Below are 487,587 nucleotides of genomic sequence, written 5' to 3' on the forward strand. Positions count from 1 at the left end.
CTCTGCAGGATGAAAACAGGAAATCCTCAATACATAGCCCAGTTACTCAGCTAGCCATTTGCCCCTCTCTCCCAGGTAGCTGCTCTGCACAGTACAATTATCCTCCTCTCCCCTCATTCCTCCCTCTTTCTAGACCTCCTTCACATTTACATTAAGATACTGGAGCCCTTTGAAAGAAGCCTTAATCACTTTGTTGCTGGTCCAGTACTCCATCTGTTTGTCTCTAAGCTGGCACCTGCTTGAATGAGTGGGCACCATGCTGTACAAAGAGCATCCATCACGAATGGGGGTATTTTAAAGTCCTGAGATGTACCTGTCAGCTCCAAAGTGCATTGTTACAGCACTGAGGTGTCGCAGTCAGCTTGTTAGTCCCAAAATATTACCCTTGTCTTGGCAATATGACTTGGTCATATGTTTGTCTATGGCCCACTGAATGCACTTTAGTCCCTTTGATACAGTTTCCAATCCATTTTGCTGGCTTTCTGAATTCAGTTCCAGAACCATATGCAGCCTTGATGGGTTGGGTTGCTGATTTGTTGCCCTCAAATGAAGCAGTCTGGGGAGGGAGGAATGTTTTTAGTCTAAGTCCAGGGAAACAGAAAGGGCTAAGTATGATCCCTACTTCAGCAAGACTGAGCATTTTCTCCTCCTCAAAATGCTTTTTTTTAATGTTAAATGTAATTTTTTTTGTCATTGTAGGCTATGAGGATGGTTTTTGAAGGACTTTGTGATTGGCTAAATGAAAGGATCTCTTGGGAGACTGGTGGGAAGAGCAACCTGAGACTTCATACAGGGACAGTCAGGAAGTCCCATTTGGGAGATTGTATGCAGTTTCCAATCCTGCTCTATTCCACTCCTAGCTGATCCTTACTGCCAGACTGCATGGAAAATCTTCTACTCATGCTCTCACCTTCCTCTATGTTGCAAATATCCTCCACCTTCCGATGAAGTGGCCTGGGCTCTTCTCAACCCCATCCCAGCTGCAACTTTCCTTTTGCCTTCTCAAGGGACAGATCCTTCCTGGGAGCCTGGAACAAGCTATGTACAGGCAGACCTGAAGTTCTTTAATACAACTTTGACAGATCTGGATTTTTCAATACTACCCTGTTCAACACTGTTTGGTTGGTGTGTTCCCCCTCTTCTTGAAATCAATGGTACAGAATGGGTGTTTAATGCATTGGTGACAATGTCCATGGCACCATTGTATTGTGTATTTGTCATTTACATTGAACTTCATTGTCAAGCTGCTGTGTACCATGCATAGCTGACTCCGTCTCTTCTCTGACTCTCTACTATAGAAAGCTTCTTTGCTAAAGTCTCTCACAGAACATTAGAGGGTTGTTTCATTTATTACAATCTAAGAATGCATTATTACATTCCTCCATCTGAAATGTGATCTTAAATAACAGCTTGTACAATAATTAAATGTAGTAGTGAGAACATTGTTAAAATCAATGACCCAGTGCATTGGCAGTTTAAACACATTTTAAGTTAACTTCATTATGGTGAATGTAATTCAGGAGAAGTTAAATAAGTGCGAACTATGTGTATGAATGTCTAGAAGCAGTATCTTCATAGTTCTGAAAATGGTCTGTGCACTTCAAGTAAACTGATCTCATATCTGTATTGTAGAGGCGCACCCAATGCTTTATCAGACTTGCGTTTGACTACAATTGTCAGTTTAGTATTTCTGGAACTCTTCACAAGTAGTACAAATACATAAAACTCATTACAATAAATAGTTTAAAGATAGTATGAAACAGAACAACAACTTTACTCAATATTATGGGACCTAAAGCACTGAAAATGGAGGAACACTGAAATATGGGGAAATGTTAGAATAGCTGATGAGCTGATTCAATTTGTACTAGAGTTAGGGGAATGCTGCAATATTTTTCTATGAGCATTTTTCCTAATTCAAAAGTATTCCCTTCAGCCATGCTCACACTCTTTGTAAGTTTCCTGACTGTGAGCATTCTAGACATTGAGTTTTATTCACACTAATGCTCGCAGAAAATGAAAGTTATTGGATATTTGCATGGAAAAGGGTACATTTTATATGGGAGGGTCACTGTTAGATACAGGTTTCAGAGTGGTAACCGTGTTAGTCTGTATCAGCAAAAACAACAAGGAGTACTTGTGGCACTTTAGAAACTAACAAATTTATTTGGGCATAAGCTTTTATGGGCGAAAACCCACTTCATCAGATGCATGGAGTGGAAAATACAGTAGGAAGATATATATAACAGTACATGAAAAGATGGGAGTTGCCTTGCCAAGTGGGGGGTTGAGACAGTTCAATTAAAATTCCTATACTGTTATAGAGGTTACAGGGCATTTGGTATTAACAGACTACTATGGAAATGAGAAATGGAGTGAAGCCCCAAAGCTCAGATCAGTACACTTAGGTCATACAGTTCTTAAAATAGGCCAGCCCTTTCTTTAACTCTTTAATTAATGTGTATTCCGTGGCACTCAAAGTGCTGTAAATAAAGTTATGTTCACTATAGAGAAATAAGGCTGGAGGGAGGGGCGGGGGAAGAAAGGCATCAACCTCAATGTGAAACCCGGAAGGAGGCAGCCTGTTAAATCTGTTCTGGTGAAGAATTTACACTGGGTGAATATGCAACAAACCAGGCAACCAAAGCCCTTTCTGAACCATTCAGCGGATGCTTAAGAGGGTCTCAGAACTTGAACAGCATATTTGCGGTAGAGAATAAGGTACCCACAGGCCCTGGAGTTATCCAAGATCCAGAGCATGGAGAGCAAACTACAATACAATCGCTAATGCAAAACGTAACCTGGAGCAAATGCAAATTCTGCCTACTGAGGAAAGCATAATCCTAGTGAGAAAACAAGAGTTTTGCACAATTTTAAGACATTCCCATTTGACTGGTCTTTCCACTGGGCAAATTCAATTATTGTAGTCCAAGCATGAACAAAGAATACAAATCAACACTTCCAACTATTAGTTAGTTAGGCACTACTGATTTCAATAGTCTTACCTTCAGATGCAAAATTATTGTTAAACACCTATACTATTGGGCCAAGTTCTGCCCTCAGTTACGAAGGTGCAACTCCCATTAATGCCAACAGGAATTAAATGCAAGTGCATGTGGTAGAATTTGACCCTATATTATAATTTTATTTCAAAGAAACAACTGAGTTGATCCAAATTAGACAAACTTCTTCAGGGCTTTTCACATTTGAGTTTAGGCTGTCATGTCCCCAGGATAGATATCAAAAGTAGAGCTGGTTTGATAATCATTACCCCTTTTTAACATTTTTAAAAGTATAAATAAACTAATATTTTGATTCAAAAATATAAAAATGTCCCATTCTGATAAAGTTCAAACTTTTAACGAAAATTTAAAGTGGGAAACTCATCAAAACCAACCCTTTCTTGCAAATTATTTCAGTTTTAGCAAAAGACATTTTGTCACAAAAATTCTAACAAGCTCTGATCAGAAATTAGTCTAGAAACCCAAAGAGTAAGAATCCAAAGATTAAGAATCAATGACTATGACAGAATGCATTGGTTAAAGGGCAGTTTTTCTATTTTGGACAATTGCCTGATATAGCAAATCCAATATTATTTACAATATACAGAAGTACATCTACCATACACTTTATGTAGTATATAAATAACATTCTATTTGTTAAAGGTTTTGAAGTTTACTGGACAAATCCCAGGCTTTCTTTACCTTGCTATTTAGAGAGACCTTTGCTGGTTAAGAGCCTGAGCCCATTTATGGTAAATAGATGGATTTTCTCACTCAACGTTTTATTTATAAGATTATCAAAAATAAATATAATATGTTTACAAGAAGTGTCACCATTTTAAAGGAACTCAAACATGGCAAGTTTTGGACTCTATATTTTTAGTTTTTGCCCTGTTTAAAATACTGTTCCATAAATATATTTCTACAAAGAAAATAGAAAACTGTCACACAAACATCACAACCTAAATCTGTATCTTCCAAAAATAAAAACTCACATATATGTGCCCTTTGAATGAATTGAGCGTCCTGGCAGACCTCAGTGATATTAATAATGCCAAAAAGCACCTTTATATTTTGTACCAAGGAACCAGACGTCATCACTGAAATTCCCTGCTTATCTGCTGGAAGCTGAGACTGTCTGTATACAAAAGAGTAGTTGAGTTAATAAGAACAAATTCTTTCAGCAGATGGCAAACTATCATTCCCTTCTAAGCAGAGTATCAGTCATAAATTTGCCATGGAAAATAATATCTTGTATTCATATAGTGCCTCTCAACCCAAAATTTTACATGCTATATTTGAAGATAAATTATTGGTTCATCCACCCCTAAAACGTAGCCACTTCTGGGGTGGACTATAGTAGTGATACACACAAATGGGAAAAACTTCAGCTCTACCTCTCATCCAAAAAACTACACTTTCAGCAGTGCATTGCCTCTTATCTAACAGCTCATAAATAGAGTGCTATTTCTCTCCAGAATATTTATATAAGGAAAGACCAAACCTACAAATATGAATGTCTGCCTCTGCTCATCACTCGCTACTCCTGCTCCAATGCTTGGCCTTTCTGTTCTGTTACTCTCTTCTCTAAAAGCCACAGCTGCTGGGATTTTCACTTTTCTCCCTGGTAACTATGGTGACAGAGACTGCTGAGATCTTCCTTCTCCACTCATGAAGACCACAAGGAGGGGAACTTCCAGCATCTTCAGCATAGGACAGTGAAAGAGAACTCAGGTCTAATAACTCTTGCATCAGAGAAGACTAGTGGTGGTGGAAGACTTCTTGTCCTGTCTGCTACTGGGGAGGCTTCTTCCTCAGAAGCAAGTAGATGCAGTTTAAGGGTTCCTTCTCTTCTCTGAGTGTTAGGTAGGGGGAGAGTGCCTGACCTGTGCTGGTTTAAACACCACTGGCTGATCCAGGCTAATTAGGAACAAATTGGCTCTGCCGGGTCTAGGGGTCGAGCCCTGATCAATAAGTTCCTAGCTCAGGTCTGTTGTTGACAGTAACTGTTACTATCTGTAACCATAAGAAGAAGCTAAATAATGGCATCACAAATATCAGCCAATATTAGCTACAGTTGGCAGAGCACATATACACAATATTTGGCATATTCAGAATTTTTTTATTCATTTCATCCATCCCTTACCCTTAAAGTGAAGTTCTCTTCTGCAATGACAGGTTTCAGAGTAACAGCCGTGTTAGTCTGTATTCACAAAAAGAAAAGGAGTACTTGTGGCACCTTAGAGACTAACCAATTTATTTGAGCATGAGCTTTCGTGAGCTACAGCTTCATCCGATGAAGTGAGCTGTAGCTCACAAAATCTCATGCTCAAATAAATTGGTTAGTCTCTAAGGTGCCACAAGTACTCCTTTTCTTCTGCAATGGTTTCTCAAAAAATGCATTGTGGGATTCCATGTTCATTGTTTCTCTCTCTCTCAGTGATTCCAGATCAAATTTTTGCAATTTGCCAGTTAAAAATGTTTTGTTTTGATTTTCCTATCTGCCAGCCCTACAAACTCAGCCAGGGATACGAGAGTTAACCTGGACTGGTTTTGGCTCACCCATCATCACTGGGAATAATGATTCTGCAAATATGCCCATTTGGTATTATCAGTGTCCAGTGCTTAAAATGAAAAAACACACATACACTGGGAGACCATTGTGATTGTATATCACAAATTGTAACAGCTTTTACCCTTCTGATTATTCAGTAAATCCTCATCTACACATGCTGGGTCATTCATCATTAATGACACACCTGATAGAAACAAATACTGTGCAGCTTTTTTATGGGATTCCACACTGACCATTATGATGTTCAGAAAAGCCTATGCTAAGAGGTCCTCTTGCTGGCATTATCGGCATCAGTTGAGCCAGTTGTTATAAATGAGTGTGTGTGTGGAGTGAAAATAGAATCTTGTAATTGATTATTTAGTGCAAAAGAGGAAGAAAATTATCACAGGTGGTGATGGCAGATGTGACAGCCCGGGATACTTGGCAAAATACAGAGCATTTTTGACTACTGATATGGATGTTTCTGAGGGGTTGGCTGTTCAACTTGTTCTTAGTCCTTTCCATGGTAATGAGTTATACACTAAAAAAAATTCCAGTTAAGAGTATTTTTTCCCATTTTTAAATACCTAAATCATTGACATCAATAGCAGCTGCTGTGTGAAATTAGATGGCTAAGTAAGGCTATAAAATTCCTTCAATAAAACAATAGCAGCAATTAAATGTTTAAAAACTGATCATCACTGTCAGATCTCAAAATGGATGCATGGCCACATGAAAGACAGCAGCCATAGATATTATAATTGGCACAGGGCCAACACTACTGTATTTCCAGGCAGTGATTCAAAATGTTATTATTATAGTTAATTAGTATATGCTAATGATTTTTATGAATTTTCTGGGGGGGTGGGTTCTGCCTCCAATATTCTAAAATTTTGTCTGGTGGAATTTCAGCAAGAAGCTCTTGCTCCCAGTTTGTATGAAATATTTACGGAGACTCTGTCAGCAGCTGCTCCTATCCAGCCACCAAGTAACTGGAAAGACTATTCCCATACCCTGCCTTTAAAATGGAAGAGAGAGCAGTGTTAAGCCACGGACCCACTCTCAAATTAAATGGGTATGAAGATTACTTTTTGAAAAGTCAGAATGGAGATCTATTTGTCTAAAGATTTTTGAAAAGTTACTTTGTGGGTGAGAGCAACACTTTAAGCGTGGCTGGCAACTAGTCCTCCTGAAAGGAAGCATTCACAAGCGTCTTCAATAATGGACTCAATTTTTCTCTGCCACCTTTAATCATCCATGAAGGACATGGATTCATCTCACACATGGTTAGTCACACTCACAAAATCTTAGTTAGCAGAACTCTGTGAAACACACAACCAGTTCCCCATTTCAAGCTTTATTACGGTCAGTGGATGACAATTGAACACCATTTTCAAAGTGAGCTACAAGAGGTATAAAGTTATCTGTGCACCAATCAATTGGATGTGTATATCCCGGCTATATGAACGTACAAATTGTTATGCTGGTTCAGACCTTCCAGTCCAATGTCCTGTCTCCAGCAACCGTCAGCAACAGGTACTTTAGAGGAAGGTATAATATAGGATAATCTGCCCCCTCACACACACACTTGCCTCTCCTCATTACGCCTCATCCTAATCTCTAATTATTAGAGATCAGTTTGAGCCCTGAAGTATGAGGTTTAATATCGCTTCCATATTTTTTGTTAGGAATAACCATTACAACTCTGGATAGTCCTGTTATCCATATAAATGTCCAATCTCTTTTTGAATCTCATTAAATTCTTGATTTCAACCACTTCCTGTAGCAATGAGTTCCACAATTGGCAGGATCTGTGGTGTAGATAGGTGAGAATCCCTGCTGGAATCCCCTGACTGGCTCATGGCCACCCAGGAAGAACTGCCTGTACATTCACAGATCCAGAGGGAGCCACACAGGAAGAGACCAGACTCTAACAAAGACGTACAGTTCAAACAGCATATACAAACAGACCGTCACTGCAGACTGATGTATTTCAGAGTTCAGGGGCAACTCTTGCCCCCACTGCTGCAGACATACAGGATCATTTTGCAGTGGAGCTACCCAAGCGACAGCACAACGCGGGAGTTTCAGGTGAGGTGGGTGCCTGAAGATCCACTTCTACGTGGTTCCTTTGGTTCTTCACTATGTTGCCAGGGACCTAGGGATGTAACCAATCAGAATAACATCTGCAGAGTGGCTCCACAGTTCAAGTAACTTGCTGGGCACTGGGCAAAAGATTTGCCTCTCCATGTATATATTCTTCAGTACAGTTGAGCAGGAAACCGTTTTCCCATCCCACAAAAATTTGAGATATCAAATATTTTTCCCATCCCAAATCAGAGCAAAAGGTCAAAATCTCAAATGTTGATGAACAAAAAATTCCCTCCCTCCCCCCAAAAATGTTGTTTTGATCAATAGAAACATTTTATTTTGATAATTTCAAAATGCTTTATTTAGATTTGACCATTTAAATGTTTTATTATAATGAGTTTAAATTTCTAAACAAAGAAGTCATTTATAAATGGAAAAGCCATAGGTTTTTGTCTCAAAACTATCAAACAAAAAAAAATGTGAAATTGTCAAAACACTTGATTTTGAAAAGTTCAGCAAAACTAACCTCTTTCTTGTGAAAATTTCAGTTTCAACAAATTGGCATCTTCCAATAAAAACTTGTGGTCAAAATATCCCTGACCAGCTCTATTTTCCAGTTAATTGTATACTGTATACAGTTCATTATACAATAAATATTGGTATAGGTTTTTCCCATTATATGCAAGTGTATATGTGATTTTGGAATGTGTGATGCATGTGATTATGGATTATGTGGATTATGTCCCCAAATATACCCCAGAAACCATATCCCTCTTTTGCACCACTTACAGACTTCCTGATTCATGAACAGATGAAAACAAAATTTCTTTCAAGCTCCTCTCTAGAATACTTATTCTTGGGATTGCATAAATATTACCAGAAGATCATAGCCTAGAACAGAGGTAGAGGCAAACTTTTCCTGCCTCTGCCCTCTCCCTCCCCCCTCCCCAGATTAATTTAACCAGAATTCAAATACAGACATATTATTCTTTAAGAAATATCACGAATTGTACTGAATGTACTGAACATAGTGTACTGTAATAATAATGTACTGAATTGTACTGTACATATCACCAAATGTACAGAACTCAAGATATTGGCTAAAAAGGTGTTATAATGATTTAAATGAAGGCAAAATATTCACCTGGGGTATGTAAGTGAGATGGGAATGTAATTTGTATGCTAGTACATTTGATCTAAATCTTGGGCTTGGGAGTGTGGGGAGCACTCGCAGAAAAATGGGGCATGGCTTTTCCAAAGGGTCATTCGTACAGGGGTGATTTAAGAGGCAGTAAGGGCAATTAAACTCAGTGTCTAAACAGAAGTATCCTTTCACACACACAATTTAACTTGGACATAGCACTAGCTTCCAGGCAGAAGGTAGTGTCTGCACGAGCAATGTAAAGCTGAGAACATAACATACAGTATACATTCTTTGATGAAGTTCCCATCCATTGTTTGCTGCAGTTAAAAAAAAAACAATAAAAACTACGGGCACTGTTCAACATTTCATACGACTTAGCAGATAAACAAGATTTATGAGGCAGATTGACTACAAAAATTTAATTGCTTTCAGTAATGTGCCTTATTTAAGACCAGTTTAACTAGATTAATTAACTTTTCATACACTCTGTTTATGTATTTGCATGCAGAGTTCTGTAACTTTAAAAGTTTCATATCCAAGTGTGTATATTATTATATAATGTTAATATAATCATTTTGTTATTTTAAAGGACATTTTTTGGGCTCGTAGATGGACATAGATATAGCACATATCCAAAGCATGAAAGCATCCTGCAAGCAATAAAGGAGACTTAGGCACAGAGAATATAGCACAACAGTCTCATGGTGAGATTAAATATCTGGAACTTCACATTTTAAAGATAAATAAATAAAACAAGGAAATATAAAACCACTCCCACACATGCACAAACACTTAATATATCAGCACCCATATAAAGAATGAATTGCTGCTCCATATTAACGCTCCCAGCTCTACCTTCACAAAGATCATAATAGACCAATGTCACTGGTATACAGAAAAGTTCCCACAGCAGTTCATCTACATCAGACTCAGTAAAAAATTTTGTTCTGTCTGAAAGAGTTCACGTATGGCTTCCATGCCTCATATCAAATCCTATACAAATCTTCTTATATTGAGGGCCTTTAGACAAAAACAGTGGATTGGATACCATAAATCTCCAGAGAGAGACAGAAGGTGGATTGTCCTGAATCCAACATGAAAGGATATGAGGTCAGAGATCATAAAGGCCCATGCTCACACCCTTTTTTATTGAGAGTCTCTATTTGGGAATTAAATGGGACCATTCAGCAGTAGGAAGAGATGGAGACCTGGAATAACCACACTGAAGCAATTAGATTGTTCTAAAATAACCTGGACCCATAAGAAGCAATCCCTCAGTGTTCCCAGTAAGCAATCCTCTCCTTGCATTTTAAACTAGAACTAGACCTAGAAACAAAACTATTATATAAAGATGGAGTGAATTTCCTATGAATCTATTGCTTCAGAAGTCTGATCACACATCTGTTAGGAAGGTGGCCAAAGAGAGTGCTGAAATGTACAAAGAAGATGACAGTTTATAACAGGGGTGGGCAAACTACGGCCCATGGGCCGGGTCTGGCCCAGCAAGGCTTTGGATCCAGCCCGTGGGATTGCCACCCCTGTGACGCTGCGGGGCTAAGGCAGGCTCCCTGCCTGCCCTGGCCCCGTGCTGCTCCCAGAAGCGGCCACACCACATCCCTGTGGCCCCTGGGGGGAGGGCAGAGGGTTCCGTGCACTGCCCTTGCCTGCAGGTACCTCCCCTGAAGCTCCCACTGGCCACAGTTCCCCTTGCCCTGAGCCCCCTCCTGCACTCTGCACCCTTCCCTGCACCCCAACCCCCTGCTCTGAGCCCTCTCCTGCACTCTGCACCCCCTCCTGTACCCCAACACCCTTCCCTGAGCCCCCAAGTATGTCCTGCACCCCTCCTGCACCCCAACCCCTTGCCCTGAGCCCCTTCCAGCACACTGCACCCCCTCCCACACCCCGCACCCCAACCCCCTGCCACAGCCCTACATTCATGGTCCTGCATGCAATTTCCCCACCTAGATGTGGCCCTCGGGCCAAAAAGTTTGCCCGCGCCTGGTTTATAAGGTAGCCAGCCCCCATACTTTGTATAGTGCTTTATAGATTAAAGATGGTTCCTTGAATTTCATCTGGAGGCAAACTGGTAACCAGTGCAGGCTACAGAACCCAGGGGTCATATGGTCCACATAGGAGGCACCAAAAACTAAGGAGGCAGATGTGTTCTGCACTAGCTCAGAGTTAAGAGTAAACCCCATGTAGAGCATACTGCAGTACTTACAAAGGCATAGATACCAGTGGTGAAGTCTGCATCTGTGAGGTCAGCATCAGAGAGGAGATCTTAAACCTCCTACTGAGGCACAGATGAAAAACAAAAACTCTTGGCTACTCAGTTGTTCATGGATTTTCAGATAGCAGCAATAGTCAAGAGGATCTACAAATTGAGAAACTCAGTAGCAAGGGAGAGTTATGTTCCTTCATTAAAAAGAGACATTATCACATCTTTACCATATCTTCTAAATGCTTCCCTTTCCCCACATCAGCACCTCAATTTTGTCTGAATTGAGCTCACTGCTGCCTAACTCAGTCAAACACTGAAAGCAAAGACACACCACCGTCCAGCCCCCCAGAAATGAGGCAAGGATTGTGTTGCCACTCTCTCAGCGCCGATGGTAGGGGAAAGAGAAAACTTAACAGCATCAACATGAGTTAGAGGAACTTAATTCTTGTGACACCAATGCAAATCAATTAGAGCCAATGTTTAAAACCAAATTAAAAGCACTTATACAGAAAGAACTTCTCACTAGCATTAACAATGAGGTTAATGGTTCAGAATGCAAACTGGGCTGAAGTTCAACCCAAATGAATGGATCATGAAACATTTGTAAAAGATGATGTAGTCAGAAAAGTAACTAGGTTAAAAAGAGCTCTCATTATTGCAAACATTTTCCTTCTTTATGGTGTTTAGCAAATTAAAAAGATCTATCTAGTGCTATCAAAGTGCTGCAATATTGTCAGGCCTGGACAACAATCAATACAGTTCTCTCTCATGCATTATGTTCTATGCACTGTTCTCTGTCAGCATCATGAACCTGCATTCTATTCTGTCTTCTGGTACCTACGTTTTGAATCAAACATCTCTATGGTTGTTGAAGATGTAAGAAGGTATTTGCAAATACCTGCTTGAGTTTGCAGTTAGGAAAGTCTTGTTTTGCTCTATAAAGTAAGGCATTTTTGAAAGAGAAATATTGGGGGGGAAATAAATATGGAACCCAAACATGTCATCATTTTTATAGCATCGCTTTTCTGACCCTAACTGCACTTTAGGTTTTTCATTTTAATTATTTACAACTTTTTGCTCGTTTGCACAGGCTCAAGAGATACAGATTTCAATTTGACATACCATGCTACTCAAGCTTTCTTCTGCACAATACAAACAGTATAATCAGGACAGTCAGTCTAAACTAGAAAACAACCAACAACAATGAGCAGTCACAATTTCAGTTGATCTTAGACCAACAAGGCTTCCTAAGCTAAATAGTTTAGGATATCTTTTAACCAGATAATGTTGGGTGCCTATTTGCAATGAACAGGCAGATTATTCCAGTTGTTGAAACTTGAACAACTTTCAGACATCCCCACCTCATCCCCAGCACCTTTGCTGACATCCTAACAAAATCCATCAATAGATCTTAAGCAGGCTATGCAATGTTAGCTGATGCCTTCAGATCCAGTGTACTGTGATATCAGGGTTGTAATTCATTCTATGGCACTCTTTAAATTTGAAAAGCCATGGGAACATGAAAGAGTTAACTGAAAAATCTTCCGAGATAATGTAATAGACACAGAGATAAATAAGAACTAGACAGACACTGCATTTATCAACAAGTAGTACAATACTGTGTTAACTGTTATCTTTTCCTTTATTTAAGGCACATACTTGTAAATATTATCCAGATACTGTATATTTAATAAACCAAGAGCATCACCTTAACTTTGTTGCATTTGTCTAATTTCTGCCGTCTTTTGCTTCCAACTATATCAAACATATTCACGTGCATACTTATTCAATCGATAAACATTTTGTGATAGAAAAACAATGTGTGATTTTTAAGCAATTTGATACTAATGGATATGTAATGAGTGTTAAGTAGACACACTAGAAATAGGAAATATTCAATCACATTTACAATTAGTTGAGAAATGGCATGAAACTATATAGTAATCAAATCAGTGCTTCAGCAGGTTCTGTACGGTACATTGTTAACTAAGTGCTCACAGAGAAAGAAAAGACAGAAAACAAGTAAAATATTTCCCCTGTATATGAATAAATAACCAGTTTTCTACTGCCCACAGTATGAGATACAATTCTGTGCTGTTAAATTTGCTATAATTGACATACAGTGTCTTAGTAGGATGTCAATTGGGTTGAATTCTACCAGCCATTACTATCTATTTGAGTAAACTTCCCTTTCTGATGCTTCCAGGTTGACTACCAGCTCCCTTAAGTATAAACTTTTCAACGTGCCTATTGCTCAGTGCACCTATTTCAGAGACAGAAACAGCTGGGTCAAATCCATTTAGTAACAAGGCAGAAATTATTGCTATCTATTAAGACTACATTCCTACTCTCTGTCATGAATTTCATGTGGAGAAAAAGAGAGCAACAACTTCTTTTTCCTTACAATGCAGACTTAGCAACCTGCCACTTCTGCCCAAGCTTGTCATTGTCTTAAGAACTCGCTTGCCTGCCTGGGGACTTTATTGTAGAGAAGCAGAGATAGTCCTTTCATTCCTCTATAATTCCTCCCGAATACCTGCACTCTGCTGACTGCTAGGCACTATTCTTCTTACTCAGATGCCTTTAAGAAATCTTTGAACGGATTACCTTAGTAACACACATCAACATGGATGCTGACACTTTCTAAATACAAATTCTTGTATAATTTGTTACATGACCATTTCAACAGGATTTTCCCCATCTATTTTGAAGTGATTGTGTATATATCTATAGCTATTTACAGTTTAACATAACAAAATTCCTCAGAGGGAGGGAACAACATCCTGTGATCAAGTAAGTCCATTAAGAAGTCACCATTAGGTAGCATCCAAAAGGGCTGTACGCCCTTATTAACTCCAGGCTCAAGAACATAAAACTGTGAATGACATACTCTAGATTTTGAATGACATGCTCATTGCAGAAGCAAAAAAAAAATTCAGTTTTGCTTCCTTTTATACAAGGTGTAGTGTATATTTACTCTTGTCCTCCCTCACCCCACTCCCACCCCATTTTACACATGAGATTTCCAGGCTGACCAGTAGGCCAAGTATTATGGGAAGTTCCCCCTCCAGCCTGGCCAACACATCTGGTAAATTTTGACATTTTTAATTCCATAAATGCAGTGATGCTTTGTAGAAAACTTCCTCAACATACACGACCTGAGAAGTTGTGAAGAGACTCAGATGAAAACTTGTCACCCCACTAGCTGCTCTCCCCTGATTCTGGCTGTAGATGGCCAGCAAAGAACTCCCTTTTGCAAAGGTATAAACCTGGTGGTGGTTTCTATCCCAGCCATCCCTTCATTTCATTATAGGAGAGAGGGAGCAAGGTGAGGAGTGGGATGTTGATGTGGCAGACCAGCACTCTGTTAAACTGATCTCTACTGGCGTAAGTTAGAGCAGCTCCCCAGGCTGTTCTCAAATTGCTTCCAAGGCCAAGTTGGTGCTAAATCAGGGACCAGTAACCAGCCTTTTGAAGCCCTACCACCTTAAGCCCTGTGCTGAATGGAGATTAGACACATATACAGTTATTTCTAAGTCACCATAATAATGCTTAGCATTTATATAGCATGTTTCATCTCCAAAGCACTGAACAGACTTTCATCTGCTTAATCTTTAGAACTTCAATCCTTCATAATGCAATGGAGAAAATTAAGCAGAAAGATGAAATGACTGTCCAAGGCCACATAGAAAATCAATGGCAGAACAAGATTAAAACTCAGGACTTGGAGACTCCTAACTCTGTACATATTGTCCCAGGTGATGTTGCCTCTCTTTTTGTAACTGAAATCATAGAACACTATCTGCTGATCTACCAGGTCTGAATTTCACTCAGAAAGACTTGATCTGAGGAATGTTTATACTAAAAATGTCCTATACTGTCAACTGTCTGGGAGCAGAGTTGGGCAAAGAATGGCAAAAAGTATTTGCAAACATTTCAGTGTTGCCAATTCTCTGATCTATCATGAGTCTTATGATATTAGGTGTTTTTCATAAAGTTCCAGCTCCTGAAGGCAAGCAATTACATGAGAATCTCAGCTTTCATTTTTAAAAGTAAGTTACTAGCCATCATGTTTGCTGAAAAAAAAGCTTGAAAATGTTACCCCTCTGCACGTTAAATATTCAAAAACCAGAAAGCAAATTAAAAAACTGCATTTTTTAAAATCTCATGATTTTTAACCCATCTCACATTTGGGGGGCTCTGACTCAGGATTTTTTAACACTTGGGGTTGGCAAATATTGCACTGTTGCAAATCCTGAATTGCATTTCAATTTATCCATGTTGGCATCCATTCCTCTTCATTTTTCTTGAAGTGAAGTTTTATTCATACAACTGTTCATGAAAAGCGAATTTCATACCTAGAGCCAGAAGTCACTTAGTCAAGAAGCCAAATTCATTCACAGGCAAAATTTCATGAAAAAGCTGAAGTATTTTAAAAAGGTTAGGGTTATTCAATCAGGAACCAGAAACATTACTGTGTGACTTAAACGACCAAACGCACAGCTCAAATAATGAATACTGAATATTATTCAATGACTATGCCCACTTGGATGCATTTTCAAACAACCTATTGGCTGAAATTTGTATGCATAAAACTATTCAATCAATTTCAAATGGACAACTGAGAACAGGAAAAAAAAAGGAAAATTCACCATATGTATCGCTCACAAAGAGTAGTCAAACCATTCTGCTTATGGAATGATACAAGAAAGATGGTGAAGTGTATTTCGCACAAGAATTTGTGGGGGAATATTGTGGGACTACTGTGGTGGGAATATTATGAATTGGGGTCGTTGATAATTTTGGCATGAAACTCATTCTCTCTCTATCTCCCCCTACATTCAAACTTTAGTTTAGAAGATGGAAAGAAAAGAAAACCTGACATTTGTCTGAACAAGAGGTTTCCAGATTTTAGATTTGGACATGGAACATATGACTCAAAACTCTGGGGATCGTGTAAAAAGTACAGATTTTTGGTATGCACAAATACTGAGCTGCCTCAGATGGCCCATGGTGAAAGATGAAGCCAACTTATCTCAAGGTCTATAGCATTCCCAATTTTTTTATTTAACAAAACATTGGAAAGTCCATATTTTGTATCTAGGGCTGTCAATGGGAAGCACATAAGCATTCATGAGAATAAAGAGGTTATAGAGAAAGAGGCAGAGTGAGAGTGACATGGACTGGGACCGTTACTAAAGTAGCTTTGGATAAAATGATAAAACAATGCACGGTATGGAATATTCTGTTACTAAAAAAAGAAATCATGATACATACAAATGTAAACAAAATTAAATTAGTTTCTATTGCAACAGCACAATGTCTACAAAACCCTTAGAAACCCTGACTACTCAGTCCCAACCCTATGCTTGTCCTGAACTAGCACTAGGGAAATATGGGATGGAGCTCTGTTAAGCACAGAAAGCTTAGTTGTTTCTATGACTTTTCATGTTGTGCTAGCAGGCTTCTTGACTAATGTATACTGCTATGCTTCCTGGGATCTGATGTGGTAAATCAAGACCAGCTCTGATAATTCAGCCCCAAGGATTATAGGTATTCTGAAGCTGGACACCAAGAGTGCCAAAAATCTCTTCTTGCAGCCTGTGTATCTTGGCTGATTCCCGAATGGCTGAATTAAAATGTCTTGCCAGTTTTTTATCTTTATCAATTTATAAATTCTACATATCGTACACATTTGCAAGGCCCAAGTGACAAAAACCCTTTGAATGAGCATAGTTGTGTGTTCTGCCAAGTCATCTCTTGCTGGGCATTCAACAGCGGTGGCACAGGCTGGTTGGATGTCAGGGGAAATCTAAATTTGGAGACTGGAGATGCCTGGAAGTCATTGCCTCCTGGCTCACCTCCAGTAATCCACTAAAAATCAGTATTGGTAAAGTTCACACCATGAGCACTGAGATGTGTTGTGAAATGTAAGGAAAATGTGGGAAATGTTATATCTGTTGGGAAGTAGTTTAATAAATGTTTAAGGAAACCATTGCTGTCGGGATCCAGTTCCTCTTCATAAAATTGTTATTTTTAGATTTTTGTTATTCAGCTTGTTTGTTCTAAAACTGGAGCTGTCTCTATGTATTTGTGTGGCCATGCGTGATTTTCACATGTTTATACATAATGTGTTGATGACATGTTGCAATGTGATTTACCTTGAATCCTCTCTAAGCTTCCTCTATTGTCCCTCTGCAATGAACATGGAAAACATTTTTAGCTGAGTGGCATGTATTTTAAATCAGAGTAAAGTTGAGTGGTTCTGATGACCCCATTCAAAATGCAAATGGAACAGTATTTTTGGAGATGCCTTTTATATCTTCTTTTTGAAGTATATAACTACATTACTCTGTCTGCACAGCTTTTTGTCTACAAATAAAGAGACATAAGGGTTTTGTTAGATTTGCTAGTAAATAATGCTCTAAAATCCACAAACACATCTGACTTGTGTACCTGATGCAATTCCACCATGCACAGTAGCCTTGATTTTACATATATTTGATTTGAGAATATACAGAAAAAAAGCTGAAAACAAGTTAACCCGTGGTCCATTCATTTAAATTGTGTCTTTCTCTGCACTCCACATCTTGAGAACTTTCACAATAGGATTTGTATGAGCAATACAACAGACTTATCGACCTCACAAATTTCTCCTCTCCAATTATCCCACTAGAGAATATCATAAGAAACACTCATGGAAGACCCTGTTTCTTTTCAGTGTGGGGATTGAGATAATGGTCGTAGCTATTGAGCCTTTACCCGTAGAACAGAAGTTTAAATACAGCAAAGGTTAGACATGGCCAAAAGTTATCCGATGGCTACACAATGGACTGTGTGAAGAGAGTTGATGGTTTAGGTCCAGGTCTAAGTGTCAAGCCCACAAAAACCACTGTGATAATTGATGATAATTGGACTTCTTGTTGGCAGTCTCCACAGAGTGGTCAAGAATGGGAATTCCCATTTGATCTCTAACACATATTCTTTTGTTAAGGAGTTGTCATATCCAAATTAATCAATTCAGTTAAAACAAAACTAGTTTCCTATGCAGCTTAATGGAAATCAGTAGAACAAGCTCCTTGAATTTACAGAAAGAACCTCAAAAGGGCAAAATTAAAATTAGTTTAATTTAAAACATAACATGGAACATATTGGATGTCTGCTCCACTGCAAAGATGTGGATTTAGGACCCAATCCTGCAAGATGCAAAACACCCTTTGGGATGGTGAGTGCCCCTAATTCCAACTAATTGATTCATGCAGGATTTAGTGACTTAGGCCCAGATTTGTAAAGGTACCCAACTGTTGCTTTGTTCAGCATTGCAATGCCTAAGCATTAGGAATCCTGCCCCTTAGCTGAATCCCCACCCCAAAACTAAGTACCAAGGCTTCCCTTGCTAGGCACCTAAGAGAGAGATCCTCAGAAGCCAGAAAGCTGATTGGGGAGCTCCCTAAAATAGCCAAGATTGAAAGAGAGGCTAGGAGAGGAGCAGGGTGCTTATGTAGTTGATGTGATGTGCCTAGCTGATGGGCCAGATATAGGTGTCATGCTCCACAAAGGATCCTTAGCCACAGACCCTCTCCTGGAGTTAGGCACCTAAGCCAGACCATCTTTCTCAGATACATAGTTCTAAGGACAGATGGGACCATTGTGATCATCTAGTCTGACCTCCTGTAGAACACGGGCCATAGAACTTCCCCAAAATAATTCCTATAGCATATCTTTTAGAAAAACATCAAATCTTGATTTTAAAATGGTTAGTGATGGAGAATCCACTAGATCCTTGGTAAATTGTTTCAGTGGTTAATTACTGTCACTGTTAAAAATTCACACGTTATTTCCAATCTGAATTTGTCTAGCTTCAACTTCCAGCCTTGAATAGTGTTATACCTTTCTCTGCTAGATTGAAGAGCTCATTTTGAAATATTTGTCCCCGATGTAGGTATTTATATAATCAAGTCACTCTTTAACCTTCTCTTTAAGCTAAATAGATTAAGCTCCTTGACTCTATCACTAAAAGGCATGTTTTCTAATCCTTTAATCATTCTTGTAGCTCTTCTCTGAACCCTCTCCAATGTATCAATGTATTCTTGAATTGTGACACCAGAACGGGACACAGTATTCCATCAGTGGTCACAGGTACCAAATACAGAGGTAAAATAACCTCTCTATTTCTACTCAAGATTTCCCTGTTTATGCATCCAAGAATTGTGTTAGCCTTTTTCGCCACGGCATCGCACGAGGAGAACATGTTCAGCTGATTATCCACCATCTCCCCCAAACCTTTTTCGGAGTCACTGCTTCCCAGGATAGAGAGTCCTCCATCATGTAAGTAGCCTACATCCTTTGTTCCTAGATGTATACATTTATGTTTAGCCATATTAAAATGCATATTGTTTGCGTGAGCCCAGTTTACCAAGCAATCCAGATTGCTCTGTATCAGTGACCTGCTCTCTTCATTATTTACCACTCGCCCAAATTTTTTGTCATCTGCAAACTTTATCAGTGGTGATGGTATGTTTCCCTCCAGTTAATAAAATCAATTAATTAATTAATTTATAATAAATATTAGGGCTGTCAAGCAATTAAAAAATTAATCGATTAAATGAATAAAAAAAAATCATGATTAATCGCACTGTTAAACAATAATAGAATACCATTTATTTAAATATTTTTGGATGTTTTCTACATTTTCAAATATATTGATTTCAATTACAACACAGAATATAAAGTGTACAGTGCTCACTTTATATTTATTTTTGATTACAAGTATTTGCATTGTAAAAAAACAGAAATAGTATTTTTCAATTCACCTAATACAAATACTGTAGTGCAAGCTCTTTATCATGAAAGTTGAACTTTCAAATGTAGAATTATGTACAAAAAAAACTGCATTCAAAAATAAAACAATGTAAAATTTTAGAGCCTGGAAGTCCAGTCAGTCCTACTTCTTGTTAAGCCAATCGCTCAAACCAGTTTGTTTACATTTGCAGGAGATAATACTGCCCGGTTCTTGTTTACATTATCACCTGACAGTGAGAACTGCCACCCTGCACTTAAGCAGGGAGGAGTTTGTCTGGCTGGCCGGGAGAAGAAAGCAATGGTTTCTGGCTTGGGGGAGGAGGAAAGACATAAAGCTGCTGAAAGAGCAGTCAGCGTGGTGGATGACTCACAACCTAGGAATGAGGGGTTTAAAAATGTCAACTGGGCCTGTCCCCTCCCCTCTTCTCTTGAACGGGCTGGGCAGCACCAATCTTCCGTCCCTAATTAGGTCACAAATATGCCGGGTGTTTAGCTATATCTGCTGTGGGCATTACACTAGCCGCCCCACTAATGGGGGCTGGGAAGGAATTTTTCCCTTACCACCATATTGGCCAGGTGCAGTATGGGGGGGTTCGCCTTCCTCACAGCAGGTTCAGGTAGGCTTTGTTCATGCATAGCATGATGGGCGGTAGGCCATATGTCGCAACTCTTTATTTAAGTGTATAGCAGATGTTCAGTGCAGGTACTCCATAAATTAAGGCACAAAAGAACGAAAAAATGGCTTGGAAAAGGAATTAAGGAGAGGTGCTTGGTAATTGAGCAAGCCAGGGGCAGCTGGGGACTCCTATGATTGGTACAGCAGGGAGCCAACCCTGCCCCCCCATCATTATAGTCCACCTTAACCCCTCCTATGAGGGGGCGTGGTCAGTAAGGTCCCGGCAAGGGAATTGCTGGAGGGACATAAATTGCACCTGCACTTGGATGAAAAGGTGGGGGGAGCTGGTGAAAGCCCCCCCTGGAACTGGCTGGAATTGGTAAGGTCCCAGCAGTGAATCTGCTGATGGGACATAAATTGCACCTGCACTACACACATTTTATCGACTGGGTTAGTCCCAGACATTTGTCTAACAATAAAGTTGTGGCCTGATTTAACCCATTTCTAATGTGTCCTCTCATTCTTTCGGCATAGTCAGACAACAGGTGTTCTCATGGCACTGTTGTAGCCGGAATCACAAGATATTTACGTGACAGATGCACTGAAAATTCATATGTCCCTTTAGGCTTCAATCACCATTCCAGAGGACATGCATCAATGCTGAAGATGGGTTCTGCTCGATAAGAATCCAAAGCAATGCGGACCGACACATGTTCGTTTTCATTATCTGAGTCAGATGCCAAGAGCACAAGGTTGATTTTCTTTTTTGGTGGTTCAGGTACTGTAGTTTCCGCATTGGAGTGTTGCTCTTTTAAGACTTCTGATAGCATGCTCCACACCTTGTCCCTCTCAGATTTTGGAAGGCACTTCAGATTCTTAAACCTTGTCTCATGTGACTTTGGTTCCTAAGTCAGGTGTTACAACACTGAGCAGAGCAAAGCCTAAATATCTTTTAAAATCTGGTCCTTAGGCATATATAGAGGTGGAATACAACATCTCTAACCATCTTATGCTCAGATACCAAAATAAGTCACTATTGGGGACACATTATTTATATTTGACCAACACAATACAAGATTGCCCACTGCAGGAACCTGAAATCCATAATTGTGCATGCTTATTTAAATAATCATGGGGGGAAATATAGCAAATTGATCTTCATTGCACTGTTAATTACAAAGCTTTTAAATGCATTTCTAAATAATACTGTATTAGGAAATTATTATTTATGAAAATGTAATGTAAGAACCACAAAATGACATGACATGTTTTAATTGAAATATGGTGATTTAGAGAACCTTCCAGAAATGCAAATACAACATACTTTTCAGAAAGTTTAAAACTATTTTTAAAAATGATTGGTGATGTTTTGGGACCAGGAATTGGAATAGTTCAGATCTGAAGAGCTATATTCTTTTACTTCTTCCTGCTCCCCCTTCGCCCCCAGTCTCTGTCATGTCTATAAACTTATCTAAATTTATGGAGCAATATGATTACCACAACAGACAGTGATATGGTCATCTGCCTGTATGGATACTAAGTGAAATATGCTTACTGTTTAGTGATTGCATCATTTATGCCATGAGAATATTTATTGGGAAAATGAATGAATGGGCCAGAAGACTGAACTCACCTCTCATCTCTATAATTAGTCCCCTCCAGATCAATCTTCAGGTGCATCGGCAAAGCATTATGGGGAAGATTGCACCTTCTCTTGGTGTGGTGCCTGCTCTGTGGAGTGAACAGAGGGTCTCAGTCTCTAGGAGTACCAAAATACACTGGCACATTTCACCAACAATAAATCCACAAAAATAAATTCAAGAGAAAACAGTGTATAGCAGGCTATCTGAAAAACATATACACTACTCAGTCCATCCATTTTAAAATATCTTTGCTACTATGTGTCTTTTAATAATGAAGAAGAAAAAAAAAGACACCCATCGGGAAGATGTAACGTAGTAATTCTTTGTGAAGAACGTTCCTTATGGTAGAGTAACACTACAACTGGCCACAATTGCAGATGTATCAGGGCTATAAATTAAAGTTATAAATTACCAGTAGAAGGTAGACTGTGAATTTAAAGTGCTATAGTTATACTGGTATAACTCCCCACATGGACACTATTATTCCAAGGTAAGAGTACCTTTTTCAGTTCAGCATATGTCCCTTTGGAAAGGGCTCAAGCTAAACTGAAAAAAGCCACTCTTATTCTAGAACAAGAGCACCCACACAGGAGTATGTGTTATATCAATTTACTGACACCCGCATATTTATAGCTGGTACAATCTTCCCATGTACACACACCCTCCACTTCTATTTAAAGTTTTTTCAGAGTTTATAATTCAGCCCATGAAAAAGTCACTCTGCAACTATGCAAGGAGTACAAGATGTTAAGTGAAAGCAATCGGTGACTGTTTTTTAAAATAGATTTTCAAAATATCTATCAGTTTAGCAGTTTTTGAGCTACAACTACGGATGGAGGAAAGACCAGAATTTTACCAGAGTCTCTCAATTAGTGTTCCTATGCAGTGCTTTAAAATAGCTTCTTGCTTCAGAATGGAATTTTGCAGGCTCATCATGAACTGACACTCTAACTCATCTCAGAAATAAGTGGATAAAAAGACTGAATTTAATGTTTGGCCCTCTATGAGCAGACCAGAAAAAAAGCAGCTTAAACCAAAACAAAAACAGCATGTTACAAAACTACCAGGAGCTTAGCCTTTATAACAGAACTGTGTTTTGCACCAAAACTGAGAGCAAGGGAAGGAGTACCCCCCTTTCCCTCTTCTATAGCAAGGCTGCACTGAATAATGAAGTAATTGTCTTCCACCTTAGCACAGTCACTGTCCCACTTAGCTGTGTCTTCTCCCAGTTAAGGGCTTACTAGCCTAATTAACAAAGCCACATTTTAACAGGGCTTCTCCTTTAGGCCAGAACATTAGGGCAGCAATCTGATGATGTTCCCCTGTTCAGCAATAGGGGGCTTTCCCTTCCACACACAGACTTCATCGCTACAACTGAGTTGGTCTAGTGATGGATTGTATAGACCCAATTAGCCAGATTATGGATTGACACCTGTCAATCAGTTTTTTTTAAATAAACAGGACTTGATTTATATATATATATCCTGTATCTGCACTTTTATTTTTCTTTCATTTAGGTGGATACAATGACACATTCTGGATGGTCTGACCTACAATGATAGGCACTGATATAGTATTCAGTACCTGCATGAATAATATATGTCTGGAAGTTGTATAATAGTACTATACACGGTATACTTTTTGCAGTTATGAAGTATTTTTCAGTAATGATTCACAAAGCACTTTACAAAGGTGAGTAAGAATTATTATTCCCATTTTGTTGAAAGAGAAACTAAGACATGAAGATATTCTTTTGGCCTGCCCAGCCATGGTGGAAGGAAGGGGCAGAGCCCTAAGGATGAGCTATACCCGCCTCTCCCCCCTGGGGCTGCACTGTTAAATTCATCAGCCAAAGGGACAGTTCTGCTAAGAAAGGAGTTCTCACTGGGTAAGCCAGACACTTGCAACAAGTTCTGAGATTGGCTGGCTAGGATACAGAGGTGATTCTAAGTGGCCCTCCACCACAATATCCCACCCCTTTCCCGCCAACTGTATGGTTATTTGTGTTGAATATTAGCAAATTTGGGGTTTGTCAGTTGTGGTTCAGATTTTACAGGAGACTGGCTCTGTAGCTATTGATTTCTATGAGTCTCGGGGACAGTGCATTGCTGAAATGGTGTGGTTATCCATTGACTTGAACACTAACAACTTGGATATTGAAGCACTTGGAGAAATTGCACTTGCTCCTGTGGGATTTGAGGATTTATGTGGTCAGTTTGAGCACTACTAGCTCTTTGATAAATCAGCATGGGTTTTCTTTGGTTTATCAATATGTTGTTTGTTTTACATGATCACAAACTTAAATGGTAGACCTTAGCAGTGAGGTGGCAGTAGGGTAATTATTTGGCTTAGTAATTGCTTCACCCCAAATGTGTAGAGGTCTGAAGGTTTAGGGTTTAAACTACCATCTCCTTTCCACGCAAATTAGATAACAATGCACCTTTCTTAGGAAAGGGAACTTGATTTTCAGGGAAGCCTGACCGCTCCTATAGAGTGTGGTGGTTTCCAGGGCAATAGGCTGTTCTAGATTTTAAGTATTGGGTGTGATGGAGGCTCTGAAAGACCCTTGGTTTTACACAAGTGGATTAAGCCACAGGACTGCATGATACTCTAGACTGGAGCATCAAAAAGGGGAATAGCAGGTAACAGAGTACCTCATTTCATTAGAATACTGTCATCTTATCCCTTTCATTTCTGCGAGGATAGGGTGCCATGAGAAGTTATCCTGTCTATAGAATTAATACATTTGCAGTCACTTAGCCAAAAATCCAGCTATCTTCACCCATCCTCACTGGCTCCTGCCATTTTCAAAGGACATATTCTGATTACAATTGTACTGCTGTAAATATGAAATAACTATATTAAGATTTAAAACAGATCATTCAGGATTTAAAAAGGCAGACAAGAGGGTAGAACTGGGTTAAAGATGTTTGTTCCACAGTTTTCATTTCATAGCAATTACTTTTTAAAATGTGGACAAGTTGGAAGCATAAATTACTGCTGCCTCCAGATATCTTTAACTTGCATGACCAGCACTTGTGTAGAGGAGGTCATAGGTCTTCTTGACCCTGGTAGCATTAGAGGGTTCATATTTTCAAACAACTGCACTGTGCCTGAACATCTCCGCTGTGTTAAGGCTAAATCTGCTTTCTTTTAACAGCAGACGTGCCTCATTTTTCTTTTTACTTATTTGTTCTTCAACAAACATAGTTACTGGTACCCCAGGAAGGAAAAAACTCACTCTTCATTCATGCTGGAGTTTCTCTGAGTTTTCACATAGTAACACAGGGCAGCAATGCACTATCAGTTTCTGCTCCTCATTTGTGTATATTTATTGTTTTTTCCAGTAGTAGTTCCTTTTTTGTTCTGGTGACTCAAACATTTTTTTTTCATTTGCAAATTTTTTAAGGTCAAACCTGCCAAATGAAAATAATGTGTGAAAGCCTCAGATGTAGAAGCTTTGGGATGTGTGTGGTGTTGATTCTATTCATTTATTTGTATGGCAGTGTGCTTGCTGGCACAAAAATATTATAAAACCTACCTGATAGAAATGTCAGCAAATTGTTATGGATATGAAGGGCTTATAGTATTCAATGACTGTATAACTATTCTACTGGGGCTAATGGCTCTAGCCATCAGTTCTACCCAGCTATTCATTATTATTGTTTTTACAATACTCCAAATTGCACTACATACTTAATCACTGTGAATGAGGTGGAAATGTGGGAGGCCAGAGAGAAAGAGATTGAAATAGTCGAGGAGGGAAATGAATAAGACACTAATTAGCATTTTAGCTGAAAAGATGGAAAAGGAAGAGGCAGATTTCTGAGAAAGTGGGATGGATTTTCATGCTGACATTTTTTGGATAACAGCTCTCCATGCTGTTCACCTCCAAATTCATCATTCATTCTTAACATGTGGAATTCAGACCTGCTTACTAATTTGTAGATGCATTAAAATGAATACTGCATAATATCCTTGCAACATGTAAACACTTGACTATAGCTGTATATTGAAATGTGAGCCGTACTTGTGAAATAAGAATAAGGATGCATAAGCATCCCACAATGTTAACATTTTACTGTCATTTAATAAAAATTCCACTACATAAAAATCTGACAAAAATATCTAAAGGACCTTTCCTGCTTTGGCAAAATTGATAATAGGAATATAATACTTCTCAGCTCTCTGTCAGAGTTTAGAGAAGTCAGTGCAACATATGCAAGAGGAGTCTTACAATTAGGAAGAAAATAGCTATTTCTTCATGGTTCCTCTCCCCATTTTCTCTTTTCTCCCTTCCACTTCAATCATGGGATCTTACTTACACTGCCTCTTAATCTTTCTGCACTTTACTTTTTTCCCACTAAGGAAGCAGGGGTTAAATATTCTGTGATAAACTTCTGCAGAACAAATAAGGTATCTAGCATATAACTGAAAAGCTCTTTCACCTTTGAAATTCTCAAGGGGCACATTTTCAAAAGCCCCAATGGCAATTAGGCACGCAGCTCACATGAATTTTTTGATGGGTGTTGTCCGAGGTGCCATTTGGGCTTTTAAAAATCTCCTCCCAAGTCACTGGATAATTTGTTACATAAAACATCTCTTAAACACAGAGCAAAATAAAATTTTACTGAAGGTTTTCAGAGTATTTCTCCCAACATTGATGAAGGTGAATAAGACCACTCTAAGTTTTACTGAAATTGGGCCAGATTCTGCTTTTAGTTATATCCCTGCAACCCTATTCGTTTCAGCTAGGCTAAACAGGTTTAACTGAAAGCAGAATTTGATCCATCATGTGCAGCCTCCTCTTAATCCTTCGCAATGAATAAGATATAAAAGTTCTATAATCTTCCACTCCTCAGAAGTTAAAACATCACATTCATGTACACCCTCTGTACTCACTTACTGCCTGATGCAAAACCCAATGAAGTCAATGGACTGATTTCAATGGCCTTTGGGAGCAGGTCTTTACTGCTGTTCTACCAGAATTTCTAGAATGTCACAAACACGTTCCATCAAGTTGGTATTTTCTCTTTTATTTGTGCCTTTATGGAGTGCTTTGTCCTGCTGTTCCCAATTCGTTTTACAAGATTTTATGGAGTAGGTAAAATGGGTGAAGATTTGCAAGTCTCTACCAGAATATGTTTGGTACCTTCATCCTTCTCAAAACCTGGATGCTGTATCATGTTCAGACAACTAGCCCTTTCTGATAGTATTTTAAATATATCCCAATAGAGCCTTTGGCACTCTTTTTACAATGTTGGCTCTTTTGCTTCTGATAATAAAATCAGAAGAAAGGCAATGCAAGTAACACTGGACACTGCAATGGAGTTAGAACATTTGATAGCATGGTTAGTTATTGTGAGAACTTTGTGAAAGACTGGTACTTTTGCTATTGTACCAGATGAGAGTGATTTGGGGGTGAACCAGAAACACTACCTTAATGTCTCCTCTTCTCCCTCATTTTGCCGTAATCATTGCACTAGCTAGGATGTCCTACTCTGAAGGGAACTCCCCTAGAGTTTGGGGAGGTTTATTGCCTCATTCCATGACATCATTCTCTTTCTTGTTTTTCTTCTCTCTCACCCCTGCCTCTTTGAAGAACTCAGTATTTGTTACTCTTTCTTTCTTCTCTTCTAAAAAAAAGTGAAAAGAAAAAGACAAAGAGATGCTTAACCTCCTAGTAGTTACTAGAGCTAGGATCCTCTAGATGAAGTTGGTCTAAAGTTCTTTTTAAGTTCAGAAATAGCTTAATTTGAATAACTCCAGAAGCTTATACAAATTTCAAACTTTGTACTCCATGAAGTAGGATTGGGGAATTTATAACCTGACATGCTCCCCACTTGAACGACCACATCTTAATTATGTAACTCACATCAATTACATTACATTTGGAAAGACAACTTGCTGACATACATTAGTTGTTACATTCAGCCTAGTATGTACTATTGCTCAGAATTTTCAAAGTGATCTAGACACCTAATTAGCCCTTTAGGCACTTAAGCTAACATATAGGTGACCAGATGAAAACTAAAAAAACTTTCAAAGGAAGCCATAAGCAGGATCTGAGACTAGCTGTGCCTACATTTTAGTAATTGTGGGCCTGGCTAAAGGTTCAGGCAGACAACAGAGATTTTCAAAATGGCATGTGAGCACCCAGAATGATTTAACTCATTAGATGCAGTGTACTCAGAATCACTGTAGCATAGGAACTGCCATACTGGATCATACCAGTGTTCCTTCCAATCCAGTATCCTGTCTCTGACAGTGGAAAGTGTTAGCTGCTCCAGAGGAAGAACCCTGCACACATGCTTTGTGTGTATATAATAAGATCTTCTACACTTTCCACAGTATGCATCCGATGAAGTGAGCTGTAGCTCACGAAAGCTTATGCTCAAATAGATTCGTTAGTCTCTAAGGTGCCACAAGTACTCCTTTTCTTTTTGCGAATTCAGCAATAGCCACCCTCTTTCTGTACTCACAGAGCTTAAGGCCAGAAGGGACCATTGTGATAATCTAGTCTGACCTCCTGCACATCACAGGCCACAGAATCTCACCCACCCACTCCTGTAATAGAACCCTAAGCTCTGGCTGAGTTACTGAAGTCCTCAAATCATAATTTAAAGATTTCAAGTTCCAGAGAAACTACCATTTATTCTAGTTGAAACCAGCAGGTGACCCCATGCTGCAGAGGAAGGAGAAAAAAACTGACCAATCTGGGAGATTCCTTCCCGACCCTACATATGGCAAAACCGTGTTATGCTGGCGATGTGAGATTGTTATGAATATCATATAAACATTGTTTTGAAAATTCTTCTCTTGGCATCTATAGACATAGGAGTGAGCACACCAAATTTGGGACAGTGTTTTTTAAATAAAATTAGGCATATAAAATGTTCTTATGTTAAATTTTGAAAATTACTATGGAATAATGAGTGGCCAGGCTCTGGCTGCCTACCAGAGCTCAGCTATGCACTTTTGAAAATTCTGCTTACTAGAGAGAGTTATACACAGATATATCCTTTTGTAAGGGAAATCGAATTTGTGTATATGTGATGCTTGGTGAACAACTCAGCTTTAAATGGTCTTTATGTCACATCTAATTCAAATAGGTTCACAGGGAAAAAATGCTGTTTTGGGGATTCCTCTTTCCATTTCTTAAAGGAAGACTGAAAAATAAACACATAAGGGCTCAAACAAGCTCTGTTCCCATTTAAACCCCTAAATGAAAGGGCCAGATTTTCAAGAACTCAGCCATTCCCTCCTTGTTGCAGGGTAGAGTCTCCAGTCTTATTACTGGGAGCAGTTGAGTGTTGAGCACTTGTGAAAATCTGGCCTGAATTTTTTATTTGGCTCATTTCCCTCTAGCCTGTGTGATGTTAATGGGATTTAGAGGGCAAAGGTCTTCCCTGATGTATTCAGAGAGTTGAACCACTGGTGGGGATCCACTAGTTTCTTCCACATCTAACAGTATTCCACACCGGATTCCCACTTCCTCCAGTTTTGAAACTAAACAATTCCAACTGTGAGCTATTTGTGGAGCAAGTACTAACACTTCAGCAGTGATACCGGCACACCTGAAGCGTGCATGCTATGTACCTGGTCGCTTACATTTCATTTGTACATATTAGGTATCCATCCACTTGAAATAGGCATGTGCAAATATATTTGTGCAATTCTACCTGTAACCCTTCTGCCAGGCCAAGTTGATAGCAGCAAGGGCCGGGTTCAGTACACAGGGGTTCCCTCTCATCAAAGCAAATACAAAACTGGCTCGAGCCCCCACCCAGTGACCTGGGAAAATCTTACACACCCCCTGGGCGCCTCAAAGAGGCAATACTTCCCCTCTCGCAAGCACAGAGTCTCGGTGTAGTAGAGAATCTTTAATAACATGAGGTAAACGACATCAGCATTAAATTGGGGAAACACCACAACTAGTGTTCATTAACCAAACCATGAGCAAAGACCCACCCCAGAAAATTGGGCCACATCCTTTCCCTCGGGTTCTTGAGTCCCAGAACCCAAACGTCTCTTGAGTCCAGCAATCCTCAAATCACCCAAAATCCAAAAAAGTCCAGCCCCAGAGTTCAAAAGTTCATCTGCAGAGTGTTACTCCCCAGTCTGGCTAAAATGTGCCTGTGTGGGGGGGAAAGAGGTAAGGGGTACCTTACGTGTCCTGAAGCTGACTGCCCCACAGGGCTCTGCTCTGCTACGCTGTCTCACGAACGGCTCTGCTCCACCACGACCGGCTCCGCTCTGCACAGCTTGCCGTCTCACGAACAGCTCTGCTCAGCTCGCCGTCTCACGAACACACCGCTGTCTCACGAACGGCTCCACTCCACCACGACCGGCTCTGCTCTGCACAGCTCGCTGTCTCACAAACAACTCTGCTCAGCTCGCCGTCTCACGAACACACCGCTGTCTCACGAACAGCTCCGCTCCACCATGACCGGCTCCGCTCTGCACAGCTCGCTGTCTCACGAACAGCTCTGCTCAGCTCGCCGTCTCACGAACAGCTCCGCTCTGCACAGCTCGCCGTCTCACAAACAGCTCTGCTCAGCTCGCCGTCTCACGAACACGCCGCTGTCTCACGAACGGCTCCACTCTGCACAGCTCGCCGTCTCACGAACGGCTCCGCTCTGCACAGCTCACCGTCTCACGAACAGCTCTGCTCAGCTCGCCGTCTCACGAACACGCCGCTGTCTCACGAACGGCTCCGCTCCACCATGACCGGCTCCGCTCTGCACAGCTCGCCGTCCCACGAACAGCTCCGCTCTGCACAGCTCGCCGTCTCACGAACAGCACCACTGCACTCTAGATCTTCCGGCTCCCCACTACTTGAAACAGTGCTCTTAGTGATTTCAGCTCATAGTAGTGGGGGCCTTAGTGCTGGTGCACCATAAGGCCAAAGTGAATGCAGCACAGTACCTGCAGCAAGACTCTTAATAGACCCAAAATTAACTCTGACATTCCACAGTGGAGAGAGACAGAGGTGCAATTGGTGCTTCAGGCCCTCACAAAGGGGCCCACACCACCGGGTACTAATACCTGTCTCAAGTCTCTCTCAATTCACAGAGTTTTGGAACCCATGTCCCTTGCCGAGCGAGTGCTACTCAGTTGATGGTGAGTCCCTCCATCATAACAAAAGGCCAAGTACAGTTCCAAGCACAGTTCCCATAATAAGGGTAATAACAATTTACTCTTCCCGCCCCAATAACAAAGACACTGGGGATCCCACAACAGCCAAAGTGACCATTTGGGCAGTTATGGCCTCATTCTAGGCGGGGTGGGTGTGCCTATGCAAATTGAGATCAGCCCCTGAAGTTCTTTTCCACTACTTGCCACACCTCACCACCAGATGTCAGGGTGGAGCCCATCCTGACTCTGCTTACATACCTAATTTTGAAAATCTAGCCGTTAGTTTTATTTGATTTTGGATACCATGTATGAGAGAACCGATAGAATAAACACTTCCTATATAAAACGGGACAGAGGGCTGAGACATTATGGTTTGTGGCACTGCACATCTGTAAAATGGAAGAAATGTTACGTTGCACTGCTTCTTTACCAGGCTGTGCCATACCATGAGCTACCATTTACCACACATGGCACAGCCTAAGTAACAAGTTTTAGCAAAAGAAAGCAGGCATTTGACTATGTCTTTTATTTTACTGACATCATGCAACCTATCACAAAACTCTGGGACATCTTTCTTTTGGAATCTAACCTGTTGACAGTAAACATGACTTGACTGAGGGTTCATCTGAAGTTATCAGACCTTTGTACTGCCCCCGTACCCCTTTTCATACATCCACGCCCCCTATTTCTGAAAAAATGACATCTGCAATAATCTTTCTGGGATCAATCTCTGGAGCATAAAATTGTTTCAGATACATTAGTCCCAAGTAGGATTATCTTCTGTTTAAATTCAGATGAAAGATTTATTAAAGAGCTTGTTCTTTTTGGAAATAGGAACAAAAATCTACAAAACATCAGTACTTGCTTCAGTTTAGAGGTCACAGATCTGAGAGCCAGGACACCTGGCTTGCATTCTAGATTCTGTCATTGACTCACTGAGTGACCTTGAAAAAGGTCTTACCCGTGTTGTGCCTCACTTTCTCCATAAGTTAAAAAAAAGTGGATGTAACAACACTTACCTTTGTGAAGTATGTTAAGATCTATGAATGAAAAACATTATATAAATAGCAGGTGCTATTAATTAATATCAATGTGCAATATGGGGCCAGCTGTTGAGTGAACAACATGTTGTGTGTTTCAGCACTGTAAATCTGTAAGGACCTCCCAGAGCTAGAATCAAACAGTGAGATCCACATTGCAAGGAGTGAAAACTTTGGGTTGATTTTCACTGGAATGATCTGCAGCTAATTGGGAGATTTGTCCACATATGTCCACAACAGTAGAATTTAGGCCTTAGTCTCTCAGCCACTAAAACTTAGAAGTATTTAGGTATTGCTTCACTCAGTGTTGCAACATTTATCTTTATGACCGTAAATCTCATTTTCAAAAGGTATTTAGGCACCTAGGAGCAAAAATCCCACTGGGATCTAGGCTCCTAAGTGCCTAAATCACTGTTTAAAATGTTTAGGTTCCTAAATCAGTTAGGCTTTGCAATGCTAAGCACAGCAATGCCTAAATATCTTTACAAATCTGGGCCCTATTGGGGGGAAAAATAATTGAAAGCACTGTTTTAGTGCTGTCAATCCCCTCTACCCTTCCTCCCTCTCATATTCTGAAGTAGTCAGTGGTCTGGCCTCAGGCTCCCCTCACTTTGCAGTTGGTGGGGAAAATAGTTTGCTGAAGCTCTGGTTATAATAAATCCTTCAAAAGAGATGCTCATAATGGAAACTCTGACAGACTCTTACCTACAGCAGTGCTAGCAACCTCTACAACAGCACTGGCTTACACAAGGCTAGGAATCCATTGTATAGGAAATGGAAGTGCCTATTATGTGACAAGCTTGAAAAATCACAGTAATCACCCAAGCCATTTGGGACTGCCCATTCACGAGGGTGGAGGTGGGGAAGAAATCACAGGGCTTCAAACAAACATTGCAGGAGGAAGAGTGACTTATTTCCAATTTGATTTAATTGAAAGAAAAATTGTCACAGCCTTTATACTCTGTCTGACCTACCCATCGCATTTCAATATCAAGCACTAACAGCGGGCAAAAACCCATCACCTATCAGTCACTTCACTTGAAAACTTTGCATACTCCTGGGAATGTTTATCTACCACAGTAAAAACTTTGAGAAAGACTTGTAAGCACTAATGATTTTCAGATTTTTGCTGTGCAAGCTGTGGATTTGACTGATATCATTCCACTGGTTTAAAAATGGTCTCTAAGCAACAAGCACTAAAATGTTTTCAAATCGTTTTTTATTTGACCCAGGATTTGTGCTGAGTTAGATGAGTAAACACTGGCATGATGTGACATTCTTGTTATTTATGTTACATCCAAATAAGTGAAAGATAACCTAGGCAAATTTCCATTAGCTAATTATAAAAACCTCCTCATATTCCCATGAAACTAATTTTATTTTGATGAAACACAGACAACTTGGAAATGGATTTCCTATGATTTGAGAGATAAGATTAATTCTCAGTATGTTCTCAATTTACCAAAGACTCCAAAATTGGAGGTCTCTATTAATAAACATCATTAGTTGCTCATGAAGTTACTTTGTTTTATTGCACAAAAAATGATTGCTAGATTTGGCAATTTCTGTCGTACTATCCACATGCTCTCTCTTTTCCTCCCCCTGAATGCAATATTAAGTGGTTTCTTCTTGGGGGTTCGCTGCAGCGTGCTATTACCTGACAAAGCCCCTGTGGGGAAGCAAATGCAACATTTACCTTGGTAGAATATAGTTGTGCCCAAGTCCTGTATGACGGTCATACAGATTTAAAATATTGATACTAATTAATTATCTAAATTATCTTTCAAGCACTGAATCAAATAATTATGGAAAATTTGTTACAAATACAATTTACAGTGCAATTAGCGATGAATATAGCAAACGATACTTTGACTCGTATTTCTTATTTTAGGGCCTAATCCTGCAAACACTTACCAATGTGATAATATCAGTGGCATTACCTGCATGAGGAAAGGTTAAACTGTAACACTGTTTTCATAAGATTATATTCTCTGTAATTTTTACTTACAGAAGGGAAGCTGTACCATTACTGTAAATAAAGAACAGCCAGGGAAGCACCAGACGCACAGTAAGCATTCAGAGTAGCAGCCGTGTTAGTCTGTATCCGCAAAAAGAAAAGGAGGACTTGTGGCACCTTAGAGACTAACAAATTTATTTGAGCATAAGCTTTCGTGAGCTACAGCTCACTTCATCGGATGCATTCAGTGGAAAATACAGTGGGGAGATTTATATACACAGAGAACATGAAACAATGGGTGTTACCATACACACTGTAATGAGAGTGATCAGATAAGGTGAGCTATTACCAGCAGGAGAGCGGTGGCGGGGTGGGGGGGGTGAACCTTTTGTAGTGATAATCAAGGTGGGCCATTTCCAGCAGTTGACAAGAACGTCTGAGGAACAGTGGAGGGGGGAGGGGAAATAAACATGGGGAAATAGTTTTACTTTGTGTAATGACACATCCACTCCCAGTCTTTATTCAAGCCTAAGTTAATTGTATCCAGTTTGCAAATTAATTCCAATTCAGCAGTCTCTCGTTGGAGTGTATTTTTGAAGTTTTTTTGTTGAAGACTTGCCACTTTTAGGTCTGTAATTGAGTGACCAAAGAGATTGAAGTGTTCTCCGACTGGTTTTTGAATGTTATAATTCTTGACGTCTGATTTGTGTCCATTTATTCTTTTACGTAGAGACTGTCCAGTTTCGCGAATGTACATGGCAGAGAGGCATTGCTGGCACATATCATAAGACATAAGACATCATATTATGATGGCATATATCACATTGGTAGATGTGCAGGTGAACGAGCCTCTGATAGTGTGGCTGATGTAATTAGGCCCTATGATGGTGTCTCCTGAATAGATATGTGGACACAGTTGGCAACGGGCTTTGTTGCAAGGATAGGTTCCTGGGTTAGTAGTTCTGTTGTGTAGTGTGTGGTTGCTAGTGAGTATTTGCTTCAGGTTGAGGGGCTGTCTGTAAGCAAGGACTGGCCTGTCTCCCAAGATCTGTGAGAGTGATGGATAGGTTGTAGATCCTTGATGATGCGTTGGAGAGGTTTTAGCTGGGGGCTGAAGGTGATGGCTAGTGGCGTTCTATTATTTTCTTTGTTGGGCCTGTCCTGTAGTAGGTAACTTCTGGGTACTCTTCTGGCACGTCGGCGGAAGCACTCTGTGTAGAAGTCCAGTCTGTTGTTTTGACCTTCAGAAGGTGTCCACCCAGAATCCTTCTTTTTGCAGTCTTGGTAGTCTCTGTGGGTTAGTATGTTGTTCAGAGGTGTGTTGGAAATATTCCTTGAGTCGGAGATGTCGAAAATAGGATTCTAGGTCACCACAGAACTGTATCATGTTTGTGGGGGTGGAGGGGCAGAAGGAGAGGCCCTGAGATAGGACAGATTCTTCTGCTGGGCTAAGAGTATAGTTGGATAGATTAACAATATTGCTGGGTGGGTTAAGGGAACCATTGTTGTGACCCCTTGTGGCATGTAGTAGTTTAGATAGTTTAGTGTCCTTTTTCTTTTGTAGAGAAGCAAAGTGTGTGTTGTAAATGGCACAATGAAATGAAATTGTGGAAAAGCAGCATCACTTGCCCCATCACCTCAGCCATGCGGAACACAATGCCATCCACAGCCTCAGAAACAACTCAGATATCATAATCAAAAAGGCTGACAAAGGAGGTGCTGTCGTCATCATGAATAGGTCGGAATATGAACAAGAGTCTGCTAGGCAGCTCTCCAACACCACTTTCTACAAGCTTTTACCCTCTGATCCCACTGAGGGTTACCAAAAGAAACTACACCATTTGCACAAGAATGTTAGAGAGCTTATTCCTTCACTCTCCCACTTCCCTGGTCCTTCTCGCATGAACAGAGAGCAACAATACCCGAAGTCCAAAGGTGCAAACAATTCGATGTTTATTGGGGTGAACTTCCAGCAAGCTTAAATACAAGTTCCTTTTTCCTTATTTTCGAATCCCAACTTACTTCCTGTTTGCCCCTAATTTATATAGTAATATTCTTAGCTATACCTTAACCAATCATTCTACTAAAATTTAACTAACCAATCCTAACATATTGTAACATGATTAGCTAACCAATTATATCCCACCACCTTAATTAGATTACACCCAGCAAAATTAATTATACAGCAGACAGGAACAATCACAGAACCAGACAGAGATTATACAGACAAACAATAGCAAAGTGGGAACTCTAATGACAAAACAATACAGAAGTGAGGATTTCACATCCCAGCTATTGATAAGTGAGTTCTTGCCAGACAGGATGCTATCAAACTAAGTTTCCTTTTACATTTTCTAGGCACTTCCCTTTCTTTGAAGGTGATAGGAATTATCAGGACAGGATTGTATTCAGGACAGGATTGTATTCCTAACAGCCCAATAGCACCTTCTTTCAATGTGGCTAGTTTGGGATGTGAGGATGTGACTGTTCGCTTCCTGGCTTATGGCTGCCTCTGCTGCTTAGCCAAAGGCCTTAGCCTAAGAACAGGGCCTCAAACTGTCACAGTAAGAGAAGGCCCTTACACCAGCAGACAGTGATTTTGATTCTTTCTTTTATACCTCTAGAACTAGCCAAGTAATAAGAATACCCCTAAATTCTTAAAGTACAGGCCTTTACAGACAGGCCTGAATATCTATATCCTAACAAAGAAACTCCTTCAAAAAGCACAAGAACAAATCCGCACAGACACACCCCTGGAACCCCGACCAGGGATATTCTATCTGCTACCCAAGATCCATAAACCTGGAAATCCTGGACGCCCCATCATCTCAGGCATTGGCACCCTGACAGCAGGATTGTCTGCTATGTAGACTCCCTCCTCAGGCCCTACGCTACCAGCACTCCCAGCTATCTTCGAGACACCACTGACTTCCTGAGGAAACTACAATCCATCGGTGATCTTCCTGAAAACACCATCCTAGCCACTGTGGATGTAGAAGCCCTCTACACCAACATTCCACACAAAGATGGACTACAGGCCCATCGGTATCCCCGATAATGTCACGGTAAACCTGGTGGCTGAACTTTGTGGCTTTGTCCTCACCCATAACTATTTCACATTTGGGGACAATGTATACCTTCAAATCAGCAGCACTGCTATGGGTACCCGCATGGCCCCACAGTATGCCAACATTTTTATGGCTGACTTAGAACAACGCTTCCTCAGTTCTTGTCCCCTAATGCCCCTACTCTACTTGCGCTACACTGATGACATCTTCATCATCTGGACCCATGGAAAAGAAGCCTTTGAGGAATTCCACCATGATTTCAACAATTTCCATCCCACCATCAACCAGTCCACACAAGAGATGCCTTCCTGGACACTACAGTGCTAATAAGCAATGGTCACATACACAAGAGATCCACTTCCTGGACACTAGGGTACTAATAAGCGATGGTCACATAAACACCACCCTATACCAGAAACCTACTGACCTCTATGCCTACCTACATGCCTCCAGCTTTCATCCAGACCACACCACACAATCCATCGTCTACAGCCAAGCACTACAATATAACCACATTTGCTCCAACCCCTCAGACAGAGACAAACACCTACAAGATCTCTATCAAGCATTCTTACAACTACAATATTCACCTGCTGAAGTGAAGAAACAGATTGACAGAGCCAGAAGAGTACCCAGAAGTTACCTACTACAGGACAGGCCCAACAAAGAAAATAATAGAACGCCACTAGCCATCACCTTCAGCCCCCAACTAAAACCTCTCCAACGCATCATCAAGGATCTACAACCTATCCTGAAGGACGACCCATCACTCTCACAGATCTTGGGAGACAGGCCAGTCCTTGCTTACAGACAGCCCCCCAACCTGAAGCAAATACTCACCAGCAACCAAACACCACACAACAGAATCACTAATCCAGGAACCTATCCTTGCAACAAAGCCCGTTGCCAACTGTGTCCACATATCTATTCAGGAGACACCATCATAGGGCCTAATTACATCAGCCACACTATCAGAGGCTCGTTCACCTGCACATCTACCAATGTGATATATACCATCATGTGCCAGCAATGCCCCTCTGCCATGTACATTGGCCAAACTGGACAGTCTCTACGTAAAAGAATAAATGGACACAAATCAGATGTCAAGAATTATAACATTCAAAAACCAGTCGGAGAACACTTCAATCTCTTTGGTCACTCAATTACAGACCTAAAAGTGGCAATTCTTCAACAAAAAAACTTCAAAAATAGACTCCAACGAGAGACTGCTGAATTGGAATTAATTTGCAAACTGGGTACAATTAACTTAGGCTTGAATAAAGACTGGGAGTGGATGTGTCATTACACAAAGTAAAACTATTTCCCCATGTTTATACCCCCCTCCCCCCCCCCCCCACTGTTCCTCAGACGTTCTTGTCAACTGCTAGAAATGGCGCACCTTGATTATCACTACAAAAGGTTCCCCTCCCCCCCCTCCCCGGCTCTCCTGCTGGTAATAGCTCACCTTACCTGATCACTCTCCTTTCAGTGTGTATGGTAACACCCATTGTTTCATGTTCTCTGTGTATATAAATCTCCCCACTGTATTTTCCACTGCATGCCTCCGATGAAGCTCACAGAAAGCTTATGCTCAAATAAATTTGTTAGTCTCTAAGGTGCCACAAGTCCTCCTTTTCTTTTTTAGTAAGCATTCAGCAATGCAGAGCTGGGGTTGACCACTTTTACTCAAAAATAAACAATACAACCTCCAGATTTTCTGAAAAATCTAAGGTGAAGATTAATTTAGGTGGAGTGGGGGGACAGGGAAGTTCTGAATCCCTGTGGATCTCATACATATTATTTATAAAATGTATTAATATTTCATTCTTTTCATTCCCAAACAGTCTTTGAGGGGGGAAAATAGCTTGAGACAGGGAACATTAATTGAAATTAATGGAAGTGGTTTGATTTTGCCTCTGAGAATATAAAAATCTTTTTGAGGGGGGGCAGAGAAAAAAGTCTTAAGTGTCAAAGGTAACCTGAGAAATATGAAAAAAATGTGGGTTAAAAAGAAAATCCATTCCCTGCATTTCACTAAACCTGACTCTCTGCTTACCCTTACCCTCTAGTAAGAAACATATGAAAATAAAGGCTGATTCTGAAAGGTAACAAAGATATATTTTGTTTGCTTTTTTAAAATATTGGTTCTTGAATGCATGGAAAAATAAAGGGTCTTTGGATCAGATATTGTCCAGACAGCTATATTACAAGCTTTTCAATGCTGCCTGCCAATGACTTTAACCTTTGGCTTGGAACAGTAAGTATAAGAGGTCTTTATGCTACCTCTGTGCTGAGCTAGTCCTGGGCTGCTAAGTGTGCCAAATTAACGTAGGATATAGATTGTTGTCCACTGAACACTTTGCTGACTCTCCGTTGGACTGTTTACAAGAGGTTTGCCAAACCACTGAGGCACTGAGGTATTACCAAAACTGGAGGTACTAGCCAACTGTAGGGATAGTTTCATTGCTACCCTTTTTATTCATCATCCAAAAACAATGAGATTGTGAAACCCTTTCTGGTTATAATTTTGATCAAATTAGACCCCTAGAATCTTCTAATATGGTTTGCATACTATAACTGCAAAGGTAAAAGCAGGAAGAGAGAGAGAGAGAGCAAGAGCACAGCATAAAGTTCTACTGAAAGGGGATTTGGGGGAAGGATGTGGATGGAGAGTAGTTTCCCTTAAGGAGTTCAGACCTAGGAGATGTATACATTACATGAGGGGAGAGGCAGATTAGGGGTTTGCCAGAGCAAGTCGGGGCCCCTTCCTCCTGGAGTTCCCCCCCCCAGTGCTCCTGCTGGGGGAATGGGGTCGGGGGCTTGCCCTGACCCCACTCCCCAGCAGATGCGCCAGGCGGGTGGACAGATGTGGGCAAGCCCCAGGACCCCAGCCATGCTCTCCGGCAGGAGCACCGAGCAGGCAGAGCAGGTTGGGGCATGGGGGTGCATACTTTTCTGGGGGCCCCGCAATTGGCTGGGACCTCAGGGAATGGGCCCCATTGGCTCAGCAGCTAATCCACCACTGTATGACGGGATTGTGAGTCTGAATCCCATTTAATTACTATCCAGCACTTTTTGCTTTTGAGAAACTTTAGAAAGCTTTGTAAAGGTGTGTGCCCACTTCATTTTAAGTGGTCTCCTACAACCTCTGTGAAGTTTGTCCCTTGCACCAATAGAAGTTGGTTCTATACAAGATTATTACCTCACCCATCCTGTCCTTCTCATATCCTGAGTCCAATATGGCTGCAACAACGCTGCAGACAACAACGGAAGATTTAGAATTGAGAGACCTTTCATTTCCTCAGTCATCCCTACTTGATATACTGTGTCATACCTGATCCATCAGACTTGGTTACAGCTAATGAAACAACCTGAACACTAACTTCTTATACTGGAAAAAAGTATGATGTCCTGATGATGAAATGACTCTTATAAGCTTTCTCCCTTTCCATTTATAGATAAACTTGGGATAGCGAAAGTTAAAAAAAAATCCTCCTCCTAATGAGTCAAAAATATCCAACATTCAAGCTAGGGGAATACTGATCATAATAAAGCACAGAACTGATACTGACATTAAAGTGACTGTCAATAGCTACATTCACATTCTTTTTTAATTTGACTGTGCCAGTCTAAATGGATCTTCCTCAGCCATTCATGGTTAGTCAGTGCAAGGCCACCATTTGTTACAACATTAAAGTCTACTTAATTTTTTTATTTTTATCATTTCACATCTTAGTCACAGTAAGCATACTCTGAGGAGCAACCTTTCCTCTTATATCTGTTTTTCCAGCATTACTGACAGCTTTTGCAATTTTGTGGCCTGAAATTTTATTTATTTATTTATTTATTTATTTTTTGCACATTACTGTTGTGAAATGACAAACGCTGCTGGTCCTGTATCAAGCTCTAGTTTGATCATGACTCACTCAACTCACTGTGTAATCCAAATCACATTTTGATCTTTGTCAATTAGGCTAAACCACTTTGGGCATGCTGTGCCATTATCAGGAGAATCACCATCGGTGTCAATGGTGCAGGGAACTTTGGAATCCCTTCCTTCACCTTCTTAGGATGCATGTTTTACAATTAGCTCATTTTTCTGTACATGTCCCTGTTTCTGCCACTTTTTGTCCTTAAACCAAAAGTCACTTGCACCCTGGGGATCTCTGCCTACCCACCACATAAACAATCCATCTTCTATTTTGCAAATGATTTGGCCTTTGTTTTGGTTCTGATAATTTTTCTGACACCACCGGGAAATCTGTGATTGTGACACCAAGGAATTGTGTAATTGTGTAATGTTTCAGAGTCTCTTTGAGTGTTTTGTCAGCTAGTTTGTCTGGAGCATTTAAACTGAGCAACAAATTATACAATTTTATGCCCGTTACATTCAATAGACTAGCATCTACTTACCCCCTGTGATAACATTTGCCTTAAAGTGCTGTTCCAATTTTTTCAATCCGACCCCTCAGCAGCATTGCCAAAGAAATTCATTTTCATTCTCTTATTTAAATTCTGGAATTGCATTTTAATAAGGTTGCTAAGTACTCTGCATTCACAGAACAGTCACAGATTTTGTTCTGCTACTCTGGAAATCAGATCAATTGAAAATTTTGAAGCGGCACAGGGCAGTGCAAGAAGAGTCCTGCTTTTCCCCAGCACCACTCTTCATGGATAGCATACACTGCTTACGTACCAAACTTGGAACTCCTTGGAAGCACCAATACTTTACAATCGGAGCCTTCATTCAAAGGAAGATGTCCTATTGGCTGGTGGGTATTACAGCACAGGAGCCTCAATTCCCCATCTCACTCTCCCATAATTGTGTGCCAACTCCAAGGGCTGGTACATCTTGTGCCTCAAAATTACTGACGTCTCTTCTATATTAATGCTCAACATACAGAAGTGCTGCAACAGCACCCTAGAATCAATGACTGCTTGTCAATTAACATTTCAAACACTGTCTTTGGAGAGGATACTCCAGTGTAGCTGTTAGAAATTTAAAGAAGGCATGACACCAGACCTAGCCAGATTCATCAAGAAAGTGTGAAAAAATTAAATTGTTAGAAATAATACTTGAGAAGGAAAGATGATACTTTGAGATAATCAGTTAAATAATATTAATAAAATCTAAAATATATCGGAGAAAACAAAAGTATATTAGGGAAAGTAAGAAAAATAATGGCAAGTGCTTTAAAAATAATACTGTGAAAATGTACAAATACATGTCAATACTACTGAAAATCAAATATTATAGCAAGCAGAAGAAAATTCCAAAAGATATATATTTTTCAAAAGTTATCAAACTTACTATGAAACAAAGAGAAAAATAGTAAACAGATATAGAACAGTACATAAAACATGCAGTATCACAAATACATAAAACAAATCCGAATAAATATGTCATAGCACTATATTTACATCCTTGTCCCTCTTATGCTGGATGGCTGAGTTATAAATTGAATATGGATGAGGCGGAAGGTTGTGAGCTTAGGTAACATATCCTGAGATTTCAAACATAAATATGTAGTTGTAAAATAAGGAGAACAAACCCCCTCCCCTTTGATAAGTGAATATGTCCTGGAAACATAAGGTATAAACATGTAGTTCTAGCTTGACATTTGAATCATTTATAGCTTTTGAGGGGAAATGGCACAAGTCTTATTTTTTCTAAGACAGGACCCACATGTCTTTATAAGCAGCTAGACTGTCATTGATAGTGCTCATGAGTTTTTCCATATCTGCCATAAACCATGTGTTTTGGAGCCCCTGTGCTTTTGTAGAGAAGTTATTATTCAGCAATGTCCTAATAAGTGTGCACGTCATGCTAACAAGCCACAGTCACTTGATTTCCCTCTTCCGAGGGATACAGTTTGGGGGTAATTTCCATTCGTCATAATTATGTCCAGGTTAAATGAAACAAAGTTTCCAAGTGCCTTTATCACACCTGAGTTCCTTTTGCTAGCTGAGTACAATCTTTCCTCCCCTTTTGTCATGCAGCAAAGGGGCAGAAATAGCTAATTAGATACATCCAGCCCAACATGCCTTACAGCCTAGTTTCTTCCACTGGGATCTTGTTGAGGCTATTGCTATTGTCTAGTAGTAGCAAAATAAACCACTATATCTGGGATGCACATTCTTGCTTGATCCCTTGCTGTTTAGTTAGCTGACAGGGCGCTCAACATACTGGGAAGTGAAGGGAGCAAGTCAAATGCCTCTCTAACATCTCCTCTGTCCAAACCAGACGTGACTATGACAAGATTTTCAACGAGCCACATGTATAGTAAGTAGCCCTTGGCTGAATTTATGGTTGGTCTGATGCAGTAGAGGGGTAGGGAAGTAATGTGGGGAAAGACCCTTGGGGATCTGCCTCATGGAGAGCTTTTAGGCAGGGAGACAGACTCCAGATATAAAAAGCAGAGAAGGTTTCGTTTGGGAGAAAAAATTGCCACACAATTTTTCTGATGAGGGAGATCTCATTTTAGTGGGTACAGAAACACTCTCTATAGGAGAGGTCACAGAATAGTCTGTATTAAAATCCCCTTTTCACTTGTAATTTTGGGAAACTTTCAGGCTGAAATTTTCATACTTGGTGTTGGCTGAAAAGTGTGTTGTTTTGTTTTTTTAATTTAATTTGAGCAAAACCTGTTTGGCTGCTTCCAACCACAGAGAGTGAGAAAATTCACTTTTCTAATTAAAAAAAAAAATCTGACCATTTCTGAAGACTGAGATCTGAAAGGTAAATTTAGCATAGAAACCATCCTCCCTTGAAGAGTATTACAGAGTCGTATAAGAGGTGTAGCAACTGGATTGCCTTATGAGGATTTAAAATTTGGGGCCTGATCCAATGCCCATTAAAGTCAATTAGAGTCTTTCCATTGACTGTAGGGGACATTGGATCAAAGCCTTGAAAAATACAGAGTTGATTTTTTTATTTTTTTGCAAAGTCCATTCCGTGCCTTATTCAACGCACAGTGAAGTCAATGGAAAGACTCTTATTGACTTGAATGGGCTTAGGATAGTGTTCTTAGCGAGCACCTAAATTGGCTTCACTGTAAGATAGCTAGATATATAGGACCAGGGCAAGGCAAGTCCTCTTTAGGATTTTGTATGCTACACAGGGGCTGAGATGTGGGAATTGGATTACGGAATTTATATACCATATTTTCAAAGCTGGTAGAGCTTCAAAGTCTGGAGGTGAAATCCTGGCCCAAATGAAGTTAATGTGAGTTTTGCCATTGACTTCAGTGGGGCCAGGATTTTACCCCTGAAGACTGAAGCTTCTTCTATTAATTTATTTTTCCTTTTCTTCCACATCTTAAAAAAAAATGCCATACCAAAAACAATATTGAGTGTGTTAAGGTCACACAGTTAAGAACTCAAAGAACAGGAAATGACTACATCAGAATATAGATATATCAGAATATGCATGCAGCCTTAACTTTCTCCCCTTGTGCACATATATTAAAATATTACTTCTCAAATACCACAATGAATGTAGGAATTCATCATTTTTGATAAATCATTGCTATAGTTTGTATCCTTCAAATAATACTTGAATATTATTAATGTATATAATGCTGTAAATTCTCACAGCTGCTACTTAAAGGCATGTCCCACCAATAAGAGTTTACAATAAACCTGTACAGTCAAAAATAGTTTAAACCTATTGGAAAGAGAGATGATCTTCTGAGCTTGCACCAGAGACCTAACACAAGTCCTAACACAATTTAAATCCCACTCTATTTTGAGGACTTAAGTGGTACTTCACCCTTTTGCTGGCCCTGTGCACCAGGATCAATGTCACCCTGTATAATTTATCCTCAGTATTCCAGCCAGTATTACATTTATAGAGTGAATATCTTTCTAGATATGGACATGGACAGATGAGAGCAATAAATGCAGCATATGACTCATTCAAATGTAAGGCTAAGCTTCCAATGTCCAAGTGGAACTCATTAATGTGGATGCCAAGATTTTAGGATGTTATGTAAAGTGAAAGAAAAGGACCTTATTCAACTGAAAAATATATTTTATTTTCATTTGACATGTGTTTAAGACATCTAGAGTTCAAAAACATACATTAGATTCTAAAAACTATGTTAAAGTAATATTATAGGTCATCAGCTACCATGGCCTGAACTCACAATTTCTTACTTAGTTTGCCAAATTATCTGCAAAGTTGTTTCAGTGTAGTGTAATCATTTCATTTTTAATGTACTGAAAATATGAACATTTTAATCTATACAATCTTGTAATCAGATCCCCACTCACTAACCCTAATGCCAGCCTAGAGTCTCACTGAAGTTAATGGCACTCTACAAGGAAGCAGGGTCTGTCCACCAGATATGTTTGTAGAACCAGGGTCATGGGATACAAACTGCCATTACATCAGTGTAATGGATTTTCCATTATACATATAATACCAGTACTTTGCAATTTCACCTTTGCTGCAACAATTGACACTTTATAACCAAATTCCATAATGTCAGCAATTTCCTATTGAATGTAAAATATAGCAGCTCTGTTTGAATATTTGAGCAGCAGCGTGGTCTAGTGATGACAGTAGAGTCCGGAGATCTGGGTTCTATTCTTGGCTCTGCCATAAACTTCTTGTATGACTGCACCTCAGTTTCCCAATCTGCAAAATGGAAGCAATAATACTTATCTTTCACAGCATGTGTTTAATTCATCAATGACTGTAACATGCATTGGGACCCCTTGATCACTACGTAAAGGGGAAAGTGGTATTATATATGTTATCTCATACAAATTGTGAGGAAAAATAAGTCAATAAGGCTGTTACTAGCCACTGCTAAAGTAGGACCTACATTAATTCAGTGGTTTATGCTCCAGTGCTCCATCTTCTGCTGCTCTACATTAGATGTTAGCTAACCAAGAGATAGAACCTGTAAATAGATCCACCAGTATCTGCATGGATTCAGTGGCAACCTTTAGTACCTAAACTGTTTCCAAAGCTGCAACATATACCACGAAATGACTAGATCCTGTTCTCAGTTTCTCCAGTCGGAGTAGAATGAAAATTCCTGGCCCCATCAAGTCAATAGGGGTTTTGACATTGACTGCAATGGGGCCAGTATTTCACCCGAAGACCCTGATCCTACAATTGATACATGGACCTTTGTTCCTGTGCAGAACAACACTAAAGTCAATGGAACTCCATGCAGCCACAAGTATCATCCATACTGATCTGATAACATGACATATATTTATCAAATGACTATCAAAACTCAGAAGAAAGCAATATATATATATATTGCTAAATGGAAAAGGAGGAAAATTTGTAGAATTTTGGGATATTACTAACTATAAATTTTTAAAAGTTTTTAATATCTTGGGATATTAAAAACTTGTAAAATAAATTTTAAGAAGTTCTTAAGTTGTTTTTTTTGTTTTTTTAATATTTGCCAATTTTTTTCATCAGGGATAATGGAAAATTAGCTTGAGCCCTCAAAGATGTTTTTAAAAGCTTTTTGAGTTTCAATTCTTTAAAAACTATTTAATAATAGAATTTTTCTTCTTTTATGTAGAGATTTCACATATTTAAATTTGAAGTAGTTTATATCCATAGCTGAGATTTTGAATTCAATTAAAATCACATATGGCACCTTGCTGTACATTTAAAATGTATTAGTGTGTAGGAAGAAACAAATACCATATGAATCTACATCATTTTTGGAAAAGGTTCCAAAACTTGCAACAAGCAAATGCTTGCATTAAGAGAAATATTGTTCTGTCATGCCATTCATGATAAGATAAGAATCTTGGCTCTCTGGTTTTATTAGGATATGAATATGAAAACATTGCTCATTATTAACAAGAGTTTTATCATCTTCCATCTGAGTCTCGTCATTGACTAGGACACCATTGGAATGTGCAACAGGAAACAATGTCATGTGCCTCTGCAGAATGGCATTGGGAAATTATAGACTTAGCAGAGCTCTGCAGATCTTACCTGTTTTAGTTTGCTTGGTTTGGACTGGCCTTTTCACAAGTTTGTGTGGTTTTTCAGTCTTTAGGTTTTCCTTTCAATTTTTAGTTCATTGGCACCGATTATGAAATTCGAAATAAAATAGTTGAGTTCCAATAAGCTGTATGGATTATGAATGACTTCCTGAATTGTTGTAAGGATTTGTTTGACCTAGAAAACCTATCATTAAGGCTGTATTTGTTCATGGAATTTGGGCTGTTTTTCATGGAACAAAATAGTAAATTTTACAGGCAATATTTCATAGTCACATATTTTAATGACAGTAACAACCAAACATTGATTTGTAGAGGATAGTTTTAAAGTCACTGGACTGGGACTCAGGAAATCTAGGTTCAATTTCCAACTCTGCGACAGCCATTGGCTTACCCTCTGGCTGTGGGTAAGTCACTTAATCTTTTTGTGCCTCATTTCCCCATCTCTTAAATGGACATAATAATACTGCCTTTCTTTCACCCTTTGCCTGTCTTATCTATTTAGAATTTAAGTTCTCGGGGCAAGGATTTTTCATACTTTGTTTGTACAGAATCCAACACAATGTGCCAACTGCAACCTTTATGTCACTGGATCTTTGTCTGACTAACTGGAAGAAAAGGAGAAGCTGTTAAGGGCTCTCTTACAGCAGGTGGGGAGAAGGGAAAAGTTTACAGGGAGGGGCAGGAAGCATTTGAGGCCAGGTCAGGATAAGCTCACTGCATTGCCCTTCCTGCTGACCAGAAGAATGGGGGAGGGGTTATTTATACCCCAGACAGCCCTGTAGTGGCCCTCTTTACCAGGATGGGCTGGCAGCACAATAGGGCCATGTTCCTATTTGGGGTCTCTAGGTGTTATAATAATACAATACAAACAACAAAAACAATAAGATGCTAAACAGACCTCCATGAAGAAAAATTTAGCTTATTGGAGTTTCACTTTGAAATATTCCAAAAATCAAAGGATAATTTGTGTATTAAATACTCCCATTTACAAATTCAAAATTTCCTTTTTCAGATATTCTATAATATTCACCTAATCGTTTTTCTCATGAAAATTCTTTTTTGAAGCTGGGTTTTCTAGAATATTTGTGGAAAGTACAGACAGAAAATGTGTAGATTCAAGCAAAGTGAATTCATATTAAAAGTCCAATGAACATTTTTTTGCAGTATACACCCACACCAAATATACCACAATCAATAACAAAAAAGTGTTGGCTGTTTGGAGTTTTTTGTGAATTTGCGATCTTAATTCCCATAAAGCAGCATTCAAATACAGGCATGACTTTCAATGAGCTTTAAAACCAATTAAGATCAGTGGGCCTAGTCTTTATTTAGAGCTTAAATCAGGCAAAGCTCCCATTGATGTTAGTGGCAATTTTGACTAAATAAGGATTGCAGAATTTGGCCTAAAATTTCTAAAATTTTGAAAGCAAATTTCAATTTTTTTTTTAGAAAACATTAGTAATAAATCTCTAAAGAGCATAAATGGTTTGGTTTTGCCCTGGTATATTCAAAATATCTTGGACCCTATTACCACTCCTTTGTGCTGCTCTGGCAGTGAAAATGGTAACAGAGAGATAGTTTAATTACTACCTAAGGATTCTCTTAGCATAGAGGAATCACTGGGTGTAAAATAACAGTAGTGTGTCTACATCCCATTTACAGACCACCATGTAGGAAAAGAAGCCACGGGAAAGGGAGAATGGCCAGGAAGCCAGTGCACTCCAGAGATTTTTGTCTATCAGAATGGTCCTTGAGGTGTCTGGCAGCAGAGTGTAAATTAAAGCAGCCCTGAAACTGCAGTAAATTGCACATGGGGCTAAACTAACCCCCCAAAAGTCCCAGGATTTGGAAGAGCATCCTTCCCTCCCCACGTCTTTCCCCAAATATTGGATCGAGCACAGCTTGCATAGACCAAAGGATCTGAACACACTTGTCATAAATATAAAGGGAGGGGTAAATACCTTTAAATCCCTCCTGGCCAGAGGAAAAACCCTTTCATCTGTAAAGGGTTAAGAAGCTAAGATAACCTCACTGGCACCTGACCAAAATGAGGAGACAAGATACTTTCAAAGCTAGAGGTGTGGGGTGGGGGAACAAAGGGTCCTCTCTGCTGGGTGATGCTTTTGCCGGGACCAGAGCAGGCATGCAGGTCAGAACTCCTGTAAAGAGTTAGTAAGCAATCTAGTTAGATATGTGTTAGATTCTGTTTTGTTTAAATGGCTGATAAAATAAGTTGTGCTGAATGGAATGTATATTCCTGTTTTTGTGTCTTTTTGTAACTTAAGGTTTTGCCTAGAGGGATTCTCTATGTTTTGAATCTGATTACCCTGTAAGGTATTTACCATCCTGATTTTACAGAGGTGATTCTTTTACTTTTTCTTTAATTAAAATTCTTCTTTTAAGAACCTGATTGCTTTTCATTGTTTTTAAGATCCAAGGGTTTGGGTCTGTGTTCACCTATGCAAATTAGTGAGGATTTTTATCAAGCCTTCTCCAGGAAAGGGGGTGTAGGGCTTGGGGGGATATTTTGTGGGGGAGACATTTCCAAGTGGGCACTTCCCATGTTATTTTTGTTGGACACTTTGGTGGTGGCAGCATAAAGGTTCAAGGACAAAAGGTAAAAGTTTGTAACTTGGGGAAGTTTTAACCTAAGCTGGTAAGAATAAGCTTAGGGGGTCTTTCATGCAGGTCCCCACATCTGTACCCTAGAGTTCAGACTGGGGAAGGAATCTTGACAACACTGCTTCTGTAGTTGCACAAACATTGACTGAACCATATCTATGCGAATAAGAAGCAACAATATGGCATATGTACACCTGAATTTCAGAATGCACCTATGTTAGTCTATTGCTAGGGAGGCTCATACCAGGTTGATTTGCTTCGTATTTTGCAGAAGATAGCAACCTACAATAGGATATTCTCACCTTGATCATTCAGAGGATGTCACTGCAATTAGTAAGATTAAAGCAGTTGGAGATATTTTGGAACCATTTGGCAACTCTAAACAAAACATAATGCGAGATATGTGTGAAAATAAAGCAGAATTTGCTCTTCTTCATGCATTATTAAAATTAAGGTTTTAAAAATTAAAACTTTATTTTTCCTTTAAAAATGTAACAGATGTATGTGAAGATAAAACTAGTTACTATACCACGTTGTGGAAACTATTTTATAGTTATGTTAAACAGTTATGTGAGTAGAGTGCTATGGAATAACTGCATGTATCAGTCATATCTTAATTAGGAGAATCTGTATATAGCTGAGTTTTATAGGCTTGTTCAGGTTTAACAGGGTATTATAGTTACTGAACGTGTTGGAAAATATTTTGGCAATCACTGCAGAATTCTACACATTTTTGTGTACATTTGTTGGGAGTAGGAGGCAGGGCTGGTTTCGTTTTGTTGTATAGCTATATTAATACAAGAATCAGAACAAAGTTGTGAAACCATGCAAATCATAATCATCATAAATCACAAGGCTCTCAGCAACAGACCATAATTTGAGTAGGGAAAAGAAATTATAGACTGATAGATTTTAAGGCCAGAAAGGACCCTTCTGATCACCTAGTCCAGGGGTTCTCAAACTTCATTGCACCGCAACCCCCTTCTGACAACAAAAATTACTTCACGACCCCAGGATGGGGGACCAAAGCCTGAGCCCACCCAAGCCGCACTGCTCGGGGCAGGGAGGCCAAAGCCCGAGCCCCACTGCTCCGGGCAGGGGAGCCAAACCTGAAGCTCAAGGGCTTCAGACCCAGGCAGGGGGCCTGCAACCTGAGTCCTGCCGCCCAGGGCTGAAGCCCTCAGGCTTTGGCTTTGGCCCCGGGTAGTGGGGCTCAGACTTCAGACACAGGCCCCAGCAAGTCTAAACCAGCCCTGGCGACCCCACTGAAAGAGGGTTGCGATCCAATCTGGGGTCCCGACCCACAGTTTGAGAACTGCTGATCTAGTCTGACCTCCTGCACATCACAGGCCACAGAACCTCACCCACCCACCCATTCCTGTAATGGACCCATAACCTCTGGCTGAATTACTGGAGTCCTCAAATCATTATTTAAAGACATCACGTTACAATGAATCCATCATTTATTCTAGTTTAAACCAGCAAGTGACCTGTGCCCCATGCTGAAAAGGAAGACGAAAACCCCCTAGGATCTCTGACAATCTGACCTGGGGGGAAATTTCTTCCTGACCCCAAATATGGTGATCAGTTACACCCTGAGCATGTGGGCAAGACCCACTAGCTAGATACCTGGGAAAGAATTATCTGTAGTAACTCAGAGCCCTCTGCATCAAGTGTCTCATCCCTGGCCATTGGGGATTTTTGCTGCTAACAGTCACAAATGGACACATGCCATTGTAGGCAATCATCATACCATCCCCTCCATAAATTTATCCAGCTCACTCTTTAAACAAGTTAGGTGTTTTTGCCCCCACAGCTCCTGTTGGAAGGCTGTTCCAGAACTTAACTCCTCTGATGGTTAGAAAAGCCTTCAGTATCTGTGGTTCTTCCAATCATGTCTAGTTATTAATATAGGTGTACTGAATATATAGAATATTAAGAAATAAATACATGGTCTCAAATCTAAATGGTGAATCCTTCAGCCCTTACTCAGACAAAATTCCTATTGAAGTCATTCTGCATTTTGTCTCAGGACTGAGAAAGAGAGATTTGGGTGAAATGTTTTGAAAAAGCAGAAGGGTTGCCCGCAAGCAAAATCAACACAGAATAAAATTCAGTACTTTTCATTCAGTTACTCAGTAATCACTTCATAAATGGTCAAATCCAGTTTATTTTACTCATATGAGTTATTCTATTACCTTCAATGGGACTACTCATGTGAGTAAGGCAAGGAAGGTTTGGATCAATCTTACCTTACAAATAAGGTAGACCTGAACATAAATCAACATGGATAAGGAATCCTTGTGGCTGAAATATATACCCATACTTTATACAATTAACATATTTAAAATACAATCTTTACTTTGGGAGATATAAAATATATCAGCAACAAATCACATTTTCTACAAAAAAAAAGGGGGAATTTGTGGACTAATATTTCCCAAGTTTTCAGAAAATGCCTCCTATCATAATCTTGTTTTTCTGAGCAGCAAATACAACAGTGAAAAATAAATTAATGTTGAATTCTGTTATAGTTATTATTTCCCTTTTGGGGATTTATTAAGCATGTGTTAGGAATTAGGTCTAAAATGAAATTATTGTTTTTCTACATGGATGTCTTCTGTGACTCTCTGTAAAATTTCATTAAGGTATTAGACTTGATATCGCAGATCAAAGTAATCCCAAGAGATTAAGGAGACCCTGCTAATTGACTACGGTCATGTACTGCACTTCCCACTGGCACTTTGGCCTACATTGACTACAGAGCAGTAGTCCCATCTCAAAGGACTATTCTATCAAAATACCATTTTCTTTATCCATAGTCCAGTTTTCACACAGCTATGATAACAAGGGATTTCAGAAGTCCAGGTGGACTGATTAGAGTTTTGAGTATGTAACTTTCTGAGTAAAAAAATATACATGATACTTTTGAACAGTTCTGACATTTTATCTTACCCTTTAAAACTCCCGGGAACATATTGCACATTAGGTGTTTAAGTATAAAAAGTGTCAGCGTCTATATCAAGTTCCATCATTCAAACCTGGCAATCAGAGGATACTGAAAGTATTGCTGTTAAACCATTAAAGCCAGCTAATTTACAACGAGCAAAGACATTGTTCCATGAAATTCCAACTTGGTCAATAATTAGGCCCTGATCTATCCAGATGTGGTAAGATAAAGTTCCTGAAAACCTTTTCCTCTTGATTAATATGTAAATAAGCGTAACTCCCTGCTGGACAGGGATTGTCACTATCATGTTGCAATACTATTGACGTAGGAGTAAGTATAAAGAGGTGATATCACTGCTGTATATGAAAGTGGAAGACCATTATATTGCTCTGATATTGTGTCCCATTTTGGTGTCTCCTACATTTTATAAAGGATTTTGAAAAATTGGAGCGGGCTCAGGAAAAAAAAAAAGACAAATTTGAGTTCTGGGCAACATACCTTATAATAAGAGTCAGTTAAGAGAAACTTAATCAAGGTTTACAAGTGTCTAGGAGAGGAATAAAACAGTTGATATTTCAGGGCTCTTTAATTTACAGAAGTATGACAAGATTCAATGGCTGGAAGTTGAAGCTATAAAATTCCAAATTGGAAATTAGGTGCTTTTAAAAAACTGCAGGTAATTAACCATTGGAACAATTTACCAAAGGATGGGGTTTATTCTCCACCATTTGAAATCTTTAAATTAAGACCTGACGTCTTAATAAAAGATATGTTCTAGTTCAACCACATGTTATTATGCTCAATGTTGGAAAAAAGCTCTGTGACTCTGTATTATGCACGAGGGCAGACTAGTTGAGAATAATGGCTCCTTCTGGCCTTAAAACTTATGAACCTATGAAACGCCTCAGGAAAAAAACAGCTCTGACAAAGGATCATCTTTCTGGTTCTTATTAGGGCATGTTTTTTCGCATGTCTGTAGAAAATGCCTTCACAAAACCCAAACCCACTGTAATCTTTTTACAAGAAGTGGCTGAATAAATTAACACCTTTTATGTAATTTCACTGGCTGGCGCTACCTGTGTTAGGAAACCCTTATCACCTTTGAAAGTGTCCTTTGGAAGCAAGACTCCAGTCTCCTGAATCCACCTCAGTGCCCTAAAATATAATACAGTTACTAGGTCCTCTGAATTTTTTCCTACTAAGGTAAGGAACTCCCAGATCCCTAGAAACTTCTAATATGTCAGACTGTTCAGGAGATGCACAAAAATAAAATAATGTTCTTTACTCGCCCCCATGGATATAACAAAAGAGTTAATTTAACTAATTTGCCACAATAGCAGTAACCCATTACAAGTGTGACTTAAGGCCCAGATTTTCAAAAGTGGTTTTTAAAGTTGGATGTTTCAATGTTTGAGTGTCCAAGTAGAGACACCTGGACATTTGGGCTTCACTGTTTCAAAAGAAGGACAAATACTTTACCTGCAAAACTACAAGCATAGATGTCTCCAAAAATATGCATTTAATTAATTCTTCCACATGTTCTGGAATTTTACCAAAATTGTTACACATTCAATGAATCTGAAACTACACCCTTGCAGAGATTATAGTAATGCTAGTTCTAGTCAGATGGTGGGGAAGCACAGGTAAGCACAGGTAAGGGTATAAAAGAAGAAAGGGTGATAGTATGGACATTTAACAGACTCACAGAATGGAAAGATTATAAATTCTTTTGTTTTTTTTTTATCCATCTCCCTCCATCACTTTTTTGAATATGTTGTTGATATTCCACACTCCTGTGATGGTCTAATTAACATTAGTTTTGTAAATTTCCCATAGTGTCCAGCCTAAATATTTACCTTTATCCCCTTTTCTAAATACTTCCCGTTTCTTAATGCTGAAGTCATTTAAGTATGGTTTGATTTGCCAAATCACCTACTAAGAATTTTTTAGACCCATTTTTAGGCCTTTCAAACCTTTCTTCTGTCATCATCTATCATTTACAAATAGAGCTAGTCAAAATTTGGAATTTCCATTTGGGAAATTGTGATATTTCAAAAGATGTTTTTGATCTGAATTGGAACCAAAAAATGGGAGTTTCCTATGTAACTAAACTTTCAAAAAAGTTTTTGTTTTGGGTCAAATGATACATTCTGTTGTGATAAAATTGAAATCTTTCATTCTGATTGATTTATTTATTTGATGTTATAATTTATAATATAAAATAAAATAAATTTTGAAATGAAAAATTTTGGAAAAAAACCTACACATTCTTTTCTGACAAGTCAAAAAGTTCCATTTCAATTTTATCAAAAAACTTTAAAAGATATTCTAAATGATATTTTATTGAAATTGACATGTTCACATGGTAAGTTTGACTTCACCGCACCTTAAGCAGGAGGGACTTGCTGGAGGAAGGTAGCAGTGTTTTCAGGGGTGGGAGGAATGGATGTCAGAAGCTGCTGCAAAAAGGTGGATGGAGGTCAGCTTGGCGACACTGACTCATCCCCTGGGAATGTACATGCAGAAGGCTTTAAAAGGGGCAAGCCTGGGTGTTAGAAGCCCTTTCTCCATGCAGCAGGCAAAGCAATACCCACCCTCCCTCCCCTCGATGTGGCAAGCACCAGGTTTGGTAGGACCTGCTCTGGGCATTGCACTAGTTGTTCCTTTTGGGGGAGGAGGGTTGGGAAGGATTTTTTCCCTCACCACCATATTGACCTAAGTAGAGCGGAGGGGTTTCTCACCTTCCCCACAGCAGGTTTCAGGGAGGACTTACTATGGTAAGGAGGAAAGGGGTTAGGCTATATGTTGCAGCTTATTTTGGAAGTGTGAGGTGAATGTCCCGTGCAGGTACTCAATATGGAAGGCTTCTAGTGACTCAATAAATGGCTTGGTCAAGGGCTTAAAAAGGAGGTTTTAGTTAAAGGAACGGAATGGGGGGTGGGCGTTTCAGGGCTTCCATGATTGGCATAGCAGGGAACCAACATCCCTTTCTTATAGCCCACCTTAACCGTCCTATGAGGCAGGGTGGATGGTAAGCTCCAAGCCATGGGTTGGCTGGGGGACTTGGATGGAAAATGAAAGGAAGCTGGTGGAAGCCCCTGGGCAGTTATTGAATGAACATGGAGTTGCCTGCGCTGTACACTTTTATCTGCTGGGTAGTCCCAGACTTCTAATACTAAAGCTGCAGCCTGATTAAATCCATATGAAGTATCTCCTCTCCTCCTTTCAGTTCAGCTGACAATCAGTTCTGACAAAATAGCATTTTCTGATGGAAAAACATTGTGATGGAAAATTTTTGACCAGCTGTAATTTCAAACTCTTCGTCATTTATTGTCCTCTAGTTTGTAAATGTCCTTCTTGCCCTGAACTCCCAAACTTCATGCAATTTCAGAAGCAAAATGGTTATACTAAATAAATATTTTTAAAGATATTCTACACTATCAGTGGAATACTTGCAGTAAAAGCCGTCTGTATTCTCACAGGGTGAAATTTACCCCTTTGTTCTAGGTCAGTTCATTTACCCGCAGGTCAGTTCAAGGCCTATGATACATTTAACGATGGCCACTGCATAGGGGTGAATTTTAACCTCAAAGTCTAGAAGCCAACAGATTCACAGTATCCATTATATTCACCTCCAGAATTAATTTAATTAATCATCGAGGGCTCATTTCTGCCACTATTCATACTTATTACCTTACTCCACTATTCTTACTGAATACCTCACTCCAGTAAGTTAAATGGGACTTCTTGAAAAGTAGTGTTATTCTGTAAATAAGTGTGGCAGAATTAGGCATTTTCTGAACAGGATTTTGAGAAATCTCTAATTTAGAAAACTCAGTTCTGATTTACTCCAAACTAAACTAAAATAATAATAGGTGAATACATTATTCAACATATTTTGCAGTTATTCAATGAATAGCATTTAATTAGCTATAGAACTGGTTAAATACTGTAACATAAACTGTTGAATAAAGTTTTTGATGAAAACAGGTGCATTCTCGAAATAAAATTTGATTAGCTCTCATATTCACTCTTCCAAATTTCTTTTCTTTTGCAAGTTGGCAGGAAAACTCTTTAACCCACTGTCTTTAGTAGAAATCTGAAGATTTTAGTTCTTAGTATTAAAGGAATTGGCTGAGTTTAAGGTAAGCTAGTTTTCACACACAATACACAGGGAAATAACATGCTTCCAATGTTTAATATAGGTCCATTTATTTAGATGTGCTCCTGATCATGGTATCTGTGTGGTGATATCTAGCCATTAACAGCTTTTCCTTTTTCTCTCTTCATATCCAGATGGAACTTCCCCTGCCCCTTGATTTTTCTTCCATTACTCCTACTGTAATTACAATTTCACTTAGATATGGTATTCTTCCTCACTTTTTTCCTAAACTGTAGTATAATGGTCAAAGAGACATGAATTCCCAGGTTCTAAATGTGATTGACATTGTCTTTTGGTGAAACCCATGAATTCTTTGTGCCTCAATTTTCTCCAACTGTAAAAAAGAATTAATAATATTTCCTCACTCACAGGAAAATTGTGAGGATTAATTGATTAACTGTAAAATACTATGTAGCTGGTATAATTTGTGTTACTGTGTGTTTTTATTTTTTACTATTGCATTCAGCGATATGTGAAGTGATACTGAATTATAAAGCAGTTTTTAAAACATTTTCGCATCTTTGGGATGAAACGTGTTAAAATAAAGATAATATTCTTAATTTTCCTCATCTGTTATTGCTATGATCTTTGGCAACACCTACTGGTGGTAAAAAAACAATGGTATAGCCACATTACATGCATACCCATATCATTACCTCACAGCCCGTTACCCAGACACATAATATACCAATTCAGTGAGTGAGTTTAAAAATATGAAGTTAAATTTATAAAACAAATTGCATTGGGTTCATTGTCTCAAATTACTCTTTCATATTAAAACGTTTACTTTTGCATTGATTATACAAGATACTCCTGAAGATACAAAGTTGCAAGTTTATGCAAACTTAATATAAAGAGTCGTTTGTACAGAATGTCTCCTGTACTCTGTCTAGTAACAAGGTCTATTGAACAATAATATAAATAACCTCTAGATATTTAATAAAATCCACTTTTTTCTTTGCTATCCGATGCTCTCTTTTACATACAGTACAGTGCTTTACTGCTATGTGAAAGTCTGTAAATCTGCAGTAACTGAAAAACAACAGAAGGTGCAGCAGCATTCTTTATGTTAGTCTATATTGATCGGCTCTAATGAGCACCAGTGGAGCTGTAGCTAATGGTGCTATGTCTGGTGTTAAGGGCAAATGTGGGAGAAGATTATCAACCCAAGGGGTTTAACAGTTGCTGGACTGCCCTCAGCCCTCAGGGCAATGATGCACTTGAGAGGTCACTGTATCAAATGAGGGAAAACATTCAGCTTGTGCAGCTGGAAGAAATGCAGCAGGAGCTAAATTTTAGCTGAGACTACAGGCATCAACAAAACAGCTAGTATAAGCATTCTCCACCCCTCAACCCCCAGTAAGGCCATTGTCTACCTGGTATTGCATTTCTAATTAAGAATCATAACAGCAATCTGGTAATGAATAACACATTGCAGTTCCTGCTGATTTAGTTTTACTCAGGTATGCAAAGTATGTAACTCAATATAATCCGTATAAGGGTCTTGTGCAAAAACCAAGGAGATTGACAAGTTATAGTTTGTAATGCTTTTATACTTGATGTCCATTACCTGGAGGGTTATGCTGCCATTTGATCTGAATTTGCTTGATATTTCATTCACTGTGTTGCTTGCCACCCCCTTCAGAGATCTGAAAGAGGTAAGATGAGTGACCACAAGAGCAGAGAAGGCCACTGGCCTTCAAGGGAAAGTTAACTGGCAGATACTACAGAATGCTCGCAGTAAAATGTTAGTGTAGAAAGGAAGCTAGAGGTATTAAAAAAGATAAAAATGAACAGAGAAATGCCTTGAGGTGTGAGGCATGTTGCACATTCTGTGCTTTAATAGCATAATGGAATAATTTTAACCATGTAAGACTCTAAAAGATACCAAGACAACTCTGTTGAGACTCGAGCATGAAAGTTCAAACATTTACCACAATAAATACTCAGATTTTTTTTAAACCAACAGAATGCTTAATTAAATGTTGTAAATAAGCATATTAAATATTATCCTAACTCTACAATAACATGTTACCCTGTGGTTATGGCAAATTATTTATTAGGTCTTTAAAAATTCTAAGACATGGATTCCTCTGATCCTTAGAGACCTTTGATGGGTCAGATTATTTTTAAAAAAATATTTACAACTCTTTTTTTGTTTGTTTTTTCCAGCACTAATATACCGTAGGGCTGAATCCAGCATTCTTCATTTAAACCATTGACTTCACTGGGAGTCTTGCCTAAGCAAGGATGAAGGAGGGCAGGATTTGGTCAATAGTGGAGAATGTCTAAAATGCTATGATAAGTGTGCTGATGCAAAAAGGGAATATGTGGTGGACTTGCACTGAAGTTGAAAATATTTGGCACATTCGTTTATTGGGAGCAATGGTAACATAAATTAGGCTATACATCATATTAAATGTTGTCCACAAAAGGACTGGTAATGGGATTTGGAGCCAGCTCAGGATTTTACTATCTAATGGTTCCCACCAGTTTCCAATAGACAGACATCCACACCAAAAAAGCCATGAGTACAAGTGACACTAACCTGTTCCTTTTGCTAACACCAGAGAATCCAAGTCTCACCAGAGGCCAAGATTTATATGGCTGTAGAAATGAACTACTCTTCTATCCATGTCAGGGTTGAAACACTCTGGCAGAAAGAGTGTGAAGAAGTTTGCATTTCCGTCGTCTATGCTGTACCGGGTCCCAAGTTTGCATTTCCGTTGTCTATGCTGTACCTGGTCCCAATGCAGCTTCTTTCACAGGCATTAAATACAAAAGAAAACTATTAAAATACTATTGATGTTACCTTTTCAAATCGGGGGCAGATCCAAAACATTGATCATTTCTATAGCGAATGCTGGTATCCAAATAGCAAGATTTCTACTGACAAATATTTACCTCTGTTTTAGTTTTTCTGCAGTTTCCCCTTTCATCACATACATTTATACGTTACACAGACTACAAAAATAAGCTGGTTAGTCGAGTTGATTTTTAGTAAAGGCAAAGAAGAACTGTACCTTAGCATATTCAGGGATACTTTGGGGTGATTCCTCAGACATGAGAATGCCTAAATATGGGTGGCATAACAAAAATTCCCATTAAACATTCATCTTTATATTTTCAAAGCACTGAACGGGATCTGTCCACACAACTCCCACTGTATTCTAAATGCATCACTGTCTTCCATAATAATACATGGACTATGTGCTGTGTGAACATACAAGTCATGTGGGCAAGCTTGTGACATCACACCAAACTTGCACTCTAGTTCAGAAGCAGCTTGAATGGTCAGCCTGATTTACCCAGCTGCAGAATTTGCTCTCAGTTTGAAATACCCCACTGCTAGCAGCTGTATAATGTCTATGGGAGGAGTCTACCCCATATGGCAACCAATCTCATGGGAATACTGTTAAGATATACATTACTGATGAACCAGTCTGGGAGGGGGAGGATTTTTCTGACTAATAACCATCCTGGAGCACAGCCAGGAAAATGAGGTGAAGGGTGAGGTTGCTTCAGAATTTCTCTTCCTGATCCGCTCTCCAAAGTAATACCTGACTGAGGGTGCAGAAGCCCAGAGGAGGAACCATAGCGGAAATCCTCAATGCAGCAAAATAGCAAGCAGAGACAGGAATGGATTGGGACTAAATGGAGCCCATACCAACCGGAATTTCAAGACTCCTTTCCTGAAGTTTCTCACATGGTGGAGTGGCTCCAAAAGGCCACCAGATTGTTGTATTGGGTCCATTGACTCATTTTCAGGTCTCTCTGACTATTTTCTGACAGAAATAGTTGAGCACCAATCAGCTTGCTCAGCAGTAGAGCAGACAGACCCAAATTGGGAGCTATAGCTCCCATATTGAAAATGGCAGAACCTGAAAGACTGGTGTTCACTGGATCCCCAAGCTTCAGTGTTCCTGTCTTATTCCACCATCAATCAGAGAAAAATGTTTCATCATACAGTGAACCAAATGAATTTCAAAAGGCTCTCCATCCCCTCTCAGGTAGTTTTTTTAAAAATATATTCGACCACCTGGAGGCCATTCCCACTCTTAGGATTGTACAATTTGGACTATTTTACGTCTAGAACTAGAATAGGACCTCCTGCTGGCTTCATGACCCCATTGATGAGATAAGGGACAGACAGCTTGAGTTTTTAAGGCTGGGGTCTCATTTCTATCTACCTAGCTATGTGCCTCCCCCTCCCCCGCCATGATAAGTGAGTGCCTTTACATGAATTCTCCCAATAGCCAAGCTACTTTTACAGCTCTCTGCCACTGATCTGCAGAGTTTGGGAATATTTCGTTTAATGTCCCCTGAATTCAAATTATGGATTTCAGAGGCCGTTTTTAATCTAAAAATCAAAAATTACCATCTGATTCCAGACCACTATGGAGTCCCTTGATGTAAAAAACATGTTTAGTAATCAACAATTTTCAAAAATTTCAAAAAAAAAGTTTCAATCCTCTAAAAATACTTACTTTTTTAAAATTAGAACGTACCATTTGGCTGACATTCTGCATAAAGGGTGAGAAGAAGAATACTGAGTAACAATTCATTTTCCTTACTTACTTTCTCAGCACTGTAATTGTTACTCTCTGTATTGGTCTTTCTGTGAAGGAGCTATCTGGTTTTGGATTTTTTTAGTGTTTCATTATTTTTCTGAATGTATTGTAGTTTAGATCAGATGAACATGTAGAGTTTGAAATCAGTCCTTATTAGTTTAGCTGAACTGACAAGAACATGCTGAAAAGAAAACAAGTGTTGTATTATCTGATAGTTCAACAGCTGTATCTGTTTGGTTTTACATAAGTACAATGTGTACATATGTGAGTTTCCCAAAGTCAGTTGAAGAATCAGTTGGAAATGCACCTATTAGAACTGACAGGATAGTGAGAGTAAGCTATGCTTAGCTGGGTCTATGCTATGTTTACCCATATCATGGCTGTTAACTCTAAAATCTAATTAATCCCAAATGATCCTTCCAAATAAATACTAAAATGTAGAAGAATTCAAACCTTAATGTTACCATAAAACTAAGCCAATAAGTCAGTGCCCATAATTATATTTATATAATGGTGCAAGACGGGATTGGTTTGCTTAGATAGGTATATAGAGCTTGATCCTGTGCTCTTGACACCAATGGCAAAACCCTATTGACTTTAACGGAGCAGGATCAGGGCCTAGATGGGAAACTATCTGGTACAGTCAGTGTTGACTGGCGATTTTGTAATGTCTGCTTTCCCACTTAGAAAAGTATAGCGTATTTACTTATTTATTTTCCTTTCCTTTTAAATACCAAAAATAAGAGATCTCACCCCTGTTCTAAGCAACATAACGTTACTTTAAAAAAATAATAATCCATATAAAGGATAGCTGCCCAGCAGCATAATAAGTCCCCACACACAATACTGAAATATATTTTCATCACAGTAATTTAATCAGCCAAGAAATATACCCCCATCCCACTCAAACCTTCAGCTGTCCCCAAAAGCCCTACCAAGAAGATGGTCTTTGTAACCTGTGGCACAAATAAAATTACTCTAGTATTACGTTTCTTCTCCCATATGCATTTTCCCCCAGTCAAATGAAACATAACAGTATCTCAGTTTTTTTAAGCAACGCACCTAGTTTTGTTTCCGCTAGAGGCTTTTCATTTTGCAATAACCTAGCCTTCATCATTTAAATGCCACTAACTCCCACTAATGTTCCCAAGACAATGCTGTTTAGTTCAGTCCTATCATTGTCAGTGATGCAGGAAGTACAGCTGTGTGAACCTATCTTATCCACACTTGAAAACAGAGGTAACTTTCCAGGTTTTGAGATGAACCCAAAACTCAGAAACCCTCTACACCTCAGGGAACACTTGTTCCAGTCTGAAACTGCCCTGGGACCTTCCCTATATCACCATAAATCTCTTTTCATATCCACAGGTCCCCTGGAAACCCCTATTCCCAGGAGACAGCTCCCCGCCATCTGTCATTGTGGGGAGGGAAAGGTTCCTTGTTCTTCCTCTCCTGTTGTCTTCCAGAGGATGCATATGTGGTGCTTTTCCAGTTCTGTTCTTTGGAGAGGCAGGGCTGCTTCCAGCAGGGAGTTCTGAGAAGCAAGCTGCCTTCTTCAACTCATTCACAACATCAGTCAAGAAAGGCTCTTGCTCCTGATTTTTTTTCCTGCTCTGGGACTTGATCCAGCTTCCATTAAAATCAATAGGAACCTTTCCATTGACTTCAACGGAAACTGAACCTGGCCCTTGATCCCTGGGGGGTTTGCTCCCTGCCCAGGACAGTCTGGGGTTTCGGAAAAGCTTGCAAACTGAAACTGCATGTTATGCTTCACTGAAATCATTAAAATCCAGACCAGCAAGCTTGACATACAGCATTAGCAGCAATGTAGTTCTACCATCCAAGGCCACGCAAGAGCTGTTTGCTGAAATTACAATGCTTGTCCCTTTGATCTGTGGAGCTATGTAGGTGGCAGGTACATTTAGAACAATGTCAGGAATCTTGCCAAACCTTTGAAATTTTTCAAATAGTTCTAATGTTTCACAAAACATTTAAAATGTTTCAACTGCCTTTTTTTTTTTTTTTGGCACAATGTGGGTTCATAATCTCTTGCCTTCTAAAATCACAAGGAACCAGTCAAACAGTTTACATAAAATAAGAGGCAGCCCAAAGCTACCATACTCCCTCCCTCCATAACACAGCTTGTCTGAGGTTTGAAAAAGTTTGTCTCACTTTTTCAAATGTTATTCATATTTGCACTCTCTTGCTCCAGCCAGACTCAAAGCAGAAATGAAACATACAAGGTTCTTCTTCCTGCATTATTTCCTGGTTAGAGGAGATAGCAGAAATCTCATTCTTGATAGGAATCCTGTTCTTTTGGGATTTCTAGTCTAGCTTTGCTAATCAAAAAGATTTACTAAACACCTGATTTTCAGTTGGTTTAAATCAGTATAGCACCATTGACTTTAGTCAAGTTTCACTGAATTAGACTGACTGAGGATGTGGCTCCAGACTTCTGAGTACTTATTAGAACCATGCCTCTGGAGGGTTAACCCATCACTAGTAATAATGTACTATATGATAGAGTTTTTTATTTTTATTACGTAAATTAATTTATATCTTGTAGCAACAAAAATGAATTAAGATCTCAGACTTTCAAGCCAGCCAACTGGGCTTTTGCTGTATCAGGTCTTTGGGCAGTGGCCTTTGGCCGTGAGTCTTTAGGACCCTCTCTCTGTGTTTCCAGGATCTGTGTCTCACTTTAGTTCCATCTACATAGTCAAACAACAAATTTTGGCAATGCCTGTCAACTCCGTTTTGGCCAAACATCATCATTATCAAGGGCCAAATTCTGCTTTCAGTTAAGCCCATCCAACTCTATTGATTTCAATCAGGCTGAATGGGTGTAACTAAGAGCGGTATTTGGTTTTCAGTCACACCAGTCAGTGTGAATGAGGCCAAGTCTCTACTTCGGTATTTTAAAAGCCTATATTTTTAACCTGGTTACAATGAAGTTTTGCCCTTTACACACAAATTGTCCTAATCTTGTGACAACACATTTGGCTTCAAATAAGATTAACAACCATTAACCAGGCACAATTAACCATTAACAACTGTCCCTCTCTCTCTCTTTTTTTTTTTAAACAGTATAACTGGGCTTCTGTCTCTCTCATTTGTTCTTTCTAGCAGACTCTCTCCCTTTATAACTTTCACTCTCTTTGCTTCATCCATCCTATCCCCATTTTTACTTCTTGTCCTTTCCTGGTCTCCTCTAAAGTCTTCTTCTAGATCAATAACGCTGCCTCACTAGTCATTTGTTCTACCATCTGGCACCTGACTGCATTGCTTTCATGCATCTAAATTTTACAAACATGTAGCTCTGCTCTAAAGCTGCTGATGGCTATGCCACTTGACCACTGCCTCTTGGTTTGGTTTTAGGGTTAGTTAACTGTCATTCAAATCTCACCTCCCCACCTATTCTTTCCAACCAGCCAGCAAGATAGGCCAGTACAAAGAATCCCCCAAAAGAACAAGCCTATGCTGTTGAAATGGGTGCTTCAAACTTTCACTAAATACACTTTTGTCCCTGATGCTGAAATGCTGTTTTCTGTTATAGCTAAAATTGAAGAATAAAGATTTTGTTTAAAAAAAAATTACAGCAACAGCATCAGTGACACTGGAATGAAAAAGAAAATAGAGATAATGAACTCAACATGGAGAAAAGTTCCTCGAGTGAAAAAAACCAAAAATGTTATAATTTTATTACAAGACTTCATAAAATCATTAGCAGTAAAAGGAGAACGTGGAGAAGAAAATCAAGTGCTGAATCACAAAAGGAGTCAGCAGACCTTTTATCTGTGAACTCTTTAGCAGAAAAAATGAACATCAGATATTATTTCCAATTATTTCTCAAATTAGGGTAAAGAAAGGGCGGGGGGGGGGGAACTACACAAAACCCTCCCTGACTTGGTGTTACTTCATTTTGTAGCTGGAAGGAAAGTCCTTGCTTATATTGAAGTAAAGTTCTGAAAATAAGCAAAGAACAGATTTATTGATTTTTGGTGAAGTCTGGGTGTAAAAAAAGAGAAAGAATAAAGAAGTGCTCTTTGCCCGCTATGTCCAAATGACATCCCAAGTGGCCGTCTTAATGGTGGGGGAGGGGAGGGGGCAGGTGTCTACCCCAGCACATGGATAGAACTGCCCTTAGGCTAGGGCTAATGGTATTGGCTGAGCCTGCTGTAAGCCTCTCTTTTCTAATAGCCAACTTTCTGTGTGCGAGAAGACAGACAGATATTGATTGGTCCAAATGCCCTTGAGTTGACAACATCTGAAATGAAAATCCACAAGGCTAGCACAAACTTTCTGCAAGTTCAATTTCTGGAATCTGATTATGAGACTGGACTGTGAAACCATTCAGACATGTAAAAGGTCTCCTTTTTGTCTTTGATTTTGCACATATAATTATTGTGAGGTAGGTGAACTCATCAGATCTGCTAAACAAATTGCAATTTTTAAGAGGCAATTAAAAGATAATAGTGTTTTGATTAAAAGAAAAATGAAAATCGTCTCCATTGTCAGGTTTAACAACAAAGGAACTAATTCTGAAAGACACAAGTCACATTTCCTGTCTCTAAGCAGTAATTAGGCATAAATAAATAAAATATTCATTCTCTTTTCAGCTGCTGCTAAAAGGGGTGTTTTTAAAAGTTATTTAATGATGATGGAGAAAGATATGCAAATTTAAAAGAGTTCCTCTTTTAGGAAAGTTGGTTAAGCCTTGCAAGGTCTAAGTTTTAAACTTGCATTTTCTATATGCTGTGCAAGTTATATTTTCTAATTATTCTGTGGATATTTTTTCCAGAATTAAAATGCTGAAGTTACAATTCACAAATGCCAAGCACTGGGAATTGTGAAAGCTGTAGGAGTTTATTTGTATCTTATTACACATTCTTCTGTATTCTACAAATTCCTCCTAAATCAATACATTGATGACTGTATAAACCTTAAATAAAGCATTATTAAACTGGAAGTAGTGTTCATGTCTTAGTGGGTTATTTAGAAGCATAAAAGATACACTCAAGAATCACACTAATGCCAAGTAAACTACAGATGGAATACACATTAAATTTATTCAGTCATTGATTTGTAATGTTGATCCTCTCTGGCTTCATGTTTCTTTCCTCATTAATCTTTGTTAACCCTCTCAAAACAATGCCAGCATTGTCGTTTGATGTATTGAAGATCCAACATCCATAGGATACTGCTTTTCAGGATTGTGATTCCTGCCATCAATAGGACTAAAGTCACAGTACCAAAGAATCCCCTTTTTGTTTTTATATTAAAACCTAAAAGATTCTTTTCTTCCAGAGACTAGTCCAGAGGAAGTGAATCTGAATGACTTGGCTACAGAATCTTAGCAGATCTGCAGAAAGTCTTCTCTGAGGCAGGCAGCCGGCTTGTTGTGGCTACCACAGCCAGTATGAGAAATAGCATCCAAATTGACATCTCTTCACTGATAATTTAACCTGAGTTAGCTAACCTGAGTTAACACACGTTCTTGTGCAGTGAAGACATACTCTGTATGGCCTAGGAGTCTAGTGCTATGGAAGATTCCATCTCGCACTTAGCATCAGTACAGAATGACATTAATAGTTACTCTAGTGAGGCCAGTTCTTGAAAGGTATGTGCATGTCCCAGTAGACAATGCAGTTTTCAGGTATTCTTTTCATTCCCCAATTAAGGGCCTGATCCAGCTGTCTCTATTTCAATGGGAGTCTTTCCATTGACTTTAACAGGAGCTCAGTTGAGCTTAAGAAATTAGAGTGCGTATCGCATAAAAATGAATTGCCATGTCCAGACTTCATCTGATTTTTCATATGTATTTTGCATGTAAACAACATGGCACCTATACAATGTAAGACAAACATTTCCCCATAACCTCTATTTTCTCAATGAATTATTCATATACTAGAGGAGCTCTATATCCACTTTTCATATGCATGTGTAACTCCCATTAATGTCCACAGGAATTATCCTTGTGCAACAAGGAGAACGTTTTGAAATGGAGAAATACTATGCTGTAAACATTATCAGCAAACACGAGTCTTGTTTTCAATAAATCCATCCTTTGAAACAAGTATGTCCTTCAAAACCAAATAGTCTTTCCAAAACTTTTGTCTTTTCAAATACTATTTTTAATATTAAAACAATGATTCACAGCAAAGTGTATTTCTGGGAACTTCCTATGAGAGCTGGCTTTGAATAAGAAAGTGCAATTGAGTTAAAGCAGTAGGAGGGTTATCAGTCAGTCAGTTTTGTTGTGATCAGTTGATCACTTCCCAGTAGGTATCTCTGCAGTCAGTGGCAATTACCAAACACCATTTCAACGGATATGGGGGTAATTCAGCCAACCAAAAAAACAAAAACAAAATAATCCCATCATAAAATATGTTTTGTTTTTAAAAATAAAAGCCCTATTGCCATCTGAAAAGTAGAAATATGTTAGCCTGCTTTGAAGGCTTCCTGGTAAATAGTGCTACTTAGTTAAGTAGAGCCCAGATGGGGAGATTTTCTTATTGCACATACAGATTGTGAATCCCACTTCTTTCTGCAAGCTTTGAAATCTTTCAGAGATAGAGGACACGCAGAGGTGGCAGTTTTCAATATTTAGAGTTTGTCACTCCATTCATGCGAGTATGTCACAACACTTTAGAGCACAAATAAGACATTGTTTGAGACAATTCTGAGACGATAATACAAGTGAAAAACTTACTAACTACCAGCTAAAATGTGTGTCAAATTTGCCTGCACTATGAATGATTCTATGTGGTCTGTCACGGATTTTTTTGCAGAAGTGCACAGAAGGCTTTTGTAGTCTATGCTGCAAATTCTCATTATTTGCATTAGGTTTAGAACATACATTAGCATATTGAATTGCACCTGGGTGATAACAGCCAGGACGCATTACTACGCTAATACAGCTGCAAAGCATGCAGATATGAGGTGTAAAATCATTAGGTAATTTGCCTTTTCAGTTACGTCTCTGATCTACCACCTAAGAAATGCTGTGAAAAACTCAGCAAGTCTTTTCATATCAGCCACTTCCTTGTAAATATACATGTATTGCAAAACTGAATGAACACTATCTTGCTAATATTCTTTATCTGTATTATTACTAAAACAATACTCTTCTACCACTATAAAGGATGATAGGAAAGACAAGCTGGAGTAGCTGCAGGGGATCCTATGCCTGTTGACTGCCAAAGCTGCTTACTACTTAAGAACTGATCAACAGGCCCCCAAGGCAACAGCTTAACAAGCCCCAGTAGAAGTGGACTCAAGATTTCTTCCTCAACAGAGAAAATGAAACCATTTACCTGGTATGACCAATATCTAGAAATCAAGTGTAACAATACCAACATTTCAGATCCCTCGTTCTTTATCGGGGCAGGCTTTTTTTTAAGCTGGAATTCATCATGTAAAGAGGTAACCTAATAATACTGCAATAGGCTGAGTCCACAGACTGTCATTTATTATAGTACATGTGTAGCCTTTACATCTGAGCATCCAAGGGCAGAATTCACTTCTATATACTGTGTGAGCATGCTGCCTAAAACACTACTGTGAAACCTGTGGGAGGAACAGTGTATGTAGACCTTAGGGAAAAATTTGGCCCTCTCTATATATTTATATAAATAAATGATTCACTACTGAAATGTGGCAATTCCTCTGAGGTGAAATGTAGCAGCTGCTTAAAGCACAATGCAATTCCATGCAGCAATTTAGGACAGGAAATGAAGAATATTGTATTCAATTGAAACTATGGTGGGGATTTTAAGAGGACAGAATTTAATTCCCCAAGTTGGAATTTGGCCAAGACACTAGGGTTAACACCTCTGCACTTGTGAAGAGTGCCGGGGATCTTTAACAGTAACAAATGGCCAGGAACTTGGATTTATGTCTCATCTGAAAGACGACACCTTCAAAAGCATAGTGCTCCTTAACACCACCTAATCAAAATCTTAACCAAACTTCCCTGTCTTCACAAAACTGAACTTGAGATATCATGAAAGCAAGTTTCCTTGTGAAATTTCTGGTCTCTTAGGTCCAAAATACCTCTAAAAAAGGCTGTCTTGCAGTACTTTAGCACTTCTGTTCTGGTTCCAAACAGAAAGGAAGTGCAGAGGTGTGCAAAAATGCAAACAGAAATTGACCAAAAATTTTCAAACCTTGTGGGAAATACAGGTTGGTTCCTAATTTATCCAAACTGGTTGCTTCAACTCCATATCTGCTGATAAGCCTGAATCATTCATAAGTGGAACATTCCTCTAACTCCATCACTTCTCTGGTGAATAAATAGTCTGTTTATCCTGGTCTTTCAAAATGAGCTCCAGGACCTTTACTTCAACATGCTTCAAGCAGGAACTTAAATTCTGACAGCATATCCCACACAGCAGCACAATTGAAATGACAGAAAAAGCAGCCCAGTAAGAAACATCCTCCACTAGTTGTCTCATTACCTGAATTAAATGTTTCAGAGGTCTGACTTTAAGTTTTCCCACAAAAGCTATCAGGCACTGGGGAGGTAGGGAGAAAAGGCTTTATAAGCAAAGTTTGAGTGACCTGTTTACAACTCATCTGTTTTAATGTAGTTTTATTGGCATTGTGTTACTTGCACCAGATGTTCAAACTTATTCAAAAAGAGACAAGACTTCAGCCTTATAAAATCCAGTTAAGTGCCCACAAACTTCCTAATATCCTCCAACTTTTTTTTTTTTTTTTAAGTCAAGAGGCTGCCAAAATTTCCAGGTACCTCCTAACAGTTTGCAGCAACTCTTGGAAGGTTTGAAGAGTTTGGAGTCTTCAAGAAAAGAAAATCATGTAGACTTATGATCTTAAACCATGTCATGTCAGTCGACCAGATGGAGATTTTGGCAATACCAGCAAGTTCCTGCTGCCTCCCATGCGGATGCTTAAACCCCTATGGTTTGAGCAGCCCAGTCTCCATGGTATGTTAGAACACAGCTGGATAGATGGTGGGTAATGAGAGTACACTGGGACCTATCCCAGAGAGTAATCACATTTAAGTAATGAGAGAAAGCCAAGAGTACCCTGGACTAGAAGCAAGAAGTACAGTGTCACTAATGACAACCATACTAGTAGTTGAGAACTGTGAGTCTAAAGATTGAGAGAGGGGACACATGGTTTTAGAAAACCATCTAAATACCTAAAAATGAGTAAGGAACAAAGATAACCTATATATTTACATTTAACAAAAACAAATCTTGGACGTGAAATTCTTGGCATAATAGCTGTCTATGTCCTGTGACAAGAAATAAATTGTGAACACTATGTCTGCTTGCACCAGGAGGATTTCCTTACTACAAGTCTTCCTGGTTTCTGTTGCCTCATTGCAAGATCCTCTGACAGAAAACACTAGCAATGGAGCAATGTAGTAATTGACTGACTCACTTTATGGATAAGATAAGTGATGCACATTAATACAGTCCAAACTCACCTAGAGTGTTAGAATTATAACTAGAGGCATAACAATCCAACCTCCAACTTTAACCTGTGGCAATAGCTGTATTAACTTTCCCAGCTCTGTAGGACCCTAGGGGGAAACAATATCGATCTTCACAGACCCACCCTGCCTCCACTCCTTTCCCCTGCATTGACATCAGACCATAGTAAGAGGGTTTTGCAGAATCCGGGGGAGAAAGTGCCACATAAGCCCTTAAATTCCCTTCCACAGGAAGGAAGGGATTTCCTCATAGGGATTACCCATCCAGTCATTCATCTAGGTCAGCAATAATACACTATGTTGCACTTTTAAAGCATCTCATGTTCATGGATCTGCAAGCACTTACTGTCTATTATTAAGTCTCATAACACTCCTGTGAGATAAGTATTAATGTTCTCATTTTATAGATTACGGAAGTGAGAAACAATGGTTAAGTGACATACCCAAGGCCACACAGAGCTTTTGCACAAAGTGTTGCCTGAGGCAGAGCAAAGCAGAAAATACAATCCTGAGGTAAAACTGTAGGCTCCCTGAGGTCCATGGCAAAACTCTCATTGAGTCAATGGATCCAAGGTTTCACCCCAGTTCACCTAACTGCCACAAGACTAGCCTTTCAGTAAACTACAACCAACACAGCTGTGACGTACATATATTTTGGGTCTTTTCCCCACCTCTTTTATTCTACAAAAAAATTTATGACAGTCCTTGCAACAAGGAATACTCACTTTAACAGTCCAGTTCTGCTTTCTGATATGCGAGCATGCATTGCTGCTCATCCTCTAAAATTAACTACTGCACACAGATTGCATATTGCATGCGCAGTAATTAATTTTATGTTCTGTGCAGAAAAGATCGCCTGTGTATTCAAGTGCAGACTCAGGCCTTACGTGTTATGCTGTTCATTTACATGGAAAACTTTCCAGAAAAAGGAAATCCCTATGCCCACATATGAAATCAAATGCACCCAGAGGCAAGTGGGCAGCCATTTATTTTAGATGTTCTTTGAGCAGGATACCAGGCAAGCAATAAACTCATCCTGCCATGAAGAATATTCAGAGTAAACAAAAAATGAGTCACAAATACCAGTTTAAAAAGCCAAAATCAAGCCCTAAATAGCTTCTTCCTAAATGTGCATCTTAAACATTGATTGGCTCCGTGTTCAGTCACATTTTCCACATAAAATCATGGAAAAAGTAATTGTTCTGTACCTTAGGGAATATTTGTAAAAAGAAATAAGATCAGATTTACAGAGGGAAGTTTAACCTTTCAACACCCAGAATTTCAGTAAACAAGATTACAAATTATATTTTCATGTTATTAACTCATATCTTTGGACTCTTACTTGATATAGTTCTAGAAATAAATATTCCTAGCTAATGAATAGAGGGAGTAAGTTACAAGGATAATGTGAAATACAATTACCCATAGCACAAATACTCAACAAATATCATTGCTTCAGAATTTCTTTATTTGTTAAGATATGTGGGTTTCATGTTGATTTATGATGTCATGTGGCCAACAATACATGCATAGGAATATTTTTGTCAAAATAATGCTAAGCTCTAAATATAAAAAATATGCTTTGTATTTCAATTAAAAAGAGCTTTTTCGTTCTTTCTCTTGCTTTATATTGAGAGGAGTAAATATTCCCATTAGAAAACAGAACAATCAAAAGATTCATTTCAACTACCAAGTTTATTTAGCGTGGACTAGTCCTGAACTTAAAGCCCAGGGAGACCATTACTTTTTGATTCAATACAAAGTCAATCAAAATTTAAGCAAGAGTATAAAACATAACCTGGACCTCCCTGAATTAAACCTGAACTTCTGCTGTGTTAATTTATTTAGCATACAATCTGCACAGGTCTAAAGGGAATCACATTTTCATGTAGGTCCTCTTAACCATGGATCTACCAAGAAATAGTATATGCATGATACAAACATCAGCTCCATTATCTCAGCTGCTTGATATTGCAGAAATGTTAAGAAATAATTTAGTAGGAATGAGCTGGAGTGCCTATGAGAAGCGCAGTCAGGAAAATAACTCAAATACTTTCCTGATGGACTGTTTTTTCTAAATGGACAATCTATCATAAATTCTCAATTACTGAGGGACAATCTTCACTCATTGATATATTTTGCTTTCAGCCACCAACTCTCTGTATAACTTTTTTCATGAGTAATGTACTTGAATACTTGGATGCTAAATATCTAAACTGTATTCTTAAATTCATTGACCTAAATTTGGGTTATTGCTGATTATGCACTATATCTATCTTATGACTTTAAAACCAAACTTTGTATTTGTGGATAATCTAAGCACTATACCCAGATGTACAAATACTCTTTTCTCAGCCTGTATATTATATAATTTTAACATTAGCTTTAATAAAATTCTTAAATCTGTTAAAATCAGCCACTAAAGCTTTTATTTCAAAATCTAACAAACCAAGACTTCCTATGCTCCTTAACTTCAAATGTTTATTATACTGTATGCACATCAGAAAAATAGATCGATATACCTTGTCAGCTACTAACCCTTGTCTCTCAGAAATAATCCAAAACGATGTTGTGCAGGTGAATTGCAAAGTAATAATTTGAGTGGTCAGTGATAGATTACATCAGACTAATTTACGCATTAATATAAAACAATACACCTTGTAGGCAGTAAATCTTGATAGGATCACAACAGTTGAACTCACTGTTTTGTAGATACACAGGTTTGACCCAATCTTAAATTAAAATGGTTTAAATTAAATTTGAATTATTAAAAAACTGTAATTTTATTAACTATAGGCTCTAAGAAAAAAAACAGGTTTTGGGTGACAGATACATAAAGTTTTGTGTAACATCCCATACAAACACAGATTGTACAATTATACTCATATACACACATATATGTATTTAAGTAAAAAATTACCCACTTATCCCTTGATACTCTAACAACTATATCACAACAATTAAAAATGACAGGTCACCTCCAAATAAAGTCATACTTTTTCCTTACCCTCTAAGGGCTCTATAAAAGACATGCTTGACTAAAATGGAATTACTCACACTTACCTTTAAGCATAAGTCATTGCGGGATCAAGGCCTAAATCTAGGCATGCCATTTTTTCAACTGGTTATCAGTTCCTCCTTGTATTGGCAGAGGATATATTGGCTTGGTAAGAGGATTACTAAGGAAGAAGGAAAACAAACAAAATAAATAAACCTGTTTCTAGTTAACAGGGATCTAACGAAGCAAGCACATGCTTTGACAAATGGAGATGAACTTTTTGGAAGAGATACTACAAAAGACTTAAAAATACTCCCTTCCCTTTTAAGTACAAGTATCCCCAATCTAAACTAAGCCTTACAAGCTTGGACAGTTTGTTTAGCTTCCCTGGGAGCTTGTTGAGCTTAATTTCAGTGCAGGTGATCCCAAGAGCATACAGCTTTTATAATCAATTCCACATGTACTAGCTTATTCTTAATATAAAGATGACTGCTTGCCACATAATAGTGTCAGTTTATCAGGATTCAGGTCAATAGCAATATTTGTTCTCTAGATTCACCATGACATCCATTAATTTGATAATTGTATATTATGCATACATACTTAAAGGAACAGGACTAACCAAACTCAAAAAATTCTTCTGGTACATGACTAATTTCTGTATCAAAAAATATTTTTATCACATAAAGGCAGCAGGCTCAATTACTAAACTCTGCTTGAAATGTAAAAGTTACATAGGACTTCAAATGCTTTGGGGAAACTGAGAGGGCTTTTTTAAAAATCATTTTATGGTTTTTAGGATTTAAACAGAATAGGTGTAAGTTGGTATCTTATAAAACACTGAGTGTATGTTCTCCCTCTTCACTGACAATCTAAAGAAATATGCCCTGGCTTCCCCTAAAATATATATTTTTATGAGTCTAGCAGATGCACTATGACCCATTGCAAGTCATCTTTAAAGTAGTCAACTCTGTTTGGTCTAATCAACTAGCTGCATGAACTGGAACACCAAGGGATTGACAACAGTCGGGAACAGCATTTAGCACTTTGCTGACCTTGAATCCACCTTTTCAAAACTCCTTCTGGAACCAAGATTTTTTCCAGCCATTTTCAAGTGATTTTTCTACTTTCTCCAGAGAATAAAACACTTGATTGACCCGTGATGTTAAGCCAAATTCTCTCACTGGAAAAGAGAAATTGTTCATAGTCCTAGTCATGAAAATATTCATTTATTTTGTGGTTGAAATTAAAATCTTCTGAAATGTTTACAGCATATTTGACATATGTCTAAAATATTAAATGTAGTCTATTTTGGAGTTTTTCTTTTGCTAATAAACAGACAGACACAGACAAACACCTATAAATAGATATAAATTTTAAAATGTACTTTAATCTTCTTGATACTGCAGCTATCATCCTCTTCATTCACTTGGTTGTCAGTGTGGAAAATATCAGCATTATAAGGATTAATACTTCATTACCCACTGTAACTACTAAGTATTATTTATGATTATGTTTTCATTCCTCTCTAAACAGTGCATAAAATTACTCATGTACCTATAAGTCAGCAGAATCGTGGCCAATAATTAACGTATTTCTTTTATTTCTTGCAGGCATTAATCTGGGACCCTCATTATTTGAGGCTTTAATGGTTTTATTTGGAGAGAAAGTTAGCTCTTGCTAGAACTGTAAAATGTACAGAGGATGTTGGGTGAAATCTCTCTGAAGTCAACAGCAAAACTCGCACTACTTATAGGAGCCAGAATTTCATCTGCTCTGCTTAGGGGACCTAAGGCCCCAATCTCTTAAATGCTTATGCATGTAAATAACTTTACACATATCAGTATTCCTATTAATACAAAACTATTACAGTGGGCCTATTATAATTTATTGCATATTATACTATTCTAGGCCCTGATCTTGAAAGTAGATGGCCTGGTGTGGATCTCTGTCCCCATCCCTCCACTTGCCAAGTCCTTCTAGTACTCTGTGTGGGGCAGGAGTCTGGGTTAAATTATCTTTCTGAAAGAACATCTCTTCAGTTTGGGTATGCAGACCACATGACTTTAAAAACCAAACCAAACCAATTATCCATAAGACACAAAGTAAGTAAGTGATGGTAACATCGCTTAAAAAGGACCAAAAAATAACTGCTGGAGTAAGAAGGTGCTGATTTCAACAGAGTTGTGCTCACTTCACATAGCATATAATTTGGCCCAGGGATTGCGGGCCTGAAACATGGATTCATTACAGTCCTTTTGCCCTACTTCAAAAGCATAAGGGGCCATAAATGGGTCAGATATGACCACTGGAATACTCTGGCACAGGAAGTTCCCCCAGTGGCATAAAGCTGGTGTAATGGCTCTAGACTACCCCCCTTGCAGCCCCAGACATAGGGAGGGCATGTCCATAGTATGAATGAAACAAGGGGGGTGGCTTCAGTACTGCAGTGCTCTGGCTATTCTCAATTGGTAGAACAGTCCTTTGTGGCTGCTGCAGCTGAATTTTCTTTATAGCCTCTCTGGGACATAATTGGCTTTGGTTTGCCCAGGAAATCAAGGAAAGCAAAGGCGGTGGAAAAAAAGCCTCCTTTTCTCCTGCCCCTAGGTGTTGTACTGAGTGAAGCACGGTCAAATCCAGGAGTTGGGCTTTGTACGTATACAGTATGGAACCACAGAACTAACAATTATTTAAAAATTATGATCATTCAGGCCATTTAGTAAAGTTATTTAGCTCATATTATCATCACTGATATGGCAAGCCAGAACTTTAAGTTTCAGTCCTTCCATTATAGACATGCCAAAAATGATACAATACAACTATAATCACCTTTGGAGGGCCACGCAAAATGAAACCCAGATCTAAACCATGGTTAGTGTTTGTAGATTTGCAACAACAACAACAAAACCTATTTTGTCTGTTACAGAGAGGTGTCCTTCAGTGGCATAGAAAGAGACCCTCAGAGTGCAAAAAGTTATGGGGAGAATAATAGTTGTTCCTGTGCAACAGTCGTCTTTGGTCCAACTAGGGTTTCTGTGTTGCTGGATGTTCACAGTCTAATATGATTTCAGCTGATATGGTTTCGCAATCACTTGAACTCTTTAAATCAAGATTGGGTGTCTTTCTAAAAGATATGCTGTACCTCCACCAAAAGTTATGTACTTGATTCAGGAATTACTTTACTAGATGGAATTCTATGGCCTGTGTTATGCAGGAGATCAAACTAGATCTCTTCTGTCCTTAAAAATCTACAGGTGAATGAATTTATGAATTTGTGATATAATTTGGAAGCTTGTTTTCATAGATACACTTGAGGTTAAATATAATTGGTTAGCTTTAATGATTTTAACATCTGATATTTGTCAAGCAAATTACTCCAATTCCAAATCATGACCAAAGTGGCTCTTCATAGGGTCAAATTGTGGTAAAAATTTGTAGTTACATAAAATTAGTTCAGTCTGTTCCAAATGCTTTGGGTTAGTATTAAACACGTTGTCTATTTATCCTCCCTAAGGATTTTAATCCTCAGTAATGTTTTCCAAGACCTGAGGAAATTGGTCCACCCACTCATAAAATATAGGCAATATAGCCAGCTACTTAGGACATGCGTTGATCCAGTGAGCATGTGCAGGGGAATTCATCAAACGATTGCCATATAGAAAGCCTTCCAAAAGTGAACTAAAAAATACATCTTTTGTTGGATCAGCTTGAGATCTTAATAAAAAAGAAACAAACACACACAAAAACAATAAGATAAATCAATAAGATATTTATCAAGGACAAGATACCTGAAAGGCAGGGAACCAGAAATTTTTTTTAAATAAAAAATAGTAATAATATGTAGGCACATAACTAACTGGTTTAATCTTGATTTCTTAAAAATCTCTTTGCTGGGGAAGAACTGACCATTTTTGAGTTTTGTGAATCAGATGGGGAAAGAACTAGGGATGAGGGAAATGTATTTGTACGAACTCTATCCATTGTGCGTGCTTCGTCTGGGAATCTCCCACAATAAAATGATTCCATATTGCAAAAGATCTTTGAAAATGTGGGCTGAATGGGTGCAGAGCCAGTAAATAAGCAAATGCAATTATCTGTTTAGTAACAGAATGTTGTGTTAAAGTGGAAAGTTTAGAAACAGCGGTGTTACATTAGATTTCATTGATAGTCATTATTGTGAGCGTGACCATAATAAGTTGAGAAGGCAATACTATTTTCAGTTGCTCATATAATACACTTTCCACGTTATTAAAAAAAATCCCAATATTTTCTTGAACTGCTCCAGTGCTGAACAGCTGGGAGTAGAGAGCTGAAATGTAGCAGAAAATAGACCTCATTGAAAAGAAGTGCTGTTGAGTGTTATAGTGAAAGCTGGGTTTGATTTGAGCAAGTTATGAACGTTTGAAAATCACGCACTACGCATGCATAGTACAGTTTTCTATGCTGCAAATGTATGCCTAGTGAACTTCACTGTGAAATGAAAAAATTAGGGGAAAAGACTATGATTTGGCAACAGCTCTTCCTTCAGTCACTGTTTCACTCAGAAAACTCTACAGACTCAGGCACCAATCTGTGGCGGAAGTTGGGCCAGATGCTAGGCTAGAAGAAGGGAAGGAATCCACAGAGTGGACAGAACTAACAGAGTGACTAGACTAACCTCCATGCATACTACAAATTAAATATAACAAAGCAAAAATGAAAATTTGCTTTCCACTTTTCAGCAAGGCTACTTTGTAGTTAACTGCTTCCATTCCCAAATAGTACCTATGGAATTCTGTGCTACTGTTTGAAAAGAAAAGGTATAGTCAACTGCTATATGATAAAATATACACCTTAGAAAGGAGAAACTTTTTATATAAAAAGTCTAAGTCAGAGGCAATTATAAACAACAAAAATAGTGTAAGTATACAAAAATAAAAACATTACAAGACCTTAAACATGGGTATTTAAGATTGTAAAATAAATATGTTTTACAGAGAGAGAGAGAGAGAGAGAGAGAGTGTCTTAGTTGAGAAATAGTTTATTATAGTACAATTTAAGAAAGTATTGTAATGGATACATATGAAGGGACAGAGTTAAGGTCGCACATGTAACTGTACTTTCATGATGTCCTGACTTTTGAGCATGATCTTAATTTTCTCTTAAATGTTGTTTTGCTTCTAGTGGAAAAAACACATATACAGCTGATAGAAAAGTGTACTCAAATATAAAGTGCACTTCAGATTAGTTGTGCTTCTCATCACCTTTAAACTTTCTTTGTTGATTAAAAGTAAGGGTTTCAGAGTAGGACAATTGATGAGATACAGTAAGTCATTTTCTGGCCTCAACCTTGACAGTGTAATCACATGCATGGCATGTTTAATACAGGTCAGCTAATACAAAGTTTAAAAATAACTGGAAGTCAATAAGGGAATAATAAAGGGAAATGATCACCCCTTTCCATTCCTATTTTGAAACCTTATATGACAGGGCAGTAATAAATAAAAAAAAATTAGTCAAGAGTATTACAATAGGCCTCCTTTAGCCCTCCAGCAAACAATTTAATGATTTCAGGTACCCTTTAAACGAAGTGGCCAATCACCATTCGTTCCTGTGGTATTCATTGTAATAACATTGATCATGATGAACTCGTTTGGTATTAATGTGAATGTAATATATACCTTTTTAATTATAGCACAAGAAAATCTAATTACCCCTTTGCCTCATCAAAGCTCTTTGCTAGCTATGACTGTTTAAACATACATTATAAAACATTTAAATAGAACAAGACACTTGTGCAAAGTAAGGGCCAAATCCTGCTAGATGCTGACCATCCTTAGCTCTCAGGGATTTCAAGTGGCATTGACGTGGTAAGCCCTTTGCAGGAGATGCTCAGCACTTTGCAGGGTCAGGCTCTCATATCACATAGCATTATACAATATTTAATGAGGCTTGAGGACACTGCTAACTAAAAAGCCAGAAAACATTTGTTTATATAATAGAGCAGAGGCTGCCATGAATAGCTAAAATGGTATTTGCGGGAAAATAATGTAGGCAGCAGCAAAGGGGAAAAAAAAGATGGGAGTAAATTATTTTTGTTTTATCCTATTAGCCACAGTTTAACACTTCACATTGTCAGATTGGCATCACCTAAAGCAGCAGTTCTCAACCTTTTTCTTTCTGAGCCCCCAGCCCCACATATGCTATGAAAACTCCAAGGCCCACCTGTCCCACAATAACTGTTTTTCTGCATATCCAGTTGATTAAAAGCCAGGGCAGGCTTTGTGGAGTAGCAAGCAGGGCAGTTGTCTGGGGACCCACATCACAGGGTGGCCCGGGAAGTTAAGTTGCTCAGGCTTCTCCTTCAGTCCCAGGTGGCAGGGTTCGGGCTTCAGCTTTCTACCTTGGGCCCCAGGATGTCTAAGGCTGGACCCACTCTCTGGTTTATTTTGGCCAGCCCCCTGAAACCTCCTTGCTGCCCCCTAGGGGGTTCCGGACCCCTGGCTGAGAACCACTGACCTAAAGGTTAGTTTGTATACCATCTCTAGCAAGCAAGGGATAGTCTAGCTAAGCTATGATTTGAAAATGATCTTTGGAGAAAATTACAAACCTACACAAGGGACCAAATCCTGCTGTTCCTATCTAGTGCTCACACTGGGAAAACTCCCATAAACTGAGCAAAGAGTGCAGGATTTAGCCCTAGAGATATAAGAGCAATATTACTGCAAGCTCTTTGGGGCCAGGAGCATGTTTATGTTCTGTGTTTGCATAGTGCCTAGTAAAAATGGGGTCCTGGTCTGTGACTGAGGCTCCTAGATGCTACCATAGTGAAAATAATAAACACCAACACCACCACATACTTGGATGGTAGTTGTACAGGAAGTGCCAGTATTTCTGCTATAAATCCCATTGCAGATACTCAGCTGATGTAAATCAGCATAGCTCCGTTGAAATCTATGATCAAGACATTTTTAAATCACGAGAGCTCAGTAGAAGCAGATAAATGTAAAATAATGCACATTGGAAAAAATAACCCTAACTATACATACAGTATGATGGGGGCTAATTTAGTTACAACTAATCAGGAGAAAGATCTTGGAGTCATCATGGATAGTTCTCTGAAGACGTCCACGCAGTGTGCAGCGGCAGTCAAAAAAGCAAACGGGATGTTAGGAATCATTAAAAAAGGGATAGAGAATAAGACGGAGAATATCTTATTGCCCTTATATAAATACATGGTTCGCCCACATCTTGAATACTGCGTACAGATGTGGTCCCCTCACCTCAAAAAAGATATACTGGCATTAGCAAAGGTTCAGAAAAGGGCAACTAAAATGATTAGGGGTTTGGAACGGGTCCCATATGAGGAGAGATTAAAGAGGCTAGGACTTTTCAGCTTCGAAAAGAGGAGACTAAGGAGGGATATGATAGAGGTATGTAAAATCATGAGTGGTGTGGAGAAAGTGAATAAGGAAAAGTTATTTACTTGTTCCCATAATATAAGAACTAGGGGCCACCAAATGAAATTAATGGGTAGCAGGTTTAAAACAAATAAAAGGAAGTTCTTCTTCACTCAGCAGCAGTCAACCTGTGGAACTCCTTGCCTGAGGAGGTTGTGAAGGCTAGGACTATAACAGGCTTTAAAAGAGAACTGGATAAATTCATGGAGGTTAAGTCCATTAATGGCTATTAGCTAGGATGGGCAAGGAATGGTGTCCCTAGCCTTTGTTTGTCAGAGGGTGGAGATGGATGGCAGGAGAGAGATCACTAGATCATTACCTGTTAAGTTCACTCCCTCTGGGGCACCTGGCATTGGCCACTGTCGGTAGACAGGATATTGGGCTGGATGGACCTTTGGTCTGACCCAGTATGACCATTCTGATGTTCTAAGCCAACAGAGCTTTGCCAATATACACCAGTTGGGTATCTAAGTCCTCTCATAGTCAAGAGGTCATAAATTAGTCATATAAATTAGCATAGTGGTTCTCAAAATTTTTTTCACAGACCACTTGAAAAATTGCTGAGGGTCTCAGCGGATCACTTAATGATCTTTCCAAATGTTGTTTGTACCGTTAGCTAACTATTGTAAAGTGATTTGGATAAAAGCGCTATATAAAAAAAACCTTAATAATAATTAACATTTTTTTGTTCTACAAATAAAAGCACACCACTCATATTTTAATATCAGCAGTCTTACCTTTCCAGTGTGATGGATGTGCCCTCTCTCCTGCACTGCGGCAGGGCTGGGAAGGAGGGCCATCTGTTTCCAGTGGCCGCAGCCCTGGAGCTGGGGCAAGTCGCCTCTTTCTCTGGCCGCCGGAACCCTGCACGTCCCACATTTCCCCCCAAACCCCTCTTCTAACCCCACTGCCTCCTCCCACCTTCCCACTATTCCCACCAAGGCCACCAACCTCACCTTACATGTCTGTCTTCTCCAGGTTCTAGGCACCTAATTAGTGGAGCCACACCTGCACGGCTCCACTAATTAGGTGGGTGGCCCTTCATTCTCTCATGTGCAACCGCCCAGGCACGCAACTTAGAGGGAACTATCCACGGACCACCTGAATGGAGCAGGCAGACCATAGTTTGAGAACCTCTGAATTAGCATTTGCCTGACTGGCTGAAATGTTACACAAAGTCTGAAGTTCAGAGTTATTCCTCTCCCTCCCTTTCAAAAATTTAAAATAGTTGGTTTAGTCATTTTTAAATCACAAGAGAGCAAAACAACCCCTGGTATTTACTGCTGTTGGATATCAATAAGACTTTAAATAGCCTTTTTTTCATTTTTTCATTAAATTTTGGAGTATCCTAGACCATTTTGATCCTGAATTCCTAAAGTGTCCATTAAAGTGAATGGGAATATGTGGATGTTCAAGTAATGCAGGCCCATAAAGGAATACTATTTTTGTTTTAAAAATGACTATATCTATTTCTATTAGAAAAACAGCTACAATGCATGCACAGTAACTGTTTTAAATCCCAAGTTTCACTACTAACTTGTGTAAAAGTGAAGGACCACAACATCCTTGAAGTAGCCCTCATAGTATATTATACAATAACCTGGATATTGAGAACACCATAAAATACTCAACAGACAGCTGTTTAGCCTCTTTGGGATGCACTGGTCTATTGAATGACTCATTCCAAATGAGCTGTAAGGTGGATGTTGACGCTGATCCACAATTTAAACATTCCTAAATATGTTCTTACTCAGTAGGTCCTATGTTATATTGAGTTAGTAGAGTGCGCTTCACAAATATGTATTTACACCGTATATCAAGAGGGAACCAATAGATAGTGGTGATTTATTTTATTTTATTTTATTTTAGGCCATGTCTGCAATTCAGCCCTCTATAAGCAATACTTATTTGAATGAGTCTTTTTGATCTATAGGGTCAACAATGTAGGTTTTAAAATATCCCTAGGGATGCAATATGAAATTTAAGTGAATTTATTTTCTATTTTCTGTTATTTAATTTCAGAACTACTATGAAATCTGCACACAAAAGAAAATATCATGACAATGTTGTAGATTAATTTGATTACAGTTGCCCCAATGGCAAATTACAACGGAGATAGCATGGCGCACTGTACATAAGTAGATGTAATATCAGAATATCAGAATGAATATCAAATGAATTGCAGACAGCTATGATATACAAGTACATTTAAACAATGCATGCTCTTACAACAAAATAGTATTGTCATCAGGTCAGACTGTAGTTTGTAAAATATCACTAAACATTTATGAACTAATTGTTGGATAGCTGTATCTCCATTCCAACTAGAACCTGTTAAACTTGAAAGTAGTAGCCAAAAGAACAATACCAGATTTTCACAATGAAAAATCCTACTTTAATGCTACATGAGGCAATATAGAATTAATAAAGATATTTTAAATATATTAAACATTGGTCTTTCTCTAAAAATTGTGTTATAAATACCTTTCTTAAACATTATTTGAATAAAGCCTCATTACTCACAGTCCAAAGAAGTTCATTAGGAGAAGATCACTTTGGAAAGAATTCAACTAACTAGCCATTCTTCTCAGCAGTGAATTACATTAGCTACTTCCTAGTTATTTAAATCTTGAAATAAAAGATGTAAACGCTACAGCGACATCTTAAGATCATTGGTAAGGCAGGTCTTCCATGCACAAAAATGCCCAGCTGGTCTGGAGATAAAACAGACTGATAATTAGTTGCAAAATGTAACATTTCATCAGGAATATTTTGAATAATCCAATTTATCTTTGTCAGATATGCAGCACATATTTTTCTTTGGAGACTCTTTGTTCTTTAACATAATATTATAATTTCAGCCTCCTAATTAAAGCACCAGTCGGTTGGACCTGCCTTGATGTCATGCTGCAGATTGTAGATTGACTGTACTGCACAGAGATAAGGTGCATGCCCTAAGCCACATGCCACCACTAACTACTGTGGTTCCTGCTGCCTGCTTACCATCCTACTGAGGCTTTAACTAGTTTGATATTGATGAGATCAAAGATAGTCAGTTTGAAGGGAGGAGGGCTTCACTCTGCTGGCTAGTTTGAGTGATTGGGGCCAGTGTACAGCAGCTGGGACCACTATTTCTTTGCACTCTCAAAGCGGAAAGCAGCCCACCAGCATGAGCTCCTACTGGCTCAGGTTTCTAATTAACTGATAAAAATGCATTGTCCCTCCTTACTGTCTGACTGTAACCAGGGCGATAGAGAAATCCAACTGGATGTCCCGGAGCTGAACCTCCAACTCCCCCGGTGAACAAATGTACAGGCTTTTGATGTTCCTGATTGTGCTGTGTTAATTCCCCTCAGTGGCAGTATAAGGGGAGAGGGCTACATGTCTTTACAGGGAGAAAAAGGAAAAGTGTTGGGGGTGGGGGGAAGGCGAGAGAAGTTGAAGAAAGCAACAGCAGTTTGAATGACACAGGAGTGGTTGTAAATACATCTTAAAGAGCTGCCAATGCCATCTCTACGGATCCCCTAGTAACATGAGACAGTTATTGTCTCCCATGCTGATAATTCCTTTCTTGTCATAACTTAACACTTTACATAACGCCTGTTTGAAAAGAGGAAAGTTCAGTGTATTTATGCTGATTTGTAAGAGCTACTTAACATTTGTTATGGGATCTATAATGCTTTTTCCCAGGAGTGAAACTTCTTAAAAACAAGGTAAGACTGGACTGCCCAGTTATAAACATTCTGGCCCTGGCTAGAAAATAATATGGACTTGCTTCAGGCAATTCTTATGAAGGTAAAAACTATCATTGACTTCAGTGGAGGTTTCACCTGAGTGAGGACTGCAGGATCAGAGCCATTGATCTATGGGATAAAATCCTGGCTCCATGAAGTAGGTGGTAGAATTCCCATTGGCTTTGGTGAGTCCAGGATTTCACACATGTACTATAAGGAATGCTTCTTAAGTAAACACACTTCTTAAATAGGCACAACATAGGGCTCGACTATATCATCAAAATTATAGAGAACAAAATTGCATTAAGATAGAAATTAGAAAAGTTGATTAAAGGTTTGAACATTTTAACTACATGAATTGCATTTCCCATTCATGTGTGAGTAATTGCTCCAAACTGCAGATTCAAGTCACCAAGTCATAACTAAAAGGAAGTGATTCCAGTTCATATTTTAGCAAGTCATTGTCTCAAAGATAGTACAATATCTGAACATCTCATCTGGCAGAAACAAGGTGGTAAGCTGAAAGGTTTTTCATTAGCTCTTATGAAACAGAAGGCATTTTCTGCTGCCTTGCATCTTGAGTAGTCTTTTACACTTGTGGAAAGTGAGTGGGGAGTGCAACTAGAGAAGAATGCTGGTGTATTACACATTCTTGGGAAAGGTGTAAACAAGCATACAAGATCCTAGTCAGTGGAAAAGCAGGACCATCAAATTTCTTCTAAGACACTTTCTACATTGTTGTTGGTAACTCCACCAATACTATTTTTGAACAAATTCTTTTTCATATTCAGTTAGTGATTTTTTTATTTCAACTGATATTTAAAAAAAAAAACAATTACATCTGTGGACCTAGATTAAAGTTTCTTGTTCAGCACTTCACAAACTATCTTCAATAAAAGACGGAAGTCATCTCCTCTTATCATTTTGTACCTCTGATATGATAATGATATCTGTACCTTCCAGAAAGTAGGTCACAGTAATTCTTCATAGCAGTTTTTGTAACCTACTCAGGGACTACAAGGCCAGCTATTTTAAAGATAATCTGAATTTCTTTAATAAGATTTTATTGGATTCAGATAATTGATCCGATTATTGAAACCTGGGGAAAGTGCGATTGACCTGAATACAAATCATTAGTTCCCTTTTAAATGAATTTAGGTTACTGAAAACTTATTGCCTGTTCAGAATGTCAGGAAAAGCACTGACTACAGTTCTGATAAACATGAGGAGTCCATTTCACATTTTCATACTTTTTATAGCTTTGCCCTCTGTCTGTGCACATGACAGTCCAAACTATACAGTTGACTCATTCCTCACAATTTTAAAATGTATCAAATGCTTTTAATACGAAGTTAATGTGAGCAGGACTTGTTTCAGTTATAACATTTAGAAACATATGTGTTGCCTTCTTTAATATTTTCTCCAGTAGGTAATATCTGTAGGAGTCTAAACAGAGCTGGCACTCACTAGGTGTAAGCAGACTAAGTTACTAAGAAGGGGGGCCCCTATTAGCTTTTTATTATGTGTTGGGGGGGGCAAAAATATTTCTGTTTCTGGCCCCTAATAGATTAGCATTGCCTCAGACTATACCACCAAAGTCACTTCTTCTAGATGATCTTACTTCCTGACTGATCTTGTATTGTGCCTCAGTTTGACTTTCCTGCTGGTTTCCTGGCCCATCTGAAGCTTGGACTCTGACAAAATGTATTGGTCCTTTTCCTATTTCTTTTCTACTTTGCCCTTTACATAGGCTTTATTCCCCATGTAACCACCTCTAAGAGATTTTCTCCATAATTTTGGTTTGGGAAATTTTTTATGCAAAAACTAACTGCCCTCCTGCCCTCACTCTCCACTTGCTTGTTTTTTCTTGCAGTGAAGGAGAAATGTGGACTGTCAGTCATTTCTAATTACCTCTCCTCATAGTCCCTCTTGTTCATTACCTGCCTCGTTGCCCAATCTATTTCAGTGTGGTTATGAGGATGCAGCTACTTCACTACATCCTTGTGATCACCAACCACTTAGAATTCCCACCACTGGTCCTGCATTAACACTTGGATCCCAAATACACATTCTTGACCATGTGAGGTGGTGTCTAGAGGATTATCTGTAGGATTCTACAAGGTCTTAAAGGTTTTTGCAAAGGCTACAAAATTCCCTGCTAGGTAGTTTTGGGTAAGCTACAGTAGACATTGCACAATGATGTTTCAGCTATGACACCTGCTTAGCATAGGTCACTGTGGGTAGAATCCTGCCTGTCCTTACATTTATTTCTTGCTCAATTCTATTGGAGATTGCAAAACAAAAGACAAAAAGACTTTGGCCATTAAAGAGAAAAGGTAATTTTCACTACTTTTTGTAGTTTATTTAGTCTCAGTTTGGGATGGCTAGCCTGTTCTACTTTTCCAGGTATGTCCCGCTCTCATAAACACTGTTGGCAGTTCTTCTGAGGCCACACTGTTCACTCTAATTTTGCTCCTTAATTCATTGCACTTGATAAGTTTTTATATACCAGATGCAGCAGTGATGGGCATGATAGAAATACACACCCACACAGAAATTGGACATTCTACAGTTTTCTCATTCCCACTGGTGATAGGTTCTTGAAATTGTTTGTACAACCAGTTCTTGGACCTACCTCCATCATTCCAGCTCAGTTACTGGTAAAATAGTACATCAGATACAGAAGAAGCTGATAGTCAAGCAATTCACCATTTTCCCTTCTTCATCTGTTTTATTTAATTAATCTATTCATTGACATTTTAATCCTATTTTAATTTGATTATACTCATTAATTACTGTGTTTACTTTGATTGTATTTTTGCATGTAGCTTTTTCTTTCATTAATACATGACAAAATATCACTCATGCCAGTTTCACTATCTTCTCTTCACCCAGTTCCAATCCTGCAGTCTGCCTTCACAAACTTCCCCCAGATTTTAGTCCTCTAGCAGTTCCGAAGCAAGATCCAATCCAACCTTTCATACACTTAAAATATCACCCTCTCCTAAACAACTTCTTCATATTAATCTATGGTAATTATAAAAGTGATCTTTGTAAGTATCTATGAACATATCCACAGGCATTTATGAAGCCTGAAAATTATATACAGTATTGCCTATCTCAAAGCAAAAGTCTGTGACCTTCATTAATTGTTATATTTTATATGGCTCAACTACACATATCAGGGGGCTCTGGCTATTCTAATACAGATCTCACAATTGTATTCCACGCTTTGGGCACCTCCAAGCTAGACTCTTATGATGTGCTCTGTTTAGAAATATCCTTCAAGGCCACCAAGAAACTGCAGATAGTTTAGAACACACTTCAAGGCCAAATTTTAAATGGGATGACATGATGGGAGGACAACGCACGTACTCAGGTCTTCGTATGAGCTTCTTCTTCGCTTCCAGATGCCATTCAGCATGATAATGAAAATCTTGGCTTGGGACAAAGTTAATTTCAGAGGTTGCTGTATAGCATGTAGGGGTGAATATCACCCTCACATCAGAAAACATATGTCTATTATGAAAGAGATTTAAGGAACCAATATTCCTTTAAACTTAAAAATCAAGGCAACAAAAATAAGAAAGGAAAAATAAAAAAGGAAAAAAAATTAGATATAATAACCATAAAAACACAACTCCGAACTACAGCTGGGCAAAGTTTTTCAAGCAAAATATTTTATTCACCAAAAAATGCATTTCTGGGTCTACCAAAACTACACACAAATTACGATCAAAGAGGGAAACAGTTTGGGCTCTAAAAAATAAAAAAGTTTTGAAAAAGTCTAAACATTTCATGTTGACATTTTCAAAATGATGTTTCTTTTCCAACTTAAACTAGATTTGTTTAAAACAAAACACCAACAACAAAAGGAAGGAGGGTAAAAAGACACCTGAAAATGAAAACCAAAAGAATTTGAAAAAAAAACAAAAACATTTGAGTTCAAATGAAACATTCTGAATCTAAAATGATTTTGGGGTTGTTGTTGTTGTTGTTCCAATGAGACAAAGCAAAAAAATTCATTTTGGGTTGGCCTGAAACCAAAAAAAGATCCAGATTTTTTGGTTCAGCACCAAACAAAAAAAATCAGTTCTTTACTCACCTCTATTTTATACATATTTATATAATAATATAAGGTCAAATCACAGCCCCATCTAAGTCAATAGGAGTTTGCCACTGTCTTAGATAAAATCAAGATTTGACCCACAAGTTTGAACTCTTGTACAGTGCTCAAAGTGCTTTACAGAGGTAAGTATTATCTCCATTTTACACATGGGGAAACTGAGAACGAGAGAGATGAAATAACTCTCACAGTGAGTCAGTGACCGCAGAGGCAGAAATCCAGACCTCCTGGATCGTAGTCCCTTGCACTATCCTTTGAACTACACTGCTTCCTTAAACGTTATGTTTGGTGGTCTGTTTGAACGTTCATGGAATGAAAAGGCCTGTACATTTTTTCAATTAAAGAAGGTTGACCAATTCTAGAGTCAATAACACAGAGTGACATTACTGAGGCTGGCCTCTCCTACTACATACCACACCAGCTCCCTGACATCCATCTAGCCAAGGAGAAGGAGCATAAGGCAAATTTAGAGCACAAGCATCTCTTCCAGGCCATCTGGTTTACCTGGCAGCAGCGGTGATGGCAGGGGAAGTATACTGGTGTCAATCCTGAGAGGGCCACGGCGAGATAGCAGTCTGGGAATATCCTGAAAACAACCCTGAGGGAGAATGTGCTGACAATAGGCATGGAGAAAAGGAACCTCAGATTTTCTCCAAGGGAAAACACCTACAACGCATGGTTTGGGGCCTTCACTAGGACTGAGAGGAGGATTGTGTGGAGGTTGAAAAAAAATTAAGTAATTATTTAAAGTAAAGTCTGTGGATCCCCTCCATCAAAACGGGTAGCAGGGTTTTGAAGATGTGGCACTTCATAGCCAGCACTCAGGAAGTAGAAGGAAGAAATGCTAAAACTTACCAGACTGCATTACACCAGCTTCTGCGAGCAGGGGCTCCGGAGGGTCACAGAGCTCTAGATTAGTAAGCGACTTTCTCAGAAAAAAAAAAATGGGTTGATGTTATCCAGGATGGGGAAGCAAGAGAGAACTAGGTGCTGCTGAATGACTGGAGACAGGTTTCAGCAAAGCTGAATAAATGGAAGAAAAAAAGAGAGATTTATTTTATACTTTGTTGGAGAATTGACTGTTTCAATAAGATAGTTACATCCTGTTAGAGTTTGTCAGGAATTTTTTAACAGAACATTTTGTTATCAGAATATGCCAATTTGTTAAAAACAAAACTTCTTGTGGAAATTTATCAGTATCAATGAAACTTTCAATCTGGAAGATTCTTTGAGTCCAGGATGTGGGGTGGGAGGGCAGGGGGGAGAAGAGAGAGGGGGGAAAAAAATCCACCCCATAATAGTTAATAGCCCAGTGATTAGGGCTCTCACTCAGGTTGCAGGAAACCCAGAATCTCCCCTCTGTTTGATTTGGAGCAGATACTTGGAATCTGGACCATAGAGTCAAACTTTCAATTATTTATATAAAGTGGAACAACTTCAACAGGAGAGAATGATTGAGAGAGACACTGACTCTATAGCCTGGTGGTGTCTGGGATGTGGGAGATCCATGGTCAAGTCTGGGCTCTCCCTGATTCAGAGCACCAGGCCCTAACCACTGGGCTGCCAACCGTTCTGGGATGGGTGTCTTATGTTTATTCCATGGGAAATTTTGAAAGGGCTCCATTTCATTCTAATGCACGGCCAAAACAAATGTGAGACAACTGAACTTTTCACCAACAAGAATTCTTGTTTTCTGGCCAGCCCTAAATCTGTGGTAATAACCTTTCAGCAGCACTTGCAGGAAGGAAATGCTGCTGTGATGTCACAGAGCACATTTTAGCAGGATTTGTAAAAATCTTAACTGCCAACTCAGCACGCTCAGAGAAGATTTTTTTTAAATCACAATTTTGATTGTTAATTTTGTTTTCTTCCCAGATGGCAGAAGCTGTAATCCTCGTTACATGCTATTTATGTGCAACATTTAGAGCTCTTTTTCTAGATTTCTTCTCCATGCCCACTGCTAGCTTATTCTACCTCAGAGCTGTCACCAGCATGTTCCGAGACCCTTTTCTAACTGTGACCCTGTCAGAATCACCACCATGATGAAAGTTTGGGATTTTGGTTTTGTTTGGCTTATTGTTTTTTTAACAGTCAAAACTGTTATATCCTATAGAATTTAATAGTGGTGATTCCTATAAGTTTCTAAGTAAATGTAATAGTTTTCTATTTAAGTTACTCTAAAAACCTACAGAACTTAATAGAGAATGGTAACATTTATGTAGGGTATTTGGTTTTTAAATCCTGCAAAATCCTACAGAAGGCTAGAACACTATTAAATTGTATACAATGATTCAGAAATCCTGTAGTGAGGTTTAAATTTTCTATTATATTGCATAGGACTTTTCCATTAAGGAGTTTCCTCAACCCCTCCACTCCCCGCCCCCAAAAAATGACCTCTGAGTTGAGACCAAGCCTCAAAGGTGATTTTTTCAGAAAGTTAGGAGTAGATGAAAACATGGGTTAGCATGAAAGTCTTGACATAACCTTCACTATGACTTTCCCTACAACAAAATATATAGCATGTGGGCATTTGAAAGTTGGTTCTCAGCATCACTGAAACTAGGGGGGAAAGATCAGATTTGACAAGAGCCCTTTTCAGACATCACAGATTTGAAAATTCAAGCAGTGGATTTGTATTCCAGCCAGTGGAATCTATTGTGGAGGAGAGACATAGAAAAAAAGCCAGTAAGAAATTGGGGGTGAGCAGAGAAAGAAACAAATACAGAAAGTTTTAGTAAAAGGAATAGAGAGAAGGGTAGAGAAAAAAAAGACAATGAAAAATACTGTATATTATTTTTTGCAAAAAATGTAATATGTATAGATCTTCTCTGTTCCAGCCTAGCTTTTGAGGGGTACTTCTGGGCATAATACATAGTGGGCATCCTCTCTATCTAGAACAAAAGAGTGATTTTTTTAAATTGAATCACTTTTGAGAAAAACAGGTTTAGCTAAAGATACATGAATTCTAACTAGATTTGTCTCCTTTCACCTTCCCTCTCCCTCCCTCCATCAACCCACAACCTCAGAGCCTTATTTGAGAGACTTGCCAGACCTCATTCTCCCTGAGATCCTCTCATCCCTACTTAGACTATATACTGTTCTTACAGAACTCCTGCTAATGTCAATGAGAGTTACAGGCACAAACTGAGAGCAGTATGTGGTCCCCTGTGCTTAACTTTGCCACAGAAACAGAGTTCCTTCACTTAGAACATTCTTACTGAACAGCCGTCACATTACTTTGCTAAGGAACCTTTTCCACTGGCTTAAACATGTGTTTCTGAAACGTTGTTATTGGTTTGTGTGGTTTGGGTCTATTCCTGATCTTTGGATCTGCTTGAATGCTAAACGAAAACTATCCAGGATTATTTGGAATTAGGATAATATTCATAATAGTTTCCATTATGTAATATAAGATTTTAAAATAATCTTACTCTGGGTTACCAATAACCAATACAATTAGCACAGAAGGTAAATCTGTTGCCATCTTTAACTATAGATTAATTTGCTTTGAAACACATTTGTAAGAAACATGACAATTCCTACTGTCTGAAGTCTAGTTTTTGGCTCTATTTTGGATGATTTCTCCTATTGAAATAGTTGAAAGTAGAGCTACATTTTTGTATAACGAATATCCTCCTGCTAGGATATTCCTTCTCCAAAACAAATTGTTAACTCTTATTATTTAGCATTCTGTAGTTACTTTAAAGCAAAAATAAGCAAGGACAACCACAAAAAGTATGCTTCTCCGTATGCATAAAATGATCATCTGAGAGAGCTATAGATTATCTGTGTATAACATGATCTTTCATCACAGGTTTATGTTGGATGTGCTGCAACATTTTATATAAACTGTAAATGGTACATAACTCAGCTGCATGCTGAGATGTATTCTGGAGTTTGCAGATTAACAAAGTAAATGTATGAGTAGAGGAAAATGACACTTTGTCACTAGATGAGAAGCTATCATATTTTCATGGACTGAATAAATATATCACCTTCACTCTGAAAGGCACCATTTCAGTCGATTCTCAAAGCAAAAATAAAATGGCACCACTAAAGAAAATCACAATACTGGAGCCTCTTCACAGCATTCTCTTAAAAGATCAGTTTTCTCTCATGGCTTGGCTTCACCCATTTCAGCAAAATCAGGTTTTAATCTCTCTCTCTAAAAACAAAACAAAACAAAATCAAGAAATCCCAAACAAAGATAACTTCAGAAATTATAAATAAAAAGTAGGATACATATTTAGTATTACATCCACGTTTTGTGAAGAAACTAAAATGGTTGTAAAATAAAAACAGATTAAAGTCAGTACAAAAACCAAACAATCAAACAAAAACCCTAAATTAAATCCACTGTTTCTCTCCAGCAATTTGGTCAACAGCTCCAACTGTCATCAGGGGATAAATCAATTTGCAGCAGCTGCGGACAGCTATTTAAGTGTGAACCCTGAACAGCTTAATTGGGGAAGTGTGTTAAAAGTTAAAGGACCGTGCCATTGTGGTGGAGGGCAGGTTGGGGGAGGGGGGTGTTGTTTACAAGAAAATCTGTTTGCACTGAGTTCCTAGAATCTTGGAGTCATGATACACTTCTTGTTATTAATCAACGAAATGCCCAAGTCTTGGTGTTTCCTGAGTTGTTGCACTTTAATTTTGAAAAAAGATACAAACTGTAGCACATAAGGGTTATTTAAAGTTATTTACAAACAGCACAGAATTTATATTTCTTTGTTAACATAATATTACCACTTTTCTTTATATCTCTGACAAAGGGTAAGTTTGGTTTCTTCGGTGAGGACATGACACTATATGGGGAAAAGACACTATATGGGAAAAAGAAAGGATATCAGATCAAACCGGGGTTCTTCTACTTCACCATACTGTCTCTGTTAGCAACCAGTACCAGAAGCCTTAGAGGAGGGCGCCAGATTGCCTGGCTATGCCAAAAGGAGGACAAGAGGCATATGACATGGGTTTAATCAGGCCGCAAGTTTATTATTAGATGTCTGGGACTAATCAGCGGATAACAGTGTACAGTGCAGCTAACTTCCATATTTATTCCATAATTACCTTGGGGGCTTTTACCAGTGCCCCCTCTTTGTCCATACCCAGTGTGAAGGGCTGCCTGGAAAGCCACCAGCTCCCCGTCTTTATCCCTCACAGTCCCTCTAGCAAATCCATTGCCGGGACCTTACCCTCCACCCCTGCCTTGTAGGAGGGTTAAGGTGGCCTCTAAGAATGGGGGGTTGGTTCCCTGCCATTCCAATAATAGGAGTCCCCAACCGCCCCATATTTGTTCCATTAATGAACACCTCTTTTTAAGTCCTTTTCCAAGCCATTTATCCGGTCACAGTATACCTTTCCTATGGAGTACCGGCACTGGACATCTGCCACAAGGAAGCGCCAGCAATTAGCTTGGCTGACTCCTCCCCACACCCAGTCGGGTTCACAGACATCTCCTAATGCCATCTTTTATATCAGTTAAAAACATGATGGCATCTAAGTCAGCCAGGTGAACCCCATCCTTCTGAAACAACTCTGCTGCCCCATATACTATGCCAGGATGTGAAATTACTGTCCCTCCTATGGTCCCAAGGAATTTGGCCACCTTCCTGTTCACATACCTCCTTTCCTTGTCCACCTGGGGTGGCGGGGGGGGAGGGGGGTTTGCTCACAGCTCCCTGCCAGACCCTGCGCTGAAGCATGTCTGACTACATAATGTTAACTCCTGGAAAAAGTTCAAGGATCAGCCCCAAGTCCCTCCTTGCTTTGAGCATTAGTTCCACCCCTTTAAGCATTCCCAAATTGTTTTCCCCAAGATGCACCATAATTATATCAGGGGGACGCTGACGGGCCTGCACAGCATACAGCATCAGTATTAGTTGATCCCATAACATGCCCCTCCTTACATGCCAACTGAGTATCACTTCATCACCGAAGCCCAGCTGCAAACCCTTGGGCAACCCAGCCGTCTGCTTATGGGCCCGGCCCAACAGACAATACTATGCCCGCAGAGCTACCCCACTGTCTGCATAGCCAGTTGTCCAATATCTGTAATGAGATTACAACAAATTAATGCTGACTTACTGCCTGAGGTCCTACATACATTCGGTACACATCTGAATGCCAACACCCGATTGCCTGGATTGCCTCTGCTGCTGCTGTTGTCGCCCCGATTCTGAATGAGTGGGAACCAAATTCAGGGGCTGGCTGGCAGCCCCAACCTCATCAGCCCCTGAAGCAACATGGTAACAAATTGATATGCTGTGAGGGGACTCCTATCACCATGCATAAAAAGGGGCCCTTTCCCCTTCAGCCATATAACCCTGTAGGCCTTCAAAGCTCGAACTGGACAGACCTCAGGCTCACCACCCTGCTAGAGGATCACAGAGTCACCCCGGCCAACTTGATCCATCTTTGACCGATGCAAGTGTAATATCACTGAATGCTCATGCCATTGTATATCCCACAGTTGCAGAGCCCTTGCAGAGTACCGGACTCACGTACTAGCTCCCTGATCTTGAAAGCACCAAAAAATGCCATCAAGAATGCAGCTCTGAACAAGGCCGCCTCCTGTCCACTATGACATACAGCACCAAGGATCTGCACTAGATCTCTGAGTATGTAAACCGTGATGGGACAACGGGAATCCACCCTGGGGCCACCAGTCTATGACGACCCAGCCAAAAACCTTTGAACTAAAAAACCACCGCAAGGATCAGGATCACCATTTAGCCTACTGACGAACGTAACGGCAGAAAGGCAATTTGAGATTGTGGGGGACGTCAGTTGACGGGTTGCCAGTGACAGCATGTATCGCAGCACCTCTTCCTCTATAATGGGCCATATTGCTGACCGGCCTTCCTGATCCTGAAATTGCATGAAATCATTAAAACTTTTCTCATTGCTCTGCCATGTGCACGGAACAACTGATCTCCGCACCACACTGACAACCATTCTATGCCAAGGTTCCATAACGCTAGTGGCTTCTGTCTGGGTCCCCGGTTGGTTCCTGTTGCCAACTCCAGAAATCTGTAGACCTGAAAATGAGACAATGCATGTGCTATGCCACTGTCAACCCCAGAGAGGTTATGCAGCAATGTAATTCCCTGAAGCCTTTCCAGGAGCCAAACCTCAGGGCAAAACACACAAGTTGTGCACAGGCAATTGGTTGGATGGCCCTGCCACTGGTACCCCCCGAATTCATCCTTGGGGAATTATTGTCTTAACAACATGGCGAAACCCCACCCTTAACTTTAATCATTATTATTTTTCATAAAGGGGATACAAACCCCCATTAAAAAACCCATCTCCCCCCCAGCCATAAAGCACCATTTCCTTCACTTGGCCTGACCAGCCCAAAAAAATCCTGCTTAAAGGTGCAGGGCGGTCATTCTAACTATAAGGAATTTTTTTTCCTATTTCCCAAATAGTGGTTGGCTTACTCCCTGAAGCATGAAGTTTTACATTCCTTTTTTATTTTCTCACCTAATGTAAATGTGGATAGTCTCATTCAAATAAATGTCTAATTCTTTTTTTTTTAAATCCTGCCAAGCCCTTGACCTCAGTTATATCTTGTGGTAATGAGTACCACAGCTATGCATTGTACAGCATGTCCATTTATCACTGTAAGATCTGTTGCCCTTCACTTCCATTGGATGTTCCATTGTTCCTGTATTACGAGGAGAAAATAGGAGCATCCAATCACCTTCCCTATGATATTGATTATTTGATATACCTCTTTTTACATCATTTTCTTTCTTATTAGTCTCCTCTCTAAGCTATCCCACTCTTTTCAATCACTCACCACACAGAAGTCTTTTCCTGTGTCTAATCATTTACATCAACTGTCTCTGAACCTCTTATATGTCAGCTGTATCTTTCCAGAGATGGAAATGAACACAGTATTCAAGGCAAGGGTGTATCATTGATTTATATATCATCATTAAAATATTTTTGTATTATTTTATATCCTATTTTTCAGTCACCCTGACATGTGGTGTGCTTTTTTCCCCAGTGCTGTATACCGAACAGATGTTTTCTTTCAAGATAGTGTGGTCTGATGATCAGTGCCGGGCTCATAGGTTCTCTTCCACTCTCTGCTACTGACTTGCTGTGTAACTTGGTGCAAGTCATTTAATCACTGTTCTGCAGTTTACCCATACAAAGATTATATGAAAGCTAGTTAGTGCTTGTAAAACACTTTGGAATCCCCAGGAGTCAAGCACTATAGAGTGCTCTGTATTATTATATTATTGATGGTGAGCCACATTTTGAAGTCCTTAGAGAATCAAAACTCCCACTTACCTCATTTGGAATTTTAACTATGGAAGGAATTTTAACTATTGGTTGCCTACCTTTTGTCCAGGCAATACTTATTAATGATATTCTGCAATTTTAAGATATGCTATATTATGTGCTGTTAAATGGGTCTGTTCAAAAATGGCAAATATACAGAATAAATAATAGTTACTCTATAGACCAAGCTTATGTAATGTCCAAATCTACTTGGTTTACAATGTTACTTAAAGAGACTTTTGAAGTTACTTCCTTATCAGCTAAGAATAGCAATAAAATGGTTATTTTTTCTAGATATGGAGAACCTCAATAATATATCACACCTATCTCTCAGCAATAAAGGTATTTTATAAGTAAAGCAGAGAGAGTTCTTTATAGGTTAGATGTTGTTGTCCTATTGCCCAGCTTGTATTCTGTTCATACGATAAGTGTCTTCTCTACTTAATTTTTAATGTATGTATTTGTTTTTATATTAAAATTCAATATAAGTTTAATTATAAAACATAATATATCACACTGAAGTATATATCTGCAGCGTGTCGCATCTGTGGTTTTACAACAGATGCGCATTTCTCTGCAGATATATACAATGCAGATTTTGCCTCTAAAAAGAATATGTATCTAGCTTGATTCCATTTCAAAATAGACGGTAGGCCCAGGCAAAATACTCTGCTGTGCTGCTCAGGGCATCTTAATGTTCCACTAATCTCACTAAAAAGTGGATAGGTGTTGACAGGATATAAGATGAAGGACCAGCAGCAGAACGGTTAAAGAAGAGAGAGAATAAAATCCTTAAGAAGCCAAAGGAAATGGAGAACTAACATACGTAATTGCCTTTTCCACCGATTTGTTTTTATAGGTCCAGGTGGTCCTTGGTTTGTTTGGTTTTTGCTGTGATCAGCTGAGAACATCTCATTTTTGCCTGGCTCATCTCTTTTTGGATTGTACACCCTTTCAGCTTGCAATGGGGTAGTCCGGGGTGAAAGTAAAAAGGAGCTCTTACCAGTACGGGGCCACCCTGGCCTCCCTGCAGGGGGCGGGGCCTTGGGCAGAAGAGGCAGGGCTGAGGTCAGCGTTCCCCAGCCAGCCCATCTGCGCTCCTTGGCCCATGCCACCCAGGAATGGCAGCTGGAGCCCCGGGCCCTTTTAAATCGCTGCCGTGGGGCAGCTACTTCTTTTGCGCACACCCCATTGGCAGCTAGGGGGGGCAAAAGGGGCAGTGACATTAAAGCGCAGTCACGGCAGCGCTTTAAAGTCAGCAGTAGGGGCCAGTACTGGTGGCTACTTTTTACCGGTATGCCGTACCGGCCTGTACCACCTTACTTTCACCCCGGGTAGACAGACATTTTCCATTAGGAATATTGTGGAACATATACACTTTTCCCCCCTGATCCTGCAATGTCACGTGCCTGGGTGGATCTTCATGTCTGTACAGGGCCTACCTACTTCAATGGGGTGCTGCACTGTAACTGCCTGGATGGATGCTGCTTCTGCAAACTATAGAGTGCCTACTTTGCATTAATGAAGTCAGCCTCAAACAGGGCTACCTTAATGCCAACCAGGTACCTTTTAGTTTGCACCAACAGCATTCACAGGGGGCAGCTACAGCATAGCACTTTTGTGCATGCTGCATTTCACACTGCTATAGTCCAAACTGCAGAGCTGTATAGACAAGACCCAAGTCAACTGCTGTATTTCCATTGATTTCAATGGCCTTTGGATGAGACCCCACATGCCCAATTCTTTTCTTAGATCTTATAGTTTGTGCCAAGCTGGAATGCCAATCTCCCCCACACTAGCCTGCTATGGACTAACTATCTCTATGGATCCTGCTGATATACATTAACAGTTCACAAATATGCTTTGATCTAGTCCTCTTTGAAACAGAGGCTTTGAATCTAATCAGATTCAAGTGAGGCTTTGAATCTAATCTGCACTAACCTGCCACAGACTAACTGTCCACGCTGAACCCTGGGTTCTGTGGCACGTTAGTGCAGATTAGATTCAAAGCCTCGCTTGCCATAAACTAAATGTTAGCGTAGACAAGCCCTCAGTCACATGGGTGTAAATCAGAAATAACTTCATTGAAACTGGTGTGAGAGGTGAAATCAGGCCATACATTAAGCGACATTTTCAGACAAAAATATTTCAAAGCACATCACACCCTGTGCTCCAAACAGCACTCACAGTTACACAAATGTAAAAATCTGGAGTAAACCCTGATCAATTCACTCGATATTTATATGGATGAAACTAGGAGCAAACTTTGGCCCAGGATATACAGGGAGCTATTATTGGAATGCAGCCCCACTCTGCACCATTGACTGCGCTGCACTCTGGTTAAATGCACAACATTTTAGGAGGGAGGGCAGTGAAAATCAGCTTATCCCATTGAAATTATAGGGGGAATTAAGGTAGACAAAGTAATTACTGGAGTTGGAATTTGGCCAGGACACCAGGATTCCAAAATGTCCTTTTTTCAGCTCTTTTATCTATTTTATTCTGTAGCAAAGCTTCAATTTTTCAGTGTACACTCTAACTTAGAATATGGAATATTTAAATTCTCAGCTGAATAATAAATAAAAATAAATCCTTATAAATTATCCAGAGGAATATACTGTAACACGCTACAACTTGTTTTGCATTACTGTGTGCACATATTAAATGCTTAAATTGGCATCTTAGACTTAGAGCATTAAACATTTCCTGCATTTTCCTTATATAGAAATGGAATTCAGATTTAGAAATGTAGAAATATTTTCCCATTCATTGGCCACATCATAAGGCTGACCCATATGTTAAGAGAGAAGCTGAAATCTTAACCAAACTCCACAGAGATTACATATGATATTGTTTTAACTGTTTGCTGAACTTTTTATTAATTATTATTATTATTTGTGCTTAATTTTGATGAAATGAATATATAATAATGTCCCATTTGGGAGCATTAAATTCTAGGAATGAGTCTTTAGCAGTGCAGCCGTTCTTAGAGGGAGAAAAAAATCTGACTCTGAGTAGAAAGGTCTGCAGGTTGTCTACACCTTTAAAATATTTATCCATTGGCAACCTTCCTACTCTGGACCTTATGAAAAACTAATTAAAAAGCACATTATATAGAGCCAATAATATTAACAACTTGAGAAATTGCAAGATGATCCCTTTTTCGGAAAAATCTATCAGCTTTTTAACTCCTAAAACAGAATTAGTGTTGGGGGAGAGGTTGTTTTTTATTTTAAAAAAAATGAAATATCTGTTGACATTCTTGAAAGCTGGGCTTAACTGATTGCTAATGATCAGTTTCTGTCATAATAGCAGCAAGAAACTCCAGCTAAGTCTCTGACTTGGCAGTACTCCTGAGGAATACACAAAAAAAAGTAGAAAAATATTCCTCCTCAAACTTTTGCAGATGATGCAGATTTATACTACCTATTAGACTCCAGAGTTATTTGCAGTCTTTGCCCTTTAAAAATATCATTTTATTAATAATCTTGGCATTTTCTCTCTATGATTAGCTTTTTTAAAATAATAAATGTAACCAATGTAATTTTAACATCATGAATAAGCTTAAACCATTATGCCTCAAGAATGTAGATGGTATTTGTGAAGAACTTTCCCTTTTTATTCCCCTTTCTCTTTTCTACCAAAGGCCAAAACCTGCTATCTTTTAGCACTTTCAAATATGATAGAGACAAGGTAGGTGAGATAATAACTTTTATTGGATCAGCTTCTGTTGGTGAAAGGGAAAAGGTTTTGAGCTCCTCTGGTAAGTTTTAAAGTTCACTTTTTGTGCCACTTTATGCCAAAAGAGGAAGACTAAGACCTAATTAGTTAACTTGATTTGTCAAAGAATTCCATGTCACATTACTTTGGGTATTGAACTCTGGAAAATGTTTGAAACTAATGCACATGTGTGCACATGGTAGCTATATATCCGGGATAGTTTGGCCCCTAGCAGCGAAAAATAGGCTGGTGGGATGGGGGAACACTGCCAGAAATTGAATTCTACATCACATAACCATGATAAAATCATAACCATGTGTGGTGTGCTGGGGCTGATTTTTTTTAAACTTGTCATTCGGGGGGATTTTGTTTTCTTATTAAAGTCATTTGGGGCTCTAAAAGAACCGTGATTCTGTGCTGCACTCCGCACACTACTCCCACTAAATGGGTAATAAGTGAATCTAACAGACACCCCAACCCACACCAAGTCCCATAAAATTAGGGTGTGAAGCATAAGGGAGAGAGATTCACATTAATAATTCATGCCAAGCAACCCCCTGGAGCAGTTTTACTATGATATGCTATGCAGAATGCTTCAAGATGCTAATTAATATTTTTCAAAGTGTTCCATGAGCCCCTTTTAAAAGCACTTTTGCCATCCATTGAACAGTCTGCATTTTATAAGTAAAGATAAGTCCTGTTCTCCAAACCGACTGCCAAACTTCCCTCCTCAGCTAAGAGTGAGAAACAGAGGAAGAGATTCCATCCATACAGAAACATCCACATCCATCATACTAGTACTTTGTTTGCACTGAAGAGTCCCTGCCTCATTCCCCCTTCCAACTAACAGAGAAATAAAGATACTGTAAATAACTTAATATTTATACAGCAGTAAATCCTTCCTATGAGCAGTAACCATAGCAGCTTTCAAAGAGTGTGCTCTTTGGTTTGATGCATATTCTACCATATGCTCACCCAAAAACAAACCCATTAACATTAAATTAAAGTAGAGGGAAAGTTATCACTTAAAACAGAGGAGTTAGGGTCAAATTCATTCCTGGGGTATCTGTGTACATCAGCAGAAAAAATGGATCCCTAATAGTACCTTTGTACACCATATGTACAAAGGATTGGTTGTTGTTTCTACTGAATACACAGAGAAGGACAGAGCATAACGAAGCCTATCATAATAGACATTGAGTCTGATTATGCTGGAAGACCATCGCTGTAAGAATTGGATGGAATATTTCTTGTGTAATGAACTTTGCTAAAAGCTAACAAATGATCATTTCTTGCTTTATTCCCCTTCACGTAAGCCGGCACTCAAAAAGTTCAGGAAAAATTATTTTTTACCCTTCTTATGCTAGGAAATGTTTTTAAAATGTTAGGTGAATCACCTTAAAAATGAGTTTGCAATTTAGGCCTTGATTTTCAGTTGGAGTAATCTTGTGCATAAAGTTAAGCTTGTGTGTGTTTGCTAGTTCAGTTGAGACCCATGAGTCATATCCTCCACAATATTTGTAGAGCAGATCTGTGATAAGTAGTAGGTAAGTCATCTTCTACCAGCTGTGATGCAATAATGTAGCTTCTCTGCACCCTTTCATGCTCCCCACAGAGGACTTCTGCAGTACAGCTGCATTGGACCCAATGTATCTCACTTTTGGGGAAATGGTGAAGGTTGCTAAAAAGGGGTATTTTAGCACATCACTAATACAGATTCCAGATTCTATCATGACGTTTTTGAAAGTGCAGATACAAGATCTTCCACTATTTAGATAGATTAACTGCTGCTCATCAGTCTCCACAGATGTGCAGCACGAGGCAATAGGGTAGCCGTGTTTCTGTACACAAATATAAAATAGATCTACCAATGCAAATATTAATAACCAAGATCATCATGTCAATTCTGGACACTTATTTGAAGATGCCCTCTAATCCCATGTTGGCAGCTTGTAAAAGATGTAATCTCCCATAGATGTAATGTCTCTCTTTCTAAACTACTCTTAAAGGAGCTCAAGTTTCTTACTCTAGTACTCAGAAATGAACAAAGGATCACCTCTCAGCTTGAAGACACCCAGAAATAGTTGAAAATGACTGAGCATTGCAGCAGGAATATTCAATGAGGAGCCAAAGGAGGACAAGGGTCTGTGAACCATTGTGCCATTAACATGCACTGTCTGTGAGGGAATTAAGAATGTGACAAGTCCCTGAACCAGAATCAATGTATGCACAAATCAGGTCATTTGGTCGTTTTCTCAGATTCATATTCATACAGCTCTGCTTCAGAGCTTAGAAAAGCCACTGCCACTTTTCTCCCTCCTGCTTCTCAGACTGCTCCCGCCACACTTCCTGAATCTTACCCTGGCCCCACAGATCTCCGCCCTTCCTTCCTTCCAACTACACATCCTCCTTACCATAAGAGGTTGGATTACAGCTTAATACCTTTCAGCACTATCACTGAACTCTTCCCCAGTACAGCTTCATTGGGGAAGGACTCCTCCCCAGGGGATGCACACATGAACAACCTCGCTCACGATATCACCCAGTCTTGTGAGAGACAAATAAAAGGGGTGGAAAGAGTAGGTCACATTATTTAGCAAAGAAGTCTCCAGACAAGCTACAGGTTAAAGTTTATCATTTTCAAGTGACCAGTACAAAAATCAGAAAAGTTTCCAGGGTTGGCTAAGTCACACTCTGGATCATCTGATGATCAGGAGCTTCCATGTAACTCTTTTTGCCATGCCACACAAGGCATTATGGAAAGAGAATGTACATCCCTGGATGTGGTGCATGCAGGCAGACGACACACAGAACAGGGTAGATTGTGCCTGCTGGAATCAGACTTATTTTTCACGTATTTTATGATGTGATTTATTGCCTGTATTTAAATCTGGTATCTGATTAAATTTAAGGCCTCTGTAGTTGGTATCTGACAAATTGATAAAATGGGGGGGACTTGTCACCTCCCTAGATGGACCCCCTACATAATAAAAGATCCAGCAACAATATTCTAGTGCCCTGGTGGATTTGGAGATGTGCAGTAGACACATCATCAGTGAATTGTCCTCTGATGCAGACTAGTTTGGGTTCATGGGGTCAAAGGATTGCTCCATGTACAATGGCTGCTGATGCTAAATGTCAGTACTTTGTTTCTGAAATGCAATGAGCTGCTGCTGTTACCCTAATACGACTGTGCCCCAGATTGCTTGTGCTAGTGATCTGGGCTCTGTGGATAGTTTTGTATTGTTGAATGATAATTATCTATTGCTGGACATAGCTAGATTGGACTTTCCATTTACTAAAACGATCCATCATGGCACCAATCTTCAGGCCAAGATCAGTGCCATGAATATCCTCTCTCATCCTGTTGTTAACCATACAAATATAACTGTATCCATTAGTCTCTGTTGGGTGGGATGATAATCTGTGTACCATCAGGTGAAGTACAGAAATAAGGAGCTTGATCTTGTGTTTCCCAGCCAACACACAGAACCTCGTATCAGTCATATATGCATAAGTAAAGCCTAAGATATGGGGCTTGACTGAACAATGATTATATTGCAGTGGGACCGCAGACCTGGAAAATCTTCCCCTAGCCACATCCACAACAGCCAAACCCACCTGGCAGGCAGAGAAAATGGAGCTGAAATTGCTTCCATGGTCCTGCTGGTGTGCAGTGATTTGCTGACTTTCCAGACAGGCACACACATATCTCCCAGACAGGAGGATATAGCCTTTACAATGACTGGGGGTTAGAAAAAATTGGATTTCCTCCTCTTCTCCCTTAATTTTGAGTGCATTTAGCATTTGTGGAAGATGCCAGATTGTCAGCAATAAAGGCTTGTTTTAAACAGACTTTTCTTACTAACTAATCTATTGAATAAAACTAGCTGCACTGCTGACTTTTGTATAGCTTTGTCTGCATAGAATAAGCCATGAAACAAAAATGTAACCTTTTTGCCCATAAATGTGCAAATAAGAGCATGCTCTTTAAGCTACAGTGTTTATTGCCTTCTTGCCACTCAGCAGCTCCTTGCCACTTTTGGTTAGTCTGAATTCATATTTTTAACTGCTCTCTTTCCCTTCCAAACAGCTGACCTGATCCTGCAAGGGAGTTAGTTTAGAGTTGAAGGTGTTCAGGATCAGGCACGGAGTAACAAAGGCCCAAGAGAAGTTCAGATGTGGTTCTAATCCACTAGGTGTAGGCCACTGAGATGCCACAGATTAGAGGTGCAGAACATGGGGCTCCAAGGACAAGCGGAGACTGTAAGTCAAAAGACTGGCAGTCTCCAATGGCTAGGGATAACCTGAGAAGTTCAGCTTTCAAGAAAGACTCCAACTTTTGTTTCTCTTTTGCGCCCCCCCTCCCTGCCGCCCCCGCTCCTTCTCTTTAGCTTTTGGCAAGGGGGGAAAAAACAGATTTCACATTCAGTGCACTAAGGAAACTGGAATTGTTTGAAAGCTTAAGAGTGCCATCTTGTGGATAAGAGGAGCAAGTGAACAAAATGCTCTCAGGTTGACATTGAGATTTCGACAGAATTGTGTTCAAGTGTTGTTTGCTGAGGCCAGAATTTTCGGGACTGGCCACTGATTATGGGTGCCCAACTGAAGACAAGTAGAACCTGATTTTCAAAAGGGCTAAACATCCAACATTTCTAATTTAACTGGTATGATGGGTACTCAGCACCATTAAAAAGCAGACTCAAGGTATATCAAACTGTGTTTTTCACCCAGATATCAAGACACTCAAAATCAACAGCCAGTTCTTAAAATGGTGGCCGTGTCTCTTGGTTTGTATTCCAACATGGTGCATCCCCATAAAGAAGTGTTATTTGCTACGTAAGCAAAAATCTGATGAAGTGACATTGGAGTGAGATTTTCAGAAGCAACTAAGTGACTAAGGAGCACAAACCCCATTGATTTTCAATGGTGTTTGTGATCCTAAGCCACATAGATATTTTTTGAAAAACTCACCTGTACTAACCAAATTCAAGCATCTTTCATTCATCTCCTAAAATTCTCTGCAGAAAGCCTATTCTGAGTCCTAGTTTGAGTCATCTATTCCTCACTTGTGATATTTTTCATTCTCTACTTTTTACACCATTTTCATTATTAATAATTATTATTACACTTTCTTATTGCTTTAACCTTTTCTCTTTTTTGTTTGTAGAGCACACCACCTTTGCCTAGAAATGTACAAGCACAAATCACCCGAAGCTAAACAAACTGTGTTATAGTAAAGCAAGAATAAAGCAAATGCCTTCTTTCTTAAAAGATTTCCTCTATGCTTCTGAACAAGATGAATATTTGCATCTCAAAATTTTGTATTTTAGTTAAATTAATTGCAACCTAAAAGAAGATGAACTGTTTGTTATTTGTTTGCCCAAGTTTAGTACTGTCTAACACGACACATTATCTTTTTATTTTTTTTTTTTAAATTCTGTAAAGCTTCACATTCCATGCATTTTAAATAGAATTAAATATTTGCATTATATATTTAAAAAACTGACAATTTTAAAGATTAAAAAAATAAGAATTTCCCCCCTCCCATGTTTAAAAATTGTAAAATGGACAGATACAGAAAAAGATTTTTATCCTTTGGTGAAAGTGACTGACATTAATAAATGAAAAACTGTTGAAAAAAATTAAGTTATGGGGGCCAGTCCTCCTCCCACTGAAATTGATGGCTAGATTCCCACTGACTTGAGTAGCATAAGTATGTTTTTGTCACTGAGGTTCTGATCCAAGAACACTGCAATAAAATGGAAAGACTCACATTGACTTCCAGGGCTTTTGGATCAGATCCCAAGGGAGTATGCTGCCAGCCAAGATTCACAGTTAAACAATTTAGGCCCCAGATTTGACCTACCTTAAATCTGTTAATGTGGTGGGGAATATCCTTCAGATTCCAAATATCTGTTTTTTAAGAGAACTCCAGAATTCTATCACTGGGGGGAGGGAGGGAATAATTTTTGTAGGACCCATACAAAAACAACAAAATCTGTTGTGCTCCCACTACTGACAAACACATTGTCTCCATTTGTAGGTAGGACTGACACCAATAAAAACAGTGGTGCCGAGAAATAAGCTCCCTACACTATTAATAAGATGTCCTCTCCTTTTTGTATTTTTGCTGGTGCTTCCTCTTAGGGAAAAAAAAAAGAAAGAAAAATTAACAGCACTTTTTAAAAAATGCTTTTATTATAGGGGCTCACTTGACACTCCCCCAACCTTCTCTCTTCTTTCACTCCCTGGCCCTGGCACACAGAGACTGTAAGCACCAGGAGAATTCTGTCTCATCTGAAAGTTACCCCATTCTGCTCAGAGCTGTTTGAACTTTTCTGGGGACTCGGAAGCTCAGTGGTGCAATTTTCAACATGCTCTTTATCACAAACCTATGATGGGGATACGATAGGGAAATGTCAGAGAGCACACAAGATAAAGCTTTTGAGCTTGGAGGGGGACTTATTCTCCAGAGTTTGAATATCAGCTCAACAGCTCACTGCAGCTCTGCTTAGTTATTAGCTCGGGTTAGACATTTGGACTTATACATTATAACAACATTAAGCAAAACAGAAAGTGAGGATATTAGGATAGAAAATTGCATCTAATTTGTTTTAAATTCACAGAAGTCTTAATCTTTTGGGAGGTATTTTTACTTTACATATTTGTTAATGTGAAATGTTCTCATTGCCAAATATACTTAATAAGCAAGTGGAAGCAGATTCTGCTTTCGCTTCCTCACTCTTCATAAAACAAAACAAAAATTAAATCTGATTATGAATTACGATTTCTCCCCTACCCCTTTCAAATTACCATTCAGGAAGTAGTGCTACAGATGTCACCAGAAGAGGAAATTGGGGTGAAATTCCACGCTCACGGAAAATTCTTGTATTCTGCTTTTTTAAACAGATTTTGTTGTGAATATTGGAGAAGTGGGGGAAAGCCTTTGAAAACAGGGCATATATATTTGGAGTGTTAAATCATAACAGCTAATAGTGGCTGTCATAAATTGCATTTTAAAAGCTGACTACACTTTGTGTATTACAGCCTCCATATTGAATAATTCAAATTATCTGTGAACATTTAGTGATGCTGCAGAAGGTGAACAGATAAATATTTTGAAAACCTGAAATCTGTCCTTCAACTACAGGGGAAAGAGATATGCCAACAGTGGTTACTGAAGAAGAAATGCCTCTCTATGTCAAGTAAATGCATTCTGCTGCTCCCTGACAAGACTAAAAGAATGGTTTAGAGATCATCTGCCTGGATACTTCAAGTAAAAAGTCCAGTATGAAAGCCACTCCAGACATGTTTAAATTAGTCACTTCCCTAGTGGGCCCAAATCAAACAGTATACTAAGAGCCTAAACAAGTTAAAATACTGTCCTTGAGGGTTTTATCCACTAAAACAATGTAACTATGCTAAAATGTCCTAGAGACCCACCACTCAAAGATTTACCTACATAAGACTGGCCTGAAACACAAAGCCATTTAGGGTCTGGCACAAGCCCTGTCTAATATGCATTACTTCTATTACTGCATTTGTCATCAGTCATATGATGGTAATAAAATCTGTAACTGTTTCGCTTACACTAGTGGTGCGATTTACCTAGGCTAATAGACAATGCAAATGCTAAAAGGCACATATACATCTTCATTATATAAGCTGGTGCCTGAGTCATTTTCCTCCAGAGACTGTTTTATTCATTTTTATACAATTTGCCTACTGTACAGTGCAGATGGTTTCTATTAAGTAAAATATCTGTTTGCTTCCAAATTTTTAGTTTTCATGATTAAATTACTTTAAAATGATGGTACATTGTATTATCTTCTTTCATGACTTAATTTAGCTCCAATAGCACAAGTACAAACTCTAAAATCCAGTTTCATCCACTCAAAAAATAGATATTTTGACCACATGCTGGGAATTTCTTGGGTCTTTTTTATACTCACTGCAGCATTTCCTTTGCAGCAATTAATTTCCCATAAGCCTTAACTATGTGGATTATTTTCTAAAGAAACATTTTAACATAGGATTTAAACAGAAATCTTTGGCTAATATCGTGGAAAAAACATTGTATTATGTCTTTGATTGTTTAAAACCTGAACCATCATTAGCATGCAAGCATGTGGTGCAATCCAGGCAACAGAAGAGTGAGTGGCTTGCAGTACAATGCAATGAGTGGCTTGCAGTGGAGAAATACATTTGTAACAGTGCTGCCACCATGTGGCCATCCCAGATATCTACAGTCTCCTATACTTGCGATACTCCTACACTCAACTGCTATATTAAACCAATTTACCATGGGGAGCTCCCCGCCCGCAAGTATTTCAGCTTTGTGGATGCCTCTCTGAAAACCCAGTCTTCCACGTGGAGACTGCATACAGTAGCAAGAATATATTTATTTCTCATTTATTCATTCAAACTTTTTGTGCGCCAGCCCAGTCCCATTGTGAAATTTTCAAGAGATTTCCAGGATGACAGCAGCCCCATAGCCTTATGCTGCTGCATAGTTCAGTACCATACACACTGAATAGTTTCATTGTGTCAGATATGCACTTACAATATTCTCTATTAATCATCCTATAAGAATAAATTTTGCTGCAGGAAGGAAAGTCTCTAGGATCTTCTTGTTTTCACTCTTTTATCCCCTCTTCAAACCTTTGAAAGTCGTGAAAAATAGAAACTTTATCTTTAGAAGTAGGGTGGCATTCTGCTTGCTTCATTGTCCATGAGTGCTGCTCCTTCAGTCAGCCAAAGGAGAGAAATAACACCTAGCTCTTATAGTGCACTTTTCTTCAGTAGATCTCAAGGCATTTTATAAAGGTCAATATCATTATCTCCATTTTACAGATTCAGATCTCTGGAGTCCCCATCCAGTGCTCTATCCACTAGTCCATACTGTGTCCCCCAGGCAAAATACTCTCTCAAAATACAGCCTCTACAGCTTCCAACCCCAGCAGCCAGGATAGCTCAGGACTCCTGGAGCACACAAAGCCCCTCCCTTTTGTTGGAAGTACTCCACTCCAAGTCCAGCAGTAAAATATGGTTTCCTGCTCATGAAGTCCTCACTCACTTGCAGTATCTTCAGGGTGGCTCCTTTACTAGCCAGTGAGCACAAAGACCAGGGTTCTAATGCCCATGTGCCAGCCTATTGCTCTCCATACGGCCACCAGGCCAGCCTACCTGTGATCATTTAAACAGTGGCTTACCAGATTACTGTACCCCTTTCAGGAGTCTGATTTGTCTGTGTATCCCCAACTCTCACCTCACTTTAAAACTACTTGCTTACAAAAATCAGACATAAAAATACAAAAGTGTCACAGCACACTATTACTAAAAAATTGCTCACTTTCTCCTTTTTACCATATCATTATAACACAAATTGATTGGAATATAAATATTGTATTTTTGTTTGTGCTAACTTTGACAGTGCTTTTTATGTAGCCTGTTATAAAACTAGGCAAATATCTAGATGAGTTGATGTATCCCCTGGAAGACCTTTGCGTACCTCCAGGGGTATACGTACCTCTGGTTGAGAATCACTCATTTAAGATAACCTCTCCAACTGTCATACAAAGTGAATCACCATACTAGCCTGTCTTACTGAATTACAGAGAGCACACCTACCAACCGTAGATTTACCACATTTTCTTGCTATTGATATTAAAATGGCAGGAACCATAAGAATCTGATTTTGGAAAGAGACAAATGTTTTGAAAAGGGATTAGTCCCTTCAGACATTAATGAGAATACTGGAATGCATAGGTTAGTATGAAACTGTGTAGATGAGCCTGTGTATGAAAATTCTGCTATATTGACAGACACAAGGAACTAAAAGACTATGCACTGACAAGGTATTTCAAAACACAGTGAAATAATTAATATGATCTATGTATATGTATATTTTAAGGCAAGCCTGACAGATGTAAGATTAAACTGTGACGGACTTTGGTAGCAACAGGAAACCTGCTGGTACATAAGGGTTGGCATTAATAAAGAAACAAAATGAAAGAGAGTGCAGGATGCTCTCAAGCAGCCCCAATGCCAAATACAACTCAATAATATGCTAACAAAACCCTTAGACATACTTAGAGTTCCTAAATGTCAGAAATGGAAGTGAGCCAAAGCGATGAGGGAATAAACGGTCCAAATTCATGATCTGCAATGGCAATAAAAGTTCCTTCACAGGGAATGGAAGATAGAAGTAAATCCTAAACAAGTGGCAATCCCAAGGAAACCTGATATATTTATGGCATCTTGTACATACAGTAGAACAAACAGTTTTTGTTATAGGACCAACAAAAAGAGATTTCTAGTGCGTGTGGCAGCTCTAACCATTTTGCTAGAATGTGGAAATAGAGATTCACTGCAACTGAGAAATAGAAACATGGATCTGTCAGAGGCCTCATGGTGTAAAATAAAAATCCATGCTCACTCCAGAGTCTTCCAGTGAGAATGAACATACATGCACACAACTGACAAAGCAAAATGCTGTTGCAGATCGATCCAATTGAGATGTTCATTGAAGCAGGAGCCTCAGTGATTCTTAATGACATACACTAGTAAAGCTAGCAAAGGCACATTTTAACTGCTAATAGAAACAAAAACAATTGTAAGCACCACTTATTTGGTACTAGAGATGAACCCATATAGCATCCCATTTAATTAGCTGATATTCTTGGAAACATAGGAACTGCCACACTGAATCAGATCCAAGGTCCATATAGTCCAGCATCTTGTCTCTGACAGTAGCCAACACTAGATGTTTAAGAGGAAGGTGCAAGAACACCATAGTACATGGATGTGTGGCATAAACTGCCTCCACATTAGGTCTAATCCTGGTCTCTAACAGTTAGACATTGACATAAACCCATATGAATAAGGTTTAAAATCCTTTCCAATATTTTTGTTATAATTAAATCATGATATTCTTGTTCTCCACATAAATGTTCAATCTCTTTTTTGAATCTCGCAGAGTTCTTGGCCTCATTCATCTGGGCAAAGAAATGCCTTCTCTGTAATAAGACACGTTCATCCTTTAGACTTCATGAAACTTAGTAAAAAGTTTAAACAAAAACCAACCAAACAAAAAGGATTCTCCAAACTATTTCAAACTTATTAGGACAATTTGAAGACACAGGACACATCTTTAGAACTAGTCAAACCAATGTTAAACCAGTGACAGTGGCTGCCTTCAGGTTAATCACAGATATAATCTTCGACATATATCTAGTAAAGTTAAAGGAAGAACTAGAGCAACTAGAGTTCAAGCCCATAGTGATGATTATATATGATTGGTTACGTAGGGGCACGTAATTGCCAAATGGAGCCATATATAAGATAAATATAGCTGACTGATTTAAATTGAGCCAACATATTTTTGATCATACAGTTACCATGAAATTCAACTACTTCCTGACTCCCATCACACTACTGCATTTTCAGTGCACCCGGGACTTCTGCAAGTACAAATAGCTAAATTACATAACAGTAATACCTGACTGTATTAAGGCTCTGACCATGCCAAGCATGAACCACTCGTTTCCAGAAGCTGTGCAAACTGCGATTGACATGCACTTAACAAGGGGAAATTATAGAGTTGTAATTCTGCTTCTCTGAAGATATCCTTCCAACAGGATTCAGACTTTTAAGTTTCAGTTCCCTAACACAAGACAGAAAAAACTGCCAAGCTTTTGAAGTTTTTTGGTTCCTAAAGGTAGCAGTAGAAAGTTGGAGTGTGAGCCTAACATCATGTTTTGAAAACGGAGTGCCAAAATGCCAAAGCACTAAAAAGAGTCACTGCAACACCAAGGCAATCACTAGCATGCCGAAAAATAAGGACCAAAGTGCCAAAGACCAGGTACCAAAGCAACGAAGTTAAGTGTTGAAGCACAAGTGCAAAGCACCCAACAAAACCAAAAACATTGTTAACAATCTGAACTTGCCTGGAAGGCAGAGATATGGTTTAAGGACACAAACTATCCTGTATGGCTGTTTAGGGAGAAAAGCTGGAGCAGTAACCAGAGAGGTTCAGCTCCTTTACTCACCACAGACAAGAAGGAGATCACTGGAAAGTTCCAAGAATATAAATTAAGCTCAGAGGACAGCACATGACCACCAGTGGGGTGCTAGCTCTCCCTCTGGCCCAGTACTATTGCCCTTTGGGACTGTAAATTTCAAGGGCCGTGGGAATTCTGCCTGTCTGACACAAAAGGAGCTGAGACCCAGTAGTAAGGATCATTGCAGACTGTCTCTTTCAAGAAGTGTTTTACCTTCTCTGAAATCAGCCTCCCCCTGAATGCTTACTGAACATTACAATAGCAGTAATAATGTTAATTCGCATCCAAAGGCCTCTGGGCACCTTAACAGAATATAATAAAATATAATTATAAAGGGAATAATGGTATTATACCATCCAACGGTGGAAGAGAAACAATATAAACCCCTCCATTTCTCCCTTTCCTTACACATGAAGTACATAATCAACAGACACACACTCTCAAATTGGGATGGAAACAAAAGAGTCTTCCCTGAAAGTGAGGCATCTTCCAAACTGTTTTTAAAGAGACATTGCCTGTTTCTACCAGTTATGCAATAACAGGAATGACATTTTAGCACTCAGAACACCATGAGTGGAACATGATAGAAGACTGTGTTCCAGTCTGTGTAAAACCTAAATAAACCTAAACATGACGCAAACAGAAAGCAAAAGATGTCTTGAGTTTTAGGATTAGGTTTTGAGGATAAAGAGCAAAATGATCAACAAAATATTAGCAACATAAAACATGGCCACAAAAACAGTGCTGAGAACAGAAGCATTTTAGACTAAATTATTGCACTGCTATCATTTCATCTGAGTTAGTCTCAGTGCAAGACTGTCAGGTGCGCTTATCAAACAACAACAAAAAATGAACTGCTAACATGGTTCATAATGGGGCATGTGATAATCACAGTGAAAACTCATGAACTAATCCTGAAAAAATTTGTTCCCCCCAACGGTGGCGTTACACAGTTGTGAAACCTTTTGGGGCTGATCCATAAACTAGATACAGTGGAACTGCAATATTTCACTGGCAGAAGAGACAAATCAAAGAAGATACAAAAAAAATCATTTTTATAAAGACATAGTTTCCAGAGATTTTCAGCAGAGTACATACAGTTTAAAATGTTCCATACGAAGGTGCTAGGACCACCAACACTAGAGCACCATTGGAAATGAATGAGGTACTGAATTAGGCCTCAGTCCAAGAGAATGTTTACGCACATGCTTAAGTGCTTTGCTGGATTAGGGTCTTAGAATGCAAGGGTAGTTTTGTTGTTAAGGCACTGGATTGAGACTAAGGAGACAAAAGTTCAAATCCCAGCTCAGCCACAGATTTGTTTTCTGACCTTGAGGAGGTCAGCTAATCATCGTATGCCTCAGTTCACAACCTGTAAAATGGTATACTACTACTACAGTTGTCTGCTTTATCTTTTTAAAGTTTAAGTTCTCAGAGGGCAGGGACTGTGTCACAATATGTTTTGTGCAGTGCCAAGTATAATAGGGCCTCTAAGCTCGACTATCATACAAATAATAAATACCAATAATTATTCATGGACTATGCTCAGTGAGCCAAATTCTTCTGTCTCATACAATGGGGTAATTGTGGTGTTGCTATGCTCACTTGGTTGGAGTTATCCAGATTTACATTTTCTGTAATCAAAACCAGCATTTCTAGCTTCAGCCAGGTGATCATTCTGGACAGAATATTTTCTGTATCTTGCATAGCAGCAGTCATTAAAACCAACAATGGACTAACACACTTAACAGTAAAGAACTTGCCTTATTTGCTGAGTATCTAAGGTTCTAATAAAAAAAAAATGGCTCCACACTGGCCCTAGGCCAATTGAGAGTAGAAAGATTTATGAAAACTCTCAAGAAAATGTTTCAAACAGCTGTAATAGAAAGGAAATCCATGAAACATCTGAATCACAGAATTATTATCCTGCCACGCCATACAGTATTACCAGGGTCCCTCCAGCAACTACATTATTTAATAGACCATTTAATAGTCTATTACAAATCCAGTCGTCTTCATTACCGCAAACAGGCAAATGCACAGATAATGGCGCTATTCTGTGGGTACAACAACTGTTTGGAACAAAAAGGTGAAATGACACACTGATAAACAGAGAAGTCACATAACTGGCAATAGCGAGACTGCATAATACCTAAAAGACCTAAAAGGTACAGTCAGACAACATTTCAGACAACAAACAGCTTAATTCTTATTTTTCTCAGACAGCAAGCAAAAACAAATAAATCCCTAAATACAAGGAATAAAAAACCATGTGGCACTAATTACCCAAAATATATCACATTTTAACATGCTTGCCCAGATGTTGAACATTTTTTAGGATGAGTCAAGACTGACTATTTCTTCAGGAGAACCCTAACATCTGTAAATAATCAAGATTGAGACTAGGCCTGGTATTTCACACTCTGCTTACAGAATATGTTGACTTAAATATTTGTAAGGTCATGACTAATTTCCAAATGGACTGAGAGATGATGAGCAAGGGTCCAATCCAGTGAGGTACTAAATTCCTACAAGGTTCTAAGTGCCTGGGAAAAGCAGGTGCTGAGCAACTCACGGGAGGTGCTTAGAACCTTACAGGATCAGGCCTCAAGATTGTAAAGCAAATGCTTCTGGAACAGATTGAGTTTAGATAACTGACATGGCACCTTCATCTGTGATCCTGTCCAGATGTCACTAGCTAAGCCATGTTGGGCTGGGTCAGTATTTATATGGAGATTTCAGAATGAAACCAAGGCTAAGTGGGGTGGATAATTCAGTAGATGGCACTTCCCTCTGAGGCAGTGCGGAAACAATACCCAAAATAGGGTTAGACAGTTATTTAATAACCAGCCTTGAGAAAAGGGCAGCATATAGCTGCTCCAGAAGAAGTCAAGAGAGACACTGGTCCTCTGACGGTATGTCTATACTACAGTAAAATACTGGGTCAGCTGACTCAAGCCCAAATGTCTACACTGCAATTTTACAGCCCCGCAGCCTGAACCTGAATAAGCTGGGGCAGCCAGAGATGTTTTATTCCAATGAGCTTTGAGCTTGAGGTGTAATTTCCAGCTCAAGCATATGTACATGGGCAAGTTTTGATTCTGCTAGCAAGCTAAAAATAAAGCATAGCCACAATGCAGCAAGTGGCAGGATTGTCTCGCCACGGTGGTGTCCCAGGTAGGATTGTACTTGAGGTGACTAATCCATCCCACCACCCACTCTGCTGCAGCTACCTTTTTATTTTTAGCATGCTAACTCAATCAAAGCTAGCACGTGCATACATCTACCCAATCTAGAAAATATACCTAGAGCTCAACGCGTAACTGTACCTTAAGAGTCACGATACATCACCTGTTCCCCCTAGTTTCACTAAAATGAGATTATATTTTAACAAAAATTGGGCCTACTTTCAGCAAAATTATGGAAACATACAAAATGTTGCATATTTTCACAGCAAAATTTCAAGTTTGCAAACGTAAGAAAGTTCAGGAAAATTTGGAGAAAAAATTTAAACAAAACCACAGAAAATCTTTACAAAAGGTTTTCTCAATAATTTTAAGCATGAATAGTTCCAATGAAATCAATGAGATTTTAAGTCATGTCACACAGACCCTCAGTGAATCAGGGCCCAACTCACACAAGGAGTTCAACTACACAGACTCAGAAAGTCATAAAACCCTCTAAAAATGGCCTAAAATAGCTTTTCAATAGCTAACAACATCACAACTTTAAAACAAGATATCTTGGGCCTTTCCACATTTAGAAATGAGTACTGGATCCAGTTAGGAAGGTGGGAATCCTCCCTTCCCTGTGATATAAAGCTCCTGTGCCAAACCCTGCAACACTTTGGCGTTTATGTTCATGACTGGCACAGGTATAAGTCTAGCCCCTCTTGGGCCTCAGGCAGTTGGGAATTACACATTTGGCAAGAGCAGAAGGATTTTTTTTAAATGGCAGCTGTTTGAAAGAGCTCGGGGGGGTGTAACATTAGAACAAGACCACTGAAGTCAATTATACAAGTTTTCCTTTCACTTATGCTGGTGTAAACTGGGGCCGGATATAACGCATCTGAGGGTGTTGGCTGATATGATTGCAGAGCCATTGGCCATTACCTTTGAAAACTCATGGCGATCAGGAGAGATCCTGGATGATTGGAAAAAGGCAAATATAGTGCCCATCTTTTAAAAAGAGAAGAAGGAGAACCCAGGGAATTACAGACCAGTCAGCCTTATCTCAGTCCCTGGAAAAATCATGGAGCAGGTCCTCAAGGAATCCATTTTGAAGCACTTGGAGGAGAGGAAGGTGATCAGGAACAGTAAACATGGATTCACCAAGGGCAAGTCATGCCTGACCAACCTGATTGCCTTCTATGATGAGATAACTGGTCTATGGATATGGGGAAAGAGATGGACGTGATATGCCTTGACGTTAGCAAAGCTTTTGATACGGTCTCCCACAGTATTCTTGAGAGCAAGTTAAAGAAGTATGGATTGGATGAATGGACTATAAGGAGGATAGAAAGCTGGTTAGATTGTCAGGCTCAACAGGTAGTGATCAACGGCTCAATGTCTAGTTGGCAGCCAGTATCAAGCGGCGTGCCCGAGGAGTCAGGCCTGGGAGCGGTTTTGTTCAATGTCTTCATTAATGATCTGGATGATGGGATGGACTGCACCCTCAGCAAGTTCACGGATGACACTAAGCTGGGGGGAGAGGTAGATAGGGTAGGAATAGGGTCCAGAGTGACCTAGACAAATTGGAGGATTGGGCCAAAAGAAATCAGATGAGGTTCAACAAGGACAAGTGCAGAGTCCTGCACTTAGGACGGAAGAATCCCACACACTGCTACAGGCTAGGGATCGACTGGCTAAGTGGCAGTTCTGCAGAAAAGAACCTGGGGATTACAGTGGACGAGAAGCTGGATATGAGTCAACAGTGTGCCCTTGTTGCCAAGAAGGCTAACGTCATATTGGGCTGTATTAGTAGAAGCGTTGCCAGCAGATTGAGGGAAGTGATTATTCCCCTCTATTCAGCACTGGTGAGTACACATCTGGAGTATTCCATCCAGTTTTGGGCCCCCCACTACAGAAAGGATGTGGACAAATTGGAGAGAGTCCAGTGGAGGGCAACAAAAATGATTAGGGGTCTGGGGCACATGACTTATGAGGAGAGGCTGAGGGAACTGGGCTTATTTAGTCTCCAGAAGAGTGACGGGGAATTTGACAGCAGCCTTCTACCACCTGAAGGGAGGTTCCAAAGAAGATGGATCTAGCCTGTTCTCAGTGGTAGCAGATGACAGAACAAGGAGTAATGGTTTCAAGTTGCAGTGGGGGAGGTCTAGGTTGGATATTAGAAAAACTGTTTCCCTAGGAGGGTGGTGAAGCACTGGAATGGGTTACCTAGGGAGGTGGTGGAATCTCCATCCTTAGAGATTTTTAAGGCTGGGCTTGACAAAGCCCTGGCTGGGATGATTTAGTTGGGGTTGGTTCTGCTTTGAGCAGGGGATTGGACTAGATGACCTCCTGAGGTCTCTTCCAATCCTAATCTTCTATGATTCTATGAAGTCAGAACTTGAGTAATTTCAGTTACTTCAGTGGGACTGCATGTGGAAGTAGGAATAGTAGTAAAGTGCTATACTCAACAGTAAGCTTTTGCTGGACTGGATCTTAAGTAAACAATTTACACATTTTGATTCCCCATGCACTTCAGGTCAATTGGAACATAATAAAATACATGGATCCAGCTCAGCCCACATGGAAACAACTGGAGAGAAAATTAACCTTTTAATTACATGCTACTATATAGTACCATGCAAAATAATCTACTGTGCCCAGGCTTATTAAGTAACATATCCAACAACTTTCATGTCTAAAGATTACTAAACTACTTGGAGGAAGAGTCAATCCACTTTTCACATGCTCCTGACATAGCTGACACATATTGTGGTGTGCAACAAACAGGATTGTATTATTCATATTAAATATGCTAATATAATCTGAATAGAAAATTGGGATCACTAGGAAAAATAAATTCATATATGAAAATTTTAGCAGAGCCATCATTAATACAGATTAGAATGTCTAATGTAAAGTGTGTGCTTGCAGTGGCCTTAAATGCAAGAAAAAAATATGTCTTGGTAAATTAGTTCTCAGGAGACCAAAGTTGAGAATGGAATAAGCATATCTTCGTTTTCAGCAAACATCAGTTCCTTTTCATGGTAATATTAAACAATCCTGTCAGTGAAAAATTTCTCAGGGAGTGTTCCATGACAAAAGTAGATTTTCCTTTGGGGTTTTTTTATTATTATTATGCCAATTAATCAATAGTTTAGCGATGTTTCACCCATTTAACTGTGATCCTTTCCAGAGCATCAAGATAATGTATTCATCCATGGCAAAGTTCAAGGTAATTGTTCCAGTCCCATGTTATTGCCACCTGGTGAAGAGTCATTTTTAAATATAACTTTTTTAAACTTTCATTTTGTTGTTAGCAGATAAGGTACTAATACAATCCAGTATGTAACAACAGTCTGTATAACACAAAGGGATTTTTTTAAAAAAAATCACAGAAATGAAGTTTCACAATGAGCAGTAATTGTACATTCCAATTTAAGCAACGGTGCTTGAATTTGGGGGGGGAGTGGTTTGGGGGTCAGATTCACAGCATATGACACTGCATATTATTTACCAAAAAAAAAACATTTTAATTTAAAATGCTTTCCCAATACACCAACTAACTGCAGGGGTCCTTGAGCCTAAAATGTGTAAGGACCAGGAAAAGTGGCACAAAAGGAGATTGTTTTCCAATCCCTCTGCTGAAGAAAGGGGAAGGAAAAGTACAAATCAGCAACAACAGATGCTTTTACATGACATGCAGTGACACATAAGGCCTAAAATTCCCACTGACTTCATCCAAGTGCACAGTAGATCTGCAGGCTCATGCTATGAAAACTGTATTGGTTGTACATTTTGAGTACTTCCAATTTCTGGAGTTTTCAGATCTGGGAATCTGGTGAGGACCCAATTCTATATGTATATGAGAACAACATCTAGACTTTGCTACCTCAGCGCTATTCTTTTTGCTATCTTAAATAATACAAAAATGGGGGGGATGGTATTTGAGGTTTTGTTTTTGTTTGTTTGTTTTGTTTCTACACAAAATGAGTATTAAAGGTTAAATGCCACCTCTTAGCAGGACAATAGCTTAAACTGCAATTGTAAATTATCAGCAAGCCACTATTGAGGAAATAATACTTTCATAATTGTTTTCCTGATTTCCTGTCTTGGCGTTACGCTATGCAGGCCATTATTACACACAGGGCTCCACTAGCACTTTATCTGTTTTACAACTCAGTGAACATTTAGAAAAAAGTGTCTTAAAACAACCCACACAGCCAGATGACAAGAAGTTCCCTTCAACTTGTACCTCTAATGGGGTTTCCTTGTAATAGATTGCCTCAGTCCAAAGTGTCCCTCCCTACTTTCTCACAAATCAGTTTCACACAAGGAGTGAGTCAGGCCCTCTAGCTCAGTGCTTCTCAAGCTATCTGATGTGGGGGACCGGCAATTTTTTCTCCCCAACGTGCATGCAGACAGGCAGCCAATGGCTCGCGGACCGGCACCAGTCCGTGGACCACCACTTTGAGTAGCACTGCTCTAGCTGATGTTGATTCCCAGTCAGGCAACAGGAAACCTAGTGAATCACCCTAAGTTTCCGTGGCTCAAGCTTCACACTCCCATAGCTTTACCTACAGGGTCATTGAATCTCAACAAGTTTCAATTTGTCCGACAGCCCAAAACATGAGTTTTGCCTGGTTTACAAGATTCACAATTCACAGCTCTAGATTAGACTCACAATTCACAGCTCTCAGAGATCGCTTAAAATGATTTATCTGTCTTGACTAGAGGAGAAAATGTTTTGTTTAACAGTATAGTACATCCTGTAAAGATGAGCCCGTACATTTAGTTAGCCAGAGAGAGTGAGAGTGACAATGTTCCCACCTACAACAGGAGGGAGGGATCTGAAGCCAGAGAGGTGATTCATGAGGAAGTCTCTCTTCTACCTACAAAGCCTAATTTTCTGTATTTTCTAACCAACAACCTTCCTGCTAGCAAGCTTTAAGCCTGAGACATAGACCTAGTGCAATTCCGATATTGAAGTTTTACCTGGTTTCTTTTTGTTCCGTCTTTGATCATATGTTTTGAAGTAGAGCTGTTTTAAAAAACACAACAGTTATTAATTTCACAGGAAATTTTTGAAAATTTTCTCGTTTTATGAATTTTTTTAAAATGTCAACAATTCCTTGAAATCTTTCAATCATCAAACCAGCTCTACTGTAGCATGCCAAAGTTATAAAACTTCAATTGAAAACTTTTTTTTTTTTTGGGGGGGGGGGGGGGCGATGTGAGTTGAAAAAAATCTAGGTTTTGACCAAAAAAAATAAAAAACAACAGGGATAGTTTTTACTTCTTCAGATTTCTATTTTGGACCTTTGTTTAACCTTTAAAGCAGACAGAGAGTGAGCCAGCACTTGGCCCTTGTGAATCCTGTAGCTGAAATCTCCCCAGAAATGTAAAAGAGAATCCTAGCTTTTGTTTTAAGTGAATTTCTTGGAAAGATAGCCTTTAAAACATAAACCAGTATCTAGAATTGAAGAGCTCAAACAACTGAGCTCTCTCTGGGAAACCTTTGAAGTTTTCACACATACTATATATAAAATGAGTAAAGGTTCAATTTGGGGTACATCGCAAAGAATCTTTCCAATAAATTTCCACAAATTCCCTGCATCAGTCTTGTGCACGTTATGATCATGATGGACAGAAGCTGGGAGTGGATGACACGAGATGGATCACTCAATAATTGTCCTGTTCTGTTCATGCCCACTGAAGCATCTGGCACAGGCCACTGTTAGAAGACAGGATACTGGGCTAGATGGACCATTGGTCTGACCCAGTATGGCCGTTCTTATATTCTTATGACAGGAACTATCTGTCTGTTGAGAAGGGGCAGCAAAGCTTTGCTTCACAGGCCCGCCACAAGATATTACGGCCATCCTGTGGCTAGAGAGACATGTAGAGTGACACAGTCCACTACTGATCACTCATCTCTTACTAGTCAAAAGCTGGGCAGGCAAATTTTTTTCCTGTACTACTCACTTCAGTGCCCCAGGAATCTTACTAGACATAAGGGCTGATTAAGAGGGAATGGGAACAAGAGCAGAGTAAGAGGGCAAGGAATTATGTTTGTGAGCCAAATTCCTCAGCACCCAGCAACACCTGAATGAACCAAGCAAGTCAGTTCTGAAGCTGACATGGACAGTATGTATCCATGGTGCAGATACTGGCTGACAGAGCCTCAACAACACTTAGCACTTAAACAGAACATTTTCATTTAGCAATTTGAAGGGACATTGCCTGAGCTAACAACTGGGGATTTAGTCTTAACTGGTTGTATAAAACTCCTCTCCCCATCTAACAAAATACCTTCCAAAGTTCGGCTTTATTTTTAAAAAAAGGTGTCACCACCTCCTCATAGCTAAATGAACTTTCTTATCTGGTCTGTCAAATAAACTTAAAACCTTCAGCATTTATTTATCCCAGCTGTAATCCAAAAAAGTGCTACCTCGTTTCTTTAACATCTGGGACTCATCTCTTCTTTCGAATGATTCACTGGGCTACGGAAAATGCATGCTGAGGTGCAGATGTGCAGTGTCACACAGACTTAATGGGATGCAAAGGGAACAAATAAAAAGGGATGTGTTAACAATTAAGGGAGTAAGTGCATACAGTTCAAAAGGTGGAAGATTTATATTGTGAATGGATGAAAATCAAGTAAAGTGGTGCAATCACGAGCAAACAGGCCTGACTTTCTCACTTATGCATGCTTATTAAGCGTGGCTCAACTTGCCTGCTGCAGGATAATGGGCTGCAATAGGAATGAGAACAGCTCACGATTTGCAAAATCTATTAAATACAGATGAAATTTAAGTTATTGTCACTTATGCTGTATGTAGTGCACATCTCTAGATGAGGTAGCTGCCGATAATTAAAAATTAAATATTAGGGTATGCAAGAAAACATTCATTGAGGAATCAATTTCTCTTCATGATAAAAAGAAAGAAACCTTTTCAAAAAAGATCAGTTAATACAACTTTGACTTTCAGCAAACATGTATCTTTACACCAAACACGCCAAGAAAAGCTATTTCAACAAATACATCTTTAATAATAAACATAAGATTCAAAACCAGAATGCAAATTATATTTAAGAATAACTTTGTATTAGAATTTATATTAGTGATTCATTACATTCTTAATCTGAAAAATCCTGAAGTAGCACAACTACTTTAGAATTATCATTGATAATTACATTGAATTACTGAATTCCTTTGTGTGAATGGTACAGTAGACTTAGAGATAGGACTCTTCGTAAACCTCCGGAGTGTTTGCATGAAGTTGAATTCATTTTGTATCTCCTTTAGTTTCCAAATGTGGTGTTTCTAAAGCTGTCAGTATTCAAGTGCCACACATATTATATGCCCAGCTCTGTTAAATTAATGGATTGCATATGTATTGTCATCCAGTATATCCAATGTCATGTAGTCACCAGTGAGGTCATCCAGTTACTATTAATTATTAAAATGTAGTGAGTGCTGACAGTGTGCTTAGCACTATATAGATGGCCTGTGTCATTTTAAGTCCTCGTTCTATAACAGCCCATCATCTCCATTGGGAAGGAAAGGCCACATGCAGAGTTACACAGTGAAGGTTGGTGGGGAGCAGGGAGTAGCTAGGGGTAGAGAGGAATAACATGAGGAACTACAATGAAGATGGGTAAAACCTCAGTTCTAACATTAGGATCTCATTTACCTTGCCCCAGGAGATGAGAGTTCCCTGGGCACATAAACATCAGGATGCTTGATTATTGAGATTAGTATCCAGGAATTTAATTACATTCTTTTTTAAAAGGTTGTTGCTTCTTTTACAAAAATGTTTTAGCAAACAAGTTTGCTAAAGAACTTTTATTGGAAAATGTGGTCTTTGGGCTCCATCCTGGGCTACCCAGGAATACCCCCATCTTTTGTATCATCAACTGATGACTCTAGTTCCCTGGGTAGTACGTGTCCGGTAAATTTTTCAAGAGCTGATCATTAGCAATGTTTTGTATATTTTATTTTCCCATTCTCACGCTATACTGAGTTGTCATTTTTAATTAATTGCCCACTGGAATTTTAGGAAGGAAAACTTAATCACATTCCTTTAAAAAATTATAGGAGCATGTTGGCACTGATTTTGTTAGATGTATGGTATGCTGCAGGTGAAGTTCTCTGATTCAATACAAGTACATCTGAAACAAAACAACATGACCTGAACAGCGCTGAGAACACACAATATTTATGAAGGTAAGGAGCATGTTCTTTCTGTCACAGCAGGAGTATTATGCAGACACCTTAGAAAAAATTTCTGATATTTCTATTGGTACTATAGGCCCATTGTTTTTTTTTAATTTATTTGTTAATATTTTAGCCTGTGCAGTGTGACAGTAGAGAATATGAGCTGAGTAATTTGGAAGTTTTGCTGGCTCAAACTACAAAATGCAACTTTAATCCTGATTTATAGCACACAAAAAAAAAAAAACCCGCCGTCCTTAATCTTCTTACTTTAAGGCAGGAAAAGCACATAAAGTTAAGTATATATTATAGCATGATCACCAAGCCATTTAGCCTAAATCATTTTTATATTAGATCTCCACAATACGATTACATAAAATTAAAAAGTTCAAACATGTTTCTTTTGTGTTGACACAACAATGATTCTTGCAAAAGAAAATCCCACATTAAGCCATAATAGTTGATTTTTTTAAAATTTGTTTTAGTTCAGTATCTCTTTGCAATATCAGAATATGGGTATTGGCAATTCTCTACCTTATTTCAAATAAAAATTATATTTAATTTTATTTTAGCTCTAAGACGCTTGCTTTGCTGTGTGTTATCAGTTTTATGATCTGCATTCAACCCCTGCACCTTCTTTCAGAGGTAATTCCTAGATAAGGGAGTCTTAGCCCTTCAGTTTATACTAGTTCAGTCCAATACAGTGAGTAAATACTGAAGTTCCCATTCTCCCCGTACAGGCTTAGCTCACATGTGTTTCCTATTCATTTCCATTTTCCACCAGGCATGGAAGAGGGATGACTCCTCATCTCAAATTCTACCAACAGCAGAAGTAAGACATCTGTAATCCATGGTTCCCCCAAGATGTGTGGATTTCAGGGATTTGCCACAGGTATCCTGACACTTGCCCCTTATCTCCATTGCTTACTGCTAGACCATACTGTCTCCTGATGACCACTGGAGAACATAGCTCCTGTGGGAGCTATCCTTTGAGGTGCTCCAACAAATCTAGCCACTCTTCAAAGTGCAGAGGTGGAAGCAGTGCAAATGAATGAAGCCTAAGTGTATTGATACGGCTCTGTTAAATTCAGTTTCTATATTAACTTGTGCTGTTTTCCCCTGAAGGCCTGTGTGGGAGAGAATCTGAAGAAGCTCAGCCAGTTCCTCCACCCTGCCACCTCCAGAAGTAGACTTCAAACCCTGCAAATCTCAAGAATTCCTCCTTTCAGAGGGTGCAGATTCCTCTCTGTGCATGGACCCAGAGAGGAACATGAGGCTTCGAGGAGGATTTTTGAGGAGGGTGTTTCAAAGGTACAAATTGTGAATATGAAATTGGCCTTCAATGCATTTAGCAGGATACACAGTAGAATGACAAGCACATGACACAATTTACCTTGAAGTAGGCTTCAGAAATACCCAATGCTTTAAAAGATGGGAAAAATTAGAACATGTCTCTTTAAAAATACTTTAATCAGCCCTTTAAAAGTAATCTGTAGCATTTTTTAGCATTTTTGCACAGCAAGCCATAGAACAAATAGCCTTGTACTGGGATCTTAAAGCATTCCAACAGTGCAATGCAAATCCAGTGATATTACAGCTAATCCAAATGCCTTTATCAATATAAAGAATCCAATTATGACATCCTTAAATGTGTTACAAATTTAAAGGCAAACTAATGCTGCATGCAGACCACTTCTTAAATTTCCATTTGTAATCACAAATATGTTTGCTATTATATCCACTCATCATAAAGGCCAAGTATTTAAAAAATTGCTACAAACACACTGAAGACTACAGTATTTCTTAAGTAACATGTGCAACAGCACAATATAGATGTTTCACTGGAAATGGTGCATAATAAATGATAGCATATTTATCTGGTTTTGTTTGTCCTTTGAAAACACGTTTTCTTTTGACTAAAGAAGATGGATAGTCAGAATAAGATATTGGATAACTAAGCTTGGATATCACAGGACAAGGAAATATTTGACATCTTAGTGGTAATTTTTAATCAGAAGACCTGTTCAAAAAAAGAAACGAATACATAATAAAATGATTCCACAAGAGAAAAATGCATGTCTTCAGTTTCACCCATAACATTATAAATGGATTTTGTCAGCTTGCTGTCTTACAATGCTCGTTGATAGTAAATTAAATTTGGTCAGTTTATAAAGGTATTGCTTTCATGTTTTTCTCATAAGATCTTACATTCCTCTGAGGTTTGGAATCACCTTGCTTCTCCTAGCTTGTCTTCTGTCTTCTATTCTTCATTACACAACAGATGACCTATCCGATATTCTTCTTCTTCTCCAACAGATTTCCCGTTGCCAACCATCAATGAGAATAAAGCCTGCAACCCTTTTTATCTTCATTCTGCTGCTGTTTCCATCTTTTTTGCTTTTTGCTTTTTTCCCTCCTCCTAAAGATCATTTGCCAGCATTGCTTTCTCAGTTTTACCCAGTGGAACAACCAGTGTCTTCTGAACTGACAATTCTGACTTTTTGCTGCTTGTGATTTTTCTAAAGCATGACAACTACTTGCATGAAGACACAGTAAACCTTTTCAGATAAGGGGATCTGTAAAAAGAAAGGTCTTTCAAGGAACAGTAGTTGTTACTGCAGGAGCTGAACGAAACAAGTCTCTTATGTATTAATTTAATTTGGTCATATCTTTTCCATGGCAAGAGTAATTAGAATCATGATCTGTACTAAAATATATGCAATTTTTTCACTTTTTAAAAAATTACCGACCATCTTACCTACAGAATTTAAATACATCATTTCCTGACAACATACAACTGCAAATTTTACCATTCTTTGTCATATTTAATTTTGTACTGGATGATAAGTGTATTGTCATGTCACTCAGACTTACAAGTAAAGGCAGCTTTCGAAGAAGCAATATTAATAAACAACATGATTTTTATTTACATCTTCCAAATTATTAAGTATTCTTCTTCACCTTGAAGTGTATTTATTAGTCTATGGAGAGTTTAAGGAAGACAGAGACTGGTAAAGACAACCGTCTATTGTTCTTTGATAACTATTCACAAAAAGGGATGAGAAAGAATCAGCAGCTTTTCCAAGCTGCCTGTCAGAAACAGGATTTTAAACTACATAACAAATACATTCAATTGCTTGTCTCATCTAGAAGGCATAAACATGTGTCATATTCATGCCAGCTAGATTAGACAACAAGCAACTGAATGTATTAGTTATGTAGCTTAAAACACCATCCAGATAAATGTGCTGGGCTGGTATCCTGGAGGTTCAGAGAAAGCCACTGTATTCTTGAGCTGGGATTCACCCCTTGGGGCGGGGGAGAAATCAGAGGGTGTTTCCACGACTATCTTCTCACCAGGAGAAGTATCTGAATTAGCGTAACACATGCAGCAAATCTGCCCCATGCCATTCACTGGTTTGGCCTTCTGTGGGTCCCCTGACAGGATTGCATCTGCACTCTCCCCTCAGGCCCAGTTTTTGTCACCCGGGGGAGGGGTCTTACATCCTGGTTTACCCTCTCCGTCTGTGTGGCAACACCAGGCTGTGTTTGGAATACCTGAGAGAACTAAAGCATTGGTCTGTGTCCAGTGCCCTCCATAAGTAATCCCCTTTCAATTTAATACTTCCAATTCCTGTTTCTTTTCTACCATGAAGAGCACTCAAATAATAATAAATACTTAAATTTTTAATAAAAAGTTTTATGCTGTTTTGATTTGCCAAAACAGGGAGAGATGGACTAAGATGGATGTCAAGATGGGTGTGGACACACCACAAAAAGACAACTTTCACATGTAATGGCGATATCCTTAAAAGACAGATGATGTTTGAGAGCCAATATCCACTGGCATAAGGTTCAAGGAGACGATCTAGAGTACAAACAGTTTAGGGCTTTAAAACCAAGATTGCTAACTAAAATCTATTTGAGCAATGTGTAGCAGCAAATGTTGAGAATGCAGGGTGGGTGCTATATGATCGTGCTGAGCCTAGGTTCCCTCACTTGGTTTTGATTAAATGAAAAGAATAGCCATAAGCTGGATAAGGGTTACAGGGCTCAGGGGCAATTGAATGGGGGAGATAGCTCTTCTCTCTTTGCCTGTTTGACATCGTGATGTTCACCATTAGCTAACAGAGAGAAAAAAGAGACCCTGACATGAAAGATGAAAATTACAATACCTGTGAACACTGAACAAAAACACACTCAATAATTTTCTCTTTGGCCTGTTTGTTGTACCAAAGTTCACCCTTATCACCCGAACCTGCTCAGACCAACACTGCAGCAATAGAGCAACTGCACTCTTTCAACTGTCCCGACTTGGACACTAAAATCATTGACCGGGTTCGACAATAAATGAATGGCCTTTTCCATAGCAATCGTCAATGCAGTTCCCAAAATTGGTTCCTGACTCTGTTCTCACAAGCATTCTAGGACATCAAAGAGTAATAGTTTAATTTTTCCAGTGAATACAGAGAATAAATGTATCCTAAAAGGGGTATAAAAATGTCTATTCTTAAACATCAAGGCGGACTAAAACTGCAAAAAAAATGAACTTTCAGATGAATTTACCACATTTTCTACTTTCGATATGTTCAACTTCCATAAATATTCTACAAGATGAGTTTACAGGCAGGAAGAGTCACAGAAATAACTAAATTAATATTACAAAATGTTTTCAGAAAGCCAAGTGTGAATTTGTAAATGTGACTATTTACTTTGGAATCCTGAATCTACATGTTACACTAATCTCATCAGAGAACGCAAGTATACCACATGATCTAATTGACCAATCATGTCAGCTTTAATAGCATAATGCACAAATATAATAGAATCATAAAAATAAGCAGAAATTCTGAATTGCTAACAAATTATGGACCAGCAGAACTACTGTGTTCCACATCATAATACATAATACAATATGTGCTAATTACTTATGCTAAACAATCTGTTCTGTACGGGGAGACTTTGGCAAACCAGTAAAGTGCCTGAAACCACTATGGCTTATTGCTAAAAGCAGCCAAGTCAGCAGGCTGTAAATTGACCATTCAGCAGTCTCAGTTTAACCAAGGCAGGACCGGGGGGTGCCACAGAGAGGGCAGCTTGATCCCACATCCTTCCTGATAAGAATTGTGATGAAATTGCTGATTCATGCATTTTAGAAGAGCAGGATGTGCCCCAGGAATGTCTACTGGGGCCTCAAGGCTGCAAACTCTGGAAAACCCCACACCTGGTTAATCGATAATCAGAAGGAACCTCTCGCTTGGCCATTGAAACTGCTTACTTAACAAGTTTGGTTTAAAGGAAATGTCATGCTATTACTAATGTATAAATAAGGGGGGAAAGTTTGAGGCAGTGGGACTCTTCAGGACTGGACTCTCCTTCTGGAAGCATCTTGTGTTCCCCACCGGCAGAAGGGCTGCCGCCATGCCACTCGAGAGCCAACTCAGCTTTGGTAATTATCAAGGGTTGGGGGTGTTTTACAAACCTGTTGTGGACGTGTGTATAAGTGCTTAAGACTAAGTAAAGTTTAGCTTTAAGTGAAAGCACTCTTCTGTCGTCCTGTTTGTGCCAACCATCTGGTCGGACGGTCGTGTCTCCCCTGATTTATTTCCTGACAGAGTAAAAGTTACCAAGCGCTTTGGGTTGAAAGAACCCCGGGTAACAGTTCCACGTTGCATTTTGCTTTGATGCTGGGAGTTCCTTTCTCAGACCTGAAGAGCAGCTCAGTGTAGCTCAAAAGCTTGTCTCTCTCACCAACAGAAGTTGGTCCAATAAAAAAATATTACCTCACCCACCTGGTCTGTCTTTGGACAAGTCATTTAATCTCTCTGTTCCTCATCTGTAAAATTGGGATAATAAAACTTCCCTACCCTTCATCTTTCTCTGTCTTGTCCATTTAGGTTATAAACTGTTTAGGGCAGGGACTTTTCTTTTACTATGTATATGTGTAAGCTCAGTCAGGCACTATATATTACAAATAAATAACTATAATTTCCCCTTCCCTATTTCAGGATTGAGGATTTTTCCCCTGCAGAACAAAACAAGAAAACAAAGAACAATTCTAAATTGGGAAGCTTCAGAAGATATTCAATAATTCAAACAAAGATTTCTTACAATCATATGTTATATAATTTAGCATTCATAATGGGAATTATGGGCCACTTACCCCATGCAATAGATTTCTAAAACTTTATCTCCTACCCATGATAATAAATATTTTAATCAGACTAACCATTTCTCTGTATACAAACTGTGGATATAGGGCCCAATTTTCAACATTAGGCATGTGTAATACAGGCCCGCATTTGCACTTGCCTGAATTATGCACTGATAACTGGCTTCGTGCGTGCACACATAGGGTTCTTATCTAGGTGAGGCACATTCAAATGTAAGTATGCAATTCTGCAAGCCTTACAAAAATATAAAAACCCTAACGAGTCTTTAAAAGGGTTTCAAAGCATAACCTTGCAAATTAAATGTTACTTTGTCTACACAGACACTTCAAGGCCTATAAAAGTCTGCTCTAATTTCGCATAGCCATAATCTTACTACATTAAAACGACTGCCACTACTATGAGAGAAAGAGAGAGGAACGTTAAGCCTGGTAACTATTTTTAATTACTTACAATGCTTCTCTCACAGTTTTGAAACTTTAATCAATTAATGTTTATGAAGCACTTGGAGATCCTAGAATGAATAGCAAGTAGAATGGTACAAACAGAATGGAATGTAAGAGGAAAGTAATGATGTCAGTGCTCAAATACCGATTAAAGCCACATTTTTATTTTAATTCCTACTTTAAACTTCTCCATTTCTAGATAAAGAAACCTTGTGCCTTGTATAAATTCACCTTACTGCTGCACCACTTAAAACCATATGGCTGCAGCATGAGACACAATCACTTGCATATAGGACCTTTGTTCTGTTTAGTCATGTTAACCAAAGGTTGTGATCAACAATTAGCATTTTTCATTGAATCACTTCCACTGTTCATCTTATGATCAAATATTCCCTTTCCACCAGTGAGTATTGCTTTGGCAGCTTTTTTCTGTTGATATAAACTAACTCCTCTACTTCATTCTGGGTTAACAGATCCCCTATAAAAGTTTACTATTCAGATCATAGTGATTTGAAAACTTTGCTTTCAGATAACAGGATTATACAACATATTTTCATGCTGGTTGTTCTAAAATACATCCCAAAAGGCCTTATGACAGAATTTAATTCTTCAGTCAATCAGTGAGAAGAGCCCTTCTGTCAGGAAAATTAAGGCTAAGTCTCACATAGTCCCCCAGGAAAAAAAAAAATCACGAAAATACCTATTTATATCTTTGTGTTTGATCTCCCTTAAGTGGTGACTTCACTAACCTACCACTCCTTGGCTAAATCCCAACTCTTGTACTCCACCCTCATGCTCTTTGACCTCTAAGTCTTCTCTTGACACTGTTAATCGCACCCTCCTTAAAATCTTCTTCCCTACTGGCTTTCATGATTCTGTCCTCACCTTGTTCTCCTTTAGCCCTCTTTTGCTGATCCTTCAGTATCTCTTATAGTGAATCTTCCCCCTCCACTCTCCCACATTTTGTGGTGGTCCCAGATGTCCATCAACAGCCCCCATCTCTCCGAGTGCTGTCATCTATACATACAGATAGCTTTAATTTCCATTGTTACACAGATCTACCTCTCCATTCCCAAATTAACTATCTCTACCCAATACTGCATCTATGTCCGTCTCTCTGATATCTGTTCCTGGACATCCTAATGCCAATTTAAACTTGGCTTGGCCAGAACTGATCTCCTGATCTTTCTTTCCCAGCTTCCCTATTCCCAGCATTCATTGTCACTGTTGATACTACCACCATTCTGTAAGCTGGGTGGTCACCACTGATCCCAAATTAGTGCCCTAATTTTGCCACTAATTCCTTCATAACATTTCTAAGATCTACCCCTTTTTACTCTGAGCAGTTGATTACCCAACTAACCACACAGAGACCTCCTTGAAACCCTTTAAAACATGTTTGCTAAGATCACTTTCATTGTCCATTGATGTCTCCGTGCCCATCCCTTCTTTGAATGCTTCCACTGGCTCCCCTTTTCCACCACATTAACTTCAAGCTTCTTGTCCTCGCATCCCTCTGCAATGGTGCCAGCGTTGATCACCTATTTGTCCATTTCTCACCCAACTACCTAGGTACCTTTTTCCATGCTACCCTATGAGATGGAATTCCCTCCCTGGTTCTATAAGAACCTTCTCTGCTTTCTGAGTCCCCTCAAGACCAATCTCTGCTGTAATACCTATAAGTAATCACCCAACTGATGGTGGCTAGGATGAGAGGAATAGGATACTCAACACCTATTTTAGCTATTTGTATTTTTTAATAAAAAATAATTGTGTCTATGTAACTAACCACAGGTAAGAACTCCCCTGATGTGAAATATTCTAGTAATTCCAGAGATACAAGTGAAATGGGAAATTCCATTGGGAACATTACTATTGCAGATCACATCTGTGGTCCACCTTGTCCCATATCTTCTCTGCAATAATGGGCAGAACCAGACATTTCAAAAGCAGATGTAAGAATTCCCACAGTAGACAATTATAGAGTTCCCAACCTTAGAGTACATTTTCACCTAATCCCTATCAATTTGTTGTTGTTTTATACCCTGAAATGTGAGGGTTTATAACCCTTCTAAATTATTTGTTTATCCTAATATGTGTTCTTGTTATCCATATAAATAAATAAGCCTTTTATGAATCCTACTAAGATCTGAGCTTCAATTATATCTTGTAGAAATGAGTTCCCCAGGTTATTGGTGAGTGGTATAGTTTTAAGTGCACTCATATAAAAATTATATATATTTTAATCATATCTCCACCCTCCATATGTTGTTTTTCTTCTTAGAGGGTAAACTCTTTAAGGGCCCGAATTTATATAGCACATGACACAGCGGGGCCCATATCCTGATTGGGGCCTTCCTGTAGTACTAAAATATAAATATATAGTATCTCTCAAGCCACCTGATGATATTCATGACAGTAAGCATTGATAGCTCCTACTCCAGATTCACTTTGATTTCATTTTCATTTTGATTTCTTTCACAGCTTGAACTATTTGACATATAGACCTGCATTTTCTTTCTTTCTTTCTGAATAATATATTTCACCAATATTTAAGGCTATACCACCTCCACTTGTGACCAAGGTCCTCATATACTACAGTGATGATCATGGTATAGATATCCAGATTAAACAAATATATTTGATCAAATACCTGATACATCGCCAGTTTTCTTATGGGATTAAAATAGTTGTTGGGGCTGTAGATCTACCAAGACTACAAGTCATAGGTTACGGAAGGGGAATTTTCACTTCTGATAGACAAGAACACTGCCTCAAACATTGCTCATAAAACAGAACATTTATTCCCATTACACATCACCATCTGTGTGAACAGTGTTTCTCGCAAGTTGCGTACCCCATGTGCTACTCACAGGCTAGTGAGAAGGGAAAAATACAAAATAAAAAGAGATTGAAATAATAGGCAAATAATTTTAGTGTCCTTAAATAGGAAGCAATGAGACAACAAAGGGGTTCCTTTAAAGGGAACTTCCATCAAAGAAAATTAATGGAAGGTTTTGGAAAGTTAATCTCTGCAGTCTTTTGATAATCCAGGTGTATTCAACAACGACCCATATGTCAGTCATATTAGTAAACCCCAGTTTGAAATACTTGTGAAAATTCTCACTTAATTATTTCAGAAATCATAGATACTCTAATATCTCCCCAGTTTTAGGTTTCCTACGTACTTGCTACAAAAATTTTTAAAACATAATTATTTACTTACACTGCCAGAGTGTGTCATATGGGGAAGCTACAAGATACTGTTTTCCTGATGCATCTCGCTTATGCCTTCTGGCTGTAGATGCTTTCAGGATCCCCCAAAGGCTTCTCCATCCTGTTAGAAAATAAGTGAGCATCTTGTTTCTGTGCAAGATGTTGTTCTTCTAACTTTTTGAAATTTAAGGTCTGGAACAAACTAAATCATTGCCTTGAAATGTGGGGGGGAACACCCTGATGTACACCAGCTCCTGCAGCTATTTGATGAGTGGTCTGCTAACATTATCATGGCTGAGCAATGCATTCACTCAGAGAACAGTTCTTGAAACATAGAAACTCCCACTCTACAACCACTGGGAATCTGAATGTGTCTCACAGTGGTCCAGTGACTTGGGTCCACAGAAGGAAGTTCTTTCTAGGTGTTGCTGAAGCTACCCTCAGTTCAATTTGCAATGTAACATATACTGTTGTCACAATGTAACCTTCATTAGGAATAGAGGTGGTGAAAAATTTTGGCAAAAACTTTTTTATGGGGATAAAAAATGTACACTCAGCAACACTAAAACATATTGTAAATTCATGCTGTTTACCCATTTTGTATTAAAAAAATTCAAACAAGTTCATATGTTTCATATAAACATTTCATTTAGAAAACGTTTTGGTTTTTATTCAAAACAACTTTTAATGTCAAAGTTTCTTTTACTTTCTTTTAAAGGCCAAAATGGTTAAAAAAAACCCACTCAAAATGTAAACAAAATATTTCATTTTGGGTCAAGTGAATCATTTTGTATGACCCTAAAAAATTTCTCTTTTTGATTCACCAAAAATTTTGAAAAATGTTGCTTTTGGGTTGACCTGAATTTTTTTTCCAAAATTGCCACTGAACCAAAAAATCCATTATTCATTCATTTCTTATTAGAAATACCATCTCTTCAATAAATGTCCCATTCCTCATGTACATCCTTCTCTTGTGCTCCTTTCTTCCTCACACTGATTTAACTTTTTGTGAGATTCCTCCAGCCAATGCTCTGCTTTCAGCATTTTAGTACTACAGAAAACACGTCCTTTTCCTGGACCCATGTAAGATCACACAACAGTTACTGTTCAGAGTTTCCACTTGTAAGAGTGGGAGACCTGTTCACACAAAAGTAATTAAAAATACAGAAAGAAAGCAGTCAGACAAGACAGCTGGAAGGGGACACTCAGTATAATAATTAGAGGAGCAGCTGTTTTCAATATCCTAGAAAAATTATTCTGGGGCAGGGCGCAAGTGGATATTGAAAACAGATGCTCCTCTAGTTAGTATACTGAGTGCTTATCTTATTGTATTGTTCAAAATATCAAACTGTTTCATTACTGCACAAAAAGGAGACTTTGATCTAGATACTACAAATTAAAACATTTTATCTTATTTTCTAAGTAGCAGCTGCCCTTAATGAGTCTAAAAATAAAAAAATAGCATAATTTAACATATCTGACATTATAATGTCTTGTATATGACATAACTTGACATGATACTACTACTACTGACATGTCATGAAATAATTAAAAATAAAATATAAAAATGAAAAACAATAAAATAAATCTTGAAATGAAAATTTTGTTTTGAAATGAAATTTTAATTTTCTTCTGAAAAGAATATTCCAAATGCAATTTTATTGGAATGTGTTTTGCAGAAAATTTCTAAATTATTTGTTCTTGTTCCAGATTGCACTGAAAACAAATTCTAAAGTATCAAAATTTCCCACAAACCAGAAATTCCAAGTTTGGATCAGCTCTACTGCGGAGGCCATGCAATTTGCCACACATTTTGTTATTCTCTAGTAGATGCTCTAGCCAACTGAAGGAGCCACACTGGTCATTTGGAAACCTGCACAGTAGAGGATGTCTTTAAGGGAAGCAAAGGGGTGAAATCAGGAATTTTTCCAAATTAAAAAGAAAACTCTCCTCTTCACTGAAAATATATTCATCTGCATGTTTGAAGCAGCCTGGAAAAGTGGAGGGTTATCTTATCAGTCACTGGGTTTTATAGTAATGCTTGTCTTCATTGCGTCACAAACAAATAAGACACAGAAATGCACACTGCTATTAAAATGTGGAGTTAATTTTGGTTTTGTTAATGCTTTTTAAGTCAAAATCAAAATCCAGTCAAAATCCAAAGCAATGGGCGCTAACAGTCTTGTGGCTATATAGATTTCAACCATTAATAAGAAAATAAAAGTCAGAACCTTAAGTTTCAAAATCTCATGGACCTACTGCTTGGGCTAAAGTTCATTACTTGTAATAGCATTAGGGTTGCTATCGCAGTCAGTCAGCAGCAAATCCTTGAGAAGGTCTGACATTCTAAACAGTAGAAGACACAGGTGCACATACACATTCTCACACACCTTTGCCCATTATTTCATAAGTAAATTGCAGCACTGTAAAGTGTAAGCTGTCAGGCCCTGAGCCAGATTTCCATTCACATCTTTTGCAATTTTGCCAACTCTCATGATTTTCTGTGAGTCTCACAATATTTGGTGTTTTTCCTAAGGCCCCAGTTTGTGGAGTAATAAGTGAGACTCTCAGCTTTCACATAAAAAAGTAAAAGTTGCTAACACGCATGGGGAGAAAAGCTTTAAAATGTGATGAAAGGGAACCAGAAAGCAAATACAAAGAACCCAAATAAAAACATAAGAATGGCCATACTGGGTCAGACCAAAGGTCCATCCAGCCCAGTATGCTGTCTACCGACAGTGGCCAATGCCAGGTGCCCCAGAGGGAGTGAACCTAACAGGTAATGATCAAGTGATCTATCTCCTGCCATCCATCTCCACCCTCTGACAAACAAAGGCTAGGGACACCATTCCTTACCCATTCTGGCTAATAGCCTTTATGAACTTAACCTCCATGAATTTATCCAGTTCTCTTTTAAACCCTGTTATAGTTCTAGCCTTCACAACCTCCTCAGGCAAGGAGTTCCACAGGTTGACTGCTGCTGTGTGAAGAAGAACTTCCTTTTATTTGTTTTAAACCTGCCGCTCATTAATTTCATTTGGTGGCCCCTAGTTCTTATATTATGGGAACAAGTAAATAACTTTTCCTTTTTCACTCTCTCCACACCACTCATGATTTTATATACCTCTATCATATCCCCCCTTCGTCTCCTCTTTTCCAAGCTGAAAAGTCCTAGCCTCTTTAATCTCTCCTCATATGGGACCTGTTCCAAACCCCTAATCATTTTAGTTGCCCTTCTCTGAACCTTTTCTAATGCCAGTATATCTTTTTTGAGATGAGGGGACCAAATCTGTAAGCAGTATTCAAGATGTGGGCGTACCATAGATTTATATAAGGGCAATAAGATATTCTCCGTCTTATTCTCTATCCCTTTTTTAATGATTCCTAACATCCCGTCTGCTTTTTTGACTGCCGCTGCACACTGCATGGACATCTTCAGAGAACTATCCATGATGACTCCAAGATCTTTCTCCTGATTAGTTGTAGCTAAATTATCCCCCATCATACTGTATGTATAGTTGGGGTTATTTTTTCCAATGTGCATTACTTTACATTTATCCACATTAAATTTCATTTGCCATTTTGTTGCCCAATCACTTAGTTTTGTGCGATCTTTTTGAAGTTCTTCACAGTCTGCTTTGGTCTTAACTATCGTGAGCAGTTTAGTATCGTCTGCAAACTTTGCCACCTCACTGTTTACCCTTTTCTCCAGATTAGTTATGAATAAGTTGAATAGGATTGGTCCTAGGACTGACCCTTCGGGAACACCACTAGTTACCCCTCTCCTTTCTCAAAATTTACCATTTATTGCTACCCTTTGTTCCCTGTCTTTTAACCAGTTCTCAATCCATGAAAGGATCTTCCCTCTTATCCCATGACAACTTAATTTACATAAGAGCCTTTGGTGAGGGACCTTGTCAAAGGCTTTCTGGAAATCTAAATACACTATGTCCACTGGATCCCCCTTGTCCATATGTTTGTTGACCCCTCAAAGAACTCTAATGATTAGTAAGACATGATCTCCCTTTACAGAAACCATGTTGACTTTTGCACAACAATTTATGTTCTTCTATGTGTCTGACAATTTTATTCTTCACTATCGTTTCAACTAATTTGCCCGGTACTGATGTTAGGTGTACTTTCTTTTTTAAAATCTCATGATTTGTTAAGCCAATCTCATGATTTTGTCAGCTTGACTCATGATTTTTGAGTGATTCAAAAATCACTGGGGTTAGCAATATTGCTTATGCACTATGACTAGGGCATGCAGTGAATTCTGAGGTGTTTCTGATCTGAACATAACAAGCAGCTGAGTTGAACAGAGGGCCCAAGAGAGCTAAGACTCAGCAACACAAGGAAGAGGGTGCAAATCTGCTAGGAAATAGGGATAAACAAGAAGGAGGAAAGGAATAGAGACATGTAAGGGAGATGAAATCCGGGATTCAATTTAAGAGAAGGAGCAATTGATTGGGTTTGGAGAAAGAATGAGGAAAAACAGAAAAAGAAGGAAAAAAGGAAATTAGGGGAGTTCAGATAGTTTGAGTAAGCAACTATGTGAACTGCCAGAGTTTATCTAGATTAAATTTCTAAACTTTTTGAGATGCCATTCCTTCCCTAGACCCCCAGAATTCCTATATATGCTTCCAGCTCCTGGCCTCCAGCCAATTTACACACGGATGTGCTTCAAACGGTTTTTCAATCATAGGGAGCTCAGACCTTTGAGTCCACTTCAGTTCTGTTACTAGAAACACACACAGGAACACTAGGAAGATGCAGGTAGGAGCACAGCAGAGCACAGCAGGAAACGAAGAGGTGGGCAGGAGGAAGAGGCAACAACTGAACTAAAATATGTTCTCCAATCCAACCCTCTAAAGTATTCTGGGATCATTTGTATGAAAGACTCTATATAAGAAAAAAACCATGCGTGTATAGTCTGATGTCAAAACAATGCCTCCAATCAATCCCCTTTCTTAAATGCAGCACATTATTTTCTTTGATTAACATGTTTTCTAAAGTATGCAAACAAATACAAATGAAGGTAAATCATGGTACTCGCTCTCTCTTTCTTCAAAAGTAGTCATGGCTTTGTGCAAATTTCTCGCTATACTGGATTTTTTTATACCCACCTAATTTCAGTTTCTCTGCTGACCATGGGCTTCATTGACTTCAAGGGTTTTTTGGACCAGGCCTCATTTGAATAAACATCTCCACAATGGCATCATTAATCCTTAGTGTCACAAAAGCAGAACTTCCACAGAAAACCTTCAGTCCTATAGTTCCCTCTGACATTGATTTTAAATGAATCAATTTTCCTAATAAATGTACTAGACAAATTCTCAGTTAGAATGGTTTACACTGATTAGCTTCTCCTTCTCAATAAAACAGATGCCAATAAAACCACCGGCATCATAGTTTTCCAAATACTGATGGTAGTTTTTTGTGTGGAAGAACCTGAATGTCACAGTCCTCCCTTTTGTTTTGTTAGTCATAATATTTATCTCCACTTCCCACAACATATTTTTGGTATGTTAGATACCAGGTGTGACACTGCACCCCATATTCTTCATAGTGATATTATTATGGTATGATTATAGCATAATTATGATGCATTTTATGCAAGATGAGTCATGTGAGGAGTCATTGGAAAAGTTATGATTTGCTGAATATGATTATCCTATTTGTATGCATGTATCATTTTTGTATCTAAAGTTAGGAATATTGACTATGTATCTGTATTTCAATCATGCGTACTCTGGGTGACACCCACAACTAGCCTTTCTGGCCCAATGATGAAGAAGCCAGACAGTGCTGATGGCCCATCAGCAAAGACAATGGACCCTGAAAGAACTTAACCTTCCTGTGAACATTCCAGACAGCTTGTAAGTAATGTCTGCTATAACTCAGCAAGGTATGCAAGGTAATGTGACCAGACCACATGTCTCTGGACTCCATCTTGGGATGTCAGTATTTTTCCACAAACCAGTCTGGAAACCAAGTTTTGAAAAAAAGGGCTCCCACCATATGCTAAAGCTATATAAGGCAGGGAGTGACATCATCTGTTGTTCTTCACTCCCCACACAAGAAGACTCTTGGAAACAGCTGAGGAACAAAGACTGAACTGGGGGAAGTGCTGAACCCAGGCTAAAGAGATTTCTAGCCTGTGTATGAAACACCTGGGGATTTCAAGCTGCAGAGCAAGTGTAGCTTGTGCCTTAAGAATCTGCAGCCTGCTTGTACCATCTCTCAGGGTGAGAAACTGTTAATTTATATTGAATCTATCTAGTATATTAAGCTTAGTTTGCATTTTTGTTTATTTGCTAAGTAATCTGCTTTGATCTGTTTGCTATCACTTATAATCACCTAAAATCTATCTTTTGTAGTTAATATATTTATTTTATGTTTTACTCTAAACCAGTGAGTTTGGAGTGAAGTGCATGGGAATCTTAACTCAGAGAGGCTGTGGCATATTCCTCTCCACATTGAGGGGAAGGGGCGAATTCTATGAGCTTACGCTGCACAGTTCCTTATGCAGAGCTAGACTATATAATTTTGGGTTTATGCTTCAGAGAGAGTAAGTTCCGGGGAGCTGAGAGTTAGCTTGGCTTTAGCCTTTCTACTGTTGGTTTGTGCAGCGGCTGCATGTAACTGAAGCTGGGTGTGTCCCTACCTGTGTGTATGCTGGTGGAAGTGTAAGACTGGGAGCATGTCTGTATCTTGTCACAGCAGCACAGTGTGTGAAAGGGAGCCCAGGCTAGTGGGTCAGAGGGATCAGTGGTACCCCAGTTCCAGTTGCACCCCGGGAGGAACCCATCACACCAGGCTTGTAAAATCATTTTGGAAACATTTTCTAAGGGCATACAATTACATTTTGCTATTGTGTTAATAGCCACAATCATGTAGTAAAATATTCATTGTTCCCTGAACATATTAGTGAGGGAGTCTTGTTTGAGACAATCTTTGGGTTCTATTTTCTGATGCATTTACCAGAACCAACTGTATCGCAGAAAGTCTAACTGAGATTTGGCAGCACTCTGTACAGATAAAGGGAATTTTGAGAGAAGGCATAGGATCTCCGGCCCCAGGCCAATGAGCACTTACTTAGCATGTCTCACAGGTGACTCACTCAGTCTTCCAGCAAAGATACTGCCAACATTGCTGCCTCAGCATCGCCACTAGCTGATCCATGGAGTTATACTGTCATCATTTCCAAAAGGAGCCACTTGTGTGCTGTTAAATATTGCAGTAAAGTACCACATTGACAGCAGTGATTCAGAGAAAATGGAAGAACCATTCTGGAATGCTTGCACATTGTATGTCTAGTGTCTGACTCGCAGCAAAAAGCAGAGAAGAACTGCCCAAATTCAAGAGAAGGGTAGTAGAGGCCCAGAAGAAAGAACACTTTTTTGGGGAAAATGGGTTGGGGGGGTCGGGGAAATGTATCCTTTCTGCACAGCCTTTTATTCTATAATGCAAGCAATGACTGATGGACCAGGAGTAAGTTGGATAGCAGCAACAATACCGATAATGGGATATGAATAAAAGACAAACACTTGCTAACCAAAGCAACTCAGCAAAGAAATAAAATCTAAGACAAATCACTGATTAAAAGTTGATTACTATGACAACAAAAGTAAAGAAACTCAGAATGTAATACTGATGAGAATGTACAGAATCCCTGGGTTATTTCTAGTGATTATATTTTCCTTAAATTTCTAGATATGCATGGCTAAATTCACCCTTGGTTTAAGAAGATGTAACTCATTTATCTATAATTTGGTCCATAATATGTAAATTTTGTTGCCAAAAACTTTGCTCCTAGTCTATTAGCAGGAATCAAGACAAAAATTATTTTCTGATTTGCATATTGGGTTGGTTATTTATTATTTTTCAATGATCATCTTATACCTGAAGTACAATAACCCTTTATATTGTTGTTTATGGTAATGTTATCATTGTTTTTAAAATCAAATATAAGGCACAGATACAGGATGATGTTTTTCTCCAAACCAGTTCACCATTTTCTAATAACCATTAGAAAAATTGTAAGTTATCCTTTACATGCATTAAAATCCTTAATTCAAATTATACAAATTAGGGACAGGCACACACACTCCCAAATCCTGGAAAAGACTCAGGATCCCAAAATTTGCAGTTTAATCCCATTTCTATTACAAATAAATGTGTGCTTCAAATAGCTATTAAAATAAAAGCAAGCAACAATCAGTTAGCTTGGAACAAAAATAGATTTGGAGTGAAATTTGAGGCTAATTCAACTCTCAGTGACTTCTCTGGGAATGTTTTCACTGCCTTCAAAGATTGCCATGTATCACATTTGCAAGCTGAATCAAGCCCTTTATGGCTAGGTGTTACCCGCAACTGTCCTTTAGCAAGTGGCATCTTTGAGTGACTCAAGAACTTAGTCATTTTTTGATGCAGATCAGGGATTCCTTCAAATTAATGCTAAATTGTAAGAATCTTCTAAATAGTCAGTGAGCATATCTTGAAAAAATCAGAGCTGTCACAAATCTTAGGCTGTTATATTTTAATTTTCTTTTCTCTATATCTTTCTAGCATCATGAACTTGGGGTGTACATGAACAGCCTTTCTAAATACTAACAGCCTGTGTTGAAACAGGTGTGTGATAAAAGTCTTACTTTTAAACACTCTGTACTTACAGAGATATCTGGTTAGAATGTGGGCTACATGACAGAACCAGGCTGAAGGAACAAACAAAAAAAAAAAAAACCCCGAAACCAAGAATTTAAAACTTTGCTCATATATATTCTTCAAGTAGTGTTTAATACTGCTTCTTTTGTTTGTTTTGACAATGAATCTTATCTTTTGGTAAGGGCTGTGTTCAGGACTATTATTACCCTATATAAAAGCCTCATAGTCTTTCTTTCCACTTGTTCAGCACACCAGAGTGGCATAGCAAATTTAATCGAAGAACGCAGCTCCAGGGAGAGCCTTTTGAGACTCTCCCCTTTTTCATAATACTGTTATCTCCCTTTCCTTGTGTTGGGGATGCATAAAAATCACAAAAAAGTCATTCTGAGTATATTCTTCCTGATAATTATTGTCAGACTCTGAGATAAGTACCCTACGTGATGTAATGTGTGTTAGAACTGGCTCTCTGAATGCAAATCCTGCAACACTTATAGGCCCAGACAATGGTAGCCCGAAACACTAGGGCCTGGTATTTTGCCACAGACAAGAGAGAGCTTTGATTTTTTGTGTTTTGATAAGGCACAATCTGGGTGCCTTTATCTCAGCTGTTATATTTAAAGATGACATTCTAGCCTTGCAGCCTTGCCTATTGTTTTGACCCTGATTATCTCCAAATGTTGTTGTTTAGTCAAACTCACCAGCTTAATGAAAGGCCTGCTCCCAATTTAAGGAGAATTATTTAAATGCAGAGTATCCTATACACTATGGTTTCAAAAAGAACTAGGTGGTTAATCAAAAGTTAATTGTATAATTCTCATGCAGATTAGGCCCTCTTGCAAATGAATCCCAGTTTGTGATTATTAAAAAAGGGGAAAGTGCTAGAGTAATGCACAAGGGTCTTCAGTCTGGTAAACAATCAGCTAAGGTTTAATTTGTGGTAAACAAAGTGATGATACACTAGGGGTCTCCAAAGGAGACAAAAAGGTGAAAATAAATTAAAAAATAACATACAGATATGATCTTTTTGTTTTTAGGCATCTTTCAAAAACATAAGCTAAATGAATAAAAAATAATCCATTAATATTTACATGCAGCATCCCAGCAATATGCAAATAATAGCCATCCCATAATTATACTCCAACCCTAGGACAGGGATCTTGATCACTGAATTTTGCTATCATCTCTGATAAACACCTATGCCGGTGCTCACTTATAATCAAAGGCTAAAATGAACGGTTTGATTAATGCACAAACTGTTTTTCTGTAGGGCAACAAACAGCTTTGGCTGCATTAAGCAGCAGTAATATGCTTTATAACTATATACCCTGTGAACACAAAGAGAAGAAACATTTTGAGTCTCTTTTCTGCAACAAAATCAATCAGGTAGAAAAGGAGATGCTGAGGCTGACTTTTATATCATCTTTACCAAAGGGTTGAGATTCGTGCCAACCAAATGATTTTCCAATAGTTAAAGCTATTCATCATCAAAAGTAAAAACAAGTATAGATGTTTGGGGAGCTCAGACATGTTTTAGAAAACTCCTACTTTGGTGCTTTTATTAAACTTAATAGCAATAAACAGTAAGCAGTCAGCCTCTTGGAAACCACAGTGACAGTGTTATGTATGTATTCTGTGGTAACAATGTGTTTGGCCCTGTACAAAACAGGAAACAGAGATACTCCCTGATCAACACAGAGATTACAGTCTAAACTCTAAATCCCACCCTGAAAATCAGGTAAGCTGACCCCTGCACCCATGCAGATCCCCAGTGAAGTCAGCAGGGTTCTGTGCCGGTGCAGGACTGGGGCCCTAAAAGACAGCAGTATTCCCAGCACTAAGCATCTAAAAATGAGCCAACCCCCGCCCCAAAAACCCCATACAAGATTGAATTATTTAAAAAAAAAAAACCCTCGTGATTTTAAAGCTATTTGGGGTTCTTTTTATTTGCTTGGGGGCACGTGGGACACTATTTCAAGTTTTTCCATGAAGCCATGTGATCTGGAAAATGAAAGCTAAGAGTCTCAGATAGGTTTCAGAGTAACAGCCGTGTTAGTCTGTATTCGTAAAAAGAAAAGCATGAAAGCTCATGCTCAAATAAACTGGTTAGTCTCTAAGGTGCCACAAGTACTCCTTAGTCTCAGATAAATCACATACCTCCAGAAGATGGGGCTTTCAGATAAACACCAGTTACCACAGGTGCTGCTAGCACCCCTGGCTTGAAGTAATAACAACCCAAATACATGGTTTCTGCTTTCAGCATCCCCACTATGAAAACTGTTCCACTATCAGTTACTGTTAGAGTTGGTCACACTGAGTCACATCCAAGATAAGCATGGGAATCCAGAAGAGGAAGTAAAAGAGGGTTTCTATGTTATTAGTAGTATGTGTATATATCTCCACTTCTTACACAAGGCCCACAAGGTGTGTGTGTGTGTGTCTGTGTGTGTGTGTCTGACATACACATATCTTGTAGGCCTTGTGTAAGATGTGGATTTTTAGGAAGGATATGAATGAGGAGAGGGTGGTGGCATGGTGAAACGAGACAGGAGAGTATTCAGGGCCTGATCCGGTTCCCATATAAGGCCATGGCAGAACAGCCATTGATTTCAGTAAGTTCCTGTCAGTGCAGGAAACGTATTATGGAAAAAGGTGCGGAGATGGAGTGGGAGAAGAGAGCAAACAAGTTGTCAACACTATCATTCTATTTTCAGCAACAGAATATCACTGGAAATTAGGAATGCCCTTCCCTGAAAATGTGGAACCTTGTGTATTTTTGGAGGCTCAGAAATTAAATTCGGGTAATATTCTGCAGTGCTTCAGGATTCAGTAGGAATCACCACATTCTTTGCATTTATTTTAAAAAGACTGTACTTGTTTAAGAGAAGGCAGTCTCTGGAAATAGTCAAACTCTTGTATAGTCTAACTCTGTTCATTTAGATGCTTGAGGGGATGATATTAATTAGCAATTAGAGGCACACCTGTTTACTTGCTAATAAACAGCAATGTTATGGAAAAAATCACTATGTATTATGAAATTTTGAATTTGAAGATTTCAAGGGGCTTTTACTGTATTATTTCCACTATGAATTTTTTTTTAAAGAAAGTAGTAAATGAAAGTTGCAGCACAAGTATAAACCCAGAAACTGTGCACCACCTACTGTATCAACTGACATTAAAAACCAAATGTGTTAACTACGGCATAAGGGAAAAAACTTTCAGAGAGCTGAAGCCTAGCTATAAACATTGTCTTTTCCAAGCCCTAGTACACCCGTGCTCATAGATAAATTGTATGCTCACAACAAATGAACTAAAAATAAGTACATCTGTAGTAGAAACCTTCACACATGTATCTCCGTTCATGCAAACTATTCCACAGTGTGCATTAGCAACCATTAATGCAAGTCATTTGCTATCATTTGATCCTGTTTTGCCACAAGTTACTAGGGACTGAAGCAAATGACAGGCCCAGTAAAAAGCAGAAAATATTGAATGCCTTGTGGCAAGAGGGACTATATGACACCCACTACTCGGGTGGGCAAGCAATGAGGAGTAGCCTAAGGTAGTGCAGCGTGTCAGCAAGAGAAAGCAACAGCTGCGGGATACTTGCAGGCCAGAGAATTAATCTGAAATGACTGCTGGGTCTCAGATCAAGTAGAGTAGTAAAATAAAGACAGATGGCAACACATCTTTGTTGCACCCGTTGCAGGCTTCTCAACCAACACTGAAGCTTCAGACTTGTCAGCTAAACTCACTCAAGGAAGTTTCTCAGATTCACTTCTCAGCAACTCACTATGACATGCCATCTAGTGACCTAGCACAGAATTGCAACCTATATATTAACAATCCTTATGTTAAATCAAAGTGCCTGACCCAGAAATGTAAAGCTTCAGCTTTTGATAAAGGGATGAGTAATATACAAGCCACTTTTATAAAGTGCTTGTATTTCTTCTGTCAAGCCCCTGCTCCTGAGTGTAGAATTGACTATTAACTATACATTTTAACAACAGGGGAAAGCCAGAAGAGCTATGGCCTTGAAACGGTGTTGTACAAGGTGCAGCTAAAGATCTCCTCCATAGTTTTAACTGGTAGCACTTTCACATATATGCAATCAGACCATCTGAGCTACCTAATAAATCTTACGTTACAGAAAAATCTGGGAAATTAAATTGTTCAGTAATATGCATTTTCCAATCAAAACATAGGGAAGACTTTAAAAATTTACTCCACATAAATAAAATATTTTCTTTCTGAAGTTTTTTTCCCAGCCCTTACAGACACCACATTCCAGTATTGACATTAAACTTCAATATTGATGTAGGAATGGTAACACAGAACTCAGAAGTATAAATATTGTAGTAGGAAGCAGTGGGGCACTGCCACAAAAATAAACATTCTTTAAGAAGTTAGATGGATCCTCTCTCACCTTCGTGGAAAGAAAGAACAATGAGGCATTTTGCAAATAAATTCTAACTGGGTGAAGCAGGAATATAATGCCAAACAATCATCAGGTGAAAGGAATAGCAAAATACCCACACTACACAGGCAGCAGGCGAGCAATGCCAGGCAGTCAGCAGGGAGAGCAAGTTAGCATACCAGGTGTCAATAGTTATACAGGGCTGCAGCTGAGCAACCTTGGCAACTTGGCAAACAGGCAGAGAAGCTGGAGAGTAATACCAAGCAATCATTAGGTATGGTGCACATAAAAAGAGGGCAGCATCAGGCAGCCGATATCATATGTGAATAGTGCAACAGGGCAAACGGATAGCTGGGGTGAAGAAGTAAAGAGAGCAGCAAATGAACAACACCAGGCTTTTTGCCAATGAACGAGGTTGCAGAACGGTATCACCATTTGTTACAGCACAGCACTTAGTTACTTATGCATTAGATGCCTGCATAGTATTAAAAATATCAGTAGTAAAAATGCTCAGCTTTGCATATCACATATTATTTTTCATAATACTGACATATGTATTTTAAATAAGATTAAAACTAGTTAATTATGGCTAGATTTGTTCTGATTTGATTGAGTAGGAGGAAAGAAGTGATCTCTCTCTGAGCCATAATTAGAAAGTTGTAGCATATGAGGATAATGGGGTCTATTTTATGAATGAATATGAACATTGCAGAAAGAATTCAAATAGAAACAGATGAGTAAATGCCAGGGCACATGTGCATCTGTAAAGAAATAAATACCCAGAGCAAGAAAAATAACCATAAAGTGCCAAGCAGGCATTCATGAAATAAATAACATGATAACACACATAATATCTTTCAGGGAAAAAAACAAGTAAGAGATTGGCCACAGACTAGTTGTGTGGAATATTTTTTGGAGAAGAGAAAACTATTCAAAACTTAATTTTAAATTATGAAATTGTAAAAATAATAATTTTTAAATTGCCATGTCTTACTAATTTTGACATGAAAATAATCAATTTTTGAGCAAAAAAAAAAAAAAAAGACCTATTTTGAGTAAATGTTTTCCCACAACTGTGGTTTAAAGAGAGCAACTTCAGTGAAGTTAGTGTAAAACCTAATTTTGAGTGAGCATTGATGATAGTGATAGCTTAAATTTTTATATAAAGAACATAAGAATGGCCATGCTGCGTCAGACCACCTTCACGACATCCTCTGGTAGGGAGTTCCACAGATTGACTGTGCATTGTGTGAAAAAATTAGTTTCTTTTGTTTGTTTTAAACCTGCTGCCTATTAATTTCATTTGGTAGCCCCTAGTTCTTGTGTTATGAGAGGGAGTAAATACTTATTTACTTTCTCCACACCAGTCATGATTTTATAGACCTCTATGATATCCCCCCTTAGTCATCTCTTTTCCAAGCTGAAAAGTCTCAGTCTTATTAATCTCTCCTCATACGGCAGCCGTTCCATACCCCTAATCATTTTTTTGCCCTTTTTTTAACCTTTTCCAAGTCCAATATATCTTTTTTGAGATGGGGCAACCCCATCTGCACGCAGTATTCAAGATGTGGGGAAACCATGGATTTATATAGAGGCAATGTATTTTCTGTCTTATTATCTATCCCTTTCTTAATGATTACCAATATTCTTTTCGCTTTTTTGACTGCCGCTGCACATTGAGGGGATATTTTCAGAAAACTATCCACAATGACTCCAAGATCTCTTTTTTGAGTGGTAACAGCTAATTTAGAGCCCATCATTATATATGTATAGTTGGGATTATGTTTTCCAATGTGCATTACTTTGCATTTATCAACATTGAATTTCATCTGCCATTTTGTTGTTCTGTCACGCAGTTTTGAGAGATCCTTTTGTAGCTCTTTGCAGTCTGCCTGGAACGTAACTATCTTGAGTAGTTTTGTATCATCTGCAAATTTTGCCACCTCAGTGTTTATCCCTTTTTCAAGATCATTTATGAATATATTAAATAGGACTGGGCCCAGTACAGACCCCCGGGTGACACCACTATTTACCTCTCTCCATTCTGAAGATTGACCATTTATTCCTACCCTTTGCTTCCTATCTTTTAACCAGTTACCAATCCATGAAAGTCCCTCCCCTGTTATCCCACGAATGCTTACTTTGCTTAAGACCCTTTGGTGAGGGACCTTGTCAAATGCTTTCTGAAAATCTAAATACACTATACCCACTGGATCCCCCTTGTCCCCATGCTTGCTGAGCCCCTCAAAAAATTCTAGTAGATTGGTGAGGCATGATTTTCCTTTACAAAAACCATGTTGACTCTTCCCCAACAAATTATGTTAATCTATGTGTCTAAAATTTCTGTTCTTTACTATAGTTTCAACCAGTTTGCCTGGTATTGAAGTCAGGCTTACCAGACTGTAATTGCTGGGATCTCCTCTGGCGCCTGTTTTTAAAATTGGCATCACATTAGCTATCCTCCAATAATTTGGTACAGAAGCTGATTTAAATGATAGGTTACAGTTACTAGTCCTGCAATTTCATATTTTAGTTCCTTCAGAACTGTTGGGTGAATACCATCTGGTCCTGGTGACTTACTACTGTTTAGTTTATCAGTATGTTCCAAAACCTCCTCTAATGACACCTGAATCTGGGACAGTTCCTCAGATTTTTCACCTAAAAAGAATGGCTCAGGTTTGGGAATCTCCCTCATATCTTCAACCGTGAAGACCAATGCAAAGAATTAATTTAGTTTCTCCACAATGGCCTTATCGTCCTTGAGTGCTCCTTTAACACCTCGATCATCCAGTGGCCTCACTGGTTGTTTAGCAGGCTTCCTGTTCTGATGTACTTAAACAAATGTTTGCTATTACTTTGTGTATGTGTGTGTGTGTGTGTGTGTGTGTGTAGATATATATAACACCTGTTGAATTCACCAGTGAGCTTTTCATCTGTGTTAGGCTAGAAACATTTCTTAGATATAGAGCTACTACCTGCAACAAGTAAAAGTACTCCCTCCCCAGGCTCTGTATGGATTTTGAAGAGCTGCACATTCTAAGGGTCAAATCTTCATTTTCTTCTATGGGGGAACTAAATCCAACTGATAAGTACACAGAGGAAACATTTCAGAGAAAATACTGTAGAAGAGGTGACCCTTGCAGGGTTGCCAGGTCCATAGCCTGTTTTTTCCACGTAAAGACAGAGTCTGGGTCCAGGTGCACTGACCTCAGACTCTCTAAAGGCATAAAGAAAAGTTCATTATGAAAAGAAAAGCTCTGATTTTCCTTGTTTTGTGAATTCTTGTTTAACTTTTAGAGCTTCCTTGCGGGACAGTGACAATTTTTTAATCCCTTATTGCTTTTACTAATAAAACAAATAATTTTAAGATCAATTTACTTTTAACCATTTACGCTGTTTATAATTCACTCATCTTGGACTAAGACTAGAAAGGTCAGTTTCACTTCCTACTTCCCATGCACTTATACAATACTGCAACATTTAAACATCTGCTTTCGTAGACATTGAAAAGAGAAGAAACCATGAAAACATTTCTAGTGATATTAGGCCAGGTAGAACATTTCTTTTCAAAGCCCAAATTTTGGACCTCAACTAAGTTAGAACATAACATAAGAATGGCAATACTGTGTCAGACCAAAGGTCCATCTAGCTCAGTATCCTGTCTTCTGACAGTGGCCAAATTTGACCAAAGTTGACAATTTACATTATAACATTTATGTTTTAATATAATTCAGGTGAATAGTCTTTCCTAACATAACAGAGCCAATATGTCTTGAAGTTTAAGTCATATTAATGTTTCTGATAATTTTCTCAACTCATACCAGCTAATTATGATTGAAAGAGGATGCATCATCCAGACTTCAGTACAATACATTGCAAGATCCAAAGGCTAGCCAGATTTCGGCTAGAGCCCAGATTTCAGTGGCACTGGATTCCCCCCTAGAACCATACAAAATTTATATATAAATGAATGACTTTAAAAGATGACGCTTCTCCGGATCAACAGAAATCTGGACATGCAAAGTCTTATCCTGTGAGCTATTTGGAGCTGCAAGGGCTTGGAGCATCAGGCACAATTCTACACAATCACTTGAAATGAAATTCCAGCAGTTAGCTCTTCAATTAACCTTAGATAACAAAACTAATTGATGAAATGCAGTTTTGCTGTGTCCCAGCCTACTGGGAGCTTCCTTTTCTCTCCAGGGAGATCATCTCCCTCACTCCATGGCTTTGGATATACTGTGACTAGCAAAATAGACAGGCTCTACTTATCAGATCCTTCTAAAGCTGGAAAACTAGGTCTCTTTCTTTTTCTGCCCATCTTTTCCCAGTAGCAGAATCCCAGTGGAGTCACTTCTTTTAAGTATGGATTCTAATTAGACTCTCAAATAAATAAATACACCAACTACACATCAGCAACCAATCCTTCTGCCATTGCTTTTCTACATACTTCATATCAGATTGCTACTGCCATTGCATAATTTTAAGGTAGACCATTTAGGTGTACTATCAAGAGCCACACACCATAAGGTATTATGGTATGTGGCTTTCAATAGTTCACCTAAAAAAAAAATCTACCTTAAAAATTATAGCATAAAACTAATTATGCTCAAGAAAAATTTACCCAGGCCAGCTTACATGCTTAAAGCATCCTGGGCTTTTTTTTTAATCTGAATGGACACAGTTAACATTTGTACCCAAAGAGGGAGGAAAAACCACCCAACAGACCTCTTCTGTTGCAAAGAGGAGGCATTGCAATAAGTCAGAGAGGCAGGCAAGGTAGAATGTGTGTCACACAGGCCCAGCATGGAGAAAACCAGCACTAGCCACTCTGTTGCCATTAACACACGCTTCAGAAGAACACACGATCCACCATTAGTTCCCCAGAATCATGGGCTTAGCAGAGGGCTATGGTGATGGGTGCCTGTCTTCACTTGGGGAAGGGAAAGAAGGCAGATGTCTGAATTTGGAAGTGGGGAGGGACATTGCCTACTAGAAAAGGAGGGTAATTAGAGGTTTGTGCGGGAGAGGGCAATTTGCACTGGAGAAGTGACAACCTGGGAAGGGAGTTAGTTCTGGGTGAGATCTGCTCTAAAGAGGGAAGCTTGAGGAGCCTTTAGGCTGGAGCAGATGTCTGCTTTGGCCTGTACTTGAAACATAATATCCAGCCTTGAGCTTAGCCAGAGGAGAGTTCCCTTTTGGTTCACCTGGAACAGCTACCGGCAATGGGCTCCTGTTTTTCTTAGGACTACAACAGATCTTAGTCCATCAAGTCACTTAAACATATGCTTAAACTTAAGCTTGTTAGTAGATCCAGACTACACATGTGCTTCAAGTTCAGCTAATGCTTAAGTACTTTTCTGGATCAGCACCATTGTTTGTAGAACACACATCCAGAGTCAATCCCAGTTCTTGGACGGAGTTTGCTGTTAGTTGGTTAGATCCTTGTTAGTCTCTTGCCAGTAGCTGAAAGGCAGAAGAGACACAAAGGGATAAATTAAGGACAGACCAAAGGGCAGAGCTTCAGCTGCTATACATCATCATGGTACCACTGAAGTCAGTGAGTTTGGATTTGGTAGTATTGTGTGCGTCAGAACTAAATCTATGCAAAATGTCTACAATGAAGCTATAAACCACCTCTGGAAACCCAGAAGTCATAACAAGTGAACTGAAATATCTGCTACTGGTCAGGAGGAACTTTATAAGCAAGCCAGGGCCCCATTTTGAATCAAGTTGAGGCAATGTATCATTTTTATGCCAAAACCATGTTAAATTCATGACTCTGCATGGTTAGGGCATGACACTAGCTGAAGTTCACCAGTTTTGAGTGAGTTTTGGGGTCTATTCAACCTGAAACTGAGAATGAAATTTGGAGAGGTGCAAATGAGATGGGTCATCATCAGGGGTTTAACCTAGGATACTCAGCACTGCATCACAGATTGCTACTACATGAACTAAGGACTAACTTAATTAGTTGGTAATAGAAGACAGGACCAGCCACTAGAGGGGAACACTTCGCCACTGCAAAGAGCATTTAAATATTATATTTAGCTTCTGTGAAAATTACTTCAGTCTGTAGTTTTGACTTAAATACAGTAACTATGCAGAGACTTTATTAATCCTGTAACTTATACCCTCACACGTAGATTTTAATTATAGAAGCAGTACCATTAAAGTCAATGACACTACTTGCAGGAAAGAAAAGATGGGTGAGGTAATATCTTTTTTGGACCAACTTTTGTCAGTGAGAGAGACAATATTTTGAGCTACACAGAGCTCTTCTTCAGGTCAGAAGAAGAGCTCTGCATAGCTCAAAGCTTGTCTCTCTCATGAACAGAAGTTGGTCCAATAAAAAATGTTACTTCACACACACACACACACACGCACACCCGTCATTCTAATATCCTGGGACCAACATGGCTACAGCAACGCTGCATACTACTTGCAGGAATCAGGATTGCAGGATCAATGGCTAGTTATAAACCACATGTATTTTATTAGAAATATAAAGTGTGCTAAAGAAAAATATAATGAAGAAGGGGAGGCACCTTTATATTTGGACTCATACACTATCTCCTCCATCTTCAAGACATCAAAATGGTATTTCTGCAATAGCAACAAAACATCAAAGTCTTTAAAACCAGTACAAAATAATCTCAGTTTCACATCTTTGCAGTAGATGCACAACTCATCTGACAGTCATAGGGGAATCACATTTATGGGTTAAAATCATTAAAAATAATGTGCCTCCATGACATTATATAATGTATGGTGATGTTTCCTAAGATAATAACAGCAAGCTGATGTTACCAATATACTCAGTAAATATGCCAAAATATATTAGGGAAACTGATATTTTTAATCTAGACAGCTATCAAATTAAAACAGCAGCAAACTAATTAAGTAAAACAAACACAAATGTTTCCATCTTTACTTTCAGTTTCAAAATAGACAGCAGAATTTATTTATGACATATTGCATTTTTTTTTACACACAGACAAGACCTCTCTCATTAGTCTGTAGAAAGAAACTGATGACAACTATTACAAATAAGTGTCTTTTCAAATCTACACAGAATGAGGATTTCATGTACAAGCCAACACTCCCAAAGAGCTGTGATTCATAATTCTATCCTGATATGGGCTCGGCACCACTGGTTGCAGAAAACTAAAACTGAGAGTTTCAGAAAAACAACAGGTGATTCTTGTTGTTCTGACCTCAGCTAGTGTCTCTGTCTCTGTCTCCCACCCTCCCATGTCTTTCTCACTATCTCTGATTGCAGTCCCATTGTGAATCACATATACAAATATTGGCAGCTTTCAGGCTTGTGTGAAACACAAGCCTAACAGGCAAATGGCAGTGACTGTGTGAGCCTAAAAGAGACTCATTCAGCAGAGTGTGAATCTCTGTCAAACAGCTTCGTGCAGCTTTAAATAATAAATAATGTATTTTCTACATTACTGACACATTTGTCATACAACCAAATGGTGAAGAGCAATACACTTCTCTGTTCTTCAAATTCCATAGCCCTCCTCCTTGTTAGCAAGATTAATCCAAAGCATGGACTGAATGACCGAATAAAAATTTGATGGTTTCCTAGATCTTGCTGAGGTCTAAAGAACAAGCGAAGTTTGAAGGAAACTGGATCTGTAATTTTAAAGTTGTAATTCTTTGAAGTTTAGTCATACATGCAAAGTAGGATTTTTCTTAGATTCATAGATTCCAAGACCAGAAGGCCAGTGTGATCATCTAGTCTGATTTTCTGTAAAATGCAGGCCATAGCACTTCCCCCAAATAATTCCTGGAGCATACATTTTAGAAAAACATTGAATCTTTATTTAGAAATTGTAAGTGATGAAGATTCCCTCCTGACCCTTAGTACGTTGTTGCAATGGTTAATTACCTCACTGCTAAAAATGTATGCCTTATTTCCAATCTGAATTTGTCTAGCTTCAACTTCCAGCCATTGAATAGCGTTCTGCCATAGACTGAAGAGACCATTATTAAATATTTGTTCTCCATGTAGGTACTTACAGATTAATCAAGTCACCCCTTAACCCTCTGTTGAAGCTAAATAGATTGAGCTCCCTGAATTTATCACTATAAGGCTTGTTTTCTAATCCTTTAATCATTCTTGTGACACTTGTCCAAACCCTTTGTCAACATCCTTTTTGAATTGTGGGCACCAGACCAGGACCTGGTACTCCTGTAGTGGTCACATCAGTGCCAAATACAGTGGTAAAATAACCTCTCTACTCTACTCAAATTCCTGTTTATGCATTCAAGCATTGTATTAGCCTTTTGGCCACTGTGTTGCATTGGGAGCTCATGTCCACCCACAAGTCTTTTTCAGAGTCACTGCTTCCCATGATAGAGTCCCCTTTCCTGTAAGGAATGCCCTGTGTTCTTTGTTCCTAGATCAATTAATTTAAATTTAGTCATATTAACACACATATTATCTACTTGCACCTAGTTTACCAACCAATCCTGATCATTTTGTATCAGGGACTTGTCCTCTTCATTATTTACCACTCCCCCCAGTTTTAATGTCATTGGCAAACTTTATCAGTGATGATTTTATGTTTTCTTCCAAGTAATGAAATAAAAATGTTAAATAGCATGGGGCCAAGAACCAATCTCTGCAAGACCCCGCTAAAAATACACCTGTATGATAATGATTCCCTGTTTAAAATTACATTTTGAGACCTATTAGTTAACCTGCTTTTAATCCATTTAATATGTGCCTTGTTATTTTATAACATTCTAGTTTTTTTAAATCAAAATATTATGTGATACCAAGTCAAATGCCATACAGAAATCTAAGCATATTACATCACTGTTACAACACTATTATCTTTATCAACCAGACTTCTAATCTCTTCAAAAAATATATCAAGTTAGTTTTACAGGATCTGTTTTCCATAAACCATGTTTATTTGCATTAATTATATTCTCCTCTTTTAACTATTTATTAATCAAGTCCCATATCAGCCATTCCATTATCTTGCCCAGGATCAATGTCAGACTGACAGGACTATAATGACCCAGGTCATCCCATTTACCCTTTTAAAATATTGGCAGAACTTTAGTTTTCTTCCAGTCTTCTGGAACTTCCCTGGTGCTCTAAGACTTAATGAAAATCAGCATTAATAGTCTAGCAAGCTCTTCAGCCAGCTCTTTTAAAACTCTTTGATGCAAGTTATCCAGACCTTCTGATTTAAAAATGTCTAACTTTAGTAGCTGCTGTTTAACATCTTCCTTGAGATACCAGTGGAATGGAAAGAGTCGTATCATATGATCTGACTGCATTATCTGTTTTCCCCCCAAATGCAGAATAGAAATATTTATTGAACACTCCACCTTTTCTGCATTATTATTAATAATTTCACCATTTTCATCTAGTAATGGACCAATACCATTGTTAGGATTCTTTTTGTTCCTTATATACTTTTAAAACTCCTTCTTACTGAACGCAAGTCTGCTGCCAATAGATTATTTTTGCTTCCCTGATCAATTTCCTACAGTTCTAGCTTCTGATTTATATGTATTGCTATCAACTTCCCTTTATTCCATTTTATATATACATATCTATATATCTATATGCCTTCATGTCCCCTCTAAATCAGATCAGATTTATAACCAACGTGGCCTTCTTCCTCTATTGTGGCTTTTGGGGCATCTAGAAGAGTGTTCTTAAGCAATTCCTAATTATAATTCACATTTTTATGATTAAATTCTTCCTTCCCATTGATCTAGCTCAAATGTTTTCAGCATTGTGAAACTGGCCCTTTTAAAGCATCATGTGTATATATCACTGGTCTGGTGACATATATACATATTAATTATAAATGTAATTAAGTCATGACCACTCATACCTAAACTACCATTAATTTTTAGTTTTGTGATCAATTCCTCTTTATCTGTTGTGGCAGAGCTCTGACCTTGTCCCCGTGCGTCCCGCGCTTCCAGGCGGTTTATGCTAGCTTCAGAGGCTCACTGCAACCCTCCACATAGCCCTTCTCTCTCTCTAGGGCCAAGGATATAGTCTACTGAGCCATTTTCATCATAAGCCAGCAAGGAGGTTGGTGAGAGAATTCCCACAGTCTCTGCTGCTCCTACGGCCTCATACCAAAATAGTTTAGCCTCCTGTTCTGACAGGGGCCTGTTTTCCCCTCCCAGGAGGTGTTTCTATAGTGGTGGGTTGGGGGGAACCTGGGCCCGCCCTCTACCCCGGGTTCCGGCCCAGGGACCCTAATGGTAGCAGCTGTTGGCAGCCAACCTTTCACTGCCAGAGTTGCTACAGTTCCCCCACAGCTCTCCTGCTTCTCCCTTATCTTAGGGCTCCCTTATCAATGACTTGAGAGTGTCTTTATTAACCAGCCCTTCAACCACACTTCCTCTCCTCTGACTCCCTGGCTCTCCTCTCCCTGGCTGGAGTGAGCCCTTTTATAGTATCAGAGGGGCCTTAATTAGAGTCAGGTGTTCTCATTAGCCTGGAGCAGCCCCGGCTCTGGTCAGTCAGGGAACAGAAAACTGTTAATCCAGTGGCCAGCATATCTGCCTTCTGCTACTCTGCCGTACCCAACTGGCCTGGGTCTATCACAATGTCAAGAGGAGTTCTAATATAAACTGTGTTAGATGGAACAATTTTTGAGTTAGAAAATTGTCATCTATATTTGTTGGAAATTCCAAGGATGTTTTAATACTGGCAGCAAGAAAGTTCCTGCATATGTCACTCAAATTGAAGTCTCCCATGATCACACAATGTTTTTTTCCAACAGTTTATAGATAGGTGTGTCAGGAACTGGTCAGCCTGTTCCTTAGTGTGATTTGGTGGGCGGACACCAACTAATAACCCATCTTGTACTTTATCTGTTCGGACAGTGATACATAAGCATTCAAGATCATTTTCTTCTGTGTTATGAATGACTTGGAAAGAGGTAATGCCATTTTAGACGTAGAGTGCCACTTCCCCTTTTCCTTTTGCCCACTCAACCCTTCCTAAATAGGTTATAGACATTGATTTTAACATTCCAATCATGGATATCATTCCACCAAGTTTCAGTAACACCAGCTAGATCAAAATTATGCTAATAAATGAACAATTCCAATTCCTCTTGTTTGTTACCCAGGTTCCTAGTATTGGTGTATAGACAATTCAAGAATTTCTTCTCTTTGTGTCTTTTGGTGCCTTGATTAATTTTGTTCTCAACATCTCAATTTTGTGCTATGAGAGAACTGAGTGTTCATATATTCCGTCTTTTTACCATCCCCTTTTGTTATTAGCTTAATGCCCTCCTGAGTGCTCTAGCCAACCTGTCCCTGAGAAGATTGGATGATCTCTATCTCAGCAGAAGGGGGAACAAACTATGTAGTTCCCTCTCCCCATAGAAGGTGGACCAACGTTCCACAAAATGAAAACCATACACCACTTACCTATCTAGCAATTAACTTCCAGAATCGTCTGTCTTCCTATGCTCATGGGACAGGAAGGATCTCAGAGAAGATCACTTGGACATTATTATTATTCTTCAGCCTGTTTCCAAGTTCCCTGAAGTCATCTACTGTCTGTGAGATATCCCGCTATACAGTGTCATTAGTGCCGATATGAACCATTACCAATGGATCCTTTCCCCTTGACTTCAAAAGCCCATCCAATATTACAGTGATACATCATATCTTGGCTCGAGGATGGCTGCACACCACCCTTTTGTCAGCCTGTACCTTACAGAATGTTATTTCAATTCTTCTGAGAATTGATTCCCCAAAGGGACTGTCTTTTTGGATGTTCTTCATAAGCAAGCTTGATTTTCTTACCACTGGTGTGTCCCATATATCTCTCCATTCCCTTGGACCAGTTGGATCTGGAGAGGTATTTTCCATAGTTTCCACATTGAGGATCTGGTATTGATTGGAAACTTTTAGCTGTTTGGAATTCCTCTGTCTTACAAACTACATAAATACAGAGAATTACTTTCATAAGAACAGTTTCAGCAATGGATGAAAGTGAAAATAAGGGGCATTATGTGTTCAATTGTACATATAATACAATACATCGCTTCAACAAATCTGGGGTGGGGGGGAGCTTTGTTAGCAACTGCACACTCCATTGCTTACTAACATACTCATCCTTTTTCACTTGTGCTCTCATTTGTACTATAGCAACAAATTGAATCAAGTCTGTCCCTCCCATGTCACCCCATTAAACAATTACTTATATAGCCAAAAAGAAAACTAGTTGAGAAGGTGATTCTGAAGCCAATGGATTAATTATCTTAATATGTTATTACCTTGCTTTCCTTCTAATTCATAGTTATAATTTACAGCTAGTTATATGTATATCTTTACAAGACTTTCTCCTTCAAAAGAATAAAACTATTACTTTCTCTGCATCCCCAGTTAAATTCAAATACTATCTCTACTCTATCATGTTTTTATCAAGTCTATAACAAGGTTCAAAAAAGAACTAGATAAATTCATGGAAGACAGGTCCATTAATTTCTATGAGCCAGGATGGGCAGGGATGGTGTCCTCTGTTTCCCAGAAGCTGGGAATGAGCGACAGGGAATGGATCACTTGATGATTACCTCTTCTGGTCATTCCCTCTGGGGCACCTGGCATTGGTCACTGTCGGAAGACTGGATACTGGGTAGATGGACCTTTGTTCTGATCCAGTATGGCAGTTCTTATGTCTTATGTTAAATTTGATGAAAATATCAGAGTTGGGTGCGTACTTCAAAAATATTCTTCAGATAGTCACTGGAATAAATTAAAATCACACATTTGAAGTTGAAATATATATAAACTTCTCTGTAACTTAACATTTTATGAGACATTCCAATTTGTATTATATAGAGCCTGGTAATCAATACTTAGATCCCCATGCATCTGTGCATGCATAACTGTGCACCTAGTTTATACGTGTCCAATCATATATGTCAATGCAAATCAGGATTTCTGGACAGACACCTGGCTAGAGAGGTCGAAGGGTTCACTCACAGCCCCTGAACTCTTTTTCCAGATGCAGTCGTATGCTTGCAGAGTAGATGGCCAAACTGTTTGCAGCTCTGGTTATTAAAAATCATGTCCATATTATATTGTTTGACAAACAATTTATCATATAAAGAATGACCATGCTCTAGGTAAAAAGGTGTGGGGGGGAGTAAAGGTGGAACTTTAGCTCTGCATTTCCTGATGCCTGAGTGCTTGATTTTTCATCCTTAGCTTTGTGTTAGTTTTTGCAGAGAATTTCCTTTGTTTCTAATTAAAAAGAGCAGATGAAAATTACCATTGGACCATATAAAGATATTCGGCTTGATGTTTCTAGAACCCAGGTGCCTTCAACCAAGGCATTCTGCATACTCAGGAACCCTCCTAATATTTATTTGGCAATGTGTGTATTAAAAGATCCAACTGTATAATTTCACACACATTTAATAAGTGGTTATGTCTTTGGCACTAGCTAAACACATTCCCATTAAGTAGAATTTGTATTTACGATGGTCTGATTAGTAGCAGTCATTCTCATTCACTATCATAAGGCTACTTCTGTTTCCTAGGGGCTGTCCCCTCACTGTGACATTCAATTAATCAGGTTGCTATTTTATAATAATTTTATAATAATGCTATTTTAGCAGAGTTAGTGTGATAACATTTTACATCTGTTTTTATCTCACGGTAAACAGCACCAATTGGATGCAGCGATTTCTGGGATGGATGGCAGTAGCCAGTAAGTGCACGGGATGCTGCCCAACAACTGGCAATAAGGAAACTGTATGGAGACACTGCCATAATTTCCCTGCTCTTCATATGTCATATGCTTCCTAACATCTACACAGAGCAGAAAGCTTCAGTCATCATGGTATTATCTGAAAAACCCACATAGTAAACTGCATGCAATTCAATATATCTAGTCTGAGCTGAGACACAGACTTGGCAGAGCAGAGCTGATTCAGGCAGCTGTGACTTGGGTAGACAGAATATTTGAAACTAGATGTTTACACTACTCAGCCATCTCCTCCATCAAAACCTAAAACTTTAATCGCTATTGTGTTCTCCTGTTCTCTCCTGGTCCTGAGAGCCAGACTGGGTTCTAATCCTGATTCTGATACCGGCTTGTTGTATGACCGAAGGAAAATCAGTGTCAGAATCAGGTCTTGAGTCTTCTGCAGATTTTCTATGAGGCCATGGGTAAGTCTCCTAACTTCTCGGTTTTTCAATTTTCTCACCTGTAAAATGGGGATAATATTTCCCTCCTTCATATGGGTAATGCTTGTAAATTGCTATATTCAGCATGCAAAGTATTGTTAAAATCAGTCCTGGACAAAAGTGGAAATGGAAACTGGGTGCTCATTCCTATTGGCCATACGGCCTTCACCGAGAGGGTCCTTCTCCACCCATTTTACCATACCCCTATCTTTCTAAATTCTGGTTTGCAAATTTAGATCTTGCTAAGGCATGTCCAAAGCTCCTTTACATTGACCAGTAATGCGTCACACAAAGTCCACTGACTGCAGTATACCTCCAGTATTCAGAGCCATAGATTGAGCACAGAATCCTGACTACTCATCTATTTATGCTTTTCAATTGCTAAGCTCTTTAGATCTTTATAACCCTAAAACTAATCAATCAATTTGCTTCAAACTCAACTTGTTTTGTAGATCTAATAGAGAGTTAAAAACCAAGCCAAGTCCAAAGATTGTATGCAATGTACTGTATTTTTCTATATGTTAGGATATATAAGAAATTCCAATTTGTTTCTTAAATGTTTTATAATGATATGAAAAGGGGCCTTTTTTAAGGCATAGACATAAGGGGGTAAAGTTAAGGTTGCAATATTGCAGATACTTACTTTTGTGCCACTCCCATCACACCAGCAACTCACCAATGAAGGAAGAACTAGCATAGTCACCTCTTACACCACGTCGTACACTCTCCTTGCCATCAGTGTAGGGGCCATGTTGGGATGTGCAGCCAGTGCATGCTGTGTTCCAGCAATCCCCAGCTGGCAGATGGTCCCTTGACGACTATTGCTAGCTAGTGCAGTTTAAAGTCTATAGAGGTCTCTAACCTATGCCAAGGCCATGGCTGAGACAGAGAATCAGGGAGCCATGTCCAGCTCCCTTGCAGTCCTGCTTCTCAGCTGCATCAAACTGACATTGGCTACAATAGAGAATCTGGCTCTTGAATTTTAACTATGTATTTCGTAACTTTAGTGGTTATTTTTCAAACTAAAAGTTGTATTAATACTATTTTAACCCAACATTTCTTATCCCTCTTCTGTTCTCCCCAGTCATTTTTTGGTAAAGTCAATAAGACTCAAGCATATGCTTAAGGACATTGCTGAATAGGAATGAACTTGGCACATGTGTAAAAATTAAACATGTGCTTTGACAAACCAGGGCACCATTTACTATTTGCATCTTCATTTTTTTGCAAACATATTTAAATAGAGGCCCAGGTGAAAATCTAGCTCAGAATCCTTAAGCCAGAAGTTTTTGACATGCTAACTTGCTTATTCCCCAAGTCAAGTTCATGCAATCTTAAATGTGAACTACAAAGGGTCTTTGTTTTAATCATACAACTCTTTGGATGATTCTAAAGAGGGAAAGGAAAATACTATTTAAATATGTAATAGTCACTATACTGTTAAAAAATCTTTAGCTTTTTCTAAGGTGCAGCTTCCTGGTTTCCATTCTCTGTGAGATTGCAGCTACCTTTGATTTTATTCCTTCACATCACTCAAACTTCACTCTTGCCATGGACTTAATCCTCAGTAAGGACAAGTGCTGTGGACAGTTAAGAAATTTAACTCCCAGATAAAACTATGCAATTGAACAGGATGTTCTGGTCTTACAAACAACCATACTTCATTTTTATTACTGTTTTTGAACAAGCACCAAGGGCATCTATCCAGAGATCTGTATCTAATATATGCTCAGAAACAATTTGTTGACGATTGAAGTGATAGTCTCGACTGGAGCAACTACAATCTATTGTGTCAATGTGTATTTTGGACAGGCTTTAATCTGTGGAGTCACTCAAGTGCTGTATAACTATACACATTAATCTCATTATGATTTTGATAAAATATAGTAACTGTCTATGCACAGCAGCCACTTTCCAAAATTGTGCCTTGACTGTTCAAAATTATTTCTTTTTAGAAATACACAATGGATCTAGTCTGTATCACTGACTGACAACATTCAACATTTCATTGTACAGAATAAAGTCATTTTAAATCTCTGGGAGTCTCCTGAAAAGTTTCTAAAATCAGAAAACTATTACTGTGGGGGGATCTTTTATCATTTAAAAAGAATCAAATACATTTGGGGGATGAAGATAATTTCCCCCTAAGTAATTCTCAAGCTATGACATTCTATAACAATTTTAAACTGGGAGCAAGTTTCTGTTACTGAAATTTAATGTTCTTAAAATATCACAGGAATTTTCAGTACAAATGCTAGCAGAAGATTCAATATAGTGGTCATTGCTAGGATGTTCAAATCAGCCTTATCTTAGTCCTCATCTTATGACGTACTGAGCATCCTCAAGTCCCACTGATTTCAATGGGGGTTAAGGGCATTTAATATCTCTCAGGATCATGTGGTTTGACATTTGAAGCTTTAGGAAAATACTCTGACTCTACTATGTATTTTTGATTGTTCTTCTACACTGAAAATCCAGGGAGTCACTCAAAGTCAAGCTAGATATGATGCATCCTGTATCAAGAAAACATAGCCTTTATTTACAGACAAATTAATTCCATGCTTTAAATGTGTTCTCTATCTCGAGCTGCTTTGTCCTTTACCTATCCATTTAAATGACAAAACTTCACAGGAAAGACAAGCACTGAAATGTCATTCTATTTAATTTTTTTGTACAAACCTACTCATTCTCTCAGCACATTTTATTAGCTGCTGGATTGATAGCGGAGCACATGGACACTCATAGAGAGGGACTTCGCTGTTGGGAGTGGGAGAGGCAGGAGCAGACGGCAAAGCTTAAGAACATAAAAACTTAAGAATTATGATACTGGGTCATAACAATGGTCCATCTAGCCCAGTGTCCTGTTTTCTGACAGGAGCCCATGCCAGGAGCTTCAGAGAGAATGAACAGAACAGGGCAATGTATCAAATGATACATCCCATCTTGTCCAGTCCCAGCTTCTGGCAGTCAGAAGTTTAGGGACACCCAGGGCATCCCTAACTATCTTGGCTAATAGCTATTGATGGATGTGTCCTCCATGAACTGATCTAATTCTTTTTTGAAGCCAGTTATACAAGTTCCACAAGTTGACTGTGTGTTGTGTGAAGAAGTACTTCCTTTTGTTTGTTTTAAACCTGCTGCCTATTAATGTTATTGGGTGAGCCCTAGTTCTTCCCTCTTCACTTTCTCCACACCAGTCATGATTTTATAGACCTCTCTCAGATCTCCCCATAGTTGTCTCTTTTCCAAGCTGAACTGTCCCAGTCTTTTTAATTCTCCTCATATGGAAGCTGCTCCATAACCCTAATCAATTTTGTTCCCATCTCTACTTTTCCCAGTTTGCGTATACCGTTTTTAACACGAGGTGATGAGAACTGCACACAATATTTAAGGTGTGTGTGCACCAGGGGTTTATATAGTGGCATTATGATATTTTCTGTCCCATTGCTAGTGGCTCCTAAATTTCTGTTAGGTTTTTTGACTGCGGCTGCACTCTGAGCAGATATTTTCAGAGAACTATCCACAATGATACCATTCAAGAAAGAGATCTTGGGAACAGCTAATATAAGCCCCATCATTTGGTATGTATATTTGGGATTATGTTTTCCAGTGTGCATTTATCAACATTGAATTTCATCTGCCATTTTGTTGCCCAGTCAACGAGTTTAGGAAGATCCCTTTGTAACTCTTTGCAGTCTGCTTTGGACTTAACTATCTTGAGTAATTTTGTATCATCTGCAAACTTTGCCACCTCACTGTTTACGCCTTTTTCCAGATAATTTATGAATATGTTGAACAGCAACAGATTCTTGGGGGACCTTGCTATTTGCCTCTCACCACTATGAAAACTGTTTATACCTTTGTTTCCTATATTTTAACCAATTCCTGATGCATGAAAGGACCTTCCCTTTTATTCCATGAATGCCTGCTTTGCTAACAAATATTTGATGAGGGACCTTGTCAGGGGCTTACCAAAAGTCCAAGTATACTATATCCATTGGATCACCCATGTCCACATGTTTGTTGACCCCTTCCAAGAATTCTAATAAATTGGTGAGGCATGATTTCCCTTTACAAAAGCCATATTGACTCTTCCCCAACAAAATAAGTTCATCTACATGTCTGATAGTTCTGTTCCTTACTATAGTTTCAAGCAATTTGGCTGGAACAGAAATTAGGCTTACTGGCCTGCAATAGCCAAGATCACCTCTGAAGCCTTTTTTTAAAAAATCAGCGTTATATTAGCTACCTGCCAGTCATCTGGCACAGAGACTGTTTTAAGTGATAAGTTATATACCACAGTAAGTAGGTGTGCAATTTCATATTTGAGTTCCTTCGGAACTCTTGGATGAATAGCATCTGGTCCTGGTCATTTATTATTGTTTAATTTATCAATTTGCTCCTCCACTGATGCCTCAATCTGGGACAGTTCCTCAGATCTGTGACCTAAAAAGAAGGGCTTGGGTGTGGGGATCTCCATCCAGTGATGACAGAGGCAAAGAATTGATTTAGCTTCTCCACAATGCCCTTGTCTTCCTTTTGCTCCTTTAGCTTCACTGAATTGCCTCCCCTTCACCCCAGGCCCTCAATACAGGCACTCCTGACTTTGCTCACTGCTTGGTGAATGACTTCCTCCTATCTCCTTTGCTCAAGTGACACCCAAGAGAAGGAGTGTGAAAGATGGAAAACAGTGTAAGTTCTGAGAAGGAGATAGCTATTAGCCATCCTACCTGATTGGCTGGCTACATTAGAAAAGCCCTCACCCCAATCTTGGTTTAATAAAGAGAAATAGTGAAATGAGGAGACCCTGTCAGTGGTTAACACAACCTGGAGGAGGAGAAGACAAAGTCATCTCCACTCTCCCCACACTACAGGAGGAGAAAAGAGGAATATCCCACTCCAGCTGCTTTGGAGTAAATAGAATCACTGACAGATTCTCCCTAAGGATGAGAGGGCCCTAAGAGAAGTCTCCCTTACAGAAAACAGTAAGTGGGCCCTACCACGTGAGGATGGTATAGGAAAGTAGAAAGAGGAAAGAAACCTGTGGGAATGAGGGTATATGATTTATACAAACATATTTAAGGTCCACTCAGTCTCTGACCCCAAGTATAGTAACTTGCTTCTTCATCATCTTACTTTATGAAGGAGCAGAAACATATAGTAAATTAAACCTGATTTTCATGAGCAAGAGCATGTATGTGTGCAGATCTCAGTGTAAATTAGAGAACATACTTTGTCTGAACATGATAGCCTTTGGTGTCTGTAACCGTGCCTGATTGGGTGCCAACTGAGGATGCCAAATTCAGGACAAACTGCTGAGAAACAAGGCAAACACAACCCAAAACTGGTGGTTACTCTTTCATAAGATATACCAAACTAGCAACAAAAGTAAACTCCTGTTTCACCACACTGGCTAACAAGCTGTCATGAAAGCAGTTTCCTTGGGCATTCCAGTTCATATATCACCACCAAAAACACTGGATTTAGAGATGAGTGGTTCTTTACAACCAGTCTCATCAAATGAAAGGGTCTTCTGATCCCAAAGGATCAGCCACACACCCAGGTCAATATATAACTTAGATCTTACCCAAAAATCACGCTGATGCCAATCCTTTAGTATCTAAAATCTAAAGGTTTATTCTTGAAAGAAAAAAAGAAAGGTGAGAGTTAAAATTGGTTAAAAGAATCAAATACATACAGTATTTGCAAAGTCCTTGGTTCAAGCTTACAGCTGTGATGGAATAAATGGTTGGCTTAAGTCAAGTCTCTGGAGTACATCCACAGCTTGCATGGTCATTCAGTCCTTTGTTCGGAGCTTCAGTTTGTAACAAAGTTTCTCCAGAGGTAAGAAGCAGGATCAAAGACCAAATGGGGGTGTTTCCAGGCCCTTTTATAGCTTTTGCCATGTGGAGGGCATCCCATTGTTCTTACTGTGGAAAATTACAGCAACAAGATGGAGTTTGGAGTCACATGGGCAAGTCACATGTCCATGCATTTCATCTAGTCACAGCAGAAAATTCCTTTAAGTGTAGATGTGCATCTCCAATGGTCCATTGTCAGTTAAATGTTCTTTTGATAGGTCACTCAATTTGACTAGTCCCTCCAAGATGTGCTGGCTAGCTACCCTGTGGGCGTTACCCCAGGGGCAGACACTTGAAATCCAGGTATAGAGCCAATACTTATAACTTCAAATACACAAATGATACATGCATACAGATAGCATAATCATAACTAGCAAATTATAACCTTTTCATAGATACCTCAATTCACAACCTTTGTACAAGATTTTCTGCAAATATATAACAGTGGTTGCAACAATGATCTATTAGTCAGATAATGTCAGTGTCTACTCAGCTCGTTATTCATTTTTAATTGTAACTCTCAGTATCAAATTCATCCTGGTTTTATTTCACTGCACCTAATGGAATTCCACCAGGGATGAATTTGCCCTAGTGAGTTTCTATTGCATTCATAGACTCCTTCTGGTGGCCAAAATAGTAAGTGTAAATTCTCACCAGTGTTAACCAAAACCTGCTATTAAGCTTGGATAAAATTCTTGCCTTGAGGTGATAACCTATGCTAAGTTGCACATGTGCTTTTCATCAGAAAAGCAAGGTGTGTTGTGGGCTAAAGGCTTAGCTGTTGGCTTTCAGGATTCTTCCACATTCCAAAATGTTCTTATACCTAGCTGTATAGGTCATCTGTTCTTCAGACTGGACCCCCAGATAGGGTTTTATTTGGTCAGAGGGGCATTTTCACCAGAAACTTATGAAGTTTCTAACATCCTAAAACTGTTTAGTTTCAGTCCATTTGGGAGTGCTAGTTTATGCCCTACATGAAGTGAAAAAACTTACCCTGCATGTCCTTCCCTGGAGTGGAGTTGATAAGAAGCAAACTGCCAACTGTTGTTTGCACAAAAATATTTGCTAATGCAAAGATCACAATACCAACACCTGCAGCCAAAAAAACTCATGTGGATTTTTGATGGTCTCAAGAGGTGTTCAGTCCCATTGAAAAACATAACCCCATGACATGTATAATCCTTTGTCTGTATATTTCATGCTGCTTCATTTTACTCAGTTGCCTTAGGCCAGTAGTGTGAAAACTCAGCTCCTTATTGGGGGTGTAGGCCAGGCTTGCCATGAATAACTAGATGTGGGAAAGATCATATTTCTCAAAATGCGTGATTGGGGAGGTAAGTGGATCAGTAGGCTAGAGACAAGATGTCTGTACTCGTTAAGATAAGGGAAAATACCCTTGTACCATTTGCAATGGATAAAATAGCACTGGGAATGTAAGTTGAAGTTCAGAGTTGGTCATGCATGGACAGAGCATGGTGTGCAGGGATTGGTTCCTACAAAATAACCGACCCAATCTCTAAGTGTGTGATGTAATATATTGTAAGGAAATGTACATGTAAATGTATATAAAGAAAGAGGTTTTCTGTATCCGCCCCCTGCATTTGCATCTGAAGAACTCACCATAGCTTTGTTCTAAGCTAAAGTGATGAAATCTGGAGTCAAACTGAATTCTTGAGAAGTCAAGTGGAAAAAGGTCTCACCAGCAGTCAGGAGCCAACTGCAAAATTTGTATCTGGAAACAGAGATAGGGGAGCAGCAGGTGGACCAGTATTTTGGATCAGGCCCATCTCCAGTATTAAGCCTTGCCCCCCCCCCCCCCCCCGAATATATGGCATAAAGATAGTCTACCAGATTATTAACCAAGGGTTATGTGCAAGCATATCTCTCACACCAATGAAACAGTTGCCATACTCCCCCCATCCCAGAGATGACTGCATTTCAAGGGTAAGAAAAGTTTATGTAGCTCTTTGAGATTCTTTAGGACATTACTACATAAGGGTGTAGCAGGTTAGCTTTACACCATCCTACCAGTGCAAAGCTATTCTAAGGGAGGATCACACCAATGAAGAGGATTCTGGGCTGACGTAGAACACACACTGTGACTCCTTTCTTTCCTGCTGTGGTGCAGAAGTCCTGGCTGAGAGAAAGTGTGTGGGTGGAGCATCCCTGTGCCTTAGCAATCTCAGCTGTCATAACAATCCCTTCAGGCTGCTCTAACTTGTATCTGGGTCCTGGACCAGAGCAAAGTGGTCCCACAATAGGGGAAAATGCACAAATAGTGTAAAGTGACCATTTATGAGCAGTACTGAGCCCATACAAAGATCTCAGGCTCAAATGAGACACCATGGCTTGTCGGTCAGACAATTTGGCCCATTATATATATATATAAATAAAAACTCAGCCATGTTATAAAAAGATTGGGTTGGAAAAGTCTGCTTCATAGGTTTTAAATATATGACCCTTACTACTTAAAAAGTAACATGAAAACACTTTGTGCCACTGTGGAGATTACCCAGACTGGTAAGGGGTTCTGTCACCCTTTGGGTTTCTGTTCCCATTATCCTTGGGTGCCCCTGTGATGCACAGTTTTGGTTCAGACCCCTGAACACTAGAGCATCCCTACAAGCACAAGGTGTTACCCAGGCTTCCAACAGCCTACTTACTCCTTCCAGGGTAACTTCAATAGCTCATCCAGTCCCACCTCTTCCCAAATCCGTCCTTCCATTCTTAACTACCAGACACTCAGACCATTTCCCTCTGGTTTGTCACCACTGAAGGCGTGAAACCTGCCCTCTAGACACCAGTTTATTTTGGCATACACTCACCACACAGTTTGCACACCAGGCACCTGCTTGGGTAAAAATAAAACGAAAGGTTTATTTAATAGAAAAAACAAATTCAAAGATAGAATAGTAAGGGAGAGCAAACACCTATAAGCTACACAGAAAACAAACAAAGATGCAACCTCAGGTTTTACACTTCTATCTTTGATAAAATCCCTTTTTCTAGCAGAAGTTACCTATTGTCTTTGAACAGTTTCCCGGCATACCCCCTAGCTTAGGGGCTTCTAGAGTTTCAGACGGCTTATTACTGAGAGGCTGCCTTTTTGTTTCTGGGTGCCAAACGTCAGCTATTAAAAGGGTTTTCTTTTCTTCTCTCTCTTAGTAAATGATGACTAACGTTCATTCTAATTGTAAAAACCCCATCTTGATTCAAGAGACAGCATGTCTCAATGTCTTTCCACTAACATTAATATTCCACAATTTTCCTTTCCTGGGCGGGACAATGGCCGGATACTTCAAGTAGTTACATGTTAACAACTGGCATGGGAAGTGGCTCTCCCTGTCTGATGGCTCATGGTCCTGCTGGTAAGTGGAGCCAAAGTTTTAGGAGCACAATTCTGTATATAGACATAAAATCATAGCCATAGCCGTTTACACATTTCTTAATGATTATTAAGCTAACATCACAAACTTTCATAAAATACCTTACTCACATGTTTTTATATCACAACAACATTATATACTATCAGTTGATTCAATGGTTTACTCCTGGGGGTTCAAACCCTTTGTTCTCCCCTTTGTTTGGCTGGACCTTGATTGTCACAGACATTTCATAAGAGTACTGTTATTCTATCTATGTCTAGTATTTCCAGAGCATACCTCACCGTAGTATCTAAATGCCATTTTACCAAAATAGAGATGGAGAAATATAAAAAATGACCCCTAACAGGAAGCATACTCTGCAACTTTGCAAGGAACGAGAAGAGACTAAACAAAACTATCGTAATAAATAGAAAGTCCTTTTCATGTATAATAGCCTTTGTTTTCTTTAAACCCAGAGTCTATTGTAAATTCTCTTGTTTCTCCGTTTTAGCTAGAGGCACCCAATAGTTGATTCCGTATGCCGAAAAGAAACAAACAAACATTCTCATTTTAATGTATTCTCATTTTTGCTCACTGAATTTGACATGAGAAGATGGTTTCTAAATGGATGAAATTGTGGGCCTAATTAAGGCTAAGATTTTGTCATGGATATTTTTAGTAAAAGTCAGGAACAGGTCATGGGCAAAAAAGGAAAAATGTACGGAAGCCGTGACCTGTCTGTGACTTTTACTAAAAATATCTGGGACAAAATGGGAACCTACGGGTCACCACACCATCTGAAGCAGGGCAGCTGCACAGGGGCTAGGAGCCGCCTGTTGTAGCTGGGGGTTGTGGGTACCCCTGCCACCTGAAGCTTCAGGGGTCCATGGCGGCTGGGAGCTCAGGGGTTCCCCCGCAGCAGCCAGGAGCTTGGGATTTTCCCTGCCACTGGCAGTTCTGGGGGCCCCCACTGCCCATGGCAGCAGGGAGCTTAGGGGTTCCCCCACTGCCTGGGGCGGCTGGGAACTGCCTGCAGGATACCATGCCGCCGGCAGCGGCTTGGACCTCCGGGGGCCACCAAAGCAGTGGGTGTACCCTGCAGCTCCCTGCCCCTACAGGTGATGGGAGACCCCGCAGCTCCCAACCACCGCAGGTGAAAGTCACGGAAGCCGCTGGAAGTCACAGATTCCATGACCTCCGTGACTAAACAGTAGCCTTAGGCATAATTAGATACAGGATGAAGCCTCAATTTTATATAACATTCTCATACATGTATTTGAAAACAGACTACTTTTAAAGCCATGCAACAATGAAAGACTAGATAAAAATAGATCACATCAACATCTGTAAAGCAAGATTATTAAAGGGTTCATTTTATTTCTCCCTATGCAGAGCCTTTGCTCCACTGAGAGAGTATCTGTCGGTATCAAACCCAGTTAGGCAAAAAAAGGGTGGGAGAACAGTAATGTCATAAAAAAGGGTTTACAGAATCATCACTGGATGTTTCTTCTGTCCCCCCTTTGGCCCTGCTACAGCACCTCAATCTAGATGTAAACCCTACATTTTAAATTTCTCTGTTTTCAACACTTTAGTTATTTATAGGGATATGGTCTTCACATATGTCTATTGTACTTTCGAGGACAATTAAATTGCTAATACTCAGCTATTTTCAAAGTTGTGCTGCAGATGATAAGCAACAGCAGATGCCAGAAAATTAGCTAGAAATAGAAATGAGGTGCACTTGCTATACTATGGTTAATAGAAGAGACTAACATAACTAAAAACAGAAACTTGAGTACTCTCACACTCAACTTACTTTTGGAGACTGTAACATGAACTGTGACAGAAATGAGATCTCCTTATTCCACTTTGCTCCTTAGATCCTCACTAATATACAAATATTTACTGATCCATCTCTTCATGAATTTTTTTATTCTTTACATGAAAAAATAAGTCATATATCTATATCGAAATATAACCTGTGTAACAGTTAATTCAGGGTCCAATCTGTAAGGTGCTGAGCACTCTCAACTCCCATTAACTTCAGTGGGAGTTGAAGGTGTTCAGCTCCTGGCAAGTCTGGACTCTAATCCCTTTCCCTCTGCATAGTAAAATAACTATCAATTATGTACATGACAGGTGCTTAATTCTAGATTAGAGACAAATGAAAAATAACGTTTCTAGTGATAACATATACTGTGTATTTGTTTATCCGCAGTTTCTAATCCCTACAATTCATATGCACTTTTGTAAACAACATTGATATGCAGTCATGAGTAATAATTTAGCCACCCTTTCACTGCCACAATATATTACATACTTAAATACATATTTCCAATAGGACCCAAAAATAGATTTTTTTTTTTGGTCCTTTTTGAATTTTGCTGGTCACTTTCATGCTTATAAAACTCAGGAACTAATCAGACATTGCAAGGCTGGGCTGTGAAGGCTCCTCTACACAGTTCTACTAACGCACTTCATTCCTGCCCTGCTGCATTCCTCCTGTTCCAGCCTTTGCCCTCTCTGGAGCAAAAACTGCCAATCATGATAAATTGTGTAGTGAACAAATGGGGACTAGAATGCGACCCTAAGCTCATTTTCAATTTTGATCTGAGCTACTATTTGAACTCAAGTAGTGAGGAATGCACTAAATAGGACAGGGCCATAGGGGAACAGTACTTCATGTACATTTGGGTCAGGGGCTATTGCTAGGATTTCTTCAGAAAGCCAGACATTTGCATATAAACAAAAAAATTCAAAAAAAGTGAAAGAAGTTTTTAAATGAGAATGTTGGCTAGACACAGACAGCACTTAGATACTACAGGTTAATAGATAATGTACAGACACAAGAAAACTTTATTCTAGTCATTCCTCTAGCAACTGAGCATTAACCTCCCAAATGTCCAGCTTCATTCAACTCTAAAATTTTCAAATAGGTTATGTATAATGTCTGTGCATAATTCCTAACAAAGAACAGTAACTGACTGCGGCCTTGTTTACTTGCCACAGTACAAATATAGCTAGAGAAAGTCCCTGCACTTACAGTATAATCAGAGAAACAATAACAGACAACATACAAGCAAAATGTCAAGTCACCTTTTCTTTCATTTAATAAACTAACTCTTTATTCCCTTTCCACCCCCTATTATCTGAATACCCCAATCATCCAGCCCTGTGTCTGTTACCACTACAGCTGGACAAACCATTTGCAGCAAACAATTTGGTAATCACATTTAGCCCTTTCCTCTGTTTCTATTTTTTGATGCAAATATATTTCAGTCTGTGGATTACTCAGTAGCAAGTATTGTTGTGGGTATTTTATACCCAACAATCTGAAATTATAGCAGTTTTGATTGGACACATAGCCTACTGAAAATATAATATACACTCTGGAAATTTGCTTTCCACAAATATACTGCAATATTAGCCTAACATTTGTTGTTTCAATTTGGATGAAGGAGGGTATGAATATATCTAAAACAAATTCATTTAACATTCAAAATGTGTGTATAAATAATTTGCAGCATTTGCTCAGCTCTAGTCAACAATCCATCAGACAAGGAAAATGAAATCCATAATTTATCCTCTTCCACGCAACCCACACATTTCACATCATTTCACTTTACTCCCGATGGAAACATGAGGAAAATGTCCTGGCTGATGATAGAAGAGGGCTCCCTAAATTCTCTACCTTCACTCTTATATGCCTTCGACTCCACCTCCCACCAACCTGGCAGCTGCAAATGAAGGGATTTTTCATGCTTTCCCTTCCTAACTGCTAGTAGGAACTGAGCTGTCCACTCTTTCTTTTTGGCAGCTATTTGGGAGCTCTCTACTCTTCTTCACCAAGGAATGAGTTATCCCTGCTATCCCTGACACCCAATTCTTGACTACCCTAATCATCCAAGCCCCCAAGTCAAAACAAGGCAAGTGGCAACCATAAAAATGGGCAATTTTTTCATCCTAATATGTGGGAATTCAATGGCATGGCTCCCATTGGAATTGACATAGCACTGAAAACGTACGCCGAAAGTCTTACTTTAACTGAAACTCCAGGAACATCTAGATAAAGGGTTAAACTCTTTCCTTCACATGTTTCATTGTTGTCTATTGTTGCAGAGGTATCCAAACACCATGTGATAGAACATACCACATATACTACTGTTCTGTACTCCTAAATAAATAGTGTTGAGGAAGATGGAATTTCATTGTTAATTCAGTTTCTTTGCTTTTGTTATTGTATGTCACAGGCTCAGTGAGGGGATTTAAATTATTTTAGATTACTTGTTTTCCTCTTTTTTAGGAAGTTTTAATGAAAACTCTTATGAAACAGGATGGGAACTATCTATTTTAGGATTCTGTATAGTGCTCATTACTGTAGTGCTTAAGCTGACACTATAAACCCTAATGATTCTGAAAGAACATTGATAGCTAGTGTGATGGGGTGTCCACAGGAAGGTTTATCAGCCTGACAGAGCTAATCCACAGACATGGCCAGAAGGAGGTGCTTCACAGATGAGTAAAGAACCCTATGGCAATTTGGTGAGGAACATGTGCAAGTGATTACCCCTGATAAAGGGGAGTGTAAGAGGCTGTGGTGGACTGTATAAGGCAGTCACCCCGATACAAGGGAAGTGTGGAAAGCTATAGCAGAAAGAAAAAAAAAAGGGAAAGAGAAAATTGAGCCACAGTATATGGAAGCCTTTTTTGCAGAGGGTACTTATATCCTCCGAGGCTAGACTCCAGAGTCACTACCCCTGGGGAAGGGAGCTAACAAACAGCAGGGAAGGATCCAGGCCCAACTGAGGCAGGTGCTGGAGAACCAGTAGGGACAGTGGGAGTCATATGTGTACCCATAAACCTATTTGACACAGCTGGCTGAACAACAGCTGTATTTATTTAAATTCATGCAGGAAGAAATTAGCACCTGCTGCTGAGATTAAGAGTGGAAAGGAGGTACCCAGGGCTGGAGGCCAGAGATATGCCTCCATACCTAAAAAGAGAGTGCTCCTACAAGGACAAGAAGCCTTACCTAGAAGGCAGGAAAACAAGAAAACACAAAAGAATCTAACCTGCGGGGAGAAATAAAAAGGGAGGGGAGTGTTTTGCCTGTGGTCGGCAACAGCACATAAGAAGGAGATGCTCATTTATGACCTGTGAGGTGAAGGCTATCCTAGGAGAGATGGCTAGCCAAGAAAAGGTTGAAGAATGACCTACAGACAAGACAAGGACAAGGGTTTGTTTTGGTGCCACAAGGTCAACCATATAAAAATGCACTTCCCTCTTAATAAAGTGCAGGGTCGCAAATGGGAAGGCATGGACCCCAGTGAGATAGGAAAAAGGAGAGGGTGTCCAGGGACTGGAGTATGCTGGGGACAGGCAGGGTAGATGTGATACTGATAACCATGGACCTGGCAGGTGGTCAACCCACACACCCAGTAGTGGATAGTAAAGAGCTAGCAGATTAAAATGATTGGGACAGACAGGGCCCTGACAGACATAGGGACAAACAGAGGTAGAGCAGGCTACTGTGAGGACTCAGACCTTGAGTGAAAAAGTGCTGGGGAATCCTGTGGGTCAAGTAAAGGGGCTACAAGAGAAACTAGTAGCCGACGAGCAGGCCTTGGAAAGAGCTGCAGAAGACATACAGTTCCAGAGAGAAAAGTTGAGGAATGCTATGGCAGACCATGATAATCTGTGTCTCCTGGTAGATGGTTTGGAGCAGGAGTAGGATGACTTGCAAGCCCAGCTCTGGCAACTTCAAGGGTGGAGGCATCCCTATCTCTGGGGGTTACAAGCTTGAGGGAGAGGGTATGTGAGGGGGGGTCCACCCTACACAAGGCTTGAAGGGGTTAAGGTGGACAGGTGGGCCAATTAACTGCCTAGACTGCACCTGGAGGAGGAGCCAAGGAGAAAGGACTAAGGCTCAGCTGGACGGGAACAGGAGGGGCCTGTATAAAGCCCAGTGGCTGAAAGAACTGGGGGCTGCAGAAAGTGAGGCTGCAGTCACTCTCCAACTGAGGGAAGGTAAGTTAATAAGTATCTCAAGGATATAGCAGTAAGGTTCAGGACTGTGCTATAAATAATGCTAAAACCATAATTTTCTAGTTGTCCTGTTTTCTCCTTTTCATTATCTCTTGTGGAGCTGATCAATCCAAATCAGCATTTATTTGAATTGAAATAATTTCAGTTCAACAAATAAGTGCCCAGAGTACCTTCATATAAATGTTGTATGACTGGTTACCACTTTAATCTCTGTTACCTAGACACAAATTTACCATCACCATATCTCAGAGATGCCACAGAAAAAGATGGTTTATAGTAACTAGTATTGTGTGCTCCTGAACCAGCAGAATATAAATATCCTTCACACCCTGAAAGTCTTTTTTGTCTCTACTCCCCAAAGTACTTTTTAAAAAAAAAAAAAAAAAAAAAAAAAAAACCCACAAGAGAACAAACTTTTTCAAAACAGAGAAACCAACCTGGAAAAGCATTCCATTTTCATAGTAAGATTGGAATGTTCTTAACATGTGCAGCTTAATGACTTTTCTTAATTACTAGGTCAACCGTGCTACTTTGTCATTCCATGGATATGTACAGGTAAGAGCGAGCAAAAAGGCAGAATGCAAAGTACTAAACAAACGTTGCCAGAAGTTTTTCAGTTAAGAATCTTCCCCACAAAACTTGAATTTCAAGCAAGGAACAATATAGGCAGTTAAGGTAAACAAAGCTGTTTGAACAATACTACTTCTTGTCCTCTTTTTCCCTTTTCTTTCTTTCTTTCTTTTTTTTTATAGCAGCAACATTTAATCTGGCATTTAAAAGATGATCCTTGCAAATATGGTTAAGCCCTGTATTCAATTCTGTTCAACTACTGGTGTGAAATTTTAATCAAAAAACTAGAGAGCTCATTCAAAGAAGAAATTAGTGAAAAAACTTTGGTCGTCTCTCATCAGTGAAAACTGATTTAGTTATGCAAATTACTGCTATGAATATTAAACCACTGATGAAAGGTTTTTAATGAAGGGATCTTTTGTTTTGGAAATGCAAGGGTATATGCTTTAATTTCTTGCTAATTTACTGTTCTTTGATAATGTTCACATTTTCCCCAAAGTGACTTCACTGATGGGTTTAATACTGTGAATAGAACTACAGGCCAACAATACTGGTTTTGACAAGCCTTCCCCTGTGTAACTATAGATCATGATTTGCAGCCCCTTATGCACAATTCTATTAGGGTGAATTTTGTCTACAGGGCTTTCCCTGAAATGAATTCTCATTTTAATGTTAGCCTCCTGCAGTTTTTAATTTTTAATCTGTAATATGAAATTGCAAATTTTACAAACATCATTTGAAACAGCCACTAGGACAGAACCGAATGCCAAAGTTTACATATTGCCTAATTAGACTGTTATGAGAAGCAGCTTATCAATGTCAAGCCAAAGATCATCAAAAACTCCAATTACTAATTTGAAAAACACATATATTTATAGGTTCATTTTGTTTAATTTGCATCCGATTAGCTTAATAATTGTTTAAAAATTGTATTAAGGTTAATAATTTTGGTTCAGCTAGCAACACACCTGGGCTCTGAAAGTGGTTTAGCAAATTAATCTCTGCCTACAATAAAACTCAACTGTAATCTTTTCCATCATAAAGCACAGAAAATTCATTACTCAAATGACACGGCAATTTTAAATATGAAAAGGCATTAAATCCATTTACCAGCGCGATCAATATTTTCTGTCTACAGCTGTATAATCCGTCAGATAATTATAAAGGAAAAAGTCTACATTCAGATACGTAGCATCTTCTTAAAATGTTTCTGGATAATGCACCCGACTTTAAAAGGTTGCAAAGAGAAGCCCATCTGCCTTACTGAATGCTGAGCCAAATTCTGCTTTGTTACATCAGTTTAATACAGTAGAATTTGGCCCAAACTTTTTAAAGGTTTTACAATGATCTGAGTGATTGGCCAGGCTCAATGTTAAGTATTTTTAAAGTACAAGCCACGCAAATTAAAAAGTATTTATAGCCATTGTAATGAATAGTTGTATCTGAAGACCCTGTCCTAGGTTTATCAGGTAAGCAAGCTTTACAACACTAATTACATTAACTCTTATGCAAAAATGTGACACTTTTTAAAACTGTATAAAATTCACTGTATAACTGAGAACAAAATTTGTTCCCTTAGATACTGTTCTTGCAAGCATCTGTGTGGAGCCAAATTGAAGTCAATTGGCCACTGACTGGTCTGTCCACATGGATCTGCTTGCAGAATTGGGCCTGATTTAGAAGGGCATGCTACTGACTTCATCAGTACAGTGTCATCTTGTATATTGACCACTGAACAGTATACAGAATGAAAAAGAAAATCACAAAAGTGAAAAATTAGTCACCGCAACTATTATGAGTTTTGCTTTCCTTGATTCTACAGGTTCTGTAACATCAGCCACAGATGTATTAAGGTTACTCTGTCTAGAAGACACTGTAGTATGTAATAGTTTTTAAAGACCTAGATATTGTTATGATTAGATATGAGTGATACAGATTACATTTAAACTCCCAAATAGTTTTGAATTTCAGTAGCTAAAAGTTAAAAAAGTGGTCCCTCTAGTAAGCTGCAGACTGCTAGAAGATCTAAATGTCTGTATTTAAAAACTTCTTCCCCAGATGTAAATCTCTTTGGTCCAAAAAATGATTCCAGAAAAGTTGCTGATATTTTGTCATTTAAGTTCAATGGGACCAGGATTTGACCAGTAGTTTGTTTCAGAGTAACCAGCCGTGTTAGTCTGTATTAACAAAAAGAAAAGGAGTACTTGTGGCACCTTAGAGACTAACCAATTTATTTGAGCATAAGCTTTCGTGAGCTACAGTAAGCTTTCGTGAGCTACAGCTTACTGTAGCTCACGAAAGCTTATGCTCAAATAAATTGGTTAGTCTCTAAGGTGCCACAAGTACTCCTTTTCTTTTTGCCAGTAGTTTGTGTTAATCCTGATTTTAACTAAATGTCCTTGCTGTCACTCCTTATTTTATTCATTTGTGTTTATTAAAAATGGGCTGAAACAAGGCTCTGAGAACAAGTATAAAATATTAATTTAAAAAGCATATAACAAACATTAGGGCAGTGTCCAGAATTTCTTCCCAACTGAGCTGCCCTACCCTTGGGTCCCTCTTGTTTTAATCAGGGAGCTGTTAGGGCAAGTTTACTGTAATTGCCTTACTACCACACCGAGAGAGAGGCCATCAGGTTGTCAAGATCCAAAGCATTTAGGGTTTTATAGATTAATATCAATACCTTCATCATCAACTAGAAATCAATTGGTAGTTATTGAAGATCTGAGCTCCCAATGAGAAACACCCTTTCAAAGACAGGCAGCTGTACTCTTCACTAGCTGCAGCTTTCAAATGATTTTTAAGTATAGTCCCATTTTGGGACATTCATTTCTGGTCCCATTCTCCTCATGTTTACCAGTCACATTTTTCACACAGTCTTTGGGTGGTATGAACAAACCTTTTTGTTTAGACTAAGTTTTTCAGTCTCCTTTTTGAACCCTATCAACATACATTGTGCCATTTTATGACCCTTTACTCACTTTCTAACAATTGAACTCCCAATTGGTGTAGACCTGCTAGCCCCCAATTATCCCAGCTGTTTATCCACAATCCTCTTCTCCTCCCCCCCACCCCCGCACCATGTGGCACTCAGTGATAGAAATTCAAGAACTAAGTTTAATTTCTGAGGGCCGGAAAATTTTCAGCTTTGTCCCAGTGAACATGTTAAAGGCTGTTTGTTATATTGCAATATGAGCTACCACAGCTCACAAATTCAGAACCCATTTTTGCAATTCTGCACTCAGACACCATCTAGAAGTAATGAAACTTGCTCCAATAGACCTAAGAAGCCCAAGAAACCCAGCAGTGATACTACTGATCTGCACTATGCACTTACTGATTGTTCCTTTGTCATCCTCCTCTGAACAAACAGTTCAAGAACTGCTGTAGAGCCAAAAAAAATTTTTCAAAACCCTTGTTGCAGGTGGTACCTGCTGTGCCCAGCTAACTCAGGTATAATCTCCTCCTCAGAGATACCAGTTGTAGAAAATCTGATAGCAACTCAAAGAAAGGGCAGGAAATGAATACTGGCTCTGAACCAGCTACAGAGGAGATTTACTATAATTATTGCCAAGCCTATCAAGCAAATCTAATTCCAATTGTAAATTATATTTGAAGGTTGGGTAATTTCTAGGAGCCTAGACAATGTTCAGCTACTGTCTCCTTAATTGCAGTAAAACTACTTAAGTACTTATGCTCAAAGTCACCAGGCTAAATCCCATTTATATGGGAACAGATGCAACTCTGCCTAAAGACAATGAAAGTTGAGTTGAATCCCAGTGCTGAATTTGGGACATAATGGACATGCTGTAGAGTAGCATATATGCACTTCATGTGTGTGTGATGAAGTTAAGGGAAATTGTCCTGGAATGACAAGCGTGTACATTTTGATAGCTACAACAACTTTGATACTGTTTCGTTATTTACCATATGATAACTGTAGCTCTTTCAGATGTGCTGACCACACAGATTCCACTCTTGGTGACTAGCAAGCTGCATTCTGTTCTTGGAGAAGGGTAAAAGGCTTTCTACTGGAATCATGACTGGAGGACTCCTATCAAAGTAGCCATATGCTCCAAGGAGTAGTAAACATGTGATAATGGAAGAATATAAGACAGGTTACTGGAAACACAAGACAGAAAAAGAAGGTATGTTAGCCAGCCTTCTTCAGTTAAAATTATCTGGAAAATGGAAACCCCGTTCATAATTAACAATAATAATAAGACAAAGGAGAATCCCTATCACATGGGTAGAATTATCTTCACAATTAGAGAGAGAATTCTTCAAACTGACATCCTTGGGTATAGCCTCTTATATCCCACTAATCCATGGCAAAAATATTTAATTTTAGAATCACATGCAAGTTATTTGTTAGCATCAATGATTTGATTTCATTAGTGCAGCTTCATTATTAAGTTCTCACACAGAAACATGTGGGTGCACATCATAAGCAAATACAACAAAGGGTATGTGTCTGTTTAGGCATTCCAACTTGTTTAAACTTCTCTTTCAAAGTAATGCTGACCTACTTGCTCAATGAGTCCCTTCTGAAATTTCTCCTACCACCTGGACATAAGTGCTGAATTCATTTATAGCAGTCACATATTTAAGGATATTGTTCTGAAGTCAGAAAATGTATTTTATTCTTAAATCAGGACTTTCAAGAGGAAGACTTTTTTCTTGGTTATTATTTGTTACATCCCTCACAAATAGCACATCTGGAAATGGTAAAGCATTTTACGGGTTGTTTCTCCCAAGATTATTATTCAGTTTTGATTTACTCACACAAAATACAATAAACATCTAGAATCTTAAAATTTAAATCAGGGGATTTTTATTATTATTATAACCTCTATTTTAACCACCTGCCCACCCTCTACACAGCTTAAAATCTATAAACACAGGAATGTCCATCTCAGAATTGGCAGATTAGGTCTTTGGCTCAACATGAATGTTTCTACTGCATTTAAAGTGAATTGGACAAGGAGATCATGAATTATGACACCCTAAAAATAGATTTCAGAGTAGCAGCCGTGTTAGTCTGTATTCGCAAAAAGAAAAGGAGTACTTGTGGCACCTTAGAGACTAACCAATTTATTTGAGCATAAGCTTTCCTGAGCTACAGCTCACTTCATCGGATGCATTCAGTGGAAAAACTGAAAAATCTAAAAATAGAGGTGGACAAGTCTATTTTTATTTTTTGCATTTTTAGCAAAAGAACAGAAAAAAGAGAGAGAGGGAAATCTAAGAAAACTGGACCCACCTTGAAGAGACCTAGTGCTCAAGACCAAACATTGTAATTCACCAATCTAAATTTGCAAATTAAAAATGTTATATAGCAATGTCAGAATGGCACAATGGTGCCATTAAGCTTAAAATATCAGGTGACTGCTAGTGGTCAAAGCTTTCATTTATATATATTTTTTCCATTACCCGTGTGTATGCACATGTATTTGTGCGTGCCTGTGGGTAGGTAGAGCTACATAGATATAAAAAAGCAAGTATCTAGCCTCTTCCCATAGACAGATCTCCAAATTTTTCCAACCAAAACTAAAGTTAAGACATTAAAAGAAGTTGGCAACCACAGTTAGAAATGTCAACAGTTTTGCCTTTGGCAAGACCCTTGCTTGACAATACAATGTGGGCAATTTAAAATTAAGTTTATTTGAGTAATCCACTCTGAGGGAATAAGCCTCTGCCCAACCACTGAAGACATTGACAAGCCTCCTAAGGCATATAGGGGTGAAAGTTAGGAGAGACCCCAGTGAGCCTCCTATGGCTTGTTGGGAGGCTGATCCTCTTACCCAGGCAGATCTTCACTCCTATTCACATCCTAAAGTCTACAGGAGTGTCTCCCCTTCTTGCACACCTCAGGAGACTCAAGGGAAGAAAGGGGGAATTGGTCTCCTGGTATGCTGCTACTCCACAATCTCTTTGCTTTCCTCATTCCCCTTCTCCACTCCCTGCACAATTCATAAGGTTCTTAGAAAGGTATGTGTTTTCCTATTCACGTCCCACATTCTGTAAGAGTGAGGTTCCCCTCTTGCAGTCTTATAAACATGTGCAACTCTATGGCTTTAACAATTGACCAAGTCTGCCCCTGTTTAGCATAAGATCTGAGATCACAGTCAAAGATGGTAGAATCCCAAGCTCTAGGGGTTGAGGATTATGTTAAAGGATCTGTGTAAATAATGAGATTCACAAAGTGATCTCACAAATACGCCAATCCTTCACCGGTCTGGCAAGAATGTATAGAACCCATATGGGAGTTGTAAACGGCCCACCTTGAAAGAGAGCTATATCCTTATTTCCACAGGACAGTTTCTGTTTTGACTGGAATGTCCCACTAGTTTGTAGAATGTGTTGTGATGCAACTCTACATTGGTGAAAGGACAGCCAACACTAAGACCATTTTACCATCCAGAACATTTTTAGGACTATTTATAAAGAAGAGTCCTTTATAATAGCTTGATACTATTTTAACATACTCCCAAGCACTTTTTGTATACTATTGTAAAAAAATGGTTGGATAATGAAACTCTTTCATACCTCATCTATTTAAAGCAGGTTGACTAACTAAGGAGCACTTGTTTAAACTCAGAAAAATGCATATTTATAATGCTGAAGGAGGGAGAAAAAGTGGTTACTCACCTCGTAACTGTTGTTCTTAGAGATGTGGTGTTCATGTCCATTCCAATCAGGTGTATGCATGCCACGTGCACACCAGCTGGAAGATTTTTGCCTTAGCAGCGTCCATAGGGTTGGCCTGGGCATCCCCTGGAGTTGTGCCTTCATGGTGCCCAATATAGGGACCTGCCAACCCCAACCCGCTCAGTTCCTTCTTGCTGGTTGCTCCGACAGAGGGGTAGGAGGTTGGGTATTTGAATGGACACGAACACATCTTGAAGAACAACAGTTATGAGAAGGTGAGTAACCATTTTCTTCAAGTGCTTGTTCATATCTATTCCAATCAGGTGACTCACAAGCCAAAGTTCAGGAGGTGGGGTCAGTCATCCACTGATTGGAGCACAGCTAGTCCGAAGGCTGCGTCGTCTCTGGCCTGTTGAGTGATTGCATAGTGCATTGTGAAAGTGTGTATAGAGGACCACGTTGCTGCCATGCAGATTTCCTGTGTGGGGACCTCTGCCAGGAATGTTGCTGAAGAGGCCTGAGCCCTGGTGGAGTGTACGGTGATCGGTGGAGGGGGCACCTTCGCCAAGTCATAACACTTCCAAATGCATGACGCAATCCACGATGAGATATGTTGCAATAAGACAGGGACGCCTTTCATTCTATCTGCCACCGCTACGAATAACTGGATGACTTTCGGAACGGCTTCGTTCTCTCGATATAGAAGGCTAGTGCCCTGCGGACATCCAGTGAGTGAAGTCTCGGCTCCCTGCCACTGGAATGAGGCTTAAGATAGAATACTGGGAGGAAGATATCCTGCTTATGTGAAACTGGGAGATAGGCCAGGTGAGGTCTGAGCTGAACTTTGTTCCTTATGGAAAACTGTGTAAGGGAGCTCTAATGTAAGGGCCCTGAGCTCCAACACTCTCCTAGCTGAGGTTATCGCAACCAGAAACTCCACCTTGTATGAGAGATAAAGCAGGGAGCACGCAGTCAGTGGCTCAAATGGTGGACCCGTAAGTCTGGAAAGGACTAGATTAAGGTCCCAAACCGGGATAGGCTGACACACTTGCATGGTATAGTCGGTTGAGACCTTTAAGGAAACGGCTGACCATCGGGTTTGCGAAGACTGAGTAGCCATCTGCGCCCAGATGGAAGGCGGAGATGGTGGCCAAGTGGACCCTTATTGACAACATGGACAGTGCCTGTTGCTTAAAATGGAAACGAGGCAAGCGTCGGCGACTGATGGCACTGTTCTAACCAGATGGAGAACCTCTTCCACATGGCAAGGTATGTTGCCCTTGTGGAGGGCTTTCTACTGCTGAGGAGAACTTGCCTGACTTGATCAGAGCAGGAGAGCTCCACTGCGTTCAGCCATGGAGCTTCCACGCTGTGAGCTGGAGCGACTTGAGGTTTGGGTGCCAGAGGCAGCCATGATCCTGCGTGATTAGGTCCAGGACAAGTGGTAGGGTGACCAGAGTTACCATGGACATTTCCAGGAGCAATGTGAACCAGTGCTGGTGTGGCCAGACTGGAGCTAGCAATATCACTAGGGCTTGGTCCTGTGGATCTTGAGGAGCACCTTGTGAACTAAAGGAACCAACGGGAACGTGTATAGGAGATGGCATCCCCATGGAAGTAGGAACGCATCCACAATGGAACCTGGGCTGTGATTCAGGAAGGAGCAGAATAGCTGACGCTTCCTGTTGCGTCGTGTGGCGAACAGGTCTATTTGGGGAAAGCCCTAGTGTTGAAAGATTGAGCTCACCATGTCTGGCTGGAGGGACCACTCGTGGCTGTGGAAAGAGTGGCTGAGACTGTCCACCAGCTTATTCTGTATCCCAGGGAGATATGATGCTTGCAGGTGTATCGAGTGCTCTACACAGAAGTCCCACAGCACAAAGGCTTCCTGGCATAGGGGACAGGAGCGTGGACCCCGCTGTTTGTTGATATAAAACATTGCCGTGGTGTTGTCTGTGAGGACTAATACACATCTCCCTGATATATGGACTCTGAAAGCCCGGCACGCCAGGTGCACCACTCTCAGAGGCCTTGTGTCTGAGATTTCCCAAATGTGTCCCCCATCCCAGATCTGATGCATCTGTAACTAATCAGAGGGATGGCTGGGGGCTGGTGAAGGGTACTTTGCACAGACTACCTGTGGGTCAAGCCACCATAGGAGGGAGTCTAGTATTGGGCGAGGCAGGGATACGATACTGTCCAAAGCTTCTCAAGCTGGTGACTCTAGCCACGACTGGAGCGGGCGAAGCCTGAGTCTGGCATGCTGTACTAAGTAGGTACAAGTGGCCATATGCCCCAGAAGTTTCAGGCAGTTCCTTGCTGTAGTCGTGGGTAACTGCCTAAGGCCCAGTATAATGTCGCCCAGTGACCGAAACCTGGCTTCTGAGAGGTATGCCCTGGCTTGAGTCGAGTCTAGCACTGCTGCTATTAACTTCATCCTCTGCACCAGGGACAGTGTCGATTTGGCCTTGTTGAGGAGACCCAGTTCGACAAATGTCCTTCTTATGAGGCTGACCTGCTCTTCCATTTGAGATCTGGAGTGGCCTTTGATCAACCAGTCATCAAGGTATGGGAACATATGTACCTACTGCTTGGGCAGGAATGCCACAACGACTGCCATGCACTTGGGGAACACCCGAGGTGCTGCTGACAGGCCAAATGGGAGGACAGTAAACTGATAGTGGCTGTTGTTCACCACAAACCTGAGTGAGGTGGAATTATCGCTGTGTGAAAGTACGCGTCTTTCAAGTTGAAGGTGGCATACCAGTCTCTTGGATCCAATGAGGGGATAATGAAGGCCAAAGAAACCATGCGGAACCTGAGTTTCTTGATGAGCATCTTGAGTTCCCGCAGGTCCAGGTTGCTCCTGAGGAATCTCTTCCACTGCAACTACCAAGAGAAGTGAGCTCACTTCCTGTATGAGAAGTTGCTCGTGAGAGGAGTTCCTGAAGGGGGTTGGGGAAGTGAGAGAGGGCACAGAATTGGATGGAATATCCCCTCTCTACTGCGCGGAGCACCCAGCGGTCTGAGGTGATATGGGACCATGCACGGTAGAAAGGGGACTTTGGGTATAAAGTCGGGACAAAAAGGTAAGAGTTGTAGTACTGGTGCGCCGTCCTCGACCACGCCTTCAAAAGGGTGGTCTGGGGCCAGGCGGTGGCCCAAATCCTGGCCTGAGGAGGGGTGCTGCCTCCTTCTACCGCTCCTATTCCTCCTACGAGAAGTGTCCTGGCGGTTCTGTTGGTAGAACCTGGAGGGAGGCTGTGGTCGGAAATGCCTACGTTGAGTGGATGGCGTATGTTGGGGTGTGTGTGTCTAAATGTTCATATCTCTTAGGCAGGACAAAGTACTGTCTCTCATTCCTCTTAGCCATAGGAGCCACAGATGCAGGGGTCTGCCACAGGGTTTTTGTTGTCTCTGTAATTGTCTTTATTATGGGCAAGGCGATATGAAAGGGACCGGAGGGGGTGAGGATGTCTATGACTGGGTTGGATTCCTCCACCTCCTCCTTCGCCTGTATACCCAGGTTCTGGGCAGCACGACATAAGAGCTGCTGGAGTACTCTGTTATCCTCCAGAGCTGGGGCTGTCGACGTCCCACCACAGCTTCATCTGGGGAGGATGAAGAGGAGAGGCCTGGCAACGGACCCTGCTCACTCCCTTTTGTGCCCCATGGGTCTCGTGGCATGCGGTATTCCATAGCTTGCGGTGCCGGGTCCACTGGGGGAGGAAACATTGGTGCCCAGGCAGACTGTGCTGAAGTCGTTGGTTCCGGCAGTGCCGATATTGTCGATGCCGGTGGTATTGATGCTGCAGCTGCCAGCAGAGCCGCTGATGGAAGAGTTGGTGCCAGATCTGTAGAGGACAACAGCGGTGTCGGCACTTCTGCTGGCATTGCTGGCGTTGCCTGCGGAGCGGCGAAGGACGCCAAGGACACCGCCGCCGACCTGGACCTTGGCCCCTGGACCTGCCCCTGTCTCTGGTGATACTCCCAGGGTGTCTAAAAGGGCAACTGCATTGAAGGCTGCCACTGCAGAGGCCATGGTGCTGGGTAGGGCTGGTGGTCGCAGCGGGATCTGGACCTTCTGCTCCTGGTCCTATTGGAGCGATAGGGCTCTGGGCTGCCATAGGTCGGGGATTGGTGCCAAGAGGTTGGGGATATGGTGCGGCTCCCCTGCATGGGTGGGCCATGCTGGGGAGAGGTGCACCGGAGATGGGGATTGGTGCACCATCAGCATTGGTTTGCCCCTTGATTGAAACTGGAGCCATGCAGTCACTGGCAACTTGTCTCTCCTTTGCGGGGAAGATGGCGTCGTGAGGCATATAAGGTCTTTGGCTGCCTCAAATGCCTCCAGCGTTGAGAGGAGCGGGAGTTGATCACCTTGGCGCTCTGGGGACCATTGAGGGTTTGGACTCAACTGAACCCCAGATGGGGCAGGAGTCAACAAGACCCTAGAGGGCTGGAGAGACGAGGTGGCCTGGGTCGAGATGCTCATTGATGCCGCAGGTCCCTTGGTCTTTAGAGCGGGAGACTGACCCCTCTCCGGACTTTTCTTCTTTTGTGGCACCGGGGACTAAGAATGGTGTCGCGCCAAAGAAGGATTTTTATGGGTGGAGCCATGGCGGTTCTGTGAGACCTTATGGTCCTTGTTCGGTGCCGGCTCACGCACCGTTGGTGCCGGCTAATGCACCGTCGGTGCCGGACCACTGCGAACTGACGAGGAAGTGCTCGGCATGGGTTCTGCAGACCCTGGGTCGGAATGTGGCCAGAGTGCCGCTTTCATTAGCAGGATCTTAAGTGTTTACTCCTGGTCTTTAAGGGTCCTAGGATGAAAACCCTTGCAGATCCTGCACTTGTCCTTTTGGTGGCTGTCCCCGAGGCACCGCAGACAAGAAGAGTGTGGGTCACTCTTGAGCATAAACTTGCCACAGTCTTCGCAGAGTTTGAACCTGGGGGACCCAGGCATACCCCAGAACTGGGGTAGATGATGATTTGGGGCCGGGGGGGGGGGGAAACTACTAGCTATGACTACTAATTAACTATTTTACAATCAAAAGTGAAGAGGACACTGCCAAAAGTGCTTGCAAGCAAGAGCGAATGTTGTTCCAGCTAGCCGTCACCAGCGGTAAGAAGGAACTGAAGGGGTGGGGAGCCGGCAGGCCCCTACAGGGCCATGAAGGTGCGACTCCAGAGGGCACCCAGGCTGTCCCTCGGAGGCTGCTAAGGGAAAAATCTTCTGGCTTGCATGCACACAGCACGCATACACCTGACTGGAATGGACATGAACAAGCATTCGAAGAAGAACTCATTGTTCTTGAGACTTCTAATATCACAACAGACTTCCAATTCAGTGATGTTAATACATATTGCAGTTTTCTTTATTTTGTGGATGATTTAATGAGGAAAGGTAATGATGATCTATGGTACAAAACAGAGACTGACAGGTACTTATGACTAAGTCACGGACTTTCTGTGACCTCTAACTTCTGCAGCTGCTGGTGCACCTGGCCTGGGGGCAGCTCAGGCAGCCTGTGCCAGTTGCACTGGCCGCTGCTGGGGCAGTCTTGGGCCACTGCGCCCACCCTCCTGCCGCCAGCAGCAGTTGAGTTTGGGACGAGACAGGGGGTTGGGGCACATGAGGGGGTGAGGCGGGCTCTGGGCAGCGTTAACTGGGGGGCTCTCCAGAAGCGGCGACATCTCCCATGCTCAGCTCCTAGGTGGAGACGTGGCTAGACAACTCTGTGTGCTGCTGCGGCCTGCAGGCACTGCCCCCGCAGCTCCCATTGGCCATGGTTCCTGGCCAATGGGAGCTACAAAGCCGGCGTTCTGGGTGGAGGCAGCAGGCAAAGCTGCCTGACCACGTCTTCACCTTGGAACTGAGCAAGGGGGATGTCACCACTTCTGGGGAGGCACAGAGCCAGGTAGGGAGCCTGCTGGCCTTTCCAACCCTCCCCTCTCCAGCAGGGGTCCCAGGCTGTGCGCCACTGCCCCACCCCCCCAGCACCCATGGCACCCCCCGGGCTATCCCCCTCAAGATTTTGTCAGGGGTATATAATAGAAGTCATGGACAGGTCACGAGCCATGAATTTTTGTTTACTGCCTGTGACCTGTCTATGACTTTTACTAAAAATACCCATGACTAACACATAGCCTTACTCATGACTACCATAACACATAACAAAAGGTAAATGATAATTTGACATGCTTGGTAGTTAAAATTCCAGCTGGATTTTCATTACCTGTGCTTAATGCCCTAAAATAAAAGTTTATTTAGCAAATAAGATGTTCTTCAACTGTACCGAATCCACAGATCCACACCTTTGAGATGCATGTAACACTGACCACATGCCTGAAATCATTTACTAGTAGTGACTTTTGGAGACACATGGGATCTCATAAAGGTTAAAAAGGGGGTGACTTGCAACTGCATCAATTATTTACTAATTCATCTGGTACAAATTGTATATTATACTCTGAAGAAATGGGGAAGGAAACTGAAAATTTGGAAATCTGTGGAGATAATGTATTTAAAGATGACTGCTTATTGGTAAGTAAACTTTTTTTCATCCTCTTTGAAAATGGCCTCAGTCAGATCCCTACCTTTGGGAAATTACCAAACTTGATAACCTAGGCAACATGCCAGGGAGTAAACACTAACCTAACAACAGTATTACTGTCCTCCCAAAACAAACATCAGACCTCAGTGTCAGGTCAAGGGAGGAATGCCATGAAAGGTACACATTAAAAGATAGGAAATCCAAAAGCAGTAAAAGAAGAGGTTACTTGCCTCACAGTAACTTGTTTTATTCTATGTTTTGTCCCTGGGTGCTACACTATGGTACGTATGCGCGCCTATGCACTCTCAATTGTAGGCTGTAAAGTAGCATCTGTGGGTCCATGCCTGCGCATACCAGTGCATCGGCTCTGAACAAGGGCTTATAGAGAGGTGCAAGAACACCGCCATTCAGTTCCTTCTCAACCATGAAGCCAGAACTCCACAGCAGAGGGGAAGGAAGGTGGGTGGTGGAGCACCAATAGGGACAAAACATCTTGAAGAACTCAGGTTGTTGTAAGGTAAGTAACCTCTCCTTCTTCTAATATATGTTCCTTTGTGTGCTTCACAGTAGGAGACACCCAAGCAATAAGCTAAATAAGGATGTGGGTTCTGAGAAGGCAAGACTGGGCAGTTTGAAGGACTGCATCATGCAAGGCAGTGTCATGTCCAAAAATCTGTAAAATGGCATAATGTTTGGCAAAAGTATGGATAGAAGAACAAGTAGAAGGCCCGCAAATTTTTGATATGGGACAGCCTTCAATAGAGCTATAGATGTGCAATGAACTCTAGTGGCATGTGCAGTTACTCTGTGAGGAAAGTGGACCCCAGCATTTCCATAAATGGTTACTCACTGTGGCGGGGTGACGACTCACTGGTGCAGTGCCTCCTGTCGGTCGTCCTGGGAATTAGCTCTTCTGGCCAGGAGCACCCTCTGCCGGCTGATGTCCCACCTGCCGCTGGCTCCTGTGTCCCTCCTGGACCCCAGTGCCCTTCTAAATTAGGGTTCTGCCCCCTGACAGAACCCCCAACCCCCTATCCCTCCCTTGCCTCAGTGCTACTGCCAGTCATCATCTAGCCCCCGCTCCCTGGGGCAGACTGCAGTCTGTAAACCACTCATCAACTGCAAGGGGGCTTGGACCAGCTGCCTCTGCCTATCTATGGGCTGCCCCTCTGCAGCCCCAGTACCTTTTCATAGGCCTTTAACTAGGCCTGCAGCCTGGGGTTTTGCTAGGCTGGACCTCCCCAGCACTGCCATACCCTAACAAGGCCTGCAGCCTGGGGTTTTGCTAGGCTGGAGCTTCCCGGTTCCCACTGCCTTTCCCCAGCACTGCTCTACCCTAGGTACCCTTCTCAGCTCCCTGGCAGCCAGGTCCTTCTCTCTCAAAAAGCTAGAGAGAGACTCTGTCAGCTTCTGGCCCACTGCCCTCTTAAGCTGGCCCTGATTAAGCTGACCAAAGCTGTGGCTGTTTTCCTAATCAGCCTAGCTTTCCCTCTCTGCAGCCCTCTCTAGAGCTGCTTTATCCCCCTTTATCCCCTTCAGGCTTGTAACTGTTGTTCTTGGAGATATGTTACTCATATCCATTCGAATTAGGTGTGTGCGCTGCATGCAGTCATCGGAAAGTTTTTCCCCTAGCAGTACCCATCAGCTCCGCTGTGGAGCCCCCTGGAGTCATGCCTTCATGGCGCTCAGTATAGGACCCTGTCAACCCAGCGCCTCCTCAGTTCCTTCTTACCAGTTACTCTGACAGAGGGGAAGGCGGGTTTGGAATGGATATGAGCTAACACATCTCGAAGAACAGTTACAAGAGGCAAATAACCATTTTTTCTTCTTTGAGTGGTTGCTCATATCCATTCCAATCAGGTGACTCCCAAGCCTTGCCTAGGCAGTGGGGTTGGAGTTAAGGAAATGCTGATTGTAGCACTGCTCTGCAGAAAGCCACGTCATTTCTAGTGGGCCAGATGATGGCGTGAGAGGTGAAGGTATGCACCAAAGACCAAGTTGCTGCCCTGCAGATTTCTTGGATTGGGACCTGGGCCAAGAACGCTGCTGATGTGGAATGCACTGTAAGAGCCGGGGCCGGTACTTTGACCAGCTCATAGCACATGTGGATGGCATGACATGATCCAGGAGATAGTCTTTGAGATGAGACTGGGAGCCCTTTCATCCGGTCTGCCACCGCTATGAACAACTGGTTCAATTTTCTGAATGGCTTAGTGAGCTCAATGTAGAAAGCTAGTGCTCGCTGAACATCAAGGAAGTACAGACTCTGCTTCCAGTTACTGGCATGAGGCTTAGGGTAAAAGACAGGCAGGAAAATGTCCTGGCTGGTGTGGAAGTGCAACACCACCTTGGGGAGAAAGGCCAGGTGCGGGCTGAGCTGCACCTTTATCCTTGTGGAAAACCGTGTATGGTGGGTCAGAGGTGAGGGCCTTTAGCTCAGACACCCTCCTCGCAGAAGTAATGGCGACCAGGAAAGCTACTTTCCATGACAGATACAGGAGGGAGCAAGTTGCCAGTGGTTCGAACGAGGGCCCCATGAGCCTGGAGAGGACCAGGTTAAGTTCCCACGCAGGGACAGGCTGCCTGATCTGGGAATGTAGACGGTCCAGGCCTTTGAGGAAGTGACCAACCATAGGGTTGGCGAAGACTGATAGACCAGACGCTCCTGGGTGGAAGGCCGAGATAGCAGCAAGGTGTACCCTTATGGAGGACGCCACCAGGCATTGCTGTTTCAGGTGTAGGAGGTACTTCAAGATGAGAAGTACAGGTCCCTGGCGCGGGGAGTGTACGATGCTGCTCACAGCAGCACAAGAATCTCTTCCACTTTGCCAGATACGTGGCTCTAGTGGAGGGCTTCCTGCTGCCGAGGACCTCCCTTACTTGTTCTGAGCACAGTTTTATGGGGGTTCAGCCACAAAGCTTCCAAGCCGTGAGGTGGAGGGACCACAGGTCAGAGTGTTGAAGGCGACCGTGGTCCTGATAGAGTAAGTTGAGGAGGAGAGGTAACGTGACCAGTGCATCCACCGACAGCTCCAATAGCAAAGTGTACCAGGTGTTGTCGAGGCCATGCTGGAGCTATCAGAATTCTTTGTCCCCGCTCTGCAGACCTTGAGCAGGACCTTGTGCACGAGAGGGAATGGGGGAAAAGGCGTAGAGCAGGGAACTTCTCCAGGGTAGCAGGAATACATCTGTGAGTGAACCTGGGCTGTGACCCTGGAAGGAGCAGAACAGTGGGCACTTCTTATTGTGCCAGGTGGCAAACAGGTCAACCTGGGGAAACCCCCACCTTTGGAAAATGAGGTGAATGACACCCGGCCGGATGGATCATTCATATGCGGAAGGACCTGCTGAGGTGGTCCGCCAGCATGTTCTGAACTCTTGGTAGAAAGGATGCTTCCAGGTGAATGGAGTGAGCTATGCAGAACTCCCACAGCCGGAGGACCTCCTGGCATAGGGGAGAGGAACAGGCTCCACCCTGTTTGTTGATGTAAAACATGGTGGTGGTGGTGTCCGTTAGAACTACTATGCATTGGACTTGTAATTGGGCCTGAAAGGCCTGGCAGGCTAGGTACACTGCCCTCAGTTCCTTGAAGTTGATATGCAGGAAGAGCTTGTCCTGCGAACACAGGCCCTGTGTCTAGAGGTGTCCCAGATGTGCACCCCATTCCAGAGCTAACGCATCCATAACCAGGGACGAGGAAGGTTGAAGGTTGTGGAAGGGGACTCCTTCGCACACTGCTTGAGGGTTAAGCCACCAGTGGAGGGACATGAGGAACTGCCCTGGAACCATGACCACTGAATTCAAGCTGTTGTGCCCCGGGCAGTAGGCTGAGGCAAGCCATGCCTGTAAAGGTCTAAGCTGCAGCCTGGCACACCGGGTTACGTATGTGCAAGTAGCCATATGGCCGAGGAGACTTAGGTACCCCCTTGCTGTTGTGGTTGGGAATTGCTGGAGGCTTTGAATTATGTTCGTGATGGCTCGAAATCAGGTCTCTGGCAGAAGAGCTTGCGCCTGAACCAATTCTAATACTGCCCCAGTGAATTCTATTCTTTGGGACGGTTCCAAGGCCGACTTCCCCATGTTGAGGAGACCCAGTTGCTCGAACGTGTACCTGACCAAACTGATTTGGGACAGCACCTGCCCGCTGGTGCGGCCCCTGAGCTGCCAGTCGTCAAGGTAGGGGTATACTTGCACCTGCTGTCGACGGAGGAAAGCAGCCATGACCGACATGCACTTGATGAACACTCGGGGAGCTGTTGAGAGGCCAAATGATAGGACAGTGAAGTGGTAGTGCTTGTGGTTGACCATGAAGCATAGGAAGCGTTGTTGTGCAGGACAAATCGCTATATGGAAGTATGCGTCCTTCATGTCGAGGGCGGCATACCAGTCTCCTGGATCCAGGGAGGGGATAATGGTGCCCAAGGAGACCATGCAAAACTTCAACTTTACCATGCATTTGTTGAGACTGCGCAGATCTAGAATGGGTCTGAGACCCCGCTTGGCCTTGGGGATTAGGAAGTATCAGGAGTAGAATCCCTTGCACCTTAGCTCCTGAGGAACCTCCTCCACCGCTCCCATGGCGAGGAGCGCCTGCACCTCCTGGATAAGGAGTTCCTCATGAGAGGGGTCCCTGAAGAGCGACGGGGAAAGGGGGTGGGAGAGAAGGTAGGAGCAGAACTGGAGAGAATATCTCACTTCCACTGTGTGAATAACCCAGCGGTCTGAAGTTACTTGGGACCAAGCACGATAGAAGTGGGACAGATTATTCAAAAAGACAGGGAAGGATCCGGAATCGAAACTGGTGCACCGTCCTCAGGCGCCCCTTCAAAAGGCCTGCTTGGAACCTGATGATAGTTTAGTCGGGCCCTGGCTCTGCCCGGAAGAATATGTGGAAGAGTTGCTGAACTGGAGAGATTTGTTGGGACATGCACCAGATCTGGAACCTGGACCATTTCTGCAGGTAAGTGTGACATGTGGAAGACTTTCTATTGTGTAGTAGAACCTCTTGCACCAACTTTGAGCATGAGCTCTCTAAAGGTGCTAGAATCATATAGGAGCCATGCCTTGAAGTGGAGGATCCCCAAGTTGGGATGTATGGTACACCCTTTGTCCTGAGAGAGAAGGTGCGGAGTAGCCAGAAGGGAGATCGGTGGGCACATCAAGAACTACATCAGGTAAGGGTACCAGGTCTGTCTCAGCTATGTTGGAGCAATCAAAATTACGCAAACTCTATTCCTCTTTATCTTTAGCAGGACCTTCAGCAGAAGAGGAAACTGAAAGAAGGTGTAAAGAAGGTCCTTTTCCCACAGGAGGAGGAAAGCATCGCCCAGAGAGAGCTGACCGATTCCCACCCCGGAACAGTATCTCAGACACTTCTTGTTCTGGTAGGTGGTGAACCGCTCTGTGGACGGTATTCCTCACAGTGTGAATAAATCATTAAGTACTGAAGGGTGCATCTCCCACTCATGGTCATGTGGGAATTTGCGAATGAGCTTGTCCGCTATCGAGTTTTGTGTGTCTGGGAGGTAAACCTTGGACACGGTGATGTTATGAGAGATGCACCAGTTCTGTAGTTTCACTGCCTCCGTGCATAGGGAAGGTGATCTGGCTCCTCCCTCACAGCTCATATAATACATGAGACTATGTTGTGGAAGGGGTAGGGAAGTAAAGTGAATGGAATAACCAGATCTGATGATCTCTTAGGACTCATCTATCAGACATTATGCGCTTCCAGGCACTGCAGAACGCTGCCAAATTGTGGCCAAATGGGTGCATGAGCATAGGTAGTATTAAGGAGAGGTCTCATGACACCTCGACCTGCACATCAAAAGTAGTGCTTAGGGGCAGGTGGTTGAGTCTAAGACTGGGAGCCCAAGGGCTTCCATTTTGGGAATTTCCCTTTATTCGTTTTGGGGCAGATAGTGCCATTGTGAGGGGAATTGGGACAAATAAGGTCTCTGTTGGTATTGAGGGCTAAAATGTCTCTTTTGCCCTCATGTGTAGATTCCCAGTGATCTGGGAGTGGCCCTGCAATCCTTCAAGGAGTGGAGGAAGGCACCAGTCTTCTCAGCGAAGAGCTTGAAACCCTCAAAGTCCTCCTGTGTTCTAAACCTCTTTCAGGAATCCTGAGAGGTGAAGCCACAACGCCCGTCTTACCACCACAGCAGTGGAGGTGGTCCTGGCAGCCATGTCAGCTGCATCAACGGCCGATTGCAAAGGTGGTTTTTGCTACCAGCTGCCATTCCTGGATGATGACCTTGAAGGAGTCCCAAGAGCTCTCCAGCAGTTTATCAATAAAGTTGTGTAATTTATTATAATTCATGTAGTTGTACTTTGCCATGAGTGCCTAGTAGCTGGCAATTCGAAACTGTAAGGTGGCTGAATACGCCTTCCTACCGAAGGGATCAAGGCACTTCCAGTCTCTGTCATAGGGTGTTGTCTTAGAGTGGTGCTGTCAGCCATGGGATTTCACAGCGTCCACCACGATGGAATTATGGAGAGCTGCCTCCATAAAGATGATATTCTGGCGAAGTTGTCTTTGTGGGATCTTGGTCAGAGCTGCTGGCAGAGGGAACACTTTTGTTGGATATGGTCCTTGCCAAGAAAGAAAAGGCACTGGGAGTGCTTGTCCACAACTGGGATCGCCTCGCTGAAAGTGCAAGGCCCTCTTGAAGGCCGGAGAGCTAGGCATATCCTTTTCCAGGTGGGTTCCCACCATTGGGGGTCAAAACAAGGACAAAGTCTTCTCTCTCTCTCTATTTTTTTTTTTATTAGGCACAGCCAAATAAAGAGTCAGAAGAAAGCTAAAAGGTTTCTAAAAGCTAACTATTAACAAATGAAAATGAAAGTTAACGATATGCTAATGGACAGCTAAAGGCCCTGTTTCTATCTAGGGTGGTTAAGAAGGAACTGAGGGTGGTTATCCCAGGTGCACTGGCTAGCCTCATGGCACAGCACGAGTAGAGACAGTGCATGTGCAGGCCCCATAGACACTGCTACCGAAGTTCTATGATCAGCAGCGCAAGGACACAGACACACCTACAGTGAAGCACCCATAGGGACACTACTTGATGAAGGGGATCTTTGCAACTATTGGCCTTGTGCAGTACAGGGGCAAAAAGGTATAGGAGAGGGGTCACTATATTAAAGAAGTGGATAGTTGGGCTTCATAGTACAAGTTACACACAAAAAAGCCCCCCAAAACACAACCTTTGAAATATTAATGTTTACCTTCAGTATTTTTTTTAACAGGATTTTAAAATTCTCACTCCCAGCTAAACACATTGCTTTTCAATTGTCTATGTTACAGAAAACCACAACTCCATATATTCCTGTAAATGAGTTTGGAATAAATTTAGGTTGTGTGTACACTATTATTTTTCTTAATCTCTCTCTACTCCAGCTCCACCAGCAGTAGCAGCAGTGGGAGAGCTGCCAGTGTTTTAAACTGTTTGTCATCTAAGGCCATGTCTACAGTACAGACGTGTATCAGTATAACTACATTGCTCAGGGGTGTGAAAAGTCCACACCCATGACAACATAGTTATACCAACCTAACCCACCGTGTAGATAGCACTATGTTGATGGGAGAGTGGATTAACTAGGCCAATGGGAGAAGCTCTCCTGTTGGCATAGGAGTGTCTTCACTAAAGCACCAGAATGGCACAGCTGTATGTGAAGACAAGCCCTAATTCTGCTTCAAACAGATCTGGTGGCACAATGGTTGCAATGCCAGCAGCAGGCTGTCCACATTAATGGTCCCATCAATGTTAACACCAGTGGAGCTGTGCTATGTGATCATGTAATAATGGAAGATATTAAGAAAAATGATAGTGTAGAAAAGGTTCAATGTTTTAAAAATGTCAGGACTCAGCTCCTCGTAGAAAAAAACATTTAAAATACTGGGTTTGGTGGGGTTTTTTTGTTTGTTTGTTTGTTTTGTTTTGAATACTGGCTTAAAAACTCACTTAACAGATGTATATATGTGGTAGAAGAAGTTGACTTATATCCTGTAGTCAACAGGACATTTCTGTCATCAACTTCAATAGAGCAGGATCAGGCTCTTAAACACAAATAAATGGCAGGGAGAATATATACTATCTTATAGTTTTTTAAAATATATCTTTAACATTTTGAATAATTCATGCAATGTGCTATTTACAAGTAACAGACTCCATAATTTAAGAATGATAGTCTTTAGTTAGCGTGTACATATCTACATGGTCCATGGATGCTGAAAACACTTGGATGATGTTATATTAAAATAACTGCATACACAACACAGGACAACACTCCTTTGAAAAGGAGGAGTTGGGGAAAGAGCAGCCCCATTGCTTTAAGATGCCCATTCTTAATCCATTTAGTGTTGCAGGCTGTCTGGTGTTAGCAATCATGTACAATTGGACCTGCTGCAGAGAAAGAGCAGTCTTGCCCCACAAACTAGGGGACAGCCAATATTCTAGGAGACCCATCATAAACAAGACGTGCTTCCATAAACCTGCTGGGTCATTTAGAGGACTGGGGGAATAATGCTGACACTGTGCTTGTGAGGAAAAAATAGTAATTATATATAAATCTTGAGTTTTCCTAATATACTTGTAACTAAAAGTATGCTTAAATCACAAAATAAAATCACACATCTAATTAACATTTACAAAATTTATTAACTCTTATAAAAATCTATTTGCATTTTTTGCAGTAGTCAATTTAAGCTGTTAAATCAGAATTCCCACATAATAGTTTTGCCAATAAAAACCTGTAGATTTTTTTAAAAAGGATATTTACAGAATTTTCATGAAAATATAAAACTTTAGTATCCCAAAATTAAGCTAACTAGATAAGAACATACAATTACATATGGGCAGATTCAGCAAAGTAATACAACTTCCAGACTGCTGAAATGATCATCAGTGAAAGGAGGCATCAGTGTTGGCACAGAAAGTTTTTTTAGTTGCTGTAATTTTGCACAAGCTCACCACAGTTTGGAAAGCAAATATATTTAGCTGAATTATGCCATTAAAAGAGGTATCACTTCTACTTATATAAACAGATAAACATATCTCCATTATACCTAAATTCACTGAATGCTTTACAACTCTATCAAATCTAAGTGCTCATCCATTTACATAAAAAAACTGCAAAATCAAATACTGAAAACATTTCAAAACTGGTTCTACAACTATTAAGGAGGTTATTTTCTTGTTCTTGCACTTGCTCTTGTTTTCCTTTCTGTTCCTCCAGCACTCTGAATCATGCTTATATCACCTTTGCCAAGTTCTCCTTTAGTTTTGTTTCTTGTTTCTTTCTGCAGAGTTATACTTTGACCATACTCTGTAAAAATAAATAAATAAATAAAAATAAAAAATTAACTGTAAATTTAGATAATAAATCAAACTTTTTAGCTGAAATTCAAATCTTCAGCTATGCTGTTTTAAAGAAAAATATCCCTAATAAATATATTCCAGAGACAATACCCAGGAATACAACAAACCAGTTATGAAAGCTGCACTTCGACACAACCGGCATCCTTTAAAATAGATCCCTGAAGACTCTCAGCTATTTCTGAAACCAGATTAACATTAATAAGTGCACTAAAGCTAATTCTTTTTCTTATATGGCATTTTGAAACCATGGTAGTCCATTCTGTACAAATGGACTTCAGATACAGTGGTTAGCTGTGATATACACAGGGAAGCCTGTTGAATAAGCAGTCATGGACAATATGATGACTGTACTAATAGGCTGTGGTGGAGCAGCAGATGACACTGTTATAAATCACTATAAATGTCCAAAGATAGTGCTGTGACATGGTGAATGCAGGCCACCGTTCAGTAAGCGTGCTGCCAACATTCCTGCTGCCTTGTGGGTTTAAGCCTTTTACTAAAGGCAAAGGTTTCAACCAGAATAACTGGCTGCACTTGATTCTTGGGGCCTTTGTGGAGTATTAGTCCCAAAGTTATACCATAAACCCAATTTGGTACTTTTAGTGATTTTTTTTTTAAAACTCATATGTAAAACTAAAGACTCCCAATTAAAATATTAAAGCAAGGAAAACCCTAAATTAGAATATACAGCAGTGGTTCTGGGTCCACGAAAAGCTGGCAGGTCAGGCTCTTCATTGTAAAGAAAAGACTAGACACCTGCATAGGAATCTAGAAACCAGAAGAAAGAGGTGCTGATCCCAGAAAAAAGTCACTAATGGCACCAGAGATGGTAGCTACCATCAAAAGCTGCTTGGTGGAAAGATGACCTCCAGCTAAAGAGCATTGTCCAGAAGAACGGTGAGAAAGGAATCAGGTACCTAGTGCATGTATAGCAGGAGCAGGGAGCAAGAAAGGGAACCAGAAGGCAGGAGAAAAGAATGAGAAAAAGGAACAAGACAAAACGGCAAATGTAAAGGGAAAAAATGGGGAGGTTAGCATGAGCATGGCATTGGAGGATCAGACAGCAAGAAAGAGTATGATGGGGAAGAGGGGACCAGGCAGAGGAGAAGGATGGGAAGGAACATACATACGTGGGGAAGATTAAATGAAGGTGAAAAAGATAGTGATCTTTTAAAATTGACATCACATTGAAAACAGTTATCTAAATATTTTCCTAATATTTTTTCATGTTAACAATTGTAATTGCAACAGAAATGTTGTACAATTGCAAATAGATTGAGTGGAACGTGATTCATAATAAGAACAATTTTGAGGACTTGAGATTTACAGTAACAAAGGAAAGTATTATTTATGCTACGTGCTATACAAACATGTACTAAGTGTCCCTGTGGCAACGAACGTTTAAGATTGAAATATTGGGATCTACAGTAATGCAAATTTTATCACTTTTATTCACAACATTAAGTTACATGCAAGATCAAGAATAAAGCACTTCCTTATCTAAAACATGCAAGTTTGCATTCACCCACCTTCAAAAATTAAACAATTATATTAGGTAACTGAAAATAAATCATTGCCATACCTGATTTTAATTTTTTGGCTGCCTTTTCATCCTCTGGCAAGTGGCGTTTTTCCCTGAGAGAAGTGGAACTAGCTACTTGAGATGTGAGATCAACCTGTTTTCTTCTGCCCTTTTTTGATGCCTGGGAAGTAATATTTCCCAAAGGCACATTTTGGTCTTCTTTAGGAACCTTCTCTTTATCATTTTCTGGCAAGCTGCCTTTTCCTCGGAGAGAAGTGGAACTAGCTGCCTGTGTTGTGAGATCAACCTGTTTCCGTCTGCCCCTTCTGGGTGGATTAGCTTTTACCTCAGTAGTATTTCCCAAAGGCACATTTTGGTGTTCTTTAGGAACCTTCTCTTCACCATCATTTTCTGGCAAGCTGCCTTTTCCTCGGAGAGAAGTGGAACTAGCTGCCTGTGTTGTGAGATCAACCTGTTTCCGTCTGCCCCTTCTGGGTGGATTAGCTTTTACCTCAGCAGTATTTCCCAAAGGCACATTTTGGTGTTCTTTAGGAACCTTCTCTTCACCATCATTTTCTGGCAAGCTGCTTTTTCCTCGGAGAGAAGTGGAACTAGCGGCCTGTGTTGTGAGATCAACCTGTTTTCTTCTGCCCTTTTTTGATGCCTGGGAAGTAATATTTTCCAAAGGCACATTTTGGTCTTCTTTAGGAACCTTCTCTTTATCATCATTTTCTGGCAAGCTGGTTTTTCCTCGGAGAGAAGTGGAACTAGCTGCCTGTGTTGTGAGATCAACCTGTTTCCGTCTGCCCATTCTGGGTGGATTAGCTTTTGCCTCAGTAGTATTTCCCAAAGGCACATTTTGGTTTTCTTTAGGAACCTTCTCTTTACCACCATTTTCTGGCAAGCTGCTTTTTCCTTGGAGAGAAGTAGAACTAGCTGCCTGTGTTGTGAGATCAACCTGTTTTCTTCTGCCCTTTTTTGATGCCTGGGAAGTAATATTTTCCAAAGGCACATTTTGGTCTTCTTTAGGAACCTTCTCTTTATCATCATTTTCTGGCAAGCTGGTTTTTCCTCGGAGAGAAGTGGAACTAGCTGCTTGTGTTGTGAGATCAACCTGTTTCCGTCTGCCCTTTCTTGGTGGATTAGCTTTTGCCTCAGTAGTATTTACCAACGGCACATTTTGGTCTTCTTTAGGAACCTTCTCTTTACCATCATTTTCTGGCAAGCTGCTTTTTCCTCGGAGAGAAGTGGAACTAGCTGCCTGTGTTGTGAGATCAGCCTGTTTTCTTCTGCCCTTTTTTGATGCCTGGGAAGTAATATTTTCCAAAGGCACATTTTGGTCTTCTTTAGAAACCTTCTCTTTATTATCATTTTCTGGCAAGCTGGTTTTTCCTCGGAGAGAAGTGGAACTAGCTGCTTGTGTTGTGAGATCAACCTGTTTCCGTCTGCCCTTTCTTGGTGGATTAGCTTTTGGCTCAGTAGTATTTCCCAAAGGCACATTTTGGTCTTCTTTAGGAACCTTCTCTTTACCATCATTTTCTGGCAAGCTGCTTTTTCCTCGGAGAGAAGTGGAACTAGCTGCCTGTGTTGTGAGATCAATCTGTTTCCGTCTGCCCTTTCTGGGTGGATTAGCTTTTGCCTCAGTAGTATTTCCCAAAGGCACATTTTGGTCTTCTTTAGGAACCTTCTCTTTATCATCATTTTCTGGCAAGCTGCTTTTTCCTCGGAGAGAAGTGGAACTAGCTGCTTGTCTTGTGAGATCAACCTGTTTCCATCTGCCCTTTCTGGGTGGATTAGCTTTTGCCTCGGTAGTATTTTCCAAAGGCACATTTTGGTCTTCTTTAGGAACCTTCTCTTTATCATCATTTTCTGGCAAGCTGCTTTTTCCTTGGAGAGAAGTGGAACTAGCTGCCTGTGTTGTGAGTTCAACCTGTTGCCTTCTGCCCTTTCTTGATGGATTCACTTTTGCCTGAGAAGTAGTACTTCCCAAAGGCACGTTTTGGTCTTTAGGAATCGCATCTTTATCATCATTTTCTGTCCAGTTACGTTTTCCTCTGAGAGAAGTGCAATTAGCTGCCTGAGATGTGAGAGAAACTTGGTTCCTTCTGCCCCTTCTTGATAGCTTCTCTTTTGTAGGCAAAACAATAGCTTCAAAAGGCACATTTTGACTTTCTGACATCTCTTCTTTACTGCTATCTCCTGGCAAGGTGCATTTTCCTCCAAAAGAAGTGGAGTTAGCTGCCAGCACTTTATGATCAACCTGTTTCCTTCTGCCCCTTCTGGATGTATTCTCTTTTGTAGGGGAAGCAGTAGATTCCAAAGCTGCATCTTGGTCTTTTTTGGCATCACTTTCTGGCAAGCTGTCTTTTTTTCTAAGAGAAGTGGAACTAACCTTATCTGGTGTGAGATCTACTTCTTTCCTTCTGCCCCTTCTTGAGAGATTTTCATTTGCTTGGGAAGGAAAGTTTTCTGAAGTCTCATTTTGGTCTTTATCATTACCTTCAGATAAAACGTGTTTTCCTCTGAGAGAAGCAGAACTGGCTTCCTCAAGTTCAAAATGAACTTTTTTCCCTCTGTCTCTTCTTGGTGTATTTTCATTTGCTTCTGTAGGATTATTTTCTAAAATCTCAATTTGTTTGGTTTCGGATGCTTCCTGTTTGCCATCACCTTTCCTTATCCTCTTTCCGTGTCTAAGAACAGTTCTCTCATCATATACCATTGCAGCAGTTGGATTGTTTTGGGCTTTCTTGGTTTTGGAACTTTGCACTGTCTGTAGAGATCCTAGAGAATCCTTTGTAGAAATTGTCTCTGGTTCAGTTTCTGATATATTTTGTGGTATCATTTTTTCATTTTTGGCAAATTCACCTTCCTTAATGTCCAGTATACCTTTTTGACCTGTGTTATTTCCATGTGTTTGATTAGTTTTTTTAATTGAATTCCTGTTTGCTTGCGAGCTATAAACATCAAGTGGTGCGTCATTTGTGTTTTCAAAATGTGACTCCTTTAACTTTAAGCTTTGACCTGTTTTTGCTTCCTTATTTCCCTGAGCTGCTTTTGTCTCATTTTTTATAGATTTGTGTGTTTTAACTACAGTTTCTTTTGATGTTCTCTTGGCTTCCTGGACACTTGTTATGTTTTCAGGTACCATCTCTGTACTTACTTTCTTTGTTTCCTCTAATTGCTTTCTAGATTTTACTCTCAAAGATTTTCTTCCTTTCATCTCTGTTACCATAATTTCAAGGGTTGGTTTATCGATTTCAGATTCTTCTACTGCAGCAGCCTCAATGGTACTGTTGGCAAAATCCTGTTCATCTGTTTGTACACACTTTACTGTTTCTGCTCTACAAGGATTCCTTGTTGTCTGTCTTTGGGATTTTTCTTTTGCATCGTGTTCCTCTGTAAATTCCTGTTTGTTATCTTCAGTTTTCCCTCTTCTGGTTCTTTTAGCTGGAACTAATGATTCTAGCATTTCTAATTTTTTCTCCCTTCTGGACCTCTTCCTAACTGACAGAGCCACCTTTTCATTATTTTCTACACTACCTTGATCAGACTTATCTTCAGGTGCTATAAGCCCTGTTTGCAGAGGGTGCCCTCTTACATTTTTACTGCTACTAGATTCTCTTTGCCATTGCATAGCTGGTTCTTGAACTGGATCCATTTTGGTAAGTAAAAGAGAGATTACTGAATTTGAGAGATTATGGCTCTCGGTCGGAGACCCATCACTTATTTTTTCTTTTTCAATATTTTCTATATTTTTCACAATTTCTGACTCCTTAGGTGAAATACATGCATGTTCAAAGTTTTCTTGCAATTCTTGTTCATTTTTAATGTTTCTATTCCTAGATCTCACAAATGGGAGTGATGTTTTTTCAAGTGAATCTTCCATTCTTTTCTCTTGCTTCAGTTCTTCTCTTTCATAATTTCCTCTAGATTCTAAAACAAGTAACATTTTTCATTAAAAACACGGAACAAAAGGAGCAAGAATAAAATTAGTAAAATAAGTGCACAACGCGCCTGATCAAAATTACCTCTAAGCTTAGGGTAGGACTATTTGATTCTATTAAAATGGTAATGACAGGTTTCAGAGTAGCAGCCGTGTTAGTCTGTATCCGCAAAAAGAAAAGGAGTACTTGTGGCACCTTAGAGACTAACAAATTTATTTGAGCATAAGCTTTCATGAGATACAGGCATGCATCCGATGAAATGAGTTATAGCTCACGAAAGCTTATGCTCAAATAAATTTGTTAGTCTCTAATGTGCCACAAGTACTCCTTTTCTTTTTAAAATGGTAAGTTAACGTATATTTAATATTCTAAATAAGATATTTGAGAGACTTCTACAGATTCGACAATGAATGATTTTCAATTACACAGTTAAAGAAAAGAAATGTTATTTTATTGGTTGGGCTACTGATATTTTAGAATGAGAGAAACTTGAATACATTTGATACTTTAGATATGATTATTTCATGACTGTTTAATAACCATTGGTAAAGGATATAATTACGGTTGCTATGATGATTTGGGGAATCTGTCTCTGTACAACCATGAATTCTGATTGATTTTATGGATTCTATACATAAAATTCTAACTCTCATGCATTAAATCAGCCATTGGCTGACAATTACATTGTCATACACCACACATTCAGCTGGAAGGCTTCTCCCACATAGAACAATCAAAAGAAGTCATTAACATTTAATGATTGTGCTCTGGAAGGAAAATGGGTATGCTAAAGAGGGTGCTTGGGCTGTAAGAATCCAGTTATTCCAGGAGGTCTGCAGGGATGCTGGTTGCAGCAGTGGAAGTTCTCTAGCAGGACAGGAGAGGTGTTAGAACTGGCTTTTAAGAACTGTGAGGCTGGGAGGTTCATTCTGGGACATGTTTTCTGAGCTAGAGAGAATCTTTTGACTCTCTGACCAGCCCAAATTGATGAGAGCTTGCTGCAAGAGTCAGAGAGGAGAATCCATAACCTGGAAGAGAAGGCTGAACTGGAAGAGAGGTGACCTGGGATCCTGAAAAGACACTGACCAAATCCCAGAGAATGCTCAAGAGTGCTGAAGACTCTGAATCTCATGCCTTTTTTTCCTTTCTTTTCAGATTTTTCTGCCAAGTGATTTTGATACGCGGCACAAAATCCTGTTAATCTCATTTGTATATATTTAGCAAAATCTACATTAAGGCAATATTAAAGCTTCATACAAAAACCAAAAAGTCCTGAAATGTGAAAGTTGATGCTGCATTAAGAAAAGGGTACCACTGTATTTAGTAGCAGTAAGAAAATCACAGCTAAATGCACAAGATAGTGTTGGGTGATTCAATAGACAGCATTCTTACCTTCAACTCAGTTTTGAACCAGCATAGTGTTAAAGGAATAATATGTTTTTGGAAGTCTTTCAAAAGAGATTTAATTTTAAATGAAGTTTAAGAGCAGGATTTTTATGCTGGTGGATCTACAGATGTTACTAACAGCATACTACATTCATAAATTCCAATTCCCAGCAGCAAGTATTCAAAATTATCACTGAACAAACTAAATTCAATATTTTCTGTGTATTCTGGCATTTTCAAAAACACACACATTTAAGATACATTGTAAATTACAGCTTTAAAAATGCACATTTGCACTTACCACGTTCATGTTTAGGATCAATATGAGGAGAATTATTTTCTTGCATGAGATCCGTAACTTTGACCTAACAAAATTAAAAAATAATCAATAAATCTGTGGCTGGCAGTGCTAAGGACAAGAAGAAGATTTTAAGAATACTAAGAACAAAAGAAATGCTAATAATGGTATAGACCCCCTACTAGAAGGAGATGTTAAAACTGTTAATGATGCAAAAAAGGCAGGAAGTATTAACATTTCTGTTCTATATTTGGAAAGAAGCAGGACAATATACTCTTATCACACGAGGATGATGAGATACTTTCCAGTCCATTACTAACTAAGGAGGATGTTAAACAACATCTGCTATGACTAAATATTTTTAAATTGTCAGGCCCTGGTAACTTGCACTCAAGAGTCCTAGAAGGCTTAGCTGAGAAGATCTCTGGCCTGCTCATGATCATTTTTAATATATCTTGAAATAACAGGGAAATTCCGTAAGTCCAGAAGAGTGGTTATGTGCCAATATTTAAAAAGGACAGGCAGGATGACCTAGGTAACTAAAGGATGGTTAGCCTGACATCAAACCCAGGCAAAATAACGAAAAAACTGAAAAGAGATTCAACTGATAAAGAATTAAAGGACAGAAATACAACTAATTCCAGTAAACATGATTTTATGGAAAACAGATCTAGTGAAACAAACCTGATTTCATCTACTTTTGAAATTACAAGTTTGGTTGAGAAAGGTAATTGTTTAGATGTAATATACTTAAGAATTTTGTAAGGCATTTTTGACTTAGTATCACTCAACATTTTGATTAAAAAAATAGCACTATACAATATCAGTAAAGCACATTAAATAGAATAAGAACCAGCTGACAGAGCTAAAAAAAAGGAGTTGTCAGTGGAGAATCGTTATCAAATGGGGGTGTTTATAGCAGGATTCTGTAGGAATTGGTACTAGGCCTGTTCAACATTTTCATCAATGATCTAGAATTAAATATAAAATCATTGCTGATAAAACTTGCATATGACACAAAGATTGACTGAGTGATAAATAATGAGGACAGGGTTGACATCATAGAGAGTGGTCTGGATCACCTGGTAAACTGATCCCACTCAAACACAACGTGTTTTAATGCAGCTAATGAAAGTTATACACATCTAAGAGACAAGCAATGGGGGCCATATCTACAGAATAGGGGATTGTATCATCGAAAGCAGTAACTCTGAAAAGGATTTAGGAGGTCAGAGAGAGAAGGCAAACCAACATGACTTCTCAGTACCACTCTGTGGCAAAAAGGGCATCCTTAAATATATGAAGAATATGAGAATATATATGAGAATAGTGAGCAAGAGTTGGGAAATGATCTTACCTCTGTACAAAGCATTGGTGAGACCAGTACTGGGAAACCACATACAATTTTGATGCCCATGTTTTAAAAATAATGTTAAAAAATTGGAAAGGGTGCAGTGAGAGACTCAAAGAGCTCAATCTGCTTAGTTTATCAAAATGGTTGAAAGCCAATTTGATTACAGTACATTCTCAGGAAGAAAAATTTCAAGTACTAAAGAACTCTAATCTAGCAAAGAAAGATATAAGAATCACCAATAGCTGGAAGCTGAAGCCAGACAAATCCAAATTAGAAATAATGCACAAATTTTTAATAATGAAAGCAATTCACAACCACGGACACAAGCTACCAAGGGAAGTGATGGATTCTTAATGAGAAGATATCAAGAGATGGAGAATCCACCACTGACCGTGTTGTGCTCAGTAACTTATTTAGTATTATTTATGGAACACATGCATCAGCCAAATAAGTTATTGAGCTCAACACAGGGGTAACTGGATGAAATTTTATAGCCAGGAGGGTAGTATAGATAATCTTATGGTATCCTCTAGTCTTAAAATTTATGAATTTGACTACAATTGAAATTACCAAAATAATGTAACAAGATCTTTTACCTTAATTTCCTTTGGTGTATCAAAAATTTCTTTAACACCAACATAATCCAGTTCAGAATTTGAATATTTTTGTTTAGGCTCAGCCATAAGTTTTTGCAATCCCACATAGTCATCAACTGGTAGATATTTTTCCCTTGGTGTCCTCAGTAGTCTGCTGATACCAAACATGTCTTCTACTGGTTCAACTCTTTCCTTTGTCTTCAATAGCCTTTTGATTCCTACCATATCTTCTGATTGGATTCTCTGATTAGATGTTTTCATAATATGGCTGATCCCTATCTTGTCTTCTACTGGCTGACATTTCTGCTTTTGTGTTGTCTTCATAAAACAGACTCCCACCAGATCATTTACTACTTGCTTTTTTTGTGCTGGAGTCTTTAGTAATCTTTTTAAGGCAATTTCATCTGTAAGAGGTTCCATCTTCTGCTTCGGAGTCCTCAAGAGCCTTTTGACGCCCGAGAGAGCCTCGACGGGTTCGGTCTTTTGCTTTGGTGTCCTCAAGAGCCTTTTGATGCCCGAGAGAGCCTCGACGAGTTCGGTCTTTTGCTTTGGAGTCCTCAAGAGCCTTCTGACGCCCGAGAGAGCCTCGACGGGTTCGGTCTTTTGCTTTGGAGTCCTCAAGAGCCTTTTGACACCCGAGAGAGCCTCGACGGGTTCGGTCTTTTGCTTTGGAGTCCTCAAGAGCCTTTTGACGCCCGAGAGAGCCTCGACGGGTTCGGTCTTTTGCTTTGGAGTCCTCAAGAGCCTTTTGACGCCTGAGAGAGCCTCGACGGGTTTGATCTTTTGCTTTGGAGTCTTCACAAGCCTTTTAGCTCTCACTGTCACCTCAGTTATATGCTTTTCTGGCATTACTAACGGATTACTCATTTCCACCTTCTCTTCCAGTACAGTTCTCTCTTTTTTAGGAGTCTGCTTTAACTTAGCAGCCACAAAAGCAGAATTTGGAGACTTCTCCAGTCTCAGGAAGCGAGATACAACATCTTGACTATCTTTTCTCTGTTGTGACATGCCGGATGTACTTAATGGTGATATTACCATCTCTCCTGTAATAAAATTAGGTTTATGTAATTCAAAAGGAAATTTAAGCAAGGAAGTCAAGTATGCAAATTGCTGAAGAAGTATCAGGCACGCAAAGCTTCTGCCCCTCGCACCAAAATCTAGTCTTATTTAAACAAGTAACTTGGTAATTAACAATGAAAAACAACATGAAGGCACTACACAAATTTTAAAAATGAGTTTTTAATTGAATTAAATATGAAAATGAATATAACTAGTGTTCCTTCTGTTATTTTATCCAATATTAAGTTAAATTTCTTGTGTACTGTCCCTAAACTTTAAACGTGCTGCAAATTTTGTTTTGAAGATGCATAACATGTAAGCATCAGGTGGACGCTGATTTTTTGGCATAAGGGGACATTTGGCATTTTTGGCACTGGAAAAGGTGTGGCGGACAAAAAAACTTGTGCAAGATAAGCACATTAAAGTGACCAGTAATGCAGTAAATGTTGATACTGAAATTTGCTTCACCTCGAACTGCTATTTCAGTCTGTCTTGTAGACTCAGAAAACAAACTGTCGAGTTCATATATGGTATATTGTTTTAAAGGTTTTTGTTGTTAACCACAGTTGTATCTACACTAGATTTTCCCTACAGTTTCTCAAGGTTGCTAACACAAGTAGCTATAACATAGGCAAGGTACTGGATCAGTAGAGCCCTGTGTGGATATAAATGTATATCCGCGGATACAGATATCCGTGGATATAAATTGGTATCTGCAGAACCTCAGGGCTCTCCTGGGAACCACAGTGGCAAAAGGAGCAGAACACGGGGCTGCTGCTCCAGGAGCCAGCACCCTTTGCTGGCAGCTCCTCCGGTGAGGCTATACTGCCCAACTCGGCCCCCATCCCTTCCACGCAGCTGTCTGCATCTCCTGTCTGGGGACATGCACAGCACCTGAACACAAGAGCATGACCAGGGACAACTGCTGGTGGGCCTGATTCCCGCCCCAATGGACAAGGTTGGGGGCGGTACAGCCACACTGGAGAAGCTGCCAGCGTGCGGCACTAGCTGCTGGGAGCAGCGGCCCCATGTTCTGCTCCTTTTCCCGCTGCGGTCCCCAGGAGCCCCTGCGGTTACTGATTTATATCCGCGGATATCTGCATCTACGGATATAAATTTGTATCCGCACAGGGCACTATGGATCAAAGCAGGCACAGATAATGTTGTAGTAAAATTGAAGTGGTCACTGTCCCCTTGTCTACCGTACATCTCCCACCATTGCTATTACTGGTAGAGACAGCTGCACAGTGGTACTGACAGTGGAGAGTTTTAGGGAAAGAAGTCAAGTGTAGACAATCTGCAAGGGAAACCTTAAAACAAACCAACCAACCAACCAACCTTGAATTTATTCTATAACACAGCTTTGCAGCAAATTTAGTACTTGTGGAATACACAGTGCTCTGAATATACCCATTTATTAAGCCTACTTCTGTAACTAAAAATATATATTCCAGATTCTCAAGTAAATGGAAATGCAATTATATATATATAGGTATATTATAGGATTTATTCTTGAGTTCTACCTATGAAGAACTATATTAAGGTAATTCTTGCTTAACTGAAGAAACGAGATCTCATTTGATCTCTCAGGGACAGTATTAGCTTTGATCCTTACAGCGACCCAATGACTAGTAGCAAGAGTTACAACAGAAAGGAAGGAAACCCTACCAAAGAAGTTAGGGAAGTTAGGAAGGTGCCTACTCAGTATCATCCTTCCACCTTTGATGGCCTTTGACTTCTCATTCTGGGCCCCACCTTTTCCATCAACACCACCCTCGCCCTACCTTAAAACACAAGCATTGGGCTTAGTTGTGTCTGCATTCAACAATTCACTGCATTTTGCTGAGGCATACCAACTCTTCAATGTTGAGTGCTTTAAACCCATTTTGTACAATCACACATGCTTCAATATTCTGAAAGCACCATACTCCATGGGACACAATCATTTAATGGAGAAGTGGATCATCCCAGTTCAGAAATAGTTGGGACTACAAATACATCTTTTAAGATAGAAAGCAGCATTCAACCACCTATCTCAGAATTACCTCAAATTGCCACCTGCCCCATTCTCACTCTACACTAAGTCTGCATAGGTTAAAACAAAACCAGTAATTGACTAAGCTTAGCTTCAAAGATCCAGGTTAGTAGCACTAGCCTGCTTTTCTTATATGCAATCCATAAACCCTCACTCCCTTTCCACAGGGCTATTAAAAAGAAGAAACAAACATACCAGACTCCTCTGGAGTGTGTACCTCAGAGCCTTCTGCTTTAGCACATGATGGTGTAAGATCAGTCTTGTGAGCAGCAGATAAAGATGGACTTTTTTGATTTTCATTTACTGGAGTTCTAAACATCTCAGTCATTCCTATTAATTATGTTTAAAGTAATTAGCATATGCTTTGATTTACAAAACCGTTATACAGTTGGCAGAACAAAGAATAAAATAAAGCATTATGACTTAGTCCCTTTCTTCAAATAGTACATCACACAATGTACATTTAAGGGCAGATAATCATACGTCTACGCCTTTGTTTCACAGTAGAGGCATTATAACAGGAGGTAGGTGGTATAATATGTTAATACACAGATTGTTCGAGTCACCTCTGGAAATATGTTATGTCATAAATGAAAGTCAGGTTAGTAGTTTCATCCCAGATTGAAAAAAGACTAATTTCCCTGATTTAAAAAACACAAATCTAGAACAATAAGGATGTAGTACAGCAGAACTGAGTAGTAGAAATTGTCTGCAAAATACCAAGTACATGTGTAAGCACTGCACAACAGGTGTGTGTGTGTGTGTGTCAAACTCAATTCAAGAGTTATTGATACTTCACTGTGAGAAGCTCTATATTAACCACAAAGAGAAAGTGGACACACAGCATTTTATACAGCAAGACATCCAAATATAATGTAAAGTTTAACATTTTTCTGCTGTTAGCTACACATCCTGCTTTTAAACTTTTCACCACCTTCATTTTAAATAAATTGAACATAATTCTTTTTATTTGTAAAACAATGAAACGCTACTATACTAAACTACATATAAGCTTTAACTAGAGACATACTTTACTGATGCATCAACGTATGATGGCCTAATTTGTATGCACAATTGTGCTCCAGATATAGAGAAAGCACACATGCTGGGATGATTTAGTTAGTGTTGGTCCTGCTTTGAGCAGGGGATTGGACTAGATGACCTCCTGAGGTCTCTTCCAACCCTAATATTCTATGATTCTATGCACGTATGGAACATCACAAATTGAAATAATTACAACTATACATTAAAATAATATTTGATTGAAACACCACTCAAATAACATTTACACTGCAGCAGCTGTCAGATGCCAAAACCTAGTTTGGGTCCAATTGTGCGAGGCACTGCACAAAGATAGTACATGAAAGTCCATCTCCAAAGAACTTACTATCTAGACACCAAGACATAACAGGTACATATTAAAAAAAAAAAAAAAAGATCCCAGTTGGAGAGGAAGTAAGAGGATAGATTAACAAAATAAAATGTTTTAGTACTGATTTGCTAAAAATTATACTAATCAGTAGCAGCAATCACAGCTTACTACTAACCAGTTATTATATAGCAGTTTTCAGTACTCATTAACTAAGGCTCCGAGTCTGTCATGGAAGTCACGGATTCTGTGAATTTTCGAGACCTCTGGGACTTCTGCAGCAGCCGGTGTGTCTGGCCACCGCCCTCCACAGCGGGGATCTTGGGTCATCATGCGCCTCCCCCCCCCCCCCGCAGCAGGGGGTCCCAGACCACCCCCCCAGCAGCATCAGCAGGGGTCCTGGGCCACGCACCACCACCTGCTACCCCAGAGCACCCAAGATTTAGTCAGGGTCATTTAGCACAAATTATGGACAGGTCACTGGCCATGAATTTTTGTTTACTGCCAGTGACCTGTTGATGACTTTTACTAAAAATACCCGTGACTAAAATGTAGCCTTACTCATTACAATATAGGTGAGATTTAAGACACTTAAGAGAAAGTGGTAGTTTTACAGATTTGACTGGCAGTATTTCCCATTTGCAAGTGCAGTATGGGAGAAAGCATAAAGGCGCTAGTGTAAAGAAAGTAGAAAACCAGGCAACGGAGATTCTAGCATCATTGGTGGAGTTAAGAGAGCAGTCAACCTTGGGTTAAGAAGGAGAGATACTGCAGAGCTTAACTGTGTTCAGCTTTGAAGGTTAGAACACGAAGTTTGTATTTGATGTAGCAGAAGAGGGGGAAAACAATGGAGGGACCTAGAAGGTAGTGACATAGACAGTGATGAACTTGACAAAGTTCGCTCATTTTTAAGAAGTTGAAATTAAATACAAACCCTCCTAATACAAGGTTCAAGTTGAGATTTTAAACTCAAGGCCAAAAAAAACCTGAAGTTATGGTCCCCGCAGTACATAAAAGTATTTTCTACTATGTAAAGGAGATTAACATGTTCCAAGTTACACAATAGACTGTATTAAGTAGAAACTGCTTTTATCAACCAACATGAAGTGAAATAAGGCAAGAATTATGTGGCTTAATTTAAAAAAGTGTGCAAATTACCTGTGAAGCTTTCATTTATATCCATGTTTTGTTTCAAAGCACAATTCTTCACCACTCTAGGGGCCTGTCCAACCAGCTTCACTGTGGTGGTATGAGCTTTTCCTATCACTATGGTAGCTGGAGAATCTGCATGACCTGTACTAAAATGACCCTTTACTTTTCTTGCTGGAGTCTGTAGAAAGAAAAACAGAGTTGCTCAGTAAATGAGAATTTATTGTAATGACCAGAACAGTGTAAGATCCACACACAAACCTGTACCAGTGTTACTGAAAGTTTTAAGTCTGTTTAGTTGAACTGGTGCAAACCTTAGACTGGTTTACATTTAAAAATTGATTTTAGTTAAATCAGTGTACATTTGTTCATAGATCAGACCAAAGTCAGAACCAATGTGCATTTTTAAAAAAATGGATTTTTAGTTTAAGTTGGCTTTTTTAATTAAATGAAATTCGGGTTTATTTTTCAAAATAAACCTAGAACAGAGTTTGTTGATGTACTAAACCAGCTCTTGATAGCAGTTGTCTCTTCTGCAGACAGAGAGAGAATGTTTTCTTCACTTCAGTTCAATGAATAGTTCATGCAAAGCTAAGAAACCAATTGGGAGATGAAAAAAGCAGGAAAACTTGTTTTCCTCTTCCAAGCTACGAATAAAAACTTGGTGTGAGTGGGTGATCTTGAAGCACACAATGACCAGAATCAATCAGTTCAATTCACTAACTACAGAAAATAATTTATCAGTTAGTTTTAAATGCAAAACATGTTTTTACAAAACTCTTTTCTTATGTATTCCAGCACGTTAAAGGTAGTTATACTGAACTTCTAAAAACAATTTTAAAATACGGGTTTTGTGCATTTTTAATTGAATTTCCATCCAAGCAGAGCTTGACATATCACAAGTATTCTTGAAATACAGTGTAAAGCAGCAGTTCTCAACTCATGGCTCGCATGCGGCCCAATTAGCATACAACTGCGGCCCCTGTGTGCTAACGGCTACAGATATGTCCGGGGTCCTGGGTTCCCAGCTGCCCGGGAGGGGGAGGGGTCTGGGCTGCCCCGCCACCTAGCATGGGGGGTGGGTGGGATGTAGGGCTCCCACGGGGCCCCGCAGTCCCCAAGGTCCAGGACAGCTGTTGGGCCCCATGGGCCTGGGCAGACATGCAGCAGGGGACTGGGGTGGGCGGCTGGCTTGCTCCACATGGCGGGGGTCCTGGGATCTGGGGCAGCCAGCTGGCCCTGTGGGAACCTGGGGACACCAGCCCGCCCTGCAGGCTCTGGGCCCGCCCCGCGTGGCAGGTGTCCTGGGGTCGGGCAGCCGCATGGCAGGGGACAGGGTTCCAGGGTGGTAGCAACTGACCAGGGGCAGCAGCCCGCATGGCAGGGGTCTGGGGTTCAGGGTCTCAGCTGCCTCTGCCCTGCCAGGTTACACATTCTAGGCCACATATACATCCCACAATGTGTAATATGCTGAGAACCACTGGTGTAAAGGCTACATCTAATTGAAAATCAATGTGTTTTATTGGTTACAAAGCAATGAAAAAAAAACAAACCGTTCTTTAGGAAAGTAATTAAGAAATACAAATAAAGATTAAAATAAATTATTGAAATAAATATTTCCTGCTTGCTGATTTCAATCCCCTTGATTTAAATCATTCCACTCTAGTCAGCAGTATAAAATGTGTATTTGGCTCATTCCCTATCACAAAGCTTTTTAAGATTAAAACAAATTTTTGTAAGACTCTATTTTCATTTTTCTGCTATAATTGTTTCTTATATTTCCCCTCATGTGTTAAGTTTGGGAAATGGGGAGTGTGACAGATTCAGACCAGAAGAATGTAAGAGAGTGCTGGAAGGCAGGTATATCAGCCTTCAGAATGAGCAGGCCCTTGTTCCCTGGATAGCCAAACAAAGACTACTCCAGGCCAATTAAGACACCTGATGCTAATTAACCAGTTAAGGCCGTTAGGCTAATGGCGACAGCTGGAACCAATCAAGGTCCCACTTACACTGTTTAAAAGCTCTCCTTCCAGTACCCTCTAGGAGATGGATGAGAAGAAGCATTGCTAAATCCTGAGGTAAGGGTGATGCTAGGAAAAGGGGACCATAGGGGGAATGGCCCAGGGAATCAAAGCGGTGTCAGTGGTGAAGAGAAAGCCGCCAACAGCTGCTACCATTAGGGTCCCTGGGCTGGAACCTGGAGTAGAGGACAGGTTCCTCCCCCCCCACTCTACAGAGATCCCCTGGAGAAGGGAAGCAGGACTCGGTCCAGGCAGGAGGCTGAACTGTGCCTACTGAGCTCTATGGAGCAACAGAGACTGTGGGGTATTCCCCCTTCCCATCTCCCATACTGGCCGGTGATGAAAGTAACTCAATAGGCTGTGACTCTTGCTGCTATACTGAGAAAGGAAGGTCACGTTGGGGCCTTATCGAGTTTCTGAGGCCACTGAAACTGCCCAGAAGCGTGGGACCCACCAATACAGGCTCGGGACTTTGTCACAGGAGGAAGAGGGAAAAATTTACTCTTTCAATGTTTTGGCACCCAGAATGGGAGAAACATTTAATGGTGACCTCAAAAGTAAAATTTGGCTAGAAATAGGTCAAAGAGCAATACCTATGTACTAAAGGTAATCAATTTCTAGCAAACTCTGCATACAACAATTTAAGAACTCAAAGTTCTGAATAAATCAACATTTTCTACTGCTTGTTATAATCGATTTCTTACAGAACACAAGTTAAGCTGCCTCCCTCTTTTTCCCCTCCTGGCCCTGCAGTTGTGACAACCTTCCTTTCTGCTGACAGCCCAACAACCCAGTTTTAGACAAAGGCTCCCCGTTTCTGTGGGCACAAAAAACCAAATTCTGGAAATCAAACTGTGTTTACAACATGCTACTGCAGAACACTAACACAGAACTACTCTAATAAACTGAAAGAAAATTTTCTAAATATTATAACAATTAAAATTTATTAGAAATTCACACAGTTTTAATTTTACTAATAAAAGTAAAATTGATTATCCATTCAACACACTGCAGTGGATTAATTAGCCCTTCCACATATACCCCCCCTCAATGATAGCTGATGTCTGCTGGATGAATACAAACTAAAGTATTATATTAATACCAACTAAGGAAGAAGGACAAGAACAGGAATACTGCTGTTGACCTGTACCACTGTAAGCAGCAAATAAAGGGAAGTTTTATCTTGAAAGGTGGGTAAACCAAACACTTTGTTTAACCTGAGGAAAGATCAGGTCCTTAAAATATGGCAGAAAACAACATATTCTAGTCTTTGTACAACTGAATAGGCAGAAAAACAGAAGCAACAGTACTTTCTTTACTAAGGCACGCAATTTTAACAGAAATTGCTTTGTAATATGAACTAATTGTGACAAGAGCTGTATATCAGTCCAGAAACACTTGCGTTTCCAACGGACTTTTAATAAACAAAGCATCTCCCCCTTCACTTCATGTGGTTACTTCACATCAGCAAATTTGATTAGAGATGAATTCATATCAAATAAACAACAGTTACACCAGAGAAGTAGCAAATACAGGACTAAATTTCAAAGAACCTTAGACAAGTTAGAGCAATGAACACCTAAGGTTTTATTGTACTAATAACTTTAAAGTCCTACATTTCCAGTTTGTTGATACAGGAAAATATAAAACTGGGTGTGTGAAGATGATCCACAAGACCTTTATCTTCAGAAATGGCTCATATTATAAATGAATTTGAGATCACTGATAACCTTGTCTCTTACATTAGTTCTGCTGAAGAATACTATATCTCACTGTGGATATCAAAATATTTTAAAGGTACACATTCTTTAGTTTCAATTAAATCCTGTATTTAATATATCAATACAATGAAAAATGGTGCAAATTTGGCCCTGTCCTTTCACTAATCAAGAAAGAATATTTGGAATCTAGTACATTTAGAGTCATCCAGGAGATGTGTATCAGTGCTCAAAGACTATTTGGCGGACAAGGAAGATTTTGAAACACACCTAGCTACTAACAATGTACTAAAAGCCAATGAGGCTATGCATTCAGAAAATAGTATAGTTTATTTTAAATAAAAATACCTTGGGTGATTTTGTTAACTTCTTGGCTGATTTTCCTTTGAGAACACATTTTTTAACAGCTTTTACTTGCGGTCTTGCAACACCCAACTTCACCACTTCTGCCCAAGATTTTGCAACTGGAATGCAAAAAAAAAAAAAAATTAGATTGAGAACAGTTCTCAAGGGTGCAAACAGCAGTCCAGAGTTATTTCCTCATAATTCCCATATTTAAATTACATTTGCTATGGAACTTGGCTCAGGAGATTGGTAATTACAAGTGGAGGTGGCAGTAACACTTAGACTTGAGGTTGTATAACACTTTCCATTGTAAGGCCCTATTTTCAGTTGCTTATATCTTTGCAAAATTTTAATCATTTGAATGTTTTTTTTATGACACATATGCCTCACGCTGAGATATACGTTTCAGTAAAAGTGGTTCAGCCATTTCCAAGAACAAGGTCAGGGAAAAATAGACCTTTTTACATTTTTATGCTTATTCCACAGACAAACTCTAGTCTCTACGGTTTGGAGCAAGGACTTGAAATTTGGCAGAGATCCGAGGTGCCAGCTGCTGGTTCTTGTGAAAATCCACCCGATTTTGGCAGAATTATAGGCTTCTGATAATTGCTATTGGCACATGCTCAGAGGTTTATTAGAGGTAGGCAACAAAATTAACCAAAGACTTCATCTACATTGGGTATGGCTGTCTCCATCAAGCCCTGTGCCAGCCACACTGAGCATGCTCCTGACCAGGACTGAGCAAAATATTCTACAATAGCTCCTCTAGAGATAATAGCCAGAAAGGGAACAGGAAAGGTAAGGACAGACAGGAGCAAAGTGGGAACAGAACAAGATACAAGGATAGGAGCAGAGGGAGAAGACGGTAAGGATAAGAGCAGAAAGATCTACAGCAGGGTTTATCAACCTATGGGTCGGGACCCAAAATTGGGTCACCAAAATGGCAGCTCCTGTCCCACAGGGTTGTTTGGGCTAGGTGAGCTGCTCCAGGCACTGCAACCTCTGGGGTCCCAGCATTACGATGACAAGACTCTGGATAGGCCAAATCTGAGTGAGTGGCACTGCCACCTCATGAGCCTGGTTGCAACTCCATTCACACAAATTTGATCCAGTTATGGGAGTGGGCTGAACCTAAGCAGCACTGCAACACTAGAGAATGCAATCCCCAGAGTCATGAGCCGAGCCCAGCCAGACCACAGCTCAGGAGCTGCCATTGTGAGTGCTGGGCAGGTCCCAACCGAAACCACCCCAGGTCTCCACTCTAGACTATTTATTGGGTTGCAACAGACCATACACATCTATAAATGGGTCCTGTGCTCAAAAAGATTGAGAACTACTGGTTTATACTACCACTACAGCACACACTTCCCCATAACCTGGGGGCAGTGGGAGGAGGGTGAAGAGAGGAAAGGAAGAGACAGGATATCCAAACAGCCAAGTTCCTCTGTCAGCAAATAACTGCAAAATCCACTGGCAAGGTGTATATCCTCTGCATCTAGTGTCTGGCTCACAAAAGATAACTGCCTACTCCTACTACCAGTTACTATTAGCTCTGCTGGTTAAGGTCTGTACTGGGTATCTAAAAGTTCCGATCATGATGCTGATCCAGGGGGTTGGAAGGTGAATATGATTCCAAAAGATGGAATTTATCTTTTCAGTTTGCATTTTTAAAAAGCTGATGAAATTACATTTAAAACTATTTCTAAAGAATTATTAGATTACAAAATCAAGCAATAAAAAGTTGGGGACTACCAGACATAAGATTATCCATGCACTCTTAATTCAGTCCATTTGGTATATGTATTATGATAGTTATTAATTACATGTTCATAACTATATAACTCTCTTCCCCCCCCACCCCACAAAGGACTCCTGTAGACAATTGATTAACTCCTTGAGCACCATTCATCCTATGCACAGAATGATGCAGGACACCTGCCTCATTTGTTGCAGAAGTTGAAAGTATGTAGTGACCCAAGCAGGGGGACTGCAGGAACAGAAAGGATGTTTTTGTGGTTACAAGACCACTGAATGTCACCTTGGTGAAATGGATTCTATTCTAAGGCTAACACAATGCAGGGGAGTAATGAGGTGATTTTACCTCTGATGATACAGATACTAGAATACTGCATACAGTTCCAATGTCCACATTTTACAAAGGATCTTAAAAAATTTGAGAGTAGACACACAAAGCCACAAATGAAAAAACCTTACAATGAGAGACTCAAAGAGCTCAATACATTGTTAATTTAAAAAAAAAGAAAAAAAAAAGTTGAGAGATTACTTGATTATAGTGCATAAGTACCTTTCACTAGGAGAATACCAGATACTAAAAGGCTCTCATCCAGCAGAGAAATGCATAAGAGCCACCAGTGGCTAGATGCTGAAGCCAGACAAATTCAAGGCACAAATTTTACTAGTGAGGGTTATGAACCATTGGAATGAACTACCAAAGAAAGTGGTGGTTTCTCCAACTCCAATCTGGATGCCTTTCTGGATGTTATGCTTTAGTCAAACAAGTTATTCGGCTTAATACAGAGATAACTGGGTGAAATGTAATGGCCTGTTATATACAGAAGGGCAAACCAGATAATCTAATGATCCTTTCCAGCCTTAAATTCTTCAAAGCTATATTCAGTGCAAGGTTTGGATGTACAGAAAATAACACATAGCATCACATACTGAACAATGAGGATAAAATTCATCCTGTGCACTGAAAAAGGTAGGGGTTAGGAATGTAAATATTGGTTAAAGTTAACTGGTTAAATGATTAAAATTATTTTGGTTAATTGAGGTAGCTGGAGGGGACTGGCATAGCCGGGGCTGGGCTCCCGCTGGCTGGTGCGGCGTAGCTGGGGTCCAACATGGGGCTGCCAGTATTAACGATAAATTTTGGTTAACCGGTAAGCTTAATGCTTACCGGTTAACTGTTTACATCCCTAGTAGGGGTCATGTAGAAAATATAGTATGTGATTATGTAATTAAAGAATATCATAATGCATATGCATGAATTAATGGCTTCTGTTCAGTTTTTAAAGAAGCACTAATAGTCTCCAAAATCAACTACTTAAACAAACCTAGCAAATTGGCTTTAGAAGCACCACTTCTTCTTTTAGAATGAATTGTTTCCACAGCATCACTCCTCCTCTTCATGGGAGTTCTCTTCGCAGAAAACCTTATACTACGCCTTATTAATTGTTTAGGTGTAGTTGGCACAGACATCTGATGTTCCTGGTTAATATGAAAAGATTCAGGTGTCTCGACTCCAGTAAAATCTCTCTCGCTTTCCTTAACTTCTGTTGCAGCAGTACCCTGCTCCTTTGAAGTAGGAGATGGTGTGCTAATGTGAGAAACAGAGAAACGTCCTTTTGTGTATGGTGTATTTGATGGGGAGTTTGCAGTGAGCTTAGGTGACGCTTTTTTAAGGGCGGGCGGCGAGGCAGCCGGGGACCTCTTGGCAGGCGGCGAGGGAGCCGGGGACCTCCTGGCAGGCAAGTTTCTTTGTGATGATTTTTGTCTCTGCAAATGCTCTGAAAGATCCTGATAGGATTAAAAAAAATTTCTCACAAAGTAGAAATACAAATTCTCACCTAATTCTGAAAAGCATATGCTCAATGTATCAAATTAACTGAAACAAGCTTTTACTCATTTAAAATAAAACTTGGAAATTAAAAAGATGTTCAACATTTTCATTTCAAACCAGCTGTAAAAAGGGTAAGAAATGAGAACTGAAGTAAATCATTTATTTCCTGAATGTAAGTTAAAATTTCAGTTTTAAAAAGCTGTTACATATCTTTTACTAAATTTAATTCACAGATTGGTGGAAGCAATGGATAAACATTTTCAGGCTACAATTAATTTGTTGTTTTGTAGCTTCAAGCATTTTATTCCTTTAGTCAATTTTCAGTCCAAATTATGATAGTTTCCCAATAAATGTCAATTCCAGTTAATATGTAATTTATAGTAAAAATACAATCTCATAAGATACTGATGAGCTGGCCTTCAAACATGGGAGTTCAAAAATACTGAAGAGCTAGCTACACTGGAAATAGCTGTATTTAAATACTATCTAAAGCTGAAGGTACAGTATCTACATTTTCTCATGTATGCCTTTTTGTAATTTTCAAACTTGAAATTTCTATTTTGTTTCCTTGGTAATATTTAAATTTTCATCTTTAAAGTTTACCTTGATTACAAGACGTTTGAATCCCTGGCCCTTCTTCAGAACTGCACGAGGTGAATTTCCAAATGGTAAGCTTAACCTTGCTGGAATTGCACCTCTTCTAAGTGGTGAATTGGGTGGCAGACTTTTATCAAAAAGTTCAGGACTGAGATGACCACCAAAGGACACTCTCTTTCTTTTCCCAAAAGGCTGATGTAATAACTCAAGTTCTCCACTTTTCCGCTTTTGAGGTAACCTCTTTGTCTCCCCTTTTAAAAATTACAATTGAAAAATTTCTTTATATATGAAGAGTCAAACATTACAGCATATAAATTAGAAATTAATTTTTACTCATTTTAAAGTCTGAAGCACATTTCAAGCCACAATGAGCACAAATCCTTAACTTAGTTTTTGCACAATTAATTCAGCAGATGTAGTTACATTCACATTTTCTCAAACAATTTCAATGTATTAATTATGGTTAGCCATAATTACATATACAATAGTTAAGGATAGATGTGCAGCAAAAAAACCATTTCTTTACTTACATAAAACATGATAGTCTCTCCCAAATAAATTTAAAATATAGCTCCTAACCATACAAAGTATTTACCTGACTTTTTGTCTTCAGTAGGTAGGCTAGAAATATTTATTTTTGATGCAACTTCATCATCTCTCAGAAGTGCAACACTTTCAGAGCACCTTCTTTTTGATGACAACCTGTGAGGACCCAGTACAATATTAGCATCTTCCACCTCTAATTTCTGTTGGTAGTTCTCTGTGGTCAGCGTTTCTTTAACATCACTACCTTTAATATCTACATTCTTGTCAGGTTCTTGAGATGAATCTCCCTCCAACGTTTCTTCAGCCATCTTTCCAGAGCTCATTCGTCTTCCCCTTTGCGCTCCAGAGTGATATTTACCGCTAGCAGAAGATGCATCTTTCGATGTTAACCTTTCCGGAGTTAATAATTCTGATGATGGACTTTTATTTGAAATTTTTTTACCCTGTCTAACACTCCCTTTGGGGCTTTTGGAATTACTATACCCAGGAGAAAATTCAACAGTTTCAGAATCTCTCTCCTTAGTTATGCTAACAGAGTAAGTCTCATCATGAATTTCTTTTAGCACTTCTTCTGCATTTAAGGATTTTCTTGGTGTAAGCTGTTTACTATTTCTCTTTTGCTTTGAATATTTATTACTTTTCCCCAAAATACATGATTCATTCCCATCAACTCTACTGCACACTACATCTTTCTTTTGAATTTCATTTGAAATTTCTGTTGCTTTAACTCCTAATGATGGATCTTGTCCAGTCCGTGGTTCACCTGAATTTGCAGAACTTATTTCATTGGTCTTCTTAGAACTATTTCCTTCAGTAGAAATCTGTTTAAGTTCCACACTGTGTATTTCTTGTTCTTTAACTTCAGACTGTTCAATATCTTCACCAACGATTGCCTCTTTTTCCTTAGTTTGGGTCTCTTGACCAGATGGAAATATCAATAATGAAATTTGCTGGGCATTAGTCTCTGTAGAATAAATAACAAGTTATTTTACATCTGGTTAAAGAAATATATTGTAAAGAAAGGCCCTAACTAGCAAGTAAAAGAGAGGCTTTGAAAGTAATGAGTTATATAATGCCAGAAGGAATGAAGTAGGGAGGATGTCTGGTTAAAAGAATAAATAATGAAAAAAGGGTATGTTTCTAAAAAGAAGGCCTCTGCAGATCATTTTAAACAAAAGAGCCAACGTGGACCTTCTATCCCACATACCAGTGTTATCTCAAAAATTAGGGCCCATGATGCAGAGGAAAAACCGTTGGTCAGCAAGAAGGAGGGGAAGAGATACGGAGGAAAGACCTGGGGGGGGGGAGAGGGGGAAGGAAGTTTTAAATCTCATCAAGATTAAGATTGGAAATAAAGGCGAACTGTCTCAAATTGGTGTTTAGCTGAAGTCTGTAATTGGGAATGACATGACTTGTTTGTTAAAGAGTATAAAAAAAGTAAAACTCTGCTAATACCTGCCTGATAATGTTGGAGCTGACAAATATGAGTCTCAGCACCCCTGGATTTAGCCCGTTTGATCAAATGCTTATGAATGTTTTGTTACTCTTTGGATATAGTAAATTGCTTATTATTTAGACTTTGTAGGCCCATTTAGAGCAATTGTATAAATTCCATTTGGCCTTTGGATTTAATAAAGGAATCTATGGTTAAATTAGTGTTCTAATATCCTGCATAAATAATAACTCCTACAGTGGCCATCAACATATCACCATCCTCTCTTTAAAAAAAAAAAAAAAAAAATCACCTGCTTGTCGTGGCATAGGTATCTCTTCGTTGCCATCTTTCCGTGTTTTCACATCAATCTCATTTTTCAACAATTCATAAAGTTTGCTAAAAGGAGACATCTCATTTTCTCTTCTGTTAGATTTAGCTGTTCTGTATGTTGTTTTAGGTGTTGCATGTTGTTTGGCTGGTACAACTCTGGAAATATCTTCCTCAGTGCTTTTCTTGTCCTTTTCACCAAAATTTTGGCCTTCACATTCTATGATTTTATCTAGATAGTAATAAAGGGTAAAAAGAACCTTACACATATATATATTTTAAAACTGGAGGACTGTTATTAAATGGGTAGAAAAACAGGTTTTTCCTTCGACAAGATTTGCACTTTTGAATAAAGAGGCAGCAACACCAATCAGGGTTACGCTGAGATAAAATATCAGCACTAAAGTTTTGCCCACTAGTCAAGCTCTGTTCACAATCCTATTTGAATTTTTCTAATACATTCATCAGTAGTTATATTGTTTATGTTGATATTTAAATTGTATTTAGACTTTGAATTAGCCCCACATTGAGAAACAGTAGGGCATATCTCAGAAATATTGTCTATCTGCAGAATCAATAACTGCATCACTATGGTTCACACAGGCCTCTTAGGGTTTTGTATACATTAGATAGGTGAATGGATGCTAATTTCAAATCAGTTGGATGAATCTGATTGTTAAAACTCCAAATAAGTTTGTTTAAACTGATACAGAACTACCATGGTAAATTAACCAGTTTTGCCTGGCATCTACATTGATTCCGTGATGCATGATTGTGGCAACTGCCACTGGGGTCCTTCCCCTTGTCTCAGCATTGCTTGAGGCCAGCTTGGATGGCTGCTGACAAATGCTGGACTTCCCTGCTGTGATTGGACAAGTTCCTCATCCCACAGAAAAAAGATGGTCCAGGATCTCTCAAAGGACCATGCTGAAGTATATAACCGCTTCTCTATAAAATCTTTTTTTGTGGGGAGAAAAAAGCACATTTTGCAATGAAAATAGCTCAAACTGAGCTCCATGCAGAATGTAGTATAGAATTATTGTGGGCAAGGTGATCCCTAGACTGTGGACTATGAAAACAGGTGGTGGTATGAAGAGACAGGACGCTTCAGGAGAGATTATTGTATTATGGGTCAGAAGTGGGAAGACCTTTTGTGGTGACAGTGTTACCATGATAGCGGGATGTGTCCACAATAGGTACTTAATCTATTGTGCTAACACCAGTTGAGACTTGATACTGGGATAACTTGCATTGATTGATCCTCACTGAAAAACCCATTGTAGCAAATCTATGTGGATGAATGGAGACTTCCCACTGACCAAGTACATCAGTCAACTGGTCCTAGTATAGACAAAGCCTCAATTTCTCCATCTATTGCTGGTAAGAAAAGGTAGCAATGCTAGCATAGATTTTGAATCACTGTATTCTCTAGACTTGCTCAGGGTTAAATACTAGTGTAGAAAGTCCACAGTACCTCTGCATTTGCACTATACTAGTGGAGCTGCACTTGTGGCAGAGAATTTAAGAAAAAGCCTAGAGTACACACAGACTTGTAGGCTAAAATGTACAGTTCTACTCCAAAAAGCAACTATAAATGGCATTTTTGGAATCGATGGATCTGTTTCCTGGGTGCATCCAAAAGCTGGAACTTTATAATCCATCTTCTTCTTCTTCTTTTTTTTTTAAAATGTTCTCTTCCTATTAGCACTCAAGAGGAGATATAACATTTGCTGTGGAGAGTAATGATTCTTTTGTACCTCAGACATCAACTGAATTAGTGAAATTTTAATTGCAATGGTTAATTTTTGTCCTCAATTATACTTATTTAATGCCTCTAAAAGGTAGAATTTGGTCTGCAAAATCTAATTATCTATTAGGTAACATTAAAATAAAAAGGAAAGGAGTACTTGTGGCACCATAGAGACTAACAAATTTATTTGAGCATAAGCTTTCGTGAGCTACAGCTCACTTCATCGGATGCACTTATGCTCAAATAAATTTATTAGCCTCTAAGGTGCCACAAGTACTCCTTTTCTTTTTGCGAATACAGACTAACACAGCTGCTACTGTGAAACCTATTAAAATAAAGTTCAACTGAAGTAACAGGTTGACTTGTAAAATGAATCTTTTGACATTTTCCCATCTTCTTTTTGCAAGCATGCTAAGAATAAAATGTGACTATATAATATTGAAAAAGCAAACTACATGAAACAACTACCAACCAGAGGTCTGAGGACTTTTAGATCTTGGGCTCTGTAAGTCCACTTCTGCCACCTGCTGAACATGAAGAACCTGTAAATTTGTACAGTGTTACGATAAAGCAACATATTTTATCACAAATACAGTTTTCTACTCCACATTTTCAGAAGATTACAGAATTTGGCCCCTCTTCATAACCAAGACAAATTTTAATTGAGCACCAGGCTTACAAAAATTTAAATCCATGCATTATATGAAATTGTACAGTATTTGAAGTTGGTCACACAGGTTACTACTTGAGTAAGACATCTGAGGCTCTTGAAGACAGTTTTATAGTTTCTTATTTTTGGAATAGTCATTAATTCCAAAAGAATCTGTAGCCTGAGCATGCATTACAGCTAAATTCTGATAATTGAACAAAACTGAGATGATATGCTTATTAGACTTCAGGACAGCCTGCTCATCAATATAATAAGAGGCCAGGATTGTCACTGTAAAGCCTGGAATGTCTGTTGAGCCAACGTGAAGCACTGGAAACAACTACAAGCATGACTGAGAGTTCTTTGTTTAGAATATCAGGTTCAATCATCACATTTGTGGTGTGTTACAATCCAGTTTAAGTTCTCAGTAATTTTGACTTCATGAATTACATCTGTGCAACAGCACAAGCTTTCAGCTACAGTGGGCATCTACTTATCCCATGCTAAAGTCCTAGATCATTGTGATATCAGAGGTAACAATCACCACCCTTATTCCGCAGCTAATTTGCATGCAACTATTTCATTAGTTGTATGCAGGACACTGCACAGATGATGGATTACTTGGCCCAGTACCTCACCCATAAGACAATATGGGCTTTCAGCTACTAGTTTAAATATAAGAATTGCAGCCTACATAAGTGTTCAATGTTCATGACAATCTGCTGATTAACAATACTCCTACAAGATACTCATTTCAACAAGTATATTGATAATATGGGCAAAAGACTGTAAAAGAAAAGGTTAACAAAACCTGCTAGTCATGAAGATAAAATTTAAAATTTTATGCTTTGATCAATCTTTAGAGAGACTTCAACATTACTTTAATGTAATGGGCACATGGAATAACAATCACAGATTATTTTCTAAAAGAGGCTGCTCACAGTCTTGAGGACAAGCTTCCCAGTTTTGCTAACTTAACTCCTTTAGATTGTCATTGGCCAGGAAGATGAAGAGACACGTCATTAACAACACTGCATTACTCATTAGTGCTATTCAGAATAAGATTATATTGGAAGCAGGACACTAGAAATACTTTGACGCAGGGACGTACAGCTATGATTTACTCCTGTAATTCTTTAAAATGTAAAAATTAAGGTACAAGGATGTCAAATGTCTCAATACCCCTGTACCCATCCTCTCTTAAAACAGCCAAACTGTTTTTAAAAAATAATCCTTAGTTCTGCTGATAACAGTTTAGAATATTATAGTTAAATATTTACATTACTGAAAACTGACATAAGCCGATATGAATTAGTAAATAGTAAGAAAACAATATTTCTCAAGAGTTTCTTCACAGCTTCAATCACTGGATTAGTGTGTGATGCCAAGCTAATAGGAAGGGGAAGATAAATCACTGAACCAATACTAATATGACATGACAGATGACACCATGCATATGTTCAGCAAAGGTAGTCAGTGGCCTTAAAATTACCTGTAGGGTTTCATTTTTTGGAGTTCTAGAAAGTCTCTTTCTTGGCGTTGATTGAGGCAGATATTCAAACCTGCAAAAAATTTAATAGAAGAAAACAACCTCTTTGCTTATGTTACATTTATGATGGCTAACTGTAAAACTTACATAAACCCTTACATAAACTCTGTAGTAATTGTCCCCTTCCAGCAATAATACCATTATTTAACTGGTTATAAATTGCACCGAGGCATAGTTGTGAATTTTTCTCCAAAAGTCTGTTGTAATAATTGAGCCTACAAATCTACCCTAATTGTGAGCTCAACTGTAAAAAGTATGTGAAAGTTCATAAGATATCACAATAACCTATAAGCACAATTGTTTATGGGAAAAGGCATAAAAAGGAGACAGACTGAATTAATCCAAACAAAAAGGCCTACTGATATAACTCAAGGACTGTGTTAAGATCAAGCTTGGTAAACATGAGAAATGTGAACCAAAATTGGTACATCAGAAACTAGGCCTAATTGTTGGACAAAATAATGCAGGAAGAGCTATTCGACCCACCGCTACCTTTTTGGGGTCCTTAAAGAAAGAAATTTTGGAGAAAAAATTGGCTAGTGGAGCAAGCTTCGTATCATGGTTGTCACCCCGCCATCTCCTGCGACCCTAAGCCTTCATCATTCTGATCCTGAGAGATGTCCTGATCAGACCAGGCCAGAGAGAGGGAACCAGATGATATCACCACCTCTGCCAGCTCATCAAATCCCAACCATCCCCTGAGATGGAACACAATTAGACTTTAACAGCAGCAGCAACAGCTCTCAGCTAACTTCTTTTTTCCCCCTCAAAAGACAATTATTACAATTTAAGTCTGAGAGATGTCAAACAAGGTGGATTTTCCTGCTAAAATTTCTCTCCAGCTAAAGGGAAAAAGGGATGTTTTTAAAATGAAAGCCTTACTTAGTAGTCTACATTTCAAAGTGTTTCAACTTTTTTCCCCTTCATTTCTTTATCTTAATAAAAGGTTAAAACGATTTTTAATGGTGTGTTTGCCATGGTACTAAGCAGGCTGTGGTCTCTATATACCTAACTCCAAACCTTGTTTAACACTGTTTAATGTTGGACAGTGACTGCATTACAACAACACCTTTTACCCTTTTGCCCAAATATTCCATCTGAATTAATACAACACATCTAACCTTAGGAGAAAGTCACACCAGGATATCAAGACAATACTGTCATGAATAGCTTATTGGTAAATAGTTTAAAGGTGACATAATGCTTTAACAGCTCAGCTTTCTGATCATACTATGCAGAAACTCTTTAAGGAAATATGAAGCATGAAATTAGATTAAAATTTATTTTAGGGAGTAAGAAGAAAATGTGTCATCCTCAGATTAAACCTCTTTGTCTCTGATCCCACAATGAGATGTGGGTAGGTGGACCCCTATGTCCTTTGGGAGCACCACTGAAATCAGTGGAGCTCCCTGGAGATGTAAGAGTGTGCTTTTTTCAGATTTCAATGCAGAATCAGTGTCATAGTTGCTTGCCTCCTTCATTGCTACTGACCTGAAAGAACGATCAACAATAGTGAACACATCTCCATGCTTCAGATGTGCAGGTTGCTGAAAACTGTTACCATTCAATTGCGTTGGATTTACAGTACTTAAATTAATCAAGATTGCCTACAAATGAAACAAAAATAGCTAGTTCAGTAACCTGAAGAAATGCAGTGATGGAATATAATACAATTAAAAACAAAACTTACCTCCTTGTTCTCATTGACTTCAATTTTACAATGTTCTTTTGAGACTTGAGGCAGCTGTATGCGGATATCGCACTCTGTTTTCCTTTGGTTGAAAAGCACAACTTTAGTTTTAAGCAAGTAATTAAGAGAAGAGAAAAACTTTATTTTAGAGAATTTGCTTCTGAGTACGTGATCATTTAATATCTGCAAAAATGTTATGATGCTGTTTGAAAATGCAATATAAAAATATTTAAAGTCAGCACAAGCACTGAGAAAACCTAAAGCAAATTTTAAACTAAATATACACTATTAAAATGTACAGCTTCTTAAACTAAGAACTAGCTGGATATGTCCACCAGCTGCACGTACAAAGACAATTTTGAAAAATCTTTCACTACTGCACAAGCACTGTTGCAGCGCCGCTATTGCTAGCAACAGTGGAAAGTTTCGCAAAAATCAAAGACAAAATAACTAAGTCACAGAAGATTTCTCTCTCCCACAAATGTTGCTTTTCAATCAGATATTTACTCTAACTTAACAGCTTTAGTGAATGATATTCTGTTATGTATTTATTCACGCATATCCCTACATTATCAGAGTATTCCTTTCAGATTACAGGATTCACATCATTAGTACTTAATTCCTGGCTGCAATAACAAGAGAAAAGAAAGCACTGGCAAAACTGCTTAGGTACTTTTAAGGTATTGTGTTTGGTTTTGGTGCTAACGTCTAAAGCAGTCAAAGAACCAGTCCTGAAATTTAAAAGGACAGAAAAAAATAGAGGAAGCAGAGAAAGAAACATGAAATCTAAGGATTGCAAGTAAGAAATGCATTTATCTATTCTGGCTCATATCATCAGAATTATTTACTAAATTCCAGTTGCATAGCCAAATTTGAAGTCAGAGGCAAACTTAGGCCTACAAAATCTTTCTTGCTGCTAATATGTGCAACAGAAAGAACACAACTTAACTTTCAGATCCCAGATTGAGTTTGGAGTCATGACAGATTTACCTATGTATATTTGGTAGAAACTAAATATTAGGGAACTTTAAAATTGCAGGCCCTCATCTTAGAATTGGATCAGTGCAGACACATGAACAGCCCCACTGAAACCAATGGGGTCCACGTTAACAGAGGAGTCCTATAGTGGATTTGACTGCAGGACTGGGGTCTTATATAAGGCTCCCAGCCATGGCATTTAGTGTATGTTTATACTGCAATAAAAGATCCCACTGCCCAGCAGCAGCTGGCCTGAGTCAGCTGACACAGGCTTTTGGGGCTATAAAATTGCAGTGTAGATGATCAGGGCCATGAAGGGGGGAGGGTTTCAGAGAACAGGATCCAGTTAGCTGTACCCTGTCTACTATATCAATTTCCCCTTCCAGTATAAAATAAAAAGTGTTATATTCAAAACTCAAATTGTAATATTTGTTTGGTGCTCTAATATTCAAATACACAAACCTATGTTTGTTTCACTTTTTCTTTGAGTAACATTCAAACAATTCATATACTGTATAAAACAATTTATCAACTTTTAAGAAAATTTGTGTTATTAGTTCTAAGGTCAGCTCAACTTCTGTTCACGCTTAGTAACAAACATCACACATCAGCATGCTGACTTCTCAACCTGCCCCTTCCTGCCTGAGCAGCTTGCCAGCTATTCAGTAGAATACCATTTCCACACAAGAGAGTAGTCCAAATAAGATGCCACTCAAAGTATATTTTACAGATGTTCAAAATATGATCATCTATGTTCTCAGAGCTCCTTGAGCTTGGCTCCTTTTTGGCAAGGCTTGCATCTGCCCATGGGTTCTGGTTAGACTCCTTGGGCTTGATTCTTTTTTTTGATTGGCAGTAAAAGAAATATCCCTAAAGTCACTTGGAGCACCAAAAATCAGACTGTCGATCTCAGCAAATTGCATAAATCTACAATTTTCCCTCTCCTTTCTTACATGAGGAATGAAATAGTTAATGCTGACATTTAATTGTTATCACTGAGTATGTAACACACTTAACAGAAATGATGCAGTACACACCTCTCAGAGCTATTTCATGTTCTCTGCAGACTCATACAGATATCTCTTCATTAGTTTCACTCTGGCACTTTTTACGTTTTCTTTTGAAACCATAACAATTATAGAGTTACTCTTCATTTCTGTTTATTTTTTTAAATGAAAGCATAGATTCAAAAGAGCAAAACAGGAGTTCAAGAGACGGGCTGGTACACTGTACCACAATGTACTGACTCAGTCTGTAACCCCAATGGCAGCAAAAGACCTCTTCTGACTTTTACCTCTAGTCCCAGCTCAGCCTTGGTTCTTTCCTTTAGTGACCTCCTCCCTCTTATTAGGCCTCTGCCCCCAGCTGGCCAAGCGTGAATCCAGTTGGGACTTTTCTTCCCCACAAGCTCCCTGCATCCTCTAGATTCCCCCTTACTACAGAGTGAAGCTGAGACAAGCAGCTATGTCGTGCAGTCAGAGGGTGGAAATTCAACGGTTTATCCTGGGAACTAGCTTGAGCTTTTTTTCCTCCATTAAACATTCCCCACCACTTGCAAATATTCAAACATTTATTTGTATTAAACAGCAAAGCTTGTAAAATAAAGAAAAATATAACACTAAGAAAATGTTAATAACATGTTCTCTTGATGTATATAAATAATTTCTAACATTACCAATTCTTACCTTCCAAATAAACAAGAACTTGCAGTGAGTGGAAAATGGATTCCATCGGTCCCATTCCGTTTAATAACAACAATTTTCCCAAAGAGCGGCATCTTTGAAACTGGAAGTCTTACCTGTAACGGAATGTCAAATTTACTACCCCAAATTAAGCTCTACATATCTATGAACATAGGTACCTTGGTTATATAAATTATGTTCAAAAGACAAATTCTCTACAATTTACATGAAGAAGGATCCCAACGTTTTTTCACTCACAAGGGTTCCTGGGAACTGTTAAATGATACCTAATAACAGGAGGTGAAAGTCGGCATATGTTCATAGAAAGGCACACGCGCAGAATTCATGGGCCATGCAGAATTATGTTTCCCCCAACAGAAAACACATTCTGATGGAAAGGTGCTGCAGATACTCCTTTCACTCACAAGGGGCCGCTGTGGTGCCAGAACAGAAAGCAGCCACTCCCAGCAGGGAGCAGCCCTAGTTGCGGATAGGGAAAAGAAAGAGGGTGCCTGCCTCACAGCGTCCTGCCCGTGGGGCCAGGCTGGGAGGCAGGTATTATTGGGTTGCTTGGGGCGCGGGGGGTCACAGACTGGGGTTCAGAAGAGCTAGAGAGGGGGACAGACTGGGGCAGGACCTGAATGGGAGTGGGAGTGCAGGGCCACATAGGGATCGGGAGAGGAGGGATGCAGGGATACATGGAGATGGGGGGATGAGGAGGTGCAAGGATACATGGAGATAGAGCAGTACAGGGACACATGTGCCTGACTGAATGAGACAGGCTGGGTGTCAGACAGGGTCTGCATGGGGGAAGCTCCCTAACAATCCCTCCCCACACCCACAAAAAACCCTGTTCCATACTTTTCCCACCCAAACCCAACAATCCTCCAAGTTCACACCCAGGCTCTTTCCCAGCAATTACTTCCCTCTCCCTCAGCTCCTCTTTTACACCTGACTCTCCCAGACCTTTGCACTGCTTCTGAGGGGTGTGGGAAATACATTTCTGCATGGTAGTTTACATGAATTATTACTCAGAGTTGTGTATTAATATGCCTAATAAGAAATCTATTTGTCAAAACACATTTCCTGAATCTTTTTTGTTGTCTATATTGTTACAGACATAGTTGCTAACAGTTATTTTGAAATAAATTACCAAAATAATTGAAACTGGTATTGTTACATTGTTATTTTTGACAAAACGTGCAGAATTTTAAAATATTGTGCGCATATTTTTTTTTGGCGCATACTTTTAAATTTTTTTGGTGCAGAATTCCCCCATGAGTAACTGTATCAGGTTGTTGTAAAAAATTACTCTTCTATGTTTACATATTTTTGGTGTCTAAGTATCACAACGTTTCCATAACTGAATGCTTTAAAAGGGGGCAATATAAACTATATTGATATAAATGAATGTGACTTGAAAGTTCTTTCAGATACAAAATCTGCTCCTAACTATTCTTAATGTTTTTATGATTATTAGCTTTCCTATGTGCCGAAATGTTTCCCCCTCTCTAAGGCTGTGTGAGTCTCATTCAAACAGGGGGAAATGACTATACAAAAAAGGAAATAATTTGAATGCACATGTATCACAAAATGCTGTCATATGCACAGAAAAGAAAAAAACAAATGCAAACTTTTCTTCCATTTCTCTCAGTTATATAAATGTAAGATGTTACAATAGTGAACAAATTTTCAAATAAATGCATGACTTTTTAAATCGACTGTGCCCGTGTAAAGTTGTGTATATTACAAAAACAGGCCTTCCAAATCTCAATCATTTGGAAAAGAATGACTGCCTAATTTGAGATTAGTTGTAAGACAATTTTGAGCATTAAAATTTGCAGGACATTCAGGTTAAAATTTGCAGGTAAACATATAATTAAGGGATAACTTGAAAACCACATTTTCTATTTACTGAGTTTACTTTCACTGTTCCCTATATAGGGCCAGTTTCTCTGATGCTGAAAAGATGGGAGCAGAAAACCCTCTTCAAAGCAGTTTTTTTTTTAATTTCACATTATTGTGGCATACTACTTAAAGGATAAATGCATTAATTAAAAAAAAAAATCAGGCATCCCTATGTTGCAAAAACCACCTTACATTATTTAAACTGAAAGAAATGTATAAGACCATTTACTTTTCACACTTTTTCATATATCCCTCCTCACAAGGACAACAGAATAGGTAGTTTTAGTTGGTTTTGATCCATTTCAATTTTAGATTCATGCACCAGCACAAAACTGCAGTATTAGAATTGAAAACAAGGAATGGACTCGGTTAAAAGTACTCATCTTTCCTATTTTTTTGTAAACATGAATTCCTATTGATCTTAGATTTTATCTAAGATTGATTTTAAAATTTCCAAATATCGTGCCAAATTTGATAGTGTCTCTTTAACAGAATCTTCATTTTTGTGCTGTATGAATTTAAATGAGATTTCTTAAACACTTCTTATCCTAATTGTCCCCCAACTTGAGGATTCAGACCAAATGCAAGCATAAAATAAAATGCCACACTATCTGTACAGGTTTCTAAACTAATTCATCATTTGCAAAGAAATACTCTCAGAGGATTTTAGGGGACAGCCTGATGCGCCTATGTACAGTAGTTAAAAACAAAAACAAGACACACAGAGGAGGGATTATATGTCAACCACACCGAGACATTGATAGAACCAGTTGGAGGAGAACCTCTAGAGAAAATGACAAATCAGCATAGGCTCTGCTTGAAATGAGACTGTCAATGTCAAGGTGAGGAGACTCTGACAGTTACAATAATAATCATGACCTGAGCCACCTACCAAAAAGCTACAATACACACATGCCCCGAGCTATTTAAGCAGCTGGACCCTCTCCCCTGAAAACTCCACAACTCATCCATGCTGCTTGCCACTGGGAACCTACCCCCCCAGCATCTAGTCCCCCCCTTCCCCAAAACCAACACAGCCCAACCTCGCCCCCCCCCCACCTTCCTAGTCCCCCTCCCCAAAATCAACACAGTTCAACCTCGGCCCCCCCCCCGCCACGTTTCCCCTAGGGCTCCCTCTACCATTCCCAGCCTCAACCAAGAAACAACTCTTTCGTTCCGCTTCCTCACACCCCGGTCCTCCTCCGAAACACCCCGGCTCCCGACACTACACAGAGACGGGGTGGGATACCCCCCCGCAACGACCTACCACGGCGAGCACCACACTCACAGCACCCCTTCAAACGCGGGGTGCGAAAGAGAACGGCCCCTACCTGCCCGATTGCCCCTCACGGTCCGTTCATCCAGATCTCGCCAGCCGGGCCACATTCAGCCCCCCGAGCCCGCTCCCTTCACCGCGCTGCCTGAGCGTCTCCGCGCGCGCGCCCTCGCGCGTAGACTCTTAGCTCCAGTCAGCGAGTCACTCGTCCGCCCTCCGCACTCCTGCCTGCCGGAGCCGGTACCGAGGCCGCCTCACTCCGCCCTCCGTAACCCTTCACCAATCACCACATAAAACAAACCCCAGTAGCCCCCACAATACTTGCCTGCTTCCTTCACTCACCTGCTGACAGAAATCACCCTTGTGGAGCTGCAGAAATTTCGACCGCTGGGACAGACATCCTTCCAGGACTATTTTATTTCCCTCCCTCCTGCGCGAGTGAGGAGGAAGGATACAGGACCTGTCGATGAAAACTCCAATTCGAAAAGGCGCGCGAAACGGTCTGAGTGGTAGAAGCAAAATCACGTGATCGCCAAGGGGGCCCAATGGGAAGCGCTGGGGCTGTTTAAGTTTCAAACTGGCAGCAGACAAGGGGGGGGGCGGAGGACCGTAGGAAACAGGCATGGAATGGCGGCAGCTTAGCGCGCGCGCGCGTCATCGCCGCCCCTCCTCGGACCCTTTCAAACGCTGCCCGGGAAGTGCTTTCGTACGTCTGCATCTTTTCCGCAAAACCTGAGCGCTGCTCCCGCCAGACCTTCACCAGAGGGAGCCTCCCGCTGTCCCGCACGCGCCCCGGAGCCCTCCGCCTCCCATCGCTGTTAACTTCCCGCACCCCAGACCCCGTCTCTGCCTCGCTGCATTGTTTTATTCCCCCCGTCTCCTCGCCTCTTCACCGCCACTCCCCAGCAGCCCGCTCCCTCCAGCCTGTCCTGCCTTAGCCTTCGCCCAGCTCCTGCTCCTGGACCTCACGCGCCCTGCTGAAGTTCACTCCTTTTCGTCTGACTGAGAGCGCAGGACTTTGCGAGTAGCTCCTGCTGCTGGCCGCCGTGGGAGACTCTAGTATATGTGCACCGCATCCCTTTCCTAGGGCTGAGAGACCTTCAGACCATGGCCCCCGGGGCCGGGGTTGTCTCTGACCTGGTGAAGTGGAGCATGTGACACTCAACTGGTTTACCCCTCGCTGGTGCTGGAAAGGACTGGCCTTTACTCTGCCCTAGGTAACCACCTGTTCTGCCAGGGTGACCAAGCCTGACCTAGTCTGTTTGACTCAGCCCTGAGAAAGTGGGGTGTAACAAATATTATAAAAGCGGCAAAGAGTCTTGTAAAAAGAAAAGGAGCACTTAGAATCGTGGAATATCAGGGTTGGAAGGGACCTCAGGCGGTCTTCTAGTCCAACCCCCTGCTCAAAGCAGGACCTGTGACACCTTAGAGACTAACAAATTTATTTGAGCATAAGCTTTCGTGAGCCACAGCTCACTTTGCTGTAGCACATGAAAGCTTATGCTCAAATAAATTTGTTAGTCTATAAGATGCCACAAGTACTCCTTTTCTTTTTGCGAATACAGACTAACATGGCTGCTACTCTGAAAAGAGTCCTGTGGCACTTTATAGACTAACAGATGGATTGGAGCATGATCTATATTTACAGATCCAGACTAACGCAGCTACCCTTCTGCTAAATGATGATATGGCATTGACATTTTACTGCTAAAAGAGACCTGCTTGGGATAAACCAGGAAATAAATGGGGGTCCATGCAGGTGCATATATGCAGATTGGGGCCCATATTTTTTTCCAATGGTTTATATAGTTTAGCAAGTTCACATTCTAGTAAGCTTTTTTATATATATAAAATTGTTTCTGTGCGTGAATTTGCAGGACTGATTTTTGTGCATGTTCTACATGATTTTTAAGTGTAGGTTTTACCTTGTATTGTCAGATCATAGTAAAGAAGTTCTGTATTAAAATCACAAATGAGTTTGATTCCCCATAGTTTAAATTCCAGGGTATTACTAATTAAGAGGTCTCTTGGTTTTTGGTACTGTTTCTCTCCCTCTGTGTGTGAAACTTGCAAGCTGCTAATTGTGTTAGTACATTCTAAGACAGAGTCTGTTCTCAAAGCAATTCACAGAGAGACTCAAAGCAATACTCTAACAACAGAAACAGCACTCGGAGACTCCCCGCCCTTTTGTTGTATTAACAATTGTGATTAAAATAGAGATAGAGGATGTATGTGGATGGATGCTTGGTGTGGATAATAACTGATCAGGGAGGTGCCAGCCTAAGAATCCAGTGTCCATCGGCTGAAGAAGGCGTCAAGTGGAAATAACCAGAGGACCCCCGGAGGGCAGACTGGAATCCACCCAACAGCCTCAAGAATGGGAGAACCAAAGAACAAGATAACATCTAGCAGCACGGAGCCGTCAGGAATGTGCTATCTGCTGATTGATTCAGCAACAGCATGGTGAAGCAATTCCCATAGACTGGCATAGGAAGAAATTCCTATAAAAGTAAACTCTAAAAAGTGAGAACTTTGGGGTCTGATTCTGCAAACCAACTTCCAGGAGCATCAGATGAGCATCTGACAAGGCCCTGCTCCCTTCTCATGTCCAGGCCACCTGGCCAGTGGCTTGGCATGAGCAACTCTAAGGCTGGTAACTATGATAACAACCTTGCAGAACCTGTGTGTGTGTGTGTATGAATGAATGTGTGAATAAAGATGAGATTGAATGGAATGTTATAGCTGTAACTAACTGCTTACTATGATTCTTTCTGTATTCACAATAAATGTGGTATTTTGCCTTTTTCCCTTTAATAGATCCTGCTGGTTTTTAATTTATTGGTATAACAGTATGTTTTTGGTTTAATGTGGTGTATTATTTAAGGTATGTGTGACAAGTGACCTCTGTCTGTATTAGTGACAAAATACCATGCAAATTGACACAGCCATATTTTTAAACCCAGAGATTCAAAACTCAGAACAGTAAATGTTGAATAAATTTCAGAAGACTTGACCATTCTGTCAAAACATGTAGTAAAGCAGTCAGTTGAATGAGAGGAAAATTTAGTATTTTTAAAACCTATACCCACTTCTGTTAGTGGCACGCCCCATTTTGGAAATATACCAAGGATAAGAGGGGTGGTCTTGAGAGCTCCACGCAGCTGAAATATTATTTTCATTGTGGAAAGCTTCTTAATCCCAGCTCTTCCGAGAGTACTCTTTAAATGATATATATTTTATGTTTAAAGAAAATGGCTTTCAAGTGGTTTGTGAAGTTAAATCCAGAAGTTCAGCTAAGACTATATTTTTAACTTACTTACACCTGTACCATTGTTCAGAGATATAAAATGCGGGTCTCTAGCCTTCCCCACCAGCCATATCAATTTCACTCTCCTTCAGAGGTTCATCAGTGTGATACAATGTAGTATGTATGAACCACATCTTGAGGAAACTATCCATAGGGTGCACGTCGTGTACTGAGTAGAGCTTATCTGGGGTCCCTGTGTGTTGTGTAAGGGGATGGAGATGGCAGGTCATAAATGATCTAGGGGAGGGAGGAGAACAGGAGAATCCACTACTGCCCCAAAAGGTATCTGTTATCCATTTGGCTGGAGTAGGCTCTGCAGTTCTGCTCCTCCATTCCTCTAACCCTGGAGGGATTCCGATAGGTGCTGAGGGTGGAATTTTCAAAAGGGCTTAAGGAGCACAAACTTTATTAAGCTGCAGTGGCACCTGTGCACCTAAATGACTTACGATTTAGGAGCACAGGTCCCTTTTCTTCTGTTGGTTTGAACAAGTATAAATGTGTTATGTTGACAATTAATTAAACTCTGCTGTTTTTGATTCAGCACTCCTAAAGATTATCACTCTGAAGCCTAGAATGTTTGAGTCAGTGTGAAGCACTCAAAACAGCTACCAGCATAGTTGAGAGCTTTTTGTTTTAGAACATCACCAGGTTCAGTCATTACTGTTGATCAAATTTTTTGGCCATTTTGACTTAATAAATCACACCTGTGAGTTACAGTAGGTATTTATCTAGGCCATGCCAAGAATCCTAGACCATTGCAATATCAGAGTTAATCAATTATCACCTTTATTCTACAGCATCCTTTGGTTCCTTTGGACTTGCTGGTGTCCATGAGAGGCTCAATTAGCAAAGTACAAACAGGCAAAGCTAGCTATATATAATTTAAAGGGAAATGGTCATCTTTCAAAAATTTAGTTGAAAATAGTTTCATGTGCAAAGGCAGCCCTTGAATCTCCCTACCAATATTTGTGGATCATTTTCCTGTTTTTTTTAAATGGACCCACATACTCAAAAAGGGAAACTGAAGGACCAATCCTGCATAGGTGCTGACTCTGTGGGTGCTCCAGGGCTCAAGCACCCATGGAAAAAAATAGGGTGTATGTGGGGGGCAAGGGAGAGGCTCAAGCTCCCACCAGCCACAGTGGTTCTGTGGCCCTGGGGCTGGCCACAGATCAGCTGTTCAGCGGGGCCCTGAGGCTAGCCACTGATGGGCTGTTTGGCTGGCATTGCTGTTTGATAGTGACTGCCAGAGCCCCCACAATCTCCTCATGCCACAGGCAGAAAAGGGGAGCAGGTTGTGTGCTCCGTTCCAAGGAATGGTGATACTTTTCGTCAGCGCTCTGGATCCAGCTCTGCTCTCCTGCCCAGAGCAAGCCCTAGCATTTCCAAAAGGCCATGCTGCAGTAAGTGACACGGTGCTAGCTTCATCCTGACACAAGTGTCAGAGTCACACGAATGGTCCTCAGTGCACCTTTGTGCCTGGTCTGAGTTCTAGGACCAGGACTTATCTAACTATATGGTGGGAAGCAGTGAAACTGATTATGTAATAAGGTCATGATTTAGCAAAGGACTTTGGGGCCAAAGTGTCATCAAATGCACAAAGTAAACAGATTATAAACTTTTTTTCTATTTTTTTCTAATTTCAGTTAAAGGAATTTCACAGGGTACTTGTAACAATAGTAGGTAAAAATGTTCAAACAGAATTGTGATTTTAATATAGCTTTATATAGAAATGGTTACTTGCTGTAACTGTGGTTCTTCAAAATGTGATGCAGATATATATTCCACTTAGGTGTGTGTGTGTGCCCAGTGCACCGCAGTCAGACTTTTGCTAGCAGTACCCATGGAGGGGCAGCGCTTCTGCCTTGTGGCTGTGGCCCATTCCCTGGCTATATGAGGTGGTGCTGCCCTGACCCCCCCCTCAGTTCCTTTGCACCGAAAGCCTATGAGAGGAGACTCCAGTGCAGAGGGGACAGAGGGTGGGTCATGGAATACTCATCTGCATCACATCTCAAAGAATCACAGTTACAGTAAATAGCAGTTTCTTCTTCTTTGAGGAGATGCAGATGTGTATTCCACTTAGGTTACCCCATCTGAGGGGGTGGAGCTAGGAGTCTGTTGAAATAAAGATTTCCCAAGCCTGTGTCCTCTCTGGAAGATGCAGAATTAGCATAATGGTCCATAAATGTATGTATGGACGGCCACATGACTGCCCTGCAAATGTCACTGGGGAATGCTATCGACGTTGCTTGTGCTTTCGTCTAATGAGTTCATATTTGCTCAGGAGACATAGCCGAAGCTGTCTCATATGCAGTCTTGATAAAGAATATTATCCATCTAGAGATGGCCTGTGCAGAAACCGCTTGCCCCTTCATGTCATCTGCATATGACACAAACAGGCACAGCGAAAAACTAAATGCTTCAGTCCTATCCAGATGAAAAGCTAGACATTGCCTGACATCCAAAGTATGGAAGCGCTCTTCCTTAGGGGATGAATGCAGTTTAGGGAGAAACACAGGTAAATACACCTGGACTGTCATGGATTGCAAACTGAGCCAGAGATGTTGAATTGCCTGGAAGTGGTCGGTCGGCAGGAATGCTCTCAATGTCATGGAATCTAACAGGGCCCCAATGAACTCGATTTTTTGAGTGGGAGCTAAAGTTGACTTTCTGGTGTTCAGACTGAGGCCCAGACAGTCAGGCAAGTGCAGTGTGGTACAGTGCAGGAGGTGGGAGAAATGACATTAGTTATCTTCAATATGGGTGGCGCGTGAAACACCCCAGAGGGGGCTAGCCCTGGCCTTCCCCATTCCATCCGAGGCCCCCCCCCTTCCACCTCCTTCTTGCCTGCCAGAGCCCCCAACCCCTCCTCCCCCCCTTCCCGCCGCGGTCATCAGAGGGGCCCCAGCTGAACCATTCCAAACACCCACACCGGCCATCCCAGGCCCTGGACCACTGGCCGGTCCATGCTGGCCACTCCGAGTCCCAGGCTACCAGCTGGCCGGAGCCGCCGGCCAGCCTGCGCTGTCCTGGGTCACCAGCCAGCCAGAGCCCCTGGCCTGAGCTAAGCCCCTGCTGGCTTTGAGGGAGAGGGAAAGCAAGGGCAGGGCCTCGGGGCAGAGCATGGGTGGGGCCACGGCCTGGGTTAGGGGAGGCTTAGCTGCCCTGGCCTATTATACCCGCCGCCTGTGGTTTTCAGTGTATATTGGGTGAGACAGAGTGGGAGGATGACAACCTCAATTCTGATGTGGAGGAGTCTTGGGACCCTGGTGACAGGGCCGGAGAGACCGGAGGGAGCAAGTAGGGGATCCGATTAGTCCGTCATCCAGAACATGGCGAGAAGTAGTGCTGCAGACTGGGGCGGTACTGCTGATGTCGAACATACCAGAGCCAAAGGCGGTATCAGTCCCAGTGTGAATAGTGGCATCGGAATGCTTGATTGTACTGATGCCAAGGGTGATGAAAGCTGCCAGGGATGCATGTGCAATGCCAACTACAGTGGTGCTGAGGACGTTCCCCATGCCACTCCAGGGGTCGCTAGGGGCGCTCCCCCATGGGTACTGCTAGGGGACAAACTTCCGGCACCGGTGCACGTGGCGAGCACGCACACCTATTGTGGAATAGACATGAGCAACACATCTCGAAGAATACCAGTTACAGAAAGGTAACTGTCTTTTTTACAATTCTTTGCATCAAGTCATCTAAAGAATACCATCAACTGAGCAACTGTTCCTCCTTAGTGGCTTTAATGCAAGAGTCAGTGCAGACAACAACTCATGGCCGGATGATCTAGGACATTTTGAATGGAAATGCCCAACCGCTTCTTGAATTCTGCGCCCAAAACCAAATGTGCATTACCAATTCATATTTTACAGGAAAAGATCACCACAAAGTGTCATGGCGACATCCACGATCAGGCCACTGGCACCAATTAGACCTTGCTATCGTCAGGAGGAAAGACCTACCCTTAGTGCAGAACACTCGTACGTTCCACAGTGCTCATTGTGACCACTCCATGATTATTAGAAATCATTATTAGATTATTATTAGTTTCTTGGTTACAGCCAAGAAATTACATAGAGCAAAACCTAGGAGCAAGCCCAGAATCAATGCTATGAATACCAAAAACCAGGGGAAATGTCAGGAACTTAGCATGCATGGGAAGTCATTGCCAGAGAAGGCAGAGGAATTTTGGGAAGATTTAAGAACAACAATCCATGAAACAGCTTTAGCTACATTTGGGGGAAAGAGACCATCAAAAAATGACTAGTCTGAAGAAAATAAAGTGGAACTATTACCTCTCATCAACATTAAGAACACAGCCTATTTGGAACACAACAAGAAGCCAACAGAGACTTCGACATGCAAAAAATGAGGTACAGCAAACAAGCAGATGCTGTACAAATCATTATTGGATCAAGGTCTGTGAACAGATAGAGAACCTCAGACACAGGAAACCCCAAAGTTATGTATGACAGCCTGAAGAAAGCTTTAGGTCCCACTGTCAACAAGGTTGCCACTCTCAAATTGCACAGAGGTGAAGTCATTACAGATAAAAGCAAGCAGTTGTCTTGGTGGTTGAACATTATTCAGAGCTATACACACAAGAAAAACATCACCAGCGAATCACTGGACCAAATACCAATTCTACAGGTCATGCCAGAGCTAGATGTGGAGCCCACTGTAGAAGAGCTAAGCAAGGCCATTGATTTGCTATCAAGCAGCAAGGCTCCTGGAAAAGATGGCATCCCAGCGGAAATCCTCAAGTGCGGGAAAGACAGCCTATTAACAAACAAAACACTGCACTTCACTCGAAGAAGAACATATCCTCCTCGGGGCTAGATTTGAGTGTTGGTGCAGAGGCACTAATGATGTTCACAGAGCCAATAGTTGTCTGAAGTTTAAGTGAGATGATACGCTCTGACTTCCCAATGGGTGTTTCTAAGAGCTTTACCCACATGTTTCTCACAACGAAACTGACACTGTGCAGGCAATTTTCTTCACTGCTTTTACCTTGCCAAAATAAGATGTTATTGGCCTCTTGGACAGAACCAGCATCTGCAAATCTTTATCAGCTGCTACAATGCTGGGAAGAGGGTGAGGTACCACAAGAGATGTGTGATGCAAACATCATCACTTTGTATAAAAATAAAGGCAAAAAGAGCAACTGCAACAACTACAGGGGTATCTCGCTACTAAGCATAGCCGGAAAAGCTTTCGCAAAAGTCATCTTAGAGCGTCTACAATATCTGGCGAATCGTGTCTACCTGAATTACAATGCAGCTTCAGGGCTGGAAAATCAACTATAGACATGATATTGTCTCTGCATCAACTCCAAGAAAAGTGCAGAGAGCAAAACCAAACACTGTACATCGCCTTTGTGGACCTAACCAAAGCATTTGACACAGTCAGCAGAGCAGGTCTGTTTGCAATACTAGAAAAGATAGGATGTCCACTAACACTGTTAAGTCTCATACGTTCATTCCACAACAACAGGAGAGCAACTGTCCAGTTTGACGGGTCCACTTCGGACAGCTTTGAGATGAAAAGCAGAGAGAAGCAAGGATGTGTTCTTGACCCTACACTCTTTGGAATCTTCTTCTCAGTACTCTTGAACTGTGTATCTCCACACAAGATCAGATGGGATACTCTTCAACCTGTCCCAACTTAAATCAAAGACCAAAGTCAAAAAGGTGCTAATCAGGGAACTTCTGTTTGCTGATGATGATGCTCTCATAGCCCACAAAATGAAGATCTATTACAAAAATTCATGGACTGCCTTTCAAGTAGCTGTCAGGCATTTGCTCTCACCGTCAGAATCAAGAAAACGGTTGAATTAGGACAGGGGGTTCTACAAGATCATTCAATTACCTTAAATGCAAACCAGCTAGAAGTAGTCCAAAAGGTCAGCTATTTAGGTTCTACAGTGACCACCAACCTCCTACTGGATGAGAACTATATGTTTGCATTGGAAAGGCTGCCATCACCTTTAGCAGACTAACTAGAAGAGCATGGAACAACTCAAAGCTTACCATCAAGACCAAAATGCTAGCCTGCCAAGCTTGTGTCCTCAGCACTCTCATGTGTGGTGGAGAAACATGGACAACTTATGCTCATCAGGAGAAAAGGTTGAACAGTTTCCACCTACGTTGTTTACACCGCATATCCAACACTAAATGGCAAGATAAGTCACCAATGCAGAGGTTCTTCAAAGGGCAAATTTACCAGCTGTGACAGCCCTGCTCAAGCAAAGACCACTGCACTGGCTGGGCCATCTGAGTAGCTTGGAAGACGGATGAATACCCAAGGACATGCTATACAGGGACCTATCAGAGGGAACAAGAACAACAGGATGTCCCAAGCTTCGCTATAAAGACACATGCAAGCGGGATATGAAAGAATTTGGAATTGATCCTGACCCATGGGAAATCTTGGCAAATGATCGTAACAAGTGGTGCCATTGTCTCCATCAGGGTATCAAAGTCCATGACAGGAGCTGGCTCCTACAGCTTGAAGAGAAAAGAGCCGGTAAGAAATAAGCAGCTCCCAACCAAGATACATACATTTGCAATAACTGCCAAAGATCATGCAAATCTCAGATTGGCCTATTCAGTCACATGAGACATTGCAAACCATCTACATCATAGGCTGCAATTCCCACCGTCTTTTGCAGATGAAAGGATGCCAACATTTGTTTATTTCATGGTAAATCTTTGGGAGTGATTATTGTATGATTAACTCTCTCTTTCATCAAGATGCTTGGATTACATGGATACATTATTGCAACTAAGATTTGTGGATGCTTGAATTCATAAGAATAGGACCCCATGAATTCTGACATTTTAGTCTCATGGAGAAGAAGTTGCATAAATTTATGAGCAAATTGGATATGTTTTGCAAAAAGCTCTTTAAAGTAATCAATCTGTCCTTTAAATGATGAAAGTACACAGTATAGCAAACCACCTGGGGAAACAAACTCTGAAAGATCAAGCATCTCAATATGATGCAAAGAATTGTAACAATTTTTTTAAAGCAAAATCTTCTGTGTTTTACTAAATCAAAGCTCATCTGTAAAATCATTTTTGCTAATGGGCTGTTTCCAGACATAGCCTTCAAAGCAACAAACGATGTTTGGAAAGCAGACTACACAATGTCATGATTGTGATGAGTTGGACCCCCGGATATGGGGCGCCACCTGATGCGCTGGGGTTCCACTGAGCCTGCCTGTTCCACCAGCCTAGACTTCCTCACCCTGTCCTTGCTGTGCCAGGCCCTCAAGCCTTCTCTGGCTCACACACAGGTCAGGCCACACCCAGCTGCAGACACAGACTGAAATCAGCTCTGTGGGAGGATTCAGCTTGGGGATTTACCCAGCACTCATGTGCACACCTCCTTTGGTGTCTGTTGCTGTATAGAGAGAGCTGTACTATGCAAGCTCATAAAAATCACCCCCTCCCTCAATGTGCACTGGTATGAATTGCACAAAGTGGGTTTTGGAATAAACAAAAACAAGTTTATTAACTACAAAAGGTAAATGTTAAGTGATTATAAGGGATAGAAAACAGAACAAAGCAGATTACTGAGCAAATAAAACAAAACATGCAACCTAAGCAATTCACAAAAGACACAGATTGCAAATAGTAATTTCTCACCCTAAATGTTGTTTTAGGCAGGTTGCAGACATAGGTGCTGACTTCCCCTCTGCCTGGTGGGTGCTAAACCCCCCCTCCCCCCCGCCGCCCTTGCCCCGCCTCCTCCTGTCCCTGCACTGCCCTTGCGCCACCCCCATTCCACCCCTTCCCCAATGTCCCTGCCGCACCCAGCCTTTTCCCACCCCAGCCCTGCCCCCTTCCTGCCCCCATTCCACCCCCTTCCCCCAAGTCTCTGCCCTGCCTCTTCTCCGTCTCCTCCCCTGAGCGCCCACGTCCCCGGTCCTCCCACTCCCTCCCAGAAAGTCCTAAGTGCCACCAAACAGCTGTTAGGCAGCAGGAAGCACTGGGAGGGAGAGGGAGGAGTGGGGACGCGGCACGCTCGGGGCGGGGGAAGGAAGAAGGAGGCAACGAGGGGAGAGTTTGGCTGCTGGTGCGTGCAGAGCACCCACTAATATTTCCTGTTGGGTGCTTCAGCCCCGGAGCACCCACGGAGCCGGCGCCTATGGTTGCAGTTTCTGCAGCTTAGAGTTCCAGTTATTTCTCTTCACAGGCTAGACCCACATCTCAGCCTGGACTCAGCCCTTGCCTTTCCCCAGCTTAGTTCCTTTGTTTGTTCAGGTGCTTTCAGCAATCTTCCTTCTTGGGCAGGGAGACAACGGAGAAGAGTCTTGATTGACTCACTTCCCAGCCTTAAACAGGATTTACATAAGGTGGGAATCCTTTGTTTCCAGTGGAAAAATATCAGCAGTGTCCAAGGTGGTACTCTGTACCAGGTGACATCATCACATGATCTTGCAGTGTTAAAGCAACCATGAGACAAGGTTTATTTGTAACATCCACAGGAAAGGACTCCAGGAAGATGAGAGATCAGCATCTTCAAAGACCCATTGTCTTTCCTAATGGCTTATCCAGGCTGATTGCATACTGTCTGGTGGGTGTTTCCCAGAGGTAACCACAGTTGTAATTGTTACATAGTCAATATTCCTAACTACAGATACAGAAATGATAATGTATAACACTAGGATAATCATATTCGGTAAATCATAACCTTTCCAATGATAGCTCATATGTCCCATCTTGCATAAAACATACCTTAGATATGTCATTCATGTTATAACAATATTTTTATAAAGAATATGGGGCGCAGTGTCACAATTATGAAGTCTATCAGTGCATATTTAAAATGCAAATGTATACTTCATTGCCCTTTATATTCTAATTGAGGGGAATCAGGCTCTTAATTTTTCTATGTGTAGATTATAAACTTGCAAAATCTTTTAAATTTGTTACTGATCATAAACGTAAACTTTTACATGTGACTCTGTTGCTCACAAAAGGTATAATACCAACAACCCTGAAAAGAAAAATCCTTTAAGCACAGAACATGTTGCAGCAGTGAAAGCTTCTCCACACTCTGGGTGAAATCCTGAGGTCAATGGGAGTTTTGCCATTAACTTCATTGGAACAAGGACTTTACCTTACGTATTTTAACAGTGACCTGAAGGCAGAGCCTGTAACAGCGAGGAATATAGTTTCTATGGCCCATCGAGCCCCTTTGCAAATCTGCCATTTGTGCTGGATTTAGCAATGTGGACGCTTGTACAGTGGGAATGGGACTGAGACTACCAAACTCAGTTCAGATAGGCCACTGTGTATTCATTAAAACGTTCAAACTTTCAGGCCAAGTCTACGCTACAAAGTTTTGTTGATATAGCTATGTCAGGTAGGAGGGTGAATAATCATGCCCCTAACCGACATAGCTATTTCTGCAACCCCCACTGTGTAGATGCAGCTTATATCAGTAACAGAGTCCTACTGTTTGTATAGTTTGTCATGTGGGGAAGTGGTTTAACTGTATCAGCAAAAGAGCTCCTTTTGCCCTCTATGCTGCATCTTTACTTGTCAGTTTTGCAGGTATAACTATACTGGCAAAGCCTTCATAGTGTAGACTAGACCTCAGTCATTACAAAGCTAGGCTGGATTCCAACTAGCAACACAGAGATGGAAGAAGGCTTTATATCCCATTACCAAACCCCTGAGTCACAGAGTACCCCAGAAAACTAACCATAATAAAGCAAAGCTTGACATGAACATAGGGACTGCAGTGACACCATAAGACTGAATTAACTGTGTACTTCGCTATAATCTTTAAGAATACTTTTAAAGAAAAGGCATGTTTTTGTAAAGGACCAGATAGTGCCGGTATTCCTGGTGGGAGGAAAGCACAAGGAATTTTCTACGTCTTACGACTATGTAACAATTACAACTGTGCAGCCCATGTAAGGGCCAGATAATTGCAGTCCCTGATTGCTCACTCTACTCCCTGGGAAGCAGAGAGGAGGTGGGACCACAGACTTGCTCCCCTCCACACATGTCTATGGAGTGGAACTAGTACAGCAGCGGGAATAAATTGAACCCAATGAAGAGGTATAACTACAGGTGTGCTGAAGAATTCCTCCCGAAGCTCCCATAGGTGAGAGTGTCTCCACTCTGCCACTTAGTAGCTGCTGTGTCTATATGGCACAATGTAAATTAATAAAGAGCTAAACTGTAAATTTCACACTTTTTCAACATATATAAATAGTTTGAATGCTCTATTCAAAACAGCAATGGCATAATAGTTGCTAATGCAATGTAAGTAATTCTAAAATTAATAATAATCAAGCACTATTTTAAGATTATTTTTGAAAAGAACTTTTTCGGCAAAGCTTTCATCTGCTTGAAAGTTGAATTGTTAATTCTCATGCTTTGTATAAAATGGCCCAGAAAATCATAAAAATTGTCCAAAGAAGGCACTTATTAAAATGTCTAGAATTACAACATAATCCTCTCATACATAAGGTGAAGAGCGGACACAGTGAACCTTAATTGCTTGAAAAAACCCAACTGCATTAAGCTGTTCTTGTATTAAGGAAGGTCTTTCTTGGATTTGATATATATAATCACTTAGATATATACAGAATAAAGTTAACTTAAATTTACCATACTTTGCATTAAAGTAACAGCCTATTTTTAATAGTTAATTTAAGAGCAATTGTGTCATTAAGATTTGTACTTATTTCTGAATCAGGCTTCATATGGAATAAAAGCTACAGCACTCCCAAAGTTGGATACAGAGATCAGCCCTAAACAAACGTAAGTACTGTATGTCATGTAATCTTTGTTCAATTTATAATGTTCAGAAGTTGAATAACTGCTTAAGTTTTCATGTTGCAAGCTTATGAAAAAATAACTGGTACAAGACTATACTATATATATATGACAAAATGAGATATTCTAGTATTTACTTGAGTAAGGAATTGGAGAAATAAACATAAGGACGGCCATACTGGGCTAGACCAATGGTCCATCTAGCCCAGTGTGCTGTCTTCCAACAGTGGCCAATGCCAGATGCTTCAGAGGGAATGAACGGAAGAGGGAAACTATTGAGCGATCCATCCCATCATCCAGCCCAAACAACTGGCAGTCAGAAGCTAAGGGAAACCCAGACGAGTAGTTTTCAAACTGCAGTACATATCCCTAGGGGTACGTGAGCTCTCATCAGGGGGTATGTGAGAAAAATCCTGTAATGGCGGACAGCACATTTTATTTAGTAAGACTTGGCAATCTAATCATAGGTATATTATGGCTCTATCTCAGATGGGGGCACGTGGTAGACGACATTATTTGGAAAGGGATACACAGTCTAAAAAGTTTGAAAACCACTGACCCAGAGAATGGGGTTGCATCCCTGACTATGTTAGCTAATAGCCATTGAAGCATATGATGAGCACCAACTCATGGAATGCCTTTGCAGGTTGGGTACTCCTCTATCAGGTTCCCTGCATTAGTTAGCATTCTCTTTGAACTCCAGCAGAGACTTTTAAGAGGTTTTTTTAAAGTAGTTTCTTTAATCCCTCCTCCCCACCCCCCAGCAATATTTGGGCAAGGGTGAAGTTACTTGGTTTATGGCTGCTAGGGGATTAAAAGGTAATTTGTTAAAATGGGAATTGCTGGAAATCTGGGGGCATCTGGTGTGAGTCAGACAATAATATAGCTTACATTTTGCTTCCAGTCCCCTGGAACCTGACTATACAAGGTGCTGAGCACACTGAAGTCAGGTTTCAGAGTAGCAGCCGTGTTAGTCTGTATCCGCAAAAAGAAAAGGAGTACATGTGGCACCTTAGAGACTAACACATTTATTTGAGCATAAGCTTTCCTGAGCTACAGCTCACTTCATCGGATGCATGCAGTGGAAAATACAGTAGGGGGATTTTATATCACAGAGAACATGAAACAATGGGTGTTACCATACACACTGTAACGAGAGTTAGCAGGTAAGGTGAGCTATTACCAAGAGGAGAGAAAAAAACCCGTTTGTAGTGATAATCAAGGTGGGCCATTTCCAGCAGTTGACAAGAACGTGTAAGGAACAGTGTGTGTGGGGGGGAAATAAACATGGGGAAATAGTTTTACTTTGTGTAATGACACATCCACTCCCAGTCTTTATGCAAGCCTAATTTAATGGTGTCCAGTTTGCAAATTAATTCCAATTCAGCAGTCTCTCGTTGGAGTCTGTTTTTGAAGTTTTTTTGTTGTAATATTGCCACTTTTAGGTCTGTGATCGAGTGACCAGAGAGATTGAAGTGTTCTCCGACTGATTTTTGAATATTATAATTCTTGACGTCTGATTTGTGTCCATTTATTCTTTTACATAAAGACTGTCCGGTTTGGCCAATTACGATCCAATTGCACAATATTTTTATTAGCTGAACCATAAATACTCAGCATTGATAGCTTTAGTTTTAATGTAATGTGAAAAACAATCTTAGTTTTGTACTTTGTAATATCACAACAGAAAATAGTAATCTTTTCCTGAGGACATTGTTCATGGATTTAATAAATGGTTGAACCAGATAAGTGTTTTCTTTTCTAGTCAAATTGTTGGCCAGTCAACACATCTATTTAAAAAAGCAGAGGCACCACTTCAGGAAGCACATCGCTCTCTCAACTTTTTGGTAGTACCTGTTCAGAAAATTCATTGCTGACAGACATTTTGTTACAGTACTTTTTGAAAAAGTTCAATTGCTTTTCAAAATGTTCGTCTTACAAAATTTTGGAATTCTAGTTTTGGAAAAGTTGGATAGTTCACTCTTAATTATATACCAGAGTGAATAAAATGAAGTATGCACATTTTGATTTCATTATTGATAGAGTGGGGCAATTAGCTGTAAGAAAACATGAAAAAACTGAAAGAAAAAATTGTAACATTTTCATCCATGGTGTACATGAAGGATGTGCACAAACAAAATATTGTTTGGAACTTAATTCTGGAAAAATCAGAAAATTATCCCATATACGAGAGACCTTGCAAATAAGAGTTATTCATGTGGCTGATCATTAGGGGTTAGTGTGGTTAAGCCCTGCAAATAATGCTGCACCAAGTCATCCTCTGCTTACCTTATTCTTTTCCTCCTCCTGTGAGGTACCAAATTTTTCATTTCCTTTAACTACTGGTTATATTGGCTGGGAAGTGTAGGCATCCATCCACTTTGTAGATACATTTGTTGAGTGGGAGTTGGTATATTCAGGGGTCTGCCTGAACGTGGTTATAAGTGGAATAGAATTCTTGAGTCAAGAATATTGAGTGTAATCCTGGACCGACAAAAGTCAATCAGGCCAGGATTTTAGTCATTGAGATTATTTTGGGGGAGGACTATAATGGGACTATTCACATCAGTAAGGGCTACTTCACTGGGACTATGCACAGTAGTAGAGATTTGCAGGACTGGGCCCTAAATTGCAATACTAAGTTACTGAACTTTGTATGCATAATGCTTGTCAGAATATTAGTCTGAGTCTGCAAGAACTACAGATTAAAAGTAATGGAAAATAATTCATCTAGGTAATGGATTTTTAACTCCTTTAGAATACTTAATCTAAATGAACACATAGTACAGGAATTAAATTAAGAGATTTAAAGAAAGAAAAACAGTCTGAAAATAAAAATGAAGCTTTGTTCTTGCATCAGAATGTATTAGATCTTGCAATTTGCATATACAAATAATTCAGCAACATTCACTGGCATTATACACACAGCAAGATCAAATTATAAATGTAATAAAAGAAAATATCAATGATAGCTGAAACTGTACAATACATACATACATTATAAAGATTTAACAAATTAAATACAATTTATTACACAGAAAAGTTTCAGTAACTTTACATTAAAAATGATACCAGGGAAATGAAAACATTTCAAAACGTTAACACAGGAGGTCAGGCTCATTTTAAAAGTTTAAAAAACATACATAAAAATACTTTTTAAAACACTGGTAATTACAGTATGCATTCTTTATTAAGGCCCCAATTCAGCAAAGCACTTAAGTGCATGTTTCAGCAGCAGAAGGCCAATGGTACTTCAGCACATGCTTAAGTGATTTGCTGAATAGAGATAGACTTAAAGTATATATTTAAATGCTTTAATGAATTGGGGCCTAATGTAACACATGAAAATAGACAGTAAAGTAAGTCACATAGTGACCAATAATGCATACGGACCAGAATTTACATTTTCTAATCCCTATTTGGCATTTTAATGCAATTCCATGCAATACAGAAAATTTATGAAGAGATAATCCTTCTATATATTTATTAGACTGTTGTATTAAGTACAACAACCTTATTTGTACCTTGACTAAAAAAGAATATTTGACTAAAAAGAATTGGAAAACAAGCTTTCTAAATTATAATAAGAAAATGTCATTGCTTAGCTTATTTCTCACTTCTGAAATATTTGTATGGGTACTTCTGTTACATCTTAGATGTCTTTATATTAAAGACAACAGGAATTTCTTGGCATTTTGGTTAATATTAATCATAGTTTTTGTTGAGTTACTGATAGCCTCCTGATGCAGGAAGTAACTTGCTGCCTTGCCTTGCATTCATTAATCAGACAGAGAGCCTGTAAACCTGTAAAAGGATCTGTTAGGGTGGACCCTTCTGAACACACGGATGTCAGTATGATTGTGCTGGCATATAGGTCTAAATTGGCAGCTCTCACTTCAGGATAACTTTTAATTATCTAACAAGGTTGTCTCCTCCTCTAAATTGAGTTCTACTCCAGGAGGCAATTGTTAGGTAATATCAAGACAAATCTACCAAACATCTGAACACAGCCAGATCTTAAGGGCTGTCCAAGGAGCACTGCAGAATAAAGGGAAAATGCGAAACAAAATATGTAGGCTGACTATTAGGGAAAAAATCTCAACAGTGAGATCTACTTAGACTGTAGAATATACTCCCAAGGGAAATGGTGGAAGCATAACTGTTTGTATTTAAAACTAGACTGAGCCATCATTTGAGATTTATTGTTGAGAATAATTCTGTAATGACTGAGAGATGAAATTATTAATAGTCTCAGCATCATCAAATTTAGTATCCTATTTACATTCTCCCTATGCTACAAATATTTATATTGACCACCTTAGTGTATTGGCCTTTTGTACCTGCACGTATCTGACGACTTTCATTTTAATATATTTTCCATTTTCAAACCATGCCAGAATTGAAAGCTTATTTAACATTCTTTTCTTTAGTCAAAGATTTTTGCATTTTGAATTAATCCATTAACCTCAAACTATTTAGTCTTGCAACAAATGGTTTTAGTTGTTAAGTGCATAATTACTGTACAAATAAATATACAGCAGTGCATTACTGGGAAGACAATAAGCAATAAATGGCAGTATTCAAAACTGTGCTTTTAACCTGAACAATTTTCAATTCACTATGTAATAAAAGGAGAGGTGTGAATACCTTTTGTTACTCTTTGCATTATTAAAAGAATAATGAACTTTTATTTATTTCCAGATATTATAAATGAACATGGGATAGATAAATAGTGCAAGAACTAGAATGAAAACATCAGTTTAGGTATGCTTATTTTTAAATTAGGCTTTTATGTTTGCATTCAAAAATAACCAATTAAACAAGACAGAACTATTGCATATTAATATACATTAAATTAAATATTTTTATATTTATTTGTGCTCATTAATTTATATACTTTTTTAAAAGATGAGAGAGATATTTTTAAAATATTCAACATTCAGATGCCTTGTGTCTTTTGTACTTTCTGTCCCCCAAATCCTGTTTAGGTCTCTGAAATATTTCATTATATACACACATGCAAACACATAGATACCCCCTTTTGTATTAGGGAAAGATCTGATTTTTAACTATGGAGACATTATTTTAAGAATATACATTTTAAAAGAGCTTTTTCCTATCAACAGTCTTTACTGCTGATACCAGTGTGATTTCAATATTAAAATGCTTTTTCAAAAAATTTAAGAAGTTGCTTTTATATTCTAGTCAAGCAGAGTCTCAGTCTCTCTCTCTCTCTCTCTCTCATACATATTATATCAAGCTCTGTGTCAGTGGCAACAGGAATAATGCCTCTTGCAATAGTTGACAGAAGCTCAGGTTCAGCAAAACTATTCTCAGCAGAATTTAATCTTCCGACATGCAAAATATCTTCAAAATAGTGAAACTCACTCATAAATTACAAAACTGTATTTCAGTAAGGAACATTTAAAAATACATTAGATTTAATAAAAAAGCAAAATAAAATGAATGTTCAAGACTACATTGAAATCAAATAATTTATTAAACTCTGTATTTACACTGAGTTATTTCTAACTGGCAGCTTATCTTGAAATAAAGCTGTGTACAATATACTGACTTTAAAAAGTATGGCTGTTAAAGTTTGTTTGTAAGTTGTAGTGGAGCATATGTTATTACACTCTGAGGACCAGATTCTGACACCCTTACTCCCACTGAATAGCATCTTACTCCAGGAACAGTCTCATTGCCTTCAATGGGACTATTTGTAGAGTAAGGTGTTACTGAAGATGAGTAAGGGTGTCAGAATCTGGCTCCTAATGAACATTACTACTCATGAAATCAATTGTTTGTTATTGACCTCAGTGAGAGAAGGGTCAGAGCCAACATATTCACTATGATTCATTATTTAATATAAAATAAAAAATTGCTTTGTAAAATTTAGGGGCTGCTAAACTTGGGAAATAAAATTAATATTGATATTTTAATGTATTGGAAAACGCAAAGAGAGAAATGCACCCAAGATTTTGTTAAAAATGTATATAACATTCAACAACATATATACTGATATTTTGTATATGAACATTTATTATAATTAGCTTTTAAAAGATATTTATATTTGAGTAATTTATAATTTTATACAGCAAAAGTGACTTTTAAAGCAAAACACAGACAATATCATTTACAGTAGGAATGATCATAATGGAAAATATGATATAAATTAACATGATTTACAAATATTTTTACAGATTAAATTAAAAAATAAGGCAGGAAGTTTTATTTGAAATTAGCATAATCAGAATATATATCAATGAAATCTTGTACCACTTTGTAGCAGAATTCATACTGTTCCTAAAAAAATAAAAAAAGAGAAATTCAGATTTACTTCGATTGTACATTATGTTTAAGTTGGAATAATCAGATTTAGGTAAATCCATAAAATGCAACATATTCTAAATTGGACAACAGCAAGTTTATGACAAAACAAATAATCTACCCCATTGATGGTAAATTTTATATTTCTGCTCTTTGCACAAAAGGTTTTTATGCTCAATTTTATTAACTTGCAAGTTTCATAGTCTTTATTAACTGACACTATTTGTATGTAACTGAGCCTGTATGTAACTAATCCTCCGCTTCAGGGAGGATGATGGAACTGGGAGGTTGAAATAGAGGAGGTCCACAAGAGGCTTCTCTCAAAACTTAATAGACATCTATAATATGAAAGAAATTGCAAACCACTGAGCCCAATCCTGCTAAGTGCAAAGTACATTTTGGGAGGTGCAAAGCACCCTCAATTACCATTGATGTCAATAGGAGCTCTGGGTGATCCACACCTTTCAGAACTGGGTTCACAGTGCCTTTCAAACAACCTCAAAACACCTTACAAATGCTCTATGCATACATATTATTATGATTATTAAACAATTATATTGTAGTAGCATGTAGAGGCCAAGTGTGGCCCTGTTGAATTCCTGCCCCAAAGAACTAACAATATGAATATTCTTTCTCATATTTTTACACACACATGGAAACCCAGCCCAGTTACAAATGAAATGCACACCTCCCAATTATAAATGAACAGCCATACTGGGTCAGACCAAAGGTCCATCTAGCCCAGTATCCTGTCTTCTGACAGTGACCAATGCCAGGTACCCCAGAGGGAATGAACAGAACAGGTAATCATCAAGTGATCCATCCTGTCGCCCATTCCCAGCTTCTAGCAAACAAAATGAAATGCAGTCACTTCTGGGTAACAGTTATTTAACAGGATACAGCAACACTGTATATTTTCTCCTTGCTCTCCCCAGTGATAAACACTGACCTCACCTGCTTCCAAGGTCAGAGACCCATAATACAGTGTTTCCCAAACTTTTGAAAGCTGAGTCCCACTCCAGAAAAATGAAACCAATCTTCCCCTCGCCCCATGCAATGCTGCCGTTTGTTGTTAAAGACCTATCCATCTTAAATTTATGTATCTTCCACTATCCCCTGGCTAGTTCTTCATCCCTCCAAGGGAGGCACATTCCACACTTTTGGAAACACTGGTGTGAATCTTCTTAATATGATACTTTGTCTTTGTTCCTACAACACGAGGTAGTTAATGTTGACAGTAGTAAAGTATTAACACTGGCATCTGAGTTCACTCCCATTTAAATGAATGGGAGAGTTCACAGCTTAGAGCTACTGTTTTGGTTCAGGCAGACATCTCTGCATTGGTTACACTCAGGACATATTTTGAAGGTTTTCTCCACAACCATAACAGTGCTTCAATCATAGGCCTCTAGGACCCCTGAAGATATAGGCTCTATTCCTGGATCTGTCACAGAGTCCCTGTGTGCTCTTGGACAAGTCATCTAATCTTTCTGTACCTCAGTTTCCCTACCTGTAAAATGAAGAAAAAAAAATCTACCTCAGAGAAGGGTTTTGAGTAGGGCTGTCGATTAATTGTAGTTAACTCACACGATTAATTCAAAAAAATCGCAATTTAAAAAATTAATTGTGATTAATCGCACTGTTAAACAATAGAATATCAATTGAAATTTATTAAACATTTTTGGATGTTTTTCTACACTCTAAAATATATTGCTTTCTATTACAATACAGAATACAAAGTGTACAGTGCTCACTTTATATTATTATTTTTATTACAAATATTTCTACTGTAAAAATGATAAACAAAAGAAATAGTATTTTTCAATTCACCTCATACAAGTACTATAGTGCAATCTCTTTTTTGTGAAAGTGCAACTTACAAATGTAGATTTTTTTCTTACATAACTGCACTCAAAAACAAAACAATGTCAAACTTTAGAGCCTACAAGTCCACTCAGTCCTACTTCTTGTTCAGCCAATTGCTAAGACAAACAAGTTTGTTTACATTTACAGGAGATACTGCTGACCGCTTCTTATTTACAATGTCACCTGAAAGTGAGAACAGGCGTTCACATGGCACTTTTATAGCCAGCGTTGCAAGGTATTTATGTGCCAGATATGCTAAACATTTATATGCCGCTTCAGCCACCATTCCATAGGACATGCTTCCATGCTGATGATGCTTGTTAAAAAAATAATGCGTTAATTAAATTTGTGACTGAACTCCTTGGGGGAGAATTGCATGTCTCCTGTTCTCTTTTACCTGCATTCTGCCATATATTTCATGTTATAGTAGTCTTGGATGATAACCCAGCACATGTCTGTCTTAAGAACACTTTCACAGCAGATTTGACAAAATGCAAAGAAGGTACCAATGTGAGATTTCTAAGGTTACAACACTCAACCCAACCTTTAAGAATCTGAAGTACTTTCCAAAATCTGAGAGGGACGAGGTGTGGAGAATGCTTTCAGATGTCTTAAAAGAGCAACAATCTGATGTGGACACTACAGAACCCGAACCACCAAAAAAGAAAATCAACCTTCTGCTGGTGGCATCTGACTCAGATGATGAAAATGAACATGTGTCAGTCCGCTTTGCTTTTGGATTGTTATCGAGCAGAACCTGTCATCAGCATGGACGCATGTCTTCTGGAATCGTGGTTGAAGCATGAAGGGATATATGAATCTTTAGCGCATCTGGCACAAATATCTTGTGATGCCAGCTACAACAGTGCCATGCGAACGCCTGTTCTCACTTTCAGGTGACATTGTAAACAAGACATGGGCAGCATTATCTCTTGCAAATTGTAACCAAATTTGTTTGTCTGAGCGATTGGCTGAACAAGAAGTAGGACTGAGTGGACTTGTAGGTTCTAAAGTTTTACATTGTACAAAAAATAACTGCATTCAAAAATAAAACATAATTCAACATTTGTAAGTTAAACTTTCATTATAAAGAGATTGCACTACAGTACTTGTATTAGGTGCATTGAAATATGCTATTTCTTTTGTTTTATACAGTGAAAATATTTGTAATAAAAAATATAAAGTGAGCACTGTACACTTTATATACTGTGTTGTAACTGAAATCAATATATTTGAAAATGTAAAAACATCCAAAAATATTTAAATAAATGGTATTCTATTATTGTTTAAAGTGTGATTAATAGCGATTATTTTTTTTAATCGCTTGACAGCCCTAGTTTTGAAATTACTGTTTGTAAAGCACTTTGAGACTGTTGAATGGAAAGTGCTAGAAATGCAATGTATTACTATTATTTATTCAAGTTAGCAGCTCCCCAGGAATCTGTGCTTGAAATTTATTGAAAAGCTATCTTCAAATATTCATAACTTTGTTAAATAAATATAACCTAAATTCTTCTAATGTTCCAAAGGCACTTCTCCTCTGTGAGAACTAACTGCAAGTCAGTTTGATGTGTTTAAGCCATTTTTTAGATGAAAAAACACATACATTAGTTCTTTTTAAAATAAAATGTTGATAATTTTATGATCACAACTCAAGAATGTCCCCATGGATTTTTAAAAAAATCTTTCACAATCTCTCTCCAAACAAACAAAAATCAGCAGCTGGCTAACAACAAACACAGCAACTTTTACCCCCAAATTAATTTTTAGAAAGCCTATTACAAAATAAAATAGAAGTTTATAATGAAACACCTCTTTCAACCTAAGTATATAGTTGTTAAAAGTAGTCCCATAATATTATATTTACTGCAGCTGGTAAAATGAGCCTTTGTTCTCTTCCCACCATAACACTTACAAAACTTAGATCATTTGACAAAGATTCTTATTGTTAAATATCATACCAGCGTTTGCACCATATGTGGCCTTTGCATTCTTAAGCTCTTCACAGCTTGAAATACATCTAAGAGCCCTTCAGCCTTTACTCGTTCCAGAACATTGCTGAGTGCTATGAATGTACCTGTTCTTCCAGCTCCAGCACTGCAAGACAAACATATTTCTTTTGCTTAACAAAATATCAGGACATTCCCATCCAAATTACAATAATGAGCAACAAAGATACTTTGCATAATAATTAATGCAAAATATTCAAGTACAGTTATTAGCAGAATAAAAACCTCTTGCTTACTAAGTTTATTGCTGTCATTTGCATGGCATAACTTTCCATGTTATGATCAAGAATTAATAAAAATTAATTTTCAACCAGGCCAGTTCGGATAAAGGCCTGTCGCCTGCGAACACTTACATGCTTATTTATACAAGTGAATAATTCCATAGAAATCAAATGCACTATATGTGTGCATAAAATTAAGCACATGTATACGTTTGTAGAACTGGGGACATAATCCCGTAGACTTGAAACTTTTCTAATCTGTATTTGTCTCCAAACCAATTGAAATTTATGGTACTATCACTGTTATATTTAACACAGAGTAGTGATTTGGGCAAATTCTTTGTTGCTTATGAAAGGGAAGACTTGTCAATAGCTGAATCCTATTATATAGTACACCATCCCCACACATCCCTGCCAATGAATCTATTTCCTGACCTACACCTCCTTATTATTCTAGCTATGTGTCTCCCTTGATCAGGGACTGCTAATTGTTCCAAATTATGTGATATGAGGGGATTGATCTGTATTGGTATATTTTTCCTTCTTGATCACTTGTCTGTAAGCAGATAAGACTTCATATTTGATTGTCCAACAAGAAAATGTGGTTGTCCCAGTTGTCAGGCTCTGGCCTTATTGCTGCTGCTGTGACTGTCTAAAGGCTTTTCCCTGCATTGTTCTTGTTTTGTTCTGGACTACTTTACCAGGGTTTCTCATTTTTATTTTCTTATTTTTAGCGTGTTTGACTCTCATTTTATCTTATAGACTTAGCTTTATCCTCAATTTAATATAAATGAATAGGTAAAATGTATTAGTTGTGCAATTCCCTATAGACAACTACTTTTATCAGATTAAAGGCAGCTGCAAAATCTAAAAAGGTTCAGATTTATACGTAATTAGCCAATCCCTAGAAAATTAAAATATTACTGCCACTACCAAGTCTGAAACTAAGAATCAGAACTGATACTCCATATTATATATTCAAATAAAAAGTACAATTCCTAACTACTATTATGGATAAAATCCATCTAATTTGAAATGTAGCTCTGATCATGCAGAATAGCACTAGTTTAGTCCATATCTGCTGTTGCATGCACAAAGTGACTGAGTCCACTTTCTACCTTTACACTCATATTTCCCTTGTTTTTCAAATTTCAGCAGCTGATTAGATGCTTGCTGACATTATTAGTGAAAATAAAATAGGGTGGAGCTCCTTTCACTGCCATTTGACCAGTGACAAAGATGAGTTTACATTTTGTCTCCTAATTTCACTTTGGTTCAAAGTAACCAGCTACTACTAGTAGAGGCCAAGTAACAGTGATTAGGAACTGTGAGGCACACAGCCACAATGGGGGAATAATCATAAAAACCTAGATGATTCTGGGAATCTGTGATGAGGCTAAATGAAAGACTGAAAAGTTTAATTCATGTCCCTAAACCAAGGATAAATATAAAATAATTCATTAAGTTTGAATTTTTAACATATCTTAATAATTTATAAGCAAGATGAATAGTAATCACCATCAACAGTCATTGCTTTTACTTTATTTCCATCAAATAAGAAATCTTTCTGATAAGCATGTCCTTATGAAAAGATTAAGTACAATTGCATGTATCCTCAGCTGGATACATTAAAGCCTAGTAGGAGGCTAAAGTGAATAGGTAAAATGTATTAGTTGTGCAATTCCCTATAGACAATTACTTTTATCAGATTAAAGACAGCTGCAAAATCTAAAAAAGGTTCAGATTTATACGTAATTAGCCAATCCCTAGAAAAACTGTCTAAAAGGTCGGTGAATGACTCATTCTGGAATAGATCCATAGCTGCAGGAAGATGAAAAAATGTTATAAGGATATAATAGTATGAAATACTTTGTAAACCTGTACACAGAAATAGTTAAATAGCTACTCATTCCCTTCTGTCTAAACAAAAAAAATGAAGTATCCCCTTTTATCCTGCCCCATACCATCTGCCCTCCCTGCCCCCAACTTGAGAAACTCTTTGGGCAAAACTCCACCAGAGCCACATGTTTATCTCTAAAAAATAATTTAAGTGTGATTGCATGTAGGTTCAACTTCCCTTAGAAATGCAAGATAAAAATATATGTTGTATGGTGTACAGTACTCTCCCCTTCATATTTGTTCTTCCCTCTTTTCTGTGACAACCCCTGACTGAATCTAAAGAGTTTTAAAAGAAAAAATCTTTTAGGATAATGGCCTCTGTTAATTTGCCTCACAGAATAATATTGTTTCTTGAAGGATGGAAGAATCAAAGACAAATGAAAATCTGATGGGGCAAACTGATGTGGCTACAGAAAAAATCCATTACAGTGGGGTCCTTAGGCTCCACTACAGTCTAGACGAGAATGCCACTGCAGGTGAGAAGAAATAAAGAAGAGAAAAACTCAGGCAGCTACAGAGAGGAAGAGTCCGAGAACAGAGGGCAGTTACAAAGACAATATGGAGGACAAAGAACTATAAAAACGGTCTCTGGGCAACACTTTTAGTAAAACCCTTAAATATTATGTAGTTTGATATTTCTATTATCTATTATAATTGTTGTGGTCAGTCCTTGCCACTCTTAAATCTTCTGTAAATAGAATGAGGAAAATAAATAGAAACCTGTGTCCTGAAAATTGGTAATATTTAATCTAGATAGAAACATGCAAATAATAAAATTCCATTTGTTTTATTACATTATTGTTTTATTTAAATCTGGAGAGACAAATTCATCCATACCTAACTCCATTAATTCACTGGGCTTGTGATGTATTTGGCCCACTACCTTGGGCACTGTATCATAGGCAGTGGGGAAGTTCATTAGCTTGCACTTCTTAGTTCAATGAGAGACCTATTTAAGGTCACTGGATTTACATGAACAAACATCTGATTACAGAATATTACACAAAATATAAAGTAAGATTTTAAAAGTAATGGACCTGTTCCTGTAACTGTTAGCCAGTGGCCAATACAGCAGTGTTTCTGCTTTAGAGGTCTTTACATTCTTGTTGATATGATATAAACTATAAACAAAAAGCAACTAACAGAGTTTTTCAAAATAACCATGGCTTAAATTCTAAGATTCACACAGACACGGAGTAATGTGAATGCTGGAAATTCATGGTATATCTGTGCAAGACACAATGGGCCAAATCCTGCACACCTGACTCTAGCGAAACACCCATTAATTTCAATGGGACTTGTACCTGAGCAAGGAGTGTAGTAACAGACACCTCAATTCTCACTCAAGCAAAACTCCAAGGATATGGTCCAGGGATATGAGCAAATTCCAGCAGGAAATCTGGAATAATCTAGTAAAATGATGATACATTATTTGGATTTGTTTTAGATTTTCCAATGTTAATTGTTGTATCTTATAAGTGTGTGTTTACTATGTGTCTATTTGTGCCAGCTAAAGTCATTAAGCCCTTCTTCAAATACACATTTCAGCCCAAGGAGATTTAACTGTATCAATGCTATTATTTTATTTTAAAATGTTATTTATAAATTCTTGTCAAAGGAAAAATGTAATCATTCCAGATACATATAATGAATTCATTTGTGAGCTGCAGATAACAACAGGCCTTATTGTCCCCTATATGGGCTATTTGCCAAAAGATGTTTGGTTCCCAAACTCAGTAGATCTGGAATACACACACACATGCATGAACGTACACACAACCATTTGCTCAGCAGCCCTGTGAATCTGCACTTAGTTCTGCCCCCTCTTCCAGTGTCCCTGGCAGTGAAGTTGTGCTCTCAGAGGTTCTGCTACCGTATCCATCCTTTGGAAGAGGCATGTTCAATATTGTGGAATGGAAAAGCAGGTGAATTAATGCTGATAAGATCTGCATTAACTTACTTGCAAAAATCCCAAAGTATCAGAGAGCTTTCAACCACTGGTCTTGCCCCCTATGCAGCCATTTGAAGGAGCGTCTAGTAGGTCAGGGCTAAAAAAGGAAAATGATATTGTACGAGGCAGCACTAGATTTCCTCATGTTGATCTCTAGGGTACTAATATTACCATGTAAGAAAATATATTCCAGTTTTTCCACAATTCTCACATTTCAAGTAGGACTGTATAATTTTTAAAAAATAGGAATAAATGCTAATTAGTACAACCTCTTTACCCACATATATACAAACGCTAGAGATTGAAAAACAATTCACAGACTGCATCAAAAAAGAAATGGGAAAAATCTGGGTTATGATAAACTTCCTTACACAAAATTCAGAGATAAACAAAGTAACAAAACCATATCACCCCTCCTCACTGTCAGGTTTCATATCATCAGAGCTCTCGAGTAATATTTTATTTAAGAGGATTCTGCCTCATCATACTCAGTGAAAATGTCTGTTTTTTCCTTCTGAGATAATACATATTTTGGCCAGGGGAAGAACTGCTCCTGTGCACTGTGAGATGTTTCCTCTGTTGATAAGTTATTTATGAAATTGCAGAAAATATCATAACCTTGCCTCTCCTCACCTTTTAAACCAACATCCAACCCCCTACACCACTTTTTCCTCATCTGAGAGGCATTTTAAAACTGCAGATAAGGTAGGAAACATGACTTGGGGCCAAGGATTTTAGGTTTTCACTTTTTACTCTAGACAGTCTAAACTTTAGACATTTCTCAGTAAATCTCCAGTCACTGCATCCCTCCCTTGTAATCAGAGATTTTGCTCTCAAGAACCAAAGTAGACACTCAGCATTTGGGAGTTCCTCTTTTGCCCTTTTTGGAGGCACAACTAAAAACGAAAAATCATTGCTCACATATGAACCACCAAGAGTTATTCACTTCCAGCACTTCACTACTTTTCATTGCCCAGTTTTGTTTTTAAGAACTTGATTGTAATGTTTAATTAGTCATAGACATGTTAAACAAATTTGCTCTTAGCAGTTTTTGTTTTAATTTGCAAATAATCTAAATGACAAACAATGATTTTGGTGATATATGAACCAGTAATGTGTCTATATTTTAAGGGATAAGGAAAAGTCTGTTAAGCCTATTTTTGCTGATAATAACTTGCATACAAATACAAACAGCTCATCCATGATTATTAGTGTCATGTTTCTCTGTTAGAAAAACACATCACAGTGGATAACCAAAACCTGCTTTAACAGTTGCTACATTAGACATTTAATTTTCTGTATGCAATACGGTTTAAACAAAAAATGAAATCAAATACTTGACTAAATGTATGCTACTGCAGGTCGCAGAGATTATAATCAAAAGTACACACAGCTCAAAAATGAAATGAGAGTGCATTCTGCTTTACAGACATATCATTCATGGATAAAAATGGCTAAATTAGATCCTTCTACTTACAAGGTGAAAGCTGAACTTCCCACGAATAAAGACACTAAAACACATACTTAAGAGGGGAATCAAGCGAGGGGGCAGGTCTTCAGCTGGTGTAAATTGGCATAGTTCCATTGACCTGAGTAGACAATTTACACCACCTGAGGATCTGCCCTATTGGCTTCCTTCCTCTCTTAAGCATGTGGAAATCACTGCATACCTTGGGCAAGCAGCTACTGGAATTGCAAGCTCACACTTGCACAGAAAATTCCTAAAGGCTTAGAGTTTAATCCTCAAAATACATGGGCTCACATTAACATACATCTTGGAAAATCAGCTGCTGGACTTGAAATGCACTAGGTGGTTTTTCAAGATTTGAATCTATGTGTATTTGAGAGAAGGTTCTAGTCATAAGCCTTAAGAATGTGGATGTAAGAGTTTTCAAGCACAGCAACTGATTTTCCAAAATATACTCTCATGTGAATCTATGTAACTGAGAAGAGTAGGGAGCTCTAAGTCTTAAGGATTTTGGAATATTGTTTTTATCATTCTAGTGGTGTTTTGAAATAAACATATGTTAAAATTCAGGGAGAAATGTGGCCTACAACATTAACCTAATTCTTCAAAGCTTTTGTGGGTCTGAGAGGATGGAAATATTAGATGTAATATGTGGTTCTAGTTCTTTGACTTCCAACGTGTTGCATTAATCAAAGGAATACTGTAAGGCAAAAGAGCTGCTTTTCTCCCTTACTGATTGGCTAAAACTGTCCCATATTTTACCCGCTTTAATTAGCATTCAATGTCCTGACTTACTAACAGATTTCAAAAAGTAGTTGCAGGACTCCACTGTCAAACTGCAGAATCAGGCACTAAAACTGTTAGTGTCTACGAGTTCAATTGGTACAGAGAAAATAAGCCTTTAGGGAAAATATGTGAAAATAGCAAAGAACAAAACACATCAGAAGCAAAAAGTAGGAGAGAGGGATTGCTTGTTCTGTTAATTAATATGCATATTCTTAGACCATGTCCTGAATGTCAACAGACTCAAGCCAGTTTCAAGCTCCCAGACATTCAAATCAAGGCACTGTTAGCAGAAGCGTCACCACAGCTGTTTGTTCCAATGGTGCATGAGAACACAGATGATCTTTCGCACCCAAATCACCCAAATCACAGGCTTCACAGATCAAGACCAGCACCTTTAATTGTGCAAACTGAAGGTCAGTGCACACTTCAGAGAATAGGTATAATGTGATCTCCATCACTAACTCATAGCTGGTAAGTGGGGAGCTGCATTCTGCACTAGATGTAGCTTCCAAGTGGTCTTTGAGGGTAATTCCCTGTAGAGCACATTACAACAACTAATTTGGAAATCACAAGAGCTGAGATAACATTTCTGCAGAGAGGGAAATAATCAATTGCCTATTATCCAAAGGCAAATGGCTGCTGCCAAAATCCAAAGGCACTTTCAGTTTGCAGACCTCATTGAAAAAAAGACTGGCATACCTTTACAAATAACCATCACTGTCACCATCATACTACAGATGCTAAGTGTCTCTCCTGCTGGAAACCACAGACAGGTGCTGAAAACCTCAGGGTCAATACTATAAAAGGCTACTGATAGATCTAAAAGAATCAGAATAGGAACTTGACCTCTGTTCATTTCTAAGCCCTAGTCTACACTAGGACTTTAGGTCGAATTTAGCAGCATTAAATCGATGTAAACCTGCACCTGTCCACACGATGAAGCCCTTTTTTTCGACTTAAAGGGCTCTTAAAATCGATTTCCTTACTCCACCCCTGACAAGTGGATTTGTGCTTAAATCGGCCTTGCCGGGTCAAATTTGGGGTACTGTGGACACAATCTGACGGTATTGGCCTCCGGGAGCTAGCCCAGAGTGCTCCATTGTGACCGCTCTGGACAGCACTCTCAACTCAGATGCACTGGCCAGGTAGACAGGAAAAGAACTGCGAACTTTTGAATCTCATTTCCTGTTTGGCCAGCGTGGCAAGCTGCAGGTGACCATGCAGAGCTCATCAGCAAAGGTGACCATGATGGAGTCCCAGAATCACAAAAGAGCTCCAGCATGGACTGAACGGGAGGTACGGGATCTGATCGCTGTATGGGGAGAGGAATCCGTGCTATCAGAACTCTGTTCCAGTTTTTGAAATGCCAAAACCTTTGTCAAAATCTCCCAGGGCATGAAGGATAGAGGCCATAACAGGGACCCGAAGCAATGCTGCGTGAAACTTAAGGAGCTGAGGCAAGCCTACCAGAAAACCACAGAGGCGAACAGCTGCTCCGGGTCAGAGCTCCAAACATGCCACTTCTATGATGAGCTGCATGCCATTTTAGGGGGTTCAGCCACCACTACCCCAGCCGCGTTGTTTGACTCCTTCAATGGAGATGCAACACGGAAGCAGGTTTTGGGGACGAAGAAGAAGAAGATGATGATGATGATGATGAGGTTGTAGATAGCTCACAGCAAGCAAGCGGAGAAACCGGTTTTCCCGACAGCCAGGAACTGTTTCTCACCCTGGACCTGGAGCCAGTACCCCCCAAACCCACCCAAGGCTGCCTACTGGACCCGGCAGGTGGAGAAGGGACCTCCGGTGAGTGTACCTTTTAAAATACTATACATGGTTTAAAAGCAAGCATGTGAAAGGATTACTTTGCCCTGGCATTCGCGGCTCTCCTGGATGTACTCCCAAAGCCTTTGCAAAAGGTTTCTGGGGAGGACAGCCTTATTGCGTCCTCCATAGTAGGACACTTTACCACTCCAGGCCAGTAACACGTACTCAGGAATCATTGTACAACAAAGCATTGCAGTGTATGTTTGCTGGCGTTCAAACAACATCCGTTCTTTATCTCTCTGTGTTATCCTCAGGAGAGTGAGATATCATTCATGGTCACCTGGTTGAAATAGGGTGCTTTTCTTCAGGGGACACTCAGAAGTGCCCGTTCCTGCTGGGCTGTTTGCCTGTGGCTGAACAGAAATGTTCCCTGCTGTTAGCCACGGTGGGGGGAGGCAAAATGCGACCTTGTAACGAAAGCACATGTGCTATGTATGTAATGTTAACAGCAAGGTTTACCCTGAAAGAGTGTAGCCACTGTTTTATAAAATGTGTCTTTTTAAATACCGCTGTCCCTTTTTTTTTCTCCACCAGCTGCATGTGTTTCAATGATCACAGGATCTTCTCCTTCCCAGAGGCTAGTGAAGATTAGAAAGAAAAAAAAAAACGCACTTGTGATGAAATGTTCTCTGAACTCATGCTGTCCTCCCACACTGACAGAGCACAGACGAATGCGTGGAGGCAAATAATGTCAGAGTGCAGGAAAGCACAAAATGACCGGGAGGAAAGGTGGCGGGCTGAAGAGAGTAAGTGGCGGGCTGAAGACAGGGCTGAAGCTCAAATGTGGCGGCAGCGTGATAAGAGGAGGCAGGATTCAATGCTGAGGCTGCTGGAGGATCAAACCAGTATGCTCCAGTGTATGGCTGAGCTGCAGCAAAGGCAGCTGGAGCACAGACTGCCACTACAGCCCCTGTGTAACCAACTGCCCTCCTCCCCAAGTTCCATAGCCTCCACACCCAGACGCCCAAGAACGCGGTGGAGGGGCCTCCGGCCAACCAGCCACTCCACCACAGAGGATTGCCCAAAAAACAGAAGGCTGGCATTCAATAAATTTTAAAATTTTAAACTTTTAAAGTGCTGTGTGGCATTTTCCTTCCCTCCTCCACCACCCCTCCTGGGTTACCTTGGTAGTCATCCCCCTATTTGTGTGATGAATGAATAAAGAATGCATGAATGTGAAGCAACAATGACTTTATTGCCTCTGCAAGAGGTGATCGAAGGGAGGAGGGGAGGGTGGTTAGCTTACAGGGAAGTAGAGTGAACCAAGAGGCGGGGGGTTTCATCAAGGAGAAACAAACAGAACTTTCACACCGTAGCCTGTTCAGTCATGAAACTGGTTTTCAAAGCTTCTCTGATGCGTACCGTGCCCTCCTGTGCTCTTCTAACTGCCCTGGTGTCTGGCTGCACGTAACCAGCAGCCAGGCGATTTGCCTCAACCTCCCACCCCGCCATAAATGTCTCCCCCTTACTCTCACAGATATTGTGGAGCGCACAGCAAGCAGTAATAACAGTGGGAATATTGGTTTCGCTGAGGTCTAAGCGAGTCAGTAAACTGCGCCAGTGCACCTTTAAACGTCCAAATGCACATTCTACCACCATTCTGCACTTGCTCAGCCTGTAGTTGAACAGCTCCTGACTACTGTCCAGGCTGCCTGTGTACGGCTTCGTGAGCCATGGCATTAAGGGGTAGGCTGGGTCCCCAAGGATAACTATAGGCATTTCAACATCCCCAACAGTTATTTTCTGGTCTGGGAATAAAGTCCCTTCCTGCAGCTGTTGAAACAGACCAGAGTTCCTGAAGATGCGAGCGTCATGTACCTTTTCCGGCCATCCCACGTTGATGTTGGTGAAACATCCCTTGTGAGCCACCAGAGCTTGCAGCACTATTGAAAAGTACCCCTTGCAGTTTATGTATTTGCCAGCTTGGTGCTCCGGTGCCAAGATAGGGATATGGGTTCCGTCTATCGCCCCACCACAGTTAGGGAATCCCATTGCAGCAAAGCCATCCACTATGACCTGCACATTTCCCAGGGTCACTACCCTTGACATCAGCAGATCTTTGATTGCGTGGGCTCCTTGCATCACAGCAGCCCCCACAGTAAATTTGCCCACTCCAAATTGATTCCCAACTGACCGGTAGCTGTCTGGCATTGCAAGCTTCCACAGGGCTATCGCCACTCACTTCTCAACTGTGAGGGCTGCTCTCATCTTGGTATTCATGTGCTTCAGGGCAGGGGAAAGCAAGTCACAAAGTTCCATGAAAGTGCCCTTACGCATGCGAAAGTTTCGCAGCCACTGGGAATCGTCCCAGACCTGCAACACTATGCGGTCCCACCAGTCTGTGCTTGCTTCCCGAGCCCAGAATCGGCGTTCCACAGCATGAACCTGCCCCATTAGCACCATGATGCATGCATTGGCAGGGTCCATGCTTTGAGAGAAATCCGTGCCCATGTCCTAATCACTCACGTGACCACGCTGACGTTGCCTTCTCGCCCGGTATCGCTCTGCCAGGTTCTGGTGCTGCATATACTGCTGGATAATGCGTGTGGTGTTTAATGTGCTCCTAATTGCCAAAGTGAGCTGAGCAGCCTCCATGCTTGCCTTGGTATGGCGTCTGCACAGAAAAAAGGCGCGGAACGATTGTCTGCCGTTGCTCTGACGGAGGGAGGGGCGACTGACGACATGGCTTACAGGGTTGGCTTACAGGGAATTAAAATCAACAAAGGGGGTGGCTTTACATCAATGAGTATTTCAGGCAGGACTTCACAGAGGGTTCCAATAAGAAATGGTGCACCTAAGTAATTGTTCTTATTGGAACAAGCAGGTTGGTCTGGCCTCTGATTGATACATGGCTAGATTTACCTCGCTGCACCTTCTCTGTGAGAGACTGCAGTGTGACCTAGAGGAATGAGTCCTCTAGACGGGGGGAGCAAATGAGTAGAAAACAAATCTGGTCTATTTCTTGTTTTGATCCACTCCATCTATCTTTTACATCTTTGGCTGGCAGCAGACGGTGCAGAAGCCATCCACATCTCATGGCTGCTCGGCAGAAGATGGTGCAGTAGGACTGCTAGCCATCCTCATCTCTTGCCTGCCTGGCAGAAGATGGTAAAGTAGGACTGCTAGCAATCCGTATCGCCTGCCTGCTCACCATAAGATGGTTCAATAGGACTGACTGCAGGACTAAAGAGAATGACCTGGTCAAGTCACTTCTAATGAAGTCCCTGCACCCAGGTCTGCCCAGGCGCTCCTGGCCGACGTGGCCAGGAGCACCTCGGACATGACGATGACGGCTACCAGTCCTATTGCACCGTCTGCTGCCACAAGGCAATGGGTTGCTGCTGCTGTGTAGCAATGCAGTACCACGTCTGCCAGCACCCAGGAGACATACGGTGACGGTTACCTGAGCGGGCTCCATGCTTGCCGTGGTATAGCGTCTGCACAGGTAACTCAAGAAAAAAGGCGTGAAACAATTGTCTGCTGCTGCTTTCACGGAGGGAGGGAGGGAACGGGGGCCTGACGATATGTACCCAGAACCACCCACGACAATGTTTTAGCCCCATCAGGCATTGGGATCTCAACCCAGAATTCCAATGGGCAACGGAGACTGCGGGAACTGTGGGATAGCTACCCACAGTGCAACACTCCAGAAGTCAACACTTGCCTCGGTACTGTGGAAGCACTCTACCGAGTTAATGCACTTAATGCACTTAGAGCATTTTCTGTGGGGACACACACACTCGAATATATAAAAACGATTTCTAAAAAACCGACTTCTATAAATTCGACCTAATTTCGTAGTGTAGACATACCCTCAGGGATAATCAACCAATGAAATTAGTGAAGTTTGTGCACCACACCCAAGTCAACAGCCAGATTAAAAGGGGGTAATCTGAGGACTCCAGATATCACCAGAGTTGTCCTACCACAAACTGCTGATGTAAATTGGCATAGTTCCATTGACTTGAGTAGACAATTTATACCACCTGAGGATCTTACCCATTGGCTTCCTTCCCCTCTTAAGCATGTGGAAATCACTGCATAATCTTTCCCAAAAAGGGGAAATTAGAGAGAGGTGATATTTATTATTTGTATCGAGGTAATGCCTGGGAGCACTACTCATAGAGCAGACACAGAATAAAGAGATGATCTCTGCCCTAAAGAGCTTACATGCTAATCACAAACTGTCAAATTTCCTTCAACACGTTTTAGAATAATACGTTCTGTAGATGAAGGGAAAGCAGTGGACGTGTTGTTCCTTGACTTTAGCAAAGCTTTTGACACTGTCTCCCACAGTATTCTTGCCAGCAAGTTAAAGAAGTATGGGCTGGATAAACTGCAGTTGTATTTTCCCACTCACAAGACTGAATGAAGCTCAGGTGCAAGCATGTATTTGAATGTTTTATTCCTCAGGAAACTGTAATCGACACATATCCTCTCATCACTAGGGCTAGTGGTTTGTATTGTTTACTAACTAATCCAGGAAGAAACAGCGTTTTGGTTTTGGTTTGTTTTAAAAAGTACTGTCCAGTCACTTGGAATAGAACATTGCCATGATAATCACGAAACCAGAAGAAAGGGAAGATGGAGAATGTTATGCAGATCATAAATAATAGGAATGATTACAAAATTTTAAAAAAGCAGAGAAGAAATAAGTCTTACCTGCAATGCACAGTAATGGGATGGTTTCCTGTCTGCTGCTGCTGTTTTTGGACAGCTGCAATGAGGTCAATCATTCCTTTTCCTTCAGCAGGAATTCCAATTTCAGGCCATCCATGAAAATGAAATTGTCGGACAAGTCTACTCTGCTTCTCCTGATAATTCAAAAGTGTGGCAGGACCAGATTTAATGCAGTTAAAAGTGCAAGGACACTTTTTTTTACCTTTAACATTTCTTATAAAAAAATTGTAACATGATATAGGTGCCATTTTCAACCTGGTGCATGATAAATTAATCAAGCAGCTCAGGTAGTTCCATCTCTTAATGCCTTGTGTAGTATACTGAAAATTTACCCTATAACTTCCCCTTTGACTTGCACAACTGTTTCATCTAGCTCGTTCTAACGGCATATTTTAGAGACTATTAATTTCAAATATGAAAATCAATGGCTTAGGGTTTTCATCACTCTTAAGGCTGTACTCAAAATGTCAGTGAAAACATCAAGCTCACAAACTGAGAACCTTTTAGTAGTCTAAACCCTTTTATTCAGTTTTGTCCAACTTTATTTGTTATGTGAAAAATTAACCACCTTTGCCCCAGAGATGTTGATTATTTAAGCATTCTTACAGAAAGGGTATAGATGGGTTTTTATTTCATTACAGTTTTCTATTATGACTTCTCACCATTGCATGATTATTCCAAATATAAGTACTATGAGTCAGGTCTGACGGAGTGCTACAAGGGTGCACAAGAAGAGGGAGCACGCAAACTACTGTCACAACTGCACACTCATAGACCTTGGTGTGAAAGAAGCAAGGTAACGCAGGAAAAATACAGGGCAATCGAAAACGGATAATTCTGTAGAATATTATAGTCTCTTTGTATTGATTTGAATAATACTCAGAGAAATATTATTCCATTTCAAGTGGCATTACTCATTAGTTCAGTATCTGTTGACTAAAATTTAGGGCTAGATTGTGCTTCCTGTCTGGATAGACTGTGTGGGCATACATGGAGAAGCTGGAAAGAGCTTCTTGCCTCCTTGATACAGAGGCCAGACTCCATTGTTGTCCTTATGTTCCCCTGGGCACAGGGGCTAGTCCTAGCTAACCAACAAGCCACCTCAAAAGATGGGGTTATAACTGGCCAGGCTTGGAAAAATGTGGCCTCTGCACCCTCTTGGACCTTAACTACACTAAGATTTCCCACTGTTGCACTATTACTGGTAACAATGGTGGGAGCTCAAATCATCCACCCTTCCTTAAAAGCAAATGTAGGTGACATATAGGTAAAAACATCAGCGGCTTGTCTACACTAGAATTTCCAAGGTTGCCACCACAGGTAGGTAGTAGTGCACCAGTGGGACATTTTTAAAAAAAGCTCAGGGCAGGAAAACCCTTCCTATTTGGCGCACTTAATCATATTTGTGCAAATGGTTTGTCCCATCCTCCTCCTTCTCAGCTGTGTGTGCAGTAGGATGTTCTAGAATGCACTGCCTCAAATGTTGCCGCTGCTTCTGCTTTGTGTGTTTGTTCTCTGGGTACTCTATCCTCTGCACAGGCATTATGGGTTAGTCATGTGGATGTACCCAGATTGCACGGACATTAACACTCTTAGGCAGCATGGTAAGTGCAGATGCAGAGAATGAAAGTGATGGCGAAAGAGCTGCTGTGTGAACATAAACTGAATTGTGTTATTTGTGCTTCTAATGCAGGGACAGGCAAACTTTTTGGCCTGTGGGCCACATTGCAGTTCTGAAATTGTATGGCGGGCCAGTTAGGGGAGGCTGTGCCTCTCCAAACAGCCAGGCGTGGCCTGGCCCCCGCCCCCATCCGACTTCCCCTGCTTCTTACCCCCTGATGCCCCCCCCCCCCCCGGGAATCCTGCCCCATCCAACCACCCCGCTCCTTAATGGCCCCCCTGGGACTTCTGCCCCCTGCCCGCCCCCCACCGCCCCATCGAACCCCCCCTCTATCTTCCTGACTGTCCCCCCCGGGATCCCTGTCCCCATTCAACTCCCCTGTTTCCTGCCTTCTGATCGCCACCTATCCACACTCCCACCCCCTGACCACCACCCCGAACTCCCCTGCCCTCTATCCAATCCCCCCGCTCCCTGCTCCCTTATTGCGCTGCCTGGAGCATCGTTGGCTGACAGCGCTACAGCCATGCCACCCAGAGCACCAGGGCAGGCAGCTGTGCCACCCAGCTGGAGCCAGCCAAGCCACCGCGCAGCACAGAGCACCGGGTCAGGCCGCGGCTCTGCAGCTGCGCTGCCGCCCAGAGCATTGTGCTGGTGGTGCGGCGCGCTGAGGCTGCGGGGAAGGGGGACCAGCAGGGGAGAGACCGGGGGTTAGCCTCCTGGGCCAGGAGCTCAGGGGCCGGGCAGAAGGGTCCCACAGGCCAGATGTGGCCTACGGGCCGTAGTTTGCCCACCTCTGTTCTAATGGTTTATAATATCACAGTAAGAAGTCAAAGCATGCCAGGGCGTTTGTGTAGCAGCATGCCTATAACAATTCCTTAGTATATTTCATAAACTCATTGCTTTGGCTTAGTTCCTTTTGTCTCGTGCGTGTGTGTGTCCACGCATAAACTTTAGTCATAGTCATACTCTTAGTTTTACTGCGGGAAAACTAAGAATTTTCAAAAAACAATGATGCAATCATTTACCAAACAAATGATGAAGTTTGTAGTGATATTCATAACCCTGTGATATCCTAGGTCTTGAACCAAGGCCTGGGAGTCCCCAGACAGCCACTCAATGTCTGCTGAACTCTGGTGGGCCGAGAAGCTAGTAGGCCAATAGCCTCAGCCAAGGTACTATCCATGGGAACCCTGACTGGAGGATCACCCTGCTCCACAGATTAGTCCAACTATGCTATTTAAGCCAGAAGGAGGCACAGGAAGAATGTCTGAGCAACAAGGTGATTTCCTGTTGTAGCTGCACAGGACCCTGCTCGTGCCTGCCTCTTGCACCAACCCTGTTCCTGATTCCTACTCTGCTTCTGGCTCCTGCCTCATCTTGCCTTTGCTCCTGTTTCCACCATGCTCCTTCTCTGTGCTTGATCCTTGCCTCTCCTCCAGTTATGCCTTGACTCCAATCATCAGTTAGCAGTCATGGCTCTGACCCGGACTTCGACTTCTGACCCTGGTTTGACCTTTGACTCAGGCATTTGATCTCTGATCCTCACCATCAATTCCTGATTCTGACTCTGGCTTGACCCCTGGCTCTGGTAACTAGTAGTTGACTCTCGTGCGGACCCTTGGCTTGTTCCCCAACCTGGATGCCTGCTCTGCTCACTAGACCTGACTCCTGCTCTGACGACTAGGCCAGACCACCTACATCCTGGTCCATAACAACCACACAAGTTTCAAGAATGGCCCTGAGAGTATCACTCAGACTCATAGATATTAAGGTCAGAAGGGACCATTATCATCATCTAGTCTGACCTCCTGCACAATACAGGTCACAGAATCTCACCCACCCACTCCTGCAATAAACCTCTCACCTATGTCTGAGTTACTGAAGTCCTCAAATCATGGTTTAAAGATTCCTTCGATTACAGGATTCTACTTGTCTGGAAACATGATTCAGTTGATGGTGGGCAGACGTATTTGTGTTATAAAGAGATTTCATTATAATTTAATACATTTGGGCAAATTTTCAGCAACATGCATGTGCATTTTTTTACTGCAATTCCCAACAACAATCAAAAGAACTGCATTGTTTAGCATAAAATAAAACCACCACGTTAAAAGAGGGAATGTTGAATTGGCCAGAATTTCCATTTGATTAATGTGATGTGACTCCTTAAACATAAACTGTTTTATATAAGTACTTTCTCCTAATTAATAAAAGGCTAGATGACAGTTAGCTGATATAAAACACACATTATTTCTCACAAAACCTGTGTAATGTATTGTCTTGGCTTGCCACAAGACACAAAAACACACGTTCATAAATCTATGGTTTATCATGGTTATAAATAGTTAAAAGTGTAGGAAACACTATACTTTCAAGACAATACCTGATTGAATGTGATTATGAAGTCCCTTATGCTTATGGCATCCAAAAGACAGTCATTCTTTATCTCTATATTTATCTCTCCATGAGTTACAGAGCCCTCTGATGGCCAGTACTGAAAACATTTTTCCTGTAAAATTGAAACAGAATAGTAAATGTTCCTTGCAACATTCTTCTGCTAATCTCTAAGCTGTCATGCACATCTTACAAGGTCATGCACAGCATTTTAGACTTGTTCTACAGAACTTCTGCAGTGAAATGCCTAATCAGTGTCTTGCCTAGACCAGCTATGGCATAAACCCCTTGCACTATTTCAGATAGTAGTAGTAAGTTAATTCAGCACTTCACGGTGTTAGAAAGCAAGCCAATATACAAAATATAGGTGATAACTATGCTGGATTTGGGACAAAGGGGAAAAAAACAATTATTAATGATGTTAGTGTATGAAAACACTGGTAGAAGTAAAAATGGGGAATTAATGCCCTCCCCCCAAAACGAAAGACAAACAAACCTGGGACTAAGTCCAAAAACCAACTCTTCAGATCAGTCATGCCATTGTGTGAGATACTATACAAAGGTTGCTTGTGCAACCATAAGACATCCCCCTTGTGCACATGACATTATGATATAGTCTTTAACTCCATGATCCCTTACTATTTTTTTCCACAGGACCCTTGCCTCGTTCAATGCACAGGATGGACAGTGCTCAGGGAATAAAAGTTATTCAGTTTTTCTTTTTATCCCCTATCATTCAGTGTGACCTCCTGCCTTATTTACTGCATGCTATCCAAACCCTGCACTGAATACATAATTATTCATTTCTTCTATCTTTTCTAGGGCACTCATCACCATAATATCTGAGTGGCTCACAAATATTAATGAATTTCATACCATATCTCCCCTCTGAGATAACAAAACATTATTTGCCTCATTTTACAAATGGAGAAAACGGAGACAAAAAAACTTGCCAGTGGCACACAGTGAATCAGTGACAGAGATAGGATGCAGGACTTTCTGCCTCCCAGCCCTGTACAGATTCCTCCAAACCACATTGCCTTATTACAAGAAGTGTTGTGCATCCTCATCAAGCATATACTTTATGTGCAGTTGTAATGCTCCACACTTTTGCAAAACAGGCCGAGGTATGTCAAGTTCGACAGCCAGAAAATGAGGAACACTGTCAAATTGAGGTTTAAATTACTTGCCCAGTATTGCATTGGAAAACAATGGCAGAGGCAGGGATAGCAGTGAGTTCTCCTCTATGGCATTCACCTGCCTTAACCACAAGAGCATCCTTTTTCTTCCTGCAGTCTCCTGCCTTGTTTGCTAAACACCTTCCAATTTCTACAGCAAACAAGGTAGAAATCCTACAAACAGCCACATTCACTACATAACCCTGATTCATATCCTGAGCACCGTTGTCCTGAAATAGGCAGGAGTCCATTTGAAACTACTACTGGTTTTACTATATGATCACGTAATTAAATTCATATGTACAAGAGGACCAAATTAAAAGCTTGCACAGACAACTGTAATTCTTGCATTACCTAACTTTGTTCTTGACTTTCAAACTAAATAACATTCTTTTAATTTTTTGTATGTAGTTTCCTATGATTTTTTAAAAAGTAAAAAGGTAAAACCAAATTTTACTATGTACTACTGTAACAAATGCCCCATCATGCACCATCCTCAGGGTTTGAACCCTGAACCTTCAGCACTGAAGCACAGCTTGTACTACAGGACTCACTTCATTAGCTGATCAGAAGAAAAGGGTGTTATCCTAGAGGGAGGAAAAGAGCCACTAGAGGAAGGGTTCAGGGTGACTAGGTGGAACCTGGCTCAGTTCTCGTCTCCCTCAACGAGGTGGGGAGAGCTGCTGCCCACATGGTCTCCAACAGGGATGGGCTGATGAGCCTTTGGGTCCATTTACTGGTGGGATGGGGAGAGGATTTGTCAGGGAAGCCTCACCCAACTTTCCCCACAATCCACTTCAGCCGTATGGCAGCAGCCAGAATGTATACTTCTGGAGTTCCTATTCTAGTGTCTATCTTGACATGAGTAAGGCTTTTGATACTGTCTCGCATGACCCTCTCAACAAACTAGGGAAATACAACCTAGATGGAGCTACTATAATGTGGATGCATAACGGGTTGGAAAACCGTTCCCAGAAAGTAGTTATCAGTGGTCCACAGTCAAGCTGGAAGGGCATATCAAGAGGGGTCCCACGGGGATCAGTTCTGGGTCTGGTTCTTATCTATATCTTCATCAGTGATTTAGATAATGGCATAGACAGTACACTTTTAAAGTTTGCAGGTGATATCAAGCTAGGAGGGGTTGCAAGTGCTTTAGAGGATACGATTAAAATTGAAAATTTTCTAGACAACCTGGAGAAACAGTCTGAAGTAAATAGTCTGAAATTCAATAAGGACAAATGCAAAGTACTCCACTTAGGAAGGAACAGTCAATTGCATACATACAAAATGGGAAATGACTGCCTAGAAAGGAGTACTGCAGAAAAGGATCTAGGGGTCACACTGGATCACAAGCTAAATATGAGTCAACAGTGTAACACTGTTGCAAAAAAAGGCACACATCATTCTGGGATGTATTAGCAGAAGTGTTGTAAGCAAGACATGAGAATTCTTTCGCTCAACTCCACACTGATTAGACCTCAACTGGAGTACTGTGTCCAGTTCCGGGTGCCACATTTCAGGAAAGATGTGGACAGTTGGAGAAAGTCCAGAGAAGAGCAACAAAAATGATTAAAGGTCTAGAAAAAATGACTATCAGGGAAGATTGAAAAAACTGGGTGTGTTTATTCTGGAGAAGAGACGACATAGGAGATATGATAACAGTTTTCAAATACATAAAAGGTTGTCACAAGGAGGAGGGAGAAAAATTGTTCTCCTAAACCTTGGAGGATAGGACAAGAAGCAATGGACTTAAATTGCAGCAAGAGTGGTTTAGATTTTTAAGAGCAGGTTAGACAAACACCTGTCAGGGATGGTCTAGATAATACTTAGTCCTGCCATTAGTGCAGGGGACTGGACTAGATGACTTCTCTAGGTCCCTTCCAGTCCTACAATTCTGTGATTCTATGATGGTTTTGAATGTTGCTTAAATTTTGCTGACAATTCAAGCAACAGAAGTGGCAATGTTCCAAAGCATATATATCTCAGCTAAACCTGAGTGGAATTTCATGAGACAAAGAAAAGGCACTTCTCTAGTCCAAGGTCTTCCCCCCTGCCATATTTTAAAGGCCTGCTGCAAACAGTGGAAGAGCTAGCACTTCTCTAAAAAAGGCAGCCAGAATATTTTATAATGAAGTGTTATGCAACCTAAATATAAGGGTGTGATGAAGTAGGGAATTTTCTTACTGTTTTGTATGAATATTGTGTGTGCCTCAGTTTCCCTTATGTTCTGCATGTTTAATCAGGTGGTGGGGAAGAGAGCTTATTGTTGCAGAGGACCTGGTGTGACATTGCCTAGCCGCTTGGACCCCAAACAACAGCCTGGACACCTTGGAACTTAGCAACTGCTGATGCAAAGGCCCTCCCCAGCTTGGAAGCCAGCTGGTTTTGGCCAGTGGAAGAACAAAGGGCTGAAGAGAGCGAGCTCAGATGATCTGTTTGCCTAGGAAAGAAGACAAAGGAGGGGCTTTTGGGAAGTGCTATAGTGTGGTCAGCAGGAAGGAGGATTGATTCCAGACTGGGAACAAAGAGGGGTCTGAGCCCACTTGGACTGGGGCAGACCCAATTGGACTGTGCTGTAACTTTCTATTCTTGAGGCTATCACAGAATCATCAGGGACATACAGAGCCAAGAAAGAGCACTGGATCATAAGGTCACTACCTGCGCTAAATATAACAACAACAAAAGTTTGTGCAATTCATTTTCATGAATTTTTAGTCCCCTGAATAAGACATTCTATTGTACTTGATGTCTATGAACGTAGCTGTACGTTAAATGGACAAAATCTAGCATGCACAGGCCCTTTGCTTTTACCTGTAGGATGGTCAGCCCATGGGGCCAATGGGCACAGAATAATCAGTGCAGGGAGATTCAAGGCAGGGAAAAAGGATGTATTAACAGAAAGAGCTTGGACCTTATAATTACAAACTTTGCACAACCAAATCATACCTGCTCCCTTTCTTGAACTTCTGTAAGCATAACAATCGTGTGACATTTCCACTCCCACACCATTCGCCAGAAGTCTTCCACTGTATGAGGAAGTGGTCCTTGGGTTGCAATGAAATAATCCTTCTGGCGATAGCCCTTCACAGAAAGATAGAAGATAGCTCATCACTGATACTGTTTTGAATGCAGAAACTTTTTTCCCCCCCGTATTTTAAATTCTGACCCACTCTTATCAGTATCTCCTACTTACCTAGAAATACTGCATCATCATTTATTCTGAAGCCCGAGTGACATTTATTAATACTTAGGGCCAGATTCTGTCACCTTCACTCATGTTAGTACTCCACAACTAGTCACACTGATTTCAGTGGGGCTACTTTCAGAGTAAGATATTACTCACCATGAGTAAATGTGACAGAATCAAGCCTAAATCAGTGGTTTTCAAACTTCTGTATTGGTGACCCCTTTCATGCAGCAAGCCTCTGAGCGTGACCTCCCCCCCTTATAAATTAAAAATGGGAGAGTTTAATTTAATTTAATGGGAGCTCAGGGCTGTCAGCCCCACGAAGCTGACAGCTCTCTACCCCCATGTAACCATCTTGTGACCCCCTGAGGGATCCTGCCCTAAATAATCTGCTTTTCTAAAGATAATATAAAAACAATATTAGTCAAATTGTATGCAACAAAACAAACCATTCTGTCAGCAAGAGAATTATATGCTATCGTGTCAAACAGAAACTTTCTGCATGGGCAAGTATAGATTAAATGGTACATAGAAACACATGTTCCAGTTTTCTTGTTGGAGTTTTCCATATGCAATATATTGTTTAGTTTGGTTGTAAAAATTGTTTTCACAGCTGAAAAGCACTCAGGTTAAAACGATCTTGGAGAAAATTCCAAAACCTGAATGCAGAAGCAAATATACAAATATGAAAAAGCCTTAGAAGACCTAGAAATTGCTTTGTTATGCATATTTGCAAACTATTAGCTGTATTTTAAGTAGTGATGACAGAACCCTATTATGATACTTTATGTTCATTTCATTTTCAGCTGATCGTGTACAGTTATAGCCAAAATCTCAAAGGGGCTTCAAAACAGCTCCAAATTTGTGCCCGTGATCTCACACAATCATTATCATCAGCAAAAACTGAAATTAAGGTATTATTAAAATTAATAATCACACATTTGATATAAATAAATAGACATTTTAGTTACTTTCTTCATGATCCCTGGAAAGTGGGAAACCTTAGAATCCATTTTTAGACATGGGTGAAAAAATATAAAAATATCTTAAAATATGTTGTTAAAATTACACATGACTTTGAAAAACTATGCTTAAAATAGTCTAAATTAATACTGCATAAGCATTATGACAAAAACGTTCTGAAAGCATTAAATGGCTTTTTACCTTGGCAAGTTAACCTTGCTAGCACTGCAGAATGACTTACCAGATTTATAGTTACATCTGGAAAGCAATATCTTAAGACAGGTGGTTAGTACCCCTGGGTAGGATAACTTTTTTACCTCACTGTACATACTACTCTTGATGAATTTGGACGCTAACTATATATGAACTATATTAAAATGTATAAGGAAATGAAAACTCCCTTCAATTCTAAGACCGCTTTCACCTCTCCCCACCCCTCCAAAAGACCCTACTGCTTTCTTAATAAACACTGATTTGCTTTTATTTCAGAAAAAGAGCAACTGTGTTTGAAAAAGAAAGTAGAGGAGGCAAATTTAGATTAGGAAGGTGATCAGCTACCTAAGTCATCATTACAAAGATCCACCAGTTAGTTTAAATATACCACTATTTCTGACTAACCTTTAATCATCTTACAACGTTACTTTAAGAAATACACCATTAGAAAAGTTTCAGAGTAACAGCCGTGTTAGTCTGTATTTGCAAAAAGAAAAGGAGTACTTGTGGCACCTTAGAGACTAACCAATTTATTTGAGCATAAGCTTTCGTGAGCTACAGCATCCGATGAAGTGAGCTGTAGCTCACGAAAGCTTATGCTCAAATAAATTAGTTAGTCTCTAAGGTGCCACAAGTCCTCCTTTTCCTTTTACCATTAGAAAAAATATTGAGAGAAAAAATATTAGCAAAGTCTAAGATGAGTGAGGAAGGATACTTAATTCCCCTTGCCACTAGAGATACATTCCTCCAAGTTAGGGTGGGTGTACATTGGTGGACAGAGTGGGGAATCTTGCATTTGAGTTACAATGTAGGAAATCACTTGCTGCCTGTACTGTACTGGTTATGTGGATGAATAGAGGACCTAAATCTCTAGAGCTGTCAATTTGACACCTTTCAAGAGCATTAAATTAGCTAAAAATGTAATTGTGGAAAAATTGTCGAAAATGTTTCAAATGTTTCATATGCTTCTGTTGCATTTAATATAATTCTCTACATAGCTGGAAGGCAGAGAGAGTCTGCAAAGTAGTATAATCTTCTGTCAGAATGCCAAGTTAACATAGGCTGTTTCGTGCTGCTAGTGAATATATCTAAAAGGTGGTAAAATAAAGCAGATATTGATATTCAGGAAGGACTACTATTAAATTTCACTATGAACTCTGTTTAAACTAGCAAGTTGAAATATTCTGTTTTATTATGTGAAATCTATCTAAAAATGTTCTCACGCTATTGCCAGGTGGAACTGATGAAATGACATATTTGAGCCTCACCAGAAATATGGAAAAAGCAAATACTCATACTCATGAATATCTAAATACAAAGCAATTTTTTTCATTATTGCTTTTATAGAACCATGTAATTATGAGATCACATTTTCAGCATTGGGTTATTTTTTTTTTCATATAGAGCATACGGATAATCATGTTTAAAGCAATGTTAAATTGAGTGCTGTTCAAAGATAAAGTTAAAATGGGAGAGCACAGTTCCAAACTGGACCACTGGGGAAGCTGTTCATTGTAGCTCCCATCTTGCAGACCAGCAGCACCATTTTGGGAAATACATGTTAGGTGGGAACAGGGAAGTTGGCTCTTGAAGGAAAAATGAGAGAGCAATGTGCAGTAGCTAGGTACAGCTGGGACATGGGAGGACAGGGCTTTACCCTTTACTGGGTCAACTCTTCAACAGTCAGAGAAGCCCAATCCAAAAAGGACCAGGACAAAATAAGATAGGGGATAGCTCCTAACAGAGACAACAGCCCTGCTTAGGGAAGATAAAGATGCAAGAGAAGTGGCTGTGAAAGTTTCATTCACACTGCAACAAAGTTTAGCTCAGCTTCTCAAACGAGTATTTATGTTCCAGTATATTCCTCCCATCTGTCCAGAGTGCAACACTTCCTTCATTTTAAATCACTGAGGACAGGTGATAACAGGATTTAGCCAAAATGGCTTCAGAAAAAGTGAAGGTTTTAGGTTTCCAAATACACATTATTTTTATTTCTATTTTTAAACACTTGGGGGGTGCTCAGGTACGACGCAGATAGGGGCCTTTTAAGTACCAGCTGGACGGACAGACAAACTGACCTTCATAACATAAATAGTAGCTTCTTTATTAATTTATTTTTTTACGACAGACACTTAATAATCCATTTGCTTTGCTAGTTTTCAACCCATTATAGTCATTTATATAAAACAAAGCACAAAAATATATTATTCTCCTTCTTAAACTGCATAACATAGGAAAACAAGGTACAATTGATGTGGTCATACCTCATAATAACTGCATGTCTCTCTCACGGGTACTTTAACACCAATTTAAATCACCAAGTCCCAATATACAAATTTCAACCTACTTCAAAGAGAACACTGATTGGATCTGAGGCACCATCTCCGGAGCAAGGGCAGCAGCGTCAACGTATTTTCCTTCTTGCTCTGTCCTGGTGGTTGCGGTGGCCAACACACATGATCACCAAGGGAAGCCAGGTTCTATGCCTAAGGGAAAGGATCCTAAGAAATTGGACCTCTTTGGACGGAAGGCATACTTATCAGGAGGCCTTCAACTTTGTGTAGCAAACCAGTGAGCCCTGCTGGGGCACTATGACTTTAATATGTGGGATTCGTTGACTAAATTCAAGGAGCTGCTCCCCCAAGACTCCAGACAGGAGATTTCCTTCCTAATTGAAGAAGGAAGGACCACGGCTCGGGCCTCCCTGCAGACAGCCCTGGATGCTGCTGACTCCGTGCCAGATCAATGTCGACCGTGGTTACATTGCATAGGAGCTCTTGGCCGCAGTCCTTGGGGCTCCCTCAGGAAGTGCGACAGACTACCCAGGACCTCCCTTTCAAGGGATCCTCGCTTTTCTCAAAAAAGACATATGATAGGCTGCACGGCCTTAAGGATTCCAAGGTAACCTTGAAATCCCTGGGACTTTATGTACCAACAAGTTCAAGGAAGCAGAATAAGCTGCAGAAGATGAGCCGTTACTTCCCTCAGATTGCCAGGCAGGACCAGTGGAGAAGAAGGAGCAGGGGAAGGAGGAGAAGGAGCCCCAATCTTCCTCATCAGGCCCTATGCAGTCAGCTCCGAGGCATGCCAGGTCATCAAAGCACTCGTTTTCACAAGACACTCGAGGTTGACATCACAATCCCGTCTGCACTGGATCCAGCTGGCCCCCTTTTCTCCAGCTGTCTTTCTTATTTCCTGGATGCCTGGACCCATACCACCTCAGATTCTGAGTTCTCAGTACGACAGAACTAGGTTATACCAACCAATTCCTGTCCACCCCAGTGTCTCATCCCCGCTCCACGTCCCTCTTCAGACACCCTTCTCATACGCTTCTGTTGGAGCAAGATATCCAATCCCTCCTTCCAATGGGAGCCATGGAGGAAGTTCCCTTTCACTTTAGAGGAAAGGGGTTCTATTTCCGTGACTTCCTAATTCCGAAAGCCAAAAGGAGTCTCACACCCATGCTAGACCTGTGACGTCTCAACTGATATCTCAAGAACCTGATGTTCTGCATGGTTTCCTTTGTCCACCATTCCCTCACTGGATTCCGAGAATTGCTAAGCCGCCCTTGATCTAAAGGATACTTACTTCACATTTCGATCTTTCCTAAGGTTTGTAGTAAACCAAGGTCACTACCAGTTCATGGTTCTCCCATTCAGCCTGTAAGTCACCCTGTGGATTTTCACAAAGTGCATGGCAGTAGTATTGGCCTTCCTCAGAAAACAGGGAATCCACATATTCCCATACCTTGACAATTGGCTGGTCAAGGGCCAGTCCAGAGCTCAAGTAGAGGTGAACACCTGTCTCATTCAATCAACCTTCAGTGCACTGGGCCTTCTGTTAAATGTCCAGAACTCCATCTTGATCCTGGTTCAAAGGATAGAGTTCATCAGGGTAGTGCTCAACTTGTTGTAAGCAAGGGCTCTACTTCCTAACGACCAGTTCCTCTTGATTGCATCCCTGATAAGATCTCCCCAAGGTCATCGGATCAGGACGGTGAGAAAGTGCCTGAGTTTCGTGGTCACATGGTATCATGCACATACGTAGTGCAACATGTGAGGCTACAACTCAGACCTCTGCAAGCCTAGCTAGCTATGATCTACTCCCCATCACCTGGACTCAGTGCTCATGGTTCCGGTCCACGTCCTCGACTCGCTCACATGGTATGCGGAGGAGTACCTTCTCAAAACCCCAGCCATCATTGTCTCTGGTATGCAATGCATCAGCCCTCAGCTGGGGAGCCCACCTAGGGTCTCTTAGAACTCAAGGTCTTTGGACTCAAGAAGAGCTTTCCCTGCACATCAGTGTCAGGGAGCTCAGGGCAGTAGGTCTAGGTGCCAGGTGTTTCTACCTCACCAGATGTGCAAATCCATTTTTGATCCTCAAGGACAATATGGCAGCTATGTTCTACATAAACAGGCAGGGCAGGGCACATTCTTCCCCTGTGTCAGGAAGCACTCCGCCTGTGGGAGCTCTGCATTGGTCATTCCATCAATCTAGAGGCATCTTACCTTCCTGGGACTCAGAACCAGTTAGCAGATCACCTCAGCATGTCTTTCTCCTTTCACCATGAGTGGTTTCTCTGTTCAGACATTGTGAGGGATATCTTCCAACAGCGGGAGATTCCCCTCATAGACCTGTTCGCCACCTGAACCAACAGGAAATTCCACCAGTTCTGCTCCCTGAGAAGTCACAGCCTTAGGTCTCTTGCAGATGCGTTCCTGTTACTGTGGATAAGGCACATGTACTACACTTTTACTCCTTTGCCACTTATTCACAACGTTCTGATGAAGATCAAATGGGACCAAGCATAGGTCATCCTCATAGCCCTGGCATGACCCAGGCAACATTGGTTTTCCACCCCTCAGGCATATTGGTGGAGACACCACTACAGTTTCTGTTGCACCCAGACTTGATATCCCAGGATCCCAGTTGGCTGCTGCATACAAACCTTGTGTCTCTTCACCTGGCAGCCTGGAAGCTCCATCGCTGAATCCAGAGGAGCAAGTTTGCTTGGAGCAAGTCCATGAGGTCCTAATGGGCAGCAAAAAGCCATCCACCAGAGCTACCTACCTTGCAAAAATGGAAGCAGTTCTCCATCTGGTTTTCCCAAAGACAAGTCCTGCCCCTGTAGTCATCCCTACAACTCATTCTAGACCACCTGCTTCTGCTAAGACAACAAGGTCTAGCCCTTTCCTCAGTCAAGGACCATTGAGCAGCTATCTTGGCCTTCCATCCCATGATCGACAATCATTCTGTCTTTTCACACAACACAGTTGTCCGGTTTCTCAAAGGTCTAGAAATGGTGTACCTCCAGGTAAGGGATTCCACCCCTACATGGGACCTAAACCTTGTCCTGTCAAAACTCACCGGACCCTTGTTTGAACCTCTGGAAACATGCTTACTGTTACGCCTCTCCTAAAAACTAGCCTTCCTGGTGGCCGTCACTTTAGCCAGGTAAGTTTCGAAGACCCGAGCCCTCACTTTGAAACGCCCATATACGATCTTTTTCAAGGAGAAGGTCCAGTTGCAACCACACTCATCGTTCCTTCAATTGCTGTCTCGTAATTCAATTGCAGTCAAGCAAGTTTTCTGCTAGTGTTCTACTCTAAGCCACATGCGAATAGAGAGGGACAATGCCTCCACTCGTTGGACATTTGGTGTGCCTTGGCTTTCTACATACAAAGAACCAAACCATTCTGCAGATCCACTAAGCTATTCATAGCAGTAGCGGAAAGAATGAAAGGTCTCCCCATTTCTTCACAGAGAATCTTGTAGTGGATTATTTCATGGATCAGAGCATGTTATGATCTCACGAACATCTCACCCCGGCTAACCTAACAGCTCACTCTATGAGGTCTCAAGTGTTTTCTGCTGCTTTTTTGGCACAAGTTTCAGTTCAGGACATCTGCAGTGCAGCAACTTGGTCATCGGTTCACACATTCACAACACACTATGCCATTACACAATAGGCCAGAGATGATACTGGCTTCGGCTGGGCTGTGTTACAGTCAGCCAGTCAATTTACGAACCCAGCGCTAGTGCAACTGCTTGTGAGTCACATACATTGTAATGGACCTATACAAGCATCAAAGAAGAAAAAATGGCTACTAACCTTTCTGTAATTGTTGTTCTTTGAGATATCCATTCCAAAACCCACCCTCTCTCAGAGGTGGTTGGCAAGAAGAAACTGAAGGGGAGAGGGGTTGGCAGGGCCCTTTATACTGACGCTATGAGCATGCGACACCAGGGGGCGCTAGAGCCAACCCAACGGATACCACTAGGGGAAAAAATTCTGGCAACTGTGCTTGGGGTGCGCACACACCTACATTGGAATGGACACGTGCAATATATCTCAAAGAATAGTTACAGAAAGGCTAGTAACCATTTCTTCTTGGGGATGGCACTGAAATGGTACAGTTGTCCATTTCCATAATGCCCTGGACAAAGGCCAAATGCTCATGGTGATTTATTTATATCTGTAAACTGTCTTCAGCAGTGCTGATATGACTGCAAGCCACAGTAGAAGTAAATAGAATTGCTTTAGAGAGGTTCCACTACCTCCTTTCAGAGCATTCCCAGAATTTGATGTTGAGTGGCTGCTCCTTCTTCCCTGGGGTTCTCAGTTATGGAGTCCTGCTGAGCTCACTGTGTCACCTCTTTTGTCTATGTGAAGCACTGAGATAACTGTGTGGCAATAAGTCTATAGTGCCATCAATATTCCAACAACCATCAACTCCATGGCCAACATTTTAAACTGTGGGTACCTAAAGTTAGGCACTGAAGTCTAAGTACAGGCAACTAATTAAAAGTTGTCTGGACTTGGAAAGGTGCTGTGTATCTGCAGTTCACAATGAAGTGAGAAAGGGGGAAGCATTCTGAGGATCTGTCAAAGACTACGTGACCGATTCTATGTGACTTACACTGGTGAAAGTCAGGAGGGGCTATCCTTTGTCAATGGAGTTAAGCCAGTGTAAAAACAATGTAGGAGAAGAATCAGGTCCTGTAACTGCTCCTTTCTCTGAGGTTATCTGTCCACCTATTCCCAAGGTGATTCACAATCTTGGGGGAGGGAGGGGTGTCTTGCTCCTACACACACAGTGCATCCATGGCGAGAAATGCTGATGTATATCTGTGAGTGAGCAAAGGATTGTGCTCTTTCTTCTCAGATGCTAGCTTTATTTTGATCATCCACATCTTTGTAACCTGTAGGCTGGATTATTACAACACACTCTACCTATGTGGAACTAACTTTGAAGACCACTTGGATGTTTCTGTTAGTGAAGAACGAAGTTCTCTGCCCTCTGACTGGGGCTAAATGATGAGAGCAATTACACCTGTCCTCTGCTCTCTGTACTATCTGCCAATCCACTTCTGAGTGAAATTCAAGGGTTTGGCTACCAAACACAAAGGCCCGAATGGCCCAAGTTACTCAGGAGACTAACTCTCTCCTTGACCCACCCACAATGCCTGTGTTAGTTGTGAACACTTAAGCTATCAGTCCCAAGAGTGAAGCTTACAGGAACTGCGGACAAGGTATTTTAGTAAAAGGCCCTTGCCACAGACAGGTTCAGCTCTTTCCCTTGCTGCATTCATATCAGGCAACTTGCTTCTCCATGCTGCCTCAGCCAAGCTGGGGGGACATCGACAGCACAGGAGAGACTGGCCCCTTGCTCTCAATTCCAGTTCTGCTTTTGTGACTGACAAAACAAATTGAGTCTGAGGTCTGTTTTTTTAATTTTTTTAATTGCATTTAGCTTAGATAATAAAATATAAATAAGTTTCATTTCTGTTGCTAGTCTGTATCTCAGTTTGGCTCTTAGGCTCTACAGTATTGTAGTATTTGGGTTCAGAGCATAAGAGAACGTTTAAATTACAAAAAACTGTGTTCTCTGAAACTGAAAACACCAAAGGAAAAAACAACTACCCCTATTTGCTCTTACAAGTCATACCCTGAACACACATACCTTTTGTTTTTTGACAAAACATAAATGTTGCTCCTAAACAAAGTTGATGAGTCCCTTTAAAAACACTTCTATACCATAATAGTCAAATGTAAACAATTTAAGTACATAAAATATGTACTTACATCTATGAAGGAGGCATTGATGTAGTCTGTATATTCTTGACCTCTTTTCATTGAAAGAATCACTCTATTAAAGTCATCTAAAAAACAAAATCTCCACATTATTAGTTTTCTTTTGCTGATGATAGATTAATTGCTTCCTTGTACTTTCACAGATATAACAACAAAATTCCCTGTCTGAAAGAAAAAAATTGGCAGGAGGCTCAATCCTGTGAGTCAATGGGGCTAGTCACATGAGTAAGACTGTGCGGAATCAGGTCCTATATTTAAATGACTGAGGAATGAATTGAAAAGCGCAGTGAGTATTCAGTAACATAATTTTTGTTTGCCAAACGGTACAGCATAATCCCAAGCAAAGTCTGAGAATTATATTTTCACATACAGATATTACAATTTTCATATACAAAATACATGAGTCTTATTGATGTACAGTGTCTAAGAAGTTACACAGCTAAATTATTTCAGTCCGTCCTGAATGATGTATGAACTTCACATATTTTAAACTGAAACTAGAACAGCAAAAAGCACAACTAACTGCAGGCAGACATACTAAATGTATAGACTATATGTCACTTCATAAGGCTGATCAAGAGAAGGAAAGGGCTCCGCTCAGAAACAAAAGCCCCAACGAGAGGTGGAAGGGGCATTCCCCCCTCCCAGCACATGGGGACTGATTGAGGATGGGGTGCTCCTACCCTGGGGGGGTAAAGGGAAGGGAAACCTATCTGGGAACCCCTTTCCTTAAGTGAGTAGGTGGGGCAACTAGCATTAAGGATTAGGGAGGCACACCAAGAATTAATTGAATTTATGCATGCTGTTGCAGTAGAAGCTGTTTCCGCTGCAATGCAAGGGTTAAAGGGTGCTACAGGACAAGCAGAGCCAGACCAGGCGGATGAGTGACCTCTAGGACCCAGCAGGCAGAGCATGAGAATGGCAAGACACACAATCACTGATGGTGAGTGATGAGTTGGAGGGGTGAGTTGGAACTACATCAAAGGGTGGCTGAGGGGAAGGAGAATTCAAGATAGAAAAGGTAATAGGTATGGCTGGAGAACACGGTGCTGCACACAGGGGAGAGCCTTCCAGCGAGGGTGAGGAAGGGGGAGGATGGTGGCCTTGGGAACAGTGATTTTAACCACCTCTCTGTCAATGCTGCAGTTGGGGATCTTAGAGGGGAAGGTGACATGACATGGGGGGAAATGGCCTACTACTCTGTATACAAGCCGATATAACAGGGTTGGATGGGTTTGTGCTTTACAGTGAAAGGAGTTTAATCTTCTTTTTCTTCTGAATAGGAATTTGTTTCTTTAATGTTTTATATATTTGCACACATCTATAGTAAAACCTTAGAAACAATAAATAGTCTGTAACTCTATACATGGTAAATTCCACAGTCTTTTCTAAGAGTTAAATTCACAGATTAGTTTGTTCAAATTTCAGCCCTAGCAGGAGCACTGACTGGTGAGCTCACCACAACACTGTTGCCTTCTTCTGTTAATGGTGCTTACTCATTAAGGAAATTATGACAACAGTGAAACCATCTGTCATATTTATAACTAAGCACATATAAAAGATACGTAAAAGATAACGTGTCTTACATGGAATGATCTGGATGACTCTGGCTTTCTTCATATTCGCTGGCAGATTGCCAGTTCTCATGTTTTCTTTCATTATTCGAACATTTGTTAATTTCTACAGTGAACAAAACAACAGTTAGGATATGATGTATTGCTGGATTAAACTGAAATATAAACTAATATGGCTTGCTGATAGTCATCAAGTGTTCCTCATTATCTCTGCTCCCAAGGACTCCTACCTGCCTTTGTCAAGGATCAATCCAAAATGAGACTGATTTTATCTTAACATAAAATGATTCATTGTCCTATCTTTAAAATTTAATTTCTAATATAAATTATATATAACTAAACTTTATTGAGTTAATTAGTATTTCAGGTTATGAATGAAGTTCAATAGGAAACCAATAGAGTTTAAGCTCAAAATTTTCTATAGTAATGGCTAATTTTGTGTACCTCTGTTTTTGGATGGTGAGTTTGAGGCACTTTGGCCTTGATTTTCAGAAGCACTGACCTCTCCAAGCTCCAACTGAGTTCAACTGGAGTTAGAGATGATCGTGCTTCTGAAAAATCCGGCCCAAGGTGCCTCAAATCTGGCACCCCAAAACTGAGGCACACAAAATCACTGGCCACTTTTGAAAATTCGATTGCATGTTTTCTGTTGATTATATAATAAATCTCACTTTTATTTCTGCAGCTATTCTAACCATTAATTAGCCATCTATTAAAATACTGGACTAGAATATTGAATATAATTGTTTAATTGTAGATACACTAACCACAGTTCAGTAGTTTTGCATAAATGATAGTTTCAAAATGCTAAGCACTGAAGTAAAAGTCCCATCTTTGCATATAAGTGAGAATAATTATTTCCTGACAGGTCTGAAGCCATTGCTATAGTTGTGATGGCAGCCAGGTACTTTATTTAGCAATCAAGATGTTATTGTCAATAACCAAACAGACCATGGTAAGTTTTGCCTCACACAGCTTAGTACTTATGTGCTTTTGTGTTCAAAGTTTATCTTAAGTATTTTACAAACATAACTCCCTTTATGGTCCAAACCCAAACTGAATGTTAACCCTTCTTTTGTTACCAATGTAATCCTTCCCTCTAATTACATATTAAAACTCTCATTCTTTAGTCCTCGCACTCAAGAAAAAGAAATTCTGAGAACTTCACAAGTAAGTGGAAAATACCTTTGATAGGTCTCTTGGAAGAAATAAGTTTTAAGGAGGAATTTGAAAAAGAGGGTTAAGCACAACAGGAATTCAAGCCACAGAGTTTAATCACAAACTCTTTTAAATTAATTTAAAGAGATTAGTTTTGAATTTTAAAAGTGAAAGAAGAATTTCAAACACCTCACTGTAGTTATTTGCCAGCCTGTTTTCGAAGCATGTCCCAATCCCAGTGAAGTTCTAGTTTTAACAGCAAGCTAACAAAAAGCACTCACTGCATCCCAGATTTCATTCTTCAGCCCTTCAGAGATCCTGTCTGCACTATGGCAACCATTGCATGAGGGAACCAGTTGCAACCTGATAGTCTCCCAAGATGGTTAAACCACAATTCTATCTTGCAGAACAGATGGAGCCAAAAGGTGCTTTAACCAAGCTCCTGAAGCATGATAGAGGCGTACGCTTTATATGGTCTGTAGCATGCTTTTGTCCCAGCCCATAAGGCAAAACTGAACCATGTTCTGTGCACATATAGAAAGCAGATGACCCTTGCCATACAGATTGAAGAGTAGGAAACAGCCAGAGGAATACTGACGCGCAGCAGGACGCTTAGTGTGCTCATGGGCTTTTCTTATCTCATAGATATTCCATAGCAATGCAAAGCTTTTCCTCGCATTGCGCCTGCCATGCCAGCTATCCTGCATCTCTTTCTTTTTTAAGTCATTGTCAATGTAATAAAAAGACCAAATGCCTGAATAAAGAAATCCTATATATGGGTCCAATTTCAGCCTCCATGTCATTTTCATCCTTTAATCTTGTACACAAAATAAAAATATGCAGTGCATAAACACTTGCACATATATCATAGAAGAGCTATTCTACACAGTTTTCCCTGAAGCCCTTTAAGTGTGACTGTACTCTAAAAGTGACTTTGTAAAAACTGTATGGTGAGGTTCTCCCATTATGGTCTCTCAGTGACTTCCAGATCAAATCTGCTCAGTTCGTAAGTAAAACAATATTTGTTTTTTCTTCCCTGACAGCTCTGCAAATTCAACATTATATCTGAAAGTCTAGCTGGGTTCTTCTTGTCATGTGCAACATGACCAGTAACAAAGGTTCTGCGATCAGGATTGAGTTAACAATTCTGTAAATGAGTAAGATGGTAGAATGTAATACAGCTTACTCTCCCAGTGAAACATTGGTCTTGCAGCACTAACAGGAGGAAAGAGTGAAAAAAATCTTATTTTATTCAGTAAAATAAGAGGAAGTTACTCACCTTGTGCAGTAATGATGGTTCTTTGAGATGTGTCCCTTTATGGGTGCTCTGCTGTAGGTGTACTTGTGTCCCTGAACTGTTGATCGGAGAACTTTGGTAGCTGTGTCCATTTGGCCCTCATATGCGCCATCCTCCTCATCCTCTTCCACGAGGCTAACAAGCATTGCACTGGCGAACCCCCCCTCAGCTCCTTCTGTAATGCAGAGTCCCTGACAAGAACTCCAAAGTAGAGGGGAGGAAGGTGGGTTGTGGAGCACCCATAGGGACACCCATCTGGAAGAACCATCGTTACTGTATAAGGTGAGTAACTTCCTCTCTTTTCTTCGAGTAGTGTCCCTATGGGTGCTTCACCGTAGGTGAATCCTGAGCAGCACTCCCCTTGGAGGGCTAGAGTTTCAGAGTCACTTCTGTTACAGATGATAATACTGCAATGCCAAAGCTGCCATCGGAAGCAGAGTCGCCTGAAATGTCGTAGTGTTCTCTGAAGGTAAGTACACTCAACTCAGGCGGTGACTCTGCAGATTTCTGAAATAGGGACATTCTTGAGGAAGGCGACCGAGGTGGAAATTGACCACATGGAGTGTGTATGGATTTCAGACGGAAGAGTGACCTTGCAGATCACATAGCAATGTTTAAGGCAGTTTGAAACCCATTTTGAGAGTCTCTCTGCAGATATTGCTGTACCTTTTGATCTGTCCGCAATGGAAAGGAAGAGTTTAGGAGATTTCCTAAAGGTCTTTGTCCTGTTCAGGACAAAGGCCAGAGCCCTCCTAATGTCTAACGTGTAGGATAGCCTCCCTGTTATCCCGATGAGGCTTAGGGTAAAAAGTCAGGAGGTGAATCAGTTGATTCATGTGAAAAACCAGAGCCACCTTGGGGATGACTTACGGGTGCGGTCTGAGAGTAACCAGGTCCCGAAAGAATACTGTATAACGGGGGGTGCCATTAGTGCCACTATCTCCTCTGTCCTTCTCGCTGAGACGATGGCAACCAGAAATGCTGTCTTCATTGACAGGTGTGAGAGCAAAAAAGTGGCCATAGGTTCAAAAGGCGGCCTAGTCAGGCTCCTCACCACTAAATTTAAGTCCCATGTTGGGATGGGATGTGTGGGTTGGGAAAAAAGGTTTATTATGCCCTTGAGGGTATATGTTTGTAGTTGGGTGTAAAAATACTGAGTATCCCCCTATTTGTTGATGGAAGGTCGCTATGGCCCCCACTGTCTGAATATGTCGTATAGTACTGCTGGGTTTATCTCCCCTTCATGGTCACGTGGGAACTTGCGGCTGACACTGTCCGCTGTCGTGTTCTGTGCTCCTGGAAGGCAGGCTGCTGATATTGTAACATTGTGGGAAATGCACCAATTCCACAGCTTTAGCGCTTCCACACAGAGGGAGGGTGATCTGGCACCCCCCCCCCGATGATTTATGTAGTGCATGCACGCTGTGTTGTCTGTCATGACTCTTGCGTATGTATCTCTGATCAGTGGAAGGAAATGAGTGTAAGCATTCCTGACTGCCCTGCTGAGGTACACGTTCTATGGCTCCTAAGCAGAGGAGGTGATCTATTTCTTGTTGCAGCCAACTCTCATGAGAAGGGTCCCTGAAGAGGCCCGGAAAAGGGTGTTGGGAGGTTAGAGGAGGGAGGTGAAGTGGATGGAAAACCCATTGTGGATGATTTCCAGAACCCATATATTGGATTTTATCCATTCTCAGTTGTTGAACGGAGGAAGGTGGCACCCAAATGGATACAATGGGTTAGATATCTGCAGCTGTTCTTGAGGGGAGTGGTCTCTTGGTGCCCCGACCAAGACATCCAAACACAGATGTTTTGAGGTGGACGGTTGTGAGGAGGAAGACTGAGGGCCCATCTGATTGCACTTCAGAAACCTGGATTTTTTGCTTTTTGGCTCACAGAAGCACTGAGTTGGAAAGCGTGCTGTGCAGGATTTATGTTGAGGTTGAGGAATAGATTTTCTCTTTTGTCCAGGTGTATGAATTCTTAATGACCCCAGAGTTGTCTGAAATCGTTATGAGTATGGCCAGATGCGTCCATCTTCTCAACAAACAACTCCGTGACCTCGAATTGGAGGTCCTCTACTGTTGCTTTCACTTCCTTAGGGAAGCCGGACAAGGGCAAGCATGACGCTCGCCGTAAAACGACAGCTATGAAGATGGATAAGGCTGCTATGTGGCTGTATCAAGCACTGACTGCAGTGCTGTCTCGGCAACCAGTTGTCCTTTGGTAACAATGGCATGAAACTGTTCCCGTTGAGACTCCGGGAGCTGATCAATAAATGTTTTCAGCTTGGAGTAATTGACATAATCTTATTTTCCTGTCAGGGCCTCATAATTTGCAATTATGTGGATGAATAGGCCTTTCTCTCAGTTTCCAATACCTGTCATAGAGGGTCGACTTTGCCTGGTGTAGATGACCTCGGGAGTTCACTGTGTCCACAACAATTGAATTACAGAGGGGATCGGAAAAGAAAAAATCCATACCCTTCGCTGTTTACAGGTAGGCAAGACCAATGCCAGAGTTTGCCATACAAGTTTGGCTGGATCCAGAAGGGCCTGGTTGATGGGGAGAGCTATTCTGGAGGGAGAGGAGGAGTGTAAGATGTCCAGGAGTTTATGGTGGGTGTCTTTTAGCTCCTTGAGAGATATCTGCGAAGTGTCTGCCACCCAGTTAGCCAGACCCTGAAATAGCCTGAAGTTGCCCTCTCCACCATCTCTGGCAGACATCACTGCCTCATCTGGAGGGGAGGAAGAGACGTTGGTCTGTAATGTGACCGCCTCAAATCCAATCTCTTGTTCCTACATGATCTCTTTGGGAGGTTCAGAGGCTCTGGATACCATGGCTGAGGGAGAGTGCTTCAAAGGCTCATGGTGGGCCATGCTGGATGTTCGGGAAGCATGGAGTCTGTTCGCCACCCTAGGATCCCAGTAGGACCACTGGGGTGGCAGAAAGGGTCCCGATGGTTGGGCCCATGGTTGGCCATACCATGGTGGTTGAGGAACAGACCAAGGATATGACTGAACGAGCCCGGGTTGGTAATGGGCACTATAAGGATCATTGGAGGAGTGATGGAAGATGATCTTCTCCTGTTCACTATCCGATTCTTTACTAGCAAATGGAAATATTTGACCCGGTACCAGTGGAGATTCCTGTGTTCGAGGTATACTCTGTTCCAGGGCCTTGATACTGCGCTGGGGAGACTCTGGTATTTCAGATACCGGAAGGTTTGAGTATCTGAACTCTTCCGGTGCTGTCAAACTCATTAATGACAGCAGTTGTCATTGCTGGGTCGATGGCACTGAAAGGATCAGTGATCTGGGCCATACCAGGCACTGTGAGGCTGGATGGCATGCCATTGACAATGCCAAGGCTAATGCCCATACTGGCAGTGTCTTCCCGGAGGCAATGCAGTCCCTGACCTTACCTTTCCCTGTCTATACTATTGCTTTGGTACTGTGCCCATCAGGTCTTTAGGAACATCAATAGTACCTGCCACACTGTATCCTCATGAGCTATGGGTACCGTGTCTGTATGGCTTTGGTGCCATTGGTACCAATGATACCAAAAGTGCCGGAAATCTTTTTCAGCTAATCTGGGGCTCACTCTGGGGACTCATGGCGCTCTGTTTTGAAGCCTTATATAAGGGGTCCACAGTTGTCTCCTCAACTCACAGTCCTGAGATATCGAGGGCTATGAGGAAGATTCATGCCGCCTGGGTGACTCCCGGCACAGATCTGGGGATGGCTGGAGAGCTACCTCCATGAGGAGGAGTGTAGTCCCAATTCTCAGTCCTTCAAAGATCTGGACTTTACTTGCTGGCAAATTAAATTGCAGGGGAAATGTGGCTTTCCCCAAGGCAACAGATGCAGCAGGAATGTCTGTCTGCTACCGGGATTGCCTCTTTGCACAAGAGGCACCTCTTAAAACCTGGTATACTAGGCATATCCCATGCAATTCCCAGACAAGGAGAAAAGTTTTCTTTTCTTTTCTTTTTTTTGTTTAGGGAAAGAAAAAGAACTAGAGGAACTCTAAGACTAAGAAAAGGAGTACTTGTGGCACCTTAGAGACTAATAAATGTATTTGAGCATAAGCTTTCGTGAGCTACAGCTCACTTCATCCGATGAAGTGAGCTGTAGCTCACGAAAGCTTATGCTCAGATAAATTTGTTTGTCTCTAAGGTGCCACAAGTACTCCTTTTCTTTTTGCGAATACAGACTAACATGGCTGCTACTCTGAAATCTAAGACTAAGGGTATGTCTACACTACCTGCTGGATCGGCAGGCAGCGATTGATCCAGCAGGGGTCGATTTATCGGGTCTAGATGCGATAAATCGACCACCGAGCGCTCTCCCGTTGACTCCTGTACTCCACCACCACAAGAGGCGCAGGCGGAGTCGACGGGGGAGCGGGAGCTGTTGACTCACCGTCGCCACGGTGAGTAGGTGTAAGTACGTCGACTTCAGCTACGTTATTCACGTAGTTGCGTAACTTAGCTCGATCCCCCCCCATAGTGTAGGCCAGGGCTAAGAAAATTTGAATTCTAATACAGTTAATGATCTGACGAATGGACTGCTAACAGCTCCGTCTCTAGTCTGGGACGTTTGAGAAAGAACTAAGGGGGGTTTGGCCACGCAACGCTGGTTAGTCTTGTGGCAGAGCATGAGGGGGAACAGCATGTGTGCAGGCTGAACGGACACTGCTACCAAAGTTCTCCAATCAGCAGCGCAGGGACGCAAGCGCACCTACAGTTGAGCACCCATAGGGACACTACTCGAAGAAGAAGTAAACATTATTCAACACCCACAGGGAGTAGGTCTGCTGACTAAGAAGGTGTCATTTTTAGAGGTCACTTTTCAGAGGAGAACCACACTTTAAAGATCAGGGCATCACCACATTATAATTTTCTCACTCCTGAGAGTTCATACATGAAAAGCCTCCCTCATCTTTCCCAATAATGGAATAAAACAGAAACTGAGCTGCTTAGTTCTGACAGTTTTTCAAACATGCCATACTTTTCTCTACATACCATGTTGTCTTGTTGGCCTGATTTCTAAAATCTTGAGGCAAGCCCTCTTCTTTACTTACTTTAAATTCTTCCTCTAGCCCTGTTTTGACAAGATGTGGTGTAGTGGTGTGCGATGCTTGAAGGTGCTTTTCTAAGGAGGACACATCTAGTTCTGTGTCACCGTAGAGGTAGTATTCAAGTAAGGCTTGATAAATGAATGAATACTGCATCTGGAATGAATAAGCGACAAGCACACTAAACATAAAGTAATTAAAGTAAAGCAATTAAATACAATTTAACAAAATCTGGCACATACATTTTGCTCTCGTGGTTGCCTATGTTTTAGGCCATTTTACTGATTAACAGAGTAAGACTGTGGCTGTAACAATGGTTTCCTATTAGATCATGCACATTCTGTGCTACAGGGGAACATGAATGGGAAGAGCACAGCAGTGGTCCCTCAGAATTTGATTCAGAAACTAGTAATAAAGGACTGCATTGTCACAACCCTTACTTACCACCTATCCTCACACCCTCCGTTACCCTCCAGCTCGCCCTACTCTCGCTGTGATTCCTGCTGTGGACGAATGACGGAAGGAAGTACTGGGACATTCACCAGTGTTTGAGAAACAAATGTATTGTTTGTTTCAAACACGATAAATGAACAAAAGATCACAACAGATTTATGCTTACTTACATCAGTCTGAACCATCTGTGGGCGCTGATTACGGATTCTTGTAACAAACTCAAAAACATCAACTCTCTGTTCAGCATGCATCATATCTAGTATGGCATCTATCACTATAAATGTGCCTGTTCGACCCACGCCAGCGCTTAAAAAGAAGAGAGACACATAAGTGAGCTATGAAGTCCAGATAGATTGCTGCAGTAACCCACAGCTGGTCCAAATTTTGTTTACATTGGACTGAAATCCACACTGGGTGTTACATTTTGTAACAATTCACTTTTGATTTTAATAGTGATATTAGTAGAACAGGTTAAAAAATTTTGAATTTCAAATTTTTTTTTGACAAAAAAAGTGTGTTTTTTTTTCAGAAAGCTTTCACAAAAACATATTCTTTTTTTGAGGAGCATCAGAGCTGGTTGAAAAAATTATGATTTTTGAATTTCTTTTAAAAGGAAAAAAGGTACAATTTTTTTCCAAAAGGTTTCTCATCTTTCAACCAGATCTAGATATTAGATCTAAGGTAAAGGATAACACATGCTAAATCTGATTATTAAATCTTTTTGGTTTACTAATACTGAAGTAACATGTTTTATGTCATACATCAGTTGGCAAATGTTAAACCTTTTTTAAGTGCTAAGGTTTTTAACATGTCCATGCAAAATTATTATTGTTTTTAACATGTCCTCCAGTTGCCACCAGAGGGAGCAAGATTATTACAAATGATACAATCATAGATGATTTTCAGCTCTTCCTTTCAGAGGAAAAGGGCATGGCATCCTGTGTTAAGCATTAACAACTTTCTCTAACCTTCTGTTTGCTTATTTTACCCTGTGGCTATTAAAATGTCACAGTATCACCTTCTAAAAATGTAAATGTATTTTTCTCCCAACATACTCACCGATTCAATCTGACTTTCATCAAAGAAAAAATTAGTTTTAAAATAAAGTCAGAAATATAGACTCCATGAAATGAATGTTTTGTTCACTGATGCGGAATTATGAGGAATATAAAATATTTTTTGAGAATTTATGAACCATCCATGGCTCTCTTGAGAACTAGAAAATATTTTTTGCTATTAATTATAGTATTTTCCACAGAAGTAATGTCAGAATATTGCAAACACTCGAAGTTTTCTCAAAGACATACAGAACAGAGAGAACATCATTATTACCATGTGTATGGTGTGTGCGCCATATATATGTGTATATGTATATTTTTTTTCTGTTGTCTGGTTCCTGAGTATTACAGTATATGGTAAGGGGTTGGAGTTTCTTTGATTTATTGTATTTTGAAGTATGCCACATACAGTGTTCAAATAAGTATCCCTTATTATTTTAAAATCTGTTATATAATTTTATTATATAAAATATATGTGTGATTATATATTCTTTACACACACCCTTGCGCGTGCACACACAGTGTCCTTTTTCGTTTGAATAGAAATTCATGCTGCCTGAAAATCTTAATCCCTTAGTACGGTACGATATAAAAGTAGAATGATTCACTTAGTACTAATCACAAGTTCCACTTGTGGGAATGCTGAAATGACAAACTAAAACCAGCTGAGCTCCTCATTGATAATGACATGTTACAAAACACATTAGCCTTATAATAGAGAGACCAGTGCCCATAACCAACTTATGTCTGAAAGATTCCTCCACAAACAACATTTAATTTTCTAATTGGCGAGGCCCTCTTCTTACTTGCCTTTTCATCAATTACCCTAGCTGCATCACACTGATCCTCTCTCCCTCATTGGTCCTTGCTCTTTCCTGCTCCTACTCCTCTCCCACCCATCTCCTATCACCTTTACAAGGATGAAAGTAAGGTGGTACAGGCTGGTACGGCGTACCTGTAAAAAGTGGCCGTCGGTACCGGCCACATCTCACTCTCTCCTACTTCCTTGACTCAGAATTTACCAGACATTTTCTTGTTCTGACCTGCCTCAGAATTCCCCCTCTCTGAACATGGCTTGTTCATTTTCAGTTCTCACAGTTTACCTTTCCTCCATCCTGTCCATCAATCTCTGCTCTCTGATTCTCTTGCTCCTTGATCTCTCTCTCCTCCACAGACTCCGTGAGCTCTATTTTCAGTTCTACCTTCTTGTGGCAGCGCTTTAACGTTGTTGCCCCTTTTGCCCCCCCCCAGGCAGCCGATGGGGGTGGGGGGGGGGCAAAAGGAGCAGCTGCCCCAGGGCCGGCGACTTAAAAGGGCCCGAGGCTCCAGCCGCCACCGCTGCTACTGTGGCAGCGACCAGAGCCCTGAGCCCTTTAAATGGCTGCTGGAGCCCTGGGCAGCGTGGGCCAGGCAGTGCAGATGGGCTAGCTGGGGGATGCTGACCCCCCCCAGCCCCTCCCCTTCCACCGAGGCCCCGCCCCTTGGGGGGGAAGAGCCAGCCCCCGTACCGGTAAGAGTTCAATTTTACTTTCGCTCCTCCACCTTTACCACCAAGTGGTTATCTACTGACAGAGTGGCTTCCACATTTATAACTACGTTTACCTCCCCTACCTCTGACTTCCTTCTGTTAATATTTCAGCTCCACCTTTGGGCTCCCTCCACATCTCACTCTCTCCTACTTCCTTGACTCAGAATTTACCAGACATTTTCTTGTTCTGACCTGTCTCAGAATTCCCCCTCTCTGAACCTGGCTTGTTCATTTTCAGTTCTCACAGTTTGCCTTTCCTCCATCCTGTCCATCAATCTCTGCTCTCTGATTCTCTTGCTCCTTGATCTCTCTCTCCTCCACAGACTCCGTGAGCTCTATTTTCAGTTCTACCTTCTTTCTCTAATATTATTAACTCCTTCACTGCCCTCTCTGCCCCAAGACTAGTCCACTCTCTTCCTTCAGCTCTGCCATCTCTCTTTCAACTTCTCCTCTCTGATTTACTTGTGTGTCAAAGCCCTGCTGATTCTTGGACTCTTTCTGAAATCTTTTTCTCAGCCCTTCCTCCTTAACTTCCTTCCCTGATCAGGAGACTGGCATTTTAAAAAAAAAAAGAATGACATAATTTGTCAGAAACATTCTTTTTTTCCTCCCTTCTCCTTGTTCTGCCTGCTTCTCCTTCATTTCCTCTAAATGCTGATTTAGCTTAAAACTTTTTGAATATCATGTTTGTTCTGGTCAAGCACTTCGTGTTTAGCACTGTATGTTGTTTTTATAAAAGCCCACGGAGAAATACAGTGTTACTCATTATGGATGAGTTTCCCTTTCCTTTTTCCAACAATTCAATGGCATCATATCCTGGACTGCAAAGGAAATTAGATGCCATGATTTTCAGTCTACAGTTTTCAAGCAGTATGAAAGAACCAAATTAGTCCAAAACACTGTGATTCATAATAGTGCTATTGCGGCGCGCTTTGGACCATTACATTTAGATATCTGTTTTTTGGTTGTTGTTTTTTAAAGAAGAGTTATTTTATTACTCTCCGTGCCTTGTGTGCATTTTGGTGTCAATTAGATTAAGAATAGAATTTCCTGCTGGTGAAGAATAAAGCATGTCCCTAGTATTACTCTGTGTAGAACATCTGGGCAAAGGAATATAAAAAATATGGATATCTCAAAGGGGAAAATCGTGAGAGATTACTAAAATCTTCTTTTTTCTTCTAAATCTTAAAAAAAAAATAACACTTTTGTTATGTACATACACTCAAGAGAACAGGAATTCTTACCAAGCTACTAAGATAGGCGTTTGTCTGATGAACAATGAACAAAAGGATGGCTGATGCCTGATAAAGGAATACACACGGCCCCACACTGAAGAGTATGTTTTAAAGTCTCTTGAGAATATTTATAAATATCAAACATGAGCAACTGAAAACAAATCAACAGACCAAAAATAAAAAAGTGATTTTCTTAAAACAAAACACAAAGCCACTTATTCTATTCTTTTTAATCTAATCTTAATTAGATATATTGTTCCTGAGAAGAGACTATTTCTTGCTTGATGTCTAAAATACAGCAGTTCTGAATGTAAAAGTTGTAACATTTCTTTTGAACTTCTACCAAAACCTGATCTATTTTTGTTCATTTTTATAACACATTTTCAATGGTTTATCAATAACCCCTTACTGGCAGGAGGTTTAAGTGTTTGTACATGAATTGGAACACACTGTGTATTAGTATGTAGTAATGGGACATCATAATGTTAAACAAATGATCTCAAGTACAAGTCTACATTACAACATATCTAGCACAGAGTGGGCAAACTATAAGAGCAAACGGCAATTCTGCTGTGAGAAAACTGGGGGATGTATTCTCTGAGGAGCATTCAATGGCAGAGTGAACCCATTTGTTACAAATCTGCTTCTCTGACAGGGACTGTGTTGATGTCAGATTGCCTATCACTCTGGGAACAACAAACTGAAGTTTCAATTTTAAAATGAGAGAAAAGGCAGAATTTTTGAATTCCTTCTTCTCCCTGGCTATGATGGAGCCTAATACCATTGCAAGTTCTGATTTTTATGCAAATTATGGCATTTTCAATGAAGAGACAGAAATATAGTTTTGACATACACAAAGCACTTTAAAAACTGTTAAAGCTCAAGAAGACAGAATGGTTTAGAGTGCGTACATACCTACAGTGAACCACAATTGGTCCAGCATGTGAAGGATTCAATGTTTTGACTTTTTTCAGAAACTTTAGCATCCCAATGGGTGTGAAAGGCACGCCAAAATCAGGCCAGCTGGTAAAATGGAGCTGTGTTACAAGCCTTGGAACTTTAGAGCCATCATGAAGTTGCTAGAAACACACAAACAGACTGTGAGTGTGACATTTTATGTCCTATATTAAGACTTGCAAACAGATTAGTTACCATAGTCTGACTAACCCATATCCTTGCCATTTAAATTTGAGTAGCAGCAGGGTGCTGTCCATGAGAAATAAGATTCACAATTTCTATTAACCATGGGCCAAATCCTGAAGTCCTTATTTACTTCTTACTCCATCCATACTCAGACTAAAAACTCTGACTGGAGTTAGTCTGAGTAAGAACTTCCGGATTTATACCATTGAGAGATACAAGATGCCAAAGTATCTATGAACTGCTTCATAACAACGCAGATAAGGATGCGGACATACATCTGATACTGGTACATCATCAGACTCAGGATACTACACCACATGAAGCTGGGACTGCTCTAATACAATGAATCCTGTAAGGTAATATTTTAGCTTTTCTCCTTTTATTTTTAATTTACATTTTCAGTGCTAACTATTAAAGGTACAGCCTTAGTGACCCATGTACTCTGTTTAAGCAAAGAACAGGAGGAGTACAGGCAATGGCAATGAAAGCTCCACCAATGTTTTCCAATCCTGATCTGGAGGAACCTCCTCTTGGGCTAAGACAGTAAATTCAGTCTCCATGCTCTCTCAGTCCATGACCTCTTTCTCAGACTGCCAAGAAGGCTGGTAATTAGCGCCAATTATTACATGAAGCCTTTTCCACTTTGAACTGGACAAAGACCACCAGTTTGTTTCATAAAGACCACTCAGTCTCCATCAACTGGTGACCAAATGTTATCACCACTAACATGTTCCACAGTAAAATTGGAGATATGAATCTACAGGTGAAAGACACCAAATACCATATGCCATCTAGACTCCCAGCTATTTCCAATCCAGAAGAATTTGATAACTTTTTTTTTTTTGCTATATTTTTTCATACAGCTGCTTGGCCAAGAGTTCTTTTTAAATAAGAGTCTTAGCAGCCTCTCTCATATGGCCCATGTTACACTTAGACATGCCTGAATGGTCTCCAGATTAGATTACTCCAGTGTACTTTATACAGGGACTGCTCTGAAGCTACAACTAGCGCTGAATGCAGCTGCCCATCTGATTAGCCGTGTAAGCTGCCAGGAACATATTACGTATATCAGTTTTCTGAAAGCTTCACTGTCTCCCTATGCACTTCCCAAGTGACTCTGCTCTATTCAGCTGTCTGTAGTTTGGGTCCTGGCTATTACTACTATCTTATCACTAAGTAGTAATAAATAAATCTATGGTAGTACCCAAAGGCCCTAATTAAGATTAGGGCCCCAAAGTGCTGGGTTCTGCACAAACATGCAAGAGAGACAATCTCTGCTCTAGACCACCTGAGCAAGGGCCCCTCTACCCATGTGGCAACACACCAACTGCCATTAGCTGGGGAACTTCTGCTCACAGTCCTTAGAGCTGAATACCTGGCAGCCGCTGGTAGCGTATCCTCAGTGAAAACCCCACTTGCCCTCAAGAATCTTAACCGTTAGCCTTCAGGGCACACTTAAGACCAAACCACCTCTTCACTCAGGTTTTTAGGGTGATTATGGGCTTGGTAAATGATGTAATGGTGGATGAGAGTCTCCCACAGCTGATATTGTTCAGCAAGTTATGTATATTATTGTGATGGAATGTGTGTGTCTCCTCCCTGTTTGACCCAGGAAGGTGATTAAACCCCTTCAATGGGCAGAAAGGAGGAAGCTAGTTCTGAAAAACTGCTTGAGCAGTCAGATCTGGGGAGAAGAGCTGGCAGTTCTTGCCTGTTAAACATCCAGGACATGGAACTGACAACTGCGGACAACATGGAAGGAAGCTGCCCTTTGTTTTGTTTTATTTGGATTTGTGGACAAGCTGCCGCAGGACTAATTTTCCTCTGCCTGAGACTAGAATTTTTTTCTCCTTTTTGAGACCTAATTTCAAGGTATTTTGACCTCCACACATCCCCTGCAGGGACGGCTGGTGGTCTGTTGCAGTTGCTTTTAATAGTGTTTGATGGCCAGAGATGAAGTGAAGGTGTTTTATAAATACATAAATAGTCCACTCAGTTCATTTTCGATTTGCTGGGAAGCAAAAAGTCCCAATGAGAATGAGAACTGGAATGTAACAGGTAGAAGAGGAGAAGAAGAAAACATTACTTAACATGGTAATTTAAAAAGATGCATCCTTGCTGCAATTCTAAGGCCTAGTCTAAATATTAACGTTACACTGATTAAATTAAACAGGGTTTTGCACCAGTTTAACTAAATCAGTTTTTAAAAATATCTTAAATTAGACAGAATTCTTGAAAATTCTTGTGTAGACAAGGCCTTAATCCCTCTGAATGCATGCTAAGCATTTAATGCATATAGTGAAGGTTATTCCTGGCAAGAAAAAAGATTACACAATTAGAATCTTTTTAAAAAATAAATTTAGTAAAACAGAAGTGTAGGACCAGAAGGAGGTGTGGCCTGATCAGGCATTGCAAAAGGAGGGAAGATTGACCATAACTCTGCAACTGAGGAGCATAAACGGAGAAGTCAATTTATATGTTTCCCCTTCTGCACTCCCTGGTGCACGGGGCATGTCAAGAGAGCGAAGGAGGGTGTCCAGAACACAATGTACTCCAGCTATCCTCAGATGATGTACAGTCCCCAACCAGTGCTGGGGCCAGGCTCTGGCAGAGAATCAGGGAGCTGTAACCCTCCCCCCCACCGCTTTGCCTGCGCTTGGCCCTTCATGTCTTGTATGGTTTGATAAGAACTCTACCATCTCTAAATAATTTTAATATCTTTTACATTTTTAATGATTTAAAAACTTTCCCTAACTTCAAAAATATTTTTGCACAAAGAAGGGCAAACACACTCCCAAGTTCCTCCAAAATAACACATAATGAATGGGGGCGGGGGGCATGATCAGTGGAAAATATCTTCCAAGGGTGGTTACCTACTCACAGGATCCAATTTGACTGATCCCTCTTTAAACTTAAGTCCTATACAGCCATTAATATTTGCATAATTAATTCTCTTTTACTCCAACAACTCAAGTGGAAATTGATTCTATGAACTTACTGCTCTCTTAGTCTACATATATGTTTCAACTCAATTTTAGTTAAAAACTAAATTTCCAGTTAAATTCATTTTAAACGAAAGCCTGAATTTCTGTTATACTTTGCTTTAAAAAACAAAATAAAAACCAATCTTAAGGAGTAGCAAGAGTGCTATTACTTACTGACTGTATACAAAACTTGCGAATGGTGTAGTCCACGAGAACGATACTATCTTCCACAGAAACTCTGATATTTCCGTAAGTCCAGCATCCTTGATCTGGCCAGTATTGATAACATTTATCCTATGCAAACATGCAGTACATACATTTAATACTTTTAAATATTGTGTGCCTACTTCCATTACTGATGGCATATAGCTATACAATTATTTTAAAGTAATAAAATTAAACCTCTATGAATATTTGGAGTAGGGCTGTTGATTAATCGCAGTTAACTCGCACGATTAACTTTATTATAATTCATCACAATAAATAGCGGTTTTAATCGCACTGTTAAACAATAGAATTCCAATTGAAATTTATTACATATTTTGGATGTTTTTCTACATTTGATACAAAATGATAAATAAAAGAAATAGTATTTTTCAATTCACCTCATACAAGTACTATAGTGCAATCTCTTTTTTGTGAAAGTGCAACTTACAAATGTAGATTTTTTTCTTACATAACTGCACTCAAAAACAAAACAATGTCAAACTTTAGAGCCTACAAGTCCACTCAGTCCTACTTCTTGTTCAGCCAATCGCTCAGACAAACAAGTTTGTTTACATGTGCAGAAGACAATGCTGCCCACTTCTTGTTCACAATGTCACCTGAAAGCGAGAACAGGCGTTCGCATGGCACTGTTATAGCCGACGTTGCAAGATATATGTGCCAGATGCACTGAAGATTCACATGTCCCTTCATGCTTCAACCACCATTCCAGGGGACATGCGTTCATGCTGATTGTGGATTCTGCTCAATAACGATCCAAAGCAGTGCAGACCGACACATGTTCATTTTCATCATCTGACTCAGATGCCACCAGCCGAAGGTTGATTTTCTTTTTTGGTTGTTCGGTTTCTGTAATTTCTGCATCAGACTGTTGCTCTTTTAAGACTTCTGAAAACATGCTCCACACCTCGACACACTCAGATTTTAGAAGGCACTTCAGATTCTTAAACCTTGGGTTCAGTGCTCTAGTTATCTTTAGAAATTTCACATTGGTACCTTCTTTGCATTTTGTCAAATCTTCAGTGAAAGTTCTTAAAATGAACAACATGCTGGGTCATTATCCGAGACTGCTATAACATGAAATATATGGCAGAATGTAGGTAAAACACAGAGCAGGAGTCATACAATTCTCCCTCAAGGGGTTCAGGAACAAATTTAATTAACACATTATTTTTTTAATGAGTGTCATCAGCATGGAAGCATGTCTTCCGGAATAGTGGCCAAAGCATGAAGGGGCATACGAATGTTTAGCATATCTGGCATGTAAATACCTTGCAACGCCGGCTATAACAGTGCCATGCGAATGCCTGTTCTCACTTTTAGGTGACATTGTAAACAAGAAGTGGGTAGCATTGCCTTCCACACACGTAAACAAACTTGTTTGTCTGTGTGATTGGCTGAACAAGAAGTAGGACTGAGTGGACTTGTAGGCTCTAAAGTTTGACATTGTTTTATTTCTGAATGCAATTTTTTTGTGCGTGCATAATTCTACATTTGTAAGTTCAACTTTCATGATAAAGAGATTGCACTACAGTACTTATATAAAGTGAGTTGAAAAATACTACTATTTTTACTTTTATAGCGCAAATATTTATAATAAAAAATAAATATGTACACTTTGTATTCTGTGTTGAAATTGAGATCAACATATTTGAAAATGTGGAAAACATCCAAAATATTTAAATAAATGGTATTCTATTATTGTTTAACAGCGTGATTAATCACGCGATTAATTGTGATTAATTTTTTTAATCACAATTCATTTTTTTAAATTGCTTGACAGTCCTAATTTAGAGGATGTTTGTTTTTTAATCTAAAACAGGACATGATTTTAAGGCTTTGTGCTAATGCTCTCAGTGTTAGTTATCTGCATTGTTACACAATGACACAACAGGAAATACATGGTTTGGATGGAGTCTTCACATGCTCCTTTGGCAGCCAGATCGTGATGAACGATGTTTTTGGTTTTATTCTTTGTTTTGTTTTAATGACTGTTCCATCTTTTTTATTTGTTTATTTTTCTGATAGTATGCATTTGTCTGACATCTTTAACCCCCAACTCCAGATATAGGGCTGGTTAATAGGTGGGAAACGTCAGCTAACCTTGGGTGAGAGTCATCAGTTGCATGGGGATTCTAGCAGCAGGATAAAAGATAGCAATATGTCTTTTTCTGTGGAATAAGCATTTTACCAACCATTATGGCCTGATGGGCATTTGCCTGAAAGGAGTCTCCAATCTGTTCAAATGAGATTTGGTGACATTTGTGGGCACTAGCATCAGTATGTCAGGCCTTGGTATGAGTATGCAGGAAGGCTGGTAATGTTAAGATTACAGGAAACGGATAGGGCCTTGTATACGCAAACAGGGAGTACCTCCTTCATAGCTGTTAGGAGCAATCAAACTTAAATAGCTTTTCCTTATTCTGATAAATATATATAACTGTAAAGAGCTGCTGTATAAATTAACTAACATCACCAAGGCACATTAACTATCTCAATGCTTATGATGTTTACCCTCACCCTCCAGAATAATTATCCTTTGATCTTGTCATAAATATAAAGGGAAGGGTAAACCCCTTTAAAATCCCTCCTGGCCAGAGGAAATCTCCTCTCACCTGTAAAGGGTTAAGAAGCTAAAGGTAACCTCGCTGGCACCTGACCAAAATGACCAATGAGGAGACAAGATACTTTCAAAAGCTGGGAGGAGGGAGAGAAACAAAGGGTCTGTGTGTCTGTCTATATTCTGTCTTTGCCGGGGATAGACCAGGAATGGAGTCTTAGAACTTTTAGTAAGTAATCTAGCTAGGTACATGTTAGATTATGATTTCTTTAAATGGCTGAGAAAAGAATTGTGCTGAATAGAATAACTATTTCTGTCTGTGTACCTTTTTTGTAACTTAAGGTTTTGCCTAGAGGGGTTCTCTGTGTTTTGAATCTAAGTACCCTGTAAGGTATCTACCATCCTGATTTTACAGGGGGGATTTTTTTTTTAATTTCTATTTACTTCTATTTCTATTAAAAGTCTTCTTGTAAGAAAACTGAATGCTTTTTTTTTTTTTATTGTTCTCAGATCCAAGGGTTTGGGTCTGTGGTCACCTATGCAAATTGGTGAGGCTTTTTATCCAACATTTCCCTGGAAAGGGGGGGTGCAAGTGTTGGGAGGATTGTTCATTGTTCTTAAGATCCAAGGGTCTGGGTCTGTAGTCACCTAGGCAAATTGGTGAGGCTTTTTACCAAACCTTGTCCAGAAAGTGGGGTGCAAGGTTTTGGGAAGTATTTTGGGGGGAAAGACGTGTCCAAACAGCTCTTCCCCAGTAACCAGTATTTGTTTGGTGGTGGTAGCGGCCAATCCAAGGACAAAGGGTGGAATATTTTGTACCTTGGGGAAGTTTTGACCTAAGCTGGTAAATATAAGCTTAGGAGGTTTTTCATGCAGGTCTCCAGATCTGTACCCTAGAGTTCAGAGTGGGGGAGGAACCTTGACAGATCTTAAGGAGGAATTGTTGGGAGTTATTTTGGAGTTTATCAACACTACTCTTTACCTGGCAGGAGAGGTCACTCTTGAGCAGAACACAGTACATTGTTCTCAGTAACTTGGCATATTGCTTTCACTGCACCCCCAGTTCACATTGCCTGAGGAATCCAAGCTCCAAACCTTCACTTTTAAGTGTTTGGAATGTTTAACTAACTAGCCCATGAAGATAAATAGTCATTTAAAACAAAATTGCCCAAGAGCAAAATTTGTGATGGTGCATTAGTAGGTTTTTTGTTTTTTATCAGGCTTCTTATCATTTTTTTATCACTACTGGTGAGTCAGCAAAGAAGTTAACTGTGTAATAATCTTGAGCTCTGAAGTGTTAGCCTGCATAATTTCAGTAAATTTTACCGTTCAACCTATACACAAGGAAGGATACATATGAAATAGGAACAGAGGGGAGGGGAGGAACAATACAGATGTGGGGACAGGGGACAGATGTGAGAACAGCAAACCAGAGAGTTGTAATGAAGCCTTTCACAATAAAATAGGTTGTTTTCAAATTAGCCATATCCAATTGTAGCGATCACACTATGAACGCAATCATTTTTTTAACTGAAAACTTTTAAAAGTGAGTAATATCAATTCAACATTCATTCCTACTCTCAGTCCAACCTATAAGGCCAGTCTCACATACATTGCAGCAGAAGCAAAAAAAGGCCTTCATTTCAATTTGCCTTTGGCTTAAAGTCTGACAGTGAGACAGTGTAACACATGATAAAAAGATTCGTTATGAGGAAATTAGTCACCAGGGAATATTTATAAGCTTGAAATTTTGTAAGTTACAACTACATTTTTAGCAGAGACTTAAAACCTCAGAAAGGACTGGAAAAGGAAGTGGTGGCAGCCATTAACAGTCAGATGCTAAGCTGCACATTGCAGCCAGAGGCTACTTAATGTGGGGACTATTTCAGGCTGATCAAAACTGAAATACAAGTTACTTACCTCTTTTCTTTCTTTCAAGTTTGTTAACATAACAATAATTGCAGATTTCTGCTCCCATATCATCCTCCAGAAATCATTAACTGTTTCTTGTTTAGGTCCTGCACATAGAATACAGTTCTATACTCAAGAGACATAAAGAAAACAAGCAATATCACAGTACACAAGAACATTTTTCTCTTCTACTCATGAGTTACCAGCTCATATCTCATGAAAATATACCTCAGTTTTACAGATGCACTATATGTACACTGAAAATCTCACTTCTTTGAAGCACAGCTATATGAATTCTATCAATTTACAGAAAACATTTACTATGTTATACAATCACTGTAATCACTTCTTGAAACAATGAGATTTTTGTATTTACACAAGGACGGTTTGCAAGACCCAGCATAATAGCTCCAACTGGCATGACTGGAAGTTCGACCAGTTGTAATACCATTATCATCAAATGGGCCTGCACCAGTAGAGGCAGAAACTGAGTTGGGTCTATCTAGCTTCCAGATTGATTGGGTGGGGTGAGTGGACTCAGAATATTTCCAGCAGTAGGCTGGCATTTCAAACACAGTCCATGCTCCAGGCAGGTTGGTCCACAGCTCTTGGAGACATATATGCTGCTGCTTGGAGAGCAGGCTTGTCCCACCTTTCTAAGAGCAGCAGCCATTCCCCCTCCCTCTAGATACATTATGTGCTGTAGGTCAGGCAATGGGCTCAGTTTAGTCTTTCTAACTTACAACTCTCCCTTTGATGACCATGATTTAGCAGACCAACTTATTCATGCTTAGGAAGGAATTTTTGATCTGGTAACATATTAACCTTGATGTGGGCTGTGAGGTTTTTTCTGGGTGTGTAGGAGGAGTGGGGGGGATGAGGAGTGCATTCTGGTGGCTATAAGTACAAAAATGGAGAGAGGAAAATACATTACCTTGAGCAGCTATAAATTTATTCTTTTCTTTGTAACCCTACGGAAATAAAATGTATGGTTAGTTAAAGAATGAACCGCCAAGATATGCTTTAAGACAAATATCTATTTGATATTTAGTTTACAATTAAAATTAGCAATCTGAATGAAAGTGAATGTATGTATTAGCTTACATCTATGTATGAAGCGTTAATATAGTCTGAAGATTGAACTCCATCTATTTGGGTCAAAATGACTCTGGAATGATCATCTGGAAAGAAAGAAACTGTTATTAGGGTCTGTATGGTAGATTTATAGTATTTATATCTATCAGAAATTTTCCTCAAAATACAAAGCCCTTTAACATGCCAGTGATAGATCTGCACTTTTATGAACCACAGTATTTGCATTATTATTCCGCCATCATTAAATAACATAAAAGGCTGACTAATACAGTATATATAACAGATATGTCATATGGGCCAAATCATGCTGATCTTACTGATGTAAAACTTATGGAAGATTTTGGTCCCTTACACTCTTGTTTCACCAGAGCCTGCAAACAGTGACTTTGAACACATGCTGCAAGGCTCATCTGTTTCAAAGGGATTTTTAGATGAATAGATGGAATAATTTGTTTTAGGTAGTTGTGAAGAGGTCTCTTTGAATTGTATTGTAATTGTACAGTGCACAGAGCTTTTGGATAGCAGGTTAACAAGCCTTCACTATAAAAATCCTGCTGCACCTCCATACTTACACTGGCTTACTGAGAATGCAATAATTTTTTCATAGTGTGCAACACATTTGTAATAATAGATAAGGTTTATTAGATACTTCAAGCTTGGCCCATATACTCAAAGCTCTTTTCTTTTTTATTGCACAAATCTCAACTGAGTTTCCAGAGAACCATCCTACATTTTTGGGCAATTCTAAGGCTTCATATCAAACCCGCTGAAATTAAAGACAAATTTACTGGAAGGCAATTATTATCCAAAGAGACACCACTGCAAAAGAAGCTTACTTTGCAGATGTATGATTGGTAACATATAAATTGCATTATTTTGGGGGTCAATTAATCAGCTTTACTCAGGTATACTCAGTGAATGCAGACAACACTACAGGCATGATTGCTATAAGAGGCATCCAGACATTTGACTGATATTTAGAAAATAAATTGTTAAGTCTTACAAGGAAGGATGTTGGGATATCTATTTTTCTCTCTGTTTTCTTCTTTATTTGCCATTTCAAATGTTCCTTGCATGCATCGGGCTGGTAACGACTATAGCAAAAACATGTAAAGTCAAGGAAATGCAAGAACATCCTGTATTAAATGTTAGCTGCACAGTACTTAAAAAAAGATGCCATTACACACAATGGCCTACATCTAAGATAAGTAATTTCTCAGTACATTGTAATTCTTCAAAAAAAGAAATTTTTCCTCATCTTTCTAAAATAACTCAAAACCTTTCGATAACTCAGAACTCCAACACTACATTTTAAATTCTAACTTTGAAGAACACTGTGACTTTTGCTATTTAAGAGAGCAAATAAATTATTGAACTCAGACTACCATTGCAAAACACCATATGACATAATGACTCATAATGCTGTGACCCAGTCAGAAAGATGTGCGTGTACAATACCACAGGGCTCTGACTTTGAAATTTGGTTGTATGGATCAAATTTGATTTTAATACATGAATACATTTGAATATTAGCAAAGAAGGCTCAAAAATGTTAAGAAAACTGAATATCAAACATCCGCTCCATTCAGTTCAGGGCCTGGGAGAGGGAATCCAAAGGTGACTTTGTATCGCCTTTATGCCCTGAGCCTAGGGATGGCCTTGGGGGCTGCTGGCCCATTAGGATGACTAAAATGGTACCCAACGTTTAACCAACCTGGTAGTAATCAGGTAAACCTGGGATTGTGAATAAACTCTTAGTTACATACTAAGTACCTGAAAATAAATGCTTTTGTCATGACAATGAAAATGAGATTAATTAACAGGAAATTAACAGGAAAATTTTATTATGTGAATAATAAAGGATAGGGAGAAGACGAAGGAGACAGCAATAACTCCAAGACCAGAGAGAATGAGATGGAACCTGCTGGACAGCCTCCAAAACTGTGGAGAGGCATTTGAAAACACTCCGACCCCGTGTGAACCCCTGTGGGGCTCAGAGGAGAACAGGACGGAGAAAGGGATATTTGGATGTGGAGTTTTCATTCCAAATTTTTGTTTATTTGAGAGACTTTGCTGCTAGACTGGACAGAGCCAAGTGGGCGTAATTTAAAGGGCCAGCCGGGAGAAGCTGATGCAGGGTCATTGCTGGTTACCAGAATAGTATAAAAGGGACTTAGTGTAAATGAGAATCGGGTTCAAGATCTTTGTCTATGTCACAATCCTGATGCAATTTTTATGCCCTCTCACCACAGTCGCAGTAGTTCTACATTTCAGAACCACAGTCACTATTTGTGCCTTTTCCCACCCTTCTTTCAAGCTTTTTATTTTTTTCCAGGAACTTGATCAAACGGAACATAGCTATATTATGTGAATCACTTAAGAGAAAGATGACAGAGTATCTATTTCAAGAAACACTCAATGCAGCAATCCCTGCCTGATTCTGGCAACACATTATGTGGAATTCCCCCTTAAAAACACTGATGAAGCAGAGTTCTCAGGACTGAACAATGAATGAATATAACGATGAATATAAATTGCCCTTTGTGTTAATTTTTATCATGGAATAGTAGCATGTTTTCGTGTTTGGTTTCTGTACACTACTAACAAACTTATGAACATTTTATTAAAAAGGTTAAGAAAAAGTTAACTAGAACATTTTAAACATAAATAAAAGTAATTTATTTTGTTTTTGCATATAATCCCTTGTTTCCCTCTACGAATAAAGTCCACAAATTTTGAAGTCCCTAATTAACTGTTATGAAAATCATTCAAAAAGAACTTAAAATGTACAACAATAAAAAAGGACCTGCATTAATAAACACCAGAAAATCTAACTTAATTAAATATTTTCAATAAAGCACAAGAGACCTACTTCCTCTTTAAACAGTGCTTTTAAACTTGAAAAGTTGGTCAAAATATTCTTGGACATCCTGTCCCGCAATGCTGCATTTTCACTAAAAGAGCACATAAAAACAGTGCAATGGGCTGGATTGCCTCTTCCCACAGTAACCCGTTCTTTCCTCCCCCCGCCACACGGAAGGTAAAGAAAGGAGAAAAAAACCTCTGCAATGACTTTTTAAAGAGTTCTTCTCTTATGAGACAAGACTTGGTACTTCAGAACAAGGATCCCCCAGGATCAGAAGGATGACAAGACTATGCATGGGTATGTCTTCACTCAAGTGACTCCTCTCAAGTTAGCCTACCTCAAGTGGGAGCAGCCATACTGAGAAACCACATTCAAGTTGCTGTGTCCACAGTGGTACTGAACTGGCTCTTGTGTGGCACTAAGACTTCTGGAGAACATATCCCATGGTTCTTAGTGCTACAGTAAGATAAGCTGCTCTATGAATTCTTTTCAAGTAAATTATTGGAGAACTTGTCTGTCCTTTTTGGGCAAACAGGGGGAACTTGGAATGGCACTGGAGAACTAGTGGCAATTGAGTAGCACTAGCCTGTATCCACATGAGAGATTATTAGTTGCTGATGAGTTATGCTCACTCAAGCTTTAGCCTATATCCCCTCTTGAGTCAAATCAAGTTAAAAGCACCACCACACGAGTTAAGGGTTTGTGTATGTGGACAGGACTCAAATTAGGAGCAACACTCAAGTTATAACTTAAGTTAACATTGCATTTAAGACAATGGCATTTTGGGATGTATAAGTAAGGGCATTGCCAGCAGATCGAGGGACGTGATCGTTCCCATCTATTCGACATTGGTGAGGCCTCATCTGAAGTACTGTGTCCAGTTTTGGGCCCCACACTACAAGAAGAATGTGAAAAATTGGAAAACGTCCAGCGGAGGGCAACAAAAATTATTAGGGGACTGGAACACATGATTTATGAGGAGAGGCTGAGGGAACTGGGATTTTTAGTCTGCGGAAGAGAAGAATGAGGCGGGATTTGATAGCTGCTTTCAACTACCTGAAAGGGGGTTCCAAAAAGGATGGATCTAGACTGTTCTCAGTGGTAGCAGATGACAGAACCAGGAGTAATGGTCTCAAGTTGCAGTGGGGGAGGTTTAGGTTGGATATTAGGAAAAAAATTTTCACTAGGGAGGTGGTGGAATTTCCTTCCTTAGAAGTTTTTAAGGTCAGGCTTGACAAAGCCCTGGCTGGGATGATTTAGTTGGGGATTGGTCCTGCTTTGAGCAGGGGTTTGAACTAGATGACCTCCCGAGGTCCCTTCCAACCCTGATATTCTATTCTAACCCCTATGACGAGACCTAGTGCTTTGTGTCTGCTCATTACTCCCGACAGCCCGTCTGCCTGGTAACATGTCTCCATTGGAGCCATACTACCAGAGATTCCTGTGACCATAGCTGCCTTGCTATGTTGCCTAAAGGGGGGTTTTGAACTGTGAAGGAGCATTCATCTTTTCTATCTATCTCCACAAGGGAACAAGGTGCACCTGTCCCCATTTAACATGCATGCCCCATCCTGTCCTGCCTCATCCCCACACCCTTCTCGAATTCAGTTCCTGAGGACGTAGAGGAATCCTGGGGAAGGAGGTTCTGCCATGAAGACAGCTGAGTCACCTCCCCCCATTCGCTCACTCTTGTATGAGATCCATGTGCACATCTGGAGGCCATGATCTCACCCAACATGTTTACATTGTTTAAAAAGTCATTCTTTCGTCTCTCTGAGTTTGAATATTACCTGAACCAAACCACAGTAAACTGTTTTATAACTTTCTGAAAAGAATGCTTAGACACTATAATGTTCAACATCTCCACTTTAATTATAACTGTATTTTTTGTGAGGCCTGATTCTGCCAACACTTATGCATATGGCAAATCGCATTGAATGTGCTTATAAAAATAAAATGCGATAAAGAATACACATGCCAAACACATCTGCTCAGTCACTGACCTCATGTCATACTCCTTTCCTCATGCTCCATTTGTATTTTTGTCTGACTCATGTATTTACATGAGGAATCCCATTGGCTCCAGCGGGACTACTGACATGCTTCAAGTTAATCATGTGCATAAGTGTTTGCAGGATCAGGGCCTTAAATAATAAATTCTCTGAGGCAGTAACCTGGTCCTCATACATGTCTGCAAAGCACCAAGCACACTTTCTGCTATGTAAATAAATAATGATAAATATAAATAAGGCACGTTTATGGGGGGGAAGTTTGCAAAAAAACAAGCAAACTAGATAGCATAGTATTTAATTATTTGTTGTGAAGAAAGGCAGCAGATGAATGCTGTTTTTTTCCACATACAAACAGAAAAATGAAACACCTACAGGGCAGAATTCTGTTACTCACTTTCACAATACTACTTTCATTTCATTTATTTAGATTTACACTGAACATTAAAAAAAAGGCCTATCAAAGGCTCCAGGTGCCTTTGCCGTATACATGAAACATTTTTGGAGGCTCAGAGTCCTTGACTGGTACTCTCAGCAGCCTTCCAGCTATCGCAGCTTCTGAGGCCTCCAGAATTGACTATAATCTTTAACTTTGATTAAACATACTATTTTCTTTGTTTAAACAAAGGTCACTGAGACTGAAGGTAGCAGGAGAACCTACTGGGAGCGATAATCAACTCCAGTCCTGGGCAGATCACTAGCACAATACTGTGGGACTTCCCAGTGATCCACCAGGAAGATGGGTGGTGTGTATGTGTGAGCAACTGTCTCCCTACTAGGAGGTTTTTGTTCTTTCTTCAAGCACAGGTGCTGGAACTAGGGGTGCTGTTGCACCTTCTGGATTGAAGTGAAGTGGTTTCCATTATATACAAGGTTTACTGTTTGGTTCAGTGGCTCTCAGCACCCCATTATAAAAATTGTTCCACCACCTCTGACTTCAAGCTCAGCAACTATTTTCTCTAGTCTCCTTCTTAGCATATGCACAACGTGTCTCAGGTGGTACGTGACCAGGATTCAGCACCAAATTTGGTCCACTGGTTGGATCAGTAGCTTCCCTGGCCTGGACCAGGTACTGAGGGGGAGTGCAAAGTGAATTCTGATCCATGCCCAGTGAGTGGCTTTATTTTGGTCTCATGATTTTGCTCTTTCACCTATGACTTGAAGGAGGCCAATTTTACAGTCTGTAATGAGGGCCTTTAGCAGAGCCATTCCCCAGGCAATCTAACGAGCTCAGCCGGCCTGCAGTAGGCTGCCTGGATGGCTATACTACCTGATTGGTTGGGAAAGTCACCAGACCAGCTCTTAAACCCAGCAGTGGCAACAATTCAGTGGCTGCTCAAACATTCACCCATGGCTGGGATAGCTCCTGCAACTGTTTGTTCACGCCCTGCTCCTGCCCTGGACCCAGCCATGGCTCTGCCTTGCCTCAGTCCAGGTAACCCAGCTCTGAACCTTGGCTCTGATTCCTGACTGCCAACTTCAAACTCTGACTCTTGGCTCTGGCCTCTGATTCCGATTCTGATCCTCAGCTCCAATTCCTGACTTCTGATTCTGGCTCTGACCCATGGTTCTGGCTTCTTGCCTCTGACCCTGGACTCCTTATTCTTGGCTACCCACTCCTAATCCAACTACTACAATTCACAACTGAGGCCTCAAACTTTGCCATAGGTGCAGTACAATCGCAACATGTGGGCCCCTGCAACCACCTCCACACTTGTGCCTTTTATTCTCAGAAGCTAACCCTGGCAGAATAAAACTACACTATTTGGGACAAGGAGCTACTGGCTATCAAGGTGGATTTCAAGGAGTGGTGCCACCTCCTAGAAGGAGCCAAGTTTTGAATTCAAGTCCTGATGGACCACAAGAACTTTGAGTACCTATAGATGCCTTAAGCAATGCCAGATCTGCTGGTCTCTCATTTGCTTGCTTTGACTTTGTGGTAACCTATCACCTGGGGACAAGAAACAGGAGGGCAGATGCCTTGCCCCACAAAGACAAATATCTTGAACCTGGTGAAGAGCACTTTGACACCATGCTTAAGGCATCTAACTTTATCAACAGGATGATGGATGGTCTGACATCCTCCATCCACTTCCTGCTCCCAATGACCAGTTTGCAACCCAGATCCACCAGACCCTTAACAATGTGGTTAGTTCCAACTACAGAATGGCCTCCCTTATCTCACCTCAAGGACTGTATTTATGTTCTGGAGGGACAACCTAGGCTTCAGATATTGAACCTGTGTCATGATTTGCCACTCGCAGACCATTTTGGACAATTCAAGACCTGCAATCAGGGCTTGTGGAGCTTCTGGTGGCTAGGCCTACAAGCTTACATCAAGAATTATATACGGTCCTGCAACTATATCAAGAAACCATGATCATGAACGCTAGGTCTCCTCCAGCTTCTGCCCACGCCTCCGCAGCCTTCATCTACTATATCAATGGACTTTATTGTAGAACTGCCATGCTCCCAGGGACACGTAATCCTGGTTGTTGTCAACCTCCTAACAATGATGGCACTCTTTACCCATATAATACTGTTCCTACCACACGGGACATGACTCAGCTCTTCTTGCAAAATGTCTTCTGCTACCATGGGTTAACAACAGGCATTGTATCAGACTGGGGGTCCCAGTTTAATCTCCTGACTCTGGTTGGAATTTCTCAGACTCCTTGGCATCAAATCCCTCTTCTCATCCACTTATCACTCGCATACTAATGGACAAACACAAAACGCCAATCAAATTTTGAAGCAGTATCTTTACTGCCTTCTTTTGAGTTTCCACCGGGATGACTGGCTTCCCTTGCTGTGCTATGCTGAATTCGCGTGTAACAGTGCAATCTACACCTTAAACAACATATCCCTTCTTTACAAACAGTGGCTTTCAGACCCACTTCTACCTAGACTTGCCCATGAGATCTCCAGTACTGACCACTGCGGATTCAGCTGCCCACCTACAGCAGGTGCACCTGCAGTCTACCAAAGAAGCCTACAAACATCACATGGACCAGGCCGAATCTGGCTGTAGGAGACAAGGTGTGGCTCTCTGCCCATAACCTTAAATCGAGCTGCCCATCTGCCAAACTGGACTGTCAATACCTGAATCCTTTCAAGATTATATAACAGGTGAACCCAGTGGCCTTCTGGTTACAGCTGTCTGAATCCTTGAAGATCCACCCATCTTTCACATCTCACTTTTAAAGCCCTACACTGAGAACTCATACCAAAACTGCTCCAATCCTCCACTGCCACCGATAACAGTCCGTGGACAGGAGGAGTACTTGGTCCTCTGAGTCCTGGACTCTTGGCAAATTAGGGGAAGATTCTGGTACATGGTGGACTCGGAAGATTGCAGTCTGGATGAGCGGTCTTGGGAACCAGTACAGAACATCCACACGCTGGACCTGTTCTGAAAGTTCTGCTGGAGGTACCCCTAGAAACCAGGTCCCAAGGCCACTAAGTGTTGTCCTTGAGGGCTTGCAGCAGGGTCAGTCTGAAAGCAGGGCCTGCAGCAGAACCAGTCTCCAGGCAACCAAATTAGCATATCTGGCCTGTAGTAGGCTGTCTGATTGGGTATGCCACCTAATTGGTTGGAAAAATCAACAGACTGGCTCTTAATCCCAGCAGCAGCAGTTCAGTGGCTGTTCAAAGCATTCACCCATGGCTGTGATTGCTTGTGCTTGTTCCCAGTCTTGCTCCCGCTTTGTTCCAACCCTACCCCTGACTTGCCTCATTGCAGCCTCAGATTTGAAGCTTGGCTCTGATTCCTGACCAATGACTTCAACTCTGATCCTTGGCTCTGACATCTGGCCTTTGATTCCAGCTCCAATCCTTAGCTCCTATTCATGGTTACTGGCTTCTGCTCCAACTCTGACTCTTGGCCTCTAATTCCAGCTCTGATCCTTGGCTCCTAATCCTGACTCCTATTCCAACTGCTAAGTATGACTCCTGCTCCAACCTCTAGGGACAACTGCTCACATCCTGGTCTCCGACAATACCAAGTGTAGAGCAAACAACTGATAGAATGTAATCCTCATCTTCCATGCAAGCAGCTGCAGTGTGGTTATTATAATGCTAAAAAACCATCAAGAATACCTCGTTGACCATTCTCCTCAATGTTTTAAGATATTGCTTTGATATTGCATGTGAACTTACATAAATAGGTCTCTGACCACGATGGTCAGACTCATTCAGTTTGCAAGCAAAAGTTCACATATTTAGAGAACACTGTAGAACACAAGCAAAGCAACGTACATTTTAAAACAAAAATAGATTGCCAGGTTTCACCACTGACTATACTGCGTTTTTTTAATTAGGAGATTCAAAATTCACCAATGTCCTAGTGCACTGGGATACAACTCTTCTTAAATTAACATTTTTTAAAAATGTTACTCAGGTAATCCTGTCATTTGATAGTGACTACATTGCACATGGAGCAGCAGCACAAACACACGTCAAACATATAATCAAACCACCAACATGAAGCTCACTTAATACTGTATTTCAGTCCTAAGGGCACTGCCTTACACTATCTAAGGGCATGTCTACACTTGCCATTTAAAGAGGAAAAAGTCCCTTTTTTGCGCAAAAACCGTGGGAACGTCTACACTTATTAATGACTTTTTGCGGTGAAACTCAGACGTTTCACTGCAAAAAGAAAACCACCTCCATGAGAAGCGTACAGCTCTTACCGGTGATGCTTTTGCAGTGATGTGCTAGTGAAGACACGTTCTTCCTGTTTACACAGCTTTTAGCCTCCTGAGGATATCCCACAGTGTCTCGATGACCACTCTGGCCAGCAGCTCTGCTGCTCTGATGCCAGGTAAACAGACATCCACCCCTCCCCCTGTAAAGCCCCGGGAACTTTGAAACTCCCCTTCCTGTTTTTTTGGCAAGTGCTCACTTATCATCTGGCCAGGTGACAATGCCTGCTCCATGAAGCAAACGATCCCCTGCTTGGAGCAATGCTGAGCTGCTGGAGCTGATCAGTGTTTGGGGAGAGGAGGCTGTGCGGGGACCGAGGATGCCCCACGATCACCCCCCACCCTTCCCATAAGGCCCATCGTCAAAATGGAGAGAGCTGCACTGTGGGATAGCTGCCCTCAGAGTGCGCTCTTATCAGCGATGGAAGTGCTGCTAATGTAAACACTCTCTGACGCCTGAGGAATTAAGTGAGTACACAAACCAGCACTTTACTTTCACCAATTCCTTATCACTGGTGAAACTTACAGAGCAAAAACTCTGCAAGCGTAGACATATCCTAATTGATAGTTGCATATTGGCCCAGTTGAGTCTGTATTTAACACACTATATATGGTTCTAAGCTGCTCAGTTCTGCCATGAGATGTTGAGGGAAGTGAAAATGAATAATAAGTGGGTGTGGAATGGCTCCTGAAATAGCAGAAGCTTGGGAGTGGACCCAACATGGCATACTTCTCCCCATACTTCCCCCTCCACAAGAGCCGGGTAAAACCCATCTATGTAGCCACCATGCAACTGCAAATCTGGGGGAATGGGGAGCAAACACGCTGTCTTTCTGACCAAGCAAAATACTTCAGGAAAGCCTTCTTGCTCAGGCAGCCAATGGAACCAGGGCTCCTCTGCCAATAATGCTGCTGAGATGTGGGTTTAGTGGAGAACTGCCGAGAGGCACTCACCCTCCTTACACATGCCACGTAGATCTGAGCAGAACCCCAAAGAGCAGAGTTTCCCAAAGATCATTGAGCTATACCGGTTTAAAAGGCCATGGCTCTCTTGTCCCCGTGCCATAAGCTTCTCCCTCCAGAGGGGAGACTGTCATTCTCAGAGGCTTGAATGCTGCAGAGCTTTCTATCTTCCTTCCCCTTCCTCTGGGGGAGGAGGGCATCAAGACAGCAGAGTTTAAGATCCCAGACATTGATAAAATAAAACAGTTCAGTTTTTCCAAATGTGGTGCCTCACTATCACAACACTAATTAGAATTTATAACTTTTTCTGTAAAACGGATGCCTGTACTCTTTAGCATCAAGGAAGGGAGAGAAAGAGAGCGAGAGACACCTCAGTGGATTAGAGTTCTACTTTGAGACACTTCTGTGTTCAAACTCAGGAGAGAGCACAAATGAGAATCACTTTAGTTCTCCACCATGAGCCCTACTGGACATTTGTCCCTATGGCTAAACAACTGTACAATCCAACACATATAGCAATCTCTCTAAAGACCAGAACTGAAATAACTGGGTGTTAAACATCAATAATGAAGAGCATTAGCAACCTGTGTGGAGAAGCTTACACTGTACTTGTGTAACACCGACAGACCCCGGTTGTCAGCGGGCGGGACTGAACCTGGTGCCTCTGGAACTTAGTGCATGAGCCTCTACTTCATGAGTTAAAAGCCAATTGGCTCTTAGCTAAGGCTGTAGGGCAGACTCATTAATCTCTAAGTGGTCTCAGCAGTACTGGTTTACAATGGCTCCGGTGGTGCTGTGGCACCAGGCCCACACTTGGAAGGGGCCTACATTTGGAAGGGTTAATCCAGCCTGGGCCAAAGCCCAGCAATGTGAAGAGTCAGCAATTTCCCAGCACCAGCTGAAACACTCAGCAGCCTGGGGTGTGCAGTGCGCAGCTGCAACAGGGACTGGGTGTTGCAGGGTAGTTTGCACGCCGCTGTGTTCCGCTGAGGCCCTGGGACCTGCGCTGTCAGCTGTGCTACTAGTCCCAGAACGCGCTGCACCGTGTTGCCAGCTGCCCCAGCTGAAGTGGGCGGAGCGGACCAAAAAGAAATCCCAAGCGAGGAAATGGTCTGGTGCAGGGAAAGGATTTCCGGCGCTAATCCCGCTGCGTCCTCCCTCCCCCTTGGGGCACGGGTTGGGAGCTCCTGGCTTCCCCCACCTCCAAGTCTCCCCCATTGTCCTGGGGTGGTGGGGAGCTGGGGGCGGCCGCTGTGCTGTGACTCCCAGGTGGTGTGCAGACCCCCAGCGACTGTGATGCCCGGAGACTCCTGGGCACTGTCTCAACCTGAAACTTCAGGGTGGGGGGTGGTTGTCTGTGGTCCCTGGGAGCAGGGTGGGTGGTGACAGCGGGGTTTGTCAGTGCTGGCTGCTATGCCCCCGGCCAGTGGGAATGCCCAGAAACTGTCCCCCTGCAATCGGGGAGGGGAGAGGGTGCAGCGTGGTTTGGGGGGAAAGGGGTAGTTGTGGGGCAAGTCCGACTGCGATGGGGGAGCTGGCGGTGACTCCGTGTGGGGGGATGTAGGAGAAGCAGGGTGTTAAGGTGGGGGTTGGTGTGACAGGGGGCAGAGGGAGGGAGGGGAGAGTCTGGGTTGAAGGTGGGGGTTGGCTTAGTATGTGGAGGGGGTAATAGAAGGGAGGGAGGTGACAGCCCTGGGGTGAAAGTGTGGGGGGGTGAGCAGTAGCAGGGAGACTGAGGAGAGCCTTTCTTTGGGGGTTAGTTGTGTGGGGTGGGAACAGTAGGAGAGACTGGGGGGTGAGGAGAGCCCAGGTGTGACGGTTGGGGTAGGAGCCTGAGGCTGGATTGTGGTAGCCTTTGTGGTAAAGTGTGTGTGTGTGTGTGTCTCAGTGGCCCTTTCTCCCTGCAAAAGATGGGCACCAGCAATTTTCCTCCCAAAACTCCGCCCCAAAGTTTGGTAAACATTATTGTACCAAATTAGAAAATGCAGCTTTCAAAAAATGCATTTACGAAACATAATTTTGGGTGGAGGAGGTGATGCTGGGGAGATACAGGTGCAACACCAGTGACTGCTACATAAGTGTGCTAATTAAGCACTTGTGTTCAGGGCTCCAAGTAGGCCCTGAGTGTTTAAACAAAAAAGACAAAACTAACAAACAACCCCCTTCCACACAAACCAAATTCAATGGTATTCTGAGTAAATTGATGTGGAGGTCTCAATCAAGTGTGGCTTCAAATATCTTATTTTGTTTTTGAATAAATGTTTTCATCCCCATCCCGGCAATACCACATTTACTATGTCACGCCGTGCCCACCACAACCACATGGGGGCCCACAAATATGTTTGGTACTGGGCCCACAAAAGGTTAATCCGGCCCTGGGTCTCAGTGCCACTAGAGGGGACAGAACACCACACTCAGAAGGTGTGTGCGTTACACTTGCCCAGCATTCCCCATGCTATAAGTGCCAATGTCACACACATTTAATTACAAAAACACAACAACATTTTTTGGGTTCATATCCATTCTTGATTTCTTCTTCTCTTCCCCGTGATAAAAAACAACACAGAAAACAAGCAGACTTACATTAAATTCTTCCCGAAACCGTTTCCCATCATCTGCTGATCTTATCCGTATTTCTTCCTCCAGATGCTCCACTGGAATAGGAAAGTACTTCTTTGGGCCAGAGGGAGACCTGCTGAGCAGCATCACCCTTTGCTGTTCTGTCAAACCAGAGAAAACAAATGTTAAATGTATACTCAGAATGAGGGACCACTTGTTATTCCATTAATCAAATGATGAGCCAATCAGTTTTGTGAAACATCTTGGAAAAAGGCACAGCATGCCTCTTATGAAACGTGAATCTAACTAATGAGACAAGGTGGGTGAGGTAATATCTCTTATTGGGCCAACGTCCTGAGACTGACATGGCTACAACTCTACTGCAGTCAAACTCATGACAGAGTTGATTTCCATAAAAATAACAAGCCGAGTGATTTCTCTGAACACACACTGGATTAAAACAATGCCAGAAGCCTGTGTCCTAATGTTAATAATTAGAGTTTCTAACTTTAATTTGTAACAGAATAAAAATGTGATGAAACATCATTTGGAGAGGCAAGAGGGTCTATCAGTTCCTCACACTCACTGGGAAGTGTAGGGATTGGAGGGGAAATTTTTTTAAGATACTTAATTTAAGGGAAATAATTTGTAAATCTATTTTACAAATGGTTGTATTTCTCCAAATAAGCCACAATTTGCCAGACACCAGAAACGCTGTAATATTTACAATAACTACAATTAGGTAAGTGTTTTGCTCTCAATAAACTGCTTTAAGAAGGTAACAAATTCATGAGACTTGTTTGAATCATTCCTATTGCATCTATAACCAAAAGTATAGGAAGCATCAGTACTTTAATTTAGTTTCTGTCCCAAAACAGTGGAAAACAATATTTGTGCCATGCAGACAGTAGTCCACATTTAAACAGGACCTGAATTTTGAAAGTATACTTTTTCACCTGCAATTCATTGTAGGCACCAATACATACCTGCAGAAATGCAAACACGTGGTCTGGTCTTTCTGCACCAAGCACAGATCAAGAAGCAAATGGACTTCAGTCCCCGGGTTGCCATACCAGTCCCAAGTTGCTGGCTGCTCTGAGGCTATGTCTACACTACTGCAGTAAATCGATCTAAGCTACGCAACTCCAGCTATGTGAATAACGTAGCTGCAGTTGATGTAGCTTAGGTCAACTTATTGCGGGGTCCACACTATTCTGGGTCGACGGGAGACACTCTCCTGTTGACTTAACTTACTCTTCTCATTCGGAGTGGAGTACCAGGGTCAACTGGAGAGCGATCTGCGGTCGATTTGACAGGTCATTACTAGACCTGCTAAATCGACTCCGGTGCATCAATCCAGGGGGTAGTGTAGACATAGCCAGTTGTGCCAGAGGCCCACAGCTAAAGTGGCTGTTCTAGCAGACAAGGATAGCTGGAGCACAAGGTGCTCCAGCATGCTTCTTTTACAGCAATGACGTCCCCTATGGGATGATTTCGTGTAGCACCTGACACCCAGGAGTTCCCCTGCACCAGCCGGCTAGATCTGCTAGCTTTATGACAACTGTGCACTGGTAAACCGGTTAGAAAATTAGACAACATATTCAGTGTGCAAACATATTGCATTTTAAAACAACAGTGAAGTTGAAGAGTTTTGAAATCATGGTAGAGGAAGTTTCCCTGAGACTAGCAGCTTTGTTTAAAAGAAAAACAAAACACTCCCCTAGAAACAGACAGTGACAATGCTTCTTTCAGGAACCATGCTGCCTAATAGTTCATGTACTAGCCATTCTACAGAGTAACAGCGTTCTGCTTGCTGGCTAGTGTATCTCAGTACATTGGAAACATCAATGCTCTTTTAACTGATGTTAGGAAATTTAACACTGAACAGGAAGTTACACTCATTTGATTATATTTAGAACTGTGAATAAACAATTTTTCAGTTTGCACATCGTAACACGAAAGCCACAGAAAATGCAGGTAATTCTCCCTTGTGATTACTTTTTTCCTTTTCTTTTAATTGTTTACCCCTTCGTCGTTATGACATGAGTAATATATGGATGACCTATAATTCCCCAACAACTTTGCCATCTTTTAATCTTTATTGTGCTTGATGTTCCAAATCTAGTCTAATTTGATATGCTCTTAATAAAAACAACGTCTGAAAATCTATTGGTGAATATTTTCAATTTCTGAACTGCATCTTTTTAAAAAAATGCTATTGTCTCCCTTCCCTCTCATCCTCCTTTTACTTTTTAATCTGGTCACAGAGTTACAGAGTAGTTCTTCATACTCTTTTTGTTTGTTTGTTTTTTTAACACAAATGTTTCAATCCTTTTTTTCTTAAACTGAAACCTGGTGCAGATAACTCCACTGTCATGAGGAATCCCTCATTAACAAACCAGTTATGGAGAATTGCCACGTAGAAACAAAATCTGGTAAAATTACAACTTTAAGTTGTAAATTATTAAACAGCAAGGAGAAGACAGAGAGAGTTATTTGAAAAAGAAGGAAAGTTTTCTTCTTTGTTTTCTTTTAAATAAAGAAAGCCAGCACTAAAACAATACAATAAAAAGATACAAGTCATCCTCAAAGTTTAAAGAACTGAATTCTTAACTTTCAAAATTAAAGTGTGTGTACACACACACACACACACACTAAAATTCATTCTAAAAAACAAAGATAACATGTCATTACCTTGCTCTTCTAAGATTCCATTTGGCATCTTTTTGTCACCGGAGGTCACAACAGCTTTCCTATGTTTTCTGAACCTTAAATACACAAAACTAAATTAATCTGAATAATTGTGTTTAAAAGGTAACAAATGCTCTTCCAGATTAACTTGTACAAACCACGTAATTCTGGAGAAATTCTTTCTGTTCATCTTCAGATGGTAATGATTAATGATTAAATACAACATACGGCATCCTCTGCTACCCTAAACTGTGGTCTGAGACTTCAGTTACCGCATATATGTAGAACCGCTTTCATTTCCTTATGAGATCATATCAAAATACGACCAATCTAGTTCTGAGTGCAGCACTTAACAGCTCCCTACCTGAAAAAATAGCCAGCCAGAAGAATGAAAATGATGAACACAAGAAGCAGGATCAACATTGAAGTCAGTAGTTGCTGGTGTGACCTGTTCTTTCCTGGAGACTCTATAAATTAAAAAAACACCAAGAGTGACAGGTTGTTGTGATGGAATTCTCAGAGTAGCAAAGATAAAATTGGACAAACATACCTAATACTTACAAAAACTGATTTATATGCACTGTACAGTTTCCAAAAGGCCTACTTCTAGGACCAAAGTTCCCATGGAACGTAGATTTGGTGGCTGTGTGTGGTCTTCTGATTGTATCAATTTGTTAAAAACATCAACAGTGCTTTTTAGTAAATAAATGCAAAGCTGAAACCCACAATTAAGGGAACATATTTTTAAAATCTGTGCTACCAACTGTCAGCTCTTGAATATGGTGTGTGAGATAATATCTTTTATTTGACCAGCTTCTATTGGTGAGAGAGAGAGAGACAAGCTTTCTAGCTACACAGAGCTCTTCCTCAGTTCTTGGACAGAGTAGCAGCCATGTTAGTCTGTATCCACAAAAAGAACAGGAGTACTTGTGGCACCTTAGAGACTAACAAATTTATGAGAGCATAAGCTTTCGTGGGCTACATCCCACTTCATCGGATGCATAGAATGGAACGTATAGTAAGAAGATATATATATACACACATACAGAGAAGGTGGAAGTTGCCATACAAACTGTAAGAGGCTAATTAATTAAGATGAGCTTTTATCAGCAGAGAAAAAAACTTTTGTAGTGATAACCAAGATGGCCCATTTAGACAGTTGACAAGAAGGTGTGAGGATACCTAACATGGGGAAATAGATTAATTAATTAGCCTCTTACAGTTTGTATGGCAACTGCCACCTTCTCTGTATGTGTGTGCGTATATATATCTTCTTACTATATGTTCCATTCTACGCAGCCGATGAAGTGGGCTGTATCCCATGAAAGCTTATGCTCTAATAAATTTGTTAGTACTCCAGTTCTTGGGCAGGTATTCTGAGTGTCACAGCTAAACACAAGATCAAACAGGTAGTTTAGCATACTTACAGGTTTCAGAGTAGCAGCCGTGTTAGTCCGTATCTGCAAAAAGAAAAGGAGGACTTGTGGCACCTTAGAGACTAACAAATTTATTTGTGCATAAGCATCCGATGAAGTGAGCTGTAGCTCAGGAAAGCTTATGCTCAAATAAATTTGTTAATCTCTAAGGTGCCACAAGTCCTCCTTTTCTTTTAGCATACTTAGCACATATTCTAAAGGACCATTCAAGTTGAAGTGGCCTGTAAACACCCCTGTAGTCCAAAGGACAAAAAGGGGTTTAGAGTGGTTACAGATTGTTAAAATAAGCTATAAATCCAGTATCTTAATTAAGATCATGATTTTTAGTATCAAGAAAAGTTATGAATTTAAGCTTCCAAGCTCATCTTCTGAAAGTGTTGTGCACGTTTCCATTGAGGATGAGGACTGAGAGGTCCGATACAGAGTGATCGCTATGTGAAAAGTGTTCACCCAGAGGTGATGTGGTGTTTTTATCTTTTATTTTCCTGTGTGAGTTCATTCAAGAGTATAGCAACTGTCTGGTTTCACCCATATAACTGTTACTGGGGCATTTCGTGCACTGGATGAGGTATACCACATGTTGTGATAGGCATGTGTAGGATCTTGAAAGGCACATTCTGGGGGGTGTTGATCATTGTAGCAGTGGAGATACGTCTGTAGGTTTTGCATCTGTTGTTCATTACATTATACTTAGTGAGTATTTTCCTAAAGGGATATTAGAAAAATTGTATCTGATCAATGGACCTGTAAGAATATAACTTCTTATGCTAAACTATTTGTTTGACCTTGTATTTAGTTGTGACATTCTGAGTACCTTTCCCAGACCTGAGGAAGAGTTCTAGGTAGCTCAAAAGTCTCTCTCACCAGTAGAAATTGGTCCAATAAAAGATATTACCTCACCCACCTTCTCTAATATCCTAGGACCAACATGGCTACAATATTGCATATAGCTCTTTAATTTGTCATTTATATTTGTGGGAGCAACTGAGAGCATTGCAAAGTTAATTAACATAAACGTAAAGACCTGGTGAATGAGAAAGCATCTTCTCCCCTCCCCCACAGCATAAATTTACCAGGCTAAGATGTTTGGTGCAAGATTTTAGAATGATATTCAAAGGTTCCAGGCATTAGACTGACATATAATTTCTTGTTTGGCTGTTTTTTTCAGGTGGCTAGTTGCTGGTTTGTAATGCTCCTAATGTGCAATGTACAGAGCACTGGATACGTGGGGAGGGATAAGAATTCTAGTGAAGTCTAGTACGCCGATTTATACTAGGAGAGGATCTGGTGAAGAATATTTACTCTATGCGACAGCTGTAACACAGCATAAGAAGTGCTCTTTTGGTACATATCTGGGTATGCACAAGCCACGTAAGTGTATAAGGATGATGGTGCTTGCACTAATACTGAAATAAGAGAGTCATGAATGAAGAATCTACATGCAAGCTACAGTAGAACCTCAGAGTTATGAATACCAGAGTTACAGACTGATCAGTCAACCATACACCTTGTTTGGAACTGGAGGTACGCAATCAGGCAGCAGCAGAGACCCCCCCCCCAAAAAAAGCAAATACTGTACAGTACTGTGTTAAATGTAAACTAGTACAAAAATAAAGGGAAAGCAGCATTTTTCTTTGGCATAGTAAAGTTTCAAAGCTGCATTAAGTCAATGTGCAGTTGTAAACTTTAGAAAGAACAACCATAATGTTTTGTTCAGCGTTACAAACAACCTCCATTCCTGAGGTGCTGGTAACTCTGAGGTTCTACTGTACCTCGCATCAATTACACATATAGTTTTAGGGCTTATGCTGCTACTTGTCAATACTGAATACTGCAAAATGAAGTTGATTTTAATGTTGAATTTTTATCTGTTTCTTTATGCTAGTAGTAACCTTTCAATAGTAGTACACAATTTGACTTGCAGTATCTCATGCTCCTGACAACCATGCGGTTCAAACAAAACCAAAAACTCCACCAGCTTCAGGCTTTAGCTGTGTGGCTTCCCCCCATGGGGTAGAAAGTGAGGAGAATCCTATCCAACTCTCCTAATTCCACGCAGCCAAAACCTCCTGGGACCCCTTTGGTGGGGGAAAAAGGGAAAGCATGTTCCAAAGGTAGAATTCTTCTCTTTCTGCAGGTACGGGATACCCTGTGCATACGTGCACAGAGTAGAGCGTGAGCCCCATCAGCCTTACTCCCAGTTTCCTGCTCCAAGCACTTCACAGTACTGCCTCACAGTACAAGCTGAATATGTTAGAGTGAGGATTATATAGAATGGAAGAGAAAAATAACAGACTGGGATAAGAAGAAATGAGAATACGATATGGATGTAGAGGGAGGATACACTATTGGTAGAAAAGGAATTAGGACAGAAAATAAGCTTTAGGTATATATAATTTGGGGTAGAAGGATATTCTAGCAAGGAATGACTCTATCAACATAGTATTACAGAGAGACTGGTAGGCTAATGTGATATCATAAAAACAACATGTAAAATGAAAGAACAAGAAATGATAGGCAAGAAAAAAAAACATACAACATTTATTTTGAATAGGTTTCACGATCTCTATGTTGCAGCAAGACCCAGATGGAGCGTGTATCAGTCAGCTACTAATTTATAGCAACAGTAGTGTTTTCTGCACAGTAATTAAGGCTTAGCAGAGAACAAACAAAACAAATTAAACAACAAACACTAGTTATGGAGGCCATCATACACTTCCCCTCTTCAGACACTGGGAAATTCAGCTGGAGAGTACCGCGGAGTATGCCCTATCATGTGATATTTTATTTATAGGAGCACAAAAAGGGCTGTCTACTCAATGCATGATATGTACTGACACAAGTTACAAGAACAAAAAATACAAAATAGCAGCTTACCACCTCCTACTGCAAAAAAACAAAACAAAAAAACCCCTCAACTCCCAAAGGAATTCTGCCCCCAAGCACAAAACTCCCCTCCCTGACACAGACATAACCCTTTCTTCTGGAACAACCCAAGCAAATAGATGTGCCCTGCAGCATGTCTTCTTGGGCTAATTTGGACCACATGAGACAACTGGTTTCAGAAGTGAAGACCCTCATGGAGAACACTCTAGACAGGGCCGAATTAACTTTTTGTGGGCCCGGCGCCAAACATATTTGTGGGCCCCCATGGGGTAAGGTGCAGGATGGTCAGTCTCCAGAGTGAAGGGCGGGCTGGGGGCAATGAGGCACAGCATGGTGGGAGCAGCCCCGTTCTGCGCAGCCCAGCAGGAGGGCACTGTTTACAAACCTGCAGCTGCCAGACGCACACTGGCCTGCCCAGCCCTGTGCTGCCATCATGCCCTTTCCTTGAGGGTGGGCCCTCACCACACCGCCCCCCTGCCCAGTGCCCCACCCTTATGCCCAGCGCACCCTCACCCAGAGACCTCCAAGCCCAGCCCTCACCCCTCCCAGAGACCTCCCCTGCTGGCCTCCCACCACAACTGCACAGCACCCTGCACACCACACCGCTCGCCCAGCGCCCCCCACCCATAGACCTCCCCAATGCCCACCAACTTTCTCACAGTCCCACCATCACAGCTGCACAGAACCCCATATTCCTGAGGGGATTCTGCACCAAAAAATTAAAAATTCTGTGCACAGTATTTTAAAATTCGGCAAATTTTATTTGTCAATAAATAAATGTGGAGGCTCCAACATGGCAGTGGGGAGCACAGGCCACTGGTTGCATGGAGGTGGGAGATTACCCTGCAGCCTCCCCCCACACCACCCCAGGACAGGGACTCGGCAGTGAGGCTGCACCCAACCCTGACACAGTACAAGGGCCAGGCCTGCCCCAGAAACACCCTGGGGCCCTGCCCTCTGTGCCAGGCGCACCAGGTGTGGGTGAGCAAGCTCAGCCTGGCAGCAGGATCCAAGTACAGAGGGACTTAGTGTGGGGGGATCCAGGTGGTGGTAAGAGGGGTGAAGGTCTCGTGGGGCAATCTGGGTGTGGGTGGCTCAGTGGGAGATCTGGATGTACAGAAGCTCATTGGGGGCGTTCCAGGCACAAGGGTAATGGGACTCTGCAGGGGATCCAGGTGAAGTTGTTTGGGGCTCGGCTGGGGGGGGGGGGGGGGAGTCTAGGTGCAGGGGAGGTGAGGTTCATTTGGGTGGGGGTCCAGGTGCAGGTGGTTGGGGCTCAGTGGGGAGGGTGTCTGGGGGGGTCCATCAGGGTGGTACAGATGCAGGAGAGGTGGGGCTTGTCAGGGTGAGGGTTTGATGGGCCTGCTTAACAAGGGAGCCCCAGTTTTTGCCAAGGGGATGCCGCATGCTAGACTCTAGCTTCCCCCCTGCCCCCACTTCCCCCATCCCCTTCTCTTCATCATCCCATGCCCCTTCTCCACTGCTCCATCTCCTCCTCATCCCACTCCCTCCTTCCCCCTGCCCCTGCTTCCCCCACCCCCTTCTCTTCCGCATCCCATGCCCCTTCCCCACTGTTCCATCTCCTCCCCATCCCACCCGCTTCTTTCCCCCCTGTCCCCGCTTCCCCTATCCCATGCCCCTTCCCCACTGCCCCATCTCCTCCCCAATCACCCCCTTCATCCCCACTGCCTCTTTCCCCAGCCACAGCCCCCTTCTCTTCCCCATCCCATGCCCCTTCTCCACCTCCTCCCCACCCATCCTCTTCATCCCCACTGCCTCTTTCCCCCCAGCCCCGCTTCCCCCCGCCCCCTTCTCTTCTCCATCCCATGCCCCTTCCCCACTGTTCCATCTCCTCCCCAGGTTTGGGGGGCAGGGGGAACTGCCCCCCAGCACTCACCGGCGGAACGGAGCGGGCTGGGGCCAGGTCGCTCCACTTCCTGTTGCCCAGTGAGTGCAAGGTAGGCCTGACCCCTGCTGCAGTCCCCAGGGATGCGTAGCTCAGAGGAGCAGGTTTGTGGGGGCGGGGGGGTGGAGTGGGGCTGGGGCAGCGGGGGGGGGGGGGTGAGGCGGGGCAGGGGCAGCTCTCCTGGCCAGCTCAGCCAGCCGGGGGATCGGGCTGGTCGTGGCCCCTTCTGATTGTGAGCCTGGCACCATGGTAAACCCAGTACTGACTCTAGAGTCATCCCGCTTTAAAACTAAGGGGGGGGGGGGTGTCCAGCTCAAACACCTTTGCTGTAGCAGTGTGACATGAGGAAAGAGGTGGTCTCTCAAGCAGCAAAGTCTCACACAGGTCAAAAACACCATCTCAAATTCAATCTGGAAATCAGCAGGCAGCCAAAGCAGATCGCAGAGCTCAGGTGTCATGCGCTGTCTCCAGAACTAACACCAACTCTGGAGAACATCTTAAGAATTACTTAAGATATAGACTGGAGGACGAGTGCTAGTAATAATAATAGGGCTCAGATTTTCCTAGATGCAATAGCTGATGGATTCCTTCATCAAGTAGTTGCTGAACCGACTAGAGGGGATGCCATTTTAGATTTGGTTTTGGTGAGTAGTGAGGACCTCAGAAGAAATGGATGTAGGAGATAATCTTGGTTCAAGTGATCATGAGCTAATTCAGTTCAAACTGAACGGAAGGATTAACAAAAATAAATCTACAACTAGGGGTTTTGATTTCAAAAGGGCTGACTTTCAAAAATTATGGAAATTAGTTAGGGAAGTGGATTGGACTGAAGAACTTATGGATCTAAAGGCAGAGGAGGCCTGGGATTACTTTAAATCAAAGCTGCAGAAGCTATCGGAAGCCTGCATCCCAAGAAAGGGGAAAAAATTCATAGGCAGGAATTGTAGACCAAGCTGGATGAGCAAGCATCTCAAAGAGGTGATTAAGAAAAAGCAGAAAGCATACAGGGAGTGGAAGATGGGAGGGATCAGCAAGGAAAGCTACCTTATTGAGGTCAGAACATGTAGGGAAAAACTGAGACAGGCTAAAAGTCAAGTAGAGTTGGACCTTGCAAAGGGAATTAAAACCAATAGTAAAAGCTTCTATAGCCATATAAATAAGAAGAAAACAAAGAAAGAAGAAGTGGGACTGCTAAACACTGAGGATGGAGTGGAGGTTAAGGATAATCTAGGCATGGCCCATTATCTAAACAAATACTTTGCCTCAGTCTTTAATAAGGCTAAAGAGGATCTTAGGGATAATGGAAGCATGACAAATGGGAATGAGGATACGGAGGTAGATATTACCATATCTGAGGTAGAAGCGAAACTCGAACAGCTTAATGGGACTAAATCGGGGGGGGGGGGGGGCAGATAATCTTCATCCAAGAATATTAAAGGAATTGGCACACAAAATTGCAAGCCCATTAGCAAGAATTTTTAATGAATCTGTAAACTCAGGGGTTGTACCGTATGATTGGAGAATTGCTAACATAGTTCCTATTTTTAAGAAAGGAAAAAAAAGTGATCCGGGTAACTACAGGCCTGTTAGTTTGACATCTGTAGTATGCAAGGTCTTGGAAAAAATTTTGAAGGAGAAAGTAGTTGAGGACATTGAAGTCAATGGTAGATGGGACAAAATACAACATGGTTTTACAAAAGGTAGATCGTGCCAACCCAGCCTGATCTCCTTCTTTGAGAAAGTAACAGATTTTTTAGACAAAGGAAACGCAGTGGATCTAATTTACCTAGATTTCAGCAAGGCATTTGATACCGTGCCACATGGGGAATTATTAGTTAAATTGGAAAAGATGGGGATCAATATGAAAATTGAAAGGTGGACAAGGAATTGGTTAACAGGGAGACTACAGCGGGTCCTACTGAAAGGTGAACAGTCAGGCTGGAGGGAGGTTACCAGTGGAGTTTCTCAGGGATCAGTTTTGGGACCAACCTTATTTAATCTTTTTATTACTGAGCTCGGCACAAAAAGTGGGAGTGTGCTAATAAAGTTTGCAGACGATACAAAGCTAGGAGGTATTGCCAATTTAGAGAAGGACCGGGGTATCATACAGGAGGATCTGGATGACCTTGTAAACTGGAGTAATAGTAATAGGATGAAATTTAATAGTGAGAAGTGTAAGGTTATGCATTTAGAGATTAATAACAAGAATTTTAGTTATCAGCTGGGAACGCATCAATTAGAAGTAACAGAGGAGGAGAAGGACCTTGGAGTATTGGTTGATCATAGGATGACTATGAGCCGCAAATGTGATATGGCCGTTGTCAAGGTTCGTTCCCCACTCTGAACTCTAGGGTACAGATGTGCGGACCTGCATGAAAACCTCCTAAGCTTACTTTTACCAGCTTAGGTTAAAACTTCCCCAAGGTACAAACTATTTTACCCTTTGCCCTTGGACTTCCACTGCCACCACCAAACGTTTATCTGGGTTTATTTTATTAGGAAAGTGTTGTTTGGAAACGTCTTTCCCCCCAAAATCCTCCCAATCCTTGCACCCCACTTCCTGGGGAAGGTTTGGTAAAAATCCTCACCAATTTGCATAGGTGACCACAGACCCAAACCCTTGGATCTTAAGAACAATGAAAAAAGCATTCAGGTCTTACAAGAAGCATTTTAATAGAAGAAACAGTAAAAATGAAGTAACAATAAAAAGAATCACCTCTGTAAAATCAGGATGGTAAATACCTTACAGGGTAATTAGATTCAAAATATAGAGAATCCCTCTAGGCAAAACCTTAAGTTACAAAAAGACACACAGACAGGAATATCCATTCTATTCAGCACAGCTTAAGTTCTCAGTCATTTAAAGAAATCATAATCTAACGCATATCTAGCTAGATTACTTACTAAATTCTAAGACTCCATTCCTGTTCTGTCTCCGGCAAAAGCATCACACAGACAGACTCTTTGTTTTTCCCTCCCCCCAGCTTCTGAAAGTATCTTGTCTCCTCATTGGTCATTTTGGTCAGGTGCCAGGGAGGTTATCCAGTGGGGGCAAAAGATCTATCTGGCTTTAAGATTAAACTCAATAAGTTTATGGAGGAGATGGTATGATGGGATAACATGATTTTGGTAATTAATTGATCTTTAAATATTCATGGTAAATAGGTCTAATGGCCTGTGATGGGATGTTAGATGGGGCGGGATCTGAGTTACTATAGAAAATTCTTTCCTGGGTATCTGGCTGGTGAATCTTGCCTATATGCTCAGGGTTTAGCTGATCACCATATTTGGGGTCGGGAAGGAATTTTCCTCCAGGGCAGATGGGAAGAGGCCCTGGAGGTTTTTCGCCTTCCTCTGTAGCATGGGGCACGGGTCACTTGCTGGAGGATTCTCTGCTCCTTGAAGTCTTTAAACCACGATTTGAGGACTTCAATAGCTCAGACATACGTGAGAGGTTTTTCACAGGAGTGGGTGGGTGAGATTCTGTGGCCTGCGTTGTGCAGGAGGTCGGACTAGATGATCATAATGGTCCCTTCTGACATTAGTATCTATGAATATCTATGAATCTACATTGTAAGAGTTATTTGAAAAAGCCGAGCATACTCAAGGAAAGAAAATGGAAGTGTCCTGAAAGCAGAGGCGTGTGTCTTTTATGAAAAATCTTCAGGGAATCAAAAGAGATACTGTATGCCCTCCAGCTGGGTCTGAGATTTTTGAAGAATGTGGTGACTAAGTTATACATTTTGAACTATATATGGAAATATTTGTAGTATATCGAAAGACATCTTATTAGCCAGAGGAATTATGAAGTCAGACTTCTAACTTTGTAAATGCTTGAATGAAGTTTCTGTTGAAGTCCTAAAGGATCCGTATTGGAACTTTGGCTGCTTATTATTAAATGCTGCAGGTAATGGTACTTCATGGTTGTAGTGGAGTTGTAAATAAGTAGTCAGGTCAGGAATGGTTCAGTCAAAGGAAAAAAAATTAGGACCAATTAGCCAAATTCTGTCTTAAAGTATATGGGTGCAACTCTGATTGACTTTAATAGGAGTTGTAAACACATATCTGAACGCAGAATTTGGCCCGTTACAGACATCGTCACATGTGAATGCAGTTTGGTGTTAATGAACATGGAGTAAGAACAAAGGAAGAGATATTTACTAAACAGAAAGGTGTGTCTGCTATAATGCCTACCACAGAAGGACTGAGATTGGAAATATTACAGAAAAATCTCTAAATCCATTAGCTCAATGCAGGAAAAGATGTAGTTATTCTAGTTTTATTAGGCTCTGGTTATAACTCAGATTAGCGCTGGTATATGTGGGAAAGAAAAGAAATTGTTGAAGGAGGTTCAACAAACAGCAATTAAAATAACACTCAGGTTTCAAAGATTTCTCATGAAATGTGGCCTTGTTCATGTCTGAAAAGAGGAGCCTTTGATGTGACCTACTAGAAGTTTATGCTGGTTCTTAGTGATAGTAAAGTTGCACACACGCAAACGTATATTGTCCTGTTGTTTTGGAAAAATATCACAAAGAAATCAGTCTGGTATTGGTACAATGATAATAGATTTGTTTCTGTTTGTGCCTTTTATTATAAGAGTGCCTGCCATGAGAGTGAGGTTATGTGGGATAATAAGCTGTGGGGATGACAGAGGCAGTGACTTTCCTTTTGTTTGAATGGTTCTTCTTCTCAGATGTTGACTTGAGGTGCAACAGTTTAGTCCTACTTCTACTTTAGTCCTATTTCTTAAAATACAAGGGAAAATTTAGGCTTATACAGATTTCTGGAACAAGAAAAGTCAATCCTGTATTTTATATGTGAATACGCTGTTCGCCTGTCTGTTTCTTCCTTACAATGTTTGTTAGTCATAGGGTATTTAATACTTTATTCCTCTGACTCAAGTGGTTTTTATATTGATTGAAAGTGACTACCACATCAAAGTATTCTCTTGTACCTAACAGCATGTGTTTCCTAAAATCTTACTTGTTATGGATATGAATGGCATAATTTGTTATTGACTAGTCACCTACACAGGTGGTCAGTTTCTTTTAAACTATTTTAGTTAGAAGAGAGTGAGAAAATTTTTAAAACAAACCTTAATTATGCATTACTTTTTTCATATAATTTGTAATACGCAGATAGGTTAGGGATAGATGGGATAGTGTCCGCTGAGGGATTTTATTAGATACTGTATAGACTGGTATTGTTGAGAAAGAGAGAATTATTGAAACAAACAATGGGAATTTTAAGGTTATGAATGAAAAAGGTTGGCCTGTGGCTTATTGTTTGACACTTCAGGGAAAGACAGCAGCACCCTCCCCCTGTTAATATACAGACAAACTTTATTCTGAACGAAGTATATGCTCATCCTTTATTTTAGTTACGTGGTCAGAATGATGTATGTGAAGGGACAAGAGATGTGAAACAAAATATTTACCAAGGGAAAACAGAGTTTCAGTCAGCATTTTGTAAAATCAGCTCCTCCTGCACGGATACCTTTTATTTCAAAGATTGTTTCAGAACAATATTTTATAGACTTAATGACTCCTAGATGCAGAGGTGACACAGACATATGATCTCTAATAGCATAAATGGCACGGCTATAATAGAGATGCCTTCACTCACTGATATCATTGGCCACATTTTTTACTCTCTCTTTGAGGTATCTGTGGGTTGTCTGGTGACTTTTTGGTGCCTCAGTAGTGTCCAGCCCCATCATTATGAAAACAATATTAATCAAAAGCAGCAGTCATTTCAAGAACCAATGGGTTTCATCTTTTTTGGTTTTCCTTTGTGTCGTACTCTTATCTCCCCTATATTTGGAGATGCTGCTCCATTACTGCCTTAAATCCATCAAAGACCAAGGATGTTTTCTATTGAGAATCAAGAGAGTCTTTTAGCTGATGATGTGGCTATCATAATTTTACAGGGATCATGATTTCAGTGGTATACCTAATAATTAATAAGGTAGGTTGCATTCTGCCCCACCTCAAGCTTCTGCATTGACTTAAGATGTTGTCCCATGTAGCAATATTGGGAAATACCACCACTGAGAGATTTTCTGTCACAGGATGGTGCCTGGTATATATCAGCCCTGCTTACGTATCCTGATTTCAAGGGACAAAGCACGGCCAGGATGGCTTATGCAGCTCTATGAGTGCCACATCACAGTCTTGTTTCTCCCCTGGCCATCTGATGTCAAGGAAGTTAGCTTGGAAACACAGATGTTCTCCATGACAGTCCCATGAATTTAAACAAAATAGTGATAATGTCAGACCAGCAGCCTTACACTATGTGTGAGAGCTGCATGCAGGCATCACATGCTTTTTAAATGTTGATCATATTTATTATTTTGTATTTTCCCCAAAGGTTGGGTTGCTAATTTACTAACAACATTCAGAAATTAAAGAGCAAGATTACTTTGCCCCAGACCTATTATAAATTCAGAGGCCTGACAGTGACCTTTAACCAGACAGCCATCTATATAGTAAGAGAAATTAAACACATCAAGGGCAGACTGAATGATTGTAGCACCAAAGCTACTTCTTTAATCAGTGCTGCTTCAGGGGATTGAGACACAGTCAAGTACATGCTGAGGAAGCAGATTACTTTTACTGTAGATCCTCAATCTGGTCATTGGCATGGAGAATTTTCAACCATTGCACCACAAACAGATATAATAAACAGTGGTCCAATAACCATGTAACTCTCTGTTTGGAATGGCAGCTTTAAAATCATAAACCCAGGGTTCTTTCCAGAAATGTGTTGAAATACTATGTTCCACTCCGAGAAGAAATTAGGGCCATGACACAGGTTTTCCCCAAAGTTTGGGCCATGTGATTTTGCCTCGCTTTGTCACTATTGCCACTTTTCCAGATGCCTGATTTACTTTTTCTGGTGCTAGTGCTCCTTATCTTGTAATGTTCCCCCGGCTTCGTTCTGTTCCTAATTTCAGTATACTAATTAAAAACAAAACCAAACAAAACTAGGAACCAAAAGCAGCATACGCAACAATAAGCGTATCTGGTGATCTTTCTTCCTCCTCCTCCACGCCTTGTCATCATCCCTACCGGTTTTATGTTGAATGTAGAGCTTAGCAGGTGCAAGGGTTTGGTCCCTCAGATTCAGGCCCTCAGATTATAAACTCCTTGGGCAAGGATGTAATTCTGGCCAAGGCAGCCCCTTCACACCCAAGTAACCAGTGTAAAAGGGCTCGAAAGCTCGTAGAAGCAGCCCCAGGATAAGGAGATTTCCTGAGAGGCATGGACCTGGAAGAATGGTTCTATGGGAGCTCCCTTGCAGTTTCGGGCACAGGTGGTCTGCTATTGCACTCTGATTATTTTCAGCTCCTACAACAGCCCCACATTGAGTGCTGTGAGCTTCCATGGTAATGGAAGTGTTGAGGAGGGTGCAGCTTTCTATGGCCTTGTCTACACTGCCACTTTATAGCGTTGCAACTTTCTCGCTCAGGGGTGTGAAAAAACATCCCCCCCAGCGCTGCAAGTTTCAGCTCTGTAAAGCACCAGATTTAGACAGTGCACCCGGCCCTGGTAGCTACTCCCCTCGTGGGGGGTGGGTTTGGTTTTGTTTTTTTACAGTGCTGGGAGAGCTCTCTCCCAGGGCTGGTGCCGTGACCACACAGCCACGTTAAAGCACTGCTGAAGCAGCGCTTTAACGTTGCCTCAGTGATACCAACCCAGTACTTGTTAAATAGAACTATTATGGGTTGGGTTAAATCTTTTTGAAACTGGGGGGTGGGGGTGGGTGGATGTAAATGCCACCCTTTAAGATCATTCTAAAAAGTCATTAAGCTCCTTTACAGAACCAGGCATCTGAAACAACAGGGACTCCAACTAGAACAGGCTCATGGCACTGCCCAAAACAAAGGCACACGTGAGGCCTCTCAGCAACTTGAACCAGGTGGCAGAGGGGCTTCACTAAGTATTTTAGTGGAGAAGGGGTTGAGGAGGGTGAGACAGGTGGGGGGCAAGTGCAAGCAGGAAAATCAACAGAAGGTTAGGAGACAGAAGGCAGCAAGGGACACAAAAGCACCGGTAGCGTGACCCTAAGAAAAAGCTAAGAGAGAAAGCTTTTGAGTTAAGTGTTGGCTGAAAGAAGCTGGGAGCTGGGAGCAAAGAAACTGTCTCCTTTTGTTTGATTGCTACTGTGTTCAGGGAAACAGGACTTTATACATCTTTTGTAAATAAACAGGCTTGTATTACAGACACCAGACTCCAGCATCAATTTCTTCTGCTAGTGAACAACTCGCAGGACCCTGATATTTGGCTGATCACTCGGGTCAAAAAGGAGCAACAGTATTTTTCCCTTAACACGCATTTATAAAACATCCCATTTCTTTTAAATCCAAACACTGTAAATGATTTCTAAGGCAGGACAAAAATATAGAAAAGTGCTAAAATGAAATATTTGGTTTTTTTAAAGACCCAAATTTGTCTGTCTGCTGATATTAATATTTTATTATTATATGGTTTTTTATCATGTCAGGAATTGGACAGTTTGTATCAGTATTGCAGATTAGTGCAGTATGGTTTGTTATATTCATATCTTTCTGCAAACAAAAATATATAAGTTCAGGTCAATTAGATATTATAATGTTGGCTACTAATTGAGCTTGATAATTACGTTAAAAGCTAATTCAAAAGTGAAGCTAGTTCAAGCCAATTTCCTGTGTGTTGTAAAAAGTGCTACAGATGCTTCCCTTCTGCTTGAATCCACTGTGTGACCACAATGAACAATTCACTAGGACTGACTCCTCTATGCATTAACTCTGTTTTAGTGTGCTTATGTTTAAAAATGTATGATAGCTCAATAAAAATAGATCTTCAACCCATGTTCTGATAATCACCTTGAGTGTAATGGAGACAGGTAAGCACGGTCAATGTGTACCTATGCTGTACACTGGAGCTCATTTACTTCATTCTCACACAGCAAACTCTTCTCCTTGTTTAAAAGATACAGCTACTCTATCTACTTGAGGTATGAGTGAACTTGTGCAGTGAGAATTGTGACTACTGTGTGGAAAAAATGTATGCCAATGGTGCAATCCTGTAGCCTGAAATAACCTCTCTCAACCTACATGGGGGGCGGGGGGGGGAAGTGGAGGCACGGAACCAACATTGTCATGGAAGCAACTTGTTTCCACTTTTCTGCAGTGACTGATGATAATGAGCAACACACACACACACGAAACAAGTAGTCAAACAGACTGCTAAATACTAAAATGAAGGGAGAAAAAACAGAGGGGACAAAGAAGAAAGCTCAAGGAAAGAAACTGCAGTGAAACAAGATATCAGAAAACCCACTGAAGGATAACACACCAATGTATGAGGTCTGAAGGAACTGAGGAAGAATGAAGAAACAAAAGAAAGACTTGTTCTGTATTTGTACAATGTCTAACAAAATGAGGTGCTGGTCTGTGGCTGGGCTCCTCGGCGCTACTGCAATACAACTAAATAATATATTTGTTGAAAAACCTGGGTTTTAAAAAAGTATTAAGTCTGAAAGTGTGTTTCAGCGAAGGGCCCAAGACTCTCCCGCACTGTCTTTACAAATATTCAAGAACTTGTCTCAGCACCTCCTTTAATGATACTGAATTTCTGACTATGCCTCATTTTATTACATGAAAAGAGCAGGGTAGTGTCTAAAACGAGGAGGAGGAGGAACCTTTGGGTCTAATTCTGAACATAATCCAATGTAACTCAATCCATATATGATGCCTAGATTGGTGTATTAGCACTGGAGAGAACTGATGGATAATTGTTGACTGATTAATGTGAAAGACTGACCAATAAAAAGGGCTTTGAAACCAATTCCATAGTGCATTTACATTACTTCCAACCTTCTATTTCTGTAGTAAGTGTCTACACTACAGCACTTCAGAAGCGTAGCTCTACTGCTGTAGAGTTTCTAGTGTAGACATACCCTTAAGAGCATTTCGATTATTATGGGTTACTGAGTTATTATTTCAATACTATAAACAGCATATTATATTTATTTGTCGAATTGTATTTGTTAGCGTAAGTTTTAATCTACTGTGAAGGTGCCCAGAGCAATAGACAGACACTTATTAAATGGAATTCCAAATCAGTAAAATAAATAAAATATTAATTAGGTTAGTTTTGGCTCATTGGCATGGTGTTACATCTTATGGGATGCTTTGTCTTTAGCAAACGAGAATGCTGACAGAGAACAGAATATCCATATTTTGTAAAATAGAGCACACACTTTAATATGGTTCTCTCTCTGACCAGGGACAAGAATGGCATTAGTCTTGTTGACCAATGGTTAATATAAATGTTATATATATGCCTGTTTAACAAGTAGTCAGTGAACATTTTTTTTTTAAATTACATATTCTGGAATACTGACATGCAGCAAAAACTAACACACCCTTTTCATGGTGACTTTGGATCCTTCATCAAATTTGCAAACACGCAGAAGGACAGTGGGATTAAACAGAATTGTTACTATCCTTCAGGTCCTTCTGTAGGAATAATCTCTTCAAATGGAGAATATGTGGCACTGGAACAAGTAATCTTTATTTTTGGATTAAAAATGATTTATTGCACAGTTCAACAGCTATTGAAAGTATGAGATAAGTGCATAATCCTATTAACTGGGGCTTTTTACACAAGAAAGCATTTTTGCCATATATGCGTTTTTGTCTATCAGACAATAATGTTCATTTTTTTCTATACATATGTACTTAATATATATTTAAATAATAAGGACTTTGATATTTCTTAAATATCCAATTTAGTTTCCACTACACATCTTGCTTGTATCATTTAAATTAAGATTTAATTAAAATACTGAAGATATGTTTTCTTTTATCCACATTTACTCAAAATTGTATTGAATTTAAGTGTGAAACTTTGCAGATGAACAGCGTCTCTTTGTACAAACCGACTCTTTTCCAATTTTATTAATATGTTTAAGAAGTGATACAAGTGTGTCAAGCCACTTCTCTTTCCCATTTCCCATATTTAATTACTTGACTGTATTTCAGAAAGGCTTTTTGATTTCACAATTCTATGTTTGGACGCCCTAAAGCAAAAAGGCCTGATCCTATAACCCACATTTCCCGAATGATGTGGTGGGCCATTGGAGGATGGGCATTAGCACAGGTAAGCATCTCTATTTTTTTTTTTCTGGAATCTACCCAGCTTCCATTTAAAACAAAAGACTAGTCCCTAGCTGTTAAGATTGTGGAAAAAACACTCAAAAATTTGATCCAAGCAAAACCAATCGAATGATGTCTACCTGAGTTTTCAGACAGCCTGAAGGGAGAGCTCTGAAATGTGAACTGCTGTATCTATTTCAGTGGGTACTAACATAGATACCAATAATGATACTTTAAATGCCAACCTTGGTAACTTTTCAGTCCTCATCAAAGGAGGTACAATAGGAGAGGAAGAATATCATGAAGATCTATGCCAGTATTCCTTAGAATTGGTAAGCTGAATGCTCCTGCAAAGTTTATAATCATCAGAAGACGACTGATGTGGGGCTGGGACATGACAACCTCCCCTTCCTCTGCAAATGCAGTGGAAAACCCAGGCTGGGCATGCCTGACTCTCAGCCTCTTCCACTTCACTGACCTGGAAACTAGGCGTTCTTGATACTTGATTCTTAGCTCCCTCTGTGGGGGCTCTGTACTCCCACAGGAGAGTTGGACACCACAGCAGAACTGACCTCCTAAAAACTGGCCTCTCTGGGGCTGAGAAAAATTGCTATACATGTGACTGTACACTAGACTGGAGTAGGGAACTGGAGTGAAATCCTGGCCACACTGACATGAATAAGAGTTTTGCCACTGACTTCTATGAGGCTACGATTTCATCACAGGATTTTATATGTTCTGTAATGGGTCATGTGTATCTATAGAACTATATTAATAATAAATAATAGTAATTTGACAGGTCTTCATTAGTTTTGAAGACAGATCACTGGCAATAATTAAAAGGTAATGTAACATTTGAAATGTGTGATACAGTGTAACCGAGCTGATATCATTAAGCCAATGTGCTCTTTTGGTTTATACAGCATGTTCTTAAGAAATAAAAAAATACTATTTTTATTTGTATTAGAGGCCCAATCAGATATCAGCATCCCAGTGTGCTAAGCACTCTACACACTTATAACGAGAACACAGTCCCCGCTGCCAAGAGTTTCCAATCTAGCCACCTGATGAGAGATAGCAGATAGATATGACAAACTGATGGGGGAAGCACACAGAGAGTCTATTATGATTTACTTATTTAAGCAACAGTAACAGAACACAAACTCCCTGACAGATGTAATAGACTTAGTAATTAGTGCTGGGGTAACATGTATCATTACAGTTGCACAAAGGATCTTTAGGTGCTTATAACTTTTTAATTCATTTACTTTTCTGGCTCAAATTTGGCATTCTTGTTCTCAGCCAAGGAACTTTTTTATTTTTTAAAGTTGAGACAAAATTGTTCAATGTTATGAACAAAAATACATGTTACTTATTGCAATAAAGTTTACAGCTTTCCACATTTAACCTTGCTTTGTCATTTTCCAACTTTTGAGAGTTCCACTCTAAAAATGTAATTATGAATATAGTTTCTATAAGTGGAATGCTTTATTTTACATACAAACAGGTTACTATTTAATTAATTTAAAACATGCAGGTCAGGAAAGCAGAAAGCAAGCCAAAGTGCACCAGTGAAACTGGTCTCTTGTCTTGAAGTCCTTTTGAAATTACATAACCTAAGTATTTTCAGTATCATCTCTGTATAGTTGTAGTACCAGCAGAAGCAGAATAGGAACTGAAAATAAACACTGGCGTGAGAAAATTAAAAAAAAAAAAACAACTTCCCTCATATTTTCTCTTCGGAGGATTCAAGATTTAGAGAGAACCTAATTTCATGCACAGCTTTGTTGCAATTACAAAATTACGTCTAGGGTGAACTGATTGTGAAACAAAGCTATGAGTTCTCACAGTGTGTTAGATTGTCACATTGTGAAGTAATAAAACAAGCGGAGATGCAACATCTTCATGTAATTCATTGTAACGTTGCAAAACCTCACATTTAAATAAGGGAGAAGGGAGAAGAAGAAGAATCTCTAATGTTCTGCAAACTGCTGGTGGAACACATGAATGAAAACTGGGACAGATGCCAACATCAGAAGCTGAGGCAGGATGTCAAATGTACTTAATCCTACAGTGAATCTATCGAAGCATGTTTAAGCAAATGGAAAAGGAAAAATGTGTTCCTCATTCAACATAATCTTTGCTACCTGGCATCATTCAGCTTTTTGGTCTGTAAGATGACGTGACACAAGTACAGAGTACTGAAACTGTACCTGTTGCCCTCTGTATCCCAAGAGACAAAGCAATTGCTTGACATAAAGAGTCTCAATCACTGCAGCTCTGCAAGCTTCCATCATTGCTTCATATTGCCAAGAGAAAAAAATATATATTTAGCATAATCTTTTTTCACAGAAGAAGCATTCTGCATAGCTGATCCCAAATAATTTCCTTTTAAACTATAATGTTTTCATAGAACACACATGAAAATATGGAAGAAGCAACAGAAATCAGTGGTGGAAAAAAACAGTGGTAATTCTCATTGGCGAGTGGTACGCAAAAGTAAAAAGGGAAAGAATATTTGTGGCAGTTGGCCCACTTGGCCTTCATGAAAGAAATGACAGAGCAGAAAGACTCCTAAAATTATGCGAGACGCATGACCTCATTATCTCCAATACCTATTCTGAGCAAAAAGAAAGAACAAGGCACACATGGGAATCACCAGGAGGGGTCTATAAAAACCAGATTGATTTATCACAATCAACTGTAGGTACAGAAACAGTGTCAGGAAGGTTAAGATTATGTCAAGTGCAGATTGTGGATCAGATGATCATAAATTGATATTGATGAGACTGAACATCATACTGAAAAAGTTACAGAAAGCCAAACGCTATATAGGATGGAACCTTGAAGTCATTACCAAGAAGAAGTGTTGCAGATCATTAATTAAGACAAAGACCAAGTAACCTGGGAATGTCTGAAAGATGCTATAAAAGAAGTTGCAGATAAACATGTAGGGAAAAAGTTACTAGCTAGGAAAAACCACTGAATAACAGATGAAATTATTACTCTCAGGGTGAAAGAAGAAAAGTAAAAACACAGACTGACAACAGAAAAAGGATTCCTAAGACTAAATAAAATGCTAAAGAATAAATGCTGATTAGCAAAGTCTGAATGAGAAATGCAAAGAAACTGAACAATTGGTAAAGAGAACAAAAAGTGAGGTGTATAAAAAGATAAGATATTTGGTTACAGAAGAAAGGTGATTCACACAACCATTAAAGACAAAAAGTGGGCAACATCTGACAGACCCTAAAGTCAAGAATGAGAGATGGTGGGAATATATCAAGGAATGATGATGATGATGAGCCTGAAAAATCTCAACTAGAGGTCAATCAAGTAAGCTCAGCAATAATGGAGGAAGAAATCATAGCAGCAATAAAGAGCCTTCAGAATGGAAAAGCACTAGGTTGGGATGGAATACTGGCATAGGGGATGAAGACTTGAAAGTCTTGTCAGAGGTAATGAAGAATATGTTTGAGACAGGAGAATTGCCAGATTTTACAGCTTCACTGCATATCCAAATCTCAAAAAAGAACCACACTATGAATTGTAAAGAATACAGTATCACATTCCTCTAAGATACTTCTGAGAGTTGTTCAAGATCGAATACAAGGAAAGACTGATGAGAAAATAAGCAAACTACAATATGGCTTCAAATGTGGAAAGGGCACAATAAGCACCATTATTAACTTGAAACTCATAATAGAAAGAGCAATTGAAATAGGGAAAACACTATACTCGGGTTTCGTTGACTTTCAAAAAGCATGACAGATTCAACCACTCCAAATTGTTCAATATATTAAGATCTGTAGGGACTGATGGATATGAGCTCCGAGTAATAAAACAATTAAACTGGAATCAGAAAGTGATTATAATGGGAGATTAAAATGAAAATCTAATAGAGATTAAAAAAGGAGTGAGGCAAGGTTGTATAATGTCATCAGCTTTATTCAACATTTATAGCAAGTGTTTGATCAAATGAATCGAAGAAACAGAAGAAGGTATTAAGATGAATGGAAAATGGGTGAGTAACATTCACTATGCAGATGACAGTTCTTTTGGCTGATGCAGAAGAAGATCTGGCAAAGAATAGGGTCTAGAGTTGAATGTGGCTAAGTCTAAACACGGTTACCCACCTTTTTTGAAGCTTTGTTCTTTGAGATGTGTTGCTCATATTCATTCCATTCTAGGTGTGACTGCACCCATGTGCATAGTTGGAGATTTTTGCCTTAGCGGTATCCATAGGGCCAGCTGTGGCACCTCCTTGAGTGCTGCGCTCATGCATTGCTATATCAAACGCTGCTGGCCCTGTGCCCTCTCAGTTCCTTCTTGCCAACCACTAGGACAGAGGGGCAGGAGGGCAGGTAATAGAATGGACATAAGCAACACATCTTGAAGAGCAACAGTTATGAAAAAGGTGGGTAACTCTTTTTTCTTCAAGTGCTTCCTCATGTTGATTCCATTCTAGGTGACTCACAAGCAGTATCAATGGAGGCGGGTTTGGAGTTCACCATCTTGCAGCACTGCTCTGTCAAAGCCAGTGTCGTCTCGAGCTTGCTGGGTAAGCACATAATGAGATGCGAATGTGTGGACAGACGACCAGGTAGCGGCTTTACCGATCTCTTGGATTGGTACCTGTGCCAGGAAGGCTGCTGACGATACTTGTGCCCTAGTTGAATGTGCTGTCACGATCACTGGCAGAGGCACCTTCGCCAGCTCATAGCAGTAGCAGATGCAAGCCATGATCCAGGACGAAATCCTCTGAGCAGTGTGCCTTCCTCCACCAGGAAGTAATTCTTGTGCAAAACCCTGCAGGAGGGACTCCTTGAACTGATGAAGGGAGTCCCATAAATTAAAATTGTAGCTGCCCAAGAGGGCCCGATGATTCGCCCCCTGGAATTGTAAGCTGGTGGTAGAATAAATTTTTCTCTCAAAAAGGTCCAAATCTTTTAGCCTCTTTATTTTTGGGAGTTGAGTTGGTGTGTCCCTGCTTGTCTTTTTCATTGGTCGCACAGATAACCAGCAAGCCCAGAAATGGGTGGGTATGAGTTATTGGCCAGGACAAAGTACTTCTTTTTGGCCCTTTTGGAGGGGGGAGGGATGGAAGACGGAGTTTGCCAGAGGACCTTGGCAATTTTGAGGACCTTGTCTTGCACTGGTAGTGCAACACAGGCCAGGTAGAGGCTGAGAGGACATTGAACAAGGTGTCTGCCTGCTTGGCCATCTCCTCCACCTCTAGGCCCAAGTTCTCGGACACCTGTCAAAGCAGGACCTGGTGTTCTTTAAAGTCGTCAGGCAGGCTGGCCCTCAAGAGTCCCGCGACTGCCTCATCCAGGGATGAAAACGTCGACTGTACCACTGGGGGAGGCCCCAGGGCATCGTCCCCCATGAAGGAGGGAGGGTTTGGGGGTGGGTGTAGTATCCTCTACCCCAACCTCCGAGCATGACTCATGCACCGTGCCCAGTGCCAGTGGTGCGCCAACTGTTGCTCTGAAGCAGCAGCAGATGAGAGGTGCGAAGGGGGCATTATCATGACTGGCATGCCCCACGCGCTCCAATAAAGCCGCTGTGCTGGCCATGCTGCCAAGGCAGCACCATCCATGTCGATGCGGCCTTGGGAGCCCAGTCGCACTGATGGAGTCTGGTTGAGGGGCTGAACTGCCCTTTCGTGCTGGAGGCATCCCCTTCTGGTGATGGTGGGGCCATCGACGCTTGCATCTGCCTGATGACCGTTGCCACCGGAGACCAGTCCCTAGAGTGAGAGGATCAGTGCTGGTATCGAGGGACCAGGGCCGAGGGTGGACCGGAGTCATGAGAGGGAGCGCTCCCACAGTGCAGGCAACCGAGATCTGCTCCAAGAGGATTACCAGCAGGAGAGCGAACGGTGCTGGCAAAATGGAGATTGGTGCCTCCCCTTAAGCGATCCATGTCGAGATGGCCAGAACCACGCTCATGGTGCCGGAGATCATGGGCAAGCCCCAGAGGATCTGGGCTGCAACTCTGGAGATCTGCAGCATGGAAGAGAGCGCTGCCTTGTCTCAGGGGCACTCCACTGCCCCCTGAGGGGTCTTAGCAGCTGGCTTGCCCTCGTGGGAAGCCTTTGCTGGTGGTGTGGGCAGAGGCCTCTGCCCTCTTGGCGCCAGGGGAGCTTGGGAAGGCATCAATGCTGCCAGGAGTTTGGGTCTTCTACCAGTGGTGAATTCTTTAAGGGGCTAAGGGCCCCGACCGGGGAGGCACATCCACGTGGCTCCAGAGTGGCAGGGGAGCCCAAACCGGTCTTTTGCCTGATGTCCCATGGCCCTTCTTGCTCAGTGCCAGGGAGCCGTGCTTCTTTGTTTTCTTTTGGGGCAATGGGGAGCGGTGCCAGGCAGAGTCCGGTGCTGTGGGTGTGCTGTGCACGAAGGCCGAGGTACTAGGCGAGTCTTGGTGGGACGGCTTGGAAGCTCCCTGACAACCCCACTTTAGAGGCTTTTACAAAACTGTAGAACTCACCATTTGTCTTGTACGTTTCCATATATATTTTAATAGTGCATTCTGCTATGTTGTTAATGTAACGTCAAGGTTACCAACAGGGATGCACTGAAAAAAAAATAGTGGTAGGAAATTCATCTTTATCAAGGCTACCCTATCTAGCCAAGAAATTTCATATGTATTCCATTTCTCCATGCCTTTTATTATTTTATTCCACAGTGGAAGATAATTTGTCTTAAAAAGTTTTTGTTTCTCTACATACAGGGGTTCTCAAACTGGGGATCACAACCCTTCAGGGGGTCACAAGGTTATTACATGGGGGTCGTGAGTACATGCCTCCCAGCTAGCTAAGTCTGCTGTGAAGTCTGTGCTAGTAAGTCTGCTATGAAAAGTGATATTAACAAGGGGGTAGCACTCCAGGGGTTTGCTGTGTGAAAGGGGTTGTCAGTAAAAAAAAGTTTGAGAAACAACGTCTACAATATTTATTCCTAAATATTTTAAAGATTCCTTTATCCATTTTAGTTTATGTAGCTGACAACAGTTTGTTCTGATGCTTTCAGAAATATTAATTCCTAAAATTTCAGATTTCTCTGTTGGATCCCAGAGTACTAAATAGCAAGAAGATGCAACAGATGGATGTTGAACATAATGGAGAGAGAACAAGGGAGACAGTATTAGTAACACAAGGTTGCTTATATTAACGAAGTGTCAGCTGAGTTTGGAGGTGGTGGGGTTTGTAGATCTTCATAGTTTTTGATTTAAAAAAAAAGTGATGAGTGAGTAGGACGTTTTTGTGTACACACCATTTAAGAAGATCACAGGTTATTTACTTAAAATGTCTACTCTGTATTTTGAGACAGTCTTAAAACAAGATAGCTTACTGGAGGTTTACAACTTCCTCACTCTGAACTCTAGGGTACAGATGTGGGGACCTGCATGAAAGACCCCCTAAGCTTATTCTTACCAGCTTAGGTTAAAACTTCGCCTTGGCCTTGAATAGTATGCTGCCACCACCAAGCATTTTAAACAAAGACCAGGGAAAGAGACCACTTGGAGACGTCTTCCCGCAAAATATCCCCCCAAGCCCTACACCCCCTTTCCTGGGGAAGACTTGATAATAATCCTCACCAATTTGTACAGGTGAACACCTGGATCTTGGATCTTAAGAACAATGAAAAATCAATCAGTTCTTAAAAGAAGAATTTTAATTAAAGAAAAGGTAAAAGAATCACTTCTGTAAATTCAGGATGGAAAATACTTTAGAGGGTATTCAGATTCAAAACACAGAGGATGCCCCTCTGGGCAAAACCTTAAAATTACAGAAAACAGGAATAAACCTTCCTCTTAACACAGGGAAAAGTCACATAAAACAAAAGATAAACTAAGCCGCCTTACCTGGCTTACCTATACTGGTTTCAGTATTGGAGACTTGGATTAGGATGGGTTGGAGAAGATAGATTTCTGTCTGGCCTCTCTCAGTCCCAAGAGAGAACAACCACGTAAACAAAGAGCACAAACAAAAGCCTTTCCCCCACCTCCCCTACATTTGAAAGTATCTTGTTCCCTTATTGGTCCTTTGGGTCAGGTGCCAGCCAGGTTAGCTGAGTTTCTTAACCCTTTACAGGTAACAGGATGTTCCCCCTGGCCAGGAGGGATTTTATAACACTGTATACAGAAAGGTGGTTACCCTTCCCTTTATTTATGATAGGGGTGGACTAGCTTTTCCCTAATTTGGCTTATTAATTATTATTATTATGCATCACAACTAAAAGATGTGATTAACTGGGTTAACAAAGGACAGGCTTGGCAGAATTCAATTTTTATTTTTTTTATAATTTCAACAGATATCAATGCTTATTTTAAAATAGATTTTCAATTTTTATGCATTTAAATTTTCACAGTTGTGCGAAATTATGAAGGGGTGACAGACAATGGGAGTGTCAGACAATAATTACTGAATGACAGTAGACATTGAGATTCAAAAGTTAAAGCTTTAACTGCTAAAACACAAATGGTCAAAATCACATATCCAAATATACTTATTTTGGAAGGCAATTATTAAAAAGAGATTCATCTCATGACAAAATGCCAGCTTCTTAGAGCTTCCCGACCTGCTTACTTAATGTTCCAGTAAAGGATCTACATTTTATACAGAATGACAAAATTAAGTTATTTTTTATTGTTAGCAGTAAGACTCCGATTGCACATTATTGGAAAAATGTGACTTGTCTTCCTATGGAATTGTGGCATAGTAAAATATGGACTGTCCTTGTAATAGAAAAACTTTCATACCAAGTACATAATAAACAAGAGAAGCTCCAGAAACAGGATAGATGTTGGTCACCCTGTTTAGTGTACACAGGGGAGCATGCCAATAAGCCAGAATATTTATCTAGGTTCTTTGAATATTAACCAGATCCTGAATAAGTAATCAGTAAGGTACAATATACTATGTTGATATTTTTTTGTAACTTTGTCTTAATAAAAAGTTACCGAAAAAAAAAAAAGTTTGGGTGAGAGTGCATCAGTGGAGTTAGAGGGAATAGAGAAAGACTCAGGATTCTGAGAGTATGAATCTTACCCGTAACTGACCCAAAGAATTAAATGTTTCCTTACGTGTTGTTGTGTTATTTGGTGATGCAGTTCCATTGTGTGCTGAAGCTTCAACAAGTAGAAAACTAATACAAACAATCAAGAATGAACTGGACTGTTCCATCATGGATCTGTAAAGCAAAGAAAATATGGGAAAAAATTAAAGGCAAATTATTAATTTTTAAAATAATTCATAATCCACAATGGATTTAAAACATGTTTTATTCTCTCCTGTGTTCTGATTGTTTAATCTTAATCTATGGTGGAAGAGGAAAAACCACCAAGCACATGTATTAAATTAGAAATTCTTTAAAAATAATTCAACCAAAGATTTATTAGCTAGCATTCAGTATTAAACAAGACACTCGCTACCACAGAATCAGACGTAAAAAGCTACTGGAAAGTAATAAAAAACACACTTTGAGAACTGTAGCGGGGCAGTCACCCCGCTCCAGTTAGGAAGGGGTTAAAAGCAGCCAAGGGAGGCTGGTTGGGTAGTCAACCACAGGTGGGGTTACACCCAGTCAGGGCACAGCTGGCCCTGATAAAAGGGCAGGCTGAGGGAGTGAGAGAAGACTCTTGCTCCAGCTGAGGAGCAGAGAGGACCAGGCTGCCTGGGAGAGCAAGCAGGGTACCTGAGGCAGAGCAGGGCTGGGGAAAGGCAGGCCAAGCTGAGGAGCTCTGGCCTGGTGAGTCCCCAGGCTGAGGCCTTGCTAAAGGCCGGGGGAGGTTCTAGGGCGGCAGGGAGGCAACTGGGGCTGGAAAGGCAGCAGGTCCAAACCCCATTGCTGACGATGAGTGGCCACTTCAGACTGCAGTTTGCCCCTGAGGGAAGGGGCTAGATGAGAACTGGCAGTGGGTCACTGAGGCGAGGTTGGTTTAGGGGATTGGGGTTCCCTGGGGAGGGGAGACCCAGAGTGTGGGGGCACTGTTGTGAGAAAGCACCCCAAGGTAAAGGACACCGGGGTCGGGGGGGGACGCACAGCCTGAAGTTCTGTAAGTAGTAGAGATCAGGAGGAAGCAGGCACCGGTAGGAAGACACCGGCCAGCAGGAGGCACTCCAAGGCTCGAAATGAGCTAATTCCCAGACGACCAGCAGGAGGTGCCACGGTGGTGAGTGCCCGCCGTGGTACACATGGTGGAGAACGCAAGCAACTCAGGTCCACTCCTGACACAAGGGAACTATGGGTACTGGGCAAGTTGTGCCACTATTGAGGGGATGATGGATCCCGCCTACGCAGAGGTTTTCTTTCATCCCTGCTTGGGCCCTGGCGTCAGCACCCCGACAGAAGGGGGCAGATGATGACTCACAAGGGAAACCCAAGAGGGACTATGGGAGGTGCAGGGGGCCCTCCAAGAGCACTTGGGGCAGCTGGCAAGGGAGCAGCGGGTCCTAGAAAGACTCCTGAGAAGGGAGTTTACGAAGAGCTGCCGAGAGTGGTGGGAAAAGCCCCGCACCAGGGCCAGGAGGCCAGTGGCGGAGTACAGGGCTTGTTAGGCCTGCAAGAGGCATGGACATTTAAAGAGAGATTGTCCCTATTGGGATGGGGGCAAGGAGCCTCACCTAGAGCAGGGGAAGGGACAAGGCCCTGGGAAGGCCTGCTGGGTGAGGAAACCCAGGGACAACAGACATGTTGGGCCTCTGGGCGACAAGGACACCTGCAGTGGGAGTGCCCAGGCACAAGGCGAAGGCCCAAGGTAGCAAAGAGGCGGGGACCCTGCTTTGGCTGCCATGAGCAGGGCCATATTAAGAGGCACTGCCCCCTCAAGGGATGAGGGGTGAAAGAAGAGGTGCCTAAGGACCCAGCGGGGTCGAAGACCAGCAGCGTCGATGCTGCGGTGATGACGATAGACCTGCCAGGGAGCCATCCCAGAGAGACGGCTGAAAAGGGGACTGGGACAGTGTGGGACAGCAAGAGGCCAGGACCCAGGCTGTCGAGGAGCAGGTCGCAGTCGGGACCCAGACTCTGAAGATGGAGGGTCCAGGGGATGCTGGCGTATGTGCGTGGCTGGAGGCAAGGCAGAGGCGAATGCCAGGGACATGGCCAGAGAATGAGAGGCAGCCATAGACGAGCAAGAACTTCTGCGTAAGCAGCTGGCTGAAGCAGAGAAGGGGCGAACATGCCCAGAAGGGCATCCCCAGGCCACACCGGGCAGAAGCTTACAAGAACCAATAAGCAAAGGATAGCCAAGATCTTCAGGATCTCAGCAGAGAGAAGCATAACAAGAACCAATGGCTGGAAGCTGAAGCTAGACTAACTAAAATAAGAAAAAAACACAGATTTTTAACAGTAGGGAAGATTAACCCTTAGAACAAACTATGATGGGAACTGGTGGATTCTCCATCTCGTGATTACTTCTAAACACGACTGGATGTCTTTCTAGGTAGATATGCTTTAGTCGAACACAAGCAATTGGACTCAATACATGGGTAACAGGCAGAAATTTCATAGTGTATGTTATACAAGAGGTCTAAAACTAGATCAGGGGTTCTCAAACTGGGGGTTGGGACCCCTCAGGAGGTCACGAGGTTATTACATGGGGGGTCACAAGCTGTCAGCCTCCACCCCAAACCCCACTTTGCCTCCAGCATTTATAATGTTGTTAAATATATAAAAAAGTGTTTTTAATTTATAAGGCGGGGGGGTTGCACTCAGAGGCATGCTGTGTGAAAGGGGTCACCAGTACAAAAGTTTGAGAACCACTGAACTAGATGATCTAATGCAGTGGTTTTGAAACTTTTTTTCTGGCGATGCAACTGAAGAAAATTGTTGATGCCCACGACCCAACGGAGCTGAGGATGAGGGGTTTGGGGTGTGAGAGGGGGCTCTGGGCTGGGGAAGGGGAATGGGGTGCAGGAGGGGGGTCAGGGATGAGGGGTTTGGGGTGCAAGAGGGGGCTCCGGGTTTGGGGCACGGGGTTGGGGCATGGGCTTACCTCCGGCGGCTCCTTGTCAGCGGTGCAGCCGGGGTGCAGAGGCAGGCTTCCTGACTGTCCTGGCACCACAGACCGCACTGCACCCCAGAGGCAGCCAGCAGCAGGTCTGTCTCCTAGGCGGAGGCATGCAAGCAGCTCCACGAGGCTCTCACCTGCAGGCGCCCGCCCCCCCAGCCAGTGCTTGGGGCAGGGGCAGTGTGCGGAGCTCTATGGCCCTCCTGCCTAGGAGCCGGACCTGCTGCGGGCCACTTCTGGGGCACATCGCGGTGTCAGAACAGGTAGGGACTACTAGTTTTTCCATGCCGGACGCCAGGGTCCCTAGTGCTAAGCAAGGTGACCCAGTATCTTGCATTCTGCTACCTAATACTGGGTAGCGACCCGAAGTTTGAAAACCACTGATCTAATGGTCCCTTCCAGCATTATACTCTATGAATCAAACAACTGACCAAGCATTACAATACTCCTGACATTTTGCACTGGTCAGCTAAGCAAAGTGGTCGGTAAGTCAATGGATCTGTCTGCCCAAAGCCAATCTATCTGTCTAAGGATTTCCCCAGTGTGGTAGAGTCCTAGAGCAGAGCAGTGGGTGCATCTCTTAGCCCTTTGCGTAAAGAGCATAGCCCGGACTAAGGCGTTATGCCTGAGGCATCTCTGTTCCCAGTGATTCACAGCTGCCAAATAGCCCTTTAGAGTTGTGGGTTGCTGGTACAACTTTGAACAACCTAAAACAACCACCTTGGAACAGGTGGCATCAGCTTCAAGTAATATCTTCTACTACAAAAAGAAAAGGAGTACTTGTGGCACCTTAGAGACTAACACATTTATTTGAGCATGAGCTTTCGTGAAAGCTCATGCTCAAATAAATTGGTTAGTCTCTAAGGTGCCACAAGTACTCCTTTTCTTTTTGCGAATACAGACTAACACGGCTGTTACTCTGAAACCTGTCATCTTCTACTACAGGATACAAACTTATACATATACTTTCACCCACAGTCGTTTAAAACACAGGCATTATCAAAGTGAAATGTTTTCTTGTCATTGTGAAGTCACAGGACTTGGAAAGAGTAAGAACTACATTTGTACTGTTCAATTTATTGGTTATCTGCAAAACTGGTTGATGTGTCTGTAAAAGTAATAGCTCCATTTGCTGAGCCTTATGATACTACATTTAAAAATATTTTCCTTTTGAAAATGTACAGTTGTAAAATAACAGCTGAAAATCTAGCAGCTTTAAAATAATTTAATTGAAGGCTTTCAAATAAAGAGAAATTCAGATTTACTGGCTTCAGAAAAAAATGTTTCCCAGTTAACTGGTGCGTAAGAGATGGGTTAATGCTCCACTATCAGTTATGAAAACTTCCTATTTCTCTGAAAATGAGAAACAAAGTCAGGAAAGAAACTTACTGGCGGAAGGGTATAAGTGCATCGCTAAGAGTCAAGGGCTGTGATCCATAAATATTACATCAGCTGTGAGTGCTATCTGGACTTGGGGAAAACTTCAACTAAAACAGTGTTAGAGTTCAGGTAGCTGTTTTCTTTAGAATTCCCTGTTCATTGATAATCTGAATAATTACAGGATAAGATGAAACCCCAGAATTATTCAATCATCAACCTTTCTTAAAATACACACTTAAAAAAGGACAACCCACACACAACTTCTCCCCGATAACGTATCTATTTATACAGGGAGATACATACAGCCCAATGGTGTCTCTCTGCAACAAGTCCTAAAGTTATTATGACAACAGCGAGGAATACTGCAAAACAACCACCCTGGAAGCCACAACATAATGATAATCACTAATGTCACAGAATTACAGAGAATACTATACAGTAGTGACTAAAATTTCAGTAACTGGCAATGGAAAAATTCTAACAACTCTGTAATCATTATAATTAATAACATGAGGTTAACCAACGTAAAGTCTTTGGTTTCAGTGTAAGATTCATCTAAAGTAATCTCTTTGAGGCGGCTTGACTATATAACAAGTACTGTATAACTTTCACAGTATCTGCCTTACTCTGGGCTGTCTCGTATGCTATTCAGGAGTCAACCTTACTTACCCTCCCTATTTCACTATACTCAAGAGTGATTTAAAATGTGACAATAGTCTGTTGGAAATCATGGTGGTCCACAAACCAAATGGAGAAAAGAATTAATGAAGTTAAACTGAAAAAAATCTGGACTGATGTGAATACTTTAATAATTATTTCAGTTTAAACTGCTATTTAAAACACTCTTAGAATCCCAGACTACAGAACTTTTGAGGAAGTGGTATAACATATATAAATGAATGTACAAAACAGAAATTTAGCCTAGTATTCTCCATATGCAGCCGCACTTTAACCTGGACGATGACAAAGGCAAGTTATTCACCTCTGTGCCGAATGACCACTAATGCAGTTCTCATGGCACCTGGAGACAAGTAATATTTCCAAGAATCCAGTAAGCAGATAAACTCAGTATTCATGTCAGATTAAGAAAGGCAGCTGATTCCCATTATCCCAGGAGTTTCTGTCAGACTGTTCCTCTGACATTACATTTGCAATGTGTAGCATACAGCAGTATTAGCAATGTTACTCAGTTGAGAAGAGAAATAAAAAGAGAAAAACATTTTGTTCCACTGAACTTTGAAGAAGACTTCATGTGTAGCAACATTTTCATCAACTCAGGAAATACAAATTGTCCACATACTTGTTCAGAAGAGGGCACTATATCTACAGTCTAAGAAAAAGGGCTCAAGTCACACACAAGCATACCAATATTCTCCAATATCTTGTACGCAGTATTATGCTAGATAGGCTTGTTTTTATGAGTAATGCTTATCAAAAATTATGCAATGATTCTGTGAAGTGTTTAACTTCCAATGAATGAGGTATAAAGAATTTTAGGTAAAGCCAATTAATTCAGAATTATGGCTCGTTACTGATCATTTAAATCAAAACACCATTCTGTTTTTTTATTGTGTTCAGTTTTGACACCAGTTTGTATTACTATTTAGGATCTGCCAAAATAAGCTGTAATATTCAAAATCACCTTTCAGCAGCTCAGTACGTCCACTGATATTACCTAACCTAAGATACCACTTCTCGGAATGGACTGAAAGATCTGTTTCTTTGCAACCTGCATGCTGCAATGTAAGTAGTCTGTTACATACTTTCTCTGCCAGCTCATGTGCTTTCCTCAGGCAAAGGAGGGCCAAAAAGAAGAAAACTGTGTGGTCCCAAAGCTGTTAGGTTTCCTCTGCATTCCATGTTCTCCACTGGGAATGGTTTAGTAGCTCAGGGAAGGGGCAGGTGGCATGGCTCTCCTTTGTCCTGACATCCAGGGGAAAGTTTCACAGAGAGCAACTGGGTTTATAAAGGGTTAATTCTGCCCTGACATCCCGTCTGCTCCAGGCCACAGTCATGGTCCTGGCAGGACATAGTCAGGATTATTAACTCCCTGGGGAATTTTCCTGTGGAATTTCAGGGGGTTGATGTCACTGTCTTCACTCTAAATTCATGCTGAAGAGCATCTAGAGGTTACAGGATTGGGGGCAGGACACTGACTGGAATCAATTCCACTTCCTCTTGACAGATTTTTGGGGGTGTTTGATTCAGTTTTCTGTTCTTTCATTCCCCTCTATCGCTAATATCAGGCAGTGTGATCCAAACTCAAACCTTCCCTAATGGTTAGAGGCCCCAACTAGCATCACTAAGGATCATCAGCAAAAACTCCAACTTCAGAGGAAAGACACACTGATGGTTATAATCATTACAAGTTCCTCTACCCCAGATATCACAAATTAGGTGCCAAAACTCTTAAACACCAGCAGTGATATGAAATCTGCAAAGTTAAACTCCGTCAAAACAACAATGAAGGAATGCAGAAGAGTTCCTATATTGACAAGAAAAACATGCAACTGTGGGTATTAAAGAATGTTTAAATTAATGATTAATACTTAGTTAGAAAGAGGGACAGAAAAAAATAACACATGCTGCAAAAAAAAATCAATTCATTTCCACTATCTTATACAGAATTAAGGAAAAGATAAAACATCCATTGAATTGTGTCCTTGGGTATGAGTCAGTAAGCCCACTGCACTATGATACAGTTTAAAGCTTCATGTTTAAGAATAATCCAAGTTTATGCTTTTACAGTATCAACAGATAAAAATAATTACTAAACTTAATTAGTAATTAAGAAAAAACTCAATCAGCAAAAATACAATTTTTTCATCTTGGGAATGAGAGTTTAAGAAGGATAAATAGAATGAGGTAACATCAAGCATAGGGAAAAGAAAAGGGTCAATCAGAAAGAAATTAGAACATGAATGAGAAATATGGCAAATAAGCAAAGAACAAAAATATATTTTTAAACCAAAGACTGTGAATGACTTCTTGATTAGTGCTATTGTATCAATGTGAATGCTAAAAACCTTTCCTTAGTTCTTGTATCCATTCTTAAAGCTTCTTGAGAACTTAATGGATCTGGTTGGAACAATAATTTTAAAAATAATAAAGCTGTAAGAGTATGACAAAGCAAATAAAAAGGGTCATTAAACATCATCTTACATTTTCTTTCCTCTCCTTCTACAGGCTTGCTCATACCTCCTTGTCTATAAATTCTTTTATGTCTGAGTATACTAAACATAGTGAGGATACATGCTTATTTTTTTTGTGTCAATTTATCCTACAGTTTCAATACACAAACAGGTTCATCATGAACCCTGGTCTATTCTCTCCTGGTCCATTCTTAGATTAGATAACTAATCACACAACAGCCTTTTACAAGATGGATAAGCATTACTTTCACATGCTGCTTTCCTATGAGGACTCTGAATTAGATTTTGTCTTGTTTTGATCTGAAGAAGTAGTTATTTTGAAATATTCTATTGACATTTGGCTTTCAAAAATTATATTAATTAGGTCTAATTGGATGTCTTCTTAAATTGAACCCTTTGATAGTATCATACAATATAGTCACCATGGTGAACATATTGCTATTGATCATATGAAAGTTTACATCCAGACTACTTGAGGGCAATACTTACATTGACTCAACTTGCCACACTTGCACCTTAATTTATCACTTCATATTGTCCTTTCTTGCTATGGAGATGAGTACCAGGATGAAAAGGACTTGCTGGAAGAAACAAGCAGTAGCTACTCGATAAGGATATATATTAAGCCCATTATTCTACACAGGGAAAACTCAATAGATTATTGAAAATTCCTGCATTTAGTGCAATGAATACCCCAGTGGAGCTGGTATTTATTTTGGATGCAGTCCACTTCATAAAAAACTATGAGGCTACATTACATTTCTCATTACACATAGCTTACCTGAAATATAGATTTCACCAAGTTAGCACTATAATGCAACATGATGCTAAAGTTAAAAACTCTACACATACAATAGTAGACATTAGCTGAAAAGAAAAACTTTCTGCAGTTCCTCAACTTGAAATGAAGCCAGGGATAAAGGTGGAGTCAGTAGGTAAACTGCTGGAGCTTCCATGAGTGAATTCTACAGTTCATTAACTTCTCTTTTACGTTATATGGTCAGTAGAGAAACCTTGTATCCATTGGAGCTTCAGCTAATCTGTTTTAGAATTTACAATGACTTCTCTTTAATACCTTTGAAAAGCAATTGACATCTGACACTAATAAAGGTTTTGGCAGGTTTTCAAAACATTTTATGAGAATAAGGAACAGCAGAGATCTTATACAAAGCATTGTATTTATAGCTGTAAGTGCCATGCCAGAAGACCAGTTTGTACCCACTCTCCTGAGCATGATGGAAGGTAAAATTTCACTTTGTTAATCTCGGTGATTTCATTTTCATAAAAGAAACCAAGAAATGGAGGAAATGATTGCACAATTTGTACCAGACTTGGGAGGGCTGCAATTGAATTGAGGCACTTCCTGTGACCTCAATGCTGTCTTAAAAAACACCTTTCATGACAGGCTGGTGTACAAAGTGAGGCAATACAGAAATAGTGTGTATCTGAGCATGGTTTCATATGCCAGAAGGCTGTGGAAATTACTTCAAGGAAATCCGAAGTTCTGAATTCATTTACAAAAAGTGCACAAGACAGCAGAATTTTCAAGATAAACCAAAGGTACTCAAGAATATTGCTCACGTGGCACACTGGCTCAGTGAGAAGCAATGTATTGGTATAAAGGCCTGAAATGCTGACTGTGTTTTTTAAAAAAAAAAAAAAAACTCCCCTGCAGACAGAAGAACGTGCCTGTAAGAAAGACTGGCACTGGCAAATGAGAAAAACAACTAATGAAGGTATAGCAAGAAAAAGGGCTGTCTATTTCCTAAACTCAGAGCAAGAAGACTACAGAGAGAAGACACCTACCCGCATTATGTAATGGCTTTCCCACAGATCGGGGGAAGGGGAGCTCCACTTTAAAGGGCTGCCAGTTTGGCTGGAAGCAGATATAGGAAATGCATTAATGGTTGTATCAGGATGAAGTACATTATAGTCTTTATAGAGTACATCAGGTTACACTCAATCTTTCCCTGAATGTTGCAGAGTTGTTCCGTGCACATTCGTAGGGTAACTAGGGACCATGCTGGGGATTCGGGTGGTGTAGATTTAACTCCCTGGAAAAAACAATATTCCCACTTTTTGTGCGGAAGAATGATTAGCCATCTCAACTGGGTCAGTATCTTAAAAAAATTTAAAGATTGCCAGGAAAGCCACAGTTGAAAAGATCTAACTTGTGTGTTACTGAAACATACTTCTGTTTTCGATGAAGAACTGCATAGCATGAAAAAATCACTGTGAAGCCAATCATTACACAAAAAGAACATGAGTATTTGTGGCACCTTAGAGACTAACATTTATTTAAGCATAAGCCGTTTTCTTATGCTCAAATAAATTTGTTAGTCTCTAAGGTGCCACAAGTACTTCTGTTCCGTTTGCGGATACATACTAACATGGCTGCTACTCTGAAACCAATCATTACACAGTGTAGCCAAGCAAAATCATGCAAGTGAAGCATTGCACATAAAATCTTGATACAACTTAACAGAGGGTTAGAGTGTTAGAATTCACAAAGAGATGTGAAGTTTTTCAGAGCTCTGATGAGTATTTGGATCCTGTGATTGTTCCCAATTGTTTTCACCTGGCACCAGCAAGCATCAAAGTGGATACCTTAGTTCCCCAAAACATGAGTCAGTTACATTATTTTCAAGGATTACTCATCAGGCTACAGACTAGAATGGTCTTTGTGACCTGACAGATGAAGTATGAATATTGGGCTTGGGCAAAGGCATGTCACAGCGTTTTTTAAAATAGCTAAGAATTCTTTGATAGCTATTCTCATGCTGATTTTGATTTGGTATTTCAGTGGGCATGTGATGTGTCCCATAGTCGGGAAAAGTCATAACTCACATTATAGGGACAGAGGAGGAAAATCCAATTGGCAAAAGGACACTAGACAGAGCAAAAATAAAAAATGAATAAATTGGATGGGAAGCAGTGGACATGAATATCTGAGCTCCTGACAGATCAGTCATCCACATCTACCTTTGATGGAAACTGAGTGAAATCCTAGTCTTGCTGAAGTTGATGGGAACTTGGCCATTGATTTCTATGGGGCCAAAATTTCAACCTGTAGCTGGTTTCCAGAGGAATGTAAAAGTGAGATTCTATTTTTAACTGCCCTAGGATGGAGAGGTCACATTATATGGCAACACAGAGACTTGTATAGATTCTTTTTGCCATTCAAGCACGGAAAGAATTTGCTAGCTAATATTTTTCTAGTTCAGTGAAGACTTGCCTGTGAAGACTTCACAAGTAAGAAAATAGGCAGGTCAAATAGCTTTTCAATCTGGTGCTGAATGTTAAAACAGCAGGAAAATTAGATCTTATGTAGTATTATTCCAGATGACTAAAGCCATCAATTCCATAGAGCTGGTTGAAAATAATCCTAAAACAAGCCCCACCCTGCACCCTTGCAGTATGTCAATGCATACTAGTAAACTTTCAGTGGACAGTGGCAAGGTCCACCTGGACAGTTAGTGCACAGCACACTGGAGTACTTTAGAGCTACACCCCAACTTGCTGGCCTGTAGGTGTTTGTGTAGATGCTTATTTGTCATACTCTGTCTTAGTGCATGTGATCATTATCTACCCTAGAGACTGGCCACAGCTACTTTGACGTTTTACTACTAGTTAGCAGCTATAGGACCTCTGCTGATGATCGTGGTGTATATGTAACCCACACACCTCCTAGGTATGGTGTTCTGTCCCATGTACTGGCACCGAGACCACTTAGAGAGAAATTAATGAGTCTGCTCTATAGCCTTGGCCAACAGGCTTTTGAGCTTTTAGCTCATGCAGTAGAAGCTCATACATTTAGCTCCAGAGGTCCCAGGTTCAATCCTGCCCACTGACGACAAGGTCTGTTGGCGTTACATATACATGGCCATGGCTCAGCAAATATTATGGGGTCCTAGCTTTGTTACTCTAATAACTTTTAAGATAACAGATATTGATTTCATTTCACACTGGGCAGTGCAAAGTAAAGGAGTATAATATAATTATTTAGAAAAGAGCATGGTTTGGGAAGGCCACATCACTCATGCCAACACTGATTTTGGCTCCTCCACGTGTTCCAGATGGAGACCCAATCCTGGATGCCTCTACCCAGGTCCGCCTGCAGCTCCCAGTGGCTGGGAATGGTGAACCGCGGCCACTGGGAGCTGCAGACAGCCAGGCAAATGTAAACAAATGGTCTGGTGGCCCGCCAGAGGATTACCCTGATGGGCTGCAGATTGCCCACCACTGGTCTAGATGAATTTACTATAAGGTGGTTGAACAACTGGTTGGGAAAGCATATTCAGAAAGTAGTTATCAATAGTTCACAATCAAGCTGGAAGGGCATATCGAATGGGATACCATAGGGATCTGTTGTGGGTCTGTGGATGATACCAAGCTTGGAGGGATTGCAAGTGCTTTGGAGGACAAGATTAGAATTCAAAATGTTCTTGACACACTGGAGAAACTGTCTGAAATAAAGAGGATGACATTCAATAAGGACAAATGCAAAGCACTACACTTAGGAAAGAATAATCAATTGCACAAATACAAAATGGGAAAGGACTGCCTAGGAAGGAGTACTGCAGAAAAGGATCTGGGGTTGTAGTGGGTCACAAATTAAATATAAGTCAACAATGTACTACTGTTGCAAAAAAACCCAAAACATCATTCGGGGATGTATTAGCAGGAGTGTGGTAAGCAAGACACTAGAAGTAATTCTTCCGCTCTTCTCACCACTGATAAGGCCCCAACTGGAGTACTGTGTCCAGTTCTGGATGCCACATAGGGTAAGATTGAAAAAAATGGATTTGTTTAGTCTGTAGAAGAGAAGGCTGAGGGAAGGACATGATAACAGTCTTCAAGTACATAAAAGGTTGTTATAAAGAGGATAAATTGTTCTCCTTAGCCACTGACGACAGAAGTAGGAATGGGCTTAAATTGCAGCAAGGGAGATTTAGGTTATACATAAGGAAAAACTAAATGTAAGGTTAGTTAAGCAGAGGAACAAATTACATAAGGAGGTTGTGGAATCTCTGTTATTGGAGGTTCTTAAGAACAGGTTAGACTAACACCTGTCAGGGATGGTTCTAGATAATACTTAGTCCTGCCTCAGTGCAGAAGACTGGATTAGATGACCTGGTGAGGTCCTTTCCAGTGCTACATTTCTATGATTCTATGTAAAGGAAAAATGCCGAAAGTTACTTTGTGGCCTGAGCTAGATTATATCATTGAAGAGAAAACAAAAGCTTGTCCTTGGCATCAGAGTGCAAGAAATATGCTAGAACATACTCCTATACCTGTGGTCACATCTTGGCAATCCCTGGCAGCACATCCATGACATGTTGTTTGTCCTTTAGGAGGACATATTTCTTGGTAGTCACTGATTCTTACTTACTGGCCAGAGATTTACGTGATTACTTCTATCTACTGTAAGTGCTAAATGGTTATATTCTGCTGTAACGGCTAGTGAGTGACAGGTGAATGGTCTATCTTAAAAATTGTTGTATGAAAGTAGCTGTCAAACCTGTAATTTCTGCAGAAAAACAATAAAGAAGGTATTGTTGCTCATCAGCAGTTGTTGTGGTTTCATGTACATTTAAGTTCCAAACTGACCATCTGTAACATATCTGCTTTCCTACTTACAATTACCACATGTCACTGGAGAGGAAAAGTTAAATAGTACCACCACTCTTTGTGACATTATCTGATAAAATATGACCATGTAGATCATTGTTGCTACCACAGTTATATAATTGCAACAAATCTTGTACAAAGTATGTCAAGTAAGGTTTCTATGGAAAGGTTATTTGCTGAATATGATTATGCTATTTGCATGCATGTATCATTTTTGTATTTGAATTTATGAGCATTGGGTCTATACCTGTATTTCAAATATGGTTGCTCCTGGGGTAACACCCACAATGTATTTAGCCTGCACATCTTGGAGGGACTATTCAAGTTAAGTGGTTCATCAAGGAACACTTAACTGACAACGGACCATGGGAGACGCCTATCGACACTTAATGGACTTTCCTGCTATGACTAAGCAAAATCATGCATGGACATGTGACTTGCCCATATGACTCCAAACACCATCTTGCTACCTGTAATTTTCCAGTGAGAACAACGGGTTTCCCTTCACTTGAGAGCAGCTATAAAAGGTGCTGGAAACATCTCCATTTTGTTTCTTTCCCGCTCAAATCTCTGGACTATGAACTTGTACTAATGGGATCATTGTAACCAAAGGACTGAGGATCTTCCAGTGATTTGGAAGCAACCAGAGACTTAACAAGCCAACAGTTTATTCCATCACTGCTACAAGCATGATCCAGGAAATTTGCAATCATTTTATATGTATTTGATTCCTTTCACCAATTTTAACTCTCACCTTTCTTTCTTTTTATAAATAAACCTAAAGGATTGGCAACAGCATGATTATTGGTTAAGATCTGAGTTACATATTGACCTGGGTAATGTGGCGGGTCCTTTGGGGGATCAGAACCACCCTTTTGTTTGATGAAATTGGTTTTAAATAACCACTCACCTTTAAGTCTAGGGTCTGGGTGTTGAATCCAGGATTGGGATGCCCAAGAAAACTGCTTTTCTGACTTCTTGTTAGCCAGTGTGGTGACAGAGACGTTTATTTCTGTTGCTGGTTTGGTATATCTTATGGAAGAATAACCACCAGTTTTGGGGTGTGTCTGCCCTATTTCTCAGCAGTTTGTCTTGAATTTGGTATTCTCAGCTGTAACCCACAGAGGCATGGTGATACACTATAACAAATTTCACCTTAAAAGTGCTAGTATAATTCTTAACAGAGCAATAAACAGTTTATCTACTTGCAAACTCTGTCACCTGTGCTCTTCCTATGTTAGTGATCCCTCAAATTACAAGTGACAACTCAATAGTAATGAGTAATGACACAGAAATTCTATTACTAAATGAAAGGACTATAACTCTGTCAGACTAGTGATAACATTAATCTCAATTATACATTTTTAATAGGTACCTCTCAAACAATTTTCACATGCACTTTTTTAAAAGCCCTGTTTTTAAATGTTGATAACTTATTAAGATATCAATGTCCCACTCTGGATGTACAAATTAACACTTAGTGCATAAAACAGACATTTTTGTTCTCAGGTGTGTAAGTGAGTGCGTCACAGGATTTAAGTGCCCAGTTTGAAGCCCAAGATAGGTCCACATGGTATACTGCCCTCTAGTGAAGGCTTCTTGGTCAAAACCATCCTAACAAGATTCAGCTCTAAATACACATATGTGGAAACTATGCCTTCTGATAAATGGCATGAAGAGGAAGCAAAAAAGTTTGTCTCAAAGGTAATGAAAGCAAAGTGACCCAAAACCAGGGCTATCGGTAAGATAATTAAGCAAACAGACTCTGCTGTACGCTGTACTTAGTTCAAAGGAAGACAAGATTTCTTTGCTACATAAACGATGAATTGAACCAAATGTTAGATAACAGACACGTTTGTGATGATTGTGTGTTCTGAATGCCTTTACCTTCTGCATTTTAAAAAGCTATTACAAAAGTATGGTAGACTGTAACATATCAAAAATAGTGTCTAGCTGAACCTCCTTGGGGAAGGAATAAAATTTTATTGCCTGCACATTTTGACCTTTACCATTTGGCAATAAAGCCTGTGAAACAACTGTGCTTCATTAATACTGTGACGGGTAAAGGAAGTAAGGAGACAAACAAAATTTCAAAACCTAATAATGTAACACTTCATTGAGGTTTCAACATCCATTCTGAATTTTCTGGTGTCACTAAGACTACTTCAGGGGACGAAGGCAGAGGAAGCAAGCAAGAGAAAGAAGCAAAATCTCAAGTAATGATTAGCTCTGCTACCTGACAGTTTCAGCATTAAAATGTTCAAAAATCATGAGTCCGGCCCCCAAAATCACAAGACCAGTTTAAAAATAATTCATTTTTTAAAAAATAATTCATTTTTTATTTCTTTTCTTTAATTTCTGTTCTGTGACTCTTTGTGGATTACACTTGAATTATATTTTCCAGCTTTTCTCTGAAGACTATGTGGGCTAGAAACTTTCATTAAAAGAAAAAAAAAGGCAAGATTCTCATGAATCCAGGAGTTGGGACTTTAAGACAGACAAAAATATTATAACATTTGTGATAAAAGTCACAGGATTTCACAACACTGCATTTTTAAATGAACGGAGGAGAAATCTAAAGAAAGAAAGAAAAGCAAAATAATGTTAAAAATGTAAGGCTAACAGCCTCTTGCTCTGTCAAACTCAACATAATTTATAGAGCCAACAATGTGGAGGTGTTAGCAAAGAAATGAGAAAATGTGTGTGTGAGTGTGTGTGTGCACACATGCCACAAATTACAAAGTGGGTGGAAAAAAAACCGTGTGCCCTACGGATGTGAGAATTTTGCCAGGTCTTTGCCTTGCCAGTTCAAGGCTCCCCAGGACACTTTATGAAGAGCAGTCAAATTAAGTGCCAACCACACACTAGAAGCTCAGTTCAAACACTGTCACCATGCAACAGCGAGTGGGTGAGACCCCGAAAATGTGAGTGAACTGATGCAGCGCATGTGTAGCACTAATCAACCAGGTAAGGAAAAGGGGCATTCCCTTATATACTAAAAGGAAATGTAAGGAGAATTCTACATTCAATAACAGTCTTCACTCAACAGAGTCATCTTCAGGAGGCAAAAATCCCCAGAATCTAATAAAAAAATTAGGATCTTGGCTTCTTGCACAAGGAGTAGGATTTCTCAGATGAAAAAAAAGCTGTGATGTAGAATTAAGCTTTTGGTGAGTTCAGTATATGCTGAAATAGCATTTTTTTCATTTCTTGCTTCTAGGTGTCATAAAAAAATTAAAGGTCTGTTGAAAGAAACCAAAATGTATTACCCTGAGCTATTCAGAAGGACATTCATTTCTTTTTCAAGGAGCCTCATTTTATAACCCAACCCAGTACAATGATGTCAGACCTACTGTTGACTGATCCTCAAATTAGCACAGTCCATGTGACTTGCATTGCAACGATTAGCTATGCATTTATTCAGTGTAAGCAACCAGCGAACAAGCAGCACTCTTTCAAGAGACCTCTTAGTTTAAGAACTGAATCACAAATAAAAAGAAGTCAAGAGCTCAATTTGCTGCATGTGCATTCTTTGGAAGTCAATTGGAAATATTCTGGGGGCTGAATAATTTCATTCATACGTCTGTTTTAAAAAGACAATGTGTACAACGGTCTATTTTTTCCACATATAAACAAACAGTCTTGTTTTAAAAATCCTCAGCAATACAATAGGATAGGTTTAAAAAGGGATACACTGAAACAAAGGAAAAATCCATGTTTAATGTAACTGTTCACTGAATTGCACCTTGCAGAAATGATTGCTTGATGTATGCAGCAATCTATATAATAAAACGAGCTTTGGAAGGGTAGAAACAATATCAGATTAATTTTCACAAATTAGGGATAATCATTTTATATGTGAAGGGTGAGTGAAGCAAAGAACCAAACTAAACTAATGAAAGGTGTTTTTATTTGAGAACAGTCAAGACTTAATGGGGTGTCTTTATAATCCAGTTACTTTTTCCTTCACTGGAGGTTAGTCAAATGCTTAACCTCACTTCCTCTTTCTTTGCAAGGGGGCTAATGATGTAGGCAGAGTAATGCTTACTCTTCACAAATTAGGTAAATGGTAACCAGTTGAGGACTAATGGTTCCAGATTTGCCAGTGGCTACTTTTTGAGGTTATCGCTTTCAGACATCAGTCATGATACGTTCGTTCAAGGATGGTGTATAGTACAGTAATACGGCTATTTTTGAAATATGCACTCTGTACTAAAAATAGACATAAAAAGATACACTTGTTAGAGGGCTTTCCCTTCACCCTCCCAGTTCCCTGATTCTCGTCACGCAGACAGCAAGCAGGAAAAGACCAGAAGTCCAAAGTGCAAAGAATGCAATGTTTAGTGGGGTTAGTTTCCAAGCAAGCATATTCCAAAGCCCTTCACACCAGTCGGGCTTATCTCTATACGCCGATACAGCCCGTTCCCCAGTGTTCCATTCCCAGCTCTGACGCCACAAACCATTTAGTCCATGTCCCCCTTCCCAGTGCTGACACTGCAGAACATTTGCCCCGTGTCCCCCTTCCCAGCTCTGACACCGCAGAGCCTTGCCTGTGTCCCTGTTCCCCATTCCCTATTCCCGTTCCCCCCACCTGAGCAAGCATGATTCCAATTTCCCTTCCTCCCACTTTCTGTTTGACCCCAGTTTATATAGTAATATTCTCAGCTATACCTTAACCAATCATTTTACTGAAATTTAACTAACCAATCCTAACATATTGTAACATAATTCTCTAACCAATTATATCCCACTACCCTAATTAATTTAGACCTAGCAAAATTAATTATACTGCAGACAGAAACAATTAGAGAACCACACAGATTAGCAATAGAAAAGTGGGGGCCATAAAGATAAAACAATACAGAAATAGGGTTTCACAACCACAACCATTGATAAGTGATTTCTTGCCAGACAGGATGCTATCACTTAAGATCTGTTTCTTTATCTGGTGGTGATGGGCATTATCAGAACAGGATCGTCTTCCAAACAGCCCAATACCACCTTATTTCAATGTGACTGGTTTGGAATGTGAGGATGTGACAGAAGGCTGCCCCTGCTGCTTAGCCAAAGGCCTTAGCCTTAGAACTGTGAGACTATCCTAGTGAGAGGTTTCAGAGTAGCAGCCCTGTTAGTCTGGATCCGCAAAAAGAAAAGGAGGACTTGTGGCACCTTAGAGACTAACAAATTTATTTGAGCGTAAGCTTTCGTGAGCTACAGCTCACTTCATCGGCATCAGTACACACATGCCTCACCTGCATTTCTGTAATTCAACAAAAACAACATTGTTCCTGGGTTTCTTTTGATTGTACACTGCTACTTTTAAAGTACAGTTGGGCAAATAAAAGAAAGAGTTGAAGAGTTGGAACAAAATTAGATAGAGTCAAACAAAGTTTTGAAAAATCAGAATTATTTTTAAATCAAAAGTGGCATTTTACTTTCATGGACATTGAAATAATAAAGTCAGCATAAAAATGGGAAATGTTGTGCAAAAATCTACAAACAAGTTTTTGTTTCTCCCTGTAACATTGTTCAATACACACACACACAGAGCCTCCTGGGGAGGCTCACTTATACTAGTTCAAACTGGATTCGCCAGAGACCAATAGACAAAGGAAGGCCTTCTGGACAAATAGTCTGAGTTTAAACTGACGGGGCCTTTTTTCTGAACCAACTAACGGACAGGACCTTCTGTCAAGCGGATTGGGGGGTGAGAAAGAATCCTTGCGGAAGGTTTAGAAGGACTGACACCTACCAGAGCCTAAGGTTGTAGTAGAGATAACCTCTGGTAAGCTTTTTAGCGTGTGTGTAGGTTCTTTTCTCGTTTTTAATACATTTTCTCTGCAATGTTTTCATCTTAAAAAGTAAATGTGCTTGGTTGGAAGGAGCTGTGTGGCAGCTTGCAACTGCGGGCAATTATTGTGTTCATAGCCTCATGGCCCACTTAGGCAGTCTGGCTTGCTGAGAACATCACAGGGTAAATCAGGGAGCTGTACTGCCTGAAAACTCCTGATCTAGCAGGAGAGAGACATGGATCTCTACCCAAGAGCAGTGACAGCTGGGAGCCAGGTAAGTGAGTGCCGTAGTGAACCACGGAGGGGGAATACAGGTGCAGTTACTAACAACTTCCTCAGTTTCAGAGTAACATTTATACTCAGCTAGCTATATTCTTTCTTCGTCCATGGCTATGCAATCCTGCTAATGCTCATTTTCCATCACTAACAATGGGGATAGGAGTTATAACTGGTTGCTATTACAGACTACTGTGACTTGTTCTTGGTTCAGTAAATGTTGAAGGTGACAATTTATACCTTTTTCTTTCATCTTAAAGTTTTAATTCATTATCTGAATATAATTTCTTCTCCCCTAGGTGCCCGTCACACAACCTTTAAAAATTCCCTGAGGAATCTGGCTGTAAAATAGAATTTCCAAATATATAGGTTGTGTGATAAAAATGAAATTCTGAAGCTCCTTGATGTTAGTAGTGCTGTGCTAAGGCAATTTAAATATCTTTTCTGCCAAAAAGCTTATGACGAAGCTCTTTTTCCCTCACTGTCTTCAAACAGATTTTCATCTTTTTGTACAATCCAAAAGCTGAAGCCCTTAAAATGTGTGCCAAAGGCACTAGTAGAAGCTTGAAGAGGAAATAATGTTCTCTTGTTGAAACTTATATGAAAAAAGTCTATTTGCTAACCTTTCTAAGAATACTTATTTAAAAGTGTCTGATTAGCTCATGAGATTGATAATAGAATATGAAGTCTTTCACCTCTGTTGACTGGTTTGAATCTGCCTAACCCCTAAGGTCAGCAGTACCTGCAGTAGCCATCATTTTATGGTTGTTTAGGTGACTTAGGACTTGTCTACACTTACCGGGGGATCGACGTGCTGCAATGGATGCATCGGCGGTCGATTTAGTGGGTCTAGTGAAGACCCACTAAATCGACCGCCAATCTCTCTCGTCAACTCCTGTACTCCACCTGAATGAGAAGCGCAAGGGAAGTCGATGGGAGAGCGTCTCCCGTCGACATAGCATAGTGTGGACCCTGCGGTAAGTAGATCTAAGTATGTTGACTTCAGCTATGTAATTCATGTAGCTGAAGTTGCGTAACTTAGATTGATCTTCCCCCATAGTGTAGACAAGGGCTCACATAACACTAATTGGTTATCTCACTCCTTCAGTTCAGAGGCATACTTCAGATCAGATACAGCTGCAAATAGCACCCATATTGAGAGTCTTATCAGAGAGTCCCAGGTTTAAATGGGCATGGAAAAGGAAATAGTCTTGACTTGTTAGGTCCATCTACGCAGCAAAATGTTCTGGGTCAGGATATCATGCTAGTGACTTGAACTTGTTAATGCATGGTTTGGTCTTCACTGTGTGGATATATATAGGTTTTTTTAAATCCCTATTTCATTGCTCCAAAATGAGAGCTGCAGTGGCCTTAAAAATAGAACTGTGTAAATTTTTTAAACAAAACTTTTTTCAGTGAAAAATGCAAATTTGGGAAAACCATAATGTTTCGAAAATTCATGTTGATTTTGTCAAACTGTTTGCTTAGGAAAAATTTTTAAAAACAAAACATTTTGATTTTTGGTTTGAAATTACTTTTTGTTTCAAAATTTCCTTAAATTTAAAAACATTTAAAAATGGCCAAAATCAAAACAAAACAATATCAGCAGTGCAATAAATTTTTGACCAGGATAGGAAAAATAGCCTTGTTAAAAGGTGTGTGGATTTGTTGGAGGAGTTGAAGGACAGCTATAGGTGAAGTTTACTTAAGTGTTTGCCTTACTGAATGGTGACAATCCTACTACCACATATGCACCACACTGACCATATGTCTGAGGCCATGGGCCTAGGAAGAGGGAGAACCTAGTCAGTCCCCTACTTAATCATCTTCTTGTTTGTCAAGTGACCTTTGAAAACTGCATGTGAACAGTGTGGAGCCAGTGTGACTTAAGATAATCAGAAAAAGGTACTCTTATTCCTGAATAGGAGTGTTCACATGGGGGATTATACCAAAATAACTATTCTGGAAAGCTTGTCTCTCTCACCAACAGAAGCTGGTTCAATAAAAGATATTACCTCACCTCTCTTGTCTCTCTATTCTGGAATAATTATTCCAGAATAGCTATTTTGGTGAACTTCCAAGGGTAGATAAATCCTAAATTACCTTCCTTTAGTGTTTTAATTGGATAAATTTAAAAATTTCACATTTTAAGTTAAATTGCTTTTCTTAAGCAATTAGCTTTACTATTAATGGATCATCTTTCATTTTTGTTTTCTCCATTATTACAATGTCCATTTATTAAGAAAAATGCATCCCCTACAGAAACAGCCCACTAATGACATGCTGGATTTACTATCTGACAAAATCTGCTAAATGCTGATTCTGGCTATGCAATTTTCACTAATGTATATGCTATTATTGCAGGGGTTCTCAAATTGGGAGTCAGGGCCTCTCAGGGGGTCATGAGATTATTACATGGGGGGGCGGGTCCACGGGCTGCCTCCACCCCAAACCCTGTTTTGCCTCCAGCATTTATAATGGTGTTAAATATGCAAAAAAGTATGTTTAATGTATAAGGGGTGGTCGCACTCAGAGGCTTGCTATGTGAAAGGGGTCACCAGTACAAAAGTTTGAGAACCACTGTATTACTGGGGGAAGAACAAAAATATAAATCAAACCCTTGTTTCTTTCTTTGCTTTTTAATAATTATTGGGTAAAGTCCGAATGAGTCAGTACTGAAAATATTTATAGGAGATCACTAAAGAAGACTATATCTATGAAAGTATGAAAGAGCATGTTTCACGCAGTATCTTACCTGAACTCTTTTGTGTAACAAGTACTAGGCCTTATTTTATGTCTACAATGACCTTCACTAAATCCAACTTTTATAAAGAAATATGATAGGATATTTGAAATGTACAGCACCATAGAGTGTTTAACAAAGTAACTGCATGCCACACTACCATTCAGGACCCCAACCCTGCAATCATTTCCACACAGGTAGACAGTTGGTGCCAGGTGGAACCCCACTGACTTTGATGAGTCTCCATGCAGGTGCAGGGGCCTGCCGATGAGGATCTAACTTCAGATTAGGCCCTAAACAAAACTAATATTCATACTGCATGATTGTACTGAAGTCTTCAAAGCTGTGACATCTCCCAAATCCTGAACTTTTCTGCCCTAATTTCTCTAACCAATCAAGCTTCAGGAACTTCTGATTCCATTGATTTATTGGTAAACTACAGAAAGCATCTTAGAACTAATTTGCTGAAACAGATCATTTCCTAAAGACTGTAAACATGCTTGACCTGCATCCAGTGCACTCTGAGTGATGTATAGTTCCTAAAGTAGTTGTGTTTAATACAGTTTTCATTCTGACCTTACAGCTTTTCCCATTCCTGCTTTAGATCTGAATTGCTGTGACAGACTATTCCAACTTCACCATCACTCAGTCTGTAACAAGGAAAAATTTCACAATGAGAGTCTGATTATCTATTTTTTTCCTTAAAGGAACAATTGACCAAAATCAAAAATTTTAATGATTTTGAGTGGTATTAGCCCACTAACTGTAAATGCAGAATTTAAAGCCTCAAGGTTTAGTAGACTGAAATCGTAAGCAGCTCCTCATCATAACTGCAATGGTTCATCATTAAGGCCACTTGTATTTTTACTAAATTTAAAAACCATGACACTCCAACATGAGATTTTCTACATCACCTCTAAGCAGTTTATGCAATAGCCACTCTAAAGCTATTGAGCACTTTGCTTTTTGTGTAATTATGCTTCCTAACCTTTTCAGATCTCATCAAAATACCATCTTTTCTTCTTAGTCCTGCTCTTGAGTGTAGAGTCTAGCTTATTCCCTTGGTGTAATGGCTGAGTGATAAAAATTCTGTTCTCTCCACAGTTTGGATTCTGAGTATTGTGGATCAGTATTTTAATATGCTATTTTTGAAAGGCTACCCAAAGTCCACATTTGTAGATATTCTTTTATTCCATGACAAGAATCCAGTTTCAGATTATAAAAGTTTTTTGCAATTATTTCCCATGTTTAATAGTTTTGATTTCAAAGAGTCCGAATCAGGATATGCAAGAACATGCATCTGTTTAAAAAACGGAAATGGCCTACACGCAGGAAAAAAAAAAAGAATGGTGAAACACCAAATCAGCACAGAAACTCTTAAAACAAATCTGTACTCCTTTTCTCTCTTTAGTAGGGCCAATAGCTAAAATTTCAGTATCATAGTGAGTTATCAACCATTGCAATAGAATACTTTGGAAAAAAACAAATACGCATTATAATATATTGTATCACTGAGCTCTGCAAACAAACAGATAATCACACTTTAAATTTCTTTTGTGAATCTGGTAAAATCCCATAACTCATTTTTGAGCACTCAGAGCCCCCCTGAGTGAGTTAAGCAACATGATTTCAAATGAAAGCAAATAAAAGCATTAGTTTTCTTTTTTAGCATGGAATATTAAGTAAGATTTTAAAATCTTTTTTATACTTTCTGCCTTCTTATCATATGATTGTCACCTGTACTTACAAGAGCTGAATAAAATCCTAAATGTGAGCATGCTAATAAATAATACTTTGACCTTAGTTTGTACCTTCCACCCGAAAATTTTAAAAAGCTATACAAACAGTGAATTCTAGATTTAACAAAACTATGAACCAGAAAAGCATGGTTTCCCCCATTTTACAAATGAGTGGATTCAGTAACGACGAGATTGTGACTTGTCCAAAGTCACAAGAAAGTCTATGGCTCAGTCAGTAATATAACTCAGTGGCTCTCAATCTTTCCAGACTACTGTACCCCCCTTCAGGAGTCTGATTTGTCTTGCGTACCCCCAAGTTTCACTTAACTATTTGCTTACAAATCAGACATAAAAATACAAAATTGTCACAGTACACTATTACTGAAAAATTGCTTACTTTTTCATTTTTACCATATAATTATAAAATAAATCAAATGGAATATAAATATTGTACTTACATTTCAGTGTATAGTATAGAGAGCAGTATAAACAAGTCGTATGAAATTTTAGTTTGTACTAATTTCACCATTACATTTTATGCAGCCTGTTGTAAAACTAGGCAAATATCTAGATGAGTTGATGTACCCCTTGGAAGACATCTGTGTACCCCCAGGGGCACGTGTACCCCTGGTTGAGAACCAGTGATATATCTAATGGTTTATCACTCTGTTTTGTGCCTTCACAACAGACCATGTTGTAATGCTGCAGTCCTGTCATATTCAACATTGTGAAAATATAATGAGTCAAAATGTGCACACCTGGCTCCATCCTACTTAACTCAGAGTTATGTCTAGACACACTTATCCAAGAGCAGAATTTAACCCATTTTATTTTGAGTTGCGATAAATATATTTGGAAATTCATTATCGTGATGATGGAACAAAAATATTACTATAACTCTAAATGTATTAGGTCTTGATTAGCTATTGACTGACATGCTAGAGATACAATTTTTACATTCTGGTTTCATATCTAGTCATATACCGGGTTATTTTAATGAGGCTTTAAGTACACATTATCCTATACTCTTCAATTTAATTTTAGGTAAAGACCTCCAACCCTGAGGAGCCTTAGGAGAGTCATCAGCGACCCCCACAGTGAGCCAACTAGGCCTGTCAGACTCAGATAGTCAAAGTAAAGTCTTCTGACGGCTAACTAGTCTATCGAACTTCAGAGACAGTCAGGAATGGTCCCCAGGGACTGGCCATCTAAGGCTCAGAGATGGTGGAGAGTGTTCAGTGTGCGTATAAACTTGTGGGAATTGAGAGGGCATCCCAAAACTCACTGGAGATTCTCTGCTTCTGCAGACTTCAGGAAAAGGAGAATGACTCCCTCATCTCCTCTTCCCTAAGCCCCCTTCACATCTACAACATGGAGGGGGAGGGGGGAAAGGGAGAGACAGAAAAACTTGTCTGGGAGAAAAGTCAACTTCTATTACATAAAGACAAAAGAAAAGAGAAACTAATGTTAGATAAGAGTAAATATTCTTCAATGTGCCTTTTTAAAAATGCTGTCTCCTGAAAACTTGTTTACTAGGCTTGATAAGCACAACAGTTTCAAATTAATTTAGTTTTACAATGGTTTTACTCCCACTTAATTATCATTACTTTCCTCAGCTTTCTAATAAAGCTAACACAGCAGTAGAGGCTAGTACAAATACAGGTGTCTTCAGAACTGTATTCTATCAAACACACCTTTCTTTCTTACACTAGCCAGTTTGCAACACTGACCGCACCACACCGTAAGTGGAGTGGGGATGTTGTCCAGGCTTGCTGGAGGAAGGCAATAGTGCTTTACGATGAGATGGGGGGGAACAAGGTCAGCAACTGCTGCAAAAAGGCGGGTCAGCTTTACAGCACTGACTCAGCCCGTGGAATGTAAGGGCAGAAAGCTTTAAAAGTGCAAGCTCTGGCATTGGACACCCCTTTCTCCAAGCAGCAGGCAAAGCAGGACCCATTCTCCATCCCCCTGAGGTGTGATTCTCCGGTGGGGTTTGAACCTGCTGTGAGCATTGTGCTAGTCACTCCTTTTCAGAGGGGGGCTGGGAAGGAATTTTTACCTCACCAGCATATTGGCTTTGGTGGAGTGGGGGGTTTTCGCCTTCCCCACAGCAGGTGTTAGGGAAGACCTACTATGGTGTGGTAGGCTATATGTCGCAACTTATTTGGTAAATGTGCAGCGGATGTTCTGTGCAGGTACTCCATAGGGAAGGCATCCAGTGACCAGATAAATGGCCTGGTAAAGGACTTAAAAAGGAGGTGCTGGTTAAAGGAATGGAATGGGGGTGGGCTGGTTCAGGGCTTCTATGATTGGTATGGCACGGAGCCAACCCTCCTTTCTTATAGCCCACCTTAACCCTCCTACAAGAGGGGGTGGATGGTAAGGTCCCAGCAATAGATGTGCTGGAGGGACCTGGATGGAAAAAGAGGGGGAGCTGGTGGAAGCCCCCCAAGTAATTATGGGATAAACATGGGGTTACCCGCACTGTACACTTTTATCTGCCAGGTAGTCCCAGACATCTAATAATAAAGTTGCAGCCTGATTAAATCCATGTCAGGTGTCTCGTCTCCTTCTTTTGGTATAGCCGGACAACAGCTATAAAACAGCTAACCAAAGACATGTCTCTGTTCATAATGGAGCAAGGAGGTCACGAAAGAACTCTTTAGTTGCCTATTCTATGTACTATATATGAATAGAGAAACGCACATAACAATGGTTCGTTTTTACTGCAGCTGAACTATATTGAACAAAATCTGATGTTCCTGAAGAATTGATTTGTTTCTAGCCAACAGAAGCAGTTATTTTTACTGTCTTTTTTATTTAAATGAGTTCTTAAACTTCAACTCCCCTTTCAACTCTCCTCCCTCAACCCACTATTATTCAGATGCCCATACCCAAAGAATTAAGCTTGTGAGATGGCAATAAAGATTTTGCATATGATCTGGGTTACGCACAAAGCTTAAAACCTCTACGAAGGGATGCCAGGTGTCCAGTTTTCAACCAGAATACCCAGTTGAAAAGGGACCCTGGTGGCTCCGCTCAGCACTGCTGATCTGGCCGTTAAAAGTCCAGTGGGTGGCACAGTGGGGCTGGCAGCTCCCTGCCCAGCTCCACACAGCTCGCAGAAAGCGGCCGACATGTCCCTTCAGCTCGGGGAACCAGAGCCAATGGGAGCTGCAGGGGCAGCACCTGCAGCCAAGGGAGCCCCCTTGGCCACCACTCTGCCTCAGAGCTAGACATGCCAGCCACTTCCCGGGAGCCACCTGATGTAAGCACCACCTGGAGCCCACACCCCGAACCCCATCCCATGTCCCAACCCCCACCCCAACCCTGAGTCCCCCCTGCACTCTGAACCCCCCAAGCCCAAGCCCGCTCCTATACCCCAAGCCCCTCATCTCTGGCCCCACCCTTAAGCCCCCTCCTGCACCCAAATTCCCTCCCAGAGCCTGCACCCCCTCCCACATCCCAACCCCCTTTGCCCCAGTCCAGAGCCCCCTCGTGCACTCCAATCCCTCATCCCCACCCCCACCCCAGAGCCTTAACCCACACTGCAGCATGGTGAAAATGAGCAAGGGTGGAGGAGAACAAGTGACAGAGAGAGTGGGGATGGAGTGAGCGGGAGTGTGGGGAAGGGGCAGGGCCTTGGGGAGAGCAAGGGTGTTTGGTTTTCTGCAATTAGAAAGTTGGCAACCCTACCTTTTGGAAGGCTGATGGCTGGCAAGGGGGCATGACAAATGCATTATATGTAAATGAAGCTGGCTGAGCACTACAATTTTGTTATGATCAAATTTAATACTATCATTGGCCAGTGACAGACCTGGCACATTGTGATCCCTTTAAGGCCTGGTTATGTACCCTAGAAGCAATTCTGGATTTTATCTGCATAACAAGCTTTGAACATTTGCACAGCCAAAGTGGATTTTTTGCTAGTGTAGAGATCTTATTAAGAATACTAATGCAATAACACCATGGTAAATTGTCCCAGAACTAAACAAAAAGAACAGTACCGTAACTTGCTTGAATGTAATCCCCCGTTTTCACAATCTTTTCGTTTCAGGATTTATTTACCTGTTTTATGTAATGTAGCGTTTCTGGCTGTACCATTGCCACATTGGTTTTCTGAGGCATGCTTCTATAATCTAGTTGTCCATCACAGTATTTCACTTTAGCAAATGTTTAACAGACTTTTTTGCAACACAGGTATTGCTTTTTGAGACTGTTTTTGAAATCTCTTTAGTATTTTGTATTAGACTTTAGAGACTACAGCAAAAGTTTGTTATATTTTAACTGGATATTGGTATGAGACTCTTTTAAATGCAGTTTTTCATGTTCAGTCACATTTCTACAGCTTCTGATATATATTATCACCCAACAAACCTGTAATAAAAAGTACATGAAATATTAAAAAGAAGTACCCACATCTGACACTCTAATCTGTGACAGGTTTCAGAGCAGCAGCGGTGTTAGTCTGTATCCGCAAAAAGAAAAGGAGTACTTGTGGCACCTTAGAGACTAACCAATTTATTTGAGCATAAGCTTTCGTGAGCTACAGCTCACTTGTAGTGAGCTGTAGCTCACGAAAGCTTATGCTCAAATAAATCTATTAGTCTCTAAAATGCCACAAGTACTCTTTTTCTAATCTGTGACTTTCCCTCACCTCTCTCCATGCCTTGTCAGCTAATCACAGAATCATAAAATCATAGGACTGGAAGGGATCTCGAGAGGTCATCTAGTCCAGTCCCCTGCGCTCATGGCAGGGCTAAGAATTATCTAGATCATCCATGACAGGCGTTTGTGTAATCTGCTCTTAAAAATCCCCAATGATGGAGTTTCCACAACCGCCCTAGGCAATTTATTCCAGTGCTTAACCACCCTGACAGTTAAAAAGTGTTTTTTAATGTCCAACCTAAACCTCCCTTAGTGCAATTTAAGCCCATTGCTTCTTGTCCTACCCTCAGCAGTTAAGAACAATTTCCCCCCTCCTCCTTGTAACAACCTTTTATGTACTTGAAAATTGTTATGTCCCCTCTCACTTTTCTCTTCTCTAGACTAAAAAAACCTAATTTTTTCAATCTTCCCTCACAGGTTATGTTTTTTAGATCTTTAATCATTTTTGCTGCTCTTCTCTGGACTTTCTCCAATTTGTCCACATCTTTCCTAAAATGCAGTGCCCAGAACTGTGTACAATACTCCAATTGAGTCCTAATCAGCGCAGAGTACAGCGGAAGAATTACTTCTCATGTCTTGCTTACAACACTCCTGCTAATACATCCCAGAATGATTGCTTTTTTGCAACAATGTTACACTGTTGACTCATACTTAGCTTGTGATCCACTATGACCCCCAGATCCCTTTCTGCAGTACTCCTTCCTAGGCAGTCATTTCCCATTTTGTATGTGTGCAACTGATTGTTCCTTTCTAAGTGGAGTACTTTGCATTTGTCCTTATTGAATTTCATCCTATTTTCTTCAGATCATTTCTCCAGTTTGTCCAGATAATTTTGAATGTTAATCCTATCCTCTGAAGCACTTGCAGCCCCTCACAGCTTGGTGTCATCCGCAAACTTTATAAGTGTACTCTCTCTGCCATTATCTAAATCATTGATGAAGATATTGAACAGAACTGGACCCTGAACTAATCCCTGAGGGACCCCACTTGATATGCCCTTCCAGCATGACTCAACCACTGATAATTACTCTCTTGGAAAAATTTTCCAACCAGTTATGCACCCACCCTATCGTAGCTCCATATAGGATGTATTTCCCTAGTTTGTTTATGGGGTCATGTGAGACAGCATCAAAAGCCTTACTAAAATCAATATATACTACATCTACTGCTTCCCCCATTCACAAGGCTTGTTACTCTGTCAAAGAAAGCTATTAGGTTGGTTTGACATGATTTGTTCTTGACAAATCCATGCTGACTGTTACTTATCTTATTATCTTCTAGGTTGTGATGTCTTTCAAAAAGACTTCATATCAGAATTAGTCTTGAAAAATGATGCTAATTATGCACAATATCCAATGTGAGATAAATTTGGAAGTAGAATGGCCAGATTTACTGCCTAGGTTTTAGCAGCAAAGTATTTCCCTGGAGAAAGGGATGGGGAAGCACAAGCTACCAGCATTTCATGCTCTGCATGGGAATCTAAGCAGGCAGGGCTGGGAAAGGAGAGGATGAGGCCCAGGCGTTTGAGTAATTTACTGACAGCATATTTGTAGAGGAGCCTGTACTGAGGGAGGGGATGGACTCCTATGATTTCAAGTTGCCCTTTCCTATACACTCTTTTTTTTAGGGATGAACCCCTACTCTGGCATTCCTTTGAACTATAAGAGTTGGTCCAATAAAAGATATTACCTCACCCACCCTGTCTCTCTAATATCCTGCAACCAATACGGCTACAACAATACTGAATATAAGTTAAATGGACACTGTCAACATCAAACCCAGCCTGGATATTCTTGGTACAGGGTTTTCACTGTTCTACCCAATCCTGACTAAGGAATGTGTCAGTAGGGAGTGACTTGATACATAGATCAGACTGAATGACATCTGCAGGGCTTTTACCCACCTATTCCCTTAGGGCCTCTATTTTTTCCTCAGCTCCCCTGTCAGAGCTCATGTTTTTCCCACACTGCTGGACTGTGTGGCAAGATACAGGAAAGCAGTTCCTTCTGAAGATGCAATGCTTCCTTAAAGGAAATCATGTTCATGATGTATGCATCCTCCTCTAAATGCATTCCGCTTTTACCAGCCAAGTTCAAACTGTCTCTTTACCTTTAACAACCAGTCTACCCATCAAGCCTCTGATTCTGAACATACTTATGCTCATGTGTAACTTTACTCATGTTTAGGCTTAGAAAGCCAGTCAATTGACCAGTCCAATAATGTTAATTGACCACATATTATTTGACCACAGTCAAATATTGTCTAATATTCCAGCAAGAATGCCCCAATGTAGGTGGTCAGCTACTTTTTTTTCATTGCTTCATGGTTCTGTTAGTAAGCTGACAAATATCTTGATCACTCAACTTTATTTCATGCTAATACCACTTGTTGGGAAGAAGGTGAGATAACTGAAAGTTGAGCGTCTTGATTGGCTGGACTCATCTAGAACAAACGTTGTCTGTACAGACATATATTTTTATTTGTGTACCAAGTCGTGGAAGGTTACAAAGCACATTAAACAAGTTACAAGACACTCCTTACCCTGAAGAGTCCAAACTGACTAAACATATATAAAGAAATTAACTGAAAAAGGAGTGGGGGAGGGAAAGGAGGGTTCACAGTTATTAAATCCCCTCTCCCCAACACAAAGAGAATACATATACAACCATTAAGCTGCTTAAAGAGTTGGCCCACTGCACACCTAGCATAAATGCATTTAAAAATGTTTTTTTGAATTGTGATGTTTTTAATTTCTCTTTAATTTCATTTTTCTTTTCATTTGTGATTGTTTAATCTTGAATAAGGTTCACGTTTCAATGCCAATCTAACATTGATAAAAAAGGTAACAACAACAACTCTTTTGGTACATCATTTCATTGTGTTCTGTATTTTTATCAATTAAAATAATTCAGTTAAGTAATTTGTTTTTGCGATTAAGCATAAGTATCTAAGACTAACCCTATTGGAAAGTATAAGTATTACTCATTTTTTGTTTTAATAAATTAATTTAATTAATTTATGTAAAATATCTGACCATTTTGACATTGTTTGACCAATATTTGACTAGTTAATTGACAGATTATTTTTGGACCAGTGAAATGCTGAACCTGACTCATGCTAACAGTCCATTAACTTCAATGGAACACTGATAAGAGTAGTGATTTGTAGGATTTGGCCAGCCACCAGAAGAGATATTAATATTACTAATAAAATTCCTTTAGTGCTTTATTTTAAAATAATTTTTGATGCAGAAGCATTTAAATGCAAAAAAAAAACAAAAAAAAAAACGGTCAAAATACATAGCTATATGCTGCTTCATGTTAATTCTTCTCTATCCAGGTATATTAGCATTAGGAGTAATAAGAGACAGAAAATCAAATCCTATCAAAATATAAAAAGATATCACAGCATTATGGTCCTCTAATAATTTTTAATACTATATATGTACTGTTCAGTGTTCTTTTTCAGTACTAGAACATTCACTTACCAGTGCACAGGTATTAGCATTCACCTATGCAGTACTGTCCCAGGGTATATAAGCTGCAGCCTGTGGACCAAATGTGGCTAAGAGTATTCTATTATACAGCCATGGACTGCCCTCATATGTAATAGGAATGTGTGGCCCACAGATGGCATAGGTCTCAAAACACTTTACACATGGACCTGTAACAGATAAAGTCCACCCATTTTATGTCAATTATCTGTAGCAAATTCACATTGTGGTCCCCATTTAGGCAAAATTTGGATGTATGTTTGCTTTACAGTTGAGAAATAGCATGGAAATACTGTATAACTCCAGCTACTAGAAGAGAATCCAAAGTAATTATACTTAGGCTTGGCAGAATTTGATCTTTTAAAATATATAATTTTGATAGATAATATCAATGTTTATTTTGAAGCATTTTTTCAATTACCAATTCATTTTTTCACAACTGCAGGAAATTATGGGAGTCAGACAATTATTTAATGACAGTAGATATTGAGATTCAAAAGTTAAAGCTTTATAAACAGTTAAAACACAAAAACTGTCAACATCACATCAAAATACACAAAGTAAATAGCCTTAAAGCAACAAATCATACCAGTTTTTACTATTCACTCACTACTTCATTTGTAACAATCCTAATTCAAAAGTCAAAATCACTGGATTTTGACTCAAGCTCTCAAGCACCATTTTCCTTACTTTGCCTCTGTAAATTTTGATTGTTATTGATGGAAATATATTTTCCTCAGTTGGTGTTTGTATGGTGAAATCGATGTTTACCAGCATTTACCGATTATACTTGACATACTGAAATATTTTCTTGAATCTCATATTCATATTGAAAGGCAGATGTACTAAATCAGACCATAAAGACATCTATTTAATTTAATTAGCTATTATTTACTGAATCATGCATCTCCAAACAAAAAACATCTATAACAAAGGCACTTTCAACTGGATAGAAATACCACCTGGTGAATTAAATATATAAGGAACAATTACACAAGAAACTGAAACTGATATGCCAGATGTTGAACTTGTTACATGAAATTGTCTGAAGGGCACCTGTTATGTGACTGGTGTTTTATCACAATAAAGCAGCATTAATTACATAAGGACTGAAGAGTAACATCTGTTTCTGAATTTAGTCACCTATTGGGCATGTAGTAAGCATCTGATTCTCTCATTTATCTTTCTAAAAGACAAAGCTTTATTAGGGACAGAAAGAAGCTCTGGGGCTTCCCTGTCACTAAAAAAATAAACCAGAAGTAAATACTATCCATGTGTATACACTGGCAAGTTGTACCTTTTGTCATAGATTTTTGATATTTCCTCATTTTACTAGAATTTTTTCACTCAGATGCTGTGGAATAATTCACTGAGTCAGGTGATGCATTTGCCTTTTGTGACTATACTTATGATCCAAGAGGCAGTAACTTTAATTCATAAGAAGTTTTGATATCAGAAATGCATATTTTTTTTAAGTCAGTGCATTGATCCCCGAGAGTGGATCTTTTTTCCCCACACAGATCTCTGCTGACTTCAGTGGGAGTCAACCTGCATGGATCCAAGTAAGCAAACTGTTTCCATGAGACAAACAATTCATGAGCTTTTCGTACGAAATGCATCACATCCTCAATGTATTATTTATCTGCACTGATCCCAAAATCAAATCTGCACGATATTAATTTATGCTGAACTATATGATATTAAACCAACAAATATGCTTCAGTCATAATATATTGATTATACTGAAGCCAATATCTATACAATGAGTCAATATTAAGCCCAGTACTGGTTTATACAGATCACATCATCAGAAGACTCCTGCATCACTTCCCAAAGTCCTTACTTAGGCCAGACTATAAATCATTCTCAGAAAATAAGGGCCCAATCCTGCAACTGGTTTTGTGCAGGCAGAGTGTTTAGCCCAGGTGGAGCCATGCTGACAGTGAAGGCACAGCATTCCCTCCAGGTACACCAAATTGCAGGGTCAGGGTCTAAACTTCCTATGTGAGTTTAGCTTCACTACTTAAGGCCCTGATCCTGCAATTTGTTGCATGTGGGCAGACTGATGTGCCTATGTGGGGCTTCATCAAAGTCAAAACTGAAATTATTCTGCTGTTCCTTCATGTTGGGAGTGAGGGAAGAGTAGCTGAAGTGAAAATTCTCCTGGAATCCCTACTTGACATTTAGTGGATTACAGGCAGCTGATCTCAAGGTTGCAGCTGGGCAGAGAATTGGAGTATTAACAGACTAACAAAGCCCCGTTCTATTTTACTCAGTGGAATTTAGATGCAGCAGAGACTTTACTCTTCATATGCTATCTAATGGCTGGAAGTTGAAGCTAGACAAATTCACACTAGAAATAAGGTACACATTTTTAACAGTGAAGGCAATTAACCACTGGAACAACTTACCTGAGGATGTGTGGTAAATTCTCCATCACTTGCAGTCTAAGTCAAGACTGTATTTTTTTAAAACAAAGATATATTATAGCTCAAAGATAAGCTATAGGTGTGATACAGAAATTATTTGGTCAGATTCTTTGGCCTGCGTTATGCACATCAGATCAGAGAATCATAACGGTCCCCTCTGGGCTTAAAATTTATGAATTTATAAACAAGATCTAAAGCTCTGTTTTATAACATTCTTTTGCCTTTGGAAGTCTGAAGCAATTTCAAACCATTGAAAGGGAAAACTGAGTAGGTCCTTAAATTCACCTCGAATTTGGTAGACTACAGCTAGGCTAAAATATCTGGTTTGCAACACCAAACTGATAGAAAATAGTGAAGTAGGACACAAGATACTTTACAGTCTTTAAGGCAGTCCGTTCTGAAACTCTTGCAATACACAAACTTGCCAGTTCTGTGGTACTCTAAGGCAGGGGTGGGCAAACTTTTTGGCCCGAGGGCCACATCTGGGTGTTGCAATTGTATGGCGAGCCGTGAACGCTCACGAAATTGAGGGTTGGGGTGAAGGGGGGGGTGCGGGCTCTGGGGTGCAGCAGGGTGCTCTAGGCTGCGACTGAGGGGTTCGGAGGGCGGGACAGGGATCAGGGCTGGGGCAGAGGGTTGGGGCGTGGAAGGGGGTCAGGGGTGCAGGCTCCGGGTGGCGTTTACCTCAAGCAGCTCCTGGAAGCAGTGGCATGTCCCCCCTCCGGCTCCTACGTGGAGGTGCAAGCAGGCAGTTCTGCGCGCTGCCCTGTCCATGGTTGCTGGCCAATGGGCGCTGCGGGGGTGGCACTTGGGGCAGGGGCAGCATGCGGAGCCCTGGCTACCTTTCCACGTAGGACCCAGAGGGGGGACATGCTGCTGCTTCCAGGAGCCACGCAGAGTGGGGCAAGCCCCCGACCCAGTCCTCGGCTGGAGCACCGGAGCAGGGTAAGCCCCAGACCTGCTCCCCGGCAAGAGCTCGAGGACCAGATTAAAACATCTGAAGAGCCAGATGCAGCCCCTGGGCCATAGTTTGCCCACCCCTGCTCTAAGGGATGCTATCTGGGAGCTGCTCCCACTCATTTTAGTAGTCATCTCTTCCAGAAACTCAAAATTCTTAGAGAATTAGGCACTTTTTGAGAAAGAAGGTTTGTTTTCAATAGGGTTCCATTTAAAATCTCTGCACTGCAGTCAGGATTATTAATGGTAGCTACAAGTCGCAATGCCCTTTAACTAGTTGGGACAATAATTTCCAAATTAGGATTGTTCCACAAAAACAGTTTGTCAGCTATTTACTATTTTTCATAAAAAGAAAGCAAATAACAAAACCTATTCATACAGAAAATACTAAAAGGAAAAACAATTTACTTGAAAATCTTTGGAAGGCTGCACTTTATTAGTTTTTTAGCAAGTCATGTCAATTTGAATGATTTAAAGCATTCAAAATGCAAAACACTGGATTTGTGTTTGTTTGTTCTTATGCATGTATAGCTCTAGAGAATTGCCTTTAAAATTTTAAACACATTTATGGATCGTTTTTAATAGAAAAAAAGATCTGCCTGAAAACAGCCCTCAAATAATCTGCATGGATATCCTGTGGAAGCTGAAGAAGATATTTCCTTTAAGATGTTTGTCAGGAAGCCTAGATTTACCTTCTCATCTAGCCCAATAATTTTTCTCTACCGGTCTATAAAGTGTCCATGACAACTGTAGTTTTTAATACTATCAATCACCAATTATGCTGAGCTCAGCTAAAACCTACTGCAAACGATAACATTAATAGAGTTAAGTAAAGAAATGCTACAAAACTGTCTCATCTGTCTAATTCAAGCCACCATATTGCTTATATTTATTCATGCAGATTTATTCACAGGGATATATAATTTAAACACTCCAGACTGTTCGAATGAGTAAAACAAGAAAATTCAGAGTAAAGGAGGAAATGCTGATTTAAATACACTGTTATTCCTGGATATTTGAGTTGATATGGGGACAGATTCCCCCAGCCACTCAAGGAGTGCAATGAGAGCAGGCACCACCTATATGTCCCTAGTTGGCACAGAATACTGGAAATATGTCCTTGAATTTAAGATTTTTGTTCAAACATCCTTAGTTTTTGATAGGGGAAAGAGCAAGTTATTTAAAAAGTTATTTTTAAAAAAATTCTGTCATGGAGATGTCAGCTGTGAGTGTCCTTCTCTGCTAAACAAGGATGAAATTCACTCATATGAAGGGGGCCAACAAAAGGTCCGTGCAATACTTCAGTTCCACTAAAGCCCTCCACCTACAGTTTAAGTGGAATGTAAATAGTGCACAGGCTTTGTTTTTGCTCTTGGCACACAGGTGAATTTCACCCAAACCGCATAAACAGCTTTTCAAGAGCATAGTTTTATTTCTTTAAGGCCTTGATCCAGCCTTCTGCTGAAGTCAATGGAAGTTTCAAGGGGTGTTGTCCAAGCTATATGTAAATCTAGTGCTTATGAAAAGTTCTTGATTGACAACCCTTGAGAACTGGAGAATGTCTTCTATGTAGCCTCAACACAGAATTGGAAACCCAGTAGCAAACTTCCCCACATTGCTGCATCTAATGTGTTTGAACTTTGACTTCTAATTGTCAGTGGGTAGGAAGCAGTTCAGTTTTCACGTCCATTCAATCCGTTGCCTTCCTAGTGAGACTCGTAACATAACTGGCACCTATGTTTTTGGGTGATGTGATCACTTGTCTGGTTTGAGCTGGATTGAGATCTCCATACTCATTTCACATACACCAATGAAGAGCAATCAGATAGTCTACCAGCCTGGGCTTTATTCAAACTAATGACTGAAAGATGTATGGATTAGTAGAGGAAAACAATTCCATTAAACAGATCACTGCTCCTCCTTTTCCACACAGTACAATATATGCTCACAGTGCATACAGAGACCAATCTCTACAACATTTTGTTAATTTACACAACATTTTCTCATATTTTAATGCTGATCAAAACACTGCAACTCTTGAACTTACCATGCTTATGTAAATTTAGTTTTGACTATATCACTAAAATCTGTGTGCAGTGGTACTCTGAAGTGGACAATCTAAAGGAAGTATGATACAAATATGAAAATAACTAACAAGCAAAATTTACAGTTTAGAAAAATGCCATGCGGATGCACCCAATCTATTTCCCTCTGTGTTTGCATGCCATTAAAAGACACTGGCATTTATAACCATAAGCTGTCAGTATGTGATATACAGTATACTATAATGAATCTTCCATCAAGCTAAAAAAAGGAGAAATGAACTGTACACAATTTAGATGTACTTTTTTTTGCCTTGGTATGACTGTGCCAAGAGCATGTAATGGTTATACAAGACACAAAAGGTTTACATTAAAGACTACAATTTATGTTAAAAAAAATTACCTCAGTGGTACACAGTACATTATTACCATTGACCATCTCAGAAATGCCTGAGTGCATTCACTCTTGAAATCAAAAACCCTGATTACTTGAGCTACCACCTATTCATGAAGGTTACGGCAGGGATCCTTCAGTGGTTACAGTATTAGGTGTGCCTGCCTATGCTATCAATTGAGATGCATTTCTACAGTGGAGCTCCTTTTTTTATGTCAAATTCACAATCGCATTCATGATCTATTTCAAGTAGCTGATTTAAATATTGCCAGAGATCACTTTTCAATAAGGATTTCATTGACTGGAGGAACTAACATTCAGGGTCTCATAGGGTGAAACAGAGTATTAAGTAATTAGTCACTCTCTTCATTTTTAGTTGGAAAGAGTAGGATGCTGGATGTCATCTACTCTTCTGAACTGCCAACTTAGCTAAGGCCTGGTCTACACTAGGAATTTACACTGGTATAGCTACATTTCTCTGGGATATGAAAAATACACCTTCCTGAAAGCCAGAGCTGTACTGATCTAGCCCCCAGTGTAGACAGCACCAGGTGGACAGAAGAATTGTTCTGTCAACCTAACTACCGCCTTTTGGGGAGGTGGATTACCTACACCGATGGGAGAAACCATCTCATCAGCATGGGTAGTGTCTACACTGAAGCACTACAGTGGCACAGCTGCAACGGTATAGCTGTGCTGCTATAGCATTTTACGTGTAGACATACCCTAACTTAGAAATTTTTGGGGTGAGTGAAGGGGAAGGAGAGAGATAGGTAATAATCCTGTTAATGCAATCACGCCTGTCCACTTTCCTGATAACATTGTGCCCTTCCATGTACGAAATCAGACTGAGCTCGTCTGAAGATGCTCAGATCAAAGAGTAAAATATACATTTATAATAATCTTCTGACACAGTTCTGCCCCACCCTCAACACATGAGAGTACATCAAAAAGGCACGGAGCTATGAGTGCTTATATTTCTGATTAATGATGTACCTGTTCCTCCTATAATGGCCGACTTACCTGCTCCGATTTCTTTTTCCCCCCCTTGATCTCCTTCTGGTCTTTAATCAGGCCCACATTTCAAGTCTCCTACCTTCCTGAGCGCATTCTGTAGATCCATTCTAAATTTTCTCTTCTCCATCTCTCATCAAGTTACCTAATCACTCTTCAGTTTCATTCTCTCAGCTTCCAGCTTTGTAAAGTGTTTGTTTTCTGATGAAATATCCTTCCAGTTTTTCCTAATGGCTGCCTCTGATATCGGAAGCTCCTCATTTCCTAATTTCCTGGTTTCATTCTCTTTTGACTAAATACTTCTGCTTTGACTTAGTAATTGTTGTTGCAATAGTGTCAGGAAATAATAAAGCCACAAAATACAGTTGGGCTGTAATCGTGCCAATATCCTTTCAGAGGTTGCTGTAAAACAGTGTTCTGCTTATAGTAGGTCCAGACATTATACAGCTGTCCAGGCCACTTTCCAAGTCCAAGTAATTATTATACACAGAAGCAATAGGTTCAAAAGCTACATGACAGTTAAATGTCTGCTTCAAGTGTGGGACATATCTTATCACTTCTGCACGTTGCTGAATCTTTTTCAGAAACATAGTGATATGTCTATCTTGGAATCATAAGGATCCATGGGGCTAGAACCCAGGTCTGCCATGAAGAGCCACATTCAAGGAGCACTGTGGAGAATAGGTGCCACAGAAAATACTGACCCAAGAAACCAGAATGACAGAACCTGTGGCCCTCTGATTGGCCCTTGTGAACTATTTAACACTGGAAGATGCTCCAGGAAGTTATCTGGAGCCAACACACGGATTTCTGGCCTGCTGCAACTCCAGACGGCACCTTGCTTTCTGATCTCCAGTCTCCAACCCCAGCCTGACTCTTGCACAGCAATCCCAGTTCTAGTGATTATCCCGATGCCTGCTCACCGACTACTGCCTTGTGATCATCCTTGAGTTATGGACACCAGCCCAGCTGTGACTGCTAAATCAGACCAGCCACACCCCAGTCCTTTACAGTTTGCCACTGTCAGCACTCTACATGGAAGACCCTTGGAAGGGGTGGGTCTACCACCACACACTAGACCACTGGGGTTTTGGATACACAGGAGCAGATCCCTCAACTCTGAACTGAGAGCGATCTGCTGCGGTCCCAAGTGGCGCAGCTCCTAGCAGAAACTAAGACGCACTGAGACCAACTTGCAGGATCCCAGGAGGAGAAGTCTGTGCTCCAGTCTCAGGTTGGGCCACTGCCCTCTGAACAGAGTCCTGCAGTACCACTACCCACACATTTTGATGGGAACCTCCAGAAGTCCTGTGGTTCCTGAACAAATACCATCTCCTTTTCCTGCTCTGTCCTAGAATGTATCCCATTGAACAGACCAGTGTGGGGTTAGCGATCAGTTTCCTAGCTGGAGAAGGACTGCACTGAGCCTCCCCCATGCTGGAGCAGGACAGCCCGGTGTTAAATCACCGGAATGACTTCCTGCGAGTGTTTTCCACAATTTTTGATAACCCTCATCATGCTCGCTCAGCGGAAGCCGTGCTATGAAGGCTCCAGCAGGGGTGAGGTCCAGCTGCTTCATGTGTGGCCCATTTCATGCAACTCACAGACAATGTTGAGTGGAACGAGGCAGCCCAACTGAAACAATTTTGGTTGGGACTTAGTGAGGTAAAGGAGCCTCAAGACCGTGAGCTAGCATGCCTCAAGACCTTGAACAGCATGGATGCTTTTATTGACCTCTCTCTTTCCATATCAACAACTAGCTGTGTAAGCAAAAGGAGAAGTACCAACATGCCGCCACCTCGCCTACTCCCATGCTGAAAAACCCAGGACCCAACCATCAACCAATGCAGGTTGACCTGGTCACTAATGCTTAATCCTGGAAGAAAAGGAACAGCAACCGTGCAGTAACATATGCTTTTATTGCAGCGTGCTAGAACATGCCCTTGCCTTTTGCCCCTCATGGACCTCAACAGCAAGGAATCAGGAAACTAGTGAGCCCAGGCTATATTGCGGGGAGGCACCCAGGGCACCACCAGGACACTATGCTTTGGAACTAACCCCCAGAGCTTGAGGAAAACCTGATCTAGGACATGCAGATCCTCCCTATGCTTCCAAGTACAGATACAGTTATGTATCATAGATGGGGTCCAAGCTGATACCCCCCCCAGTGGGCTGTGATCAGTTCTGGGACTACTAATAATTTCATAGATGCAGAAGCTGCTCAAGCACTACAAATCCTCCTCTGTTTAAAGCTACATCAGTTCTTGTAGAGACAACAGATGGATCACTCCTGTCCTCGGGGCCAGTGCCACAGGAATCAGTATCCCAGAAGCCATATTCCAGAGTCACTGGGAATTGCTACAATTCAATATGATCCATTCTCCACACTTTCCCCTAATTCTCCATATCATCTGCCTGAAGCAAAACGACCTTGCATCTCCTGATGAGAAAAAAGGATCAGCTTCCCCTCTGACACTGCTAAAGGGTCTGCCTGCATGCAGCCAGCCCCAATACTCCGGTCCTGGACTCCTGCAACCAATCCAATAGCCTGAGTCTCCCTGATAAGTTTTGGGAATATGCAGGCATTTTTGAAGATAAAAATGCAGACATGCTACCTGTGCACCAGGATAGTGACTGCCTTATAGATCTGCAACCCAGTGCAAAGATCCCTCACAAATAGATCTAGGCAATGTCTGAGCCAGAAGTGGCAGCCCTTCTCATGTACATCCAGGAAAACTTGGCCATGGGCTTAATCCAGCATTCCACCTCCCCAGCTAGGGCTCCAGTACTTTTTGTTAAGAAAAAGGATGGACTGCTATGTCTCTGCATAGATATCGAGCCCTAAACCAGGTGACAGTCTAAAACTGGTATCCCCTGCCCCTAATCATGGAGTTGCCAGATTGTGTCCAGTCCACCAGAATTTTCTCCAAAGAGGACTTCCGGGGGGCTCACAATCTAGTGTGTATTAGGATGGAAGACAAATGGAAGACATGCTATAGGAACTTAGTAATGCCATTTGGTCTGACCAAAGCTCCTGTGACCTTTCCACACTTCATGAATGACGTATTTAGAGACATCCTGGAACGTTCTGTATCAAATGATTTCTTTGCATCAAAGCCCAAAAATATGTATTAATTCCATCTAGCAGTACTCAAAACCTAGTTATAATAGCTGTAATATAGTAAAACTCCTCTTTCAGCAATTCAAAACTAACCATTTCTACTCCTCCATCTCATAATGGCTGGTACCTGTTGACTATCCCTAACAAAAAGAAATTAAACTATTCATGTAAAGTCTTGCTCTGACCCAAAAGGAGCTTCACCAGATTATTCAGTGGCAAAACAAACAATATCAGGTGAGGAGGGTATCTGAAAGCTTTTCAAACAATAAAAATTTCTGACTGAAGTTTAGGCCTCACACAGGATTACTGGCCGTTGAGGGTAATAAGATAGGATCAGTTCATCTGTGCCTGATCAGTACATTCTTCAAGGTGTGCCAGAGAGCAATGGCATTTGACTTGAGTACCACATTCCTAGCAAAGGAGCTTAACTGTGGTGATTAATCCCAGGTGTGGGGATAAAAGGATGATGAGAACTAGAAGCACAGTAAGGGAAGGGCAGACAAGCAAGGACACTCTTGTAGGAAGGGACCACAGGGAGCAGGCCACGCTCATGTGGGAAAGAGACCTTAGTACAGGCTAGAGAGAGACCCATGAGGAGCAAGAGGCTAGGCTCCTGAGGGGGAAGCCCTGGAGTGAGGGTTAGGGAATTTTGTGCAGTTCTGTTGGCGGAAGGGGGCAGGCCTGTAAGTCTTATGAAAAATGGACCTGAAACAGCGGGCCGAGACAAGTGGATTTATTATTCACTAGATTTAGGGGCTGAGATGGCTGGACTTTGCATTTTTTATTTTAATGCCCAACAGATGATGCTTTATGATGCTGGGAAAGAATTGAGTTTGTCCCCATAAAAAGAGAGAAAAGGAATAGTATTTGAATTTGTTATGCATTAATAAAACTAGCCCTGAAAAAGGGAATTTCCTTCATGATCCTAACCTCATGTGTATGTTTAGAATTGCTTCTGGGAGAACAGGCACCACAGGTTAGGTGACTCCAGAGCCAATTCTGACCAGCATGGGGTACTCTGCACAGTTCTGGCCCCTGAAAAGGCCCCAATCCTGCCATTTACAACACACTAGAGGATCCCTACATCTATAGGCGTCCCACTGACTTCAATGGAGGTCTGCCCACACACCATAATTTGCAAGACTGGGGCCTTTGTATCTAATAAAACAGTCTTTATGCCTCAGGAAACACATGGATACTCTAATTCCCTAATGCCTTTTTCCATTCACGGAATATGGATATTTTAGATGGATTCTCCTTTATCTCTAGTTACTTAGATCGATTACGCCCACTCCCCCCCTCCAGTGTAGACCAGGGCTAAGTTTCAGCTGTATAACCACTTAAAATAAATGTGTATATGTGTAGTATATCATCTTGCTTAGCTAAAAGAAACACCAAATTTAGAACAAAATTTCTCTTAAAACTATTTTTGTAGCCATTTTGTGTTTGCAGGTCAACATGGACAGCTGTGCATCCAGAGTCTTGAGATTGAATGCACTGAGGTGTGTGTGTTCTTTGTTTTTTTTAGGAGACCTCATACTTGGTAAAGCAACCCCCATCCTTTCATGTATTTATACCTGCTCCTGTATTTTCACTCCATGCATCTGATGAAGTGGGTTCTAACCACAAAAGCTTATGCCCAAATAAATTTGTTAGTCTCTAAGGTGCCACTCCTCGTTATTTTTGCTGATACAGACTAACACGGCTACCACTCTGAAATAAATTTTACCCAGTGTGGGTTTCCAACCAGTAAAGGTTCATTTAAATACCTATGTACACATGCACAGTACCTCTATTTTTAAGTGTGCTCCTGAAGTCTTAAGGGATTTTCTATTACATGTTCAGTATGCAGTTTCAAAGTCTAATATCTCAGAACAAGCAAAAGCTACTTTTTTCAAAACAAGCAAAGATATTAGACCACAATGGGGATTATTTAATTCATGCAAAGTTTCAAATATTAGCCATTTTTGCAATAGCCATGTTTAAAATCTGTGGTTAAAATATGGTCTGGAGTTGAAATCAAACCTGGAAAATTTTAACCTCAAAAAAAAATTTCTTATTGAAAGTTAGAAAGCTATAAAACAGAGCATTGTACTAGAAACTGTTCTGCAATCTTAACTGGAATAATAACTATAATGCAATTCCACTGTCAGATTTTTCTTTATGGCTTTCTCAACTTAATTCAACTAAATGCAATTTATAAACATTTAAAGAGGTACTTTTTTGACAATGCGTAAGCCCATTAGGGTATGTCTATGCTGCAATTAAATACCTGCAGGTGGCCTGTTTCAGCTGACTCAGGTTCGCAGGGCTCAGGCTAAAAGGCTGTTTAACTGAGGTGTAGACATTTGGGCTCAAGCTGGAGCCTGGGCTCTAGGACCTGAGAATCTGGCTCTTTGTATTCATAAGTTTTTGGCTTATCTTTTCATCTTTGCTATAGTATTTACTTGCTTGATTTAGGAAAGATTCTTATTTTCCACTGTATAATTAACAGATCTGTCTGAATCACTGCTGTGGAAAGGAAACCTGCTTTCTAAACATGGTGATGGCATTTGATATTTGTTAAAGTTCACAAACTGGTAGATAGGGATAACAAATCTGAAGCATACAGTTAATCAATTTGAGGGTATGGAATCTCTGTGTATGTATAAATGCAGAAAGTATTAAACAATGCACCTGTTTTGGTCATCTGCGGGAAATGGACACAGGATCTATGGATCTAAAGCATGAGTCTCTATAATCTGATATAACACACCATATATGGAGATATTAACATATTCATAAACCCCAGTATGCAATCCAACCACCAGAGGGGGACAATGACCCATACTGTGTTAGCATGCATTAGATAAGCAAATAAATTGGGCCATTTTTCCTGAAAGGCAGTGGGCAGAGTAGATGAGACTTCGGTTCTATTCTACACTCTACCTGCAGTACCTTTGACAAACCTCTCCATTATTTTACCTGTAAAATAGATAACTGTTCCCCCTGAGGTAAGGTATGTGGCCTTGGTTGTGAGTGCACAGAAATATTAAGAACAGTCTGTCTATCTCTCTGTCTCATAGGTAACAAATGTGCATAACCAGCACTCCCTTCCTGGGGTTGGTTTAATCAGTAACAGTAAAACATAACATAAGCCACAGCCTGAACTTCCTACCCAAGCTTGATGGCTGTTCTTTGATTCTTTGTTGGTGTGATCATGGTGCTCATGAGCACAAAATAAGAATATTTTAACCAGCAGCATCCATTAAGGATGTGTCTGCATCTTGTACGTCCTTGTGCCCTCCTTACCCAGTTATCTGAGCGGAGAATGGTCAGAGCTGCCCAGGCTACCTCTCAGTTCCTCCACTAATTCAGAGTCCCAGCAGAGGTGGACTCCGAAAGAACAGGCATAAAGGGCAGGTCATGGGATCTCCATGGACAAAATATCTCTAAGATCCACAGGTGCTGTAAGCTAACTAATTCTTCTTTCCTTGGGTTTCCCTCCAGGACTGTTAAAATTGCATCTAATGAAAAGAGACACTTCCTCCCTCCTTGCTGTCATGACTGAAGCTAACAGGACCTAACTGCTGATATGACACAGCAGTAATTACCCTCAATTTTAATGTAGAGTTGTGGCACTGTGATGCTGTGTATAAGAAAGGTGACTATTTATATCACTGTTGTTGCCACTGTTACACAATTTGCATAATTCTTATGCAAAGTGTATCATGTAAGGTGTCAATGGGAAAGGTGTCAATGGAGCTGCAGCTAGCAAGAGATGTCAAGAGTAACAAGAAGGGTTTCTTCAGGTATGTTGGCAACAAGAAGAAAGCCAAGGAAAGTGTGGGCCCCTTACTGAATGAGGGAGGCAACCTAGTGACAGAGGATGTGGAAAAAGCTAATGTACTCAATGCTTTTTTTGCCTCTGTCTTCACGAAGAAGGTCAGCTCCCAGACTGCTGCGCTGGGCATCACAGCATGGGGAGTAGATGGCCAGCCCTCAGTGGAGAAAGAGGTGGTTAGGGACTATTTAGAAAAGCTGGACGTGCACAAGTCCATGGGGCCGGACGAGTTGCATCCGAGAGTGCTAAAGGAATTGGCGGCTCTGATTGCAGAGCCATTGGTCATTATCTTTGAAAACTCGTGGCGAACGGGGGAAGTCCCGGATGACTGGAAAAAGGCTAATGTAGTGCCAATCTTTAAAAAAGGAAAGAAGGAGGATCCTGGGAACTACAGGCCAGTCAGCCTCACCTCAGTCCCCGGAAAAATCATGGAGCAGGTCCTCAAAGAATCAATCCTGAAGCACTTACATGAGAGGAAAGTGATCAGGAACAGTCAGCATGGATTCACCAAGGGAAGGTCATGCCTGACTAATCTAATCGCCTTCTATGATGAGATTACTGGTTCTGTGGATGAAGGGAAAGCAGTGGATGTATTGTTTCTTGACTTTAGCAAAGCTTTTGACACGGTCTCCCACAGTATTCTTGTCAGCAAGTTAAAGAAGTATGGGCTGGATGAATGCACTATAAGGTGGGTAGAAAGTTGGCTAGATTGTCGGGCTCAACGGGTAGTGATCAATGGCTCCATGTCTAGTTGGCAGCCGGTGTCAAGTGGAGTGCCCCAGGGGTCGGTCCTGGGGCCGGTTTTGTTCAATATCTTCATAAATGATCTGGAGGATGGTGTGGATTGCACCCTCAGCAAATTTGCGGATGATACTAAACTAGGAGGAGTGGTAGATATGCTGGAGGGCAGGGATAGGATACAGAGGGACCTAGACAAATTGGAGGATTGGGCCAAAAGAAATCTGATGAGGTTCAATAAGGATAAGTGCAGGGTCCTGCACTTAGGATGGAAGAATCCAATGCACCGCTACAGACTAGGGACCGAATGGCTAGGCAGCAGTTCTGCGGAAAAGGACCTAGGGGTGACAGTGGACGAGAAGCTGGATATGAGTCAGCAGTGTGCCCTTGTTGCCAAGAAGGCCAATGGCATTTTGGGATGTATAAGTAGGGGCATAGCGAGCAGATCGAGGGACGTGATCTTTCCCCTCTATTCGACATTGGTGAGGCCTCATCTGGAGTACTGTGTCCAGTTTTGGGCCCCACACTACAAGAAGGATGTGGATAAATTGGAGAGAGTCCAGTGAAGGGCAACAAAAATGATTAGGGGTCTGGAACACATGACTTATGAGGAGAGGCTGAGGGAACTGGGATTGTTTAGTCTGCAGAAGAGAAGAATGAGGGGGGATTTGATAGCTGCTTTCAACTACCTGAGAGGTGGTTCCAGAGAGGATGGTTCTAGACTATTCTCAGTGGTAGAAGAGGACAGGACAAGGAGTAATGGTCTCAAGTTGCAGTGGGGGAGGTTTAGGTTGGATATTAGGAAAAACTTTTTCACCAAGAGGGTGGTGAAACACTGGAATGTGTTACCTAGGGAGGTGGTAGAATCTCCTTCCTTAGAAGTTTTTAAGGTCAGGCTTGACAAAGCCCTGGCTGGGATGATTTAATTGGGGATTGGTCCTGCTTTGAGCAGGGGGTTGGACTAGATGACCTCCTGAGGTCCCTTCCAACCCTGATATTCTATGATTCTAAGTTACGATTTGCTATGTATGATTATCCTGTTTATATGCATGTATCTTTGTAACTGAAGTTATGCATTTTGGCCATGGACTTGTATCTTACCCATTTTGTATTCCTGGGTGACCCCCCCCCTCAAGATAGAATTTACATCAAGGCTAGACAGTTATGTGTTGATGGCCCATCAAGGACACACAGCTCTCACAATGGTCCATTAAAGTAACTCATCCCGTCCAGACAGCCCTTCCTGAGGATGCCTCAGAGAGCGAGGGGTCACTGGCCACCTCTTGTGGTTCAGCAAACCATGTAAGGACATGTGACATGATCATGTGACCCTGGACTCCATCTTGGGCCAGCAATTTTCCACACACAGGTACTACGGGCTTTGTTTGGGACAGTAAAATTCCAAGAACATGGTAGAAGATATAAAAGACCCCTGAGACATCTCAATTTTGTCTTCATTTCCTGCTCCGTTTCTCCGGACTGGTTTTCTAACAAGGAATCTTTAAATAAGGACTGATGACCCCAATCTGCTTGGGTGATTTCGGAGAGATTTTTGCAACCAGCCGTTTATTCCATCTCTGCTACAAACCTAATATAAGGACTTTGCAATCACTTATATTCATGTGATTCCTTAATCATGTATAACTTTCTTCTTATTAAATCTTTAGTTAGATTACTAAGGATTGAGTGACAGCATGATATTTGGGTAAGATCTGAGATTCATATTGACCTGGGGATATGTGTCTGGTCCTTTGGGATTAGAAAGCACCTCACGTTTGGTGAAATGGGTTTTCAGTGACCTCTTACTATATTAGATTGGGTTGCCTGGATGGGAGCCAAAGGCTGGAATGCCTAAAGGGGGCTGTGTTTGGCTTCTTGTTAACCAGTTTGGTCCTGCAGAAAGCTCTTTTTTTGCTCACTTGGTGAATCTAATTATAGAGTAAACTACCAGCTTTGGGGATTGTCTGCCCTATTTCTTGCAGTCTGCCCTGAGTGTGGCACTCAGCGTGACCCATCCCAGGGACCTGGTCACAAGCACCTAAGTCTATAATGTTTTGACAGAAGAATCCTGTAATGCTAAACAGGATATTAGTCTGCCACCCTGTTACAGAGTTCCCAAAACAGAATTAAAGCCAGTATATGGCAGAAATTGTAACTTACAATCAGAATTCCCTGGCTCCCAACCTTGGGTTTACTTACATAGAAAATGTGTGTTCACCTCATTTTCCTCCTGCTTGAATGTAATTTAATAAGTGAGTACATGCTAGTTGAAAACTCCATAAAGTATAGATCTATGCCAGTAGGAACTCTGTATTGCACAGCTGCTTTGATGAGGAACATCACACCAGAGCAGCTGTACCATAAAAGCTTCTAAAGGCGTTTGGTTCTTGTACAGTTCAAGAATCTCAAACCAGGAAGTCTACACCAGCTGGATATGAGTAATTAAAACAAAGGTTTTTAAAGAAAGTACTATGGCAAGAAGTGCCATATATCTTAATATTGCTCAGTGCAGCCATGTTCTGAGACAGTGAGTTTCAATAGTTCATTTCTTTAAGAATTAAAATTGTAGTCACAGTACTGAGGATTTTTCTGTATATACAATGCAAACAGTTTTATAGCATATTGTGATAAAATAAAATGAAGATAAGCCATCAGTTTATTCTCAAGGATCTGATCTTTCTCCCTCACACACACGGAAAAATTTTCAGAAGTGACTTAGAAACCTATGTGCTTGGGAAAATTTACCTGGGGAAATTTACTGGCATAATTATACCACTCTAGTTATATCAATTTAACATCCTGTGTGTACACTCTTTAAAGTGTCTTTTTTCCAGTATAGCTTATGAGAGTGTCCACATGAAGAGTTAGGTCAATAGAATTATGCCAGAAAATTTCCATGTGTACATAAGCCCAAATCCCATTGACTTTCTATAGGACATAAGTAGGGTTTAAATTCAGCTGGAGTTGTCCAGAGTAGAGCTCCAGTAAATATTTTTAAACTCGCAGGCTTGGAGCCCCAAGCTCTGGCGCACCCCATGGAGCTGGAGCCCTGAGCCTCAGCATGCCCCTCCCAGGGGCTAAAGCCCCAAGACACTACCCCTACCCCACCCCTGGCCCCACAGCTGAAGCCCAGAGCTCCGAATGCTGGGGAGGTAGGGGACGGACCTCTCGGAAATATTGTATGAGAATTTAAGCCCGAACATACATATCATAGGGTATGTGTATGCTGCAATTAAACATCCATGACTGACCTTGGGCTCGGGCTATGGGGCTGTTTAAACCAGAAGCTTTATATTTGTCATTCTAGGAAATTTAACAGATAGAACAAAAACAGTTAAGGATAGAGATAATGACCTACTACAACAAAAGGTAAAAGTTTCTCATAAAAATGTATTTGTGATATGGTGCTGATGCTATGCAACATCTTTCCTTTAACCAGAGCTAGAGCTAAGACCAATAATGAATCTTCAGCCGAGTTCTCTAGGAGCTTGAGTGAGTTAAACAGACAATTCTGAGTAGAATTAAACATCATTTCAATTTTACTAAGATGTGACTCAAAACAGGTGGATTAACGTTTAAAATACACAAACAGAAATATTCCCAAATGGAATTAAATGTGCCCAAAATAGAATGCTAGCAGCAGCAAATCTCAAGAGTACCAAGCTTTTGAACTCTGTTGAAGGTTGTTCACCTGATGAATTTCATTATGACTAATTAAAAAGTAGCATTTTTGCATGTAAATTTTAAGATTATATACTTATGTGTAAAGTTACAGATCTGCATGGCTGTTGCCTGTTCCACTTTTCAGCTGGAAAAGCCTATTTTAAGAAAATACAAGGAATTTGGGGGGGTTAAAATACATATTTGTCAAGCAATATTTTTCAAAGATTTACACACTAATTAAAAAGGAATAAAAGTTATAAGTATGTAAAATTTGTTTTGAAGAATGTTGTAAGTTTAAGTTTACAATACGGAAAAAATGTCTTAAAACACCCCAAATCAATGTGAAAGACTTTGTCCAGGAGGACATCTTATGCAACAACTAAAGTGAAGACGTAGCATTTAGCAGGAACAACAATCTTGCCAGACGCAAAAGAAAATGGGGTAGAAAAAAAATTCATCATCCAAAACAAGGTAACTACAAATGGGAGTTTAAGGTGAACATTTCTAGGCTTCCTCTACACTTGGAGCGAGCAGTGTGACTCCCAGTTGGTGCAGACATACCTGCGCTAGCACGGGCTGCACAAATAGTGGCAGAGGATAGCCACCCCAAGTATGTACTCACGGGTTCCAGGTCGGTTTGTACTTGGGGTGGCTAGCCCATGCCACTGGTCACTGCTGTCCATGCTACCATAGCTACGCTACTATGTTTAGCGGGCTAACTCAATGACATCTAGCACAAATATGTCCAAACCACTATCTCCAAGTATAGAAGTATCACTAGAGTCCTGACTTCGGCAACACTCCCATTGATTGCCATGGGAGTGTTGCCCAAGCTAGGACTGCAGGATTTGGCCTAGGAACTGCACTGGTAAGGAATGGGAGTGGATTAGCTATAGACTAGGAGTTGCAGGATACCGCATTTGAGACCAGTAACTAGTCTGCCTACTGAAAGATGTGTTTAAATTTCACATCAGAGATATGCAACTAGTAACATAAACCCTTTAAGAAGAAACCTAAAGAACCCACTGGGCTTGATTATGAAGATTCTTTACTGGAGTTACTCACAATTTACAGCACTGTAAGTAAAACAGAATCAATCCCCCTGACTTTAAACTTTGTTTTATAATCCATCCTTGTCAGAAAATGTTTGTTTTCAAGAGAGCAGTCAAATTGTTGAGTACTGTGGACACCTGCCAGTGGAGAGCTGGGAGGCCTCTGCACAGTGGAAAGTAAGTTGGAAAGCAGGTGCAGAGGGGGAGCTGGAGCTCGCATTTTTGTGCATGCACATTTTGTATGCATATACGGTTGCATTTTCAATCTGTAATTGTCTCTCACACAGAGAGTGGGGCTTGCCCAGGGAGTTTTCAAAAACAAAAGGACAGACAAAACATAGGAACATTTCTTTTTTTCTTTTTTTAAAAAACCCCTCATGATTTTAGGTCACTCATGATTCTTGGGTTCTGACTCATGATTTTTAAAAAATTCCTGGCACTGGCAATTCTGCTTCTTCCAGCGTGGAGTCCCATGCAAATTCAGGGACCTCTGCCAAGGAGTAAAGTTCTATACCTGTGGTATCCTTTCTGAGATCGAGGCTTCATTTTGAAGTTGTGAAGAGTGCCATTTTAATTCTGGGTTTTATAGTTAAATAAATAAAATTGTGGTTTGCAATCTTTTTGCTTGAATCTCAAGACAGAAGCTACATACTGTATAAAGTCCACTACACATTTCAAATGGGAATCGAGGACAACGTGCACCTTTGGCTGTAAGAAGCCTGAGTGTACAGAAATCCTGTTGTCACTTGGCTGAAGTAAAGCAGAGTTATCTGGTGTGATAGCAAGTGATTGATTTGACAGAACAAGGAGTAATGGTCTCAAGTTGCAGTGGGGGAGGTTTAGGTTGGATATTAGGAAAAACTTGTTCACAAGGAGGGTGGTGAAGCACTGGAATGGGTTACCTAGGGAGGTGGTGGAATCTCCTTCCTTTGAGGTTTTTAAGGTCAGGTTTGACAAAGCCCCGGCTGGGATGATTTAGTTGGGGATTGGTCCTGCTTTGAGCAGGGGGCTGGACTAGATGACCTCCTGAGGTCCCTTCCAACCCTGATATTCTATGATTCTATGATTGTGATTCAAAATTACATAGCACTTAAACTAAAAGGCAAATACTTTGTGTGTTTTTCTAACCAGTTGAGCTAACACAATATAAAAACTATACTTACTGGAATTAGCAATTCAGACCTGGCAAAGCCCAGCAGAGTTAAACTAACAGAATTAAGATGGTTTTATTAAGCCTGTGAATAAATCATTTTTATGGTTGTCTTGGAGGGCTGTTTCATATTTAGTAGTGTCATGGTACTGATGAGACCATTATGGGTGCCAAGTCCTCATTCTAAAATTCCCATAGCAGTCTAAGGGCTCATCCACACTTAAACTGCTACAGTGGCGCAGCTTCAACTCCCTGAGAGGCGATATCTATGTTGAGGGAGAAGCCCGCCCATCAACACAGTGCTGTCTACACTGGGGGTTAGGTCGGCATAACTACCTCGCACAGGGGTGTGCGTTTTCCACAGCTCTGAGTAACACGGGGTAGACCAAGCCTCCAAAATGTTTGAGTTGGGCTGAAAATGTTTAGTCTCAGGTTTGCTCTACACTACAGATTGATGTCGGTATAACTACCTCACTCAGAAGCTCTCCCATCGGCATAGGTAGTGTCTCCACTAAGTGCTACAGCAGCGCAGCTGCGCCACAAGTATAGACAAGCCCGCTGTTTAATCAGCTTCACTGTTTTGTGAAGTTTTAACAAAGATAGGATGAGTCTTTGAGGTATGCAAGTGCGGAGGGGGAAATGTTTTTCTCCTTAAACAATTAAGAAGCGTTTTCTGCTTAACTAAAACAGGTTAGCTTTTTAAACTTTAAACATGTAATGGATATAGACTTCAGTGAAAACAAGCACCTTTGACACATGAAAGAAGATCCTCAGAGACTCATTTCTTTAAAAACGCATGTTTCTATAGATCCAGATGCATACTCTAAAACTGTAACAAAACTGAAACAACTCTGCCTGGCCAGTATGTCATATTCAATTACTCAAACCTTTATTTGTGAACGAACAAAATTTCATATATGTTGTTTTGAGCATTAAGTCCATGGCAAGTTTGAAGTTTAACAATAAACAAAATTCTGGTTATCTAATCCTCCTTACCATCTTCCCAAAATAATTATCTTACTTAAAATACTTTCCAGATTTTTTAATTTAGGCCTTTAGGTTGTCTCTCAAATTCTGCCTCAGCCAATAGTGACAAAAAAAAGTCATTACCATCTGGTAGTAATATGGTATTCATAGACTTATAGACTTCAAGGCCAGAAGGGACTATTGTGATCACCCAGTCTAAGCTTCTGAATGCTGAAAGCCACTCACTCCTGTAAAAGACCCCTAACCTCTGGCTGAAATACTGAAGTCCTTAAATCATGATTTAAAGACTTAAAGGTACAGAAAACCCACCATTTACTCTAGTTCAGCTGTTCTCAAATGATGGGATCCCAAAGTGGGTCACAACCCTGTTTTCATGGGGTCACCAGTGCTGTCTTGGACTTGCTGAGCCCAAAACCTGAGCCCCACCGCCCAGGGCCAAAGCTTGAGCCCCATTACCTGGGGCCAAAGCCAAAGCCTGAGGGCTTCAGCCCTCAGCAGCGTGCCTGAGGTTACAGACTCCCTGCCTGGTGCTGAAACCCTTGGGCTTTGGCCTCCCCACCCAGAGTGGTGGGGCTTGGGCCCCCCAACCTGGGGCAGCAGGGCTCAGGCAGGTTCAGGCGTCAGTCCCCTCTCCTGGGGTCGTGTAGCAATATTTGTTGTCCGAAGGAGGTCATGGTGCAATGAAGTTTGAGAACCCTTTGCTCTTATTTAAACCTGCAAGTAACCCATGCCCCATGCTGCAGGGGAAGGCAAAAAATCCACAAGGTCTGTCAATCTGACCAGAGAGAAAATTCCTTCCCAACCCCAAATATGGTAGTCAGTTGGACCCTGAGCATTTTGGCAAGACCCAACAGCCAGACACCTGGGAAAGAATTCTCCATAGTAATTCAGAGCCTGCCCCATCTAGCGTCTCATTTCCAGCCTCTGGAGATATTTGCTAATAATCACGGATTGGCTACATGCCATTGTAGGCAGTCCCATCATACCATCCCCTCCATAAAATTATCAAGCGCAGTCTTGAAGCCAGTTAGGTTTTTTGCCCCCAGTGCTCCCCTTGGAAGGCTGGTCCAGAACTTTACTCCTGTGATGGTTTGAAACCTTATAGAATCATAGGACTGGAAGGGACCTCGAGAGGTCATCTAGTCCAGTCCCCTGCACTCATGGCAGGACTCAGTATTATCTAGATCATCCCTGACAGGTGTTTGTCTAACCTGCTCTTAAAAATCTCCAATGATGGAGATTCCACAACCTTCCTAGGCAATTCATTCCAGTGCTTAACCACCCTCACAGTTAAGTTTTTCCTGATGTCCAACCTAAACCTCCCTTGCTTCAATTTAAGCCTATTGCTTCTTGTCCTATTCTCAGCAGTTAAGAACAACAATTTCCCCCCCCTCCTCATAACCTTTTAAGTCCTTGAAAACTATTATGTTCCCTCTCATTTTTTTGGTTTCCAGACCAAACAAACCCAATTTTTTTCAGTCGTCCCTCATAGGTCATGTTTTCTAGACCTTCAATCATTTGTATTGCTCTTCTCTGGACTTTCTCCAGCTTGTCCACATCTTTCCTGAAATGTGGCACCCAGAACTGGACACAATACTCCAGCTGAGGCCTAACCAGCACAGAGTAGAGCAGAAGAATCACTTCTCGTGTCTTACTTACAACAGTTCTGCTAATACATCCCAGAATGATGTTTGCTTTTTTTGCATAGTGTTACACTGTTGACTCGTATTTAGCTTGTGGTCCACTTCGACTCCCAGATCCCTTTCTGCAGTACTCCTTCTTAGGCAGTCATTCCCCATTTTGTATGTGTGCAACTGATTGTTCCTTCCTAAGTGGAGTACTTTGCATTTGTCCTTACTGAATTTCATCCTATTTACTTCAGACCATTTCTCCAGTTTGTCCAGATAATTTTGAATTATAATCCTATCCTCCAAAGCACTTACACCCCTCCCATCTTGGTATCGTCCACAAACTTTATAAATGTACTCTCTATGCCATTATCTAAATCACTGATGAAGATATTGAACAGAACCGGACCCAGAACTGATCCCTGTGGGACCCCAATCGTTATGCCCTTCCAGCATGACTGTGAGCATTCATTTAATTTCAAGCCTGAACTTGTTGATGCCATTTATATCCGTTTGTTCTTGTGTCAATATTGGAGCTTAACTTAAATACCTCCTCTCCATCCCAGGTATTTATTCTGCTGATGTATTTATAGAGAGCAATCATATCTCCCCTCAGCCTTCTTTTGGTTAGACTAAACAAGACAAGCTTTTTGAGTCTCCTCTCATAAGGTAGGTTTTCCATTCCTCTGATCATCCTGGTGGCCCTTCTCTGCACCTGTACCAGTTAGAATTAATCTTTCTTAAACATGGGAGACTAGAATTGCACACAGCATTCCAGATGAGGTCTCACTAGTGCCTTGTCTAATGGTACTAACACTTCCCTGTCTCTACTGGAAATACCTCACTTGATGCATCCTAAGATTGCATTAGCCTTTTTTTCATGGCTGCATCACATTGGCCACTTATAGCCATCCTGTGATCAACCAATACACCCAGGTCTTTCTCCTCCTTTGTTGCTTCTAACTGATAAGGCCCAAACTTAAAGCAAAAATTCTTCTCATTAGTCCCTAAATGTATGATCTTGTACTTTGCACTATTAAATTTCATCCCATTTCTATTACTCCAGTTTACAAGGTCATCAAGATCTTCTTGTATGATATTCCAGTCCTCCTCTGTATTGGTAATACCTCCCATTTGTACGTCATATGCAAATTTCATTAGCACATTCCCACTTTTTGTGCCAAGGTCATTAATAAAAATGTTAAATAAGACTGATCCCCAAACCGATCCTTGTGGAACTCCACTAGTAACCTCCCTCCAGCCTGACAGTTCACCCTTCAGTATGAGCCATTGTAGTCACTCCTTTAACCAGTTCATTATCCATCTTTCAATCCCCATTTTCTCCAATTTAACTAATAATCTCCCATATGGAACTGTATCAATTGTCTCACTGATATCCAAGTAGATTCGATCTACTGTATTTCCTTTGTCTAAAAAATATCTTTCCTTTGTCTAAAAAATTATCTTCCCAAAGAAAGAGATCAGGTTGTATTTTATCCCAGTTATCGTTTACCTCTATGTCCTAAACTACTTTCTCCTTCAAAATTTATTCCAAGACCTTGCATACAATTGAGGTCAAACCAACATTTCCCAATCACTTTTCCCCCTCTCTTAAAAATAGGTACTATATTAGCAATTCTCCAGTCAAGGATATGATCCCCAAGTTTAAGGATTCATTAAAAATCCTTGCAATTCAGTTTGCAATTTCACATGCCAGTTCCTTTAATATTCTTGAATGGAGATTGTCCAAGCCCCTGACATGGTCCCATTAAACTGTCTGAGTTTGACAGCCAGCTTGGATGTGGTAATTTCTACTTCCATATCTTCTTTTCCATTACCACCCTGCCACTACCCCTAAATTCCTCATTACCCTTATTAATTACCATGCCGAGAATTTCTTTAATCTCCACCCCCATCCTCAGTGCTTAGCGGTCCAACTTCTTTTTTCCTTGTTTTATTTTATTGATAAGGCTATAAAATCTTTTACTATTGGGTTTAATTTCCTTTTCAAGGTCCAACTGTGCGTGGCTCTTGGCAGTTGTCACTTTTTCCCTATACTTTCTCACCTTCAAGAAGTGGTTTTCATTGCTGATCCACTTCATCCACTCCTTACAGGCTTTTTGCTTTCTCTTAATATCCTGTTTGAGATGCTTGCTGATCCAGGTTGGTCTGCAAATTTTCCCTCCGAATTTTCTCCCCTTGCTTGGGATGCAGGCTTCACATAGTTTCTGCAACTTTGATTAGTAATCACTGGGAGTAGTAATAATCACTATGCTCTTGAATGAACTCACAGAGGCAAATGATAAAAGACTAAAACACGCTATCACCTGTGTGTGAACACTCTTCACAAAGCAATCACTCTATATCTGACCTATCAGTTCTCATCTTCAAAGGCAACCTGTTCCACCTTGCATTTTGCTGTAACACAGAGTTCCTTTCCAAGACCTGAAGAAGAGCTCTGTGTGGCTCAAAATCTTCTCTCCCTCACTAACAGAAGTTATTCCAATAAAAGATATTACCTTGTCTCTCTATTACAGGAGTGGGCAAACCTTTTGGCCTGAGGGCCACATCGGGGTGCAAAACTGTATGGAGGGCCAGGTAGGGAAGGCTGTGCCCCCCAGACAGCCTGACCCCCACCCCTATTCGTCCCCTGCCACTTCCCGCCCCCTGACTGTCCCCCTCAGAACCCCAGACCCATCCAGCCCCCTCTGCTCCTTGTCCCCTGACTGCCCCCTTCTGGGAGCCCCATCCCAGACTGCCCCCTGGGACCCCACTCCCTATCCAATAGCCCCTGCTCCGTGTACCCTGACTGCCCCATCCTCTAGCTACACCCTCGCCCCCTGACAGGCCCCCCCGGGACTCCCATGGCCTATCCAATCCCCCCTGTTCCCCGACTGCCCCAGAACCTCCGCCCCATCCAATCTCCCCTGCTTCCTGTTCCCCAACTTCCCCCCGGGACCCACCGCCCCTAACCGCCCCCCTGCTCCCTGTCCCCTGACTGCTCCCCAGAACCCCCTACCCAACCCGCCAACCACCGCCACCACCCCCTTACCATGCCGCTCAGGGGCGAGCCTCCCAGGCCAGTAGCTCAGGGGCCGCACAGGACGGTCCCACAGGCCGTAGTTTGCCCACCTCTGCTCTAATATCTTGGGGCCGATACAGCTACAACTACACTGCATCGTCTACATATAGACATTCATGAATCTGCTATTGCCTCTGAGCTAATGTACCTTCTTCTTTAGCTCAGAAAGTAGAAGTTCATACTTTTAGGTCCCCAAGTCCTGAGTTCAACCATGAATATGGCATTATCAGCACCACCTGTAAGGATACCCCTTGACGTAGCCCTGTGGAGATTAAGATCCAGAATTCTCAGTTCAAAGTATAAGCTTCTCCTGCCTAATCAAAAGAACAAGGTCCATTAGTTCAGAGGCAGTAGCAAACTCAAACCTCTGCATATGGACTAGTCACTAGAAAGAGTCCAAGATCCACACACTGTTAGCATGAGTTACACAGACATTTAGATATATGTGCATATGCTTTTATTTCAATATACAGATGTAGCTTTTCCTTAGGACTTTACAAACACACAGATAATACCCCTGAATAACGTTTGAATTTCCCCCACCTTCCTTCAAAACAACATCCAAAGCGGTAGCAAATCAGCTAGGCCCTGGTGTCTACTGTGCAATTACAAATGTAGCTGTGTTTCCTGATTGTCATCCCAACCCAGCCTCTAGCTAGCTCATGAGTATCAAGGAATGGAGGCTCCTTCGCAGTTTTCCTTATGTGACCTGCCTCTCTCTGCTTGAAGGCCCATGGCAGGGAGGGATAGGATCAAGGAAAAGGATGAGGTCACTCAATATGCATACATTTCTAGACTGGAGATCATCAAGACAGGTTACAGAGTAGAACCAGGTTGAGGAGCCGCTCTACATCTGCACTATCATGAACCTTCACCCCCCATGAAAAATCACCCCGAGCACAGCAAGTTTGAATGTTTTAAAGTGCAAGTGTGGAGAGGCTCCCAGTGCTCGGAGCTAATCCCCATGTGGAGGTGGATGACTAGGAGCGCTGGGAGACCTCTCTCCCAGCGCTCGTGCACGACCACACTCGCACTTCAAAGCGCTGCTGTGGGAGCGCTCCCGCAGCAGCGCTTTGAAGTTTGTAGTGTGGCCATGCCCTATACCATAAAGCAGAAAAACTTCCTAGAGTAAACAAGCTCAGGGCTGTTCTACATTACGGAGTTCAGTCCGTTTAACGACATCACTCAGGGCTGTGAAAAATGTCATGCCCTGTGTGATGCAGTTAAGCCAATCTAAGCCCCGATATAGACGCTGCTAGATGGATGGAAAAAATTTTCTGTCGACCTAGCTACTGCCCTTCGGAGAGGTAGATTTAGTACAGCGATGAAAGAACTCTTTCCGTCACTGTAGTAAGCGTTTACACCACAGGGGCAGAACCGCAGCTGTGCTGCTCTAGCACTTCTAGCGTACACACAGCCTCAGAGAAAGAGGTTCTCTTTGGTTTAAACAGAGGGGCTTCCGCTGGATTATGGTGGGGAACCTGGAATGGACTCAGCCATGCTAATCTTGGTTAAAGACGGTGTTTTTAATTTCAGGCCATGAGAGATATTTGGCTGAATTTCTAGGTCTCGAATTTGAATGACAACTAAAAAGGAGCTCACAAGTCACACTCAATTGCGCCATATTAAATTATTAATTAAATCGTTAATAAAACAGATAACAGAGGAAGTTAATATACCCAAAAACCTTTCTAACATATTGTTAAGATTCCTATAGTGGTCTTAGATGAGTTTACTTTTCAAGAAAAGCTATTTAATCACTGTTTTTAATAGTGTCAAAAATATGTATTAGAAGGAACCCTGCCTTTCTGTGTAATCAGAAAAATTATTTCCCACCTCCCAGGAAAATAAATTGCCTATGGAACTAATCTGCTCAGGTGTCAACTCTTTCTGGGATAAAAATAAACAAAGGAAAACCATAGCAAAATTCAAGTTTTACTGATAGAAAGAAAGAGTCAGAGATTTGTTCTTTTATAGAAAACTCAACCTAAAGAAAGGCAGATATCATGAAACGAAATACACTTCTGTTCTTCAGAAGAACCTAATCATAAGATTAAAATTAACATAACTTGTTTTTCTGAAGTGAAGTTTTCTTCACCTCCTTTGATTTGGTGAAAACTCCTGAAACTGTAGTTATACAATACAGTTCAAGTAGTACTGCATGTGGTTCCTAAGATTTTTTTAAAAGGATGAAAATCTCTGTTCAGCAAGTTCTCTCAAGGAACATGGCTCTGATCACTAATTTCCACGCAGAAAGCAAAATTTCCTGTAATTAAATTCATAGTCTCCAAATCTGGAATTTAATAGTGAGACGTGTTTACTTTAAATATATTAAGAGTGAACTGAAACTATACTTTTCAAATCAACTACTGAGGTCATAATGCCTAAGGGTAAGACTGTGCCTGGCCCTGCATGGAACCATGGAGTGAGAGAAGGCACAAGAAGGTTTCTATCCCCTTGAAGTCCTACGCTGGCGCTGCCACAACATGGCCAGGGAGCAGAGCTACAGTTCCATATTAATACTTGGAAGCAGAGCTAGCCTATCAAAGGGGATAGTGTGACAGCATGGCAATGTAACCCTTCTGCAGTGGCCAGCAAATCTAGTCAGACACAGTGGGACATACAGACTGCACCCTTGCACAGGACAGTAGTTCTGACATTACAAGAACTTTCCAAAAGCTCCAAGTAGAATTATTCACAATCCTGTTTTTGCATGTGCATTTTCAAAAACTACCTAAAAGCAAAGCTCAGTGGAAAGGAAGTTGATCTTTATCTGCAAATGAAGCAATCTGAAAGTAACACTTAGCCATGGTGTGGAAACGAAATCTCTATGGTAATGATCATAAATCAATCTGCAGACTATACTAGTGGACCAAGTCTATTTGGTCAGACCTCCCCAGAAAAGTGATCTGAATATAAGAACACTTGAACATGTTTTTGCAAAGAATTAAAAACCAGGATATTTTCTTCATAACTATTTGGGGTAGGTGGATACTTAAATCTTCACACCGTAGAGTTTATATAAATTCACAGATAAGTCATGAAGAAAATATTCTGATTATCAATTTTTTGTAAAAGTATGTCATAGGTTAATTGGAGTCAGATAGTTTCTGACCCCTTTAATTCTTTTGAGGACAGAACTGACAGCCTTACAGTAATGCCCAGTGCTCAATACTCGCTTCTAGAAATGAGCATTTATACTTACAAATTTATTATTTATTTGTATTATGGTAGCATATGCAGGCCCCAACTAAGATAAAGACCCCATTGTGCTAGGCACTATGCAAACATATTGCAACAAAATCCCCTAAAAAATTCTAAACAGACAAGGCAGACAAAGGGTGGGAGAGAAGAATTATCATCCCCACTTTACAGATGGGGAGCTAAGGCACAGTGATATTAAGGGCCAGATTTTTAAAGGGATTTAGGTGTCTAAAGGCAGATAGGTGCTCAGTGGGATTTTCAAAAGCGCCTAGGCACTTAAACTCCCATTAAGGCACCTACACACCTTTTAAAATCTGCCCTTAAGTGACTGAGGAGCCCAAGGTAACTCAGGAAGTCTGTAGCAGAGCCAGGAACTGAACCCAGATCTGAGTTGCTACTCCAGAATCCAAACAAGACCACCTTTCCCCTCAACTTCCTGGAAGGTGCCAGGGCTGAAAAACCAAACTCCTGAAAGGATTGACATACCAGTTATAAATTGAATAGTCCCAACAAAAGCTCTGCCTTATTTAAATATATATCTACAAAGGGCTACATTCTCAAGCATCCCTAAATTAAACACCACTAGCCATTACCAGTTGCATCCTACTGTGCTAACTTGTATGCCGTTTGCACTGCTGTTGTACCTAGGTTGGTCCCAAGATACGAGAGAGAGACAAGGTGGGTGAGGGAATATCTTTTATTGGACAAAATTCTGAGCTTCATAGAGCTCGAAAGATCTAAAGAAGAACTCTGTGAAGCTTCACTCTTCCACCAACAGAAGTTGGTCCAATAAAAGATATTACCTCACCCACCTTGTCTCTCTACATTACATAATAAGTTTGGAATATAAATTCTAACTATTTCAATTAATAATAAAAGGAGTACTTGTGGCACCTTAGAGACTAACCAATTTATTTGAGCATGAGCTTTCGCTCATGCTCAAATAAATTGGTTAGTCTCTAAGGTGCCACAAGTACTCCTTTTCTTTTTGCGAATACAGACTAACACGGCTGTTACTCTGAAACCTGTCAATTAATAATGCAACATTTGTACTAATTAGTTTTAGCTTTATTTCTTCAACTCTAATTCTAAAACAGACAAAATCCCAGACTTCTAATGTCTGCTTATGTGTTACACTAAAAGAATTAATGGAGATATATCTCTCTTTTACAAATCTAAAGTATACTTTTAATTTCAACAAAATATTGCAGTAGTTATTTAAACTGGTCTGTACTTTACTTTCCCATTTCATTTACATTCTCTGCTCAATATATGGCAACACTGTTCTCTCTCTCTCCTTAGTTATTTGTAAGATATATTGTTTGAGGGTTAACTTTTTTTGTTTTAAACCACAGATGTTTCTCTCATGATGAATCTCTAAATGGACAATTAAAAAGAACATGTCTCCCTAAGTATGGCTTGTGTTCAGCAAGGCTTGATTTTTATTTTCTGTCAAGACATTTAGAAGGATTTAAAGATAAAACAGTAATTAAAAAGAACAAAAATGTAGTGTAAAGTCCATCATTAACATTACATGACTACAGCTCACACCATCTCTCTCTCCCTTCATCTTCTTCACAAGGTTATTTTTAATTTTTCAGTCTATCAGTACTGTTCACAGGCTCATGCCACTTCACTCTTCTGGTCCCCAGGACAACCACTTGCCACTCATTCTGCTTCCTGCCCTGCCCCATCCAGAGCTCACTCCCTCTTCCCCTCAGCCACTGATCCAATGCTCCTCTAATTTCACCTTCAAACCTCTTTATACACTTTCCTGTAGTTTATGATTGTCTCTATATGTCTTTTTGAGAGCATGTACCATTAATGGTGTTCCAGTACAGTACTTTACTATCAGAGAATTAATCATTTAATCTTTACTTGTAATTCTCTCCCACAATGTAGTGTACTTCATCTTTCCAAGATAGAAGGATATTGGATATATAGCAGCAATCTTTCCCATTCATGAAACTGTCTGCATTTGGAGATATTTTATGATATGAGCACAGCATTGATTTTGCTTGTCCGACAGGTTCATTATAGAATGGTACTGCAGTCAGATGAGACCCCTTGCTCTTCTAGCATAGGACAAGTGTTACTATCAGAACCACTATCAAGGCATAGCAGGAATAATCAAATGTATTGGGAAAACTCAGTATAAAAGGGTGGGTGCAGTTTTAGAATTCCACCTTTTTTCTATCATGGGGAAGTGATAATCACCCTCGATTAATAGAAAATCCAGATTGGACTAATTGGGGTAGCTCTATTCCACAGTAGTAGTTGAATAGCTTAATCACAGTTGTTCTCAGTTTGTGGGTTGCAACACCAAAGGTGACCATCAGCAGTTATTTGTTAATGGGGATGACAAGCCTAGCTCAAAATCCTCTCTCCGATTTTGCGGAAACAGAATGAGTCATGCACATGTAACTGAACAGCCTGCAGCATCAAAGATACTATTTCTGCTTGTGCCAACTGTACCAGTTGTGGTTGCATCTCCTGTGAAGAGCACACAGGATTCTGGAGTGCATTTAAAGAGAGCTGTTGAGTGGTTGAACATGGGCTCCTGCAGAGAAAACTTGAGAACTCCCTGCTTTATCTTACAGTTTCCATTAATATCCTTAAAACTTTGACGGAAAAAAAATGGAGGAATTTAAAAAAACGTGGGAACATGAACTGTTTCAGCCTGAGTTCAAATGAAGTTAGTCACAGTAGTTTTGTCACCAAAACCCTAACACAGAACTATATTTTCCTGTATACTGTTGCATATGTACTTTCCTTATAAATAATCTTAGGATAGACAATTTCAACCTCAACGTAAAAATCTGTTACACATTCCTTGTGACAGAAAAGCTACATATGAATCAATATCACGTTATAAAATAGTATATAATACAACTTTTCCAGATTGTATGCTGCTCTGGGGAAATTCACTATATTATACACCAGGGACCGGTAACCTATGGCACGCGGCCCATCAGGGAAATCCGCTGGCGGCCGGGACAGTTTATTTACCTGCAGCGTCCACAGCTCCAGCCGATTGCAGCTGCCATTCGCCGCAGTTCGCCGTTCCAGGCCAATGGGGGCTGCGGGAAGCAGCACGGGCCGAGGGATGTGCTGGCCACCTCTTCCCGCAGCCCCCATTGGCCTGGAATGGTGAACCACAGCCAGTGGGAGCTGCAATTGGCCGAACCTGCGGACGCTGCAGGTAAACAAACCATCCCAGACCACCAGCAGATTTCCCTGATGGGCCGCGTGCCAAAGGTTGCCGATCCTTGTTATATACACACACACACACACATATATATATATATATACATACACACACACACATACACACACACCGATTACAGCATTAGTGGTCTATTTAATAAAAATCTCAAAAACTGGCTAGCTAAATAGATCATAAAAATTAAAAATAAACAAATATAGCATTTCTATTCATTAGGCCAGTTACGGCATTTATCTGAGCAGACAATGTGATTATGATACTTTTACAGTATATTTCTGGAAATACAGATGTATCTATCTGACAGTCTATCTACTAATCGGATGCAAGTTTCAAGGGTTCATCAAGTATCAAGTATCTTGATACTAAAAAAAGCACATCATGATATTTACTTTAATGAAACTATAAATGCATTGTCCACATAGGAGTTCACAGTAACAACTTTAAATGAAACAAGGAGAAAAACCTCTAGTCTCCCTTCACATTTCAACCTTAATATTGTGCTATCAAATTCCAATTCAATGGCTAAGTCAGCTTTCATAAATCAGATGTCTCACTGAAATGCTTGCTTTAATTTGGAACAGCAAAATTGTTCAAAGCAGGTGAATTATAGCATAACTTTTTACAGAATAAATCCTTCAATGTGTGAAAAATGCAGAGTATCATAAAATAAAATGCAAGTATGTTTTATGTAAATCCATGAATACATACATGCCAAACACTAATGTAAACGTGGCCCAACAGCCAAATAAATAACAATAAAAGATGAAACAAGTGAGTCACGAAAAATTGGTATAATACCAAATAATAGTTTAAAATACACACTAATTATCTGAAATACTGAACAGCAAAATAGCCACTGCATTATTAAATCATTGCTGTAGGATACATTCATTTCCCTAGTATAAACAGTACTTTAACTGATGGAATGTAACTGCAACCCTTTATCACTTGAACATTTTAAATCTTCATCTATAAAGATACTCACATGGAAATGTAGGCTGATTAGTATTTAGATGATCAATTCATTCAAATCCATAACCACAGCATAAAATCTTAAAGCATCCAACCAGTCTATTGATGTGTGTTCAAAATATTATAGACAGATGCATCTCCTTCACAGTTTTCATTCTCTGGCTGTTGGCTCTCATGCTTTCTCCTACCTTTCCTCCCTTTTTCAATAGTAACCAAAGTTTAGTAGATAAAATTCAGCAGCAGGAAATAAAGTGAAACAATCCCTTAATCTTCAATTGAACTAACTTAAAAAAAAAAGACCCATCATTAACTGTGTTTAAACAAAGTAAAGAAGAAATGAGGTCAATAATAAATGCAGTGTAGAAATTAATGTAGCTAGTTATATCAATACAACCTTATTGCTTGCAGACACAATATAGAATCCCAGCTGTGTAAACAAAACCCTTCAGTATAATACAGGCTTGCAAAAAGAATCTTAGGGGAGCAATATTGGAATTACTCTCAACCTCCTGAGATTCAAAAGCACAAATCAGTAAACAGAAGCAGCTTGAAGCAAGGTGATAAATGAATGACACAATATAAAAGTGGCACTATTCCTCTGAGTGCATAAACTTAGTTCCCACACCCCATACTTTTAAACAGTTATCTTTTTGCCAGGCGAATTTCATTTTCAATTAACATAAGATTGCTTTAGAACGTTCACATTTCTTTACATTATTTTAATCTAGCAGGAACATATAAAATAGAACTATCACTTTAAAGCACACTTGCGCTATTAAATGTGTTACTGTTTTCAGAAATATCGTATAATTTCTTACCACCACAAAGTAACGCACCAAATAATACATCTATGCAAAAGTAGGCATTGCTTCAGTTAGCACATCTCTTGTAATTACTTAAATGCATTTAAAACTTTTTTTTAATCTTATAGCAAATAGTTTGAAAAAAGAAAAAGTAAATCAGTTATCTAAGTAAATGACAAAAAACACCACATTCACTTTTTTGAATATGAAGATGCATCTAGAGTAAACTGCAAACTAGCAAAACTGCTCAAAATAAAATATAATAGTGTGGCTAAATTTTCCAATATTTAAATAAAGAAAACACAAATCCTACTTCCATATTTTAAATTAGGTACAAATTTTTTTAGTGAGGAGAGGAAGAGTTATTAATTATTTTTTCACTGGGAATTTACTAAGGAATACATCTTCCTCTAAAGAGCATAGCCAGAGAACAGAAGCACAGTAGTTTCTCTTGTCATTATTCAAGATATTTTCTATCTACAGCCTTGATCCCGTAAGCCTTCACACACATGAAAAGTAGCCCTTACTCTCACAAGTACATCCATTAATTTCAATGGGACGACTCAAAGGATTCAGGACCCATAGCAGAATCGGTTATTCAGCTTTCAGCCTCGCACCTAACAGCTCTGTGAATGTAGTTAACTCTATATTTGTCATTTATGTCTGGCATTTTTTACAATTTATTTTTAACTGACCGACAGCGCAGCATTAGTTGCTTGTGAGTACCTTCCCCAGAGGCTTTAGAAAAGTAGCAGCTCCAATTTATTTTTACTGATGAGGAATTTTGAAACAATAATCTAATAGTGCTGTAATCACAGACTAATAACAACACTTGGCTGCGACGGAATTTGAGATCTCTGGTATTCCCAAAGGGTGCCATTATTTCCAATGGTTGCCATGGTGATGCTGCAGTACAGCCGCTGTGCTTGTTCTGCCGCTTCCCATGGCGGTCCTATGAAAAACTTAAATCAAACCATTTGTCTCACCCAGTACAGTTTTTCTGAACAAATTGTATAGACTACTATAATGTAAAACTTCATTAGTGAACTGCACAATTCTGCTGCATCACTGAGCTTAACATTACAGTATACGAATACGTTATGTATAGTCCTTAAATTAGACATAGTAAAGGCCAGAGGCTATCATTCTAAACACAAGACCATTTAACCACCTCACTGACCTTATGACCAACGTTAATTAGAAATGTATCTCCGCAATTGCTGTGTGGTATATTAAAAACTACAGCTACAGAACTTTGCAAGGGCATCCCCGTTTGAACAGTGACACTAAATTAGATTCTTCTGTCTTTCAATTTCAAATCAGCAAAGCAAGGCAGCCGTTTGCCCCAAACTGCTTTCTAACAGGGCTCATCTTGGCGGAACCATGTATCCTAGATATAACGCAACTGAATACACAGATATGTCCTATTTGAGTATGTCTTCTATTTATTTTAGCAGTCTCTATTGTAGAGTTTGTGGAGGAGTAAAACATTGGGTCTGCTGTGTTAAAACTAATTCAGTATTCTCCTTTTAAATGCTTTTAGCTTTGGGGCCCACACAGTTACTTACAGGCTGCAAGTAGGACTGCACACTCAAGCTCCTAAATTCAACAGAACTGAGTTACAAAGTCCTTTGCTAAAACACGCCCAACACAGACGTCCAAAGAACAGATTTTAAAAACTAACTTCTATATTTCTCTTCACTTCTAAAGGAACGAAAAAGCATATTTCATTATTCTTGATGGAAGAGAAATGAGGGGACATTAGTCTGATTTACTGACAAGCCTGTACACTTCTGAATGGGAATATTAGATGGGAAAAGCAAACTGCATCTTATAAATCACAGATGCGGCAGTATTTTCAGATCTCCATCAAAATAACTTTCTTCACGTTCCAGGAAGTAAATTCTTTCCTCAGACTGTGGGAAGACACTAGTGCCTTTGCATTAACCCCTTCCCCAACACTCAAATTCTTTGGACATAAATCACCTCCCAGTGGCGTAGCCACGTGGAGCGAACAGGGGGAGCGGACTAAAAAAAGGTGCCACCCGCTTGTACTCACTCGGCGGCGCTCTGGGTCTTCGGCGGCACCACAGTAACAGGGTCCTTCACTTGCTCAGGGTCTTCGCCGCCGAAGACCCAGAGCGAGTGAAGGGCGCGCCGCCGGGTGAGTAAAAATTAAAAAGGTGCCAAACAATTAAAAAGACGCCACTTGTGCTAGGTGGGAGAGCAGCCGCTGCCCCACTCCCCCCCAGCTATGCTGCTCTGTGATCACCTCTGTGATCTTATTGTTTAACATAAGTCGTTAACACATCTGTTCCATCTTGTATTTAGCAGAGACACTACCAGTCAGTTTCCAAGACCTGAAGAAGAGTTGTGTGGAAACTCGAAAGTTTGTCTCTCTTACCAACAGAAGATAAACAGAAGGTCCAATAAAAGATATTACCTCACCCACCTTGTCTTTCTAATCCTTTAGTCAGTCTCATGGCTCTTTTCTGAATTCTTATTTATCAACATCCTTCCTAAATCGGGCCCCAAAATTGGACATAACGTTGCAGCAGCGGTCGCACCAGTGCCAAATACAGAGGTCAAACCACCTCTCTACTCTGATTTAAGAATCCTCTATTTATGCAACCCAGGATTGCATTAGCTCTTTTGGCCACAGCATCACATGGGGAGCTCATGCTCATCTGATTATCCACCATGAACCCCAAATCCTTTTCAAAGTCACTGCTTCCCAGTAAAGGGTACCCGATCATGTAAGTGTGGCCTACATTCTTTGTTCCCAGATGTATACATTTACATGCAGCTATATTAAAATGTATATTGTTTGCTTGTGCCCAGTTTACGAAGTGATATACAGATCACTCTGATCAGTGACCTGTCCTCTTCATAATCTACCACTCCCCCAATTTATGTCATCTGCAAACTTTATCAGTGATGATTTTATGTTTTCTTCCAGGTCACTGACAACAATATTCAACAGTGTAGGGCCTAGAACCAACCACTGTGGGACTCCACTGGAGAAAGACCCGCTTCATGTTGACTCCCCATTTACAATTACATTTTGAGATCTATCAGTTAGACGGTTTTTAATCCATTTAATGTGTGCTATGTTAATTTTATATTGTTTTAGTTTTTTTAATCAGTCAAATGACTTACAGTAGTTTACGTATATTAAGTCACCAATAGAACCTTTATCAACAAAAACTGTAATCTCATCAAAAAAGATATCAAGTTAATTTGATAGGCTCTATATTCCATAAACCCATGTTGATTGGCATTAGTTACATTACTCTCCTTTAGTTCTTTATTAATCAAGTCCCATATCAGGAACTCCATTATTTTGCCCGGGATCGATGTCAAGCTGACAGGCTTATAATTACCCAGGGCATCCTGTTTATCCATTTGAAAGAAAACTAACGTTGCAACAATATTTAAGTCTTCTCAAACTTCCCCAGTGCTTGAAGACTTATTGAAAAATCAACATTAATGGTCTAGTGAGTTTCTCAGCCAGTTCTTTTAAAACTCTTGGATTAGAGATATCCAGACCTCCTGATTTTGAAGTGTCTTACTTTAATAGCATCTGTTTAACATCCTCCAGAGATACTAGTGGAATGGAAAGAGTGTTATCACCATATGATGAGACTATAGCATCTGTTTTTCCCAAAAATATGGAACAGAAATATTTATTGAACATTTTTGCCTCTTCTGCATTATTATTGACAAAGTTACTATTTCCATCTAGTAATGGACCAATACCTTTGTCAGGATTCTTTCTGTTCCTAACATATTTAAAATACTCCTCCTTATTGTCCCTAATTCTACTGGCCATAGATTTCTCCTTGTGTCTCTGTTTCCTTTATCTGTTTTCTACAATTCATAACTTTTGGTTTATATTCATTGCTATCAACTTTACCTTTCTTCTATGTGATATATATTCTTAGATATATATATAGATTCCATGGCTCTCTGCATAGTGCAGTCTCTGGGTGCCTTGAGCCATCAGCAGAAATCTGTCTGCTTGAGTTGAGGTTTTCAATCAAAATTTCTACCCACCTCCTCCACCCCATTACAAACCAGGTGTCAATACAATTCACACCTTCTAAGTGGTATCAACAACTTTGCAATTGTCTGTTTTCAGAAAAAGAGAAGCATTTTCACTTAGTACATTAGAAAAGAAATTTTTGTCTTTGAAACACTAGATGAGAATGAGGTAAAGATTGTCTAAATTCCCCAAGTAAGTATATTGAATCATCTGTCCACTCAGGACCAGATTAACCCATCACTGGGCACATGGGAAACATACACTTCTGGGCTCCTACTGCTACCTTCTGATATGAATACCAACAAACAGCTGATAAATGGAAAGAAGCAGCAAAAAACCACACACTTCTATGATGTTCCCTCCCATACATGCCACTGCAGTAAATTCCCACCACAGCTTGTTCATTTATTGCTGTTGGAGAAGGAAGTGGGTTTTTTTAAACCAATCCCCTCTCCTCTCTCTTTGGTTCTGTTGGAAATGGCAAAGGAGTCTCAGCTATGTGAGAAGACTATCTCTAGCCACTCATGCTCTGGTGCAGATCTGCAAACGAACTGTTCTTTCAGGTCGTGCACAAATCCACATTGGTTTAAAAAAATCCACACACATACACAAAATACGAATTTGGGCTATAGGCACGTGCCTAGTTTGTCTGTGCATTAATCCAGCCGTGTTCGGTCCCCCGAACAGACAGAAATTGTCTGACTTGTTTTTTGGCCATGGGTATTGGGTAGCTAGTCAGGTCCTGTACCTTGTTCACAAATGGGCATATATGCCTGCCGCCCACTGTATATCCCAGTACATGGGTTTGCTATTTCCAAACCTACACTTAACTGGGATGGCAATCAGATCAGCTTTGGCAATCGATTGTAGCACCATGGTGACATGGCAGAGATGGCTGTCCCAAGCTGGATGACATAGGACTATGTCGTCCAGTTAAGCCATGGTATAGTGCCCATGTGGAACAAGCACTGATACATTAGCCTTTGAAAAGTTGCCACAGCCCAAATGGCATGGTTAGGAAATGATATACTCCAGAAGGCATGGCAAACAGTCTTTTTCCTGGATTCTGGAGTCAAGGTGATCCACCAATAGCCTTTCGTAAGGTCTATTGTAGACACATACCTGGCTTCCCCAAACTGTTCCAGTACCTCGTCCACCAAGGTATAGAGTACACATCAAACTTGGAGAACGCATTAACCTTGCCGAAGTCAAAGCAAAACATCATTGTGCCATTGTGTTTCAGGGCAAGAATTATGGAGCTTTGCAATTCACTGCATGACTTCTCCACTACACCCTGCTTGGAGTTTGGTCTTAACAGTGTCCCACATCTTCTTGGGCAGGGACCAAGGGTTCTCTCTCACCTTCTGCCCAGGGTCGGTCTCAATGTGATGGTATGTTAGATGCATACACCCAGGAAGGGGCCTTTTGTTCAATCCCTAGTATTGCCCCACAATTGGCAGTGTTATCCATCTGTATCATCAGAATTTCAGGTCCTAGATCAGGATCAGTGGCAAGGGGAGTGATAAGGAAGGCTTCTCTGTCCTGCTAGGCCTTTACCAAGGTGATGTTGTACAGGGGTTCTCAAAACTGGGGGTCATGACCCCTCAGGGGGTCACAAGGTTATTACATGGGGGGTCGCGAGCTGTCAGCCTCTACCCCCAATTCCTGCTTTGCCTCCAGCATTTATAAGTATTAAATACAAAAAAAGTGTTTTTAATCTATAAGGGGGGCCACACTCATAGGTTTGCTGTATGAAAGGGGGCACCAATACAAAAGTTTGAGAAACACTGGGGAGTCCTTTCTCTTCTCCTGGTGTTGTACCTTGTAATCGACAAGACCTATGCATCACAGCACCTCGAACGGCCCTGCCATCAGGCCAATAACTTACAGTCTGTGCTCTGCAACAGCAGTGGAACTCAATCCCCCAGCTTGAATACTCATAGCCATGCTCCTCCGTAATAGGCTGTTGCCTAGTGTTATTGGAACCCCGATAGGTTCTTCCCGGCAAATGCCTACAACTTTTTAAGCCATTCACGTAACTGGAGGACATACTGGATCAGGTTTCCTGCTCCTGGTCCATGGCTTTCCCAGGACTCCCCACAGAGCACAGACAACATTCTGTTGTTGCTCCTGTTGGCACGTGGCTACTTCCCTTTTCATCTGCTTCTGTCCTTGCTGCTGGGCAGCGAGCTGTTACAGCAGCTGCTGCTGCAAGGTGGCTTGTTGGTGATGATTTTCAGTGACCCATTTTAACAGCCATTCTAAATCAATCTCTTGTGAGGGTCCTCACAACTCCACAACCTCTTGTGGGTTTTTTTTTCCTTCCCTTCCCTTCTCAGCTCTCTGTACAGTGACCCCTCCCCCACACCCGGAAACCCTTCCACCTAGCCCCTCAAAACCCCACCCCGCTGAGCCTCACCCCATGCATCAAAAGCCCCCCACACCTGGACCCACACCCCACTGAGCTCCAACCAGCTGCACCCTGACTCCCCCAAAACACCACTCCCCCAGCCTACTCCCACACTGAGCCATAGCCACCTTCACCTGGACTCCCCTGCAGAGTCCCATTCCCCCTGCACCCAGAACCCTGCACCGAGACCCTGTGCATCCAGATTTCTACCTGCATCCAGACCCCCAACATAGCTGCCTGCACCCAGATTGAGCCACAGAGAGCCCTGGTAATCTTGAGGGAATTCTGCACCAAAAAATTTTAAAAATTTAAATTCTGCAAAGTTCTGCATATTTTAATTGTCAAAATAACATGGAAACACAGCAACAATATAATTACACCATTTTCAATTTTTTTGATAATTTATTTCAAAATACTTGTGGATTTTAATTGAAATAATTGAAAATGGTGTGATTATATTGTGTTATTTTGACAAATAAAATATGCAGAATTTTAAAATATTGTGCATATAATATTTAATTTTTTGGCACAGAATTCTCTCAGGAGTAAAAAGCGCCAAATTTATTATATTGGACATACATGTCACCATTCCTCCCATCTCTTTGCCTCTTCCCTGCTTGCAATTCTGGTGGTCATAAAAGTACTTGTAAATATCAATAACCTACCAAGGAATAGGAAAAAATAAGTGGGGACTGATGTAGTGCACTGTATGTAGTTATACCACACCCTGCCCCAGGGTTCTAGGTTTGTTGCAGGAGGGACGCTCAGCAGAGGAGTTGGGACATTTAAACAGTGTTGCAAAAATCTCATTTTTGAGAAATCAGTAGATTTATTTTTAGCTTCATCAGGAGCTTTGACATGAATCCCTCATTCTATGCAAGGTTTTTTTCCCCCATTTATAAATATAAGCATGATTTCCTATTCCATCAACCTGCATTCTTTGCTCCTAGATGTAGAACCTTGCATTTAGCTGTATTCAAAGTCATCTTGTTCACGTGAGCCCAGCTTAAAGAAATCCAGACCAGCCTATGCAACTGACCAATCCTTTAGATTTTACATAAATTGTTTCACATTTAGGGTGGGGACAAAAATCAAACTGAATTATAACCTTGTATTCATTTTGGGGCCACACATTTTCAGGACAAATTTATTTTTTTCATTCATTAATAAAGGAAACTAGATTGAATGGGTTTTCTTTAAAACTCCCATCAACATTTCCTTAAGGCTATGACACACACGCGTCTTATGTTTGGCAAGATCGATTTAAAATTTTACAAGATACAAAGATACAACTCCTTCAACCTCCATGCTTCATTTGAAACTCCTCCCCTTCATAATAATTACAAGTCATTCCACATTACCAGAGCCATGCTGAGAATAAAATATTAGATTTAAAATTATTAGATTTTTAATAAAGTGTCTATCATGTGCAGTTCCTTGCATCAATATGTCAATGACATCAATTTGCCAGGCAACAAACTGCACTACTTAAATGTAGCATGCATACAAAGTGTAAGGTGTAACACACAGCCTGAAAATTGTTGAAGAAAGCTACCCATTTCCATCCAAAGTGCATTTTAAAAAACAGAGATCAAATCAATTTAGCTCAGGGTGACTGCAATTGTACATATAGGTTAGCCTCTGAATCCAGTACTGTCAGAGTGAACTGAATACTAACCAAGCATGATCAGGCTGTTGCATGGAAATATTTCTACTCCTGCTGAGCTAACTAACTACTACTTACTGTAATGCAACCTTTAAAACTGTGTATAACATTCAAAATTATTAAAATAGTATGCTTCACAAACAAGATAATATGGACGAACATTCATTATAGCATTATGTATGCTGCAGAGAGGAGTTTAGTTGTTTATTTGTAGCAAAAGAAAAGGAACTAAACCCTAGTATGACGGGTCTTAGGTAGCGTTTAAGGGTTTCATGGCAATGAACACTCCAAAGCAACATATTACTTCTGCCTGATATGCAGCAAGAAAATTTCCTTGCATGGACTGTGAACTTCAAACTGTCCAAGGAGCCTCCCAAAACCCATTGGGGAATGGCTACACTTTGCCTAGCTTCCTTCCACTCATATATCTTCCTCTGTCCCATGTGACAAAAACTGAAGGTTCACCGCAGGGAAGTGAGGTCCATACAACTGTCTCCCCCATTTGTTTCCATTTCCCAAACTGATATTTCTACTACATTTTAATGTCTATTCCATAAAAGAAAGAGAGTTATTTTAAAGGACAAGAACTCTGGGGAAAGAGATCAGAATTCTACCTGAGATTTATATGCACTCACCATGAATAAAATATAAAAGGGGATAGTTTACAAAGGAAGCAAGTTAGTCAACCCTAGAAATCAATGTACAGACAACAGAATGGACTGTGCATACCAGTGGTGGGTTAGTATATTCTCTGTTATTGAATATAACCCCAAACACATACAATCTCAGGTCTAGTTGGCAAGCCTAGATAATGAGTTATTCATTCCCAAATGCTGAATTTTGACATTTTTCAAGACCATTTTCAGCATTTCTAGTACGGTGCCTTGCAATTGACATATATTTGCTTTTAGTCTGAGACCAGGCCTTTTCAAAATCACAGCCTCACACACTACAGGATTAGCAGAGATACAGATTCAATTGCTCACTGGGTGATGTAACAATTAAACAGTTGTCAGTGGCTTATTACAAACACAGCAGAGGCCCAAACTCTTCCTTAAGGTAGGCACTGGAAGAGGCGAAGCAAGGAAAACAGGTGAGGGGGCACAGGTTCCAGAAGCTGAACTGGGGAAAGATAAGGGAAGATAAGTGGAGGGGAGCTTCATGGAACTGTCATCCTTCAGGGACAAACATCTCAAAATTGACCAGCTTCACAGCTGCACTATGCTCCTTGATAAGTTCCATCCTCCACTTTTTTTGGTTGTATTGCTCAGTTATGCTGTGTTCTTTCTGTAACGTGTGGTAGTTTCACGTAGGGATTAATAAATACACAACTCAGGCTTGCTCCTTTCTAGAACTCCATTGAAGTGTTTGTTTCAAAGCAACAGAAGCAAAAATACATAAAGCTGTGCAGCTTATTTATGAGCTCCCAAGAGCATTATTTAACCCATGTTACTTAGTGACCCCTTTTGGAAATCCCTTATTCCTCAAGCTAACAAAACAAAAGCTACATGACAAATACTTGTTAGAAATTATGTTATTCCCCCCACCTTTTACAATGCATTCAGCTGAGATGACATTTTAATTTAGCATACTAATTCTACATCCATAGTAAATGACTCTCTCAATTAGCTAATAATACATTACAGTATGCATTCAGTGATTAAATGCAATTTAAAAAAAAATCCCACTGGCACTAGAAATACACAAACAAAATTTTTTTTCAGGGGGCCTGTCATAAATATAAAGGGATGGATAAACACCTTTAAATCCCTCCTGGCCAGAGGAAAAACCCTTTCACCTGTAAAGGGTTAAGAAGCTAAGATAACCTCGCTGGCACCTGACCAAAATGACCAATGAGGAGACAAGATACTTTCAAAGCTGGGGGGGAGGTGGGGTGGAAACAAAGGCTCCGTCTGTCTGTGTGTTGCTTTTGCAGGGATCAGAGCAGGAATGCAGGTCAGAACTCCTATAAAGGGTTAATAAGCAATCTAGTTAGATATGCGTTAGATTCTGTTTTGTTTAAATGGCTGATAAAATAAGTTGTGCTGAATGAAATGTATCTTCCTGTTTTTGTGTCTTTTTGTAACTTAAGGTTTTGCCTAGAGGGATTCTCTATGTTTTGAATCTGATTACCCCATAAGGTATTTACCATCCTGATTTTACAGAGGTGATTCTTTTACTTTTTCTTCAATTACAACTCTTCTTTTAAGAACCTGATTGCTTTTTCATTGTTCTTAAGATCCAAGGGTTTGGGTCTGTGTTCGCCTATGTAAATTGGTGAGGATTTTTATCAAGCCTTCCCCAGGAAAGGGGGTGTAGGGTTTGGGAGGATTTGGGGGGGAAAGACGTTTTCAAGCGGGCTCTTTCCCTGTTATATATTTGTTAGATGCTTGGTGGTGGCAGCGATAAAGTCCAAGGGCAAAAGGTAAAATAGTTTGTACCTTGGGGAAGTTTTAACCTAAGCTGGTAAATATAAGCTTAGGAGGTTTTTCATGCAGGTCCCCACATCTGTACCCTAGAGTTCAGAGTGGGGAAGGAACCTTGACAGGGCCAGAAATGACTCAACAGGCAAGATGATCATTGCTGGACTTGGGAGACAGACATTTTACTTTTGGCACTTCTGTGTTTAACTTACATTGAGTAAAAGAAATCAAATCAGTCAGGAGGCCAGTGATGAAGCAACATGCTCAGAAGTGGGGGAGAAGAGAGAACTGCAAGCAAGTTTAAAATCACAGAGTAGGAATTCCCACTCCTTGCTTTCCAACCTTTTCCTGAGGTGGGGGTCAGAGGGCCATGGCCCCATTACTTTTCACCAGCTGTAAGGGGAGGGGACAGAGCGGAACGAGCAGGGTCTGGGTGGGGAAGAGGCAGTGGGGGAGCAGGGCCTCAGGGGACTAGACAGTGCAGGGGTAGGGGCGGGGCCTTAGGGTGAAGGAGTGGGGCCATGGTTCCCCACTTTTAGGGAGCTTCCACAGCTCCTGATTTACCACTGTTATACAGTTGCAACAAATCTTGTACAAAGTATGTCATGTAAGGTGTCAATGGAAAAGTTATGATTTGCTGAATATGATTATCCTGTTTATATGCACGTATCATCTTTGTACCTAAAGTCTCCGAGGGACCAATGTCTGCCCCTGTGAGTCATCAAAGCATGTAAGCACATGTGATATGCTTATGTGACCCTGAACTCCATTTGGGACAGTAATTTTCCAGGTACCTGGTCTGCAAGCTTTGTTTGAGACAGTAAAATTCAATGCACATGGCAAGGGATATTAAAAAAGGCACATAAAACATCTCCATTTTGTCTTTATTTCTTGCTTCATTTCTCTGGACTGGCTTTCTAACAAGGAAGCTTTGAACAAAGACTGATGACCCCCCAATATGTTTGAGTAATTGCAGGGAGAGGCTTTTGCAAGCTAGCAGTTTATTCTGTCACTGCTATGATCCTGATCTATGCACACTGAAAAAAATCTCATGTTTGTATATGAGCTATTAACCATTTATAACTCTCTTCTTTTTAGTTACTAAAGGATTGGCAGTGGCGTGATTACTGGGTAAAATCTGATTTATATATTGACCTGGCAAAATGGCAGATCCCTTTGGATTAGAAAGATCCTATATTTGATTAAATTGGTTTTCAGTAACCACTCATCAGAGTCTAGTGTCCGGGTGGTGCGCCAAGGGCTGGAATGCCTTAAGGAGACAGCATTTATGGCTTCTTATTAACCAGCGTGGTGAGAGAGAAGTTCACTTTTGTTACTGGTTTGGTGTAATCTAATGAGAGAATAACCACCAGTTTGGGGTGAGTCTGCCCTATTTCACAGCAGTCTGTCCTGTAGTTCAGAGTAACAGCCGTGTTAGTCTGTATTCGTAAAAAGAAAAGGAGTACTTGTGGCACCTTAGAGACTAACCAGTTTATTTGAGCATGAGCTTTCGTGAGCTACAGCTCACTTCATCGGATGCATAGCATATCGTGGAAACTGCAGAAGACATTATATACACACAGAGACCATGAAACAAAACTTCCTCCCACCTCACTCCCCCGCTGGCAACAGCTTATCTAAAGTGATCCTCAAGTAGAGCCATTTCCAGCACAAATCCAGGTTTTCTCACCCTTCCCCCCCCCACACACACACACATACAAACTCACTCTCCTGCTGGCAACAGCCCATCCCCCTTTGAAACCCCTCTTTATAATGCGCATGATAATCAAGGTGGGTCACCTCCAGCACTAATCCAGGTTTTCTCACCCCCCCCCCACACCCCCCCCTTTTCCAAAAACCACACACACAAACTCATTCTCCTGCTGGCAACAGCTCATCTTACAATGTGCACAGCAATAATCCAAGTTTAACCAGAACGTCTTGCGGGGGGGGTTTGCAGGAAAAAAACAAGGGGAGACAGGCTACCTTGCATAATGACTTAGCCACTCCCAGTCTCTATTCAAGCCCAAATTAATAGTATCCAATTTGCAAATGAATTCCAATTCAGCAGTTTCTCGCTGGAGTCTGGATTTGAAGTTTTTTTGCTTTAAGATAGCGACCCTCATGTCTGTGATTGCGTGACCAGAGAGATTGAAGTGTTCTCCGACTGGTTTATGAATGTTATAATTCTTGACATCTGATTTGTGTCCATTTATTCTTTTACGTAGAGACTGTCCAGTTTGACCAATGTACATGGCAGAGGGGCATTGCTGGCACATGATGGCATATATCACATTGGTGGATGTGCAGGTGAACGAGCCTCTGATAGCGTGGCTGATGTTGTTAGGCCCTGTGATGGTGTCCCCTGAATAGATATGTGGGCACAGTTGGCAACGGGCTTTGTTGCAAGGATAGGTTCCTGGGCTAGTGGTTCTGTTGTGTGGTATGTGGTTGTTGGTGAGTATTCGCTTCAGGTTGGGGGGCTGTCTGTAGGCAAGGACTGGCCTTTCTCCCAAGATTTGTGAGAGTGTTGGGTCATCCTTCAGGATAGGTTGTAGATCCTTAATAATGCGTTGGAGGGGTTTTAGTTGGGGGCTGAAGGTGACGGCTAGTGGCGTTCTGTTATTTTCTTTGTTAGGCCTGTCCTGTAGTAGGTGACTTCTGGGAACTCTTCTGGCTCTATCAATCTGTTTCTTCACTTCCGCAGGTGGGTATTGTAGTTGTAAGAATGCTTGATAGAGATCTTGTAGGTGTTTGTCTCTGTCTGAGGGGTTGGAGCAAATGCGGTTGTATCGCAGAGCTTGGCTGTAGACGATGGATCGTGTGGTGTGGTCAGGGTGAAAGCTGGAGGCATGTAGGTAGGAATAGCGGTCAGTAGGTTTCCGGTATAGGGTGGTGTTGATGTGACCATCGTTTATTAGCACTGTAGTGTCCAGGAAGTGGATCTCTTGTGTGGACTGGACCAGGCTGAGGTTGATGGTGGGATGGAAATTGTTGAAATCATGGTGGAATTCCTCAAGGGCTTCTTTTCCATGGGTCCAGATGATGAAGATGTCATCAATATCAGATCAGCGGCACTGCTATGGGTACCCGCATGGCCCCACAGTATGCCAACATTTTTATGGCTGATTTAGAACGCCGCTTCCTCAGCTCTCGTCCCCTAACGCCCCTACTTTACTTGCGCTATATTGATGACATCTTCATCATCTGGACCCATGGAAAAGAAGCCCTTGAGGAATTCCACCATGATTTCAACAATTTCCATCCCACCATCAACCTCAGCCTGGTCCAGTCCACACAAGAGATCCACTTCCTGGACACTACAGTGCTAATAAACGATGGTCACATCAACACCACCCTATACCGGAAACCTACTGACCGCTATTCCTACCTACATGCCTCCAGCTTTCACCCTGACCACACCACACGATCCATCGTCTACAGCCAAGCTCTGCGATACAACCGCATTTGCTCCAACCCCTCAGACAGAGACAAACACCTACAAGATCTCTATCAAGCATTCTTACAACTACAATACCCACCTGCGGAAGTGAAGAAACAGATTGATAGAGCCAGAAGAGTTCCCAGAAGTCACCTACTACAGGACAGGCCTAACAAAGAAAATAACAGAACGCCACTAGCCGTCACCTTCAGCCCCCAACTAAAACCCCTCCAACGCATTATTAAGGATCTACAACCTATCCTGAAGGATGACCCAACACTCTCACAAATCTTGGGAGAAAGGCCAGTCCTTGCCTACAGACAGCCCCCCAACCTGAAGCGAATACTCACCAACAACCACATACCACACAACAGAACCACTAGCCCAGGAACCTATCCTTGCAACAAAGCCCGTTGCCAACTGTGCCCACATATCTATTCAGGGGACACCATCACAGGGCCTAACAACATCAGCCACGCTATCAGAGGCTCGTTCACCTGCACATCCACCAATGTGATATATGCCATCATGTGCCAGCAATGCCCCTCTGCCATGTACATTGGTCAAACTGGACAGTCTCTACGTAAAAGAATAAATGGACACACATCAGATGTCAAGAATTATAACATTCATAAACCAGTCGGAGAACACTTCAATCTCTCTGGTCACGCAATCACAGACATGAGGGTCGCTATCTTAAAGCAAAAAAACTTCAAATCCAGACTCCAGCGAGAAACTGCTGAATTGGAATTCATTTGCAAATTGGATACTATTAATTTGGGCTTGAATAGAGACTGGGAGTGGCTAAGTCATTATGCAAGGTAGCCTGTCTCCCCTTGTTTTTTTCCTGCAAACCCCCCCCGCAAGACGTTCTGGTTAAACTTGGATTATTGCTGTGCACATTGTAAGATGAGCTGTTGCCAGCAGGAGAATGAGTTTGTGTGTGTGGTTTTTGGAAAAGGGGGGGGTGTGGGGGGGGGTGAGAAAACCTGGATTAGTGCTGGAGGTGACCCACCTTGATTATCATGCGCATTATAAAGAGGGGTTTCAAAGGGGGATGGGCTGTTGCCAGCAGGAGAGTGAGTTTGTATGTGTGTGTGGGGGGGGGGGGGAAGGGTGAGAAAACCTGGATTTGTGCTGGAAATGGCTCTACTTGAGGATCACTTTAGATAAGCTGTTGCCAGCGGGGGAGTGAGGTGGGAGGAAGTTTTGTTTCATGGTCTCTGTGTGTATATAATGTCTTCTGCAGTTTCCACGATATGCTATGCATCCGATGAAGTGAGCTGTAGCTCACGAAAGCTCATGCTCAAATAAACTGGTTAGTCTCTAAGGTGCCACAAGTACTCCTGTCCTGTATTTGTTATTCTCAGCTGTAACCCACTGAGGCACAGTGACAAAAGGTTTATAATTCATTATACATTCTGGAATAGTCTACAATGTGCTGCTGCAAAAGGGCTGACTGACCCTGGCACTATCCGATTCAAACATAAACAGACCTGTTTCTTGAATGCACATATACAACTGGATTTGTGATTTCTGTACTGTCCTTCCCTGACGAACCGAGGGACACACCCCACCCATGTACTTATTCTCTACACCAAATACTGACTTGGACTCTTAATACATTCCATGGGTGGCGCACCTGAGCCCACTTACCCACTGACGCTTTAAAAACTCCCATGCCCCAATCTGGATCTATGCTGGTCATGTGATATGTATGTACCCTGTGAACCTTGTAACCGATATTTGCATTCCCCCATAACCCAAGCCTGACCCCAGATGTACGGTACCTTCCCTCTTAACTTGTGTAAATTTGATTTTAAACATTTACTTTGCAATCTTGTTTTACTTTGCCATGAAAATGAACATCATCATTAGGAAAAATTTGCCCAAACATACACTGATTTAAAGCAACCTCATCCACTGGTATGAGTATCATGGTGTTTGGCAAAGTACAGAGGATAACAAATATCTCATTTACTTTGTTTATTGTTTGGCTGATTGTGTGGAGTTTTGTTTTGTTGTTTATCATTTTTCAATGCTTTACAAGGACAAGCTGGTGACAGCAAGGCTGAGTTTAGATTTATTTGTGCTACTTGTTCAGAGCAGCATGTGTGTTTCTAAACTTAGGATATTTAAAATCCCCACTGTTTAATGCTGCTACAATGTGCACTACAAAAATCTACAAATTCAGCTGGAGAGAGAGATCCACAGCTAAATACAAGGTAGTATAGATTGTTTAGCATAAGCAGTTAACTCATATTTCAATGGACCATTCGAGGAGAAGTGGCCTGTTAACGCTCCTTCAGTCACATGGGTGAAAGGAAAGGGGGAAAACAGCAGGAGGAGGGTTGTTAGTGTAGACTGGTGTAATAAGTCATAAATCCAGTGTTTCTATTCAGTCCATTATTCTTAGTCTCCAGCAAAGTTATGAAATTAAGCTCTCAGGCTCGTTGTGCAGGTTTCCTTTGAGGATAAAGACTGATAGGTCAGATGTAGAGTGATTACTTGGTGAAAAGTGTTTTCCCACAGGTGATGTGGTGTTTTTGTCTCTCATCATTTTCCTGCATGATTTCGTTCAAGAGCATTGTGACCGCATGGTTTCACCCACATAGTTATTGGGTACGGTGTACTGGAGGAGGGACACCACATGTTGTGATAGGCACATGTAAGATCCATGGATCTTGAAAGGTGTGTTCTGGGGGGTGTTGATCATTGTAACAGTGGAGATATGTCTGCAGGTTTTGAATCATTACACTATACTTAGTGAATATCTTCCTGAAGGGAAATTAGAAAAATTGCATCTGATTAATAGATCTGTAGGAATATAATAGAAACATGTGTTGGGGGAATCTTGGCCACAAGCAGGTTTAACTAGTCTTAAAAGCATATTCTATATGAAATCATTCACCAGCATACTTTTCCATAACCCATAGGAATTCAATTTTGTGAAGGTTCTAATAAATTAATTAATTTCCTTCTCTGAGCTCTGTCAAGTTGGGTTCCTAATTCAAAGAAAGCTTCCCTTTATATGGCGGGGTGGGGGCGGGAGGGAGAGAAAGAGAGAGATTAGTTCCAATCTATTTCAGGCATTCCCTAATATTATTTAATTAGGCTTTTCTGTAAAATGTAGCACAAAGAGAATACATGATTCTCTGGTGTGGTGTCAAGGTTGATTGGCACCTGCTTCGGATGACCTGCATGACAAACTTTTAGCTTAGACATTCATGTAATGTAGCCAAACCCCTTCCCAAAAGAAAACAAAACAACCCCCTTACTTTGACACCATGTCTACCCATATTCTCTCTCTCTTGCCAAATTAAGTAGAATTTGCTGGGGTGGGGGTGAGGGGCTGCTGTGCACTACCAAGACAAGATAAGGAGAGTCATTTCTCGTTGGCACTTCTTGCATTTTTGTGCATTTGTCATCCTATTTTACTTCTTATTTGCTCCCTTTCATACTTTGTCCCAATGAGGAGCAAAGGGACCTAATTCTTAACAGCAACCTCTCAGGTATCTTCAGTATTTTACAGAGCATTGCTTCTATACCAAGAACGAGGAAAAGAAAATCATCAGTACCAAGAACTTCATTTTTATCTTTCCACAATTAAAAACGTCATTACAAATATTTAACCGTTTAAAAAAAACACTTCTGCTGTAAGGGGAGAATTTATCTATCTGGTAAGTATATTTAGTGCTCCATCCTGTGAAGAGCTGAGCACAATCAAATACCACGAAAGTCATTGGGAGAGGAGGGCGCTTAGCACCTCATTGAGCCTTCTAGTACTAATTTCCTGTTTCCTGGTGTGGCAACTTACATTCAAACTACTTTTTAGATTTCCAGTTTGCTCTGTCTCAATGTGAATTATGGCACCAACTTACAAAGGAAGCTGACAAGAGATCTGTTTCTGCCAGAGCCATCTGTTTCTACTTACTAAGCAACACAGACAAGAAAAACCTGTCTGTGGGCCACAAAGCTCCCAATTTACAATGCAAAAATACACACTTCAGTGAATGTAAGACCTTGTCTACACTGAAGAGCTTTGTCGACAAAACAGTGAATGCATACACACTACGATGCAACTTTTGGCGGCAAAAATGCCTTGTTTTGGCAACAAAATAAAACCACTCCAACAAGAGACATAAGGCTTTTTGCACAAAATTTTTGTCAACAAAGTGCCAGTGTTGGCACCACGCTTGATTTTATCGCTTTAATTGGCCTCCAAGAGGTGTCCCAAAATGGCCATCCTGACCGCGCTGGTCAGCAGTTTGAACTCCACTGCCCTGCAGCCAGGGCCGTCCTTACCCATATGCAAAGTACACAGCTGTGTAGGGCACCAGGAAATTTCCTGGTGCCCTGCGCAGCTCCAGCCCCTGCTCTGGCTCTTCCCACCCCGCCCTTTCCCCGCCCCAGCCCCACCTCTTCCTGCCCCTGCTCCGCCCCAGCCCCACCCCCACTCACCTGAGGTCTGCAGCAGTGCCGGGCCTGCACTCACCGGCCCCAGCTGCGCCGCTGGTGAGTGCTGGGGGGTGGTTCCCACCTTCCCCCCAAGCCAGCCCTCCTGCCCCCCACGGAGGACTGGGAGCAGCCCCCCCCGCTCCCTCCCCACACAGGGCTGGGGCCCCACACACACACCCCTGTGGGGGGGGCTATGTAGGGCCCCAGAATAGCTAGGGACGGCCCTGCCTGCAGCCAAGTAAACAACCAACCATCCCTCCCCTTTAAAAGCCTCGGGAAATTTTGAAATTCCATTTCCTCTTGGCTCAGCACGGAGAGGTCTCATTGCCTTTTCCCAGGTGACCATGGCAGCTTATTGCAGCAAATGCTCTCCTGCTCGGAGCTGCTGGATCTGCTCAGTTTATAGGGAGAGGAGGCTGTGCAGTCCCAGCTGCGCTTGTGGTGTTGGAATTTTGATACCTTCGGGCAGATTTCACGAGGCTTGTGTAAAAAGGCTATGATTGGGACACACGGCAGTGCAGAGCATAGACAAAGGAGCTGAGGTAGGCGTACCATATGGCGAGGGAGGCAAACTGTTGCTCTGGTGCTGCACTTAAGACCTGCCGGTTCTATAAGGAGCTGGACGCTATCCTCGGTGACAATCCACCTCCCCCGCCTAGAACGCTGTGGATACTTTGGCGAGCCTGGAGGCGGCGGAAAGAGGACCAAACCTGGAGGATGAGGTCATTGACAAAGAGGTGGAGTTAGACGATGATGTGGAACTCCCAGCGGGGTGGCCCGGTGGGGCAGGCAACCAGGAAGAGTTCACCACTCCGGAGGTGTCTAGCCAGTCTCAGCAGTTGCTCTCTGGCAAGCAAGAAGCAGGAGAGGAGATGCCTGGTAAGTGCCTATGGTTTGTGTAGTGGGGAGGTGGCTTCAGGGTGTAGAAATGTACAAGGCTGGCTGTGTTTCTGTGAGCTAGACATTTCCCTGTGTAGCTAATCGGTATGATGGAACAGGGTGTTGACGCACGCCGAGATCTCACAGGAATCCTCCAGAGAAATCTCTAGGAAAGTTTCCTGGAGGTACTCGGCAATCCTCTGCAAAAGGTTCCTTGGCAGAGCTGCTTTATTCTTTCCCTCATTGTAGGAAATTTTCCTGCACCATCTGGCAATCACTTGTGGCACACAGGCGAGCAGCATAGGGACCAGGACAGAAGCCACAAGCATGTAGTAGATGTAATCTCGCTTATCTTCTTACCTTCAGCAGTGAGATATCAGCTACAATGATGCCCGCCCATGGAAAAGTGTGGGAGAATTTTAGAATTTTTTCCCCTAGTTGGCAGCACCGCAACACTTGTGGAGTGCTTTTTTCCCCATGTAGAGCGTTCCCCCTGCCCTAGGGTGACCAGATGTCCCGATTTTATAGGGACAGTCCCGATATTTAGGGCTTAGTGTTATATAGGCACCTATTACTCCCTACCCCAATCCCAATTTTTGATGCTTGCTGTCTGGTCACCCTACCCCCACCCCAAGCCAACACTCGCCATGCTTTGGATGTTTGCCGAGTTGTGTGCTTGCCAAGGGTCAATCAGAAAGAGACTTATGTTACCAGAGGCGTATTTTACTGAAATGTTTCAATACTGTGTGTAACTTAACAATCATGCTTCTGTGCACTGTTCCTTGTGCTTCAGCAGATGTGGCCTTGAGGAACACACCACGCAACGGCCAAGTGTCTCCGCCAGATAAGAAAGCACCCAAGCCGGAGCAAAGACGACATACTCTGGGAGGTATTGCACTTCTCCAATGCAGAGAAAAGGGAACGCAAGGAATGGAGGGAAGCCAAAAGGCAGGACAGAAAAGAAAATCAGGAGTTTGTTAAGGACGCTACTGAGTGGATAATTAAAGTCACAGAGGAGCAAATGCAGATTCTGAAGTCATTAATAATGCTGCAGACTGAGCAGATGGCATGCATCTTGGGGATGCATCTTGGGCATGCCCACCCTCCCCTGCAGCACATTCAGAACTCTTTTCTGTGCCCCCTGCCCCCCAACTCCACCTGCGCAGTCCTTTCCACTTTCCGGGACTTCTCACTTTCCGCTGTACTCCACTCCTCAGACAACTTTCAAAATGACAGCTGGACCTACACACAGCTCTGAAAGTCTGCCCTTCCCTGGTACCTCCTTTCCCACCAAGCATCTTTGTGTGTGTGCACGCGCACGCGTGCGTGTTGTTGCTTGTGCAATAAAAGCCAAGTTTTTGAATGGTAACATCTTTATTTGTTTCCCACAAAATTGAGATAGCAAGCACTATCAATACATACACAGGCAGGTCAGTCATTTGCTTACTGGAATGTAAGGTCCCAAATTTCACCATTGTTCCATGAAAACTACACGTAATGTAACATTGCAGCACCAATCACAGAGAATAGATGACTGGTTCTCATTTTCAAAGTGTTGCCTCAAAGCCTCCCTGATTCAAATTGCCCCCCTCTCGGCCCCTCTGCTAAGCCCTGGTATCTGGCTGCTCAAAATCAGCAGCCAAGTGGTCTCTGCCTCAACACTCCACCTCTGAGCAAACCTTTCACCCTTAGCTTCATAAAGATTATGCAATGTGACCATGGTAATATTATCGTCATTGAGGTCTAACCAGCCATAAAGGCATTGCCAGTGTGCCTTTAATCTGCCAAAGGCACACTCCATTGTCATCCGGCACATACGCAGTCTGTTGTTGAACCACTCCTTACTGCTGTCCAGGTTTCCCGTGTAAGTTTCATGAGCCATGACTATAAGGGGTATGCCAGGTCTCCCTGGATCACTATGGGCATTTCAACATCCTTCACTGTAATCTTCTGGTCTGGAAAGAAAGTCCCCACTTGTAGGTTTCTATACTGGCTGGTGTTCCTGAAGATGCATGCATCATGCACCTTTCCTGACCACCCCGCGTTGATGTCAGTGAAATGCCCACGGTGATCCACAAGCACCTGCAACACCATGGAGAAGTACCTCCTTCCTATTGATGTACTCCATTGCAAGGTGGTCTGGTGCCAAAATTGGAATGTGCGCGCTATCTATCGCCCCTCCACAGTTAGGGAAACCCATTTCTGCAAAGCTGTCCACTATTTCACACATTTCCCAGAGTCACAGTCCTTTGTAGCAGGATGCCATTAATTGCCCTGCACACTTGCATTAATGCAGCTTCAATGGTCGACTTCCTGACTCTAAATTGATTCACTACCTACTGGTAGTAGTCTGGAGTCGCCAGCTTCCACACAGTAATTGCAACACGCTTCTCTACCAATAGTGCAGCTCTCATTCTTGTGTCCTTGCACCGTAGTGCTGGAGCGAACTCCACACATAGTTCCAGGGAGCTGGCTTTCCGCATCTGAAAATTCTGTAGCCACTGCTCGTCACCCCAGACCTGCATGATGATCCAATCCCACCATTCAGTGCTTGTTTCCTGAGCCCAAAAGCAATGGTCCACCATCTGCAGCGGTTCCGTGAATGTCAAAAGCAATCTAAAGTTGCTCCTATCCATATCACACAGCATGTCAGGCAACTGGGAGTCTTCTTCAGTAAGGAACTTCGTGATTAACTGCACGGCCATCCGTGATATCTTAATCACAGTTATCAGTGCATAGGAGAGCAGCGCAGGATCCATCTGTGGCACCACGCTCCATATTCTTCATAGAGATATTGTTATGATATGAATATGGCATAACTAAGATATGTTTTATGCAAGATGGGTCATGTGAGATATCATTGGAAAGGTTAGGATTTTCTGAATGTGATTATCCTATTTGTATGCATGCATGTATCATTTTGGTATCTGAAGTTAGGAATATTGACTATGTATCAATTGCGAAAGTGTTTGCACCTGGGAAACACCCACCAGACAAAATACAATCAGTCTGGCTGCTTAGTCAATAAATCATTAGGGAGAACAGTAGGTCTTTGAAGATGCTAATCTCCCACCTTCCTGAAAAGCTTCCTGGGACGCTGCTTTGAAACTGCAGCGTCATGTAATTATGTCACCTGGTACTGGACACCATCTTGGACTACTAGTATTTTTCATTTTTTATGGGGTGTGGAATCAAACTGGGAAACAAAGGCTTCCCACCATATGTAAATCCTATTTAGGGCTGGGGAGTGAGTTAATCAGGGTCAGTTCTTCACTGAATCCCCACCCAAGATGACTGCTAAAAACCCCTAAGACTGAACTGGGGAAGAACTAGACCCAGGCTAGAAGGTGTCTGACCTGTGAAAGGAATGTCTGGAATTCTAAGCTGTAAGCAAAAGAAGTTTGTCTTCAAGAATCTCTGCAACCTACTTAAAACAACATTTCGGGTGAGAAATTACTACTTGTAGCCAGTTTCTTTTTAGTGTATTAAGCTTAGTTTGCGCATTTGCTTTATTTGTTCAGTAATCTACTTTGATCTGTTTGCTATCCCTTATAATCACGTAAAAATCTATCCTTTGTAGTTAATAAATTTGTTTTGTTTTCTAAAACCCAGTTTGTGCAATTCATAACGGGGGGGGAGGGGGAAGCTGTGCATATCTTCCTCCACATTGAGCGAGGGAGCAATTTTCATGAGCTTACGCTGTACAGATTTCTTTGCACTGCAACACAATACCATTTTGGGTGTGCACTTGAGTACTGGGCAATCCCCTAGCTGAGTCTTCCCACACAGAGCTGATTTCAGTGTTTGTGTCCTTAGGTGTGGCCCTACCTGTGTGTGTGCTAGAGGAGGCCTGAGGGCCTGGCACAGCAGGACAGAGTGAGGGAGCCCAGGCTGATAGAATGGGCGGGTTCAGTGGGACCCTATTATATCAGGTGGCACCCTGGAAAGTGAGGGCAACTCATCACACCATCCCTTCTCACAAAGATGCCAGAGTGCACAGCAAACAAAGGCCATTGAAAAATGCCGTGAAAGAAAGCTGGAAGCCCATGGAATGCTGGGACAGAAAACATTTCATCATGGGACACTGAGCCCGGTCCAAAGATGTGCCGTGATCCACTCCGCCTTCCCACAGGGCAGAAGGTGTTGAGCTGGACTGTGGGATAGGTACCCACTGTGCATTGCTCACACTGTCAATGATAGTGCCCCAACTGTGGACACGCTCTGCCGACAAAGGGAGCGAGTGTGAACATGCAATACCGATTTTTATTATAGCGCTTTTTGAGTGTCGACATGACTTTAGTCGACAGAACTCTGTATAGACAAGGCCTAAGACAAGCTTATCATCCAGATATTCAGTTATATTACATTTTGTTCACTTGTCATTTCATATTATGGATCAAGGGTGAAATTCATTCAGGTGTAGACGGCAACTGAAAGGCTCCTGATTACCACTTGAGTCTCACTGTCTGAGTATATGGGGGAGGGGAAAATGGACAAACCTGCTGTGCGGGGGAAGAGGGGAGGGCATCTGGGCCCAGTTAGTGCTAAGGGAAATGCGGAGAGACCACTGGATCCATGACCGCATGATTTCAGTGTCTGAGAATCCCACACACAGTGCATGAAAGAGCTGAAGCTACTATTCCAATCCATAAATGCAGAGGATGTGTATTTCATGCCCACCTGCAGGTTTGAGGGGTCAGGGGACCACACACTGGGGCAGCGAGTTTTATCTTCAGCAGTTTTTAATGCAGCTCGCCATGCAAAACTGAATTTCTCTGGCTTTGTACAACCTAACTAGCAAAAAAACTGGAAAAAGATATATTCATTATTTTTCCTTTAATAGAAAGATTTAGCATGTATCACTATAGATTTTCACATATCAGAATGATTACATTTTCCTTTCACTTAGCCTGACATAACAAATGAGTCAGTAAGTATGAAGATCGAATTAAGCAGTAATTTTTTAAAGAAAAAATGTAAAAGCTTCAGTTGAGCAGAGCTCCCCTAAGTCTGTTCTTTAGAGGACCATAAGCACTTCCTTTTAGATTTTTTCAGGTTCAGCAAAGCACTGTGACTTACATGAAATGATATTTTAACTCCACTGCATGGGAAACTAAACAGTGATCAAACTTGCTATGTTTTCACAATCTTTTCTGATGAAACAGGTTAGCAATAGCATCACGGAGCATCTTCAATATGAAAGTAATGAATTTACATATGCATGGATAGTAAAATTGTACGTAGAAAAAAGTTTTTAATGTTTCAATTTCTATTTCAAGCAGCAGGTTAGAGCAATACTTTGAACAACACAGCAGCAGCAATTCTCTAATACTGAGAATAATAATTAAAGCAATAAATATTTAAAGTACCTTTTCAGGTCTCTATTTTCTTGTAGCATAAAATAAAACTACCTATTTTCTGTGAAATCCTAGGCCTTGATCCTACAAAGACTTATGCATATGATTAATAATAAGAAGGGCTGGTCCCATTAACTTCAAAGGGACTAGTCGTGTGCTTAAAATTATACGTGTGTTAACCTTCGCAGAATAGGGCCTTAGAGAACCACTCTCTTGGATTTAGGTAACAGTTCCTCAAATTCTGAGATTTCTCACCCTTCCCTTCTCAATAGAATAATTCAAAATTTTTAAATGACACATAATTCGTAGTTTTACGATGAGTCCCCATTTTATATCTTCTATTGAGATCATTTCAGGGCCGTAGAAATACCCGACAGCTTAGTAAATCACAGCAGTTTACTAAAAACATGCTTTGATGTAATTAAAAAAAGGGAGGAAATAAGTTAGTTCTATTACATATTAGAGACATAACTGTATAAGTGTGTATGTGTGCACACGTATGTATGTGTATACATACACACTTAGCTAAGTTAAACAAACTAATGACTTCCTCTTCTCATTTATCTCTGCCATTCAGGGTAGCAGCGATTGAGAACCAATGCCGCAGCATAGGACTCATTTTTTTCTATCAGCTGAAAGTAGTTCTCTGCCAAACTTATGTCAGAATACATTAGCCCAGTGCTGCGGAACAATTTTATCGAAGAAACTCAATGTCTTCCCACTCCCCACCACCCTGCAAGCTCAGGGAACGGGTGCTGCTCTACCGTCTGTCTGATATTATTGAATACGTCCTCCCAGTGGAGCAAGCAGGATTTCGCCCGAAGGGGAACTGCTGTGACCAAGTAGCTTAGCTTACCAGCAACATTGAGGCAGGATTCCAACGTAAGCTGAAGACAGGAATCACCCTTGTTGATCTGTCCTCAGCATACAACACTGTCTGGAGACAGAGCCTCCTCCTCAAGGTCTCCCTCGTAATTCACTGTCGAAAAACGATCTGCCTCCTGGTGGCAGTGACTGGAGACCTCCACTTTAAGGTACACCTTAATGACGAGATCAGTAGACCAAGAACTCTGAACTCAGGCGTCCCTCAGGGCTCTGTCCTGGCCCCAATACTTTTTAATCTATACACCGTGGATATATCAGCAACGGAGTCAAGAAATTCATGTATGCGGATGATATTGTCCTGGCTGTTCAGCATACAAGCCTCCATACCATCAGCTGCACCCTAACCCGAGATCTTAGCAGAATGGCTGATTATTTCGAATGCTGGAAATTTAGGCCTAATCCAAAAAAACCTCCATGATAACTGCTTTCCATCTGAACAATAAAATGGCTAATACCAAACTTGATGTACAGTTCTGCGGTGAGAGCATCAACCACGAAGCTAATCCAAAGTATCTTGGTGTAACACTGGACCAGAGTCTGACCTTTCGACAACACCCCTCGAGAACATCCATGATAAGGTCAGGTCTCATGTCATGCTTATCAGAAAATTGGCTGGAACATCATGCAGCTCCAGTCCACGGACTTTATGAACCGCAACAATTGCCTTGGTATATTCTGCAGCTGAATATTGTGCACTGGTATGGTCTCTTCGCACTCACACTAAACTCCTTGACACTCAACTCAATAATGCTATGCGTGTAGTGTCAGGGACGCTCAAATCTACTCCAGTTGCCTGGCTCCCAGTCCTATCGCATCTAGCCTCCAGATTAGAAGAGCTGCTCAGATGGGCCTTTGGAAAGACATTCCTATCCAAGAGGTCTGAGACATTTCCTACAATTCACAAGCATGGAACTGAATTTCAAGGCTGATTCCCAATGTAAGTATTCCTTATATAATTTAGGGTTGTCTACACTGTGATAAAAAACCCACGGCATGGAGTCTCAGAGCTGATTGTACCCATTCTGCTCGTAGGGTCTCAGAGCCTGGGCTCTAGCCCGAGCCCAAATGTCTATACTGCAATTTTATAGCCAGGAAGCCCACACCCTGTGAACCCAAGTTAGCCGACCTGGGCAAGCCACGGGCATGCCGCCTCTTTTATCACAGTGTAGACGTACCCTCAGTAAAATATATAGGGGAAGGGGAGAGTATGTTTTATATTTGAAAAGTTCCAGAAAATTTGTAACATTGTGCTAACAGAGTGTTAAAAGCTTGCTTTTCTCTTCTGAACCTTCAGGAAAAATAAACCAGGAGCTCACCTCCAAGTTAGGGAGGTTACAATTCAATCTGGGGAAACGGATTTACTTGAAAGTGTCAGGATTGCCTTTGTAAACTGTTGCATATACTGAGAGAGTTAGAAGGCTCTCATACAGCGAGAAGACAAAATAAGCCAATCAGGTTTTAAGAGAGCACAGAGGCAACTTAGCCATCTTCTGAATCATAAGCATTCCAGGCTCTGAGGAGTTTGATATCTGGATTTTAATTTTGCATCTCAGGCTCATCAGTAATCCTGCTTCTTTGGAACTTTTTTGGAGTATTTATCATACGGTTTGCCTAATGAAGAAGGATTTCCACTCTGTTTTAAGAGAGAGACGCACCATCCCATAATATCTCTGGGTGAAACTGAAGTCAGCACATTTAGGAAAGCAAGGAGCCGTTGAAAAGGTGAAATTCTGGCCCTATTGAAGCCAATGGCAAAACTCCCATTGACTTTGATGGGGCCATGAAGATTTGTTTACAAGATATTATGTATATGCTGAAACAAACAAAAAAAACCAATAAATTGTGCCTCTCCACTGTATACGTAGGCCCGATTCTCAGAGATGCCGAGAACCTGTAGCTCCAACAGACTTCAAGAACACGCAGCACAGCAACATTCAGATAAAAAACAAACAATGACTTCATTGGGAGTTATAAGTGAAAAAAATCAGACCCTGCGTGTTTATAATGGACAGATTTTTTTTAATTCTCTAAACCAGTTGAGTTTTCTTTATGAGTGAATTGCCTTTGTGGTTTCTGTCTGAAAGCATCTCTCTTTTTTTAATCCTGTGTGTCAGACAGTAGCTACCGTATCTGTCAAACTATGGTCAGTATATTTTGTATTTAAGATTTTTTTATGTGATTAAAGTCATTCATCGAATGTTTAGTGAGAGTTATCTAGATACTTATATGGTCCTCATCACTATAGTTTCTGAGCAAATCAAGAGTTAAAGTAGTAACAAAAAGGAAAAAAACACCTTATTTCCCACCCACCCCCCATCCATGCCTTTTATTCATATATTATTTAGACACGTCTAGTCCAGACACAACTATGCTGATATTCTATCCATTATATTAATTTTACCACTGCTCACTAACTTTGCTATAGTTAACCGTAGGCCAGTCTCTCTTTCATTGTATAGAGATTTCTCAGGCTTTTCACAGATATCACTAGTCGAGTCTAGCTGAATGGAATAATTTCATACCGATATAAGTCATTTTTCTCGAGGTACTGGAAAAAATTAATATATAATCTAACATTATTGTTTTAACAAACCCACAAAAGCAAGGCCAGTCAACTAAGAAACTAGAGTAATGGTTATGCATAGCCAGGTGCCAAACTATATGATTTTAGCTTTGTGTCTTTTCCAGACTATTAATGTAGTTTACGTTTACATGTGTTAATACAATATTTCAAGTTTTATGAAAATACTGTATTCAAAAGCAATTTCCACATGGAACAATGCAAGGAACTCTTTCAGTGAAAATTCAGGGAACTTCATAGCCCATGTGCATTTGCACAAATCTATGTTTCTCAAATTCTTCCCAAACTCCAGTAAACAGGAATTTTGCATGACTCAATTCTCAGAACCCAACATGCATGGACCTTGATTGCTCAGTAACAATTCATTCATAAATAAAAAAAATACAAAAAACAACTTTGTATGTTTGAGGTCAAATATGACTTTTTTACTTAGTAGAAGAATGCACAGATCCCTTTTAATGCTTACAAGTAGCCCTGAAAATCTTTCCAATGTAGTATATACAAAATCATTCCAGTTTCATATTAGTACTAGCAGATACAGAATAAACATGTCAAAGAACTGGAGACATTCCCTCCATAGTGTTGCAATGCTGGCATTTGTGGCAGTTTATAGATTTCATTATTTTAAATATTTATCCATTCTTATTTTTAGAGAAAACATTTTCTCTATTTTTGTTCAAGTAAAATAATATAATTTGTTTCATGTCAGAACAACAAAAGAGGCACGTTTTTAGCAGAACACTTCTCTTTTTAGAGTTAAGTATTATCATCATGATCATCATCAAGAACTACAATATTATGCTTGCTTATAATGCTAGAGTAAAAATAGTCTCCCTGTTAGTCGATGTACTGCTTCTTATCAAGGAGGTACTTGAAGAAGCATACAACTGCAATTGTCTGTTATCAGGATATCAAATTCTGTCAAACTCAGATCCTAAGACTGGTACTGGTAATGAAATGCAGTGTGACAAAGTTGCCTACCACAAGATTAAGACACAGCATGCAAGTGTGGTGGCAAAGGAGAGATTTAGGGATGGGAGTATAAATTTATTTGGGAGGGTGACTGTTTAATTCTATCCACTTCCCTTGCACCCAAAGAAAGTTATCTGGCAAAGTAAATAAGACAAAAACTGGACTGCCAACTTGATTTCAGTCTACTTTTATTTCTTTGCCCACTTTGATTTATTTCATTGTCTTTTCAATTTTTGCTCTTCTTGTCCCAGAGCTGTAGTATATAGAGGCTAATCTCAATCAAAACCAACAAGCCATTGCAGGCTATCAGATAGTACCATAACAACAAGTACGATCTAGATATACCAATAAGCATGTGGTAGCTCAGTGAAGTGGCTTATGTCACTCTTGAATACCTTATTTTCTTTATTTTTCATCACCAATCCTTTTGTTACTCATGAAACAATCAATCACATTACTGCACATATTCTGTTGTTTCTCTCACTCTCTCCTAGTTACAGAGTAGTAGCCGTGTTAGTCTGTATCAGCAAAAAGAACAAGGAGTACTTGTGGCACCTTAGAGACTAACAAATTTATTTGAGCATAAGCTTTCGGGAGCTAAAACCCACTTCATCGGATGCATGCAGTGGAAAATACAGTAGGAATTTTCTCTCCTAGCTAATGAACAACAGGATAATTTACTATGCCATTCCCCTCCTCATTTCAGGGATAAGGGTTGAAAAGGCAAACATTGGTGAGAATTCTTTCTGGGGTGAGAAAAGTCTGCGAAGCAGGGTGGATAGATTTAAATCAAAGCAATTTAAGTCACCATTTTAAATAATGATTTATATCAGCAAGTAGAAAAAGTTAATTTAAATAATCATTTTAATTGGGTTTTGTATTTATACTTTTCCTAAAGAAAAGTTATTTTCCTAAATAAAGGTTGATTCTCATTGGTTGGTAACCATCAAAACCTGATGATTTACAACTAAAAGATACCCTCTTTTTTTTGCCAACCAGGAGAATACTCTACATCAATGCACATTTATTGAAGAAATTACATAATCTGAAAAAAAAATGTAAATTAAGCTTTTACATTTTTATTATATTAGAAAATGGTGAATGATGCATTTTGTATTTAGATGGCTGATTTTTTTGTTTGCATTTTGTGTCAAGCTCTATTTGGATGGAAATTCAAATTCAATTCAGTACATAAAATAGCATTTTAAGGTTTATTTTATATTTATCATTACATAAAACGTTACCTTAAATGTGCTGGATACATAAGAAAAAAAGTTTATCAAAACATGTTTTGCATTAAAAACTAATTGATTAATTAAACAAAGGAAGTATTCACGGTAGCAGTGAATTGAATGGATTGTTTCTGGTCACCATGTCCTTCAAGATGTTAGAACTAGTAGATCTAGTCCTCTCACACCTAGTTTTCATTCATAGATGGGAAGAGGAAAACAAGCTTTCCTGCTTTTCAATTACCAATTAGTTTCTTGACTTTGAATGAACTGATCATTGAACAAAACTCTTTGAATAAATTGAAATAAGGAAAAAGTTCCCTCTGTACCTCCAGAAGAGACTACTGCTGTCAAAAGCTGGTTTAGCATGTCAGCAAACTCTGGTGCCAGGTGCTTATCCAGTGACTTCCTCCAGTTTTAAAGACTTTCTTTAAAACTTGGCAGCTAAAGCATACTGTTTAATATTACTGTTTGTATTTAATATAAATGATTATAAGTTCAGGCCTTAACATAGGTTGTTAATTTCAAATTTAATTTTAAAAAAATAAACTTGTATTTAATTTAAATAAAATAATCCAATTTAAATTAAAACAGATTTTTTTTTCTTAAATCATCTATTTTTATCCAGCTTGATGAAAAGCTACACTTCCACCCTGTCCCCGATCCAAGGGGAGAAGAGAACAAACATTTGCAACATCCCCACTTACAATTAGTAAGAAAAGAGTAGGTTGGAGAAAAATGATGCCTATCGTGTTCAGACCATCTTTTCCAAGAGCCCACACAAAATATTAAAATGCAGACACAGAAGCATGATGAGAGATTGCAGACTCAATTTTATGGAAGTACTATAACCTGGCCAATAAGGGAACTGTGCAATCTCTCTCTCTCTCTCTCTCTCACACACACACACACTCTTTAATTTTGCACTTTCAAGTCCTTCAGAGAACAGGTCAGGAATGAACTGAAAATCTGTACAAGCTTGAAAACTTGTCTCTCTCACCACAGAAGTTGATCCAAAAAAAGATATTTCCACACCCACCTTGTCAATCAAAAACCAAGTCAGTTAAGATTAAAGGTCTCCTTTTCCTTAAGAATAAGACCATTTTTGCACAACACTTTATTATCAACTGACCCCCAACAGGAACACAATTAAAATGAAGGCAGAACTGTTTTGCTGATGTCAAGGTCTAGAATAGTTCATTTTCAGCAGTTTTCCCAACAGGAGATCAATTTTAAGAAGCAATTACCATTAATGCAATTATCTGAGTGTGCTCCCTAATGGGTTTCACATGTGTGTGACTGAGATAACACAATACCTTCTTTAAAGTGACTACAAGCCAATGAAAGTTGAACATGCTGAAGATACGTGCTGAACAATGCATTTGGTGAGTATTCAATAGTGGGCTCTAATATATAACTTAACAAAGAGTGTAACCCACATAGCAAAGTATAAAATTAAATACAACATGGTGGCAATATACCCTGGAAACACTGATTTCATCCACAAGATGAGTAATTTTTAATGCCAGCAGCATGTGACATGTGGTGTTCTCAGCCAGGTGTTGCAAGATTAAATAAAGGAAAATAGAGTACTCACCTGAAAAAAGAAGAAGCTATAGGCTGTAAGAAAAGAAAAAAGGGAGAGGTTAAAAAGTTGTCACTTGTTCTCCATTTTCAAAACTTTATTATTTTAAAATGACAGTAATGTAGAGCTAGAAAGTTGTCCAACACAAGGCTCTAACTCTGGTTTTAAAACTTTATGGCCCAAAACATCAGCTTATTAGTATTGTAGTAGAGCCAAGAAACAGCAATCAGAAATAGGGCCCCATTGTGCAGAGCAATGAACAAACATAGTGAAATACAGTCCCTGACCCACAGAGATTACAATATATATTAAAAAGACATAACAAGTGGGTGTAACAAACTGAGGGAATTGTAGGATGGAGGATATCTGACTAGCTGTGTGTAAAAGGAGCAGAATCAATTCTTTTTATATATAAATAAGGAAAGAGATGAAAGGATATCAATAATAAAACCTACTTGATGCAAAATGCCTATACTTAAAACATCTTTAGTTGCTAAAGAGCCAGTATCTGTCCTATGCATCCCCAGAGAAAACAAGCGTGAGCTGTTTGTACATGGAGAGGAAGCTTCCAAATCTATGCCTGTGAATTATTTAGGTTTCTACATTACATATTTATACAGAGCAGGAACAAGATTTTGCCTGTAAATGTTTGTGACTTTTGCATACACAAATTCAGGACGAACTGGCTGCAGTCTGATTTCTTTGTATGCCAAGTAGTAGTACCAATGAAGATGCCAAAAACGTCCCTCTAGTAAGAGGATTACATCTCTGACTGGCCCTTTTCTTCTTCTGAAGGAATGCTGAAAGGAGCAATTCATACAGCACCTGGCTCCAAGGTGTCTCATACATACCCAGGGATCTCCTTTTTCATGTAACAGCAATACACAATCTAAAAGTTTTTCCTGTCTTCAGTCAATTGAATACAGCTGGCACTGAACCCTCCTCTTCTTTGTAGCCTCTTTTAGGGCCTAGTCAAGGAGCTCTATGAAATACTTTTTGAACAGTAGAGAAATTTGCTGTCTCTAAGGTGCCACTAGTACTCCTTTTCTTCTTGCAAATACAGACTAACACGGCTGCTACTCTGAAATCTAGTTCACATTCCGCTAGAAAATAGAGCACAAAAAGGGGGCAGAAGGCAGATCAAAGAGGGAGATGAATCCAGAGCAACAGAAATGTTTGCCAGTTTATCAGAGCTACACTTTATTCCAAGGGATCCAGAAGCAATTTATCCATTCCTGGTGGGTGAATTAGAAGGTGCATAAGCAGACTGCAGAATACTGCTTTATATAATCATTACTGCAGCTGATTTTGCTGCACATCAAAAAGAAATGGAAATAACTAATTCTATAATAATTCTGCATTATAAAGATTAACAGGCCACACATCCTTCCAATAGCCCACTGAATTCTATAAACCTAATTATTTTTCCTGTACATTCTGCACAATACCATCCTGCCCTGTGCATTTGCTCTCCTTTCCTACTATGCTCTTAACTTCTGCCACCGCACGAAACCCTTCAGCCACTATCCTCCAATTTGTGAATGTGACCTACCAGCATAAATAAGTGGAGACAATTTTGCTCCCATAACTATTTGCACTCACAATTTAACCTAACAATATATATGGTCAAAATTTTTCAAATGAAATATTTGATTGAAATGTTGAAAATGGTATTTATTCAAAAGCAAAAAACTTTTCATTAAAGTTATGACTTTGCAAAAAAAATTTTTTGTGAATAAACTATCTCCTCCTCCCCCCCCAAAAAAACCCTACTGAAATTTAACCAATTTTTTTTTAAAAAAAGAGCTGCTTATTTTTTCCAATATTCCAAAATATTTCCGTAACCATTTCATACAAAAATTAAACAAAATTCTTCAAGAAATCTAAAAACAGTCCACTTTGAACTTAAGATGATTTCAAGTGTTTTTGCTAAAATTGTTTACTTTTCAATCGACTCTACCTCAATTGCACATGCAGACAGTTAAAGGTGCCAAACTACCCATCTTACTGTAATGAAGTGTTATGAGTATGTCTGTGCTGAAGAAGTGATGAACGCTCTTTGAAATCATGACAGTGTTATTGTATCCAGGTTGGTACCAGGATATTAGAGAGACAAGGCGGGTGAGGTAATATGTTATATATTGGATCAAGAGACAGACTTTCAAGTTTACACAGCGCTCTACTGCAGGTCTCTGTAAGCTCAAAAGCTTGTGTCTCTCACCAACAGAAGTTGGTCGAATAAAAGAAATTACTAACACCACTTCTAACTACCTCAACTGTAATGATAGACAAGGTGGGTGAGGCAAAGTTTGACTGGGGCACACTCTGTGTAACAGCTAAGTATTAATTAGTTTCATACAGGAAGTGGGTTAAGGCAAGTAAGTGTTTAAGACCTGCAGCATGTGTTTGCAGGCCTATAATACATCATATTTAAACATTTAATAAAGAGAAGCAAATTGAGCAAAAATAGGCCACATACAACATACTGTTTAGAAAAGACTGAATGCATCCGATGAAGTGAGCTGTAGCTCACGAAAGCTTATGCTCAAATAAATTTGTTAGTCTCTAAGGTGCCACAAGTCCTCCTTTTCTTTTTGCGAATACAGACTAACACGGCTGCTACTCTGAAACCTGTTTAGAAAAGGGTTACTAAGTACATGAATATGAAAGACATGGTCCCATATTCTTCCCTTCTCTAAGGCAAGTGGGGTAGGGGGGAGGGGAGGGGAGGAGAGAGAATACCAGTAGCAACTACTCGGGAGAGCACAGGAGGAGCAGCAGCCTGGTTTCCATGTCTCATCTCTTCCAAAGAAGCCCCTCTGCCTACATACCTGAAGTCACAGATTCTAAGGGGCACAGCACAGAACTTGAAGACCAGGGGCAGGGCTGGAACAAAAAGGTGTCCATAAGCCATCTTTCCACCCTCCCAGTCCTGGGCTGCTCCTGGGACAGGAGAGCCCCAGTGTAACTTACACAACCCTAGGGTCCTGTCTAAATTACAGCAGCATCCTCAGGCTGCCTTTTGGGCCAGTGTTGCTGCTTTGTCTCATCTCCAAGGCCCCAACATCCCCCTGCACTCAAGCCCTGTTCCCAGCACTCTCTATGCCAAGGCTGGTGAGGAGGCAGTATCACAGCTGTTTCATGCAGTGCCTGAACTGAGGAAGCCTCCCCAGCAGGATACAGTGCATTTACAGGCTTCTTTGGTCCTTTTACACATTGTACCATAACTACGTCAATGGGCAGGAGAATCTCACCCTCCAATCTGAAAGCCATAAGGGCATGGGCAGCAGGTTGCATAGGCTGGGGGAGGCTTTGCCTCCCTAAACAGCCAGGCGTGATCCTGTCCGCTGCTGTGACCACTCCCTGCGGCAGCATGCGGCTCCAGTTTCCCAGTGCTCCACTGGGGCTGGGACCATGCGCCTTCCCCTTTTCAGGAGCTGGGGAGGATGCGGCCTCCAGCCACCCGCCTCCCCTGGGCTGGGAAGGCTGGGGCTGTGCCGTCGCCTGCCTTCCTGGCGTTCTGGGACTGGGGAGGCCATGGCTGTCAGGTGCTCCTTTGGGGCTGGGTGGCTAGCTGCAGGACTGGGCCAGTAGCCACGGTGTGGGGCAGAGGCAGCTCTGGGCTCCAGCAGGAGGGAAAGGGGGGCTCAGCTCCAGCGGGAGGGGTGGGGCTGGAGGCTAGCCTTCCCCAGCTGGCGGTTCACACGCTGCTCATGCACAAGGGACCATTATGACAATTCTGTCTGACCTCCTGCATAACTCAGGTAATAGAACTTAACCCAGTTATTACTATATCACCAGTCCTCCTCTACTTCCAGAGATCTCCCCCACCAAAGATAATACTAAACTTGTCCACATTATCTTCCACGGTTTCTTGCCTTCTATGGACATTCAAAGATCAGCAGTGAGTTTTCTAGATATGTAAGGACATTTGGAGGCTTAAAGACTCAGACTCCCCTCGACCCCCTCTTCCCAGCAGGGATTTCCCTACACCACCCCACCCACCCAAATTTCCCTCCCCCCATTACATGCAGGGTTGCCCATTTAGTTGGTTGGAAATTTGAATGGAAATTGAAACATTAATACACACTTTAAAAGCATATATAGTGTATGAGAAAATATTTTAACCTGAGAAAGCATAATGGGTTTGAAAATTATGAACAAAGACTAACTTCCTCATACAGCTGTTATTTATGACAATGTTGGCGCATTTGTTTCGACTATATTGGCCTACCTAATAAATTCTAATTATTACTTGTAAGCAAGGTCTGAATGATCTCTTCCCTGACAGCTAGTGATGAGCCAGGGTGGGTGAAAAGGCTTCAGGACCAGACTGTATTTACATGAACACATCTATTCTGCCTAGGTATCCAACAGACAGAGCTGTGATACCCAAGTGATCAATTTGGGCTGGTGTTGGGTTACAAATCACTTGAGTATTAAATGTGGGGGTCATGAAATGTTGTTATCCTTATTGTAAGAGTAAAGGGCAACAGAACTGTACTTAGCCTGACTGAACGAGGGGGTCTCCTTCAGTGCTTAATTTGTGCGAGGGCTTGCCAGGGCTGAGCCCCGGCAGCTCTAGGCTTAGCAGTTCATAGCCCTGGGACCTCTGGGCTTGCCACATCAGTTATGAAAATAAACTTGCTTGAGCCCCGGCACCTCTTTCATTACAAATTAAGCACTGGTCACCCTCAACTGAACTGCACTCCTTAAGCAGGAGGTTTGGATGCCATATGCTAGTGGAGAGAGATAGAGAGAAAGAGGGTGGGGCACAGGTGTTTTGCTTGGTGGAGTGGGCTCTGCCTAAGAGTCACAGGCACTATTTGACCTGCGCCTCTCTCCTGTTTAGAGATAGAACTGATTAGGCTCTATAGAGAGAGTCTTTTGGTTTGTTAAGTGACCTCTAGAGCTGAAATCACTGATAATCAGGTTTAAGTGCTTGGACCTGCTGTGGGACAGTGTTTCTGTGGAAGAGACAGCCCAGCCTGCATTAGCAGCAAGGTTCCCCCACTCAGAGCTGAAATACCTGAGAGCTGGGTGGAACCTCGAGAGGCCGACTCACACAGGTCACAGTGGCAGGTGGCAGCAGAAGGTGATGGTGCAGGCCATTGTGGACAGAGCAATGGAATGAACGGTGGCACAATAACAGCAGCAGCCAGAGCATTTGTTTGTTGGACTATGTTTTAGTGACTTCGCTCCAGAATACTGGATTTTTGACTGGGAAACATAAATATACATTTCCTAGTAGGCCAAGATTTTAAAAATGCATTATTTGCTACGGTCGTTGTCTCACATCATTGCTATCTCGAGAGGTCATTATCTTGGGGGGGGGGTTTCTGTACTAAACTTTTTTATTATAATTAATTTTTATGTAAGAATGGCCATATTGGGTCAGAACAATTGTCCATCTACCCCGGTATCCTGTTGTCCGACAGTGGCCAATGCCAGGTGCTTCAGAGGGAATGAACAGAACGAAGAATCATCTAGTGATCCATCCCCTGTCGTTCACTTCCAGCTTCTGGCAAAAAGAGGCTAGGGTCACTCAGAGCATGGTGTTGCATCCCTACCCATCCTGGCTAATAGCCATTGATGGACCTAACCTCCATGAACTTATCCAGTTCTTTTTGAACCCTGTTATAAGTTTGGCCTTAACAGCATCTCTGGCAAGATGTTCCACAGGTGACTGTGCACTGTGTGAAGAAATACTTCCTTTGGTTTGTTTTAAACTTGCTGTCTATTAATTTAATTGGGTAATCCCTGGTTCTCGTGTTAAGCAACGAGGTAAATAACACTTCCTTATTCATTTTCTCCACACCAGTCAAGATATTCTAGGCCTCTATTATATCCCCTTTTAATCGTCTCTTTTCCGAGCTGAAAAATCTTAGTCTTCTTAATTTCTCCTCACATGGAATCTGTTCCACACCCCTAATCATTTTTGTTGCCCTTCTAGGTACCTTTGCCAATTAAAATATATCTTTTTGAGATGGGGTGACCAGACCTGCATGCAGTATTCAAGATGTGAGCATATCATGGATTTATATAATAAATGTGGAGGAGCTTGGTTTACCAGACTGATCAGCCAAGCCAATACTGACAACCTACATGAAAAGGCTGCAAAACACCATGCCTCTGGACTGCATCAACATGCAGAAAGGCTTAAACCAGTCGCTGTCAAAGCCAATTTTAGAAGAACTTAATAAGGCTGTAAAGAATCCTGGAGACACAACTCAGTTTATGTGAGCCAACATGGCTGTGCATCATACTTTCTATTTAAGCAAGAGATACCACACACTACAAACTGGAGGCCACTGTTAAGTGCATTGTCACTTGTTTATCCTGAAGTTGGACACTGGCTCCGAACAAAACTGGCAAGTGCTTGCTATCTTTTGGCAAAAAATTCAGCTGTCTAGAAGCATGCGATGCAAAGTGAAAGACTCAGCAGTTGAAAGAGTGAAGAACTCTCTCACCACATTCAAAAAATATGCATACATGGCTGATGAATACACCAATTCAAATAGACATCAAGTATTAAGTCATTGTGTATGTTATCTTGATGTCCGTGGCAGGCCAGTAGATGCATTCTAAAAGTGAGGTTATAGAAGACACATCAGCTGCATCTGTGACAGAGTTAAATGCTTGTAAATTGAACTGCAAACAGATGGCTGCTTGTGCATTTGATGGAGCTACAAACTTCTCTGGAAGACATAGTGGAGTACTAGCTTTGCTCATAGAAAAGTGTAACCCTAAACTCTCCTATACACACTACAGAGGCCATCTACTCCAGCTAGCACTAGTACAACCTGCAGAATCTTCAAGAGACATTAAAAAGCCATAAATTTAATTGCTTTGTTATACTCTTTTTTTCAGTAAGAGTCCAAAACGACTGAACGACTTGGAAACAAAACAGAAGATACACTGGGACTGAAGTTCAAATTAGTCTACCTTGGGAAAACATGCTGGCTTTCTCATGAGCGATTCTTGGCTGTTTTAAAATTACTGGCTTTGGAAAGTATCTACCAGGATAGGACAGATCTAAGTAGAGAGGCTGGTGTATTACTTTTATTACTAAAGTTCAGAGAAGACTATCGCCATTTTCTGTCTTTTAAGTCTACTGTTGAAACCACTTGAGTCATTAAACAGTGCCATCCAGGCATCTGCTACACCAATAGTATATCTTTGTCCATCAGTAGAAGCTACGCTGGGATCAATCACAGAGCTATCGCTTGAAAACATACTGGAAGAAGCGAAGACTTCAGTCCAGAAGTTGACTAATGAAGGCACATATATGGACTCCTTAAGAGAAGAGGACAAGAAGTGTTTGTTAAACCAGCTGGAAAAATACACAGACTTGATTCTTACAAATCTACTATAGTGATTTCTGGATTCTACTCAACCTCTATGTAGCTTTTAGAGATGGCTGTGTTATAAAACACCTACAGTTGAGTGGAAGTGAGGCACTACCAGCAATAGTGATCAGGATAGAATAGAGAATTTTGAACACAGAATGGAATATCATACGACGAACGAATGAAGATTTAACTTCAACTTCTTCTTTATCACTAGTGGTTCGACCCAATCTTTGAGATATGTTTCCTGGGATGAAAGAAGTAGGAATTGTTACTCCCAGTCACAGCAGTTACAGTGAGCATTCTTTTTGCTCATTGAATAGAATTTTGTGTTCTGAAAGAAGTCACCTTCTGCCATGTGTCCTCATGAAGGACTGGAAGTAAAGGACACACAAGAAGACACCAAAGAGTTGTGCAAAATTACAACAAGAAACCAAGAAGGATGTACATGTAGTGCTTCAAAGTAGGCTTGAATAGCCAACTTTAATTTCTGTGAGGATTTTAAAACATGAGTTAAATCTAATAAAATGGTTGTGAAACATTTTTCAGTTTTTACTATAGTGCCATACAGCCCACCTTCGCCCTCACGGTCTCAACCCTCGTCAGCCCTCAGCCTCCCTGTATATTCAAACTCCCTCACCCTCCCCCATTTTCAATTCCTGGGTAAAACACTGCTTCCCAGTCAACAGAGGTCAACATTTCACCCACTCTACAGAAAGATCTGAAGGAAACTATTAGAGTTTCCTGACTCCTACACAGGTGTTTCCTGCTTGGGGGTATGACATGACTTATGGTCAGTGAGATTACCATGCTTTATAAGGATTAAAGTTATTCTAGTGCAAAGGGCTAGAGGAGGCCCCATGCATCACTCCAATCCCAGTTAAGGATTTAAGTGAAATTTAAACCATACGCAAGTCGGTGTGGAGGCTCTACAGGGGTGGAATTTCATTTTTAGCATTATTTAAGTTCCAATAAGAGATTTAGTATTCAAAGAGATAAATATTACCACCCTTAATGTTTTAATCTGCAAATTCACAAACAAGACAGCTATTTTGTATTTTAAAATCCAAAAATGTTTAACAGGCAATTTCTAAAGATTAATACAAAAACTCTACTAACACACATTTCATTTTCTTCCCTAAAACATCTAACAAGAAACATTAATTTAATGTAGGATTAAAAATGATTGAAGACTTAATCTTCTTTATATTCTTACCATAAGACATTTTAAATTAATTAACACATTAAATTACCATACATTTAAAAAAACTCCAAAAAAAAAAAACAAACAGGTTTAGATATTCCCTAAGAGGCAAACTGATCATCTTGGATTATACTCATCACCTCTTGCCAACTTTCACACTTCAAAACCGACCACTTGTTATACCAAAGCACTATTTGAGCTCCTGGTCCTACATATCATGGTTAGATTGGTTAGGCATGTTGCCAGTAGAATGCTTTTTAAATAAAAACTAAGAAAATAAGAGTCAACCAGTTAAAAAAATATAATAATGAACATTTTGTGCCAGGCCAGTGGTCATTCACATATTTCATTCTGACCACTCAAATATGCACTAATTTTTCAAATTTCTGAAAAAGTAAAAATTAGAAACTGTAATGATGATTTTGTGTGCAATGATCTATCACAAAATATGGCATTTAATCTAATTTTTATATTCAGTCATTATTTTCCAACATTTCTAGAAAAATAGGACATCCTTATTTTTTCTAGCTGAAAATACGTCCTTACTTATTTTGTCATGTTTTCTTGTGATACTATTCAATTACTGAAAATGGCAAACATCTTTCTGGAAGCAAATATATATACTGAGTTATGAGGCAAAAGAAAATGAAAGAATTTTAAAAGTCAAGGCCATGCATGAAGGTTTGAATCCTCTACAGCTAAAATGAATGGCTAAGCAAAGCATATGAGGCATAACAGCTTTTTTGCTGGAGGAAAAACCAATTTATATCCCAGCTCACTGAACAAATTCTAGTCGAGTAAGTTTGCCTCAAAATGTTATTACATGATATAAAATTCATACATGCACAAAATATTATGTCTCTTTAAAATTAGGAAATAGCACATATGTACTGGTTTCAGAGTAGCATATGTACTGTTAGCTAAAATGTAATACAAGTTTCCATTATTTATAAAAGTATTCTATCCTTACAAGCTCAGACGGTATGAGATTTTGAAGGATTTCATGAGAATAAAAACAAACAATTACAAAAGTATCAAAAAGCTATAACTTTCAGGGTTGTACCATAACTATAGTAACAGTGCATATTCAGCAATGCAGTCCATATTCACTATGTAATAAATTCTCCTCTCAGTGTCCCTATTGTTACACTCAGATGTTGATTCTCTTTGATAAATGATTCCAAGTATCACTACTTAGGTTTTTTTTTTTTTTCCTCCTGAATTAACCACATCAAGTAGTATATACAAGTACAGTTTCCTGAAAAGTATTTTAGGTGAGCAGTAATACTGTATGGCTGAATCACCATCAAATGAGCAGAGAATGCAGAGCATTTCCCTGTTGTGTTAGGTCAAAATACAATGAGGAATAGATATCATACACCACTGATGTCACTGGTGACTGTTATAACACGATCAGCGGGCAATTCCATTTTGATTCTGGGCAGTTACAGAAATGATGAAAAAGAAATGTAATGAAACCATATTTCTGAATGATCTCTTGGGACGCAGATCGTCTCGGATACATGCTGACCATGCCAAGTCTCACAGTTTCACTGTTTACCATCCAGGCACTGGCAAAGCTGTTATTGTCTGTTAAGTCTAATAATCCATGACAGGATAAAAGTATGTCATGACCAGTCTGAAACAGGAAAGGAGTCACCCCTACCAAGGGCCCAAATCCACATTCCTTGTACAATACACACTCTCACCAGGCTCAGTGCGTGGTTTGGGGTGTGCAAAGAACACAACTGGGACCAAAATAACATCCAAGTCTGCCGCCACTTCCCTGGAAATCAGAAAAGAGAAATGCTCCAAGAGCCTCTGCCACGTTGGCAGGCCCCACTTGTTTCTTACCTTTTGACCATTTGCTACTGACTCACAATAGAACAGATGCCAACAGCTTAGGTCAGATGCAGGCACATACCTGGTAATCAACACTGTGCCTGGAATTAGTTTTATATGTTTGGGTACTGTTGACACTGCTTAACTCATTTACATATATCTTGACAACAGCTAATTTAAAGGTTTTGGGATTGATTTTTTTTAATATAGCCTAGAGACAATTTTGGCTCATCCAAGCTTACATTTGTCCTTCAAGGATACTGTCAAGCACTTTTTCCCCCACCAGAAAGTCTATGATTTACATCTGCAGAGAACGAATCAACCCCCAGTGTAAAGATGAAAACAAGCTGTTTGAAACCCTAAATATGCTTCAGACAAGTAATTATGGAGAATGAATTAGTTATCCACACAGTCATTAAGCAACCTCCACACTTGCATGAAAGAAATGAAATCATCTCGAGACAAAAAGGTCAGACTCCAAGATCATAATAGAGGTAGTCGACTACCCTGTTAATTATCCTTAAACTATCCTCAGAAGTTGGTTGCAAGCATCAGGGGAAAGAGCTAGACCTCTGGAAATCCAACTCTCAATTTCTAGCTAAAAGCGAATGACTTGCAAAATGAGTCATCCTGATCAGAATCATTTGTTTCACAATATAGCACTGAAACTACATTCTAATTTATTTAGACTAACATCAAGGCAGAGTCACAAAGTGACTATTAAATCAGTAGAATTTACAAAGGGAAAAAAAACCCTCCACAATTTCAGAGGAAAAAACCTGATCAACCACTTCACATCTAGTGATTTCCAGGTACATTTCCCCCCTTTCATGACTGTCACGTGTCTTCAAAAGCATGATTGTAGCATCCTACCATCCAGAGGACAAAGTACTCTTCTCCTTGGAAAAAAAGGAGAACACGGCATCATCTCTGTATGTGATGCAACCATCTTTCCACTTTCATTTCGCCACAACTTCAGGATTTGGCCATGTTACTACCATTTACTGGATTCAGGAGATTTCCTACCACACAGCAATGACCCAAAGCATGAATTTTCACTATACTGATGCACAATGCTGTCCTATCACATGGCACTATAAATCATTGTGTGTCATGCACAAACACAGAGAACGATAGCTGATGTTGGGCTAGCAAGCTGATTTAATTTGGTCTCTTTGGAATTGGTGCAAGAAGCAGCCATCTGAAACAACAATTTACACTGGCTTGTGAACGACCTGGATTTGGTCATTTTTCTAACTTCTGTGCCTGAATGACACATACTGGATGCAGTACCGATGGCTAGCAAAGTCATCTGCAATATATCGTTGGTGTGGTTCTCACTGCAGATCCATAAACTGGAACAGGAATTGTCATAACTAAGAAACTGCTCTCAGCATCCCTTCCTTTAGTTTTCTGGAACATCCTGCATAAAACAAAAATCTCAGTATAACATCTCATTCAGACTCTCAGAGTGTTCTCCGGGAATAGGTAACTTTTTGCTATAACCAATTTACAGAAGAATGGTTCTCAATACACATAAGAGGATTGCAACTAGCTGTTTGGCTCAATCAAATGTCAGATAGCAGTAAATTGTAAGGCAAGAGTATGTAAAAATAATAAAATAAAGGCTTTTTTGCTTTTAGGAATATAAAACCTTACATAGCATGGGTGGGGCAACAAACCAGATCTGATATTTGTGACCTTGTTAACAGAGAACATTCTTAGTACCTATTCAGGGAAGGCTTCAGCCAGGGTCCATGGAACCTCACACAAGGGCCCCAATTTATTTTTCCTAGGACCTAGAAAGTTTAGATCCATGAAGAATGCCCAACAATCAGAGGGCTGTGGTCATCATAAGAACTGGGAACCTCAAAAAACATAGCCAGGATAGGGATCCAGGAGAAATTGTGCACAGCTGCTTCTATGGTATACCACTGTCTCAAAACGTTTTCCTCCTCGCTGAATCTGGTGTCCTTTGCTTTTAGATGTCCAGCTACAGTAGCTCTCTATGAGGCTGACTGCCAGCATAGAGAAGAGAAAATATTTGTACTCCACCCCATATGCCCATCTATTCAGTTCTATTGGCCAATCATGCTAGAAGAGGAAGGCGAGTTTCCCTGTGGTGGTAGGATTGGTACTCCTGCTCTGCATGAGGACTTCTGATGGTGCACAACATAGAGAGAAAGATTACAGTTTAATTGACCTTAATGGCACCCTGGAAGAGGAGGGGGAGAATGCTCTACTGTCTGACTCACAGGCCTCATGTTCCACTGAAGCTTGGGGTATCAGGGTACCATAAGAGATGTCTAGACCATAAATTGGCCTGAGCAGATGTTAAGAAGGAAAACTAGGCAGAGAGAGTTTGGAATTGAAGTGGAGGGTCATTCAGTCCTCATTAGATAACTGAGCCATTCACTAGCCCCATCTCCTCCCAAGCTGGACAGACTGCCTTGGCTGATGTCTACCCCAAAATGGCGAGCTGGACAAAAAGGTCCCGCCACAGATTACACCAGGCATGATTCATAGGAGCCACAGCACTTGGTGCACTCTCCTGGAAGTTTCTGCTGTAGCCCATGGTGAAGCTACACTTCACTCAAGAGCTCCCTGAGCCGTCATAAGGTAACTGCATGCTAGGGAGACAGTATGGGCTTCAGGGAAAAAAAATGGCAGCGCCGGGCATGAATTGCCTAGCAACAGGTAGGGACAGAGCCTACCATAGCAAAAGACAAAAGAAGCAGCAGACCAGTTTCAGGCTGAGGTATGATCCTCAGAGGAAGAACTATGAAAGGCAAGAGAGTTGTGGGAATTGTACACTAAGGAAGCTAGCAGAAGCCAGTGTTGGCGCAGGGAACTGAGGTCAGTCTATGAATGGTAGGCCAGGTCACTGAAATTGGCTGTGTCAGTCCATAAGAAGTTACGTCTAAACCTAGCCTATGGGATAACCATCTAAACCAACACTGTGAATAGCTTTTATTAGTTCTTATTTTAGTATTAAGACAGTGCCTAGTGGCCCCATTAGGGATCAAAGCCCCCATTAGGCTATGCAGTGCACAGGCACATAAAAAGATAGTCCCTGCCCTGAAGAATCTACAATCTAAGTATAAAACAACAGACAACAGATGTATACAGACAGAAGGGAAAGCACTGGGATTATTATGAAGTATGCTCGGCTCATCAGCCATTCTCAGATTTTGAGGCATCACAGCAGAGAGGAGTGTTAAGAAGGACCTAATGGGGTGGATATATGAGCTGCTGCTGAGCTGTCAAGTCAGGCCTGCAGTGACACAGTTTGAGCACCAATTAAACTAAGTCAAAATAGGGCATCCTCATTAAAAATGAGAGTGTCTCCAAATCAGAAGGTGCGCCAATTTAATTCAACATGCAACCAATTTAGTTAAAATCAGCACTCAAACTGCATGTAGACGTACGCACAGTTTCAGAGCAAGGGGGAGGCTGGGAAAAGGAAAAGGGGCAGATGGTTTCTGTAAATCCACGTTGGTGAGGATTTTCTCTTTGACAAACTGACAAACCAAAAAAAAATGACATTGGAATCCCACTGTAGTCCACCTCCCAACTCTGCTGGGGTTTGGATTTGTGTCCCCAGTTCTGCCATATTTACACTACAATCGCTATTCTTTCTTTAAAGCACCATTTTATATCTTGTACGCTGGTATTGTTGGCAATTTAATACTATAAATTCTCATTAAAATTCAGATAAAAGGATATTTTAATGTCATACATGAGAGAAAATTCTCAGATAATTCCAACTTTTTCCTCAAAGTCAACAAAATAATCCTATCTTCACTTGAACTGCTGAGCACAAGCACCTATTTTTCCCTCAAGTCACTGAGAAAGTTTGAGACTCATCATGAATACCTCCTCCACATAAATGAACACTGCTGTATTCATTTAGAAAACAAAAACAGTATTATAGGGAAATATGCTGCTCTCCATTCTGGTGCAATATCCTCTGGTGCAATATCTGGTGCAATAACAGTGTAATGTTAGAAATGGCATTCTGCTCAGCCTACCTAAAACAATCAGAAACTTCTTCCACTATAAAACAACAACTGTAATATGTTACTGTTTTGTTTTTTTCCTTTTACACTGCAACACTAAATTTTACAAGACAGGATATGCTGTGCTATAAAATGAAGATGTCTGAATAACTATTTTGTCTTTCTGTATTTTACTGTCCATTCCTTCACTGCCACGTACTAAAAATTTTATTATATATATATATATATATATATATATATATACACACACACATATACACACACACACAACTGTATTTCAATAACAGAAAACGCCTACCCCAAACAAGCTGTAATTTCATTACATCAGCCTGCATTATAGCTTCAAATGAAAAAACTACATAAAGATTTCAATTTAGGAGTGTCTGAACAGATGAACGTGAAAGGAAAGTTCATCTCAGGTCAACTTGATAGCTCAGCAGTCAGTGCTTTATACTACCACAAAGAACTTTAAAGTCTGGGCATTGTAAATATGACTTTTCAGACTCCAGGAAGAGTCAGCATTCACTTTTCTTTTATCACCTTTTCCTGAATGTATGTCATGAAGGTCAGAAAGTCAACAAAGCACTGAAAAGTGTTTGAATTCATTTTTATTCTGCAAAAATGCTTAAACAAATGTTTACAGTTCAGCACATGCTGAGCTGGGTCTAGATGTGGAACTGAGACATTCATAAAACACCTTCTCCACTTTCTATAACCATACTTCTCAGTCCCTTCTTTGTGTTTGAGAGAATAAATCAATCAGTGTCTGGGATCACTCACTGCAAAAACTGAAATAATGAAAATCCAGTTTACATTGATTTTAAAATGCTAAGCTGTTAGATGCTAGGCAAAATGATCACTGCTTGGTCTCCAACTAATCCTGAAAAATACACAGATGATTAACAGCATATCTACTGTAATTGACAGCCTCAGATGTGATGATAATACAGGAGCAATGGCAGAAATGGGGCCCAGGGAAGAATGAAAACCTATACGAAAGTAACAGATTCTTAGAGGCCAAAACCCTACAAAGTTTAATTTGGTCATGTAAGGCAGTTGGTGAATATCACACACCATTTATTAGTACAAGGCTTCACTATGAACTGTCTGCAAACAGGATTTTTATAAAAGAAGGACTAACTTTCAAAAACAGATCCTTTTACTCATTTATCTTAGCTCTTTCTCAATTTAAGACTGTTAAGAGGGTATTATTTTTACAAGCCTTACACGCTTCATTTAAAAAGATTTCCATTCTTATTTGGTCTCTCCTGCTCTGCTCCTCACTCTCAACATACAGTGAGAAAAAACAGGGGGAAAAAATGTAGCAGTACCCTAACCTCTGAAGCATGGCTCAGGAAGCCTTAATCAAATATAAATGGCAGGGAAAGTAAGACTGGAGAAGAATAAAGGACCACAGAGACTTGGAGGCAGAAATGTATATGATAAAGGGGAAGGTGACAAAACTGTATCACCTAAAATTGCATAAATTAGACAAGGCTGGGCAAGATCAATACTTGACTGAGAGACTTCCAAGAAAGTCGCAATGCTGCTAGAAATGGAGCTGATAATTGAGTACATACCACCACATATTCAATATTGAATCAAATAGCCCAGAATGGTGGCAAGCGTGCACTATGTTATCTTCCAGATGGGATGTAAAACTGAGCTATTTATTGTATGTGGCTATTAAAAAATCCCATGGCACTGTTTGCAAGATTAGGGGGCTCTGCAACAAAATACAGTATTTTTCACCTTCTGTCAAGATGGCATAGTGTTGTTGTGTATTGTTAAAACATTTCAGTCCAGCAGTGGCTGCAGATTCTGAATTTTAATATATGTACATCCTGAAAGTTCACACATGTAGCATTCCCTATTCCTGATTTCCTTTCAAGTATAAATTTTACTGTAATGCTGATTATTAATGTCATTAAACGTATAAGATGTGCAATATGGTAGAGCTTCAAGACCAATTCTAATGTTATTGGCCTTGATTTCTCAACCTCCACATTAAATTATGGGCAGCTTCTCTCTCCTCCACCCCTTTTTTTTGTTAATGAATGCTGTCACCTGCAGGATTTTGTCTTGTAAAATAGTTTCCATTTTAACACACTGTTTTCACATGCTCAGAACTTTTAAAAATAGTCACCTTTTGGCCTGAAATTTTCTATGAGTTCCTGCCTGAAGATGAATTTTTAAGTTTTAAGTTTTTTTCTTAAGTTCTTTCTGCTGTCAGCAAGAATACAAAAATACACTTCCATTTAAGATCTGATTTGCAAGCACAATCCTAGATTTAGTACATGCCTAACTTTGAAAATCTGGACAAAAATCTGTGTGATGATAAGAGATTACTTTCAACACACATATGTAAGTAAGGTTGTTTAAAAATGCATTATACGGGACTTGTAAAATACTATGGGGTCACACTAGAATGTTCCAAAACATACACAAAAGTAGGCAAGAGTTGGGTTCATCCTTAACTTTCACATTTCCTGACTTAATTCTGAAACCTAAACATTGCATTAACATAGATTTTTGCATTACTTATATAATCAGACTGAGTTTGCAGAGTATCTTGGGAGTCTTCTGATGAAAGACTCTATATAAATGAGAGTCATTATAATTAAAAGTGAGTTAAAAGGCCTGCTAATCTGCGAAACAGTAGTAAATCTAGAGGGACGTGTTCATTTTTAAATGTAGATCCTTGAAATTTCATCAGGAGTGGGGAAGGGTAGGAGGAATCTTCAATTATTACCTTTTTGCAGTGGAAGGTCAGAATCCTCGGATTGTCAGGCTTATTATGAAAATTCAGTTCAGACACCATGTTCTAGTTTCTAAAAGGGGCCAGTGCTCTTTTACCAGGAAATACTATAGTTCAAATTAAACCCAATATGCTGGTCAGGAATATTTCTGTCTGAAAAAGCAATTTTCCTTTACATGTATTATTTATCTGTTTCATCTCTTGAACTCTCCCATATGGGGGAAGGGAGACTAAATTCTTAACCTTGAAAAAAATCTTTAAAACTGAACAACAAAGAGGGAGATGGGCAAAATGCCTGTAGAAACATTGCTTTGATTTTGACACATGGGAATAAAAGAAAAAAGGCAGCTAACTCTTTTTTAATCAAAACATCTTCCATCTCATGTGCAAATTGCAACAGCTGAGAAAGCATCCTACTCAATCTCCCAAAATTGGTGTCAGCATGCTTGATGTAAATATTGGTTTACAAGGGATGTGTGTATACAGTAATCATCTTGGGGCTCTACTGGATTTACCACTTGTGTCGCATGTTGGAGAAACAGCAATTCTGACGTACATGTGGGGGGGGGTAGTATAAACAGGAACAGGTGACTGTAGCGAGGCAACGACTCACCGGTGCGGCGCCTCCTGCTGGTCGTGTCGGGAATTAGCTCTCCAGCCTTCGGAGCACCTCCTCCTGGCCGGTGTCTTGCCTGCCACTGGCCCCGTGTCCCTCCCAGACCCCGGTGCCCTTTCCCTTAGGGTTCTGCCCCAGCAGTACCCCCACACTCTGGGTCTCCCCTCCCAGGGGAACCCTCAACCCTCTAAACCCACCTTGCTTCAGTGGCTACTGCCAGTCATCATCTAACCCCCGCTCACTGGGGAAGACTGCAGTGTAATGGCTACTCATCATTGGCAAGGGGTTTTAGGACCAGCTGCCTCTGCAGCTCCAGTACCTTTCTGGGCCTTTACCAAGGCCTGCAACCTGGGGGTTTACCAGGCTGGAGCTCCCCAGCTCCCTTTGCCCTTCCCCAGCACTGCTCCAGCTCTACGTACCTTGCTCCCAGGCAGCTAGCCCTTCCCACTCCAGGGCTAGAGTGAGACTCCTCCAGCTTCTGGCCCACAGCCCTCTTATAAGGGCCAGCTGTGGCCTGATTGAGGCATGGCCCCAGCTGTGGCTGCTTCCCCCAATCAGCCTAGCTGTTCCCAGCCATAGCCTCTCCAGGGCTACTTTAACCCCTTCAGGGCCGGAGTGGAGTGACCACCCCGCTACAGTGACCTAGTCACCTGAGATAAAAGCCTTTCTATTTTTTTTTTTAATAGACATCAGAGTGATACAATTGTCATTAACAACCCACGTTGTTCTCTGGGAGGGACAATATCTATTAAACAAGTTGACAGTGGAAGGTTTAATAGATGGCTCAATAAATTCTACATAAATTCTTATTGAATACACATCTGGAGAATAACCCTGATTGCTCAATGAATTTCTGAAATGTTTAGGGCAACATTCTACATTCATTCTGAAAGGATCACTGTCTAACAATTTTCCCCCAAGCAATCAGACCAGTTTTTACACCTAAAACTAAAACTAAACAAACTAAAACAGCAAGATGTCTTTCAAAAATAAAGATGAGAAACGAAGAGCTCATGTTGTACCAAAAACAAGGTTATCAGTGGGCAGCTATCAAATAATGTAGCTAAAGAAGCATGGATTAGGCAGTGCCACCATTCCATAAGTTCTATAAACACTGTCAGCTATGGTACCTTGATACAACATCGATGTGCCCTTTCCTGTGTGCTTAGAAAAACGACAAAAGCATAAATTTAGAACTCAAAACTGAGTTTCATGCTGAAATCCAATGCTCTGTTGTTATTATTCAATTCCTTTGGCTTACCTATGTGTTCGTCTTTCTTTTCAAATCAGTCTGCATGTTATCATTAAGAAAATATCTCCAATTCTGATCTGACAATCTGAACAAAACTGCATAAAGTTATGGTGAATTTATGATTTTCAAAATTTTAATAAAAAGGAGCCACAGCCAAAGAAGACAGAAAAAGAAACCTTCATGCACATAACAGGTTTTTTTAACGTAGGAGAAACTATGAAATGTATCACTCTGGGTGTTTATTATGGCTCTCTCTCTTTACAGGAGACCTGATCAGAAAAATTGTCCAGGAAATAGTAACAGGGAATTTCCTTCTTCCTTCCTTGGGGAATGGTAAATAATGAAGGACAAGTCATTGATACAGAGTGATCTGGTTTCAGAGTAACAGCCGTGTTAGTCTGTATTCGTAAAAAGAAAAGGAGTACTTGTGGCACCTTAGAGACTAACCAGTTTATTTGAGCATGAGCTTTCGTGAGCTACAGCTCACTTCATCGGATGCATAGCATATCGTGGAAACTGCAGAAGACATTATATACACACAGAGACCATGAAACAAAACTTCCTCCCACCTCACTCCCCCGCTGGCAACAGCTTATCTAAAGTGATCCTCAAGTGATCCTTCAGGATAGGTTGTAGATCCTTAATAATGCGTTGGAGGGGTTTTAGTTGGGGGCTGAAGGTGACGGCTAGTGGCGTTCTGTTATTTTCTTTGTTAGGCCTGTCCTGTAGTAGGTGACTTCTGGGAACTCTTCTGGCTCTATCAATCTGTTTCTTCACTTCCGCAGGTGGGTACTGTAATTGTAAGAATGCTTGATAGAGATCTTGTAGGTGTTTGTCTCTGTCTGAGGGGTTGGAGCAAATGCGGTTGTATCGCAGAGCTTGGCTGTAGACGATGGATCGTGTGGTGTGGTCAGGGTGAAAGCTGGAGGCATGTAGGTAGGAATAGCGGTCAGTAGGTTTCCGGTATAGGGTGGTGTTGATGTGACCATCGTTTATTAGCACTGTAGTGTCCAGGAAGTGGATCTCTTGTGTGGACTGGACCAGGCTGAGGTTGATGGTGGGATGGAAATTGTTGAAATCACGGTGGAATTCCTCAAGGGCTTCTTTTCCATGGGTCCAGATGATGAAGATGTCATCAATATAGCGCAAGTAAAGTAGGGGCGTTAGGGGACGAGAGCTGAGGAAGCGTTGTTCTAAATCAGCCATAAAAATGTTGGCATACTGTGGGGCCATGCGGGTACCCATAGCAGTGCCGCTGATCTGAAGGTATACATTGTCCCCAAATGTAAAATAGTTATGGGTAAGGACAAAGTCACAAAGTTCAGCCACCAGGTTAGCCGTGACATTATCGGGGATAGTGTTCTTGATGGCTTGTAGTCCATCTTTGTGTGGAATGTTGGTGTAGAGGGCTTCTACATCCATAGTGGCCAGGATGGTGTTATCAGGAAGATCACCAATGGATTGTAGTTTCCTCAGGAAGTCAGTGGTGTCTCGAAGGTAGCTGGGAGTGCTGGTAGCGTAGGGCCTGAGGAGTGAGTCTACATAGCCGGACAATCCTGCTGTCAGGGTGCCAATGCCTGAGACGATGGGGCGCCCAGGATTTCCAGGTTTATGGATCTTGGGTAGTAGATAGAATATCCCAGGTCGGGGTTCCAGGGGTGTGTCTGTGCGGATTTGATCTTGTGCTTTTTCAGGAAGTTTCTTGAGCAAATGCTGTAGATGCTTTTGGTAACTCTCAGTGGGATCAGAGGGTAATGGCTTGTAGAAAGTGGTGTTGGAGAGCTGCCGAGCAGCCTCTTGTTCATATTCCGACCTATCTCAATTTAAAACAGTTAAATGTAGATGTGTGCATCTATGAACAAAGAGAGTAGGCCATTCTTACACAGATCAGTGTCTGGAAAACCAAAGAGACCCACCTTGGGTAAGAAAAGTGAGGCAGGGAGTCCCACAGTGCCATGCTCAGCCAGCTGCGGAGGGGATGCACCACGGAGCAGCTACACTCTTGTAATACCATTGCTGTGTGAAAGCATTGAACTGTTGCAACAGCTTCATGCAACTGATCCCCTTTCAACAGTATTATGGTCCAGTTTGGACAGAACCAAATAAGACTTTTTTCATTACCTAATTGTGGAGGCTTTAAGTTACCTCTAAAATTAGGTAATCAAGGGAAATTTAAAATCAAGAGAAATCAGTGGTACAATTGGCTTAATGCTGACCTCCCACACAGATATTGACACTTATGATGCCCGAAAGCCTTTTGGCTTGTTGGCTATAAGACAAGAATGTATTCAGGATGCTCAAAGTAAGCAAGCAAGCTCGATAAACCAGAGGAAATGGACGTACTACTGAAGAAAGCCTACTAATATCAGCAGTTAACAGTGTGGGGCACAGACTGTTTCACAGAGAATTAAAACAAAATCTAGCAAGGCAGGAATGTGAAGGACGGTATGTTCCAGCATTATACTGACATACCATAAAAAAGACATAAGAAAATAAGATGATGAATAGTATTTCTTTGAAATATTCATAATAAACATATCATTTGACAGCACAAAAGGTAGAAAGAAGGCAGGTCTGTCTGACATGGAAGGAAAGCATGTTTGTGCATAACCCAAAGGACAGCCAATCAAGCACAGCTCATCCATGTAAAATTATGACCTCTTAATGTTGCCAAGGTCACTGAGATTGATACAAACTCAGGTTACTGAGGCAGCTTTAATTGCACCCACAATTTAACAGGTAAAAGTAAAGAATTTCAATAAACGTGCTGATTTCAGTCAACACTTTCTGTTTATACAGTTTGTCTGCCTCCTTTTCACCATGTGCAAATCCACTTGCATAGAGTTATTGTCACTGAAATGTGCCAATAAGTTACCTCACAGTGGCAGCTATTTCTTGTTCATATGACAAAGAAAATCTGAAGGTAACCATTGGCAAAATTTAAGCTTTTTAGTTAGAGTTACTGTACCTACATAAAAAAGTTTCTCTGAGACATATATTCTCCAGGACAGAAAATGTAACATCATTTGATTTGAGCGAGTGAGCAGAATAGTCTGGGGGTTTTGTTTTGCCTTTAAAAAAAAATCATAGCTGGTTAAAATCTGGTACAAAAGGTACATATTGAGCTTTGTTTGGAAAGTACAAAAATATGTGAGAGAAAAAAAAATTGCAACAAAAAAGAGCCCCAAAAAGCACAGACCGTTACTCAGAAGGCAGGTGGCTAGTGTCATCTTAAGCTCCACACTGTTTCCAATAAAACAAATTTAGTACACATGACATGGTATATTTTGTCAAAACAGCAAGATATTAAATAAGGTCCCTTAATTCAGACAGGATTTTTGAAGAACCCCAGAATCTACAGGATTTTCGAAAGAATTACAGAATTAAATCTGAGCACCAAAAGAATAGTTCTAGAGGATTTTTGTTTGCTTGTTTTAAAGAACACTGGTAAATTAAGATCCTGGCACTGTACTGTGCATCACCGAGACTAATTAAAGTACATGTGGGGCAGGGGGATTTAATAGGGGGATGTAGCAATTAAATAAATAAAGGTAAATGCAGGTCTAACATTGTATTTGAGAGGCTTAATTTCCTTTGGATGTTATGAATCCTTAATATATCCGCAGGAATTTGTACAGTCAGTCTTCAAAGGGAACATCAGGTTAAATCATATTTTTAAATCTTACTTTCACTTTACCTTAGAGATGGACCAAATCATTCCCTTTCATACAAATCTGGAAGCGTGGGAGAAGGGAAGAGAGGAGAGAAATGTTCAGAATCGAATTGCTGGATTAGAAACTGCTTTTATGGTTTTGGTTCTAGGTGAGATCCAAAACCAAGGGATCTATTCTCTATGTCCAGTTCAACTGCAGCTGAAATGTGAAAACAGATATTCTTGTGAGATTTGGTTCTGGATAGCAGAAAGCTCATGAGACTTCTAGCACTCAAGAGGGCCTCACAAGGTATGCCTACAATGCAGGTGAGAATATATCTCCCAGCTCAGGTAGATACACATGCATGCACTAGTTCTGCTTGAGCTAGCATACTAAAAATAGCCGTGCAGATTATGCAGCTCCAGCACTTAAGCTCAAACCCCACCGCCATGCTCCCGCCTGGTCTGAGCTCAGGTGGCTAACTGAAGTCTCTGCCAGAGCCATAACACCCACAGTACCATTTTTAGCATGCTAGCTTGAGTCAGGCTTGCTCCCAACTGCAGTGAAAACATACCCAAAGAGAAAAGGAGTACTTGTGGCACCTTAGAGACTAACCAATTTATTTGAGCGTAAGCTTTCGTGAGCTACAGCTCACTTCATTAGATGCATGCAGTGGAAAATACAGTGGAGAGATTTATATACACAGAGAACATGAAACAATGGGTGGTACCATACACACTGTAACAAGAGTGATCAGGTAAGGTGAGCTATTACAAGCAGGAGAACGGGGGTTGGGGGGGAGCGGGGAACCTTTTGTAGTGATAGTCAAGGTGGGCCATTTCCAGCAGTTGACAAGAACGTGTGAGCAACAGTGGTGGGGGGGGGGAAATAAACATGGGGAAATAGTTTTACTTTGTGTAATGACACATCCACTCCCAGTCTTTATTCAAGCCTAAGTTAATTGAATCCAGTTTGCAAATTAATTCCAATTCAGCAGTCTCTCGTTGGAGTCTGTTTTTGAAGTTTTTTTTATTGAAGAATTGCCACTTTTAGGTCTGTAATCGAGTGACCAAAGAGATTGTTATAATTCTTGACGTCTGATTTATGTCCATTTATTCTTTTACGTAGAGATTGTCCAGTTTGACCAATGTACATGGCAGAGAGGCATTGCTGGCACATGATGGCATATATCACATTGGTAGATGTGCAGGAGAATGAGCCTCTGATAGCGTGGCTGATATGATTAGGCCCTATGATGGTGTCCCCTAAATAGGTATGTGGACACAGTTGGCAACGGGCCTTTGAGGAATTCCACCATGATTTCAACAATTTCCATCCCACCATCAACCTCAGCCTGGACCAGTCCACACAAGAGATCCACTTCCTTGACACTATGGTGCTAATAAGAGATGGTCACATACACTCCACCCTACACCGGAAACCTACTGACAGCTATGCCTACCTACATTCCTCCAGCTTTCATCCAGACCACACCACATGATCCATTGTCTACAGCCAAGCTCTTTTCCATGGGTCCAGATGATGAAGATGTCATCAGTGTAGCGCAAGTAGAGTAGGGGCATTAGGGGACGAGAGCTGAGGAAGCGTTATTCTAAGTCAGCCATAAAAATGTTGGTATACTGTGGGGCCATGCGGGTACCCATAGCAGTGCCGCTGATTTGAAGGTATACATTGTCCCCAAATGTGAAATAGTTATGGGTGAGGACAAAGTCACAAAGCTCAGCCACCAGGTTTGCCATGACGTTATCGGGGATACTGTTCCTGATGGCTTGTAGTCCATATTTGTGTGGACACTATGGTGCTAATAAGCAATGGTCACATAAACACCACCCTATACTGGAAACCTACTGACCGCTATGCGGATACAGACTAACATGGGTGCTACTCCGATACCCAAAGATATCTCCAAATCCTTACCTAATCCTCATTCAGATTTGAACACTGCCTCTTCATGCCACCTCTTATTTACTTTCTCTAAATATGTTATTTGCTTGTTTTTGATTAACTTTCAGTTTGGACCATGACAATAGTCAAGTCAATGTCATTTGCATTTAGCTTCCATTTCTAGTGAACTTCATTTTCAGGCGCTCGTACGCCAGCACAATGATCCAATGTTTGCAAAATGCATGGTAAAAGCATGTGGTTTTGTCTGATTTAATTCAGGTAAACATTTCTACTCCGTTTAGGTTTTGTAAATGCGTGGCTTTACAAAACTCAACATTTGGGACAAATTTATATGTTGTTGTCAAAACAAAAGAGTAAACGACAGATTAAGGCAATTAATGATAATAATACCTCACTCTTAAATAGCGCTTTTCATCAGTAGATCTCAGATCACTTTGCAAACCAGATCAGTATCACTATCCCCATTTTAGAGTTAGGGAAAGAGAGCCACAGAGAGGTGAAGTCACTTGCCCACGGTTACCAAGCAGGCCAGTGGCAGAAACAGAAACACAACCTATGCCTTCCGATTCCCAGTCCAGTGCTCAAATCAACTAGACCATGCTGTTTAAACATACTTAAATAAATCTCCTGGTTGCTACAGTGTTGCTAGGATTCAGGATGATGCAAATTTTGCATTGACAACTAAAGATACTATAACTGACTGGGGTTTGTTATAAACTTAATCCCTCTTCATCTGTGGGTGCCAGGAGACTGTCAAATGTGATATACATCAGGAGTTATTATTGCCCAATGTCTTGTCTTTTCTCTCCTGCTTCCCCTCCTCTTGTCAGTTGACCTCTGGTCATTTCAATTTACCTATCTCCATCCAGACTTTTTTTTAAGTGTTAAAGGTATTTTACCAACTACCACTGTCTTTGATTTAATACCACTTTCTCAACTTAAAGCACCTGCCTTCTCGGGGTTTATAGGAGCCATCTGACTGCAATATAAACACATGGGCTAACAGCAAGACCAGTGTTCAGCTGGCAGAACAAGAAAACAGATTCCCACAAAAATTATGAACAGAATTTGTATTTCAAAGAGTCAGAAGGAAAATAATTTTCTAGTTGGAACTCTCTTGCATTCCTCAAGACTTCAGGTCACAAATATTAAAGGCTGCAACAAAAATACATAAATCTGTGACTGCAGTCCCAGAGGATCAATGAAATCCTTTCTTCATTGTCCTGACTTGTTTGTTTGAAAACAAAGAGCACAAATGACTCCAGCATCCAGGGTTTACCAACCATGTGAAAAAAAAAGTCTACCTTTCACAGTTCTTACTGTATGCAGACATTACCACTGTATAAATCCAATCAATCACCATTTGCGTGCCTTGAAAAACAACATAAAGGATACCATCACCCACTGCCAAAACAAATATACCAAATCCCAAAGGGATTTGGATTACACAGATTCATCCCAATTGCCAAAGAGTTCATAGAGCATTCCAGTATGAAGATTATTTTTATTTGTATTAGCACCAATAGCACCTACAGACCCCAAACAAGTTTGGGGAACTGTATAAATAGATAATCCTTGCCCAAAGAGTTTATAATCTAATTAGGCAAACACAAGAAACAAATCAAGAATATAAAAGGAAAAGGTGCTGCAATTTTTTTTTAATAAAGCAACTGCCTCCCCATCAACTGCCGTCCATGTGCCCCAGCAATGCGTTTCACCTTACCTACCACAATATGACCTCATCCAATCCTCCCCACAAAAACAGAAATGAGGAGAAACAAAAAACAAAGCATTTTAGTGCATCATCTTATGTCTGATTATGTTGGCCCCAGCTCTAGCCCTGGTTAAACACTTTTGCATATGTTGAAAACTAACAGCTTTAATTTTAAAAAAGTCCTTTTGAATCTTGTGGATTCAAAACTGAAGTTCTATTCAAAGAATGAACACATACTGCAAGTATTTACATATCACCATAGGGACCTAAAATCAATTTTAAAAAGCTTAAAAATAGTCAAAAAAAGTTAAGCTTTATGGGTTGCCATGGGAATTCTTAACTGAAGAACTCCTTTTTCTCTTCCAAATGTCCTTGTTTTTCCTTTAACATTTAGATGTCTGAAATTAATGGATCCATTTGATACCTTCTGAAAATTAATTATCTAATTCTTGGGGTGATTATGAATCTATAGATTTCTGTAGATTCATTAGAAACAAATCCTAGCAAGACATCATCTCATAACAGAAATGTCATTCATACTAAAATGGAAATTCTGATGCGACCAAAATTATTTGGGGTTTATAACTCAATTGAATTCAGATCTTAAAACTGATAGAGAGGGTCTCTGTATGGAAGCATTTTGTTTAAGAAGTAATTAAAAATTGCCTTTTATTACACCGCAAATCAAACTGCTTTGTTGTTTTTAAAATATAACGTGTAATGCATTTTTCCGGTCACGTGAACTAAACAGTATTTTATATCCACATGAAATTTCATTTTGGCCACCCCCATCCACTTTATAATTGTCACCCAGCTTTTTCTAGGGCTTGCCCACACACTATTTAAATTTTTATATCATAGACTGGATGTTTATTTTAAAGATACGTTCTAGTTCAAATAGGAGTTATGTTGGGGAAGTTCTGTGGCCTGTGTTATACAGGAGGTGAGATAAAGGCTATGTCTACACTGCGCACTTTACAACACCATGGCTGTACCACTGCAGCCGTGTCACTGTAAGGTAAGCAGTGTACCTGCTCTTTGTCACTGGGAGAGAGGTCTCCCGATAACCAAATAAAACTACCCCCAATGAGGAGTGGTGGCTTCATTGACGGGGAAAGTGGCTCCCACGGACAAAGCGCTGACCACACCGGCACTTTTCATCATTAAAACTTTTTGTCATTCAGGAGGATGTTTTTTTCACTCCCCTTAGCAACAAAAGTTTTCACGACTTAAGTGCAGTGTAGACAAAGGCTAAATGATCACAATGGTCCCTTCCGGCCTTGGAATTTATCACACCCACTTTAAAAACAGAATGAAATGGCTAAGCAAGAAGGGGCTGTTATAGGAGTTAGAAGAAAGGCCATCCTCTACTAGCACATAATATGTAGCATTATTCATAAGTTGGTAGGTTCAGTAAATTAAAAAAATTAGATATCATCATTAGCTTGAATATAAGAACTGTATTTCTATGGCACTGAGTTTGATTCATCAGCATTGGCAGGGCCAAAACAACAATTAAATCATCTCATTTCAAAAAGTATAATACTACAAAGAACCTTGGAAAAAAAAATACTTCCAGATCATACCCCCCTACACACAACTCATTTGTTTGTTAAAAACAAATCAATTTGCATGGAATCACAAATGAAGATAAAAGAGGACTGCAAAACCAGGCAGCTTGAGGGGCTTGTACCACCACCTGCTTTTTGTACAATAGAGGGTATCTCCCCACACCAGCCCTGCTGTGGACAAAAATGGAGCAAATTGACGCTGAACGGTCATTTTTCTTAACCTTTTGCTGCTTCTGACCGACGAGGCGAATTCTAGTTTCTATGCAAAGTTAAAGATTGTTGTCAACCTCCTAAACCAGACAGTATGAATGGCTTCAGTGTTAAAGGCTACGTTAAGAGAAAGCTGCAGGGCCAGTAGTGCTGCATCAAACAATGGCTATTTGTCATTCTTGCTGTCAGAGCCTGAGCAGTTAGCAAGCATCTACAAATGTGGTTTTAGCACCTGTGGTTTAAAAATATTGTCAAAATACAAATTCTCTTTTTCTATAAAACTTAATCATCTAATTTTTGTTTTTCAAATATCTTTTATTAAGCCATCAGTTTACAATAATACAGCTATTCAATAGAACTACACTGATTGGGAGAATCTCAGGGCATGATACAGAAGAAAAGTCAATTATTTTTAAAATCATTTCACTCCAGCTTTACTTTTCTCTTCATTGATGTCATCTCATCTGCAGAGCAGTTTATAGCAACAGTAACACAACTACAATTTTGCTGGCACGCAAAGCAAGTTTGCACACATTGGTTCAGAGTATTATACGTTTATTTTCCATTGTTAGAAAGGAACATTATAAAAATGCACAAGGACCTCCCTTCAGCTACAAAGATGTTACCATGGTGTTTCTAGCATGCTTTTTTTGGGTGGCAAGTGGGTGGGTGTGTTTTTAATTGCCAAATTACATCTCAAAGCATCTTTCCTTATACAAGAATGTATGTATTAAGTTCCCTTTATTAATTTGGATTGAATTAGAGTCCTGGATAAATAACAGCATCACTTCGGAAAAGAACAGTAAAGACTAATCCTTTCCCTCCTAACATCCAATTGTCTACTGCTCGGTTCTCAAAATGTTTTAATCTCCAAACTACTAGGAAGGTTTTATGAACTACAAGTGGTCCATAGACCACATTTTAAGAGCCACTGTCTTATAACAGGTTGTCCTCTCTTTGAGCTGTCATATTTAAAAAAAAAGAAAGAAAGAAAAAGGTTTTCTCTTTAAATTATCAGTTGAGGACAGAAGTTCCTCCATATTTATCCCTTTGATACAATGAGATAGCCATAAGAGCTGGTTACCAGCTGATGCTTTTGAAATATTGTGTTTCTAAATTATAAAGCACCTGGGCCTACACTTCTGCCATCAAAATGCTCGTTTGACAGCCTTCTATTTTTATTCTAGGTTATGCTGTCAGCACTTAAATGCACACTTAACTTTCATCATGTGAGTAGTCCCACTGAAGACAAGCCCATAAGTGCTCAAGCCAGGGTTCTCAGAGCTTCCAGGCTCCCTGCTGTAGAGCTGGGAGCTGAGCCACAATTAGAGCCAGGGATCCCAGGTCTTTCTGGCTCTCATCTTAACAGCAGGAAGCCTGAAACCCCTACAAGCCCTGGCATGGTGGGCTACCCCAGAGTATTGGGCCTGAAAGCCCAGGGTCCACAGCCTTGGGGCAGTTTACATGGTAGAGCGCTCCATCAGAGCCTTGTCTTTGATTTGCCGATTGGTCATCGAACCCAAGATGTTACTGCAAAACATTTCAGGGTCTTTGAATAGGCATTTTCGCACATAACAGAGTTTCACTGGAAAATTTCCAACCAGCTCTAGTTGACTATTCAGCATTTTTAGGGCCAAATTCTGCCTGCAACCATAAGCATGTAAGCAGTTATGCAGGTGTACTATATTCTGGGGGAAGCAGCTGGACTATTGTGTTGAAATAGGAAAACTCTCTACCATTACTTTTACCATGAAGCCCCATTAAATCAGCCTGATTTACTTTTACAATTATTTGTATTGAAACACCTGGTAAATTATGACCACAGTTGGACACTCTGATGATTTTCCACTGAAATATATTCATGGTAGGAGTGATTCCCTAAGGCTTTCTACAGGAAAGTATTCACTAACCTGTATTTGTTTTCAGGGTGGAAAATTTCTCTTCTGTAGTTATCTGCTGTATTCTGGGCCTCTACTACAGCAATGTATTAGCAGCTGTAACCTCTGTATCCTCATGGCTGGCTACATGCCTAATTCAGAAGCTGATCAACTGCTTAGCAGGAGTACCTGCAATCAGTGGTGAATTAGCCACTGGGCTTGTGCCCGGGGGCCCCTGGAATAATTGGTGCGCCCAACCAACCTCGGCACTCCTGCCAGAAAGCAGGGCTGGGGCATGGCAGCATCCCCTGCTCCGCACTCCCGGTGCTCCAGCTGGGGAGTGGGGACTTCCCTCACTCCACCCGCCTGGCGCTCCAGCCTGGGAGCAGGGTCAGGGGCTTGCCCTGCCTGGCGCTCCAGCCTGGGAGCAGGGGAAGCCCCTGCGCCCCGACCCCGGTCCCCAGCAGGAGCACCAGGCGGGTGGGGCAGCGCAAGCCCCTGCACCCTGACCCCACTCCCCAACAGGAGTACTGGGTGGGCAGGGAAAAAGGGGCAAGCCTGCTCTAAGGGGAGGGGGGATGACTGCAGGCTTAAAGGGTGTGGAGGGGTCCCCACTTGCTCTGGCCCAAAGCCCCACAAACTCCTAATCCGCCTCTGTCTGCAATTGTATATTCAAAGCACTTTTCAAACTCTGCTTTGAAAAAAATATAAATAAAAAAAACAAAACTGTCCACCTGCTACTCACCACACCCGTTCTTCCACTCCTTCCACCCCACCCCCCCCGGCCCTTACTATCTCTGTATCACCCACACCATCTCTGAAAAGATCACAGCTCTCCATAACGCCTTCATATCTTGCTCCCTCCAGCTCTTTGCTCTCAGAGAGACCAACTAAAATCTCTGCCTGTCTCTCTGATACCTCCTTGTGCATATCTAGCAGTCAGCTCAAGCTCATGGCAAAAACAGAGCTCTAAGTCTTCCCCCAAGCCATCCCCACTATCTCCTTTCTCAATCACTGTGGACACCACCACTATCCTGCCTATGTCACTCAGGCTCATAACCTAGGTGTCATCTTTAGCATGGACCACTCTCTAGGTCCTCACATCCGGGCTACGTCTACATCTTGCACATTCTTTCGGCATCACACCTCTCATATATGGCCTTTCTTATCCATCCACACAGCTAAAACTCACATCTAGGCTCTCATCATTTTGATTACTCCAACGCCCTTCTTGCTTGCCTTGACAAATGCTAGCTTGCCCCATTCGCATCCATTCAAGATGCTGCTGCATAGATTCTTATCCTAGTCCATCGCTTTGACCATGTCATCCTCTGTTTGCATCCCACCACTGGCTCCCGCTTCTCTATCACATCAAACATAGCTGCTTGTCTTCACTTTCGTGAATCTTCGTGGCCTCCCTCATTCACTATCAAGGGCTCCTGACTTTGACTGGCCCAAAATGCCAGCCTCTATTCACCCTCTTATGAAGTTTTCATACAAGCATCTTTGTGCTTTCTTCCATGCTGACTCTTGGGAGAAGCTCCCTAAAACATCTACAAAGCTACCTCGTTATCATCCTTAAAACTCTCCTTTTCCATGATGCCTACAAAAACAATTGTCAACAGCTGGGATGCTGGAGTAGTGAGACCACTGACTATCAGGCTGACCAATACGGTCTCATTGTTTCCTTGTATTCCACTGCCTATCTGTCTGTATTCACCTGTTCCCTAGTCTTATTCTTGGATTGTAAGCTCTTTGGGGCAAGGCAGCTTTTTATTCTGTATTTTTTACAGCATTTAGCACAGTGGGGTCGTGCTCCAGGACCAGGGCTCCTAGGCTCTATGGAAACACAAATAAATACTACTGGCTGACCCAGAATCTTTCAAACACAATGAAAGAACGTATATTTTTAAAAAGTTTAATGTTGAGGATTTGAAACTGGTGGATATCATATGTAACATTTCCCCCCATTTCTTATGGAAAAGATTATCAAGACCTCTGAAAGAGGGGCTGCAATAGTCTTAAAGTAAGATATTTATTCTGCAATACCTAAATATAACCTTCCTGAAACTCCAATTCTAGATTCAGAACACTATTCTGTTCCTTGAA

General features: G+C 40.6%; 2 protein-coding genes and 2 long non-coding RNA genes across 14 annotated transcripts; 2 read left to right on the plus strand and 2 right to left on the minus strand.

The window, feature by feature from the left end:
- The first annotated feature begins 175,528 nt into the window (after positions 1 to 175,528).
- Positions 175,529 to 198,284, plus strand: LOC122466685. Of its 3 annotated transcripts, none has more exons than XR_006292390.1 (5): positions 175,529 to 177,170; positions 177,705 to 177,743; positions 181,702 to 181,906; positions 196,217 to 196,351; positions 196,971 to 198,284. It is a non-coding gene; the product is annotated as an uncharacterized LOC122466685 (long non-coding RNA). The 3 variants fall into 3 exon arrangements; XR_006292391.1 differs by having other exon boundaries at positions 196,220 to 196,351; XR_006292392.1 differs by lacking the exon at positions 181,702 to 181,906 and having other exon boundaries at positions 177,128 to 177,170.
- Positions 198,285 to 199,610: 1,326 nt separating this feature from the next.
- Positions 199,611 to 237,598, minus strand: MKI67 (marker of proliferation Ki-67). The gene is made up of 17 exons (XM_043551993.1): positions 237,459 to 237,598; positions 233,936 to 234,048; positions 231,273 to 231,354; positions 231,074 to 231,189; positions 229,526 to 229,595; positions 227,857 to 227,926; positions 225,618 to 225,866; positions 223,922 to 224,836; positions 223,333 to 223,577; positions 222,224 to 222,686; positions 219,150 to 219,265; positions 215,072 to 215,243; positions 212,740 to 212,874; positions 209,451 to 210,493; positions 207,504 to 207,567; positions 201,933 to 205,805; positions 199,611 to 200,297 (listed from the first exon to the last, which is right to left on the minus strand). The coding sequence occupies exons 2-17, from the start codon at positions 234,025 to 234,027 to the stop codon at positions 200,158 to 200,160; spliced, it is 7,845 nt and encodes a 2,614-aa protein (XP_043407928.1). The 5' UTR covers positions 234,028 to 234,048; positions 237,459 to 237,598; the 3' UTR covers positions 199,611 to 200,157.
- Positions 237,599 to 248,674: 11,076 nt separating this feature from the next.
- On the plus strand, positions 248,675 to 304,431 carry LOC122466686. The gene is made up of 6 exons (XR_006292393.1): positions 248,675 to 249,006; positions 250,410 to 250,548; positions 251,146 to 251,210; positions 294,359 to 294,445; positions 296,344 to 296,414; positions 301,498 to 304,431. It is a non-coding gene; the product is annotated as an uncharacterized LOC122466686 (long non-coding RNA).
- Positions 254,066 to 478,399, minus strand: PTPRE (protein tyrosine phosphatase receptor type E). 9 transcript variants are annotated; one of them, XM_043551995.1, is made up of 21 exons: positions 478,225 to 478,399; positions 455,500 to 455,522; positions 357,469 to 357,575; positions 331,372 to 331,474; positions 331,011 to 331,084; positions 328,341 to 328,477; positions 316,217 to 316,307; positions 315,223 to 315,299; positions 315,053 to 315,089; positions 314,128 to 314,225; positions 309,597 to 309,716; positions 306,211 to 306,374; positions 301,645 to 301,780; positions 301,028 to 301,177; positions 293,503 to 293,596; positions 291,908 to 291,984; positions 282,402 to 282,536; positions 278,267 to 278,392; positions 274,245 to 274,396; positions 261,383 to 261,518; positions 254,066 to 257,531 (listed from the first exon to the last, which is right to left on the minus strand). In XM_043551995.1, the coding sequence occupies exons 1-21, from the start codon at positions 478,243 to 478,245 to the stop codon at positions 257,457 to 257,459; spliced, it is 2,133 nt and encodes a 710-aa protein (XP_043407930.1). In that variant the 5' UTR covers positions 478,246 to 478,399; the 3' UTR covers positions 254,066 to 257,456. The 9 variants fall into 9 exon arrangements, with proteins under 9 accessions (XP_043407930.1, XP_037760684.1, XP_043407931.1 ...); XM_043551999.1 differs by lacking the exon at positions 254,066 to 257,531 and adding an exon at positions 265,511 to 265,598 and having other exon boundaries at positions 261,386 to 261,518; positions 478,225 to 478,330; XM_037904756.2 differs by lacking the exon at positions 478,225 to 478,399 and having other exon boundaries at positions 254,066 to 259,065; positions 455,500 to 455,518.
- Positions 478,400 to 487,587: the final 9,188 nt, after the last annotated feature.

Source organism: Chelonia mydas, chromosome 7 (genome assembly GCF_015237465.2).
Source record: "Chelonia mydas isolate rCheMyd1 chromosome 7, rCheMyd1.pri.v2, whole genome shotgun sequence".
In the NCBI taxonomy this organism is placed as follows: Eukaryota; Metazoa; Chordata; order Testudines; family Cheloniidae; genus Chelonia; species Chelonia mydas.

What these genes read in the sequence shown, in the direction of transcription:
- MKI67 (XM_043551993.1), bottom strand. Translation starts at nt 234,027, where the DNA reads ATGCCGCTCTTTGGGAAAATTGTTGTTATTAAACGGAATGGGACCGAT. An exon ending in TATAAATGAAAGCTTCACAG is followed by an intron (nt 212,875 to 215,071) that starts GTAATTTGCACA and finishes CATAATTAATAG; the next exon opens with GAATGACTGAGATGTTTAGA. An exon ending in AGCCAAAAAATTAAAATCAG is followed by an intron (nt 200,298 to 201,932) that starts GTATGGCAATGA and finishes TTATTTTTACAG; the next exon opens with AGTATGGTCAAAGTATAACT.
- PTPRE (XM_043551995.1), bottom strand. Translation starts at nt 478,245, where the DNA reads ATGATTTGGTCCATCTCTAAG. An exon ending in CTGGCTGGCTATTTTTTCAG is followed by an intron (nt 331,085 to 331,371) that starts GTAGGGAGCTGT and finishes TGTGTATTTAAG; the next exon opens with GTTCAGAAAACATAGGAAAG. An exon ending in TCAATGCCTCCTTCATAGAT is followed by an intron (nt 282,537 to 291,907) that starts GTAAGTACATAT and finishes CTTTCTGTGAAG; the next exon opens with GGCTATCGCCAGAAGGATTA.